The sequence below is a fragment of the Scyliorhinus canicula genome, chromosome 3, assembly GCF_902713615.1.
Source record: "Scyliorhinus canicula chromosome 3, sScyCan1.1, whole genome shotgun sequence".
NCBI classification, from domain to species: domain Eukaryota; kingdom Metazoa; phylum Chordata; class Chondrichthyes; order Carcharhiniformes; family Scyliorhinidae; genus Scyliorhinus; species Scyliorhinus canicula.
In genome coordinates, this window is record NC_052148.1 from 182339698 (window position 1) to 182916413 (window position 576716).

General features: G+C 47.2%; 3 protein-coding genes and 1 long non-coding RNA gene across 24 annotated transcripts in view; 1 reads left to right on the top strand and 3 right to left on the bottom strand.

Annotated features, from left to right (window-relative positions):
- Positions 1-22333: 22333 nt before the first annotated feature.
- On the bottom strand, positions 22334-120957 carry mettl14 (methyltransferase like 14). 2 transcript variants are annotated; one of them, XM_038791862.1, is made up of 12 exons: positions 120817-120957; positions 88921-89009; positions 83066-83080; positions 82389-82476; positions 72005-72082; positions 50013-50100; positions 49320-49410; positions 42269-42410; positions 33449-33541; positions 32480-32596; positions 26173-26383; positions 22334-24498 (listed from the first exon to the last, which is right to left on the bottom strand). In XM_038791862.1, exons 1-12 carry the CDS (start codon positions 120880-120882, stop codon positions 24191-24193), a joined length of 1386 nt encoding a protein of 461 aa, XP_038647790.1. In that variant the 5' UTR covers positions 120883-120957; the 3' UTR covers positions 22334-24190. The 2 variants fall into 2 exon arrangements, with proteins under 2 accessions (XP_038647790.1, XP_038647791.1); XM_038791863.1 differs by lacking the exon at positions 83066-83080.
- Positions 120958-215187: 94230 nt separating this feature from the next.
- On the top strand, positions 215188-458761 carry prss12 (serine protease 12). 2 transcript variants are annotated; one of them, XM_038791864.1, is made up of 13 exons: positions 215188-215559; positions 256729-256867; positions 298244-298422; positions 299021-299171; positions 363659-363837; positions 364730-364871; positions 380816-381018; positions 383402-383543; positions 395436-395641; positions 410744-410822; positions 412533-412655; positions 446204-446484; positions 457486-458761. In XM_038791864.1, the coding sequence occupies exons 1-13, from the start codon at positions 215211-215213 to the stop codon at positions 457791-457793; spliced, it is 2481 nt and encodes an 826-aa protein (XP_038647792.1). In that variant the 5' UTR covers positions 215188-215210; the 3' UTR covers positions 457794-458761. The 2 variants fall into 2 exon arrangements, with proteins under 2 accessions (XP_038647792.1, XP_038647793.1); XM_038791865.1 differs by lacking the exon at positions 256729-256867.
- Positions 298677-364902, bottom strand: LOC119963171. Of its 2 annotated transcripts, none has more exons than XR_005460045.1 (3): positions 364704-364902; positions 307512-307589; positions 298677-299214 (listed from the first exon to the last, which is right to left on the bottom strand). It is a non-coding gene; the product is annotated as an uncharacterized LOC119963171 (long non-coding RNA). The 2 variants fall into 2 exon arrangements; XR_005460044.1 differs by lacking the exon at positions 364704-364902 and adding an exon at positions 329108-329162.
- A 70723-nt stretch (positions 458762-529484) lies between the features above and the next one.
- Positions 529485-576716, bottom strand: part of ndst3 (N-deacetylase/N-sulfotransferase (heparan glucosaminyl) 3) — a 1441915-nt gene continuing 1394683 nt past the window's right edge. For all 18 annotated transcript variants that reach the window (XM_038791879.1, XM_038791880.1, XM_038791871.1 and 15 more), the window contains 6 exons: positions 563154-563277; positions 552480-552654; positions 552208-552378; positions 548439-548548; positions 535453-535555; positions 529485-533505 (listed from right to left, as the gene is read on the bottom strand). In XM_038791879.1, coding sequence (XP_038647807.1) covers positions 533383-533505; positions 535453-535555; positions 548439-548548; positions 552208-552378; positions 552480-552654; positions 563154-563277 — 806 coding nt within the window. In that variant the 3' untranslated portion in view covers positions 529485-533382. The remainder of the gene's footprint in view (positions 533506-535452; positions 535556-548438; positions 548549-552207; positions 552379-552479; positions 552655-563153; positions 563278-576716) is intronic.

The window sequence follows — 576716 nt, forward strand, 5'->3', positions numbered from 1 at the left end:
CCCATGTACATATGTTCATTCATTCTCCACTTGTACATAGTTATGCTTGCATATACAGCCACATTCCAAAATTTATTTTAAAAGGGGGAGATGTCATAATATCCACTCATGTATATCATGAGATGCAGACAGGCAATGATTGACACACAGGATAACCAATGGACACACACGACACAGAACAACCAATCACCAGACAGGACACCACCACTATAAAGCCCACAGGGCATTAAGGCTCTCCCTCTCTCACAGGACACGGCTAGGGAGATAGTCACAGTGCACAGGCCAATGAACATCATCACCATGTGGTAGAGAGCTAGTCTGGTCAAGCCAGTAGGAGGTTATCAGTTATGCTAATAGAGTGTCAACCCACAGCAGATTATGTACAGCAATTAACAGATTCAATAAAACAGTGTTGGACCATCTCCTGTGTCGGAAACCTGTTTTTCATTTTGCTGCATCCAGTTGCAGTTGATGTCAGGCCAGCACAGATAACACATCAGCCGCTTCTCCTGAAAGGTACGTTTCTAAAGCGGGAAACTTACCTTCCCGACAGACCCCTGGTTACTGCTCTCGCTGCTACCACTGAAAAACTGAAGACCGTCAATGCCCTCAATGCCAACGGTTCTATAGCTAAGGAAAACAACAGTGGGGAAAGTGGACATCCCTGCCTCGTCCCCAGGTGTAACCAGAAGTAGTCCGATCTCACCCGATTTGTACGCACGCTCCCCACCGGTGCCTGGTATAGCAACCGAACCCAATCCACAAATCTCAGCCCACACTCCAAACCGCCACGGGACCTCCAATAATTATTCCCATTCGGCCCAATCAAAGGCCTTCTCTGCATCCATGGCCACCACCACCTCAACCCCGCGCCCTTCTGGAGGCATCATAATAACATTGAGCAACCTCCTAATGTTGGTCGCCAAGTGCTGCCCCTTAACAAACCCCGTCTGGTCCTCCCCTATTACCCCTGGGACGCAGGCCTCGATCCTTATGGCCAGGATCTTCGTCAATAGTTTGGCAGGGTGATCGACCTGTACGACCCACAATTTTCCGGATCCTTATCCTGTTTTAAGATGAGGGAGATCGACGCGTGTGACAACATCGTGGGGTGCACTTCTAACTCTCTGCTTCATTTGAAGTCCCTTACCAGCAGCAGTCCCAGAACCTCTGAGCACTTGTTATAGAATTCCATCAGGTACCCATCCGGTCCCAGGGCCTTACCCGCTTGCATCGCCTCCATCCCCTCTACTACTTCTACAAGCCCAATTGGGGCCCCCAAGCCCTCCACCAGCTCCTCATTAACCTTCATTAACCTTTGTGAACTCCAGCCCTCCCAGAAACCTCCTTATGCCTTCTTCCCCGGCTGGGGGTTCCGACTTATACAATTTGCTGTAGAACTCGCTAAACACCCTATTCACGGGTTCAAGACCATGTTCCCTCCTGTGTCCTTCACTTTCCCAATTTCTCTCACCGCCTTCTGCTTCCTCAACTGCTGCGCTAACATCCTGTTCGCTTTCTCCCCATATTCATATACTGCCCCTCTCACTCTTCGCAACTGCCCAACCGCCTTACCCGTGGTTAACATCCCAAATTCCATTTGGTGGCATTCCTTTAACAGCCCTTCTTCCGGGATCTCTGCATATCTCCTGTCCACCTGCAGGAGTTCCTCCACTAGCCTTTCTGTCTCCAACTGCTCCACCTTTCCTCTGAGTGCCGAATCAAAATAAACTTCCCCTGACCACTGCTTTCAGTGCGTCCCATACCGTACCCTCCGGAATCTCCCGTGTCATTAAGCACAACATACCCTCGGTTGGCCTTCCTCACCCGCTCACACACCTCTTCCTCCGCTAACAGTCCCACATCCTGCCTCCATTGTGGGTGCTGGCCCCCCACCACTTCCTTACTTGTAAATCCACCTAGTGTGGGATCCAGCAGAGGGCAGCAGAGCAGAGCTACTGATCAGCTGTTCTGGGGAAATTTGCATACGTGCAGTGTGGTCAGCCTAAGTTGGTGGTTTGTGGAGAGGCTGTTGGCAAGTGACAGTCATGGGGTACGGGCCTCTGGCACGGAGTCTGTCCCGGTTGCTCAGAAGGGAAGGGGGGAAAGGAGTAGAACATTAGTAATTGGGGACTCAATAGTCAGGGGCACAGATAGGAGATTTTGTGGGAGCGAGAGAGGCTCACGTTTGGTATGTTGCCTCCCAGGTGCAAGGGTACGTGATGTCTCGGATCGTGTTTTCCGGGTCCTTAAGGGGGAGGGGGAGCAGCCCCAAGTCGTAGTCCACATTGGCACTAACGACATAGGTAGGAAAGGGGACAAGGATGTCAGGCAGGCCTTTAGGGAGCTAGGATGGAAGCTCAGAGCGAGAACAAACAGAGTTGTTATCTCTGGGTTGTTGCCCGTGCCACGTGATAGTGAGATGAGGAATAGGGAGAGAGAGCAATTAAACACGTGGCTACAGGGATGGTGCAGGCGGGAGGGATTCGGATTTCTGGATAACTGGGGCTCTTTCTGGGGAAGGTGGGACCTCTATAGACAGGATGGTCTACATCTGAACCTGAGGGGCACCAATATCCTGGGGGGGAGATTTGTTAGTGCTCTTTGGGGGGTTTAAACTAATTCAGCAGGGGCATGGGAACCTGGATTATAGTTTTGGGGTACGGGAGATTGAGAGTATAGAGGTCAGGAGCACAGATTTGACTTCGCAGGAGGGTGCCAGTGTTCAGGTAGGTGGTTTGAAGTGTGTCTACTTCAATGCCAGGAGTATACAAAATAAGGTAGGGGAACTGGCAGCATGGGTTGGTACCTGGGACTTCGATGTTGTGGCCATTTCAGAGACATGGATAGAGCAGGGACAGGAATGGTTGTTGCAGGTTCCGGGGTTTAGGTGTTTTAGTAAGCTCAGAGAAGGGGGCAAAAGAGGGGGAGGTGTGGCGCTGCTAGTCAAGGACAGTATTACGGTGGCGGAAAGGATGCTAGATGGGGACTCTTCTTCTGAGGTAGAATGGGCTGAGGTTAGAAACAGGAAAGGAGAGGTCACCCTGTTGGGAGTTTTCTATAAGCCACCTAATAGTTCTAGGGATGTAGAGGAAAGGATGGCGAAGATGATTCTGGAAAAGAGCGAAAGTAACAGGGTAGTTGTTATGGGAGACTTTAACTTTCCAAATATTGACTGGAAAAGATATAGTTCGAGTACATTAGATGGGTCATTCTTTGTACAATGTGTGCAGGAGGGTTTCCTGACACAATATGTTGACAGGCCAACAAGAGGCGAGGCCACATTGGATTTGGTTTTGGGTAATGAACCAGGCCAGGTGTTAGATCTGGAGGTAGGTGAGCACTTTGGAAACAGTGACCACAATTCGGTGACCTTTACGTTAGTGATGGAAAGGGATAAGTATACCCCGCAGGGCAAGAGTTATAGCTGGGGGAAGGGCAATTATGATGCCATTAGACATGACTTAGGATGTGTTGGTTGGAGAAGTAGGCTGCAAGGGTTGGGCACACTGGATATGTGGAGCTTGTTCAAGGAACAGCTATTGCATGTTCTTGATAAGTACGTACCAGTCAGGCAGGGAGGAAGGGGTCGAGCGAGGGAACCGTGGTTTACCAAAGAAGTGGAATCTCTTGTTAAGAGGAAGAAGGAGGCCTATGTGAAGATGAGGCGTGAAGTTTCAGTTGGGGCGCTTGATAGTTACAAGGAAGCGAGGAAGGATCTAAAGAGAGAGCTGAGATGAGCAAGGAGGGGACATGAGAAGTCTTTGGCAGGTAGGATCAAGGAAAACCCAAAAGCTTTCTATAGGTATGTCAGGAATAAAAGAATGACTAGGGTAAGAGTAGGGCCAGTCAAGGACAGTGGTGGGAAGTTGTGTGTGGAGGCTGAGGAGATAAGCGAGATACTAAATGAATACTTTTCGTCAGTATTCACTCAAGAAAAAGATAATATTGTGGAGGAGAATGCTGAGACCCAGGCTATTAGAATAGATGGCACTGAGGTGCGTAGGGAAGAAGTGTTGGCAATTCTGGACAAGGTGAAAATAGATAAGTCCCCGGGGCCTGATGGGATTTATCCTAGGATTCTCTGGGAAGCCAGGGAAGAGATTGCTGAGCCTTTGGCTTTGATTTTTAGGTCATCATTGGCTACAGGAATAGTGCCAGAGGACTGGAGGATAGCAAATGTGGTCCCTTTGTTCAAGAAGGGGAGTAGAGATAACCCCGGTAACTATAGTCCGGTGAGCCTAACGTCTGTGGTGGGTAAAGTCTTGGAGAGGATTATAAAAGATACGATTTATAATCATCTAGATAGGAATAATATGATTAGGGACAGTCAGCATGGTTTTGTGAAGGGTAGGTCATGCCTCACAAACCTTATCGAGTTCTTTGAGAAGGTGACTGAACAGGTAGACGAGGGTAGAGCAGTTGATGTGGTGTATATGGATTTCAGTAAAGCATTTGATAAGGTTCCCCACGGTCGGCTATTGCAGAAAATACGGAGGCTGGGGATTGAGGGTGATTTAGAGATGTGGATCAGAAATTGGCTAGTTGAAAGAAGACAGAGAGTGGTAGTTGATGGGAAATGTTCAGAATGGAGTTCAGTTATGAGTGGCGTACCACAAGGATCTGTTCTGGGGCCGTTGCTGTTTGTCATTTTTATAAATGACCTAGAGGAGGGCGCAGAAGGATGGGTGAGTAAATTTGCAGACGACACTAAAGTCGGTGGAGTTGTAGACCGTGCGGAAGGATGTTGCAGGTTACAGAGGGACATAGATAAGCTGCAGAGCTGGGCTAACAGGTGGCAAATGGAGTTTAATGTGGAAAAGTGTGAGGTGATTCACTTTGGAAAGAATAACAGAAATGCGGAATATTTGGCTAATGGTAAAATTCTTGGTAGTGTGGATGAGCAGAGGGATCTCGGTGTCCATGTACATAGATCCCTGAAAGTTGCCACCCAGGTTGATAGGGTTGTGAAGAAGGCCTATGGTGTGTTGGCCTTTATTGGTAGAGGGATTGAGTTCCGGAGCCATGAGGTCATGTTGCAGTTGTACAAAACTCTAGTACGGCCGCATTTGGAGTATTGCGTACAGTTCTGGTCGCCTCATTATAGGAAGGACGTGGAAGCTTTGGAACGGGTGCAGAGGAGATTTACCAGGATGTTGCCTGGTACGGAGGGAAAATCTTATGAGGAAAGGCTGATGGACTTGAGGTTGTTTTCGTTAGAGAGAAGAAGGTTAAGAGGTGACTTAATAGAGGCATACAAAATGATCAGAGGGTTAGATAGGGTGGACAGCGAGAGCCTTCTCCCGCAGATGGAGGTGGCTAGCACGAGGGGACATAGCCTTAAATTGAGGGGTAATAGATATAGGACAGAGGTCAGAGGTGGGTTTTTTACGCAAAGAGTGGTGAGGCCGTGGAATGCCCTACCTGCAACAGTAGCGAACATGCCAACATTGAGGGCATTAAAAAATTTATTGGATAAGCATATGGATGATAAGGGCATAGTGTAGGTTAGATGGCCTTTAGATTTTTTCCCTGTCGGTGCAACATCGAGGGCCGAAGGGCCTGTACTGCGCTGTATCGTTCTATGTTCTATGTTCTATGGTCCGACACCACTATTGCCAAACATCCACCATCCCTGCCAGCAACATCTTATCCACCACAAAAAAATCTGTTCAGGAGTACACCTTGTGAACATGGGTGTAAAACGAGTAAAATGAGTAAAACGAAAATTCTTTTGCCTCCCAAATCTCCACGGATCCACCCCCCACCCCCATGTTCTCAATGAACCCTCAAAGTTCCTTAGCTGTAGCTGACACCCTCCCAGACTTCATACTTGACCTGTCCAATCTCAGATCCAGGACCGTATTAAAGTCCCCCCCTTCCCAATAAACAGCCGATGAGAGTCTTCCCCAGCACACGCCTCATAAATTCCACATCATCCCAGTTCGAGGCATAGATGTTGACTGACACCACCGGCATCCCCTCCAATTTCCCACTTCCCATAACGTACATCCCCCCAGAGTCCGCGACTATATTTCCCACCTCGAACGCCACCTGTTTATTGACCCGTTTTAAAATCCAATCCTGAATAAAACACTTGCCCTACCCATCCCTTCATCAGCGTAATCTGGTCCCCCACCTAGTGCTGACGTCTAGCATTCTTCCTACCACCCCCCCCCCCCGCCCCCGCTGACCCCCTCCCCGCAGCTCGAACATTAGTGCAAAGAAACCAAAAACAACCCCTCCCCAAACCCAAACAAAGAGATCAACCCTCCCCCATCTCTTAACAGAGGACAAAAAGCAAACCTGAAGCCGAAAAAGAAATGGCCCCAAACATGAATTAACCGTAACATCATAACAACATCCTCACCAAAGTTCAAGGTCCACCTTCTCCTGCCAGTCCATTGTCTCTGAAAAATTCTACCGCCCCCTCTGCCGAGCCAAAGTACAATTCCCGGCCTTCGTCGGTCACCCACACACGTGCCGGGTACAGTAGCCCAAACTTCACCCCCTTCTTGTAGAGAGCAGGCTTGACCCTGTTGAAGCTCACTCTCCGCTTGGCCAACTCTGCATGAGGTCCTGGTATAGTCGGATTTCATTGCCCTCCCACGTGCAGCCCCTCATCTGCCGGGCCCACCTCATATTTCGTGACTTGTCCAGGAACCAGTGTAACCGCACCACCATCGCCCTCGGCGGCTCGTTCCCCTGGGGCTTCCACATTAGACCCCTGTGTGCATGATCGACCTTCAATAGCCGTGCAAACGCACCCTCTCGGAGCAGCTTCTCCAGCATCCTCCCCACATCTTCCCCATGCCAGCATCGGCTCCTTCATTCCCCTCCAGCAGGCCCACGATCCTTATATTCTGCCTGCGTGGCCAGTTCTCTCAGTCTTTAATCTTCTTTTGACGTGCATCAGCCCCATCTCCGTTGCCATCGAGGGAAACTGCTCCTCGTGTTCCCCCACCACCTCCTCCACCTTCTGAATCACCTGACCCTGGGCCACCAGCTTCATTTCCATGCGGTCGACCTCCACCCTGATCAAATCCACTACCCGGGCCAGGTCCTCCTTCGGTTGCTGGCTGAACTTCTCATTTAAGAAGCTCACCAGTTGGTCCGTCGACCACTGAGCTGGCAGAGCCGCTCCCTGCCCTTCTGCCATCTTCACATGCATTGCAGGTGCTGCACCAGCTCCAGCCGACTGATGCCCCCTTTTTCGACCGGTTCTGGCCCTCAGCTCCATACACAAGGGAGCAGCGCCGGCCCTAGGGTTGCTGGCGCCCCGGGCAAGCTGAACTTCGGCGCCCTTCGGGGGGGGGGCGTCGCGTCGGGTCGGGTCGGGTCGGGGGGGGGGGGGTCGGGTCGGGTCGGGGGGGGGGTCGGGTCGGGTCGGGTCGGGTTGGGGGGGTGGTCGGGTCGGGTCGGGTCGGGGGGGGTCGGGTCGGGTCGGGGGGGGGGTCGGGTCGGGTCGAGGGGGGTCAGGTCGGGGGGGGTCAGGGGGGGTCGGGTCGGGTCGGGGGAGGTCGGGTCGGGGTCGGGGGGGTTGGGTCGGGGTCGGGGGGGTCAGGTCGGGGTCGGGGGGGTCGGGGTCGGGGGCGGGGGGGGTCGTGTCGGGGGCGGGTCGGGTCGGGTCGGGGCGGGGGGGTCGGGTCGGGGGCGGGGGGGGGGGGTCGGGTCGGGGGGGGGGCCGGAGTGACCTGGTATATGATCGGGACTCACCGATCGGCGGGCCGGTCTCTCTGTCGGCAGGTCTCTGACGCCGGTCACCCACTCGTTGATGGCGCCCCCTAGCACATGGCGCCCCGGGCGACTGCCCGAGTTGCCGGTACCTTGAGCCGGCCCTGCAAGGGGGTCAATCTCTTCCCCTCACTCTCCTGCACCTTTATTCCACCTCACATCCACCGCTTAGCCGGGGAAAAGGTTCTAAAAAAACGCCATGAGCGGGAGCCACCAAATATGCGACCACTCACTCCATGGTCGCCACCAGAAGTCCCATCAATAAACAGTTAGTGTACAACCATACAAGACTCATAACCTCTTGTGAGACCTACTGAACATAAAACATGCAAAATCCATTTATCATTCCAAGTTGCCATGTGCCAGATTGAATGCGATGTGGGACACTGAGGATGAGCAATGTGTGCAGATTCCACCTCAGTAAATAAATTCTTATACCTGCTCCAGTACCTGGGAAATAACTGTGTCACTTGAACAAACTTTGAAATCAGGAAGTGGCACTGGCTAACTGTAGGATCAGTCAAATTTAATTTAGTTCATACATAAGTGAGAAACAAAAGATAAATTATTAAAATAAAACCTTACAAGCTTAAAACTACAAATAAAATTTATTAAATAGTGGCGTAGGGAGGAAGCAGAGGGTTAAAAATTACTTATTGTTTGTTTTCAGACGTGGAGATTATATTTCATAACCCGCCTGTACCCATTGTCATTGTGACAGGCAGCATTGAAACTTGATATTGTCGCCTCATTTACCTTAGTGCAGCATTAGTCCGAGGAGGGCCCAGGCCACTGGTTGCCTGAACACTCAGCACTGAGCAGCATGAGCTGTACTCGTATGGTGCACCCAGCACATTCCTCGGAAAGGAGAGCTGCACTCAGTTGAAGTGAGCTCCCTGTACGGACACTGGCTGCATATAGAGACTGCACAAATGGAGCACCAGATAAGAGAGAGGAGGCTCCTCGGTCCACAGATTTGGTGCTGGAAGCTTTAGTCATGGAGGTGAATCAGAGAAGTGGGATCATGTTTCCCTGGAGACCCAAAAGGCCATCAAGGCACAAACTTCAAAAAGAAATGGCAGCAAGTCGGCAGGCAGCTCAATGCAGTGGTCTGATCAAGAGGGCATAGCAGCAGTGTCACAAGAAGTTGAATGACTTCACCCGGGTGGTCAAGATCAGTGAATAGAGATTCAAAGGACTTCATATGATTCATGAGATTCTGGGTGCTTTGGTTGACCTGCCTAGTGCCTCTCGTCATTATCAAAACACTTTACAGCCTTCCGGACTCATCATTAAGTTCAGCAATTTCATACACCTGAGGATGCAGCTCTGTCCAGGGGCACAAGCCTGGGGGGGGGGGGGGGGGGGGGGGGCAGAATACCTTGCAAGGTCGTCCCAGAATGGCACATTGCCACATGTATGACTGTTAACCTAAAGTCAGCAGCTAGATTATCAACTGCTTAAACATTGTACCTGTTTGTGTGAAGCAACTACTGGACCTCTTCTATGATCCGGCAAGAGAAGAGGACCAAAAACACATAGGCAAGGGCCCAAAGTGGTGGGATCATCTAAATTGTTTGCCAGCTTGGTTTCCCATCCAACTGTGAGCTAAGCTTTCAACCCCATACCATCCGCGAATCCACTACCCATTTACCAACAACCTAAGCTCATCTTCTTCTAAAACCCTCATCGATGCCTTGTAACTGTCAAACTCCAGATCCCAATGCTCTCGTGCATAGTATTCCAACCTCCAGCTTCCATAAACATCAGCTCATTCCAAACTCTTCTGCCTATATCCTATCGCCAAATCTTGTTCAGCCATTGGCTCCATCCATACTACCTACCATCACCTCAGTCTCATGCTGGCAAATTCCTTCCCTAAAACCTCCAATGTCTACCACTTTTGCTTCATTGAAGAATTTAAGAACTATGATTTTGACCCTTTGGCTCAATCTCTCCTCTCAAGACACTTTGAAGGGATACTTTCTACCTTTTTGTAACTTTTAACTGTCCAACTTTCCCCTCTTGACTATGGCATAAACTTGCTTTTGTAGTCTTGTTTTGTCTAGTTGTAACGTCTCTGTGCTGATAGCACCATGAACATGTGGGGTTTATTTTTTAGGGCATAAAAGTTTGAAGCAGATTATATTTTCATCACTTTGCATCTTGATGACACTGGTCTGAATTATTTGGATTTGACTCATTGTCCCGTGTACCGAGGTACAGTGAAAAGTATTGTTCTACCTACAGTCTGGACAGATTTTTGCAGACATGAAAAACATGATACAATATATACACAATGTACATACATAGACATCGACGTCGAATGAAGCACACGGAGTGTAATGCTACAAAGTAGAGAAGATGTGGGAGAGTTCAGTTCAGTTTCATAAGAGGGTCATTCAGAAGTCTGGTAACAGCAGGGAAGAAGCTGTTTTTGAATCTGTTAGTGCATGATCTTAGACTTTTGTATCTCCTGCCCGATAGAAGAGATTGGAGAGAGATTAAACTGGGTGGGAGGGATCTTTGATTATGAGAGTAAACTTGCTCAGAATATAAAAACAGACAGTAAAAGGTTTTACAAATATATAAGACAAAAAAGAGTGGCTAAGGTAAATATTGGTCCTTTAGAGGATGAGAAGGGAGTTTTAATAATGGGAAATGAGGAAATGGCTGAGGAACTGAACAGGTTTTTTGGGTCGGTCTTCACAGTGGAAGACACAAATAACATGCCAGTGACTGATAGAAATGAGGCTATGACAGGTGAGGACCTTGAGACGATTGTTATCACTAAGGAGGGAGTGATGGGCAAGCTAATGGGGCTAAAGGTAGACAAGTCTCCTGGCCCTGATGGAATGCATCCCAGAGTGCTAAAAGAGATGGCTAGGGAAATTGCAGATGCACTAGTGATAATTTACCGAAATTCACTAGACTCTGGGGTGGTCCCGGTGGATTGGAAATTAGCAAACGTGACACCACTGTTTAAAAAAGGAGGTAGGCAGAAAGCAGGAAATTATAGGCCAGTGAGTTTAACTTCGGTAATAGGGAAGATGCTGGAATCTATCATCAAGGAAGAAATTGCGAGGCATCTGGATAGAAATTGTCCCATTGGGCAGACGCAGCATGGGTTCGTAAAAGGCAGGTCGTGCCTAACTAATTTAGTGGAATTTTTTGAGGACATTACCAGTGCAGTAGATAACGGGGAGCCGATGGATGTGGTATATCTGGATTTCCAAAAAGCCTTTGACAAGGTGCCACACAAAAGGTTGCTGCATAAGATAAAGATGCATGGCATTAAGGGTAAAGTAGTAGCATGGATAGAGGATTGGTTAATTAATAGAAAGCAAAGAGTTGGGATAAATGGGTGTTTCTCTGGTTGGCAATCAGTAGCTAGTGGTGTCCCTCAGGGATCCGTGTTGGGCCCACAATTGTTCACAATTTACATTGATGATTTGGAGTTGGGGACCAAGGGCAATGTGTCCAAGTTTGCAGATGACACTAAGATGAGTGGTAAAGCGAAAAGTGCAGAGGATACTGGAAGTCTGCAGAGGGATTTGGATAGGTTAAGTGAATGGGCTCGGGTCTGGCAGATGGAATACAATGTTGACAAATGTGAGGTTATCCATTTTGGTAGGAATAACAGCAAACGGGATTATTATTTAAACGATAAAATATTAAAGCATGCCGCTGTTCAGAGAGACTTGGGTGTGCTAGTGCATGAGTCACAGAAGGTTGGTTTACAAGTGCAACAGGTGATTAAGAAGGCAAATGGAATTTTGTCCTTCATTGCTAGAGGGATGGAGTTTAAGACTAGGGAGGTTATGTTGCAATTGTATAAGGCGTTAGTGCGGCCACACCTGGAGTATTGTGTTCAGTTTTGGTCTCCTTACTTGAGAAAGGGCGTACTGGCGCTGGAGGGTGTGCAGAGGAGATTCACTAGGTTAATCCCAGAGCTGAAGGGGTTGGATTATGAGGAGAGGTTGAGTAGACTGGGACTGTACTCGTTGGAATTTAGAAGGATGAGGGGGGATCTTATAGAAACATTTAAAATTATGAAGGGAATAGATAGGATAGATGCGGGCAGGTTGTTTCCACTGGCGGGTGACAGCAGAACTAGGGGGCATAGCCTCAAAATAAGGGGAAGTAGATTTAGAACTGAGTTTAGGAGGAACTTCTTCACCCAAAGGGTTGTGAATCTATGGAATTCCTTGCCCAGTGAAGCAGTTGAGGCTCCTTCATTACATGTTTTTAAGGTAAAGATAGATAGTTTTTTGAAGAATAAAGGGATTAAGGGTTATGGTGTTCGGGCCGGAAAGTGGAGCTGAGTCCACAAAAGATCAGCCATGATCTCATTGAATGGCGGAGCAGGCTCGAGGGGCCAGATGGCCTACTCCTGCTCCTAGTTCTTATGTTCTTATGTTCTTATGTTCACAACACCAGAGACCTGGGTTTGATTCCCGGCTTGGGTCATTGCCTGTGTGGAGTCTGCACGCTCTCCCCGAATTTCCATGCGTTTCCCTCCGGGTGCTCCAGTTTCCTCCCCCAAGTCCCGAAAGGCATGCTGTGAGGTAATTTGGACATTCTGAATTCTCCCTCTGTGTACCCGAACAGGCACCGGAACGTGGCCACTTGGGGATTTTCACAGTACCTTCATTGCCGTGTTAATATAAGCCTACTTGTGACACTGATAAAGATTATTATTATTGACAAAGGTTTGTTTGTTTCCTGCTCGAAACGAGAATTATAGTCCTGAGGCATGTTCTGTGAAGGAAAGGGGTTTAGTTATGAGACCAGGAAACCCAGAATGCATTTTGTAAATGTCCTGTTTTAAATGCAGGGCACCTTTAAATTCTCTGTTGTGTCACTGCCCTCAGGCAGCTTGGTTGAGAGACGCTGGAGGACAAGGAAGTTGTGTCGGTCTAATAACGGCTTTCAATTGAGATACGGGGTTGGGGGGTGGGTCAGATTATAGGCTTCTCGATCATTCGCGACAGAGCGTGGACTTCTATGGTGATCCTGCGGGAGGTCTGGGTGGTCTTGGACGTGGTGGGGAGCAACTTGATTGCCGGGGCAAGGTCTGAATGAGTTTGGTGGGTCTGGGGTAAACACTGCTGCTTCTCATGGCCTACAAGAGGTTTGTTAAAGGATTCAAGACTGCTCGTCTACTTTTATCTGGCAGGTTACCTGAGACTGGGGCAACCATGAGTTAAAAATATAAAGTGATATCTAAACGACCACTCACTTCCCCATTATGTTTTAAAAATCATAGGATTACACATTGCTTTAAAAATACAGCCTATGGGTGCAATTGTCTACCTCATCCTTTGTAAAACATTCTTAAACAATAATTGCAAAACGCATCAATTCACTTAACCCTTACTGGGAAACTAAATAATTCAATCTTTTTGCTCTGCTACATTTAAGTATTGTTGCTCGTTATGCTTTCCCTTAATTTGCTCTGTTTTAATTACCTTTGCTCAAGAGTCGCCAGGTATCTTTCTGATACCACCACAGGGTTCAAAGCCAAGTACTGATCAATGACTCAATACACCAGTTAGTAAGTTTGAAATCAATACACATTTATTTACACGCACAGTCAATTATTACTCATGCATAAACTCTACTCGCTAAACTACAACTACTACTAAAAGCCTATACTTAGCTTTGAGTGGCCCACCAGGTCAGAGGAACAATGGCCGTTGTCCGGTTCTGATACTGCTGGCTTCGAACTGGTGCGGAATAGAAGCTAGGAGCGTCTATCTCGTAGCGTGCGTTGACCTTAGACTTACTTGGTTGGTGCAGCTGCTAGGCAGGTCTCTCCTCGCTGAGAGCCAAGGCCAAGAGAGCGAACTGAACTTGGGGACGCTATCTTATAGTCCCCAGGGGTTTCGCACCCTTAATTGGACCATGTCCCAATCGTTCCTATCGATTTTCCCCAATACCGGAGTTGTTCCCTGATCATTGGGTGAGCCCTATGTGGTCGTTGGCCTGCCTTTGTTTTAGTTCCCACTGACGCCGGGGAGTCTGTCTTGGTCCCGATTGTTTCAATGTTTCTTTTTGTCCCTGGAGATAGCTCATTAATATGTTAATGGCTATTGGTTTCTGTCTGGGTTCTGCAAATCTTAATGCACCTGCTTGTGTTCTCTGGTGTTGTCTGTTTTTCCCTGCACTCCTTGCGAGTGTCCATTTTGAATCGGGATGTGGCCACCCCAGCTGGCTACAGTATTAGCCTTGAGAACTGGAGCTACAGGAGGTCATTTCAACGACACATATGCAAAGGATTCAGCAATTCCATCAGCATCTGGACTTGAATGGAACAGAAACAAGATGAGGTTTTCAATGAGACTCAAGGATGGCCCTGTCAAAATGATGGACTTTATTACCGACATTGATTTGAGACCATAATTAGCATGGATCTTTCAGTGTTGTGGTCGGAGTTCAAAACATGGGGTCCAGTGCAAGTTTTACAATCACGAAAAGTTAGGTTGGTTAGTACTTTGAGATGAACTTAAAAGGAATCAAACCACAATGCGCTTCAGTTCGATAGTTACTGTAAAAAACTGTTAACAGAACATCATCCAAACTTTTAAAATAACAAAATTAAAATAGGATCTCCACTATCTACAAGAAACGGTGTCATGTCCACTTTGCCTTGGGTATTAGAAACATACATACAAATTTACACATTAGGAGGAGTAGGCCACTCCGCCCTTCGAGCCTGCTCCGTCATTCAATGACATCATGGCTAATTGGATTGTAACGTCAACTCCACCCTCTCCTGTCCGCCCCAAATAACCTTTCACCCCACCTACCCCCGATAACCTTTCACACCACATACCCCCCGATAACCTTTCACCCTCCCCTTGCTTTAGATCCAAAGACTCTGCTTCCACCGCCTTTTGAGGAAGAGAATTCCTTCATCTCTGACCTAAATGGGTGACCCCTTATTTTATGACAGTAGCCCTTTGTTCGGGATTCTACCACAAGAGGAAGCAGCCTCTCCACATCCACCTCAGGATCTTATATTTCAATCATGTTGCCTCTTACTCTTGTAAACACCTGCAGATACAAGATTAGCCTGTCCAATATTTCCTCATAAGACAACCTATCCAATCCAGGTATCAACAAGCCTTCTCTAAACTGCTTCCAATGAACATCATTTCTTAAATAAGACCAATACTGTACACATTAAACCAGATGTGGTCTCACCAACGCCCTGTATATCTGAAACATAACCTCCCTACTTTTGTATTCAATTCCCATTGCAATAAATGATATGTCTATTCGCTTTCCTAACTGCTGTACCTGTGTATTAGCCTCTTGTGATTCATACACTAGGAGTCCAGAATCCTCTGCTTCTCAGAAATTTGCAATCTGTCACCATTTAGATAATATGCTTAATTGCTCCTGCCAGAACGGACAATTACACACTTACCCGCATTATACTTCATTTGCCAGTTTTTTGCCCATTAATCACTTAACCTATCTCTATCCCTTTGTAGACTACACGTGTTCTCTTCACATCTCACTATCCTACCTATTTTTGTGTTATCAGCAAATTTAGCACGCATACATAGAACATAGAATTTACAGTGCAGGAGTCCGCCATTCAGCCCATCGAGTCTGTACCGGCTCTTGGAAAGAGCACCCCACTTAAGCCCCACACCTCCATCCTATCCCTATAACCCACCTAACCTTTTTGGACACAGGGCAATTTAGCATGACCAATTCACCTAACCTGCACATCTTTGGACTGTGGGAGGAAACTAGAGCACCCGGAGGAAACCCACGCAGACATGGGGCGAACACGCAGACTCCGCACAGAGTGACCCAAGCCGGGAATCGAACCTGGGACCCTGGTGCTGTGAAGCAACCATGCTAACCATTGTGCTACCATGCCTTTGATCCCTTCATCCAAGTCATATCCTGCCAACCAGAAAATGACCCATTTATGCCGACCCTGTTTCCTGCTAGATAGCTAATCTTCTATCCATGCCAATATGTTACCCTCTACACATGAACTTCTCTTTTTTTGCAATAACCTTTGATGTGGGACCTTAGCAAATGCCTTCTGAAACTCTAAATACAGTACATCCACTGGTTCCCCTTTGTCCACAGGACAGTACAGTAGCACAGTGGTTAGAACGATCGAGCGGTACTTTGGCATTCTGAAGGTGTGGTTCCGGTGCTTGGACTGCTCTGGAGTGGCCCTCCAGTAGAGCGCTAGGAAAGGCCCCCACATCATCGTGGCCTGCTGCATCCTACATCCACACAGGCCTCGTCCAATGGGGAGGATGAGGAGGGTAGCCAGGATGGGCAAGGCATGGTGCCCAGGCAGGCACAGGGGGCCGCATGGGATGCTCTGACCACTTCCAAGCTCACCGACTAGGGGGCCTGGTCGAAAGCACGAACATCCCATTCCATGCCACCCCCACCCTGGCCAACCACCCCCTTCCCTGACCATCCATCCTACACTACCTCACTTGCAATTCTCCTCCGTGATTCAGATCTGCGGGTGCTGGTCCTGGGTTGGTAATAACAGTGGATCTGGCCCATGGGATTGAAGATGATGATGATCCGGTCTCCAATCAGCTCTGGTGCTCTGCATCATGTGATAACGTCTGAGTCTTGCCCATGGTAGCACTTCCAACTGTCCACCTGGGTGAGGCCTGCGTGTGAGCTGGCCATGCCATCACACGGTCCCACAGAACCCTTGAGGTGGCAGAGGTGGGGACAGGGTGAGGTTTGGGCGAGAGGGAGGGGGGGGGGGGGGGTACCGGGACAATGTGCCAGGTTCAAACTAGTTGCCCCGGCCTGTGACCACCTCCAACATCCGGTCATTTCCCTGCCCCCCCCCCCCCCCTCCAAACCAGCCCAGCCCATCCTCACACGCTTAAAAAAGAGCACCAAGGCAGATTGGAACTTTTGTGCACAGGTGTTCATTTTACTAAGAACATGTGAACATCACTATTATCCTGTGTGCTGCACCAGTGTCATTTTAGAACAAGAACAAAGAAAATTACAGCACAGGAACAGGCCCTTCAGCCCTCCCAGCCTGTGCCGATCCAGATCCTTTATCTAAACCTGTTGCCTATTTTCCAAGGTCTACTTCTCTCTGTTCCCCACCCGTTCATATATCTGTCCAGATGCATCTTAAATGATGCTTTCGCACCCACCTCTACCACCTCCGCTGGCAAAACATTCCAGGCACCCACCACCCTCTGAGTAAAAAACTTTCCCCGCACATCTCCCTTAAGCTTTCCCCCTCTCACCTTGAAATCGTGACCCCTTGTAATTGACACCCCCACTCTTGGAAAAAGCTTGTTGCTATCCACCCTGTCCATACCTCTTATAATTTTGTAGACCTCAATCAGGTCTCCCATCAGCCTCCGTCTTTCCAACGATAACAATCCTAATCTACTCAACCTTTCTTCATAGCTAGCACCCTCCATACCAGGTAACATCCTGGTGAACCTCCTCTGCACCCTCTCTAAAGCATCCACATCCTTCTGGTAATGTGGCGACCAGAACTGCACGCAGTATTCCAAATGTGGCCTAACCAAAGTTCGATACAACTGTAACATGACCTGCTGACTCTTGTACTCAATACCCCGTCCGATGAAGGCAAGCATACTGTATGCCTTCTTGACCACTCTATCAACCTGCGTTGCCACCTTCAGGGTACAATGGACCTGAACTCCCAGATCTCTCTGGACATCAATTTTCCCCAGGACTCTTCCATTGACCATATAGTCTGCTCTTGAGTTAAATCTTCCAAAATGCATCACCTCACATTTGCCTGGATTGAACTCCATCTGCAATTTCTCTGCCCAACTCTCCAATCTATCTATATTTTGCTGTATTCTCTGACAGTCCGCCTCGCTATCTGCAACTCCACCAATCTTAGTATCATCTGCAAACTTGCTCATCAGACCACTTATACCTTCGTCCAGATCATTTATGTATATCACAAACAACAGTGGTCCGAGCACGGATCCCTGTGGAACACCACTAGTCACCTTTCTCCATTTTGAGACACTCCCTTCCACCACTACTCTGTTTCCTGTTGCCCAGCCAGTTCTTTATCCATCTAGCTAACCCCATATGACTTCACTTTTTCCATCAATCTGCCATGGGAAACTTTATCAAATGCTTTACTGAAGTCCATGTATATGACATCTACAGCCCTTCCCTCATCAATTAACTTTGTCACTTCCTCAAAGAATTCTATTAGGTTTGTAAGACATGACCTTCCCTGCACAAAACCATGTTGCCTATTACTGATAAGTCTATTTTCTTCCAAATGTGAATAGATCCTATCCCTCAGTATCTTCTCCAACAGTTTGCCTACCACTGACGTCAAGCTCACAGGTCTATAATTCCCTGGATTATCCCTACTACCCTTCTTAAACAAAGGGACAACATTAGCAATTCTCCAGTCCTCCGGGACCTCACCCATGCTCAAGGATGCTGCAAAGACATCTGTTAAGGCCCCAGCTATTTCGTCCCTCGCTTCCCTCAGTAACCTGGGATAGATCCCATCCGGTCCTGGGGACTTGTCCACCTTAATGCTTTTTAGAATACCCACAACCTCCCCCTTCCTTATGCCGAAATGACCTAGAGTATTTAAACATCCATCCCTAGCCTCAACATCCATAATGTCCCTCTCCTTGGTGAACACCGATGCAAAGTACTCATTGGGAAGCTCACTCAGTTCCTCTGACTCCACGCATAAATTCCCTCTTTTGTCTTTGAGTGGGCCAATCCTTTCTCTAGTTACCCTCTTGCTCCTTATATACAAATAAAAGGCTTTGGGATTTTCCTTAACCCCGTTAGCCAAAGATATTTCATGACCCCTTTTAGCCCTCTTTATTGCGCGTTTGAGATTTGTCCTACTTTCCCGATATTCCTCCAAAGCTTCATCAGTTTTGAGTCGCCTCGATCTTACATATGCTTCCTTTTTCATCTTAGCTAGTCTTCCACCCGTCACCCATGGTTTGCTAATCTTGCCATTTCTATCTCTCATTTTTACAGGAACATGTCTGTCCTGCACTCTGATCAACCTTTCCTTAAAAGACTCCCACATTTCAAATGTAGATTTACCTTTAAACAGCTGCTCCCAGTCCACATTCCCGAGCTCCTGCCGAATTTTGTTATAGTTGGCCTTTCCCCAATTTTGCACTCTTCCTTTAGGACCACTCTCATCTTTGTCCATGAGTATTCTAAAACTTACAGAATTGTGATCGCTATTCCCAAAGTAATCGCCGACTGAAACGTCAACCACCTGGTCGGGATCATTCCCCAATACCAGGTCCAGTATGGCCCCTTCCCGAGTTGGTCTATTTACATACTGCTCTAAAAAACTCTCCTGGATGCTCCTTACAAATTCTGCTCCATCTACGCCTCCAACACTACATGAGTCCCATTCAATGTTGGGGAAGTTAAAATCTCACATCACAACCACCCTATTGCTCCTACATTGTTCTATAATCTGTCTACATATTTGTACCTCTACTTCACGCTCGCTTTTGGGAGGCCTATAGTAAAGTCCTAACAATGTTACTGCACTCTTCCTATTTCTTAGCTCTGTCCATATTGCCTCAGTGCTCGAATCCTCCATCGTGCCCTCCTTAATCACAGCTGTGTTATCATCTCTGACCAGTAATGCAACTCCTCCACCCCTTTTACCTCCCTCTCTATCCCTCCTGAAGCATCTATACCCTGGGATATTTAGTTGCCAGTCCTGCCCATCCTTCAACCAAGTCTCAGTAATGCCAACATCATATTCCCAGATATTAATCCAAGCCCTAAATTCATCTGCCTTACCTGCTACACTTCTCGCACTAAAACAAATGCACCTCAGACCACCTATCTCTTTGTGATTATCATTTCTTCCCTGTCTACTCTTCCCCTTAGTCACATTGAGTTTATTATCCAGTACCTTACTGGCTTTAGTTACTGCTTCTTTACTGACCTCTAACTTCCTAATCTGGTTCCCAACCCCCTGCCACATTAGTTTAAAACCTCCCCAACAGTGTTAGCAAAAACACCCCCTCGGACATTGGTTCCAGTCCTGCCCAGGTGTAGACCATCCGATTTTTTATGGTCCCACCGCCCCCAGAACTGGTTCCAATGTCCTAAAAATCTGAACCCCTCCCTCCTGCACCATCTCTCAAGCCACGTATTCATTCAGACTATTCTTAAATTTCTACTCTGACTGTTTCGTGGCACTGGTAGCAATCCTGAGATTACTACCTTTGAGGTCCTACTTTTTAAACTTATCTCCTAACTCCCTAAATTCTGATTGTAGGACCTCATCCCCTTTTTTACCTATATCGTTGGTGCCTATATGCACCACGACAACTGGCAGTTCACCCTCCCCCTTCAGTATGCCCTGCAGCCGATCTGAGACATCCCTTACCCGTGCACCCGGGAGGCAACATACCATTCGGGAGTCTCGTTTTCGACCACAGAAACGCCTGTCTACTCCCCTTACGATTGAATCCCCTATGACTATAGCCCTGCCAGTCTTTTTCCCGCCCTTCTGTGCAGCAGAGCCAGCCACGGTGCCATGAGCCTGGCTACTACTGCCTTCCCCTGGTGAGTCATCTCCCCCAACAGTATCCAAAACGGTATACCGGTTTTGGAGGGAGATGACCGCAGGGGACACCTGCACTGCCTTCCTGCTCTTTCTCTGCCTTTTGGTCACCCATTCCCTGTCTCCCTCATCAATTCTAATCTGCGGTGTGACCAACTCACTGAACGTGCTATCTACCTTTCTGGCTTATGGGGCCTAATGGTACATCTCGGTGGATCCCCCACCAGGCAATACATCAGGAGTGGAGGCGGCCTGTGATGCCGGCTCTGTGACCAGGGCCCCCTTCGGAACAACCGGGCCTGGATGTCGCTCGGGTGCCCCAAGTCGCGTGGTGCCAGGCTGCTATCTGCCTGCTGCCCACTGGATGCGCCAGGGACAGGGATGGGAGGGGGGGGGGGGGGGGAAGAGGTTCTAGGCACGGTGGTGTTCTAGCACCTCCCCTGCAGGAGTTACATGCACGGGGCCCATCCCCACCTCCTCCCTCAGGTTGCTTAATAGCCCCCAGGCTACTCTGTTGCATAGGGGTGCAACCGGAGCATACTCTTGTACTGGGGCTCCCCTGCCACTGCTAGAGGTCTGCTCTGGTCTCAACATGGGGTCTCCATGTTCGCGGCCATGGAGCACAGGGACTGAGCCACCTCCCTCTGGGACTGTGCAACATCACTCAGTTACTGTGTCACCTGGTGGAGGGTGGCGGGAGCCAGCTGTGACTGGAAGTCAGTGTCGTCCCCAGACTGGTGCTCCGGGGTATCTCGGGCTGACGGTTGGAGTCTCCCTTCGTTATCCCTCACCTTCTCATCACTGGAATCTGCTTGGTGGTTGGGGTACACTCCACCGCCAATTGATCCTGCAAGGCACAAGATGTGATGCATGGTTGGGATGGTGGTGAGAGGGTTGTGCCAATCATGCCATGGGAAATTGCAGCACAGCGGGATCTCACTTGTCTGCCCGATGCCAACATTCAACCAGGTGCAGTGCCCACCGCTCTGCTGCGGTGAGGGGCTGCAGGTTCGGCGAGGCCACCCAGACAAGGCAGCTGGTATGATGCAGGGTTGGGAACAAGCACACTGCTGACAGGTGAGGTTGGTTCGCCCTCCAGGTTCGGGTTAATGGGTGTGTGGGACAGGGGTTGATGCCAGTGGTAGTGTTGCCTACTCATCCTGGGGTTGTGCAGCTTCTTTCAGCACTGCTGGCCAGTTCTGGCGGTGGGGCCTTTGGAGCTCACGCCACCTGCGCCCAAGCCCAGTGTACGGCGGCGGGTAGCAGCCTCCTTCCCTCCCCGGGGAACAGGTGGCCTACCTCTCCTCCATGGGTCCAGCAGGGTCTCCAGTACGGCACCTGCAAACTGAGGTGCCGTTATCTGTGCTGCCATCTTGTTAGCTGGGATGACTTGTGTGTGGGAAGTGGAGTGGTAATATACTGCTGCAGCTTGTCAGCCTCTCGAGTGGCGATCCTGACCCCGGCGAATCGAACACCTTTTTTCATTGGAATCGATCTTCTTCCACGTGGCATTAATGGATCATGAATTGCACCGGGACCAGCACCAATTTAGTCCGAGAATTTCACCTATTCAGTCTCAGCATCAACACTTAGTTTCTGAAATGGCGAATCGTACCCATGGTTTTTATTATCTACTGGGGAACTATCCAGCTAACCAAGTTGGAACCCTCTTGAGGTGTCCAATGCTAACTCAGTCCTTACGTTGGGACTTCCCTGGGGTCCAATTGCACATAATATGGGGTATGTTTGGTATTCAACAATTCGGAGACTGGAAGATCTGGACAAGTGTGTTTGGATGAGTTTCCTATTTAGATAGCAGATTTTCCTAATTGCTAATGGAGCTTTATGAATAAAAGCAATTAGTCTGTGGACAAGATCTGAAAGATTGACTGGCTGGAATTTCTTTTTGAGTGGGAACCTCAGGTGTACTCAACCTCTATGAACATTGAGTATCTAGACCAAAGTTCGCAAAGTCTGAAGGCAAATACAAGTTGACTTAAATTTGAAAAAAATTAATTTATTCAGTTTTTAAAAACATGCACCAAGTATTTGTCACCTGTAACATCAGTAAAGAAAAGTTCAGTCAAGTATCTTAACATGTTAAAAAAATAATCTGCAAATTATCAGTGTTGTAAAACAATTTTATCTGGTTAGATTATATTGAACTACAGTTCATCACAATTCGCATATTTAAAGCATGCATTTAAAACTGTGACACGCCATAAATTCATTCTGTACTTAAAGAATTTAAATACAATGTTTCAAGTACCAAAAATTCACATGGTGTACTTTTAAAGCATCAATTCAAATGATAAAGTTAACAATTCCAAAATACACTGTTGGAAACCAAGAACGTCAAAATTCATTTTAATCGTGTTTATCTTAACAGGTCAGAGATTGCCTACATAGCTTGATTCGTCAACTTTACATACTGGTGGAATAAAAAGGGGAAACCCGTTTAGACTTTGTGATATCCCTCAACAAAAGTTGAAGACATCAAATAGATTTGACTATCGTAACAATCAGTTTTAACCTGGCATAGTTCTTGAAAATCTTCATTCTTGTTTGGTTAAAAAAATAAAAGATAAGACTTCTATATTAAAAATAAGAGCTCAACTGATACTAAAAGACAGTGACATAACAGATATGTACAAACCTCTGTGGCTGACGGTATGATTTACTTAGAAAGTAAAGTTAATTGAATTTGATAGCTTTTGCAGTCATTTGCTCTGTAATTTATATGGTCCCATGGCTTCTTGCTACTCACTTAGAGATTTCTCTTCCAGTAATTTGTTTCTTGTCATCCACTCTACAACGATCTGTTGTGTCCCAATTTGTCACTACTAGATGTATACCTCTCCGACAATTTCTTACTAGATGTTGCACATTGATCATTTTTGATGAAATATTACTGTGAAACTTAACAAGAAATGGTAATGGAAAATGCAAGGATCAGAATTTTAGAAAAAAACTACAGCATTGTAGCATTATCTAAAACAAGCTGAACATTCTGCTTTACTTACTTTAATAAATGTGCTGTGTAAGAAATGCAAAGCTTTATTAATTTATATATGTTTATAAACTGGAGCTTTAAAGAGGTAGCATTACAATGTATGGCAGACTAGCATTGTGCACTTACCTTTGAAATTTTACTGAGGGTTGAAATACAAGTGTGCACAGCTGCTATTGCCCGATCTTATTTTTTCCTACATATTGGAATGTTGTTAGACTCCAAGGGTTATAATAACCTTGCTGTATTTTAATAGCAGAGTGTACTGGGGACATAGTCTTGGCTCCAATGATTAGACTGAAGTTGACAGCATGTTACTCAACAATAGGTTATTCGACCCATTTTGAGTGGGTCTTGGGAGGAGCTGCTTTTTATTTAGCATCCATTTACAAAGAAATCTGCACTACATTTCTGTCACTAAAAAGATCAAACTGAAAACATGTACCAAGGGTATATACAAGGACAAAACACAAATAACTTCAAAACAACTAACTCAAATACTGTATTTAGCTTCTGAACTTTTTAAACCGTACAAGGTTGAATTGAGATATTACAGCTTTAAAAAACTTTGCAATGAGTTTTAAATTGGAGAACAATCTGAATTACAGTATCAGATTTAAAGGCGACTGCACTATACTTATGATCATTACAAAATGTTTTTCATGACGAGAATGCACAACTTGCCTGTGTACATTTTATTTTTATGGAAGTATATTCCATGGTTAAATAGTACATGTCAAAAAAGGTAGAAAAGTAGAGCACTGATTATTTCAGACAGTGATTCTGAAATCCTGCTCCTCATTGTCATTTCAACTGAAGATATTTTAGGCTTCCACAGCAAACTGTCATCACCGAGCAAATCCTCCTCTATGGGCACCTCCTCGACCTCTGAATCCTCCTCTTTCTCCTCTGAAATTTCCTCTGTTTCTTTCTCTTCCTCTCTCCCCACGTCCTGCTGAAGGCCCGCCTCTTCCTCCACCTCTAGAGGCTCCACCTCCTCTATCAGATTTAGATTTTGGAGGTGGTGATTTGGGACGAAGCCTCTCAATCTCTTCCGTGCAGCCAGTCAGATGCACATTAGTACCAGTAAAGTACGAACTGTAAACTTCAGCATTAAAATTACTGTTTGTAAGACTAGGACCCACGGTGAGCCATCCTAATGCGAGGAAAGAAGAACATTAAGAAAAATTGAAACAAATGCAAATTTATTTCAAAATGATGTAATTTTAAGTTATAAATATTCAAGGCAAATAAAAAAGGGAAAAAAAATCCAGTTATTGAACTGTTAAAGGTATGACCATAACGTTGAGATGACGGTTAACACCCTCAAATTCTCCTCTGTTTTAGATCTTCAAAGATGGATAACTTGTAACGACTATGAAAATGTTACACGGAATTCCAGGTTTTATATTTAATAAAAGCATGAAGTAATGTATAAAACTTGTGTTATGCTAGAGTGAGTGTCCAATGCAGTTCTGGGACCCCATTATACAAAAAGCCAGGCATGGAAAGATGCATAAAAATAACACAATTCACCTGAACAATATGATAAATGAAGTTAAAATTAAGAAAAATATTTGAAAAATGTATACATTTTACCTCACTTCTAGCTTGGCAGCTTACTTTAAAAGAATATATAGGTTTCTCAATTTAAAATGCGCTTAATCAATGGAAACTACACTGGAGTGCTGCTGCACTAGAACATAGAACAGTACAGCACAGAACAGGCCCGTTGTGCTGAGCAATGATCACCCTACTCAAACCCACGTATCCACCCTATACCCGTAACCCAACCTTACTTTTTTAGGACACTACGGGCAATTTAGCATGGCCAATCCACCTAACCCGCACATCTTTGGACTGTGGGAGGAAACCGGAGCACCCGGAGGAAACCCACGCACACACGGGGAGGACGTGCAGACTCCACACAGACAGTGACCCAGCCGGGAATCGAACCTGGGACCCTGGAACTGTGAAGCATTTATGCTAACCACCATGCTACCGTGCTGCCCCACTACTTTGTTATTGGTGTACTAATGCCACTTTTCATGGAGAAGCTGGAAGCTGACCTACAACAACGAGAGCAGCGTTACAAAAGAGCCCACAACTGTCCCAACTCGATGGCCAAACATTTACATAGATACACAATGTGACGGATTAATGGATATTTTACAGGTCTAGCAAACCAAGAGGTCATAAATTCTCATCCAACCATGCCAATTCAATACATCTAAAATCTGCTAAAACCTTGTTAAACCTGGTTCACTAACATGCAGCACAAAAGGAACTTGCCATGCCACCAAGTCTAGTGTACACATTTAAAATAACTTTAAAAACAACAAGAAGATAGGTTTACGGAGATCTTTTATTTTATCGCCAGCCGGAGGGCTTTGAGCACAATAGAATTCAAGGCTAACACTCCAGGGGAAGCGCTGCATTGTTGGAGGTGCCACCTTTTGGGGGCAGACATGAAACTGAGTTTCAGACTTTCTTTTCCTTTCCAATTTCCAACACCATCCACACTCCCTCAATTGCTAATAGGTCATGTCTACACACCTTGGCCGAATGCAAGACCAAAACTGCTGACCCAGCGGAGATAAACCACAGGGAACACACCAGGAACTTAATCTGGAACTTCTCAAGTTTGTTTGCCTCAGTGAGTTTATCATGACTCATTACAAGAGCCAAGAAAATATCTTTAGATGCTGCAGTTTTATTTTTCATCAATTATCTTAAAGATTATACAAAGGAACAGTATGCACATCATTTCAATTCAAAGCTTACAATGATTTAAAAATATTTTTCCTGTTAAATTTTAGAAGTCACCTACCTGGTCTTATTGTGCTATCCCTTCCAAAGACGTGCAACCTTCTTCGCCCCAGACAGAAATGTTCAATAATATGAAATATTTCCACTGGTTTTTCAAGGTTCCCAATCTCTGGCTCTTCTGTAATAATAAGGTCAATGTCTACATTTGCATGGATAAAATCACCATCTGTACTTCTACGAACTGTTCCTTTGATACCCATTAGGCAATGCTCCTGGAAAATTAAATTAATACATTAGAAATGACAAAGTTGCTTATGAAGCATATTAATGTTTTTACAGTAAACCAATGCTGTAAATTACTCGTGGCTGCAATTTATTTTGTTCTAAAAATGTTATTGCCTCTATCAAATTAAACATTTCATAATCGATGTGTTGCTCATACACTAAATGTTTTTCAGGATCAACCTTTATGGAATCATAGAAATCTAGAGCACAGGATGCAGTCCATCCTGATTACGTCAGTTGAAAGAAATTGACATTGCTTTTAGATTACAGCATTTCAAACACATATCGAAGATCTTTTTAAATGCAATGAGGGTTTCTCCCTCTCTCATCCTTTCAGGCAGCGAGTTCCAGACTCCCACTGCCCTATGGGTGAATATCTCTCTCAACTCTGCTCTAATCCAGTTACTTTAAATCTGTGTCCCCTGGTTAGTTACTTCTCTGCTAATTTTATGCAACTTAATTAATTCTTCCTTGAGCCTCCAATCTTGAAAGAAAACACCACCAACCTTTTCAATCTTTACTCAAAGTTTAAATTTTCCAGTCCTGGCAATAGCATTGTAAATCTCCAGTGCACTCTTTTCTAGAGAAATCACATTTTCCTGTATCTAGCGCAAACTATTATTTCATGCTGATATTTTATGCCTCAGCTAATAATATTTTGACTTTGTAACATGAACTTGACTTTGTAACTACACATCCTGCTTGGTGGGCATGCACTCCTGTGTACTTCTAAGTACCCTACCATTTCCTTGCCTTTTTTGCCAACCCCAAATGGATTACTTCACACTTCTGAATTGAATTTCATTATCACTTTTTTGTTCACCTAACCAGCCTATTGACATTGTCTATTGCTATTTTCATGTAGCCTATAGCTCTCCTCCTCACTATCAACAATTTTGCCAATTGGGCCATTGGCAAACCTCTCAATCATGTCCCCTACGTTTATGTCTATATCACCGATATATACCATGCAAAGCAGAGGACCTAGTGGGGAGCCCAGGAAACCCCACTGTAAACAGCTTTCCTGTCATAAAAACATCCATCAATCTTCCAAAACCTTTTGCCTCCTCCCATTGAGCATATTTTGGATCCAACTTCTCACTTTCCCTTGGATTCTATGTTAACGTTGTGAATGTTGGATCATCATTTCTCTTTCCTCTCCAAGTTCCCAAAATGTTTTACTTGAAAGCACAAATAAGCCCATCTCTCTGGAACCATTTCTCCTTTTGAAGGAATAGGAAAGTAATTTCACCCAGTCTCACTTCCAAGGGAACTGGGCTAAAAGTTCATGAGTCTTATGTACAGGGGCCCTCGTCTTGTCACCATATATATCAATGACTTGAATAAAGAAACAGATTATTATATAACCAAGTGTGCAAATGGCCAAGTAAAATCCATAGAATCCCTGCAGTGTAGAAGGCGGCCATTTGGCTCATCGCATCTGTATCGATTCTCCGAAAGAGCATCTATCCCGGCTCACCTCGCGTCTCCCCCCCCCCCCCCCCCCCCCCCCCCCCCAATTCGTGTAGTCCCGTGCATTGATCATGGTCAATCTACCTAACCCGCTCATCTTTGGGTTATGGGAGGAAGCCAGAGCACCCGGAGGGAACCCACACAGACACGGGTGGAATGCGTAAACTCGACACCGAATAGTGATAACCACTGTGCCATCCATGGTATGGTTAATTGTGTAAATAGGCACAGGGTGTTACAAAAGGAGTAAACTGTTACAAGAGGGGAGCGCAATATGATGTGATCAGGGTAGAAATTATATATTATATTTCAAATTTGTAAGTATTATTATTAAAGACCCTGCTTTAATATATTACCATAGTGTGTCTACTAAAACTGTAATTAAGGAGTCGTAAAAGGCGAAATAACGATTGATTTTAAACATTTACTTGTTTTCAGAGAGATGGTTAATGGGAATTGTTTTGATTGGTGGAAATTCCCTGGAGAGTAGATAATTTATGAGGGACCATACTTAATCCTAGCTAAGAGGATGATGGGACATCTCAGTGGGATACAGATGATGTAATTAATGGGAAGATCCAAGTCTTCCTGTAGTTTGCTGTTTTGCCAAATGCTGTTACATTGAGCAGACGGTTCGTACAAGACAGAAGTATACTTGATCTGTTCTTGAAAGGGTCTCTCTCCAAAGGCCTGCACAGAACAACAGGTACATCTGTTCTGTTAACTTAATTTATAAGTGGCATTTGAACTGTACAGGGTTGCTTGCTTGGAATATTTATAGGACATAAGTTCAAGATTTTCCTTTTATTTAAGAAATGTTTAACTGTTAAGCTATTTGGTTAATGTTAATGTGGTTAATTCCGTGTTTAACTTAAAGCTCGTTTTAAAATAAAAAAAAAAAACAATTGGTCAGGGTCACCACTCCTGGGGTGAATCACAGTTTTACAAATTGTTTGGGTTTTTCACCTGGTACCCTAACATAAATTGGGGTCTGGTCCAGTATCCTTAACAATGGGGAACTATGAGTCCAACCATACTAGATGAAAGAAAAAACAAATCAGAATATTTTCTTAAATGTGAAAATTAATTTTCTGAAATAAAATGCTAGCCTCAATAATGACCACCATGAAACTACTATATTGTTGTTAAAACCCACCTTTTTCACTAATGCCCATCAGGGGAGGAACTCAGTCATCCTTACTTGGCGTGATCTACATTCCAGGTCCACAGCTTATATGGTTGACTCTTAACTGCCCTCTGATGTGGCCTAGCCAATCACTGTTATATCAAACCACAGGAGGAAGTCTTACAATAGCATTGTAAATCTCCAGTGCACTCTTTTCTAGAGCAATCACATTTTCCTGTATCTAGCGCAAACTATTATTTCATGCAGTTGTAACATAACCTCTCTACGCTGATATTTTATGCCTCAGCTAATAATATTTTGACTTTGTAACCATGAACCATTGACTTTGTAACTACACATCCTGCTTGTCGGGCATGCACTCCTGTGTACTTCTAAGTTTTTTGTTCACCTAACCAGCCTATTGACATTGTCTATTGCTATTTTCATGTAGCCTATAGCTCTCCTCCTCACTATCAACATGATTGACCTGAGGAAGGAGCAGTGCTCCGAAAACTAGTGTTTGAAACAAGCCTGTTGGACTTTAACCTGGTGTCGTAAGACTTCTTACTGTGCTCACCCCAGTCCAACGCCGGCATCTCCACATCATATCAAACCACAGCAGAAAAAAATGCACTGTGGGTACACCAGTTCAAGGTGGCACCACACCACCAACTTCTCCAGGGCAATTGCAGTTGGACAATAAATGCTGGCCTTGCGTGCGATGTTCACATCCCACAAAACAACTAAAATGAGATTAGGAACCATTGAAACTGAAAGGATTTAGGTGTCTAGGTGCACAAATCTAGTTACGTGCTAGTACAAAGGTACAAAGAGTAATGACAAATGGAATTGTAAAAAAAAAATCTTTTCCAACATTACGGTGGTATGCTGTGAAATAGGGTTGTCTAGTCAAGTATGGGTGTGATTAATTTAATTAAAGACCGCAGACTGTAAGGTTCAGACCATCAAAAAGGAGTTAGGTGTGAAAGCAAGTAATTTAAAGTGGAGATAAGCAGAGATAAGATGGAGTACCGGTGGGTAACGTGAATAAAAGTTTACTTTTGGAAGATAAGGGAAGTGACTTGAAGTTAACTATTGTATTTCAGAAGGAACATGTGCAATTGGCATAGATCGTAAATGGATGAAGCAAAGTAGTAATTTTACTTTTATTCAAAATAAGATAACATAGACCTGTAAATTCTGAGAAAAGACATTTCTAAAGGAAATGTAGAATAGAATTAAAGGTGAAAGGGGAAAAAAATATTTAAAAGAGGGACACACTTTGGCTTCTCAGTATTGCACGAGAGAAAAAAAAAGCATGTGCAAGACTGCTTCTATGACAACAACGATTTACGGTATTACTGGAATTGGACTGTTACCTAATAGGGATGTTTAGGTTTTATTTTTTCCTTATTATTTAAAATTCTTAAAATAAATGTTTAAATTTAGTTTTTAGAATCATCACAGTGGCTTAGAATTTTCTCCTTCAGATACTTTTTGTTAAAATACAAATTGCAAATAGTTGTGATAGCTTGTTCAAGTTTCTCTTTGGGATTTAGGCAGCTTGGCACTTATCACCTGTCATATCATAACAAAATGCTGGCTGGAATACAAAAAGGTGTGGGCACCTATTGTTTACAGCACCGGGTGCTGGGGTGAGTTAACCTTGGTAGGATACGGTGCATGAATGAATTAACATTAACTGGGACAGGGCACATGGGTGTGTGGTGTGTGAACATTGCCAGATGGTGTGGTTCGCTGGGCCCGGGGTGGGGGTAAAAATGGGGGGTGGTTGAAAAATGCAGGAATGGGGATGGTGAATGTTAGATTTGTTGCCATGCTGCTTTTGACACCCCAGCTAATTTATTTCAGAAATACCTAATGCTCCGTAGCAAGGCTTTACACATGCACTGAAAAATATAGAGGTAAATATACATAAAAACTAACATAGGGAAAAACGCCCAAGTCTCTGGTTCTGGCTATCTGATTCCGCTACCCTAAGGAATTATGCAGCAATCCAGGCAGGGCAAATATGGCAATTGGAAGTTTAAACTTCCTGCCTAAATACCATGAATGTGCATGTTTCTGGAGTTCCTTCGGGTCCCAAGATGCTTCAGCGGGTTATAATAACACATGCACCGCTCCCCATAACAGGAGATTCAGGCCACTATGTTGTAAGAATTGATCATGAAAAGTTTTGTTTTCAAATAAATTAAAGTACTGAATATAAAATAACTTAATTATTGATAATCCAGAGAGAGAAAATAGCTTTTTTGCTGTAAAACTACACTTTTGGCAAATATAAAGCCTACTTTCACATGGACAACAGATTCCAAATCAAAATGAGTATAAATATGCTTTAAATTCTATGAGTGTAACAATAAAGAATGAGTTTATTATGCAAAATAAACTAACGTTAATATTCAACAAGTTTTAATACCAAGTATCAGAAGCAGAAGGAATGGCTTTGCAGATTTAAACATGGTGTTGGTTTTATGATGAAGAGATTGCTTCATCAGGCACCGTGGGTAAACACTCAGGATTGAAGTAGTATTGCTGCCATGTTACAGACGGTCCAATGATCATTTTGTTCTCATCCTGCTTCTTCAAATCATCATTTTGAAGATTGAGTTTATCGAATAGATTTCCTCGCAGCATCCAACATTAGCACTGAAACCAGCTGGCAGCTATTGTCCTGGGCCTTTTCCCATGCTCCCTACGACAGCTATTATAAAAAGTGACACTTTCTTCCCTCCCCATGGTGAATTACCTATTCTCCACTGGCACAATCCTCAAAAGCCTTTTATGAAGAGAATTGCGATTACAAGTCCACATCTCAAAAAAAAGTGACAACACTGTTTCTTTATTAGAAACTTTCACGATAGACTATTTTAAGAAAAAGCACATTTTATAATTAGAAAATATTAACTGAAATCTAGTTCTTGAAATGCAAACAGTACGTTTCATGTGGGATCAGATTTTTTTTGAAAAGATTTTGGTTATATTTGGATAGACTATAGTTAACTTATAAATCGGAATTGAAATGCATTTTTATTGAAGCACAGAGGTGATAAACTAGGAGCTATCAGTTACAGCAACAGGGAAGTGCAAAATAACGTATTGGAACTTTGTGAAAATTTTACTGGGGAGTCAATTTCAAGGCCTTTTCCACTCCTCCCACTCTGCATTTCAATTGGCACAATAGTCAAGTGAATAATTATTCATAAAGCTAAAAAAGAACTTCAGAAAGCAAATCAGAGAAGCAAACTATGCCTTCCATATTATCTCACACCAAAGACGATAGGAATTGGCAAGGAATTAATTATCCTTTCTGAGCTGCAATTTTCCACATAATTCAATTGGACAATTGAAGAAAAAAAACAGGTGTTTCTTTCTCTGCAACTGCATGAGTTCTGAGCTAGCTCGATGAAACAGTTTGGGCTCTCTACAAGATGCTGCTCTCGAGGTCAGAAAGGACACTTGCCTTTGTTCGCTGGAAGACTGCCTTTGGGTCCAGGGTTTTGGTTTTTCCAGGATTATCCTTATTTGTTTTGATCCAGCAAATATCCTCACAACGCCTGAACCCCCATTTGCGGAGGCACTAGAATAAATTAAAACAGAAACTTAGCATCATTAATTTAGGGCTGATGAATTGTGAGACACATACGCACCGAGTGCATCCTAATTGTTTTGCTCAGAAATTTGCCAGTTTAATGAAGAAAATGGACAACTTTCAAAATGAATTTAATTGCAATGTTAACAAAGGTATAATCATGTAATCATTTTAGTCACCACAATATCAAAATGTAATTACATTCAAAGCACAAACAGTGCTTTGAAACTCTTAGTGAAATTAATTAAAACCATATGGAAAAAACTGTTACAATGTACAAATATGTAACGGTATTAAAAGCAGTACAAAACAAGGTTCATAATTGCTAAACAGAAATCAGGGTTTACAAAAGGAAGGTGCCCTTAGGGGTAATAATCAAAATGTACAAGCTTCAAAGGAATGCTTGGGTAATTAACTGTTCTTGCCTGAAGGATAGAGTGCAGATTTTCATACCAGAAATCATGTCTTTTCAGGAGCTGTGGGTCTACTGGTATTGATAAAATGTTTACCATACAAAAGCTGCTTTAAATGTAGGCTGAATTAATGCAATAAAATGAACAAAGGATATTTTAATATATAAAATGCATTGCGAAAAAAAAAGAGTATCGTTTCCCAGATATCCCAGCAAAAAAAAAAGTTGATCAAATGCTAGACACAAAGAAAGAATAGCAGACTAAATTAATCAGCATGAATTATATACTCAGCTAAAGACTCAACATACTCCACCCATTGATGGCAAACAACTGGTCAACAGTAAACCAGGCAAATTGATCATACGAACAGACTATTTAATAAACGAAGGAGCTTTCTGGTGCATATTGCTGTTGCATGCCAACCTACCACTCTTCCAAGATCAAGACCATCCCCAGAGCCACACCACAGAAAGACAAACGATCTAGGGGCGGCAATTTCTTCAATTTCCAGCTTCATGATCTACAGACAAATTGCAAAGAAAATTTCAAAAGTTACTACTTGCAATTATTTTCTTGGCTATCATAATCCACAGCTAATTCCTCATCAGTCATAAATATATATTTGGTTATTTTTTTCTTGGTGTAGACGTCTTTGTCGATTGTTATTATTTTTAAAATTTAGAGTACCCAATTCATTTTTTCCAATTAAGGGGCAATTTAGCATGTCCAATCCACCTAGCTTGCAAATTTTTGGGTTGTGGGGGCAAAACCCATGCAAACACAGGGAGAATGTGCAAACTCCACACGGACAGTGACCCAGAGCCGGGATCGAACCTGGGACCTCGCGCCGTGAGGCCGCAGTGCTAACCCGATGCACCACCGTGATGCCCGGATTGTTATTTTTAAAGTATGATTTGCAATTAGATCGTTATGTTTTACTTCAGGCAAAATTTGTTGATAAAAAATAAGGGCAAAGGTACCTTTGCAAATGGTGCCCAAATTTAAGTCCAATGTCTACAGTTGTAGGACAAAGATGGATAGATTAATAAAGACATAACTTATTTATATCTATCATAAGAGTCTGGATAAGGCAGAAAGAGAGAAAAGCTAATAGTAGCTTAAATGGTTTTGTTAAATCTGGTTTTTAATCTAGTTACTTGGCATTATTTAGCTTTTTTTCTTGAAATCTATTCTCTTTTTATCTTTTAAAATATCCTGTATGCATTTGAATGAATGGATATATATGCCAAGAGGTTTGCACATGTGTAAGTGCTAGACCAAAAATGAACATATCTAAATGCTGGTACAACTCTTTTCCCCTCACTCTAATTGCCGGGCCTCATTATTTTTACATTTTTACAGGCATGCCATTCGCTCTTCAAAGTAATATACACAATGAGTGAGCAACAACAGACAGAGTCAATGGGAATCAAAGGTAAATCTCTCCACTGGTTGGAATCATATCTGGCATAAAGGAAGATCACATGGGTGACTTTAACTTTTGAAATATTGATTGGAACCTCTATAGGTTGAATAGTTCGGATGGGGCAGTTTTTGTACAGTGTGTGCAGGAGGGTTTCCTGACACAATATGTGGATAGGCCGACAAGAGGTGGGACCACATTGGATTTGGTACTGGGTAATGAACCGGGCCAAGTGTTAGATTTGTTTGTGGGAGAGCACTTTGGAGATAGTGACCACAATTCGGTGTCTTTCACTATTGCAATGGAGAGGGATAGGGCCATACGGCAGGGCAAGGTTTATAATTGGGGGTGGGGAATTATGATGCGATTAGGCAAGAATTAGGGAGCATAAGATGGGAACAGAAACTATCAGAGAAAGGCACAAATGAAAAGCAGAGCTTGTTCAAGGAACAAATACTGCGTGTCCTTGATAGGTATGTCCCTATCAGGCAGGGAGGAAATGGCCATGTGAGGGAACCATGGTTCACAAAAGAGGTTGAATGTCTTGTCAAGAGGAAAAAGGAAGAGTATGCAAGGATGAGAAAACAAGGTTCAGCTTGAGGGTTGCAAGGAATGAGCTAAAAAAAGGGCTTAGGAAAGCTCGGAGGGGGCATGAGAAGTCCTTGGCCGGTTGGATCAAGGAAAACCCCAAGGCTTTTTACCCATGTGTGAGAAATAAAAGAATGACCAGGGTGAGGTTAGGGCCAGTCAAGGAAAGTAGTGGGAACTTGTGCATGAAGTCAGAAGAGATAGGAGAGGCGTTGAATGAATACTTTTCTTCAGTGTTCACCAAGGAGAGGGGCTATGTTTTTGAGGATGAGAGTGTGATACAGACAGGTAGGCTGGAGGAGGTAGATGTTCTGAGGGATGATGTGTCAGCAATTTTGAAGTCCCCTGGGCCAGATGGGATATATCCTAGGATTCTTTGGGAGGCGAGGGATGAGATTACAAAGCCTTTGGCTTTAATCTTTGGGTCCTCACTGTCCACGGGGATAGCGACAGAGGACTGGAGGGTGGCGAATGTTGTTCCTCTGTTGAAGAAAGGGAATAGGAATGACCCTGGTAATTATAAGCCGGTTAGTCTTACTTCGGTGGTCAGTAAGTTAATGGAAAAGGTCCTGAGGGATAGGATTAATGATCATTTGGAAAGATGCAGCTTAATCCGGGAGAGTCAACACGGATTTGTGAACGGTAAGTCTTGCCTCATGAATTTGATTGAATTCTTTGAGGAGGAAATTAAGTCTGTAGATGAAGGTAGAGCAGTTGATGTCGGATACATGGATTTCAATAAGGTGTTTGATAAGGTTCCCCATGGCCAGGTCATGAAGAAAGTAAGGAGGTGTGGGATAGAGGGAAATTTGGAAAATTGGATAAGTAACTGGCTATCACATAGAAGACAGAGGGTGGCGGTGGATGGAAAATTTTCAGACTGGAGACCAGTTACCAGTGGTGTACCACAGGGATCAGCGCTGGGTCCTCTGCTATTTGGGATTTTTATCAATGACTTGGAGGAGGGGGCTGAAGGGTGGGTCAGTAAATTTGCTGATGACACCAAGATTGGTGGAGTAGTGGATGAGGTGGAGGGCTGTTGTAGGCTGCAAAGAGACATTGATAGGATGCAGAGCTGGGCGATAAATGGCAGATGGAGTTTAACCCTGATAAGTAAGAGGTGATTCATTTTGGTAGGACAAATTTGAATGCGGATTACAGGGTCAACGGCAGTGTTCTGAGGAATGTGGAGGAACAGAGAGATCTTGGGGTCCATGTCCACAGATCGATGAATGTTGCCACTCAAGTGGAAAGAGCCGTGAAGAAGGCGTATAGTGTGTTAGCGTTTATTAACAGGGGGCTTGAGTTTAAGAGCTATGGGGTTATGCTGCAACTGTACAGGACCCTGGTCAGATCACATTTGGAGTATTGTGTGCAATTCTGGTCACCTCACTATAGGAAGGATGTGGAAGCATTGGAAAAGGTGCAAAGGAGATTTACCAGGATGCTGCCTGGTTTGGAGGGTAGGTCTTATGAGGAAAGGAGCTAGAGCTTTTCTCTTTGGAGCGGAGGAGGATGAGAGGCGACTTAATAGAGGTTTATAAGATGATGAGGAGGATAGATAAAGTGGACGTTCAAAGACTATTTCCTCGGGTGGATGTAGCTGTTACAAGGGGGCATAACTATTAGGTATGGGGTGGGAGACATAGGAGGAATGTCCGAGGTAGGTTCTTTACTCAAGAGAGTGGTTCGGGTGTGGAATGGACTGCCTGCTGTGATAGTGGAGTCGGACACTTTAGGAACTTGCAAGCGGTTATTGGATAGGCACGTGGAGCACACCAGAATGATAGGGTGTGGGATAGCTTGATCTTGGTTTCGGACAAAGCTCGGCACAACATCGAAGGCCGAAGGGCCTGTTCTGTGCTGTACTGTTCTATGCTTGTGGTGGTTGGAAGTCAATCATCTCAGTTCTAGAAGGTCACTGCAGGAGTTTCTCAGGGCAAGGTCCTAGGCCCAACGATCGTCAGCTACTTCATCAGTGATCATCCTTCCCTCATAAGATCGGAACTGGTTACGCTCGCTGATCATTGCACAATGTTCACCACCATTCGTGACTCCTCAGATACTGAAGCAGTCATTGTCCAAATGCAGCAATATCCCATATCATGGACAATATCCAGGCTTGGGCTTACAGGATGGCAAGTAACATCCACGCCGTGCAAGTGGCAGGCAGTGATCATCACCAACAAGAGAGAATTCAACCATCACCCCTTGACATTAGCATCACTGAACCAACCACTATCACAGCCTGGGGATTATCACTGACCAGAAACTGAACGGGTCTTGCCAAATAAATACTACGGCTACAAGAGCAGGTCAGAGGCGAGGAATTTTGCGGCAAGTGACTCACCTCCTGACAATGCAAAACCTGTCCACCATCTCCAAGGTACAAGTCAGGAGTGTGATGGAATATTTTCCCCTTGCTTGGATAAATGCAGCTCCAACAAATCAAGAAGTTTGATACCATCCAGGACAAAGCAGTCCACTTGATTGGAATCCCTTCCACAAACATTCACTCCCTCCACAACCGATGAATAGTAGTAGCCATGTGTGCCATCTACAAGATGCACTCTAGGAACTCACTAAGGCTCCTGAGACAGCACCTTCCAAACACACAACCACTATGTTACCATCTAGAAGGACATAGAACACATGGAACACCACCACCTGCAAGTTCCCCTCCAAGTCACTAACCATCCTGACTTGGAAATACATCACTGTTCCTACATAAAAACCCTGGACTTCCCTCCCTAAAAGCACTGTGGGAGTTGTACCTACACCACATGGACTGAACGGTTCAAGAAGGCAGCTCAACACCAGCTTCTCAAGGACAACCAGAGATGAGTAATAAATGCTGGCCCAGACTGCAATGCCTACATTCCATGAATGAATAAAAAAGCGAATGCATTAATTTGGAGCTGCAAAGTCCATTTTCAAAGGTTAAGGTCTTTTGTAAGAAAGGTAGCAAGAATGCAGAACCCAAACATATCAGATTAAAAGTAAAATACAATAAAGATGGCAGCGTTGCAGGTGTGTGTTGCAACTGAGAGCTGGTGCACAATGTAATCCACAACAGCACAACTACAGTTAAGTGTCTGCAGCTTGAGGAACTTTGGCTCAGAATTTAAGAGTGGGACTCCCAGCATCGGTACTGCAATGCATCAGGGAGAAAGGTTAACTGGACATTTCATTCCAGGAGGCAGTCACATCCCTTAAGTCAATTATTTCAAATGTGGTCCATGTTCAGCTACAGGAAGGTGCAACAATGAGAGGCAGATGTGGGGATTTAAAAGGTAGCACTGGAAGAGTCTCAAACCTTGCACTACTCAAACAGGTTTGAGGTTCTTGTAGACTGCATGGACGAGAGCAGGGGCATCAGGGAGGATGAAGAAACATACAGATGGTACCAGGGGTCCATTCTCGTTGTGGGAGTGAAAAGAAATGTAGTTGTGGTCGGGTACAATATAGGTACAAGAATACTGTTCTTTGCAGCCAAGAGCATCTTGTAGGTTGCATTGGCCTGCCCAGTGTCAGGGTTAAGGATATCTCCTCAAGGCTGTAGAATAATGTGATATGGGAGGGGAAAGATCCAGTTGTTGTGGCCCATGTAGGTACGACTAAGAAAAGATTCTGCCGATGGAGTCTGAGCAACTGGGGTCTATATTAAAAAGCAGAATCATGAAATATATAATCGCTAGATTACTCCGAGCCACTAGCGTACTGGAATAGGGGAAATAAGCTCAGAGATTTGAATGTATGGTTCAAAGATTAGTGTGCGGGAAATGGGTTTCAATGTGTGGGGTGCTAGCACCAATACTCAGGAAAGTTCTGTTGAGGCGGGCTTCACTTGAATCATGCTGGTGCCAGTGTTTTGGTGAATCAAATAACTTGGGCTTTGCACTAAACAAATGGAGAAGAGGGTTCAAGTATGGGAAGTTTCTATTTGTACATTTTCTCTCTTCTGGTTATCATTGTCCATGTTGCTCTCCTGTACTGTTGCCTAGTCCTTACTCTTTTTTAGCTTAGAATAGAATCACAGAATTCGTACAAATTGAAAACTGCACTAAGAAACAGGGTCAGAGCAGGGGAAAACGGCAAAATTAAATTAAAGTCTCTTTATCTGAATGAACACGGCATTCAAAATAAAATATATGAGAAGGCACAAAATTGGCTGGTCGTTACAGGAACATAAGGATGAGTACCTGCAAGCAGAGTACAGGACGTTAGTAGATAAATTAAAATGCAGGACCTCAAATGCAGTAATCTCAGGATCACTCCCAGTTCCATGTGCTACAGAGAGCAGGAATCAGAGGATAGATCAGATGAATACGTGGCTAGAGAGATGGTGTAGCCGGGAGGTATTCAGATTCTTGAGGCACTGGGACCGGTTCTGGACTGGAAACTGGACAGGTCGCACCCAGGCAGAGCTGGGACCAAAGTCCTTGCGGGGGTGTGTGCTAGTTCTGTTGGGGAGTATTTAAACTAATGTGGCAGGGGATGGGATCCCAAGAGTAGGATCAGATAGGTCAAACTCAGAGCAGGAAAATGGAGGTAGAACTTAGCTAGTGATGTAGAAGATGTGATGATTGACTTGGAATTACAGGAGAAGCAAAGTTTTAAAAGTGTCCAGCAAGGGAAAATGGTGGGGTTAAATGGTTTATACTTCAATGCAAGGAGCATTACAAACAGGGGCGCTGAGTTAAGAGCACAGGTAGACACATGGCAGCAGGATGTCATTGCAATAACAGAAACCTCGCTAAAGGAAGGGCAAAATTGACAGCTCAATATCCCTGGATACAGAATTTTCAGGCAAGACAGAGAGGGAGATAAAGAAGGAGGGGGTGTAACACTAATGGTTAAGGAATCAATTCCAGTTGTGAAAAGGGATGATATACTAAACGGGTCAACAAACAAGGCTTTATGGGTTGAGCTTAGAAATAAAAAAGGGACTGTGATACTGCTGGGAGTATACTGCTGGACCCCAAATTGTGACAGGGAGATAGAAGAACAAATATGTAGGCAAATTTCTGCCTGTGAGAACAGGAGGACAATAATAGTAGGAGACTTGAACTATCCCAATATCAATTGGGAATTAAACAATATAAGGGGAATTGAGGGAGAAATATTCATGCAGTGTGTCCAGGAACATTTTTTCACCCAATTAGTGACAAACCCAACGAGAGGAGATGCAATTCTAGACCTAGTCTTGAGAACCGAAGAAATGACAGTTGGTCACCATATCGGGGATAGTGATCACAAGATTCCGTATTACCATGGAAAAGGACAGAAGTGAAGGAGTAAAAAATTTGAACTGGGGGGGGGGGGAAGGTAAATTTTGTAGAAATGGGAAGGGATTTGGCTAAGGTGGACTGACCAGCACTGATAAAGGATAAAACCAGTGGGAAGCACTAAAAGGAGAGATATTAAATGTACAAAGTAGACAAACCACCTCCAAACATAAGTGATACTGTCAAATCTAGATCCCCTGGTAGTCTAAAGAAACATCAAGCAGAAAAAGAAAGTGTGTGATAAGCACAAAGAACTAAGCACTGCAGATAGCCTAGACGAGTATAGAAAGTACAGGGACAAAGTCAAAAACAAAATAATGGAATCAAAGAGATGGCATGAAAAAAGACGCGCAAGTTAAAGAAAACCCAAAGTTGTTTTACCAATATATTAATGGTAAAAGATTAGTTAAGGAAAATGTGGGACCTGTCAGAGATGAAGAGAGGAACGCGTGTGTAGATGCAGAGGTTGTGGGAAGGGTTTTGTCTTCGCATTTATTACTTTTTTATTTCTTTTTAAAAAAAATTTTTAAAATAAATTCAGAGTACCCAATTCATTTTTTCCAATTAAGGGACAATTTAGCGTGGCCAATCCATCTAGCCTGCACATCTTTGGGTTGTGGGTGCAAAACCCACGCAAACACGGGGAGAATGTGCAAACTCCATACAGACAGTGACCCAGGGCCAGGATCAAACCTCAGAGCCGTGAGGGTGCAGTGCGACCACTGCGCCACCGTGCTGCCCTTGTCTCCGCATTTTTAAAGGAAATGGATGATGCAGATATAGTAGTTGCAGGAGGAACACCGAAATACTGATGGGATAATCAAAGAGGGAAATACTCAAAGGATTGAAATCCTTGAAAGTTGATAAGTCACCAGGGCCAGATAGATTGTTTCTGAGGCTACTGAAGGAGGTCAGGGAGGAGATAGCAGATGCTCGGAGGATGATTTTACAATCTTAGATACAGGGTGAGATCCAGAGGACTGGAGAAATGCAAACGTGGTACCATTGTTTAAAAAGGGATTGCAGTAAATGCCAAACAGTTATAGGCCAGTTAATCTTACTCGGTGGTGGGAAAATTAGTAGAATCAATCCTGAGAGATAAGATTTAGGATTAACTGTCACATAGAAAGGCATGGCCTAATCAGGGATAGTCAGCATGGATTTGTTAAAGGAAGATTTTGCCTCACAAATTTAATCGATTTCTTTGAGGAAGGTGACAAGGGTTGATGAAGGTAGTGCAGTGGATATGGTGTCCATGGATTTTAGTAAGGTGTTGATAAAGTCCCACATGGCAGATTGGTCAAAGAAGCGAAAGTCCATGGCATACAAGGCAACATGGCAAACTGGATAAAAAGTTGACTTAGTAACAGGAAACAAATGGTAACAGTCGATGGCTGCCCTTGCAATTGGAAAGTGGAAAGTTGTTTCAACTGGTGTTCCACAGGGCTCAGTGTTGGGATCCTTACTGTTTGTGTTATATATTAACGAACGTGGGGAGCCGATTGGGAAATTTGCAGACTATACAAAAATTGGCCAAGCGGTGGTGGCCAAGTATAGAAGATAGCTATAATGTCCAGAATAACAGATGGTTTGGTGGAGTGGGCGATAAAGTGACAGATGGAATTTAACACTGGGAAGTAGAAAAGTGTGGCTATGAGCAGCAATTGGATAGGGTGGGGTTATTTTCTTTGGACAAAGAAGGCCAAGGGGTGACTTAATTGAGGTGTACAAAATTATGAGGGAAGAGATAGGGTAGGCAGGATAAAATTGTTTCCCTTGGTGGAGAGTTCTAAAACCAGGGGACATAGATTGAAGTTAAGAGGCAGAAGTAACAACTGAGAACACATAACTTTGTTTGAAAAAAGGTGACTTTACAGACAAAAAATCTTTTGTAGAATGTTCACATCAAAATAAAATTAAGTATTGCCAGAAAATGTACACAACTCACATCATCCCAAGTCCAACACTTCTCAACGGCTGTTACCCCAGTCTCTCTGTAGTATTCTTCCAACGGAGGCTCCACCAAAATAACATCAAACTTGCAGTTCAAGTCTCTAATATCAAACGTCTCTAGATCAGCTGGTAAATACCTGTTTATAAACAAAAAGTTAATTCTAAGTAAGTTTTATGAACATCTGCTGCTGGTTCTGTATTCTCAGTCGTTAACTTAGAAAAAGTATATAGGCAGAAATTTGGCCTCGAGTACTGTAGTGCACAGGATGTTCAGTGCAAATGTGCTGCTACGAGCACATATTTGTAAAGTCTACTGGTCTCAAACTTTCAGTTGGGTTATGAATGAAAAGACAAATGTGTGTTAACAAAACCATATCTATTGCAATGAACAGTTAAATTGAGAACAAGAACATGGGACTGTATTTTGTGGTCAACAGAAAAGCAATGGAGTCAGTTTGAACATGGTGTGCAGTCAAGGGGGCTTCCAGGTGTTCAGCAGCAGTGGTGTCAGCAAGCAGGATGAAGCACCCAGTCATAATGAAGTATTCTCACAGACAGCAAACCAGAAATTAAAATACATTGGTTATTCTTCAATTCAAAATTTTAAATGCAGTAAACTAAATGATTAGAACACACATGGTATTACGATGGAGATCAAATAAAAATATTTTTCATCAAGTGGAATTTATCACAACGAAGAAATTTGAAATTCGGCAAATATAAAGTTACTCTTTCAGATCCCGTGATGATGTTTACCCAACAATCAACATAGCATACACCTACCTAAAAATCCAGTTGCATCTCATTACATAAGGTGCAGAGATTTTAAAGGATTTTTATAGCTAGACTAATAACACCATTAGTTCAATGATTTCTCACTGATTGTGTTCTTTTTTGGGGCCGGGGTGTGTGTGAAAAGATGGTAATGCACCTCTGGAGAAGACCAACATCTGGATTTTCAACTTAACTGTGCATGTGATGACTTCAGAGATTGCTGCCATTTTCAGAGGAATAATGGTGGTAATATGCTGACAAGTTCATTGTCATACATAGTGCAAATGAAAATCTATATATATATATATATATAAATAATATATATAAATATATCAGCCTTAGCTTAATCTTTGCACTCTCCTGTCAATCAGAAGTCAAGTCATTAAAGCCCCAATCTCTGATTTATAGGACAGAATCAATGCTGATCCTTTAGTACCAAGAAAGTGCTGCACTATCAAATTGTCATTTTTCAGGTGGCCTGGATTTGGATTTGTTTAATGTCACGTGTACCAAGGTACAGTGAAATGTATTGTTCTGCATACAGTTCAGACAGATCATTCCGTACATGAAAATAAATAGGGCAAATATAAAATACACAATGTAAATACAGAGACACAGGTATCGGGTGAGCATACAGGAATGTAGTACTACTCAGTAGAGAAAATGTGTGAAGAGATCAGATCAGTCCAGGCCACTTAGGAATCTGGTAACAGTGGGGAAGAATCTGTTTTTGAATTTGTTGGTGCATGCTCTCAGACTTTTGTATCTCCTGCCCGATGGAAGAGGTTGGTAGAGTGAATAAGCCGGGTGGGAGGGGTCTTTGATTATGCTGCCCGCTTTCCCAGCACGGGAGGTGTAGACAGAGTCAATGGATGGGAAGCGAGTTTGCATGATGGCCTGGGTTGTGTTCAGAACGCTCTGTAGTTTCTCACAGTCTTGGACCGAGCAGTTGTCATACCAGGCTCTGATGCAGCCAGATAGGATGCTTTCTGTGATGCATCTGTAAAAGTCTGTAGGAGCCAATGTGGATGTGGCGAATTTCCTTAATTTCTTGAGAAAGTATAAACGCTGTTGTGCTTTCTTGGTAGTAACGTCGACGTGGGTGGACCAGGACAGATGATTGATGATGTGCACACCTAGGAATTTGAAGCTGTCAACCATTTCCACCTCAGCCCCATTGCTGCAGACAGGGGTGTGTACGAAACTGTGCTTCCTGAAGTCAATGACCAGCTCTTTTTTGCTGATATTGAAGGACAGAGATTGTTGTCGTTACATCACTTCACTAGGTTCTCTATCTCCCTCCTGCATTCTGACTCATTGTTGCTCGAGATCCGACCCACCAAGGTCATGTCATCAGCAAACTTGCAGATGAAGTTGGAGCCAGATTTTGGCACGCAGCTGTGTGTATAGAGGGAGTATAGTAAGGGGACTAAGTACGTAGCCTTGTGAGGCCCGGTATTGAGGACTATCGTGGAGCAGGAGTTGTTGTTTGTCATTACTGATTATGGTCTATGGGTCAGAAAGTAAAGGATCCAGTTGCAGAGTGAGGAGCCAAGTCCTAGGTTTTGGAGCTTGGATACGAGCCTGGCTGGGATTATGTTGTTGATGGCGGAGCTGTAGTAAATGACTAAGAGCCTGACGTAGGAGTCCTTGTTGTCAAGATGCTCCAGGAATGAGTGTAGGGCCAGGGAGATGGCATTCTAGGAGTATGGAGTCGATGTGCCTCATGACAAACCTCTCGAAGCACTTCATTACGATCAATGTCAAGGCCACTGGATAATAGCCGTTGAGGCACGTTGCCTGGTTCTTCTTTGCCGCTGGTATGATGGTGGTCTTCTTGACGCAGGTGGGGACCTTGGAACGGAGTAGGAAGAGGTTGAAGATGTCCACGAACACATCTGCCAGCTAGTCCGCGCAGGATCTGAGCGTGACCAGGGACCCCATCAGGACCCGTCACCTTCCGTGAGTTCACTTTCAAGAAGGCCGATCTGACTTCGGAAGCTCTGATGGTGGGTAAGGGTGTGTTCGGGACTACTGGGCAATTGACAGCGGTTTGTGGGTTTCCTGCTAGAACCGAGCATAGAATGCATCGAGTTCATCGGGGAGGAGTGCGCTGCTCCCGGAGGTTCTGCTCGACTTCGCTTTGTAGCCTATTATGTTGTTTAAGCATCGCCACAACCGACGAGAGACTGTGATGTTCGTCTGTGACTCAAGCTTGGTCTGTTATTATCTTGGCACCTCTGATGACTGCAGAGGTCGTACCTGGATTTCGTGTATAGGTCAGGGTCACCTGACTTGAACGCCGTCAGGTCTGGCCTTCACAAGGGAGTCAATCTCCCGATTAAGCCATGGTTTCTGGTTGGGGAATGTACTTTGTTTGGCACGCAATCTTCTACACATTAGCTGATAAAGTCTGTGATGGTGGTGGCATATTCATTTAGATTGGTCGCCGAGTTCTTAAATATGGACCAGTCCACTGACTCTGAGCAGTCTCATAGGAGCTCTTTTGTTGTCTCGGACCAGCGCTGCACAACATTCTGAACCGGATTCTCCCGCTTAAGTTTCTCCTTGTGTGCCGGGAGAAGTTTCTGCTTGTATGCCTGTTAAACTGTTGTTTGCCTGCTCTGGTGATGTAAAAAAATCCCACCGTGCTATCCCAGAAAGAGCAAGGGTCCCAGGCAACATTCAGCTATCAACCAGAAACAGATTAACTGATCTTATTGTTGATCATGGGATCTTGCTGTACACAGCTAGATTGCCATGAATGTCTACAGAACAAGAGAGTGTGTATTTAAAAAACAATTGTTTGCAAAGCACTTTGTGACATCCTGGGAATATCAAAGGAGCTTTATAAATGCAAATTCTTTTTAATAACCCAAAACACAAACCGAGGTAACAAATATAGTGAAAAAACATTCATCTGAAGGAAGAAAGTACTTCACATGCAGGATCTGCCTAACCAAGATACTTCAACTTTTTTTTAATGCTCGAGTTGCAAAACGAAACCACAGGGATTTCCCATCATATAACCGTTAACGTAGGAGAGGTTACTGATCGAGGTGTTAAGATTCAAAATAGAGATATAAAAGCCAACATAAGTGTATTTTACCTGAATGCTCGTAGTATTCGGAATAAGGTAAATGAGTTGATGGCGCAAATCATTGTGAATGACTGTGATTTAGTGGCCATTACTGAAACATGGTTAAAGGATGGTCAAGACAGAGTTAAATATCCGAGGGTATCAAACTATTCGGAAGGAGAGTGGATGGTGAGGGAGGTGGTGTAGCTCTGTTATTTAAGGATGACATCCGGGCAATAGTAAGGGATGACATCGGTGCTATGGAGGATAAGGTTGAAACCATTTGGGTGGAAATCAGGAATAGTAAGGCGAAAAAGTCACTGATAGGAGTAGTCTATAGGCCACCAAATAGTAACATAATGGTGGGGCAGGCAATAAACAAAGAAATAACTGATCCATGTAGAAATGGTACAGCAGCTATCATGGGGAATATTAATCTACATGTCCATTGGTTTAACCAGGTCGGTCAAGGCAGCCTTGAGGAGGAGTTTATAGAATGTATCCGCGATAGTTTCCTAGAACAGTATGTAATGGAACCTACAAGAGAACAAGCGGTCCTAGATCTGGTCCTGTGTAATGAGACAGAATTGACTAATGATGTCATAGTTAGGGATCCGCGCAGAAGGAGTGATCACAATATGGTGGAATTTAAAATACAGATGGAGGGTGAGAAGGTAAAATCAAACAAAGGAGATTACAATGGGATGAGAGAAGAGCTAGCTAAGGTAGACTGGGAGCAAAGACTTTATCGTGAAACAGTTGAGGAACAGTGGAGAACCTTCCAAGCGATTTTTCACAGTGCTCAGCAAAGATTTATACCAAAAAAAGGAAGGATGGTAGAAAGAGGGAAAATCGACCGTGGATATCTAAGGAAATAAGGGAGAGTATCAAATTGAAGGAAAAAGCATACAAAGTGGCAAAGATTAGTGGGAGACTAGAGGACTGGGAAATCTTGAGGGGGCAACAGAAAGCTACTAAAAAAGCTACAAGGAAGAGTAAGATAGATTATGAGAGTAAACTTGCTCAGAATATAAGAACAGATAGTAAGAGTTTCTACAAATATATAAAACAAAAAAGAGTGGCTAAGGTAAATATTGGTCCTTTAGAGGATGAGAAGGGAGATTTAATAGTGGGAGATGAGGAAATGGCTGAGGAACTGAACAGATTTTTTCGATCGGTCTTCACAGTGGAAGACACAAATAACATGCCAGTGACTGATAGAAATGAGGCTATGACAGGTGAGGACCTTGAGATGATTGCTATCACTAAGGAGGTAGTGATGGGCAAGCTAATAGGGCTAAAGGTAGACAGGTCTCCTTGCCCAGATGGAATGCATCCCAGAGTGCTAAAAGAGATGGCCAGGGAAATTGCAAATGCACTAGTGATAATTTACCAAAATTCACTAGACTCTGGGGTGGTCCCGGCGGATTGGAAATTGGCAAACGTGACGCCACTGTTTAAAAAAGGAGGTAGGCAGAGAGCAGGAAATTATAGGCCAGTTAGCTTAACTTCGGTAGTAGGGAAGATGCTGGAATCTATCATCAAGGAAGAAATAGCGAGGCATCTGGATGGAAAATGTCCCATTGGGCAGTCGTAGCATGGGTTCATAAAGGGCAGGTCGTGCCTAACCAATTTAGTGGAATTTTTTGAGGATATTACCAGTGTGGATTTCCAGAAAGCCTTTGACAAGGTGCCACACAAAAGGTTGCTGCATAAGATAAAGATGCATGGCATTAAGGGTAAAGTAGTAGCATGGATAGAGGATTGGTTAATTAATAGAAAGCAAAGAGTGGGGATTAATGGGTGTTTCTCTGGTTGGCAATTAGTAGCTAGTGGTGTCCTTCGGGGATCAGTGTTGGGCCCACAATTGTTCACAATTTACATAGATGATTTGGAGTTGGGGACCAAGTGCAATGTGTACAAGTTTGCAGACGACATTAAAATGAGTGGTAAAGCAAAAAGTGCAGGATACCGGAAGCCTGCAGAGGGATTTGGATAGATTAAGTGAATGGGCTAGGGTCTTGCAGATGGAATACAATGTTGACAAATGTGAGGTTATCCATTTTGGTAGGAATAGCAGCAAAAGGGATTATTTAAATGATAAAATATTAAAACATGCTGCTGTTCAGAGACCTGGGTGTGCTAGTGCATGAGTCGCAAAAAGTTGGTTTAAAGGTGCAACAGGTGATTAAGAAGGCGAATGGAATTTTGACCTTCATTGCTAGAGGGATGGAGTTTAAGACTAGGGAGGTTATACTGCAATGTATAAGGTGTTAGTGAGGCCACACCTGGAGTATTGTGTTCAGTTTTGGTCTCCTTACCCGAGAAAGGACGTACTGGCGCTGGAGGGTGTGCAGAGGAGATTCACTAGGTTAATCCCAGAGCTGAAGGGGTTGGATTACGAGGAGAGGTTGAGTAGACTGGGATTGTACTCGTTGGAATTTAGAAGGATGAGGGGGGATCTTATAGAAACATATAAAATTATGAAGGGAATAGATAGGATAGATGCGGGCAGGTTGTTTCTACTGGCGGGTGAAAGCAGAACTAGGGGGCATAGCCTCAAAATAAGGGGAAGTAGATTGAGCACTGAGTTTAGGAGGAACTTCTTCACCCAAAGGGTTGTGAATCTATGGAATTCCTTGCCCAGTGAAGCAGTTGAGGCTCCTTCATTAAATGTTTTTAAGATAGAGATAGATAGTTTTTTGAAGAATAAAGGGATTAAGGGTTATGGTGTTCTGGCCGGAAAGTGGAGCTGAGTCCACAAAAGATCAGCCAAGATCTCATTGAATGGCGGAGCAGGCTCGAGGGGCCAGATGACCTACTCCTGCTCCTAGTTCTTGTGTTCTTATGTAAATCTAGAGGACACCAAAAGTGGGAGGGGATCAAGTAAAAAATAATTTGTATTTCAAAAACCTACGCCACAACAGCCCAGTAATGTCTTTTAAACGCATGGACTATTTAAATGCTTCTGTGCATCTGCACATGTAATTGAAGTGTGTGTCAGGACTTTGAGGTTGCTGAACAGCCCAATAGCTTAGTTCAATATTTCCCAATAAAAATGTTTGCATTTAAGTCTAAATTGGTCTATACGCTAAATTCATTGGTCTAAATACTTCATATTTAATAAATATCTTTTTCTGCACCTGCATTTTTGTTCTGCATCAATTTTACAAGAATACAAGAAAGCACTCACATGGGGGGAGTGTTAGTTTGGGAAATTAGGTCATCCTTCAGTCTGATCAGCTCACGGAGTTTAGGGTACTCTTCAAATCTGTCAGCCAGGCCTGTTTTTTAAAAAAAGAAATCAAACTTAAATTTTGAAAGTAGATTTAGATCAGGCTAAACTTTGTGCCAATCACAATTGTGGTTGTTAATGTCCTTAAAATCTAGAAAATACACATTTCAAATACAATTTAATATAAAATTGGCCATGCTAAATTGCCCGTAGTGTCCTAAAAAGTAAGGTTAGGGGGGGGGGGGGGGGGTTGTTGGGTTACGGGTATAGGGTGGATACGTGGGTTTGAGTAGGGTGATCATTGCTCGGCACAACATCGAGGGCCGAAGGGCCTGTTCTGTGCTGTACTGTTCTATGTTCTCTATGTTCTATAAAGTGAATTTCTTATAGTGAAAGGTCATCAGTTGAAATGTGCTTTTCCAGTAGAATCAGCAAAAACTAAATGCTGACGGGCTTCTTAGCATAGAACCCCTGCCGTGCAGGAGGAGGTCATTCGGTCCATCGAGTCTGCACCGACTCTGAAAGAGCACCCGACCTAAGCCCACTCTGCTATCCCCCTAACCCCACCGAACCAGCACATCTTTAGACACTAAGGGGCAATTTAGCATGGCCAATCCACGAGGAAACCGACGCATTATTGCTTTAACTTACCAACATCGCGAATAAAGTTTTGGGGCCGATGTCCTGTGTCCACAAAATGTTGGCAATAGTCATTATGTGGGTTGAGGCTTTGTGTACCCTGGCAGAGAAATTAGTGGATTAAGTAAATTACACAAAAGGATGAAGCAGGATAAAAATAAAACTGCATGGTTGCTTTTTTGGGCTAGTTGAACAAAAACCTTACAGTAAATGAACAAATTTAGTGTTACGTGTTTAAGAGATCAAGGCTAAATTTGTAAATACTACAAGCGTTTTGTAGAAGTATGAGAATATGAACAGGGTATTCAGGTCAAAACTCAATATTTTATTCTCAGGCCCATAATATTCCAGTTTACTTTTGGTTTTAAAATTCAGCAGAAAAATACTGTAGATTGCATTCTGTACTCATACATAGTAGGCTCATTAATAGTGGTCTGTCTAGTTCTATTTATTCAAAATACACAATCAGAGATAGTGTGGCTGCTAATTACTGATCTGAATGATGCGATTTTCAAGCAAATACATGCATCTTTAATATTTCTTCCAACTGCCTCTTAAAGAAAATACTAGCAATTATAAATTATTGTCATGAAATATCTTGTAAGAATTACTGGTGTAAAAACTACAGATCAATCATATGTAAAAATTATTCAAATCAAACACAGGTCTGCTAAATTGATAAACAAAATGTCCAACTAAACACCTTCAGTGCCATATTTTTTTAAAAATTTGTTCATGGGATGTGGGCATCACTGGTCAGGCCAGCATTTATTGCCCATCCCCAATTGCCCCTGAACTGGATGGATTGCTAGGCCATTTTAGAGTGCATTTAACAATCAACCACATTGTTGTGGATCTGGAGTCACATAGAACATAGAACAGTACAGCACAGAACAGACCCTTCGGCCCTCGATGTTGTGCCGAGCAATGATCACCCTACTCAAACCCACGTATCCACCCTATACCCGTAACCCAACAACCCCCCCCTTAACCTTATGTAAGGTATGCCAGACCAGATATGGATGGCAGATTTCCTTCCCATAGTACATAAATATACCTTAGCAGCTCAGCAAATGCTAATTAAAGATAGACAAATCTTCAATTAAATCATTGCAACATAGACTCCATGAATAAATCAGATTTTGAAACCCAGTCTTCCACCAACCTCACTCCCCCACCAAGTGCCCTCACTGCTCTCCCAATCATAGAACTGCAACACTTATCATTTGAATGGATAATTAGGGTCCATTGTTTATTAATGGCTGTGAAATTACAAGAACATTTGCTACTTAGCAAGCAACGTTGTTTGCATTTGAAGGAGAAAGAAAATTAAATAGCTTTGTATTCAGCAGAACTTTGCAGACATCCAGAAGAATGTTCCCTCTCAACAAGTTACTTTTGCAATTTTGCAGGCAGTCAACTTGCACACAGAAAGGTCTCACCAATAACAATAAGATGAAATAATGTGTTTATAGTGATGTTGGTTGAGCGATGCCACTGCGAAAAAAACCTACAGTTCATCAGCGACTGCTGTGGGATCTCTTACAACCATCAGCACACAAAGAATCTTGCCTTGGTTTAGAATCTCATTTAAAAGTTTCAGAAGTGTTTCACCCTGAAGTGCCAGCCTCAATAATTTTCTCAAATCCCTGGAGTGAGTTAAATAGATGATTTGCTGAATTAGAATTGAGAATGCTACCACTGGTCCAAGGCTGAAACTATTAAGCTGTAAAAACTATAACTGTTCAAAGGTTGGGGACTTCCGGTGCGCCATGTAGCGGAGCGGCCACACGTGGAGGAACCCCCACCAGGGATCATGATCTTTTTCCGTTTTTAACTGGGAAAGCGCCCAAATCTTTACAATTTGTTTAAGCCCATCCACAGCAAGGGGATGCATAATAGGTGTCAAACCAGACACCAAAAGAAGAAATAAACAACCCGGAAGTGCTGAAGGTTTTAGTTTAGACAGGCATCATGATAGGCGCAGGCCGAAGGGCGTGTTCCTGTGCTGTACTGTTCTTTGTTCAGAATTGGAGACCTCAAGTGCATAGAAGGAAAATAAAATGGTGGCGGAGGCGATCACAGTGCTAGGGCCCACCCCCCAACCTTAGATATTTTGGCGGTCGAGTTACAGATGTTGCGCTGAGCGATTTCAGGGATCACGAGAAGGCGAGTGAGGCGATGATTTGCTCGATTCGATGGGCCATGGCCATGGTAGTAAAGCAGTAGGAGCCGCAGATGATAGGGGCTACTCTGTCGAGGGAAAGCGACCCAGCTGCTTGCTTGGAAATGGGAATAGTGAAGATGGTGACCGATAAGGAAGGTCTGAGGGCTACGACAGACAACCTCGAAAATCGGTCAAGACAGACTTTGAGGGTGTATGGATCGCCGGGGGTTGGAGGACGCAAACATGACAAAATTCATGGTGTAGGTGCTCTGAAGATTTGTTTGGGGGGGGGGGGGGGGGGGGGGGGGGGGGGGAGTAAATAATGGTGGCCCATCCCGAACTGCATCCTGCCCATAGGTCACTGGAACAGAAGCCACATGCTGCGGAGCCACCTTGGGCATTTGTGGCATGGTTTCAGGAAAATAATTTTTTTTTAACATGGACAAAAGAACACAGCTGATGGGAAGGTAACAGATTTTGCATGATCTACCCCGCACGTCTTTGGGTGCCATTTGAGAATGAACTTCATTTTTAGACTCAAGAAGCTGTGGCATTCATCCAAAGGATGACATGGGGTTGAATTGTCGTTAATGGTTGAAGAGGTACAAGTGAGCAGTTTGTTGCTTTACATTAAGTTCATGGTTTTTGCTATTCTCATTTGGATTTACAAATCAGGGGTGAAATTCTCCGACCCCCAGCAGGGTCGGAGAATAGCCTGGGGCCGCCGAAAATCCCACCCCCGCTGTGGAAGAGATTCTCCGCCACCCGGGAATTGGCGGGGGCGGGAATTACGCCCCGCCGATCGGAGTGACGTCCGCGCCAATCGGCGAGGCCCCTGCAGCGATTCTCCGGCCCGCAATGTGCCGAAGTCCCGCCGCTGGGAGGCCTCTCCCGCCGCCGAGGTTTGAACCACCTCTGGTGGCGGCCGGATCGGCGGTGCGACCGGGCCCCCGTGGTCCTTGGGGGGGGGGGAGGGGGGGGGGGGAAATCGGACCCCGGGCGGTGCCCCCACGGTGGCCATGCCCGCGATCGGGACCCCCCGTTCGTCGGGCGGGCCATTGCCGTGGGGGCATTCTTTCTCCTCCGCTGCCGCCACGGCCTCCACCATGGCGGAAGTGGAAGAGAATCCCCCAGCGCGCTGCCGCTGACGTCACCACCGGCGCATGCACGAATCGGCGAAGGCCTTTCCGCCAGCCCCAGGCCTGAACGGCCGCTAGTGCCGGTTTTGGCGCCAGTCGGCGTGGTGCCAACCTCTCCGGAGCGGGCCTAGCCCCCAAAGGTGCGGAGAATTCCGCACCTTTCGGGAGGCCCGATGCCGGAGTGGTTGGCGCCACTCCCCTATGCCGGGACCCCCCCGTCCCGCCGGGTAGAGGAGAATGCCGCCCCAGATTTGGGCGAAAGGGGCTGGTTTGGTACTTTGGAATTTTAAGACTATTGAAGGCTCTGTGCTACTCCGTTAGCTACATTAATTCGTTAGTTAACGGAAATGAGGAGATGGGCTTTATCTGTGGCTTATAAGAGAGGGTCCATTTAGTTTAATGGTTATATTAATGGGATGGTTGAGGTGGGGCAAGGGAGAGGGAGATGTTTGGGGTTTTGTCTATAGTTTATCTGGTTGTTTGGGTGTGGTATTGGTGGGTGGCAGGAGCTGGGCGGGGGGTTAGGGGGGGCTTTAGTTCTCTGATGGCGACAAGGGACCTTTCTCTGCCGATTTGTGCTGGGGGCCATCTTGGGTGGGTCTGGCATCAATCCTTCCTGAAGGGTTGCTAAACTATTAATAATCTTTATTATTGTCACAAGTAGGCTTACATTAACACTGCAATGAATTCACTGTGAAAAATCCCCTAGTCGTCATACTCCGGCACCTGTTTGGGTACACCGAGGGAGAATTCAGAATGTCCAAATGACCTAACAGCACGTCTTTCAGCACTTTGTGGGAGGAAACCGGAGCATCCAGAGGAAACCCACTCAGACACAGGGAGAACGTGCAGACTCTGCACAGTGACCCAAGCCAGGAATTGAACCCGGGTCCCTGGCGCTGTGTGTGAAGCAACAGTGCTAACCACTGTGCTACTGTGTTGCCCACCTCATGGGATGGGAATTACTGACCCCAGTGGAGAAGCTGGTGGATGTCCCCCCATTCGGCTGGTCACATGGAATGTGAGGGGGTTGAGTGGCCCAGTTACGGGACCCAGGTTGTTTTCACACCGCAAGACTTTGAAGGCTGATGTGGTGCTGTTGCAGGATACCATTGACAAGTTAGAGACCAGAAAAAGTTAGGGATGGAGTTGGGTGGGGCAGTTGTTTCATTCAGGGTTCGGTGGCAGGGCTCGAGGGGCTGGGATCCTGATCAACAGTGTAGGCTTCTGAGCGAGGAGGATTTTGATCGACCCAAATGGGAGGTATGCAATGGCCAGTGGACTGTTAGCGGGTGCACCAGTGGTGCTGGTCAACGTATACGCCCCAAACTGGGACGAGACAACTTTTATTAATAGATTGCAGTCACTGATTCTGGATTTGGATTCACATCACCTGCTCATGAGTGGGGACTTAACTTGCACTTTGGACCCCCAACTGGATAAATTTTGAGACTAAGGTGTTAAGACCTTCTGGGATGGCAAATTGTTGACCTTCATGGGGCAAAAACAGGAGTAGAGTAGAAATCCCATTGAGCCTCCTCCGCAATTCAACATCATGGATGATCTTTGCATTCAACTTCTCTCCCTTCAATTCCCGAGACATCAAAAATCTGTCTATTTCAGGCTTAAATATATTCAACACTGGAACATCCACAGCCTTCCAGGGTAGAGGGAATTCACAACGCTTTGAGTGAAATGTGTGCTCATCTGTGTCAGTCTCTTCTCCTGAGACTGTGCCGACATGTTCTAGATTCCCCGGCGACAGAAACAGCTGTGTCAAACCTCTCAAATCCTTTCAGAAATTTGTATGTTTCAATGAAATTGCATCTTATTCTTCTAAACCCCAGAGAATATAGATCCGATTTCCTGAGCCTCTCAAAGGCATCTCTCTCATCCCAATGAGCAATCAAGTGAACCTTTGTTGCAATGCAGGGTTTCTCAAACTTTGAGCTGCAGAACCCCGAGTGGCTTACCAACAGAATCAGGGAAACCCAAGCATTCTCATAATTTTGGCGCCCCTTATTTTGCCGAGAACACAAAAATTAAATGTAAACAATGTTTTTCTAGCCATATCTATGCATATATTAATCTGGTGATAATTTAAAAGTTCTGATTAAAAATATACAAATCACTAGAGTTCTTGGTTTTTGGCTCCTTCCACCCAGATATTGGGTGGAATTTGTGGGTAAACTTATCTCAATAGAGTGATGGGCACCACAGGGTGTTGAAATCCCAAAGAAAGAATATTGGGAGAACGGGAGCGAGTGCTAGTCCACTGACAAAGTAGACGACGTTGCGGAGTATGGTTGGAGGAAAGATGGCGGGAACTAGCTCCTTGATGGGGCTGCGCCCATTACTGTGGGTACGCTGGTTGTGGAGTTTGAGCAGCAATTTGACAATCATTTTGAGTGGCAAGGGAAGGAGATGGACACTCTTATCAGTGGAAGAGTCACTGGCCCCGATAAAGTAGGCTCTTGGAAAGACGGGTACAGTGCGGGAGTTTCAGTACCCGAGGCAGATGGTTTGGGTGTGGATGGTTCGTGTGCAATTCCTTTGTTATGGATGCGGGAGGTGGGACTCTAGTGGGGGCCACCGCACTAGCAAGCTGGAGTTGGCTAGTGAACGGGAACAAAGTGTGGCGAGGGGTTGCAGTCAGCCAAACCTGGATCTGCAGGTTTCAGCCTACCTAGGTGTGAGTGGAGAGGGAAGGAGAGGAGCTGTTTGGAGAAGAAGTGGTTGGAGGGCTTATGGGATGGGACTGCTGAGGCTGGGAGCAGTTCTTGATCCCATTCATGGGATAAGACTGGGGACCACCTTGGGTGGTTTTAGGAATCAGGTGTTGGGGGTGGGGGGGTGGAAATTCGGATTATCGCTCGCAGTGGATATGGCTGACATTTCTAAAGAGAGAGCTGAGACGAGCAAGGAGGGGACATGAGAAGTCTTTGGCAGGTAGGATCAAGGAAAACCCAAAAGCTTTCTATAGGTATGTCAGGAATAAAAGAATGACTAGGGTAAGAGTAGGGCCAGTCAAGAACAGTGGTGGGAAGTTGTGTGTGGAGGCTGAGGAGATAAGCGAGATACTAAATGAATACTTTTTGTCAGTATTCACTCAAGAAAAAGATAGTATTGTGGAGGAGAATGCTGAGACCCAGGCTATTAGAATAGATGGCATTGAGGTGCGTAGGGAAGAAGTGTTGGCAATTCTGGACAAGGTGAAAATAGATAAGTCCCCGGGGCCGGATGGGATTTATCCTAGGATTCTCTGGGAAGCCAGGGAAGAGATTGCTGAGCCTTTGGCTTTGATTTTTAGTAAGAAGTCTTACAACACCAGGTTAAAGTCCAACAGGTTTGTTTCAAACACGAGCTTTCGGAGCACGGCTCCTTCTTCAGGTGAATGGGCTAGTTGAAGAAGGAGCCGTGCTCCGAAAGCTCGTGTTTGAAACAAACCTGTTGGACTTTAACCTGGTGTTGTAAGACTTCTTACTGTGCTCACCCCAGTCCAACGCCGGCATCTCCACATCATGGCTACCTTTGATTTTTAGGTCATCATTGGCTACAGGAATAGTGCCAGAGGACTGGAGGATAGCAAATGTGGTCCCTTTGTTCAAGAAGGGGAGTAGAGATAACCCCGGTAACTATAGGCCGGTGAGCCTAACATCTGTGGTGGGTAAAGTCTTGGAGAGGATTATAAAAGATACGATTTATAATCATCTAGATAGGAATAATATGATTAGGGACAGTCAGCATGGTTTTGTGAAGGGTAGGTCATGCCTCACAAACCTTATCGAGTTCTTTGAGAAGGTGACTGAACAGGTAGACGAGGGTAGAGCAGTTGATGTGGTGTATATGGATTTCAGTAAAGCGTTTGATAAGGTTCCCCACGGTCGGCTATTGCAGAAAATACGGAGGCTGGGGATTGAGGGTGATTTAGAGATGTGGATCAGAAATTGGCTAGTTGAAAGAAGACAGAGAGTGGTAGTTGATGGGAAATGTTCAGAATGGAGTTCAGTTACGAGTGGCGTACCACAAGGATCTGTTCTGGGGCCGTTACTGTTTGTCATTTTTATAAATGACCTAGAGGAGGGCGCAGAAGGATGGGTGAGTAAATTTGCAGACGACACTAAAGTCGGTGGAGTTGTAGACAGTGCGGAAGGATGTTGCAGGTTACAGAGGGACATAGATAAGCTGCAGAGCTGGGCTGAGAGGTGGCAAATGGAGTTTAATGTGGAGAAGTGTGAGGTGATTCACTTTGGAAAGAATAACAGAAATGCGGAATATTTGGCTAATGGTAAAATTCTTGGTAGTGTGGATGAGCAGAGGGATCTCGGTGTCCATGTACATAGATCCCTGAAAGTTGCCACCCAGGTTGATAGGGTTGTGAAGAAGGCCTATGGTGTGTTGGCCTTTATTGGTAGAGGGATTGAGTTCCGGAGCCATGAGGTCATGTTGCAGTTGTACAAAACTCTAGTACGGCCGCATTTGGAGTATTGCGTACAGTTCTGGTCGCCTCATTAAAGGAAGGACGTGGAAGCTTTGGAACGGGTGCAGAGGAGATTTACCAGGATGTTGCCTGGTATGGGGGGACAATCTTATGAGGAAAGGCTGATGGACTTGAGGTTGTTTTCGTTAGAGAGAAGAAGGTTAAGAGGTGACTTAATAGAGGCATACAAAATGATCAGAGGGTTAGATAGGGTGGACAGCGAGAGCCTTCTCCCGCGGATGGAGGTGGCTAGCACGAGGGGACATAGCCTTAAATTGAGGGGTAATAGATATAGGACAGAGGTCAGCGGTGGGTTTTTTACGCAAAGAGTGGTGAGGCCGTGGAATGCCCTACCTGCAACAGTAGTGAACACGCCAACATTGAGGGCATTTAAAAATTTATTGGATAAGCATATGGATGATAAGGGCATAGTGTAGGTTAGATGGCCTTTAGATTTTTTCCATGTCGGTGCAACATCGAGGGCCGAAGGGCCTGTACTGCGCTGTATCGTTCTATGTTCTATGTTCTATATTTGGGGAGGGGGGGGGGGAAGAGAGGACCGAGAGGTCCCCAGTTCAGTTGGTAGCGTGGAATGTGCAGGCATTGGAAGGGTGGATTAAGCGGGTGCACGTTTTCGCCCACCTGAAGGACTCGAGGCTCGAGGGCCAATGCTGTGATGCTGCAGGAGACACATTTGCGATGAAAGACCAGATCAGGCTTTGTTGGAAGGGCTAGGTTAGTCAGGTGTTTCACTCGGACTTTGATAGTAGTGCCCAGTGGAGAGGTAGGGATACTGATTGACAAGAGTGTGGTTTCAGATGGACAAGGCGGTGATAGTTGCATGTACTTTGGAGGCAAGATCAGTGGTGTTGGTTAGCGTGTCTGCCTCCAATTGAGATGGTGCAGAGTTCAGGGTTCAAGAAAAAGATGTCAGTGTCCATCCCCGATATCATAGATTCTGTGATACGGGGATGGCCGCTAAAATGTTCATCCCCGATGTGGACACGCATCAGTTGATTCTGGGGTGCAGAGGAGACTTAAATATGATCCTGAACACAAGAGTGGATTGGTCTAAGACAAGGTCTTTGGCCCCGTCAGCAGGTGCAAAGGTGTTGGCGGTGTTTATGAAGGAGATGTGGGAAGTAGACCCGTGGATGTTTTTTCGGTACACGTGCACACTCAGATCAATTTTTTCATCATGGGGAGGTCCTTGTTGGCAGGGGTAAGGAGGGCGGCGTGTTTGGCGATTGTCATTTCTGATCATGTCCCACACCTGGTGAATGTGGTATTGAGAGGATATCGGCACGTTGGCCAGTGTTTGGATGTGGGGTTGCGTGAAGGTGGCAAGGGTGATAGAAGAGTATGTAGAGTTCAATAAAAATGGGGAGGTCTCGTCATCGGTGCTGTGAGAGGCTTTGAAAGCAGTGGTGAAAGGTGAGATAATCTCGCATAAAGTGCAGGTTGAGAAGGAGGCAAGGGAGGAGCACCAGAGGCTGATAACTTAACTTTTGGAGGTTGATGGGAAGTATTCAAAAGATCCCACACCAGAGCTTTTGGCCAGCAGGAAGGTACTGCAGACACAGTTCAAAACAGTCCGCTAGTTGAGGCGGGCAAAAGGAGCAAGGTACGAATACGAGGAGAAAGCCAACCAGTTGGCTGGCCAGTTTAGGTGGCAGGCAGCCTCCCGGGAGATTGTTTGGATATGGGAGGCAAATGGGGGTTGGTGTCCACTCCGCAGAAGGCAAATAGGGTATTTGAGGAGTTCTAGCCAAAACTGTACAAGTCGGAGCTGCAGGGGGACGACACAGATATGGTGGAATTTTTGGAAGGATTGGAGTGCCCTATGGTGGAGGGAGAGGATAGGGAGGGGCTGAAGGAGTCACTGGGGATTGAGGAGGTTCAGATAACTATGGGAAAATGTGTCAGGCAAGGCACCAGATGGGTCCCCGGTGGAATATTTTTAGAAGTTTGCAAGCTGGCTGGTTCCGCTGTTGGTGGAGAAGTTTGAGGATGTGGTGGAAAAGGGAGCGCTCCAGGAGACAATGAGGCGGCTTCCATTTCGCTTCTAATGAAGAAAGATAAAGACCCGGTGGAGTGCAGGTCAGACTGGCCGATATCTTTACTAAATGTGGATGCTGAGATTCTTGCTAAGGTGCTGGTGTTCAGGTTAGAGCAGTGCTTTCCAAGGTGGTTGGGGAGGACCTGACAGGGTTTGTAAAGGGCAGACAGTTGTCTTTGAATGTGTGGCGTTTGCTGAACGTGGTGCTCTCCCTGTTGGAAGTGGGGAATAGGAGGTTGAGACGCTGGTGCAGAGAGGGCCCCCTGGAGTGGAGGTACCTATTCGTGGTGTTCGAACGGTTTGCAATAGGGCCCAAGTTTGTGTCGTGGGTTAAGGTGCGTTATAGGGAGCCCATGGCAAGTGTCTGTACAAACGATCGGAATTAGGGATGGGGCTGGTTTAGCACAGGGCTAAATCGCTGGCTTTGAAAGCAGACCAATGCAGGCCAGCAGCACGGTTCAATTCCCGTACCAGCCTCCCCGAACAGGTGCCTGAATATGGTGACTAGGGGCTTTTCACAGCAACTTCATTTGAAGCCCACTTGTGACAATAAGCGATTTTCATTTCGTTTCATTTCCAGTTATATAGGGGAACGAGGCAGGGGATGCCCACGTCCCCTCTCCAGTTTGGGGTGGCAAAATAGCATTTGGCCATTGCCTAGAGGCAGTCAGATACGTGGAGGGGGATAGTGAGAGCATAGGTTTCCCTATGTGCTGATGACCTTTTGTACATCTCGGGCCCGGTCCCCATGGTGGGGAATACAATGGGGCTGTTGACTCGATTTGGGGCTATCCCAGGATACAAACTGAACCTGAAGTGCTTTTTGGTTTCTCTGCCAAGGAAGGGGACGGATTTAGGGGCATTGCTGGTCAGTGTGGCAAACTCCAACTTAAGGTATCTGGGGGTACAGGTGGCTTGGGGTTCGGTCTGGCTCTGTAAATTGAACCTTACGAGCCTGGTGGGTAGGGTCAAGGCGGAATTACAGAGGTAGGATGGCCTCTCTCTGTCGTTGGCTGGCCGGGTTCAATCGATAAAGATGAATACTTTTACCAAGGTTTCGATTTTTATTCCAATGCCTGCCGGTGTTTTTACTGAACTTTTTTGTTCAGTAGGTGGAGCAGTTGATTACGTTAATTATCTGGGCGGGCAAGGTGGCCAGAATTCGGAAAACGGTGCTTCAGAGGGGTTGGCAGTCGGGTGTTTGGCTCTGCCGAATTTGATTTATTACTAATGGGCGGCAAATGCAGAGTAGGTGCTGGGCTGGCACAGGGGCCAAGAGGAAATTTGGGTTAAGATGAAGGCGGCCACATGTAAAGGATCAGGGTTAAAGGCGCTGGTGACACATCACTCGGGCAACTGGTGGTGGTAGTAACTTTGAAAATTTGGAAGCAATGCCAGCAGCATTTTAGGTTAGGGGTGGCGTTACTCACATTCACACCACACGCTCACGTCCCTCACTCACATTCACACCCCACGCTCACGTCCCACCCCACAAGTTATAGCCTGTCACTTGAAAATGTGCAATTTATCCCTTCTCTCTACCTCTTGTCTGTTAATTAATCCTTTATCTATGCTGATATATTAACCTTTTGCATGGCAGCTTAACAAATGTCTTTTGGAAATCCAAGTATAGCACATCAACTGATTTCCCTTCATCTACCATTTTTAAAAAATACATTTAGAGTAGCTAATTATTTTTCTTTTCCAATTAAGGGGCCAATTCACCTAACCAGCACATCTTTGGGTTGTGGAAGTGAAACACATGCAGACATGGGGATAATGTGCAAACTCCACATGGACAGTAACCCAGGGCCGGGATTCAAACCTGGGTCCTCAGCGCCGCAGTCCCAGTGCCAACCACTGTGCCACATGCCGCCCCCCCCCCCCCCCCCCCCCCAACAGGTACATCCTCAAAACTAATAAATGATTGCCCTTTTGTAAAAACATGTTAACTTTGTCAGATCAGGGCAGCACGGTGGCGCAGTGGGTTAGCCCTGCTGCCTCACGGCACTGAGGTCCCAGGTTCGATCCTGGCTCTGGGTCACTGTCCGTGTGGAGTTCGCACATTCTCCCCGTGTCTGCGTGGGTCTCACCCCCACAACCCAAAGATGTGTAGGTTAGGTGGATTGGCCACAGTAAATTGCCCCTTAATTGGAAAAAAATAATTGGGCACTCTAAATTTAAAAAAAAAACTTTGTCAGATCATACTATGATTTGCTAAGTGTTGCTAAGACCTCTTTAACAAGATTCCAGCACTTGCCTGACGACTGATGACAGATAAACTGCTCTGTGGGTCCCAGTTTCTCTCTGTTTTCTTGAATAGCATTGTTACATTTGCGAATCTAGAGAAATTTTTAAATCTTAAACACGGGGCGGAATTCTCCGACCCCCACAGGGTCGGGGAATCACCCGGGTCCTTCGTACATCCCGCCTCCGCTGTGGCCGGAATTCTCCGCCACCCAGGAATCGGCGGGGGCAGGAATCGCGCCACGCCGATCGGCTGGCCCCCTGCGGCGATTCTCTGGCCCATGATGGGCCAAAGCCCCGCCGCTGTCAGGTCTCTCCCGCTGACGTGGTTTAAACCACCCGTGTGCCGGAAGGAGCAGGCAGCGCGAGCGGGCCCCGGGGTCCGTTTCGGGGGGACCCGATTGGGACCCACCGATTCGCGAGCGGGCCTGTGCCATGGGGGCACTCTTTTTCTTCTGCCGCCGCCACGGCCTCCACCATGGCGGAGGCAGAAGAGACCCCCTCCACCACCCATGCGTCGGTGGTGACGTCAGCGGCCGCTGACGCTCCGGCGCATACGCGGACTCACGCCGACCGGCAAAGGCCTTTCGGCCAGCCCCGACGCCGGTCGGAATGGCGCCAAAGGCTGGAGCCACTCCGGCGCGGGCCTAGCCCCTAAAGGTGTGGAGAATTCCGCACCTTTAGGGAGGCCCAACGCTGGAGTGGTTGGCGCCACTCCGCTACGCCGGGACCCCCCGCCCCGCCGGGTAGGGGAAGAATACCGCCCACGGCCTCCATTATCTCTGCGGTTCTGTCTTTTGGAATCTGACAATGTAGGCCACGAGGTCCTGGGGTTTATTCAGATTTAAGCTCAAGTTTCTCCAGTTTTTGTTTCTGCTGATATTAATTACCTTAATTCCCTCACTCTCATCAGCTCTGAAGTTACCCTCTTTTCCTGATATGTGACTTATCTCTTCTACTGTGAAGGCAGACACAAAATATTTATTCGACATCTCTGCCTTTTCTTCATTGCCCGCGATGATGTATTCTGTCTCCAAGAGACCAACTTTGTTGCTATTCTCCTTTTTATGCTTGTAAACACCCTTCCAATCAGTTTTTATATTCCTGCTATGTTTGACTTCCACATTCCATACTTTCTCTTTTCAGTAACTTTTTTGATTACCTTTTGCTGTTTTTGAAAACACTCCTAATTCACAGACCTACTGTATTGTTTCCAACATTCTTTTAATCTAAAACTATCAGTAACCTCCTTAAGTTAACCATGAATGGGTCTTTCTTGCTGAAGTTTTGTTTTCTAATTAAATGTATTTTGCTTGAATTTTGCTCAATGATATAGTAAAACCGAATGAATATAGCTACAGCTGAAATACCTCCGGTTAACCGTGGAATTAACTACTATTAATTCTGATTTTTCACCTGCTGCAATCAGTAAAGACTCCTTGCTACTTTTCCAGTTACTATTCAGGCTAAGGGAATACCTGATGAAAATTAGCTTTGTGGTATTCCAATCATGAAAATCTTGACTACCAAACATAATTCATCATCCTTATGGAGAAAAAACACCCAAGCAGTGCTTCTAACAATTTCACACATCTCCCAGGTGACCCTGAAACAATGTGTATTTATCTTCATAAATAGAGCTTATAAAGGATTCCTTTTTTTTTGATAAATCTTTTTATTGACATTTCCCATATTTCTAAGCAGTTGTATATACACACATCACATTTTTCTCGCCCACGCTAATTTCCTTTATTATACAGGGAGGTTTGGTTTGTCCTTCGTTTAACTGACTCTATGTGCATTTCGTTGCTCTCTGTATCGGTCTATGGTTCCTCTCCCTTCCCCGATGCCCCCCCCCCCACTTCGGCTGTGCTTTTCTTTTATTTTCCAGACAGAGTGGAGAGGAAAAAAAGGGGGGAGTAGTCCCCCTCACCTCATCTCTTGTGGTTTCCCCACCGTCCTTCTGCCTGCCCCCCACCCCCCGGATTGCACAGTCTTTTGGTACCTTATCTATCTTAGTGTTTTTTCAAAAAATTCTTATTAGGTTACTCCTCGTTGCTGGCCTCGAACAGGTTTTGGAACAGCCCGACTTAATGCCCCCAAGTATCCAAGAGACCTTCCTCTGACCCTCGGTTGGCGTACTTAATCTTCCCCAGTGAAGAGATTCCGAAAGATCAGCGAGCCAGTCTGTAGCTGTGGGTGGTGCTGCCGATCGCCAGCAGAGCAGGATTCTCCAGCGTGCGATTAGGGAAGCGAAAGCGAGGGCGTTAGCCCCCTTCCCCATGTGTAACTCTGGCTGCTCCGATACCCCGAAGATTGCCACTATTGGGCATGACTTCACCCTCACCCCCACAACCCTGGACATTGCCTCGGAGAAGGCTGCCCAGAACCCAGCAAGCTTGGGGCAAGCCCAAAACATGTGGGTGAGGTTTGCCGGGCCCCTCTGGCACCGCTCACATTTGTCCTCCACCTCCGGGAAGAACCTGCTCATTCGTGTTCTGGTCAGGTGCGCTCTGTGCACCACTTTGAGTTGCATTAGGTTTAGCCTTGCGCAGGAGGAGATGGAGTTCACCCTGCCCAGTACTTCGTCCCAGAGTCCCCATCCTACCTCTGTCCCCAGTTCATCCTCCCATTTTTGTCTGGTCTTGTCCAGTGGTGTTCGGGCTCTGTCCAGTAGTTGTCCGTATATTTTACCACAAAGCCCCCCCCTTCTCGTTGCTTGTGCCTATCAGGTCTCCAGTAGTATGGTTTCTGGGCCCCGGGGTAGCCACCGTCTCTTTGCAGAAGAAGTGTTTTATTTGGAGGTGTCTCATTTCCTGTCCTTTTGCTAGCCTCCACTTCCTCGTCAGTTCTTTAAAGGATTCCTGAAGCTTCAAGTTTCCGATAAGCACAGCAGTCAAAAATCACACCGTTTCAAATAATTCTATTGAGTAGCCATGCGGGGAAAAAAAATGTTGAAAGCCTGAAAATATTGTTCATTTGACATGCCTACTAAGTGTGCTAAAGCTAGACTCTGACAACCAAATTGCCAATAAATAACAAAAAATTATTATTCAAAAGGAAATTCAAGTTTAACGATCACAAATTAGCTCTTCACCTATTGAGGCCCTGGAGGAAACATCATTCATAGTTTTAAAGATGAACATCTGGAACCTCACTGAAACAAAATCACTGGTGCGGACATGATAAACCTATAGCCCTTGGTGTAGCTAAGAAGCTGCCTTCCATCACAAACATCAGCAATTGAGTTGAAGTAATTGAAAATAGCCAATGACTTTCTCAATGCTTCGGGAGACATTTGAGTACCTCTGAGTAGGTACCGCTTGCATTTGCAGGTATTTAACCATCAGAATTAATGCTCCCTGTCAGATTGCTCCCTGTCACTTATCAACGCACACTGGGATCTGGCCAGTATTGCTTCTTTTAATTAATGTCAATGTTTGCATTGGTTGCATTGATAGGATAGCAGTCACGTCACAGTATCAGGTGGGGATCCAAGTGTTCAGTTTGCGTGCTGCGTAGCAAAAAATACAATCTCAAGGTCCAGTAGTATTATGCGATGTTGTATGCTAAGCTGATTCTCATGTTTTTACATAATATGCTACAACTTTTAAAGAAACGCCATAACTTCATAATTTCAACAAATCCACATTCCATGAATAGAACCTCCACAGGAAAAGAGAACCATCCATGACTGAAACTAAAGAGGTTAAGAATCGAATCAGATTAAAAGAGGCATATAGTATCCTTCTTCAATTCTCTGCCTAAAGACAGGTCCAACTCTCAGCATCATAACCTCTACCATGGGTAGGGCAAGAAGGCAGGTCCCAAATTCACCCCAGCTGTATTGGGGATTGATTGAACCCCACGCTGTTGGCATACGGTTTACATTCCAGATTTTATTAATTGAATTTGAATTCCGCCAGTTGCCATGGTGGGATTTGAATCCATGTACCCAGAGCATTAGCCTGGGCCTTTGGACTACTAATCCAATCACATTATAACTACGCAAAATCCTCCCCCGGTCACTACTAAAAGGTAGATGGAACACCATTTAGTTGCATGAAGATATTCTAGCATATTTTTAATTCACCCATGGGATGTGGGCATCGCTGGCTCGGCCAGCATTTATTGCCCATTCCCAATTGCCCTTGAGAAGATGGTGTTGAGTTGCTTTCTTAAACTGCCGCAGTCTCTGAGGTGTAGATACACTCATTGCACTGTTAGGGAGGGAGTTCCAGGGTTTTGACCTAGCGACAGTGAAGGAACAGCGATACATTTCCAAGTCAGGATGGCGAGTGACTTGGAGGTGAACTTCCAAGTGGATGGTGTTCCCATGTATCTCCTACCCATATCCTTCTAGATGGTAGCCGTCATGGGTTTGGAAACTGCTGTCGAAGGAGCCTTAGCGAGTTCCTGCTGTGCATCTTGTATATGGTACACACTGCTGTCACTATTTATTGGTGGTGGAGGGAATTAATGTTTGTGGAAGGGATGCCAATCAAGTGAGCTGCTTTGTTCTGGGTGGTGTCAAGTTTCTTGTGTGTCTCTGGAGCTGCACCCATCCAACATACACCACACTCCTGACTTGTGCCTTGCAGATGGTGAACTGGATTTTGGGAGTCAAGTGGTGAGTTACTTGCCTCAGGAATCTTAGCTTCTGACCTGCTCCTGCAGCCACAGTATTTTTATGGATAATCCAGTTCAGTTTCTGGTCAATGGTAACCTCCTAGAATGTTGATAGTCAGGGATTTAATGTCAAAGGACATGAATATCATAGTGGTCTGTTTATGAATGTGAGACATTATAAGACAGTTATGTTTAGAACTGTCGCCTTTAATTCAAGGTATAATGGAGCATTTTGAGAGGGAGATGTAACATCACACTAAATCTGTCCAGAGACAAAACCATGTGACCTCAACATTATGGAGACAGAAACTCAAATCAGAAACTATCGAAAGTAAAGTGCAAGTTTTAACATCTAAACACAAAGGAGGTGGCAGCTAGTTTTGTTGTGCACAGACTCACAGTCAATCAGATAACGATTTATGGAAGACAACCCAAATTATCTTCATTGTGTCAAGCAGAGGAAAAGGATGGCTTTTGTGTCAATCTGCAGACAGAGTGCTGGTGAAGAGGATTCTCTGTGTGAAGAGACTTGTTGACAGTTAAAGATTATGGAGTAGTTACTGGAAATCCATTTGATTATGCCATGATTGAGTGACTGGACTTCCTTTTTAAAAGGACAAATTCACCTCGGTGGGACTGCAAGAGGAGATCCAGTTGGGGAAGAACTTGAGATTTCATATACAAGGCTACAGCCGTAATTCTCCAGGCATTGACTAGCGGCAGGATTCTCTGGTCAAGCCTGCAGGTTTCGCAGCAGCTTGAGGTGGCTTCAATAGGGATTCTCATCGACAGTGGCGGGAGTAGAGAATCCCCTGCCAGCAAACGGCCTGCCACCTAACGTTGCTGCGAAACTCACGCCTGGGAGGCTGGAGAATCCCGCCATACATTTTGGCTGAAGAGTGCAGTGTAATGTATAGATGTGGCATGGGGTTTTTGGTCAGAACAAGTTAATGCAGAGTACCCTTTCTGTAATTTAATGCATTAATGACCTAAGGACGTTTAGTCAATGTAGAATTAAATTTGGTCAGTAAATCGAAAGATGTGTAGGTTAGGTAGATTGGCCATGATAAATTGCCCTTAGTTTCCAAAAATGGTTGGGTGGGATTCCTGGGATAGGGTGGAGCTGCGTGTTTAAGTGGGCTGCTCTTTCCAAGGGCCTGTGCAGACCATATAGGCCAAATGGCCATCTTCTGCACTGTAAATTCTATGATTCTAAAGTATTGTCACACAATTATTTGTGCTCACTAGAAAATAAATTTCGGTTGAGAAATTGTTCTCTACGGGATTCGTAATGGGTCAAATAGAACACAGAACATACAGTGCAAAAGGAGGCTATTCGGCCCATCGAGTCTGCACCGACCTACTTAAACCCTCACTTCCACCCTATCCCCATAACCCAATAATCCCTCCTAACCTTTTTGGTCACAAAGGGCACTTTATCACGGCCAACCCACCTAATCTGTCTTTGGACCGTGGGAGGAACTTCGATAATTATGGCAAATATTGCAACCGTTGCACTAAGTTTTGTTACTAAGTGTGCATTGTTTGCAATATAAAATGACATCTTGCCCTTAGTCTCCCAGTTATTTTTAAGAACTTAAGACCATAAGACCATAAGACATAGGAGCGGAAGTAAGGCCATTCTGCCCATCGAGTCCACTCCACCATTCAATCATGGTTGATTTCAACTCCATTTACCCGCTCTCTCCCCATAGCCCTTAATTCCTCGAGAAATCAAGAATTTATCAATTTCTGTCTTAAAGACACTCAACGTCCCGGCCTCCACCGCCCTCTGTGGCAATGAATTCCACAGACCTACCACTCTCTGGCTGAAGAAATTTCTCCTCATCTCTGTTCTAAAGTGACTCCCTTTTATTCTAAGGCTGTGCCCCCGCGTCCTAGTCTCCCCTGCTAATGGAAAAAACTTCCCTACGTCCATCCTATCCAAGCCATTCATTATCTTGTAAGTTTCTATTAGATCTCCCCTCAACCTCCTAAACTCCAATGAATATAATCCCACGATCCTCAGACGTTCATCGTATGTTAGGCCTACCATTCCTGGGATCATCCGTGTGAATCTCCGCTGGACCCGCTCCAGTGCCAGTATGTCCTTCCTGAGGTGTGGGGCCCAAAATTGCTCACAGTATTCTAAATGGGGCCTAACTAGTGCTTTATAAAGCCTCAGAAGTACATCCCTGCTTTTATATTCCAAGCCTCTTGAGATAAATGACAACATTACATTTGCTTTCTTAATTACGGACTCAACCTGCAAGTTTACCTTTAGAGAATCCTGGACTAGGACTCCCAAGTCCCTTTGCACTTTAGTATTATGAATTTTGTCACCGTTTAGAAAATAGTCCATGCCTCTATTCTTTTTTCCAAAGTGCAAGACCTCGCACTTGCCCAAGTTGAATTTCATCAGCCACTTCTTGGACCATTCTCCTAAACTGTCTAAATCTTTCTGCAGCCTCCCCACCTCCTCAATACTACCTGCCCCTCCACCTATCTTTGCATCATCGGCAAACTTGGCCAGAATGCCCCCAGTCCAGTCATCTAGATCGTTAATATATAAAGAGAACAGCCGTGGCTCCAACACTGAACCCTGCGGGACACCACTTGTCACCGGTTGCCATTCCGAAAAAGAACCTTTTATCCCAACTCTCTGCCTTCTGTCTGACAGCCAATCGTCAATCCATGTTAGTACCTTGCCTCGAATACCATGGGCCCTTATTTTACTCAGCAGTCTCCCGTGAGGCACCTTGTCAAAGGCCTTTTGGAAGTCAAGATAGATAACATCCATTGGCTCTCCTTGGTCTAACCTATTTGTTATTTCTTCAAAGAACTCTTAACAGGTTTGTCAGGCACGACCTCCCCTTACTAAATCCATGCTGACTTGTCCTAATCCGACCCTGCACTTCCAAGAATTTAGAAATCTCATCCTTAACGATGGATTCTAGAATTTTGCCAACAACCGAGGTTAGGCTAATTGGCCTATAATTTTCCACCTTTTTTCTTGTTCCCTTCTTGAACAGGGGGGTTACAACAGCGATTTTCCAATCCTTTGGGACTTTCCCTGATTCCAGTGACTTTTGAAAGATCATAACTAACGCCTCCACTATTTCTTCAGCTATCTCCTTTAGAACTCTAGGATGTAGCCCATCTGGGCCCGGAGATTTATCAATTTTCAGACCTTTTAGTTTCTCTAGCACTTTCTCCTTTGTGATGGCAACCATATTCAACTCTGCCCCCTGACTTTCCTGAATTGTTGGGATATTACTCCTGTCTTCTACTGTGAAGACTGACGCAAAGTACTTATTAAGTTCCTCAGCTATTTCCTAGTCTCCCATCACTAGATTACCAGCGTTATTTTGGAGCGGCCCAATGTCTACTTTTGCCTCCCGTTTGTTTTTAATGTATTTAAAGAAACTTTTACTATCATTCCTAATGTTACTGGCTAGACTACCTTCATATTTGATCCTCTCCTTCCTTATTTCTCTCTTTGTTATCCTCTGTTTATTTTTGTAGCCTTCCCAATCTTCTGACTTCCCACTACTCTTTGCCACATTATAGGCTCTCTCTTTTGCCTTGATGCATTCCCTGACTTCCTTTGTCAGCCATGGCTGCCTAATCCTCCCTCTGATAACCTTTATTTTCTTTGGGATGAACCTCTGCACTGTGTCCTCAATTACTCCCAGAAACTTGCTGAGTTTGTGCTTTAATTGTTCATTAAACTTGCCACATAATAGACAGCACAATCACCTTTTTGACAAAATGAGAATTGTAACGACAACCTCAATCAACCTCTGTGGCCAATAAATTCAACAATTAAAATGTGGTGTTTAATTCCTTCAAATAGTGAATTGTTCTTTGATATTTTGAAATAAGAAATTTAAAATTTTTATCTTATTTTTCCTTTCTTCTTTCCTTATTTTCTCCCCTCTCAATCCAATATTTCTTTCCTTCTCTTTTTCTTCTCTGCAATTCGTTTGACTCTAATTCACCCTTCTTGACAGACATTCCCTGTTTCTTTCTCAAACCTTGATAGATTGTCACTATCATAACATGACAGATTGCTAGATCCACCAAGCTTCCAGGTGGCATGTTGCTCCCACCTTGTTTTTATCGACTCATATTTCCAAGTTGTGAAAATTTCTATAATTAAGTTTTACCAGTATTGTCTGCTCAGAATTCTGTCAATGTAAAATATTTTTTGTATATTAAATGAATCATTTTTTACTCCAATTTAAAACTAATAAACAAATGACAGGCAAGTGCCTGAATAATGAAGTGGACAGAGACCCAGACCGCTTGAGACAATGGGAATTATTAGTTTTGACTCCAAATAATTCTCACCATTCTGACTGAATGAAAAATCATTCACTGAAACCTGCAGAGAAACCAGCTCACTAGATACAAATCCTACAACCCAGAAACTCTGCATTCCTGCAATTCTGATCTCCTGTGCACTCCCCCATATCCTTTTCCCTGCCAATGGTGCCTTCAACAGCTTAGGTCACAAACATCTTCATCTCTATTCTTAAAACCTACATCTGATAAAGCTTTTGGTCATTTGTCCTACTAATTTCTTTGACTTAATGCCAGTTATCTGAATTCAGTCCTGTGAAATGGCTTAAGGGTTTTACTGTTAAAGATGCCTCATTGCAAAGGTTGTTGCAATATATGGCAAGTCTACTTTTGACTAGGCCTCAGGTAAAATTTACACTCTTATTCTTCTTTTACTCCTTCAGTTATCACAAAATTGGTGGGGTGTACCGACGTGAATACAGACACCAGCATGACTCTTACTCTACTTCATTCTGCCTTGGGAATAAGTCATGTTACGTGGGTAATTAAATTGCTCAATTGTAGTAATCCTACTACATTTAAAATGGTAGGAGATGCCAATGCATCTGAACGGCTTTTGTGCTTTGTTTACTATTTTATACTGTATTTATGACGAGTAAACTTATGGTGACTAAATCATCCATGGCAGAAGCATCATTCCGAGGACTGCAAGTTTCAAGGAAGCCTACCATTACCATATTCGCAGAGCAACTGTAAGCAATACATATCCGCTTGCCCTGCATTACCTACAGCCTGTGATTATATGTTCTAAAAGATACAGAATAGCAATATTACTATAAGCATACCACTCTTAAAAATAGACAATGAGACAGTGCTCACTAAATTCACAAGTGCATGCAGCACTTAGACTGCTTTCAGCTTACTCTATTTTAGCAATATCCAATAGTTTTTTAAAAAACAGGTCTGAGATGTACTTACCTTTAAGAATGTGCTGGAATCCTTATAGATTTCCTCGTTATACTGCATTTCTGCTTCTTCTTCTTCCACCACTTCATCCTGTCAACAAAATAAATAACTTATATTTGTGAACATTAAAATAGATCCAACATTCTAGAGGCATCTGTAATAATAATCTTTACTTGTGTCACAAATAGGCTTACATTAGCACTGCAATGAAGTTACTGTGAAAACCTTTCACCTAGAGGAATGATTGGGTTCTCGCCTGTACATTCGGTAGTTGGTTAGAATATCTTATTTGTCTCATTTGATCCTGAAGCGGGACAAGGTCCCAGAGCTATGCGGGTCCTACAGGCCGATATCCCTACTAAATGTAGATGCCAAACTGCTGGCCAAAATCTTGTCCTCTAGGATTGAAGACTGTGTTCCGGATGTGATTGGGGAGGACCAGACGGGATTTGTTAAGGGTAGGCAATAAGAGGCCAACGTAAGACATTTGTTAAATGTGATTATGCTGCCCCCAGAAGGCAGGGATGTGGAGGTAGTGGTCGCAATGGACGCAGAGAAGGCTTTTGATCGGGTGGAATGGGAATATCTGTGGGAGGTACTGGGGCAGTTTGGATTTGGGCGGGGCTTTATTGACTGGGTCAGGCTGTTGCATCAGGCTCCTGTTGCGAGCGTACGGATGAACAAGTCAATATCGGACTATTTCAGGCTGCACTGGGCACGAGACAGGGATGCCCCTTCCCTTCTCCCTTTAGTCACAGAGCTGCTGGCAATTGTGCTGAGAGTCTCAAAGGGCTGGTCCGGGGGGGGGACTCTCGCTTTACGCAGGCGACCTGCTCCTGTATGTTTCAGACCCACTAGAGGGGATGGAAGAAATTATGGGGAACCTGGGGGAATTTGGCCGGTTTTCAGGGTATAAACTAAATATGGGGAAAAGTGAGATGTTTGCGGTCCAGGCAAGGGGGCAGGAGAGGCGATTGAGGGAGCTACCGTTTAGGGTGGTAGGGGGAAGCTTTCGATACCTAGGCATCCAGGTGGCACGGGAATGGGAAAGTCTACACAAGTTAAATTTGACCTGATTAGTAGACGAAATGAAGGACGATTTTTGAAGGTGGGACACGCTCCCATTGTCACGAGCTGGGAGGGTGCAGACAGTGAAAATGACGGTCCTCCCGAGATTCCGGTTTGTGTTTCAATGTCTCCCCATCTTTATTCCACTGTCCTTTTTTAAGCGGTTTAATAAGGTGATCACTGGCTTTGTATGGGCGGGTAAGACCCCGCAAGTAAAAAAAATGGATGCTTGAGTGGAGCCGGGGAAAGGGTGGATTGGCGTGCCGAACTTTAGTAATTATTACTGGGCAGTAATTATTACTTGGGGGGTCCGGTATGCGAGTGTGTGGAGGCGGCATCATGCAAGGGCATTGGTAACGGCGCCTCTGCCGTTCCTGCTGGCACGGTACTCCGTCAGCCCCATGGTGGTGGCGGCCCTGAAGGTGTGGGGGCAATGGAGGAGGCATGTGGGAGCGAAGGGAGCTTCGGTGTGGTCTCCAATCTGTAATAATCACCGGTTTGCCCCGGGAAGGCTGGATGGAGGGTTCCGGAGATGGCTGAGAGCAGGGATTGAGAGGATGGGGGATATGTTTATAGAGGGGGCCTTTCCAAGTATGTGGGCGCTGATGGAGAAGTTTGGATTGGCATGGGCAATTGAGTTTAGGTATCTGCAGATGCGGGACTTCCTACGCGGTCAGGTCTCACCCTTTCCGTTCCTACCACCAAGGGGGATACAGGACAGGGTAGTTTCTAGATTGTCGGGGAAGGGAGGGTTTCTGACATTTACAAGGAACTCATGTGGTCAGAGGACACGCAGACCGAGGAGTTGAAATGCAAGTGGGAAAAGGAGTTAGGAGGGGAGATAGAGGATGTCTCTGGGCTGACGCGTTGAGTAGAGTCAACGCGGCCACAACATGTGCCAGGCTCAGCCTGATACAATTTAAGAAAATTGCTAACTAGCTATTGATGTGGATAAAATTCCAAATTTTGGCCACAAGAATGAAGTGCCATTACAAAACAGCCACACATGCAGAGATATGTGTACTCAACATGTGTATTTGCTTAACAAACATCTACCACTAATCTGTAAAGTAAAACTCTCATTCATAAAAGTTGTATACACTCTACTTTTAATTTGGTCTATTAGCAACAAATGCAAGGAAGTGTTAAAGGACATGCCCAACAGTGCCTATTTATTTATTAATTAATCAAATGCAACTAGCTACAGATTCAAAATTAACAGAATGTGGAAGTATTAGATTGGACCAATTTAACATTCTTAAACTCAATGGGTGCGATTTCCTGTGCAACCCCGCTGCAAAGGCAGCCCGCCATTGGTCAGCGACAGGATCGTCTGGTCCCACCGTTGTCAACGGGGTTCCCTATTGAATGCACACCTTGCCGCCGGGAAACCTACGGCGAGGTCCCGCCGTCGACGACTGGTAAATTCTGGCACCTATAGTAAAATCTGAAATTCAGTTTTAACTTTTCTTCTCATTATTTTTCTCCAAGTAAATAGGTATATTTAATAGTTGGTTGACTCAACAATAAATTTCAATAGTTCATTCATAAGGAAAGCAGTGAGTTGATTTGTGTATTGTTAAGTGTAGATAATATAGGAACATTTGTTTTTGCCCCCCAATTACAAAAGGAATATAGTTTGTTCAATTGCCGTACAGTATGGATACCACAAATTTGTCATAGATAACTGCCCACTTAAAATCAAGATGTTCCTTGATCATGAGTCAAAGTAGGTCAGTGAGCAAAGAATGGTAGGTGAACAGGATTCGCTGTGACTTAAGACACAGATCGTAAACTTTTAAGTTTCCAGGAGGTTGGAACATGAGAGAGCAGCTTAGAGTGCATTGGGGGTTTCAGCAGCAGATGAGCTGAAACAAGGACAACGTTAAGCAATATTACTGAGGTAGAAATAGGCAGTCTTAGTGATGGCATAAAAGGTTAATAGCTCAGCTTGGTGTCAAATCTGAAACCAAGGTTGTGGACAAATTGACTTAATCTCAAGACTGTTGCCAGGGAGAAGGATGGAGTTGGTAGCTTGGGAATGAAGTTTGGAGTGGGGGACCAAAAAAAATTGCTTCAATCTTCCCAATATTTAATTGGAAGAAATTTCTGTTCATCCAGTACTGGATGTTGGATAAACAGTCTAATAATTTAGCAACAGTTAAGTAGCCATGAAGTGGTCAGCATATATGTGAAAACGAATGTAATTTCAGATGATGTAGCTGAAAGGCAGTGTGTAGATGAGAAATAGGACCAAGTATAGATCCTTGGGGGACACTAGGAGGTAATGGTTCCAGAGTAGGAAGAAAAATTATTGCAAGTTATTCTCTACAATTAAGTAAATATGTATGAGAACCAGCAAGTGACAGTGTGGAAGTGTATGCCGAGGATCATGCAGTCTACTGTGTCAAAGGCTGCAGACAGGTTGAGAAGGACAAGGAGGGAACGTTCAACTTTATCACAGTCACATAGGATGTAATTTGTGACTTAATAAGAGTTGTTTTGGTACTGTGCGGGGTGAAAATGGGATTAGAAGGCTTCACACATGGGAGATACAAGAAATATAGGAACAGATTTGAGAAATCACAACACATTCAAGGACTTTGGAGAGAAAAGGAGCATTGGAGATAGGACAGTTTTAATGAAGTAAACATATAAAGAAATCAAGATAGGTTAGATAGAATGTGATGTATCCTACAACAAACTGGAACAAAACTCATTGTAACCTATAGACAAGAAGTAGATAAGAACATGAAAGAAATAAAGGTAGGAGAATGGGACAAAGTGGCACTCACATAGATCTAGCACGGGCTGTGAAAATTTTCTGTGAAATCGGGCTCAAAGGTTTTGGAGAGTCATTCTGTTACCGGATTAAAAATAAAGACGTAGCAAACATTCCTTGTCTACCAAAAGCATTAAAGAAAGCAGAAAAAAAAAATATCTTGCTAGTGTCTTTTACAAGTCAAAATAAAGTTAGATATAGAAAGATACTGATCCAAATAATTCCTTCACATGGCATTACATGCTTCCAGATGATTTTTGTAATTTGTTCTAATTGAGACGAAACACTTCCTGCATTTTGTTCTTTGCACATATTTCTAAATATTATACAGAAATTTCAATAAGAATAATGGGAGACCTCTTCAATGCCTGGAGCAAACTAACAAAGCAATATGGTTGTGAGAGGCCATTCCTCTCATCCTCGGGATATCGCTGTAGTATCCTCAGGATACTGTTCCAGGCTATCTTCATCAATGATCTTCCCCCATTGCAAGAAGTGGGGATGTTCATTGATGGTTGTGTTTAGGCTCCACTTGCGACTCCTCTGATAGCAAAGCAGTCTGTGTCCACATGCACCAAGTCATGGACATTTAAGCTTGACCAATCTCCAACAAGAGAGGCTAATCCTAATGCTTGACATTCAACACCATTATCATCGCTGAACCACCCAAAATCAACATGAAGGCCAGGAGTTGCAGGGGAAAGAATCACCTTTAATTGGCTAGAAACTTTACTGCACCAATCAGACAAGGAAATTCTGTGGTTACAAGAGCAGGTCAGAGGCTGGGAATTCTGTGGCAAGTAACTCCCTTCCCACTTTACAAAGCCCATCCATCATCTGCAAGTAAATGTCATAATACAATGGAAGACTCTCCACTTGCTTGGAAGAATGCAGTTCCAATAGCACTAAAGCTTGACACAATCCAGAAAAAAACACTTGAACACCTTAAACTCTCTGTATCATCAGTGGACTGCGGCAACTTACTAATGCTGCTTTGACAGCAGCTTCCAAACCCAAAGCCTCTCTTGCCAAGAAGATCAAGGATAGCACGCACATGGGAACTGCATCAGATGCAAGTTTCCGTCTAAGTCATGCATCATCTCACTCAAATACATCACTGTTCCTTTATCATTGCTGGGTCAGAACCCTGAAGTCTCTATATCACCAACTATAGAACACATTACCACCATTTAAGGGCATGGCCAATAGATGTTGGATTTGTTAGTGAACACCCAAGAACCAGGAATTAATAAATACAAATTTAAGTTAGTTTTGACAATTTCAAAAAAGATTATTTGGAGAGAAATAGCAGGATTGAGAGTAGAACCATGGAGATAAAACAGCTAGAGAAAGGGCGAGACGGAGAGCAGAATGCTAGCTTGGAGCTTGAGGTGACATCAGGAATCAAACATGACACGTGGTATGTGGAAGCAGCTGATCGGGTGAGTACAGTCAGCTGAGTATTTACTACTTTATCACTTAGAATTTGTAAAATCCAGATTTTGTAGTCTATAGTTTCTACAATCCATATTCTGTAGTAATGAGGGCCAGGGAAAAAGGACCCTAGAATTGATGTTCTTTGATTTCAAGTGTCTGCCAAAAGGCTTAATTTTAACAGGTTAAGTCATGATAGGAGAGCTCAAAACCGTGGAGAGCTCTTCTTGCTCTATGTGGGAAGCCAGGAAGATTTTTAGTGCTCGGGGCCTGCACATAGAACATAGAACAGTACAGCACAGAACAGGCACTTTGGCCCTCGATGTTGTGCCGAGCAATGATCAGCCTACTCAAACCCACGTAGCCACCCTATACCCGTAACCCAACACCCCCCCCCCCCCCCCCCCCAACCTTACTTTTTAGGACACTACGGGCAATTTAGCATGGCCAATCCACCTAACCCGCACATCTTTGGACTGTGGGAGGAAACCGAAGCACCCGGAGGAAACCCACGCACACACGGGGAGGACGTGCAGACTCTGCACAGACAGTGACCCAGCCGGGAACTGAACCTGGGACCCTGGAGCTGTGAAGCATTTATGCTAACCACCATGCTACATGTGCAGGAAGCATCTCCAACTTCTGGAAGCCCGGGTTTTGGAGGTGGAGTGGCGGCTCGGGACACTGGAGCATCCGCAAGGAGGATAGTATCATGGACAGTACGCATATAGTGAGGTGGTCACACCGCGGACCAACAGCTCACAGGCAGGAAGGGATTGGGTGACCACTAGGCAAAGCAAGAGGACTAGGTAGGCAGTGCAAGAATCTCCTTGGACATTAGGTGACCACTAGGCAAAGCAAGAGGACTAGCTAGGCAGTGCAGGAATCTCCTTGGACATTCCCCTTCAAATCAGATACACCACTTTAGATACTGTTGAGGGAATGGCCTCTCAAGGGAAAGCCGCAACAGCCAAATTCATTGCACCATGGTTACCTCTGCTGCACAGGGAAGGGGTAGCAAGTGTTAGAATTCAATAGTTATAGGGATTTAATTGTAAAAGGAATGGATAGACATTTCTGTGGCTGCAAATGAGACTTCAGGATGGTCTCACTGGTGCTACGATCAAGGATGTTCCAGAGCGACCACAGGACGTTCTGGAGGGGGAGGGTGAACAACCAGTGGTCATGGTACACACTGGTACAAACAACATAGGTAAAAAGAAAAAAAGAGCTGGATTTTAAAGGTAGAATATAGGGAGTTAGTAAGCAAGTTGAGAAGAGGTCACAGGCGGTGTCCCCAGAGAGGACAAAAGATGTGAAAGGTCAAACAGCAGTGAAACTAACATCAGAGGATGAACTGTAGGTGTGGGGGGAGGGGAAGGGGGAAGCAAGGAGGCGAAAGGTGCAGGAAAGCTGGATTAGATTGGTGTGGGGGGGGGAATTAAATGTATATTAAGAAAGAAAGAAAGAAATGGTAAAAGACAGTTAAAATGAAATGAAAACAAATGGGTCGACGTGGGGCTGGTCATCTGAAGTTTTTGAATTCGATGTCCCGGCCGGAAGGCTGTAGCGTGCTTAACTTCGTTCTATCTCTCAACAACTTCTCCTTTAACTCATCTCACTTTCTCCAAATCAAAGGTGTAGCAATGGGTAGCCGCATGGGTCCTAGCTACGCTTGCCTTTTTATGGGGTATGTAAAACATTCCTTTTTCCAGCCTATCCGGGCCCCCTGCCACAAGTCCTTTCCCGACACATTGATAACTATTTTGGTGCCGCGTCATGCTCTCGCCCGGACCTGGAAAAATTCATCAACTTCGCTTCCAGTTTCCACCCCTCCATCACTTTCACCTGGTCCATCTCAGACACTTGCCTTCCTTTCCTTGATCTGTCTGTCTCCATTTCCGGCAATAGATTATCCACTAATATCCACTACAAGCCCCGACTCCTACAGCTATCTGGACTACAGCTCTTCGCACCCTACACCCTGTAAGGACTCCATCCCTTTCTCTCAACTCCTTTGCCTCCGTCACATTTGTTCCAACGATGCCACTTTCCAAAATGGTGCTTCGAAAATGTGTTCCTTCTTCCTTGACCCTGATTTCCCACCTACAGTTGTGGACAGGGCCCTCAACAGTGTGCAGTACATCTCCCGCGCCACTACCCTCGCCCCCTCCACTCCCTCCCAGAACAAGGATAGAGTCCCCCTCGTTCTCACATTTCATCCCACCAGCCTCCGTATGCAAATCATAATCCTCCGCCATTTTCGCCAACTCCAGCGTGATGCCACCACCAAACACATCTTCCCTTCACACCCTCTGTCAGCATTCCACAGACACCGTTCCCTCCGAGACAATCTAGTCCACTCCTCCACCATACCCAGTATCTCTCCCATCACCCATGGCACCTTCCCATGCAATCGCAGAAGGTGTAGCACCTGCCCCTTTACCTCTTCCAAGCTTAACATTCCAGGCCCAAAACACTCATTCCAGGTCAAGCAGTGTTTCACTTGCATCTCCTCCAATTTGATCTACTGCATTCGCTGCTCCCAATGTGGTCTCCTCTATATCAGAGAGACCAAACGCAGACTGGGTGATAGCTTTGCTGAGCATCTTCGGCCTGTGCGCATTCAGGATCCTGACCTTCCTGTTGCTTGCCATTTTAACAAAAGACCCTGCTCCCATGCCTGCTGCAATGTTCCAGTGAAGCACAACGCAAACTGGAGGAACAACATCTCATCTTCCGGTTAGGCACACTACAGCCTTCTGGCCTGAACATCAAATTCAACAACTTCAGATTATCAGCCCCACCTCGACCGATTTGTTTTCATTTCATTTTAACTGTCTTTTACCATTTCTTTCTTTCTTAATATACATTTAATTTCCCCCCCCCCCAATCTTATCCACCTTTCCTGCACCTTTCTCCTCCTTGCTTCCCCCTTCCCCTCCCCCCACACCTACAGTTCATCCTCTGATGTTAGTTTCCCTGCTGTTTGACCTTTCACATCTTTTGCCCTCTCTGGGGACTGCCATGAACACTCTTTCCCCTTGGTATGTGGCCATTAGCACCCGGTTTCCCTGGGTTTCTGTGGCTATGACTCATCTTTCATTCCTACTCCACAGTATAAATATTCCAACTTTCTCTGTCTGTTAACTTTGACAAAGAGTCATCGGACTCGAAACGTTAGCTCTTTTCTCTCCCTACAGATGCTGCCAGACTTGCTGAGATTTTCCAGCATTTTCCCTTTCGTTAGTAAGGAAAGGAAATGGTGTTGGGGAAATTTATGGGATTGAAGGCTGATCAATCCCCAGGGCCTGATGATCTACACCCAAGAGCACTTAACGAAGTGGTCCGAGAAATAGTGGATGCATCGGTGATCACCTTCCAAGATTCTAAAAACTCTGGAATACTTCTTGCAGATTGGAGCCTCACATGCAACCCCACTGTTTGAAAAAGGCAGATAAAGAGAAAAAAGGGAATTATAGTCAGCCGTACAACAGTAGTGGGTAAAATGTCAGAGTCATTACAAAAGATTCAATAACAGAGCGCTTAGAAAACCGTGGTAAGATCGGACAGAGTCGGCATGGATTTCCGAAAGGGAAATCATGCTTGCCAAATCTACTGGAATTCTTCAAGAATGTAACTAGTAGAGCTGATGAGGGGAACCTAATGGATGTGGTTTATTTGGACTTTCAGAAGGCTTCAACAAAGTTCCACATAAGAGATTATCATCTAAAATTAAAGCGCATGGGATTTGGGGTAGTGTATCGAGATGGATAGAAAGCTGGTTGGCAGATAGGAAACAAAAAGTCAGAATAAACAGATATTTTCCAAATGGCAGGCAGCGAGTAATGGCTTAACCACAGGGACAGTGCTAGGATCCAAGCTCCTCACAATATACATTAATGATTTAGATGAGGGAACAAAATGTAATATTTCTAAATTTGACGCAAAGCTGGGTGGAGTGTGAACTGTGAGGAGGATGCAGAGATCCTTCAGCGTGAGTGGGCAAATGAATGACAGATACAGTATAATTTGAATAAATGTATGGTTACCCACTTTAGTAGCAAAAACAGGAAGGCAGATTATTATGAGTGGCTATAGATCAAGAGGGGGGAATGGGCAATTTGAGTGTCCATTACACCAGTCATCGTTTAGCTCACTGGGCTAAATTGCTGGCTTTGAAAGCAGACCAAGCAGGCCAGCAGCACGGTTCAATTCCCGTACCAGCCTCCCCGGACAGGCGCCGGAATGTGGCGACTAGGGGCTTTTCACAGTAACTTCATTGAAGCCTACTCGTGACAACAAGCGATTTTCATTTCATTTCAGTCACTGAAAGTAACAGGCAGGTGCAGAAGGCAGTAAAGAAGGCAATTAGTATGTTGGTATGGAGGGAGTGCAGCGAAGGTTTACCAGACTGATTCCTTGGATGGTGAGACTGACGCATGAGGAGAGATTGAGCTGGTTATCATTATAGTCACTGAAGTTTCTAAGAATGAGTGGAGATCTCATAGAGACCTATGAAATTCTAACAGGGTAGATGAAGGAAGAATGTTCCCGATGGCAGAGAGAATCCAGAACTCGGGGTCACAGTTTAAGGATATGGGGTCAATTATTTAGGACTGAGATAAGGAGAAACTTCTCCCAGAGAGTGGTGAGCCTATGAAATTCGCTACCACAGAAAGCAATTTAACACAAAACATTGTATGTTTTCAAGGCATCAGATGTAGCTCTTGGGGCTAAAGGGATAAAAGGAAATGGGGGGAAAGCGGGAACAGGTTACAGAGTTGGACGATCAGCCATGCTCATAATAAATGGCGGAGAAGGCTTGAAGGGCTGAATAGCCTTCTCCTGCTCCTATTTTCATCTACTAGATTATTATCCGAGTTATGGCACAATTTAAATTTTGTGTGCATGCTCATAATCAGACCCACATTTTGTAATGAGCTTCATAGCCAAGCTATGAATTAACTTTTGCTGGAAATATCTTACAGCTTTTATTCTAGTGTTTTCCATCATAAGCAGTTGGCCAGATACAAGAAATTGGATAGCATTTGTGTCACTTTTAGTTTGGAGAATGAAAAAAAATAGAAGTCATTGCAGTGATGTAATTACTTTGTACTCTTCAAATTCTTCTTCACTAGCTTCCCCTTCTTCAGGAAATTTACGCTTGGTAGTCGGTGCAGACGTATCGTATGTTGCCCTAGAAGCATCAAACAAAATTTTTTTTGTTTAAAAAGGCATCAGTTAAAAGCAATCACAAATGTAAAAATATTTCACTTACATGCACATGCAAATTATACTACAGAAATAGTGTACAAGCAATCCAAATAGTTCTGCTATGGCTCTAAATATTGCATCAGAATCATCTTTCTTATCCCTCCCTTATGAAATAACTCACACAACTGGGCTGTGCTGTCAACTATGTATTGCACTCTGTAAGTTAACAAGGTTCGCAGAGTAAAATAATTTTGCTACAGTAAATTATGGAGCTTAAACTATTGGGGACAAATGGAGCTTTAATATGGCATCAAATGCTTTAATGCAAGATAAAATACAATTAAAGGGTTCTCAACAATGCTCCATTTTAATTAAAATTGATAAAATGCCCACCATTTTCAGAATGTTGTCACAATCCAAAAGTGCACTTGCAATTTGTTCAACCAAAAGCTCAATCTTAAATTGATCTTTTTTTTTTAAATGGATGACCCGCCATAGGACGAATTCCCCAATATTAAAGCTGCAGTCTCCATCAATCCATTGGAGAAATAAATTTTTCTGAAAGTACTCACCAAAATAGTCTGCTCCTTTAAAAAAAGGAAACAAAAATGTATCATGATCTAATATTGTTGACTAAATTGGACTTTTCTCACTAATGCAACTTTCAGCTAGAAGATCATCAACAAGTATCTGCACACAAAGTTGCCCCATCCATCCGTTGGTGCATATTCTTGATGCACATAGGAAAAAATAGGAAACAAAGCTTAATCCCAAATCTCTTCTAAAGTGATTAAGCATTTTTTGTTTTTACACATTGTCAAAAAGCTGATGGTGAAACTGTACTGAAGTATACCAAAGACTCTCAATTTGGTAACTTGCTACCCATATGTTTTATGTCAACTGCTTTGGTTCACAGGCAAATAGAAAACACTTGCTGTCAAATTTTAAGATATTTTAAATACTTTGGAAAAGCTTTATTCGTCCCTCCAAAAACACCTCAAATAAAATACATCAGCTAACAATCTTTTGGGTGGAGGTGTGGACCTTGGGTAGGGTGCTCTTTCCTAGAGCCGGTGCAGATTCGATGGGCCGAATGGCCTCCTTCTGCACAGTAAATTCTATGATCTATGAAAAAAAGAATCCTCTCCACACCGGACTGAAATTTTCTTTGTGCATATTGCAACTGCAGCATCTTTGTTTTAAACAAAATTACCAAATTCAAAAAATTAAGCAGCAATGATATTTTAATTAAAGTTCAAGGAAACAAAAATGAAAACATCTTTGTTTGCGCAAAGCAATAGGTATTTGCATTCAAAATTATTTTAGTGCTTAGCGACAACTTATAATATTTTTAGAAAATTAAAAGTTTTACACTGTTTGCATCAACTACTAAGGACAGGATAGACTGCAGCTTCAGGAAAGGTACTGCCACTCCACCAAGCCGATATTTTCATTCCATTTAACACAGTAGACAACCCATATTAGTGTGCCCGAAATGTTTGCAGCAAAAATTATGGAATTGTCTGCTTAAAGCCAATTGAAAGCTAGGCGAAGACTAGGTGAACTTATTTCACAAAGAACCTATGAAAACAGCGCAACACTTTTCCATCATTCCAAAGGGTGCAAGGGCAATATTATAATCCACCACGATGCACATTCTCTTTATAAGGCATTTTTATCCAATGTCAACCACAATGTAAAGCAGTGGAGCCGTGCTACACAGAACCAGGAACCTCTTTCCTCATTACTTAAGTACTGACTTTTACCTCAGTACAGTCATTTCCACTAGCAGCTCTCCAAATCTCAATCCAATAACACGTGAGTGCTTAGACAGTCTACACCATAAGATACTGCGTCATCATGTTATTCTGGCATTAAGTGCACCACAGCTACACCCAAAGCTTAATTAATTTCACCTCACTTAATACCCACACACAATCTTGCTGTTAGGAATCAGTACGTAATGACCAAAAGCAGAACCCGTGTCATGGTTATTTCCTTCTCCAGTTCACAAAGCAACCACAATGCTCCCCCTGGCTTGTTGGTAAGTACAAACCCAGACTCAGTAACTGTTGTTAATGCTTACAACCCTACTGAAAACAAGAAACATTCAAAACGAAACAAACTCAATGCATCAAAATAAACTTCACAAGAAAAATATGATGTGATAGACAAAATAAGTGGATTCAACAACCGTTCAGTTGGTTTCATCAACATCCAATATAAAACTACAATGTGCCAACTATTTATGATCTTATCCTCTGGATTATCCAAGTAATTTATATTCATTCAGGAGATTGGCACAAAAATCATTCTGCACCACAGGTATTTCTGCCTGAGTCTGGAAATTGTCTACAGATTAATCAACAACTTATGTTTTTAATCGCACCTTTGGCTTATGAAAACAAACCAATTCACCTCAGCCAGATTTCTATTAGAAAACTGAAAAACGTTCAGATATTTTAGTACAATGCAGTAAGATGTCTGCTGTTTAACTGAAAACAAAAAGGCAAGTAATGAGATCCCACACGATTTGCATTTTAATGTTGAGAAATAAATAGGAGCATAATAACAGCTACACTGACAATCCACAAAATATATTCACGATACTATACAAAGATACGTAACATCCCTGCAGCCTCAAACGACGTTGTACAAATCGGCACTAATATACTAAACAATCAGTATATTTAAACTGTACAAGTATTAGGCTCAGTACTATTATTACATAGCTACTGAAGGACAAAATATTATATTTCAGATAGTTATAGAATATGTTCTGTATCAAAACCTAACATTAGGTTAAACATCAAGTATGGCAAACTTAAATTAGGTTTTAACCTTTCCAGAAATGGAGAATTTAGTCAAAATTACTCAGAAGCACAACTCTAAAAAACGTTACTTTACCACCGACAGGAACTGCTGTAATGAACTGTTGTTGCTTCAGTGCAGCTTATCCCCCATCAGCTCTTTACATCAGACACAGTGCTTACCAGCTTCATGATAAATGCAATTTGATCTATACACTTTCTTCACTCTGTTCAATCTCTATGCATCTAAAAACAGATAGTTTGCAGTTATAAAAATACTCATCTATACTATTTCAAATGCGTATAAATTCTGAAACTTTGTGTGACTTCAAGAATAACACACTGACTGTAAGGTCAGTTTAGCATTTGGTCTAACCATGCGAAGAAAATAAGTAACACTGTTCAGTCCAACTCCATTTTATGCAGGATAAGAAAAACTTTGTCAATTCACCAAAATTTAACAAATTTTGTTAGTACTTCAAAATGTAAATTGATAACTCATTGTGAAAATCCTTTTATCTATGAACAACAAAAAAAAACTTAGCACCTGGGGGACTTGTGTAAAATCAGTTACCAAAATGTCTGGAGAAAAAGCTGTCGGTCGCAAGGACTCTAAGCAATATTATGTTGGGCCAGCCTCAACCCCATGTCTCATGAAGGAGACTCAACAGCTCAAAACTGCACACAATTTGGTGTCAGATTGTTAGAATTACTACGCAAGTGCAACCCTACTGTAAAATGGTACAAACCTGGTGCATTCACTAATGTGAGTGCACGTATTAAGTGCCTGCACATGTGCAGCAGTGTTTGGAATCATAATGATAAATAGAGCACTGTATTTTGTCCAAGTGTAGCTTGGTTGCACGCATTACAAATCAACGTGCCGATGGGATTTGCTTTGATAGCCATAATTGTGTATATTGCATTGACTCCAACTGTTACACTGATACCAACAAAATGTTATTAAACAACCAGATGATCACCAAAGTAGAACTTAATGGAATCAATTGCAGCCAAAACAGAATTCAATTCAGAAAATCTATGCCTTGATGTTTATTTTGATTTGCACCACCATAGCTTTAAATGAATCCAAAAAATAGTTACGCAGCATAGGGTTCAGAGGCCATGGGCTCGTCCAGAGTGGAAAATAAATGGGGTAAGTACATAAGATGCATTGTTGGGATAAAGCACGGGAAGCACCAATAGTCTAAAAATAAGGACAAATAAAATTTTAATATTTGAAAGGTAAAATACAAAAACTTCAGTTTTAGACACTTAAGTATGTTGTCAGCTGCAGGAAAACGGTGATGAAGTACAGAGGTGTAATCCCTCAATTTTGTACTTAAAATAGTGTTTGCAGTTATAGAAACAGTAAAACAAAGTTGGCCTGATACATATATCAGCCAGTTTATTACATGAAGAAACTTTGATCTCAGCTTTAAAATCCTACGCTTGCCACCGTAAAAACAAAATCCAGTTTCACAGCAATCCTCTAAAGATGTGACTTGGATTTTCTATCTCTGCAGACCAAGAAATATCAAAACAGAGTTTAGTTATAAAAATAGAAGCAAGCCATGAGAAACCACTGCACATCAGAAAGGGGCACTGCCATCAGAACAGTTTCTCGCATAGATATGGCTCTTGGAATTGGCTCTGTCACCCAAGTGCCATGAGGTGCTTTGAATTTCACTTTATTTTACAGGGTAGAATCTATAATTCCTATACAAAGGAGATAGTGGTTGCTGAGTATTAAAAATTCTTTTTTTTAAATAAATTTAGAGGACCCAATTATTTTTATAATTAAGGGGCAATTTAGCGTGGCCAATCCACCTAACCTGCACATCTTTGGATTGTGGGGGCGAAACACACGCAGACACGGGGCAAACGTGCAAACTCCACACAGTGACCCAGGGCCGGGATTCAAACCCGGGTCCTCAGCACCGGAGTATTAAAAATTCTAATAGTCTCAAGTTGTTCTACTTAGTTGACAGTGCATCTTTCAAATCAATAAATAAATTATGAATTTACCTTAAGTTTAGGCAGCTGTAAAATATTATTTGTTTAAACTTTATCTTTAGAAAAGTGCAATAAACAGTGCAGTTAATACCTCATCCTGTAGGCTTCATACTTACGTGGGTTATAGAATATATATAGCGTGAACGGAAATAATAATTGTAGTGTGTAACATGCATTTGTTATAATAAATTTTAAACACAAACAATGATATTATAAGTGTTACCTAAGCGAGTGATATACAAGCTTCAAATAAAACGTACTGTAGACTGCTTTTAATCCACAAATGTTGGTCCCAAACCAATAATGTTAGATTGGGATTTGCAGCCAACCAGAGTTATGAAGTCAACTGTTCCTCAGTGACAAAGACGCTGCAAACATGTACACTCGTCCATATTCAGTTTGGCTTCTTCTTATTAGGATTATTCTTAAAATGACAGAGTGAAGGTAGAAACATTTTTTTCTCCTTCAGTAACATAAGACTGAAAAAGTTCCCAAGAAGCCCAAGGGTCAGCAGGGTATGTATAAAATGTGGCTTTGCACTAGGTCAAAGTTATGCTGCACATGGTAAATTCTACCTGACTTGAGTTACAAAGCCAGCCTTGTGCTGCTATGCACACAAAACTACTTTGCCCTGACCTGAAACTGACAAGATCTATAGTCTTGATAATGCAAGACAAGAACTGTACATTTTGTGCATCATCTTGGACTCCTAATGCTAACATTACAAGGCTGACTCAATTATCCTGAATACAGTAGATACGAATAAGATATTGGAGGGCATGAATTGAACTGCAATTCTCCACTCATTTAGCTGATGATTGTTACTAGCTGGAGATTTTCTACAGAAGGGCAGCACGGTAGCATTGTGGATAGCACAATTGCTTCACAGCTCCAGGGTCCCAGGTTCGATTCCGGCTTGGGTCACTGTCTGTGCGGAGTCTGCACATCCTCCCCGTGTGTGCGTGGGTTTCCTCCGGGTGCTCCGGTTTCCTCCCACAGTCCAAAGATGTGCAGGTTAGGTGGATTGGCCATGCTAAATTGCCCTTAGTGTCCAAAATTGCCCTTAGTGTTGGGTGGGGTTACTGGGTTATGGGGATAGGGTGGAGGTGTTGACCTTGGGTAGGGTGCTCTTTCCAAGAGTCGGTGCAGACTCGATGGGCCAAATGGCCTCCTTCTGCACTGTAAATTCTATGAAGGGAGGGAATATAAAAGAATGAAAAAAGGAGTAGAGTGGTATCTATTTCTGTTGTTTGCCTCGTGCTTAAAACAGGAGCCTCAACTGAGAGAGACAAAGGGTAGAAAATAAAGGAATATGACGCATATACAAAAGACGAAAGTACCCAGATGTATCCCACTTACTGGGTAATATGGTATTTATGCAAGATGGTACTGTATAAAAAATTGAGGTTTTTGCAGGAATTTTCAAATACCACTTTCCAAAACTGGGTTTTTGCACAAAAAATGGGGAATGGTGAGTCTGCGGCTTTACAACCCCATTTACTGATATTTTACAAATTATTTCACACACTATTGCAATCTTCTGTACTACCAGAGATACAAAACAAGAAAAATGTTTAAAGAGCAGTTGCTTTCATGCTAACCTGCAGGTTTCCCTGGTTTCAGCAATCTCCCTCTGCTCTTCCTTGCTGTTCAGGACTGCTCCAATGTTGTCTGCACTTTCAGCTCCAAGCTAAGAAATAGAAAACTTTGTCAAATTTCACATTTATTTAGGTTGCATAAAGAAACTCAAGACAGCAATATATATTTTATTATATATATTTATTCCCACTCCGCGCAGTAAAATTGCATCAAGTGTTAATTTCTTTTTTGGCGCAATTGTGTAGTGATTTGGACTAATAATTTTTTTTCTATTCATTTACGGGATGTGGGCAACGCTGGCTCGGTCACCATTTATTGCCCATCCCTAATTGCCCTTGAGAAGGTGACGGTGAACTGCCTTCTGCAGGCCCTGACCCAGAGAGAGTTAAAATTCCAACACAGCAGCTGGGAAATGTAACACCCAATCGGGAACAAATAGTTCGGAGCAGTGTTTTTATATCTACATTTTACTCGTGTTCCATTTTGAAGTGTACAGGACAGGTTCGGACCAGTATTCTTATTTCTCCATTTTTACTGTTTTTTCACTCGTACGTTAAAATGCGTCTATGATTTCACAGGCACCTATTAAAAGCAACGTGTAACAACAATCCACACTGAGTTTAGTCCACAGCTTAAGGTATAAGAAACATTTTAAAGGAGGAAAGAGGTCGGGAGGCAGAGATAAGGGGGAAAAGTTCCAGAGTTTAGGGTGATAGAGTAATTAATATCAGGATGTGCACAAGGTCAGAATTAGAAGAGCACTGAAATGTCAGAAGGTATTGGATCCAGAGGAGTTTACAGAGATAAACCAAGACCAGAGACATTTGAAAACAAGGATGCAAATTAAAGAAAAAAAACATCATGCATTGCCTAACCAGTTAGTGAGAGCACGGATAATGGGTGAATGGGAGCGGGGCGCGGAGCGGGAGGCGGGGCATGAGGCATTGAACAGCATCGGGCTAAATCGCTGGCTTTTAAAGCAGACCACGACCGGCCAGCAGCACGGTTCAATTCCCGTACCTGCCTCCCCGAACAGGCGCCGGAATGTGGCGACTAGGGGCTTTTCACAGTAACTTCCTTTGAAGCCTACTTGTGACAATAAGCGATTTTCATTTCATTACGTTTACAGAAATATATGGGAAAAGCTGGCAAAAAAAAAGAGATTAAGAAAGGTACAACGCCGAGCTCAACAGCTGACGGACTGAGGCAAGGGCAGTGTCGATGGATAATTTTACAGAGGTAGAAATTGGCAGTTTAAAGATGTGTTGCCAGAAGCTCATCTCAGGGTCAAATATATCAAAGTGCAGAACAGCCAGGTTCAGCCTCAGCCAGTTGCTAGAGAGAGAGGAATAGAGTCAGTGGCTGGGGAGTGTGGAGTACAGATATTAGCTGGATTCTTCCAAATATTTAATTAGAGAAAATTTCTCACTCAGGACCAATATTGGACAAGCAGCCGACATTTTAGCACAGTGCTTAGCACTGTTGCTTCACAGCGGCGGGGTCCCAGGTTCGATTCCCAGCTTGGGTCACTGTCTGTGCAGAGTCTGCATGTTCTCCCCATATCTGTATGGTTTTCCTCCGGGCGCTCCGGTTTCCTCCCACAGGTCTTGAAAGACATACTGTTAGGTAATTTTGACACCGGAGTGTGGCGATTAGGAGCTTTTCACAGTAACTTCATTGCAGTGTTAATGTAAGCCTACTCGTGACAATAACAAATATTATATTATATAGAGACAGTGCAGGGATCACAAGACATGGTGGACAGGTAAAGCTGGGTGTCGTCAAGAATAACGTGGAAATTTATGCTGTGTTTTCAGATGATATCACGAGGGGCAGGGCAGCGTGTGGGCGATGAATAGGAGAGGACCAAGGAATACTCGAGCTTTTTCAGTGCAGTCGCAACAGTGGAATCTGTGCAAAGTACAAAAAGCAGGACAATTCCAATCTTGCCAATTACTGACCCTCAGTCAATATTCAATCAGAAAAGTGACAGAAGGTTTCATCACCCTTGCTGTCAGATGGCATTGCCTGCTCAACGATGTTTAGTTTGGATTTCACCAGAACCACTTGGCTCCAGGCCTTTTTACAGCCCTGGTCCAATACAACAAAATAAAAGTACAGCACAGGAACAGGCCTTTTGATCCTCCAAGCCTGTGCCGATCATGATGCCCTAACTAAAAAAGAAACTTCTGTCCTGACTCGATCTATATTCCTCTATTTCCTCCCTATTCACGTACCCATCCAGATGCCTCTTCAATGTTGCTAATGTGCCTGCTTCCACCACATCCTCTGGCAGCGCGTTCCAAGCACCCACCACTCTCTGTGTGATAAACTTTCCTCGCACATCTCCCTTAAACTTTCTCCCTGTCACCTTGAACCTGTGCCCCCTTGTAATTGACACTTCCACCTCAGCCTCTGTCTTTCAAAGACATGGACAGAATACAAGCTTGAGCTAATAAGTGGCAAGTAACATTGTGCTACACAAGTACCAGGAAATTACCTCTAATAATAATAATCTTTATTGTCACAAGTAGGCTTACATTAACACTGCAATAAAGTTACTGTGAAAATCCCCTAGTCGCCACATTCCGTCACTTGTTCGGGTTCATTGAGGGAGAATTCAGAATGTCCAAATTACCTAACAGAACACCTTTCGGGACTTGTGGGAGGTAACCGGAACACCCGGAGGTAACCCATGTAGACACGGGGAGAACGTGCAGACTCCACACAGACACCAAGCTGAGAATCGAACCTGGGACCCTGAAGTTGTAAAGCATCAGTGCTAATCAAGGGAGAATCTAGCCACATCCCCATGATGTTCAATGGTATTACCACCACTGAATTCCCCACTATCAATGGCAGGATTGTGCATGTATGTGTGTGTCTGTGGTCTAAAACCAGGAAACACAGTCTCAAAAATAAGATATGGGTTCTTTAGAACTGAGATAAGGGGGAATTTCTTCATTCGAGGGTGGTGAATCTTTGGCATTCTCTACCCCACAGAGCTGGGGAGGCTCGTTGAGTGTGTTCAAGACAGATCAATCTGGATATCAAAGATATCAGGGATATGGGATAGTGTGAAAAAATGGTATTGAGGTTGAAGATAGCCATGATTTACTTGAATGGCGGATTTACTTGAATCTGGATATCAAAGATATCAGGGATATGGGATAGTGTGAAAAAATGGTATTGAGGTCGAAGATAGCCATGATTTACTTGAATGGCGGAGCAGGAGTGAGGAGCTGAATGATGTGCTCCTATTTCCTGCGTTCCTAAAGTCACAATCGACCAGCAATTTAACTGTAGCCTCAGAAGTACTGAGTAATTCTGTAGCGAGTGACTCGCCTCCTGACTCGCCAAAACATGTCCATCACCCAGAGGGCACAGACAGACAGGCAGTTACGAGCACTGCAGCTGTATCTACAGGTAGACTGCAGTGGTTCAAGGCATTAGCTCATCACCACCTTCGCAAGGCAATCCTTAACAGCCAAAGTAAATGGAAGTCTGACCAAGCAACGCCCAAATCCAATGAATAAGTCAGAAAACAATTTATGAGACAAGCACTTATTTTAAAAATCTTTTAAACACAAATTACAATACTCCTCACCCTAAAAATACAAGATGTAAATTTACAAAATGCAATCTTTTTAAAAGTACAATGCCTTGATAAATTTGATTTCTCCAATAATTATAATAATTTGAATCAGATGCAGTACTTTAAATGTTGCTGCTTTCTGCACACCACAAGCAAATGTTTTTTTGAGCAATGTCAGCAACATTTTGTTTATAATCAATTACAGATGATGTATACAATGGTAGAGCAGTTAACTTAGCTAGTGGCTTAAATTCATTAGAACTGGAGATTCAAATCCTTCTCAAGACCATCTTATCTGTAACTTTTATTATAGAAGTTTAAATTGTGCATCTGTCCTTCACTACCAGACCATGTCGGGTTTCACTTCTAAAGACCATGTGAGTATCTATTTCGATTCTCTACCATTTTTCTCGTATACCGATCCTCCTCAGATGATTCCCTCAAAAGATCATTGTAATCTTTAATTATTTCCTGGTTTCTAAGTTTGTTTTCAAAGCCATTCCATCACTACTACAGTTTCCCACCATCCTTTTTCCTTTAAAAGCATTCCTATGTCTTTGCATAGTAATAGAACCAGAGAAATGATACAGCACAGAAGGCGGCCATTCAGTTCACCTTATCCATGTCTCAGATGCCCTTTCCAATCCCATCTTCCTGCACATGGCCCATAGCCCTGCAGCTTACAACATTTGCAGATCTGGGTACTTTTTAAACCAGTTTATGTTCTATGCTTTCACCAGCAACTCAGGCTCTTCGACCCAACTTGTCCATGACGCCTAACTTTTACCACTAAGCTAGTCACAGCTGCCTGCATTTGACCCATATTCCTCTATACCCATCTTACCCATATAGCTGTCTGAATGTTTTTTAAAAGACAAAATTGTACCCACCTCTACTACTGCCTCTGCCGGTTCATTCGAAGCACTCACCACCCTCTTGGGAAAAGATATTGACTATCCACCTTATCTATGCCCCTCATAAGATCACCCCTCATAAGATCACCCCTAAGCCTCCTTTGCTCCAGGGGGAAAAGTCCCAGTCTATCCAGCCTCTCCTTATAACTCAAACCATCAAGTCCCGGTAGCATCCCAGTAAATCTTTTCTGCAATCTTTCTAGTTTAATAATATCCTCTCTATAATAGGGTGATCAGAACTGTACACAGTATTCCAAATGTGGCCTTACTAATGTCTTGTACAATTTCAACAAGATGTCCTAACTCCTGTATTCAATGTTCTGACCAATGAAACTAAGCATGCCAAATGACTTCTTCACCACCCTGTCCACCTGTGATTCTACTTTCAAGGAGCCATGAACCTGTACTACTAGATCTCTTTGTTCTCCACCGCTCCCCAACACCCTACCATTAACTGAGTAGGTCCTGCCCGATTCAAACAATCAAAATGCATTACCTCACATTTATCTAAATTAATCTCCATCTACCATTCATAGGCCCACTGGCCCAACTGATCAAGATCCCGTTGCAATCCGAGATAACCTTCTTCACCGTCCACTATGCCACCAATCTTGGTGTCATCTGCAAACTTATTAACCATGCCTCCAAAATTCTTATCCAAATCATTAATATAAATAACAAATAACAGTGGACTGTAACACTGATCCTTGAGGAGCACCGCTGGTCACAAGCCATCAGTTTGAAAAATTACCCTCTACAACCACCCTTTGTCTTCTGTCGTCAAGCCAATTTTGCATTAATTGGCTACCTCACTCTGGATCCCGTGAGGTTTAAACTTATGCGGTACCATGTCAAAGGCCTTGCTGAAGTCCATGTAGACAATGTCGACTGCACCACCCTCATCTACCTTCTTGGTTACCCCTTGTGATTTTCCACTCACAAAGCCATGCTGACTGTCCCTAATCAATCCTTGCCTCTCTAAATGCCTGTAGATCCCGTCTCTCAGAATACCTCCAACAACTTACCCACCACAGATGTTAGGCTCACCATTCTGTAGTTCCCAGGCTTTTCCATGCGGCCCTTCTTAAACAAAGGCACAATATTTGCTACCCTCCAATCTTCAGCGACCTCACCTGTAGCTATCGACGATTCAAATATCTCTGCTGGGGGATCTGCAATTTCCTCCCTAGCCTCCCACAATGTCCTGGTATACATTTCATCATAGAACATAGAACAGTACAGCACAGAACAGGCCCTTCGGCCCTCGATGTTGTGCCGAGCAATGATCACCCTACTCAAACCCACGTATCCACCCTATACCCGTAACCCAACAACTCCCCCCCTTAACCTTACTATTAGGACACTACGGGCAATTTAGCATGGCCAATCCACCTAACCCGCACATCTTTGGACTGTGGGAGGAAACCGGAGCACCCGGAGGAAACCCACGCACACACGGGGAGGACGTGCAGACTCCACACAGACAGTGACCCAGCCGGGAATCGAACCTGGGACCCTGGAGCTGTGAAGCATTTATGCTAACCACCATGCTACCGTGCTGCCCCGTGTCAGGTCCCAGGGATTTATCTACCTTAATGCTTTTAGACTTCCAGCACTTCCTTCTCTATAATATGTGCACTCCTCAAGACGTCACCAGGGTCTGGTTTAGCACAGTGAGCTAAACAGCTGGCTTGTAAAGCAAAACAATGCCAGCAGCACGGGTTCAATTCCCGTACCGACCTCCCCGAACAGGGGCCGGAATGTGCCGACTAGGGGCTTTTCACAGTAACTTCATTGAAGCCTACTTGTGACGATAAGCGATTAATTTATTTCACTAAGTTCCCTAACATCCATGTCTTTCTCAACAGTAAATAACGATGAGAAATATTCATTTAGGGTCTCACCCATCTCTTGTGGATCTGCAAATAGATGATCTTGTAGATCCTTAAGATGCCCTACTCTCTCCCTAGTTACTCTTTTGCCCATTATGTATTTGTAGAAGCTCTTTGGATTCTCCTTTGCATTATCTGCCAAAGCAATCTCATGTCCCCTTTTTGCCCTCCTGATTTTTCTCTTAACTCTACTCTGACAACCTGCGTACTCTTCAAGTGATCCACTTGATCCCAGCTGCCTCTGCATGCTAAATGCCTCATTCTTCTTTTTGACCCCAATATCCCGAGTCATAATAGTAATAATAATAATCTTTACTGTCACAATTAGGCTTACATTAACACTGCAATGAAGTTACTGTGGAAAGCCCCTAGTCGCCACATTCCGGCACCTGTTTGGGTACAAAGAGGGAGAATTCAGAATGTCCAAATTACCTAACAGCACGTTTTTTTGAGACTTGTGGGAGGAACCCAGAGCAACCAGAGGAAACCCACGCAGACACAGGGAGAATGTGCAGACTTCGCACAGACTGTGACCCAAGCCTGGAGCTGTGAAGCAACAGTTCTACCCACTGAGCTACCGTGCCGCCCTTATGCAGGGTTCCGTACTTCTACTAGCCTTGCCCTTCATTCTAAAAGGAATGTGTTTACCCTGAACCCTGATTAACACACATTTGAAAACCTCCCACCTACCAGACGTCCCTTTGCCAGCCAACAAACTCCCCCAATGAACTTTTGAAAGTTCCTGCCTAATACCATTAAAATTGGCCTTGCCCCAATTTAGAATTTTTACTTTTGGGCCAGACCTATCATTCTCCATAGCTGTATTAAAACTAATGGAATTATAGTCACTGGTCCCAAAGTGATCCCTCACTAACACTTGAAAAATAAGGAAGGACCTTCCTTATTTTCCAAGAGGGGGTCAGGTTTTGCCCCTCTCTAGTCAGGCCATCCACAAACTGAATGAGAAATTCCTCCTGAAAACACTCAAACAAACGTCTCTTCATCGAAGCCCCTAATGCTATGGTTGTCCCAGTCAATATTGGGAAAGTTAAAGTCCCCAACTATTACCAACTTATTTTTCTTGCAGGTATCTGTAATCTCCTTACATATTTGCTCTTCAATTTCCCACTGACTATTTGGAGTCTTTAGTGCAATCCTATCAAAGTGATCGCTCCCTTCGTATTTTTCAGTTCTATCCATATAGACTCAGTGGGCGAACCCTCAAATACATCCCCTCTCAGTACTGCAGTGATATTCTCCCTAATCAAAAACACAACTCCCCCTCCTCTCTTGCCTCCTGTTCTATTTTTCCGATAGTATCCGTACCCTGGAACATTGAGCTGTCAGTCCTGCCCCTCCCTTAGCCATGTTACAGTAATAGCTATAATATCCCCGTCCCATGTACCCATTCATGCCCTGAGTTCATCTGCCTTGCTCGTCAGGCCTCTTGCATTGAAATAAATGCAGTATAATCTCGACTTCCCTTGCACTTTGCCCTGCTTTTTCAGGCCATCTGTCCAGTCATGTTTTGTACACTTTCCCTGCATTTTATTTCTCTTAGCCTTGCTGGACCCATTCACTGAGTTCTCCACAGTCTCTGTACTCTGTATTGTGGCTCTTTCTGATTTTTGACTTTGGTTTCTCTGCCTTTCACTGTCCCCACTTTACTTCCCTCCAACTTCCTTCATCGGTTCCCATAAGACATAGGAGCAGAATAGGCCGCTCGGCCCATCGAGTCTGCTCCGCCATTCAACCATGGCTGATATTTTTCTTATCCCCATTCTCCAGCTTTCTCCCATAACCCTTGATCCCCTTATTAATCAAGAACCTATCTATCTCTGTCTTAAAGACACTCAGTGATTTGGCTTCCACAGCCTTCTGTGGCAAAGAGTTCCACAGATTCACCACCTTCTGGCTGAAGAAATTCCTCCTCATCTCAGTTTTAATGGACCATCTCTTTAGTCAGAGATTGTGCCCTCTGGTTCTAGTTTTTCCTACTAGTGGAAACATCCGCTCCACGTCCACTTTATCCAGGCCTCGTAGTATCCTGTAAATTTCAATAAGATCCCTAAACCCCAGGCAGCACGGTGGTGAAGTGGTTAGCACTGTTGCCTCATGGTGCCGAGTTCCCAGGTTCACCCTGGCTCTGGGTCACTGTCCGTGTGTAGTTTGCACCCACAACCCAAAGATGTGCAGGGTAGGTTAATTGGCCACGCAAAATTGCCCCTTAATTGGAAAAAAATAATTGGGTTATCTAAATTTTTATTTAAAAAAAGAAAGATCCCTAAACCCTCCCCAACAGCACTAGCAAAAACTCCCCCCAAGACATTGGGTCCAGTCCTGCCCAAGTGCAGACCGTCCAGTTTGTACTGGTCCCACCAACCCCAGAGCCGGTTCCAATGTCTCTGGAATTTGAAATCTTCCCTCCTGCACCATCTCTCAAGCCAGGTATACATTTAATCTATCCTGACAATCCTACTCTGACTAGCACATGGCACTGGTAGCAATCCTGAGATCACTATCTTTGAGGTTCTACTTTTTAGTTTAACTCCTAACTCCCTAAATTCAGTTTATAGAACCGCATCACATTTTTTACCTATATCGTTAGTGCCTATATGCAACACGACAGCTGGCTGTTCACCCTCCCCCTCCAGAATGTCCTGCAGCCGCTCCGAGATGTCCTTGATCCTTGCACCAGGGAACAAATTCCAGACACCCACCACCCTCTGCGTAAAAAGGATTTTCCTCATGCCCCCTCTAATCCTTCTGCCATTTACCTTGAATCTATGACTCCTGGTTTTTGAATTCTGTCAAAGGAAACAGGTTCCTCCTGTCTACTCTATCCCTACCTCTCACAATTTTGTATAGCTCAAAACCCAATCTCTCCAATCTCTCTTCCTAGTGACAATTCTCCTGCCCTGGCATCATTCTAGTAAATCTTCTCTGCACTCCCTCCAGAGCAATTACATCCTTTCTGTAATGTGATGACCAGAACTGCACCCAATATTCTAGTTGTTGCCTCACCAGTGTCTGATACAATTCCATCATTATATCCCTACTTTTGTATTCCGTAACTCTGCTAATGAAGGAGAGCATTTTATATGCCTTCTTTACACCCTTACCTACCTGCACTGCTACCTTTACGGACCTGTGCACTTGCACGCTAAGATCTCTCACTTCATCTACGTCTTTCAATATATTCCCGTTTATTATGTTTTCCCTTTTACTCTTTGATCTCCCTAAATGCATTATGTTACACTTATTAGAGTTAAACTCCATCTGCCACTTTTCTGCCCACTCTACCAACCCATCTATATCATTTTTGATCTTACACTTATCCTCTGTTGTCTGCAAATTTCCCAATCATGCCCCCCATGTTGAAGTCCAAATTGTTAATATATAAAACAAACAGCAGGGGTTCCAACACCAAGCCCTGCGGAGCATCACTTGAAACAACTTTCCATCCCCATGGGCCAGAGGAAATGGGCGAGGTACTAAATGAATACTTTGCATCAGTATTCACCAAAGAGAAGGAATTGGTGGATGTTGTGTCTGGAGAAGGGTGTGTAGATAGCCTGGGCCATATTGAGATCCAAAAAGACGAGGTGTTGGGCGTCTTGAAAAATATTAAGGTAGATAAGTCCCCAGGGCCTGATGGGATCTACCCCAGAATACAAAAGGAGGCAAGAGAGGAAATTGCTGAGGCCTTGACAGAAATCTTTGGATCCTCACTGTCTTCAGGTGATATCCCGGAGGACTGGAGAATAGCCAATGTTGTTCCTGTGTTGAAGAAGGGTAGCAAGGATAATCCAGGGAACTACAGGCCAGTTAGCCTTATGTCAGTGGTAGGGAAATTACTGGAGAGGATTCTTCGAGACAGGATCTACTCCCATTTGGAAGCAAATGGACGTATTTGTGAGAGGCTGCATGGTTTTGTGAAGGGGAGGTTGTGTCTCATTAACTTGGTAGAGTTTTTCGAAGAGGTCACAAAGATGATTGATGCAGGTAGGGCTGTGGATGTTGTCTCTATGGACTTCAGTAAGGCCTTTGACAAGGTCCCTCATGGCAGACTGGTACAAAAGGTGAAGTCACACGGGACCAGCGGTGAGCTGGCAAGATGGATACAGAAATGGCTTGGTCATAGAAGGCAGAGAGTAGCAATCGAAGGGTGCTTTTCTGATTGGAGGGCTGTGACTAGTGGTGTTCCGCAGGGATCAGTGCTGGGACCTTTGTTCATAGTATATACAAATGATTTGGAGGAAAATGTAACTGGTCTGATTCATAAGTTTGCAGACGACACAAAGGTTGGTCGAATTGCGGATAGCAATGAGGACTGTCAGAGGATACAGCAGGATTTAGATTGTTTGGAGATTTGGGCGGAGAGACGGCAGATGGAGTTTAATCCGGACAAATGTGAGGTAATGCATTTTGGAAGGTCTAATGCAGGTAGGGAATCGCGAGTGAATAGTAGGACCCTCAAGAGTATTGACAGTCAGAGAGATCTAGGTGTACAGGTCCACAGGTCACTGAAAGGGCAACACAGGTGGAGAAGGTAGTCAAGAAGGCATACGGCATGCTTGCCTTCATTGGCCGGGGCATGGAGTATAAGAATTGGCAAGTCATGTTGCAGCTGTATAGAACCTTAGTTAGGCCACATTTGGAGTATAGTGTTCAATTCTGGTCACCACACTAGCAGAAGGATGTGGAGGCTTTAAAAGAGGGTGCAGAAGAGATTTGCCAGGATGTTGCCTCGTATGGAGGGCATTAGCTATGAGGAGCGGTTGAATAAACTCGGTTTGTTCTCACTGGAACGACGGAGGTTGAGGGGCGACCTGGTAGAGGTCTACAAAATTATGAGGGCCATAGACAGAGTGGATAGTCAGGCTTTTTCCCAGCTTTTTCCCAGGGTAGAGGGGTTCATTACTAGGGAGCATAGGTTTTAGGTGCGAGGGACAAGGCTTAGAGGAGATGAATGAGGCAAGTTTTTTTTACACGGAGGGTCGTGGGTACCTGGAACTCGCTGCTGGAGATGGTGATGGAAGCAGGGACGGTAGTGACGTTTAAGTGGCATCTTGACAAGTACATGAATCGGATGGGAATAGAGAGATACGAACCCAGGAAGTATAGAAGATTTTAGTTTAGGTTGGCAGCATTGTCGGCACAGGTTTGGAGGGCCGAAGGGCCTGTTCCTGTGCTGTACTTTTCTTTGTTCTTTGTTGAAGCCTGCTTGCCGCTTTGCCAACTCAGCTCCGAAGGCCTGATAAATTTGGATCTTATCCCCCTCCCAGTCGCAGGAATGCTTCTCCTTGGCCCAACGCAAATCTCACGAATTTGTGCAGCCCGCAGTGGCTCCCCAGCTCTAGTCTTCATTTTAAAAAAAAAATTTTTCGAGTACCCAATTCATTTTTTCCAATTAAGGGGCAATTTAGTGTGGCCAATCCACCTACTTGGAGAGTCGGGCAGAGAAATGGCAGATGGAGTTCTTGGAGAGTTGGGCAGAGAAATGGCAGATGGAGTTCAATCCAGGCAAATGCGAGGTGATGCATTTTTGAAGATCCAATTCAAGAGCGGACTACAGGAAGAGTCCTGGGGAAAATTGATGTACAGAGAGATCTGGGGGTTCAAGTCCATTGTACCCTGAAGGTGGCAAGAAGGCATACAGCATGCTTGCCTTCATCGGACAGGGTATTGAGTACTAGAGTCGGCAGGGCATGTTACAGTTGTAGGACTTTGGTAGGCCACATTTGGAATACTGCGTGCAGTTCTAGTCGCCACATTACCAGAAGGATGTGGATGCTTTAGAGAGAGTGCAGAGGTTCACCAGGATGTTCCCTGGTATGGAGGGTGCTAGCTATGAAGAAAGGTGGAGTAGATTAGGATTGTTTTCATTGGAAAGACGGAGGTTATGGGGGGACCTGATTGAGGTCGACAAAATTATGAGAGGTATGGACAGGGTGGAGAGCAACAAGCTTTTTCCAAGAGTGGGGGTGTCAATTACAAGGGGTCACGATTTCAAGGTGAGGGGGAAGGTTTAAGGGAGATGTGCGTGGAAAGTTTTTTTACGCAGAGGGTGTTGGGTGCCTGGAACGCTTTGCCAGCAAAGGTGGAATAGGCGGGCACAATAGCATGATTTAAGATGCATCTAGACAGATATATGAACGGGTGGGGAACAGAGGGAAGTAGATTCTTGGAAAATAGGCGACAGGTTTAGATAAAGGATCTGGATCGGCGCATGCTGGGAGGGCCGAAGGGCCTGTTCCTGTGTTATAATTTTCTTTGTTCTTTGTTCTATTACCCTTTGATTCCTGTTTCTAAGCTAACTTTGGATCCAAATTGCCACATTACCCTGTCTCCCATGGGTGTTCACGTTTTGACGAGTCTGCCATGTGGGACCTTGTTAAGAGTGTAATTGCTCTAGAGAGAGTGCAGAGATTTACTAGAATGTTACTAAAATCCACGTAGCCAATATCCATGGCACTACCCTCATCGTTCCTCCTTGTCACTTCCTCAAAGAATTAAATCTAATTTGTACGGCCCTTAAAACTATGCTGACTATCCCCGGCTAGTTCATGCCTTTTTATGTAATAGTTTACTCAATCTCTCAGGATTGACTCTAACAATTTTCCAACCACCGAACTAAGACTAACCGGCCTATAACTGTTTGGCATTTTTCATACCCGCCTTAAACAACTGAACCACATTTGCATTTCCCTAGTCCTCCGGCACCTCCACTGTGTCTGGTGAAGATTGGAAAATAATCCTAAGAGCATCAGCTATTTACTCCCTGACATCCTTCAACACTTTTGGAAACAATCCATCTCGGCCTGGCGACTTATCCACCTTCAAGGATTCAAACTTCTCTAAAATGTCCTCTCAGATTATGATTACTTTATCCAATATTTCACATTGCTCGTCATGGGAGTTAGATATCCGCATCGTCCCTTTCTTTTGTTAATAAGGCGACAATAACTTTGTTTAAAATGCTTCCCATATCCTCTGCATCTTTACACAAGTTCCCTTCTTCATCTCTGATAGGTCCCGCTTTTTCCTTAACTGTCCTTTTGGTCTTTATACACTCACAAAACATCTTTGTGCTTTCCTTAACCTTGCTTGCTAATATTTTTCCATGCCTTTGATTTCCTTATTTGTTTTTTTACTTGATCCTTGTACTTTGTTTATTCCTCTGAGCAGTGTTGAGTTTATTGTGACTATCAGAAGGTTTATTTTTCTGTTCAATCTTCCCATGTATTTTTCTCTACAACCATGTGGGTCTAGATTTGACAGTACCGTTCTTATTTTTGGAGGGGACATATCTTCTTTGTACCCCAAGGATCTCACTTATTTGTACTTCCCACTGGTTTACTACTGATTTATCCTTTAGCAGTCTTGTCCAGTCTCAGCCAAACCACTTCTCAGTTTTGAAAAAATTGCCTTCCCCCAGTTTAAAACTTTTACTTCTGATTTGTCTCTGTCCTTTTCCTTAATTTTCCAAAAGACTAAATCTAACTCAATTGTGGCAATGTTTAGCACCCCAAAATCAAAATAACTACCTTTAAGACTTGTTCCTTTTATACACAGTAAAATACTTCTGGGTGACTTCTCTATTTAGGTTCATTTTACCATGAACCCTCAACCTACCAAACAGTATGGATTTAAGTAACTGATTCTATTCCTCTGTACTGTAATTGTTTCTACGTAGCACACCAGAATGTACTGTTCCCAAACCTTCTTCATAAACAAATAAAGTCAATCTCTTCTCATCGTAGTTCAAAACTAACAGTTGAAATTTTAAGATTTACCATTTTCTAATTGTGCCCACGGTTTTATGTCAAGTTGCTTTTTAAGTTTGCAGGTGTCAGAAATTAATTCTGAGTTTTGATCTCCGGTATAACACCAGCTGTCAAGTATCTTCCAGTAAAATGCTGAATATGCATTTAAACAAAATGTGAAAATTTCTGCTTTTCTAAGTAGACAGATGTATGTGCGCAGCAGCATAACTTGGTGCTACCAGCTTACATAACACTAAAAATACTGTTGGCAGCAACTGTAAATATATCCAGTGAGCAACTGAGCTATACAATTTAGAAAGGTCCCAAGGCTCTTTCCAGTTTCTGCTGGGTTCACGGATTTTAACCAGGTTACACTAAAGTTGCAATAATTGGTCTCGGCAGCCCTGGGCTGCAGAGGATAAATTTAGAGAAGTCAAACATTGCAAATTGTACAGACACAAGCTTGCCGATGGGAACAGCTGCCAACGAAACTACTTTGATTCCTACATCCTAAAGCCATATTTATTTTACCAGAACAGTAAAACTTGCCGTGATTTCTACAATCCAATGCTTTACCGCCTTCTCGAAAACCAATAATATAAAAGATCTGAATCATCGGTTTGACAGGCTCAAAGTTTACAGCCACAAATACCGTCTTCATAGTTTAAGGCGGATACACGAACTTGACCTCAACTCAACAATTCAAATAATCCACTTTTTTTTTTAATAGTATCTGTTTAGAGCAGAGTACAGTAGTGCCCCTTTATAACGCGGGTGTTGGGGTCCAAGACAGCCACCCGCGTTGCATCCGAGCCGCGGATATCCACGATGGTGGTTTTAAATTTATTTTAAAATCTATGCATGTGCTTCCCATTGTGAGTCTACGAGGGGCAGGGGGAGAGGTCAGACCCCCGTAGACTCACAATGGGAAGCGCATGCATAGATTTTTAAATAAATTTAAAACCCCCATCATGGATCTAATTAAAACAAGCACTGCTGCATTTTTAACAACTTAAAAGTTGGATTGGAGGGAGAGAGCAGCCGGCAGTGTCAATTTCAGCGGCCGGCTCACTTTGATCCGGAGAGGGAAGCTGCTCTCTCACTGAAACAATCAGCCGGCCGCTGAAGTTGACACTGCCGGCTGCTCGCTCCCTCCAATCAGAAACATTAAAACTTAAAAGTTGGATTGGAGGGAGAAAGCAACCGGCAGTGTCAATTTCAGCGGCCGGCTGATTGTTTCAGTGAGAGAGCAGCTTCCCTCTCCGGATCAAAGTGAGCCGGCCGCTGAAATTGACACTGCCGGCTGCTCTCTCCCTCCAATCAGCCGGTAGTGTCAATTTCAGCTGCCGGCTCACTTTGATCCGGAGAGGGAAGCTGACAGTTGGGGTCCATAAGCCCCCCCCCCCCGGTATATCGCGAACCGCGGTATTGTGGAGCGCGGTATAACGGGGGACTACTGTAGTAATCTCAGGACTGCGACCGGTGCCACATGCTCGTGAGGCAAGGAACAGAGAGCAAGTGCAGCTGAACACGTGTCTACAGGGCTGGTGCAAGAGAGAAGGCTCCAGATATGTAGATCATTGGAAGGTGGGACCTGTACATGAAGGAAGGGTTGCACCTAAACTGGAGGGGCACCAATATCCTGGGCGGGAGGTTTGCTAAAGCTCTTCGGGAGAGTTTAAACTCATTTGGCAGGGGGATGGCAACCAGTGCTACGGATCAGAGGATAGGGTAGCTGTTGAACGGACAGAAAAAGTATGCAGCTCGTTTGTGAGGAAGGATAGACAGTTGATAGGGCAAAGCTGCACTCAGTGGAATGGGTTAAAGTGTGTCTGTTTCAATACAAGGAGTGTCAGGGATAAGGGAGATGAACTTAAGAGTATGGATCAGTACTTGGAACGATGGTGTTTGTGGCCATTACGGAGACATGGAATCCACGGGGACAGGAATAGTTGTTAGATGTTCCGGGGTTTAAATGCTCTAAGAAGAATAGGGAGGGAGGTAAAAGAGGAGGGGGAGTGGAACTGTTAATTAGGGAAAGCATCACAGCTGCAGAAAAGGAGGTAGTCGAGGAGGATTTGGCTACTGAGTCAGTATGGGTGGAAGTCAGAAACAAGAAAGGAGCAGTCACTTTATTGGGAGTTTTCTATAGACCTCCCAATAGCAGCAGAGAGATGAAGGGACAGTTTGGGCAGCAGATCTTGGAAAGGTGCAGAAGTAACAAAGTTATTGTCATGGGTGACTTCAACTTCCCTAATATTGACTGGAACCTCCTTAGTGCAAATGGTTTGGAGGAGCTGATTTTGTCAGTTGTGTCCAGGAAGGATACCTGACTCAATATGTAGATAGGCCGACTAGGGGGGAGACCATATTGGATTTGGTGCTTGCAACGAAACAGGCCAGGTGTCAGATGTCTCGGTGGGAGTGCATTTCGGTGACAGTGACCACAACTCCTTGACCTTTACCATAGTCATGGAGAGGGATAGGAACAGACGGTATGGAAAGATATTTAATTGGGGGAGGGTAAATTATACTGCTATTAGACAGGGGCTGAGGAGCATAATGTGGGAACAGTTGTTCTTGGGCAAATGCAGAACAGTAATGTGGGGGTTGCTTAAGGAGCACTTGCTGTGAGTGTTGAATAGTTTTGTCCGACTGAGACAAGGAAGGAATGGTAATGTGAAGGAGCCTTAGATGACAAGAGAAGTGGAACTTCTGATCAAGAGGAAGAAGGAAGCTTACGTAAGGTTGAGGAAGCAAGGATCTGGCACGGCTCTAGAGGGTTACAAGGTAGCCAGGGAGGAACTCAAAAATGGACTTCGGAGAGCTAGAAAGGGGCATGAAAAAGCCCTGGCGGGAAGAATTAGGGAAAACCCCAACGCGTTCTACACTTCTGTGAGAAATAAGAGGATGATCAGAGTGAGAGTAGGGCCGATCAGGGATAGTGGAAGGAACTTGTCCCTGGAGTCTGAGGTGGCAGGGGAGGCCCTAAATGAATATTTTGCTTCAGTATTCACTAGAGATAGTGAGTGGTAGTGGATGGGAAGCATTCCACCTGGAGGTCAGTGGTGTCCCGCAGGGATCTGTTCTGAGACCTCTGCTCTTTGTGGTTTTTATAAATGACTTGGATGAGATGAGCAAGTGGAAGGGTGGGTTAGTACGTTTGCCGATGACACAAAGATTGATGGAGTTGTAGATAGTGTCAAGGGCTGTTGCAGGTTACAACAGGACATTGACAGACTGCAGAGCTGGGCTGAGAAGTGACAAATGGAGTTCAACCTAGATAAGTGTCAAGTGATTCATTTTGGAAGGTTGAATTTGAATGCTGAAATCAGGGTTAAAGGCAGGATTCTTGGAATGTGGAGGAACAGAGGGATCTGGGGGTCCACGTACATGGAACGCTCAAAGTCGCCACTCAGGTTGATAAGGTTGTTAAGAAGGCGCAAGGTGTGTTGGCTTTCATTAACAAGGGGATAGAACGTAAGAGCCGCAAGGTTTTGCTGCAGCTTTATAAAACCCTGGTTAGACCACACATGAAATATTGTGTCCAGTTCTGGTCACTTCATTATAGGAAGGATGTGGATACTTTGGGAGACGGTGCAGAGGAGATTTACCAGGATGCTGCCTGGACTGGAGGGCATGTCTTATGAAGAAAAGTTGAGGGAGCTAGGGATTTTCTCACTGGAGAGAAGAAGGAAGAGATGGGACTTGATAGAGGTGTACAAGGTGATGAGAGGCATAGATAGAGTGGATAGCCAGAGACTTTTCCCCAGGGCGGAAATGGCCGTCACGAGGGGACATAATGTTAAGGTGATTGGAGGAAGGTATAGGGGAGCTGTCAGAGGTAGGTTTATTACAGAGTGGTGGATGCATAGAATGCACTGCCAGCAGAGATGGTGGAATCAGAGTCTTTAGGGACATTTGAGCAACTCTTGGATAGGCACGTGGACAGCAGTAAATTGAAGTGGTGTAGGTTAGGTTGATCTTAGATTAGGATAAATGGTCGGCACAACATCGTGGGCCGAAGGGCCTGTACTGTTCTATGCTCTATGTTTTTTTTTAATTATTTTTATTCAAGTTTTTTAATAATAACAAATTTTAACAAATTTTCTCCCCGCAAATTAAAACAAACAAGGTGTGTTCCCACACCAAAACAAGAACTCTTCCCCCAAAATAAATAACAAATAGCAATACAAGAAAGAAAATAACATAACAAACCCACCGCCACAATAACAAACCCACCGCCACAAAAGCAAACCCCCAAACCCACCATCCCCCATCCCCCCCCCCCCCCCTGCCTAGACCGACCACTCTCTACCCTTCGCCAGGAAATCGAGAAAGGGCTGCCACCGCCGAAAGAACCCCTGTACCGACCCCCTCAGGGCAAATTTCATCCTCTCCAACTTGATGAACCCAGCCATGTCGTTGACCCAGGTCTCCGAACTCGGGGGCCGCGTGTCCCTCCACTGTAACAGAATCCTGCGCCGGGCTACTGGAGACGCAAAGGCCAGAATGCCGGCCTCTCTCGCCTCCAGCACTCCCGGCTCCGAAGCTACCCCAAAGATCGCGAGCCCCCAGCCTGGCCTGACCCTAGACCCAACCACTTCCGACAAAATCCCCACCACCCCCTTCCAAAATCCCTCCAGAGCCGGACATGCCCAAAACATATGGGTGTGGTTTGCCAGGCCACCTGAACACCTCCCACACCTGTCTTCCCCTCCGAAAAACCGGCTCATCCTTGCCCCCGTCATGTGAGCCCTGTGCAGCACCTTCAGCTGAATTAGGCTGAGCCGTGCGCAAGAGGAGGAAGAATTCACCCTCTCCAGGGCGTCCGACCACATTCCATCCTCAATCTCTTCCCCTAGCTCTTCTTCCCATTTCGCTTTGAGCTCATCTACTGAGGCCTCCTCCTCCTCCTCCTGCATCAGTTGGTAGATAGCCGAGATCTTTCCCTCCCCGACCCACGTCCCCGAAAGCACCCTGTCCTGCACCTCCCTTGGCGGCAGCCGCGGAAACTCCTCCACCTGCCTCCTAACAAAGTCCCTGACCTGCATGTACCTAAAAGCAGTCCCGGGGGGAGGTTCCACTTCCCCACCAGCTCCTCCAAAGTCGCAAACTTCCCATCCAAGAAGAGGTCCCCAAACTGTCTGATGCCTGCCCTGTGCCAGCTCCCAAATCCCCCACCCGTTCTCCCTGGCGCAAAATGGTGATTGCCCCGTATCGGGGCCCAAACCGAGGCCTTCACTTCCCCCCTATGCCACCCCCACTGTCCCCAGATTTTGAGGGACGCAACCACCACCGGACCCGTGGAGTACTTTGCCGGGGGGAGTGGAAGTGGGGCCGTCACCAAAGCCTCAAGACTCGTACCCGTACAGGACGCTACCTCCAGTCTCTTCCATGCGTTACCCTCCCCTTCCGTCACCCACCTGCGAATCATCGCCACGTTCGCCACCCAATACTATCCACACAGGTTGGGCAGCGCCAGGCCCCCTACCTTCCTTCTTCGCTCCAAAAATACCACACAAACCCCAGAATCGACTTATTCACCCTTCTGAAAAAAGCCTTCGGGATAAATATGGGGAGGCACTGGAAAAGAAACAAAAACCTCGGGAGCACCGTCATTTTAACCGACTGGACCCTGCCCGCCACCTCCTGAACTCCTGCTCCATCTGCCCCACCAGCCGCGAAAAGTTAAGCCTATGCATAGCCCCCCAGGTCCTAGTCACGTGGACCCCAAGAGACCTAAAGCTCCCCTCAGCCCTCCTCAACTGGAGTGCCCTATCTCCCTCTCCTGACCCCCTGGATGCAGAGCAAACAGCTCACTTTTCCCCACATTGAGCTTATATCCCGAAAAGTCCCCAAACTCCTCAAGTATCCTCAGCACCTCTGGCATCCCCTCAGCCGGGTCCACGACATACAGCAGCAGACCATCTGCATACAGCGACAACCGGTGCTCCTCCTTCCCCCCTCCCGTACAATCCCCCTCCAACACTTCGAGTCCCTCAGCGCCATGGCCAGGGGCTCAATTGCTATCGCGAAGAGCAGGGGAGTCAAGGGGCACCCCTGCCTCGTCCCTCTGACCTCCTCCCATTCGTCACCACACTCGCCACCGGGGAGCTGTACAGCAACATCACCCAGCTAATGAACTCCTCACCCAACCCAAACCTCCGCAACACCTCCCACAGGTAACTCCACTCCACCCTATCAAAAGCTTTCTCCGCATCTATGGACGCCACTATTTCTGACTCACCAGCCACCGGCGCCATCATCATAACATTCAGGAGCCTCTGCACGTTGGCATTCAATTGTCTCCCCTTTACAAACCTCGTTTGGTCCTCATGGATCACCGTCGGGACCACATCCTCCACCCACCTGGACAGCACCTTTGCCTACAACTTGACATCTACGTTAAGGAGCGAGATCGGCCTACAAGACCCACACTGAAGGGGGTCCTTGTCCCGCTTCAGGAGCAAAGAGATAATTGCCCTGGACATCGTCGGGGGCAGAGCCCCCCCCGGCCTCATTCAGGGTCCTGACCAGCAGCGGGCCCAGCAAATCTGAAAATTTCTTGTAAAATTCTGCCGGGAACCCGTCAGGCCCCGGCGCTTTCCCTGTCTGCATGCTTCCCAACGCCTCCACCAACTCAATTGGGGCCCCCAAACCCTCCACCCGCTCGTCCCCTACTCTTGGGAACTCCAGCTTATCCAAAAAGCGGTCCATCCCGCCTGCTTCCCCGGGGGGGTACCGCCCGGTACAGCCCCTCATAAAAGGATCTGAACACCCCATTGATGTCCTTTCCACCCCGCACTAAGTTCCCACCCGCATCCGTGGCTCCCTTAATTTCGCTAGCTGCCTCCCGCTTCCGGAGCTGGTGAACCAACATCCAACTTGCCTTCTCCCCGTACTCATACACCGCCCCCTGTGCCCTCCTCCACTGCGCCTCCGCCTTACGGGCGGTTAAAAATGTCAAACTCCGCCTGGAGACTGCACCGCTCCCTCAGAAGCCCCTCCTCCGGGGTGTCTGCATATCTCCTATCCACCCTGACCATCTCCTCCAACAGCCTCTCCCGCTCAACCCTCTCCCCCCTCTTCCTGTGCACCCGAATAGATATCAGCTCCCCTCTAACTACTGCCTTTAGCGCTTCCTAAACCATCCCAACCTGCACCTCCCCGTTGTCATTGGTTTCCAGATACCCCTCTATACCCCTACGGATCCGCCCGCACACTTCCTCCTCTGCCAAAAGCCCCAAATCCAACCTCCACAGCGGGCGCTGATCCTTCCCCTCCCCCAGCTCCCAGTCCACCAAATGTGGAGCATGATCAGAAATGGCTATCGCCGAATACTCCGCCCCCACCACTCTCGGGATCAGCGCCCTGCTAAGCACGAAAAAGTCAATCCGGGAGTACGCCTTATGAACATGGGAGAAAAAGGAGAACTCCCTACCCCCGGCTTCAAAAACCTCCAAGGGTCCACCCCTCCCATCTGATCCATGAACCCCCTCAGCACAGAGGCCGCTGCCGGCCTCCTGCCCGTCCTAGACTTCGAGCGGTCCAGAACCGGATCCAGCACCGTGTTAAAGTCCCCACCCAGAATCAATCCCCGTCTCCAGGTCCGGGAACAGGCCCAGCATACGCCACATGAAGCCCGCATCATCCCAGTTGGGGGCATAAACATTAACCAAGACCACCCGCTCCCCCTGAAGTCTCCCACTCACCATCACATATCTACCCGCACTATCTGCCACCACTTTGGACGTGACAAACGACAGGCTCTTACCCACCAAAATTGCCACCCCACGGTTCTTTGCATCAAGCCCCGAGTGAAACACCTGTCCCACCCAACATTTTCTTAGCCTCACCTGATCCGTAACCCTGAGGTGCGTCTCCTGGAGCATAGCCACATCTGTTCCCAGCCCCCTCAAGTGAGCCAAGACCCAGGATCGCTTCACCGGACCATTCAGCCCCCTCACGTTCCATGTGACCAACCAAACCCGAGGGGCCGTCCCCTTCCCTCTACGCCGATCAGCCAAAGCCCTTCCTCAACCCACCAGTCGGGTTGGAAGCCCGCGCTTCCAACCCGAGCCCCGCCCCTCGACCCAACACGCGGGAAAAAGACGGACACATGACCCATCGGGACCCGAAACTACTCCCCAACCCACCAGTGGAAAAAACAAAAAAAAAGCACCACAATAAATAACCAAAAGCGCCAAAGAAACCCCGAAAGAACCCAAATAACCATAACTAAAATAGCAGCGAAAACAAACAGGAAACAACCATCAGCAAACACAGCCAATATAGACGCAAGGATACCTAAGAGGGCAAAGCCTCCAAACAAAGTACATTTCCCCCCAGTCCTCAGTCCGAATCCAAGGTCTCAGCCTGGACAAAAGCCCAGGCCTCCTCCGGAGAGTCAGAATAGAGCTTGCGGTCCTTGTACGTGACCCAGAGGCGAGCCGGCTGTAGAAGGCCAAACTTCACCCACTTCCTGTGGAGCACTCCCTTCGCACGATTGAAGCCAGCCCTTCTCCTCGCCACCTCCGTGCTCCATTCCTGAAAAATCCGAACGTCCGTGTTCTCCCACCTGCTGCTCCTCTCCTTCTTCCCCCACCTCACTCCCGGTCAACCAAGCGGTGGAAACGGACCAGCACCACCCTGGGCGGTTCGTTCGGCCTGGGCTTCCGCTGCAGCACTCAATGGTTGCCTTCCAGCTCCAGGGGACCACGAAACGACCCCGCACCCATCAGCGAATTTAACATTAGGACCGCATAGGCCGCCAAATCCGAACCTTGCAGCCCCTCAGAGAGGCCCAAAATCCATAGATTCTTCTGGCGGGAGCGGTTCTCCATCTCCTCCGTCCTCGCCTGCCATTTCTTGTGCAGTGCCTCGTGTGACTCCACTTTCACTGCCAGGCCCAAAAGCTCATCCTCATTCTCCGAAGCCTCGTGCCGCAGCTCCCGAATCTCCCCGGTCTGAGTCGCCACCAGCTTGTCCAGCGAGGCCTTAAACAGCTCCAAAATCTCGGCTTTGAGCTACTTGAATGAGCGCTGAAGCAGCTCCTGCTGCTCCTGCGCCCACTGCTGCTGCTTCCGCGCCTGCCGCCATCTTGCTTTTTCTGCCTCTTGCCTTTCTCTGTGGTAATGCCGACTTCTGGACCGCTCCACTGCGAGTCCAGTCCATCCACCGGCCGCTGGGCACTCTGGCTGTGTTTCCCCCCAGGGGAAAGTCAAAACAGCACCGTTGCGGGCTCTTAAAGAGCCCGAAATTCCAAAAAAAGCGGGAGCTGCCGAACGTGCGGCTTAGCTCCGCATTGCCGCAACCGAAAGACCCTATGCTCTATGTTTTAATTTACAGTGCAGGAGACCATTCGGCCCATTGAGTCTGGACCGGCCCTTGAAAAGAGCACCCCACTTAAGCCCACACCTTCACCCTATCCCCATAACCCAGTAACCCCACCTAACCTTTTTTTGACACTAAGGGGTAATTTAGCATGGCCAATCCACCTAACCTGCACATCTTTCAATTGTGGGAGGAAACCAGAGCACCCGGAGGAAACCACGTAGACACGGGGAGAATGTGCAGACCACGCACGCACGCACGCTGGAATTAAACCCGTCGATGCTGGAGCTGTGAGGCAGCAGGGCTAACCACTGTGCTGCCCAATTAATCAATTTGCACCTGGTATTTGTACCAAATCATAGAAATTCGCAAATGAGGGAAATACAACTTGCAGAACTAAGTGGATCCAACACAGGTATGGGACTGGGCGATTGCTTTAGAGAGCCAGCATGTAACCAATGGATTGAATAGCCTCCTTTTGGGCTGTAATAACTAATTGTGGAATCAGCATTCAATATTAATTAAATGCAAGATTCCTTAAACATGTATACGCTTTGCTAGGTTCTCTCACAGTTAAGCACCTCAAACAAGTGCTTAAATACATTTTTCCACAATACGATGAAAGATTGGCTGCTATTCCTAATACCCAGATGGTACTGCGCAGACTACTCCACTGATCATTCAAGGCAATTTCTCCTGTGAGTACACAAGTGTCATTCACCCATAAACAAGAGATTAAAGTTTAAATCTGCCCTGCAGAGTTTGTGCGAACTTAAACTGCTCCACCACTTCTGCCGTCCCAAAATAAAAGTCTTTGGATTTGTAGGTCACCCTCAACTTAGGTGGATATACTGTGCCGCACTGCACCTTGCTGAGGGCAGCCTGCCTCCTCGCCAGCTCCACCGCAAGAACCTGGTATATGCATATACCAGCTCCAGCCAACTGCACCACCTGCTTCTGCTTTGCCCAGCACAGGACCTTCTCCTTCACGCTGTACCTACAGAAACACACAGTTACTACTCTTAGCGACTCACTCACCTTTGGTATAGGCCTCCACGACCGATGAGCCCGATCCAGTTCGTATCGAGAGGGAATGTCCCCCTCCCCCAATAGCTCTGCCAACATTGTGGCAAAATAAATACTCCGTCGGCCTCGGGCCTTTCACCCCTTCGGACAGACCCATGATCCTTAGATTCTGCCATCTGGATCTGTTTTCCAGGTCTTCCATTTTGCTCGCAGGCCCTTGTTGGTCTCTGTCACATTCCGCAACTCCTTCCCCATCGTGGTGAGTTGATCACTGTGCTGCGATACTGCCTCTTCCACTTCCTTCAGTGTCTCACCTTGCTCCCGCACCTCCGTCGCTGACCTCGATACCGCCGCCCTCACCGGGGTAATCACCTCCTCCACCAGCACTTTGAATACCGCCCCCATCTCCTTCTTCATCACTTCCATGTGCTTTGTGAACTGTTTTTCAAGTTCCACGACCATCACTTTGGTCATTTCTTCTGCTGTGAGCGATGCGCCCTCCCCTGGTGTTCCAGCCTCCGCTTTCCTCACAGTTCCTGCGCTGACTTTTCCACTCAACGGCAGACTTTCATTAACCCTCTTTTTCACGGCCGTTCTTTTCCCCCAAGCTCCTCCCTGTGCCTTCTTACAGCTTTTTCAGCCTATGTTGACCCGGGACCATGTGTTAAAACCCCAAAAACGTTTTTCCCGAGCGGGAGCCCTCCAGTGTGCGACTGCCTCCTGCCCGCCGTCACCGGAAGTCCCTGCTTACTCAATTGTTAACATAAACTACAGCGGTTCACACCGGACATGCAAACTGAACCAACGCAGGTCGCTGCTTTATTTGAACCTCAACTACCATAGCCCACTTTTGCGGAGATAACATTGTTACCCTGCATGTTGAACTAGGAAACAAGAGCAATCAGATGGAGAAGTAAGCTCTGAGCATAATTTGTATAGCCTGGTTCAGGAAAGGCACAACTAGCCAATGTTGTTCCTTTGTTTAAGAAGGGTAGCAAGGATAATCCAGGGAACTACAGGCCGGTGAGCCTTACGTCAGTCGTAGGGAAATTACTGGAGAGAATTCTTCGAGACAGGATCTACTCCCATTTGGAAACAAATGGACGTATTTGTGAGAGGCTGCATGGTTTTGTGAAGGGGAGATTGTGTCTCATTAACTTGGTAGAGTTTTTCGAACAGGTCACAAAGATGATATGATGCAGGTAGGGCAGTGGATGTTGTCTATGTGGACTTCAGTAAGGACTTTGACAAGGTCCTTCATGGTAGACTGGTACAAAAAGGTGGTCACACGGAATCAGGGGTGAGCTGGCAAGGTGGATACAGAACTGGCTAGGTCATAGAAGGCTAATTGGAGGGCTGTGAATAGTGGTGCTCCGCAGGGATCAGTGCTGGGACCTTTGCTGTTTGTGGTATATATATATATATATATATATAAATGATTTGGAGGAAAATGTAACTGGTCTGATCAGTAAGTTTGCAGACAACACAAAGGTTGGTGGAATTGCGGATAGCGATGAGGACTGTCAGAGGATACAGCAGAATTTAGATCGTTTGGAGACTTGGGCGGAGAGATGGCAGCTGGCGTTTAATCCGGACAAATGTGAGTTAATGCATTTTGGAAGGTCTAATGCAGGTAGGGAATATACAGTGAATGGTAGAACCCTCAAGAGTATTGAAAGTCACAGAGATCTTGGTGTACAGGTCCACAGGTCACTGAAAGGGGCAAGGAGGCATATGGCATGCTTGCCTTCATTGGCCGGGGCATTGAGTATAAGAATTGGCAAATCATGTTGCAGCTGCATAGAACCTTAGTTAGGCCACACTTGGAGTATAGTGTTCAATTCTGGTCGCCACACTACCAGAAGGATGTAGATGATTTAGAGAGGGTGAAGAAGAGATTTACCAGGATGTTGCCTGGTATGGAGGGCATTAGCTATGAGGAGCGGTTGAATAAACTCGGTTTGTTCTCACTGGAACGATGGAGGTCGATGGGCGACCTGATAGAGGTCTACAAAATTATGAGGGGCATAGACAGAGTGGATAGTCAGAGGCTTTTCCCCGGGTAGAGGGGTCAATTACTAGGGGGCATAGGTTTAAGTTGCGAGGGGCAAGGTTTAGAGGAGATGTACGAGACAAATGTTTTTTACACAGAGGCTCGTGGGTGCCTGGAACTCGCTGCCGGAGGTGGTGGAAGCAGGGTCAATAGTGACATTTAAGGGGCATCGTGACAAATACATGAATAGGATGGGAATAGAGGGATACGGGCCCAGGAAGTGCATGAGATTTTAGTTTAGACAGACAACGGGCTTGGAGGGCCGAAGGGCCTGTTCCTGTGCTGTAGTTTTCTTTGTTCAAACACTGATCAGAACATAAAATCTTTGGCAGAAAACAGTGCAGAGCAAATAATCCATTAATATTAATTCAAGGGTGGTTTGGTAGTGCCGCCACAGATCGAGCTTGCTAAGTCCTAAAGGACATAGCTGCTAGACTGGGTCTGTGTCAGGTGGTGAGGAAACCAATAAGATAAGAACCTACTTGAACTCACCCTCGCAAATTGACCTGTTGCAGCTGTATCTGCCCACGACAGAATCAGCAGAAATGACGACTATATAGACCTAGTGGTGACAAAGTCAAATCGGCACATTGAGGTCAACTTCCATTGAGTTGGGTGACACCATCACCGTGGTAAATCGGATAGACTTCAAATAGATCTGCCAACTCAAAACTGGGCAACTATGAGGCGCTGTGGGCCATCAGCAGCAGCAGAATTGTATACAACCACAATCGGTAATTTTATGGTCAAGCAGATCCTCCACTCCCGTAACAGCCTCCCCGAACAGGCGCCGGAATGTGGCGACTAGGGGCTTTTCACAGTAACTTCATTTGAAGCCTACTCGTGACAATAAGCGATTTTCACTTTTCACTTTTTTTTCACTCTATAGTTACCACTGTAGCCATCTGGGATGGCCACTTACAAAGGATCACAGGAAATATGGCCACTTACAAAGGATTCCGGGAAATATGGCCACCTGCTAAGAATGATGGGAATTATGGCCAGGTTTGGGACACAGACAAGCTGCAGCTTGTATCTTTGCAAACGGCAGCCCAGAAGTATGCAGGAATTCATACCTGCAAATGGGCCATTCAAGGCGATTAAAATAACAATGGGACCATCAGGTCCATCGCATCATTTTCCAGACTAGGCGGCACCGAGGTCCTGCTCGGAGCCCTTCCAGGATTGGCCACTGATGCCCACCCCAAACGTGGTGTGGCAGCCCCTGATTGGATGTGACCAGAGGGTGGAGCCCTGAGGAATTGATTGACAGTGACCCAGAAACTGCCCACAAAAGGGGTGGGGAAAACTCAAGCCAGTTAAAAGACAATGCAGCCATGATTTGTGTCTCTTTTGGCTCTGGCACACCGGCACTCTTCGGCCCGGCCTATACCTGAAGCCAACTGCAGCACCATGACCAGAAGCAAGTTCAAGATCAACGACCGCTACCAAACGAATGAGCCCAGCAGAACCGAAGTTACTTCTCCAGACCCAGCCACTCCAGATCCAAACAAAGGCCTTGTTCCTCTGCCAAAGCCGGGTGCCTGAAGCTAAGTACAGGTTGTTGTAGTGTTAGGTATAATTTAGCTTGTAGTGTTTTTATGTTGCATGTGCGAGTTAATCTTGTGTGTAAATAAACTATTATTGAACTTGAACTAACTGACTGGTTGTTGGGTCTTTTTTTTTTTTCTTTTTTTTTTTAAATTTAGATTACCCAATTATTTTTTCCAATTAAGGGGCGATTTAGCGTGTCCAATCCACCTACTCTGCACATTTTTGGGTTGTGGGGGCGAAACCCACGCAGACACGGGGAGAATGTGCAAACTCCACACGGACAGTGACCCAGAGCCGGGATCGAACCTGGGACCTCGGCGCCGTGAGGCGGTTGTGCTAACCACTAGGCCACCGTGCAGCCCGGTTGTTGGGTCTTTGAGCGATATCAGGTTGAACCCTGTGGCGGTATCATCTGATATCTGGCGACGCTGAAAACAATATCCTCATTAATAACGGTCAGACTAATATCTGACTAAAGTAGATACCCCAGATGTGGCAACATTATTGGCGTCTCTGGTGCCGATTGGCAACATTATTGGTGACGCTGGTGGGATAGTATTCCACTCACTAAAAAGAGCAACACCACCAAGCCTGGTTAAATGAAGAATGTAGAAGGGCATACCAGGAGCAGTATCAGGCATACCTAAAAATGAGGTGTCAACCTGGTGAAGCTAAAACCCATGACTATTTGTGTGCCAAACAGCAGAAGCAACATTCAACTGACAGAGCTAAGCAATCCCACAATCAATGAAGCAGATCTAAGCTCTGTAGTCCTGCTGCATCCAGTCATGAATTGTGTGGATATTTAAACAGTCAACAGGAGGACGAGGCTCCACAAATATCTCCACTCTCAATGAATGGGGAACCCAGCACATCAGTGCAAAAGCCAAGGCCAAAGCATTTGCAGCCACCTTCAGCCAGATGTGCCAAGTGATTGATCCATATCAGCCTCCTCAAAGTCCCTGCATCATCGATGTTGGTCTTCAGCCAATACGATTCATTCCACTTGATATCAAGAAATAACTGAAGGTAGTGGATACACAAAGGCTACAGTGTCTGACAACATTCCCGCCAGTACTGAAGACTTGTGCTCCAGAACTAACCATTCCCCATCCAAGATGTTCCAGTACAGATAAAGCACTGGCATCTATCTGGCATCCACCCAGCAATGCAGAAAATTGTCCTGCCCACAAAAAGCAGGACAAATTCAACCCAGCCAATTACCACTATCAGTCGCCTCTCAAACATCAGCAAAGTGGTGTTGTCAGTGCTATCAAGTGGCACTTACTCAACAATTACCTGAATTTCAGTTGGGTTCTGCCAGTGCTATCCGGCTGCTGACCTCATTGCAGTCTTGGTCCAAACGTGACAAAAGAGCTGAACTCAAGCTGTACTTGACATCAAGGTAGCATTTGACCTACCTTGGCAATAAGTATGGCAACAAGAAGTCCTAGCAAAACTGGAGTCAATGGGAATCAGGGGGAAATCTCTCAACTGGTTGGAGTCATACCTGGGACAAAGGAAGATGCTTGTGGTTGTTGGAGGTCCATCATTTCAGGGCAGCACGGTAGCATTGTGGTTAGCACGGTTGCTGCACAGCTCCAGGGTCCCAGGTTCGATTCTTAGCTTGGGTCACTGTCTGTGCAGAGTTTGCACCTTCTTCCCTTGTGAGCGTGGGTTTCCTCCGGGTGCTCCGGTTTCCTCCCACAGTCCAAAGATGTGCAGGTTAGGTGGATTTGCCTTGCTCAATTACTCTTAGTGTCCAAAACAAATGTTGGGTGGAGTTATTGGGTTATGGGGATAGGGTGGATGTGTGGGCTTGGGTAGGGTGCCCTTTCCAAGGGCCGGTGCAGACTCGATGGGCCAAATGGCCTCCTTCTGCACTGTAAATTCTATGACTCTATGATGATTCTATGTCTCAGCGCATCACTACTGGAATTCCTCAGGGTCGTGTCCTTGGCCCAACCATCTTCAGCTTCTTCATCAATAACCATCCCTCCACCATAACGTCAGATGTGGGGACATTCACTGATGATTGGACAATGTTCAGCACCATTTGTGACTCCTAAGATACTGAAGAAGCTCATGTCCATCTGGACAACATTCAGGCTTTGGCTGATAAGTGGAAAGTAACATTCTCACCACCCATGTGCCTAGCAGTGACTATCTCTAATAAGAGAGAATTCAACCATCACCTCTAGGCATTCAATGAGAATGTCATTGCTGAATTCCCCATAATCAACATCCAGGGAGTTGGTGCTGACCAAAAACTGAACCGGACCAGCCACAAATACTATGGCTGCAAGAGCAGATCAGAGGCTGGGAATGCGGCAAGTAACTCACCTCCTGACACCAAAAGCCTATCCACCATCAACACGGCACAAATCAGGAGTGTGATGGAATATTCTCTACTTGCTTGAATTAATGTAGCTCCAATAACACTGAAGCTGGACACCATCCAAGCCAAAGCAGCCCGCATGATTGGCACCCTCATCATTCACAGCCACCACTATTGGCACATAGTAGCAGCAGTGTACACCATCTACATGAACCACAGTAGCAACACACCAAGAGTCCTGTGACAGCACCTTCCAAACCTGCAACATCTGACACCTAGAAAGACAAAGACAGCAGATGCATGGGAACATAACAAACTACAAGTTCACCTCAATCACACGACACTCTGACTGGGACCTATAATCGCCATTATTTCATTGTCGGTGGGTCTCCTCTGGGTGCTCCGGTTTCCTCCCACAATCGAAAGATATGCAGGTTAGTTGGATTGGCCATGCTAAATTGACCCTTAGCGTCCAAAACATGACTCACAGAGGCAGGGGAAAATTAGTCTGCCAAACAAATGCTGTTGTTGTTTGAAAGCAGCAACATTAAGAACATCAAACCTTTCCAATATCCCCAAGGGTCCAAACTCAGGTGACATAAACTGAAACATAACAAATAAGATAGATCCTTCATTGTTCTTCCTTCGTACCAATTTCTTTGGTTACTAAACGGTCAAGAAAAATTTTAACAATTAGTGTACCGTGTAAGATATTGTTTTAGACCTACTCAACAGTCAGATCTGTTTGTGGTCCATGCATTTCTTTGTGCTACCGAAACAGATTTTAGGCAATTGGTTGACAGCAATGACTTAACCTTGTTTTAATATTATACACAGAATTAAGATTATGCCCTCTGTTGACATGATGAGCAGAGGCTGGCTGTGCTTTCAAAACCACCTGTTCACAGTTGTGTAACAGCACAAATGATGGGCGGCACAGCTGCTAGCACTGCTGCCTCACAGAGCCAGGGACCCGAGTTCAATTCCAGCCTCTGTCCATGTGAAGTTTGCACATTCTCCCCATGCCTGTATGGGTTTTCTCTGCGTGATAGGGTTGGAGGAATAGAGCGGGGGATTGGGTTTAGGTAGGGTAGTCTTTCAAAGGGTTGGTGCAGTCACGATGGGCCGATGGGCACTGTAGGGATTCTGTGACAAGGGCAGTCTTGCAGCCTGATGGGGGGGAAGTTTAAAGTTGTTGCATTTCAACTAGAAACTAGTTCACAAACCATTCAAAATGCACGAATTCACTGCCCATTCGTGAGCATATCACTGCACATCAGGAGGGGCTGGTAAAACCAGAGGCACCACAGACACCACAGATCAAAGGCTACACACTGGGTTCGTTATTGCCCTCTAGCCGGAAACAACCAGTGACGGGGGAGAGAATGTGAAGGGCACGGCCGCCGCTTCCGCCCTCTCACCTGCTGGGCTAACAACTGCCGACGCAGTTTCTGCCGCTCTCTGATCTCCTGTAAACGGCTGTTCATCCTCGACCGTCCCTTCGCTCGCTTTCCACCGCAACCGGATCTCACCTTTCACACGCGCGCTCAGCTTCTGCGTCACTTCCGGCCAAGCGACCAACGCCACGGGAGGGGGCGGGCCGAGAACTGCCGGGGCGGGGCCAGTGTGGTGGGTTCATTCTGAGGGCGGGGCCGGTATGGTGGGTTCATTCTGGGGGCGGGGCCAGTGGTAGGTCATTCTGGGGGCGTGGCCAGTGGTAGGCATTCTGAGGACAGGGCCTGTGATGGGGTCAATTTAGCACAGGGCTAAATCACTGACTTTGAAAGCAGACCAAGGCAGGCCAGCAGCACTGTTCAATTCCTGTACCAGCCTCCACGAACAGGCGCCGGAATGTGGCAACTAGGGGCTTTTCACAGTAACTTAATTTGAAGCCTCTTTGTGACAATACGTGATTTTCATTTCATTTTCATTTCTGAAGGCGGGGCTGGGGTGGGGTCATTCTGAGGGTGGGGCCTGTGGTGGGATCTTTACGAGAGTGGGGCCACTGATGAGTCATTGTAAGGCCAGTGAAGAGTCATTGTAAGGGTAGGGCCAGTGGTGTGGTCATATTAAGGCTAGAGCCAGTGGTGGGGTCATTGTGAGGGTGAGGCCTGTGGTGTCATTGTAATGGTCATCGTAATATAGAGTATTGGCGACCATGGACCTCTATGTTAATCTTGTCCTTAAACGTGTGAATCATTTTCCTTGGCGGGACATTCATCCAGTTGGTGAGGCTCTTTAGAAAGACCGTTCTTTATCTACCTCAATCTCGTTTACCATCGATCTTTCCCATCTGCATCAGACTTTCTGAATCACATTACGTACCCATGAAATTCCAACAATCTCTTCCTGAGGTTTGTTATGATCCCAGTTGGTGTGACTACTTGGTCGGCACCGGCTTAGAGGGCCGAAGAACCTGTTCCTGTGCTGTAATTTTCTTTGTCATTGTACTGGACGGGAAGGTCCCTTATTTGAATCCTGCTCAAAAGACTATAATGTTTTACGTTTTTAAGATAACATGGAGGAACAGAGTCACATGAATGCCAATTAGCCTGTAACAACAAAATACTTTATTAAACATGAAAAGTTTGACGATGATTCATTGCTCCTTCACAACAACTCATCTTCAGAAATGTACCCAGATTTCAACAATAATTCTTCACTCTGAAACCAAATGGCAGATGTCACTTATCTTCCGTAGATTTCTCCTCAAATTCCCCCCATGATTGTCACGAGTATTTCCAAACACCACTCTCAAAAAGTAAGGCTTTAAAATCTTCTTTCATGAATGCTTACATCAGCTGTTTTTATCAAGCATTTGCTTCCAGGTTTTCCAACTAACCTTTCAAACAAAGTTTCCTCTCCACTGTTTAAACAAGGATCGATCTTCAGGTTGTCCAACTTTCCTTTCAGGATTCATTTGTTTTGAGAGTTTTTACACGAACTCTGAGATCCAGTCACCAATTGCTCCACAACTATTTAAATAAATATCTCACAAATTGTAGTAAGATATCACAAACCTTAGAACTACTGCTGGTTTGTCACCAGCCAAATCCTTCTCATCAGGACAGCACGGTGACACAGTGGTTAGCACTGCAGTCTCATGGCATTGAGGTCCCAGGTTCGATCCCAGCTCTGGGTCACTGTCTGTGAGGAGTTTGCACATTCTCCCTGTTGTAGCCATGTAAAATGGCCACCTGCAAAGGACCATGGGAATTGTGGTCAATTTGGGACACAGACAGGTACACAGCCTCTGTGTATTGTGCAAAGAAACCAGGCTTGGCTGAAACTTGCATCCATTGAGAATCAATTATCATTTTCCACAGGACAATAGCATTTGCATTAAGGACCATCAGCACCACACCCCCCCTTATTTGGAAAGGCCTACATGCCTGGAACAATGATAGCTAGGACCCGCCCAGCCATCGAGGTAACCGCCCCCTAATTGACTAAGATCGATGAGGGCAATCAAAACCCTATCGATCCATTGGACCTGGAGTAAGGGCCGTCCAAAAGGGCACGAAAGAGACGAAGGATAAATAGCCCTGTGTACTAGAGATCGGTCTCTTTTGGGACCGGCCTGTGCACGACCAACTGTAGGAGAACAACCAAGTTCAAGGACCCACGACCATCCTGAAGGACAAGCTCAGCTGACACGAACCCAACAACTTCCAACCGACCATGTGGACCCGGATAAAGGCCTTACCTCACACAGTGCCGGTCACTTGAAGATAAGTAAAGGTCATCTTAATTGTTAGGTTTAGTTTAGTATGGAGCCGCGTGTATTATTGCATAGAGATACAAGTTTTGTGTTATTAATAACCTGTGTTTTTGAGCTAACATACTGGTTGTGTGGTCATTTGGTCAATATAAGAAACAGCTTGTGGTTCACATAAAGGGTAAAAGGGCAACATTTATTGACGACTCTGGTGGGACCTCGATAAGAAGTGACTCTGTTACTCTGAGGGATCCCACAACTTTGAATTAAAGTGCGGAAAGAGAACAAACCACAAGAGTAAGTTTCATATCAACCAAATTTCGGAAGTGTACCGAATGAGTAACTAACAGGTAAGGTTAATTCATCAGATTTCCATGCAAATCTAGAGGGATTGTCAACCGGAATATAACCATAAGCCGTACCTGTTGTTTGATCGACCTCTTATACCCCCCTGTTCCAAATTATAAGTAGAGAAGAGATAGCAGCGCAGATGATAGAGTGAATGATGAATCCACATCAGCAACCCGAGTTCGCAGTAGTTGACAAATCAGAGCAGTGCCCCATATGGGAGGATGTATTGAGGAAGTATTTAAAGGGGAAAGGACTTTTGTGCAAATACCGAGTCAGATCCAGGAAAGATAGGACAAACTTGGTGGGAGGATTTATGTAAGATATATAAGAGTTCAGGTTAAGTTCAGGAAGCCATTAGTGTGTTGCTTGGCACAGTTGCGAGGCACCAAGGAGGTCATCAAGATGCTCCGCAGACAGTTAGTAGAGAAGGAGGAAGAGAATGAGGGAAACAGTAAAGAAAGTGAGAACATTATTGAGGAACTCCGGGAGCGGTTAGCCGCCAAAGACAAGGACATCGCCGATGTTAAACGCGCCCACCAGTCTTGCATAGTACACCTTAGCAGCTTCCAAACCCGGTACGACAAGGCCTATCAAGACACACAGCACGTAGTCTTAATAAGAGTGGAGACTGAACACCAGGTCACCCAATTAACAAAGAAATGCGCCGCTTTACAGGCAGCTTTAAGAGCGCCCCACCAGTCCACTAAAGAATAAAGGCAGAGCACCGTTGACCACGATAAATGCCAGCGGAAGATAGGTAAGCTCCAGTCGTTACTTTCAGTTCAGAATGGTTTTATGCGTGCCTTCGGGACAGACGAGACAGATGAGGAAAAGATGGCAGATTAGGAAGAGTTAACTGAAAGCGCGCAAATGTAGGTTAAAGGACCGGAAAGTCAAAAACAGCCACCACGCATCCCAAAAAGAAAGGTACCAGCAGCACCGGCTGCACAGGTCGCATCAACCCCCACAGCTGCCCCGACACCCATGAATCTGATAACCACAGAGAGAAGGATAAGGGATCAGGCAGATCCAGATATCACCTACATCACCCCACTTTCGGTAACCCAGTTAAGGCATGCTTGCAGTAAAATTACTCCATTTCAGCCGACCGCAGACCCACATAGCTTCTTTGAGGAGATGCGCCAGCAAAGGTCATGTATGGATTAGATAAGAGGGAGGAAGTAAAATTGATAGTAATGAGTCTCAGCCAGTCGGTACGATCAGCTTTGCCAGACCCCCAAAACGTAGGAGGAGGAACCCAAGAGAAAATGAAGGCCGCAATATTAGATGCTATTGGACACAACAAGGGGTTCCAGTAAAGGGTTTAAACAGATGCAGGCAAAAGAAAGGTGAACATCTGACCGCCTTTGTCGATCGCCTCTGGATACATTTCAAGGCAGTATACGGAAATTGAAACCGCGCTCACCTAGATGAGGAAGAAACCACTAAATGGTCCCGTACCTTAGTATCACATGCCATGGAAGCAGGTAAAAGGGCTTGCACAAATTATGACATGGCAAATACCATACATAATGAGATTTGGGTACTGAGACGCCTATCCAGGGCATGGGAACAGTCACTTCAGGATCAGATGGACCATAACGGATTAGAAGCCACAATGTACCCAGTCATAACTAGCCAGGAACCTGCATGGATAAATGAGGGCAGAAGAGAGGAACATTACCCCCGAGAACAGTACCCCAGAGCACAAGCCCCAGCCCACGCACCACAAGGTCCATGTTACACTTGTGGACAAGTAGGACATTGCGCGCTCGATTGCAGACAAAACCCCCCACACCACGAACGACCGCAACAGCCGACCCCCCCACCCAGAAATAATAAGCCAGACCACAATCGCCAGCCGCGGCAGCTAGAAGGCAATGCTCGCCCCATGCATAACGTAAACGCTCGATCAGATAACCTTCTTTATAACTCCATAGATGACGGTGTCCAGAATCTCCAACATTGGTTTGTGTCACGCGCTGGGATAACGTCAGAAGACCGTTAGTCACAGGCACAGTCCGGGGACAAGCAGTTGATTTTTTTTGGGACACAAGAGGATCCCAAACCACTCTAAACTCCGCAAACCTATTCCAAAAAACACCCTGGCCCACCACAGATACCATCAAACTCAGTGGATTCACAGGCCACATGCAAGAGGGATACATCACAGCCCCTATATCCGTCCAAATAGGAAACGTAGCTACTACCCACCCCGTGGTTCTAGTAGACTACCCCCACTGCAGAACACATCCTAGGCATAGACTTTATGAACTCCCATAACCTCTCCTTCGACCCTGTAAACAAGTGTGTCTGGTGAATGTCCAAGACAGCTAGAGCCCCCGCCACGCTCTCAGGAGATTACAAAAACAGGATTTGCTCAGGAGCAGACTATTGGTTTATCCCTTCGGCAATTAGCACAGACGACGCCATTAGATGGGTATTAGCCACACACAAAAGTGTGTTTGCCCAACACAAGCACGACTGCGGGCACATTCCAGGTACGATTATGATCTCAGGTCCCGACCCCAAACCACAAAAACAGTATGGATTTCCACAGCAGGCTGAGTGCGAGATTTTAAAGGTATTTAACAGTTTGTTACAACAAGGAGTCATTCGACCTGTAGCTCCCACTAATATTGCCCCGATTTGGCCTGTAAAGAAACCAGACGGTTCATGGCGCCTCACTATTGACTACCGCAAACTAAACAAAGTTACCCCTTTAACAGCCGTCACCATTGCCACGAGTCCAGTGACCATGCTTAAGCAGGGAGTGCAAACAAAGTATTTCACCGTGCTGGATATCAGCAATGGTTTTCGGTCCATTCCCCTAGATCAGGCTTGCCAGTCTAAATTCAAATTCACTTTTCAAGGACAAGAAGTTTGTGGACGTGTCTCCCCCAAGGTTTCCATAATTCCCCCTCCATTTTCCACAGACAGCTAGCTGCTGGTCTTTCCAAATTCCCCCGCCCCGAATGCCTAATTCAGTATGTAGACGACCATGCAAACCGATACCAGGGAAGAGCACGTGGCTCTATTGGCCGAATTACTAACCCTGCTCCAGTCCATCGGATGTAAGGTAAACCACAAAAAGGCACAGATATTGAGGGAAAAGGTACTTTATTTAGGCACCACTATTACCCACGGCAAACGTGAAATTGAACAGAAACAAATTGACTCCATTGTGAAATTGCCTCTGCCCCGTAATGTACATGCACTCCGCTCATTTCTAGGTTTAGTGGGATACTTCAGAAATTATATAGATAGTTTTTCCACCAAGGCCGCCCCGCTCTCAGAGCTTCTGAAAAAGGACACCGCATGGAATTGGCTTCCCCACTACATAGATGAGATGGACGATTTAAAATGCACCCGAGGCACAGCTCCCATTTTACAAGTCCCCGACCCAACTTGCCCTATGCCATAGACGTAGCAATCACCGACCAAACCCTCTCAGCAGTGCTCCACCACGACCGATTAGGACCGGTAGCCAATGTTTCTAGAGTTTTAGACCACGGAGAACAAAGATTTTCTGCCTGTGAACGACACTTGCTTGTAGTCTTCTGGGCAGTCCAGTACTTTGCCTATATTACAGACCTCAACCCAGTCACAATATTAACTGAGCACACCCCCACCCAACTGTTGTTCGACAGCAAACTAAAGGATAGTTCAGTTAGCCAGACCAGAGCAGCTCGCTGGACAAGGCAGGAATATTTCTGTGAAATGCACCAAGACCCACACATTCTTAGGAGACAATTTACAATACTTGTACTTATACTGGCAAGCCAGATCAAGACTTGTAAAATGGGAGCTGTGCCTTTCTGGGCTGCACGGTAGCATTGCGGTTAGCACAATTGCTTCACAGCTCCAGGGTTCCAGGTTCGATTACCGGCTTGGCTCACTGTCTGTGCGGAGTCTGCACATTCTCCCTGTGTCTGCGTGGGTTTCCTCCGGGTGCTCCGGTTTCCTCCCACAGTCCAAAGATGTGGATTGGCCATGTTATATTGCCCTTCGTGTACAAAATTGCCTTAGTGTTGGGTGGGGTTACTGGGTTATGGGGATAGGGTGAAGGTGTGGGCTTGGGTAGGATGCTCTTTCCAAGAGCCCTTGCAGACTCGATGGGCCAAATGGCCTCGTTATGCACTGTAAATTCTATGAAAAAAAATACGCAGGGACCCCACACGAATGCCAGATAATTTCAGCCACACACCCCACAGGACGCTTTGTTCGCAAATCGCTACAACCACGTATAAACAGCGAGACACAAAATTCCCAAGACACAGGGGACACAGTCAAGACCTATGTGAATGTCTCTTCCACTGTTGAGGATGGTGCAAGAATTACAGGATGCGGGATTTTCATGGAGGACTCACAGAGACGCCCACTAGAAGAGGTATTTTTAAAATTGCGCGGCCACTTGTGTTCGCAGGCAGCCAAACTGGCAGCCATAGCTTATGTAATTGATCACCCAGACTCCTTTCCAACACCTGCGGACATACACTCAGACAGCTTGTATGTTTGCAACAGTCTACCAGAATTCCTTCCCCTTTGGGAATCTCGAGGTTTTGTATCCGTCGACGGAAAATCCCTACCCCACCCTCTCCTGAAACATATTCTTAAAAAAGCCATCGGCCGGACATACGGCATCATTAAAGTAAAGAGCCATCCCCACCCGGGAATCGCAAGGCCAACGCATTAGCTAAAGCTGGATCACGGACTGGTCACTTCTGGCAACCCCCCGAGTGTGAACAGATACATTCAATCCAGGTCTTCCAAACCAATATTGAGGATTTATCACAGGCATAGAAAGCAGACAACTCCCTTAAACAGGTACTGAACGGCACCTACCCAGCCCCCTATGATAAATGGAAGGACACACTCACTATACAGGCTAAAACTGGCTGCCCTGAAATTCGGCTGGTTAAGCAAAGCCTCAACCTCCCGTGGTTGCTAGTAAAAATGGAGACTGGTCAAAGAAAGCATCCACCCATTCCTCGCATTGACCACACAAGCTGAGACTCTTGAATACATGAATTGAGACACTTGGATTCGTACCTCTCCAAATTTTTTTCATATGGTGACAATTATAAAGGGAAATTGGAACTAAGAGAGAGAGAGAGATTAACACACACAGATATTAACCAACGATACTGATATGATACTATGCCTGATTCCCTAGGATTACATGGAAACCAGACACCACAGGATGAACCCAGCATCCATGATCTTCGTATGGATAATTGCTGCACTTACTGAACTCCGAGCACAAGATACCCAAGACTTTCTACAGCCCGGTGGCCTGTGGTACCATCCCCACTTGACGGGGAATGTGAGAGTGACATCCTATGCGTGCGTAAAAACACAAGCGTCATATTATGGTGCAATAACCAACAAACAATTTACAGAAAACCCAATGGGTCCACATCAGAATGTTACATTAGCACAACCGGAACAAAAGATTGGTGGGAACTTACTAATGAAGGGTGACCCGAAATTGGATGTTTAAATAAAATTGCAGGGAACACAATAAGAATCGGACAAAATTGCCCCGGGACACCCACTAAAGGTAATTTGGCAATTAGAGTAGGACATAAGCCAGCCCTGAGCGACACCATCCCACTGAGTGACACTATCCCACAGACCAACTCCAGGCAGGATATCACACAACAACTGTTGGAGCTGGAGACCAAAACCCCCACCTGGTGGGAAGGCACTGCAAAAATGCACTCTCATACGTAGTAGAGACCCCCCCTCCTGATTGCAGTAATCTATAGTGCAGTCCTCATATTCAAACTCCGTAAATGGAAGGCAAAAGCCTCCCGCCCCCCTATATACAATGCTCGAGCTCCCCTCTTTGGAATCCAATCGAGCTCTACCAAGAATGTACAACTTACAAAAAACACTGTGATAACCGCTGCTAAGTGGACCCTTTGTGTCTCTGTACTGATGAAATGTGATAAGAAGGAAGAATGCGGTGTTGCTGTTTACGTTTTGTAGATTTTGTGTTGTAGATAAGTTCTTTATGTAAAAACAGCAGCATGAGTGTAGCATAGAAAGTTTAGTTAGCAACCAACCGTTTAGTATGAATTTAAGTTTAATTAATTTATATGAATTTAATTTGGATATAAAATAGCCAGTTGTAGTGAATTGTTTTAATGAATGTATGTAATATTCATGAATTAGGTAAAATTGTAAAATGAAGTCAGAGTAGAGTAGAATCTGAACTGACTTACCAGTGGCCAGCTTAATAAGGTAGGACCTGCCCAGCCATCGAGGTATCCACCCCCTAATTGGCTAAGATCGATGAGGGCAATCAAAACCTTATTGATCCATTGGACCTGGAGTAAGGACTGCCCAAAAGGGCGCGAAAGAGACGAAGGATAAAAAGCCCTGCACACCAGAGATCGTCTCTTTGCATCCATTGAAAATCAATTATCATTTTCCCCAAGCCAATAGCATTTGCATTAAGGACCATCAATGATAGCAGACTAACCGGCACCACACCCCCTTATTTGGAAATGCCTATGTGCCTGTGACAATGATAGCTAGGACTCGCCCAGCCATCGAGGTATCCGCCCCCAAATTGACTAAGATCGATGAGGGCAATCAAAACCCTATCAATCCATTGGACCTGGAGTAAGGGCCATCCAAAAGAGCGCGAAAGAGATGAAGGATAAATAGCCCTGTGCACTAGAGATCGGTCTCTTTTGGGACCGGCCTGTGCACAACCAACTGTAGCAGAACAACCAAGTTCAAGGACCCACGACCATCCTGAAGGACAAGCCCAGCTGAGATGAACCCAACAACTTCCAACCGATTACATGGACCCGGATAAAGGCCTTACCTCACACAGTGCCGGTCACTCGAAGTTAAGTAAAGGTCATCTTAGTTGTTAGGTGTAGTTTAGTATGGAGCCGCGTGTATTATTGCATAGAGATACAAGTTTTGTGTTATTAATAAACTGTGTTTTTGAGCTAACATACTGGTTGCGTGGTCATTTGGTCAATATAAGAAACAGCTTGTGGTTCACATAAAGGGTAAAAGGGCAACATTTATTGGCGATTCTGGTGGGACCTCGATAAGAAGTGACTCTGTTACTCCGAGGGATCCCATAACTATCGAACACAGTCGAAGTTAATGAAATCCACAATTGAATACCAAAAATGCTTTATAAAAAACAACTGACGAAATGAAATGAAAATCGCTTATTGTCACAAGTAGGCTTCAAATGAAGTTACTGTGAAAAGCCCCTAGTCGCCACATTCCGACGCCTGTTCGGGGAGGCTGGTACGGGAATTGAACCATGCCGCTGACTTGCCTTCGTCTGCTTCAAAAGCCAACAATTTAGCTCTATGCTAAACCAGCCCCTCAGCTGGCATTCGCATGATAAAGTTTTATAAGTTATGTTAGCCGCAAGAAAAGTCACATTGGTCCTTTGAAAGTGTTAACATGATGGTGAGGATTGAGTAATAGGATAGAGCCGAAATGTAAATAAAAATGTTTTGCAGGGATGGCATGGTGGCACAGTGGTTAGCACTGCTGTCTCACAGCTCCAGGGACCTATTCTAGCCCTGGGTGACTATCTGAGTGGAGTTTGCTCTTTTCCCCGTGTCTGCGTGGGTTTCCTCCGGGTGCTCAGGTTTCCTTCCACGGTCCAAAATATACAGGTTAGGTGGATTGCCCATGCTAAATTGCCCCTTAGTGTCCAACGATGTGCAGGTTAGGTGGGCTTACAGGGATAGGACGGGGCAGTGCGCCCAGGTAGGGTGCTCTTTCAGAGGGTCTATGCAGACCCGATATGCTGAATGGCCACCTTCTGCACTGTAGGAATTCTATGTTTCTACATGTCCTTTTCACTATCAAAGATGAGACGGCAATAGATAAAAAAATATTTTAGTTATTGACCCCTTGAATGTAAATGCATGAATGGCTTTAGCTTGGTTTGAGGCCCTGAAGATTGATCACATTGATTACCTGATTACATTTAACCTCAAATGCTGGGGAAAATCATAGGGGTCCTATGCCAGTCATTAATTTAGCTGACTGATAGTTCTATGAAATCTGGACTAATTTGAATTGACTGGAGAAAGGGTGTGATGCATGAATGCTTTTACTTTAAAAATAATATTTTTATTAAGGCATTTATATATTTACATCAAACCCAACCAAAACCACAAAGGGAACGAACCGGAAGTGTAGAAGATTTTAGTTTAGACGGGCAGCATGGTCGGCACAGGCTTGGAGGGCCAAAGGGCCTGTTCCTGTGCTGTACTTTTCTTTGTTCTTTGTTCTTTGAACAGGAAATCACGTAACAAATAAATGACCAACATCCCGTGTCCACCCACTCTGCCTCCTTTTTTAACCCCAAAAGTCTCCACCTCCCCCCCCCCCCCCCCCCACCCCTTTCCAGCCCCCCCCCCATCTCCCTGCTGACTTCTTAACTATCCTTGACGAAGTCGATAAATCGTTTCCATCTCTGGGCGAACCCCTCCACAGTCCCTCTCAAGGCGAACTTGATTTTTTCCAACCAAAAGAATTCTGTGAGATCGCTCACCTGGCTTCGGCGGTCCCGAATCTCTCCATTCCAACAGGATCCGTCTCCAGGTTACCAGGGAGGCAAAGGCCAAAACGTTGGTCTCTCTCGCCCCCTGGACTCCGGCTCTTCCGACATTTCAAAAAATTGCTACTTCTGGACTTGGGACCACTTTCATCCTCAGCACCTCAGCACCTCAGACAATGAACCCCCGCCAAAATCCCTCTAGCTTCGGACAGGTCCAAAGCATGTAGACCTGGTTTGCGAGCCCGGGCACTGCCCACATGCCCTGCTCATTCTGGCCACCGTCATATGCACCCTGTGGGACTACTTTAAATTCCATGCAGCTAAGCCGAGAACAGGAGGAGGATACATTTCCCTCCTCAGAGCCCCCTCCCATAACACAGCCTCTCACACCCTCCCCAGCTCTTCCCCCCATTTCCACTTAACTTCCACTTAAGCTCTCCCAGTCCATTAATTCCTTGTAAATCTCTGACATTTTGTCCTCACCAACCCCTATTTTCGACACCACCTTGTCCTGCAACCCCGGGGGTGCGAGGATGGGAGTGGGGGGGCAGTTCGGGATAGGATGGCACCTGTTTCCTCACATAGTCCCTTACTTGCAAGTACAGGAACCCATTCCCGCTGGGCAGCCCATGCCACTCCCTCCAAGCTCGAAAAGCTGCCCCCATGAAGAGGTCTCCAAACCGCTAAACCCCACCCCTGGCACCCCATGTCCAGCACCCCCCAAGAGCAAACCTGTGATTCTGCAAATAGGCACCCAACCGGGGCACCCTTCAGCCTCAGGTGCAGCCGCCACCATTGGACTTGTGGAGTGCCTGGCCGGCGAGAACGGCAGAGGTTCCGTTAAGAGTGCCCCGAAGCTAGTGTCATTACAAGAGGCTGCTTCCATCCGCCCCCACACCTACCCCTCCCCCACTACCCACTTCCTGACCGTGGCTATATTTGCTGCCCAGTGGTAGTTCATCAAATTTGGCAAGGCCAGCCCTCCTCTCTACACGTCCCCGCTCCAGCAGCACCTTCTTCACCCGGGGAGCTTTCCAGGCCCATACAAACCCTGAGATCAATGCATTAATCTTCCGAAAGAAGGCATTCGGAATAAAAATCGGAAAATTCTGGAACACAAATAAAATCCTCGGGTGTACAGTCATCTCACGGACTTCACCCGCCCCACCAACGACAGCAGGAGCACACCCCACCTGTTAAAATCCCCCGTCATTTGCTCAACCAACCGTGTCCGATTCAATTTACGTAGCTGCCCCCATCCCTGCACCTCCTGGATGCCCAGATACCTGAAACTCACTCCCACTACCTCAAACAGCAGCTTGCCCAACCTCCTCCACTGTCCCCTTGCCTGGATCGGAAAGACCGCACTCTTCCCCATGTTTAACTTATACCCAGTGAACCAACCAAATTGCACCAAAATGTCCACGATCCCCCTAATACTTTCCAATGAGTGTGATATGTAAAGCAACAGATTGTCCGCATATAGCGGGACCCTGTGCTCCAACCCAACCATCCCCCCATACTATCCCCTGCCAACCCCTTGATGCTCTAAGCGCCATTGCCAGTGGCTCTATCGCCAAGGCAAAGAGCAACGGGGAGAGTGGTTACACCTGCCTCGTCCCATGATGCAGCCTTAAACACCCCAAACTCACCTGGTTCATACTTGCACTCGCTGCCGGCACCCGATACAAAAACTGGACCCAATCCAGAAACCTCTGCCCAAACCCGACCCGCCCCAGTAAATCCCACTAATATTCACATTCTAACTGATCAAAGGCCTTCTCTGCGTTCATAGCGATCGCCACCTCCACATTCTGTCCTTCCAAGGGCATAATTATGACGTTCAACAAGTGCCTAACGTTAGCCGTCAGATGTCTCCACTTTACAAACCCTGTCTGGCCTTCCACTAACACCCTCGGCACACAGTCCTCAATCCATGAGGCCAAGATCTTTGCCAACCATGAATGCTTTTACACATGTACAAAGCCCCAATCATTGATGTAGAGATAGAAACATATGAACAAGATTAGGGCATTCAGCCCCATGAAATTGTTCTGCCGTTATGGCTGATCTGTATCTTAAATCTACTTGCCCAGTTTTGTTCCATATCTTTTCGGTAAAGCTCTGTAATTCATGTTTTTAATAGGCTTGAATTACATAATCAAACTGTTGAATATTGAATTTCTAGCTGCGCTAGAGACTAATGATTCAATGGTTCATGGTTCGAAATAAAATGCCAACCGGTACTAACATTTTTCACTTTAAAACCATAATTTTATTGATTTCATAGAATTTACAGTGCAGAAGGAGGCCATTCGGCCCATCGAGTCTGCACTGGCTCTTGGAAAGAGCACCCTACCCAAGCCCATACCTCCACCCTATCCCCATAACCCAGAAACCCCACCTAACACTAAGGGGCAATTTGGACCCCGAGGGCAATTTAGCATGGCCAATCCACCTAATCTGCACATTTTTGGACTGTGGGAGGAAACCGGAGCACCCGGAGGAAACCCACGCACACACGGGGAGAACGTGCAGAATCCACACAGACAGTGACCCAGCGGGGAATTGAACCTGGGACCCTGGCACTGTGAAGCATCTGTGCTATCCACAATGCTACCATGCTGCCCTTGATGCTTGGGGTCTTAAATGATTAATACTAAGAAAATAATGTAACAGAAGATTGAGAAATTCTGTGCTTCGCCAGCTCAAAATTATTTTCTTAACTGTATTTTATTCCAAACGCAAAGAACACCTGCACACACCATTAATATGCACAGTTTGTACAAATTTTCCCCTTTATTTCCCTCCATCCCCCTTGGTGACAAACAGTTCTTTAAATATGGATAAGAATGGATACCACCACATGCAGAACCTTCCTCAGAACTCCTTAGGGCAAACTTAATCTTCTCCAGGCTCAAAGATTCCTATACGTTTCCCATCCACGCCATTATCTCTGGCAGCACTGCCAACCGCCCGTTCAGCAGTGTCCTTTGCTGGGCAATCAAGGAGGCGAAGGCCACCACATTGGCCCCCCCTTCTCCTGCAGCTCTGGCATATTCGACACAGAGAATTTCGCCTCCAAGCGGCACAGTGTTACCCCAAACCCCAGTATCTCTAACAAATCATTAAACACCGCGCCCCTAAAAGCCCTCCAGTTTCTCACACTGCCAAATGGGTGTGGTTCACCAGCCCCCTCCCACGCTTTTCATAGCAATCTTCCACCCCCGGGAAGATTCCAATCATCTTGGCCTGTGCCTTGTGCACCCTGTGCACCACCTTAAATTGCATTAGACTCATCCTCCCACACGAGGAGATCGCGTTGGCCCAGCGCAGCACTTCGCTCCATATACCCCATCCCAGCTTGATCCTCTTCCCATTTATCCTTAATTCTGTCTACTAATGTTGTCTCTTTCTTTTCCAGCCGTCCATAAATATCCCAAACCTGCCCTCTCCCCACTCATCTGGAACCAGCAGTTTTTCCAGGAGCATATATTCTGGCAACAAAGGGAACATGGGTAGTTCTTTCTGTATAAAATCCCGCACCTTTGATTATCAGAACTCAATTGTGGCTTTAGTTAACTCAAATTTCTCTCAAAACTCCACCCATTCCGCAAACTGCTCTTCTAGAAACAGGTCCCTCAGTCATCTTACTCCTACCCTTTGCCACCTCCCATACATCCCGTCTGTCCTACCGGGCAGAAACTTGTGTTTCCCACACAAAAGTGCCAGCATCAAACCCCCCCCCCCCCCCCCATCCCTATTTAAAATGCTTCCTCAGCTGGTTCCAATCTTTATCGAAGAGGCCATCTCAGGGTTATTGGAGTACATCCCCAGGGAAAATGGGAGCGGGGCTGTTAACGTGGTTCTCAGACTAGGGTCTGAGACTTGGAGGAGGGTCCCTTGCAGGAGTCCTCCTCCCTCCGCACCCACTGCGACCCCCCATCCCTCTCTGCCCACCATTGCCTCACCTTCTCCACGGTGACTGCCCAGTAGTATTGCAGCAAATTTGGAAGTGCTTGCCCCCATACTTGCCTTTTCCTCTGCCACAGCGCCCTGCTAACCCAAGTTGCCTTACCAGCCCATACTCCGAGAAACAGGTTTGGGAAGAAAATTTGGGAGAGACTGAAAAATAAATAGGAACCTGGGCAACATGTTTATCTTTACAACCTGTACACGCCTTGCCAGTGGCTACAGCAAGGCATCCACCTCTTTACACCCCCCTTGAACCCCTCCACCACTCCTGTTAGGTTTCATCTGTGCACCGTTACCAAGGCATGGGCAACTGGGATCCCCAAATACCTAAACCCAAACACATGCAGTCTTGAATGGCAGGGCTCCCAGATTCATGTTCCTTTATAACTCATTCACCGGGAAGACCTCACGCTTTCCTACATTCAACTTGTAACCGGAGAAAGGACCAAATTTTCCCAGCAATGTCATAATTCTTCCCATGTTATTCAACAGATCCACTACGTATAAAAGTAAGTCGTCTGCATATAATGTCACTCTGTGCTCCCTCACAACCATAGAAAGTCTGGGCAAAAGAGCCAATAGAGCAGGGATGGTGCAGGAGGGAGGGTTTCAGATTCCTGGACAATTGGGGCTCATTCTGGGATAGGTGGGACCTCTACAAACGGGATGGTCTACACCTGGACCAGAGGGGTACTAATATCCTTGGGGGGAGGTTTGCTAATGCTCTTCGGGAGGGTTTAAACTAGTTAAGCAGGGGATTGGGAACCTGAATTGTAGCTCCAGTACACAAGAAGCTGAGAGTAGTGAGGTCATGAGTAAGGTTTCAAAGTTGCAGGAGTGTACCGGCAGGAAGGAAGGTGGTCTAAAGTGCGTCTACTTCAATGCCAGGAGCATCCGGAATAAGGTGGGTGAGCTTGGGTTAGTACCTGGGACTTCGATGTTGTGGCCATTTCGGAGACATGGATAGAGCAGGGCAAGGAATGGTTGTTGCAGGTGCCGGGGTTTAGATATTTCAGTAAGTTCAGGGAAGGTAGTAAGAGAGGGGGAGGGGTGGCATTGTTAGTCAAGGACAGTATTACGGTGGCTGAGAGGACATTTGATGAGGACTCGAATACTGAGGTAGTATGGGCTGAGTTAAGAAACAGGAAAGGAGAGGTCACACTGTTAGGGCTTTTCTATAGGCCTCCGAAAAGTTCCAGAGATGTAGAGGAAAGGATTGCAAAGATGATTCTGGATAGGAGCGAAAATAACAGGGTAGTTGTTATGGGGGACTTTAACTTTCCAAATATTGACTGGAAACACTATAGTTCGAATACTTTAGATGGATCCGTTTTTGTCCAATGTGTGCAGGAGGGTTTCCTGATGCAGTATGTAGATAGGCCAACAAGACGTGAGGCCTTATTGGATTTGGTACTGGGTAATGAACCAGGACAGGTGTTAGATTTGGAGGTAGGTGAGCATTTTGGTGATAGTGACCACAATTCGATTATGTTTACTTTAGCGATGGAAAGGGATAGGTATAAACCGCAGGGCAAGAGTTATTGCTGGGGGAAAGGCAATTATGATGGGATGAGGCAAGACTTAGGATGCATCGCCTGGAGAGGAAAACTGCAGGGAATGAACACAATGGAAATGTGGAGCATGTTCAAGGAACAGCTACTGCGTGTCCTTGATAAGTATGTACCTGTTAGGTAGGGAGGAAGTGGTCGAGTGATGGAACCATGGGTTACTAAAGCAGTTGAAACACTTGTCAAGAGGAAGAAGGAGGCTTATGTGAAGATGAAACGTGAAGGTTCAGTTGGGTCGCTTGAGAGTTACAAGTTAGCTAGGAAGGCTCTAAAGAGAGAGCTAAGAAGAGCCAAGCGAGGACATGAGAAATCTTTGGCAGGTAGGATCAAGGATAACCCTAAAGCTTTCTATAGGTATGTCAGGAATAAAAGAATGGCTAAGGTAAGAGTGGGGCCAGTCAAGGACAGTAGTGGGAAGTTGTGCGTAGAGTCCGAGGAGATAGGAGAGGTGCTAAATGAGTATTTTTCGTCAGCGTTCACACAGGAAAAAGACAAAGTTGTCAAGGAGAATACTGAGATACAGTCTACTGGACTAGAAGGGCTTGAGGTTCATAAGGAGGAGGTGTTAGCAATTCTGGAAAGTGTGAAAATAGATAAGTCCCCTGGGCCGAATGGAATTTATCCTAGGATTCTCTGGGAAGCTAGGGAGGAGATTGCTGAGCCTTTGGCTTTGATCTTTAAGTCATCTTTGTCTACAGGAATAGTGCCAGAGGACTGGAGGATAGCAAATGTTGTCCCCTTGTACAAGAAGGGGAGTAGAGATAACCCCGGTAACTAAAGACCAGTGAGCCTTACCTCTGTTGTGGGAAAAGTCTTGGAAAGGTTTATAAGAGATAGGATGTATAATCATCTGGAAAGGAATAATTTGATTAGAGATAGTCAACATAGTTTTGTGAAGGGTAGGTCGTGCCTCACAAACCTCATTGAGTTCTTCGAGAAGGTGACCAAACAGGTGGATGAGGATAAAGCAGTTGATGTGGTGTATATGGATTTCAGTAAAGTGTTTGATAAGGTTCCCCATGGTAGACTATTGCAGAAAATATAGACATGATGTGGAGATGCCGGCGTTGGACTGGGGTGAGCACAGTAAGAAGTCTTACAACACCAGGTTAAAGTCCAACAGGTTTGTTTCAAACACGAGCTTTCGGAGCACGGCTCCTTCTTCAGGTGAAGAAGGAGCCGTGCTCCGAAAGCTCGTGTTTGAAACAAACCTGTTGGACTTTAACCTGGTGTTGTAAGACTTCTTACTGAGAAAATATAGAGGCATGGGATTCAGGGTGATTTAGCAGTTTGGATCGGAAATTGGCTAGCTGATAGAAGACAAAGAGTGGTGGTTGATGGGAAATGCTCTGACTGGTGTCCAGTTACTAGTGGTGTGCCACAAGGATCTGTTTTGGGGCCGTTGCTGTTTGTCATTTTTATAAATGACCTGGAGGAGGGCGTAGAAGGATGGGTGAGTAAATTTGCAGATGACACTAAAGTCGGTGGTGTTGTGGACAGTGCAGAAGGATGTTACAAGTTACAGAGGGACATAGATAAGCTGCAGACCTGGGCTGACAGGTGGCAAATGGAGTTTAATGCAGAAAAGTGTGAGGTGATTCATTTTGGAAGGAATAACTGGAAGGCAGCGTACTGGGCTAATGGTAAGATTCTTGGTAGTGTGGACGAGCAGAGAAATCTCGGTGTCCATGTCCATAGATCCCTGAAAGTTGCCACCCAGGTTGAGAGGGTTGTTAAGAAGGCGTACGGTGTGTTAGCTTTTATTGGTAGAGGAATTGAGTTTCGGAGCCATGAGGTCATGTTGCAGTTCTACAAAACTCTGGTGCGGCCGCATTTGGAGTATTGTGTGCAGTTCTGGTCGCCATATTATAGGAAGGATGTGGAAGCATTGGAAAGGGTACAGAGGAGATTTACAAGAATGTTGCCTGGTATGGAGGGAAGACCATATGAGGAAAGGCTGAAGGACTTTAAGCTGTTTTCGTTAGAGAGAAGAAGATTAAGAGGGGAGTTAATTGAGGCATACAAGATGATCTGAGGATTAGATAGGGTGAACATCGAGAGCCTTTTTCCTCGGATGGTGATGTCCAGCACGAGGGGACATAGCTTTAAATTGAGGGGAGATAGATATAGGACAGATATCAGAGGTAGGTTCTTTACGCAGAGAGTAGTAAGGGCGTGGAATGCCCTGCCTGCAATAGTAGTGGACTCGCCAACACTAAACGCATTCAAATGGTCATTGGATAGGCATATGGATGATAAGGGAATAGTGTAGAGGGACTTTCGAAGGGTTTCACAGGACGGTGCAACATCGTGGGCCGAAGGGCCTGTACTGCGCTGTAATGTTCTATGTTCTATGTTCTATTGGGCCTCTGAGAAACGGCATGCACCGATGTCTCATTCCTCGATGTAGCTTAAAATGTCTTGACTCCGCCCCATTCATTCATACATTTGCCTTGGGGGATGCATAGAGCAATTCTATTCATGTCACAAATGTCGGCCCGAATCCAAACATCCTCAAGATCTCGAACAAATATCGCCACCAAACACGATTGCATGCCTTCTCCGCATCCATCGATACAATCACCTCCGGCACCCTCCTGCCGGTTGGGGGTCATGACCACATTCAATAGCTACCTAATGTTGCAAAACAACTGCCGCCACTTCACAAACCCTGCCTGATCTTCCGCTACTATGTCTGGCACACACCCCACCAAATGCCTGGCCACTAACTTGGCCAGAATCTTTACATCCATATTTAATAATGATGGGCTTGTATGATCCACATTCCAATGGGTTCTTGTATTTTGTTGGAATCAAAGAAATAGACGCCTGTGCCAAGTCCAGCAGCTCCCCCCTCTCCAATGCCTCATTAAACATACTCAGGAGATGCAGAGCCAATTCCTCTGGCTGCACTGACCCCTCCCCCTCTACTATCTCCTGCAACCTTAATGGCCCCTCCAACACATGCAAGCTCTCCTCCCCCACTCCTTGGCACACTAACCCATCCAAAAACCTGCCTTATCTGCCTCTTCTGCTGCAGGTTCAGAAATATACAACCCTCTGTACAAGTCTTCCAAGACCTCGTTGATTTTTTCTGGTTCTGTCGCCACAGCCTCACCCCTCCCACCGCCCTCACTTGCGCAACTTCCCATGCTGCAGCCTGTCTCCCAACTGATCTGGCAGCAGCTGACTAGCTTTCTTACCATACTCCTATTGGGCCCACCTAACCCTAAGAGCTGACCCACCTCCTTTCCCATCATCAAACGATCAAACTGTCCCTGCAAGACCTTCCTTTTAGCCAAAGGCTCCCGAGTCGGGGCCGTCGAGTATCTATTGTCCACCTCCACAAAACCATCCAGCAACCTCCCCCTCTCCTCCCTCTCAAACTTGTCTTTACGGGCCTTAAATGCAATCACCTCCCGCTGGACCACCGCCTTCAGCTGGAGAGACATCCCCATTTTAATTTATAGCCAATTGCACCTTACCACAAATTTTTTATCTGCCAATAGACCCAAATTGAATCTCCACCCTGGTCTCTGTGCCCGCCCCAACTCCAGCCTCACATCAACATAATGTGGTGCATGGTCCGAGATGACTATACCTGCATACTCCACCACCACCACCCCACCAACACCTCCTTCCCCACCACAAAGAAATCAATTCTCGAGTATACCCGGTGGATATGGGAGAGGAAGGAGTATTCCTTCTTGCCCGGGGCCTTAAGCCTACATGGATCATAGAAACGGAGAAACATAGAAAATAGGATCTGGAGGAGGCCATTCGGCCCTCCAAGCCTGCTCCACATTCATTATGATCCTGGCTGACCATCTAACTCAATAGTCTAATCCCACTTTCCCTCCCTATCCTTTGACCCCCTTTGCCCTAAGTGCCATATCTAACTGCTTCTTGAAAACATACACGGCTGGATTCCCTGTTTCAGAAACTATGGGCTGGATTCGCCGATTCTGCGGCTATGTCCGCAGGATCCATCAGGTCTTACGACCAAAAAGCTCTGCCCACGCACCGATCTGAGCCCGGTGGGGGGGCTAGCAGCCTCGCTGTGTAAAACCCCCCGGCTTTACCTGCGGATGCAGCTTCAGAATTGCCGGGTTCATGGCCGCACATGCACACAGCGGCGGCCTGAGGTAGCTGTGCCGTACAACATTGCGTGTGGACCCAGCCTGCCAAAACCTGCCCCCCGTAAACCCTCTCGCCACCCGCGGGCCACCCCCCCACTTCCCCACCCATCGGGGGCGGAACATCGGGGGAGGGCCACAGCTGACGGTGTGCGGCATACTCCACGAGTACGCTGTTTTTGAAGGTGCGGAGCATCGGAAAAACGGCGCACCCCGGATTTCAACATAAAAACGCAGGGCGCTATTGTCCGACCCCCCCCCCCCCCCCCCCCCCCCCCCCCCCCGCCAGGTCGGAGAATTGTCGGCGGGCCGCGCGAATCGTGCCACGCCGTCCTGATGCCGGGACACGATTCTTCGCAGAGTGGAGAATCAGCGCCACTGGGGCCGGCGTGATCTGCGCGGCGCCGGTCGGGGTAACCGATCTGCCGACTCTCCAGCCCGTTAACAAAAAGCAGAGTCCCGTTCTAACATCCTCTGAGCCGGCGGGACCTCGGCATTGAAGGGTTGGGGGGCGGCCTGTGAGGAGGGAGGGTCTGACCCCGGGGGGGGGGGGGGGGGGGGGAGAGGGGGTCTCCGTAGTGGGCTGGCCCACGATCGGCGCCCACCGATCGGCGGGCTGGTCTCTCTGTCGGGGGCCTCCTTTCCTCCGCGCCGGCTTCTGTAGCCCTGCACCATTTGCCGTTGGGTCCGGCACGAGGAAGAAGGCGCCGGGCCAACTGCGTATGCGCGGACCCGCTCAGCGCCGTGCTTCCCCACCGTGGCCCGGAGAATCAGATCTCGGAACATCCGCCGATGCCGAGTAAAGCACTCCTGTTTTTACACCGGTGTGGCACTTAGCCGCCCGATGGGAGAACCCCGCCCACATTCTCTGGCCGATCACCCTAAGTGTTGACACTGGGACTGAATCCGTGGTGTTCTACAACAGGAAAATTGGCGCCTTTCCCAGAGCAATTCATCAACCATTAATGGACTAGCATTGGCACCACGTGGAACACGACCAATTCCAGTCGGGATTAACTGTCGAGAAGCTGACAAGCTGCAGCCACATAAAAGCACCCCACTCCCTACACTCACCACCCCAGCCAACAAGATGGCAGCAAGAAGAGCAGCACCTTGTTTCACTGGTGCCAAAGTGGAGACACTGCTGGATGCAGTGGAGGAGAGGCGGGCCACCCTGTACGCCAGGGTGGGGAGGAGATTGCCACCTGCCGCTGTGCACCGAGTCTGGGTGCAGGTGGGAGAGGCCTGAGCACCGTGGGCAACACCCACTAGGACTGGCAGGCAGTGCCATTAGAAACTGCATGACTGCCTCAGGGTGGCCAGGGTGAGCAGGCAGCACTGTGCCAGGGTACTAACACCCGACCCACACACTCATATCCCCACCCCTGCCCCGGACCCCCAACCTGCACCACCTGTCTGCACCAATATCGGCTGCCATGGCCAAGATGGCCACCAGCTACCCAACCCTGTGCTGCATGCGTCTGACTGTGTAACACCGTGCGAATTATGTTTCCCGTCCCCCAGGAAAAGTTGGCCCACAACCGCCGCGAGGGGGAAAAGACCAGAGCAGGACCGCCGGACATGCGGTCCCTCACCGCACAACTGGACCTGAGCGGTGGACTCGGGGTGAGCAAGTGAAACCCCATTGAGATGCGGTTCACCATGGCATGTGTCGCCCCCCCCCCACACCCACCACCTCCCTTCCCACAACCCCACCCCATACAACCCCCTCCAACATCCAACACCCCGCATCCCGCTCCACCACTACCGCCTCACCCCCCTCTACTGCCACCAACCCTACACACCCTCTCCACTACCCGGCACTCAACCCGCAGTCTAATCATGCATCTTGTCTTGTGTCTTGCAGGATCTCCTGGCGGTGAGGCGGGCCCTTCTGGTGCCACCCCGCCCCCGACCCCAAACATAACTCCAGGTGGCGAGCAGCGAGGAAGAAGCGGAGGAGGAAGAGGACAGCAACTGGAGCCTTGACCCGCAGACCAAGACACCAGTCCGGGGAAGTCACTGACTTCCCATCAGTGCTGTCTCCAACAGCCTCCACCATCCCAGAGACACTCATCTTGGTTAGGCACTTTAGTAAAGAGGCTCCTGGGGCACTTTCTGGTGCACATTACATACGTCCTCCGGTACAGCAGATGGCGGTAGGAACCCCTGGGGAGGGGGGGGGGGGGGGGGGGGGGGGGGGGCGGTCGGAGGGTTCCCAACGCCAGGGACTAGCTGCCATCCTGCTGGGTTTCGAGCTTCTGGAAAGGACGGTCCCATCAATAGTGGAGCTGCAGTCTCAGAGTCAGGGACTACATGAAGGGGTGTTAGCAGCCATCCAGCGCCTGCAGGTGCTGTTGGAGGAGTCCATCCGCCTGCAGGAGAAGGAGGTAGTCCCGACCAATACTGCCACCAAGCCAACACCGCATGAGTAACGTCCGTTAGGTGGGGTGAAGGCTTCGGCCACAGGTCATGATGACCAAAGCCTGAGGCCCTCTTTGCGGACGGTGCTGAGGCCCAGGACAGCGCTGCCCCACCACAGGCAACCATGTACCAGGACCATCTGGACATTTCAGTGGCATTTCAAAGCGTGGCCCAGTCACAGCGGGCTATGGTTGAGGGCATCGGTGACATTGTCCGGACACTGGGCGACATAACGCAGAAACTGATGGAGGTGGCACAGTCAGTGGCTGATGTGGCACAGACCCAGAATGTGGTGGCACAATCACAGCATGATGTGATGCAGTCCCAGAGAGAAGTGGTCCGCCCCCTGTGCTCCATGGCCATGAGTGTCGAGACCCTAGTCGAGACAGCAGTGGGCCTCCAAGACTGCCAGCGGCAGGTGGCGGGGGAGCCTCAGGGGTTAGCTCGCCTTGCAACCCCGTCCCTCAGAGTAGCCTGGGGGTCATTGGGCACCCTGTGGGAAGAGGTGGTGATGGGGCCTGTGCCTGTGACTCCTGCAGTGGAGGTGCCAGAATACCACAGTGCCTTGGACTCCCTTCTTCCTGTCCGTAGCACATCTGATGGGCAGCAGGCAGACCAGGGTGGCATAACGCCACCTGTGAAACCTGAGCAGCAGGGTCCATTCAGGCCTGGTTGCCCAAACGTGGACCCAAGTGACATGGCGGGAATCACAGCAGGCCACCTCCATTCCTAGCACGGGTGCAGGGCACAGTGTTATGTGAGGGGCTAGGGCAAAAACCTGTATATATTTGTTCCCATTAAACACATGTGCACAACGTTACAACCTGCCTCAGTGTTCTGTCAGAAGGGTGTGAGGGATGGGCTGGTCTGGGCTGGCCACAGAGGGGGCGGCACCACACCACCGAGCAGCAGCTGGGTCCATCCTGGTCCGGAGCCATAGAAGATGGCCGCCAAAGGGGACCGAGGTCACAGGGTGGGAACCGCAGCAGGCCGCCTCCACTCCTGATGTACTGTCTGGGTATCCACCTAGGCAGAGCGTTAGGGCCTGTTAGGGCAGAAAGGTAGACACCAGTTAAGTTGGCATGGGTGCAGCACATAAGAAATCAAAATGGTTCCCAGTGAACCCAATTGGGGGAGGGACAGAGCTGGAGGGGATCCCGTTTAAAATAGCCCAAATTAGATTCCGATACCTGGGGATCTAAATAGCCAGAGACTGTCACAGATGGGCAGCACGGTAGCATTGTGGATAGCACAATCGCTTCACAGCTCCAGGGTCCCAGGTTCGATTCCGGCTTGGGTCACTGTCTGTGCGGAGTCTGCACATCCTCCCCGTGTGTGCGTGGGTTTCCTCCGGGTGCTCCGGTTTCCTCCCACAGTCCAAAGATGTGCAGGTTAGGTGGATTGGCCATGATAAATTGCCCTTAGTGTACAAAATTGCCCTTAGTGTTGGGTGGGGTTACTGAGTTATGGGGATAGGGTGGAGGTGTTGACCTTGGTAGGGGGTAGGGTGCTCTTTCCAAGAGCTGGTGCAGACTCGATGGGCCAAATGGCCTCCTTCTGCACTGTAAATTCTATGTAAAGATCCACAAGTGGAATCTGACAAGGCTAGTGGAGGAAGTCAAAAAGGACCTACAAAGGTGGGACGTGCTCCCACTCTCCCTGGCGGAGGGGTGCAGATGATCAAAATGAACATGCTGCTGAGGTTCCTCTTCCTGTTTAGATCCATACTGATCTGCATCCCCAAGACCTTTTTCCAAAACGTAGAAACGTAGCCAGCTTGGGCTGGATTCTCCTCTCCACGACGTCAAAATCGTATTTGGCGAGGGGGCGGAGAATCCCCAATGACACCAAAATCGGGGGCGGCGCCGCTTTCACGATGCTCCGCCCCTGAAAAGCAGCGTACTCCCGAGTATGCTATGCCATGTATCCACTGCCTCAGGCCATTGCCTGAGGCCCATCCCATGATGCTCCATCCCCGACCGACCGAGTTCCCGACGGCGTGGGACACGTGTGGTCTCACCCATCGTGAACTTAGCGTAGTGGCTGCGGACTCAGACTACTGCCACCACAGTCGGGGGAGGGCCAATCCACGGGCAGGGGGTGCTTCATTCGGGATTGGGGGCACTGAGGGCGGGAGGTCCAGGATGCGCGAGCGTATACTATATTTGCGGTCCAGGTCCGCGGGCTGAGTCCGCCATGAAGCACGGCACGGCCGCTGCAGGCGGCTGCCATGCGCATGCGCGGCCATGGACCTGGCTATGCTCCAGGCTATATCGGCAGCTAGAGTTGGAAGCTCTTCGCTGCCTCCCTGCTAGCCCCCAACAAAATGGCGAATCAGTGGCAGTTTTGCACCAGTTTTCCTGGCGTAAAACACCACCGTTTTCAGCCCAAATGGAGAATCCAGCCCCTTAATTATGGCATTTGTGTGGGGGTGGGGGTTAAGAATCCAAGAGTCCCCAAACCAACAATGCAAAGGGCAACAAATTAAGGGTTGCCTGGCACTACCAAACCTGCAGTAATACCACTGGGCAGCAACAGCGGAAAGCGTGAGAGGATGGATATACAAACCCAACTCAGAGCAGGTGAGGAAGGAGGAGGCCTCCTGCAAGGAGACGACCCTCCGGGCCCTAGCCACGACAGCACTACCACCCCCATCGGCAAAATACACATCTAGCCCAGTGGTAGTTGCCACGCTGAAAACATGGCGCCAATTAAGACAACACCTCGGGCTGACAAAGATGTCCCCCATGGACCCCACCTGCAGAAACCACAAGTCCCCACCGGCCAAGCTATACACAACTTTTTAAAAAATGGAGACAGGATGGGGAACACTGACAGTTAGGGACTTCTACATAGGAAACAGACGGAGGAAGGGAACTACCAACAGAACAGGAAATGAGACACCTGAATAAAACACTTCCTCTGCAAAGAGATAGCAGGATATCCCAGGGCCCCGCAGACCAAACTATTAGAAGACCTGATGAACATGGACAGTAAAGAAGGGGGACTCTGTGGGAAAATATATGGACAGCTACGGGATAGGGCCCAGACACCACTAGCCGAGACCAGACAGGAATGGGGGGATGGAACTGAAGACAGAAATGGGGTGGGGACTCTGGAGTGAAGCACTGAGGAGGGCTAACTCCACCTCCTCCTGCGCAAGGCTCAGCCTCATGCAGTTCAAAGTGGTGCACAGAGCACACCTGACCAAACACGAATGAGCAGGTTCTTCCTGGAGGTGGAGGACAAATGCAAACTGTGCCAGAGTGGCCTGGTCAACCACACCCACATGTTCTGGGCTTGTCCCAAACCTGCTGGGTTCTGGACAGCCTTCTCCGAGGTATTGTCTAAGGTTGTTCGGGTGAGGGTGAAGCCATGCCCAAATGTAATATTCGGGGTAATGGAGCAGCCAGAGCTACACATGGGGAAGAGGGCCGATGCCCTCACTTTCGCTTCCTTAATCGCACGCCGGAGAATCCTGCTCGGCTGGAGATCAGCAGCACCACCTACCTGCAAACTGGCTCGCAGACCGAGTTGTCATTATCCCCCATCCCGTGGATCCAAGCCACTGTTACTGCTGTGGTGAATCATGATAGCATAATTCACACTGTTATCACACATGTTGTACCATGCCTCTGTAAGCTCGGCACACGAGCAGTTGCGCGGCTCTGCCCCTAGGGGGAGGTGTACTGGGAATGTACTGCAGTTTGTACTGGGCTCCACCCTTGGCTCCGCCCATGACTCTTCCCCCCCCCACTGGTTGTATAAAGCTTGGCAGTCGGAGCCTGCCTGCCAGTTCATCTAGAGTTCATCTCGTCATCTCTGTTGTAAGACGATTAAATCCACTGTTCACTTCTAACCACGTGTCGCGTGAATTGATGGTCTCATCAACTGCCAACCCAGAGCCAACACCCTGTAGTGAGGGAGGTAAGAATCACGGAGGGATTACAAGGATGGTGGGGGGGTTGCACTGGGAAGGTGTTCATAACAGGGGGTTGGCCAGCTTGTGGAGGGTGGTGAGGGTGAGGGGGGGAGGGTGTTGTGAAGGTGGGAGAGGATGTCCATGTCACTGGCCAGGCCCCGCTAGTCAGTGACCCTGGCGGCAATCAGAGCATCCCATGCACGTCGGCCATGGTGCACATGTTATGCGGCCTCCCGTGACAGCCCGGGCTCCATGTTGCTCTGTCCGTCCTCTCCCTCCTCTGCATCCTCTTCGTCGGACAAGGTCTGGCATTCATCCTCCTCCTCCAGCATGCCGCCTTCCTGCTGCGCAATGGTGTGGACGACACAGCAGGCCACCACGATCTGGGAGACTCTCCTATACTGGAGGCCTCTCCAGAGTGGTCCAGGCACATAAACCGCATCTTCAGGATTCCGAAGCACCGCTTGATCACGCATCTGATCGCGTCATTGGCGATGTTGTAGCGGGTCTCCACATCTGACTGGGGCCTCCGAATAGGCGTCATCAGCCACGGCCGCAGTGGATAGCTCCTGTCGCCCAGAAGCCAAAATCTCAGCCGGGGCTGTACCTTAAAGAGGTCAGGAACTATCGAGTGCACCAGGATGAAGGCGTCGTGCACACTGACTGGATATTGACTGCAAACATGCGTCATGTACAGCTGATGGTCACACACCAGCTGAATGTTCATCGAGTGGAATCCGTTTTGGTTTGCGAAGGGTGGCCTGTCATGGGCCAGTGCTCATCGGGTACAATGCATCCCGTCGATCACCCCCTGAACTTGGGGCATCTCGGTGATAATGGCAAACCCCGCTGCCCGGGCTTCCTGATGGGCTCGGACCGCATTGAATTTGACATATTGTGCTGACTGGGCATATAGGACCTCCATGACAGCGCAGATGCTGTGCACCGAGGTCTGTGAGAACCCGGACAGGACCCTACTCGGTGCCGGGAAGGACCCCGACACGGCCGCAGGGAGTGGGTGCCCTCCCTCATATCCCCATGGTACCTGGTGTGCCATGATCTGGCAGAAATGTGGCACTGTCCCCCTGCTCAGCCAGAGTCTTCAACACCACACCCGGTCCGGCAGGTCCTTGAATGACAGGAGCTGCTGGTATACACGAGCCCTCATGCGGCGCCTCCATCCCACATCAACCTCTGCCTGTTGGGTGGTCAGCTCTCCACCCTCACCGGCTGGTTCCTGTTCCTCTGGGACAGGCTCTGCTGCTGCAGAACCCTCCTCCAGTAGCTCCTGCTCAAACAGCCTCAGTACATCCCTCAGGGCTGCGGCGACTAGGATGAAGGCTACCATTCCTAGTTGCATTCCAAAGTCCATTGTCTGCAGGGGGTGACAGTCAGACATGTTAGCATGATGAAACCCCTGTGCCCAACCAGGTCCACTGGGCTACACGGTGGCCCCAGCCGGTGGTCCCAGACCCTGTCCCGCATGTCCCCCTCCCCTCCTCCCCCATGTCCACACCTACCCCCGGCCATTCCCCCGGAACTCTACCCTTGACACCCCTGGCCTCATTGGTGCCTGGCACCATGGGGATTTGTGGCCCTGGCACCCGTCCATGCTGCCAAGCATACCGATGGCTGGCGCTACCCTTGCCAACAATCCTCTCCATTGCATCCATCCGGCACCCTCCAGCAGGGGCTGCTGTGAACGTTACCCTTGGGTGGGTCACATGCTGCCCTGCTTGTGGGAGGCGGCTGGTTGGGGGATGTGGGGGGAGTTGGTGGGATGGAGGGTGAGAGATGGAGTGGAGCGTGGGGTGCAGGTGTTTTTTTTAAAAATAATTTTTATTGAAATTTTTACAAAATATAAACATCTTGACTCTATTAACAAACAACCGCGGTAACACCCCAAGAACAATACCCCCCCAACTTCAAGAGCAACTTCAAACAAAAGGAAAAAGAAAAAAAAACAACAGATCACCCAAACAACAAAAGGGAAAGAGATAGCACCCGCCACATCCCACATACCCATGTACACAGTTCTCCCTCCCCCCAATCCAAACCTCCCACCCCCCCCGGTTGCTGCTGCTGTCGGCCTATTTCCCTACCGTTCCGCCAGGAAGTCTGAGAAAGGCTGCCACCGCCTGAAAAACCCTTGTACTGATCCTCTCAGGGCAAATTTCACCCTCTCCAATTTAATGAACCCCGCCATATCATTGATCCAGGCCTCCACGCTTGGGGGCCTCGCATCCGTCCATTGGAGCAAGATCCTCCGCCGGGCTACTAGGGACGCAAAGGCCAGAACACCGGCCTCTATCGCCTCCTGCACTCCCGGCTCCACTCGTGGGGTGCACGTGTGATGGGGTGGAGGCACCCATATAGCCGGTGTCACTATAGACAGCCGGGGCCACGATGGGCGGTCAGTGGGGTGTTCTGCAAGGTGGTTGTTCTGCAGGCTGTGGCAATGGTGGTCCAGGCCTGTGCGCCCTGATCCCATTGGGGGCCACCCCGACTCCAAGGCTCATCCCCTGTTCAACCAGCCACTCCCCCCCCCTCCCCAGCCAGCCCTGCCAACAGCAGGACCCGCAGCCCATGTTCGTGCCTCTGCATGTCCTACCTCATCTCTCTCCCTCATCAGCCACGGCACCTGAAGCCCGATTTTTAAAACCACAAGTGAACTTTGGCATCGGTAATTCTGCCGGTGGAGACGGAGCATCATGGAGGCCCCGGAGAATACCAGGACAGGCCCGCTAATGATATGTGATCGCCGTTTAATGCTTGTGCAGAATAGAATGCACCGACGCCGCAGTTGAGGCCCCGGAACATGGAATTCTGGCGTGCACCCGCCACCCGTCACGATTTTGGCGCCATAATTGATGCTTCGCCAAATTATGTTTTGCGATTCCGCCGTTGGCCGACGGAAAATCACGCCTACAATGTTTTGGCCTCAACTATTTCCTGTATCAATCCTACCATCTGGGATCAATCCCTCCCATCTGCTCCATAAACACACCAAACTTTGCCATCCCTGTCCTCGTCACCAACCCTCAACCGGTCCCCCTTTGGTTCCAGCACACGATTAAAATCACCCCCATTATTAAATTGTGAGAATCTAGATCTGGGATGTTCACTAGTGACTTTTTCATGAAGTCCCCATCATCACAATGGAGCGCATACACATTGACCAGAATCACCAGTGTCCCCACCAACGTCCTACTCACCATCACAAAACTACTCTCCGTGTCCCTCATCTGTCTCGTCATTGCAAATGTCACTTTCCTGCTGAATAATATCGCGAGCCCCCCTTGCCATAGAATCAAACTCTGAGTGGAAACTTTGCGCCACCCACACCTTCCTCAAACGCATCTGGTCTTTTACTCGGAAGTGTGTTTCCTGCAGGAAAATCACATCTGCCTTTTAATTCTTCTGGTGCGCAAATATCCTTGATCTTTTCACCGGCCCATTAAACCCTTGGACATTCCAGGCTAAAATCCTAACCGGAGACTTTCGATCTCCTCCTCTATTAAGATCTCCCATCATTTCCACTTCCCAAACCCACCCATTCTCCATTCCCCAACCGACATGAGCGCACACAAAATAGCCGCTCCCTCTACCTTCCCCCAGATCCAATTTAAAAAACAACTGCATCACCAACCCACGCTCCTCCCTGCCCCCTTCCATCCCTCTCTCTCCATTCCCCCTCCTGCTCCCCCCCACCCCCTTCTCTGGCTACTCACCTCAGCCCTCTCTCCGACTCTGCTTCCATTTATTAGCATATCATGCTAGCATGGAGACTCCTGGAGGTGCAATCAAAGGGCCTCACCTCCACCATCCATCCCGCCCACCCCCATTCCTTTTACTCCACCCATTCCCCTCGTTGGCCCATCACGCTCCCCAACGCTACCCAACACGCTGAGCTGTTGATCAGGAACGCTTATGTCGCAGGCATGAAGTCAAACTACATCCGGCAGCGATTGGGTACACTCGGCCTCCCAGAGACAGTGCAGCTCTAAAACTACTGGAGGAGGCCTACACCTCCGACCGCGCAGCACCCTCGTGGGCACCGCCATCATCCGCCTGGGTGCGGCGCAAGCCTGTGCTGCGCAGCAGCCCGCCAACGCCGGAGGCCCGAAGTGCTACTTTTGCGACCAGGGTAATCATCCCAGACAACACGGCGCAGCACGGTAGCATTGTGGATAGCATAATTGCTTCACAGCTCCAGGGTCCCAGGTTCGATTCCAGCTTGGGTCACTGTCTGTGCGGAGTCTGCACATCCTCCCCGTGTGTGCGTGGGTTTCCTCCGGGTGCTCCGGTTTCCTCCCACAGTCCAAAGATGTGCAGGTTAGGTGGATTGGCCATGATAAATTGCCCTTTGTATCCAAAATTGCTCTTAGTGTTGGGTGGGGTTATGGGGACTGAGTGGAGGTGTTGACATTGGGTAGGTTGCTCTTTCCAAGAGCTTGTGCAGACTTGATGGGCCAAATGGCCTCCTTCTGCACTGTAAATTCTATGATAATCTATGAAATACTGTCCTGCACGGAATGCGACTTGCAACAGGTGTGGGAGGAAGGGCCACTTTGCGAAAGACTGCCAGGCCCGATCTCTCCCTAAAGCTTCTATGCCAGCAGTGCTGCCTACTGCCTGTCGGGGCCGCCCCCAGCTGCTGCGCCACCCGCCATGTGAAACCCATGGGGGCCGCCATCTTTAATGCCATTTTGTACTTCACCTGCCACACGCGACCGATGGGGGCCGCCATCTTTGACGCCATCTCTGATGCCACCCACCACGCGCGACCCATGGGGGCCGCCTTCTTGGGACCACTCCGCAGCCTCCCGGGAGGCCTGCTCACCCGATCGCATGCTGGCCGCCGCTACCTCCGACCGGCCTACCCATCACTTTCCTAAGCTGGCCTCCATCACGCTCGACCAGTCCCGGCCTCATCACCTCACAAAATCGACGATGACCGTCCGGATCAATGGGCATGAGACGGCCTGCCTTTTCGACTCCAGGATCACAGACAGCTTCATTCACCCGGATACAGTAAGGCGGTTCTCCCTCCCAATCCTACCCGCGACCCAGAAAATGTCCCTGGCTTTCGGATCCCATGCAGTAGAAATGCGGGGGTACTGTGTTGCGACCCTTACTGTACAAGGCGTAGAGTACACTAACTTCAAACTCTACGTCCTTCCCCATCTCTGCGCCACCCTATTACTGGGGCTCGACTTCCAGTGCCACCTCCAAAGCCTTACTTTAAAGTTCGGCAGACCCCGCCCCCCCTTACCATCTGTAGCCTCGCGACCCTTAAGGTCGCCCACCCTTGCTCTTCGCTAACCTCACCCCGGACTGTAAGCCCGTCGCTACTCGGAGCAGGCGATACAGTACCCGGGATAGGTCCAGCGACTCCTGTGGGAGGGGATCATTGAGGCTAGTAACAGCCCCTGGAGAGCCCAAGTGGTGGTCGTCAAGACTGGGGAGAAGCACCGGATGGTCATCGACTACAGTCAGATCATCAACCGGTACATGCAGCTCAATGCTTACCCACTCCCTTGCATATCTGACATGGTCAATCAGATTGTGCTGTATCGAGTCTTCTCTATAGTTGACTTGCTAGTTTACCACCAGCTCCCTATCCGGCCGGAGGACCGCCAATACACTGCCTTTGAGGCAGATGGCCGCCTCTACAACTTCCTCAGGGTTCCCTTCGGCGTCACCAAAGGGATCTCGGTCTTCCAACGAGAAATGGACCGAATGGTTGACCAGTACGGGCTGCGGGCCACGTTCCCGTACGTAGATAATGTTACCATCTGCGGCCATGACCAGCAAGACCATGACGAAAACCTCCGGCACTTCCTCCACACCGCTAAACTCCTGAACCTCACTTACAATAAGGAAAAATGCGTTTTCCGCACAACCCGCCTAGCAATCCTTGGCTACGTGGTGGAAAACGGAGTCTTCGGGCCAGACCCTGACCGCATGCCCCCCCTCCTGGAACTCCCCCTCCCCACTGCCCCAAGGCCCTGAAGAGGTGCCTGGGGTTCTTCTCCTACTATGCCCAGTGGGTCCCCAATTATGCGGACAAGGCCTGTCCACTTATTAAATCCACCGTTTTTCCCCTGACCGCTGAGGCCTGCCTGGCCTTTAATATATTGCCAAAGCGGCGATGCACGCTGTGGACAGGTCCATTCCGTTCCAGATGGAGAGCGATGCGTCAGACTTTCCACTGGCCGCTACCCTCAACCAGGAAGGCCCATGGCTTTCTTCTCCCGTCCCCTCCATGCCTCTGAAATTCGACGCTTCTCCGTCAAAAAGGAAGCTCAAGCCATTGTAGAAGCTGTGCCACATTGGAGGCATTATCTGGACGGCAGGCTCTCCTCACTGACCAACGGTCGGTTGCCTTCATGTTCAATAACACACAGTGGGGCAAGATCAAGAGTGACAAGATTCTGAGGTGGAGGATCGAGCTCTCCACCAACAACTACGATATCTTGTATCGACCTGGGAAGCTCAATGAGCCCCCAGATGCCCTATCCCGCGATACATGTGCCAGCGCGCAAGTAGACCGGCTTCGGGCCCTCCACAATGACCTCTGTCACCTGGGGGTCACCCGTTTTTTCCACTTTGGGCTCGCAACCTGCCGTACTCCATTGAGGGGGTCAGGACCATGACCAGGGACTGCCAGGTCTGCGCAGAGTGCAAACCGCACTTCTACCGGTCAGACAGAGCGCACCCAGTAAAGGCCCCTCGCCCCTTTGAGCGCGTCAGCGTCGATTTCACAGGGCCCCTCCCCTCCAATGATCGTAATGTGTACTTCCTCAACATTGTTGACGAGTAATCAAGATTCCCCTTTGCCATCCCATGCCCTGACATGACCTCTGCCACCGTCATCAAGCCCTGCAGTTTTATCACCTTGTCCGGGTTCCCCACCTACATCCATAGCGATCGGGGTTCCTCCTTCATGAGCGATGAGTTGCGTCAGTTCCTGCTCAGCAAGGGCATGGCCTCCAGCAGGGCTACCAGCTACAACCCCCGGGGCAACGGACAGGTGGAGAGGGAGAACGTAACAGTCTGTAAGGCCGTCCTCCTGACCCTACGGCCTCGAAGTCTCACAGTCTCCCACTGGCAGGAGGTCCTCTCCGATTTGCTCCACTCTATCTGGTCGCTCCTGTGTACTGTCACCAACGAGATTCCTCATGAGCGTCTATTTGCGTTCTCTGGGAAGTCCACCTCCGGGGTCTCGCTCCCATCCTTGCTGACAGTCCCAGGGCCCGTCCTCCACCGGAAGCATGCGAGGAGCCATAAATCAGACCCACTCGGCGAAAAGGTCATGCTCCTCCATGGCGATCCACAATATGCCTACGTGGCACATCAGGAATGGGCGACAGGACACAGTCTCCATTCGGGATTTGGCACCTGCAGGTTGCCCAGCGACCATCACCACCACCCCTGACCCTACACCGTCTTCCCCCACCTCTACCCACCTACCTCAAGAACTGGCACCTGCAGGCCCACCAGCGACCATCACCACCACCCCCGTCCATACACCCCCCCCCCCCCCCCCCCCCACCTCCACCGACACAAAAACTGGGTGAAGAAGAGGATACACTCTCCTTGATTCAAAGGTCTCAACACCGGTGCCCACGCCACAGCCGGGACTGAGGCAATCACGGCGGAAGCTCAAGGCCCCCGACAGATTTGATCTTTAAGCCCACTGCACCCCCGCTGGACTGTTTTTTTTATATGCCTGGGCTTGTCCCTGCTGGCTCCACCTGTGGCTCCTCCCCTCGGGCTCATGTATAAAGGTGGCTGGTCTCTGCCTCTGATCCAGTTCGGGAACAGAGGCCAGGAGGCTTTCTGTTTAGTGTATTAAAGCCTCAGTTGCATTCACCACTCGTCGTGTGTTCATTGATGGCATATCAGTGTTTGTGAGGGGTTGGGAAGAAGAGGATGTGCGTGTGGGGAGGGCGAAAAAGATAGTGTGTGTGAGGGGTAGGGGGAAGAGAGAGTGTGTGAGGGGTTGGGGAAGAGAGATTGTGTGTGAGGGGTGGGGGAAGAGAGAGAGTGTGTGAGGGGTGGGGGAAGAGAGATTGTGAGTGAGGGGTGGGGAAGATAGAGTGTGTATGAGGTGTAGGGGAAGAGAGAATGTGTGTGAGGGGTGGGGGAAGAGAGAGTGTGTGTGAGGGGTGGGGGAAGATAGTGTGTGTGTGAGGGGTAGGGGAAGAGAGAGTGTGTGCGAGGGGTGGGGGAAGAGGGAGTGTGTATGAGGTGTAGGGGAAGAGAGAGTGTGTGTGAGGGGTGGGGGAAGAGAGAGTGTGTGCGAGGGGTGGGGGAAGAGGGAGTGTGTATGAGGGGTAGGGGAAGAGAGAATGTGTGTGAGGGGTGGGGGAAGAAAGAGTATGTGCTAGAAGAGAGCTTCGGCCTTCAGATCCCCAGGTGAGGTAGGACCTGAAAATGAAGCTGAGCACTGGGCCCCAATCTTGGGATAGATTGGCCCAAATCTCCAATCTATCTATCTATCTATCTCCTGTTATATCCTCGGACAATCCTCGGCACTATCAGCAACATTGCCAATCTTCGTGTCATCCACAAACTTACTAATCAGACCACCCACATTTTCCTCCATATCATTTATACATACTACAAACAACAGAGGTCCCAGCACTGATCCCTGCTGAACACTGGATAAAAACAAATTACTGTGGATGCTGGCATCTGAAATCAAAGAGAAAATGCTGGAAAATCTCAGCAGGTCTGGCAGCATCTGTAGGAAGAGAAAAGAGCTAACATTTCGAGTTCAGATGACCCCTTGGTCCCTGCGGAACACCACTAGCTTCAGATCTCCATTCTGAAAAATATCCTTCTACTGCTACTCTCTGTTTTCTATATCCAAACTACATACAGTTCTGTATCTATCTAGCCAGCTCACCCCGAATCCCATGTGATTTTTGTTTTTATAACAGTCTACCATGTGGGACCTTGTCAAACGTCTTATAAAGTCCATATAAACTACATCCGCAACCCTTCCCTCATTAATTTTTTTTGTCACCTCTTCAAAAAACCCAATCAAGTTGGTGAGACATGATCTTCCCCGTACAAAACCATGCTGCCTGTCACTAACTAGTCCATTTTCCTCCAAATGTCCATATACCATGTCGCTCGGTATCTTTTCAAAAGCATCCCCACCACTGATGTCAGGCTCACCGGCCAATAATTTGCTGGATTGTCCCTGCTTCCTTTCTTAGGCAAAGGAATAACATTGGTTATTCTCCAGTCCTCTGGAACCTCGCATGTCGTCAAAGAGGATGTGAAGATATCTGTTAAGACCCCAGCCATTTCCCCCATTGCCTCCCGCAGTAATCTGGGATAGATCCCATCTGGCCCTGTGGACTTGTCTACCTTAGTAGGGCAGCACGGTAGAATTGTGGATAGCACAATCGCTTCACAGCTCCAGGGTCCCAGGTTCGATTCCGGCTTGGGTCACTGTCTGTGCAGAGACTGCACATCCTCCCCCTGTGTGTGTGGGTTTCCTCCGGGTGCTCCGGTTTCCTCCCACAGTCCAAAGATGTGCAGGTTAGGTGGATTGGCCATGATAAATTGCCCCTAGTGTCCAAAATTGCCCTTAGTGTTGGGTGGGGTTACTAGGTTATGGGGATAGGTTGGAGGTGTTGACCTTGGGTAGGGTGCTCTTTCCAAGAGCCGGTGCAGACTCGATGGGCCGAATGGCCTCCTTCTGCACTGTAAATTCTATATCTATTAATGCAATTTAGGATACTCAACACTTCCTCCTTTGATATATTGACGTTCTCAAGAGAGTTCACACACCTATCTCTGACCTCAACATCCATTATGTTCTTCTCCCTGATGAATACCAAAGTATTCATTAAGGATTTCATCCACTTCCTGTGGGTCCACGCATAACTTCCCTTGAGTCCTTGAGTGGGCCTACCCTTTCTCTTGCTCCTAATATATGCACAAAAAGCCTTGGCATTTTCCTTGACTATGTTTGCTAAAGACATTTCATGGCCCTTTGCCCTCCTAATTCCACATTTAAGTACCTTCCTACTTTCACTGTACCCCTCAGAGCTTTGTCAGTTTTTAGATGCCTAGACCTATTGTATGCATCCTTTTTCCTTTTGATTAAGCTTACAACTTCCCTTGACATCCATGGTTTCCGAATCCTGCCATTTCTATCCTTCATTTTTACGGGGACATGCCTGTCCTGCACTTCAATCAATTGGCCTTTAAAAGCCTCCCACATATCAGACGTGGATTTACCCTCAAATAGCCACTCCCAATCCACATTCCCCAGTTCCTGTCTAATTTGGGTGTAATTAGCTCTCGCCCCATTCAGCACCCTCACCACAGCCACTCTTGTCTTCATCCATGACTACTCATAATCTTATGCTAAGCCCCCACTGTTTAGCAAATGCTTCCCCACTGAAACATAAATCACCTGGCCTGGTTCATTCCCCAATACCAAGTTTAGTATGGCCCCCTCCCTGGTTGGATTGTCAACATAATGTATCACAATGCCTTCCTGGACACATCTAACAAATTGCTCTCCATCTGAGCCCTTGGCTGTCAGGGATTCCCAGTCAATATGGGGGAAGTTAAAGTCACCCATCACAATTACCCTGCTTTTTTTCACACCTTTTCAGTATCGGACTATACAACTGCTCCTCTGTCTTCGGGCTGTTGGGATGTCTATAATATCTTTTAATCCACTCATTGAAACAAAATTATATTATTTGTAAATGACACAGCTGCTAGTGATTTATTTTCAACTATTTCATTATGTATGGAATAAACATGTGATCAAAGTTGCCTGTTGTAAAATGTTGTCTGTGCCATTTGGAACTTAAATATTTCACATTCTGTCAGATTCTAATTTGGCCTGTACTTGGCCCGAGATCCAATCCAAATCAGCTCTGATACATCAATGCCAAATAGACATGTGAGCTTCATTGTGAATCCAGCATTCTTGTCAAAATAGCAGCTTGTCTATTCCCAATGTCTCTGAGCTGGCTCATAGCCCTGAACAGTGGTTTCATTAGCTTGGCTGCTGAAGAATAAGATTTCTTTTAAACGTGCACACATAACATTTACATCAATGCTTCCGCAACATTTTCCCATTGTGACCCCATTCTAATGCCTCAGACTTTATGTGATCCCGGAATGAAAATTGAGGGGTGAGGGCCCTGGTGGGTCAGAGAGCTGTTGAGCAGAGCGAGAGGGGAATTAGTTGTTGAACGGGCGTGAGGGGGAAGCTTCAGTTGTTGTGCCAATTCTGTTTTAGCCTGGAGGTTAACCAGCAGTTACTACTGAACAAATCATTTCCTCAGTGCACTTAAAGAACTTGTTTTCTAATTTCATCTTTTTCTTTGAAAAATGTAAACTTTGCATCCTGTTTAAATACATGGGTGCAGATTGGTTTACAGACATTAAGAGCCTGATTTTATTCTGGATAATCACTGGTACACAATTAAGCAATATATGCATACACCCACTTTACCAAAATGCTTGGCTTTGTTCTTTCTCTATAAATTGAGAGATTTCAAGACAGACACATGGGGCTGGATTCTCCGCCATCAGGATGCGCCGTTTTGCGGCAGCACAAGGTTTCCCGACGACGTGGGGCTGCCCCACAATGGTGAACCCCATTGACCAGCCGGCGAAACGGAGCATCCCGCCAACGTACTGAACCAGAAATCTGGCGCAGAGGGACAGAGAATCCAGGTCATGTTCTATGGCAGCTTAGTTAAACTGTGACAATATTGCCTTTGCAATCGAGACAGAGGATTTCCTCAGCAATTGGGAATTTCCTACACATAATGATTTATAAAGTTGTTGGGGGTAAAATTGGACTCAGTAGTGCCTATTATTTGGGTGCTGTAACACCCATTAAGCTTCAAAAATGGCTTCAATGGCATGCATGGGCACATTCCTAATATCAAATGTGTTCAGTGTCATATTAGTAAAGGGATTAATGCGCATGCACCTCACATTTGTCGAGCGAGCAGATCATGACTCCAATCAGCGTGGAACGATAATTTACCACCAGAGCCGCCATTTTGGAGCACCACGCCTTTCTGTTAACCTCACACTGCCAAACATGAACTCAACAGCATGAAGGAGCACCAACCAGCACCATTTAAAAGGAACACTAACTTACAGGTTTGGCACTGGATTATTCTGACTGTTGCTGCAATTCTGTGCATTTTCCTTCTTGGTAAAATAAATTCAGTGGTCTACAGGGAATGTTTTGGCTGGCGCTGAAGTCTTTTTTGATGATGTAAAGATTTGTGCACAAATCAATTGCTTTGGGATATAGGTGGGGCTTCCTCTTGGCAATGAGCATCGCTGAGAGAATGAAGAGAGGCCACGTAAAGCAGAACAATCTGGCAGATATGAGGCGATTAGGGGATGAAGGATTTTCAGCAGGAGGCCATATTTGCAGAGGATCTTTGTAGAGTAGAACTGTCGGAGAACAGAATGCAGCAGTGCTGTGATGAAGTCAAAGCTATTTTTCACAATGCAATCCAGGGTTATGGCGGCAACAGTCTGAGCTTCAGTGGCAACAATCTGAAATTGCATGATGCTACTATGAGTTTCCAGTGCAGCACTCTGGGTGGATGCTACTTGTGTTGCAATTGAAGACATTTACCTTCAGTTGCTGCATCATGACTGGTGCCATAGTTGTGCTGGTGGGGGGACAATCATTCACCTCATATTGGAAAGGATGGGCGCTTCAGGCTCTGCATAGAACCCTGTGCCAAGTTGGTACTGGGCTCTTTCATGTGCCTTGGCATGGAATGCAGGTGATGGAACCATCAATTCACCAGACATGTGTTTCCGATATGAATCTAGGCTTTAATTGACTTACTACAGAGCCAGCCTGTTACCCGTTGATGAACTCTCAGTGAACTGCAGGCTAACTCTGGACAAGGGTATTTATACAGCAGCACTAGGGGGAGGAGTCATGGGCAGAGCCAAGGGTGGAGCCCTGTACAAGCTCCTGAGCATTCCCAGAGCTACTCCCCCTAGTGGTCGGATAACACTACTGCGCTTACAAAGACATAGTGTGAATTATCATATTACATTCACCACAGCAGGCTTTATGGCAGAGTTTTCACTTACACCAAGAATTTGGGCGTGGATGCATATCAGCTTTCTTCCATAGCCTTTTACATGAAAGTCATCATCTGAGTCTTCTACAGTAGAACTAGTTTGCGATCTAATTTTTCAGTGAACTGGCAACATGCCTGTCACTTGTCCCAGAGGAGACAGGATATTGTCCTTTTCCTAATTTTCACCAAGAACTTGGGATCCCTGCTAATGAATGTAGACCGCAAATGGCAGTGGGAGTGCTAACTGTTGCATAGGCCATTATAATGAGAAGACAGAAAAATGTAGGCTTGCAAATTTTGCACCCTTTAACTTTTAAAATAGTTGACGAGAGGAGCAGTCAAGGGGTCCAGTTGGGAGCTAGGGGGCAGAGGGGTGGTCAGTCATATTGTTAACTCAGAATATGCTATCCATATTCTCCCTCTCCTAATAATAGTATACTCATGCCTGGTGTCTTGCCAAATGCACATTATGCTTCCTATCTTATCCTCTAAATTAAATACAGTGTCAGATGTGAGTTGGTGGCTGGTGGGCTTCTTCCACCATGTTTTTCTGCCCTTGCACTGCTGCCTGGGTTTCAATTCCTGGGTATCTCAAAGGAAACAGGGACATGAGGTAGGGAAGTGGTGAGGGGAGAGGAGTGAGTAAAAAGAAGAGGCATATGCCATCAGCAGCTTCTCAGTCAGGAGAGACAATAAAAAGAGAGAGAACTGGCAAGCGGAAAAACAGGATTAAGGTTGGAGATGCTCTTTTCTTTAATGGCTGTGGCCTCAACAAAATTCATTACCATAATGGCCAGCATCCCTGGAATTATGTGGAATCACTTTGCCTGGGCATGGGGGTTAGAACATGTAGGCTGCACCCCCTCTAGTTAGTTTCAGTTGACTTTGCTTGTGTCCCACCTTATCCTGCAAGATGAGGTAAGTCTGTGAGTGAGTGCTAGGCAATATCTTGAATAGCAATATGTTGAATCATGGTTGAATAGCTGCCAGTGTGTGTGAGCTGTGAGATTTGGATTCTTACTTGCAGCATTTCTAAGAGTGTGAGACTGAGGGGAAACTTAGACAGAGGTTGTTGGTAGCTGAGTGATGAGGTTTTTGTGAATTGAGTAGTGGCTGAGGTTAGTGGTACAGGTGATGGAATATGACATTTGAAGATGCATTCATTTGACCATGATCACTCATTTGAGATCATTAAACTTCGCTGGTACTGCATCCAGTTCCTTGGGGTTGACACTGGCATTGACTTTTGAGGTTATCAGCTCCCATTGCTTTATCATCACATGCCTGTCACTTGTCCCAGAGGAGACAGGATATTGTCCTTTTCCTAATTTTTCACCAAGATCTTGGGATCCCTGCTAATGAATGTAGACCGCAAATGGCAGTGGGAGTGCTAACTGTTGCATAGGCCATTATAATGAGAAGACAGAAAAATGTAGGCTTGCAAATTTTGCACCCTTTAACTTTTAAAATAGTTGACGAGAGGAGCAGTCAAGGGGTCCAGTTGGGAGCTAGGGGGCAGAGGAGTGGTCAGTCATATTGTTAACTCAGAATTAGAACTGGCTTTAATATTTCTAAGTTTTCCTATGTAACCATTCGGGTAAGCAAGTTGGAACCATCCAAAGTTTCTAACTTTAACTCAGAGTTTCAGAGGGCTTCATATGTGGGTAATTGCCAATCAGAAGTGCAAGTATTGAAGAGAGAACCATCCCATCAAAGTGCTGATAGAGGATGGGAGGAAAAGATGTGTAGGGTTGTGATTTCAATCTAGAGGTGACAAAATGGCAGATGATTATCTGTTTAATTTGAAGATAGGTTGGAAGATGAGGACAGAGGGAGCACGTTCATAGTTCTGGAAGGACAGGAAAAGGTGACAGTGGAGGTGTAGAAAATAGGATGGAGGCCGTTAAGAGTCTTGTCAACCATGGTGGTGGGTAATCCTCAATCAGGGAAACTGAAGATATATCTGAAGCACTAGTTTCGAGGGTTGTATCATCAGAACAGATAGAATGGAATTGGAGAACCTAGGAGAATGTAGTCCTTGCTGGAAGGGAGGTGTGAAGAAATCTAGTTAAGGTAGCTATGGGAGTTGGCGGGCTTATAGTAGAAATGGTCATCAGCTTATCACCACAAATGGAGATAGAGAAGTTGAGTAATGGGAAATGAAGAGCAAAAGATGGACCCATGAAGGGGAAGAGTGGAAATTGGGAGCAATGTTGACAGAATTTTCCAGTTCATGGCAGGAGCAGGAAACAGCATCAACACAGTAAGCAAGGTACTGGAAAGACCAGTGAATAAATGGGCCTGAGTAAGATTAGAACAACAAATGTTCTACATATCCCATGGAAAAGCAGGCATGGCTAGATCCATATGGGTTTTCACAGCATATTTTGAGTAAGTGAGTTAAAGGATAAGTTGTTCAAGGTGAGAGCAAGTTCAGCCAAGCAGAGAAGTGGTAATGGATGTGGTCTCGTGGAGCCACTGCTAAAGGCAGAAGCGAAAAGCTTGTGGTCGGGGAAGGGAATGCATGTGTTGAGGGATTGGATGTCCATGGTTTGCAGGAGATGGTTAGAACTAAGGAAGTGAGAACTGTTAAAGAGGAAGAGAATATCTGAGTAGTTACGGCTGTAGGTGCAAACAATTTGGACAAGGAGAGAAAAAATAGAGTCAAAATAGAAATAAATCAATTCAATGGGGCTGAAACTCAGGGTCTGCCCAGGGAAAATCTGTTTCTAGACTTTGAGAAGAAGGTAGAAGTGGGCTGCATGGGCTATTAGAATTATGTTATTTGGAGATCATGGAGGGAAGATCTGCAAAGAAGAATGGGTAGAGTGATAGTCTGGGAAATAAGGCTTGACATTCAGTGGTGATGTGATGGACCAGACTGAGGACGTAGGGGGTGTAAAAGAATGGGAAATCAGCCTGGCAAACTAGAAATCAGTTCATAAAGCATCACTAGCACCACCCTTGTCAGGAGGTTTAATGAAAATATTTGGGCCCAATTTTAACTCTCTGGAAGTGGGTGGATTTTGAATGAGTTAAAATCTCCCAACACTAGAGTTGGACCTGAGAGTGCTGCAAGTTCAGAGAATGATAGGTTATACAGAGTGAATTGGAGCAGCCAATGTCATGCTGACAGTTTCCAAGTTCAGAGGCTAAGAGATCAGAGGGTGGGGTCCAGGTGGAACAAGAATTCTGAAGGTGGGAGATAGAGCCCGCTGTACGTGCAGGGAGAAGACTCCACAGCCTAAAACCTGAATTTGGAGTCGAAGGCGACAGAAGACCTTAGCTTCATGCCTATCACAAAATGTGTTAAAGTACGTAGGTAACGGTATGAAACTGAGGCCTTTGCTGGGACAGATTTTTGGTGGTCAAAAAGGTCAAAGTTGATAGTGAAAACACAGCACACATGAGATTGGGGTCAGAGAGAAGTAAAGAGGACAAAAGATACAGAGGAGTATTGGTGTCCAAGAGTTTTGTTCTTGTTGCTGTATAATCTATTGTTTGTAATCATTATACTGAAATGATACAAAAAATTGTCAGTTAATTTAGTTAAACTTTTGAATACTGATTCTTGTATCTAAATATGATTGATTTTGATTGTCCAAACATACATGAGGTAAATACTGTGAGAAACTCGCATTAAATAAGTTTCAAAAAATAAGGGTTGAATAAGGTAATAAGACTGTAAATATACATTTGTATTCAGCGACGACATCGGCAATATTTTTCAGTTCAACGTTAATATTAATTCTCCAATTCGCATACATGTGTACCTGAACAGACTCTGGAATGTGGCGATGTGGGGATTTTCATTGCAGTGTTAATGTAAGCCTACTTGTGACAATGATAAAGATTCTTATTACATGTGCACAAAACACAAGAGGCAAAATTTTACAATCCCCTCCAATGGGTTTGCATGGGGCCCCGTAAAATTCCTTAGATGGCCTTGCCACTGCCCTCCCACCCCTCTCAGCCTGTCTGGAAATTTTCTGGGGTTTGGAAAAGCCTCGGGCAAACTATTTCCAATTTTTCCAAATACCAATTAGAACATAGAACATAGAACACTACAGCGCAGTACGGGCCCTTCGGCCCTCGATGTTGCGCCGACCTGTGAAACCATCTGAAGCCTATCTGACCTACACTATTCCATTTTCATCCATATGTCTATCCAGTGACCACTTAAATGCCCTTAAAGTTGGCGAGTCTACTACTATTGCAGGCAGGGCGTTCCACACCCCTACTACTCTCTGAGTAAAGAAACTGCCTCTGACATCTGTCCTATATCTCTCACCCCTCAATTAAAGCTATGTCCCCTCGTGTTGGTCATCACCATCCGAGGAAAAAGACTCTCACTGTCCACCCTATCTAACCCTCTGACTATCTTATATGTCTCTATTAAGTCACCTCTCAGCCTTCTCCTCTCTAACGAAAACAACCTCAATTCCCTGAGCCTTTCCTCATAAGACCTTCCCTCCATACCAGGCAACATCCTAGTAAATCTCCTCTGAACCCTTTCCAAAGCTTCCACATCCTTCCTATAATGTAGTGACCAGAACTGCACGCAGTACTCCAGGTGTGGCCGCACCAGAGTTATGTACAGCTGCAGCATGACCTTGTGGTTCCGAAACTCAATCCCCCTGCTTATAAAGGCTAGCACACCATATGCCTTCTTAACAGCCCTATTAACCTGGGTGGCAACTTTCAGGGATTTATGTACCTGGATGCCGAGATCTCTCTGTTCATCTACACTACCAAGAATCTTGCCATTAGCCCAGTACTCTGCATTCCTGTTACTCCTTCCAAAGTGAACCACCTCACACTTTTCCGCATTAAACTCCATCTGCCACCTCTCAGCCCAGCTCTGCAGCCTATCTATGTCCCTCTGTATCCTATAACATCCTTCAGCACTATCCACAACTCCACCGACCTTCGTGTCATCTGCAAATTTACTAACCCATCCTTCTACACCCTCTTCCAGGTCATTTATAAAAATGACAAACAGCAGTGGCCCCAAACAGATCCTTGCGGTACACCACTAGTAACTGAACTCCAGGATGAACATTTGCCATCAACCACCACCCTCTGTCTTCTTTCAGCTAGCCAATTACTGATCCAAACCGCTAAATCACCTTCAATTCCATACTTCCTTATTTTCTGCAATAGCCTACCGTGGGAATCTTATCAAACGCCTTACTGAAATCCATATACACCACATCAACAGCTTTACCCTGATCCACCTGTTTGGTCACCTTCTCAAAAAACTCAATAAGGTTTGTGAGACATGACCTACCCTTCACAAAACCAAATTTGAAAATTTGACAATTCTGATCTAAGTTTTAATGGTGCAGAACTAGCAAGGTGTTGCAAGTGGTGGTGTGAGGTAGAGGAGATTTGGTTGTTTCATGTCTGAATCAGCAACATGGAACCCACTTAAGGGCAGCATAGTGGCACAGTGGTTAGCACTGCTGCCTCACAGCGCCGAGGACCTGGGTTCGATCCCGGTCCTGGGTCACTGTCCGTGCGGAGTTTGTACATTCCCCCCATGTCTGCGTGGTTCTTACCCCCACAACCCAAAGATGTGCAGGATAGGTGGAGTGTCCACGCTACATTGCCCCTGAATTGGGAGAAGAAAAAAAATTGGGTACTCTAAGTTTATTTTAAAAAAACACGGAACCCACCTGGGAAACTACCCATTCAGTTTGACTCATTAATTCAGCCAAAATATGATATCTAAAATAAAACTAATTTATTGAGAACGTGGAGAGAATAGCAGGAAAACAATGCAGCCTTTACATTGTGATATCAATTTTGCTTAGCAACTTGCATTTATAAATCAAATGAAAGCAGAAAATGTTGGAAATACTCAGCTGGTCAGGTACGATCAATGAAGAGCAAAACCGTTGCCATTTCAGGTGAGTGATCTATCGTCAGACTGGAATTTTTATAGCAGCTTTGAGTCCTGAATTAAATGGATTGTCTGGCAGAAGTAGATAAAAGTCGCTGGAAATCTATTTTAAATTAGTTTTGTTTAGATTAATTTTTGGACTCATACTATACCTTATTAAAACAGTATCCGTTGCCAATATAATATCTGCTACAAAATATAGTATAAGTTAGTTTTTATTAGCTTTTTCTGTGCATTAAAAGTGAGGAACCATAAAAATAATTCTGAACTTGAAAGACAATTCGGCTGCCCCAATCTTCTCTTTTTTACCGAATTTGACCCTGTCCATTGCTTCTGTTCTCTGCTTAGCTGAAACCCAGTCCCAGGTGTGCATCATTTTAATCCAGTTATACACTGAAAAGACAAAAGCCAATTTATGGGATTCTCTGTTCACCGACGCTGAAATTGGGAAATGTAATTTCAAACGCAAATGCGATTCTCCGTCACCTCGAAAACAGCGCCAATGAGTTTCACTCCGCAAGTACAGTAGGCACCGTTTACATATCATTAGTAGGCCCGACCCAATACTCTCCAGGGCCTCCACGATTCTCCGTCTCCAATGAGTTGAGTTTCCGATAGCGTGGTTCGCTTGTGCTTTTAAATATTGTGAAACTGCCGTGGCGGCTGCAGAGGGAGAAAGAGAGGGTATGGAAAGTATCCAACATGGCCATAGTGTGCTGACAGTTCTGCCGCTGCTTTGGCCATAGCTGGGGGGAGTAGTGAGGAGTGGTCAGGAGGTGGGCTGTGGGTCAGGGTGGACAGACACGGAGCACCATTCCTGCAGTCGGCAAGGCAGCCAAGCAGCTGCGAGCACCGCTAATAGCCCACTTTGATCCTGGTGCCACGGGTCATATAGGTGTCCCCCCTAGGGCACCCCCCCCCCTCCCTCGCCGGGTGCCCTCTGGCCCCAGACGACCCATCAGCTGTATGAGCCATCTTTCTGGCTGGGATAATTGTGTGTGAGGAGTGTAATGTGTGTGTGCAGCTGCAGCTTGTCAACCTCCCGAGTGATGATCCTGCACCATTTTTCAGTGGAATCGAGTGTGTTCCGTGCGACACCGGTGCTAGCCCCTCAACAGGAACAGAATCTGTCCAGGTGCGGCACCGGCTTTTCTCTCACAAAAGTCCACGGATTCTCCATTGGCATCAACACTTCGTATCAGAAACGGAGAACCTCGCCTATAGTGTTTGATCACTGTTACAAGACCCATACAGTTGCCACAAATTCCATCTCTTCCTCATTTCAGGTTTGACTAGACTGTTTAACCCCAAGATAAATTCCCAACTCCAGATCCTGTCCATCACATGGATTGCCTTCCATCGCTGAATTCGACCCACCTCCACCCCACCAACGGCTCAAGCCTCATTCAATACATTACCATCTTCATATACCTCCACATACTTCAGCTTATTCAAAAGTCCTTTGCAAGTAACTTAACCTGAACCAAATTGTGCTCACCCATCATATACTCGTTTCAATGCAGAATCCTAAGATGGTAGGGCTGGTGACAATTCCAGAGATAGGGAGGTGCAGAACTATGATGGGATTTCAGATTAAGGATATTTGCAGTGATGGAGGATGGTGAATTAATATTTACCCCCTATCTAACGACCTCTCGTGATCTAACCGGCTCCCCAGCAAGCAGTCACGCGGATGCCCTTTAGCACGCCTGTTTACAAAAGTGAAGCCAGAGCAATGCCTGCTGACTGGATCGGAGGAACTGAGTAGCCATCTTTGGAATCGAGTATGCAGCTCAAGGGCACTCAGGACCACCGTCGGTAGAGGGTCGTCCCTACCCGGGGGCCGATGGGCCCAGTGCCCGCCGGTCCAACAGGCCACCCCCCAGATTGTGTATACCATGACAAGGATAACTTCAGCTGCTGCCTATTTGTCCCACCGAACATCCCCAGGACAGAGCCCACTGTAACTACCGCTGACCGTGGCAGCGTCTAGCTGCACAGCTGGAGGCTATTACTCCTAGGAACTGGCATTGTTAGTTACACAAGCACTTCACATCTCTCAAGTGGATTCCTGTGGGTAGGCGTGGCATGTCGCAGGCGAGTGTTACTGCCTGGCATCCCAATGAGACTTTGCCTGAACGCCAGAAGTGTCAACACCACAGAGGGAGCAGCCAACAATCAAATACCCAAGAGCTGGGCCTCAGCACTGGGTATAGCCCCACTGCAAGAGGATAAGTGTGTGAATCGGGGAGGAAACCTGAGGCCTGTCCAAGTTATAGAACAGTACAGCACAGAACAGGCCCTTCGGCCCTCAATGTTGTGCCGAGCCATGATCACCCTACTCAAACCCACGTATCCACCCTATACCCATAACCCAACAACCCCCCCCCCCCCCCAACCTTACTTTTATTAGGACACTACGGGCAATTTAGCATGGCCAATCCACCTAACCCGCACATCTTTGGACTGTGGGAGGAAACCGGAGCACCCGGAGGAAACCCACGCACACAGGGGGAGGACGTGCAGACTCCACACAGACAGTGACCCAGTCGGGAATCGAACCTGGGACCCTGGAGCTGTGAAGCATTTATGCTAACCACCATGCTACCCTGCTGCCCCTGTTTCTGGAAGGGATGTTTCTGGAAGGGATCTGAGGTGGGGTCCCTGCTGTGGCCGAGAGTGTGTGCAGGGCACAGTCCCTCAACAGAACCGGCTTGCTGGATGACATCCTGAGAGAAGGTGAGAAACATAAGGGTGGGGTGGCTTGGGGGATTCGAGGATCCCGGGATGGAAGCCATTCCTTACAGATATGACATTATGGTTTTGTGGGCACGGCAGCAACTGCCTCGCGGTGTGGTGGCTGTTCAGGCAGCCAGACGTGGCAGCAATATCGACAGAGGCTCAAGGGGCAGGCCATGTGCAGGGGCCTGCCCCACACCCTGAGGACCCGCTGCCCATCAGGCCAGGGAAGGACCCAGAGGGGAAGACCAGCGATGGCTCAATGTGTACAGACATTGCTAGTTGTTTGAGATGTCAGAGAGCATGTGCCATGGGAGGTTCCACCCCAACCAGGGAACGGTGTGATACCCCTGCCATGTCCTTGTGGACTTGGCACCACGTGGAGGAGGAGGCTACCTGCTCCCGGCAGCTGCCAAGGTCACCGCAGCCTTGAACCTCTACGCATCGGGTTCATTCCAGTGCTCGAGCAGGCAAGTGTGTGGCATTTCATAACCTGCAGCCCAGAAGTGTATCCGTGAAATCACAGATGCCTTGTTGGCCTGGCAGCTGACTTTATAACTTTGACCTGGACCAAGCCCAACATGATGCCTGGGCAGCAGGATTTTCCGGGATGCCACAGGTCTCGGGGGTAAAAGATGACACATGTGTTGCCTTGCATGTACCGAGCAGTCCAGGAGTGTCTCCGCTCCCTGAATGTTCAACTTGTGTGCGACCGTCACCTCCTGGGGCAGTTTTGATCTTCTTATCTGAGGAAGGATGTTTTTGCTGCAGGGGGAGTGTAGCGAAGGTTTACCAGACTGATTCCTGGGTTGGCAGGGCTGACGTATGAGGAGAGATTGAATCAGGATTGCATTCGCTGGAATTCAGAAGAATGAAGGGGAAATCTCATAGAAACCTGTAAAGTTCTAACAGGACTGGACAGGGTAGATGCAGGAAGGATGTTCCTGATGGTGGGTGTGTCCAGAACCAGGGGGTCACAGTCTGAGGATACGGGGCAGACCGTTTAGGACAGAGATGAGGAGAATTGTTTTCACCCAGAGAGTGGTGAGCCTGTGGAATTCATTACCACAGGAAGTAGTTGAGGCCAAAATATTGTATGTTTTCAAGGAGCAGTTATATATAGCACTTGGGGTGAAGGGGATCAAAGGTTATGGTGAGAAAGCGGAATTAGGCTATTGAGTTGGATAATCAGCAATGATCATAATGAATGGCAGAGCAGACTCAAAGGGTGAACAGCCTCCTCCTGCTCCTATTTTCTATATTTAACACAAAGCCTTTATACCACACCAACCTTCAAACTGGTGGGGAAATGTAAAATCCAGCTGTAGGCACAAGGAGGAAGTAATCAGATGTCAAGAAAAAGTACTGCACAATTATTTTTGGTGCTTAACATTATTCTAAGGACCTATTGCAAAAATAGATAAATGCAATTAACGGGTCAATTTTAATTATTATTTGAATAATTTTACCCTACATTTGTTACGATGATCTGTTGATTCCTTAATGGGTAGGTCAGTTGTGCTGACTCCACACTCTCCAGGATGGCAAAGGTACCATCTTGATACTCAGAGTATCAAAGGTTAGTCTACTCCACACACGGTGAAAGCTAGATTCAAATCAGCATAACATTACCTATTCCACCACCAACAACCACCTTACCTTAGTAGCAATACCTTAATGGTACTTAATCGTCTCATGGATGAAGTATCTCGATTGCCAACTGTAGCACAGGACCCGTCTTTCTCCCTCACAATCCACCATTCTAACTTCATTGCCAAAAAAAACCCCACCTCACTGGAGGCTCAAATTATTCTCTTTGCTCAAAACAATGCAAACAAGAGTTTTCGCCGCTCAATACACAAGGTGGAACATTCCAAGCAAATCAGTGGGGCTTACACGCAAGCCAGGAAAGAATTAGAACACATCCCCACAGTCAAAACAAAGTGACTGCTTCATATGGTCAGGATATTGTGAGCAAAGCCAGGTAACCTTCTGGCTTATGCCCTAAAACACCAACAGACCAATGCATCGTATCATTACCACAGACCCGTAATCCTGGGCAATCAGCCAAGAATTTGTGGAATTTCATCAGGAACTGTGCATCTGAATCCACATTTTCAGCTGAGAATATTACAAAAAATATGTAATTCATCTGAATGAGCCGAACTGAGGGACATTCTACAAAGTATGGAGCTCATGGAAAGGTTTATCAAATAGATTGTGGTATTCTACACAGAAATATTGCACCTTCACAACCTCTGAACAGTCCAGTGTACTTCACTGTTAATGAAATACTTTGAAAGTGTTGCACTCTTGCACTGTAGCAAGCACAGCAGTCAATTTGTACACAACCCCAATGTCATGATGATCAATAGTCTGTTTTGTGATGCTAATTGAAGGATGAATATCAACCAGGACACCAGGGATAACTTCCCTGCTTAGAATAATGTGCACATAAGAGAGCAGTGTTTCATCCAAAAGTTGGCATCTCTGGCAGTTCATTCTCCCTCAGTGCTGGATTATTATCCTCAACTCTCTGAAGTGGGCCTTGAATCCATACGCTTCTGACTCAATGCTGAGAGTGCTGCTAACTGAGCCATGGCAGACACAATGTTGTCAGAATAACAGCAATCAAAAATAGCCAATTGTCTCCTTTACTCTTGTCTGTGATCCAGAAGATGGGGGATTCAAATCCCACTCCAGATTGTCAGCATGTACTCCGCACTGGAGTACTATGCAAATAAATGATGTTGACTTTCAGTAAACTAAGGCTGCATCTGCCTTTTGATGAAAACAAGTGAGTTCTCTCAGTGACATTGCCAAATTTCCTCTCTCAAGTAACAGCATCAAAAAGATGCGCGTCAAAATAATTCCTTATATGTAAACTACTTGGGACAACTATATTTGTGATACTGCTGAGTTTCTAATATCACCATTCTCCAACCACAGCAAGGCTACCCAGACTTCTGTCACCTCTTTCTAGGCTACAGAACAAGGGAATACATCAGTAGCAGACATTCTCTAATCAGAAATAACTTAAGGAAAATCAATCTCTTCAGTATTAACGAATTGGAAGTTCTAGACAAGCCATAAAGTGACAAAATAACACATCTCCCAGGCTCGATGGTATTTATCCCAGTATGTGAAGATACTAGGAAACAGAAGTGAAGTGCTGACTATCTTTATTCAGAAATCACTGAAGGCTGAGGAGGTATCAGTAAATTGGAAGGCTGAAGTAGTGCCCACATTTAAAAAGTGTGACGAAACAAATATAGGCAACTATAAACGGTACGAAAAGAACCAGAAAGTGCTGGAAATACCCAACAGGTCTGACAGCATCTGTGGCAAAGGAAACAGAATTAACGGGCATGATTCTCCGAGGCCGCGCCGGTTGGGAGAATCGCCGGCCGCGCCATTTTTCCACGCGATGCCGGACCGACGCTCTCCCTCCATTCTACCAACCGGCGAGAATGGCCCCGTTGAGTTCTGCGCCACGCCAGCCGGAAAATCGCCCGAGACACTCAAAACGGTGATTCTCCGGTACCCCAGCTATCCACCGGCCCGGATGGGTACACCCCGCCATTCACTCGTGCTAAATAAAATCGTCAGCCAGTCGTACTGGTGAGGGGAGAGGGGAGGGGATGAGGGGAGGGGGATGGGAGGGGTTGGAGGATGCCTTCGTGGAAGGCTTCAGACATGCAGGTGCTGAGCCTATCGGGAGGTGAGTTGTAAGTTTAAATTACTTACCTTTGCAGGAAACAGGAAGTTTGTCCCGTGGACTTCTGGGAAGGTTTACCCCTCCCTAGTCAATAAATTCTGGTGGAGAGGAAACCCGAGACACTACACGTGTAGTGTCTCCCACCCGCCCTCCTCCTCTAACTTAATAATAAGACCCATTGGGGTGAGCAGGTGAGTGCCTTATTACATTATTATTTTTCTTTTTCTTATTTGTTAACCAGAACTAGGTTGGAAAAGAGTATAGCAGAGGTATCCAAGTTTTTTTTTTTAACTGAAATTTATACAAAGTAATAAAGTAATTAACTAATCCGAGATGGCTGGGCAGGTGATGTGCTGTAGCTGTATGATGTGGGAGCTGGCTGTTCCCCTTGTGAATGGCAATGACCACATCTGCAGCAAGTGTTGGTTGCTGGAAGAACTCCAGCTCAGAGTTGATGATCTGGAATCTGAGCTTCAAACACTGCGGCACATCCGGGAGGGGGAGAGTTACCTGGACACTTTGTTTCAGGAGGCAGTCACACCTGGGAGATTAAGTAATTCGCATTCAGTAAGTGATCAGGGACTTCAGAGTGTGACTGTAAGTGAGGCAGGCAGGGGGAACCTGAGTTCAGGAGTGCAGGAGCCTCAGCCCTTGACCTTGTCCAACAGGTATGAGACTCTTGCTCCCTGTATGGATGAGGAAAAGGGCTCTGGACAGGATGAGCCAGCTGACCACGGTACCATGGTGCAGAAGGCCATTCAAGAGGGGGGAGTAAAAAGACAAGTAGTTGTTATAGGGGATTCTATAATTAGGGGGACAGATAGTATCCTATGCAAGCCGGATCGGGAGTCTTGCATGATGTGTTGCCTGCCCGGTGCCAGGGTGCGGGACATCTCTGACCAGCTTGAAAGGATATTGGAGCGGGAGGGGGAGGATCCAGTTGTTGTGGTCCACGTTGGGACTAACAACATAGGTAAAGCTAGGGTGGAGGACCTGTTCGGGGACTATCAAGCACTAGGAAGAAAATTGAAATACAGGTCCTCAAGGGTCATAATCTCCGGATTACTGCCCGAGCCACGTGCCAATTGGCATAGGGATAAGAAAATTAGGGAAGTAAACACGTGGCTAAGGGATTGGTGTGGGAAAGAGGGATTCCACTTCATGGGACATTGGCATCAGTTTTGGAACCGGGGGGATCTGTACCGTTGGGACGGTCTCCACCTGAACCGATCTGGAACCAGTGTTCTAGCGAAGAGGATAAATAGGGTGGTCAGTAGGACTTTAAACTTCTGAGTTGGGGGGAAGGGAAAGTGAAAGCGACATGGAACATGGAGTTAAATGGCAAGATACGCAGGAGGATAACATGTAGGCAGGTGGATTTAAGCTTGAGGCAGACTAGGAATGCAACAAAAAGGAAGGATAACTTTGGACATCTTAGGACTTCCAATATCTGTAATGATAAGAAAGTTAGCATTAAGGCACTTTACCTGAATGCTCGTAGCATTTGTAACAAAGTAGACGAACTAATGGCACAGATCATCGTGAATGATTATGATGTGGTAGGCATCACAGAGACATGGCTACAGGGGATTCAGGACTGGCAGTTAAACATCCAAGGATATACAACCTATCGAAAAGACAGGGAGGTGGGCCGAGGGGGTGGGGTTGCCTTGTTAGTTAAGAACAAAATTCAATCTATGGCACTAAACGACATAGGGTCGGATGATGTGGAGTCTGTGTGGGTAGAATTGAGGAACCACAAAGGCAAAAAAACCATAATGGGAGTTATGTACAGACCTCCTAACAGTGGTCAGGACCAGGGGCGCAACATGTACCGGGAAATAGAAAAGGCATGTCAGAAAGGCAAGGTCACGATGATCATGGGGGACTTCAATATGCAGGTGGATTGGGTAAATAACGTAGCCAGTGGATCCAAAGAAAAGGAATTCATGGAATGCTTACAAGATGGCTTTTTGGAACAGCTTGTCATGGAGCCCACAAGGGAGCAGGCTATTCTGGACCTAGTGCTATGTAATGAACCAGACTTTATAAAAGATCTTAAAGTAAGGGAACACTTAGGAAGCAGCGATCATAATATGGTTGCGTTCAGTCTGCAGTTTGAAAGAGAGAAGGCAAAATCGGATGTAATGGTGTTACAGTTAAATAAAAGGTAATTACGAGGGCATGAGAGAGGAACTGGCGAAAATCGACTGGAAGCAGACCCTAGTGGGGAAGACAGTAGAGCAAAAATGGCAGGAGTTTGTATGCATAATTGAGGACACTGTACAGAGGTTCATCCCCAAGAAAAGAAAGATTATCCGGGGAGGGATTAGACAGCCATGGCTGACAAAGGAGGTCAGGAAATGTATCAAAGAAAAAAAGAGATCCTATAAAGTGGCCAAAAGCACTGGGAAATCAGAAGATTGGGAAGGCTACAAAAACAAACAGAGGTTAACAAAGAGACAAATAAGGAAGGAGAGGATCAAATATGAAGGCAGGCTAGCCAGTAATATAAGAAATGATAGTAAAAGTTTCTTTCAATACATAAGAAACAAACGACAGGCCAAAGTAGACATTGGGCCAATTCAAACTGATTCTGGAAAGCTAGTGATGGGAGATGAGGAAATGGCTGGAGAACTTAATAAGTACTTTGCGTCTGTCTTCACAGTGGAAGACATGAGTAATATCCCAAAAATTATAAAGGGTCAGGGGGCTGAGTTGAGTATGGTTGCCATTACAAAAGAGATGGTGCTAAAAAAGCGAAAAGGTCTTAAAATTGACAAATCTCCTGGCCCCGATGGGCTACATCCTAGAGTTCTGAGGGAGGTGGCTGAAGAAATAGCGGAAGCGTTGGTTGAGATCTTTCAAAAATCACTGGAGTCAGGGAAAGTCCCGGACGATTGGAAGATCGCTGTTGTAACCCCCTTGTTCAAGAAAGGATCAAGACAAAAGATGGAAAATTATAGGCCAATTAGCCTAACCTCGGTTGTTGGTAAAATTCTAGAATCGATCGTTAAGGATGAGATTTCTAAATTCTTGGAAGAGCAGGGTCGGATTAGAACAAGTCAACATGGATTTAGTAAGGGGAGGTCGTGCCTGACGAACCTGTTAGAATTCTTTGAGGAGGTGACAAGTAGGTTAGACAAGGGAAACCCAGTGGATGTGGTCTATCTGGATTTCCAAAAGGCCTTTGATAAGGTGTCACACAGGAGGCTGCTGAGTAAGGTGAGGGCCCATGGTGTTCGAGGTGAGCTACTGGCATGGGTTGAGGATTGGCTGTCTGACAGAAGGCAGAGAGTTGGGATAAAAGGTTCTTTTTCTGAATGGCAGCCGGTGACCAGCGGTGTCCCACAGGGTTCAGTGTTGGGGCCGCAGCTGTTCACCATATATATTAATGATCTGGATGAAGGGACTGGGGGCATTCTAGCGAAGTTTGCCGATGATACAAAGTTAGGTGGTCAGGCAGGTAGTGCTGAGGAAGTGGGGAGGCTGCAGAAGGATCTAGGCAGTTTGGGAGAGTGGTGCAGGAAATGGCTGATGCAATTCAACGTGAGAAAATGTGAGGTCTTGCACTTTGGAAAAAAGAATCCAAGCATAGACTACTTTCTAAACGGTGAGAAAATTCATAATGCCAAAGTACAAAGGGATCTGGGAGTGCTAGTCGAGGATTCCCTAAAGGTAAACATGCAGGTTGAATCCGTGATTAAGAAAGCGAATGCAATGTTGTCATTTATCTCAAGAGGGTTGGAATATAAAAGCAGCGATGTGCTACTGAGCCTTTATAAGGCTCTGGTTAGGCCCCATTTGGAGTACTGTGTCCAGTTTTGGGCCCCACATCTCAGGAAGGACATACTGGCACTGGAGCGTGTCCAGCGGAGATTCACATGGATGATCCCTGGAATGGCGGGTCTAACATATGAGGAACGGCTGAGGATCCTGGGATTGTATTCATTGGAGTTTAGAAGGTTAAGGGGAGATCTAATAGAAACTTACAAGATAATACATGGCTTAGAAAGGGTGGACGCAAAGAAACTGTTTCCGTTAGGCGAGGAGATGAGGACCCGTGGGCACAGCCTTAGAATTAGAGGGGGTAAATTCAGAACAGAAATGCGGAGACATTTCTTCAGCCAGAGAGTGGTGGGCCTGTGGAATTCATTGCCGCGTGTGCAGTGGAGGCCGGGACGCTAAATGGCTTCAAGGCAGAGATAGATAAATTCTTGATGTCGCGAGGAATTAAGGGTTACGGGGAGAATGCTGGTAGGTGGAGTTGAAATGCCCATCAGCCATGATTGAATGGCGGAGTGGACTCGATGGGCCGAATGGCCTTACTTCCACTCCTATGTCTTATGGTCTTATGGTTTTATGCCCGGGGGAGGGGGGGGGAGGAGTAGGTCGCCCATCCGCGGATGCCACCCATCCGTGGATGCCACATATCAGCCGCCCTGCCATGGCAGAATGGTGATGAGGGTACGCCTGCAAGTTGTCGTCTCACTGATGGACAGAGGCGACTGGCACACCGGTGAGGAGGACGGTGTGAACGGACCGGTGGACGCATACAGTAACCAGGGGTTAGGCTGGCTGCATGTCTGCAGCGTGACCAGGCTACCGGGGCACACAGGTATCCCATGTCACCTGGCTGCCGAGGTGTCCAAGAACCTTCGTGTAACATGTTGTTTCTCTGCCCCCCACTGTTTTGTTATGCTCTTGGCGTAGCATAAGCTGCTTCCTTGATGTTCATTCTGACAAAGGAAGGTTCAGACGTGGAGATAACTTCAACACGTTTATTAAACTATTTACAATTCTCCTACTCGGATTCGCCTCTACTGTTAATCCTTCTATAGCTACTCAGGCTGACTAACCAGTCTGCTACAATCCACGTGGTGGGTGTGATGTTGAATCAACCCTGTGTCTGTACTCACTGAGTGTCTCCACTAGAAAGAGGAAGATCATGTGTGCTGTGTCCTTTTTATATGGGTTGATGTAATGCCTCCCTGTGGTAGTGTCACCTCTGTGTGTATCGTGAATGCCCATTGGTCGTGTCCTATCTTACTGACCTATTGGTTGAATGTCTGTGTGTCATGTCTCTGGTGCTCCCTCTAGTGTCTATCTAGACTATGTGTACTTACATTAACCCCCTGTGTATTTACAGTGATGCATATCACCACATCCCCTTTTTTCATGTTACATATTTTCTGCCCAGTGTGAAAGAAAATTGAACAAAACAGGTAGATAAGTGATGCTCTGTACAAGTTATGATAACAATGATCATTAAACAATAAGTCCAAATCATATTCATGAGTCCAAAATTAATTAATTATTATGGTAAGTGTCTTTCTTGTTTGGTTGGTTAGTTGGTGATGTTGATGGTGGCATTGCATTGTAAACGGCATCAGTGGCCCTGTGCATAAGGAACCAAGAAGTGGTCACATCACTTCGTTGTCTGATTTGGAGTCTTTTTTTCTTCCGATGCTTGTGGTAGCGATGTTGGATGGCATCTGTCCTGAAAGCCAGGTTGCCTGTTGGCAGCAAACGTTAACTGGGAAGCTGCATCGTCCTGCCATGGTATGTCATTGTACTGAGCTGAACAGTAACAGTTTCCCTCATGGGCAGAGTTGTACCATGTTGTACCAGTCGTAGTTCCATTGGTGTAGTCTTTGTCGTGCTTGCTGTCGATGATGTTGCCTTTGGTATGCGTCGTGTCGTTGTCTTTGATATGGTTTTCATAGGTTGTGATGTTGTGTTGGATGGTTCTGTTGTTGTGTTCTCTGCACTCAAGGACCACATTCTGTGGATAATACAAATCCTTCACACAGTTACTCGTGTCAGCGTGCTTTGTGGCATCTGCTGTCACCTTGAGCATGCCGTCACTGAGTTTGCGGTGTAGCCACCTAAGATGGACACTGGGCTAACAAAATGGAGAACTGCTAAGGCTGTAGGGAGAAAACAGTCTTAGCCAGGACAAGCAGTCTGCAAAGGCTAATTAGCATTCTGCACGTATCGAAACTAGTTTATGGCCAGGTGAAAGATCTCAACCAAAGGTGTAAATAGCAAAACGCTTTGCATAGTAATGAGGCAATCCAGATCTGGGCCCACACAATAGCAACATTTGAGTTTGAATGGATACTTTGAGTGGACGCCCAGACGAAACGGCACCAGAAGTATCCATCACAAAAGACCCTAGAGACCGCCCCACCCATCGAGAAGAGACCCTCAGATTGAGGGATTTGTAAGATATCGATTGGGAAATGACCCAATCGATACATGGCAGGTAGAGGCCCGCCCCGAAAAGGCACGGACATTGGGGGACCTATAAAGGTAGACCCCGCACATGGTTCTGTCTGTTTTGCTCCGGCCTCGCTGTCTGTTTTTGTGCTCCGGCTTGGACTGCTGTTTTGACTCCGGCCCAGATCTGCTGTTGCATCCTGACTCCGACTCCAGCCTCCAGATCCTGTCTTTCATCACCAGCCGTTGAGCACCAGCCATCGTTCAGTAAGTGCCAAAACGACGCTCGCTACGTGAACCCGGCATTGCTTATACATTATTCGACTATTAGCGAACAGAAGGTGCAGCCCAGGAAGGAACAAAGGCCTTGTCCCCTGACCTTGCTGGTTCCTACTTAGATAAGTATTTAGTCGTTTAATAGTAGTAATAAGTATTAGTCTTTAGCGTATGCATGCGTATTTATTATATTTGTATAATAAATATTAATCGTTTGAACTTACTAATCGGTGTATAGTTTTATTACTTTGAACCTGACCTTGAAATACTTGTGAGGTGTCTAAATACGGCACCTGGTGACTCCGAGCTCAAAATACATACACAGAGCTGTAGTAGTGTTAAGCACACGGCCTTTAAACGGAGGCGTGTTAATACACTCCAATAAACGCGTAATACACTCAAGTAAAACGTGCAACAGCGGCACTCCCTGTCTGGAGTTATGTCCAGCTTACTTGAATCAGCTTTGGCTTGTGGTTGCTCCCCATCTGGAGTCTGGTCTGTTTCACCTGAGTCAGTTTTAGTTTGTCGATGCTCCCCATCTGGAGTCTGGTCTGTTTCACTTGAGTCAGTTTTGGTTTATCGATGCTCCCCATCCGGAGTCTGGTCTGTGTCACCTGAGTCAGTTTTGGTTTATCGATGCTCCCCATCCGGAGTCTGGTCTGTGTCACCTGAGTCAGTTTTGGTTTATCGATGCTCCCCATCTGGAGTCATAGCAGGTTCACTGGAGTCAGCTGATATTTCTTGATGCTCCACGTCTGGAGTCAAAACATTCAGGAATGCATTTGCTTGTGGAGAGGCTCGAGCGAATGAGGTTTGAAGTATCGTGGTGTCACCGGAGTCACCAGTAGTCTCACTGTGATTGTCGAGTGCCTCTGTACACACTAGCTGAGGTCTGTCACATTGCACATCTTGTATGGGAAGTGGGATGCTGTCGTCACTTGTCTCACATACAATGGATAGAGCCTCAGTAGCTTCTTGTTGTTCACTTGAGCTGGGTAGACTGTCATAATCTTCTTCTTGTGGCTCAAACATTCTGGGTGGACTGTCATAGTCGCTTTGTTGTTCACTGGAGTGTGGTAGACTGTCATAGTCTTCTTGCTGTGCACTTGAGCATGGCAGACTGTCATAGTCTTTCTCTTGTTCACTTGAGCGTGGCAGACTTGCATCGTCTGCTGCTGGTTGTTCAGAGGAGGTTGTTGGACCCTCATGGTCTTGTTCATACAAGGACTGCGCTTTGGCGTCTTGCATAGCTTCTATCGTGGAGGCTGTCCATGAGCTTGCTGTGGAGGCTTGTGTCACTCGAGTCACTTCTTGTTCATGTAAGGACTGCGGTGCGGAGTCTTGCATTGCTTCTATCGTGGAGGCTTGTGACACTGGAGTCACTTTCTGTGTGGAGACGTGCAGTTGTCTCGCTGTGGAGTCTTCCATCACTTTCTGTGTGGAGGCTGGGTCCCTCCGTGGTGCGTGGACTACTCTCTGTGTGGAGTTGGGGACCCTTCGTGGTGCGCGGACCACTCTGTGTGGCAGCAGGCCGCTCTCTGTGGGCTTTTACCGCTCTCTGTCTCTTGGTGCCAGGCTGCAGCATAATCCTGCACTCACGAGTCGGGATATCATATATGCTGGGCTGAAGATCCTCAAATCCGAAGAACACATCCGCGTCTGTGTTGGATTCTTCACTGTAGAACACATCTCGTTGCTGTTCGGACTTGGTACTGGATTTGCCATCTCCAATGAAGAAGTCATCGTCTGAGTCGTAGTCTTCCAAGACCATATCATCACGTTTTGTGTCGGAGCTGGCATTGGGCTCGCGATGTCCAACGAAGAAATCAAGGTCGGAGTCGTAGTCTTCAAATACTGTATCATCCCTTTGGGCGGTGCTAACTGCTTGTTGCAGGGTTCTGTGGAGGTTACTTTCAGCTATTGGTCGAATTTCAGGCATTGTGCTGTCGTTCCAGGTGAAAGAATGGGGTTTTACGGCTTTTAAATTTTTTCCCCGTGTTTTGGGACATTTCCCCTTTAAGTGGGCGTGGTCTGGGGCCTCTGACGTCATGACTTATGTGACGCCGGTCGTAGGAAGCGATTGGGCATGCTCAGATTGCTGTTCCTTTACTTGGGGCCTTTTTCGCAACTGCGCATGTGCAGCACCTTTACCAAAATGGCTGCCAATCAAAACTGCAGATTTCTGCTGCAAGCCTACCTCGTGGTGAGTTTTGGCGCCTCTTTTACTGTTTTTTCTTGTATGTCCCTCGCAGAATTCTTGGAATTTGTCCAGGATTGACTGGAAGTCGCTCTTGTTTTGCCCCTTTGAATATTTGAAGGTCTGGAAGATTTCAGCTGTTTCTGGACCCGCAATGGTAAGTAGAAGCTTTATTTTCTCTGCATCTGCCGCACCATCTAGGTCAGACACTACCAGGTAGATCTCGAATCTCTGCCTGAACTAACACCAGTTTTCACTGAGATTGCCTTGGTACCTGAGCTGCTGTGGAACCGGAATCTTGAACATCATCTTGCCTGGCTGCTGTTGCTGGTTGTCACTGTTTGCTGAGTTGTAACTATATGGATTTAACAGTCACTCACTGGTACAATGTCTTGTTATGCTCTTGGCGTAGCATAAGCTGCTTCCTTGATGTTCACTCTGACAAAGGAAGTTTCAGACATGGAGATAACTTCAACACATTTATTAAACTATTTACAATTCTCCTACTCGGATTCACCTCTCCTGTTAATCCTCCTATAGCTACTCAGACTGACGAACCAGTCTGCTACATTCCACATGGTGGGTGTGATGTTGAATCAACCCTGTGTCTGTACTTACTGAGTGTCCCCACTGGAAAGAGGAAGATCATGTGTGATGTGTCCTTTTTATATGGGTTGGTGTAATGCCTCCCAGTGGTTGTGTCACCTCTGTGTGTGTCGGGAATGCCTATTGGTCGTGTCCTCTCTTACTGACCTATTGGTTGAATGTTTGTGTGTCATGTCTCTGGTGCTCCCTCTAGTGTCCATCTAGTCTACGTGTACTTACATTAGCCCCTTGTGTATTTACAGTGATGCATATCACTACACCCACCACCCTCCTGCAGGTCACCATGTATGCCAACCAGACAGCGATGTTCACCGCAGTGGTTGGAGCCGCTGCACTGCAGGTGGCCATCCGGTAGCATACACTGCGATGGCTCAGAATGGCAGCGGATGCAGCGGCTGCTGCTGCTGCTGAAGGGATGGCCACAGAGTTCCCCGTCGTCGCCGCACAGGCTGTAGAGTCTCAGTGCCGGATTGTCCAGGAGGATGCTGAGGGGAACATTGACCACCAGATCGTCGGGAATGCACAGGATGCGGGCACCGATATTGATGTGCGGGGGGGGGGGGGGGGGCAGTGCTGGTGGTGCCAGGGCGCCACAGGCGCCCAGCAAGGCCTAGGGTTTACCGTAACCAAATGTCTTTCGCGCCCAGCAAGGCCTAGGGTTTACCGTAACCAAATGTCTTTCGCGACTATGGTTCAGCAGGGAGGTGGTCGCACATATATGCCACCTCGTGGCGCACCTCGCACCACGTGGAACGGGAGGAGGACACGCTATACCGGTGTCCGTCAAGGTGACGGTGGCCCTGAAGTTTTATGCAACCGGTTCTTTCCAGGCGCCGAGCGGGGATCTATACGGGATCTCACAGGCATCGGTCCACAGGTGCATCCGGACCGTGAACGACGCCTTGTATGCCATTGCTGACTGGTGACTGGTACATTCAATTTCCTGAGGACCACGCACAGCAGGAAGCACGGGCATGTGGATTCTCCAATGTGGCTGGGATATCGATGGTCCAGGGTGTCATCGATGGAGTGCACGTCCCCATGCGCCGGCCTGCAGACAACAGGGAAGTGTTCCTGAACAGGAATGGCACATACTCGATTAACATCCAGGTGGTCTGCGATCCCCACATGAGGATGGCGTGCATCAGGGTGCATGGAGGGGCGCCGGACACAGACACGGCCCGGGTGCTGGTTATGTCCAGGAGGCTGCACGACGGCACAGTCGAGGACAGCGGGCATGCGACGCGTTGTTGGCTGCACGGTTCACACACCACGGGGGAGGGATTCACTGAACACTGCCACCTGCACCGCCAGTTGCGCACACGGGCACCACCCAGCACCCACCAACCCCCACACCACCCCACCTCCTCACCGTGTACACCACACCAATTTCACATCACCTTACCACTGCGGCACTACGGGATTGCACTACATTGATGATTGTGTAAGCGGGTGTGATCAGTGCCATGTTGAATGATGACAGCCCGATCTGCGATGAGCTGCGAGCTCAGATTCATTAGACAAAGTCTGACTCATGCCAATAGCTGAACCATCCACCTCGGTGGTCACTGCGCTCATCACGGATACTCCATCACATGCCCATGTGGGGTAGCTGGCGTCGGAGTTCCGAGGATGACGGTGTCCAGTTTTGGGGGGGGGGGTGGGAGGGAACGCACACCCTGCATCACCGCTGCACCGAACGCAAACCCCAGCGCCACTCGGTCACCCTCACGAGCCCCCTGGCACCGGACATAGCACAGAGTCTTCAAAATTCAGTGCAACAGTGACTTTAATTGTGACATTCACAGACAGATGCCCTGGCCCCTACAACTAAACTGTTCCCTGCACCCGTGCCAACTAACCATGTGTCTAGCTTCTTTGCCTTACGGGCCCTACCACTAGGCCTAGGTGTATCCCCAGATGGTACAGCAGGAGTGGAGGGGGACTGCTGAGAATCCCGCCCTGCGACGTGGCTCCCCGTCGGCACGCGTTTCCTGGGGCGGCCCAGCTTCGATGAGTCAGGCTGCTCGGCGGGCATGCTTGATGGTGTGGTGCCACACTGTCCTGCCCGCTGCCCACCAGATGAGCCAGGGACGGAACGGGGGGGGGGGGGGAGGCCGAGTGTTCAGGCACCCCCTTGCTGAAATTATCGGGACGGGCCCCAAAACCTCCTCCTCCCTCGGGGAGCCCGGTGGCCCCCAGGCCTCACTGTGGGATGGAAGTGAGATTGGAGACATGCGCTGTTGCACCACCGACACCTGGCGCTGCCAGTCTTGGAGGCCTGCAGTGGTATCGGCTAGGGTCCGAGCATTCGCAGAGATGGACCCCAGGGAGTGCGACATCCCTGCCAGGGACTGTGCAACCTCAACCTGTGAGTGCGCTACACCATCTAGCACGTGCGCCAGGCAACCGATGCTCTCAGCGATTGACCGCTGGGACCGTGCCATGGCCGGCTGAGACTCGGCCAGTACCCGGAGCGCGGCGGCAATGTCCTGTTGGATCTGGGAGATGGCTGCCTGTGAGAGGGCAGCCCTCTCCTGAGCAATGGATGCTGCGTGCACGTTAAGCCCGACGCTTGCAGAACCTGACCCATGGCCAAAACCGTTTCACCCATTGCCTCCACTGCGGATGCCACCCGTGCGGTGTCGGCCCGGGTGGCTGCGATGAGCGGCACCACTCCCTGTTCCTGGTCGCGGATGGATTCCTCCAACTGTGTCTGCAGGTGCTGGAAGATGGCCCTCATCCCGTTATTCAGTCCCTGGGTCTCCATATGCATCGGGTCTCCGGGTGGGTCAAGTACATCCAGGAACCCGGGAACCGTCTGGACGGCAGCTGGATGCTGGGCCTGGGCTGCCCTCCAACCATCCAGCCCCTCGGCCGCTCCAGACTCCACATGCTGTACCGGCTCAGCTGTGTGGTGTGCACCAGACCGTGACCCGGGGGGCGCATCACTTATTAGCCGAACCGAGGTGAGTGTATCTGTGATGGTGGATGGTGTGGGTGACAGCAGTGCTGCAAACTCGAAGCCATCATCCGTCCAGAAGTCTGGTGTGCCCTGGGCCACCTCTTGGCCCGACGCAGGGCACCCGTGGCCCATGTCATGTTCCCTTCCCGGTGTTTCCGTGGACTGTCTGGCCGTCCTCTGTGCATCACTGTCCACTGTCCCCGTCACTGTCGTGGCTCATGGCCCTATCTTCGGGCAATTGACGGCCATCACTGTCCCTCCTGTGTCCCTGAGTGTTGCCTCTGTCCGTCCTCTGTGCGTCCCCCTCCAGCGTCCCGGATTGAGAGGATGGCCTTTCTGTCCGACCTCCTTCAACCCTCTGGCGTGAGTCCCTGGGTGCGGCTGAGCTCCGGATGGATGGCTGGGTCTTGCCCGAGACGACCCTGGATATTTGGGCCCCGGCCCTGGGGAACACAATGATACGGGGTTCGTTAGACACACTGGGCCGGGTGTACGGTGGTGGTGGGGGCAGAGTGTGAGGGGGAGGGGGTGCAGTGGGCAGAGTGTGAGGGGGGGAGGGCATGCAGTGGGCAGAGTGTGAGGGGGGGAGGGGTTCGGGTGTGCAATGGGCAGTGTGTGAGGGGGGGTGACGGGCTGAGGGGGGGTGTTAGCCATGCAGGATTGTCTCAGGCGCTTCTGCGCCTCCGACCTGGCATGGCGCTACCACCCGGGTGGCGGATCCCCCAGCGAGGTCCAGTACCCTCTGCTCGTGAACAGTTAGGGGGTGCAGCACAGGCGAACCCCTTCCGGTTCTCATACGCTCACGATAGTTGTGAGCTGTTTTATCCTGTGGGGGGGGGGATTGGATAAAGCATCACAATTAGTCGGTTATCATCAGGGCGTGCAGATATAGGCTACATTAATACTGGGTGGGGGGACAATTGGAGACACGCCACGGCATCTCCCCACGTGGGACATGTACAACGTTGTGCTCCCTGAATCCCTCGTGCCTCGTTGCTTTTGCGCCACGCCCCTCGAGTTCCTCACGGCCCCACAGCTAGCCCATTTTCGGGCCCTGAATCGGTCGTGATCGGGGCCGTTTGGCGCCGCCGTAAAACTCAACGGCGTTCACGATGGCGCGGGGACTCTGCCGAGATATTGGCAAATACCACCCAACGTTCCGTTCAAATATGAATCTTCCTTAGAACCCCGTTTGCCTGACTGTATGGAGCATTCCCAGCACTTTTTTGTTTTTATTTCAGATTTGCAGTACTTTACTGTTATTGTAGTGTGTAAATCCATTGGGCAGGTTTTACTGCCTCCGCTGTGGCAAATAAGGTGAGCCAGCCAAAGGTCCATTGACTTCAGCAGGACTGGAGGATCCCACTGGCAGCCAGGGCTAGAAAAACCTGCACATTAGTTTTGCTTCCATTCTAAAGTACAAAGAGTTGAATTCATTCTCAGGATTAGATACAAACATCATCAGTGCAATAATAACCGAGGTAACATCAATCAACATGGACTTGGAGTGGATGATTTTGCCTGATCAAAATCCTCGACATTACTGAGGGAAAGGAAATTAGATTGCGGGAAGTTTTTAGCTAGACTCGTTGAATGCATCTGACAACGTAACATTTGAAAATCGATTCACTGAACTCAAAGCTGAGGGAATTTGGATTAACATTTGGGAAGAAGTAAGAAATTAGCTGAAAGATAATTAAAGAGTAATACTGGGATGGATGAGGGAAGTTAACAGTAAGGTGACTCAATGTTTATGTTGGAATAACTACTTCTTCCAATTCGTGTTGATGACTTTGAATGAGAAACATATTGAAAAATGGTCACATTTGCAGATAATGTATAACTAGAAAGAGCAGTAGAAGTGGGAGGTATAATTTATAAATTACAGGAAGAGTTGAGCAAAGTATATAATTAGGCAGAAAAGTGGCAAATAAAAGTCAAAGCACATGCGAGTGTGGTACTGCAAAGAAGTAGAAGAATAGGTAGAAGCTGACCGCATTAACGATGTTCAGATAGCTCAGGGTGAAGCTGAAAGAGACCCAGTGGTTTCAGTGTAAATGCAATGCTCAACCAATGTCCAACTACTGCAAACAACAAAGCTAACAGAATGTTGGAATACACAGCCAAAACAATAGAATACAAATCAGAGGAATGTGTTCAACTTGCGCAGTGGCTGTGGGGGAGGGAGTTGGGGTGGGGGGGGGGTTTGGGTTGTCAGTGGCTGTTGGGGGGAGGGTGTGGGCCATGAGGGAAAGGGTAAAGCTATTGGACTACATATTGAACAGTATAAACCATAGCCACCTACAACTATTGATGTGACCATCAATTCACAAGACACGTGGGGCAGCACGGTAGCATGTTGGTTAGCATAAATGCTTCACAGCTCCAGGGTCCCAGGTTCGATTCCCGGCTGGGTCACTGTCTGTGCGGAGTCTGCACGTCCTCCCCGTGTGTGCGTGGGTTTCCTCCGGGTGCTCCGGTTTCCTCCCACAGTCCAAAGATGTGCGGGTTAGGTGGATTGGCCATGCTAAATTGCCCGTAGTGTCCTAAAAAAAAAAGTAAAGGTTAAGGGTTGTTGGGTTGCGGGTATAGGGTGGGTTTGAGTAGGGTGATCATGGCTCGGCACAACATCGAAGGCTGAAGGGCCTGTTCTGTGCTGTACTGTTCTATGTTCTATGTACACGTGGTTGGAAGTGAACTGTGGTTTTAATAGTCTTAAAACAGAGCCTGCCTGCGACGTGATGAACTGGCAGGCAGGCTCACGACTGCAAAGCTTTATACTTCTGGTTAGTGGGAGGAGCCATGGGCGGAGCCATGGGTGGAGCCAAGGGTGGAGCCCAGTACAAACGCCTCATCTCCCCCTATGGGCAGAGCCGCACAACTGCTCGTATACCGAGCTAACATGAATACAACACATCATAAGCAACAGTGTGAATTACACGGAATGTGATTCACCACATTTATGAAGAGCCTCATGGTGGAGATTTTGCAAGCCAGGTGTGCTTCTCACGGGTCCTGACAAATTCATTGCTCATGCATGATTCCGGGAGACATAGACCTAGGCTCTGGGTTAGAAAACACTCTCGGTTTCTGGTCCCGCCATGGATCTTAATCCTGGATGGAAAAATCGAGACACAATGGAGCAGCAGAGGCAATACAGGGAAGAACTTCAAGATTATTTTCTAAAGTCAATGGTCTGAACTGATGCAAGATAAATTTCGAAATTTAGAACTTTGCTGATGGAGGGGGGTGGGGGGTGTGATGAGTTAAAAATAACATTTAATTATATATGATGTTCTCTCTTTATCTGAGACTATCTTTGCTCAATTCTTTGCATCAGCAAGTTTAATAAAATATTCTGAACACTTTCAGTAATGAAGTATAGATGGCGGGATGGACCGTCCTCACCACGCCCGACTTGGTGACGAGATGAGGCCATGGAATTTCGCAAAAGGTCTCTTGCAAGATTTGCAACATTTAAGACACCTTACGAGATTCAACCAAAATCACGAGACCGGGCGAGATCGAGATCAGCATATCTAAATTAGCCATTAGGCTCATTTAAATATGTCTGCGCCATATTCCCCTGGGGCCCTGTGTTGCTCTTTTTAATGGAATACTATCTCCAACGTCGCCAATAATGTTGCCATTTGGCACCGGAGTAATGTTGCCAATCAATAATGATGGTCTTTAGAGTCGCCAGGTATCAAATGATACCACCACAAGGCTTTACTGGCTGTCGATCAAAGGACCACACAACCAGTTAGTCAGTTCAAGTTCAAAGATGGTTGATTTACACACAAGGATTACTTCGACATGCAACACAAAACTACACCTAACAACTACAATGACCTAGACTTAACTTGAGGGCAATCGGCTCTATGCAGATGGACAAGGCCTTTGTCTGGATCTTGCGTGACTGGGTGGAAGAAGTGGCTTGTTTCTGCTGGGCTCATCTGTCTGGTAGCAATCATTGGTCTTGAACTTGTCTGTCTGGTTGTTATGCTGCACTTGGGTTGGCATAGGCTGGATCCAAGAGAGACCGAGCACATGGCTGTGTCTCTTCTTATCTGACTGGGATTTCGCATTCTTTGGGGCGGTCCTTAACTTGGACCCAATAATTTGACAGGCTTCGATCACTGCCTTCGATTTTACCAATAAAGGGGCAGGTGCCTTGATGGCTGGGCGTGTCCTTAGCGGTCATTGACCTTGACTGTTTGGGTTCTCCGAGTAAAGGGTGTGGCTTAGTCTGTATCTGTATCGGTTACCTGAACACAGTTCTTTTGTTCTTGGGAAATGGGCGGGGGTTTTGATCGTGTCTAGCTATCTGGGTTACAAATACACACACAAGCTCTGAGTCTGTCTGAGTCCTGGGTTGGCCATAATTCCCATGGTCCTTTGCAGGTGGCCATCTGATATGGCTACACCAGGAACTAATGACTTCCCCAGTGTAGCCTCGACTGGGCACCATTTAGTACTGGTCCACACAAACGTGGATCAAGCATAATAGCACCTGGAAAGGGGTATACAAGGCCATTGAAAATCCCTCGGTGCTCAGGGACTAGGCAGGGTGATACCCTGGCACACTCCTGGTGCCCAGGTACCTTGGCACTGCCAGCATCGCATCCTGGCATAGCCACAGCACCCTGATGATAATTGCCAGGGTGCCTGGATGGCACTGGATAAAAGCAAATTACTGCCGATGCTGGAATCTGAAACCAAAGAGAAAATGCTGGAAAATTCCAACAGGTCTAACAGCATCTGTAGGGAAAGAAAAGAGCCAAGGTTTCGAACCTAGATAATCTTTGAGAAAGGGTCGCTTTCTCAAAGTTGGCACTTTTCTCTCCCTACAGATGCTGCCAGACCTGCTGAGATTTTCCAGCATTTTCTCTTGGGTTGGATGTTCTGAATTCTCCCTCAGTGTATCCAAACAGACGCCGGAATGTGGTGACTAGGGGCATTCCACAGTAACTTCATTGCAGTGTTATTGTAAGCCTGCTTGTGACAATAAAAAAAATGATGATTATTATCATCATTATCATTATGGTGAGGTGAGTGAAGAACAGCAAGGCTGGTTTCAACCAACTTGTGGATTGTTATCAGTCGACAGATATGTAGGGGAAGAGATGTTTGCAAGGACAGGAAGCAAGAGGATGGCTGTTGATTGGAGAGTTCTAGTTATGATGCACATTTTTGCATTCAATGGAGTGTCTGCAGAAGGCTGATGACCTTTGTGAGACAGGCACATAATACTCTCCTTTGGAGTATGATAGGGCAAATGCTGCTTTGCAGATCAATAGCTGCTTGAGGTTATTAAAGGATCATTTTGGAAGGTCTAATGCAGGTAGGGAATATACAGTGAATGGTAGAACCCTCAAGAGTATTGACAGTCAGAGATATCTTGGTGTACACAGGTGGAGAAGGTAGTCAATAAGGCATGCTTGCCTTCATTGGCCGGGGCATTGAGTACAAAAATTGGCTAGTCATGTTGCAGCTGTATAGAACCCTAGTTAAGTTAGGCCTCACTTGGAGTATAGTGTTCAATTCTGGTCGCCACACTACCTGAAGGATGTGGAGGCTTCAGAGAGGGTGCAGAAGAGATTCACCAGGATGTTGCCTGGTATGGAGGGCATTAGCTATGAGGAGCGGTTGAATAAACTCGGTTTGTTCTCACTGGAACGAAGGAGGTTGAGGGGCGACCTGATAGAGGTCTACAAAATTATGAGGGGCATAGACAGAGTGGATAGTCAGAGATATTTTCCCAGGGTCAAGGGTTCAATTACTAGGGGGCATAGTTTTAAGGTACGAGGGGCAAGGTTTAGAGGAAAGGTACCAGGCAAGGATTTTTACACAGAGGGTAGTGGGTGCCTGGAACTCGCTGCCGGAGGAGGTGGTGGAAGCCGGGATGATAGTGACATTTAAGGGGCATCTTGACAAATACATGAATAGGATGGGAAAGGAGGGATACGGACCCCAGAAGTGTAGAAGATTGTAGTTCAGTCGGGCAGCATAGTCGGCGCAGGCTTGGAGGGCCAAAGGGCCTGTTCTTGTGCTATACTTTTCTTTGTTCTTTGTTTATTGTTAGAGCTGATTAATTGCTAGTTATTGTTGTTCGTACAAACAATTCCTCATTTTTAACAAGTGTGTGTTTCGAAATGTAATTTTCCAACAATTTCATTGGCTCATAAATTGAAAAGAAAAAAGTAAATAATAGATAACTATACAATTAAAATCATACATTTTATGAATATACAAAGGATGACAGGGCTAAATTGCTAAAGAAAACAAATCAAACTCTTTCCTGCTCTTTCTATGACACTCTAAATAATTAATAGGAAAAACAAAATTGCTGACACTCAAGTATGTTAATGTCAATGATAGTATATAGTGGAGGAATAATACAGCAGCTTGCCTTTTACCTACAGTAAGGTTATTTTACATCCAGATCAGCAGAGATACAAAGTCCTTGTAATTCCACCACCCCAACTGTTTCAGCTGTGTCCATTTATATTCTTTTGGGGGGTTGAACCAATAATCATCATCTGTCTTTAATAAGGCAATTAACTGAGAAACATAATTGCCAACGCATGCACCTGCTGATACATTGACAAAGTGCTCGAGAAACTAAATAAATTACAAAGTCTAATAATTTTTCTCAAAAGTGATGCATCCAGTGGCCTGATCATCTGTCCTGGGTGGAAGATGAATGTATTTCAAAGGATCTTTTGTGCCAAGAACTTGCAGATGCTTCAAAACTGCCTTGTTGATCAATGCAGATGTTGCAAGAGAGATTTAAAAACTTCTAACATTGATAATGCCAGCTGTACAACACTGCCTGAAGGACTGTGCTCCTTCAAGAAGCAAAAAGCTGAAAAGAGGTGGCTGCGAGAGAGGAAAAAGAAGAGAGGACATGATGTTTCAAGTGTTAATCCTGTGGTTTATCATCTGGCCCTCTGACATAGCTGCATTATCTATGATGAGGATTTCATTTTAAAAATGGACACTTCATTCATGCACAATGTCGCAACAAAGTCTGGACTTCCCAGACACTTACTGTTGTATATTGTGGAGAACTGACTCCAGAAAGCACGAAGGGTCAAATTCTAACGGAGCTTTATTTGTAAGGTGTGTTCACTGCAGGATGTTTCTTCACTCTGGCATGTCACCACCGGAAGTGACATCACACGTCGTGAGCACTAGCCACCTGTGATGTCACTTCCGGTGTTAACATGCATATATATATATATTAATACACAGTTCTTAAAAATGTAATTTATTACAAACATGTATCAAAACAGGTTACAGCACATAAACACCCTGGGAAACATACTTCCCAGCAATCAACAATACAGTCTGTACAACCTTTCCCCCTTTTTCACCCCCCCCCCCCCCCCCGCGACGAACAGCTCCTCAAAAACAGTCACAAACATCCCCCACCTTTTCTCAAACCCGTCTGCAGAGCCTCTTAACTCATACATGATCTTCTCCAGCCGCAAGAAGTCGTACAGGTCACCCATCCGGTGGAAATGCCGACCGCCACTCCAGCAAAATTAGACGCCATGCAATCAGAGTGGTGAAGGCCACGACATCGGCCTTCCTCCTCTCCATCAGCTCTGGCTTCTCTGAAACCTCAAATATCGCCACCAAATGGTCCGGGTCAACCTCCTTCCCCACTATCCTGGCTAAGACCGCGAACACTCCTGCCCAGAATCTTCCCAATTTTTCACACCCCCAAAACATGTGCGCATGATTCGCTGGCCCCTGCCCACACCGCTCACGCTCATCTGCTACCCCCTGGAAGAACCCACTCATTCTCATCCCAGTCATATGCACCCTGGGGACCACCTTAAATTGCACCAGGCTCATCCTTGTACAGGAGGAGAACCCATTTACCTTACGCAGTAGCTCAGTCCATACTCCCCAATTGATCTCCACTCCCAACTCCCCTTCCCATTTCTCGTAGATCTTCATAACCCGTTCATCTCCCTGCCCCCCAGCCACTTGTATATATCCCCAATTTTTCCCTCCCCTTCCACATCCGGAAGCAGCAGTTGCTCCAGCGGGGTATATCCCGGTAATCTAGAAAATCTACTCCAGTCCTTTCGCGCAAAGCCCCTAACCTGCAGGGGTGAACTCACTTCCCCTCAGCAGCTCTACCCTGCCTTCGCTCCTCCCATCTGGCGAACCCTTCTTCCAAATACCCTTCTTCCTCCCTCACCTTGACCAGCCTCACTTCCCTCCACCTCCTGTATACACCAACCATCCCCCATGGCTCAAATTCATGATTCTCGCACAGCTGTGTAAACACCAACATCCCTTCCATCCTAAACTGCCTCCGCAACTGATTCCAAATCTTCACCGTGGACTGCACCACTGGGCTCCCTGAACAGGGCCAGCTCAAGGCACCGGCAACTCGGGCAGTCGACCGGGGCGCCATGTGCTGGGGGGGCGCCAGAGACTCGGGTCCCGCGCATGCGCAGTTGGGCCGGTGCCAACCAGCGCATGCGCGGTGGCCGCCCTCCCCCAAGGCGCCCCCCCCCCCCCCGGTCCGCCCCGCTTGGTCCGCCCCCCCCCGCTCGGTCCGCTCCCCCGCCCCCCCCAGGGTCCGCCCCCCCCCGCCCCCCCTTCGGGTCCGCCCTCCCCCGCCCCCCCTCAGGTCCGCCCTCCCTCGGGTCCGCCCCCCTCGGGTCCGCCCCCCCCCGCCCCCCCCCCTCGGGTCCGCCCCCCCCTCGGGTCTGCCCCCCCGCTCCCCCCCTCGGCCCCGCCGCCCCCTCGGCCCCGCCCCCCGCCCCTCCCGCCCCTCGGCCCCGCCCCTCGCCCCCCCCCTCCCCAGGGCGCCGAAGTTCAGCTTGCCCGGGGCGCCAACAACACTAGGGCCGGCGCTGTCCCTGAATACCTACTCAGAGCCTTTGGCAATGCTGCCGTCACCATAGCCCTCAAACTGGATGATATTCCACCTCCATCCTAACCCACTCTACCCCTTCTCCTTCCCACCACCGCCGCACCTTATCCACATTCACCGCCCAGTAATAATGAAGCAGGCTCGGCAACATCAACTCCCGCTGCTGCCTCTGCTTCTGTAGAAGGGTTCTCCAGACCTTCGTCCCATTCCCCGCCCTTACAAAGTCCGAATAAATCGTGTCCAATTTCTGAAAACAGGCCTTTGGTATAAAGATCGGGAAAGCCTAAAAAATAAACAAGAACCTCAGCAGAATATTCATTTTCACCCCTTGGACCCTCCCTGCCAATGTCAACTGCAGTGTATCCCACCCCCTAAGGTCCCCCCGACCTCCTCCACCAACTTTGTTCAATTCCACTTATGGAGCCCAGACCATTCCTTCGCTACCTGAATGACCAAATATCTGAACCTATCCCTTGCTACCGTAAATGGCATCCCCCCTAAATTAGCCCGCTGTTTCTGCTCATTCACCGGGAAAACCTTGCTTTTCCCTACACAGTTTGTACCCTGAGAACCCTCTAAACCTCCCCAGCAGGCCCATAGTCCTCCCCATGCTCTCCAGTGGATCCGAAACATACAGCAACAGGTCACTGGCGTAGAGTAATACCCGTGCTCCCTCTGTCCCCTCATAATCCCCTGCCACTCCACCGACCCCCTAAGAGCCATCGGCAATGGCTATATGGCCAGCGCAAACAGCAACGGCGATAGCGGGCACCCCTGCCTTGTACCCCTGTGCAAGTCAAAGCTTCGCAAACTCATATTGTTCGTCCTCACACTCGCTCTTGGTGCCAAATATAGCAACTGCACCCATGCCACAAATCCTGGCCCATCCAATCAAATGCCTTCTCCGCGTCCATGAACATCACCACCTGTGGTACCACTGCCCCGACGGTTCATCACCACATTCAACAGCCGTCTATATTACTCGCGGACTGCCTGCCCTTCAAGAAGCCTGTTTGATCTTCTGCAACCACCTCAGGACACAATCCTCCATCCTCCCCACCAACAACTTAGCCAATACTTTCACGTCCGTGTTCAATGGTGATATACAAAGAACAAAGAACAAAGAAAATTACAGCACAGGAACAGGCCCTTCAGCCCTCCCAGCCTGCGCCGATCCTGATCCCTTATCTAAACCTGTCTCCTATTTTCCAAGGTCTACTTTCTTCTGTTGCCGCCTGTTCATATACCTGTCTAGATGCCTCTTAAATGATGCTATCGTGCCCGCCTCTACCACCTCCGCTGGTAAAGCGTTCCAGGAACCCACCACCCTCTGCGTAAAAAACCTTCCACGCACATCTCCCTTAAACTTTCCCCCTCTCACCTTGAAATCGTGACCCCTTGTAACTGACACCCCCACTCTTGGAAAAAGCTTGTTGCTATCCACCCTGTCCATACCTCTCATAATTTTGTATACCTCAATCAGGTCCCCCCTCAACCTCTGTCTTTCCAACAAAAACAATCCTAATCTACTCAACCTTTCTTCATAGCTAGCACCCTCCATACCAGGCAACATCCTGGTCAACCTCCTCTGCACCCTCTCCAAAGCATCCACATCCTTCTGGTAATGTGGCGACCAGACCTGCACGCAGTATTCCAAATGTGGCCTAACCAAAGTCCTATACAACTGTAACATGACCTGCCGACTCTTGTACTCAATACCCCGTCCGATGAAGGCAAGCATGCTGTATGCCTTCTTGACCACTCTATCAACCTGCGTTGCCACCTTCAGGGTACAATGGACCTGAACTCCCAGATCTCTGTGTACATCAATTGTCCCCAGGACCCTTCCATTGACCATATAGTCCGCTCTTGAATTTGATCTTCCAAAATGCATTACCTCGCATTTGCCTGGATTGAACTCCATCTGCCATTTCTCTGCCCAACTCTCCAATCTATCTATATTTTGTTGTATTCTCTGACAGCCCTCCTCACTATCTGCAACTCCACCAATCTTAGTATCATCTGCAAACTTGCTAATCAGACCACCTATACCTTCCTCCAGGTCATTTATGTAGATCACAAACAACAGTGGTCCGAGCACGGATCCCTGTGGAACACCACTAGTCACCCTTCTCCATTTTGAGACACTCCCTTCCACCACTACTCTCTGTCTCCTGTTGCCCAGCCAGTTCTTTATCCATCTAGCTAGTACACCCTGAACCCCATACGACTTCACTTTTGCCATCAACCTGCCATGGGAAACCTTATATAGGCCTATACAGCCCACATTCCACAGGGTCTTTCCCCTTTTTTGGGATTAGCGTGATTACTGCCTCCAACATCGTCTCTGGCAGCTCCCCCTTCTCCAGCACTTCTTTAAACGCTCCCAACAGATGTGGTGCCAGGTCCTTCGCAAATTCCTTATAAAATTCTGATGGGTACCCATCAATTTTAATTTTGTTTTTCCTCCCGGGTGGCTAGCAAGCACCGCTCAAAGTCCTCATTGCCAGTTTTAGTGCTGTTAATCATGGACAACTAACACTAAGAAACACAGAGAGTCAAAAAGGAATGGAACTTTATTTATAAGGTCTGTTCCCATCAGGCTGCTTCTTTACTCTGGCAGCTTCCTCGTGCTAGTGACCGGTGGCGTCACTACTGGTGATGACATGCATATATTCATACTACAGTGCTTACCGCAGCTACTAAGACTCAATATAACACTTACAACATCATCTTTCGAAATGGACGGTTTCCACCAATCAAAATAGAAAGCAACCTGCAAGAGATGACATCAGGATATACAAGAGAATTGCAAGTTAATTAGTATTTGGCAACTCTAAATATTTTAAGATATTCTCAGAATAGATGTGGAAAAAATTCTGCATTAAAAGTTAGTGGGCCAATATCATAATCAGCAATCGGGTGGGGAATCGACTCCGATGCCCAAATCGGGGCTGCCACCGGCTTGACGCCAGTCAGCCATGCTCCACCCGTCGGAAATGGCATCATCGCATCGCGGCTGAGCGGCATTGGCGCGTCAACTGCCGGCCCTCCTGCGATGCTCGGCCCCCAATGGGCTGAGTTCCCGACGGCGCAAGACATGTGTGGTCTCAGCCGTGCGGGAACTGGGACTGTGGCCAGCACCGCCACACTTGGCCGGGATCCGTGCCGCTGGCTGGGGGGGGGGGGGGCTTCCGCGAGTGCTGGGGCACTGGTGGGAGGTGGCCAAGGGGTGGCAGGGGGTGGGCTGTGGGGTCGTAGATGGCGGGTCGGGTCCGCACACGGCCGGGCCATATTGTAGGGCACGGCCGCTGCAGATCGTCAGGCGTGCGCCAGCATGGCCACGGACCCAACCATTGTCCGGCCGTTTCCGGCGCGGGAGCCGGGAGTTTCACTCGGCCCTGCTGCTAGCTCCTCACCGGTCTGGGAATCGGTGAGGGTTTCACACAGAAATTTTGGTTGGAAAAGACCACACATGCACCGTTGGCATCAACACTTAGTCGCTGAAATGAAGAATCCAGCCCAGTATGTTGATATGCTGTCACTGAATTTTTTTAAACCACAAATTGAGCTTGTGTTACTGTTTATTTATTTTCTTTGCGTAGATTCTATTTTAGCTTCTAGCTATATTTACCTTGTTTAATGTTGTTCTGTCTGAGATTGAGCAGCAATTCATAGCATAGCTGTGACAGAACAGTCTGATTCCCTATTTCACAAGGCAGATTGTGGGTGAAAAGGAGTCTGGATTACTGCATGGACCAAATTGAAAGTTACAGGCTTTCGGTTCTGTTCCAAGAAACCTGCTAATTTACGTAAAGATAATAGAAGTTTAGAGCAAGATTCATCCAATCCCGCATGTAGAATGAAATAAAATGGCTTTTGGTCATGTGGTTTCTGCATACATTGTGGTATGCATATATCCTACGTACTACACTACACAACTCTGTATGCCTCATACAGTCAAATCACAAATTACCCAAGATAGAGCCTGTTTGCTTGAAAATATTTAACACAGGCCTATGAGCAACAATCTATTAGAATCACTGTAAACTATCTCCCTTCCTTATATTTAATCATAAAGGGTGACAAAGACACATTCGAAATAAAGTGTGTATCATTTCCACAATACAACAAATTGAAATTTTCTTTTGATATGATACATGTCTACATGCAAGAAATGCGAGGAGATTTTTAAAAATTGAGATGGATTACAAACGCATTTAACCATGGAGCTGAGGTTATTTTTCAAAGTAAAATACATCAAGTAGGTTGTATTTTTAAACTGGAATGATCAAATGTCATCTCCAACCAACATGGTTTGACAGGGCTGACAACATATTGCCAAAAACTATTTATGTTCAGCACTTTCCTCTCACTGCTGTTTTGTGTCTGTTTCCAGTGCTTGATAAGTACTCAGCTTACTTGATAGTTCTGTAGTTGATGGCAGTTCCACTTTCAGCACCAATATTGTGATATAAATGAGATTCTAGCCATTTCTGCAAACACCAAGACACATCTAATGGAAAGCATAATGTCACCACATTATGAATGCTACAGCTTGTGGGAAAGATCATGGGTGGGATTCTCCATTTCAGAGATCGAGGGCTGAATTCTCCGATTTCGAGGCAATGTCCAGAACATGTGTCTAGTGTTATGACCAAAAAGTCGTCGCCGGGCCTGCACCAATGCTCTGCCCGGCTTTACCTGCAGATTTGGATGGAGAATTGCCAGGTCCATCGCAGACCCAACCTGCAGATAGTGTCCCCCTGTAACCACCACTCACCACCCACGGACCACCCCCCCACCAGTGTCCCGAGCCCCCACAGAAGTACCCCGGACAGCAGAATGGCTCCCCCCCCCACCCCTGAATGTGGTGGCGCTGGACACAGTCCGAGGTCCCCGAAAACGATGAGCACACGTGACTGGCGCCATCAGGAAGTTGGCCCATCGGGAAGGGCCTCAGGTGATGCAATTTTGGCATAAAAAGGGATTCTCCGTCCAATTGCCGAACGTGATTTCAGCATCGGCATTTGGAGAATCCCACCCCAAGTGCCGGGACAGAATCAGTGCCACCCATGCCATACACCGGGTTGGATGCAGGTGGCAGAGTTTGTGAGCACCGTGGACCTTTCGCCAGGACTGGACAGCACAACCTCATCAGGGTGGCCAGGGTGAGTAACCAACTCCCAGCCCTGATAACCCATAATCCCCACCCCCCCGCACCCAACCACCGGGTGACCGAAGCCCACCCACCGACAGTGTGGACGCTCCCCACCCTGCACCACATTTCAGCACCCATACTACCTGTAATGATCAGGTGTCCTGGCCACAAAGGCTATCAGCTGCCCACCAGCTGTGCTGCATGCGTCCGACTGCCTAACACTGTGCGCTATCTGTCTCTACCCCTTTGCCAGCACAGCATAACCAGAGAGAGAAAGAGAGAAGACCAGAGTGGACCGCTGGATTTGCGGCCCCTCACCGTCGCAGAGCAGTAGGCACTGGAACGAGTCGGTGTGCCCAGAGAGAGGGCAGTCACTGAGGCAGAGGTCGGCATCGGACAGCCAAGTGAGCCCCTATTGAGTTCCAGTGTGCCTCCGGCACGCATGGCATGACCCCCACACCACCCCCCCACCTTGCCCTCACCACTCCCACACCACCCCCTCGCCTCCCCCACCACCCCTCAACACCCGCACATCACCCCCAAACCATCCCATCTCCTCCTCACCTCCCACCACCAGCCCTTCACCACCGCACACCACCCCATCTCTCCGACACCTCCCACCACGCCAACCCACTCCAATCATGCATCATGTCTTGTGTCTTGCAGGATAACCTGCCGATGAGATGGGCCCTTCTGGTGTCCCCGCTCCAGACCACAGCCCCAAGTGGATTCCGGCGAAGAGCCAGCAACAGACAGAGACGTGAGGCACCAAACGCTAGCCCGAGACTTTCCGGAACACCTGTCCGGGGACAACACTCACTTCCCAACAACCTCCACTTTTCCAGAGGCACTCACATTGGTTGGGCATGCTAGTGAAGAGCATCCTGGGCTTGCAAGGCCAGTTAAGTCGTCATGGGTGCAGGACACAGGATAGCGTTAGGGGGTAGGGTACAAACTGTTACAGAAGTGTTCATGTGTTACATTCAAAATAAACACCTGTTCCAAACTGCCTTGGTGCTCTTTCTTTTTAATTCATTTACGAGATGTGGGCGTCGCTGGTTAGGCCGACATTTAGTGCCCATCCCTGGTTGCCCTTCAGAAGGTGGTGGTGAGGTGCCTTCGTGAACTGCTGCAGTCCTTCAGGTGCAGGTTCGCCCACTGTGCTGTTAGGGAGGGAGTTCCAGGATTTTGTCCCAGCGACAGCAAAGGAATGGTGAAATATTTCCAAGTCAGGGTGGCGAGTGACTTGGAGGGGAACCTCCAGGTGGTAGGGTTCCCAGGTATCTGCTGCTTTTGTCCTTCTAGATGGTTGTTATCGTGGGTTTGGAAGATGCTGCTGAAGGATCCTTGGTGAGTTACAACAATACATCTTGTAGATGGTACACATGGCTGCCACTGTTCGACGGTGGTGGATGGTTTGAATGTTTGTGAAAGGAGGAGCAATCAAACAGGCTGCCTTGTCCTTGATGGTGTCAAGCTTCTTGAGTGTTATTGGAGCTGCACTCATCCAGGCAAGTGGAGATTATTCCATCACACTCCTGACTTGTGCCTTGTAAATGGTGGACAGACTTGGGGAGTCAGGAGGTGAGTTACTCATGATAGGATTCCTAGTCTTTATCTTGCTCTGGTAGCCACAGTATCAATCTGGCTCATCAGCGTAGTGATTCTATGCTGAATGCTCGAAGTGGCTTTGAAGCCTTTCCTTTTATGCAACACTCACAGTATAAATGTGACCCCACCAATGTTTGACCAGGATATCCTCCATAGTCAAATGGTTTGCTGAAATTCAAAGTTAAGTCTCATACATGAATAATAGACAAGGCAGCTACTAAGTTCTGGAGGAGAGCAACAGGGACTCATGCAATCAACCAACTGTGAACACTTCCAGGAGAGAAGAAAACTCATACATGACAATTTTCATGTTCTTTTGAGTGCTTTTCAAATAGTTTAGATCATGTAAGTATAACAGATTGGATATTGCAAGCAATTTAGGGCACATTCCAGAACCACTGATCCTGTGCTATAAATATATCATTTTCGAGATACCAGCTTTATTGCAACAATATAAGCGCTCAAGCTTGTCCTGTCGTTTACAACCATTAGATCACAAAAATAATTATATGTGCACTAAGTAGCTCACAATCTGCAAAAGGGAAGCACAAAGCACAATAAATGTTGCTGGAAATAATTTCTTCTGGCTCTGTTGTCTTCTGGATGTTTTCATAACTCCACATTATTGATAGAAGTTGTTTGCAGTAGTGACCAAGTAATGTCATGGGCTACTTGTCAATGGCCGACAAAGTGAGAGCACATCAGTCATACAGAGCACGCAAATTGTAATTTTGGAAAGAAAGTCAATTCATGATGCAAGCATGTATATTTAATATTGGGATCTATAATTTTAACAGTATCCTTTCATATTCCCCCACAATTGGCAATTTCTGGTGAATTGCATTCTGATGGACTGCGTGGGTCAGTCAAAGTAGTTTATTTGCCTGTACTGTATTCCAAAGCACATGTTTATTGCACCTGTCTGTACATTGGCAACTAAAACATACGTTTAGTGTTATTTCTTGCTGGCATTATTCCTGATCCTCCTTTTAGTACTTTGTTTATATATGAAGGTAGCAAAATGTTGTTTGGGATGAACAACACTCTCTCCACCAAGACTTGCTAACTACATAGATTTTTTTTCAGGGTTGGGTGCAGTTCACAATGCATTCCTCCTGGCAAAATTACCTGGGTTGGGCACAGATTAGGTTTGTACTTCGAGTGGGTTGAACGCGTGTCTATACAATGATACACCTTGGCAATGTGTCTCTTATAACTAGTAGCAAAAGGTCACAGTTAGTGTTCACTGCCTGGAGCGTAACTGAAAATTCTTGTTTGTAACATAATAAAACTGTCATCTTAATAATTGACAATATAGAAAGCAGGGGCAGCAACTTGTTTTATTTAGTACTCCTTGCAGAAAGAAAGAATTTTCATGACCTCTGGGCCTCCCAAAGTGTTTCAGAGCTGGTGAAATGCTTCATTTTGAAGTGTTATTACTGTTGTAATGGGGAAAAGGCAACAGCCAATTTATGCACAGCAAAGACCCACAAATAGCAATGAGATGAATGACCAGATAATCTCTTTTAACTGAGGAACAAATATTGATCAGCATACCGGAGAGGGCTCCCCTCCTTTAGAAATGCTGTTGTAAAATTGTTCATGTCCCCTTGAGATGGTAGACCTTACCTTGGTTTTAATATCTCATCCATGAGATTGCACCTATGACAACAGGGCTAGTTAGCTCAGCTAGTTAAGCTTGTGGTGCAGAATAATTCCAACAAGACTGGTTAAATTCCTCTACTGGCTGAGCTAGTTCTTGTGGTGTACCTCCTGGCCTTGCCCATGGCAATACCTTGGTGGACTGTAGCAAAGGGCAAAAGTAGAGAAACACCCCACACTAGCCATCCAATGCAGCTATCAAGCCACCTAAACATCTAATAACAATAATAATCTTTATTAGTGTCACAAATAGGCTTACATTAACACTGCAATGAAGTTATTTTGAAAATCCCCGAGTCATCACACTCCAGCGCCTGTTCAGGTAGACTGAGAGAGAATTCAGAATGTCCAATTCACCTAACAGCATGTCTTTCGGGGCTTGTGGAAGAAAACTGGAGCACCCGGAGGAAACCCACGCAGACAGGGAGAGAACCTGCCGACTCTACACAGACAGTGACCCAAGCTGTGAATCGAACCCATGCCCCTGGTGGTGTGAAGCAGCAGTGCTAACCAATGTGCTACCGTACCACCCTATGATCAGTCTTGCCTCTGGGATCATGTGAAAGCAGGTGAGAGAGTGGGGACAGCAGCATGGACACTTCTTCCACTATAATCAAATTCTGTAAAGTAGGTTTAACTGTGAAATGTGTGATCTTCAGGATGTCATTGTGGCGCAGTGGTTAGCATTGCTGCCTATGGCGCTGAGGACCCAAATTCGATCCTGGCCCTGGGTCACTCTCTGTGTGGAGTTTGCACATTCTCCTCATATCTGCGTGGGTTTCACCCCCATAACCCAAAGATGTGCAGGTTAGGTGGATTAGCCATGCTAAATTGCCCCTTAATTACAGTGCAGAAGGAAGCAATTCGGCCCATCGAGTCTGCACCAGCTCTTGGAAAGAGCACCCTACCCAAGCCCACACCTCCACCCCATCCCCATAACCCAGTAATCCCACCCAACACTAAGGGCAATTTTGGACACTAAGGGCAATTTAGCATGGCCAATCCACCTAACCTGCACATCTTTGGACTGTGGGAGAAACCGGAGCACCTGGAGGAAACCCACGCACACACGGGGAGAATGTGCAGACTCCGCACAGACAGTGACCCAAGCCGGGAACCGAACCTGGGACCCTGGAGCTGTGAAGCAATTGTGCTATCCACAATGCTACTGTGCTGCCCTTTGGAATTGGAAAAAAATAATTGGGTACTCTAAATTATAAAAAAATGTGATCTCAACCAACCAACAAAAATTCTGCTACCAAATGTTTACCTCTGACAATGCAGTGCCCCCTCAATACTGCACGCAAGTGTCAGCCTGGACTTTGTGTTCAAATTTCTCCTGTGCAACTGGAACTCACCTCGTGACTCGAGAGAATGCTCAAGAGCCAAAGTTCAATGGGCAGGAGTGCTTTGCAATAGGAGAAATGGGGTCAGTAGGTGGACACTGAACTTGGGAAGAGGGTCATTGAGATGGCATCTGAAGACACTGCACTAGACGAAGATTAAACAAGAGACTTTTGAAAGTAGGGAGGAGTGTGGCGGGACAGAGGGGAGTGGTTTAAGAATTCTGAGGCAGGAAATAGCTAAATAAATGGCCACCAAGGGAAGAGAAGAAGGGAAAAGCTCAATATTAGTGTTGAACGAATGTACAGGCTGATATGGCAGGATGAGGTCATTTAGAATAGGGCAGTGCCTTGAACACAATTGAAACCAGAATTTTGGATTCCACACACACTGAATGGGCTGAGTTTGCTAATGACATCTGGTGATGGGATTATAGTGTTTGGTGTGATGAGGATTAGTTTCCCATCCTCTACCTTCCAACAGTGACAAGCTGATAATGGATGGTTTTACTAAACTGGAATATAACTATCGCAAAAATTTGTTCACTGAGGCATCACCACAAGGGGATAGATTTTTAAAAAAATACGAGTCTGTTATGAATTCAGCTCGAGATACCACATCACATGTCTGTTTTTATTAAATATTTGGCTTAGAAGGAATGTGAACAAAATTTGAATTGTATTTCTCTGGGGGGGGGGGGGGGTTGGTGGTGGAGGGCACGTGGTGGGTTGCTAAAGTCTGGCACTATAATTGTAAATCAGACTCGACTTCAGGCCTTTGCCTGAGGGAGCTCGTGGGAGCTGCCTTCAGACCAGAGAACGATGGAAATGAAACACCCATCAAACTGGCTGTTGTCTCCTCACATTCTTGTTACTGAAGCTCCGTGCCTGAAAGCTGACGAGCACAGAGCTAAAAAGAGGTGGTGTATGTGCATCTATTCCCCTCCGTGCCCATTGTTTTCAGTTGTAAGGGAGTATCATTGAGATAAAAATCTGGAACTCCGTGCTCCAAAATGCCGTTGAGACAAGGTCGAGTGAACATCTCAAAACTGTTGAGTAAGGGATTATTCATGGATTATAGCGAAACGTGACCAAATTGAGTTAAAATACAGAATAATTGTGATCTGATTGAATGACTGAACAGGCTTGAGGGGCTAAATGGCATATTTTCCCACATTTTCCTGGATTTCTACTTGGATTTCCCCAAACAAATATTTGTGGTTTACTCCCAGTGCAATGGAGCCACTACCGACAATAGTCAATCATGAGAACCCTTGAACTGCTGTACCCAGGTGTCTACGATAATCTTTCATAAGTCTTAGTTTTCATTGCGAATGAGGAGTGGAGGGGTATCAAAGACAGAATATCTACATTTGCTGACTCACAGATCAATTCTCTGCCTCGCCTTCAGACAAACCAAACCGGCTCCTGCATGTTTCCACTTAAACCTCAGTGACTTGTAGGAGGACAGCGAGGTGAAGAATTGCCATTTGGGAAGGACTCCTATAATAAGAGAGCAGGAAGAACCCCAAAGTTACTTTATTAGTTTATGCTGCTTAAAGGACTTTATTAGAATGAGGGGCTGAATTCTCCGTTTCTGAGACTAAGTGCTGGACTTCCACGACAGAGAAATCAGCGCCACACCTGTAATATTAATGGGCTAGCACCGGCGCCACGTGGAATGCAATCAATTCCAATGAGAAATTGTGCCGGATTCACCGGATCCGTGATTGACACTCAGAAGGCTGACAAGCTGCAGCCGCACATAAACGATTCTCCCCCCACACACACCATCCCAGCCAACAAGATGGCTGTAAGGAGAGCAGCACCAAGGTTCACGGACGTGGAACTAGAGACCCTACTGGACGCAGTGGAAGAGCAGTGGATGACCTTGTAACCAAGCCTGGGAAGGAGGCTGCCCAGCGCTGCCGTCCATCATGCTTGGGCATGTGACAGAGTTGGTGAGTGCCGTGGCCAGGTCGTCCGCATCGGCATGCAGTGCCAGGAGAAACTCCACGACATCCTCAGGATGGCCAGGGTTAGTAGGTAGCACTGTGCCTTCCCAGCACTAACCCCGCCCCCACACACACATAACCCGCAACCCCCCCCTTCCCAGGGGACGGCCGAATCCCCACCATGACCAACATGTCAGCACCCATACCAGCCTCCATGGCCGGATGCCCTGGCTACTGAGGCCACCAGCTACCCATCCCCTGGGCTGCATGCATCAGACTGTCTAACACTGTCATTGTAACCCCCCCTCCTCCCCACACCCCGGGAGAAGGTCGCACATAACTGCCGGGAGCGGGAGAAGACAGGCGGGGGACCGCCATAAGACATAGGAGCAGAATTATGCCACTCGGCCCATCGTGTCTGCTCTGCCATTCAATCATGGCTGATATTTTTCCCATTCCCATTCTCCTGCCTCCTCCACATAACCCCTGATCCCCTTATTAATCAAGAACCTATCTATCTCTGTCTTAAAGACACTCAGTGATTTGGCCTCCACAGCCTTCTGCGGCAAAGAGTTCCACAAATTCACCACCCGCTAGCTGAAGGAATTCCTTCACATCTCTGTTTTAAAGGATCATCCCTTTAGCCTGAGATTGTGTCCTCTGCTTCTAGTTTTTCCTACAAGTAGAAACACCAGACATGAGGTCCCTCACCATGACAGAGCAGAGTGAGACCACGAGCGAGGAAATGAGACCCTGCTGAGTTGCAGTTCCCCATGACACATGTGTCGATACCTCACATTCACCTACACCCCACATCACTCTCACCCCACATCACCCTCACCCCACACCACCCTGACAGTGATTTTCCTTCACAACTTTCTCCAACACCCTCCACCATCCAAGAGACACTCACCTCGGTTGGGCACCTTAGTGAAGAGGTTCCTGGGACACTAACTGGTGCGCACCACACAGTTGATCCGGTATAGCAGGTAGAAGTAGGAGCACCCAAGGGGGCGGACAGTTAAAGGGCAGGTCGACCCCATGAACTAGCTGCCGACCAGACGGGTCCCGGGCTTCTGGAACATCCATTCCCAGCTACAGTGGAGATGCAGTCACAGAGTCCGAGACCACAAGAGGGGATGTCAGCGAGCATCCAACACCTGCAGGTGCAGTTGGAGGAGTCCAACCGCATTCAGGAGCAGGAGGTGGTTCCGGCCATGCGTGCCACCCAGGCCAACATTGCACGGGTGCCGTCCGCGGTGCAGGTATTGGGGACGATGGTTTTGGCCATGGACCAGCATGTCCAAGGCCTGGGGCATTCTGTGCAGGTACTGACCAAGACCCAGAACAAGGCTATCCTCTCACAGGCAGCCATGTGCCAAAGCCACTTGGACATCCCAGTGGCGCTCCTCAGCATGGCCCAGTCACAGCAGGCCATGGCTGAGAACGTTGGCGGTATTGCCCAGGCTCTGGATGACATGGCCCAGGCACAGAGGGAAGAGACCCAGTCCCAGAGGGAGATGGCGCAGTCACTGGCTGATATGACACTGACCCAGAAGGTGGTGGCACAGTCGCAGCATGATGTGGTGCAGTCCCTGATGGAGATGGTTCACTTCCTATGCTCCATGGCCATCAGCAGGCAGACCCTGACCGAGACCAGTGCGGGCCTCCAGGCCTTCCCCCCCCCCCCCCCCCCCCCACCCCAGACAGTCCCCACCACCATCATTCCAGGGATTTGATGGATCCGTGCGATGGAATGGTCAGCTCACATGCGGGGATCACCCAGTTAGACGGTGCTACCATGGGTATGAGTCAGACGTTGTCATACGATGCGGAGCATCAGAGCTCTTCGTAGAGTGGGTTGTCATCACCCTCCATCCCATGGACCAGACCTGCTCTTACTGTCAACCCAGAGCCCCCACCCTGTAGTGCTGAAGGTATGTATCACAGAGTGGATGCAGGCAAGGAGGGTGGCCAGGGTGAACATAGAATATAGAACAGTACAGCACAGAACAGGCCCTTCGGCCCTCAATGTTGTGCTGAGCCATGATCACCCCACTCAAACCCACGTATCCACCCTATACCCGGAACCCAACAACCCCCCCCCCCCTTAACCTTACTTTTATTAGGACACTACGGGCAATTTAGCATGGCCAATCCACCTAACCCGCACATCTTTGGACTGTGGGAGGAAACCGGAGCACCCGGAGGAAACCCACGCACACAGGGGGAGGATGTGCAGACTCCACACAGACAGTGACCCAGCCGGGAATCGAACCTGGGACCCTGGAGCTGTGAAGCATTTATGCTAACCACCATGCTACCCTGCTGCCCCCTGCTGTGAGGGGTGAGGCGGTGTGAGGTTGGGATGTGGTGTCCGTGTCCCTGGCCAGTCCACCGCGCCCCACCCTCCTCTCCTAGCCAGTGAACCTGGAGGCGGTTAGAGTGTCCCATACGCATTGGCCCTGGCACACATGTCGTGTGTCCTCCTGAACTGCATCTTCAGGATGCCGAAGCACCGCTTGATCATGCCCCGCCCCTGGTTGCTGCATGGGCGTCATTGTAGTGGGTCTCCGCAATGGTCTGTGGCCTCCGAATAGGTGTCATCAGCCACGACTGCAGCGGGTAACCCCTGTCACCCAGAAGCCAACCCCTCAGCCGGAGGAGGAGAGGCTCTCGACCATGTCAGGGATCGCCGAGTGAGCCAGGATCATAGAACCATAGAATTTACGGTGCAGAAGGAGGCCATTAGGCCCATTGAGACTGCACTGGTCCTTGGAAAGAGCACCTGACTTAAGCCCACACCTCCACCCTATCCCCGTAACCCAGTAACTCCACCTACCCTTTTTTGGACACTAAGAGCAATTTTAGCATGGGCAATTCTCCTAACCTGCGTATCTTTGGACTGTGGGAGGAAACCAGAGCACCCGGAGGAAACCCACACAGACACGGGGAGAATGTGCCACAGTGACACAGTGACCAAGCTGGGAATTGAACCTGTGACCCTGGAGCTGTGAAGTCACAGTGCCAACTACTGTGCTACCGTGCTGCCCACGATGAAGGCATTGTGCACACTGGCTGGGTATTGGGAGCAGCTGATGATCACAGACCAGCTGGATGTTCACTGAGTGGTACCCCTTTCAGCTTGTGTACAGCGGCCTTTTATCTGCAGGTTCCCATAGGGCATCATGCATCCCGTCTATTGCCCCGTGGACCTGGGGCATCCCGGCAATGGGAGCGAACCCCGCTGTCCGGGTATCCTGGTGGGCTCCAGCCACATTGAAATGGACGTATTGATCCACCTGGGCATATAGGGCCTTCATAACGGTGCGGATGCACCTGTTCACTGAGGTCTAAGAGATCCCGGACAGGGCCCCACTCAGCGGCTGGAAGGACCCCATGGCGTAGAAGTTGAGGGCGACCGTCTCCTTGATGGACACCGAGAGTGAGTGCCCTCCCCCATACCCCAGTGGTGTGTCATCATCTGGCAGATGCGTCACACTGTCTCTCTGCGCAGCCAGAACCTTCAACGGAATGCCCGGTCCAGCAGGTCCTCGACAGTCAGGCGGTGCCAGTACATACGAGGCCTCATGCGGTGCCTCCTTGGCACCTACTCCTCGGCCTGTTGTACGGCCGGCTCTCCAGCCTGGGCAGCTGCCACCTGCCCCTCTGCGGCACGCTCTGCTGCTGCAGCTTCCACCTCTCTTCGAGCAGCTCCTGCTCATACGGCCGCAGGGCATCTCGCAGAGCTGTGTCGAACAGCAGGAAAACCATCATTGCTGGGCAAACTCCAAAATCGATTGACTTCAGGGGGTGTAAGGTCGACATGTTAACATGGTGCATATCCCCGTACCCAACCAGGTTCAACATGCTACATGGTGGCCCCGGTTGGCACCACGGACTCTGTCTCCGCACCTCCCTCCCCCCCAGCCCCTTATCCCTGCCCCATTGCTGGTGGGCAGCGTTGGGCCCCCCCACCCCAGCCAGTGTGCAGGCCGGCAGCCCGCAGTTGCTCCCTCTGTGTCCTACCTCCTATCTCTCTCAGCAGCTACCACGCCAGATTCACAATTTTTAAAAGCACACGTGGACCGCACCATCGGGAACTTGGCCCATTGGAGATGGAGAATCGTGGGTGGGCCCACTAATGATATGCAAACGGTGTTTAAACTACGCGTGGCGTGCATCACATTGATGCCATTTTCGAGGTGACGGCGAATCACGATTTGGCATCAAATCGGTCCTGCCTCATCTTTTGCGTTGGAAGCTATTCTCCGCCCAATCGCATTTCCCGATTTCCACGTTGTCGACAGAGAATCCTGCCCAGGGTTTGCACTTTCTCAGACTGTTGATTCTTGGGTAACCGGTCTCAGATCCTTATTTTGAATATTGAGGCAGCTCAGTCATCTGTCCCAGCAGGGTGAATGAGGCCAGTCGGTTTTGCTCAGTAATGTGAGTGCACTTGATTGAATTGCGAGGTGCTGAAGGGCAGAGGGAGGGGAGAGAACGCTTTGAACACTGCCAACAAAGAGGGCTTGAAAGGAACAGATCGAGGCTTTTGTCCATTTGTAAATTGCATTGTTTTATGAGACTTGTAAACAGCTCCTAAGATGATGCAGTTAAAAGTAGGCCTGGAGTGCGTGCTCTCTCCCTGTTGAATGATAACAGAATTTAACCGTGGCACTTACACTTTCTGCAGCGGATATTTGAATATATTCCACAGCAAGTTAATCGCGGCATCAGCAGTATTGAGCTCTACAGCTGTAAACAACAATTACAACGAATATTTCCCCAACTCTGAATTTGTTGTGACTTTCCCTGTTCATGTTAATATTTCCAATGCAGCTTCTTTTGCCGGTTTTTGGTTTGGTTTTTCGTCAAAAGTGAGGCTAGTTCTGATTGAAATCGCGCGCGTATCTTCAAGTTAAAATCAAACTCCCCCCAACAGTAAAAGCCTGGCTCCGGATACCATTAACACTCCATTTATGGTAGCCCCATTATATACATCCCAGTCACTCTGCAAAATAATCTCACAACTCGATAGGCTTGTGGAAATCTCACAAACTGTGTGAAAAAAGAACTTCTCTGACTCATCCACACTCACCTAGCCTCCCCTCCCCATGTCCTTGCCAGAGCTTGTCCCCTCTGGCGAGAGGACACCAATCATTGGCCCAGTGTTAAATGTTGACACGTCTGGTTTTCCCCTCTGCAGTCCTGTTATTTCTGCTCTCTCTCTCTCTCACACACACATATACAGCTCTCTCTCCCACACACACACACATTTATATAACGCTCTCTCTCTCACACACATGTACAGCTCTCTGCCACACACACACATACACACATTTATATAACGCTCTCTCTCATGCACACACATATATCGCTCTCTCTCCCACACACATACACACATTTATATAACGCTCTCTCACACACGCAGACACACATATACAAGGCTCTCTCTCACACACACATATACCGCTCTCTCTCCCACACACACATACACACATTTATATAACGCTCTCTCTCTCTCACACACACACATATACAAGGCTCTCTCTCACACACATATATACCGCTCTCTCTCCCACACACACATACACACATTTATATAACGCTCTCTCTCTCACACACGCACACATATACAAGGCTCTCTCTCTCACACACACATATACCGCTCTCTCTCCCACACACACATACACACATTTATATAACGCTCTCTCTCTCACACACACACACATATACAAGGCTCTCTCTCACACACATATACCGCTCTCTCTCCCACACACACATACACACATTTATATAACGCTCTCTCTCTCACACACACACACATATACAAGGCTCTCGCTCACACACACATATACCGCTCTCTCTCCCACACACACATACACACATTTATATAACGCTCTCTCTCTCTCACACACACACACATATACAAGGCTCTCGCTCACACACACATATACCGCTCTCTCTCCCACACACACATACACGCATTTATATAATGCTCTCTCTCACACACACATATACAAGGCTCTCTCTCACACACACATGTACCGCTCTCTCTGCCACACACACACATATATATAACGCTCTCTCTCTCTCACACACACACACATATACAAGGCTCTCTCTCACACACACATATACCGCTCTCTCTCCCACACACACATACACACAATTATGTAACGCTCTCTCTCACACACGCAGACACACATATATACTAGGCTCTCTCTCACACACGCATAAATATAATGCTGTCTCTATCTCTCACACAGACACACATATATAAGGCTCTCTATCACACACAGGTACATACATATAATGCTGTCTATCTCTCTCATACACATATATAACGCTCTCTCCCTCTCCCACACACACAAACACATTTATATATAATGCTCTCTCTCTCACACATATATATATGGTTCTCTCTCACACACATATATATAATGCTGTCTCTATCTCACACACACACACACACACACATATATATATGCATATAGTAGGAAATTCAACACTGACTCTTACCAACTTTTACAGATGCACCATAGAAAGTATGCTATCTGGCTGAATCACAGCCTGGTATGGCAGCTGCTCAGCCCAAGACCGCAAGCCCACGAACACAGCCCAGTCCATCACACAAACCAGCCTCCCATCCATTGACTCTATCTACACCTCCCGCTACCTGGGTAAAGTGGCAGTATAATCAAAGACCCCTCCAACCCGGCTTACTCACTCTTCCAACTTCTTCCATCGGGCAGGAGATACAAAGGTCTGAGAACACGCACGAACAGATTCAAAAACAGCTTTTTTCCCCGCTGTTACCAGACTCCTAAATGACTGACCTGATTAAAACTACACTCCTGTATGCTTCACCCGATGCCGATGTCTATGTATTTACATTGTGTACCTTGTGTTGCCCTATTATGTATTTTCTTTTTATTATCTTTTACTTTCTTTTCATGTACTAAATGATCTGTTTGAGCTGCTCACAGAAAAATACTTTTCACTTTACCTCGGAACACGTGACAATAAACAAATCCATCCATCTAATAACGTTCTCTCTTACACACACATATATATAAGGCTCGCTCTCTCACACACAGATACATATATATAATGCTGTCTCTATCTCTGTCACACACATACATATATATAAGGCTCTCTCTCACACACACACATAGATATCATGCTTTCTCTCACACACACATATATAATGCTCTCTTTCACACATACATATACATAAAACGTTCTCGCTCACACACATGCATATACATAACACTCTCTCTCTCTCTCTCTCACACACACACATATAATGCTCTCTCTCACACACACATATATAACGCTCTCTCACACAAGATATAAGGGGGATGTCAGAGGTAGGTTCTTTATCCAGAGAGTAGTGGGGGCATGGAATGCGCTGCCTGTGGAAGTAGTTGAGTCGGAAACATTAGGGACCTTCAAGCGGCTTTTGGATAGGTACATTGATTATGGTAGAATGCTGGGGTGTAGATTGATTTGTTCTTAATCTAGGACAAACGTTTGGCACAACACCGTGGGCCGAAGGGCCTGTTCTGTGCTGTATTTTCTATGTTCTTATAACGCTCTCTCTCTCTCTTACACACACATGTATAAAGCACGCTCTTTCTCACACACACATATATAATTTTTTTTTTTTTTTAATTTTTAAAAAAAATTTAGATTAGCCAATTATTTTTTCCAATTAAGGGGCAATTTAGCGTGGCCAATCCACCTACTCTGCACATTTTTGGGTTGTGGGGGCGAAACCCACGCAGACACGGGGAGAACGTGCAAACTCCCCGTGACAGTGACCCAGAGCCGGGATCGAACCTGGGACCTCAGCGCCATGAGGCGGTTGTGCTAACCACTAGGCCACCGTGCTGCCCGTTACACACATATATAATGCTCTCTCACACACATACATATACATAACACACACACATAGGCACATATATATATAATTCTCTCTCTCACACACACATGCATATATATAACGCTTTCTCTCACACACACACATATATGCAAGGCTTTCTCACGCACACACACATATATATTATGCTCTCTCTCACACGCACACATATATATATAATGCCTTCTCTCTCTCGCACACATATATAACACTCTCTCTCTGTCACATATAAATATAACATTGTCTGTCTCTCACACGCATGTATAATGCTTCCTCTGTCTCTCTCACACATATATACAAAACACTCTGTCATACACACATATAGAACATGCTTATATATAACACTTTCTCTCACACATATATATATAAAACTCTCTCTGTCAGGCACCTATATATAATGCTCTCTGTCACACACATACATATATATATATATATAACGCCCTCTCTAGCACACACACATATATATGAAACGATCTCTCCCACACACATATATAACTTTCACACATATATATACAAAACTCTCTCTCACACATATATATGCTCTCTCACACAAACGTGTATATAAAACGCGCTCTCACAAACGTATATATAGCACACTCTCACACGTATATATAAATAAGGCTCTCTCACACACACACATATATTACTCTCTATCACACAAACATATAGAACACGCTCTTGCGCGCACACGCACACATATGGTTCTCTCTGTCTCTCACACATATATGTATAACGCGCTCTCTCACACACATATATATATAACAGTGTGTAATCGCCAGTGGATGTGAGAAAGCCCGCCTTCCCCGATCCCCCCCCCCCCCCCCCCCGCCACACACTCCGGGGATGGATGCTGGTAGATGGCAATCGCCATGAGGACCACAAGCAGCTTTCTGGCGGTGGTTGCTGTGCTGGCCAGCACTGGAAGGTGGTGTGGCTCTGGCACGGCTCTCTCGTCCCGCCTGGCAGGCGGCTGTCTGCAGAGCACAGGCACCTTGGCTTTCCACTCCAAGCGGCCGCACGGGCTCACCGAGTCCGGCCACAGGTGCCTGGTCTGGAGCGGCATTCCCAATTTCGTCGAGAGGTTCCCGAACAAAGGTCTGGGAGATCACAACCACTGCCGCAATCCGGACGGACGCCTGAAACCCTGGTGCTTTCTCAGAAATCACCGTGGGAGGATCGACTGGGCTTATTGCAACTGCAAACAGGGTGCGTATGTACTGACACTGTGCAATCTCCACATTCACCAGACAATTAGACAAGATCCGTTAAAATTGCAGAGCGGGGTCTCTGAGGTAAAAATCACTGAAATGTATATTGGCACTACGATGCAAACTCTCTTTCAGATTAATGTATTCCCGATGCACGGATCTGGGAACATTAATATTATAATGTGTATTTTTTGTGTAATTTTGGGTTCCTGACCTAAGACTGAAAATAACCCATAACTGGTTCGGATCTCTCATATTCAGGTGGAAACTTAGGGCAGTCTTTGACAGGCAGGAACACAGTAGTGAAAGGTAATAGAACGGTCTGTTTAATAATGCCCACAAACTCCTTGCACACAGATTTGGGTCTTTCTCAGTTTGGTAACCCAGAGCCCGTTTGGTTCGTACAGGAGACAGTTGCGCCGCTAAAGAACCTGACTTTTAAAATGACTTGTCACATGGGCATGCTTTGGACACTACCTCTGGCCAGTCCTTTGAAGATTTCCTGCCTGTGATTGCAAAGTTAGTTGTCAGAAAAGTCCTCCTCAGCATTGAAACAGTTGAGCCATTTTATAACAACAGATTTCATTATTTTAAAAATGCGGATTGAACAAACTCATGTTTAATGTTAGTGGTTTTCCCAGAGAATGAAACGATTGCATTTAAAAGCTGCGACCATCTTGAATGCATTATGGTATTATATAATATGCAAAACATTTACAGAAGACACCCAGGCTCCCTTTATAGAACCAGATAGTGATATACTTTTTAAAGTAACATTAGGTTGTTCAAATGGAATGTGTTTTTGGCAGGACCTCATTTGTACCATTTGTAAATGTTATTTGGACACGTATATTACTTCTGACCAGATCTTCAGGCTCCATAACCAGGAGCTGATGGTGTGCCCTCATTTCTTCACATAATCTAACCCTGTGGACTATTTGATGTTTTGTATCTTCCCATAAATGCTTGAGCACAAAGTGTTAGCAAAGGCAGGATTAATTAGAAGTAACTGTCTAATGTTTGAAAACACTTTGAATAGACACCCTTCATTTTCTCAGACCCATTGTCTGCTCAATATGGCTGCTCATCATCTGTCTTTGTAACCCAAGCCACAGGCATATATAAAAGACAATCACCCACATTGCTCAGGAGCAAGAGACAGGGAGAGTCTCTGTGAGCTGTCCTGTCCTCATGAGCTTTGCAGAGAATAACGTTGAACATGGACCCCAGGAATAGGCCAACCAGAACTATTCCACTCCTGGGTTCATGCTCCACATAAACACCTCCCTTTCATCGAATCCTATTACCATAACCTTTGATTCCTTAATGCTGCATGTGTCTCTCGAGCTTCCACTTAAATGCATCAATGTTATTCAATTTAGCACACTCTGTGAGAGTGTATTTCACACTTTAACCACTCTCTAGACAGAATTAATTACACGGTAGCATTGTGGATAGCACAATGGCTTCACAGCTCCAGGGTCCCAGGTTCGATTCTGGCTTGGGTCACTGTCTGTACGGAGTCTGCACATCCTCCCCGTGTGTGCGTGGGTTTCCTCCAGGTGCTCCGGTTTTCTCCTACAGTCCAAAGATGTGCAGGTTAGGTGGATTTGCCATGATAAATTGCCCTTATTGTCCAAAATTGCCCTTAGTGTTGGGTGGGGTTACTGGGTTATGGGGATAGGGTGGAGGTGTTGACCTTGGGTAGGATTCTCTTTCCAAGAGCCGGTGCAGACTCGATGGGCTGAATGGCCTCCTTCTGCACTGTAAATTCTATGATAATCTATGATTATTGACCGGCGAGCCTGACTTCAGTGGTAGGGAAACTGCTGGAGAAGATACTGAGGGATAGGATCTATTGCCATTTGGAAGAAAATGGGCATATCAGTGATAGGCAACATGGTTTTGTGCAGGGACGGTCATGTCTTACCAACTTAATAGAATTCTTTGAGGAAGTGGGGGCAGCACGGTAGCATGGTGGTTAGCATAAATGCTTCACAGCTCCAGGGTCCCAGGTTCAGTTCCCGGCTGGGTCACTGTCTGTGCGGAGTCTGCACGTCCTCCCCGTGTGTGCGTGGGTTTCCTCCGGGTGCTCCGGTTTCCTCCCACAGTCCAAAGATGTGCGGGTTAGGTGGATTGGCCATGCTAAATTGCCCGTAGTGTCCTAATAAAAGTAAGGTTGGGGGGGGGGGGGGGGTTGTTGGGTTATGGGTATAGGGTGGATACGTGGGTTTGAGTAGGGTGATCATGGCTCGGCACAACATTGAGGGCCGAAGGGCCTGTTCTGTGCTGTACTGTTCTATGTTCTATGTTCTAAGTGACAAAGTTGATTGATGAGGGAAGGGCTGTAGATGTCATATACATGGACTTCAGTAAGGCATTTGATAAGGTTCCCCATGGTAGGAAATAGGAGACAGTTTTAGATAGAGGATCTGGATCGGCGGAGGCTTGGAGGGCTGAAGGGCCTGTTCTGTGCTGTAAATTTTCTTTGTACTTTCTTTGTTCTTTGTTCAAAACAAAGAGGTTGTCCAGTCTATTAGCCCAGATTTTGCAATCAGTGATGAAGGAACGGTGCTCACCATTCATTGTGATGACAACTCCCATGAACATTTCTCAGGTTTTTAGGCGGTAGCTTACTGTCATTGGATGTCTGATCCAACATGGTGTCATTTGAAATAAAGTCGCCTTAGTCCCAGATGACCATAGGGTGCCTCCCCTTTTGAGTGGAAGAGCTGACTGGTGGTGATTGAGGATCACCACACCTCAGGCAAGGGGTAAGGTTGAGAAGGCAAGTCCTTCATGAATAACCTCATCTGTTACGGGAATTGAACCAGTGCTGTTGGCCTTGTTCTGCATCACAAGCCAGCTGTTTAGCCCACTGAGCTAAACTGACAGGGGATCTGGGATATGTGTAACAGGGAAAGCAACAGCATGCCTCTCCAAGCTGTCACATTGACGGATTCCCACTACACATGCAGGTCTAGATTTGAAGTTCCTGACAGGTTGGGAATGGGGGATCTGATAGTGTTCGGGAAATCCGGATGCACAGAGCCTGTGCAATGCCATCTTATTTCTGGATTTGCCAACCAATCAGATCTTGTTTTAGTGACAGTTCCTGGATATGATGCTGAGGCTCAAGGACCCGAGGGAGAGAGTGTTTTCTTCTGATGGAAGGAAGCGGAACAAAGAAAGTATTGATGGCAGTTATCTATGAGGAGCGTGGTGTCACACACGCAAATTCAATGACCTGGGCCAAGTAGATAAAATGAGTACAGTGGAACTTTCAGTTACATCCTGATGTGTGCATTGCACCAAAACCCTCATTCTACCTTTGATCTTCTCAGACCAGCGTATCATGCAGATCACCCATCCCTTTCTGCCTTTGCACCTACCTCACATACTGGCCTGTCCATCTATCACTGGCACTCACTCTCATCTTATCATTGTCCTTCCTCTTCCTAATTTCCATCATTAACAAATACTCTCCATCTATTCAACACAATCCGTGCCTCTCACCTGAAGGCCTCTTTCGCTAACTGCAGGAGAAGAAATCTCAGAACAGGAGGGAGAGTCAGAAAACTGGCAATTGCCATCCAAACATTTCTCAGCTGCCAGCTTCAGAGGGGGAGGCACTGGACATCAAAAGAGTCTCTGTTTTAGGGCATTGGCTTTGGGGAGATGGGGACTTTCCAGCTACCTGGTTACAGCATTAAATATCAAACAGCTACAAAACTGATGTCACCAGCGAGTGAAACGTTATAATCTGCATAATGTTCACTTAAAATGTTATTGCCTTGAGAATTCTAATTTATGTTTATAAACCCCCACAAAGCTATAAACTCCCGCTGAAGGTGCTCCAGATACATAATGAACACAACTCTTCAGTGGAGACCACTCACTCATGAGGGTGCACCATCACAGGACTCATGCAAGCCACACAGCAACTCAGATACTCACATGTCGATGGGACCAGTAAGGCAGATAGTTGGGGTTTTTACCCAGTAACTCACAAGTGAACAAGAGCAAATGGAAGAGCAGGGACAACAGTGGAGGGTTCACATCACATTTTGAGCTCTTCTCAGCTCGATGCAGATGCTGTACCTGTCGATACACAGCATACCTCTGGAGCAGCAACAAAGAGAATGTGAGAAGTATCAGCTCCACTCTGTACAGTTGCAATAAAATTGGATGAGTCCAGCTCACGCATGAGTGGCATGATATCACAGACTTTTGTGATATTGGTTTTGAAAGTGCAGCCCTCTGCATAGAGCATCAAATACAGCAATAACATGAGCGCATGCAGACCATCAGCAATATCTTACACACTATAAATGCTGTCATAATAGGATGAATGATACCCTACTAGGCTGTTCAAGATCTCACTGTTCGGCATCAGAGTGCTTTCCAGCTCATGATTAGCATTAAAGTGGGGGTGGACCATGAGAGGAATGATGGTGAAAGGGGACAGGGAAGTGAGGATTAGGCTCAATATGCTTCCACTTTTCACCTTTTTCCCTCTTTCACTTTATTCCCCATGTGCTCCCTCATGTCCTCATAGACGAGTCTGTCCCTGTGCAGGCGCAGTTGGGGCAGATTTTCGTCGGTCCCTCATGGGCTCCAGAACACAGAGAATGTCGACTAAGAGCATCTCAAAAGTCAGAGCAAGGGTAGAAGCATCCTACTTAAGCCGCAAGATTTGTGCCATTGTGTGTTGTTTAGCTCAATTTGCTAGATGGCGGTACAGTGGTTAGCACTGTTGCCTAACAGCGCCAGGGACTCAGATTCATTTCTGACCTTGTGTGATTGTCCGTGTGAAGTGTGCACATTCCCCCCGTATCTGCGTGAGTTTCCTCCGGGTGCTCTTGTTTCCTCCCACAGTCCAAACGATGTGCAAGTTAGGTGGATTGGCCATGTTAAATTGCCCCTTAGTGTCCATAAAGGTTAGGAGGGGTTATGGGGGAATTTAGTTTAGGTAGGGTGGTCTTTCACAGGATCAGTATAGACTCGATGGGCCAAATGGACTGCTTCTGCACTGTTGGGATTCTTTGATAACATGGTGCAGAGTAACACCAACAGTGCGGGCCTAATTTCCGCACTGGCTGAGGTAGTTCTTGGAATCAGCCTCCTCACCCTTCCCCATAATGATACCCTGGCTTGAGCCATAATTAGCAATCCTTTGACAATGGGGATGCTACATGGAGAGATAGCGGGAAGAGCAATAAATAGGAAGAATAAAGATTTGTAGACTTATAGTTACTCGAGTATGAAAATGGCTTGCTCTACAATGTTAGATTGTGGAAATTCCTTTTTGTTTTTAAAATACATAAATATTATTTATTTCCACCACCTTCCCATGTTGCTGGCAGCCAGTTGGCTATACAAGGATTATTATTGAGCAAAGGTGCTTGGGATAGAACATAGAACAGTACAGCACAGAACAGGCCCTTCGGCCCTCAATGTTGTGCCGAGCCATGATCACCCTACTCAAACCCACATATCCACCCTATACCCGTAACCCAACAACCCCCCCCTTAACCTTACTTTTGTTAGGACACTACGGGCAATTTAGTATGGCCAATCCACCTAACCCGCACATCTTTGGACTGTGGGAGGAAACCGGAGTACCCGGAGGAAACCCACGCACACAGGGGGAGGACGTGCAGACTCCACACAGACAGTGACCCAGCCGGGAATCGAACCTGGGACCCTGGAGCTGTGAAGCATTTATGCTAACCACCATGCTAACCTGCCGCTTGGTTCTTTCCAGAACTGTTTTTTGCTGAGGGAATGGGACATTGAGGAAAATGGCTTAAGACATGTGGCTGTCAGATGGACGCACTTAAGTGAGCCTGACAATAATGAAAGTTCTTTGGGCATCCCAGGGTGCAATGTGTGTTGCTGCTGCTCCATCAGCAGCAACACATTGAGTCGTATCCTCTTCAGAATTGGTTGAAGAAGCTCTGTGCTCCGTGCTTTATCCCTCCTGGAGGTACCATACTTGTTACTGTGCAGTTATGTGCAGAGCGCTGACTTTTATGGAGACTCTGGTTGGTACATAATCAAGGGTGCCTCCAGGTCCATGCAGACAACTGAAGCGCACCTTCCGCAAGCTGATCCATCAGTTTGTCATATGGCTTTCACTGTAATCTGAACCTCATTGGTGTGATCAGCCATGTATTAACTCAGTAACTCTTGTTTGCATGCAGCCAGCTGATAGGCTTGCTTTGAGGTGGAAAGAGGTTGGTTAGGGTGGACTGCTGCAGGCTAAAAGCATCATAAACGTTGCCTTTCAAATCTTGTGTAGACCTGCATAAACATCTTTTTATGGTTACACACCAGTTCCCTACTGGTGGAGTGAAAATCTCCAGGTGAACTGGAGGTGCCTTAGTTGGCATATGCATGCCCTGCATCTGCAAGGAAGCAAACCTGAGCACCAACGTGGTGGCAAAGGCTTAATAATTGCCAACCCGAGAAACAAGCGATCAGTCACCAGTTAAATGAATTTGTGAGCTGCCGCATGGAGATCCTGCACATTTATTCAGCAGAGCATTGGAAGAATCGGAGGCAAAGGAGTTAAAGACTGTAGTGACTTTGACAGCCACCGGCAAAGCCTGTTCACAAGGTCACTGGAACAACAGATCTGATCCAGCACTATCTGATGTGAAACCCTGCACCCCATGATATTCATCTGTTTTGACATGTCCAGGAGGCTTATTTTCTGCCTCTAGAGCCTCTGTTGCGGGTGTGATTTCCTGTGGGCTGCTCCTCTCTACTGGAGAACTGCAGGTTTCTGAGTGGCAAGCTGCTGCTCCTGCTGCTGCTGGTGCTGCTGCTGGTGCTTCTACTCATCCTAGCGCTGCTCCTGCTCCTGCTGTTGCTCCTGCTGGTGCTGCTGCTGCTGGTTCTGTTGCTGCTCCTGCTGCTGGTCTTGCTACTGCTCCTGCTGGTGCTGCTGATGCTCCTGCTGGTCCTGCTGCTGTTCCTGCTGGTGCTTCTGATGCTCCTGCTGGTCCTGCTGCTGTTCCTGCTGGTGCTGCTGATGCTCCTGCTGGTCCTGCTGCTGTTCCTGCTGGTGCACATGCTGGTGCTGCTACTGCTCCTGCTGGTGCAGCTGATGCTACTGCTAGTGCACCTGCTAGTGCTGCTTCTGCTGCTGCTGGTGCTGCTGCTGTTGCTCCTGCTGGTGCTGCTGATCCTGCTGGCACTGTTGCTGGCCCTGCTGGCACTGTTGTTGGCACTGTTGCTGGCCCTGCTGGCACTGTTGCTGGCCCTGCTGCTGGTTCTGCTGGCACTGTTGCTGGTTCTGCTGGCACTGTTGCTGGCCCTGCTGGCACTGTTGCTGGCCCTGCTGGCACTGTTGCTGGTCCTGCTGGCACTGTTGCTGATCCGGCTGGCACTGTTGCTGGTCCTGCTGGCACTGTTTCTGGTTCTGCTGGCATTGCTGCTGGTCCTGCTGGCACTGTTGCTGGTCCTCCTGGCACTGCTGCTGGTTCTGCTGACACTGTTGCAGATCCTGCTGGCACTGCTGCTGGTTCTGCTGGCATTGTTGCTAGTCCTGCTGGCACTGTTGCTGGTCCTGCTGGCATTGTTGCTGGTCCTGCTGGCACTGTTGCTGATCCTGCTGGCACTGTTGCTGGTCCTGCTGGCACTGTTGCTGGTCCTGCTGGCACTGTTTCTGGTTCTGCTGGCACTGTTGCTGGCCCTGCTGGCACTGTTGCTGATCCTGCTGGCACTGTTGCTGGCCCTGCTGGCACTGTTGCTGATCCTGCTGGCACTGTTGCTGGTCCTGCTGGCACTGTTGCTGGTCCTGCTGGCACTGTTGCTAGTCCTGCTGGCACTGTTGCTGGTCCTGCTGGCATTGTTGCTGGTCCTGCTGGCACTGTTTCTGGTTCTGCTGGCACTGCTGCTGGTCCTGCTGGCACTGTTGCTGGTCCTCCTGGCACTGCTGCTGGTTCTGCTGGCACTGTTTCTGGTTCTGCTGGCACTGTTGCTGGTCCTCCTGGCACTGCTGCTGGTTCTGCTGGCACTGTTTCTGGTCCTGCTGGCACTGTTGCTGATCCTGCTGGCACTGTTGCTGGTCCTGCTGGCACTGTTGCTGGTCCTGCTGGCACTGCTGCTGGTTCTGCTGGCACTGTTGCTGGTCCTGCTGGCACTGTTGCTGATCCTGCTGGCACTGTTGCTGATCCTGCTGGCACTGTTGCTGGTCCTGCTGGCACTGTTGCTGGTTCTGCTGGCACTGTTTCTGGTCCTGCTGGCACTGTTGCAGATCCTGCTGGCACTGTTGCTGATCCTGCTGGCACTGTTGCTGGTCCTGCTGGCACTGTTGCTGGTTCTGCTGGCACTGTTTCTGGTCCTGCTGGCACTGTTGCAGATCCTGCTGGCACTGTTGCTGATCCTGCTGGCACTGTTGCAGATCCTGCTGGCACTGTTGCTGATCCTGCTGGCACTGTTGCTAGTCCTGCTGGCACTGTTGCTGGTCCTGCTGGTGCTGCTGATCCTGACGGTGCCACTGATGCTCCTATTGGCTCTCTTCCTCACACTACTGCTCCTATTGATGCTGCTACAGCTGTCGGTTATCTTTGACTTCATCTGGAGAAGTGAAACAGCATCAGTGGCAGTCATGCTGATCTTTCAGTTCAGGATATGGGGTTGCCCACTTTGTATTGAGACGAGGAGAAAGTTTTGCACTCAGAGGATTTAAAACTTTGAATTTCTCCACATAGAATTTGACTCAAGTTAGATTGATGTTTGGATTCAAAGTTTCAAAGTGAAGCAAGGGATATAGAGAATGAATGGAAAAGTGGAATTGAGGTCAAAGATCACCCATGATCTTATTAAATGGTGCAGCAGGCCACAGAGACCACATAGTCTCCTCTTCCAGTTATTTCTTATTAGAGTTCCAAAGTGAAGAAATAGACCGACAAATCTTCAAAAGTGTCCAAATGAATGCTCAGTCGAAGGACTGTGAACAACGCCTTTCACAGGAACAGGCAAGAAAGCACCTGTAAGGTTTCAGTACTTCCCTGCCGTATATTTACCTGCCACAATTGCAGATGTCACGAATCTGTGAGGGTATCCCAACTTGGAACAGCAGTTCGTGGGGTGCATAGTTTTAAGAACATAAGAACATAAGAACATAAGAACTAGGAGCAGGAGTAGGCCATCTGGCCCCTCGAGCCTGCTCCGCCATTCAATTAGATCATGGCTGATCTTTTGTGGACTCAGCTCCACTTTCCGGCCCGAACACCATAACCCTTAATCCATTTATTCTTCAAAAAACTATCTACCTTTACCTTAAAAACATGTAATGAAGGAGCCTCAACTGCTTCACTGGGCAAGGAATTCCATAGATTCACAACCCTTTGGGTGAAGAAGTTCCTCCTAAACTCAGTTCTAAATCTACTTCCCCTTATTTTGAGGCTATGCCCCCTAAGTTCTGCTGTCACCCGCCAGTGGAAACAACCTGCCCGCATCTATCCTATCTATTCCCTTCATAATTTTAAATGTTTCTATAAGATCCCCCCTCATCCTTCTAAATTCCAACGAGTACAGTCCCAGTCTACTCAACCTCTCCTCATAATCCAACCCCTTCAGCTCTGGGATTAACCTAGTGAATCTCCTCTGCACACCCTCCAGCGCCAGTACATCCTTTCTCAAGTAAGGAGACCAAAACTGAACACAATACTTCAGGTGTGGCCGCACTAACACTTTATACAATTGCAACATAACCTCCCTAGTCTTAAACTCCATCCCTCTAGCAATGAAGGACAAAATTCCATTTGCCTTCTTAATCACCTGTTGCACTTGTAAACCAACCTTCTGTGACTCATGCACTAGCACACCCAAGTCTCTCTGAACAGCGGCATGCTTTAATATTTTATCGTTTAAATAATAATCCCGTTTGCTGTTATTCCTACCAAAATGGATAACCTCACATTTGTCAACATTGTATTCCATCTGCCAGACCCGAGCCCATTCACTTAACCTATCCAAATCCCTCTGCAGACTTCCAGTATCCTCTGCACTTTTCGCTTTACCACTCATCTTAGTGTCATCTGCAAACTTGGACACATTGCCCTTGGTCCCCAACTCCAAATCATCAATGTAAATTGTGAACAATTGTGGGCCCAACACGGATCCCTGAGGGACACCACTAGCTACTGATTGCCAACCAGAGAAACACCCATTTATCCCAACTCTTTGCTTTCTATTAATTAACCAATCCTCTATCCATGCTACTACTTTACCCTTAATGCCATGCATCTTTATCTTATGCAGCAACCTTTTGTGTGGCACCTTGTCAAAGGCTTTCTGGAAATCCAGATATACCACATCCATCGGCTCCCCGTTATCTACTGCACTGGTAATGTCCTCAAAAAATTCCACTAAATTAGTTAGGCACGACCTGCCTATTACGAACCCATGCTGCGTCTGCCCAATGGGACAATTTCTATCCAGATGCCTCGCAATTTCTTCCTTGATGATAGATTCCAGCATCTTCCCTATTACCGAAGTTAAACTCACTGGCCTATAATTTCCTGCTTTCTGCCTACCTCCTTTTTTAAACAGTGGCGTCACGTTTGCTAATTTCCAATCCACCGGGACCACCCCAGAGTCTAGTGAATTTCGGTAAATTATCACTAGTGCATCTGCAATTTCCCTAGCCATCTCTTTTAGCACTCTGGGATGCATTCCATCAGGGCCAGGAGACTTGTCTACCTTTAGCCCCATTAGCTTGCCCATCACTCCCTCCTTAGTGATAACAATCCTCTCAAGGTCCTCACCTGTCACAGCCTCATTTCTATCAGTCGCTGGCATGTTATTTGTGTCTTCCATTGTGAAGACCGACCCAAAAAACCTGTTCAGTTCCTCAGCCATTTCCTCATTTCCCATTATTAAAACTCCCTTCTCATCCTCTAAAGGACCAATATTTACCTTAGCCACTCTTTTTTGTCTTATATATTTGTAAAAACTTTTACTGTCTGTTTTTATATTCTGAGCAAGTTTACTCTCATACTCTATCTTACTCTTCTTTATAGCTTTTTTAGTAGCTTTCTGTTTCCCCCTAAAGATTTCCCAGTCCTCTAATCTCCCAGCAATCTTTGCCACTTTATATGCTTTTTCCTTCAATTTGATACTCTCCCTTATTTCCTTAGATATCCACGGTCGATTTTCCCTCTTTCTTCCGTCCTTCCTTTTTGTTGGTATAAACCTTTGCTGAGCACTGTGAAAAATCGCTTGGAAGGTTCTCCACTGTTCCTCAACTGTTCCACCATAAAGTCTTAGCTCCCAGTCTACCTTAGCTAGTTCTTCTCTCATCCCCTTGTAATCTCCTTTGTTTAAACACAAAACACTAGTATTTGATTTTACTTTCTCACCCTCCATCTGTATTTTAAATTCCACCATATTGTGATCGCTCCTTCCGAGAGGATCCCTAACTATGAGATCATGAATCAATCCTGTCTCATTACACAGGACAAGATCTAGGACCGCTTGTTCCCTCGTAGGTTCCATTACATACTGTTCTAGGAAACTATCGCGGATACATTCTATAAACTCCTCCTCACGGTTGCCTTGACCGACCTGGTTAAACCAATCGACATGTAGATTAAAATCCCCCATGATAACTGCTGTACCATTTCTACATGCTTTTGTTTTTGGAATGGTGTCAGGAGTCAAGTGGAACCTCAGTGAGAATAAGCAGCCCAGTCATTGTGGAACAATTATTAAAGGCTATTTATTAAATTAAAGAAAAGACAAATACACATGAATAGGACTATACTATGCTCATGCAATTAAGTCTGCTAAACACACACAGTTTATATAGAATATTCCCCTTGCTCCAAAATATATCTCCGAACTCCGGACGCCTTATCCTTTCCCCAAAACAACATCCAAATGAAATAGTTTTATTCGTCAAAACCAGCGTATAGTTGCCACACATTACTAGGAGGATACTCATAACTGGGAAATGCCTTGCCCTAGACCAACAAAGAGGTTTAAAGTCCCTTTACGCAGGTTTTCTGCACTGCTTTGGCTGTAAGACTTAGAGACAATTAGATGTAAAACTTGGCCTCCAGACTGCTAGTGGAGACTGGCTTGTCTGTTTCTGAGGCTGCACGGTGTCAACTGGCCTCCCTGGCTTCTGAGGGTCCTGGTAATTATACCTTTGTTCCACTTTGATTCTGCCTTCTGTGAGTTTGGATGTCGGCCCCGATCAAATTATTTGTTTCCAGACATTAGCATGTGTATGAGAGGGAGGTAAAAGGGGCGGAGGAGTTGCACTACTGGTTAGGGAGAATATCACAGCTGTACTGCGGGAGGACACCTCAGAGGGCAGCGAGTCTATATGGGGAGAGATCAGGAATAAGAAGGGTGCAGTCACAATGTTGGGGCTTTGCTACAGGCCTCCCATCAGCCTGCGGGAGATAGAGGAGGAGATAGGTAGATAGATTTTGGAAAGGAGTAAAAGCAACAGGGTTGTTGTGATGGGAGACTTTAAGTTCCCCAATATTGACTGGGACTCACTAAGTGCTAGGGGCTTTGATGGGGCAGAGTTTGTAAGGAGCATCCAGGAGGGCTTCTTAAAACAGTATGTAGATAGTCCATCTAGGGAAGGGGCTGTACTGGACCTGGTATTGGGGAATGAGCCCAGCCAGGTGGTAGAAGTTTCAGTAAGGGAGCATTCCGGGAACAGTGACCACAATTCAGTAAGTTTTAAAGTGCTGGTGGACAAGGATAAGAGTGGTCCTCGGGTGAATGTGCTGAATTGGGGGAAGGATAATTATAACAATATCAGGCGGGAACTGAAGAACATAGATTGGGGGCGGATGTTTGAGGGTAATTCAACATCTGACATGTGGGTGGCTTTCAAAACGAGTTGAAAGGAATTCAGGACCGGCATGTTCCTGTGAGGAAGAAGGATAAATATGGCAAATTTCACAATCTTTCAATAACGAGGGATATTGTAGGCCTCGTCAAAAAGGAAAAGGAGGCATTTATCAGGGCTAGAAGGCTGGGAACAGATGAAGCCTGTGTGGAATATAAGGAAAGTAGGACGGAACTTAAGCAAGGAGTCAGGAGAGCTAAAAGGGGTCACGAAAAGTCATTGGTAAATTGGGTTAAGGAAAATCCCAAAGCGTTTTACACGTACATAAAAAGCAAGAGGGTAGCCAGGGGAAGGTTTGGCCCACTGAAGGATAGGCAAGGGAATCTATGTGTGAAGCCAGAGGAAATGGGCGAGGTACTAAATGAATACTTTGCATCAGTATTCACCAAAGAAAAGGAATTGGTGGATGTTGAGTCTGGCGAAGGGTGTGTAGATAGCCTGGGTCACATTGAGATCCAAAAAGACGAGGTCTTGAAAAAAGTTAAGGTAGATAAGTGTCCAGAGCCTAATGGGATCTACCCCAGAATACTGAAGGAGGCAAGAGGGCAAATTGCTGAGGCCTTGACAAAAACCTTTGGATCCTCACTGTCTTCAGGTGATGTCCTGGAGGACTGGAGAATAGCCAATGTTGTTCCTTTGTTTAAGAAGGGTAGCAAGGATAATCCAGGGAACTACAGGCCAGTGAGCCTTACGTCAGTGGTAGGGAAATTACTGGAGAGAATTCTTCAAAACAGGATCTACTCCCATTTGGAAGCAAGGGGTCATATTAGCGAGAGGCAGCACGGTTTTGTCAAGGGGAGGTTGTGGCACACTAACTTGATAGTTTTTTGAGGAGATCACGAAGATGATTGATGCAGGTAGGGCAGTGGATGTTGTCTATATGGACTTCAGTAAGGTCTTTGACAAGGTCCCTCATGGCAGACTGGTACAAAAGGTGAAGTCACACGGGATCAGAGGTGAGCTGGTAAGATGGATACAGAACTGACTAGGTCATAGAAGGCAGAAAGTAGCAATGGAAGGGTGCTTTTCTGATTGGAGGGCTGTGACTAGTGATGTTCCGCAGGGATCAGTGCTGGGACCATTGCTGTTTGTAGTATAAATGATTTGGAGGAAAATGTAACTGGTCTGATTAGTAAGTTTGCAGACGACACAAAGGTTGGTGGAATTGCGGATAGCGATGAGGACTGTCAGAGGATACAGCAGGATTTAGATCGTTTGGAGACTTGGGCGGCGAGATGGCAGTTGGAGTTTAATTTGGACAAATGTGAGGTGATGCATTTTGGAAGGTTGAAGACAGGGAATATACAGTTAATGGTAGAACCCTCAAGAGTATTGACAGTTAGAGAGATCTTGGTGTACATGTCCACAGGTCACTGAAACGGGCAACACAGGTGGAGAAGGTAGCCAAGAAGGCATACGGCATGCTTGCCTTCATTGGCTGGGGCATTGAGTATAAAAATTGGCAAGTCATGTTGCAGCTGTATAGAACCTTAGTTAGGCCACCCTTGGAGTATAGTGTTCAATTCTGGTCGCCACACTACCAGAAGGATGTGGAGGCATTAGAGAGGGTGCAGAAGAGATTTACCAGGATGTTGCCTGGTATGGAGGGCAATAGCAATGAGGAGAGGTTGAATAAACTTGGCTTGTTCTCACTGGAAGGAAGAAGGTTGAGGGGCAACCTGAAGAGGTCTACAAAATTATGAGGGGCATAGACAGAGTGGATAGTCAAAGACTTTTTCCCAGTGTCAAGGGGTCAATTGCTAGGGATCATAGGTTTAAGATGCGAGGGGCAAGGTTTAGAGGCGATGTGCAAGGCAAGTTTTTTACACAGAGGGTAGTGGGTGCCTGGAACTTGCTGCCGGAGGAGGTGGTGGAAGCAGGGATGATAGTGATGTTTAATGGGCATCTTGACAAATACATGAATAGGATGGGAATAGAGGGATACCGACACCGGAAGTGTAGAAGATTTTAGTTTCGACGGGCAGCATGGTCGGCGCAGGCTTGGAGGGCCAAAGGGCCTGTTCTTGTGCTGTACTTTTCTTTGTTCTTTATACTTCATTGATCTCCTAATCATCTAGGTAAGCTGTTTCTACTATTCACATCTGTTTTTATTATAATAATAATCTTTATTAGTGTCACAGGTAAGCCTTCAGTAACACTGCAATGAAGTTACTGTGAAAATCTCCTAGTCGCCACACTCTGGCGCCTGTTCGGGTACAGTGAGGGAGAATTCAGAATGTCCAATTCACCTAACAAGCATGTCTTTGGTGACTTGTGGGAGGAAACCGGAGCACCCGGAGGGAACCAACTATCTAAATGCCTTCTGATCTCGTTACTGTGAGAGACCCAACTCATCTGGTTTTTTTTTAATACTGGCTACTGCTGTCGCCAGGAAGACTTTTATCTGTGGCCGGGCAGGTTGCATCCTATTATGTCTTGTTAAATTCATGTTACTGCTGTTACTAAGCAAATCCATAACACTGGATGCCAAGAAAACACGAGGATCCTCAGTTAAATTGCAAAGCATGTTAATATAGCTGTAATTGAATGTAAATTTCATATATTGAAATTTCAAGAGTGTTGCTTGCACACAACCTGTGTTTAAATGCAGAGATTGGTGAGTGAGCCAACATCTTGACACACCCTCAATTTTCTCAACACCCCCACCCCCAAACCATTCCAAAATCCACACTTCCTGTAATTTAGATTTCAGCCCAATCTATCTGAATCACTAGTTATATGTCAAGAGCTGTAAACTAGATTAAATCAGTTATAGAAAGTGAAATAAGGAGAGGGAAAGGAAGATTGAATTAAGCGAGAAAATAAAAGAGGTGAAAGTAAAAAGAAACTTCAAAAAATCACCAAGAGGGGGCAAAGTGGCACAGTGGTTAGCACTGCTGTCTCAGAGCACAAGGGATATGGGTTCAATTCTAGCCTTGCGTGACTGTCTGTGTGGAGTTTGCACTTTCTCCCCGTATCTGTGTGAGTTTCCTCCGGGTGTTCCAGTTTCCTCCCACAGTCCAAAGATGTGCAGGTTAGGTGGATTGGCCATGCTAAATTGTCCCTCAGTGTGAAAAAAGGTTGGGTGGGGTTTCAGGGATAGGGCGGAGGAGTGGGCCTCGGTAATATGTTCTTTCAGAGAGAGTCAGTGCAGACTTGATAGGGCAAATGGCCTCCTTCTGCACTGTAGTGATTATATGATTAAGCAACAAATGAAGGATAAATTCAGAAGAATGAGCTCCACTTGCGGGATTCTCCAGTCACCAATGCTGAACTAGTGTTCGGCGATTGGCCGGGGAATCAACGTTCGCGCCGGAATTGGGGACGGCGCCGCTTTCGCGATGCACTGCCCAGTCCAATGGGGAGTACTCCAGACCGCCTCAGGACATTGCATGAGGCCCTCCCCCTCGATGCTCCGCCCCCGACCAGCCGAGTTCCCGACGGCATGGATCTTTCATGCTATTATTTGTCTGGAACTTGGCGTGGCAGCTGCGGACTGAGTCCAGCATCGCCACAGTTAAACTTTGGCAGGGGCTGGGGGCACTGTTAGGGGGTGGTCTGGGGCTCGCGAGCTGGCCAAAGGGTAGCATTATTTGGCAGGTCATGTCCATGCGCGGCCAGCGCCATGTTGCACGGCACGGCCACTGCAGGCCGACGCCACGCACAAATGTGGCCACGGACCTGGCAATTCTGCGGCCGTATCGGCAGCTGGAGCCGGGTGCTCTACGCTGCCTGCCTGCTGGCCCCCCACCAGACGGAAGATCGGTGGCCATTTTGCGCCGAATCTTTGGTCATAAAACGGCACCGATCCCACGCCGGCGTCAGGACACAGCGTGGAAATCGGAGAATTCAGCCCCACATATGTAAAGTTAAATAGTCAGAGCCAGAAGGATGTTGACAGTAATTAAGACTTATCACATGATTGAGGTAAGTACCACAAAATGTGACAAGCCTTGTACCGTAACATTGATTATACAAGCACCTAAGGTAATGTTAAAGATCCTAGCAAATAGATTGGAAATCAAGGCAAACCTTTATGTCAGCTGTGATTAATTCAGAAGGGCTGTGGTACGAGAAGTGACATGAGTGTTAAGTGAAAGAAGTATAGAGTACCAGCGAGAAATGTACACCGCTGTGTGGACTATGAAAAGGCTTTCCATCTGGTGTACTGGTAAAAGCTGTTGAAAGTGCTGGAGGCGATCAGACTGGACTGGAAAGATAACAGAACGAGTAGCTCTGTACATGAATTGGACTGCTACAATCAGAGAGATATTTGGTGAAGTTGAATCTGGTATAACTGGGCACGAGGTGAGGCAACGCTGTCTACTATCACCATTGTTCTTTACTATTTATGTGGAAACCATGACAAGATGTACTCGTTGTAATACAGAATGGTGTCAAAGTAGGAAACAAATTAGGGAAAGTAGTGAGATCTGCAGATGAGCAGTGGCTAGCACAGCAGAAGATCTACACCTACTAATATAATAATAATCTTTATTGGTGTCACAAGTAGGCTTACATTGGCACTGCAATGAAGTTACTGTGAAAAGCCCCTAGTCACCACATTTTGGCGCCTGTTCAAGTACACCGAGGGAGAATTAAAAATGTCCAATTCACCTAACAAGCACATCTTTCGGGACATGTGGGAGAGAACCAGAGCACCCGGAGGAAACCCACGCAGACACGGGGAGAATGTGCAGACTCCGCACAGACAGTGACCCAACCTGGGAATCGAACCCGGGTCCCTGGCGCTGTGAAGCAGCAGTGCTCCTCCACTTGCGGGGTCTGCACGTTCTCCCAATGTCTGCGTGGGTTTCCTCCCGGTGCTCCAATTTCCTCCCACACTTTCTGAAAGACGTGTTATGAGGTAATTTGGACATTCTGAATTCTCCCCCTGTGTACCCGAACTGGTGTCGGAATGTGGCGACTAGGGGCTTTCCACAGTAACTTCATTGCAGTGTTAATATAAGCCTACGTGTGACAATAAAGATTATTAATATTAGTACAGACCTTAGGGAAAGAATGACTAAAGACTGATTTGTCGTGCCTTGTTATATGTGGCTGAAACATGGACCTTGAAAGTTGTGAAATGTGGAGATGGAGAAGGTCAGAGTGGATCAGTTGGAGAGAACCCAGAACAGTGAATAAATTCTCAGGATGGTGGAGGAGGAAAGTGTGTTAATTACTCCCTTCAAGAAAAGGCAACAAGTTTGGATCGGCCATATTCTCAGACAATGAGAATTTGTTGAAGGAGGTGACTGAAGGAAGATTAGAGGAGAATAAGGAGGGCTAGGAGGGGCCATGAAAAGTCCTTGGCAAGTACGATTAAGGGGAATCGCAAAGCTTTTTATCAAATGTAAAAAGCAAGAGGTTGGCCAGGGAAAGTACTGGACCACTTAAGGACAGTGGGGAAATCTATGTGTTGAGCCAGAGGAAATGGGAAAGGTACTAAATGAGTACTTCACTAAATGAGTTGTGTTCACCAAAGAAAAGGAATTTATGGAAGATAACTCTTGGGTAAGGTGTGTGGACAGTCTGGGTCACGTTGACATCGAAAAGGAGGAGGTACTGGGTCTTTTAAAATATATAAAAGTTAATAGGTCTCCTGGGCCGGATGTGATTTACCCCAGAATACTGAGTGAAGCAAGGGAGGACATTGTTGGAGCCTTGACTGACAACTTTGTATCCTCAGGTGAGATCCCAGAGGACTGGAGAATAGCTAATGTGGTACCATTGTTTAAGAAAGGTAGCAGGGATAATCCTGGAAACTGTAGCCAGGTGATCCTCACATCGGTAGTAGATTGGCAGCATGGTAGCATTAGAACATAGAACATAGAACAGTACAGCACAGAACAGGCCCTTCGGCCCTCAATGTGTTGCCGAGCCATGATCACCCTACTCAAACCCACGTATCCACCCTATACCCGTAACCCAACAACCCCCCCTAACCTTACTTTTATTAGGACACTACGGGCAATTTAGCATGTCCAATCCACCTAACCCGCACATCTTTGGACTGTGGGAGGAAACCGGAGCACCCGGAGGAAACCCACGCACACAGGGGGAGGACGTGCAGACTCCACACAGACAGTGACCCAGCCGGGAATCGAACCTGGGACCCTGGAGCTGTGAAGCATTTATGCTAACCACCATGCTACGCTGCTGCCCCATTGTGGATAGCACAATTGCTTCACAGCTCCAGGGTCCCAGGTTCGATTCCCGGCTTGGGTCACTGTCTGTGCGGAGCCTGCACATCCTCCCCGTGTGTGCATGGGTTTCCTCCGGGTGCTCTGGTTTCCTCCCACAGTCCAAAGATGTGCAGGTTAGGTGGAATGGCCATGCTAAATTGCCCTTAGTGTCCAAAATTGCTCTTAGTGTTGGGTGGGGTTATGCGGATAGGATGGTGGTGTTGACCTCGGGTCGTGTGCTCTTTCCAAGAGCCGGTGCAGACTCGATGGGCCGAGTGGCCTTCTTCTGCACTGTAAATTCTCTTGAAAAATAAATTATTGGAGAGAATTTTCAAGGACAGGAGTTATACCCATTTGGAAACAAATGGACTCATTAGTGATAGATAGCATGATTTAGTAAGTGGAGGTCATGCCTCACTAACTTGATCGAGTCTTTTGAGGAAGTGGCAAGGATGATTGATGAGGGGAGGGCAGTGGATGTTCTTTACATGGACTTCAGTAAAGCATTTGACAAAGTGCCTCATGACAGACTGGTACAAAAGATGGAGTCACACGGGATCAGAGGTGAGGTGGTAAGATGGATACAGAGCTGGTTTGGTCACAGAAGGCAAAGGATAGCAGTAGAAGGGTGCTTTTCTGAATGGAAGTTTGTGACTAGTAGAGTTCCACAGAGATCTGTGCTGGGGCCTCTATTGTTTGTAGTATACATAAACGATATGGAGGAAAATGTAGCTGGCCTGATTAGTAAGTTTGCGGGTGAAGCCAAGGTTGGTGGAGTGGCAGATAGTGTTGAGGATTGTCAGAGGATACGGCAGGACATAGGTAGGTTGGAGATTTGGGCAGATATGTGGCAAATGGAGTTTAATCCAGACATGTGTGAAGTAATGCATTTTGGTAGGTCTAACATAGAGGGGAATTTAAAAAAAAAATGTTAAGTTCCCAATTCATTTTTTCCAATTAAGGGGCAATTTACTGTGGCCAATCCATCTACCCTGCACATCTTGGGTTGTGGGGTGAAACCCAAGCAAACACGGGGAGAATGTGCAAATTCTATATGGACAGTGACCCTGAGCCGGGATCAAACCTGGGACCTCAGCGCCGTGAGGCAGCAGCACTAACCACTGTGCCACCGTGCTGTCTCATAGAGTGGAAATGGCAAAACTCGTAGGAATCTAAAAAGTCAGACAGAACTGGGCATGCAGGTCCACAGATCTTTGAAAGTGGCAATATAAGTGGACAAGGTAGTTAAGAAAACATACGGAATATTTACCTTCAAGCGGGGCTTTGAGTATAAGAACTGGCAAGTCATAGAACATAGAACATACAGTGCAGAAGGAGGCCATTCTGCTCATCGAGTCTGCACTTAAGCCCTCACTTCCACCCTATCCCTGTAAACCAATAATCCCTCCTAACCTTTTTTGGTCACTAAGGGCGATTTAGCATGGCCAATCTACCTAACCTGCACGTCTTTGGACTCATGCTATAGTTGTATAGAACCTTGGTAAGGCCGCACTTGGATATTCCGCACAATTCTGGTTGCCACACTACCAGAAGGATGTGGAGGCTTTGGAGAGGGTGCAGAGGAGGTTTACCAGGATATTGCCTGGTCTGGAAGGTGTTAACTATGCAGAGAGGCTGAATAGACTTGGACTGTTTTCATTAGAACGACGGAGGTTGAGGGGTGACCTGATAGAGGTCTACAAGATTATGAGGGGCATGGATAGAATGAATGGGCAGGCACTCTTTCCCAGGGTGGAGGGGTCAGTCACCAGGGGTCATAGGTTTAAGTCAATGGTGCAAAGTTTAGAGGAGATGTGCAAGGCAGGTTTTTACACAGAGGGTGGTGTGTGCCTGGAAGGTGCTGCCAGGGGCGGTTGTGGAATCAGATACATTAACGGCTTTCAAAAGGCAAATACATGGATAAGATGGGTATAGAGGGATGTGGCTGAAGGAAGTGCTGAGGGTTTTAGCCAAGGGTGGTATTATGACTGGTACAGGCTTGGAGGGCCGTAGGGCCTGTTCCTGTGCTGTATTGTTCTTTGATCTTGACTAAGAGCGAGAAAGAGAATGATGCTGTCAGACGACATGAAATTGAAAATGGGAGGTCTCTATGAGCAACTGACGAGTGAAACTCAGGTCTGCGTGGCATGGAGAAATGAACCTTTAGAGAGGACATTATCTCGCATTGTTAAAATGTACTTACATCAGAATGCATCAGCCCTAATCTTCTCTCTCAATGTTTATTGGCAGCTAGTAGGTAGTATATGCAACTTTGTGTTATTATATTGACATAAACATTATTTTAAGAGTACCCAAGTCTTTTTTTTTCCAATAAGGGGCAATTTAGCATGGCCAATTCACCCACCCTGCATATCTTTTTAGGTTGTGGGGGTGAGACCCGCGCTGACATGGGTAGAATTTGCATGGACAGTGACCTGGGGCTGGCACCGAACCCGGGTCCTCGGCGCGTTTGGGAGCAGTGCTAACCACTGTGCCACCATGCAACCCTATGCAAATCCGGTTCTGTCCAATTTACTTTATAATAAAGGTGAGTACTTTCTTATTCTCAGTGCAAAATGCTGGCCACTTTTTTCCCTCAAATTCTGAAAAAGAAAATTTCACTTTTAGCAAATTGAAAAAGAGAAATCAAAGAAAGGTTCAAGTTTGACCTCATATGCCCAAATTGCATTAAATATACAATGCCCATTTTTGGGATGTGTTGGTGATGGTGTGGGCTTGGATGTACTGAAAACAGCTGCAACTACCATTCAAATGCAATGTTAAGACAGAAACAGAGCCAGCAAACATTTGATCTGGGTAACTTTTCTCCACCTTCTGCAGTCCAGAAGCATTCAGATTAATACTGACCTTGAATCTTTATGTGCCAGTAAAGTTCATCATACTGAAAACGATCTATTCTTGATAAATACTTTAAAAACAGCATGCCACTTAAGTTTAATATTCAGTACAGATTTCCAGGTTTACGAAAATCAGAACTCTCAACAATCTATCGGAACAAAAACTGCTAATATTTATATAGAGCGCGATTTAACGGACAATAAAAGAGAGTCCTGTTTTGATACGCAAATAGCGGGGTATTAGAGCCTGCAGCACTGAGCACGATCCCGTTATTAAACATGACTGTTTTTTTGCGGCTGCTCCGAGGAATGACCCGCTGAGGCCCCACCGACCTTCATTTCCTGCAATGACCAGCTCAGCTTAATATTAAATAATAATAATAACCTTTTATTGTCACAAGTATGAAGTTACTGTGAAAAGTCTCTAGTTGCCACATTCCGGTGCCTGTTCGGGTACACAGAGGGAGAATCCAGAATTCTCAGCCGGTGCGGGAATTGAACACACGCTGCTGGCCTTGTTCTGCATTAAAAAACAAAGTGAAGTGAAAATCAAAATTTGCTTCATCGCATTGAAATTCATTCATAATAAAGTAATTTTCCTACCAATTTATATTACAAAAATTAATGTTAAAGGCATTTGTAACACTTCTGTATAAATACATTTGTAGCTCTAAGGATCAGTCGAGACAACTCTTACTTTTTAAAAAGGAGACCTGCTTGATTCTAACCTAAATCAATGGGATAAAGGTTTTCCCTGTCTACAGGCTATAAGGGCAATTGGTGAACTGTATTTGAGCAGTCTCAGTTTAGCCCCAGTGGGCCCTTGCGTGCAGAACAATGTTGTCCATAATTCAGCAGAATTGGCATGGAATTGATAATTTCAGACAGGCTACAAAAACAGTTCCTGTGGAGAAACTGGATACCATACTAATGCATTAGGAAACACATGGATGCTGAAATATAAGTGGAAAAAGTGGCTCAGCCTTTATTGGAATTATTTGCATTGAGGAATGCCACCTCCCCCATCACCTTATTCAAAAATTGTAGTTTCTTTTTACTTCTTTGAAAAGTATGTTCAAATATTTGTATGTTATTCTCAAAACTGAAGTTGATTTATATTGGCCCAGATTTTGCTGGTGCAGGGGATCTGTTAGCATCTACTGTTAGCTATACTTGTCTTAGCACCCTTCTGCTTAAAATATTTTTGCCCAGCAAGTTGTTTAAAATATGAGTTAATAATGGCGAAGTGAGGCAAGTAGGACACTTGGGAGCTAAATGAAAAGAGCAAGCAACAGGATATCTTTTTAACAGATCAGATTCAAGGACTGAGAAATAAACTGAGAAGTACATGTAAATTAGAGTGGGCATATTCAAAGTCCGAAAGAAAAAAAAAATAAAGAGAGGGAAAGAAAAGCTGGATGACGAGAGGGAGAGAGAAACAAATTAGACAGGAAGGAAAAGTAAGAAAAATTAAATGTTAAAAATATTTCAGAGTTTACAAATCTCCAACAAAAATTAATACCTGAAGGAATGAAACTCAACATTTGTAAAAGTTAGTCTTCTGCTTCAGAGAGGTTGATTGGCAGGAATTAAACTAATCACATTGTTAAAAGATACTTGCATTTGTAATGGTAAGATTTCACTTTCTATTGTGAGTTTAGTTCACATCTACCTTGTAAATCCTGCAACTTCCTGATGTTCAATACATTTCATGGTAAGACAGACAGAGACATGCTATTTTCACAGCGCTAATAGCAGGGTGCAACTCAAATAGAAATTTTCAGACATTGACATTTAAGCGAGCCTCTTCTCCAAGCTGAAGACACTGTAACATTCATGCATCAATAATGCTGAGCCCATTTGGTCTATCTATTATTTTGAAATCAAAATCTGGCCCATTGTGCATTATTCATGAAGAAAATCTAGTTATTTATTTAATTTTCTGACTTTACTCGTGTCACCAGTATCGATTAAAGTATTTTCTCTACATAGTTGTGGTAAAAGCCAAGTACCAACAAGCCTCTTCTTCACATTGAGTAAATATAAAAAAGTATGTAAGTCCTATGGTGCAGTGAAATAAATAGGGTGCACCAAGCGTACCAACGAGAGTTACTGATTGTGAATCATACTATAGATAAGTTGCAATGTAGTGTCAGGAGAAAGCATTAAAATGTTAACCCTTGGGAGTTGACCTTTTATCAGCTTTAATTCCACACTAGCGCTGTTAAATCTGAAGTTTTAAGCTCCTCACCAGAATTTAAACATAGAGGCCAAGAACTTATGTGTCAGTTGCAACAAAGGCACAGACTGGACCAGTTTCCAGATGTTTGATTTTGCTCAGCTTTCCACTCAAACGTATTCATATATTGCAACAGTAAAACCTTCCATGAACCAGCACAATTGGATGCATTTTTTAAATGTAATGTAGAAAAGAAATGGGCATTACAAATATTAATTGATGTGCATAAAACAGTTTTATTAATACATTAGTAAGTACATCTGTCACCAAAAAAATAAACATTTTAAATCAGTGCTGAAAAATGACTTTTAAAAAAACAGAACCATTTTTTAGCTATATTGGTGTAGTCATTTTTTTTCATAATTAAAAAATCTTTTAAAAGTGTCCTGTGTATAAAAAAAGCAGTTTAACTTTAAGAATCTTTTCACAGATCTGAAAATGAGTGCAATTAGTATAAACTTGCCTTATTTCGATCTAGGGTGTAGTCAATTCTTTGGGTGGGGCAGTCTTCCAATGTGGTACTTTTTGAACAAGTGCAGAAGATTAATTTGCATTGGATGTGAGTTACACTTTTTTTGAAGCAACAAATGACGAGGAGTGAGATTTTCCCGTCCTGCCCGCCACTGGGATCATCTGGTCCCACAGAATGTCAATGGACCTCTGGTTGGGTTGCTGCAACCACAGCAGTGGGTCTTGCCAAAATCCCAACCTAGGATTTACATAGAACATAGAACGATACAGCGCAGTACAGGCCCTTCGGCCCTCGATGTTGCACCGATATGGAAAAAATCTAAAGGCCATCTAACCTACACTATGCCCTTATCATCTATATGCTTATCCAATAAATTTTTAAATGCCCTCAATGTTGGCGAGTTCACTACTGTTGCAGGTAGGGCATTCCACGGCCTCACCACTCTTTGCGTAAAAAACCCACCTCTGACCTCTGTCCTATATCTATTACCCCTCAATTTAAGGCTATGTCCCCTCGTGCTAGCCACCTCCATCCGCGGGAGAAGGCTCTCGCTGTCCACCCTATCTAACCCTCTGATCATTTTGTATGCCTCTATTAAGTCACCTCTTAACCTTCTTCTCTCTAACGAAAACAACCTCAAGTCCATCAGCCTTTCCTCATAAGATTTTCCCTCCATACCAGGCAACATCCTGGTAAATCTCCTCTGCACCCGTTCCAAAGCTTCCACGTCCTTCCTATAATGAGGCGACCAGACTGTACGCAATACTCCAAATGCGGCCGTACTAGAGTTTTGTACAACTGCAACATGACCTCATGGCTCCGGAACTCAATCCCTCTATGTACATAGACACCGAGATCCCTCTGCTCATCCACACTACCAAGAATTTTACCATTAGCCAAATATTCCGCATGCCTGTTATTCTTTCCAAAGTGAATCACCTCACACTTCTCCACATTAAACTCCATTTGCCACCTCTCAGCCCAGCTCTGCAGCTTATCTATGTCCCTCTGTAACCTGCAACATCCTTCCGCACTGTCTACAACTCCACCGACTTTAGTGTCGTCTGCAAATTTACTCACCCATCCTTCTGCGCCCTCCTCTAGGTCATTTATAAAAATGACAAACAGCAACGACCCCAGAACAGATCCTTGTGGTACGCCACTCGTAACTGAACTCCATTCTGAACATTTCCCATCAACTACCACTCTCTGTCTTCTTTCAACTAGCCAATTTCTGATCCACATCTCTAAATCACCCTCAATCCCCAGCCTCCGTATTTTCTGTAATAGCCGACCGTGGGGAACCTTATCAAACGCTTTACTGAAATCCATATACACCACATCAACTGCTCTACCCTCGTCTACCTGTTCAGTCACCTTCTCAAAGAACTCGATAAGGTTTGTGAGGCATGACCTAACCTTCACAAAACCATGCTGACTGTCCCTAATCATATTATTCCTATCTAGATGATTATAAATCGTATCTTTTATAATCCTCTCCAAGACTTTACCCACCACAGACGTTAGGCTCACCGGCCTATAGTTACCGGGGTTATCTCTACTCCCCTTCTTGAACAAAGGGACCACATTTGCTATCCTCCAGTCCTCTGGCACTATTCCTGTAGCCAATGATGACCTAAAAATCAAAGCCAAAGGCTCAGCAATCTCTTCCCTGGCTTCCCAGAGAATCCTAGGATAAATCCCATCCGGCCTCAGGGACTTATCTATTTTCACCTTGTCCAGAATTGCCAACACTTCTTCCCTACGCACCTCAATGCCATCTATTCTATTAGCCTGGGTCTCAGCATTCTCCTCCACAATATTATCTTTTTCTTGAGTGAATACTGACGAAAAGTATTCATTTAGTATCTCGCTTATCTCCTCAGCCTCCACACACAACTTCCCACCACTGTCCTTGACTGGCCCTACTCTTACCCTAGTCATTCTTTTATTCCTGACATACCTATAGAAAGCTTTTGGGTTTTCCTTGATCCTACCTGCCAAAGATCAATGTACTGCCTGATAGTGTGGTGGGTACAGATTCAATAGCAAGCCTCGAAAGGAAATTGGGTTAATAGATGAAAGGGAAAGACATGCATAGATATGGGGAAAGAGCTTGGGAGTTGGATGAACAGGATTGTTATTTGAAAAGAGCCAGCCTTGGCTCAATGGGCCGAATGACCTCCTTCTGTAGTTCACCATTGCCAATGTTAGCCTTAACTGAGTTGGTAGAATGCCAACCTTTGACTCAGAACGTTGCTGGTTCAAGTCTCAACCCAGGCCATGTGCACACAAATTTAGGCTGAAGCTCCGTTGCGGTACTGAGGGCATTCTGAGCTTCGAAAGAACTGTTAAACTTAAGCACAATCTGCCCTTTCAGATGAAATATCCTCTGACACTATTTTGAAGTAGAGCAGGGGAGCTGACTTCAGTGTCTTCATTGTTTATCCATCAATCTACATCACAGAAACAGATTCTGCTTATTATCGCTCTGCTGTAAAAGGAAACTTACTGTGTGCAAATTGGGTGCTGCATAACCTACATTACAAAAGTGACTACATTTCAAAAGTGCTTCATTGGCTCGAAAAACACTTTGGTATGTCAGGTAATCATGAATAGTGTGACAGCAATGTGAGTCTTTTTTTTGACTATTCCATGATTAAAATTCCTCAAATCTCTGCTGATTTGGTCGATTTTGGGTGAATTGTGCTGAAAATAGAAGCAAAGTTCAGTGGAAAGACAATGCCATGATCTAAACTGGAACTTCAGTACAATGCTGGACGAATAGTGCATTCTTGGAGGTGGTTACTTTTTGATGAGGTCTTAAATACACTACCAATCTATCATCTGTTAAAGATCCCATCACATGTTTTAAAGCAACAGCAGTTGTCGTGTTCTTTGTGTTGCTAATTTTAAGGATGGTTGGCGTAGTGTTCACACACACTACAAATAGCTGTTAACTTGAACAAAGCTATAAATGTATTAACACTGTTTAATTGGATCAAAACATATTCCTATACAATACACAGTTGATAATAAACATATAATCTGCACTTATCGGCAACTAATCTCTACACTACTACATTATCTATGATCTGCTCTCATTCACACTATCTTTCCTTCAGTCTGTCCTCTAGCTTTCGCCTCAATCTTTCACCCACTAGGCTTAGCATCGATGCTTGGTTGTATGGTTGTATATCTAGCTTCCTCTAGTGGTTGATTTTGGCATTACATTAACTCTTACAGTTCTTTATATTTATGATAACATCACATCCCCCTTTCTTTGGAAAAAAAGGTTATAAACTTTGTGACATTTTTTCTTTGAACATTACATTAGTGAGCATGAATCATTAACTTGTTTTTTTACATTCAGCTGCAAAAATAAATGTTGAGTCACATCGGTGATAACAGATGAACAGTTATTACAGTCATTACAAATTCAATCTGTTTAATGGTTTCCTCTTCTCAGTGGTTTCGTCAAAGTATGCAAGTTATCTTCCAAATTGTCTTGATGCTTAGTGATAATGAAGGATTCGGAAAGTCAATGTTTTTGGAAATGGCACCTTGAGCAATAATGTTCTGAGTTTGAGATGGGACATGGTTTTTTTATTTGCAGTAATGCTCTTCTATTTCTTCTAAACATTGAACCTTGTTCAGTCTGAACCAAATACGATTTGGGTGCAACTTGCCTTAAAACTTTAGCTATATGTTGCCATCCACCACCAGGATTTTGAATACGAACATAGTCTCCTTCTTTTAACTCTGATAATGGTTTTGCGTGCTTGCTGTAGTACTCTTTTTCTTTTTGTTTTTGTAACCTTGGGCGGTTATGCATTTATTGATCATCCATATTCTTAATCGTGATCTCAGGTAACGTGGTGCAAATTTTTCTTCCCATCAACATCTGAGCGGGCGACAAACCTTTTTAAAAAAAAATAATTTTTATTCAAAATTTTGCATAATATCAACAACAAAGGGACAGAAAAGTTTTTTTTTTACAAAGAACAGAAAGAACAGTCCCCCCCCCCCCCACCCCGCGCATACACAGCGGAAGAGATAAACTAACACCCATCATTCCCCCAAAACATCTGCCCGTCCCTTCAATAGACAGGACAGAAACCCCCCCCCCGCGTATACACAGAAGAGGAAATGAATTAATGCCCGACATTGGCACAGAACAATTATGCCCGTCCCTTTAGTACAAAACAACAAAACATCCCCCCCCCCCCTCCCCCCCGGGTTGCTGCTGCTGCTGGCCTGTTTCTATCGTTCTGCCAGGAAGTCCAGGAATGGCTGCCACCTCCTGAAAAACCCCTGCACTGATCCCCTTAGGGCAAATTTCACCTTCTCTAGCTTGAGAAACCCTGCCATGTCGTTGACCCGGGCCTCCACACTTGGGGGCCTCGCGTCCTTCCACTGAAGAAGAATCCTCCGCCGGGCTACCAGGGCGGGCGACAAACCTGATGGCAATGGGGTAGCTCTGTATGTCAACAGTGCCAAAGATAAATCTTTGTTGTCATTGAGTGCTTTGCTGAATAGTTTTTTTACTATTCCGACGCATTTCTCTGCTTTGCCATTAGATTGGGGGTGCAATGGACTTGATGTGATGTAATTAAAATGATAACATTCTGCAAATTGTGTCCACTCCCAGCTGGTGAAGCAAAGACCATTGTCAGAGACAACGTGTAATGGAATTCCATGGCAAGCAAAAACAGATTTTGCTGCTCGGACTATAGACATTGTCGTTGAACCATTTAACGTAATCACCTTGGGATAGTTGGAATAGTAGTCAATTATGACTAGATAGTCATAAAGTAGAATAGATCCATACCAACTTTGATCCATGGATTGGTGATGAGTTAATTTTCCACCATGCACTCTTTGCATTGTGCAGATTGATGCATCTGACACATTCTGTATCCCTGCACATGATTGTCCACATCCTGTTGATTCCAGGCCAGTGCACAAATTGTATTGCTCATCTATGATCTTTTTCAATACCTTGGTGACCCTCCTGTATCTGTTCCAAGATACCCTGTCAGAGGCATAAAGGAATAACTATCCTGTCTCCTTTGAGTAGGAATTTGTTAATTACTGTGAGGTCATCTTTGATACTGCAAAAAGTGGAGACACATCCATTGGGCCATCCTTCTTTGAGGAATTTGATTATCCTTTGGAGTGTCAAGTCCTTTTCTGTTTCTTCTCTTATGATTCGTAGCTTATTGTCAGACACTGGTAGCATCTCAGCAACAAATGAAGCTTGTACTTCCACAATGCATATTATATCTGAAACCATGGTATCGGTATCATTTGTAGCTCTTGATAAGGTATCAGCAAAGATTAAGTATTTTCCTTGCTCTTGAAGCTTGTCATTCAAAGTCTTGGTTGTGTGTATCCTTTCAATTAGGTTTAATTTCTTGTAAGCATCGATCCCAAGTAACGATGACTTATCATTTTCCACTATTTCAAAGTCGATTGGCATTTTGATGTTGCCGTTCTGAACAATGAGACAGCAGGAGCCTCTCGTGACTATGGCATTTCTATTATATTTGGTCAATCGACAGGTTGATTTCTGCATCTGCAGTGTACTGTATGCTTGTCTTAAATTATTTTGGTTATTAAATTTGCATGTGCTCCTGTATCTATGAAGATACAGGAGCACATGCAATGAAGGTATCCTTTAGTGTTAATAGGGAGGAATCACCATTATCAGTTAAGATATTTGTCTTTTTTCTTTACCCAGAACACTTCAGATTTTCCTGTAGTCATGGTAGGATTTTTAAAATTTGTTCGCTGGAGAAACTGTTGAGAAATTGCACTGTGTTGCAAAGTGATTGAATTTCCATCAATTGGAAGATTGCTTGCCTTTTGCCGGACAGTTTTGTTTACTGTGGGCATGCATGCATGCATGTCATCACGCTTGTGACGTCACTCAAAATGGCCACCAACTGTTGTATGCAGTTTTCTATGCTGCGACACAGCATTGATGGCATCAACCACATTTCCCGACTTCACGCTTTTTTTGCTTACCCTGAACTCCGCATTTTCAGAGGATACTTGTTCACTGGCTTTGCACATATTGATCGCTTCATTTAGCGGCAAAATCAGTCATCTTAGCATTTTGCTCGCAAATGTTCATCATTAGTCGCAAATAAAACTTGATTGCAAAGCATTGAATCGGCAACAGAGTAGAAGTTACACGACTGCGCTCTTAACTTTAAAGCAATAATGAAATAATCTAACGATTGCTCTTTCAGTTGCAGCCTTTTTCTGAACATTCAGCACTCATAGGTCTCGTTCACTTGCTTTTTGCAGTGAGCATCAATATTTGTAGCATTATGTTATACTTCATTTTATCCTCATCTTCAGAAAATCAAAGGAGTTATCAAGTTCTAATGCTTGCATTCTAGCCAAATTAAGAAAAGGCACAATATTTTTCTGATTGGAAGCATTTTCTAGCATGGAGGCAGATAGGAAAACTTCAAATTGCTGTTCAAAAAAGTTTACCGCTTGTTTTGAAGTAGTCAGGCTTCTTTAGACTCTCCATCTTATGATTCTTCTTCTGTGTAGATTCTATGATCGTTGTAATGGCGTTATTATTTTCTTCAATCTTCTTAAAGCTTACCTGTCTAATCTAACTGTTTATTATTTGTAGACACACCCCTGGTACCATGTGGTGTTACTTGTATTGCTAATTTGTATTACTTGTATTACTTGCCCGTTCCCTGGCCATGCCAATCTGGCATATTTATCACCCTGGTGGTGTCAACTGTACAACCTGGCAGTGTCACCCTGGCACTGCCAGGGTGCCTGAGTGGCATTGCCAGGGTGCTAGGCTGGTAGTGTCAAGGTGCTCAGAACCCTGTTCTGAACCACCAGGGGGAGGCCGAAATCAGAGTCCGTGCCAGACGCGATCTCTTTCCAATCTAACCAATCCATTCCATTGGCAGGTTCCGGATCCTGCCTAGATGTGGCAAGAAAGCAATTGACACCAATTAAGGCCAACCTCCGTATTGTTAACTGGATGGACCCCCTATCTAACGGCCTCCTGTGATCTAACTGCCTCCCCAGCGAGCGGTCACACGGGTGGTCTTTAGCACACCTATTTAAAATGTGGAGCTAGTGCAATGGCTGCTGAGGTTATCAGAGGAAATGAGTAGCCATCTTTCACATCAAGCTGCTGCCCCAGTGCTCGGGGTGGGCCGTTGGTTGGGGTGGTCTGGGTGTAGCAGGCTGGATCGGCCAGGGGGTTCGATGCCAATTCACCCGCATGCCCGGTGGAGGTTGTTGAGCTTTCGGACACTGGTTGGTGGTCCTTCTGGCTATACTAGCCGAGCTGACAACCGCTACCACTACCTCCCAGGTGGCACTGGCTGACCTATGGCTGACCCTCCAACCTCCTTGGGGCAATAGGGTGTCCCGTAGCAACTCCACCACGTCCAGCAGTTGGCACCTGTGAATCGTAGAGCGGGTCTGCTTGGTGGCATGGTTGCTTGCTGTCTGGGATTTGCTCGGAGGGAGCAGTTAAAGAGCAGCTCCCCCTCGTTAGTTGGGATCTGCCAGGCATGGTCCATGCAAATGAGCAGTTAAAGAGCAGCCCCCCCTCGTTAGTTGGGATCTGCCAGGCATGGTCCATGCAAATCAGCTGGCGGGACAGCCAATTCCGATGTGAAGCTTGTGGAGGATTATTACTGGCCCTAATTGAAATTAGATACCGGTCACAGTCTCACCAGGTCAGCCGTCAGGAAGCACCCGCAGATCGCACTCATTACCACACTTAGTGCTTCTCCCTTAGCGCTTGACATCATGAGGTCATTAATCAAGCAGCATCTGCATTCCTAAGTCTTGCAGTAATATTCAACTGCTAACAGTGAGCACTCATTGGAATAAATCACAAACTAATTTCGATATAAGTAAGTTTGACTTGATGGATATTGATCAGGATTATAAGGAGGTATCATACTGCTTGTCTAATAAGAGCTGAATTTTAACTTTTGGACGTGCTGACAGTGTGTGAGTCTGGCAGCTCATTGGGAACCCAGGGGCTGGATCACCGCACCCCAAAGCTGAAATTGCGTTCAGCGACGGGACGGAGAATCCGTTTTGGTGCACGAAATTGGGAGCGGCGCCAGTTCCTCAATTCTCTGCCCCTCGAAAATAGGTGTACTCGTGGAGTACCCATGCCGAGTATCCACTGCCTCAGGCCATTGCCTGAGTCCATCCCCGCGATTCTCCATCCCCCACCCGCCGAATTCCCGACGGAGTGGACCTTTCATGGTCCCATCGTCCATGATCCTCGCGTGGCGGCTGCGGGTCAGTCCGGGACCGCTTCATTCAGGACTGGGGGCTATGTGTGTGGCGGTCTGGGGCGCGCTAGCATCCGATGGGGACACTATTTTGCCAGTCCAGGTCACCATGGGGAACGGCTCGGCCATTGGAGGCCGGCGCAGGGCACTTGCGTGACCTCTGACCCGGAGGTGCAGGGGGCCGTATCGGCAGCTGAAGCTGCGAGCTCCACGACAGCTGCCTGCTAGCCCCCCAGCAAGACGGGGAATCTGTGGCCTTTTGACACCAGTTTCCCAGGCTTAAAAGACCACAGTTTTCCCAATGACATGGGTACTTAGTCCTAAAAACGGGGAATCCAGCCCCAGATGTTTCAGCAGCGCATTTGTCAGTGACTTTATCCAGTCACTGCATTTTGCACCGCAGGTGCTGGTTTTTCAACCACTTCGAGTGGGTATGTGTGACGATGAGCTATGTCAGTCTATTTCAGCTCCAACACTTAAAGTGAGGATCACAGAGTCAGTATGCAAGCCAGCATGATACTTCAATGAAGTAGACCCAGGCGTGATGCTGTGGATTGTAAGGGCCTGCTGAGAGATTCTGCCCCCTTCAGTGCAGTAGCCTCAGTAAACAAGCAGGTCTGGCTGGAAGTGACCTAAGAGGTCAGCACAAAGAGTGTGATGCCTCACTGCTGGATACTGTGCTACAAGAGGTTCAGTGACCTGATCAGATGAACAGTAAAGCTAAGTGGCATGGCATATTGAAATGCAAGGCTCCTTAGTCTGTCTTCTCCAGCTTTCTACTGTACCTCACTCTTCAGACCAGCACATCTTATCCATGCACCAACCCCTCACTCTCGAGGCGCCTCCTCACTTGATCAGCTGCCCGTGGCCCTTTCATTGCAACCAACAACCAACAGATCAGCTCGAATCAGATCATGTTCAGTCTTGGATGGTGGAGGACAATTAAACAACTAATAATAGGAGGGGGCACCATGAACATTACCTTCCTCAGAGATTGCGGAGCCCAACACATCAGTGCAAAGAAAAAGGCTGAAAAAGGTTCTGAGGTCCACAAGGTACAAACTGTGACCAAAAGACAACCGTGGACAGTTGCGGCGCACATTCAGCACCCATGGTATTGATATCAGAGTTGATATCAGACAATGGGTCAGCATTCACCTGCAAGGAGTTTGAGTCGTTCAAGGCCTTGAATGGAATTTGGCATTTAAGGACCGCCCGTATTACCCAGCCTCGAACGGTTTGGCCGAGTGGGCGGTCCAAACCTTCAAAAGGGCAATGAAGAAACTGACCCCAGGATTTTGGGAAACGTGACAGGCCCGTTTACAGCCCAGTTACCGGATGACCCCTCATGCTACCACAGGTGTGGCATCAGCAGATTGCTGATGGGACGTCAGCTCAGGACCCGCCTCAGCCTTGCCATCCTGGACGTAGGTGTTCGGCTCCGCCAGTGACAGGGCCACTCCGAGATGTACAACAGGTCAATGCTCACAGTTGCGCGACTCCAAACTGGGGGAGATTGTATACGTGCGCATTTTCAGCGCCAGCACCACATGGGTCCCGAGCATGGTGCTCCGGGCAACTGGTCCGGTTTCCTATTAGGTCCGGACACAGGGATGTGAAACCAGCAGCCACCTGGACCACATCCGCATGCGTCAGCCTCCAGAACAGAATCCGGATACGCCAGTCCAGGTGCGCCCATGGTCCCGGTCACCGCCTAGGTCGCCATCCTGATCACCGTCACCTCAGGAATCTGGGATGCCAACTGCCTCATCAGAAGGCTCTGACACCAAATCGGACATGGACATAGGCCCACCCGCCGTAGTCATCCAGCTACCTTCGGCACCAGCGCCGTTGGCAAATGCACCACTCCCGACTTGACGGTCTGCCTGGAAACATTGATCATCGGTGCGTTACACACCTCCCAGACCCATCCCGTCGACGCCAGATCGTCATTTGCTCCCAAAACAAACAAGAGGGTCTCAGCCAGACGACATGGATGTTTCTCCAGTCCTGGGGGGTGGGGGAGGGGTGGGAAGAGTGGGGGGAGGTGATACAGTCTCTTCGGGGCCAAGGACTGTGCCCATACGATACCCCCTTACACAGCTGAGTATGAACTCCCCCTGTGATTGGGGCAGGGGGCAGCACGGTAGCATGGTGGTTAGCATAAATGCTTCACAGCTCCAGGGTCCCAGGTTCGATTCCCGGCTGGGTCACTGTCTGTGCGGAGTCTGCACGTCCTCCCCGTGTGTGCGTGGGTTTCCTCCGGGTGCTCCGGTTTCCTCCCACAGTCCAAAGATGTGCGGGTTAGGTCGATTGGCCATGCTAAATTGCCCGTAGTGTCCTAAAAAGTAAGGTTAAGGGGGGGTTGTTTGGGTTACGGGTGTAGGGTGGATACGTGGGTTTGAGTAGGGTGATCATTGCTCGGCACAACATCGAGGGCCGAAGGGCCTGTTCTGTGCTGTACTGTTCTATGTTTCCTCTTAACAAGGGGAATTACTCAGGTGGCTCTTCGGGGAGAGGAGTTAGAGTTTTGTGTTTTGTATATACTCTACCGAGTGTTCCTGTCGTCTTTCCCATTGGGTTCTGCATTGCCCATCCCTAATTGCCCTTGAATCAAGCCATTTCGGAGGGCACTTAAGAGTACAACTGGGGTCACATGTAGGCCAGATCAGGTAAGGATGACAAATTTCAATAGAATAGAATAGAACAATAGAACATTACAGCGCAGTACGGGCCCTTCGGCCCTCGATGTTGCGCTGACCTGTGAAACCATCTGAAGCCTATCTGACCTACACTATTCCATTTTCATCCATATGTCTATCCAGTGACCACTTAAATGGCCTTAAAGTTGGCAAGTCTACTACTGTTGCAGGCAGGGCGTTCCACACCCCTACTACTCTCTGAGTAAAGAAACTGCCTCTGACATCTGTCCTATATCTACCACCCCTCAATTTAAAGCTATGTCCCCTCGTGTTGGTCATCACCATCCGAGGAAAGAGACTCTCACTGTCCACCCTATCTAACCCTCTGGCTATCTTATATGTCTCTATTAAGTCACCTCTCAGCCTTCTCTCTAACGAAAACAACCTCAAGTCCCTGAGACTTTCCTCGTAAGACCTTCCCTCTATACCAGGCAACATCCTAGTAAATCTCCTCTGAACCCTTTCCAAAGCTTCCACATCCTTCCTATAATGTGGTGACCAGAACTGCACGCAGTACTCCAGGAGCGGCCGCACCAGAGTTATGTACAGCTGCACCATGACCTTGTGGCTCCGAAACTCAATCCCCCTACTGATAAAGGCTAGCACACCATATGCCTTCTTAACAGTCCTATTAACCTGGGTGGCAACTTTCAGGGATTTATGTACCTGGATGCCGAGATCTCTCTGTTCATCTACACTACCAAGAATCTTGCCATTAGCCCAGTACTCTGCATTCCTGTTACTCCTTCCAAAGTGAACCACCTCACACTTTTCCGCATTTTACTCCATCTTCCACCTCGCAGCCCAGCTCTGCAGCTGATCTATGTCCCTCTGTATCCTATTACATCCTTCAGCACTATCCACAATTCCACCGACCTTCGTGTCATCTGCAAATTTACTAACCCATCCTTCTACACCCTCTTCCAGGTCATTTATAAAAATGACAAACAGCAGTGGCCCCAAAACAGATCCTTGCGGTACACCACTAGTAACTGAACTCCAGGATGAACATTTGCCATCAACCACCACCCTCTGTCTTCTTTCAGCTAGCCAATTACTGATCCAAATCGCTAAATCACCTTCAATCCCATACTTCCTTATTTTCTGCAATAGCCTACCGTGGGGAACCTTATCAAACGCCTTACTGAAATCCATATACACCACATCAACCGCTTTACCCTCATCCACCTGTTTGGTCACCTTCTCAAAAAACTCAATAAGGTTTGTGAGGCATGACCTACCCCTCACAAAACCGTGTTGACTATCGCTAATCACCTTGTTCTTTTCAAGATGATTATAAACCCTATCTCTTATAACCTTTTCCAACATTTTACCCACAACCGAAGTAAGGCTCACAGGTCTATAATTACCAGGGTTGTCTCTACTCCCCTTCTTGAACAAGGGGACAACATTTGCTATCCTCCAGTCTTCCGGCACTATTCCTGTCGACAAAGACGACATAAAGATCAAGGACAAAGGCTCTGCAATCTCCTCCCTGGCTTCCCAGAGAATCCTAGGATAAATCCCATCTGGCCCAGGGGACTTATCTATTTTTACATTTTCCAAAATTGCTAACAACTCCTCCTTGTGAACCTCAATTCCATCTAGCCTGGTCGACTGAACCTGAGTATTCTCCTCGATAACATTGTCTTTCTCCAGTGTAAACACTGACAACAAATATCCATTTAACGCTTCCCCTATCTCCTCTGATTCCACACACAACTTTCCACTACTATCCTTGATTGGCCCTAATCTTACTCTAGTCATTCTTTTGTTCCTGATATACCTATAGAAAGCCTTAGAGTTTTCCTGGATCCTATCTGCCAACGACTTTTTGTGTCCTCTCCTCGCTCTTCTTAACTCTCCCTTTAGGTCCTTCCTGGCTAACTTGTAACTCTCAAGTGCCCTAACTGAGCCTTCATGTCTCATCCTAACATAAGCCTTCTTCTTCCTCTTGACAAGTGCTTCAACTTCCTTAGTAAACCACGGTTCCCTTGCTCGACAACTTCCTCCCTGCCTGACAGGTACATACTTATCAAGGACACGCAGTAGCTGTTCCTTGAAAAAGCTCCACATTTCGATTGTACCCATCCCCTGCAGTTTCCTTCCCCATCCTATACATCCTAAATCTTGCCGAATAGCATCATAATTGCCTTTCCCCCAGCTATAATTCTTGCCTTGCGGTATATACCTATCCCTGCCTATTGCTAAAGTAAACATAACCGAATTGTGATCACTATCACCAATGTGCTCACCTACATCTAAATCTAACACCTGGCCGGGTTCATTACCCAGTACCAAATCCAATGTGGCCTCGCCCCTTGTTGGCCTGTCTACATACTGTGTCAGAAAACCCTCCTGCACACACTGCACAAAAACTGACCCATCTATAGTACTCGAACTATAGTATTTCCAGTCAATATTTGGAAAGTTAAAGTCCCCCATAACAACTACACTGTTACTCTCGCTCCTGTCGAGAATCATCTTTGCAATCCTTTCCTCTACATCTCTGGAACTATTCGGAGGTCTATAGACAACTCCCAACAGGGTGACCTCTCCTCTCCTGTTCCTAACCTCGGCCCATACTATCTCAGTAGACGAGTCCTCAAACGTCCTTTCTACCGCCGTATACTTTCCTTGATTAACAATGCCACACACCCCCCCCCCCCCCCCCCTCTTTTACCATCTTCTCTGTTCTTACAGAAACATCTAAATCCTGGAACCTGCAACAACCATTCCTGTCCCTGCTCTACCCATGTTTCCGAAATCGCCACAACATCGAGATCCCAGGTACCAACCCATGCTGCAAGCTCACCCACCTTATTCCGGATGCTCCTGGCGTTGAAGTAGACACACTTCAAACCAGCGTCTTGCCGGTGCCCTCTTTCAAACTTTTGACCCTATCCCTGACCTCACTACTCTCAACATCCTGTACACTGGGACTACAATTTAGGTTCCTCCACTAAACGACATTAGTGAACTAGATGGGTTTTTATTACAATCAATGATGGTTTCATGGTTACTGAGACTAGCTTACAACTCCAGAAAGTTATTAATTGAATTCAAATTGAACCAGCTGTCTTGGTGGGTGGAATTTGAACCCATGTCCTCAGAACATCTGGATTACTAGTCCAGTGATGTTATCACTAAGCCATCATTTCCCTCTGTTACTAGCCCATCAGCTCATTCTCATCCACCAGCAAAGTGTTCGAGGGTGTTGTTATCAGTCATATCAAGGGACACCACTCGCCAATAACCTGCTCGCAATGCTCAGTCTAACTTCTGCCAGGACCATCAGCATTAGACACCTTTGCAGCTTTGGTCCAAACATAGACAAAAGAGCTGAATTCCAGAGTTGATATGACAATGACTAATCTTGACTTTATGATAGCATGTGGCTCAGTATGTCACCGAGGAGTACTAGTAAAATTGAAGTTAATGGGAATCAAGGGGTAAACTCTCCACTAACTGGAGTAAGCATGGTAGCATAGTGGTTAGCACTGTGGCTTCACAGCGCCAGGGTCCCAGGTTCGATTCCCCGCTGGGTCACTGTCTGTGCGGAGTCTGCACGTTCTCGCCGTATTTGCGTGGGTTTCCTCCATGTGCTCCTGTTTCCTCCTAGAGTCCAAAGACGTGCAGGTTAGGTGGAATGGCTATGCTAAATTGCCCTTCGTGTCCAGAAAGGTTAGGAGGAGTTAGGGAGGTAGGGTGGAAGTGAGGGCTTAAGTGGATCGGTACAGACTCGATGGGCCAAGTGGCCACCTTCTGCACTGTATGTTCTATGTTTATGTTTGTTGAGGGACAACCACCTCAATCCCAGGACATCAATGCATCTCAGAGAGGGTCCTGATAATCTTGTCTTCAAATGGTTCATCAATGACCTTCTCTCCATCGTAAGGTTGGAAATATTGATGGTTCCACATTGTTTGGTTCCATTCACAATTCCTTCGATAATGAAGAAGTCCTTGCCTGCATGCAGCAAGACCTGGCCAACATTCAGGCTTGGACTGATAACTAGCAAGGAACATTTGCATCCTACAAGTGTTAGACAGTGACCTTCTCCATCAAGAGAGAGTCTAACCACCTCTTTTTGACAACCCCAAGTGTTTAAATCGGATTGAAATGGAGTTCAGGAGCAAAAAGATCTAGTGGTACAGGTACATTAGATCATTAAACACATCTTTGCAGTTTAATGAGTCCACAAAAGGCTGCAACCCAAGACTTGGGTTAATTTCCAGAGGGATAAAATTGAAAAACAGTAACGCTGAGTCTGCAATCGGGGCTTTTGACCTTCGACCACTGTGCCTGGGGGGTGGGGTTTGGGGTGAGCTGAGGCAAACAGGGGCTGGGGGTGTGGGAAGGCCCACTGTGAAGATTAAAGTGACAGAGACTTTACACGGCATGAAATGGTTTAATAGTGGACATTTTAATGTGACAGTGTCCAGTCAGTGTTCCTCACTCTTCTTGATCTTCTGTGGTCTGGTACTATTCCCAGGATCCACATCAGAGGTGGAGGCAGCCTGCTGCTTTCTGCGCCCTGTGGCCTTTGATGCCCTTGACGGACGTCCTCTGGAGGGTCTGGCATGGGAGGGCCTTGGCCGACTTACTGGTGTCACAGGCATTACCGTGCCACCTGTTTCTGCCCACTGTCCCTGAGATGCACCGGTATCAGGAGGGGGGATTTGAGAGAACTGGAGACTGCCTAATGGATCATTTAAATATGCAGATCTGGATCACATCCAGTGTGTGTCAGATTCAGATTGCCATGTCTCACGAGATTTTGTTAAATCTGGAGAGGTGTTTCAAGCGTCACAAATCTCTCGACAGGCCTTTCATGGGATTCAACGGCCTCGTCCCAACACCAAGTCAGGCACGATAAGTAGTGCCCAACATGATGGCTGTGAAGCATTTTGGAATGGCATAATTTGTTAAAAAGAGCATTATAAAAATAAATTCTTTCTTTATTTTCCAAGAAGATTTGTATATTCTGCTTCTTAATTTTAAGTTAAGCATTTGCTTTTGAACCTCATTCTGGGCCCTCCAAGGCATAAAGAATGATTGATATTTGACTACTGCTGTGTTTTTTGCCTTCCTAAGTATGGTGGGAGAGAAGTGGGTCTACCCTATCCTGCCAAAAGATACTCAGGCATCTCTACACTTCATGATGGTATTTACCAGTGATTGCAGAGCCATGCCACCACAATTGCACAATACAACTTTCTAGGACTTTCTTTTACCCCCGAAAGTTATGGTAATCAAATATTTAATGAGCTGCTTCAGAAATGTGTGCAAATACATTGTGATTAGGTGGTGCTTACTCATTTTTCACTGTAGAAATGCCAGTTTTGACAGTCACTCTTTAGGAATGATCTGCACTCTTGTAGATTAATCAGAATGGGTTAAAAACATGCTTTTCACCTTTTTGTTTTGACCAAGTCAATGCTTGTGCCTCCCATCATGGTTGATTTTTGATGTTATGATTCCAAACATTTATGAATATTTTATTTTAACAGGTTTAGTCAGATTGCAAGGAAGCGAAAATCAACGTGAAGGTAGAGTGGAGGTTTACGTGAATGGAGTATGGGGACTAATATGCAACAAGAACTGGGACAACCGGGATGCATCAGTTGTTTGCCGGCAGCTCGGATATGGGTAGGTTTTTCAAACTAGGAATCTTTGAATTTTATTTGAGGCCAGTCTCAGAGATCTGTAAAATTTCCTTGCTAGACCAACTAACAAAAGTTACTTGCAAGTTTATCATCTTCAGTTATCACTCGCTAACAAGCATGATTGTTCAGTATTATGGAATGAGCCACAGTTTCTTTGGAATTGAGACAGACAATTTAATGCGTTGTACATAATGGCAAATTCATGCTTGTATTGAGAACTTTTGGCCGGCACAATGGCACAGTGGTTAGCACTGCTGCATCACGGCGCCGAGGACCCGGGTTTGATCCTGGCCCAGGGGTCACTGTCCATGTGCAGTTTCCAGATTCCCTCCGTCTTTGTGTGGGTATCACCCCCACAAGCCAAAGATTTGCAGGATAGGTGGATTGGCGATGCTAAATTGCCTCTTAATTGGAAAAATTTAAAAAATATATCTTTAGAAGATTTTCCTTTTTATGCAACACGTTTATTGCTTTGTTGAAGTATTTCTGCTCATTCATCTCGTATCTTCTCCAACCCTCTGTTAAAGATGCTGGAACATGTGATGGCAATATTCAGTCCTCCAGCATTTCTGATTATCCTTCACGTGTGAGTCCAGGGTGTGAGTATTGACTGTCTGTTTAATCGTGGAAAGCACTGATGTTGTTCAGTGTGGTGCACTGGATAGTGCCCAGGCGTAGTCTAACAGAGTTTCTTTTCTCATGGAAACAGAAACCAATTGAAGTACCCTATAGCAGCACCAGCCGATATTTGTTAAGTCTCCACAGACCCAGGATCAATCCTTGGCTTGTTTTGGCGTGTGTGTCTCCGTAACATGCCCACTAAGCCATTGGGGGGGGGGGGAGCATCTGTTCTTTGTCAGCTGGATGAGCAGGAGCATGGGATTAGTCAAGCCAGAAAGCAGATAGGAACAGACTGTCCCTCCATTTCACTTTCTCTCCTGACCCTGGATGACCTTGTGTACTGGCTATTCAGGACAAGCCCAGGTATGAAAGTCAGATGAAGCTTTGTTTACCTATACCACGTAACAACAGCAGGATGATACATCTTGAAATGTATCACAGCAAATTGCTTGAAACATAGTTAGATAGATTTTTAATTGAAGGGTTATGGAGACTGGGCAGGACGGTGGAGTTAAGGCCAGGATGAGATCAAATGACGGCACAGACTCGATGGGCCAAATGGCCAAATTCTAGACTCATGAACTTATGAAACAATTTATTTCCCAACTCAAGAAGAGAGCCTGGAAATTCAGCTCTGTAGCCCCAGGAGGTTTTGGTGTTCTGGGTTCTATTTTGTGCTCAAAGTGACATCCATGCTGCATGTGGATAATTCTGGTGCAGACCGTGTTAGATACCATTTTGGTAAAAGCTAGACAAGATCCTTCCATGTCAGAAGCATGAGTTAGAACATTAATATGTTTAAATAAGAGACCAAAGAGACCTGTTTCTGCTTCTTCTTACAACTTTGTGTTTGTGTCTCAGAGCTTCTCGCAAACCGGCAGTAGGCAGCATGGAAGGAAGGAAAGGTTAGTGCTCACCTTAAGCACCACTGCTCCAAGTTCCAAGATCTGCGACCTCACTCCCACCTCCAATCTCCAGGCCCATCCACACAGCCCTGGTCCCGACCATCTTGTGCCCCAACCCCATTTCTGCATCCCCTTCCTAACAATTCTGTCGACTCCCCATGATGTTCTTTTCTCACTTGCTATCTCCAAATACTCCAAGATCCAGCCACCTCTAGATACCTAAGATCTTGCCCATCAATTTATCTGAACATTGATGAACTTGTTCAGGTCCCTACCAGTGTTTTTTTAATACATGATAATGAGGTCCAAGGCCCAAAGTCCTGGGCAATTCAGATTTCCCCATTTGAATGTGGGCCGTTAGTGCTCTGTGGGCAAGGTGCCCAGAAATAGATGCTACCACATTTCAAGGCCTAGGTTGTATTCTGATGATAGGTTGAATGCACTGTCAACACAAATTAGTAGTGGAACTTTTCAAAAACAGAACCCCCCACCTTTCTGACTCACCCCCAGCTGTTGAATTTAGCCCTATTTTGTCACTGTTCTTTAATAATATCACTTGTAGGCCCTGACTTTAGCGTGGGGAAAATTGTTTTAAAAGGTTTCATTTTTATGTCCACTCTGTATTTGCACACATTAGGCTAAATCACCGCACATCCGTCATACAGCCAGTCCAATTATCATTCCAGTGTTAGAATGAGAGTCAGATGGTTTCCAAAAGGAGCGGGTGATCTGCTTCTTCATATTGCATGCTGAAGGCAAAATATTATTGCGGTGTATACTTTGATGTACACAAGTGTCCAGTTTCAATTAAAGGGACAGCTTTTGTACATTCACAGAGTTTATTCGCAGTTCCACTTAATCCTCTTGCATAAATTGGATAGTGGGGCTCAGATTACAGGCCTGTATCTTTCAGTACAAACAGGATACTCCTCAAGAGAACAAAGTGTCAATGTTGGCAGCAGCCAAAGAGCTGAGCAAATTGTAAATCTGCCCACAGTATGAAGCCACTCCTGGGTGATGGATTTTTTAACAAATCATTGCCTGTCAGTAATGCATTTACTTTTATAACAGTAAGATATCTTAGGAAATCATTGTCTTTTCACATGTTTCAAACCTGATATTATATAACAAGAATGAGCTCTGGTATATTCAATACTGTTTGATTTTAATCTGTAATGAATCTCAGAGCACAATTTCTTGTACACTCAGTCGTTAGTCAATAAGATTACAAAATAAAACATGAATATATGTTGTCAGTCATCTGTTGCCATTTATTTGTGAATAGGTGCAGTAACAAGGAGTTATAATTCAGTAATTGTATAACATTACCGAGGCCAGAATTCTACTCAGAAACTGTTATGAAGGGCAAAATCATAATCAAAGGTTGGGTTAATCTGATCCTAATTTAAAATTGAATTTGTAATGCTAAATTCTCTTACCGCTGCTGGTTTGAACGATATTTCACATTGTTAATGTGGTAAACCATTGTATTGTATTGTACTGTTGTATTGCTACATACCTGGGCTTGTCCCTGCTGGTTCCGAACCACTGTAGTATATAGTATGTGTATTGTGGTAAACTGCCACTGTATTATATGTAATGTGGTAAACCACTGCCTGCTGGCTCCACCTCGGTATAAAGGTGACTGGTCTCCGCCGCTGCCCCAGTTCGGGATCCGAGGCCAGGAGGCTTCCTTTTTAGTTTATTAAAGCCTCAGTTACGTTCACTGCTCGTCTCGTGTTCATTGATGGCACATCAGTTAACAAGATAATTAAGCACCCTTGACCTCTTGACCGGACCTCCTAACCCCCTCACGTTTCACGTGACTATCCTCACTGGGGGTCTCTCACCCCCCCCCTTCTTATCCACCATCATCATACCACCGGGCCCTGCCCCATGAGCCTGACCCGCCCCTATCCATTATTAACATTGAACCCCTTCCCCCTCCCAAAACCCCCCCCCCCCTACATTTCCTCTCGAAAATACATCTCCCAGCATCAATCCCCCCCCTGCCAACCGCCATCGCTTGTCTTGTAGGCCCATCGAACCCTGCTAACAGGCTCCAATGTCCGCAGCTCTCCTCTCACCTCACCTCCGTTCACTACCCAACTTTAGTTAGCTAGCGTGGGTGACTCCCCCCGCCAAGATATATCGTCCTCTTCCACCCAGTCCCAGAGAAAGAAAAAACAAAAACAACAATCCAGACCACAGAATTCATTGAACTAAGATATAACCGTTGCAACATAGAATGCCAAACAACGCAACCAATAACTTGAACTCTGTAACAATGTGAAGAGAAGTAAATTACTATACACGTCAGTAAAAAGAAAGTTATAGCATTTATACATTTTCCAGCTCCCCAATCACAGTCCACAGTATCTCTTCCAGCTCCACTCCTCACGTCTGTCCCAAGCCTTCTGCCCTCACGAACGCCTCAGCCGCCTCTGCTGTCCCGAAATAAAAGTCTTTGGCATCATACGTTGTTAAGTAATGGGTTAAGAGACATTGCAATTAGTTGTCTCATTTATGTTAAGTGTTCAATTATTGTCTCATTTATGTTAAGCGTTCAATGATTGACACTGATATGTAAAGGGGCTTCAGGTGGACTCTGGAGCTTGTGATGATCTGTAGAGTTCTGTGCAGAGTGAGTTTGAACCATTAAAGGTGTGTTGGTGAAAAAGGAGCTGAACTCTTGCCTCTTCATACCACAGCTTCTAACACATCTAACAATGGCAGCAGAGAATGGTTGCTGTGTAAATGTGAAGGGTTGAAAGATACGATTTTTCCAGATCAAACCAAGGAGTGAAAAAAAAGGGAAACATGGCTGAACCCAGGACAAAGATGGCTGGAAGGCTGCAGAAACACAGGCTGGAATTTCCACCTGTGTTGGCCTTTAAATTACTTGACTGTGCTAGAGTGAGCAACATAGATAGGCTCCTGGTTTTGACAGGAGTTCAGTTTACGGATAACGATACCTTATTCGAACAGATGACAAAAGCTTAAAAAAAAATTTTGGGGAAACATTCGATTCCAATGGCTCTGATGACCCAAATAGGTCAGCCTGCTATAAGGCAGAATATGGAAGAGACACTACTAACAGGATGGCGAAATCGTATAGCTACGAACAGGCCTCAAGACTATAAAAGAAGACCGAGACAAGGCAATTATGAAGACAGAAACCAAGTTAGAACCTACAATAGGAGGATGAACCCCAGAAATGCATGGGGCATGATAAATCGATGTTTTCGATGTGACTCTCAATACCATTATGCTTTCAACTGTCCAACTCGTTATGATAGAGTATTTGAAGCGACACATGACACGGAAGAGTCAGAAGAGGAAAACGATAGTGACCAGAAAGAAGGAATTGTCCTATTAACAAGCTGTTTTACGCCGGTAATGAGGGTGTTGGTTGCAGAATCTTTTAACTGTGCTGTATTGGACAATGGCTGCTCATCTACTGTGTGTGGGATTGACTGGTTAAAATGTTATCTGGATTCATTGGATGCTGAAAATCGTAACAAGGTTAGGGAATTTAAAAGTTCCACAAATTTCAGGTTTGGGGATGATAATACTCTGAAGTCGCTGAAAAGAGTGGTGATCCCTTGCAATATTGCTGGAGTGAATCATTTTATTAGCACGGATGTTGTATCAAGTGAGATACCTTTGCTTCTGAGCAGACCGTCGATGAAGAAAGCACACATGAAGCTGGATATGGAACAGGATACGGCAACAGTTTTTGGAAAGACGGTGGATTTACAATTTACACAGTCGGGACATTATTGTATTCCATTATTGACAAATAATGTTTCAAGTAGAGTGGTTAAGGATGTATTAATGACAGTTGATAATGCGACTTTAGCTGGTAAAAAGCTTATTGTAGTAAAACTACATAGGCAATTTGCACATCCGTCTCCTCGGAGGCTGAAAAATTTATTAAAGGATGCAGGGGTAAGGGATGATGACTATTCTAAGCTGATAGAACAAGTTAGTGATCGCTGTGAAGTTTGCAGGAAGTACAGAAGGACACCAGCACAACCGATAGTAACCCTACCTTTGGCCAGGGATTTTAATGACATTGTGGCCATGGACCTTAAGATCTGGGATAAAGCAAATAATATATTTATTTTGCATTTTGTAGATTTAGCTACCAGATTTAGTCAATCAACTTTTGTACAAAGTAAAGAAAAGAGAGTAATTTTGGACAAAATTGTGGAAAAATGGATCGGGACAGGAATGGGTCCACCAGCAAAATTCTTTACGGACAATGGGGGAGAATTTGCTAATGATGGGTTTAGGGATATTTGTGAAAACATGAATATCAGAGTTATGAACACAGCTGCCGAAAGCCCGTTTAGTAATGGTGTCTGTGAAAGAAATCATGCTGTTATCAATGACATGCTTCGGAAAATTTTGGGAGATCGGCCAAACTGCACGCTAAATTCAGCTTTAGCATGCGCGGTACATGCAAATAATTCATTGCAGATGGTTGGGGGCTATAGTCCTTATCAATTAGTGTTTGGTAGAAATCCTAAAATTCCCTCCATTTTGGATGACCAGCCTCCAGCTTGGGAAGGGACTACAATTAGCTCAGATTTTGCTGAACATTTAAACGCGTAACATAGCAGTAGAAAAGCTTTTATGGAAGCAGAAGTCTCTGAAAGAATTCGCAGAGCTTTAAGACATAATGTACGGCCATCAGATGCCGTTTTTCAACAAGGAGAAATGGTATACTATAAGAGAGACAATTCTAATGAATGGAAAGGCCTAGGGAAGATCATAGGCATAGATGGCAAAACATTTATTTTGCAACATGGTAATCAAACTGTATGGGTACATTCATCAAGGATAATGGGTACCGATTACAAATTTTCAAATTTAGACAGAGCAGACAGACAAGACGAGGAACCAGAGTCATCTGGTACGCATGTGTTACAGAACTATGAGGACCAGTTAACTGATATAGACAGAGTTTCTGTAGAGGAACACGACACTTCTGATAAATTAGATCAGGCCATTTTTTCGAAAGGGCAACTGCCAAAGGTTGGTACAAAAGTGACATACTTGCCTGAAGGGTCTAGTCAATGGAAGGATGCAACTGTTATTAGTAGAGCAGGGAAGGCCACTGGAAAGTATAAACATTGGTTGAATGTACAGCATTTAGTGGAAGAAGTTAAGACAATGGATTGGGAAAACGAAGTTCAAAAATGGAGGGCACAGAAACGCAGTGCCAGTTCAGATAGTACATCGGATAGTGAACAGGTTTGCAGGGAAAGGTCGAGAACTATTGAAAGGACATCCCGCTACAGAAGAGAAAGATCAAGCAGTAGCAATACAGAACGAGATACCAGGTAGGAAAGGGGATGTAGTTTATCAAGATCTCTGAACAGGAGTAAGACTATGAATACTAATAGAAGTAGAAGCCCACATGCACGTGAGATTTTGGTGGCTTCAAATAAATTAGATGAAAAAGTTATCAAAGATGCTAAACAGCAAGAATTGCATAGTTGGAGTGAATTTGGGGTGTACATGGAAGTACCGGATAGGGGACAAAAAGCTCTATCCCACCGATGGATTTGTACAGAAAAGATTCTTCCAGATGGAACTTATAAGGCAAAGGCCAGGCTTGTGGCAAGGGGATTTGAAGAAAACTTAGACGATCAGGACTTAAGGGTAGATTCACCTACAGCAGGAAAGGTTATTTTAAAGATCTTAAAATAGTTGGGCCACTGTCTGTGCGGAGTCTGCACGTCCTCCCCGTGTGTGCGTGGGTTTCCTCCGGGTGCTCCGGTTTCCTCCCACAGTCCAAAGATGTGCGGGTTAGGTGGATTGGCCATGCTAAATTGCCCGTAGTGTCTTAAAAAAAAAGTAAGGTTAAGGGGGGGGTTGTTGGGTTACGGGTATAGGGTGGATACGTGGGGTTGAGTAGGGTGATCATTGCTCGGCACAACATCGAGGGCCGAAGGGCCTGTTCTGTGCTGTACTGTTCTATGTATCTATATATCTTCTTGGCTCTATTAGCCACAAAGGCATGGGAATGCAAATCTGTAGATATAAAAGCTGCCTTTTTGCAGGGGCATCAGCTCCAGAGAGACTTTTTTCTCCGTCCTCCTAAAGAAGCAGCTAACACAGAAGGGGTACTGTGGAAGTTGAACAAATGTGTATATGGATTAAATGATGAGTCTAGAGTGTGGTACTTTTCGGTGAGGTCAGTCTTGTTAAAGTTAGGTTGTTGCCAGTTGAAAGCAGATCCTGCAATGTTTTACTGGCACTATAAAGGAAATCTTGCTGGCATCTTCATGATGCATGTCGATGATTTTTTGTGGGGTGGGACTAGTGATTTTGAAGCTATTGTAATCTCTGGTTTGAGGAAAGAATTCAGGGTTGGAAGTCAGGCTTCCGGTGCATTTAAATATATTGGTTTGGAAATCGGACAGACTCAGTTAGGGGCAACTTTACGTCAGCAATCTTACTTGGAAAGCATCAATCCAATAGCAATTAGTCGTGGCCGGGTTTCACAAAAAGACGCAATGATTTCGAAGATAGAAAAAGAGCAACTGTGAAGTTTAATTGGGCAACTGAACTGGTTAGGAAGACAGACTAGACCGGACGTGAGTTTTGATGTTTTAGAGTTGAGTATAAAGATGAATGATCCAAAAGTGGAAGACATAATAAGAGCAAATAATGTGTTGGCCAAACTAAAAATGCAGGAGTGTGTTTTGAAGTTCCCTGTTTTAGGTGATCCTAGGCATTTGAAACTCATAGTTTATAGTGATGCGTCCTATGTAAATTTATGTGACGGAGTTTCAAGCGCAGGAGGTTTTATAATTTTTCTTTTGGGAACAATGGTAAATGTTTCCCTCTTGTGTGGGAAACAAAGAAAATAAGGAGAGTGGTCAAAAGCACTTTGGCTGCTGAGACATTAAGCTTAGTGGAAGCGGTGAATATGGCCTTTTATATAAGTCAGATACTAACAGAAATTTTGGGATTAGGGGATTTGGGTAATATACCTATTGACTGTCACATTGACAATAAATCCCTGTGGGAAAATATGCACTCTACAAAAAAGTGTCAATGGAAAGAGGTTATGGATAGACATCGCAAGTTTAAAGCAGATGTTGGACAGAGGGGAAATAACAAAAATTAAATGGGTTGACAGTAGCTATCAACTGTCAGATTGTTTCACGAAAAGAGGGGCTAGTTCACAGTAACTTTTATATATCGTGAATGAAGGGCGCCTGTTTCTGTGAATGTTTTATTTTCTAAAAACAAAAGGGGGGGAATCAGGTGTGTGTTTTAGTTTCTTGAAAATTTAGTTTCTTGAAATTTTGTTTTTACCTAATTTTTTTTTTCTCCAAGGAAGGGGAGACTGTTAAGTAATGGGTTAAGAGACATTGCAATTAGTTGTCTCATTTATGTTAAGTGTTCAATGATTGTCTCATTTATGTTAAGTGTTCAATGATTGCCACTGATATGCAAAGGGGCTTCAGGTGGACTCTGGAGCTTGTGATGATCTGTAGAGTTCTGTGCAGAGTGAGTTTGAACCATTAAAGGTGTGTTGGTGAAAAAGGAGCTCAACTCTTGCCTCTTCATACCACAGCTTCTAACACATCTAACATACGTCACCCTCAGCTTCGCCGGGTATACCATACCAAATCGCACCCCCTTTTTGTACAGTGCCATCTTCACTCGCCCGAACGCTGCTCGTCTTTATGCCAACTCCACCGTCATGTCCTGGTAGATCCGAACTCCAGCACCATCTCACTGCACCTTGCGCTTCTGCTTCGCCCAGCTTAACACCTTCTTCTTCATGCAGTACTTATCAAAGCAGATAACTACTGCTCTTGCCGGCTCATTCACTTTGGGCTTCGGCCTAAATGACCGCTGAGCTCGGTCCAGCTCGTACCGGGAGGGGGTTCTCACCCTCCCCCATCAGCTCCGCCAACTTCTTAGCAAAGTATTCTGTTGGCCTTGGATCCTTTGTCCCTTCGGGCAAGTGGAAGGGTGAGAAAAAAGGAAAAATGATAAGCCGTTAAAGGATACGAAAAGCAGCGCTGAGGAAGGGAGGAAACGCGGGCTCGCCATTGAATGAGAGGACAAGCAAAGGTGCTGACAAGATGGCGGATGCCAGACTGCATGGTGGGGCCGCACTACTTACGGTGGAGAAGACGACCGAGGTGATACGGTGGAGCTGGAAAAGCAATTTGCGAGGCACATGGAGGCTCTGAGGAAGGAGACGGCCACATTGAAGTCATTGGTGGAGGAGGTAATCGACCCTGTGAGAGTAGCTGTGGCAAAGACATCGGCCGAGGTGAGCGAGCAGGGTGAGAAAATGAAGGAAGTGGAGGAGACCGTGTCGCTGCACAGCGACCAGTTCACCTGATGGGGGACAAGTTGCGGAGGGTGGTGGAGGTCAACAGAGGACTTGGAGAACCACTCGAGGCCGATGTAGCAATGCTGCAGGAGACTCACTTGAGGGTGAAGGACCAGGCGAGATTTAAAAAGGGCTGGGTTAGTCTGGAATTGACGGAAGGGCTCGAGGGGTAGCGGTAATGGACAGCAAAAAAGTACGCTTCAGATGGAGAAGGTGGTGGCAGATCAGGGAGGTAGATATGTGATTGTGACAGGGACGCTGGAGGGGAGGTTAGTGGCGCTGTTACGTGTATACGGCCCCAATTGGGATGATGTGGGATTCGCAAAGAAGGTGTTTGGGGCCATCCCCAACTTGTACACACACAAAAGGATAGTGGGGGGGGACTGGAACTTGGTGCAGGAGTCAAGGTTGGACAGGTCACGGCCGCGCTTGCTGGTCCCATCGGGGGGGGGGGGGGGGGGGCGAAGACATTGGCTGGGCTAATGATGGAAATGGGAGGGGTGGACCCTTGGAGATTTCTGCACCTGAGGGAACAGGAGTACTCATTTTTCTCAGCAGTCCATAAGGTATACTCGCGAATCGACTATTTTGTGTTGGGAAGGCTTTACTCGCTGGGGTTAAGGGGTTGGAATACTCGGCAATTGCAGTGCCAGATCATGCTCCGCATTGGGTGGATATTGTACTGGAGAAGGGGGTAGTGCAGAGGCCGGGGTGGAAGCTGGATGTGGGACTTTTGGAGGACCAAGTGTTCTGTGACAAAATTGAAAAGTTAATTAAGGAATATGTAGGTTTCAACTGTACGGGTGAGGTGCCGAAGGCGGTCGTCTGGGAGGCTCTAAAGGCGGTGGTGAGGGGGGAGGTGATTTTGTTTAAGGCCAGGGTGGACAAAGAGGAGAGGTTGGAGCGGCAGAAGGTAATAGATGAGATGTTGGAGGTAGATAGGCGTTATGCAGAAGATGGGGACCCAGCAAAGCTGGAACAGAGGAAGGAACTACAGGCGAGCTTCGACCGGCTAATGACCAGGAAGGCGGTGCGCCAACTGAGACGGGCAAGGGTGCAGTTTACGAACATGGAGATGAGGCGGGGCACATGTTAGCAGGTCAGCTCTGGAGGGAAGCAGCGGCAAGGGAAATTGTGCAGGTGAGGGACAGGACAGGGGAGTTGGTGGTGGCTCCAGATCTGATTAACAAGGTTTTTGAGGAATTTTATGAGAGGTTGTACAGGTCAGAGCCACCTGGGGGAGATCGTGAGATGCAGGAATTTCTAGATTAGGGGAGGGGGACAGGGCTACATTAGAAGGAGCGATAGTGGAGCAGGAGATAAAGGATGCGATTGGAAGGATGCAGTCGGGGAAGGTGGCAGGGCCGGATGGGTTTCCGGTGGAATATTATAAAAAATTTGAAGGATAAGCTGGCACCCCTGATGGTGGGGATGTTTGAAGAGGTGATAGGGAAGGGGGTGTTGCACAAACTTTGGGGAAGGCATCGATTTCCCTGTTGCTAAAAAAAGATAAGGATCCGACGGAGTGTGTTAATGGTGGCTATGGGTGATTCCTGATATCTTTTTGTTATTTGTTTATGTGAACATGCGGGCGAATGTTTGGGGTTTGGTGGGAGGATGGGATTGTTGTTATTGATATGAGGATTGACATATTTGTTACTGATTATTGTTTATTGTTGGTGGGTGTAAATTTGGGAGAAAATGTGAAAAAGAATTAAAAATATTTAAAAGAAACAAGGTCATTAAAACAGACTGCACAAAACACAGTGCCTTAAATTTGCTGATTTCAGTAAAGCATGGAAATATGTACATATGGCCCCTGGAATATTCTAAATCATAATCTCGCCCCTGCTTATGATGATACCATCTGATGAATCCAATCCAGATACTTGAATAAGGTACCAGCTTACCCCAGTTCACACATTTATGTAAAAACTAGCTAGATGATAGTAGATCTGTATAAAAGTAAAGAACTGCGTATCAACACCACCAACAACTTCTATTTATACAGTGGCTTTAACATAGTAAAATGTCCAAAGTGCGACACTTCATAAAGTGATATTAGCTCAGATAAGACTAGTCAAAGAGGTAGGTTTTAAGGAGTGTCTTTAAAGAGGCAAGAGAGCTGGAGAGGCTGAGAGTTAGAGGGAGAAAATTCCAGAGTTTAGGGTCCAGGCAGCTGAAAGTATGGCGAGCATTGGTGGAGCGACTAAGTTTGGGGATGCTCGAGAGGCCAGAATTAATTGAGCACAGTTACTTCAAAGGGTTGTGGGGTTGGAGGAGTTTCCAGAGAAACGAAAGGTAAGGCCGCAGATGGATTCAAATGCAAGGATGAGAATTTGAAAATCTAGGAAATGGTTGACTGGGAACCAATGTAAGTCAGTGAACAGAGAGGTGATGGGTGAATGGGACTTGATCTCCATGAAGACATAGCAGCAGAGTTTTGGATGCCCTCAATTTTATGGTGGGTAGAATATGGGAAACCAGCAAGGAGTGTGTAGGAATAGTGTTACGGCCCCCAAAGGGGCTCACACCTGCATTGTAATAGATTCCTCTCCTACACCTTGTAATATCAATTCCCCAGGTGAATAGGGAGCAGAGCTTCCTCCCAACTCGAGGACCCCCACAGGATATATATCCCGGCCTAGGTTAGATCGGAGAAGAGGACCCTGAGTGGGAGTGGCAAGTGAGGGAGTATTGTATTGAGGAGTAATGGAATGAACCTAGTTGTATCCTGCCTGTCTAGTTAAGGTAGAATTTACAGTGCAGAAGGAGGCCATTTGGCCCATCGAGTCTGCCCCGGCTCTTGGAAAGAGCACCCTACCCAAACCTGCAACTCCACCCTACCCCCATAACCCAGTAACCCCACCTAACACTAAGGCCAATTTTGGACACTAAGGGCTATTTAGCATGGCCAATCCACCTAACTTGCACATCTTTGGACTCTGGGAGGAAACTGGAGCACCCAGAGAAAACACACGCACACACAGGGAGAATGTGCAGACTCCGCACAGACAGTGACCCGAGCCAGGAATCGAACCTGGGACCCTGGAGCTGTGAAGCAATTGCGCTAACCACTGTGCTACCGTGCTGCCCGTAAAATGTGGAGCCTTACGTTCGGTCATAACACTGGCGACGAGGATCAGGTGGAGGTGCACAGGACTCTGCACTTCCACCCTACTTCCGCGGAGCTTGGTGAGGTCTCGGCCACAGACAAACCAATGGCACTCATTGGTAAGCTTGAAACCTTTGACACTGATACTGATGATTGGGCCCAGTATGTGGAAAAGATGCAACTGTTTTTTCAAACCAATCGCGAACAGTGAGCTGCAGACCATGATTTTGCTGTCCGCCATCGGTCCTACTATACCTTGCTTACCCAGACAAGCCCGAAAAACTAGCATGGGGCGGCACGGCAGCACAGTGTAGCTCTGCTGCCTCATAGCATCAGGGTCCCGGATTCAATTACGGCCTCGGATCACTGTCTGTGTGGAGTTTGCACTTTTTCCATGTGTCTGCGTGGGTTTCCTCCCACAGTCCAAAGATGTGTGGGTTAGATGGTTTGGCCAGGCTAAATTGTCCTCAGTATCCAAAAGATTAGGTGGGATTATTGGGTTATGGGAAAAGGGTGGAGGTGTGGGGTTAAGTAGGGTGGTCTTTCCAAGCGGCAGTGCAGTCTCGATGGGCCGAATGGCCTCCTTCTGCACTGTAAATTCTCTGATTCTATAATAATACATTGGTCGATCTGGTCAGCCAACACCTGAATCTGCAGCCCCCTAAAATGGTCCGCTGGTACCGGTTTCATAAGGTTTCGCTGGTACCGGTTTCATAACTTTTCACTGTCCGGAACAGAGTCGAACCAGGAATATTTGGTGGGCCTACAGAGACTCGCCGCCCCCTGCGGGTTCATAGCATCCTTGGCTGCATCCCTATGAGACTGCTTCATTTGTGGATTGCGGAACTGGGAGACGCAGCGGAAGCGGCTGATGCAGTCACCCAGCCCTCCAGCGGGCCATAGACATGGCGCTTTCCCAGGAGAGGGCTGCAAAAGGGCTCCAGGAGCTGGGGTTGTTTGAAGAAGATCGAGTGATCTCGCCGACCGCGTCTGCCCGGGTTCAGCGATGGACGCTGCTGCTCGCTGCTTACGAATGTACCCTTGAACATCGTCCGGGCACAAGGATTCTGCATGCAGATGCGTTAAGCCATATGCCCCTCCGCACAAAGCCGCCGGCACCCGACGCGGCTGCGGAAGTGATAGCCGCCCTCCATTCCTTTGACACCATGCCGGTGACAGCAGCCTGCATTAAGGAATGGTCCCAGATGGACCTGAGATTGTCATGAGTCCAGCACATGGTCCAGTAGGGAGCCCAGGGAACGGCTGGATGAACTGAAGGCCTCCACCTCGAAGCTGCCAGAGATGAGTGTTCAGTACAGCGTCCTCTTGTGGGGATGTGGGTGGTTGTGCTCGAACAGGGTCGCCCATTTTTATTGGTCAACCTGCACAATGAATATCGGGGGTGGTCAAAACGAAAATGCTGGCCTGCAGTTATATTTGGTAGCCTGGATTAGACTGAGATCATGAAGGTGGCCCACATCTGCACTCCATGCCAGGAGCATCAAAAATCCCCGTCAGCAGCCATGATGCACCCTTGGGAGTGGCCTGGAAAGCAGTGGTCACGGGTCCACATAGACTTTGCCAGTCGTTCCAGGGGGCCACATTCCTCATACTCGTGGATGCTCACTCTAAGTGGCTGGAAGTACCATATTCCCACTGCAACCACACAAGCCACCGTGGACAGACTATAGGGGGCCTCTTCAGCATGCACAGGTTGCCCGAAGTCCTGGTACCTGACAACAGAACGGCATTCACCAGCAGGAGTTTACGATGTTCATGGCTCCAAAGGGCATCCGACATGTACGTACAACCCAATACCACCCAGCCTCAAATGGGTTGGCCGAATGGGCAATGAAAAATGTGCCCACATGATCCTGGGAGAAGGAGTTGTTGCATTTCTTTTTAGTTACCACACAATGCCACATGCCACGATTGGGACTGAGCCTGCAGAATTACATAGGCGTCGGCTCAGGACTCTCCTCAGTCTAGTCCTCCAGGACATTGTGGCGCAGGTTCATCAGCACCAGGACCACTCCAGAAGGGACTCAGGTCAGGACCCAAAGATATGAACCTTCAAAACAGGCAAGGCAGTCTACAATCAAAAGTTTGGGATGGGACCCAAGTGGATCCCAGGCGTGGTTGTCCGCACAACCAGACCAGTGTCCTGCACAGTCTAGGCCCAGGAAAATAAAGCACACCGCCAAGTGGACCACATTCATTGATGGGAAAACACCCAGAGACCCCACTACAGATCCGGATGCCAATCTCCATGCCGCTGACGGGGGTCCCTGAGGCCCCAGCGAGGTTGGACCCCCTCTCACTGTACCCGCTGGCTGTTGGAAGTCAGGAAGCCGAGATGACTGCTGCAGGCACAGGTCAACCCAGTGATGACGACAATGACGCTGGATCAGACATGGCACTGGGCCGACAGACAACCATGTACTGGTGCCGCAACTTCACTACTCTTTGCGAAGCGACATTCTCCAGTGCCCTACATGTCTACTGGGTCGGCTCTGCAGCCACTGGGCCCCTGACCACTGTCCCAGCGATCGAGGGAGCTGCCACCTGAACACATGGACATTTCTCCTGACTTGGGGAGAGGTGTTATGACCCCAAAACGGGCTTCCGCCTGCATTGTATAGATTCCCCTCCGACAAATATCTTGAGCGGGATTCTCCGATCCCCCGCCGGGTGGGAGGATCGCCGGGGAACGGCGTGAATCCCGCCCCGACGCTGGCTGACGGATTCTATGGCGCCGTTTTTCTGTCGGGGGCAGGAATCGCGTCGCACCATCGGGGGCCGTTGGTAGTGGCCCCCCCGGCAATTCTCTGCCCCGCGATGGGCTGAGTGGCCGCCCTTTTCCGGCCTGTCCCACCGGCGTAAATCAAACAGGGTCCTTACTAGCGGGACCTGGCTCTGCGGGCGGCCTGCGGAGTCCTTGGGGGGGGGGGGGGTTGCGGGTGGATCTGGCCCCGGTGGCTGGCCCGTGACGGGGCCCACCGATCCGCGGGCGGGCCTGTGCCATGGGGGCACTCTTTCCTTCCGCGCCAGATGCTGTAACGCTCCGCCATGGCCGGCGCGGAGAAGAACCCCCCCATGACATGCGCTGGGATGACGGCAGCACACGCTGGCGCTCTCGCCCATGCACCAACTCGTGCCTGCCGGCGGAGGCCCTTCGCGGCGGTTGGCGCGGCGCCAAGCCCTTCCAGGCGGCCCAACGCCGGAGTGGTTCACGCCACTCCTCGGTGCCCCAACAGATAGCGGAGAATCCTGGCCCTTAAATTTATTGACAACTCAAGAATATAAAAGAAACAGCAATATGCTAAAAACTGCACGAAAATCAATAATATGCTAAAAGCATTTACAAGACACAAAAACCCACCACCAGCTTTCAAGCCAGCACACGCCCACCACCCCACCCGCCCCCACCCTTGGCTCCAACGGCAGCCCCACATCAGCAGAAAGATGCCCAAACAAGCAGAAAAAGGACACACCGGTGCAGGGCATGGTCGCACCACATCAATGGAAAGGCACCCAAATGAGCAGCCCAGACCAGCGGAAAAGTACACACTGACACGGGGCATGATGGAAGAGAAAGAGAACTCCCTTTAAAAAAATAGACAAACTACAAAGTATTCGCAAAAGAAACCCAACAAACAATTAAGTACAATGCAAAGCCCCCAGCGTTCAAGACAGCACATGCTCCCCCCCATCCTCCCCAGCTCCAGCAATAGCCCCACATCGGTGGAGAGGTGCCCACAAGCAGCACAATCTACCGGAAAAGGACAGGCAGCGCACGGTTGAAGAGAGACAGAGAGACAGGACATACCTCCCCCTCACTAGCACTGGGGAATACCCCTCAACCCCCAATGCACAGAAGCAGGAGGGCTGCAACTGGCGAGCACTCAGCCGCTAGGCACAAATAAAACCAATACACAACAAAAATGCAAAAATAAACATACAATCCCCCAACAGTCAAACAAAGCCAACATCAGTACAAGCAGTGCACATAGTCAATTGAACTGCCACCCTGCTGCTCCAGCATCCGGTCTCCGGACATCATCCAGTCCAAAACTGCAAAAGAAAGTATGTTCTGCTCCACTTTCAGCCCGGCAGCAGGCCAACCAAAATCCGCCCTGTGCTCCACTCCTAGCTGATAAGCAGAAAGGTAGCCAATAACAAGTCCAAGTCCCAGGCATTGCAGCTGCAGGCAGGCAATCTCTCTCCTCTCCATCCCCCTTGCAAGCAACTGGCAGCAGCAACAGGCTCCTCTTCCCCTCCATCGAACTAGTCATAGCACCGTTCTCTCTTGCCATAGTTCAGACTTCAAAGTCGAAATAAAGGCAGCCAGCATACAGAATAATACACCAGGTCCGGAAGCAGGGTTACAGCCAGAAGCAGCAAGAGCTCAGAGAAACACCTCAGAGTATGAGGTGACTAGGGGGCGGAGCTTCCTCCAAATTGGAGGAATCCCACAGGATGTAAACCCCGGTCGGGGAGCAGCTCAGAGAAGACGACCCTGAGGGGGAGTGGAGAGTGAGAGAGTATAGTCCTGAGGAGTAGTAGAATAATCCTAGTTATATCCTGTCTGTCTGGCTGCATGTGGAGTCCTTTCCTTCAGCCACAACATATAGTCAAATCTAAAGGTAAAAATGTGGGAATGAATTCAGATGGGGCCTCACGGTAGCATGGTGGTTAGCATCAATGCTTCACAGCTCCAGGGTCCCAGGTTCGATTCCCGGCTGGGTCACTGTCTGTGTGGAGTCTGCACGTCCTCCCCGTGTGTGCGTGGGTTTCCTCCGGGTGCTCCGCTTTCCTCCCACAGTCCAAAAATGTGCGGGTTAGGTGGATTGGCCATGCTAAATTGCCCGTAGTGTAAGGTTAATGGGGGGATTGTTGGGTTACGGGTATACGGGTTACGTGTGTTTAAGTAGGGTGATCATTGCTCGGCACAACATCGAGGGCCGAAGGGCCTGTTCTGTGCTGTACTGTTCTATGTTCTATGAGCTGAGGCAGCGGCAAAATCAGGCGATGTTACGCGAATGGTAATATATGACTTAGTGATGGAACAAATAGGTCGCTAGAAGCTCATCTGGGGATCAAATACGATGACAAGGTTGTGAACAGTCTGGTTTAACCTCAGGTAGGTGGCATGGGAGAGGAGAGGAAAATAGTTGATAACTGCAGAACAAAGTTTGGGGCAGTGACTGAAAACAAATGGCTTCTGCCCTCCAAATATTTAATTGGGGGAAGTTTCTGCTCATTCATTGCTGGATGCTAAATTAGCAATGATAATGAGCAATGTCTGAAAAGTCAGCAACAATAACTCATATTCATATAGCACCTTTATAATACATATTTGTGTGATCAAAGTAATTAAATATTCCACTATGATGAAAGCCAAATGCAACAATGTCCTTCAGCTAACAACTACACCCACACCTTGTGGCAGATTATTAAAACCATTTGTAACAAAAATTAAAAATTAATCTTCTTCCAATTGTTGTAATTAACACTGTACAGTTCTTATTTCATTATTGATAGTAACTGAATCTCAGCATTTATGATATCATCTGAACTTTCATTTGCAAATATTTTGTAATTCATTGTTAGCATACAGTATTTTTTTCAAGTCCTCTCCTTCTTGAAGTGGTGTGCTTGCAATTATTCCATGATGTAGCCAATGAAACAATCTGTCTCCTGTCCAAAATATTGCAACAAGTTGCCAGTTAGCCAGAGCTAGGCTAGCAGAGAGACGGAGGGTAATGCAATGCTGTGAACACTTCCACTCAGATTTTTTCATGTATTAAATCACGTACATTTGGTTACCATTCTGCATTAAATATTCATCCACTTTTCCCAAACTTCTCAATGAAGAACAATGCCAAATGTGCATTTTATTTTCAGATTGGCCAGAACAACATAAAATAATCTTGTACAACTTCAGTGTGCCAGTGTTCAAATTTGCCTACTGTCAACATAAACGTGAGAGATGAACAATAGACGAGAGATGTCTGGGCTAGCACACATCAAAGCAGCAGTATTTCAGGCTGGAGAATAGATGTGCTTTGCCCAATTAGTGTGATAATTGATTACATCATCTCTGTCTTTCCGATAACGGTGATGAGGACCATGCGTAGAAAAAGATATGTCTTGCGATTTTATATTTGAATTATTAACGCAGTCAATGTGATGGCACTGAACTAATGTTTAATGTCACAGATCAAGAATGGACCCAGATAGGAGGCTTACTTCATTCAGATTCTGATCTGGAGTCTGTCATGTTGGGAGATGTAGAACAGAGTCTGTGGAGTTTCCTGGAAGAGCGAATGCCTAGTGGGTCATTAATTCATCCTGACGGCTAGTCACTGGGGATGCTGGTGGTGACCTAGGATCGAACCCTATGTCTGTCTTTTTAGTTACAAGCACAAACAGAACAAAGAGCGCACAAAAGTAAAGGGAAAGACTACTCAAACACCTGTACAAAAATATACTGGCTGGATCTTCCACTGTGTCTCTGTGACACTGCTGGGGGCCACACACAGGCTGGGATATTCTGGTCCTGCCACCATCAGACATTGTCCCAGTCAAGGACGGGAAAATTTGGGAGATGTTCTGCAGGATCCTCCGGTCCGCTGGCAGAGCACCCACACCCGCGGGTTTCCTGACAGCTGCGGAAAGAGAGAATTCCAATACTGGTGGGAATGCGCCGTGCAGGAAAACGCAGCTCGCGGACCGGAGAATCCCTCCCGCTGACTTTGAACAGGCCTCCAAATTTTCCTGACCCGTCCATCGAATCCTGTCCACACAGTGCCCAGCAGGAAAAAATAGTGAAAATGAGGAAATAAAATACTGGTCCGAACTACCCTGACATGTCTTAAAATGGAACACCAGTAAAAATTGGGGAATAAGTATACAGGTCCAAACTGGTTTTGTATACAATAAAATAGAACACCAGTAAAAACTCAGAATTAGAACACAGGTCGGAACTGGTCCAGTATACCATTAAATAGAACACCAGCAAAATGTATAAAATTGGAGATGTGAGGTAAAACCTTTCACCCAGAGGGTAGTGGGAATCGGGAACTCACTACCTGAAAATGTAGACGAGGTGGGAACCCTCACAACATTTAAGAAGTATTTATGTTATACCCAGACTGGAGGCGACACCGTCTGCAACATTAGAGCCCCTGAGGCCTCACCTGAATATAATCTGCCCATTTGAGGGGGTGGAGCTACACCCTTAAGCCAGGGGCCCCATGGGACATAAATACCCCGGCGCGAGTGTGGGCTGGGTGTGGGAGACCTTTTTGGAAGTAGGAGTTGTATTATAGTAGGTCAAATAAATGAAAATGAAATGAAATGAAAATCGCTTATTGTCACAAGTAGGCTTCAAATGAAGTTACCGTGAAAAGCCCCTAGTCGCCACATTCCGGCGCCTGTTCGGGGTGGCTGGTACGGGAATTGGACCGTGCTGCTGGCTTTCCTTGGTCTGCTCCCAAAGCCAGCGATTTAGCCCAGTGAGCTAAACCAGCCGCTTAATAAATATTGAGTTTTCTAACAGTCATCACTTCGGTCTGATCACTCGGCTGGAATCATACAATTGAGATGAGCACTTGAAATGTCATAGCAGAGGCTGCAGATCAAGAGCTGGAAAAAGGGATTAGAATAAATAGGTGCTTGATGGCGTGGACACGATGAGGCAAAGGGGCCTCTTTCCATCCTATCCTTTTTTGGTCACTAAGGGCAATTTATCATGGCCAATCCACCTAACCTGCACAACTTTGGACACGGGGAGAACGTGCAGACTCCGCACAGACAGTGACCCAGTGGGAAACCAACCTGGGACCCTGGCGCTGTGAAGTCACAGTGCTTTACACTTGTGCTACCGAGCTGCCAACAAAGAGAGTCAGAGAGAGTAAGAGAGTCATCCAAATGGACCAGCGATCTGCCGGTGCAAATTCTAAGCAATTCGCGGCCTAGCGGGTGTTCCATCCGCTGGGGCCCGAGTTAGCACTAAAGAGCCTGACATCCGGAGCTGTTTTTAAGCGCTCCTCTTACCACACGCACTGCAGCCACCAAGATGGCTCACAGAAGACCTGCCCCCCAAGGTCGGGAGTCCAAGGTGGACCCACAGCTCCATGTCAGTGAGGAGTGGAGGGAAACCCTCTTCCTCTGGGTGGGCCACAGACTCAAGTTGTCCTCCTGAGTAATGTCTGGGAGGTGGAGGCAGAGGCAGTCAGCACTGCCAGCCTCACCAGGAGGAGACAGCTGGTGATCCAGTGGGGGTGGGGGGGGGGGGGTCACTGGTGAGGCCTCTGCCCTGAGAGGGGCAGAGAACCAGGGAGGACTCCAAACGCCATGGTGCAAGTGTCCTCTGGTTTGGGTGAGCTCTGCTGATCCCCTGCTTCCTCTGCAATGGGGCTGCGCTTCTGAGCAGTGCCAATAGCTGGTGGGCTTCTGATTGAACTTGGCCAAGCCCATCCTCTTGATGATACACTGGGATATGAGGGTGTCCAGAGCAGTGGCCTGGATGGACTCCCTGATAACTTCTGAGCATTCAAAGGACCAGCGCCGGCCCTAGGGTTGCTGGCGCCCCGGGCAAGCTGAACTTCGGCGCCCTTGGGGGGGGCGGGGCCGAGGAGGGGCGGGGCCGAGGAGGGGCGGGGGGCGGACCCGAGGGGGGGCGGGGCGGGGGGGCGGACCCGAGGGGGGGGCGTGGGGGCGGACCCGAGGGGGGGGCGGACCCGAGGGGGGGCGGACCCGAAGGGGGGGCGGACCCGAGGGCAGGGCGGGGGGGGCGGACCCGAGGGCGGGGCGGGGGGGCGGACCCGAGGGGGGTGCGGACCCGAGGGGGGGGGCGGACCCGAGGAGGGGGCGGGGGGGGGACCGAGGGGGGGGGGGCGGGGGGGGGGGGGGGGGGGGGCGGGGGGGGCGGACCGAGGGGGGGGGGCGGGGCCGCCCTGGGGGAGGGCGGCCACCGCGCATGCGCTGGTTGGCTCCGGCCCAACTGCGCATGCGCGGGACCCGAGTCTGGCGCCCCCTAGCACATGGCGCCCCGGGCGACTGCCCGAGTTGCCGGTGCCTTGAGCCGGCCCTGCAAAGGACACAGGCAGCACTCAGCAGAATGAACAGCCAGGAGCCTGTAAATAGCACCAAAGGGGTGCGTTTAAAAGACAACTGCAGAAATGGTGGTCTGAGCTAGACCACTCAACCCCTGATTCCAGTGGAATCTAATCCAGACTCAAAAAAATTCTGTCCAAAATATTTTTTCCTTCTGGGCCTGCAACATAGCAGAAAATCCTAGGTGCTTTGCACAAAAAGTGAAGGACTGTGATGTGGCAGAAGTCAGGAGCGATTAGATGAACAGATTCAAGCGACTTGGCAGCAAGTCACTACCTGCTACTACCCCCGGCCCCTAGCAATCCCAACAGTTTCAACCATTTTTCAGTGTTTTTAAGCCTCCCGCTGCCCCTCCGCAGCAATGGTGCCCAGTCACCGCCTGCAAAAACTTGTAATTCACACTCGTGAGACTTTCGCCTAAGAGTGGTGGAGCATCGCCGAGGGGTGGAGCATGAAGCGTCCCTCCCAATAATCAGATTTAAATGCCTGTAAATGTTGGTTTTGCATGCCCTCATTGGTGTGGGGCGCAAATCTAATATCCTCCGCTGGGGATGGACCGGGGCATGGCGTCTGAATTGACGTTTGCCGCGAAGCTCGAATTTTGGCCGGACACCCGATTCTCCGCCCGATCGTGATTCGCATTTCCAGCATCGCGTTGCGGAGAATCCAGACTCAAAAACATTTCTGTCCAAAATATTTTTTCCTTCTGGGCCAGCAACATAGCCGAAAATCCTAGGTGCCTTGCACAAAAAGTGAAGGACTGTGACGTGGCAGAAGTCAGGAGCGATTAGATGAACAGCAGATTCATTTCCAGACACAGCCAACCAATTCAATGGGGAGCAATGGTTATGATCTGAAATTGTTGAATTTGATGTTGAAGCTGGAAGGCTGTAAACATTGATGGACAAAAAAATTCAGGCAATCAAGAACAAAGAGCTTGCACCATGCTTTTCCTGTCTTCAAAATGTCTCCAAGATGCTTACAGCCAGTGAAGTACTGATGTGACTGTTGTAATGTAATTGATACACAATTTTCCAATTAATCACCAGAGTACAAAGTCACACTGGTGCTCCAGGGCATTCCGCGGCTCCACCCAGCATTTGCAAACATTGAGGTAGGAGAAAAAATTCAGTCAAGGTTTCTGAACTTGATTATTACCCAGCAACTTTGGCTTTGTCACCGATAGGCTTGACTCTTCCAATGCATTCCTGGCTGATCTTCCACATTCCATCTCATGTAGACTTGAGGCCATCCAAATCTCTGCAGCACACGCCCTAACTGGCACCAATCCCCTTTCACCTATCGCCCCTGTACGTGGCTCCTAGATAAGCAGTGCCTCAATTTTAAAATTCCGATCCTTGGCTTCAAGTCCCTCCATGGTCTTGTCGTGCTCTATGTCTCCATTTCCCTCCATCCCCAAATTCTAATTCTGGCCTCTTAAACATCCCTGATTTCAGTTGCTCCATTTGTGGCCATGCCTTCAGTGACCTGGGATCGCAAGCTCTGGAATTCCTTCCCTACACCTCACCATCCCTCAATTTCACTTTTGTTCTTTAAGGTTTTTATAAGGCCACAAAGAATCCATACCGAGTTTGTAGAAAACTTACTTTTCTTTCTAGTTGATAAAAAAATTATAATCGTTGGTTCTCAGTTGAAGGAGGTGATTGCCTGGAGGTACATTCTAATCCTGCCTCAGTTTGTAACAGGACATTGCATGGCTCATTTAAGCAAGATGGCACTTCGAATGTCCATTAATTTCCAGTCATAGCCTTTGTTCCTCAATGCTCAGATGTAATAAAGCAGCAACTATCTCATTCTTCGCATGATTTAGTTACTTCCCTTTTGCATGATCAATCACAGATCCCTTGGATATTTATTCACCGCGGAGAGATTTTTCCCCCTCATTTGCTGCCAAATGCTATTAAAAACATAAATTGCAGTTTTCAAGTTGCAACTACAAACTGTTATAGAGATGAAACGATGAATAATAGCTAATAGCTGCCGCTGAAATTGTTTAACACCATCCCTTAACCCAAGTCTGTATGTTTTATGTCCTTGAACTGGCATTTTAGTTTAAGAAAGCCAACCTTGTTGAGAATTGAGAAGAGGATGGCAACAAGGTGGCTTTAAGTGTAGAAAGTGTGAGCAACACCACCACAACTGAATAATTCATTCAAGAAAAGCAGTTTCTTGAGACAGACACTAACCTTGAAAAGTAATCTGGCTTTATAAAATTCTCCAATTCTGGCAGGGCATGTGTTATCCTATACACTACAGCCTTGCAATGAAGTGTCCAGTCCGACAAACATTCAATTGAATAAATGTTACGCCGATCAGATTTCAGTCATTGGGAGGTGATCAGTAGAATTCCTTGGGCATACAATCCTTCAGATATTCTATAAATGCATATTTTAAGTTATAAAGCTTCTAAACACATCTTGTACATATGGTGAGGAATACATGCAATGATATATTATTTGCTGATACCACGTGCTTAGAGATTACGACTGGTTGGTCACCATCTCTGGCTGTCCCTTGTCTTCTTAGGGTCATGGGTTTCTACCAGAGACCTTTATGAGACTGAACAGGCCAATTTGTGACCCATTGGTTGGCAACATACAGTAAATAACTTGAAAGTTGATGGTTAGCATTTCTGTTCAAGGTTGCATTCCCACTGACTTCAGTTTTTTCTGATGTTTTGCCAATAGAAAATTCTTCCGACACTAGATCTTGAGATGGAAGTAGATACAGTGAAATGATAAAGACTGTGGGCAGACATCTCCCATCCTGAGACTATGTCCCATGGTAGGGGCGGGAACATAGTGCATTTCTCACTGCGGAGGCTGGCGGCAAAAAATACCAAGTCTCCTGGCCCCAACCTCATGAAGTGTGCAACCGGGGATTTTGCACCATATTCTGTGGCGGGGCAGGCCTGATGGCATGTATTCCGCCATTGTATCTAGGCCACACATTGGATGGATTTCCTTAGAAAGCAGACAGATATGTAGGAACATTCTGAGGCTTAAAATGGACTTCCTCCAGGACGGCAGCTCTCGAGAATGCACCAGTAGATTCTCCCCACATCCACGATTCTGGTGTTCCAGGATCCAGTGTTGCCAGCAGCCTCCATCCTGAACTCTGAAGGCAGGCTCAACCATTGTTAAAGTGAGCCCTGACATCTGCATGCCACTTTGTTCCAAATGTGCTTTGCACCGCTGTGTTTCCCGCTAGCATCATGGAGAATCAGGCATAGGGGGTTGGGCCTTAATTTGCATCCCATTAGTGGGAGGCAAATTAGTTTCTAATGGGTTTCCCAATCCACCAGCAGAAGATCCTGTGGGAAACTCGCAACCACGTAAAACCGATTTCTGGGCTTCCTGCCAAATTCCCCTCTCCCGCCACCCCACCATCGAACCTCCTTGGGAGAATTCTGCACAGTATTTTGTATAATAAACATGATGCATATCTTCATTTAAAGCTTACAATGTCTTCATCCACTGCTGGTAACCCTTCAAGAAACCTCTAACAATTAATCCAATGCAAAATCAGGAATACAAAGCAAAGAACAATTCACTTCAAAAAAATATTAATCAGAGATCATAGAATACTCAAGGATTAGACAAGGCGATAATGTCTTTCATTAGTTTGAAGTAAACATCTATCAAAAAACTGTCCACACTTTGTTCAGGAGAAATCTCAGTCTTGAACAAATCTGTGCAAAATAGCTCACACCATCTCATTTAGGCATGATGTGGAGATGCCGGCGTTGGACTGGGGTGAGCACAGTAAGAAGTCTTACAACACCAGGTTAAAGTCCAACAGGTTTGTTTCAAACACGAGCTTTCGGAGCGCAGCTCCTTCCTCACCTGAGGAAGGAGCTGCGCTCCGAAAGCTCGTGTTTGAAACAAACCTGTTGATCTCATTTAGGGTCATTTACCCAGAACGCATTTATAATAATACTGACCACAAGAATATCAAAGATATTGTAAATATGGAAAGCAATTCTTGATGAGGGAATATCAACAACGTTATACATCAGACATTATATAATCATATGTGAAAGTTCTGTATAAGTTTCTGCAAAGCACTGAAGATGGGAATAAGGCAAAATATACTATTAATCAAATATGTGCATACAATGTAGCGATTGTGACAACTAATATTTTATTTCTCAGTACGACATTCCACAGCCCAGTGTTTTAGTAGTGACACTACTAAATTTCTAAAGAGTAACATGATTTGTTTTAAAAGAGTCAATGGAGGAATGTCGTTGAAGCAGCTCAAACTGCTAGTTGTAAAAGCCTGTGAGACCTTTAGAGATTTCTTCCTGAAGTACTATTGTCCAATGAATGAAATGTTCAGATACTTTTGAATTTTTATGAAATTAATTACCAGCTAAATATTTATACAGCGCACATTGGCTGAAATAGGTAATCTGTGGACATGCAAAAATCTTCAATTAAAACAAAAGGTGGAAGCTTATTCTTCAGTGCATTTTTCAGGTGGTGCGGGGGAACTGTAAAATGCCATGGGTGCCTTTCCTGGTGCTTACCTGCCTGCCCCTGCCTGAGTCACAATGTTATGAGTGATGAGGGAGGTATTAGTCAATTCATGACCACTTAAGGGCCATTTTCACCTCCATTATTATTCCCCAGGTGGCGGGCTGAGGGCAGCAATGGGTGGAAAACCCGGCAGCTAACACTGATTGAGCATATGGTCGAAGGTGAGGGAATGGGGTGGGGGGATGCGCCTCCTTTACAAGCCCTCTCTCTACATCTGAGCCACCCCCCTCCATGCTTTTATCACCTCTGGACTTTCCCTCCCCTCTCCCAGTCCCACCCGACCCCAGATACCCCGCACACCTCCCCTCCCCTCTCCTCCCCGCTCACTAGCGCCTGCCAGCCTGGCTCTGGTCATACTCCCTTGCAACACTTGCCTTTCTACCTAATTCCAGTGGCAATCCTCATTGGGGTTGTTGTGGTCCCAGCAGGGGCCACCACCTCCGAATGCACTGCTGCCACCAGACAGCTCCCAGCCATTGATTAGCTGGCATCTCTCAGAACTGGGTTCTCCACTTCAGTTAGGGAGGGAAACCTCAGTGTACCCGAACAGGTGCCAAAATGTGGCGACTAGGGGATTTTTATTGTGATGTTAATGTATGCCTCCTTGTGACAAGAATAAAGATTATTATTATTAATTCAAGTCTCTCAAACATTAAATTGCTTTTGTTTGATGGGACAAGGCAGGAAAGGATGATACATCTACTTCCACCGACTCATTGCCATAACATTGTGCAAATAGTTTAAAACTATTATCTAGTCCCGATTTTGCTCTGAGAATAATGATGAGGCTACCAACACTCACTGTTACAATGGGGTATATTGGACTGTATATTCCAGAGTACACATATCCACAGTTCAACATGGAAATCTAGAAGTTGTGGTCACAATTATCACTCTAATCCATAGGCTGCAAAATGACAGTGCCTTACAATATATGTGGTATTGAATTCCATGTAAGGACATGAAGTGGTAGCACTTAACCAGTAATTATCCACCGAAAAAACAGAATAAAGTTAGGGCTAGTACATACATGTGTAAATGAATTATTAATAATGTGGTAAATAATCACTGCCAAATAGCCTATCTAGACTTGAGAATTTAAATTTACAAGTGTGGAGTCTCATTCTTTCAGAATCTATTCATGTTTGAGATTTAAAAAAACATTAAGTAATACTTTAAAAATCTTCTTACTTTTATAAAATTTCCATCCCTTATTCTGTCTCTGAGAGAACATGGGGTTAAGGGTAATATACTGGCATGGATTGAGAATTAGTTAATGGACAGAAAACAAAAAGTCATAAATGGGTCATTCTCAGGTTAATAGGCTGTGATTAGTGGGGTACCAACATGATCAATAGTTGTGTCCCATATATTCACAATCTATATCATTGATTTGGATGTGGACTGAATGTAATATTTGCAAATTTGCTGATGGACACAAAACTAGGTGGGAATTTGAGTTGGGGGAAGGATAAAAAGAGGTGTCATGGGGAAATTGGATAGGCTAAGGCCAAGAACATAGCAGATGGAATATAATGTGAAAAAATGTAAAGTTATCTACTTTGGTAGGAAAAACAGAAATTTTCTCATTTTTAAAATTGTAAAAGACTGTACGCAATCCACCCAAAAAAGTGTCATTCTGCAGGTTTGGTGGAGTGTTTTGCATCGGCTGCAATGGTGAGATTGTGGCCTGTATTTACCCTCACGTAGTTCCAAAATAGTCCCCACATGAATCTTGCCACGGCTGGCTCCCTCACCATCTGATTCGCCTGACTCACGCCTCAGCTGCGCAACACTAACAAGGGGCAGCTGCTTTTAAATGCTCCCTCACCACTTACTCCCAGTCAAGAAACAAGGATGGCAGCATGGAGTGCTCCTTGCTTTGGGGATGCTGACCTGGCTAGGCTTCCCTAAGCCCTGGATGAGAAGCGGGGCACCTGTTTCTCCAAGGGAGTAGGACAACAAGCAGCAGGGTCAGCAATGCCACCTGGGAGGCAATGGCAGCTGAGGTGAGTATGGGCAGCATGATCGGGAGTACCGTGTCCAATGTAAGAAGAATACAAACAACCTCCAACAAGTTGCAGGGTTAAGTTACCACCTCTCTGTTGGCATCAGCCCCATGTGCCAACACTCAATTTCTCAAACCACACTTGCTCCCTCCTCTAGTCCACTGGCTGACACCTTGCACCCTCTCAACATTCGATCTTCAAGCTTGTACACCACCATAAAGCAGAATACACTCTTGGGGGTGTACTGGAGGGGCCCACCAGGGCAGTCCAGGCATCAGAACTGCATATTGAGCAGCCTAACGCACCGCTCAGTGACAGAATGGGTGGCAGTTTGGGCCTCATTATAATGGGTTTCCGTCTAAGGCCTTCACACTGGCGTCATTAGTCATAAACTCAGTGGGTATCCCTCGTCCTCCATGAGCTAACCTGTCATCCTGGGGAGGTTCTCTAAGACACTGGGGATCTCCAAGTGCTCCATGACGTAGCTGTCGTGCACTCTCCCGGCATAGTGGGCACACTCGATCTGAACATTCGCGGAGTGGAACCCATTCCTTTTAATATAGGGTATTCCCTGATGCCCACAGCGTGATATGCATGCCATCTATCGCCCCCTGGACCTGGGGAATCCTGGCGGTGATGGCAAAACCTGCAGCCCGGCATCTTGGTGAGCCTGGTCCAGGTCGAAGATGATATACTCTGACACCCAGGCATACATAGAATCCATCACCTCCCGAATGCATCTGTGGGCTTGAGACTTCGAGATGTTACACACTCCCACTCAAGTTCTGGAATGACCCAGTGGCTTAGAGGTTTAGTGCTGCAGTGACCTTCACTGCCACTGGGAACGGATGTTCTCCTCCTCTTCCATGGAGTGCCATGTCCGTGAGGATGTGGCACAGGTGCCGCACTGTCTCCCTGCTGAGATGGAGTCTTCTGTGACATATGCTGCCCGTCAGATCATGGAAGGACCAACAACTCCTATACACCCTGCTATGTTGCAGGACCCCTGTACCGGCACCCTCCTCAGCATGATGGGCGGCCAGATTTTCAATGTGTGCAGCTGTCCCATGCATAAGTGGTGCTGTCTCCAACCTGTATGTCATTGCTGCCGTCATTGGCATCTGCCCACCTCAGCTGCTACAAGCACAGCGAGGGCGGCCCCCAAATGATCCACACCAGCAAACATCTTTGAATCAGGAAGGAATTGGATAAGGGAAGAGACGGAGGGCTTCTATCCCGGAACCTTCAAATCACACAGGCCTCCCTCACCCTTACCGTGACTGTCCCGCCTTATCTCAGAGTGCCATCCAGCGAGTCAGTTGTGCTGGCAAAACACGCTCTGCACACTTACCACCGGCCACATCAGGAGCCAGGAACATCAGGGAGGCTGTGCTCAGCTGCCCGTTACTCATCGAGGCACTTACCCTTTGACCATGAGAGGATTCTCAGTGCTGAAGTCCTGTTCTTTAATGTTTGACTGTTGGTAGTTGCCTCTATGGTGCCGATGCTCCTGGGGTACAGGCACACTGTTCAAGCATATATAGCAAGAGGATTTGAGTATAGGACTAAGGATGTTTTGTTGCATGTGTATAAAGCCTTGGTGAGACCATACGTAGAATTTTCCACAGAATTTTGGTCTCTGAAGAAGGATATACTTGCAGTGTAGATTCACCATACTGACTCCTGGAATGGTGACATTGCCCCATGAGAAGAGATTGAGGAGTCTGGGCCTGGACTCCCTAGCGTTTAGAATAATGAGAGACGATCTCACATAAACAATGGACTCAACAGGGTAGGTACAGAAAGTTCCTTTCCCTTAACTGGCGTGCCGAGAATCAGGGATACAGCCTCAGAATAAGGGGTAACCCACTTAGGACTAAGAAGAGGAGGAATTTCTTCACCGTAAAATCCAGGCCACATTGTTGTCAATATTAATGGATTGTGAACCAGGCCACTTCTGCCAATGCTGTCACGGATGCATCTTTGACAGGTAGTTTCATGAGGGGTCAAGTAATTTTGGATTGGATTGGATTGGATTGGATTTGTTTCTTGTCATGTGTACTGAGGTACAGTGACAAGTATTTTTCTGCGAGCAGCTCAACAGATCATTAAGTACCTGGGAAGAAAAGGGAATAAAATAAAATATATAATAGGGCAACACAAGGTATACAATGTAACTACATAATCACCGGCATTGGATGAAGCATACAGGGGTGTAGTGTTAATGAGGTCAGTCCATAAGAGGGTGTAGCCACGTAAAATGGCCACCTGCAAAGGACCATGGGAACTGTGGCCAATTTGGGACACAGTCAGGCACACAGCCTCTGTGTATTGTGCAAAGAAACCAGACTTGGCTGAAACTTGTATCCATTAAGAGTCGATCACCATTTCCCCCAGGACGATAGAGTTTGAATCAAGGAGTTACAACAGTAGCAGACTGACCGGCGCCACTCCCCCTAATTTGGAAAGGCCTACGTGCTTGGGACAATGATAGCTAGGACCCACCCAGCTATCGAGGTATTCGCCCCCTAATTGGCTGAGATCGATGAGGGTGATCGAGAACCCTATTGATCCATTGGACCTGGAGTAAGGACCGCCTAAAAGGGCGCGAAAGATACGAAGGATGAAAAGCCCTGCACACTAGAGATCTGCCTCTTTTGGGATGGGCCTGTGTGCGACAAACTGCAGCAGAACAACCAAGTTCAAGGACCCGCAACCATTCCTGAAGGACGCGCCCAGCTGAGATGAACCCAACAACTTCCAAACCGACCAGATGGACCCGGATTAAGGCCTTATCTCGCACAGTGCCAGTCACTCAAAGTTAAGTAAAGGTCATCTTCGTCGTCAGATGTAGTTTATTACGGAGCCGCATGTGTTATTGCATTGGGATATAAGTCTTGTGTTATTAATAAACTGTGTTTTTGAGCTAACATACTGGTTGTGTGGCCATTTGGTCGATATAAGAAACAGCTTGTGGTTTACCCCAAAGTAAAGAAGGCAACATGGGTCATTTAGGAGCCTAGTACCAGTGGGGAAGAAGCTGTTTTTTAATCTGTTTGTGCGTGTTCTCAGACTTCTGTATTGCCTGCCCGATGGAAGAAGTTGGAAGAGTGAGTAAGCCGGGTGGGAGGCGTCTTTGATTATGCTGCCCGTTTTCCCCAGGCAGCGGGAGGTGTAAATGGAGTCAGTGGATGGGAGGCAGGTTCGTGTGATGGTCTGGGCGGTGTTCACGACTCTCTGAAGCTTCTTGCGGTCCTGGGCCGAGCAGTTGCCATACCAGCTGTGATGTAGCCAGATAGGATACTTTCTATGATGCATCTGTAAAAGTTGGTAAGAGTTAATGTGGACATGCCGAATTTCCTTAGTTTCCTGAGGAAGTATAGGCGCTGTTGGTGGTAGCGTCTGATGTGTTATCTGTGCTGGTCTAACATCGACTGCAACTGGATGCAGTAAAACGAGAAACAGGCTTCCAACGCAGGAGATGGTCCAACACTGTTTTCTTGAATCTGTTGATTGCTGTACATAATCTGCTGTGGGTTGACACTCTGTTAACCTAACTGATAACCTCCTACTGGCTTGACCAGACTAGCTTTCTATCACGTGGTGATGATGTTCGTTGGCCTGTGCACTGCGACGATCTCCCTAGCCATGTCCTGTGAGAGAGGGAGAGCCTTAATGTCCTGTGGGCTTTATAGTGCTGGTGTCCTGTCTGGTGATTGGTTGTTCTGTGTCGTGTGTGTTCATTTGTTATCCTGTGTGTCAATCACTGCCTGTCTGCATCTCATGATATACCTGAGTGGATATTATGACAGTGTCGACGTGGATGGACCAGTACAGATTTTTGGAGATGTGCACCCCTAGGAACTGCTAACTATCTGCACCTCGGCCCCGTTGATGCTGACAGGGGTGTGTACTTTGCTTCCAGAAGTCAATGACCAGCTCTTTAGTTTTGCTGGCAGTGAGGGAGAGATTGTTGTCAGTACACCACTCCACTAGGTTCTCTATCTCCCTCCTGTATTCTGACTCGTTGTTATTTGAGATCCGGCCCACTATGGTCGGATCGTCAGCAAACTTATAGATGGAGTTGGAACCAAATTTTGCCACTCAGTCGTGTGTGTTCAGGGAGTAGAGTAGGGGGCTAAGTATGCAGCCTTGTGGGCCCCCGGTATTGAGGACTATTGTGGAGGAGGTGTTGTTGTTCATTCTTACTGATTGTGGTCTGTGAGTTAGAAAGTCAAGGATGCAGTTGCAGAGTGGAGAGCCAAGTCCTAGGTTTTGGAGCTTTGATATGAGCTTGGCTGGGATTATGGTGTTGAAGGCGGAACTGTAGTCAATCAATAGGAGTCTGATTTAGGAGTCCTTTTCTTGATATGCTCTCGGGATGAGTGTAGGGCCAGGGAAATGGCGTCTACTGTGGACCGGTTGAGGTGGTATGCGAATTGCAGTGGACCAAGGCATTCTGGAAGTATGGAGGTGATGCGCTTCATGATCAACCTCTCGAAGCACTTCATTACAACTGAAGTCAGGGCCACCGGACAGTAGTTATTGAGGCACGTTGCCTGGTTCTCCTTTGGCACAGATATGATGGTGGTCTTCTTGAAGCAGGTGGGGACCTCGGAGTGGAGTAGCGACAGGTTAAAGATGTCCATGAACACCTCTGCCAGCTGGTCCACGCAGGTCCTGAGTGCACGACCAGGGATCCCGTCCGGGCCCATTGCCTTCCCAGGGTTCACTTTCAGGAAGGCTGATCCGACTTTGGAAGCTGTGATAGTGGGTATGGGTGAGTTATGCTCAAACCGAGCATAGAATGCATTGAGTTCATCGGGGAGGGGTGCGTTGCTGCCAGAGATACTGCTCGGCTTCGCTTTGTAGCCCGTTCCATGTTGTTTAGTCCTTGCCACAACTGCCAAGAGTCTGTCTGTGACTCTAGCTTGGTCTGATATTCTCTCTATGCATCTCGGATGGCTTTGCGGAGGTCATACCTGGATTTCTTGTATAGGTCAGGATTGTCTGACTTGAACGCCTCAGATCTGTCCTTCAGTGGGGAGTCAATCTCGCGGTTATTGGGGAACGTATGTACTGCTTTCTTTGGCATGCAGTCATCCACACATTTGCTGATGAAGTCTGTGACGGTGGTGGCATACTCATGTAAGTTGGTCGCTGAGTTCTTAAATATGGACCAGTCCACTGTCTCTAATCAGTCACCTAAGAGCTCTTCTGTTTCCTCGGACCAGCACTGCATGGCCTTCTTAGCTGGATTCTCCCGCTTGAGTTTCTGCTTGTATGCTGGAAGAAGGAGCACTGTCTATGGTCTGATTTCCCAAAGTGAAGTCGGGGGATGGAATGGTAGGCGCCCTTAATTTTTGAGTAGCAGTGGTCAAGAGTGTTGTCGCCCCTGGTGGGACAGGAGATGTGCTGGTAGAATTTTGGCAGTACGCTCTTGAGGTTGGTCTTCTTGAAGTCTCCGGCCACGATGAACAAGGCCTCTTAGTGTTCTGTTTCGTAGTTGTTTATAACTGTGTACAGTTCATCCAGCGCCTTCCTCACTTCTGCCTGGGGTGGGCTGTAGACCGCTGTGATAATGGCTTTGTCCCTCTTTTTCCCATCCGCTGCAGGCCCTGGTTGTTTTACCAAGCTGCTCTTGGTGATGGACATTGAAGTCCCCAAACCAGTTCAAGTTCTGTACCCTAACTACCCTCAGTGACCTTCCCAAGTGGGGTTCAACATGGAGGTGCATTAATGCATCAGCTGAGGGAGGGTGGAAGCTGATAATCAACAGGTTTCATTGCCCATGATTGATCTGATTCCAGGACACCAGAATTATGTTGAAAACCCCTCAGGCCACTCTCTCCTGACTGTATACTACCTTTCTGCCACTTCTGGGTCTGTTGTGCCAGTGGTACAATACAGACCCAGGGATGGTGGTGACAGAGTCAGGAACATTGGTTGGAAGTTATGATTTGGTGAGTGTTACAATGACCAGCTTGACTAGTCTGTGGAACAGCTTCCAGTTTTAGCACGTGCCCAGATGTTAGTGAGGAGGACTTTACAAGCTCAACAGGACTGGGTGTGGCATTGTCTCTGGTAACATCGACGCTGAGTGCTTTGTCAGCTTTTTTTCTTATTTGACTTCTGTGTAGTGATTTGATACAACTGAGTCGCTTTGCCAGTAGTTTGATCGCTGAGTCGCTTGCTATGCTCTTTCCATAGATCTTTACAGCGGGTGAGGAGTCTTACATAGGTCAGAGGTTACTTTCACCAATTGAGCTATGTGAACCTTAAAACTTAACTAAGGTCCAATGTTTTATGCTTTGTCAAATATGTAGTATTAACATGTTTAAGGGTTGAAAGGGTTCATATATGATACTGGAGAAACCATGCCATCCATATGATGATGTAGGGAAGAGTCACATAACTAAGAATCGCTTCTGAAAATGTTCAAGGCCGAGACTGAGTAATACCGGTGTCTTGTATCTGTGAATAGTTATTGTAATAACTGGCACGCAACACACAGAGCAGGGTTGATTGTTTTCTCCATGTGACTCAAGTAGCATGAGCTCCCCCCACCCCTCCCCCGCTAGCTATGGGGCTGATGCCATGTTATAAAAGATCGGCCAGATAGGAACCAACCATCAGAGAGAAAGGACCCGGTGAGGTTCAACTGTAAATAGTCTGCATTATAAATAAATGTTTTCTTTGTGTTATTCTTCTGACTCCCCTCATCTTTATTAAAGTTATGTTCAAACAATAAGTCAGTTATTGTTCAGACATATTTGGGCGGGATTCTCCAATCCCGCGGTAGCGTGTCCACGCCGTCGTAAACGCGTGAATGGGCCACTCCCAGGATGAATTCTGGCCCCTATGGGGGCCAGCACGGCACTGGAGCGGTTCGCGCCGCTCCAGCTGCCGATCCCGGTGCGAACTGTACGCCACGGGATCCGCGCATGCTCAGTTGCGCTGGCACCGAGGACATGGGCAGTGGCACCGGCGCCAACGCACGCATACGCAGTGGCCTCCTTCAACGCGCCAGCCCCGGCACAACATGGCGCAGGACGACAGGGACCGACGCGTAGGAAAGGAGACCCTCAGCCACAGAGGCTGGCCCACCGATTGGTGGGCCCTGATCGCGGGCCAGGCCACATCGGAGGGTCCCCCCACCGGGGTCGGACCCCCCCCCCCCCCCCCCCCCCCCCGACAGGCTGCCACCCGCCCCTTCAACGCCGATGTCCCATCGGCTCAGAGCAGGTTAGAACGGTGCCGGTGGGATTCAGCTCTTTTCTTACGGCTGCTCGGCCCATTTGGGCCGGAGAGTCGGCGGCCCGGCCGCATACAGTGGCCCACGCCCGGCGCCATGCAAAACGCACTGGCGCCAATGGCGTCGATTCTCCGCCCAGCAGCCCGGTTGCGGAGATTCTCCGGCCCGTCCCCGGGCTGGGAGAATCCTGCCCATTTTATTTACTTTTTCATGGGTTGTATGCATCACTGGCTTGGCCAAAATTTGTTGCCCATTCATAATTACCCTTGAGAAGGGCGCAGTTCGCTGCTTTTTTGAAACTTTGAAGTGTATTTGATGTAGGCACAACACAAGTGCTGTTCGGAAGTGCTGTTCAGAACAGTGCTCTGGTTCTAACTCAGGATTGTGCGTGGCTTGGAGGGGAATTTGCAGCTGGTGATCTTCCCATTAAGGAAATGTACAATTATCAGCTATAGAACAATGCAAGTTAAATCCCCTCAAAGTAAAATGCTCCTTCTGCATATGGAAGTGAGGATTGAGATTGAGACGATTTAACCCAAGAAATTATCCAAGCTTCTGCTTTAAAACCAAACATTTGGTTGAAGAAGAGTCTAAAATCCTGGTTTTTCTCCTGCTCCTGCTTCTATTTAATTGAGGATATAAATCATTAATTTGCAGGTGTCAGCCTTTGAATTTTTGGTGCTTATTTGCATTTCATCACTGTTGAGTGTTCTGTGATGGGATTAATTAAGGATCCCTATGGATCTGATAGGGTAGAAGGATGTTTCATATTGTGAGATAGAAACAAAATGATCTCAGAACACAATCATTAATTCAATATTTCATTCCATTTCTCTTGTAATATTTCAGAAAGAATAGCTGAGATATAACAAGCTACATGTTTGTAATAAAAATTAATTCTGAAAATGACTATGCGATTCAGCTGTCACAATTTATTTTAACTTGTGGATATTATGAAGCATGCTTTCTTTCCCACTAATCCTGGAATAAATTTCCACATCCGTCCATTTCCATGTGTCATGCCCACTACATGCATTTCATATTTATGGGGAGGCAGTGGCGCAGTGGCGCAGTGGTATTGTCGCTGGACTAGTAATCAGAGATCCAGACTCATTCTCTGAGGACTTGGGTTCAAATCCCGCCATGGCAGATGGTGAAATTTGATTGTCGTATATACCCATCTGGTCCCCTAATCTGTCATCCTTGCCTGGTCTCCATGCAACTCCAGCATGTGGTTGACTCTTAAATGCCCTCAGGGATGGGCAATAAATGCTGGCCCAGTCCAGTTCAGGTAGCACGGTAGCATTGTGGATAGCACAATTGCTTCACAGCTCCAGGGTCCCAGGTTCGATTCCGACTTGGGACACTGTCTGTGCGGAGTCTGCATATCCTCCCTGTTTGTGCGTGGGTTTCCTCCGGGTGCTCCGGTTTCCACCCACAGTCCAAAGATGTGCGGGTTAGGTGGATTGGCCATGATAAATTGCCCTTAGTGTCCAAAATTGGGTTATGGTGGAGGTGTTGACCTTGGGTAGGGTGCTCTTTCCAAGAGCCAGTGCAGACTCGATGGGCCGAATGGCCTCCTTCTGCACTGTAAGTTCTATGATAACCCTGCGCTACCCATGAACGAATAGAAAACAATATTATCAACTTAAAGTCTTCATTTAAACATTGGACCCAATCAGGATGTTAATATGGCACTGCAGATCATGTGATGTTTGTCATTTGGATTACAAATAGTAAGTGTTCCAAGAGTGTTTCAAGAGAAGTGTTCCATCTAAGTGGAATCTTCTGGCTGTCAATCTCCAGCAGTTGGCAAAACGCCCAACAAACCAGAGTGGGCTGAAGCTGCTCCTAACTTTTCCTTTCCATTCAACTGGCTCTCGCCGCTGCCAGAGGATGGAAATGTACAGGGGCTTTCCATGGACCATAGGAAAAACCAGGACAAAAATTCCAATATTTCTTGGAATTGTTGGTGTGGGGGAGGGGGAGAACAGGAACCTCTATCAATAGTCCCTGGTGGTGATGCTGCATATGGGTAAACAATTAATTTAAATTGCATATGTCAAATGTTCTAACATTCTTCCTGATTGTCTAATGTATGTCAAGCCTACATTGCAATTTTAAAAAAAAATTCAGTAATCATTTCACCTCCTGCAGCATTTTGAAGCAACTTAGAATTTCAAACGGATGGGGAGGGTTTTTCACCCCCTTCTTTCATTGGCAGGGTTGGCAGAGTAGGCAGAAAATTGAGCGGAAGTCCCAAAATAGATGGAATTTAACACAGAGAAGGTCATGCATTCAGGGAGGTCAAACAGACGTAGGGAGCACACAAAAAATTGGAATTTACTAAGAACGGTAGATGACGTGAGAGACCTTGGTGTATAAGTACACTTAAAGGCAGCAGTTCAAGTAGATAATGTTGTAAAGAAAGCATATGTAATGCTCTCCTTCTCTGGCAGAGGTACAGAATATAAAAGTAAGGATATAATGTTCGAATTGTATAAAACCCTGGTGTGGCCACAACTGGAGTATTGTGTGCAGTTCTGGTTACCACGTAACAGGAAGGATGTAATTGCTCTGGAGAGAGTGCAGAGGAGGTTACAAGAATGTTACCAGGGTTAGAAAAGTGTAGCTATGAGGAGATATTGGATAGGTTGGGGTTATTTTTCTTGGATCAAAGAAGGCTGAGGGGTGACTTAATTGAGGGGTACAAAATTATGAGGGGATGTGATAGAGTGGACAAGATAAAATTGTTTGCCTTGGTGGAGAATTCGAGATAAGTGGCAGAAGGTGTCGAGGGGACATGAGGAAGAAACTTTTTACACAGAGGTAGTGGGAGTGAGGAATTCACTGCCTGAGTTTGTGGTGGAGGCAGAGACCCTAAACTCTTTTAAATGGTACCAGGATCAGGACTTTAAGTGCTCTAAGCTATAGGGCTATAGATCAGGTGCAGCAAGGTGGGATTAGAAAGGGCACCTGGGTTTCCACAGGCTGGCATGGACAAGATGGGCCTAATGGCCTCCTTCTGTAACTTTCCTATGGTTCTATGGATCTAACAGCTTTTACGCTGGCAGGTTTTCCCTGCTCGACTGTTCCCGTTTCTCGCCAATGATCTAACAAATTCGGGACCACCATTTACATCTGTTTGAATATGCTGATCAAGCATTTATGCCTCGTTGTCCCCTCACGTTGAACTGTCTGCCCATGTCAGTTTGAGGGCACACCAACGTGAATTGCGTCATATGTCTCACAACATGCACCTGCTGAACAGAATCCGCCGGGGGCAAATAGGTAAGCACAGCCCTAGGAGGGAGAGGGTCATGCCCCGACAGAACCTTGACATTGCCTGGCCACTGCCTCCTGAAATCTCCAATGACAATGTAGCCCTTTCTAGAAGGTGACTGAAAAATAGGCAGGACAATACAGAGAAGAGGTTGTTGGGGTGAATGATTTGAAAATTACTTAACAGAAGAGCAAGAACCTGTTAGATGGTGTTCAAAATCTAGCAGAATGAAATTCCTAATAATACAAAATCCACCATCCCTTTCTTTTTCTCACATGTTATCATTAAATGAGCCCAGGAGCAGCGTGCAATGTACTTTAGATCATTGGCCAGTCTGGCTAGCTGAGTTGTCCTGACCCAGTCTCTCCCAGCCTTCCCCCCCGCCTCACCACAGTTGCCTCACCACTTCCAATGGAGAAGCAAATGTTGAGACCTCTTTGTGGCTCCAATATTGCCATAAATAACATGGGTACCTGTTCCTTTACTTCGCCCTTATCACCCTATTTTGGATGGGGTCTTTGAAGGAACAGAAAAATAGGTGGATATTTTGTTTCAACATAGCTCATTGTCCAGAATTTGTACTCCTTCATTTTTCAAAGTGATGCTCACCCAGACATCCCAGCCTCCAGTTTGAAAATCAGAAAGAAATGTTCACAGGTAATATTATGAATATTCAAATATTTAAAGATTTTTGTTAATGTTATTATTTGTTTTTTCTAAGCGGTTTAACATATTGTAATGATTTCCCTAAAGCCAAATGTACATTAAGGAGGTTTTAGTCTGGTGGCAGCTATACTTGCTTCTTCATGGATAGTCAGAAATGTTTTCCCAGGATGGACGAGTCAATTACTGGGGTGCATCGATTTAAGGTGTGAGGGGCAACGTTTAGAGGAGATGTGCAGGGGAATGTTTTACACAGAGGGTAGTGGGTGCCTGGAACTCGCTGCCGGAGGAGGGGGTGGAAGCAGGTACAATACTGACGTTTAAGGGGCGTCTTGACAAATGCACGAATAGGATGGGAATAGAGGGATACAAACCCCAGAAGGGTAGAGGTTTTAGGTTAGACGGGCAGCATGGTCGGCGCAGGCTTGGAGGGCCGAAGGGCCTATTCCTGTGCTACACTTTTCTTTGTTCTTTATTTGTTCTTAGTTCATGTTTTGTAATCACATTGATTAATGGTCTGTTGTGTTTTGTCAGTTTACTAAACCATAATTAATCCAAATATAATGTTAATTCAGTGGATTGAGAAATCTAGTTAGTCTAATTAAGTCCAGGATCTCTGAGGCTGGATTCTCTGCTGTCAAGTTTCTCCCTTTTGCCGGCAGCCCAGGGATTTCCCGATGATGTGGGGCTGCCCACAATGGGAAACCCCATTGGCCCACTGGCGAGACGGAGAATCCCGGGGCTGCGCCGTCACGGCAGGATGGAGAATCCCACCCCTGGTCTTTGATACTAGCGTGAATACTGAGATCTGTCTGCTGGTGAGCTCTGTTGCTGACCTTGCTAATGTTTGGCAGGCCGGAGAGATGTTACTAAATTTAAGTATCCATGAAGGGTGCTTATGGCACTTCAGTTATCTGTTTGCCCCAGGGGTGTGAAATCCTGATTGAAATATACCAGATCATGGTGGTGGTTGGTGTGTGGGCGTGCATGGAGGGATACAATAGTACCATGGAAAGAATATACATATACAATTAGCCGTCTTTTTAAGGGGACAATATTTTCATAGCAATTTCTTCTTTCTTCTGAGAACATGGCCTTATCGCAGGTCTGGGGCCTCATGGTAGGTCCCATTTCTCCCTGTAAACAAGCTGGTACATCAGGCTGCCTCTTACACGGTCCTGTGTGACTCCAGCCCATACAAGCTCCTTGGAAACTCCTGGCATTTTGAGGCTGATCCTGCATGTTGGCCTTCTGGCATTTTCATGCTGAAAGAGTTAGGAATTTTGAAAACCGCTGTGGAAATATTACTCCAAAGTTGAGAGAGCAGAACAGGCCAAAATTCCTACATGAAGTTAAGGCACCCCAGTTCAGACAAGGTATGTGTCTATTTATTCGAATACTGCTGGTAGAAAGGTTGTTTGTAACTCTGTAATTTTCCCTTTTATCCAGTGAAAGTGGTAAAGCTGAGCAGATACCTATTTCTGGATTGGTATTGGCTCCTGTTCATTGGAGTAATGTCCAGTGCCGAGGTGATGAACACAGTTTATTTGAGTGCGTGAAAGAGACCAGACAGCGTGAGCACTGCCTCCATAAACGGGCAGCAGCAGTTACTTGCAATCCTCCCAAAGGTAATGAAATAAGTTGTCAGCTCTTCCAATGATCTGTCACAATAAATTCGAAGAAAAATACCCCATTATGCTGTAATGTTCCAATGATCAAAAGAACAACTAGACCTAAGTGGCTGTCTGATACTTTGTTCTGTCCATGTGCTGATCATAGTGAGTGATGACAGTGTTGGGAATTGGAAACAACTTTCTATGTCTTTGCAGTGATAACACCAAGAAATCCCCTTCTCAACAGTAAGAGACAAGTTATTTCAAGCTCTTTAGAATTTAGGTTTAATTGAACTTGCTTAACATTAAACATCAGCACTGGCTGCTTTGGGTGTTCAGTTACTGTTTGCTTTCAAATATAGAATGTATCATCACGCAAATTAAATGTCAAAATTCAGGAAAATCTTTAGATAAGTAAGCTTTCATCCAGCTTCATTATAGACTCAATAGTAGAAATGCTTAAGTTATTTACCACTTATAATCCATGCATAGTTAAAATAGCTCATTTTATCAATTTGTGTACATGTATACAAAACAAACATTGCTTTATTTGTCCATAAAATGATAATAACGCAAAAGTTATTTATCAGACCACTTCTCTGTTTTATTTTAGCATCTGTATTTGTCCCAATTCGACTGGTTGGAGGCAGTTCTGAATATGAAGGCCGTGTGGAAGTCTTTCGTTCTGGGCGATGGGGAACAGTGTGTGATGACCACTGGGATGAAGCTGACGCTGAAGTTGTCTGCAGGCAACTGGGCATAAGGTCAGGATTAATCTGGCGCTGCTATCCGATTGCAAGGCGGGTTCTGTTCAAAGACAATGAACTACTCTGCATCAAAATAATATTTACATTTGGCATTAGCTTGGAAGTTCCAGGACACACAGAGTGATCGGAAATGACAATTAAACATATGCTGACTCTCTGCTTCCTGTCTTCTTAGCAATCATCTATTCATGCTGACATGTTACTCTCAACACCATGAGCTCTGAATTTGTCTTTTAGCTTTTTAAGTTGTAGATTATCGAATACTTTTTGAAAATCCATGTAACCACATCTATTGGTTCCCCAGTATCCACCCTGCTTATCCACAAAATAAAATGTGTGCAATGACCATAAATACAATTGGAATGTGGTATGTTGCTGTCCCATTACCTTAAGAAGCCTCTTTCTGACTTGGGCACCCGTTTTCCCCCTTAAGATGTGGTGGCCTCTGGAACTCCCTCCTGCTGACCTCTTCCCTAATACCTCAAATGCCCCCTTCATATCCCCATCTCCCTAGGACTTCCATACCATCCCTGACCTGAGGCACCTTAAACTTACCCTACCTCCACAGACTAAAGCTCTGATATCTTCCTGAACTTCTTATGTCTACTGTAGCACTGCAGTTGCAGGATTCAAGGCGCTTACAGACAATTATATTGGCTGGCAGTTCTCTAAAGTGGGACTTCCTCCTGAGTTAGGGGCGGAAGTTGGAGTTTAGAAGAATGTGATGGGATGTAGGGATCACCGGCAAGGCCATCATTTATTGTTTCTAGACATCTGTCTGAGGCAGCAGGTGTAAAGGAAAGGTGAGTGAAAAAGCAATGATTTTTTTCACTGTTTCTGCCTGAACTTCTCTTTAGTTTCCAGGCAGGGGTGACTAATGGAGGGGGGGGGGGGGATCTTTGGTGTGGGAGAGGGGTTTCTGTTATTGGGTCTCTCTGTTATGGGAATTCTCTGATATGGGGGGTTCTGTGTTATAAGGGGTGTATGATATGGGGAGGTCTCTGATATGAGGTGGTTCTCTGTTATGCGGGTCTCTGATGGCTATCTAGTCCGGGGTTCTGATGGGGGATTGCTAGGGTGTGGGGTGGGCACGATTTGTATTGAAGGAGTCCTCCAATGGACTTTGGGGGCATGTACCTTAAGTACATATCCCCTTGGCCTACCGCGAGATCCATCACTTCATCATCCAAGTAATTAATATAGATTGTAAATAGTTGAGGCCCAGCACTGATCCCCATGACACTCCACTAATTATATTTTGCCGACCCTAAAATGACCCATTTCCCGACTCTGCTTCCTGTCTTCTGAGCAATCATCTATCCATGCTAATATGTTATTCTCAACACCATGAGCTCTTAATTTGTCTTTTAACCTTTAAGTGGTAGATTATCGAATACCTTTTGAAAATCCAGGTAACCACATCTACTGGTTTCCCATTATCCACCCTGCTTGTTACATCCTCAAAGGTTTAGAATTTAGAACAGTACAGCACAGAACCGGCCCTTCGGCCCTCGATGTTGTGCCGAGCAATGATCACCCCACTCAAACCCACGCAACCCGTATCCCAACATGTTGTAGTAAGTGAACCGAGTATGTGCAGCCAGCCTTGCCAGTTCTATCAGGCTCCGCTCCACCAGAGTTATGGCCCAAACCCTACCCATTAACCTTACACTACGGGCAATTTAGCATGGCCAATCCACCTAACCCGCACATCTTTGGACTGTGGGAGGAAACCGGAGCACCCGGAGGAAACCCACGCACACACGGGGAGGACGTGCAGACTCCACACAGACAGTGACCCAGCCGGGAATCGAACCTGGGACCCTGGAGCTGTGAAGCATTGATGCTAACCACCATGCTACCGTGAGGCCCCTAATTTGTGTACATGTATACATGCTACCGTGAGGCCCCTAATCTACAACTTAAAAAGTTAAATTAATCTTTCATAAATTAGTCAAACACAATTTTTCTTTCACAAGACCATGTTGGCTTTGCCTGGTTAACCTGCATTAATTGCCCACTTAAGGCCCGCAATTGGCAGCAGAGCAGGACAGGCCTTCTTGCCACAGACTTAATAGTGGTGGAGGCAGGAGGGTGGCAAATAAATGTTGGGTGGAATCTTACCATCAGGCTCAGACTATAAACTGTTGTGTAGTTCTCCAAGTGAATAGCCCAGTTTGCTCTCCAGATCATGAGTCACTCGGAGTAAAAAAAAATAATGAGTAGGTAGGGTTTGGGCCATAACTCTGGTGGAGCGGAGCCTGATAGAACTGGCAAGGCTGGCTGCACATACTCGGTTCACTTACTACAACATGCTCCACCATTATTAAAGGTCACCCCGATCAGCACTGAAGTGGATCCCCCCAAACCCCCCCCTCCCCCTCCAATCACCCCTTCATCGAGGTATGGGGGTTCCTTCCCCAACTCCCTGGCACAATCATCGAGGAGGGGAGGGGGTGGGGGTGGGCTCCTGCCCTCCCCCAACACAATGATCGGGAGTTCCTCCCCCCGGGCACAATCACCAGCACAAACATCAGGAGCTCCTCCCCCCACTCCTGGCACAACCATCAGAAGCTTCTCCCCCTACCTCCCACAGAATCATCTGGAGCTCCTCCCCCCTCCCCCAGCATAATCAGGAGCTTATTTTTTCTTGGGAGGTAAGCTTCACTGGCAAAGCCAGCATTTGTTGCCCATCCCTCATTGCCCTTGAACTGAATGGCTTGCTAAGCCATGTTAAAGGGCAGTTAAGAGTCATCCATCTGTACTGTGGACCTCGAGTCACATGTAGGCCAGACCATGTAAAACTGGCAGATTTCCTTACCTGAAGAACATGAATGAACCAGGGACTCACAATGTTTCTCAGATGCTGCAAGATCAGCTGCGTTTTTCCAGCATTTTTTTGTTTTTGCTACACCAAGTTGGTCCTTGGGATGAGGGGATTGTCCTATAATGAGAGGCTGAGTAAACTGGGCATTTGTTTAAAAGCATGAGAAGCAATCTCACTGAAACATCGGAGGGGCCTTGAAAGGGCGGATGCAGAGAGAGAGTTTCCATTGGTTGGGCAATCTAAAACAGGGGCACAGTTTCAGGATAAGGGACCGATCATTTCCGACTGAGATGAGGAGAAATTACTTCACTCAAAGGGTTATAAATATTTGGAATTCTCTCACTTGGAAGGCTGCAGATGCTACATCGTTGATCACATTTAAGGCTGGGATAGACAGATTTTTGGTCCCCCAGGCAATCAGGGGAACATGGAGAGTGGGCAGGAAAGTGGAACTGAAACTCAAGATAATCCATGATCGTCCTGAATGGTCTATTCCTGCTTCGATTTCCTGCGCACTTATGGGGTCCCCATCTATCACCCTCCACCTGATTAAATGCCCCCCCCCCCCCCCCCCCCCCCCCCCCGCTCCCACAAAACATGGCACAGGGTAGGGGCAGATTCTTAATAGTTAATTGGAGAAAGTTTCTGCCCATTGAGTTCAGGCCTCTGCATTGATCTATCGATGCTATTTATTTCATCTGCTGTGACTATTTCTGGCGCCATGCCAAGAAAACTCTATCGACAAAGTTCAAATAAGTGGTAGCCATGTTTATGTTTACATGCCATGGGTGTATTTTATCATAAAGCCTCCCCTTCATGACAGTGTATGTTTTCAGCTCCTGATATTGCTTTTCTTTTAGATGCTGGCCTAGTGGCTGGAGAACATGAGATGGCTGGCTGTTGTGTCAGTGTGAACCTTTTAGGATGAAATTGTTCCTCCGTTTAAGCATTTAGGTTCAGTGTACCTGTTAGCTTTATCCACATTGTGTTCTCGGGATTGTAAAGAACAAACAAAATAATTAACGCATAGAGGTTAGAAGACAGAACTATGTGAGGTTTTAAGCAAGAGGGTGGCAAAAGAAATGTGCATTATGTTCACTACTAATACACCGTTGATCATTTCAAGAAACACCAGTATTAAACATCTGGGCAAAATCTTGGCACAAACGTGACCTTAACTTCTGCCTGCGAACATTTTCACAGCAATTCCTTTTTCTGTTTTTCATTGATTTTGACATTTGTCTTAATAGGTTAAACAAATTAGTCTTTACTTCAGATGCATTTTCCATCACCGTTGCTTATTATTGTCAATGGGATTGAGCCATTTTGAAAGAAATTCAGTGTTTTTTATTATTGCAGAATTTATTCACCTTGATTTTCTGGTCAGTGAAAGTTTGTCTCAGAAATATCAGATTACTTTTCAAACATACTATTCCATACAATAGAAACAAACCAGGGCGCAATTTAATGGAAAAAAGGAGTTCAGTTTTGAGCATGAATAGCGGTGTGTTTCTCGAAGCCGACAGCGTCGAGAGTGATGCCGCTATCAAACAGGACTTTGCTTTCTTTCTTCGGGCCTCGGCGAGCAACATCCCACCAGGCCGCACTTACCTCATTTCCTGCATTTACAAGCTCAGCTTGTGCCGGAAGAGATCAGGGTGCCATTTTTAAATGCTACCCCGATCTCTCAACACTCCATTGTGGCCTCCGGACACCTCCCTCTCCCCCAATGCCCCAACTTACCAATTAGGGGCTCTATGGATTTAGAGAAGGCTTTTGATTGGGTTCAGGTATTTAATTGAGATATTGGGTAGGTTTGGGTTTGGCCCGAAGTCTGTGGCATTGGTGCGCTTGTTATATGTACCCCAAGTGAGTTGCGCCAGTGATTGAACCCTTGGTAATGGCCCTTAGCGGGTCTGTGGAGTGACAAGGGATTGTGAGGGAGAGCAGGGAGCACCGGGTGTCATTGTAAGCGGACTAACTGTTGTTGTTAATGTTGGACCCTTTGGAGAATATGGGCAAAGCGAGGTGTTACTTGTAATTGTGGTGGGACGGGGGGCATGGGGATGTTGCCATTTAAGCTGGCTAGTGAATGATTCAGGTACTCGGGGATTCAGATGATAAGGGAATGGGCTACGATGCACAGGTGGAATTTGACAACATTGGTGGACAGGATTAGGGGTATTATAAGAGCTGGGATACATTGCACCTGACACTGGCAGGGAGGGTGCAGGTTGTAAAAATGAAAATGCTGCCAAGGTTCCTGTTCGTTTTCCAGACCGTCCCGATTTTTCTCCTGAAGACCTTCCTCCGGAAATTGGAGAAGGTGATTTTGGAGTTTATATTGGCGGGGATGGTGCGGAGGGTAAAGAGGACCCTGCTACAGAGGTAGAGGCAGAAAGGGGGTGTTTGGCGCTCCTGAACCTGCTGCACTACTATTGGGCAGCGAATGTGGAGAAGGTGAGGTGATGGTAGGGGAGGGGGCAGAGTGGGTTAAGATGGAACAGGGCTCTTGTAGGGGATCCAGTCTGAGGGCTCTGGTGACAGCTTCATTGCCACTAGCTCCGGAGAAGTGCCCTGTGGGGCAGTTGATGGTTAAGGTGTGGAATCAGCTGTGGAGACACTAAGTTGGAGGGGATGTCGGTGTTGACACCACTGTGCGGGTGATGGAACCATCAATTCACCAGACTCGTGTTTCCGATATGAATCAAGGCTTTAATCGACTTACTACAGAGCCAGCCTGTTACCCGTTGATGAACTCTCAGTGAACTGCAGGCTGACTCTGGACAAGGGTATTTATACAGCAGCACTAGGGGGAGGAGTCGTGGGCGGAGCCAAGGGTGGAGCCCTGTACAAGCTCTTGAGCATTCCCAGAGCTACTCCCCCTAGTGGTCGGATAACACTACTGCGCTTACAAAGACATAGTGTGAATTATCATATTACATTCACCACAGCGGGAACCACATGTTTAAGTCAGGGGAGATGGATGAGAGGTATGGGAAGTGGAGGGAGGCGGGACTGGGGAGGGCAAGTGCGTATATCTGAAAGGGTAGTTTACAGGTCTGGATGAGTTGTGGGAGACGTTTAAGTTGCTGAAGGGGAGTGAATTTAGATACATGCTGATGAGGGACTTTGCGCAAAAGGAGTGGAGGACGTTTCCCAGGTTGCTGGAGTACACCTTATTGGAGCAACTGCTGCTTCTGGAATATCGGGAGAGGGTAGGATTCGGGACATATATGGGTGGTTGGGGGAATGGGGGTGGAAGTGGTGAGGATCAAAAGCAAATGGGAGGAGTTGGGTTGGGAAATAGGCTGGGGACTGTGATGCGAGGCGATGCGTGGGGCGAATTCAACCTCCTCTTGCTCGAGAATGAGCTTGATTCAGCACAAAGTGGTGCACAGGGTACATATGACCTGGTCACGGAGCAGTGAGGCCGATGTCGTGGCCTTCGCCTCTTTAATTGCCCGGTGAAGGATCTTGCTAAATTGAAGGTCGGATACTCTACCAGGGGTGGTGACCTGGCTGGGGGATCTGTATGACTTTCTTTGGTTGGAAAAGGTCAAATTTGAGTTGAGGGGGTTGCCGGAGGAATTCAAGACACAGTGGGGATGGTTTATGACAATGTTTGAGGAACTATTTGCCGTGGGGGATGGGGAGAGGGGAGGGTAGGGGGTAAAAGGGGAAAAATTGTACACATTGTGGACTGTGAGGTTGTGGACTGTGTTCATAGAATCTAGAGTATAGAAGGAGGCCATTTGGCCCATTGAGTCTGCACCCTTGGAAAGAGCACCCACTCAAGCCCATGTCTCCACCCTATCCCCGTAACTCCACTTAACCTTTTTTGACATTAAGGGCAATTTTAGCATGGCCAATCCACCTAACCTGCACATCTTTAGACATTGGGAGCAAACTGGAGCACCGAGAGGAAACCCATGCAGACCCGGGGAGAACGGGAAGACTCCGCATAGACAGTGTCCCAAGCCGGGAATCGAACCTGGGACTCTGGAGCTGTGCAGCAATTCTGCTAACCACTGTGCTACTGTGCTGCCCGTGTTGTTGTAAATGTTACCGTTTATTACACATGCTTGGAATAATACAATTTTTTTAAAAAACTTACTGATTGGGAGTCTTACAGTCCCCCTCACCCGACCTCATAAGGACAGGGCACCCCTGTGCCCAATACCCGGCATATGGAACCTGGCACCTTGGCACTGCCAACCTGCACATGCCAGTCTAGGCACCCTGACATTACCAGGGTGCTGCTGCCAGGGTGCCGAGATGGCAGTGCCAAGGAGATGGACTGGCAGTGCCAAGGTGCCCAGGTGGCATCAGGGGCACCCAGGTACCACCCTACCCATGCCCAAACACCCAGGGGCCTCCAATCGCCTGAGAAACCCACCAAGTGGTGTTATGCTTGGTCTATGTTTGTGGAAACCAGTGCTATACAGTGCCACAGCAGGGTATACCAGGCACAGGTATTCAATCCTGGGCCTTGGGAGACTGGCGCAGATATATTTAAGTGAAGTTAATTGCAAATCTGGATCCTGCCCAGGGTGGACGAGATTCAAATCGCAACATCTCGTGAGTCCTGTTAGATCTCGCGAGGCGTCCAGAGCGTCGCAAATCTTGCAAGAGGCGGCTCAAGAGATTCAAGGGCCTCCTCACGTCATCAAGTCGGGCGCCACAAGGCCGTTCAGTCACACCTCTGGTGTTTCCGCATGCATGCACACGAACATTTATTGGAAAACATGGCAATTAAATGGAAAACACCAACACTGGTGGGAACGCATGAGTTTATATCTTACAATAGAATTTTACATTGAATCTCTGAAGTGCAGAAGTAGGCCATTCAGTCCATCATGAAATGAAATGAAATGAAAATTGCTTATTGTCACGAGTAGGTTTCAATGAAGTTACTATGAAAAGCCTCTAGTCGCCACATTCCGGCGCCTGTTCGGGGAGGCTGTCTGCATCATGTCTGCATCGGTACTCCGAAAGAGTATTCTGTATAGGCCCACTCCCTTGTCCTATCCCCATAGCCCCACGTGTTGATCATGGCCAACCCACCTAATCTGCACATCTTTGGGCTGTGGGAGGAAACTGGAGCACCCGGAAAAAACCCACGCAGACACGGAGAGAACGTGCAAACTCCATACAGACAGTTGCCCAAGGCCAGAATCGAACCCGGTCCCTGGCTCTGTGAGGCAGCAGTGCTAACCATTGTGTTACGGTGCAGTCAATGATGAATTGGTTGATTCTTTTAGGCTTTGGACATGGATTCTGATGATGTTTCTGAGACAGATTCGGAAAAATCTGCACTGACATTCACAATTCCAGTTCACACAACCTCGACGTACATCCACCACTAACTGACTACCCAGTCACAGTTATGGCAAGCGGTCTTTCTTGCACATTAGCAGAACATGTTTAGAATGGGGTCCATATCAGCAGAAGAATTTTAAATATTCAACCCATTAGCTTTTCAAATACAATCGGCTTATTTTACTCACCAGAAATGAATAATGGTTTGGAGACTAGATGCCCTTTGTGTTGGAACAGAACATTTGTTCCTGCAGCACACAGCGCGCCTGGTAATTATTCAAAGTGCAGACATTTAGAAGATGATATATTATCACATCTGTGTTGCTTATGTACCAAAGTCTCATGTCTGAATTCTGTTATCCAAACTGTCACCATCCACCCCCCCCACCCCCACACACACACACACAATGGTACAGCCTTAACCCTCTGACTACTGAACACTCTTTCTCCTTCATAGCATGCTCATTTTCAGAAGGAGTTTTGAATCGACCGTCTGTGTACGAGTTTGAAGGTGGATGTGGATTTCTGAATCATTGATTTTCAAGAAACTGTGTGCATTACCGATTATCTGGTTTATTATTCATTCAATGGTATCTAATTTATTGTTCGGATTGTCCTCTATCAATTTGACATTGGTAACATTTATAGATGGGTGCAAAAGAGCATTTCGGGGGTGATGTTGGTTACTATACTGCCCTATTTTCCAGTGGGATTGGGGTGGCAGAGAGTCCAAGATCTCTAGGAAGGACTCATCACTGTTTCCTGCCTGGAATACAGCCTCTGCCATGTTTCCTGCCTGGAATACAGCCTCTGCCATGTTTCCCGCCTGGAATACAGCCTCTGCCATGTTTCCCACCTGGAATACAGCCACTGCCATGTTTCCCGCCTGGAATACAGCCTCTGCCATGTTTCCCGCCTGGAATACAGCCTCTGCCATGTTTCCCGCCTGGAGTACAGCCACTGCCATGTTTCCCGCCTGGAGTACAGTCTCTGCCATGTTTCCCGCCTGGAGTACAGCCTCTGCCATGTTTCCCGCCTGGAGTACAGCCACTGCCATGTTTCCCGCCTGGAATACAGCCTCTGCCATGTTTCCCAACTGGAGTACAGCCTCTGCCATGTTTCCCGCCTGGAATACAGCCCTCTGCCATGTTTCCCGCCTGGAATACAGCCACTGCAATGTTTCCCGCCTGGAATACAGCCACTGCCATGTTTCCCGCCTGGAATACAGCCACAGCCATGTTTCCCGCCTGGAATACAGCCTCTGCCATGTTTCCCGCCTGGAATACAGCCACTGCCATGTTTCCCACCTGGAATACAGCCACAGCCATGTTTCCCGCCTGGAATACAGCCTCTGCCATGTTTCCCGCCTGGAATACAGCCTCTGCCATGTTTCCCGCCTGGAATACAGCCACTGCAATGTTTCCCGCCTGGAATACAGCCACTGCCATGTTTCCCGCCTGGAATACAGCCACAGCCATGTTTCCCGCCTGGAATACAGCCTCTGCCATGTTTCCCGCCTGGAGTACAGCCACTGCCATGTTTCCCACCTGGAATACAGCCACAGCCATGTTTCCCGCCTGGAATACAGCCTCTGCCATGTTTCCCGCCTGGAATACAGCCACTGCCATGTTTCCCACCTGGAATACAGCCACAGCCACTGCCATGTTTCCCGCCTGGAGTACAGCCACTGCCATTTTTGAGTGTCCACCACAATAGATAGCCTGCACCAGACTGACGTGATAATTGGAATTCTATGGCATAGATAGAGCCCTGATAGTATTTTTAAACAAAAATGCATAGTTTCCAGATGCTGCCTGCAAGCTCTGAGCAATAGGTGGGCATCTCTGAAAGAGATTTCTGGAGGACACTCAGAAAAGGCAAAAAATGTTCCGTGAAGGATTTTTGTCTTGAGGGCACTTATTCTATACCTCTACAAAAATCCTCTTGACCTTGCTCTTCCTTGCCTCCTGACAAACCATTGGTCCCCACGTCCAATTAGCCTGACCTACCTCATTAATGATCTTCTCGCAGCTCGGCTCCTCGAAGGGACTGCCAGGTTTTTGGCACTCATTTATCACTGACAGCTCATTACTTTAATTTAAAATACACCTGACTGTGAAAATGGTCCAGGCCTCTGGTGAGCTAAAGTTTGTTGGGATCGCTGCCTGCTCAGTGTGTACAATGCATCAAAGTCATCTGCAGAGTATCCATTCATGTCATTCTCTCCTGAGCTAAAGAGGCAATCACGGGGCCCATACTTAAACTTATTTGTGAAGACTTTACCAACACTCTTGCAACATCTATTCTGGAAAGCTCTGGTTGGAATCATACCTGGCACAAAAGAAGATGGTTGTGGTGGTTGGAGGTCAATCATCTCAGCTCCAGGACATCGCTACAGGAGTTCCTCAAGGTAAATGTCCAAGGCCCAACCATCTTCTGCTGCTTTATCAATGACCTCCCTTCCATCATAAGATCAGAATAGGGATGTTTGCGATGACTGCACAATGTTCAGCAACATTCAAGCCTCCTCAGATAATGGAGCAGTCCATGTCCAAATGTAGAAAGACCTGGACAATATCCAGGCTTGGGCTTACAAGTGGCAAGTTACATTCATGCCACACAAGTGCCAAGCAATGGCCATCTCCTAAAGGAGAGGATCTAATCACTGCCCCTTGGCATTCAAAGGCATTACTATCGCTGAATACCCCACAATCAACATTCTGGGGGTCACCATTGATCAGAAACTGAACTGTGGCTCATTTCCTGAGTTATACGTCAGCAGTGTAATTGAATACTCACCACTTGCCTGAATGAGTGCAGCTCCAACAACACGCAAGAAGCTCAAACCACCCAGGACAAAGCAGCCTGCCTGATTGCTCCCCCTTCCACAGACATTCAAACCCTTCACCTCCAACAAACAGTGACAACCATGTGTATCATCTACAACATGCACTGCAGTAACTCACAAAGTTCCATAGGCCCCACTTTCCAAGCCCATGACCACCACCATCTAGAAGGACAAGAGCAGCAGATACCTGGGAGCCCTTCACCTGGAGGTTCTCCTCCATGTCACTCACCACCCGGACTTGGAAATATATTGCCGCTCCTTCACTGTCACTGGGGCAATATCTTGGAACTCCCTCCCTAACAGCACAGGGGTGTACCTGCACCTCAAGCACTGCAGCAGTTCAAGAAGGCAGCTCAGCACCACCTTCTGAAGGGCAACCAGGGATGGGCAATAAATGCTGGCCTAACCAGGACGCCCACATTCCATAAATTAATTTTTAAAAAAATTACACTCAAGGGGGCAGATGGGCAACATTATAAAAGAGGAGCTGGGTGGTCTGGTAATGAGCAGATGTGGCTTCAGAAGCTCATTGCAAAGTGAGAAAAGGTGACAAGGTCTGGATCAGCATCAGATAGGAACCTCGGAGAGGATTGGAGTTGGTGGCTTGGCAACAGATTTTGTGGCAGGGACCAAGGATAATGACTTTGACCTTCCCCACATTCAGTTGGAGGGAATTTCTGCTCATCCAGTTCTGGATGTTGCCTAAGTACCATAACTAAGAAGAGATAGCAGAGGAGCTGAGAGAGCTTTGCTGAGATGGAACTGGGTGTCATCAGCACATGTGACACCTGCCATTGTGTTTTCAAGATGCTGAGGGTCTGCATGCAGCTGTGAAATAGGAGGGGTAGATAGACCAACAGGCCACCACCTGCCGGCAGGGCATCATGTGGCCCGTCCAAGGGCAACGTACACAGCACTCCCTACAAGGGGATGCCGGACGGGGGCGATGGAGTGTTCTGCTGGCAAGGGCAGCACCAGCTGATAGTACCCCCTGACAGCAGGAACAGTTGGCAGGGCCAGATGCCCCCGGCGGCCGGGCACCGACGGGGCCAGGGTGCGGGGTTTGGGGAGCGGGGGAACATGTGGGGGCAGGATCCACAGTGCCATCCAGGGCCACCATGTAGCCTTGTGGACCTGGTTGGGTACAAGGGTGTGCACCACGCTAACATGCCTGCTCGCCATCTCCCTGCAGACAATGGACATTAGAATACAAACAGCAATGGTGGCCTTCCTCCTAGTCGCCGCAGCCCTGGGGATGCACTGTGGCTGTACAAGAGGGAGTTGCTCGAGGAGGAGGAAGCTGAGGAACTTGCCCCAGAGGAACAGGAGGCAGCCGGTGAAGATGGAGAGCCGGCCGCCCTATAGGCCGAGAAAGCTGCCAAGGAAGCACCGCATGAGGCCTCATGTGTACTGGCAAGGCCCGGCTGACGCGGCCGATGACGTCAGCCGCGCATGCGCAGGTTGGACAACGCCAACCCGCGCATGCGCAGTTGGCGTCTGTTCCCTCAGCCGCCCCGCAAGACGTGGTGGCTTGATCTTGCGGGGCGGCGGAGGGAAAAGAGTGCGTCCGTGGCCCCCTTGGCACGGCCGTGGTACTGCCATGCCAATCGGGCCCCCAGATGCCCCAAACGGGCATCTGCCGCCCGTTTCACGACTGCAGCAAGCAGGTGTTTTTGCTGCCATGTTGAAACGGGCGTGAAGGCTCGGCCGCTCGGCCCATCGACCTCGGAGAATCGCCGCTCGCCGTAAAAAACGCTATTCGTGGTGTGGGTCGGGCGTGGGGGGGGGGGGGGGGGGGAGAATAGCGGGAGGGCGTGAAAAATGTCAGGAGGCCCTCCCACTATTCTCCCACCCGGCGTGGCCCCATGTGTATTCAAGCTTCCACAAATCTCTCAGATACAGGGGCAGCAGGGTAGCATGGTGGTTAGCATAAATGCTTCACAGCTCCAGGGTCCCAGGTTCGATTCCCGGCTGGGTCACTGTCTGTGTGGAGTCTGCACGTCATCCCCCTGTGTGCGTGGGTTTCCTCCGGGTGCTCCGGTTTCCTCCCACAGTCCAAAGATGTGCGGGTTAGGTGGATTGGCCATGCTAAATTGCCCGTAGTGTCCTAGAAAAAGTAAGGTTAAGGGGGGATTGTTGGGTTACGGGTATAGGGTGGATACGTGAGTTTGAGTAGGGTGATCATGGCTCGGCACAACATTGAGGGCCGAAGGGCCTGTTCTGTGCTGTACTGTTCTATGTTCTATGTTCTATGTTCTACCCAGCTTTGAATAGCACACCTCTGCTTCACAGGCCAGATTACGGTGTCATCAACCTTTGGATCACCTCAGATCTCTGGCTTTTCACAAGCTTTACTGCTTGCAGATTTGTCTTTTATATTAGAGCCTTTCCCTGTTACTCATGCTCAACTGCATTGAACAATTACCTTCTCAGATTCTTGTTCTTCATTCCTTTGACTTCCCAATCTTCCTGGAACTCTTCTGTCCCATTTCCGGGTTTTGGAACAGTTTGTTCCTTAGCTTGGGACATGGTTTCTGTTCCTGTACATTGTCCTGCCTGTTCAATCACTGTCTGTGGAATGCTGCTTCCTTCTGGTATTACCGTGGGCGGGATTCTCTGACCCCGGGCTGGAGAATCGGCGGGGGATGGGTGATTCACGCGACTCCGCTCCAACACCGGTCCGCTGATTCTCCGGTGACCAGAGAATCTGCGCCTTTGGTGCCGGTGTGGTCGGGGGCCATACCACGCGCCCCCCCCCCCCCCGGCGATTCTCCGCGCTTGATGGGCCGAGTGGCCGCCGAGATAGGCAGAGTCCCGCCGCCGCCGTTCACATGTGGTCCTACCCGGCAGGGCCTCGGCGTTCATCCTGCGGGGGCGGCCTGGTGGGGAGGAGAGGGATCCGACCCTGGGGGGGGCCTCCACCTTGGCCGGGCCCACGATCAGGGTCTATCGGAGGGCAAGCCTCTCCTGGTGGGGGTCTACGTTCCTCTGTGCCGGGGCCCTGTAGCTCTCCACCATGTTTCGTCAGGGCCAGCGCGGAGAAGGAAACTAGCACGCATGTGTGAGTTTGCACCGGTCATAACGTGCAAGTGTGAATTCGCGTCGGCCGTAGCGCATATGCGCAGACCCGCCATGCCCAAATGACGCCGGTATCGGCAGCTGGAGCTGCGTGAGTTGCTCCAATACCGTGCTTGCCCCCTGTAGGGCGCAGGATCGCTTATCCTGGCGCCCGTTGATGCCGTAAAATGCAACGGCATTTACGACAGAGTCAACAATTAGCCTCAGGATCAGAGACTCCCGCCCCTTATTCCAATTGACTCAAACTGCTCTTGCCTTTCTGTGTGGGCCTTGGTTGCTAAGCAACAGCCTCATTCTTTTTAATACCCTGTATTTGTTAAGGGTCCTTAAAGCCTCTTTTATGATGAAGGCACCTAAACAGCCCAACAGACTTACAGGCACCTTTCAAAAATGAAACTAAAACAGAAGAAATATAAATTAAGCTTACAGCCATAGATTATGCCAAAAGCACATAAATACAAATATAAACCTATTTCCTAACACAATGAAGTGTTGCCCTGGTCACGTTCTATTCTTTTAAAAAAATAAACATTTTATTGAGGTATTTTTTGGTATTCTAACAACAACACAATAAACAATGTACATGAAATTATAAACTACCCTGTCCTGAATCCCCCTTAGCGGTAGGAGCGGGAAGGTTGACACCTGTTTACATAGGAAGTCCCTCACCTGCAGATAGCTGAATTTGTTTCCCCTCACCAACCCAAACTTCTCCTCCAGCGCCTCATTCTCAGAAAGCTCCCCTCGATCCCTGCTCTCCACCATATCCGGAACCCCCATCCATATATCCCGGAGCAAACCGGTGATTATTACAAATTTGGGACCAGACTGATGTTCCCTCTGCTCCCACATGTCTCCTCCATTGCCCCCAGACTCTCAGGCCGCCACCACCACGGGGCTGGTGGAGTACCGTGCCGGCGGGAAAGGCAGAGGTGCCGTTATCAACACCCCCAAACTGGTGCCCTTGCATGAAGCCCCCTCCATACACTCCCATGCCGACCCCTGCCCCACCACCCACTTCCTGATCATGGCTATATTCGCCACCCAGTAATAGTTACTAAAATTTGGCAGCACCAGCCCACCCTCTGCCCGACTCCGCTCAAGCATTACCTTCCTTACTCGCAGGGTCGTGCCCGTCCAGACGAAGCCCGGGATCTCTCTGTTGACCAGTTTAAAAAAGGACCGTGGAATAAAGATGGGGAGACATTGAAACATGAACAGGAATCTCGGGTGGACTGTCATCTTCACTGTCTGCATCCTCCCAGCTAATGACTACGGGAGCGCGTTCCATCTCCGAAAATCGTCCTTCATTTGGTCTACTAGCCGGGCCAGATTTAATTTATGCAGCTGATCCCATTCGCCGGCCACTTGAATACCTAGGTACCCAAAGCTTCCCCTTACTGATCTAAACGGCAGCTCCCCCAATCACCTCTCCTGTCCCCTTGCCTGGACCGCAAACATCTCACTTTTCTCCATATTTAGCTTATACCCCAAAAACCGGCCAAATTACCCGAGAATCCTCATGATTTCTTCCATCCCCCCTAATGGGTCTGATGCAGGTCGGCTGCATAGAGCGAGACTCTGTGCTCCAACACGCGCCCCCCTGCAGACCAGCCTCTTCCAGCCCCTTGAGGCTATCAGAGCAATTGCCAACGGCTCTATAGCTAGCACGAACAACAGTGGAGAGAGGGGGCATCCCTGTCTTGTCCCCCGGTGCAGTCTAAAATAGTCCGACGTTGTCCTATTCATCCGTACACTTGCCACAGGAGTCTGACACAGCAACCTGACCCAGTCAATAAAGCCCCGCCCAAATCTAAACCATCCCAGTACCTCCCACAGATAATCCATTCTACCCGATCAAAAGCCTTTTCTGCATCCATTGCGATCACTACCTCCACTCCCTACTTTCCGGGGGCATCACGATCACATTTAACAACCTTCTTACATTGGCCACCAAATGCCTACCCTTAAGAAACCCCGCCTGGTCTTCCCCAATAACGTTCGGAACACAATCCTCAATCCTGGAGGACAACATTTTGGCCAGCAGTTTGGCGTCCACATTCAACAGGGATATCGGCCTGCAGGTCCCACACAGCTCCGGGTTCTTGTCCCGCTTCAGAATCAGCGAAATCATGGCCTGTGACATCGTCGGGGCAGCACCCCTCTTTCCCTTGCCTCATTGAACATCCTCATCCTCATCAACACCAGCCCCAATAGCGCAGTGAACATTTTATTAAACTCCACTGGGTACCTGTCCGGCCCCGGGACTTTACTCGACTGCATGGCCTTCAGACCTTCCACTATCTCTTCCAACCTGATCGGGGCCCCCAGCCCTTCTACCAGCTCCCCGTAGCCTACTGTAGAAATCCCTAAACACATTATTCACCCCAGCATCCTCCTTTTATAAACTCCACATCGTATCAATTTGGCACATATACATTTACTAATACCACCTGCACCCCTCCAGTTTCCCACTGACCATAATGTACCGACCTCCCACATCTGAGACTATTCTACCCGCCTCAAGCACCACCCGCTTATTGGTCAGGATCGCGACCCCTCTAGTCTTTGAATCCAGTCCCGAGTGAAAGACCTGACCGACCCAGCCTTTTCTCAATCTAATCTGGTCAGCTACTCTGAGGTGCGACTCCTGCAACATTACCAAGTCCACCTTCAGTCCCCTAAGATGCGCGAACACACGTGCCCTCTTCACCGGTCCATTTAATCCTCGAACATTCCAGGTGATCAGCCTAGTTGGCGGGCTCATTGCCGCCCCCCTTCACTGATCAGCCATCCCCTTTTTTGGGCCCACCTCCAGCCCATGCTCCCGCCTCCACCGGCCCGCCCCCAGGCAGCCCCCCCCCTCCCCCCAGGCAGCCCCCCCCCCCAACACACACACACAGCAGGCTCTGTTCTTGACTGAAATGGTTCTACATAGCTGAGCAATTGAGAGAACCTTGAGGTAATGCTCCAACTTCCTCTTTGATTCTGTATCTGTGCGGTCATTGCAAACTATTGCATTTGTCCAGAAGTACGTTGGATTCTGAGCAGGGACCTGCAAAACCAATCGGCCAGGGACCACGTAACCTTGGAGAAGAAGAATATTTCTTGTCAAGTCCACTGTGGTTAATTTTCACACAATGGATCAGTATATCCCTCTGCTTCCCAATGCAAAGCATAGGACTTGGAGCAGCAGTAATGGAGTTCCATTGTAACGGAGACAGGACTGCGACAGTACTCATTCAATTTATTCAAGAAATCATACTGAAGTATTCCTTAATGATACCGTGCTGCAAGTTGCAAGTCAATGGTGTTAAAAGCGAACTGCAGCACAAAGAAATTTATTTCTATTTTTCTCAAATCACTCCAAAATCAATCACATTAAACACATCGCCTACTGTCAGCAGATCTAGAAATGTTATCGGGGAGTTAAATATTAATCTAAATAATACATTGCAATGATGTATTGAAGATGTCATCATTGGCAATAAGAATTTAATTCCGTTAGCATAATGGGGAACTCCTGGGCCCAAAGTAAAAATTACTATCTACAATTTAGGTAGAAAGAAAAGCTTCTGAAAACGATCCTTGTGACTGCATTTAAACCTTGTAAAGAATAACTAATTTCAAATGATATCTGAACACTTGCATCCTTTTTGAGTCAGTTTTCTGCTTTCCGTAGACCTTTCCTTCTCCCTCCCTTAAGGTTTTGACTTTTTATCGGAGTACAATTGATGCAGCTTATTCTGGTACCTTTGCTTATGTGGACATTTTACAAGTGTAAATCCAGATAATGTTCTTTAACCAGACCAAGTTCTTTAACTGCCAAAGGGTGGCAAGGGGATACCAATCATCTTGAAAAGAACAAGTTGATTAGCGATAGTCAACACGGTTTTGTGAAGGGTAGGTCATGCCTCACAAACCTTATTGAGTTTTTTGAGAAGGTGACCAAACAGGTGGATCAGGGTAAAGCTGTTGATGTGGTGTATATGGATTTCAGTAAGGCGTTTGATAAGGTTCCCCACGGTAGGCTATTGCAGAAAATAAGGAAGTATGGGATTGAAGGTGATTTAGCGGTTTGGATCAGTAATTGGCTACCTGAAAGAAGACAGAGGGTGGTGGTTGATGGCAAATGTTCATCCTGGAGTTCAGTTACTAGTGGTGTACCGTAAAGATCTGTTTTGGGGCCACTGCTGTTTGTCATTTTTATAAATGACCTGGAAGAGGGTGTAGAAGGATGGATTAGTAAATTTGCAGATGACACGTAGGTCGGTGGAGTTGTGGATAGTGCTGAAGGATGTTATAGGATACAGAGGGACATAGATAAGTTGCAGAGCTGGGCTGAGAGGTGGCAGAGGGAGTTTAATGCGGAAAAGTGTGAGGTGGTTCACTTTGGAAGGAGTAACAGGAATGTTAAGAAGGCATATGGTGTGCTAGCCTTTATCAGTAGGGGTATTGAGTTTCGGAGCCACGAGGTCATGCTGCAGCTGTACATAACTCTGGTGTGGCCGCTCCTGGAGTACTGCGTGCAGTTCTGGTCACCACATTATAGGAAGGATGTGGAAGCTTTGGAAAGGGTTCAGAGGAGATTTACTAGGATGTTTCCTGGTATGGAGGGAAGGTCTTACAAGGAAAGGCTTAGGGACTTGAGGTTGTTTTCGTTAGAGAGGAGAAGGCTGAGAGGTGACTTAATAGAGACATATAAGATAGTCAGAGGGTTAGATAGGGTGGACAGTGAGAGTCTCTTTCCTCAGATGGTGATGACCAACACGAGGGGACATAGCTTTAAATTGAGGGGTGGTAGATATAGGACAGATGTCAGAGGCAGTTTCTTTACTCAGAGAGTAGTAGGGGTGTGGAACGTCCTGCCTGCAACAGTAGTAGACTCGCCAACTTTAAGGGCATTTAAGTGGTCACTGGATAGACATATGGATGAAAATGGAATAGTGTAGGTCAGATAGGCTTCAGATGGTTTCACGGGTCGGCGCAACATCGAGGGCCGAAGGGCCCGTACTGCGCTGTAATGTTCTATGTTCTATGTTCTAATCCTATCCTTATTGGATGTCCACGTGTATGTATTTGCAGCAAAGATCACTGGTTCATGGTCCTAAGTAGAGGGGATGAGCGAAACATCACTGACCTGGGGATATTGAGGCAAACTCCAGTGTTCATGATGCAGGGATGAAAATCTTTTTCCAGATACATGTTTCTAAACCTGTGGTCTGGTTGCATACGGTGTGCAAAATTACAAACCCTTAAATACAGAATATTAAACACACGAACACAGAAAATGTGAACTCCAAAACCCAAAGGACAAAGAAGAAAGAAAAGTACAGCATAGCAACAGTCACTTCAGCCCCTCAAGCGTGCGCCGACCATGATGCCCATCTAACCTAAAACCTCCTTCACTTCCGGGGTCCATATTCCTCTATTCCCACCTTGGGCGGGATTCTCCGGTATCCGGCGGGCAAGCCGTACCGGCGCCAGTACCGGCGCCAAAGATTGGCATGAACCACTCCAGCGTCCGGCCGCCCGGAAGGTCCGGAATCCACTGCACCAAGGCTAACGCTGGAGTGATTGGTGTCGCGCCAACCGGCGGCGAAGGGCCTCCGCCAGCCGATGCGAGTTGGTGCATGCGCAGGAGCGCCAGCATGTTCCCAGAACCGCTGTTGTGATTCCTGCGCATGCGCAGGGGGTTTCTTCTCTGCACCGGCCATGGCGGAGCTTTACACAGGCTGGTGCAGAGGGAAAGAGTGCCCCCATAGCCCAGGCCCGCCCGCATATCGGTGGGCCCTGTTCGCGGGCCAGGCCATGTGCCACGCCCCGGGGCCAGACCCCCTGTTCCGGAGGGATCCGCAGGCCGCCCTCAGAGCCAGGCCCCGCCGGTACAAACCTTGTGTAATTCACGCCGGCGGGACTGGCTGACAAACGGGCGACCGCTCGGCCCATTGGGGACCGGAGAATCGCCGGGGGGGGGACGGACGGACACTGCCAACGACCCCCGACCGGCGTGGCGCGATCCCCGCCCTCGCCAATAAAACCAGCGCTGGAGTATTCGGCATCTGGCTGCGGAGTAGCGGGGTGGGATTCATGCCGCGCCGCCCCCCCCCCCCCCCCACCCCCCCCCTCCCCGGCTTCTCCGACCCGGCAGGAGGGTCGGAGAATCCCACCCCTTACTCTTGTATTTGTCAAGATGCCCGTTAAACATCACTATTGTACTTGCTTCCACCACCTTCTCCAGCAGCGAATTCCAGGCACCCGTTATGGCCCTCGCACCTTAAACCTATGTCCCTTAAACATTGCAGGATTGTCCACTCACAGTAAAGCAGTGTTCTCTTGTCTATGCAAAAATGCAAAATCTCAAGCACTAAAAAAAAAGTGAGATCTCATGCATATAAAATCAGACCTTTGTACACACACAGAAAAGCTCTTCTTCCCACCCTGCCATCCTATAATTCTTATCCTTTCAGCTTGAAGCTGGAAAGCTCCATCCTCAGCTCTTGAAACCTCTCAGGTTACTTGATTGATTGGTGTAATAAGTCTGCTCTCTGCTTTTGCTTGTCGCTAGGATGTCAACTGTCATGCTCGTCACGCTTGTCTGTCTGTCTTGAGCCACCCTCACACATACACAGCAATGACTGCAACCACTCTGTGACATCCGTCATCCAGCTATCCCTGAGTCAACTACTCTGTGAATTATAAAGAACAAGCGACTCCTTTCAATGTAATTGAAAACTCAATTAATGTATATTGAGCCACAGCAAATCTTACTCTTAAAAGACATTATGTTTGCTATAACTAATACCTCTTCACCATAACAGCGGCTGCACAAAAGTTAGAACAAGTTAGAACCTCAATGAGATGAACTAACGTTTCTCATCATCTCACCAGCCATTTGTTTGTTCCAGTTTTAAGCTGTTTTTCTATTTCTACTGAGCAAACTAAACATCTGTTAAAATATTAATGTGGCAACAGGCCCAAGGAGGGGCTGGAGCTAAATTGGATTTGCATGTTTCTATTAATTTGTAAAGTAGTGAAGAGCCAACAGAGAATTTGGAGACTAGATTTAAGGAGCTTGTGGGACAGATTTGGCTCAAAAGCCATGTGTTGGAGACTCCTACCTTCCTAGCACCCAAATGAGATCAGTTAGTTCAGCACAGACCAGAGACTGAAGGGTTAATGATGAGGTTGAGTTGCATAAACTTAGTTTTTATTCCCGTGGGTTTATGGAGTTCGAGGAGTGCTCTAATTGACATATTTAAAATTGTTTTAAAAAACGTTTCAGTAGGTAATCAATGTGAAACTATTTCTTCTGGAGAATCCAGAACAAAGGTGGAGGCCATCAAAGGGAGCAGCGGGGCGACTCTCGACTCCTGGCCAGGGCCCAGATAGGCAACCAACCAAAGTAAGAACAGAGGCCAATAAAGCCAGCACTCAGGCAGCCAGCCTGCCAGGAGCAGACACTGTCATTGAGACTCGAGGCCCACCCCCCCCAAGTGAGTGGTGAGGAGTCACGAGGTGAGAGGGCCACCTAAGCACTAGTGTTGTGCTTTTCGGGGAACAGTGTCAGTGGGGTGACTTGACCAGAGGGCCAGGGCTGAGAGTGAGAGGGGTTGGGCAGCAATCGGACCGATGAGGGTGAGAGCTGGCTGGCTGCTGCTGGCTGTCTGGCATGGCCTCTGCTTTTGCCCTCACCGGTCTGGTTGCTGCCTAGCCCTGGCCTCTGGCTCTGGCTAAGGCCAAATAGCCAGCAGCAACAGCCAGACAGCCAGCCACGAGCACACCTTTTTAAAAATAAATTTAGAGTACCCAATTATTTTTTTCCAATTAAGGGGCAACTTAGCGTGGCCAATCCACCTTAGGCTGCACATCTTTGGGTGTGGGGCTGAAACCCACGCAGACATGGGGAGAATGTGCAAACTCCACATGGATAGTGACCCAGGACCAGGATTTGAACCAGGGTCCTCAGCACTGTAGGCAGCAATGCTAACCATTGTGCCACATGCCGCCCAGCAAGGAGCACATTTGATCATCAAGGCATGAGGCCCAGCCACCCGATTGAGAGGTGACTAATTGGGAGATGCAAGGGCTGGCAGGTGCCAGCATCCTGGTTCTCATGCTGATAATCAGTATGCTTAGCTTTCAATTCATTGTATTATCTCATAAGTTAAAAAGCAGTTAAGCATGATTTGGGGATTTTGAGGCTTGTATTGTGTGAGCTGAGGATGGGCAGAGTCAGGAGGGCATTGAGGGCCGGGCTTTATGTCATTGATGGAAGGGCTTGGCGTCATTTAGGGCGGGCCACCATGTCACCAGCAGGTGGAGCGTGATGTCGGGGGCCTGCAAAGAGGGAGACCGTGGGGCCTCCAAAAATTGTAAGTCTGCCCCTGCACATTTATCCAACAACACTTCCAATGATACATACAATTTGTGCATTCTCTTAATGCCTTGTGAGTGCCTTTGTCGGTCCTGGTGCTCCTCATCAGTGCTACCCCAGTGTCTGCAACATGGCTACTGGAAGGCTCCTGACTTTCAATGGGGAAGACTGCAAATGACCTTGCAGAACTCCCTCGAGTTACACCACTTTCTGCAGACGCAGGATTGTTGTGCATTGTAATGTTAGCGCTTCCCCAGAAGGTTCTTATCCAATTTTAGTCATGTATGTTTGAACTGACCCAAAGGAGTGCATTTTCATGCTGTGTCCTTATTAATGAACTGGTGAAAATCTAGCCAGAAATGTAGAGCTTGAGATAGAACATAGAACAGTACAGCACAGAACAGGCCCTTCGGCCCTCAATGTTGTGCCGAGCCATGATCACCCTACTCAAACCCACGTATCCACCCTATACCCGTAACCCAACAACCCCCCCCTTAACCTTACTTTTTTTATTAGGACACTATGGGCAATTTAGCATGGCCAATCCACCTAACCCGCACATCTTTGGACTGTGGGAGGAAACCGGAGCACCCGGAGGAAACCCACGCACACAGGGGGAGGACATGCAGACTCCACACAGACAGTGACCCAGCCGGGAATCGAACCTGGGACCCTGGAGCTGTGAAGCATTTATGCTAACCACCATGCTACCCTGCTGCCCCTAGCTGCCCCTAGATGATAGCCACATTAGAAGGGAGTTAGGGGTGGCTGATATAATTATAGGGGAGTATAACCAAAACATTATGTTGAGTGCAAGATGAATTAATTTAATATGCCGTTAAGGGGGAAATGACCGCAAGGGGTCGATAAGGTTTCCAGCCTTTAGATGAAAGGTTGGAAATCCAATGGGAACTTTTGGCAAGGTTGAAGGGAGAGAGAGAAAAAAAGAAATACAGATGGAAAGAAAATGCAGTATGGAGGTGAGGCATCTTATACACTCATGGTAATTTGGCACAGTACCTAATCCTTTGTGGCTAGCGAACTGAGGTGGCTGAAATTTTTTTGTTTTGAGGACATTACCAGTGCGGTAGATAACGGGGAGCCGATGGATGTGGTATATCTGGATTTCCAGAAAGCCTTTGACAAGGTGCCACACAAAAAGGTTGCTGCATAAGATAAAGATGCATGGCATTAAGGGTAAAGTAGTAGCATGGATAGAGGATTGGTTAATTAATAGAAAGCAAAGAGTTGGGATAAATGGGTGTTTCTCTGGTTGGCAATCAGTAGCTAGTGGTGTCACTCAGGGATCCGTGTTGGGCCCACAATTGTTCACAATTTACATAGATGATTTGGAGTTGGGGACCAAGGGCAATGTGTCCAAGTTTGCGGATGACACTAAGATGAGTGGTAAAGCGAAAAGTGCAGAGGATACTGGAAGTCTGCAGAGGGATTTGGATAGGTTAAGTGAATGGGCTAGGGTCTGGCAGATGGAATACAATGTTGACAAATGTGAGGTTATCCATTTTGGTAGGAATAACAGCAAACGGGATTATTATTTAAACGATAAAATATTAAAGCATGCCGCTGTTCAGAGAGACTTGGGTGTGCTAGTGCATGAGGCACAGAAGGTTGGTTTACAGGTGCAACAGGTGATTAAGAAGGCAAATGGAATTTTGTCCTTCATTGCTAGAGGGATGGAGTTTAAGACTAGGGAGGTTATGTTGCAATTGTATAAGGTGTTAGTGCGGCCACACCTGGAGTATTGTGTTCAGTTTTGGTCTCCTTACTTGAGAAAGGACGTACTGGCGCTGGAGGGTGTGCAGAGGAGATTCACTAGATTAATCCCAGAGCTGAAGGGGTTGGATTATGAGGAGAGGTTGAGTAGACTGGGACTGTACTCGTTGGAATTTAGAAGGATGAGGGGGGATCTTATAGAAACATTTAAAATTATGAAGGGAATAGATAGGATAGATGCGGGCAGGTTGTTTCCACTGGCGGGTGAAAGCAGAACTAGGGGGCATAGCCTCAAAATAAGGGGAAGTAGATTTAGGACTGAGTTTAGGAGGAACTTCTTCACCCAAAGGGTTGTGAATCTATGGAATTCCTTGCCCAGTGAAGCAGTTGAGGCTCCTTCATTACACGTTTTTAAGTTAAAGATAGATAGTTTTTTGAAGAATAAAGGGATTAAGGGTTATGGTGTTCGGGCCGGAAAGTGGAGCTGAGTCCACAAAAGATCAGCCATGATCTAATTGAATGGCGGAGCAGGCTCGAGGGGCCAGATGGCCTACTCCTGCTCCTAGTTCTTATGTTCTTATGTTCTTATTAAATCAGTTTTGAGATGAGTTGCATTTTAAAGGTGCCCATCCCATCCCATCCCATCCTCTATGACCTTAGCACACCTGCAATAACTGGGAGGTTTAACTCTTTGAGGAAGTTAATTGATGAGGGAAGGGCTGTAGATGTCATATACATGGACTTTAGTAAGGCGTTTGATAAGGTTTCCCATGGCAGGTTGATGGAAAAAGTGAAGTCGTATGGGGTTCAGGGTGTACTAGTTAGATTGTTAAAGAACTGGCTGGGCAACAGGAGACAGAGAGTAGTGGTGGAAGGGAGTGTCTCAAAATGGAGAAGGGTGACTAGTGGTGCTCGGACCACTGTCATTTGTGATCTACATAAATGATCTGGAGGAAGGTATAGGTGGTCTGATTAGCAAGTTTGCAGATGATACTAAGATTGATGGAGTTGCAGATAGCGAGGAGGACTGTCAGAGAATACAACAAAATATAGATAGATTGGAGAGTTGGGCAGAGAAATGGCAGATGGAGTTCAATCCAGGCAAATGCAAGGTGATGCATTTTGGAAGATCAAATTCAAGAGCGGACTATATGGTCAATGGAAGGGTCCTGGGGAAAATTGATGTACAGAGAGATCAGGTCCATTGTACCCTGAAGGTGAAAACGCAGGTTGATAGAGTGGTCAAGAAGGCATACAGTATGCTTGCCTTCATCGGACGGGGTATTGAGTACAAGAGTCGGCAGGTCATGTTACAGTTGTATAGGACTTTGGTTAGGCCACATTTGGAATACTGCATGCAGTTCTGGTCGCCACATCACCATAAGGATGTGGATGCTTTGGAGAGGGTGCAGAGGAGTTTCACCAGGATGTTGCCTGGTACGGAGGGGGCTAGCTATGAAGAAAGGTTGAGTAGATTAGGATTGTTTTCATTGGAAAGACGGAGGTTGAGGGGGGACCTGATTGAGGTTTGCAAAATTATGAGAGGTATGGACAGGGTGGACAGCAGCAAGCTTTTTCCAAGAGTGGGGGCGTCAGTTACAAGGGGTCACGATTTCAAAGTGAGAGGGGGAAAGTTTAAGGGAGATGTGCGTGGAAAGTTTTTTACGCAGAGGGTGGTGGGTGCCTGGAACGCTTTACCAGCGGAGGTGGTAGAGGCGGGAACGGTAGCATCATTTAAGAGGCATCTAGACGGGTATATGAATGGGCAGGAACAGAGGGAAGTAGACCTTGGAAAATAGGAGACAGGTTTAGGTAAAGGATCTGGATCGGCGCAGACTGGGAGGGCCGAAGGGCCTGTTCCTGTGCTGTAATTTTCTTTGTTCTTTATAAGAGCTGAACTAACATTTGTAGTGGAAGGGCTCAGTTTGTGCTCCAAGTTGGTTGGATTTGGATTTGTTTATTGTCACGTGTACTGAGGTTTAGTGAAAAGTATTCTTCTGCAAGCAGCTCAAACAGATCATTCAGTATATGAAAAGAAAAGAAAATAAAGAAGAAAATACGTAAACGGGCAACACAAGGTCCACAATGCAAATCCATTGACACCGACATCAGTTGACGGTTACATTAAGTTAGAAGGCAAGAGTATTGGAGCCCATGCTTGAACAAAACTAAATGCAATTCACTTTGCATTAATAGTAGAAAAGTTATGCAAATGCTCTCTGCTGAAGACTGTAACTGGGCTTACCAGAGGAATTTGAGAATGCATTACTTCCATTTCCAGCACTGATGCAAATAATGGCAGTGGAAGATCCCATAACCTATAGCTTTACTTAATATAAAACAGTTAAAACATTAATTTAAAAGATAATTTTAAAAACCTTTAGGAGGGCGATTCTCCAATATGGAGCCCAAGTGTTCACGCCGTCATGAACGCCGTCGAGTTTCACGACTGCGTGAACCGGGCCCGGGTTCACGCCGCTCCAGCCTCCTTTCGCGGCATCAAATGGGCGCCGCTCCAAACCGCGCATGCACAGTTGGGCCGCGGCAACCTGGGCATGCGCAGGGGACTTCTTTAGCGCGCCGGCCCCGAATCAACATGGAGTCGGTGTTCAGGGGCCGGCCGCGACAGAAAGTAGGCCGGGGGGGGGGGGGGGGGGGGGGGAGTAGGCCGGCCCGCCGATCGGTGTGCCCCGATCACGGGCCAGACCATATTGGAGCACACCCCCGGTGAAGGAGCCCCCCCTCCACAGGTCGCCCCCCGACCGTTTGCGCAGAGTTCCCGCCGGCAGCAACTCTGTCATATCGGCGCAGTCACTTGGCCCATCCAGGCCGGAGAATCGGCAGCCCCGCCGATTCCAGCGGCACGCGGCCGGCGCCGCGCCAAACACACCAGCGCAAATGGCGCCAATTCTCCGCACCTCGGAGAATCGCACGCCAGTGTCGGGGCGTCGTGGCGCAGTTGTGGAGATTCTCTAGCCCGGCGCGGGGTTCGGAGAATCACCCCCTACATTTGTTTGCAAACTTGCATTTCACGGTCCTTTGACTGTGTAAATTTTAGGGCCAGGCTTCTCCAATACTATGGTCAAGTTCTGACGCTGGCGTGAAAAGCGGTGCGAACCACTCCGGGGTCAACGGGCCTCAAGTGGCAGGTATCCATCCCTTCCAAGGTGGCTAATACGACGCTGGAGTGCTGTCCGCAGCTCCGTCGTCTGAATGCCGGCAAACCACGGCCGGTGCGAGTTCACGCATGCGCTTGGGTTCCCATCTCCATGCTGACCCCTGAGCAATATGGTGGAGCCCAGCACAAAGAAACATAGCTCCCCACGGAACTAGCCAGCCGTCGATCAGTAGGTCCCGATCGCGGGCCAGGCCACTGTGAAGCCGCCCCCCCCAAAAAGGGTCAGACAGAACTCCGAGGTCCCGCCGGGACTCGACGGGCTCTCAGCCCATCGAGAACCGGAGAATTGCATGGCCCCCAACCGGCGCGGCGGCAATCCCGCGGCCACCCGAAAATGGGCGCCGGAGAATCGGCGAGCCGGCGTTGGGGCGGCGTGGCACAGGGTCAGAGAATCCCGGCCAAGAGATTTCTTCCATCTGCTGCCTAATATAATACTATGCACAGTTGTGGTTATAATAAATTTAAACAAATGTAAATAGCGGCAAATTATAAGGACGTATATGTAATGGAATCCACCCCCCAAGTAACGTTACAATGAAACGTCCTCGTCTTTCTGCTGGGGGTGTATTGTTGAAGTTTTAAAAGGCTATTGGAAAGAGAAGTCAGATGCAAAACTGATATCTGCTCATTTACCTCTTTGTTTTTTTTAAGTAAATTTAGAGTAGGCAATTATTTTTTCTGCAATTAAGGGGCAATTTAGCATGGCCAAACCATCTAATCTGCACATTTTTGGGTTGTGGGGGTGAAAACCACGCAGAGACATCTTTGGGTTGTGGGGGTGAAACCCACGCAGACACGGGAAGAATGTGCAAACTCCACACAGACAGTGTTCCAGGGCTGGGATTTGAACCCAAGTCCTCAGCACCGCAGTCCCAGTGCTCACCACTGCGCCACATGCTGCCCCTACCTCTTTGTTTTACCCCTGTTAAGGGTACAACATGTAACGAAAATGACAGTTCTCATTATTCATGCTCCATAATGCGGGTAGAACTATGCTCTAAGCTGTTTTTCCCGAAGAAGCATGTGTAAGAATTTAGGAATCATAACAATTCATAGAATTTACAGTGCAGAAGGAGGCCATTCGGCCCATCGAGTCGGCACCGGCTCCTGGAAAGAGCACCCTACCCAAGGTCAACACCTCCACCCTATCCCCATAACCCAGTAACCCCACCAACACAAGGGCAATTTTGGACACTAAGGGCAATTTATCATGGCCAATCCACCTAACCTGCACATCTTTGGACTGTGGGAGGAAACTGGAGCACCCGGAGGAAACCCACGCACACACGGGGAGGATGTGCAGACTCAGCACAGACAGTGACCCAAGCCGGAATCGAACCTGGGACCCTGGAGCTGTGAAGCAATTGTGTTATCCACAATGCAACCGTGCTGCCCACAGTAAAGCACAGAAGGAAATAATTTCATTTGACCATCTGTGATAAGAGCTGTACAATAGATTTTGTCCCATTTCCTTGCGCTGTAACCATATCCTTTACTATTTCACTTCCCAAGCATTTAGCGAACTTCCTCTTAAATGCGGTAAATGACTCTGATCAGTGAAAATAATCTTTCAATATTCATTCTCTCAAAACTTGTCATGTTTCTATTCAATCCCCTTTAACCTCCTCTGCTCCAGCCCTATATTTTCAAATCTCTCTACATAACTCTATCCTGTCATCGCTGTCATTTTGTAAAATAAATTTAGTGTACCCAATTCATTTTTTCCAATTAAGGGGCAATTCACCTACCTCACGGATCTTTGGGTTGTGGGGGCGAAACCCACATAAACACGGGAACAATGTGCAAACTCCACACGGACAGTGACCCAGAATCGAACCTAGGACCCCGGCGCCGTGAGACTGCAGTGCTACCACTGCACCACCGTGCTGCCCCATCACTGTGCCATTTTAATGAATCGATTGCAGAAGTTCAGGGTTCCCAAGGACTGGTGACCAAAGCCCTGTCGCAAGCAATACTTTAACAAAACTTCATTAACTAGCTGAGCAGCTGCTCCATGCTTGTACTCTGCCCGTGCTCCGGGGAGAAATTTCACACTTAAGTAACCATCTCATTATGTTAACATAATAGCTGGTTTATCTCAGTGGGCTAGGCAGCTGATTTGTGATGCAGAACAAGGCCAGCAGCGTGGGTTTAATTACCGTACCAGCTGATAATTCTGAATTCTCCCTCTGTGTACCCGAACAGGTGCCGGAATGCGGCAACTAGAGGCTTTCCACAGTAACTTCATTGCAGTGTTAATGTAAGCCTACTTGTGACAATAAAGCCAATTTACATGTGACCCCTTAATCCATATTGTAACTTTTTCATGCCTTTGATATTGTTTCTGTTGCAGGCGGTCTTAAATTGCACACAATACTTTACATATGGGCAGCATGGTAGCACAGTGGTTAACACAGTTGCTTCATAGCAACTTGCCTCCTGCTGTTGTTTTGGCCCACTCCACCAAAGTTTCAATTTTATACTCATGTTTAAACCGCTCCGGGACCTTGTTCACCCCTCTCTTTCTAACCGTGAAATCCCTCCCAAAAAAACTCTCTTCTTCACTCACTTGCATTACTTGTGCAAGGCCCAGCTCCCAATCCTGCTTCTGTCTCAGCTTCCGAGAGAGCACAGGAAGCGGCTGCATTTTTTAAGCATTCCAAAGACCTGCTCAATGACTTTACACGAGACAACATGGCTCTCATTATATGCATGCTGTCCACGTGTGCTTAAGTGCACACTCGAGTTTGGACCGAAATAGTGTTAGAAAAGAGTTAATGTTCCCCTGTGCTTTACTTAGAATTGGAGCTTTAATTGTTTAATAGACCACACTAATTGTTTGATAGACTGCACTTTTATATAAAAGGGATACAGGTGACACTGTGGAATTGGCGGAGAAGTGATTGTAGAACACAATAAAATTGAAGAAGTCAAACTTTGACAAAGTGTCATCTGGACTTGAAACGTTAGTTCTTTTATCTCATTACAGATACTGCCAGACCTGCTGAGATTTTCCAGCATTTTCTCTTTTGGTTGAAGAAGTCAAGACATGCTTTCTAGTTTTTATTACAGAGAGACCACCAGAGCTTAACAATGGGCTGTAGATAACCCTTGTCAGCCAGTCGTCACATTCCGGCTTGATGTCATGGCTCAAATGCTGGTGGTATAATGGATACAGTGGACTGATGTTGAATAAAGGCATCACGATGTGCAGGTTAGGTGGATGGCCATGCTAAATTAACCCTTTCAGTTCAAAAACGTTAGGTGGGGTTACAGGGATAGGGTGCGGGTGATGGCCTGGGTGGGGTACTCTTTCGGAGGATCGGTCAGGACTCAACGCGTCAAGTGGCCTCTTTCTGCACTGTTGGGATTCTATGATTCCATGATTGCTGATTCATCAATCAGCAATCTGCTGAGCATGATCACACACTAACTGCATACTCAGTGAGTGGAAACATTTGCAGTTGGAGAAGGTATCGGCATTTATAATAATCTTTATTGTCACAAGTAGGCTTACATTAACACTGCAATGAAGTTACCATGAAAAGCCCCTGGTTGCCGCATTCCGGCTCCTGGTTGGGTACATAGAGGGAGAATTCAGAATGTCCAAATTACCTAACAGCACATCTTTCCGGACTTGTGGGAGGAAACCCACACAGGCACAGGGAGAACGTGCAGCCTCCGCACATACAGTGACCCAACCTGGGAATCGAATCTGGGACCCTGGTACTGTAAAGCAACAGTGCTAACCACTGTGCTACTGTGCCGCCACACCTTTGAAGGAATCACATGTGCTGAGGATGAATGGGAATTGGTGAATGTAATGTACTTAGATTTCCAGCAGGCATTCAATAAGGTGCCACATCAAAGGATATTGTGGAAAATAAAAGTTCATGTTGTAGGGAGTAACATATTGGATTGAAGATTGGCTAGTTAACAAGAAACAGAGAGTAGACATAAATGGGTCTTTCTCTAGTTGCCACTATATGATGATTGGGGTGCCTCAGAGATCAGTGCTGGGCCTCAACTTTTTAGAATTTATGTAAATGACTTGGATGAAGGGTTGCTAAATTTGCTGATTACACAAAGATAGGGAGGGAAGTAAATTGTGAAGAGGAACAAGGAGGCCACAAAGGGACGTACATTACGTGAGTGGGCAAAAATCTGGGAAATAGATTATAATGTGGGCAAATGTGGTATTGGAATTGATTTTCCCACTGCTTCGCGACTTGCGGGAGAGCCCCAAATCCTCGCTGGGTGCAATATGTTACACGAGTGACCTGCCTCGCAGTGCCCAGCGTGATCTGGATCACACCCTCACTGAACGATATCCAAATAATGATATTTAATTGAGCCATTAAGCTCACTTAAATATACATTCACTGGATTCTCCCGGGGCCTGGGGTTCACCGGCTGTGCCTGGAAATCCTAGTCCATTTAGTAGAAAGGTTTGGATGTAAAGGAGGGTGGCGTTCCCGAAAGCAGGGAATCCTGAAAGGGGGAGGGGTGTAGAGATCAGGCAGCCTTTCAAAATGGCGCCCTAATCTGCCTCTAGTAACACAATCTACTCTGCTAACCATACAAGCTTGCTCTCGACCATGTGCTAGGGTGTCATGCTGGTGAGCTCAGCTCCTGAGTGCTGGAAAACTTCTCAAGTGTAGCCTCAAGGCCCAAAAAAAACAGATAACTGCTATTGAATAGTGGTGTCAATCTCTGCTCTGCAGTTGTCGAAATACACTCAGCCAAATGCGCCCAAAACCAGACTTGGAATTTTTTCCGGTGAATCACACCCATTGTCTGTTTTGGCAAGAAGGATAAAGAAGAAGCTTATTATCTCAATGGTGAGCGTTTGCAGAGCTCTGAGGTGAAGAGGGATCTGGGTATCTTAATGCATGAATTACAAAAGGCGAGTATGCAAGTACAGCAACTAATTAGGAAAGCTAATAGAATGTTAGAATTTATTGTGGGAGGAGTTGATTAAAAAGTAGGGATGCTGTGCTTGAGTTGTACAGGACATTGGTGAGAACATATCTGGAGTATTGTATACAGTATTGGTCTCCTTATTTAAGGAAAGACGGAAATGCATTTGAAGCAGTTCAGAGGAGGTTGACTAACTAATACCAGAAATGGGCGGTGTTGTGTTATGTTACCTCGAGTAACATAAGCTGCTACTTGATGTAGGCTCTACTAAAAGATGCTCCAGACTCGGAGATAAGTTTAACGTATTCATTGAACGATTAACAATGCTCTTAAATGAGTTCAACACTCTAGTAATCTGCTTTTAGTAACTCAGTCTACTCTGCTAACTATACAAGCTTGCTCTCGACCATGTGCTAGGCTGTGATGTTGCTGATAATCAACCCTGTCCTGCTTTCTTGGTTTCTGCTGGTGGAAGAGGCAGAGTCTGTGTGCCTTGCTCTTTTTATAGTGGTTGTCTAGTGCCCCCCTTGTGTAATGCCATCTCTGGGTGTCCTGAGTACTCATTGGTTGTGTCCTGTTCTGATGACCCATTGGTTGCGTGTCTGCATATCATGACAGGCGGGTTGTCTTAAGAGGAAAGGTTGGAGAGGTTAGGTTTGTATCCACTGGAGTTTAGAAGAGTAAGGGGCGACTTGTTTGAAACCTTTAAGATCCCTATGGGTTTTGACAGGGTACATGTGGGGAGGATGTTTCCTCTTCCAGGAGAACCTAGAACTAGGGGTCATTGTTTAAAAATAAGATATTGCTAATTTAATACAGATGATTTGGGGGTGACACGGTGACACAGTGGTTAACACTGCTGTCTCACAGCGCCAGGGACCTGGGTTCAATTCTGGTTTTGGGTGACTGTGTGGAGTTTGTACATTCTTCCCGTATCTGCATGGGTGCTCCAGTTTCTTCCAAAGTTGTGCAGGTCAGATGGATTAGACATGATCAATTAACCCGAGTGTCCAGGGATGTGTAGATTAGGTTAGGGGGTTTTTGGGATAGGGTAGAATGCTCTTTCAGGGGTTTGGTCCAGTCCTGATAGGCTAAATGGCCTCCTTCTGCATTGTAGGGATTCGATGAGGAGAAATATTTTCTCTCAGAGGGTTGTGAGTCTCCTAAACTTTCTTCCTCAAAAGGTAGTGGGAGAAGAGTCTTTGAATATTTTTAAGGCAGAGCTAGATAGATTCTTGATTAACAAGCGGGTGAAAGGTTAGTGGGCATAGACAAAAATGTGGGGTTGAGGTTACAATCAGATCAGCCATGATCTTATTGAAAGGCGGAGTAGGCCCGAGGACCGAGTGGACTACTCCTGATCCTAATTTGTCGGATCGTATGTAGAAACAAACTTCGACAAAACGTTTCATACTTTTCCTATTCTAATTTGAAAACAGTACTTACTTTTTACTTACCAACCGTGAACGTGGTTCAGGATTTAATGGTAATATGAATGGGAAGATGTTCAAATAATGAATTTCTGCTGTGCCAATGCATGATTTAGCATATTATGGCTATGATAAAAATAACATTGATTGTTGCACATATACTCATTCTTATTATTTTAATTTGAAGTTGTTCTTTTATTGATAAAGAATGAGTATAATTTGGAAGCATATGGCTTCCAAAGACAATGCAGAACTGCAGTAGCATTGAAGAGAAAAGAGACCCATAATTTATCTATGCATTTCTGGTATCATCCTTTGAAACCTTCGCTGTCTTCTCCAGTGCCTTTACTTTCTTTTCATAATATGGAAACCAGAACTGCAAGCAATATTGTAAGTGTGGTCAAACCAAGTTTTAATACAGATGTAGCATAATTTTCCTACCTTTCAATTTTATCCCCCTAGTCCAGTGCTTTGTTTGTATGCGAGATGGACTTATTGAGCTGTGGTGTAACATTTAGTGATTGGTACATTTGCCGAATCCATAGAATCCCTACAGTGCAGAAGGAGGCCATCCGGCCCTTCAAGTCTGCACCAACCTGCCGAAAGAGCACGCCAGCTATGCCCACTCCCCCCCCACCCCCCCCCACCCCCCAACTAACCCTATAGTGCCCCTAACCTACACATCTTTGGACACTAATGGACAATTTTGTAGCATGGTTATTGCACCTAACTTTCACAACTTTGAAAAGGATGCAAAGATACTGAAGAAGGCCCAGTGAAGATTTCAAAGGGTTATGCCAGAAATGCATGGATATATATTAGGAAAGCATTATGGGTCACTTTTCACTTGAAAAAAGAAGAATAATAGAAGTCTTTAAAATTCTGAAAGGTTTTGATTGAGTAGATACAGAGAAATGTTTCCTGTTATGGGATAGCGGATAACTAAAGGCCATCAATATAAAATACTCACCAAGAAATTCAACAGGGAATTCAGAGGAAACGTCCACATCCAAAGAGTATCGACAATGTGGAGCTCACTGCTGCAGGGAGCAGTTGATGGAAATTAATAGAGATACATTTAAGGGGAAGCTAGGCAAGCATTTGAGCTTGAAGAGAATAGGCGGTTATGATGATAGATTTAGATGAGAAAAGATGGGAAGATGCTGGAGTGGAGCATAAACAGTGGCAGGACTTTGGGCCAAATGGCCTGTTACTGTGACCTCTAACTCATGTAACAGCGTGCAAAAGAAATTAATAATTTTGATTCTGTCATATGGCATTTTATGTGAAATGAAAGCAATGTTACTTCAACATTTAACTCTTTATTTCTGTTAACAGTATTTAAACTCCAGTGAATGGTATCAATCATGAGCGTTCTCCCCATCTGCTGTCTAATGCTTACAGGCTATCATGTCTGTACTACTTAAGTGGCAATGCTTTTCTACATCATCTTTCCTTTTCTCCTGTTGCTTGTTCTGGGTGAGTGTGCTTTACACTCAATTTGGCTCTGTTTTATTGCTTAGCTCTAGAGTCGCCAGGTATCGTTAAGATACCGCCACAAGTTCAGACCAATAACTCGATACACCAGTTAGTAAGTTCAAACAAGACACGTTTATTATAATACAATTATCTACTACTTATGCATATAAAACTACAAGACTAGGCTAATCCTACCACTAACAGGCCAATACTTATCTGGAATAAGGGAACTGCCGGATCAGGGAACAATGGCCTCTTGCTTTGTCCTGGATCCACAGGCTTCCAGTTGGTGTAGACTAAAGGGGTCAGGAGTGTCTACTCTCGTAGCGTGCGTTGTATGACACTTACTTGATGGCGGCTGCTAACCAGGCCTCTCCTTCTCAAGGTCTTCTGCTGCAACGGTGTTCTGCTGGGAGGGCAGGCTGGTCAAGGAGAGGCTGGCTAAGAGAACGAATCAGTCCTGGGACCTGACTTTTATAAGTCCCAGGGGCTTTGCATCCTTCTGGGCGGACCTTCTATGAACCTGCAATCGATTGGGTCTCTTCCCAATCGATTGATTTGAATTTCCCCAATAACAGGCTGTTCCTCGATCCCCGGGCGGTTCCTCACACCTTATTGGTGCCCTTTGTCTTAGACTCCACTGGCGCCGGAATGTCTGGCCTTCCATAGAATGTTTAACTGTTGTGTCCATTGTGCCTGGGAATCACCGTAAATCGCTTCATTAATATGCGCAGCTTGTTAGTTACAATTCTGTCGGGTTTCTGTGGCAGCTAGAATACAGGGGATTCTGTAGACTGTTGGTTTCTTTGCCAATGTCCATTTTACCCTGCAATCTTTGTGTTCTTCCATTTTGTGTGAGAAAGTGGCCAACCTAGGTGGCTACACTCCCCCCCCTGTAGGAAAATGAAATAACCGCTGTAAACACGATTGAAACACGATCCGTAGTGTAGAAATCCTGTGCACCCTCATTCTGTGACATGTGCAGTGCAATTGCTACAATGCAATAAATCAAAACTTCTGTGGTACATTTTCTAAAGTCTGCAGCTCGGCCAAACTCTTTTTGAAATCAATCCCCGCTTACTTTGGAATACAGTCATGGTGTAACAACCTTTTTTTATTGAGCCATCACTCAATCTTCCGACGCATGCAGTCTGCAGGAAAATATGTTTGAACAACCTGAGACTCCATTTAATGTGCCTCAGCATCATCAAGGATAGAATAGATTTTAAGCTTCTAAGGTGTGGATTCATTATGGTAATCAACCTATAATTCGTACGTAAATAAAATGGAGGATTGTTTATCAAATTCTTAAATGGGCCACACATAATAGAGGTGGCAGAAGTTTTGCCCATTGGCTGGACAGACCAGAGCCCCCACCCCCACGCTGCTGCATGCCACAGAACATAGCCTCTTATCAGGAGTATATATTAAAGATACATTCCAAGAAAGATACATTCTACTGAGGAAGCAAGACTCTACCAGTAGGATGCATCATTTGTGGATTAATAAAGAAGTTCAGCGTGGTATCAAATTGAAAGGAACGGTGTACAATGCTACAAAGATTAGCGGTCGGCCAGAAGATTGGGAAAGTTTTAGAATCCAGCAAAGAATGACAATGGCAGGAAGAATAGAATATGAATTAAATGGAGAAAGACTGCAGGATCTGCAGGAATTTGGGTGGCCTTGTACATGAATTACAAAACGTTAGCATGCAGGTACAGCAAGTAATAGGGAAGGCAAATGAAATGTTGACATTTACTGCAAATGGGATGAAGTGCAAAAGTAGACATGGCTTGCTACAACTGTACAGGGTATTGGTGAGACCACACCCAGAGTACTGAGTACAATTTTGGTCACCTTACATGACATACTTGCATTGCAAAAAGTTCAAAGTAGGTTCACTAGGCTGACTCCTGGGATGAGGAATTTGTTGTCTATGCTTAATTGCCCTCAAACTGAATGGCTTGCTAGGCCAGTGTGAGGAGGTGCTTTTTAACCCTGGTAAGTGACTGGTAAGTAGTCTCTCTTTTTCTTTTCATTGTCTAATTTATTTATTGTTATTTTGAAATTGTAGTTGTTTAAGTTTACCAAGGGTTTAAGACATGGCAGGAGATCCCAGACCCGTGTCATGCTCCTCGTGTGCGATGTGGGAGCTCAGGGACACGTCCACTGTCCCTGGCTCCTTCACGTGCAAGAAGTGTGTTCAGTTGCAGCTCTTGTTAGACCGCTTGACGGCTCTGGAGCTGCGGATGGACTCACTTTGGAGCATCCGCGATGCTGAGGAGGTCGTGGATAGCACGTTTAGCGAGTTGGTCACACCGCAGGTGAAGGTTACTGAGGGAGATAGAAAATGGGTGACCAAAAGAAAGAGCAAGAGTAGGAAGGCAGTGCAGGTGTCCCCTGCGGTCATCTCCCTGCAAAACAGATATACCGCTTTGGATACTGTTGAGGGAGATGGCTCACCAGGGGAAGGCAGCAGCAGCCAGGTTCATGGCACCGTGGCTGGCTCTGCTGCACAGCAGGGCAGGAAGAAAAATGGCAGGGCTATAGTGATAGGGGACTCGATCGTAAGGGGAATAGACAGGCGGTTCTGTGGACGCAATCGAGACTCCAGGATGGTATGTTGCCTCCCTGGTGCAAGGGTCAAGGATGTCTCGGAGCGGCTGCAGGACATTCTGGGGGGGGGGAGGGTGAACAGCCAGCTGTCGTGGTGCACATAGGCACCAACGATATAGGTAAAAAACGGGATGAGGTCCTACAAGCGGAATTCAGGGAGTTAGGAGTTAAACTAAAAAGTAGGACCTCAAAGGTAGTAATCTCAGGATTGCTACCAGTGCCACGAGCTAGTCAGAGTAGGAATGTCAGGATAGATAGGATGAATGCGTGGCTCGAGAGATGGTGCAAGAGGGAGGGATTCAAATTCCTGGGGCATTGGGACCGGTTCTGGGGGAGGTGGGACCAGTACAAACCGGACGGTCTGCACTTGGGCAGGACTGGAACCGATGTCCTAGGAGGGGTGTTTGCTAGAGCTGTTGGGGAGGGTTTAAACTAATGTGGCAGGGGGATGGGAACCAATGCTGGAAGTTGGAAGGTAGTAAAACAGGGACAGAAACAAAAGGAAGTAAGGGGAAAAGTGCAAGGCAGAGAAGACATAGTCAGAAATCCATAAGGGCGACAGTACAAGGTACAGTGACTGAGGGGAGCACAGTGAATAGGCCCAGTAATAACAAAAGGAATAAAACTGGAGATGTTAAGATTCAAAACAGAGGTAAAAAAACCAACATAAGTGTACTTTACCTGAATGCTCGTAGTATTCGGAATAAAGTAAATGAGTTGGTGGCACAAATCATCGTAAATGACTATGATTTAGTGGCCATTACTGAAACATGGTTAAAGGATGGTCACGACTGGGAGTTAAATATCCGAGGGTATCAAACTATTCGGAAGGACAGAGTGGATGGTAAGGGAGGTGGTGTTGCTCTGTTATTTAAGGATGACATCCGGGCAATAGTAAGGGATGACATCGGTGCTATGGAGGATAAGGTTGAATCCATTTGGGTGGAAATCAGGAATAGTAAGGCGAAAAAGTCACTGATAGGAGTAGTCTATCGGCCACCAAATAGTAACGAGATGGTGGGGCAGGCAATAAACAAAGAAATAACTGATGCATGTAGAAATGGTACAGCAGTTATCATGGGGGATTTTAATCTACATGTCGATTGGTTTAACCAGGTCGGTCAAGGCAACCGTGAGGAGGTGTTTATAGAATGTATCCGCGATAGTTTCCTAGAACAGTATGTAATGGAACCTACGAGGGAACAAGCGGTCCTAGATCTTGTCCTGTGTAATGAGACAGGATTGATTCATGATCTCATAGTTAGGGATCCTCTCGGAAGGAGCGATCACAATATGGTGGAATTTAAAATACAGATGGAGGGTGAGAAAGTAAAATCAAATACTAGTGTTTTGTGTTTAAACAAAGGAGATTACAAGGGGATGAGAGAAGAACTAGCTAAGGTAGACTGGGAGCTAAGACTTTATGGTGGAACAGTTGAGGAACAGTGGAGAACCTTCCAAGCGATTTTTCACAGTGGTTTATACCAACAAAAAGGAAGGACGGAAGAAAGAGGGAAAATCGACCGTGGATATCTAAGGAAATAAGGGAGAGTATCAAATTGAAGGAAAAAGCATATAAAGTGACAAAGATTGCTGGGAGATTAGAGGACTGAGAAATCTTTAGGGGGCAACAGAAAGCTACTAAAAAAGCTATAAAGAAGAGTAAGATAGAGTATGAGAGTAAACTTGCTCAGAATATAAAAACAGACAGTAAAAGTTTTTACAAATATATAAGACAAAAAAGAGTGGCTAAGGTAAATATTGGTCCTTTAGAGGATGAGAAGGGAGTTTTAATAATGGGAAATGAGGAAATGGCTGAGGAACTGAACAGGTTTTTTGGGTCGGTCTTCACAGTGGAAGACACAAATAACATGCCAGCGACTGATAGAAATGAGGCTATGACAGGTGAGGACCTTGAGAGGATTGTTATCACTAAGGAGGGAGTGATGGGCAAGCTAATGGGGCGAAAGGTAGACAAGTCTCCTGGCCCTGATGGAATGCATCCCAGAGTGCTAAAAGAGATGGCTAGGGAAATTGCAGATGCACTAGTGATAATTTACCGAAATTCACTAGACTCTGGGGTGGTCCCGGTGGATTGGAAATTAGCAAACGTGACGCCACTGTTTAAAAAAGGAGGTAGGCAGAAAGCAGGAAATTATAGGCCAGTGAGTTTAACTTCGGTAATAGGGAAGATGCTGGAATCTATCATCAAGGAAGAAATTGCGAGGCATCTGGATAGAAATTGTCCCATTGGGCAGACGCAGCATGGGTTCGTTAAAGGCAGGTCATGCCTAACTAATTTAGTGGAATTTTTTGAGGACATTACCAGTGCAGTAGATAACGGGGAGCCGATGGATGTGGTATATCTGGATTTCCAGAAAGCCTTTGACAAGGTGCCACACAAAAGGTTGCTGCATAAGATAAAGATGCATGGCATTAAGGGTAAAGTAGTAGCATGGATAGAGGATTGGTTAATTAATAGAAAGCAAAGAGTTGGGATAAATGGGTGTTTCTCTGGTTGGCAATCAGTAGCTAGTGGTGTCCCTCAGGGATCCGTGTTGGGCCCACAATTGTTCACAATTTACATTGATGATTTGGAGTTGGGGACCAAGGGCAATGTGTCCAAGTTTGCAGATGACACTAAGATGAGTGGTAAAGCGAAAAGTGCAGAGGATACTGGAAGTCTGCAGAGGGATTTGGATAGGTTAAGTGAATGGGCTCAGGTCTGGCAGATGGAATACAATGTTGACAAATGTGAGGTTATCCATTTTGGTAGGAATAACAGCAAACGGGATTATTATTTAAACGATAAAATATTAAAGCATGCCGCTGTTCAGAGAGACTTGGGTGTGCTAGTGCATGAGTCACAGAAGGTTGGTTTACAAGTGCAACAGGTGATTAAGAAGGCAAATGGAATTTTGTCCTTCATTGCTAGAGGGATGGAGTTTAAGACTAGGGAGGTTATGTTGCAATTGTATAAGGTGTTAGTGCGGCCACACCTGGAGTATTGTGTTCAGTTTTGGTCTCCTTACTTGAGAAAGGACGTACTGGCACTGGAGGGTGTGCAGAGGAGATTCACTAGGTTAATCCCAGAGCTGAAGGGGTTGGATTATGAGGAGAGGTTGAGTAGACTGGGACTGTACTCGTTGGAATTTAGAAGGATGAGGGGGGATCTTATAGAAACATTTAAAATTATGAAGGGAATAGATAGGATAGATGCGGGCAGGTTGTTTCCACTGGCGGGTGACAGCAGAACTAGGGGGCATAGCCTCAAAATAAGGGGAAGTAGATTTAGGACTGAGTTTAGGAGGAACTTCTTCACCCAAAGGGTTGTGAATCTATGGAATTCCTTGCCCAGTGAAGCAGTTGAGGCTCCTTCATTACATGTTTTTAAGGTGAAGATAGATAGTTTTTTGAAGAATAAAGGGAATAAGGGTTATGGTGTTCGGGCCGGAAAGTGGAGCTGAGTCCACAAAAGATCAGCCATGATCTAATTGAATGGCGGAGCAGGCTCGAGGGGCCAGATGGCCTACTCCTGCTCCTAGTTCTTATGTTCTTATGTTCTTATTTCAAAGAGCAGTTAAGAGCCAACCATATCACTGTGGGTCTGGAGTCACATGCCGGCCAGACCAGGTACGAATGGCAGATTTCCTTCCCTAAAAGGCATTTGTGAGCCAGATGTGTTTGCATGACAATCAATGATAGTTCTATGGTCGGCATTAATTCACCTGATGAAGGAGCTGTACTCCAAAAGCTAGTGATTCGGAACACACCTGTTGGACTTTCACCTGGTATTGTTAGACTTCTTACTGTGCCATTAATGAGACCAGCTTTCAATTCTAAATTTTATTAATTGAATTTACGTTCCACCATCTGCCATCATGAGATTGGAATCTATGGCTCGAGAGCATTATCCTAGGCCTCTGGATTAATCGTCCAGTGACAGTGCCTCTACATCACCACCTCCACTGGCTTGGAAGAATGAGAAGTAATTGAATTGAAACTTGTAAGATTCTGAGGAGGTTTGACTGGATAGATGCTGAGAGGATATTTCTTCTCATGAGGGAATCTAGAATTAGGGGCACAATATAAAAATAAGGGATCTCCTATTTAAGACAGAGACAAGGAGGAATTTATTCTCACTTCCCCAGGGACCAGGAGGCTGGATCATTGAATACATTCAATGCTGAGATGGACAGATTTTTGATTGACAAGGGGGTCAAGGGTTATGGGGCAGGCAGGAAAGTGGAGTTGAGACCACAATCAGATTAGCCGTGATCTTATTGAATGATGAGGTTAACTGGCCAATTTCTGCACCTATTTCTTATTTTATTACGTTCTTATGTAGAGCAGGCAGATTATGTTCATTGTGTGTAATGGTGAGTTAATGCAAGCACTGCCATTTTCAATGCCATCTCCAGCCTTGTCTTAATTGAATATTTTAATGGTAAGAAGGACCCATTACCCCCACCACCATTGGCACTATTTAAAGGGATTGTGAACTACTTATAGTTTAGAACATAGAACATAGAACAGTGCAGCACAGTACAGGCCCTTCGGCCCACAATGTTGTACCGACTATTTATCCTAATTGAAGATCAACCTAATCTGCACCCCTTCAATGTACTGCTGTCCATGGATCTGTCTAGGTGTCACTTAAATGTCCCTAATGACTCTGACTCCACCACCTCTGTTGGCAGTGCATTCCACACACCCACCACTCTCTGTGTAAAGAACCTACCTCTGACATCTCCCCTATATCTTCCTCCTTAAAATTATGTCCCCCCTCATGACAGCCATTTCCGCCCTGGGGAAAAGTCTCCGGCTGTCCACTCTATCCATGCCTCTCATCACCTTGTACGCCTCTATCAAATCAACCCTCTTCCTTCTTCGCTCTAGTGACAAAAGCCCTAGCTCCCTCAACGTTTCTTCATAAGACATGCCCTCCATTCCAGGCAGCATCCTGGTAAATCATCTCTGCACCCTCTCCAAAGCATCCACATCCTTCCTATAATGAGGCGACCAGAACTGGACACAATATTCCAAGTGTGGTCTAACCAGTGTTTTATAAAGCTGCAGCAAAACCTCGCGGCTCTTAAACTCAATCCCCCTGTTAATGAAAGCCAACACACCATACGCCTTCTTAACAACCCTATCAACCTGGGTGGCATCTTTGAGGGATCTATGTATGTGGGCCCCAAGATCCCTCTGTTAGTTACTGGATTAGTTATTGTCTGCTGCTGCAATTGCATGTGTTTTTCAAGCTTTCCTATATTTTAAGTATAGAAATTGTTTTAAGTTTGAATAGTCTCCATAGGAATATGAGCATTCTGCCCGAGGGATGTAGGACATTCAGCCCATCGAGCTTGCTCCGCCATTCATTACATGCATGGCTGATCATCCATATCAATGCCCCTTTTACCAAACTATCCCCACATCTCTTTATGTTATTGTGAATCAGAAATCTGTCAATCTCTGCTTTAAAAATGCACTGTGCTTCCACAGTGCTCTGTGGTGGAGAATTCTAAAGATGCACAACCCTCTAAATAAAAACATTTCTCCTCAGTTCAGCCCCAAGTGGTTCCCCCTTAATTTGAAACCATGTTCCCTGGTTCTAGACTCCTCAGCCAGGGGAGACATCTTACGCGCATCTACCCTATCTATCCCATTAAGTGCCTTTTTTTTTATTCATTCATGGGACATGGGCATCGCAGGCTGTGCCAGCATTTATTGCCCATCCCTAATTGCTCTCGAAGGGCAGTTAAGAGTCAACCACATTGCTGTGGGTCTCGAGTCACATGTAAGCCAGACCATGTAAGGGCGGCAAATTTCCTTCCCTAAAGGAAATCACTGAACCAGATGGGTTTTTACGACAATCGACAATGGCTTCATGGTCATCATTAGACTTTTAATTTCAGATGTTTACTGAATTCAGATTTCCCCATCTGCAGTGGTGGGATTTGAACCTGGGTCCCCAGAGCATTTCTCTGGGTCTCTGGTTTACTAGCCCAGTGGCAATACCACTATGCCACCGCTTCCCCCAGGTGTTAATGAGATTACCTCTCAGTCTCCGAAACGCTAGAGAATACAGGTCACAGATCTGCTACAGTAGATACAGATGAGGCGCTCGATGAGCAGCGTACAGGAAATGCTTGATATGCATGCACACCTGGGGCTGATAAATATACACTGGGGCGGTGCATTCTGCGCACCAGGAAGCGGCCAGACCTTGGAGTTGGTCGCCCAAAGATGCTGAATAAAGGGTCATTGGGCCAATTAAGAGTGCTGGGTGGGTTCTGGGCTGCAGACTGAGATCATTCGCCAATCAGAGCAGTCGGGAGGGATATCCTGCATTGAATCCCATCAGCTGTGACCCAGATTGAGGTCGCAGCCTATAATTTAAAGCAGGGGTTTTCAAACTCAGGGTTGCAATCTGCGGGTCGGCCGCGAGCAAGTTTCGGGAAGGACGTGGCGTTCCCGATCACAGGAGGAATGCCCAATAGCTGCGACCAGCTTTTAAAAATGCCGGGAGCAATGGGATGATTGAGATTGCCGGCCATCCTGCACATGCGTGCCGGATCAAGCAGTGTGCAGAACCGGAGCCCAGCAGGGTGGACCGCCTCATGTTGACATCAGCACACTGCCCATGGCCAGTTTTTTTCAGTAAACGATGGAGTCCTCCCACTGGAAGCAGAGGCAGAGAACAGGTAACGTGCCCCATACGCTGACATTACATGTTCTGGGCGCAAGAATTTTGCAGTTGCCAGCAGGGCTGGTGTGAACTCCAGGGCCTCTGGTGAACAACCCATGAAGAAGAAGCTGAAAACAGGAACAAAGATTATTACTTGAGATTTGGGTTTATTAATTGTGCCACTGCAAATCAGGATTCAAAGCCCATGTGTGATACATGCAAGAAGGCACTGGCAAATGAAAGTTTCAATCCCTCAAAACCTCAAAGACATTTGAAGACTAAACACGGCGAGTTTGAGGACAAACCTCTTTATTCTTTTCAACGATGCAGTGAGATCTTAAATCATCAGCTGAAGTCATTATCAGAAATGTAACATTGAATAACAAAGCAAGTGAAATGGTGAGGACCAAGCTCACCTGTCACATTAAAGGTAAGTGAAAATGGTGGGTTGTGAAGGTCGGCTGGCTGGTGTCCCGAAGGTTGGCCAATTGGTAAAAATGGGTCCCAGGCAAAAATGTTTGAACAACACTGATTTAAAGGGCCACTCTAGCCTCTTTAGCAACGCAATGCAGAAATGGACCTCTCTGCATGAAGTCTCAGGTTTTTCAATCATGAAGTTAGGTCCAGATACATCCACTTCTTCACAAAGCACTTCCAGGAACCAAAGAACACTGAAGAGCTAAGATATAAATCAGCCTTCAGACAACACACCAGGCAGAATGCCTGATGCAAAAATGGGAGCTATGGCTGGCGCAAATCCCACCCCGAAAGTGCTTTATCCCATTCTACACATATTAGGCAGTTGATTGCATTTTTAATGAGCACAACAAGCCCGTTACCATCAGTTTGCATAGTGCGGGTGGGGTCCCAATTTCCAGACTCTCCCGATAAGTATGTTATCCCTGGCTGGTCTGATGGACACCGAGAATATGACCCAAAGTTTTCATGCCCAATCATCAGTTAGCTGTATGTATTTGTCTTCTGTTTTTGGAGCATATTAGTTAGAGATTCTTTGGGTATTGTCTGGCCTGCCAGACAGCCTCTTGTCACTGTCAGGGAACTTGGAGGAACCGGCTTGAATGTGGCACTGATTGGAGCTCATCCCCGCCCAACATGGAAATGGTTGTCAGCCCATTGACCTCGGGCGGGAATGTCCAGACACTGGGCGGGTGCTGCCGGAGAATCTAGCCCTAAAATTCTTTTCAGCACTGGGGAGAGGTGCCGAGGTGCAAGGACCACCAGATGTGCCAGGGACAAGAGGAGGGGAGTCTGAGGTGCTGAAGTGTCCGGCACCTCCCCTGAGGAAGTCACCAGCATGGGCCCCATCACCTCCTTCTCCCTCGGAGTGCCCGATGGCCCCCAGGCGACTCCATGGGACGGCAGTGGGAACGGGGCCATTCCCTGAGGCTCACCCACCACCTGGCACTGCCAGTCCTGGAGCCCCACTCTGGTCTCGACCAGGGTCTGCACGCTCGCGGACATGGACCACAGGAAGTGGACCATTGCTGTCTGGGACTGTGCCACATCATGCTGTGACTGTGCCATCTCCCTCGCCGTCTGTGCCCTGTCAGCCAGCGTTTGGGAAATTCTCCCACACTCCCAGCCATGGCCCACTGTGACTGGGCCCTGCTCAGGAGTGCCACTGCAAAGTCCAGGTGGCTCTGGCACATGCTGCCTGTGAGAGGGCAGCCCTGACCTGGGCCTTGGCCAGCGCGCGCACAGAATGCCCCAGGCCTTGGACATGCTGATTCAAAGCCAAAATCCTCATCCCCAAGGCCTCCACCACGGAGGCCACGGTGTGGTGTTGGCCTGGGTGGCATGCATGGCGGCACCACCTCCTGCTCCTGCACGCGGTTGGATTCCTCCACCTGTGCAAGCAGGTGCTCGATGCTGTCCGACATCCCCTTATGTAGTCCCTGGCTCTGTGACTGCATCTCCACAGTATTTAGAACTGTCCGTTCCAGAATCCCGAAACCTGTCTGAATGGCAGCTAGTCCCTGGGGTCGGCCTGCCCTCCAACCATTCCACCACTTGGGAGTTCCTACCTCCACCTGATGTACCGGAGAATCTGTGTGGTGCACACCAGATAGTGTCCCAGGAGCCTCTTCGCTAAAGTGCCCAACCAAGGTGAGTGTCTCTGGGACGGTGGACGGTGTTGGTGACAGCTGTGATGGGAAATCTGTGTCAACATCAGATTTGAGCTTTGGGGTGTACTGGATCTCAGGCACATGGGTCCCCTCCATGTCGGTGTCATCATTGCTGCTCGGCACACAGTGGGATTCTGGCTGTGGCTGGGGGCAAGGGACACCAGAAGGACCCACCCTATCACCAGCAGCTCCTGCAAGTCCTGAGGGTGGTGTGGTGTGGGGGGTGAGGGTGGTGTGGTGTGGAGATGAGGATGGTATGGGTGTGAGGGTGGTGTGGGGATGAGGGTGGTGTGGGGATGAGGGTGGTGTGGGTGTGAGGGTGTTGATGGGGGCACATGGTTGACACAAGTCCCACAGGGAACTGCAGCTAAGCGGGGTCTCACTTCCTCGCATGGGGCCGACCTCCATCCCGGCGACCTCCCTTTCCTCAGGCCCACCGACCACGTCCAGGGCTCACTGCTCTGCCGCAGTGAGGGCCCGCAGGAACGGCGGTTCCCCTCCAGTTTTTCTCCTGTTCCCTGGGGTTGTGAGCAGCCTTCTCCTGAGGGAGACGGTGTGGGGGAGGGGGGGGGGGGGGGGGGGGGAGAGGAGAGAGAGAGAGAGAGAGAGAGAGAGAGAGAGAGAGAGAGAGAGAAACCGAGAACGCACAGTGTTAGATAGCCACATGCATGCAGCTCAGGGGCGGGTAGCTAGTGGCTTCAGTAGCCAGGGCAGCTGGCCAATGCAGCCGGTATGGGTGCAGGGTGAGGTTCTACCACCCTTCTGATGGGGAGGGAGGGGTAATTGCTAGGGGGCCGGGGGTTGGTGCCAGGAGCATGATGCTGCCTAATCATCCTGGCTGCCCTGAGGAGGTCGTGCAGTTTTTTACAGCACTGCAGGCAGGTCCAGAAGGTGTTGCTGATGGCGCTTACCGCCTTTGCCACCAGTGCCCAGGCACGGATAACGGTGGTGGCTGGCAATCTCCTTCCCAGGCCAGGGTACAGGGTGAACCACTTCTCTTCCATGGAGTCCAGGAGGGTCTTGATCTTGCCGTCCATAAATCTCAGGGCCGCTCTCCTTGCTGCCATCTTGTTGGCTGGGATGATGTGTGTGGGGAGTAAAGTGTTTAAATGTGGCTGCAGCTTGTCAGCCACCTGAGTGTCAATCGCGAACCCAGCAAATCCCACAGCGTTTCTCATTGGAATCGATTGTGTTCCACATAGCGCCAGAGTTGGCCCCTGAACAGTCGCTGAATCGGTCCAGGTGCAACGCAAATTTTGCTGTCATGGAAATCCTGCCCCGATGTCAACACTTAGTCTCAGGAGCGGAGAATCCCACCAGTGGTGCCTGTGAGCGAGCCATAACGTGAAGCTGGATTCTCCACTCCCCAATGACGAAATCGCGTTCAGCGACACGGCAGAGAATCAATTTTGGCGCCAAAATCGGAAGTGGCGGCAATATTTAAATTCTCCCCCCCACGAAAAACGGTGTACAAGTATCCACCGCCTCACGCCATTGCCTGAGGCCCAAGGCCCGTTCCCGACTGGCCGAATTCCCGATGGCGTGGTTCTAACATGGTCCCACCTTCCGTGATCCTCACGTGGCAGCTGCGGACTCAGTCCAGGGCTGCCACAGTTGTGGGAGGGGTGATCAGCAGGCAGGGCAGGTTTCATTCGAGGCTGGGGGCAATGTGTGCGGGCGGTCCAAGGCGTGCGAGCAGCCGATGCAGGGCATTATTTTGGCAGTCCACGTCCATGAGCTGAGTCCGCCATGGAACATGTCGCGGCCGCTGCAGGCCGCCGTGTGCACATGCGCGGCCTCTGACCCGGACGTGCTGTGAGCCATAGCGGCAGCTGGAGCTGCGAGTTCTACGACAGCTGCCTGCTGAGCCCCCAGCACAATGGTGAAACTGAGGCCTTTTGACGCTAGTTTACCTGGCGTAAAAGACCACAGTTTTCACGACGGGTGGGTACTTAGTCCCAAAAACGGAGTCCGGGATTCCCCAGGGGGGGCAGTGATAATCGTGCCCCGACACCGGCTTACCCATTCTCCTGCGTCAACTTTTGGCACCCGCGGGATAGCTGCCATGCCGGTCGTGGGCCTTTGCCGGGATATGTGGGAAGGGGGATATGGGGAGGGAGATATGGGGGAAGGGTGATATGGGGGAAGGGGGATATGGGGGAAGGGGATATGGGGGAGGGAGATTATGGGGGAAGGGAGATATGGGGGAAGGGGGATATGGGGGAAGGGGATATGGGGGAAGGGGATATGGGGGAAGGGGATATGGGGGAAGGGGGATATGGGGGAAGGGGGATATGGGGGAAGCGGGTACAGGGCCTCCTTCCTCTGCTCCAATGTGTCCAAGAGTGCCTCGATGTCCCGCTCCTAGGACCTCGGCGCTGCACGGCGGGCGGCCATCTTGACGGGTCTCCGGAAGGCGGGGGTGGCGGCGTCTTTTGTGCTGTGACGGCCACGGCATCACTGACGGCGCGCGCGTCCATGACGGGTGACGCCGTTGTGAATGGCATCACGCCGCGGCTAGCCCATTCCGGGCCGGAGAATTTGCGCCGTTTCGTGGGGCCCGACGCCGGAGTGAATCGCGTCCCATATATCAGCTGCATGTTCGAAGAGTGGAAACATTTACTGTTGATGAATATTACCGACTGTTGCCAGGGAGCTCTCAGGACCACATTCCTGCAGTCAATAACCTCTTGCACTTGCGGGAAACCTAATGTTCTTGCTGCCTGGCTTTCAGGACCAGGCAGAATTGGACAAATTGGCGTGCTCTACTGAGCAGCACATCTGTAACATACATACAGAGAGACATAGAAGATAGGAGCAGGAGGAGGCCTTTTGGCCCTTCGAGCCTGCTCCGCCATTCATCACGATTATGGCTGATCATCCAACTCAATAGCCTAATCTTGCTTTCTCCCCATAGCCTTTGATCCCATTCTCCCCAAGTGCTATATCCAGCCGCCTCTTGAATATATTCAAAGTTTTAGCATCAACTACTTCCTGTGGTAATGAATTCCACAGGCTCGCTACTCTTTGTGTGAAGAAGTGTCTCCTTATCTCTGTCCGAAATGGTTTACCCTGAATGCTCAGGCTGTGACCCCTGGTTCTGGACACACCCATCATTGGTAACATCTTCCCTGCATCTACCCTGTCTAGTCCTGTTAGAATGTTATAAGTCTCTATGAGATCCCCCCTCATTCTTCTGAACTCCATCAAGAACAATCCCAACCTAGTCAATCTCTCCTCATATGACAGTCCCGCCATCCCTGGAATCAGTCTGGTAAACTTTCGCTGCACTCCCTCGAGAGCAAGAACATTCTTCCTCAGAGAAGGAGACCAAAACTGCACACAGTATTCCAAGTGTGGCCCTGTACAATTGCAGCAACACATCCCTGCTTCTACACTCGAAAACTCTTGCAATGAAGGCCAACATACCATTAGCGTTCTTTACCGGCTGCTGCACCTGCATGCTTACCTTCAGTGACTGGTGCACAAGGACACCCAGGTCCCGCTGCACACTCCCCTCTCCCAATTTACAACCATTCTGGTAGTAATCTGCCTTCCTATTTTTGCTTCCAAAATGAATAACCTTACACTTATCCAAATTATACTGCATCTACCATTGGTTTGCTCACTCGCCCAAACTGTCCAGACCTTGCTGCAGGATCCCTGCATCCTCGTCACAATTCACCCTCCAGCTAATTTGGTATCATCTGCAAACTTTGAGATGTTACATTTCGTTCCCTCATCCAAATCATTAATTTATATTGTGAATAGCTGGGGTCCCATCACCGATCCCGACCCATTAATCCCTAGTCTTTGCTAACCAGTTTTCTATCCACCTCAATACATTTCCCCCAATCCCATGCGCTTTAATTTTGCACAATAATCTCTTATGCGGGACTTTGTCAAACGCCTTCTGAAAGTCCAAATATACCACATCGACTGACTCCCCTTTGTCGACTGTACTGGTTACTTCTTCAAAGAATTCCAACAGATTTGTCAAGCATGATTTTCCCTTCATAAATCCTTACTGACTCTGATTGATCCTGCCACTGCTTTCTAAATGTTCCGCCATAAAGTCCTTGATAATGGATTCAAGCTTTTTCCCACTACCGATGTTAGGCTTACTGGGCTATAATTCCCGGCTTTCTCTCTACCTCCCTTTGTGAATATCGGAGTATTGTGAGCTACCCTCCAATCTGCAGGGACAGTTACAGAGTCTATAGAATCCCGGAAGATGACCACCAATGCATCCACTATTTCCAGAGCCACCTCCTTGAGCACTCTGGGATGCAGATTCTTAGGCCCTAGGGATTTATCCACCTTCAATCCCATCAGTTTTCCCAGCACCATTTCTCTACTAATGTTGATCTCCCTCAGTTCTTCCCTCTCCCTGAACCTTTTGTTCTCCAACATTTCTGGGATCTGATTTGTGTCCTCATTTGTGAAGACAGAACCAAAGTATGTATTTAATTGCTCAGCCATTTCTTTGTCCCTTATTATGCATTCCCGTGTTTCTGTCTGCAGTGGGCCTCCATTTCTCTTTACCAATCTCTTTCTCTTCACATATCTGTAGAAACTCTTAGTGTCAGTCTTTATGTCCCCTGCAAGCTTTCTTTCGTACTGTACTTTCCCCTTCTTAATCAATCCCTTCGTCCATCTTTGCTGAATTCTAAACTGCCCCAAATCTTCAGACCTATTATTTTTCTTGGCCAATCTGTATGCTTCTTCCTTGGATCGGATACTATTTCTAATTTCCTTTGTAAGCCATGGATTGGCCCTCTTACCCCCTTCTGTTTTTGTGCCAGACAGGAATGAACAGTTGCGGTAGTTCCCCCATGTGTTCCTTCTATGTTTGCCATTGTCTATCCACTATCATCCCTTTAAGTAACTCTCCCCAATCTATCAAGGCCAACTCACGCCTCATATCCTCATAGTTCCCTTTATTAAGATTCAGCACCCTAGTCTCCGAATCAACTACTTCACTCTCCAACTTGATAAAAAATTCTTTCATGTTATGATCGCTCATCCCCAAGGGGTCTTGTACAGCCAGATTGGCAATAATTCCCTTCTCATTACACAGTGCCCAGTCTAAGATGGCCTGCTCTCTAGTTAGTTCCTCCACATATTGGTCAAGAAAACCATCCCATATGCACTCCAGGAATTCCTCCTCTACGGCATTGTGGCTAATTTGATTTGCCCAATCTATGTGAAGATTAAAATCACCTATGATCACTGATATTCCCTTATTACACGCATCACTAATTTCTTGTTTAATGCCATTCCCATTGCAGTTTAGGGACCTATATATGACACCCACTAATGTGTTTTGTCCCTTGGTATTTCTCAACTCTACCCATACAGATTCCACATTGTCAGAGCTAATATCCTTTCTCACTATTGCATAATTTCCTCTTTGACCAGCAGTGCCACACCACCACCTTTTCTTTTATGCCTGTCCTTCCTAAATACTGAAACCCTGGGACATTCAGTTCCCATCCCTGTTCACCCTGCAGCCATGCCTCCGTAATCCCAATTATATTACACCCATTTATATCTATCTGCACGATTAGTTCATCCACTTTATTGCAAATGCTCTGTGCATTAAGGCACAGAGACTTTAAGATTGACTTTTTCACAATGTCTTGCTCCCAATATTTTTCTCTACTGCCCTGTTTGAATTCTGTCCTTGGTTTCTCCACCTATCACTTTTCTGATTCACTTGTCTACCTTTTGCTTTTGTCCTTGCTCCCTCTTTCTCTGACTCCTTGTGTAGGTTCCCATCCCCCTGGCATTTTAGTTTAAACCCTCCCCAGCCGCTCTAACAAATAGGACATCAGTTCCAGTCTTGCCCAGGTGTAACCCATCCAGTTTGTACAGGTCCCACCTCACCCAGAACCGGTCCCAATGCCCCAGGAATCTGAATCCCCCCTGACACCATCTCTTCAGCCACTCATTCACCCTATATATCCTGTCATTTCTACTCTGACTAGTACGTGGCACCGGTAATTATCCTGAGATCACTACCTTTGAGATCCGATTTCTTAAATTCCTTCCTCACTCCCTGTATTCTGCCTTTAGGACCTCATCCCTTTTTTTACCTCTGTCGTTTGTACCGATGCATACCACGACCACTGGATGGTCACCCTCCCCCTCCAGTATGTCCTGTACCCGCTCCGAGACATCCTTGACCCTAGCACTGGGGAGGCAACATACCATCCTGGAGTCTCGTTTGCAGCCACCGAAATGCCTGTCTATTCCCCTTACAATTGAATCCCCTATAACTATTGCACTGTCACACTTACTACTCCTCCCCTCTGCAGCAGAACCAACCATGGTGCCACGGGTTTAGCTGTTGCTGTTTTCCCCTGAGAGGCTATTCCCCTCAACAGTATCCAAAACGGTATATCTGTTCTGCAGGGGAATGGCCACAGGAGATTCCTGCACTACCTGCCTCGCTCTCTTGCTCTGTCTGGTGGTCACCCATTCCCTTCCTGCCTGCGGAGTCTGAGCCTGCGGTGTGACAACCTCTCTATATGTGCTAACCACGATACTCTCCGACCAGCGGATGCTCCACAGTGTCTTCAGCCGCCTCTCCAGCTCTGAAACTCGAGCTTCCAGGACCTGTAACTGGAGACACTTCCTGCACACATGCTGACCCTGGGGACTGGAACTGTTCCCAGCCCGCCACATGGAGGAAGAGGAGCAGACCACGCCTTGGAGCTGTCCTGCCATGAATTATTCATTTAAATTAAACATTTGAAATTAAACTTTAGAAAGATGTTTTTGTGTCAGATTAAATCCAATCCCCATATACTATCTAATTCTCTTTTTTTTTTAAACTGAGTATTTATCCCTCTTGATCTGACAACAAATAAAAAATAGTTATTAATTGAAATTTAAAAAGTTATTTAAATCAACTTAAAAATAGTAATTTAAATCAACCCAAAATAGTCATTTAAGTCAAATAAAATTTTTTTTAAATAGTAATTCAAATCAACTTAAAAATGGTAATCTAAGTCAAATCAAAACTAGTATTTAAATCAGTAACTCTAGATATTCAAATTTAGCCCAGTCTGCCTTTCAGCCAATCAGGTCACAGTTTCGTGTGACATCACTTTACTGTTTTTTTTTCAATTTTGAAACAAACAGCTGTCTTACCCGACAGCGCTCTTTATTCAAGTCTCGCCTCTCTCTCCGCGCTCTTTATTGAAGTCTCATCTCTCTCACCGCTCTCTTTATTGAAGTCTCGCCCTCTCCTCTCCACTCTCTTTATTGAAGTCACGCCTCTCTCTCCGCGCTCTTTATTGAAGTCTCATCTCTCTCTCCGCTCACTTTATTGAAGTCTCGCCCTCTCTCTCTCCACGCTCTTTATTGAAGTCTCGTCCTCTCTCCGCGCTCTTTATTGAAGTCTCGCCCTCTCTCCGCGCTCTTTATTGAAGTATCGCCCTCTCTCTCTCCACTCTCTTTATTGAAGTCTCGCCCTCTCTTCGTTCTTTATTGAAGTCTCACCCTCTCTCCACTCTCTTTATTGAAGTCTCACCCTCTCTCTCTCCGCTCTCTTTATTGAAGTCTCGCCCTCTCTCTCTCCACTCTCTTTATTGAAGTCTCGCCCTCTCGCCGCTCTCTTTATTGAAGTCTCACCCTCTCGCTCTCCACTCTCTTTATCGAAGTCTCGCCCTCTCGCCGCTCTCTTTATCGAAGTCTCGCCCTCTCTCCGCGCTCTTTATCGAAGTCTCGCCCTCTCTCTCTCCACTCTCTTTATCGAAGTCTCACCCTCTCTCCACAACTCTTTATTGAAGTCTCGCCCTCGCTCCCTCCACTCTCTTTATTGAAGTCTCGCCCTCTCGCCGCTCTCTTTATCGAAGTCTCGCCCTCGCTCTCTCCACTCTCTTTATTGAAGTCTCGCCCTCTCTCCGCGCTCTTTATTGAAGTCTCACCCTCTCGCTCTCCACTCTCTTTATCGAAGTCTCTCCCTCTCTCCGCTCACTTTACTGAAGTCTCGCCCTCTCTCCGCTCTCTTTACTGCAGTCTCACCCTCTGTCCGCGCTCTTTATCGAAGTCTCGCCCTCTCTCTCCACTCTCTTTATTGAAGTCTCACCCTCTCTCTGCTCTCTTTATTGAAGTCTCGCCCTCTCTCTCTCCACTCTCTTTATCGAAGTCTCGCCCTCTCTCTGCTCTCTTTATTGAAGTCTCGCCCTGTCTCTCTCCACTCTCTTTACTGAAGTCTCACCCTCTCTCCGCGCTCTTTATCGAAGTCTCGCCCTCTCTCTCTCCACTCTCTTTATCGAAGTCTCGCCCTCTCTCCACTCTCTTTATCGAAGTCTTGCCCTCTCTCCGCGCTCTTTATTGAAGTCTCGCCCTCACTCCCTCCACTCTCTTTATTGAAGTCTCGCCCTCTCTCCGCGCTCTTTATTGAAGTCTCGCCCTCTCTCTCGCCACTCTCTTTATTGAAGTCTCGCCCTCTCTCTCTCCACTCTCTTTATTGAAGTCTCGCCCTCTCTCTCTCCACTCTCTTTATTGAAGTCTCGCCCTCTCTCTCTCCACTCTCTTTATTGAAGTCTCGCTCTCTCCGCGCTCTTTATTGAAGTCTCGCCCTCTCTCCGCGCTCTTTACTGAAGTCTTGCCCTCTCCCTCTCCACTCTCTTTATTGAAGTCTCGCCCTCTCTCTCCACTCTCTTTATTGAAGTCTCGCCCTCTCTCCGCGCTCTTTACTGAAGTCTCGGCCTCTCTCCGCGCTCTTTATCGAAGTCTCGCCCTCTCTCCGCTCTCTTTATTGAAGTCGCGCCCTCTCTCCGCGCTCTTTATCGAAGTCTCGCCCTCTCTCCGCGCTCTTTATTGAAGTCTTGCCCTCTCTCCGCGCTCTTTATTAAAGTCTCGCCCTCTCTCCGCGCTCTTTATTAAAGTCTCGCCCTCTCTCCGCGCTCTTTATTGAAGTCTTGCCCTCTCTCCGCGCTCTTTATTGAAGTCTCGCCCTCTCTCCGCGCTCTTTATTGAAGTCTCGCCCTCTCTCCGCTCTCTTTATTGAAGTCTCGCCCTCTCTCCGCTCTCTTTATCGAAGTCTCGCCCTCTCTCCGCTCGCTTTATTGAAGTCGCGCCCTCTCTCTCTTCGCTCTCTTTATTGAAGTCTTGCCCTCTCTCTCTCTGCTCTCTTTATTGAAGTCTCGCCCTCTCCCTCTCCACTCTCTTTATTGAAATCTTGTCCTCTCTCTCTCTCCACTCTCTTTATTGAAATCTTGTCCTCTCTCTCTCTGCTCTCTTTATTGAAGTCTCGCCCTCTCCCTCTCCACTCTCTTTATTGAAGTCTCGCCCTCTCTCTCTCTCCACTCTCTTTATTGAAATCTTGTCCTCTCTCTCTCTGCTCTCTTTATTGAAGTCTCGCCCTCTCTCTCTCCACTCTCTTTACTGAAGTCTCGCCCTCTCTCTCTCCACTCTCTTTATTGAAGTCTTGCCCTCTCTCTCTGTCCGTGCTCTTTATTGAAGTCTCGCCCTCTCTCTCTCCACTCTCTTTATTGAAGTCTCGCCCTCTCTCTCTCCACTCTCTTTACTGAAGTCTCACCCTCTCTCTGCGCTCCCTGCCCCCTCCACCCCCACAAGTTGTCATTTCTGAAGCATTGGTCAGCCTGGTTGCTGCTGGTGAGTTCCCAGTAACCAGCAGGATATAATACAGAAATTATCTGTGCTGTCTATGTATCAGATGCCTGTTGGTGCTCCTTGTTCCCATGTTACTTATTAGAATTAGAACAGTACAGCACAGAACAGGCCCTTCGGCCCTCGATGTTGTGCCGAGCAATGATCACCCTACCTAAGCCCACGTATCCACCCTATACCAGTAACCCAACAACCCCCATTAACATTATTTTTTAGGACACTAAGGGCAATTTAGCCTGGCCAATCCACCTAACCCGCACATCTTTGGACTGTGGGAGGAAACCGGAGCACCCGGAGGAAACCCACGCACACACGGGGAGGACGTGCAGACTCCACACAGACAGTGCCCCAGCCGGGAATCGAACCTGGGACCCTGGAGCTGTGAAGCATTGATGCTAACCACCATGCTACCATGCTGCCCTATATTCCCCAAGACACAGTCTGAAGACTTGGGGAGCTTATTCACGTAATGATTGCTGAAGTAGACAATTTTGAACCATGAGTGCAGTGTTGAGAACTCAGCATTCCACTGTGACTAATTTGAATCTGCCCTCTTTTCTGTGGTGAGTTTTAGCAATCCTCAGCAATCCTCAGTAGCAGATGCTTCTGTCTCTGATAGGGTGGGGGTGGGGCGGGAGGTGCTGGTGGTGGGAACTGAGGGAATTCACAGAGCCCTTTTCTGCTGAACTGCATTCATTTTAATAATCAAGAGGATCATGAATAGTGCCTATGAACCAAGTGAGCAGTAGGAGGGAATGCAAGTGGTCGAGTGAGATGTAGAGCTGTCTTTTCAACCACTTGACCCAAAGGTTCAAGTCTGGTACTGGAGAAAAGAATATTAATAGTTCACAGTTTAATGAATTCCTAATGGGCCAAAAGGGGTACTTTTGACAAACGGCACTATAATTTAACAAAGCAAATGTTTGATGCTGCCAGATTTTTCTTTTAAAACACATGTGTATTGATCATTGAGGTAATGGTGGAATTCCATTTCCCTTGTGTCAGCTGAATTTTTTTAACAGAGCGGGCAATTATAGTGGATTGCATTCAGGAAAATACTGTTATCTTTTAACTTTTCCATCTGTTCAGAATGGAAGGTAATGATTCTCGGAAAAATATTTGCTTAAAGGAAAAAGTAGCTCGATGTCTGAACACTCCCCAAGGAGCACCCTTTCTTTACATTTAACTTTTAAAAAAATCAAGCTCCACAGGAAATTTCAGCCTTAAGACTCTGATGTGACAATTTAACAAATTCCCTCCAATAATCACATATGCCCTTTATCTGTACAGTCTCTGGGGTAAATTTTGACTTTGTGTGATATTGCAAAAAGGGTGATGATGATCAGCAGCTTGTTTTGTATCTCGTCCACATTTTATTTCCCTAGCTTCACTATCACCCAGTGATAGGCAACCTAGGCTAGTGGATGGGCCACATGAGTGGCCCTCCTTCATATCAGTGGACTGCAGGATTGAAATCAGGCATGTTCACTAACCATGACCCTATGAATTAGATTGAATACATGCCAGATATTTCATAACAAGTTATAGAAAATGCTTAAACATTCATATATTAACAGAACCGTCATCAACTTCAAATGGTAAATATAATATAAGGGGTGGCATGGTGACACAGTGGTTAGCACTGCTGCCTCCGCGCGCCAGGGACCCGTGTTCAATTCCTGCCATGGGTGACTGTGTGGAGTTTGCATTTTCTCCCCTTGGTCTGCGTGGGTTTTCTCCCAGTGCCCCGGTTCCCTCCCACTGACCAAAGATGTGCAGGTTAGGTGGATTGGCCATGAGGAATTTTCCCTTGATGTTCAGATTAGGTTATGTGGTTACGGGGATAGGGTGGGGCGAATGGGGAAGTGTAAATGGTTTCCTCATTCGAAAGGTTGGTGCAGACATGATGGACTGAATGGCCTCTTTCTGCACTTCGGCCCACCAAGCCTGTGCCGACCATGCTGCCCGTCTAACCTAAAACCTTCTACTTTTCCGGGGTTCGTATCAAACCTCTCCTCATGTCCAATGCCCTCTATACCAGGCAACACCCTGGTAAACCTCTTCTGTACACACTTCAAAGCCTCCTTTCTGAAAAAAACAAAGCAGAATTTGGCAATGCCCTACATGGACAATGGTCTACAAAGGGCACAATTTAACTAAGTGGAACAAAGTCCCATAGTGAGCACAGCATGTTTCCTGCACGACTCACATTTAATAAGGGGCCTCACATAGCCCCGTTCTGTGCACTGAAAAGCTCCACTTGCTGGAACTCCTCAGTGTAGTGAGAGATTAAAAATGGCGTCCCGATAGCCGAGCCTCTGAAGCAACCCCTGACACACTATGGAAGGGTTCCGCCAAGGGACCCGCCCCTCTAGCCTATCCCTCCTCTCCACATAGCACCTCAGCTCCATCGTACCTGTGCAAAAAATGCCAGCTTGGCAGTGCCAACCTGACACCCTGGCAGTGCCCCTGCCAACTGGCAGTGCCACATTGGCACCTTGGCAGTGGCAGGCTGGCACCCAGGTAGCATTACCAGGGTGCTAGTTTGGCAGTGCCAGGGTGCCTGAGGAGCACCAGCATTGCCAGGGTGCCACCCTTTCCCAAAGGTCAAGCACCTATGGGCCTCTGACCCCCTGGGAAACCCCCATGAGTTTCATTCCATCTGGTCCCTGCTCCTGGAGACCAGTACTGAACGGCGCTCTCGAGGTCTCTGAGATAGATCCCGCTCATTGGGATACTCAGGAATCTGCACATTAAAGTGATACGAGCTGTCTCGGTCTAATATGCAGATTTGTTAAAAAGTGATTGTGTTAGATCTTATGAAGCGTAGCAAACCAGGTAGATCCCAGGAGCGGGAACCTCCGGCTCCTATCGATGACACGGCACCGTGGTAAGATGCTTTTTGGCAGCATAGCCATTAAATCATGCCCAAAATGCCCCGTGGGCTGCACTCAGAACCCTGATGGGCTGCATGTGGTCCACCACTCTATTATCCTTTTTATACCATCACGCTCAAAATCTATGCGTTTAATTTCCTCAAAAAATTCAATTAAAACTAATTGAATGCAGCCTGCCCTTTACAAATTTATGCAGAATCTACCCAATTAGCCTATGCCTAACTTCATCCTGTAATATATTTCCAAAAGTTCACCTAGTGCCAAACTAAATCTGACAACTTGATAAATGTCTTAGCTTAGCACTTTTTCCCAACTCAAATATTTTGGAAAATTATAATTAGTGCTTCTCACTTTATTTCAGTATTCTGGGACCGACAGCATCTGTGGGTGGTGACATTTCAGGAGATTTAAGCAGTGGACAATTAACAGAAATCTGGCAGGAAAACCTTACGTGCTGCTAATATAGTCAATCTTGATTCCTCACAGTTCCCAACTAGAGGGGTATTAGTCATCTAAACCCAGTGATAGGGAGGTAAGTCTTGGGAACCCATCAGATTTTCCTCTTTCTCTCATCATAGTAAATTCCAGTTACTACCACAACAGTGAGTACAGTAGACCCTTGACTAGCAGCAGCGATCCCATTCAGAAGGATCCCAGAAGGGTCCCACTGGTACGATCCTATCCATTCATACCTTTTCGTTTCGAAGTCTGGTAGCTCATCATAAGCCATGGGGCGGCATGGTGGCACAGTGGTTAGCACTGCTGCCTCACAGCTCCAGGGTCTCGGGTTCAATTACAGCATCAGGTGACTGTCTGTGTGGAGTTTGCACATTCTCCTAATGTCGACATAGGTTTCCTCCAGTTGCTCCAGTTTCCTCCGACAGTTCAAAGATCGGCAGGTTAAGTGGATTGGTCATGCTAAATTTCCCCTTGGGGTGCAGTTGCGAGAATAGGGTGGGCGATTGTGCTTAAGTAGGGTGCTCTTTCAAAGGGCCCATGCAGACTCAATGGGCCGAATGGCCTCCTTCTGCACTGTAGGGATTCTATGTGAAACTTTTAAAATGACTTTAAAGAGGATACCTTTTCTCCAAACATGATAGTGTAAGCAGCATATTTTTCCTAATTGGCTTGTAATTATTTATTTAAATATGGGCAAACGGCCAATTTTGGTGTCCGTTGATTCTCCGTATTATGGAGCGAGCTCAGAGGTGGGTGGGAAGGTGATATGGTTGCGTGAGAAATACAGTGACCAAGCCACATAAAATGCAGCTCAGAATTCTTATTTCAGGTCAATGACTTTTCATCAGAATCCTAAATCTAGACCTGAATAACTTTGGGCGCGCTTTAACGGGGAAAAAAACAGAGTCTTGTTTTGGACACGTTCAGCAGAATATTTATCGGTGCCTGGAGTGCCGAGAATGGCCCCGCTATCACATGGGGCTCTGGAATTTTTTTCTGGCCTCGGCGAAGAAAGCCCCATGAAGGCCGCACTTCCCTTCATTTTCTGCTCTGATGAGCTCAGTTCGTCAGTACAGGAAGAGATCAGGGCACCATTTTAAAATGCCACCCCGATTTCCCTAATCTCTGGGCTCCCCATCGCGATCTCCGGATTCCCCAGTGCCCCAGCATACTTGTTAGGGGGTCCTCGAGCTCCCCTCACCTCACCTCATAAGGGCAGGACTCCCCTGGGTCCAATCCCTGGCAGTGCCAGCCTGGCACCCACACAGTGCCAGGGTAGCACTGGCAGTGGGAGTTCCAGCTTACCATACTGCCCAGAGCTCGACCACCTGGGGCTTCCAGTTGCCTGGCAGACACCTCCCCCCAGATGCCGTTACTCCTGCTCCACGTTTGTGTGAACAGTGCTAACGGCACCATGGAAAGGTCACCCAGGCGCTGATGTTCGATCCCGGGCCTTGAGAGAATCTGGCGCCGACATATTTAAGTGAGCCTAACTGTTCAGTTAAATATGTAAATCTGGATTCCGCCCAGCGAGGGATCTCATTAGATCTCGCGAGGCATCTCAAGCGTTGCAAATCCCTTGAGACGGTCTCATCCTGACCTGAGTCGAACGTGACGAGGATGATCACGCCCAATGTTTCTGTCTCCACAGATGCTGCCAAACCCATTCAAGTATTTGTTCTGGTTTATCATGCTGTCTGAATCTCACTGATATGTTACTGTCTAAGCAATTTAGAAGAATGAGAAGTGGTCTTGTTGAAACATGTATGATCCTGAGGACATTTGACAGGGTAGATATCGAGAAGAGGATGTTTCCACTTCTAGGGGAGTCTAGAACTAGGGAACACTGTTTAAGAATAAGAGATCTCCCTTTTAAGACTGAGATGAGGAGCTTTTTTCTCTCAGGGGTCTTTAATATATGGAATGCTCTTCCCCAAAGAGCAGAGGAGGCTGGGTCATTGATTTTTTTCACGGCAGAGTTTTTCATAGCTGGAGGAGTCAAGGGTTTTGGTGGGAAGGCAGGAATGTGGAGCTGAGACTACCATGAGATCAGCCATGATCTTATTGAATGGTGGAGCAGACTTGGAGGGCTGAGTGGTCTACTCCTGTTCCTCAGTCCTGAGTATCACTCCAACCAATTGTTACGCTGCACATAAATCTGATGTCGTCTGGTGAATGAATAAGAATTTATTTTTTAGGAAAGCCTCACTATTCCTTTCATTTGAACAGGTAGAGTTCTTCAAGGGGAAAAAAAATAATCTGTGAATATTTATAGCAGAATCAGTGGATGATTTAACTTCAGAGTTCTGAATAACGATTGAACATGAGTATAATCTCTTAACTATCCGTTCCTGATATCAATAAGGCCACATGATGGCAGCAAACAAATTTACAACATTTTTTATATCATCTATAGACCTTTCAGATCTAAGCCTGTCGATGTATTTTTCTGGAAGGGCCACGTTTACATGAAATGTTGTTTTCTGGAATGATATTCCAAGTTTTTAATGTAAGTTATTTTTTCTAGGAGTTGTTTTTTCTTTCTTTTTTTTATAAATTTAGAGTACCCAATTATTTTTTTCCAATTAAGGGGCAATTTAGCATGGCCAGTCTACCTACCTTGCACATCTTTGGGTTGTGGGGGTGAAACCCATGCAAACACGGAGAGAATGTGCAAACTTCACACAGACAGTGACCAGAGCCGGGATCGAACCTGGGACCTCGGCGCCGTGAGGCTGTAGGGCTAACCCACTGCGCCACCATGCTGCCCTTCTAGGAGTTTTTTGACTGACATTCCATGGAATGCTTGATTATTCTCCCAGATTTTCACAATAGCTCCAGAGAAGCCCCCATCAAGAAACTGTAATTAGTGTTACCACCACTGCTGATCTGGGGGACTGGCAAGCGGGTAGTGGTAGACGCTGGAGCAGTGGGTCTCTAAGCCTCTCATTGGCACATAATGCTTTCTGATTGAGAAGGGCAGCAGATACACTGGCAACTTAGTGACTGGCCTTCTTCAAGGAAGAAATAGCGAGGCATCAGAATAGAAATTGTCCCATTGGGCAGACGCAGCATGGGTTCATAAAGGGCAGGTCGTGCCTAACTAATTTAGTGGAATTTTTGAGGACATTACCAGTGCAGTAGATAACGGGGAGCCAATGGATGTGGTATATCTGGATTTCCAGAAAGCTTTTGACAAGGTGCCACACAAAAGGCTGCTGCATAAGATAAAGATGCATGGCATTAAGGGTAAAGTAGTAGCATGGATAGAGTATTGGTTAATTAATAGAAAGCAAAGAGTGGGGATTAATGGGTGCTTCTCTGGTTGGCAATCAGTAGCTAGTGGTGTCCCTCAGGGATCCGTGTTGCGCCCACAGTTGTTCACAATCTACATAGATGATTTAGAGTTGGGGACCAAGGGCAATGTGTCCAAGTTTGCAGATGACACTAAGTTGAGTGGTAAAGCGAAAAGTGCAGAGGATACTGGAAGTCTGCAGGGGGATTTGGATAGGTTAAGTGAATGGGCTAGGGTCTGGCAAATGGAATACAATGTTGACAAATGTGAGGTTATCCATTTTGGTAGGAATAACAGCAAACGGGATTATTATTTAAACAATAAAATATTAAAGCATGCTGCTGTGCAGAGAGACCTGGGTGTGCTAGTGCATGAGTCACAGAAAGTTGGTTTACAGGTGATTAAGAAGGCAAATGGAATTTTGTCTTTCGTTGCTAGAGGGATGGAGTTTAAGACTAGGGAGGTTATGCTGCAATTTTATAAGGTGTTAGTGAGGCCACACCTGGAGTATTGTGTTCAGTTTTGGTCTCCTTACTTGAGAAAGGACGTACTGGCACGGGAGGGTGTGCAGAGGAGATTCACGAGGTTAATCCCAGAGCTGAAGGGGTTGGATTACGAGGAGAGGTTGAGTAGACTGGGACTGTACTCGTTGGAATTTAGAAGGATGAGGGGGGATCTTATAGAAACATTTAAAATTATGAAGGGAATAGATAGGATAGATGCGGGCAGGTTGTTTCCACTGGCGGGTGAAAGCAGAACTAGGGGGCATAGCCTCAAAATAAGGGGAAGTAGATTTAGGACTGAGTTTAGGAAGAACTTCTTCACCCAAAGGGTTGTGAATCTATGGGATTCCTTGCCCAGTGAAACAGTTGAGGCTCCTTCATTAAATGTTTTTAAGGTAAAGATAGATAGTTTTTTGAAGAAAAAAGGGATTAAGGGTTCTGGTGTTCGGGCCGGAAAGTGGAGCTGAGTCCACAAAAGATCAGCCATGATCTCATTGAATGGCGGAGCAGGCTCGAGGGGCCAGATGGCCTACTCCTGCTCCTAGTTCTTATGTTCTTATGTCAATTCAGCTCTAAGTGAATACAAAGAGAAGCCCAAAGTAACTCACTGTTTATTTTTAATCCATTTCTACAATGAAAGGTAGCTGCTTATATTTTTCACAACTATGATTGCAGGCGCAACACAACACATTAGAACTCTAATGTAAGTCCTGTTATATTGTAATTAACACTTTTGAAATCTACCATTGACTGATAGACCCTCTGGTCTCAGTCTGATGGAGCTTTCTGGAGCAGCTCTTTGCTGTACCAAAATCTTCCTCACGGACACCAGTTATGCTAATTCTACACCCAAAACCATCATAATAATAATCTCTAGATTTGTATTAACAGTTGTACAATTAGATTGTTGAGCAGTAGAAATGGATATGCCACGGCAATGTTCTGTTTCCCTCGGGATAGCTGGTAGCAAGTAAGAATAATAATGAAAACATGGTACATTTTGAATATTAATTTGCCATTTTTTCCACCACACAGCAGTCCAGCCAAGGCACAGCTGCTGGCCTACTTTGGAGAAGGCTCCGGCCCAATATTACTGGATGATGTCCAATGCACAGGGAATGAGCTCTCTATAGACCAGTGTCCAAAGAGTTTGTGGGGAAAACACAACTGTGGGCATAAGGAAGACGCAGGTGTGTCCTGCAACCCTCTCAGGAGTAAGTAATTTTTAATATGAACAATGTAATTATAGTGACGGTTAAAGCAGTGAATGGGCACAGTACCGTCCTGCGATCTAAAAACGTAATTTCAGTTAGCAAACTGGTACAGATAAGGAACAAAATAAGTAACTATAGTGCGGTAGTAAGGTTTGGCACTCATGGTAATATGAAAAGTTATGTCCCAGCATCTATTTAATTTCTGTACCTAGGATTAGGAAAGAAAATTGAAAGATTTCAGTTGAACGATTTATGTTTTGCACACCCTGTTTCATTCCTGGATTTTGCAGTTTCAAAAGAAGAAAGCAATTGCTAAGGATTATTGAACATGTTTCTGAAAGCAGAGGCCCCCTAGCAGCATTCAGGAGGCATTAATATCCAGGTGCTTTCTGCCTTTCAGTATACAGTGCTGGATTATTTATAACAATTCACTTGTGCCTTTGTATGAAGTGCCTTGCCGTTGGTGGAAGTAGACGGATTTCAGTTTTGTAAATCAAATACATGCAGGACATCAATTGTCCAGGCACTAGGTAATAAAAGTTCTTGAATGTAATAGATAGCCCCCATGCACATGTAACATCTGTTTCCAATGGTCATTTGGAGACCTCTCAAACTGGGCTAATAAAATGCATAAACTGCAACAAATCCTCTTTCATGGAGGAGAACATTGCAGTTTTATAATTGGCAGCATTGAGTGAATTTATTTTGTAGAACTCAATATTCAGCTTGTTGTAATACAGATGTCCTAAACTAATGCTTACTGTTACAATTAAAAAGAAAATACTTTCAGCTTTCTATTACATTAAGTTATAGTTAAAAATGGCTTGATACTTTGATCTTTTTTATTGTGTATCACATATACTCACTCTGTTCCATTGTTTGTATTGTTCAGACGGTGCATTGCGCTTGGTTGGAGGGAAAGGCCGCCATGAAGGACGGCTTGAGGTGTATTACGGTGGCCAGTGGGGAACTGTCTGTGATGATGGTTGGACAGAGCGGAATGCTCAAGTTGTCTGTAGGCAACTGGGTTTCAGGTACTGGAGGAGCTTTCTACCTCAGTGTGTCTTATCAAATCGCAGAAACCTGAGAGCGAGGAATTAGAGACATAATTAAACACACATTGAGGCTGTGACATTATTTCTTTTTTTTTGAACTAATTCAGTGTGAAATCAGCATTTGCTTTACTGCATGGCGTAATGTGGAGGATCAATTATCAGAAATGTTATATTTGAAAGGACTGTGAAGTTTAAAACAAGAACTGCCATAGCTAAGGTTACTCAAAGATTTATAATTGATAGCCATTTTTACATCTGGTTTAAGTCTAATATTCTATGAAATGCAGTGCATAAGTCAAACCTCGTGGGCTTTTAGTCTTCCGGACTGCAACTTATGTGGGGATTCGAGTGATCTTGTGTTTGAGATATGAGATATAAATTGTAGGGGTAATTATAAATGTAACTAATATGTGATGTTAGCATAATTTTTTATTATGCTTAAATTGCTATTAAGGATTCCAAAATCATAAGACCATAAGACATAGGAGTGGAAGTAAGGCCATTCGGCCCATCGAGTCCACTCCGCCATTCAATCATGGCTGATGGGCATTTCAACTCCACCTACCAGCATTCTCCCCGTAGCCCTTAATTCCTCGCGACATCAAGAATTTATCTATCTCTGCCTTGAAGCCATTTAGCGTCCCGGCCTCCACTGCACTCCGTGGCAATGAATTCCACAGGCCCACCACTCTCTGGCTGAAGAAATGTCTCCGCATTTCTGTTCTGAATTTACCCCCTCTAATTCTAAGGCTGTGCCCACGGGTCCTCGTCTCCTCGCCTAACGGAAACAGTTTCTTTCATACAAAATCAAACTCAAATTTTCAAAATGCATTTGATAAAATGTTGTATAGACGGTTGCTACACAAGATTAAGGCTTGTGAATGGGGGGTAATATATGAGTCGTGGATTGAGATTTGATTAAGAGCAGAAAGCAGGAACAAAAGGGGCCATTGTTGGGTTGGCAGGTTGGTCAGTGGTGGGGCATTGCAGGCTCAATGCTTGAGCCTCAGCTATTTACAATCTCTATCTATAAGTTAGATGAGGGCACTGAGAATACTGAACTCAAGACTGCTGATCATACAAGTGAAGGTGGGCAATTAAGCTATAAAGTGAAAAGAGGAAGAGGTGATAGATGGCGTGTTTTGTGGAGAAATGTGAGGTTCTTCACTTTGATAGGAGGAATAGAAAAGCAGAATATTTCTGAAGATGTGAGACTAGTAAAATTTTATGACCCCCTGCTTATAAATCACAGAAGATTAACATGCAGGTACAGCAACTAATTTGGAAGTCAAATGGCCTTTATAGCAAGGAAAGGTTTGGCATAAAAGTAAGGAAGTCTTGCTGTAATTTTTCTTCGGATTTTTGTGAGATCACACTTCGAATACTCTGTCCAATAAGGAAGGATACACTTATCTTAGGAGGGAAAGGATATACTTGTCTTGGAGAGGGGGGAAGGATATACTTGTCTTGGAGAGAGGGGGAAGGATATACTTGTCTTAGAGAGAGGGGGAAGGATATACTTGTCTTAGAGAGGGGGAAGGATATACTTGTCTTTGAGCGGGGGGGGGGAAGTATATGCTTGTCTTGGAGAGGGGGGAAGGATATACTTGTCTTAGAGAGAGGGGGAAGGATATACTTGTCTTAGAGAGGGGGAAGGATATACTTGTCTTTGAGCGGGGGGGGGGAAGTATATGCTTGTCTTGGAGAGGGGGGAAGGATATACTTGTCTTGGAGAGGGGGGAAGGATATACTTGTCTTGGAGAGGGGGGAAGGATATACTTGTCTTGGAGAGGGGGGAAGGATATACTTGTCTTGGAGCGGGGGGAAGGATATACTTGTCTTGGAGAGGGGGGAAGGATATACTTGTCTTGGAGAGGGGGAAGGATATACTTGTCTTGGGGAGATGGGGAAGGATATACTTGTCTTGGGGAGAGGGGGAAGGATATACTTGTCTTGGGGAGAGGGGGGAAGGATATACTTGTCTTGGAGAGGGGGGGAAGGATATACTTGTCTTGGAGAGGGGGAAGAATATACTTGTCTTAGAGAGGGGGGAAGGATATACTTGTCTTAGAGAGGGGGGGAAGGATATGCTTGTCTTGGAGAGGGGGGAAGTATATGCTTATCTTAGAGAGGGGGGAAGGATATGCTTGTCTTGGAGAGGGGGGGGGAAGGATATACTTGTCTTGGAGAGGGGGGAAGGATATACTTGTCTTGGAGAGGGGGGAAGGATATGCTTATCTTAGAGAGAGGGGGAAGGATATACCTGTCTTGGAGGGGGGGGGGGGGAAGGATATGCTTATCTTAGAGAGAGGGGGAAGGATATACTTGTCTTGGAGAGGGGGGGAAGGTTATGCTTGTCTTAGAGAGGGGGGAAGGATATACTTGTCTTGGAGAGGGGGGGGGAAGGATATACTTGTCTTGGAGAGGGGGGAAGGATATGCTTGTCTTAGAGAGAGGGGGAAGGATATACTTGTCTTGGAGAGGGGGGAAGGATATACTTGTCTTGGAGAGGGGGGGAAGGATATACTTGTCTTGGAGAGGGGGGAAGGATATACTTGTCTTGGAGAGGTGGGAAGGATATACTTGTCTTGGAGAGGGGGGAAGGATATACTTGTCTTGGGGAGAGGGGGGAAGGATATACTTGTCTTGGAGAGGGGGGAAGGATATACTTGTCTTGGAGAGGGGGGAAGGTTATGCTTGTCTTGGAGAGGGGGGAAGGATATACTTGTCTTGGAGAGGGGGGGAAGGTTATGCTTGTCTTGGAGAGGGGGAAGGATATACTTGTCTTGGGGAGAGGGGGAAGGATATACTTGTCTTGGAGAGGGGGGGAAGGTTATGCTTGTCTTGGAGAGGGGGAAGGATATACTTGTCTTGGAGAGGGGGAAGGATATACTTGTCTTGGAGTGGGGGGGAAGGATATACTTGTCTTGGAGAGGGGGAAGGATATACTTGTCTTGGAGAGGGGGGGGAGGATATACTTGTCTTAGAGAGGGAGGAAGGATATACTTGTCTTAGAGAGGGGGGGAAGGATATACTTGTCTTGGAGAGGGGGGAAGTATATGCTTGTCTTAGAGAGGGGGGAAGGATATGCTTGTCTTGGAGAGGGGGAAGGATATACTTGTCTTGGAGAGGGGGGAAGGATATACTTGTCTTGGGGAGAGGGGGAAGGATATACTTGTCTTGGAGCGGGGGGAAGGATATACTTGTCTTGGAGAGGGGGGAAGGATATACTTGTCTTGGAGAGGGGGGGAAGGTTATGCTTGTCTTGGAGAGGGGGGGAAGGATATACTTGTCTTGGAGAGGGGGGGAAGGATATACTTGTCTTGGAGAGGGGGGGAAGGATATACTTGTCTTGGAGAGGGGGGGGAGGATATACTTGTCTTGGAGAGGGGGGGAAGGATATACTTGTCTTGGAGAGGGGGAAGGATATACTTGTCTTGGAGAGGGGGGGGGAGGATATACTTGTCTTAGAGAGGGGGGAAGGATATACCTGTCTTGGAGCGGGGGGAAGGATATACTTGTCTTGGAGGGGGGGGAAGGATATACTTGTCTTGGAGAGGGGGGGAAGGATATACTTGTCTTGGAGGGGGGGGAAGGATATACTTGTCTTGGAGAGGGGGGAAGGATATACTTGTCTTGGAGAGGGGGGAAGGATATACTTGTCTTAGAGAGGGGGGGAAGGATATACTTGTCTTGGAGAGGGGGGAAGGATATACTTGTCTTGGAGAGGGGGGGAAGGATATACTTGTCTTGGAGAGGGGGGAAGGATATACTTGTCTTAGAGAGGGGGGGAAGGATATACTTGTCTTGGAGAGGGGGGAAGGATATACTTGTCTTGGAGAGGGGGGAAGGATATACTTGTCTTGGAGAGGGGGGGAAGGATATACTTGTCTTGGAGAGGGGGGAAGGATATACTTGTCTTAGAGAGGGGGGGAAGGATATACTTGTCTTGGAGAGGGGGGAAGTATATGCTTGTCTTAGAGAGGGGGGAAGGATATACTTGTCTTGGAGAGGGGGGGAAGGATATACTTGTCTTGGAGAGGGGGGGAAGGTTATGCTTGTCTTGGAGAGGGGGGGAAGGATATACTTGTCTTGGAGAGGGGGGGAAGGATATACTTGTCTTGGAGAGGGGGAAGGATATACTTGTCTTGGAGAGGGGGGGGGGAGGATATACTTGTCTTAGAGAGGGGGGAAGGATATACTTGTCTTAGAGAGGGGGGGAAGGATATACTTGTCTTGGAGAGGGGGGAAGTATATGCTTGTCTTAGAGAGGGGGGAAGGATATACTTGTCTTGGAGAGGGGGGAAGGATATACTTGTCTTAGAGAGGGGGGGAAGGATATACTTGTCTTGGAGAGGGGGGAAGGATATACTTGTCTTAGAGAGGGGGGGAAGGATATGCTTGTCTTGGAGAGGGGGGAAGGATATACTTGTCTTGGAGAGGGGGGGAAGGATATGCTTGTCTCGGAGAGGGGGGAAGGATATGCTTCTCTTGGGGAGAGGGGGAAGGATATACTTGTCTTGGAGAGGGGGAAGGATATACTTGTCTTGGAGAGGGGGAAGGATATACCTGTCTTGGAGAGGGGGGGAAGGATATACTTGTCTTGGAGAGGGGGGGAAGGATATACTTGTCTTGGAGAGGGGGGAAGGATATACTTGTCTTGGAGAGGGGGGGAAGGATATACTTGTCTTGGAGAGGGGGGAAGGATATACTTGTCTTAGAGAGGGGGGGAAGGATATGCTTGTCTTGGAGAGGGGGGAAGGATATACTTGTCTTGGAGAGGGGGGGAAGGATATACTTGTCTTGGAGAGGGGGGAAGGATATACTTGTCTTAGAGAGGGGGGGAAGGATATACTTGTCTTGGAGAGGGGGGAAGTATATGCTTGTCTTAGAGAGGGGGGAAGGATATACTGGTCTTGGAGAGGGGGGGAAGGATATACTTGTCTTGGAGAGGGGGGGAAGGTTATGCTTGTCTTGGAGAGGGGGGGAAGGATATACTTGTCTTGGAGAGGGGGGGAAGGATATACTTGTCTTGGAGAGGGGGAAGGATATACTTGTCTTGGAGAGGGGGGGGGGGGGGGAGGATATACTTGTCTTAGAGAGGGGGGAAGGATATACTTGTCTTAGAGAGGGGGGGAAGGATATACTTGTCTTGGAGAGGGGGGAAGTATATGCTTGTCTTAGAGAGGGGGGAAGGATATGCTTGTCTTGGAGAGGGGGGAAGGATATACTTGTCTTGGAGAGGGGGGAAGTATATGCTTCTCTTGGGGAGAGGGGGAAGGATATACTTGTCTTGTGGAGAGGGGTAAGGATATACTTGTCTTGGGGAGGGGGGAAGGATATACTTGTCTTAGAGAGGGGGGGAAGGATATACTTGTCTTGGAGAGGGGGGAAGGATATACTTGTCTTGGAGAGGGGGGAAGGATATACTTGTCTTGGAGAGGGGGGAAGGATATACTTGTCTTGGAGAGGGGGGAAGGATATACTTGTCTTGGAGAGGGGGGAAGGATATACTTGTCTTGGAGAGGGGGGAAGGATATACCTGTCTTGGAGAGGGGGGGAAGGATATACTTGTCTTGGAGAGGGGGGGAAGGATATACTTGTCTTGGAGAGGGGGGGAAGGATATACTTGTCTTGGAGAGGGGGGAAGGATATACTTGTCTTGGAGAGGGGGGAAGGATATACTTGTCTTAGAGAGGGGGGGAAGGATATACTTGTCTTGGAGAGGGGGGAAGGATATACTTGTCTTGGAGAGGGGGGGAAGGATATACTTGTCTTGGAGAGGGGGGAAGGATATACTTGTCTTAGAGAGGGGGGGAAGGATATACTTGTCTTGGAGAGGGGGGAAGGATATACTTGTCTTGGAGAGGGGGGAAGGATATACTTGTCTTGGAGAGGGGGGGAAGGATATACTTGTCTTGGAGAGGGGGGAAGGATATACTTGTCTTAGAGAGGGGGGGAAGGATATACTTGTCTTGGAGAGGGGGGAAGTATATGCTTGTCTTAGAGAGGGGGGAAGGATATACTTGTCTTGGAGAGGGGGGGAAGGATATACTTGTCTTGGAGAGGGGGGGAAGGTTATGCTTGTCTTGGAGAGGGGGGGAAGGATATACTTGTCTTGGAGAGGGGGGGAAGGATATACTTGTCTTGGAGAGGGGGAAGGATATACTTGTCTTGGAGAGGGGGGGGGGAGGATATACTTGTCTTAGAGAGGGGGGAAGGATATACTTGTCTTAGAGAGGGGGGGAAGGATATACTTGTCTTGGAGAGGGGGGAAGTATATGCTTGTCTTAGAGAGGGGGGAAGGATATACTTGTCTTGGAGAGGGGGGGAAGGATATACTTGTCTTAGAGAGGGGGGGAAGGATATACTTGTCTTGGAGAGGGGGGAAGGATATACTTGTCTTAGAGAGGGGGGGAAGGATATGCTTGTCTTGGAGAGGGGGGAAGGATATACTTGTCTTGGAGAGGGGGGGAAGGATATACTTGTCTTGGAGAGGGGGGAAGGATATGCTTGTCTTGGAGAGGGGGGAAGGATATGCTTCTCTTGGGGAGAGGGGGAAGGATATACTTGTCTTGGAGAGGGGGGAAGGATATACTTGTCTTGGAGAGGGGGGAAGGATATACCTGTCTTGGAGAGGGGGGGAGGATATACTTGTCTTAGAGAGGGGGGGAAGGATATACTTGTCTTGGAGAGGGGGGAAGTATATGCTTGTCTTAGAGAGGGGGGAAGGATATACTTGTCTTGGAGAGGGGGGGAAGGATATACTTGTCTTGGAGAGGGGGGGAAGGTTATGCTTGTCTTGGAGAGGGGGGAAGGATATACTTGTCTTGGAGAGGGGGGGAAGGATATACTTGTCTTGGAGAGGGGGAAGGATATACTTGTCTTGGAGAGGCGGGGGGAGGATATACTTGTCTTAGAGAGGGGGGAAGGATATACTTGTCTTAGAGAGGGGGGGAAGGATATACTTGTCTTGGAGAGGGGGGAAGTATATGCTTGTCTTAGAGAGGGGGGAAGGATATGCTTGTCTTGGAGAGGGGGGAAGGATATACTTGTCTTGGAGAGGGGGGAAGTATATGCTTCTCTTGGGGAGAAGGGGAAGGATATACTTGTCTTGTGGAGAGGGGTAAGGATATACTTGTCTTGGGGAGGGGGGAAGGATATACTTGTCTTAGAGAGGGGGGAAGGATATACTTGTCTTAGAGAGGGGGGAAGGATATACTTGTCTTGGAGAAGGGGGAAGGATATGCTTGTCTTGGAGAGGGGGGAAGGATATACTTGTCTTGGAGAGGGGGGGGGGGAAGGATATACTTGTCTTAGAGAGGGGGGGAAGGATATACTTGTCTTGGAGAGGGGGGGAAGGATATACTTGTCTTGGAGAGGGGGGGAAGGATATACTTGTCTTGGAGAGGGGGGAAGGATATACTTGTCTTGGAGAGGGGGGAAGTATATGCTTGTCTTAGAGAGGGGGGAAGGATATGCTTGTCTTGGAGAGGAGGGGAAGGATATACTTGTCTTGGAGAGGGGGGGAAGGATATACTTGTCTTGGAGAGGGGGGAAGGATATGCTTCTCTTGGGGAGAGGGGGAAGGATATACTTGTCTTAGAGAGGGGGTAAGGATATACTTGTCTTGGGGAGAGGGGGAAGGATATACTTGTCTTGGAGAGGGGGGGAAGGATATGCTTGTCTTGGAGAGGGGGGAAGGATATACTTGTCTTGGAGAGGGGGGAAGGATATACTTGTCTTGGAGAGGGGGGAAGGATATACTTGTCTTGGAGAGGGGGGGAGGGATATACTTGTCTTGGAGAGGGGGAAGGATATACTTGTCTTGGAGAGGGGGGAAGGATATACTTGTCTTGGAGAGGGGGGGAAGGATATACTTGTCTTGGAGAGGGGGGAAGGATATACTTGTCTTGGAGAGGGGGAAGGATATACTTGTCTTAGAGAGGGGGGGAAGGATATACTTGTCTTGGAGAGGGGGGGAAGGTTATGCTTGTCTTGGAGAGGGGGGGAAGGATATACTTGTCTTGGAGAGGGGGGGAAGGATATACTTGTCTTGGAGAGGGGGAAGGATATACTTGTCTTGGAGAGGGGGGGGGGGGGAGGATATACTTGTCTTAGAGAGGGGGGAAGGATATACTTGTCTTAGAGAGGGGGGGAAGGATATACTTGTCTTGGAGAGGGGGGAAGTATATGCTTGTCTTAGAGAGGGGGGAAGGATATGCTTGTCTTGGAGAGGGGGGGAAGGATATACTTGTCTTGGAGAGGGGGGAAGTATATGCTTCTCTTGGGGAGAGGGGGAAGGATATACTTGTCTTGTGGAGAGGGGTAAGGATATACTTGTCTTGGGGAGGGGGGAAGGATATACTTGTCTTAGAGAGGGGGGGAAGGATATACTTGTCTTGGAGAGGGGGGAAGGATATACTTGTCTTGGAGAGGGGGGAAGGATATACTTGTCTTGGAGAGGGGGGGAAGGATATACTTGTCTTGGAGAGGGGGGGAAGGTATACTTGTCTTAGGAGAGGGGGGAAGGATATACTTGTCTTGGAGAGGGGGGAAGGATATACTTGTCTTGGAGAGGGGGGGAAGGATATACTTGTCTTGGAGAGGGGGGGAAGGATATACTTGTCTTGGAGAGGGGGGGAAGGATATACTTGTCTTGGAGAGGGGGGGAAGGATATACTTGTCTTGGAGAGGGGGGAAGGATATACTTGTCTTGGAGAGGGGGGGAAGGATATACTTGTCTTGGAGAGGGGGGAAGGATATACTTGTCTTGGAGAGGGGGAAGGATATACTTGTCTTGGAGAGGGGGGAAGGATATACTTGTCTTGGAGAGGGGGGGAAGGATATACTTGTCTTGGAGAGGGGGGAAGGATATACTTGTCTTGGAGAGGGGGGAAGGATATACTTGTTTGGAGAGGGGGGAAGGATAGCTCTCTTGGGGAGAGGGGAAGGATATACTTGTCTTGGGGAGGGGGAAGGATATACTGTCTTGGGGAGGGGGGAAGGATATACTTGTCTTAGAGAGGGGGGGAAGGATATACTTGTCTTGGAGCGGGGGGAAGGATATACTTGTCTTGGAGAGGGGGGAAGGATATACTTGTCTTAGAGAGGGGGAAGGATATACTTGTCTTAGAGTGGGGGGGAGGGCTATGCTGTTTGGGGAGGGGGGGTAGGGATATGCTTGTCTTAGAGAGAGGGGGGAAGGATATACTTGTCTTGGGGGCGGGTGCAGCGTAGGGTCTCACGAGCGATCCCCGTGACGAGACGGTTGCCCAATGAGAAATGTTTGCATATACTGTGCCTACAAACTCTGGACTTGAGAAGCATGAGAGCTGACCTCACTGAAATTTCAAAATTCTTAAAGTGCCTGAGAAGCTCTTTCCCGTGGCTTTACATTATAGACTGAGGGGTCACAGTCTCAGAATATAGGGTTACCCATTAAGAATTGAAACAAAGAGAATTTTATTTTTAACTCAGAGGGCTGTGAATATTCAGAATTCTCTACCACAGAGTACTGTGGATGCTCATTAAAGAACAAAGATAAATACAGCACAGGAACAGACCCTTCGGCTCTCCAAGTCTGCACCAATCATGATGCCTGTCTAAACTAAAAACTTCTGTACTTCTGGGGTGCGTATCCCTCTAGTCTCATTCTATTCAAATATTTGTCAAGATGCCTGTTAAACGTCATTATCGTACCTGCTTTCATCTCCTCCTCCGGCAGCAAGTTCCAGGCACCCACTACCCTCTGTGTAAAAAACGTGCCTTGTACATCTCCTTAATTAATCTCATTAATTTTTTTTTTGAAAAATATGTTTATTCTCCATTTTCACATTTTCTTCAGAATTTACACCCCACCAACAAACAGTAAACAGTAGCAAATAGAATGTCAATCCCCCTACCAACAACAAGGATCCCATCCTCCCACCATCCCCCAAGCAACGGCCCACCTGACAAAATAAGCATAAAATAAAACTGAATCTCCCAAGGAGGAAAAAAGAAAAAGGAATCAGGAATCGCCCCGGTCACCGTTGACATACGTAGTCCACCCCCCTGACCCACCTCCTAATATTCAATGCCATCTAATCCCCGAAAGAGTACCGTGAATGGCACCCATGAATTCTAGACACCCCCCTCCCAGACTCCTCCCCTCCACTTCCTCTTGTAAACTCCTCCCCCTAACCTCGGTTCCTTCCCCCAACTTTTCACTGAAACCTGTTCTGCCAGGCTTCGATGGCCGCCGCCCCTCCCCCCACCTCACTCCCGTTCACTGGCCGACTTAAAGCGGCCAGCGTGGAGGCCCCCGCCTCGGTCTCCTTCCTCCTTGCCCGGTCCCAGGAAAACCAAGAAATCCCCTTTAGCACACAACCCCCGCATACACACCCAAGCCCCAAAGAACCATCATTGCAAATGAAAGTCCCAACTCTTTCCTTGTCCAAATATACAGCTGCGACTCATTTAGTACATACACCAACACACAGTGAAAAATTAAAGTTGCATGATGCTACATCGGTACACGACCAGCTCTCAGTCCCATTTCTCAATTCTGCCTGAGTCCTGCCTTCACAAACTCGTTCGCCGCTTCCGCCGTCTCAAAATAAAAGTCCTTGGATTTTTAGGTCACCCTCAACTTAGCTGGACATACTATGCCACACTGCATAGTATGCCTTCTTCACCCGGCTGAAGGCAGCCCGCCTCCTCGCCAGCTCCACTTTAAAGTCCTGGTAGATGCGTACACCAGCTCCAGCCCACTGCACCACCCGCTTCTGCTTTGCCCAGCACAGGACCTTCTCCTTCACGCTGTACCTACGGAAACACACATTTACTACTCTTGGCGGCTCACTCACCTTTGGTATAGGCCTCCACGACCGATGAGCCCGATCCAGTTCGTATCGAGAGGGATCGTCTCCCTCCCCCAATAGCTCCGCCAACCCGCCAACATCGTGGCAAAATACTCCGTTGGCATCGGGCACTCCACCCCTTTGGGCAGACCCACGATCCTCAGATTCTGCCGCCTGGATCTGTTTTCCAAGTCTTCCATTTTGGCTCGCAGACCCTTGTTGGTCTCTGTCACCTTCTGCAACTCCTTCCCCATCGAGGTGAGTTGATCACTGTGCTGCCATAATAACTCTTCCACTTCCTTCAGTGTCTCACCTTGCTCCCGCACCTCTGCCGCTGCGCTTGATACCACCACCCTCACCGGGGCAATCGCCTCCTCCACCAGCACTTTCAGTACCGCCCCATCTACGTCTTCATCGCTTCCATGTGCCTTGTGAACTATTTTTCAAGTTCCACAACCATCACTTTGGTCATTTCTTCTGCTGTGAGCGATGCGGCCTGCCCTGGTGCTCCAGCCTCCGCTTTCCTTACAGTTCCTATGCTGACTTTTCCACTCACCGTCGGACTTTCATTAACCCCCTTTTTCACTGCCGTTTTTCTCCCAAGCTTGGATGTTTCTCCTCCCTGTGCTTTCTTACAGCTTTTTCAGCCTCCGTTGCCCCTGGGACCGGGCGTTAAAACCCCCAAATTTCTATTCCTGAGCGGGAGCCTTCCAGTGTGCGGCTGCCTCCCACCCGCCGTCACCAGACGCCAATTAATCTCATTAATTACACATAATTGTGAACAGTAAGGGAATCATGTGAAATAAGGACAGGACGGGAAAGTGGAGTTGGTGTAGAAGTTCAGCCATGATTTTATTCAATGATGGAGCAGCCTCACTAGGTTGTATGGCCTATTTCAGCGCCAAGTCCTTGTTTTCTTATGAAAGAACTTTCCTTTTTGGTAGATTTCACCATTCCCAAACACGTTTTCTGAATGTGCTGACATTACTGGGTACAGGTCCATAAATGCCAGGCTTCTTCCAGTGCAATGCCCAAGTAGCCGTTCATGACATATGACCCCAGACATTTGCCTGCCAACACCATCATAGTTGAGCTAGATCCTGGGCTGCCCACACCAGCAGAGAGATTTTTGATCAGATGGAGACTCCAGTGTCGCCAATGGGATTCTAATATAAGCTGGTAGCGGTATCAAGGTTCACACCCTGTGCCAGCGGGGCAACTGCTTACAGGAGGATCCAATAGACTGGACACCAGATTTTCCATGCCTAAATGATTTTCCGGTCCTCTGGGCTGGGATTCATGTAGGCGTAGATTAGTGCAAGTATTTTTCAGCCTGGCCCTGACATGGTGAACCTCGCTGTGGGCTAAAGATGTATGTCTTTAAGGTAAGTGTCCACAAAGTCCATCGGAGGGCATCCCTTCCTCTTGAAATGCAAATCCTGCCCCACCAGACACTCCTACCAGACCCCCAATCAGAGACCCCCACTAGAGAACCCAACCATAACAGAGATGAAACCACTACCAGCGACCCCGGTAACAGAGACCCCCCCCCCCCCCCCCCCCCCCCTCCAATAAGAGACTCCTGCCTGGAAGCTAAAGAGCAGTCCAGATAGAAATAGGAAAAAGAAACACTGCTTTAAAACTGACCTGTCCCCTACACCTGCTGCCTCAGGCAGAGAATGCAGCAGCTGTAAATTCCTACACAGCCAAACCATATCACCATATCCCTTGACCTGCAAGACTTTTATTCACATCAATGAGCAATTACTTTTACTAGGCTATGATTGACAGTTTCCAAAATGCCAGATGTCTGGATTGTGTAATTTCATTCCCCTGTATGCTTGAATGGATCTGAAGCACCCTTGTGAAACTAACCACAATGCTTATAAACATCTAGGTATGATTGACAGGTCTTGACCACATCCAAAACAGTTAAGTGCTTTCTGCTGAGAGAAAGGGGAAAATGAGAAAATTATGTGAATAAAAGCTTTGCAGATCAAAGGATCTGAAGGGGTTTTAACCCTGGTGATGTGGCTTTCGCTTTCTAGGAATTTACAGCTGCTGCTTTGTCTGTGTTAGGTAGCAGATACAGGGGAAAGGTGAGTTTGAAAGCAGTGACCGTTTCACTGTTTATGTCTGGACTGCTCTTTAGTTTGAAGGCAGGGTCTGTTATGGGGATTCTCTGTTATGGAGGGGACTCTGTTATAGGGTGTTCTGGTGAGGGTCTCTGTTATGGGGTCTCTGGTGGGGAGTCTGTGGGGGGCTGGGTCAACCTCATGTGTGCATACTGGGAGTTGGGTGGAGGAGTGACCCAGCAAATCCTGAGGGTGGGGGCGGAATTGCATTGTGGGGAGGAGGGGGCCAGCCTCCTGACGTTGCTATAGGATCGCCCACTTAAAATTGCAGCCCAATAGTGGGATTCATAAGAGAATCCCTTGCAATCCCTGCCTCATAATTTTGCATGGCAAGGGATAGTGAATCACCTCTGGATGCCATTCCCAGTACAAGTGCAAATCAGAGGTGATTCATCTCCAGTGGGAGAATATGGGGCGGGATTCTCCGCACCGTGACGCCGGATCCCGTGACGCGATCTGTGAATCTTGATCGGGTGGAGAATCATGCAACAAAATTGAGGATCGCGCGGGTGTCTGACCGACCGCTATACTCCGGACCCTCGCTGGCAGTGGGACTGAAGCTTGTACTTATGTGCCAGCGGGACAATATAAATGGATGCAAATGGGTCTTAATGACCAATGTGCATTCACTTAGCTGGCCCACTACAGGTAGCAGCGAACATGAACCTGACGGGGTGGACCTTGTCGTAGGCCAAGGGATAACTCCTTAAGTAACACACCACAAAGGGTGACCTTCCAACCTCTCCCTCACCAGACCATCCCTCTGTCCTCCCCCCAGAGATTCCCTGAATGGGAGACTCCTCCCCAGGGAACCCCTAATGAGGAACCGCCCCAGGGACCCTCTGATGAAAGAGATTCTCCAGAAACCCCCGAACGAAGGAGAACCCCACAGAGACCCCCTAACTGGAGGGACCCCCCCACAGGGACCTCCCTACTAAAGGATGCCCCACAAGGACACCCTAACTAGAGGGACCCCACACAGGGCCCCCTAATTAGAGGAACCCCATAGTGCCCCCCCCCCTAATTGGGAGCCCCCCTAACTAAAAGGACCCCCCCACAGGGACCCCCTAACTAGAGAGACATCCTTCAGGGCTCGTCTAACCAGAGGGACCCCCAACTGGGATCCCCTAACTAGAGGGACCGGCGTGAAAACGGTGGTCTTTTACGCCAGGAAAACTGGCATCAAAAGACTACTGATTCCCTGTTTTGCCAAGGACTAGCAGGGAGCCATTATAGAGCTCGCAGCTCCAGCTGCCGATACGGCCCCCAGCACTTCCGGTTCAGAGGCCGCACATGTGCATGCTGGCGGCCTGCAGCGGCTGAGGCGTGCTCCATGGCGGACTCAACCTGCGGACCTGCACCGCCAAAGTAGTGCGCCCCATCGGCTGCTTGTGCACCCCTGACCACCCACCCACAGTGGCCCCAACCCCGAATGAAGCCCCCCTGCCCGCCAATTGGCCGTCCCCGACTATGGCAGCCCCGGACTGAATCCACAGCTGCAATACCGATTTCACGAACGGTGTGAGCACATGTAACCCATGCCTTCGGGAACTCGGCCAGTCGGGGACGGAGCATCGCGGGGCGGGCCTCAGGCAGTGGATAATTGGCCTAGAGTACCCCGGTTTTCAGAGGGCGGAGAATTCAAAAATCGGCACCGCTCTCGATTTTGGCGCCAAAACGGAATCTCCGCCCTGTCGCTGAACGCGAGTTTGGTGTCGGGGAGCAGAAAATCCAGCTCATGATGTGAATAAGTGAAGTTATTCACTTGGTTGAAAAAACAGAAAGGCAAAGGTGTTTCTTAAATGGTGAGAGTTGGAAAGTGTTGATGTCCAAAGGGACCTGGGTGCCCTTGTTCATGACTCACTATAAGCTAATGTGAAGGTACAGCAAGAAATTAGGAAAACAAAATGTTAGCTTTCATCAAAAGGCGATTTAAGTACAGGAGCAAAGATGTCTTGTTGAAATTGTATCAGGTATTGGTGAGACTGCATCAGGAGTATTGTTTACAGTTTTGGTCTCGTTATCTCGGGATATACTTGCCATAGACAGGGTATAATGGAGGTTCACCAGACTAATCCCTGAGATGGTAGGATTGTTTTATGAGGAAGAATTAAGGAGACTGGGCTTCGATGAATGAGAGATGATCTCACTGAAACTTAGAAAATGTTTATAGGGTGTGACAGGGTAGATGTTGATAGGATTTTTCCCTGGTTTAGCAGGCTCGCCAGCCCAAATGGCCTATCCCTGCTCCTGTGATCCTGAGTTCCTCAGACAATCATGTTGGGCATGCTAAGTGACTACTTTGTATCTCTGTATTTGCAGTAGAGAAAGGAGTTAACATGCCAGGCACCCCAAGAAAATTAATGTTGGATTAGGGATAGGAATTCACCAAAATTAATATAAATGAATGGTAGTGAAGAAAAGACTGACAAATTTCCAGGGCCAGATGGTTTCATTGCAGGGATTTAAAGGAAGTAGACCAGAATATTGTAGACAGCCAAACCATGATCTTCCAAACTGCCATCAGGAACTGTTCACTTAGATTAGAAAATTGGCTTATTTCACTCCACTGTTTAAGAAATGTGGAAGTGGGAAACCATGAAAGAATAGATTGGTTAACCTAACATTGGGCATTTTCTAGAATCCATTATTAAGGCAGAAATAATTGAATACTTCAAAAACTTTTAGCTGATCAGAAATAAAAGCACGGATTTGTAAATGGTAGGTCATGCCAGATGAACTTGATTGAATTATTTTAGCGAGTTGACTAAAGTGGCGGACAGGGAAATATCTAAGTATATTATTTATCCGTATTTTTAGAAGGCGCTGTGAAATGAAGGTGAATCTCATGTAATTGAAGCAAATTATTGACCTCATTGGGAAATTGTCAGAGCAGTCGGCATTTGTTCATTCAACTGTTCTTTGCTCCCCCACTGTCCCACAGATATGCACAGAATCCTCTGGAAGGCTACTTTGAAGAGGGCACTGGGCCTATTTACTTGGATGACGTCCACTGCTCAGGTCAGGAATCTTTGCTCACTTTGTGCTCCAGAAGTGAATGGGGGAAGCATGACTGCAGCCACCAGGAGGATGTGACGGTCATTTGTACACTCAACGCTATGAATGACATCCAGGGAATTTCTTTTGGTGAGCATTGCTCAACAAAGTCTGAGCAAGAAGTTCAAGGAGAGGGATTTTGCTTTTGCTTTTTGCACAGTCAAGATCATCTTACTTTATAAAAATACCAATGAAGAAATTAATTTTCTCGTAATTTCTTGCAACCACATTCAATTGTTCCTTTTTACACAAAACTAAATGTTTATTTCTACGTAATTAATGGACTTGACGTTCATTTTCCCCACGGACAGTCTCCATTTTGAAATCATTACATTGATAGTAATGCTATCGAAATCATCATTCCACAACTTAATCATTCTGACACGTTTTAGGTGTTTTTCTTTTGCCTTTGTGGCTGTGGGCTCCCATTACATTGGTGACATCCATAATTGTGGTGAATACTGAAGCTAACTTTCTTACATTGGTGGCTGACACTTTTGGAGTGCTTTTATTTTCTCCGTGATCCTGCCAAATAGGAAGGGCAGGAGTATAATCCACATTGAGATCTACCAAAGCCTTACCTCATTGATAAATGTTTAATCCCCTACCCCCCACACTCAGCACTACCACTATCTACTCCTTCCCTATTTGTTGCATGCAAACGATGTTGGTGAGGATTCCTTGTGGATTTACCTTCCTCCTGCTTATGTTACGACTGCCTCTAGGGAATGTGGTGCCAGACGCCAGGAAAATAGCTGTAGCTGCTATGAGGTGCCACCATGGAGGGAGAGGTCTTCTCTCCCTTCATTCTGTTCTCGCTGAATTACATGTTGAAGATCACAGTCTCATTGAATCTTAATTTCTGATCTTGAAAGCATTTATGCCCCAGGTCGATCTTTTGAGTTACATTAGTCCCCACTATAGTATGGCATTTTTAAAATCAGGGGCCTCCTCTTGAGAGGGGGATTACTTGTGGGAGACTGCCTGCATGCTTGCACAGAATCCTAGTCCAGGAAAATAGGTTAGTGCAGGAAGAGGGCAAAAGCAGAGAAATGGTTGAAGTCTCTCAAGTTGTCATGAAACTCTCAGAAATGATTTCATCCCAGAAATTCTGGTTGGTTGTCTGGTTGTCAGATGGACATTTCCAGATACTTATAGAAGAGACATGTCTGAATGATGGAATACAGATTTCTTCCACTGTGAAGAGGTGCTGGACAGAGCCCAGGTCCCATCACAGAAAAGGAAGGAAGGTCACAGGCAGAGTTCATAGAAGAATATCATAGAATCCCTCCAGTGCAGAGGGAGACCATTCAGTTCATTGAGTCTGCACTGACATGCCAAAAGAGGACCCGACCAAGGCCTACTTGCCAGCCCTATCCCTGTAACCCCACCTAAACGGATCATATTTGGACTGTGGGAGGAAACCAGAGCACCCGGAGAAAACCCGCACAGGCATGGGGAGAACATGCAAACTCCAAACAGTCATCCAAGGCAGAAATTGAACCCGAGTCCCTGGTGCTGTGAGGCAGTAGTGCTAACCACAGTGCCACCGTGCTGCCATATCTTGTAGCAATTGTAGAGGACCTAAGGAATATCTTCTGCCTTCTTCTTAGCTTAGGCAAAGGTGGTGCACAGCCCCAAAAAAGGAAATAACTTTTAATTAATACAAATTTGAGCCGACTTAATTTCCCTCTGACATACAGATTTCCCGTGATGTGCTTGCTGCCAGCGTTGATCTGCATTTGAATTGAGGGATCATTCAATCATTCTTACATGCACTCTTGATGGCTGATGCTTTGCAGGAATTGGGAGGACAATTTCAGGAAAAGATGGGTCTCAAATTTACCCTGGCCGCATTCTATTGACAGGAGTGCAGCAAAGGATCAGCCATAATCGAATGGTGGAGCAGACCTGATCGGCCATATGGCCTAATTCTTCTCCTATATCTTATGGTCTTAAAGTGGGTCTCAAATACACTGATGGACGAAGATCCAGAGCCTGCCCAAATTATGAAGGCAGGCTTATACAGATGGATCATTCCTGTAAGGGGGGGAAGCTGTGTTGCCCTACCTTCATGGAGGCCTGGAAACCTGGAGCAATGGGCTGAGATGGACCAAACCAATGGAGGTGTGAAAAATTTTGATGATTAGTCCGAAGGAAGCACTGAGCCACTGAAGTCCAGCCCAGTTATTTCCCCCGAATAGATTCCTTTCACTGTAAGATCTCTGGGGCCTTACCTGAGGCCTGACAAGGCTTGCGTCTTCTTTCAGATGAGATGGCAAGCGTTCCGTTGAGGCCTGCGTTCAAAAGATTTGTTCTCTGCAGGGAAGGGCCAAAATTGGAGCAAAATGGGGTTCCATCTTTTCTAATCCCCATCTGGTAACTCCACTGGACATGTACCCCTGGTCCATTGTGATTTCAGACCTCTAGTGCTTTTAAAGAAAAAAATATCTGTGGTGTTGCCATTTACCAGGTCCCCCTATCAGATTGATGGATGGAGAAAATAAGAAAGAAGGACGTGTTGAAATTTTTATCAATGGCCAGTGGGGAACTATTTGTGATGATGGATGGACTGACAAGGATGCCGCTGTGGTCTGCCGTCAGCTGGGATACAAGTAAGTAAATGTTAGATCAGATGCAGGTGCTGTGTGTGTATCAGGGGAGCCTTTTAAAATAATTGAAAACGTTTATGCCCCCATCTAGTTGTTTAAATAATAGATTTTAATGTAATTTTTAGTCATTTAAATTAATGACTGCCAGAATTTTATTTTAGACAGATTTTTTCCTCCTGAGATTCCAGGTGAGATTTTAAGTGCTTTACCTAATGGAAAATAAGGCTAAGATAGTCAGAAAACTGGTGCAATTTTTGCCAGCTCATGAGTGTATCAATAAATATGGGTAAATGTTTAAATAGTAGCATAATATGCAATAAATCCTGAAGTAAAAGATATGCAAAACATAGCCAAAAATAAACAATAAAGGTTATGCTCTTGGATTTTCATAGAATCATAGAATGTACAGTGCAGAAGGAGGCCTTTCGGCCCATCGAATCTACAACGGCCACTGAACAAGTTCCCAACCTTATTTAAAAATAAATTTAGAGTACCCAATTATATTTTTTCCAATTAAGGGGCAATTTAGCGTGGCCAGTCCACCTAACCAGCACACCTTTGGGTTGTGGGGATGAAACCCATGCAGACACAGGAAGAATGTGCAAACTCCACATGGACAGTGACCCAGGGCAGGGATTCAAACCTGGGTCCTTAGTGCCGTAGTCCCAGTGCTAACCACTGCGCCACCATGCTGCTCCACGAGTTCCCTACCAAAGCCCACCCCTATTCCTGTCACCCAGCATCCCCACCTAACTTTTGGACACTACTGGGCAATTTAGAATGACCAATCCACCTAACTCGCACATTTTTGACTGCGAGGAAACTGGAGCACCCAGAGGGAACCCACGCAGATACGGGAGAACCCTGGTCTCTGTTCTGTGAATCAACAGTGCTACCCATTGTGCTACCGTGCTGCCCCTGGGACTCCATGGGAATCCTCCTTGATTGTTCACTATTTCTTCTGTGGAAGATTAGTGACTTTTCCAGGGTAATTGTATGTCTTACCATTTACGCAGTTTCTTTGGGCTGTCTAACTCATCAAAAAAAAACAAGGAAATTCTGCCCTATGATATTTGCAACAGGACATTACAGCGCAATGTACTAAATAATCATAATATTTTAGGAGGTATTATAATTTAGTGAAGGAAAGTGTATTATACTTCATTTAAGCATTCTGTTCCTGTGAGTTGCAATGTTAACGCAGTTGATCAATAATATTTCAAATTTGCACTTCCAATGCTTGCTGACCGGGAGTGCTTAGCTTGCTGTGTATTCAATCACACGGCCAGTGCGCCTAAATCAGTTTCTATAGAATCCTTACTGTGCAGAAGGAGGCCATTCGGCCCATCAAGCCTGCACCAACCCTCTGAAAGAGTAACCTACCTGGGCTCAATGCCCTACCCCATCCCCATAACCCCACCTAACCTGTACATATTTGGACTGTGGGAGGAAACCGGAGCACCCGGAGGAAACTCACGCAGACATGGAGAGAATGTGAAAACTCCACACAGATAGTCTCCCGAGGTCAGAATCGAGCCCGGGTCCCTGGTGCAGTGAGGCAGCAGTGCTAACCACTGTGCCTGCGTGTCGTGGAACAGGAAAGACTTCAAGTTGTGAACGTAATGTCAGGAGATTACCAAAATTATGTGGTAAAACTCAACTTTTTGTGGTAACACTGACAAGATTTGACTGCTTTGTTCTTTTTTTCACTTTTTTGGGCATTTGGCGACTCAGGAATTTGTTTCTGTTTATACAAAATGGCCGCGATTCTCCGCTCCCCACGCCGGGTGGGAGAATCGCGGGAGGGCCGGGTGAATCACGACTCGCCGCCCTGGCACCCCCTGCGATTCTCCCACCCCCCCAAAAATGGCGTGTCACGTTTATCGACATGCCGCTCGGAGAATCACCGCTAGCCGTTTTTCACGGTGAACGGCGATTCTCCGGCCCGGATGGATCGAGCGGCCTGACGAACCCGACCGGTTCACGCCGGCGGCAACCACACCTGGTCGCTGCCGTCGTGAACAGCGCGCGACAGGTAAGTGTGGGGCCTGTGGGGGGCGGAGAGGGGATCGAGCACCACGGACGTGCTCAGGAGGTGACAGACCCGCGATCGGTGGCCACCATTCGTCGGGCCGGCGTCTCTAAGAAACACACTCTTTTACTCTTTTCCCTCCGCCACCCCGCAAGATCAAGCCGCCATGTCTTGCGGAGGGGAAGACGGCAACCGCGCATGCGCGGGTTGGAGCCAGCCAACCCGCGCATGCGCGGCTGCCGTCACCTCGGCGCCACCGGCCGCGTCATTCTCGGTGTGCTGTTTTGATGCAAGCGTCAAGGCCCGGCGGCCAAGTTTCCCGCAACGCCGCTCCTAGCTCCCCGGGGGGAGAATAGGGGGCGAGGAGCGGCCTCTGACGCCGTCGTGAAACTCGGCCGAGTTCACAATGGCTTTCCCGATGCCGCGCGGCATCGGAGAATCGTGCCCACTATTCTTGCTACTGTTCTGATATTGGAGTGGGAGCTGGTAGCTTCCTCTGTTTTTATAACCTCTTTTTGCCTCTTCTTTGAGAGAGCTGGGCATTCAGAATGTGGGGTACAGTGTATTATAGAGGATGACACATTAGATTCTGATTAACAGGACACTCCAAGATGCATAGTTGGGGAAGTTACAGATTTGCCATCAGACTTGTCAATATAATGTAGCAAGTACTTGCAAGGTGAGGGTTGGAAGTTGTGTTAATTGGACAGAGACAGCTACACAGATGAATCTGGAATTTCTTTGGGGAGATTTTGCAATCTCCCACCCCTGTTCTTGACACAAACCCCTCCCACACTCTCATGACCCCCAGGCCTGCAACCGCCCTATCCTGCCATCTCTCACCTCTGCCTGGGTCCATGCCAATTTAGGGCAACACGGTAGCATAGTGGTTAGTGATGGAACCATCAATTCACCAGACACGTGTTTCCAATGTGAATCTAGGCTTTAATCGACTTACTTCAGCGCCAGCCTGTTACCTGTCGATGAACTCGTACTGAACTCAGGCTGACTCTGGACACGGGTATTTATACAGCTGCACTAGGGGGAGGAGTCATGGGCGGAGCCAAGGGTGGAGCCCAATACAAGTTCCTGAGATATATACATCTATATTACATTCACCACAGTTAGCACAATTGCTTCACAGCGGCAGGGTCCCAGGTTCAATTCCCGGCTTGGGTCACTGTCTGTGTGGAGTCTGCACATTCTCCCCGTGTGTGCGTGGGTTTCCTCCGGGTGCTCCGGTTTCCTCCCACAGTCCAAAGATGTGCAGGTTAGGTGGATTGGCCATGATAAATTGCCCTTAGTGTCCAAAATTGTCCTTGGTGTTGGGTGGGTTTACTGGGTTGTGGGGATGGGGTGGAGGTGTGGGCTTGGGTGGGTGCTCTTTCCAGGAGCTGGTGCAGACCCGTTGGGCTGAATGGCCTCCTTCTGCACTGTAAATTCTATAAATCCTTGGCCTCAGTGGATGCTGTACAACAACAGCTTCCCCATTTCCAGTGAAGAGGTTGATAGCTCTCGGCAGACAGGACTTCTGATCCCTGCCACTGCTATGACTGGCACTTAATACGACAGACTTTTCCAAAGAGGCTTTGCAGGCTCTCCCTGGCTCTCAAGCCGGTTGGTGATAACCCGACATCTCCATTGAATACCACCCAAGGAACCGTTTAAAATTTATTTAATGGGAGATTAGGGCAGCAGTGACAATGACGATGTGAATTGTGTATTGATCCAAAAGAAATGGAAGTGAAAGGTTTTTACCCGGGGTAGAGGGCGATGGAAGAGTAGATAGAGTAGGTTTGGAAGATTGCAGCAGGATATGGGTGGTAAAGGAGACAAGGAGCTTGGCAATGTCAGTCTTGCTGGTAAGACGTCAGAGGTGGGCAGGCCCGTGAGATGACAGGGTTGAGCAGAGTGGCCAATAGATGTGAGAGATTTTAAATGAGGAGTGAAGTTGAGTCAAGGCAGGTACCAAAGAAGAAGAAGGGGAGGCTGAAGTGCTACAAGCTATGCCATCGTCATGATGGTTTAGCTGGCACAAGTGATAAAAAGGAATTGCAATTTGGGTTTCAGATAATGGGGACATCTCATGTGAAGAAACTACAGGAGGCTAAATGCATTATGACTCATTTTCATACACATAATGGACAGCATATTATCAACGCCCACCTGAACCAGGAGGTCCAAGCAGAAATTGGACCTCAAAACTCATTGTAACAACTAAGTTTCACCTCTACAGCCAGCTCACACATGTGACCAGTCGCAATTTGGTCTGTTTGTCTCACTGGCAGCAGCCCTGGGATTTGGAGGTGGGGTGGGGAAAGGAAACTGGAAGGTGGGGGTTGATCATGGGAGATGAAGAAAAGAAAACCTAATGGTTCGGAAGCAGTAAACTCCTGAAAACCTGAGCAACACAGGCCTGTCAGCCAGTGGTTTCTTTGACAAGTATGATGTCCTTTATTAACATATTGAGGAGGCTTTACTGCCTTTTTATGCAGCAGCTAGCTCCACCTTTCAAAGGCTCAGAATAAGGTTATAGTCACTCAAATGCACTCACCAATCAGGCATTGTGCTGTAAAATTTGTCATCAGACCTCACAATGGTGAATTTCTCCCCGCAACTCCTTAATCCAAACTACAAATATTTGGACACTAAGTGGCAATTTAGCATGGCCAATAGTAGGCATAACCTACTATCCATGGAAAGCTGCGTATTGCGATGGCTTCTTTTTACAGGGAAGAATATAAGTTACTACTGCATTCAAAAATAGTTGGCATCACACCTGCTGAAACAGATGTTCCCTGAGTTGATGCGGAAGGTATCCAATTCCTGCGGTTCTTATGTTCACACCCATAATTACAGCTGTTCTACATCCGGATGAGCAATGTTGATCACTGTGCAACAAATTGCACAGCTCCATGGCAGACTTTCTTGTGAATCAATAGCAGCAAAGACAGATCTCTGACATGTCTGGGTATAGCTCCCAGAGTATAGCGATAGGAAGTCGTAGAGGTCAGGATAACTCAAGTCATTGATCCCTCATGAACTCCTCCCCATTATTTTAACCTCGCAGCTCACAGTAAAGACCCAAATTAATATGCATCATCCCCTCTTTGTAAGGTGCATGTCAAGGCCACTAGAATCCAATGACATGAGAAAAGCATATAAATGGAAGGCAACATAATAAAACCAACCGTTGCATGTTGGAAAATGCATCCACAGGTTCATGAAAAACCTGTAGAACCTCACCCAAAATCAGAAAATCTGACTGGTATCCCTCAGAACCTCATCATCAAATGTTTCTGAAACCTACAAATACCTGTCAGTTTATTGTCATTCACAAAAGGTGAGTGTTCACCGATTGTTTCATGGATTACTTTATCTCGCAATAGCACATAAAAGGGCAGCTATAACAGTGGTAAGTGTTTTCCTGCCCGGGGATTTCCCTTGTATTTGAAGATTGTTAAAACCATTTGGCATAAGTAGACAGCAGGAAATTCCATCAGATTTCTATAGAATTAAGTTATTGTTGGTCAATCACAGCTGCTTTTGAAATGTGCTGTAATTATTTCAACATTTACTAAATGCTATTTAGCATTACTCAGGGTGGCCACTTCACAAAAAGCCCAGTGTAGTATCTGACAAATATGCTCCGCTCCGGGTGGCCGCTGCTGTTGTGCATCTCGTAGGTCCCCTTTTCTACAGTGCACAGTTTGGTTTATTTTTCCACATGAAGGTTAAAGGTTAACGTACTTGAGAGCTGAACATCCAAAGTCAGCAATAAACACCGCCAGCCAGTTCTAACAATGCCAGAAGAAAATTAAAGTTTGTCCAAATCTATACAGATTTAAAGATGTGCCTTAACTCCTTTTTTCTCCCTTCTCGTTTGTCTTACCAAGTATGATATTTGAATTTCACATATCAGCCATTGCGAGTGAGAACACCGGTTTAATGCCATTTAGTACCACATTGAGGGGCTCGGACAAGATTACCCAAATTCATGGAATTTAAGGAACTGATGCCCAGCTTTTCCTTAGTTTTGCACTCAGTCCACCTGTAAATAATGATGCCACAGATTGCTGCAAAATGAAGACATTGTGAACTGACAATTCTATTCCTGTGGTCTGGCCAAATCTGACCATCAATGGGATGAAAGATATTCCTATTCATACATTCCATGGAGTTATTGCAGGGCAGGAGGGAGGTAGTTTCCTGATGCAGCAAATGCCCTTAATGGTGATTTTGAAGGATGGGAATGTGTGAAAATTGAATGGTGTAAAGACCACAGCAATGAGAAGTCTGTTCCTGCAAGAGAGCTTTCCGTGAAGGTCAGGTTCAAAGAAATATTATAACATGGTGTCAGCCTCGTTGCTGAAGAATAATAGAAGAGAAGCCTCAGGATTTCATACGATCTCACCCATATTATACTGTATTTAATTTTTAAACAATTCACTATTTTGGTTGTGGGTTTTGCTGGCAAGACCAGCATCTGTTGCCCATCCATAATTGCCCTTGAGAAGGTGGTGGTGAGCTGCCTTCTTGAACTGCTGCAGTCCATATGTAGTACACCCACAGTGCTGTTCGGAAGGGAGTTCCAGGATTTTAACCCAGTAGAACTCTACTTGGTAGAATATCAGTAAGTAGTGTGTACATAGAGCAGATTATTTTGAATTTCTATAGAGTTTACCAGACAGTGGAGTTTGCAGTCAATGCTCAGAATTTGAAGTTCATTTTGTCCTCAAATCAAAGACAAGGCGCTAACCTATTGACTATTGGGTGGTACAATTGGTTGACTTGGTTTCTATGATTGCAGCACCTAATCACTCAGTCAGCAGCCTAAACCTGGCCAACTTTACTGGGCCAATGTTGTCAAATTGCATAGCTGGTGGGAATCCTTTCCTGCCTGATGTGCATATCACAAAATTATTAGCATATTGCCCAATATGTTCTGACTATTTAAATTAGTAATGAATAATTATGGGAAATACGCCTTTGCTCCAGATATTATTTTTGGATGCAAACAAACAAATAGATCTAGGATGGAAAAATACCTGCTGGTCCTTCCACCCTGTTCTATAAGAAGTCTTACAACGCCAGGTAGTCCAACAGGTTTGCTTTGAATCACTAGCTTTCAGAGCACTGCTCCTTCCTCAGATGACTGAAGAGTTGGGTTCCAGAAACACATATATAGACAAAGTCAATGATGCAAGACGGAAGCTAGTGATTGAAAACAAACCTGTTGGACTGGTGTTTTAAGACGTCTTACTGTGCCCACCCCAGTTCAACGCCGGCATCTCCATATCAAGGCCCGTTCTATAAGATTGTGATACCTTGCTTACCACAATACATAAATTTCCCACATCAATCTGAGATGTGTCAACAATTGGATAAGGTCCAAATCCAGGGAATTGATTGATAAAACAAGGACAAGTTTACATTAGAAAATGTTATTTTCCTATTGGTATGCAAGATAAATTGAGTGCAGGCAGGATCAAAGAAACTTATGTACATATGAATTAGGAGTAGGGGTCGGCTACTTGGCCCCTTGATCCTGCTCCGCCAATCAATAAGATCATAGTTGAACTGACTGTAACCTCAGCTCCACATTCCTACCAACCCCCAATAATCTTCCATTCCCTTACTTATCAAGAATCTATCTACCTCTACCATAAAATTTTCAAAGACCATCTATTGAGGAAAGAGTTCCAAAGACTCACAATACTGAGGAAAAAAATGTATCCTCATCTCGGGCAACCCCTTATTTCAAAATAGTGACCCCTAGTTCCAGATCCTCCCATAAGGGGAAACATCCTCTCCGGGTCCACACTTTTAAGACCTCTCAGGCTCTTATATGTTTCAATCAAATCATTTCCTACTCTTCTAAACTCCAACAGATTAAAGACTAGCCTTTCTGAACTTTCCGCACACGACAACCCTCCCATTACTTATATTAGTCTAATAAACATTCTCTGAACTGCTTCCAACAAACTTACATCCTTCCTACCAAAACTGCATACAGCGGGCAAGATCTTTCGGTAGTTCACGTCAGTGGGATCTTCTGGTCTTGATGATGGCACACCCCACCGTGGATTTCCTGGCAACGTGGAGTGGGTTCAATGGGAAATTTCATTGACAGCAGTGGAACCAGAAGATCCCGCTGCGAGCCACTGGTGAGCTGCCCTCTGCCGCTGCAGAACACACCTCGGAGGGAGTGGAAAACCCGCCCTTCGATACCAAGATCCCTTTGCATCTCAGAACTCTGCAGTCTTTTACCATTTAGGTAATATGCCTCCTTTTAGTTTTCATGCCAAAACAGACAATTCCACATTTCCCACATGATACTCCACTTGCCAAATCTTGTGACTGTTCACTTAACCTATCCATGTCTCTTTGTAGCCTCCTTATGTCCTCTTCACAATGTACTTGCCTACTTATCTTCGTGTCATCAGCAAATTTAAAACCCATGGGCTGGATTCTCCGATTCTGAAGCGTGGGAGCGGTGGTTTACGCCAGAAAAAATGGCATAAAATGGCCACCCATTGTCTGTCTAGCTGGGGGCTAGCATGCCGGCAGCATAGAGCACCCGGCTCTAGCTCCCGATACGGCCCAGTGAATTGCCAGGTCCGTGGCCATGCATGTGCACGGCGGAGGCCTGCAGTATCCCTACCATGCTACATGGTGGAGGCCGCTCGTGGACCCGGCCTGCAAAATAGTGCCCCCCAACTTTGGCCGGCTCACGCGCCCCAGACAAGCCCCCATAGTGCCTCCACCCCCTGATAAAGTCCCCTCCCTGCCCAGGGATCAGTTCTCCCCCGACTGTGGCAGCACTGGACTGAGTCTGCAGCCACCATGCCGAGTTCCCGACGGATGAGACCGCACGCAGCCAATGACATCGGGAACTCGGCCGGTTGGGGGCGGAGCATCAGGGGGCGGGCTTCAGGCAATGTCCTGAGGCCGTCAATACATCGTGCGCCGTGCTCAGAGAATACGGCACTTTGGAGGGGTGAAGCATCGCGAAAGCGACGCCGCCCCCGATTCGGTCGGGATTCTCCAATCGCCAAGCGCGATTTCAGCGTCGGCGACCGGAGAATCCAGCCTCTTATCTTTGGTCCTTTTATTCAAGTAATTTACATAAATCATGAAAATTTCAGGCCTCAGCAATGATCCCTGTGGCACATCAGATGTTACATCTTGCCAACCAGAAAAAAGACTCACCTGTGACCACTCTCTGGGCACGATCCACCCAAAAGGCACAAAGTCCCCTAGTGTTTAGCCGCCTGTTTCCTGGCGCTCGCAGTGCCGAGAAACACATGGCTATTCAACGCGAGTCAGGTCGTATAAGGGGATGAACGGGGAACATGCGGCCGAGGCAGCACATAACCCCATTTTGTTCAGTGTAGCCATCTCCAAGGCCCCCGAAATGATCCTCAGCCTTACCCTTTATCCCATTATCCAGACTACATGTGACTCCTTCAAAGTACTCCATTAAATTGGTTAAATATGGACTTCCAGTGGCGGCTATGAAGGAGTAGGTCGCACATCTGGTGGCTCCCGCTCTGGTCGGACCTTTGGACCTTTTCCCCCGAATTTTTTACAGGACTTGATTTGGAAAATTGATGATAGAGGCCATTGTTGATCGGAGTCCCACATCGGTGCATGGCGAGGCGGACTGGAAGTGCTCGCAAAGGAAGAAACAGATGAGCAGAGAAGGCTTGGGCTGAAGCTGCAGTGGGGGAAAGCTGATGACTGGAGTCCTGGCTTGTCGACCCCGCGGTCAACGGAACAGCTGATGTAATTTATCCAGGAGGGCTTCGCCAAGCAGAAGCAGGAATGCTTGGACCCGATTAAAGAATCAATTGCGCGGCTGGAGCTCAGATTGGATGCCCAAGATCATGCGATCCAGAAAATAGAGAAGGCGCTGGCTGAGCAGGAGGAACATCAAACTGCGGTGGAGTTGGAGATTGGGCTGCTGAGAGACCAGCAGAAAAGGCTCCTGGAGAAGGTGGAGGACCGAGAGATCAGATTCCGCTGGCAGAGCCTGAGGATCGTTGGTCTCTTGAAGGGGTCCGAAGGAGCAGACACTGGGGCATACATAGCGGGCATGTTCGCGAATTTCCTGGGTGATGGGACGTTCTCCAGACCCTTGGGTGGACAGGACTCACAGAGCGCTCGTGAGGAAACCCTGAGTGGGGGACCCACCGAGGGTAATGGTGGTGAGATTCCTTGGAGAAGGAGCGTATTTTACAGCGGGCCAGGCAGACACAGAGTTGTAAGTCGGACAACAATATCCTGTGGATCTAGCAGGACCTGAGTGCAGAGGTTGCCAGGAGAAGAGCAGGGTTCAATCAGATAAAGTCGACCCTTTTAAGAAAAAGGTGAAGTTTGGACTTCTGTATCCGGCCCGTCTCTGGGTCACGTATGAGGAGCAACATTTTTATGACGAGTCGCCCGATGAAGCGATGGACTTCGCGAAAAGGAAACAACTGGTGGCGGACTGAGGACTTTGGACTTTGCTGTAACATTCACGTTAAAAATGTTTCTTGTTTTTCGTTTTTCAGACGTTATTTGTAATGCTTTCTGTATTGATTTGGGGCCAGTTGCAGAGCTGAGTGAGTTAAAGTTTACATTTGCACTGATGGGGCGATGGAGTTGTGTTTGTTAGATGCTGAATCTTCTGTTTGATCTTTTCTTAGTTTATCTTTTTTCGAGGGCAACTATTGTGGGACTGGTTTTTCGTTTGAGTAGGTGTGTATGAGCCGGGGGGGGGGGGGAGGGTGGGGGGGGTGGGGGGGGGTGGACAATAGGTGGGAGAATGCCTGGCACCATGGGCAGGGGTCACCAAGCTAGCTGGGGGTCACCTATGCAGGCAGGTTTCAACCTTCCCGCTCCTACCACCAAGGGGGATAGAGGACAGGGTAGTTTCTAGAGTGTGGGTGGGAGGAGTGTGGGAGGGTCTCTGACATTTACAAGGAGCTTATGGGGTCTGAGGAGGCGCAGACTGAGGAGCTGAAGCGCAAGTGAGAAGAAGAGTTGAGAGGAAAGATAGAGGATGTTCTCTGGGCAGACGCGTTGAGTAGAGTCAACGCGTTCACAACATGTGCCAGGCTCAGCCTGATACAATTCAAGGGCGTTCACCGGGCTCACATGACAATGGCCCAGAGGAGCAGGTTCTGCAGGTTCTTTGGGGTAGAAGATAGGTGTGCAAGGTGTGCAGGAGGGCCAGCAAACCATGTTCACATGTTTTGGACATGCCCAAAGCTTAGGGGATTTTGGCAGGGGTTTGCAGATGTCATGTCCACGACATTAGAAACAAGGGTGGCGCTGAGTCCAGAGGTGACGATTTTTGGGGTGTCAGAAGACCTGGGAGTCCAGGAGGAGAAAGAGGCAGACGTTCTGGCCTTTGCTTCTCTGGTAGCCCGGAGACGGATACTATTAGCTTGGATGGACTCAAAGCCCCCGAAGTTGGAGACCTGGCTATCGGACATGGCTAGCTTTCTCTGTTTGGAGAAAATCAAGTTCGCCTTGAGAGGGTCACTGTTAGGATTCACCCGGAGGCCACCTCCGGTTGCCACAACCGTTAATCGACTTCTTTGCGGGAAATTAATCGACAGCAGACGGGGTGGGGGGAGTAGTTTAGATTAGAGTAGGGGGGTCAATAAGGGTGGGACCTGTACGAGAGGTAAATGGCTTTTGCACTATGTTTGTGGTTTCATGTATATTGTTTATTTTGTTGTTGTTACTGTACCAAAAATACCTCAATAAAAGGTTTATTAAAAAAAAAAGAAAATGATGTTAAAAATGTGTAGACAATAAAAGCAGATGTAAGGTTTAATATCTTCTGAGTATCACATGTGTTTTAATTTAAGGGGCCCATCCAAGGGAAGGCCACTGGCTTATTTTGGAGATGGTGTGGGGCCGATACACATGGATAATGTGAAATGCACGGGGACTGAGCAAACATTGTCAGATTGCATCAAGCAAGACATTGGGACACACAACTGTCGACACAGTGAGGATGCAAGTGTGATCTGTGACTATCGTGGCAAAAAAGCAGCAAACCTTTGGAACATAGGTAAACATTTTTGACTTTTATTAACCAGATTAGTTGTTTAAATAGGAATTGTGGAGGAAGATTTCCTCTGAGCAATCATAAATAATAAATGCCTCGTTATAAATAGGTTGACACTTATAAACTGAGCACAGAGGTAATCTTCCCCTTGGTTATTACCTAATCCTGGCTACAACTGTGAATAAATAGGAGCAAAATTGTTTTTATTTTATAGGGGTAATTTAATAAGGCTTTGCTGTCAGCACCAAGCTGAACCCTAAGGGTATGAGTTGAGAAATTGGCCGAGCATAATTTACAAAGGGCCATATGATGTGCTGACTTAAACATTTTCATCACTGATGTGGTGTTTGTAATATCCCGCATGGGACCTATGGGGTGGGAATGCTTGTCTTCCCCGTGCTCCTTGCTGAGTGTGAGCTCCCACGCTAGGGGCAGGGTATCTCAATTAATCTATGCATATAAGGTCAGCCAGTAGGATCAAGGATAACCCTAAAGCTTTCTATAGATATGTCAGGAATAAAAGAACGACTAGGGTAAGAGTAGGGCCAGTCAAGGACAGTGGTGAGAAGTTGTGCGTGGAGTTCGAGGAGATAGGAGAGGTGCTAAATGAGTATTTTCCGTCAGTATTCACACAGGAAAAAGACAAAGTTGTCGAGGAGAATACTGAGATACAGGCTACTAGACTAGAAGGGCTTGAGGTTCATAAGGAGGAGGTGTTAGCGATTCTGGAAAGTGTGAAAATAGATAAGTCCCCTGGGCCGGATGGGATTTATTCTAGGATTTTCTGGGAAGCTAGGGAGGAGATTGCTGAGTCTTTGGCTTTGATCTTTCTGTCATCATTGTCTACAGGAATAGTGCCAGAGACTGGAGGATAGCAAATGTTGTCCCCTTGTTCAAGAAGGGGAGTAGAGATAACCCTGGTAACTATAGACCAGTGAGCCTTACTGCTGTTGTGGGAAAAGTGTTGGAAAGGTTTATAAGAGATAGGATGTATAATCATCTGGAAAGGAATAATTTGATTAGAGATAGTCAACATGGTTTTGTGAAGGGTAGGTCGTGCCTCACAAACCTTATTGAGTTCTTTGAGAAGGTGACCAAACAGGTGGGTGAGGGTAAAGCAGTTGATGTGGTGTATATGGATTTCAGTAAAGCGTTTGATAAGGTTCCCCACGGTAGGCTATTGCAGAAAATACAGCGGCATGGGATTCAGGGTGATTTAGCAGTTTGGATCAGAAATTGGCTAACTGGAAGAAGACAAAGGGTGGTGGTTGATGGGAAATGTTCAGACTGGTGTCCAGTTACTAGGATCTGTTTTGGGGCCGCTGCTGTTTGTCATTTTTATAAATGACCTGGAGGGGGGCGTAGAAGGATGGGTGAGTAAATTTGCAGATGACACTATAGTCGGTGGAGGTGTGGACAATGCAGAAGGATGTTACAAGTTACAGAAGGACATAGATAAGCTGCAGAGCTGGGCTGAGAGGTGGCAAATGGAGTTTAATGCAGAAAAGTGTGAGGTGATTCATTTTGGAAGGAATAACAGGAAGACAGAGTACTGGGCTAATGGTAAGATTCTTGGTAGTGTGGAGGAGCACAGAGATCTCGGTGTCCATGTCCATAGATCCCTGAAAGTTGCCACCCAGGTTGAGAGGGTTGTTAAGAAGGCGTACGGTGTGTTAGCTTTTATTGGTAGAGGAATTGAGTTACAGAGCCATGAGGTCATGTTGCATTTGTACAAATCTCTGGTGCGGCCGTATTTGGAGTATTGCATGCAGTTCTGGTCGCCGCATTATCGGACGGATGTGGAAGCATTGGAAAGGGTACAGAGGAGATTTACAAGGATGTTGCCTGGTATGGAGGGAAGATCTTACGAGGAAAGGCTGAAGGACTTGAGACTGTTTTCATTAGAGAGAAGAAGGTTAAGAGGTGACTTAATTGAGGCATACAAGATGATCAGAGGGGTGGACATCAGAAGGGTGGACATTGAGAGCCTTTTTCCTCGGATGGTGATGTCCAGCACGAGGGGACATAGCTTTAAATTGAGGGGAGATAGATAGAGGACAGATGTCAGAAGTAGGTTCTTTACTCAGAGAGTAGTAAGGGCGTGGAATGCCCTGCCTGCAACAGTAGTGGACTCGCCAACACTAAACGCATTCAAATGGTCATTGGATAGGCATATGGACGATAAGGGAATAGTGTAGATGGGCTTTAGAGGGGTTTCACAGGTCGGCGCAACATCGAGGACCGAAGGACCTGTACTGCGCTGTAATGTTCTATGTTCTATGTTCAGTCCGGAACCGTGGACAGAGAGGAACCTGGTGCGGATCTATTGGGTAGTGTATATGTCGTTTGTGTAAATAAAACTTTGTTTTTTCATCACTGAGTGTGGACTCCCCGTATCCTTATTAAACTGGCGACGAGGGTGGGATCCCGTTGACGTCATCCCTGCACATGCGCAGGGGGGGGTTCACCTTCGCAGCAGCCATTGCGGAGGCTTACATGGCCGGCGCAGAGGAATAGAGTGCCCCCACGGCACAGGCCCGCCCGCGGATCGATGGGCCCCGATCACGTGCCAGGCCACCGCTCTGCGCCCCCCCGCTGCCAGGTCCCGCTGGTAAGAGACCAAGTCCAATTTATGCCAGCAGGACCTGCATTGAACGGGCGGGACTTCGGCCCATCGCGGGCCGGAGAATCGCCGGGGGGGGGGAACCCGCTGACTGGCACGGCATGATTCCCGCCCCCGCCAAATCTCCGGCGCTGTAGAATTCGGCAGCCAGCGGGGGCGGGATTCACGCCACCCCCGGCCGTTTCGGGTCGGAGAATCCCGCCCAGGGAGTCCATACCGAGTAAAGTAAGAACAAAGTTTTATTTACACAAACTATATATACACTATCCAATAGATCCTTACCGAGTTCCTCTCTGTTATTGGTGCCTTACTGTCGACCTTATATACACAGGTTAATTGAGATAGTCCACTCCTAGTTCATATTCCACAAAGAGCATGGGATAGGCACACATTCTCACCCCGTAGGTCCTGTGCAGGATATTGCAGTGTTGATGGCAAATGGATACCTCATTATTGCTCTGAGAATGACTTAAATCGGTTCCTCACTGGATCTTGTGACTTTCTGCTCACATTGTGCATGAAGTGATTCAAAATGGAAACCCCAGTGTGTAAATTGTCGGCATGTAGCAGGAGCTTCTTAAAAGTGAGAATCACTTGTCCATTTTTGGCCATAAATGCTTATTCTATTGCTTTGCCTCCAATTTTATTGCAACATTTTGGCTTTAGTTTTGAAATTATGTTTTGCTTTACAAAAGTTTAACCTTCACCATATTTCTCATAACGGTCTCATTCCAGCCGCTAATTTACTTGTAATGTGGGCAGCATGGGTGCTACTTTGGAGTTGCAATGGCATTGTTAGATCAACAGCCACTGGAGGACCATCTTATTGACAGCTTATTACGCTGGAGGACCAGCAAACAAAAAGAACAAAGAACAAAGAAATGTGTAGCACAGGAACAGGCCCTTTGGCCCTCCAAGTCTGTGCCGACCATGCTGCCCGTCTAAACTAAAATCTTCTACACTTCCTGGGTCCGTATCCCTCTATTCCCATCCTATTCATGTATTTGTCAAGATGCCAGCACGGTAGCATTGTGGATAGCACAATTGCTTCACAGCTCCAGGGTCCCAGGTTCGATTCCGGCTTGGGTCACTGTCTGTGCGGAGTCTGCAGATCCTCCCCGTGTGTGCGTGGGTTTCCTCCGGGTGCTCCAGTTTCCTCCCACAGTCCAAAGATGTGCAGTTTAGGTGGATTGGCCACGATAAATTGCCCTTAGTGTCCAAAATTGCCCTTAGCGTTGGGTGGGGTTACTGGGTTATGGGGATAGGGTGGAGGTGTTGACCTTGGGTGGGGTGCTCTTTCCAAGAGCCGGTGCAGACTCGATGGGCCAAATGGCCTCCTTCTGCACTGTAAATTCTATGATCCTGCCCCTTAAATATCACGATCGTCCCTGCTTCCACCATCTCCTCCGGCATCGAGTTCCAGGCACCCACTACCCTCTGTGTAAAAAACTTGCCTCATACATCTCCTCTAAACCTTGCCCTTGCATCTTAAACCTATGCAAGTTGAGAGTAGATCAAAGAGCATCTTTCACAGCAGAAGTGGATGTTTATCTCGGGGCTGCATCCCTGGGGACAACTCGTAGAGCATTTTCCAGTGCTGCTTGGGACAAACCTCACCAAAAATCTCTGCATCTCTTTTCACACCACCACATGCTAGTAGTTATGGTTGTTGGCCTGGCCAGTCCTTTGTGAGCAAGCCAAACCAGACCTGGACTACTGTGCCTGTACTTCAAAAAGGAAGCTGCCAAACACTCTCATGGACTCTGAGCAGCTACAACTCATCAGGGTCTCCAAAGGCAGGGATTTGAAGAAGACACCTGTGCACTGAATAGGCTGTTGAAAGTGACTATTACCTCTTGCCTGAATTGCCAAACATTGTAAAAGTCCTTGGGCGCGATTCTCCGAGAGATACAGATCCTTAGAAAGTAGGTGACAGTTTTAGATAGAGGCTCTGGATCGGCGCAGGCTTGGAGGGCCGAAGGGCCTGTTCCTGTGCTGTAATTTTTCTTTGTTCTTTGAACCCACATCACAAAGTCACAGAATACTTTGGCTATAATCATGCCTGGGTAAAGGCTGACAAACAATTAAAACCCATTGTAAACTTTATGAAAGTGAAGTGATGTTTGCTCCTGTGGGCAGACACCTATCCTTTTAAGTGTTTACTTCCCTTTAAACGTAAATTGCTGGCCGGCATTTATTTTTTCTCTGGCATAAGGCAGAAGATGCGCTGAGAGCTTATGCTATTTATTTGGATGAGATGACCCTCTAAATGGTTGTCTCACTGCCCTGTGGGCTAGCCTGGCTGAAGCAGCTAGCCAACATTCTCCAGGCACAGACTCTGCCACTTACACAAAATTGGGCCTTGTGTACCTGCAGTGCTTGTGGATTTCATCATCAATCTGATTAGTATTAGGGATGAGGCATATTATAATGTCTAAATCAGGTTCCCACTGTGTGCAGTTACTTTAAATTTGATGCTGCCTGTCAGGAGACAGGGCAGCAAAATGCAGATGAAGCAGCTGAGGCAATGTTATTTCCATATCATTACTTGTGAGCAGGGAGAGGCGGAATGGTTTCCCTTGGACACCACTACCCAAACCTTGCAAAAGAAATCTTCTCCTGGGATCGGCCAACCCTCTCTAAAATTTCAAGATTTCTCCCCCAAACTCCTCCCGTCCCTGCCCATTCATGGTCTAAGCTCCCAATTGTGTCCCACAATCTTGTGTTATTCTCTGCCTTGCTCTAACCAGATGGCTTTGATGTGTAGTGTTGATCAGAGAACGAGTCTTGTAAACTATTTATTTAACACTACAATTGGGTTCGACACATATCCCTAAGAACTAGCAGTTGATTAACGACACACAAACTGTATTCATCTAACATCTAACTCAGTAACTCATTAACTACTCTCCGCACTCTCACTGGGTGGGATTCTCCCGTACCCGTCGGGGCGGGGGGTCCTGGCAGTGACGTGAACCACTCCTGCGTCGGCCCGCCCCAAAGGTGCGGAATCCTCCACAGCTTCAGGGGCTAGGCTGGCGGCGGAGTGGTTTACGCCCCGCTGGCTGGTGTGGAAGGCCTTTGGCGCCACGTCAGCCGGGGTCGAAGGGACTCCGCCAGCCGGTAAGAGTCCATGCATGCGCGGGAGCGTCAGTGGCTGCTGGCGTCATCCCTGCGCATGTGCGGTGGGGTATCAACTACACGTCGGGCATCGCGGAGGCTGACATGGCCGACGCATAGGAAAAGAGTGCCCCCCACGGCACAGGAGCACCTGTGGACCGGTGGGCTCCGATCGCGGGCCAGGCCACTGTGGGGGCACGTCCCGGGGCCGAATCGCCTCGTGCCCCCCCCCCCAGAACCCTGGAGCCCGCCCACGCCACCATGTCCCACCGGTAAGGGACCTAGCCTGATCCACGCCGGCGGGACCGGCAAAACACCAGCGGGACTTCGGCCCATCGCAGGCCAGAGAATTCGGGCAGCCCCGGGGCCCATTGAGTCGTGCCGGTCCCCGCCATTCTCCGAGGCGGGCGGCGCGACTCAAGCCTCGCCGACCTTTGGGGGGGTCAGAGAATTCGGAGGACGGCGGGGGCGGGATCCACGCCGTCCCCCGGCGATTCTCCGACCCGGCGGGGGGTCGGAGAATCCCGCCCACTATCTTCAGTACTCTTAGCTCAGCTCCTGCTCCAACCTTCTGCCCCCCAATGCTCTGCCCCTCTCGTGTGTACCTCAGACTAGCTCCCTCTAGTGGCTCTCTGTGTACATATATTAACCTTTAGTTTACTGGCATATATGATAATACCACAAATCTTTTACAGATTAGTGATGCAGACTCAGGCTGCCGAACCGGCAAGGGTGAAACAGAGTTTTAAAAAAAATTAAATATGGACCTGTCATTCAATAGGACCATCATGACTCCAGGGTATTTGTGTTCCCCCCCTCGCACCACTCTTTCCCCCCCCCAAACCCCACCACCACCACCCACTTTGCTACGGGGCTCCCGGTTAGCCTTTCTGTTAATATCAGATCCAAACAATTGGATTTTTAAAAAACAGTTCTTTTTTGCCATTTGAGAAAGTATGCAGAATTAAGGTTTCAATTATTCCTTATCAGCAGGAAAAAAGCATCAGTAAATTGGGCCTTAATCCTACTCTCTGTTCCAATCTCTCCTGTCGTCACCCCCCCCCCCCCCCCCCCCCCCCCCCCCCCCCCCCCTCCCCGGTCTAGGTTTGTTCTTGTCAAAAAGTAGCAGCCTTGGCTTTAGCTGGCATCCAAGCCTGTCTGCCTCACTCTGCCTCACTGAATAAGTTTAACAGCCTTGAACCATATGTAACATGAAGATTTGGCACAATAACAGGGTGCCCAGGATTGAAGAACACCTGCTAGGACTAGTGTTGATCTTCAGAAGTGCACCTCCTGTTAATCAATCAAGGGCTCTCACAACATGAATAAATCTGCAGCCCTGGCGTGTAGAGCTGAAAGGGTAATGCAGCAGCTTGGGGCAGTAGTCGCTTGTGAACCTATAAAGAGTAAACAGTTTAAATGTCGACATAGAAAGCAATTGGTTCAATGGCCTAGATTCAGGGAACTCACAACAGATGGTCGCCTGCAGCAAGGAATTCTCTATCCTTCTTTGAAAACCATGGGAAGAGAGCTTTATAATCACCAACTTATTGGCATGATAGTTTTACCATCATGCCGCAAATGAGGTTTTCCGACATTTATGGACCACACATCTCTGAATGTTACAAACGCAATGTCTGGATTCTCCATTTCTGAGGCTAAGTGCCGACGCCAACTGAGGATCCCTGGTGTTTCACAACGGGAAGATCGACTCAAAACCCTCACTGATTCCGCAACCGGTGAGGGACGAGCACCAGCGCCACGTGAAACACCGGCAGAACGTGCAGAAAACAGTTGGAGAATCGCCGGGTCCCGTGCTGCACATGCGCAGGGCTGACAAGCTGTAGCCGCATGTACGCCTACACCCCCCACAAATGCACCGATCGTGCTGGAAAAGATGGCCCCAGCCATGCTGGACCACATACCTACACATCCCGACCCTACAGTCCACCTCCAGGCCACCCTTCCATCACTCCCCCCAGCTCTGGCAGAGGTCCCCCGGCCAGTGGCACGGATCTCGGCCGAGTGTGGCTGTGCTGGAAGCTTTCCGCACGCCCTCTCTCTCTCTCAGCAGCCGGCATGCCAGGCGCCCGACTGCTGGGACCACACTTGGCCCGCGCCATCGGGAACTCGGCCCATCAGAGGCGGAGCATCACGGGTTTGCTGGCAAATGACATTTGAATGGGGTTGCGACTGTCTGCGGTGCACGTCCCGATGATGCGGTTAGGAGGGGAGGAGCATCACAATCCGGCATCAAACTGCCGCCTGCCCCGATTCCGGCATTGGGAGCCATTCTCAGCCGTTCCCGATTTCAGCATCGGCAACGGAGAATCCCGCCCAATATATTTAAAATCACATAATAGGTCTACAACTTTCTGTGCAAAAATGTAACATTTTTATGAATAATAGAGGAGGGTGGTGGTGGTGATGGTGGTCAAGGTACCCAAAATAGGATGGGTGCCAACCCCACCATCTTCCCGCCCACCTCTAGGGTCAGCCCCATCACACTGGGGTAGGGTGGGATAGTGAGGGGTTTGCATTTGTGAGGCCTTCAAGCCATCTTTAAATGTCATGGCAACCCATAGCAGGGGCAACCACTGCTGCAGCCTGTCCATCCCACCAAATTCTTCCAGGACAGAGCCCTGCTCTTGGTTCCATGCTGAAAGTCACTTTAACCCCCTTTGACTGTGAGCAGCCTCTAGCTTCAGAGCTAAAAAATTGGCAAATGAGGAATTGGCCTTGCTAGTTGTGAAAGCACTTCACACTCCTCAACTCACAAGTGGCTTCTCGAGGACACAACTGTCAAGACTCAGAGGATGAAATGTGCATTGCATTTCAATCAAATATTGATACCTGAACAATGTGCCTGAACTCCAGGAGCATCAGTGTCATAGAGGCAGCTGACAACAATCAAACACTAAAGAGCAGGGCTTCAGCACTGGGAATCTTTTCGCGATCAAACGGTAAGTGTGTGGATCAGGGCACCCAAACATGGACTTCCTATTGTTCCCAGTAGAGGTCTGGGATCTGGGGTCTGTGGTATTGGTCCTTCTGATGTGGCTGGCGGGGAGTGTGCAGAGCAAGTTTGCTGGATGGCATTCTGAGAGAGGCCAGGACATGTAAGGGTAGGGGAGGCTTTGGGAATTTGAGGGTCCTAGGATGGAAGACCTAACTGATTGTCAGTCTATCTCCTTCTCTAATTCCTTACAGATGCCAACATGGTTGGTGATGTCGGTCCCGCAGCAGCTGCCCTTGCATTGCTGGATTGCAGCCCAGGCGTCCAGATGCCGGACAAGGCAGCAGCGACGACGCAGGCTGGGGGCGGCACCCCATGTGTAGGGGACCGGCCCACACTCTGAAGACCCGACTGCCCATCAGGCTGAGGAGGAACCCAGAGGGGGAGATCAGTGACTGCCCAAGGTGTATAGGATTCATTGGTCCTTCGATGAAAACGACAGCACGTGCCGCAGGAAATTCCGTCTCAACAAAGAGACAATGCAGCCACACCTTGTGGAGGAGGAGGAGGACTGCCCTGAATCTTTATGCAACCAGCTCACTCCAGGGCTCGAATAGTGCCCTATGTGGCATTTCACAAGCTACAGCCCACATGTACATCCGGGAGGTCATGGATGCCCTGCATGGTTGGACATTCAATTACATCACCTTTGAGCTGGACCAGATCCACCCAAGATGCACCGGCTGCAGGATTCTCCGCTATTGCCAGGATGCCCCAGGCCCAGGGGGGAATCGTTGGCACACATGCCACCTTCCACGTATTGGGGCATTAGGGAGTGTCCTCTATTAAGAGGAAGGGATTCCACTCTTTGGATGTTCAGATTGTGTGGCGACCAACCCCTCTGTACCATGCACGTGTGTGCACGCTATCCAGGGTGCATGCATGACAGCAACATCTTGGGGCACTCAGTTCCCCTGCACCTTTGACGACCAGCCCACGATGATGGGTCTTGGGGGACCTAATGAGGTCCAGGCTGATGACTCCGGAGCGGAGGCCTGAGACTGAGGCGGTGACCTGATATAATGAAGCCCATATTGCGACTCTTGCTGCAATTGAGCGCTGCATTGGGTTGCTTAAAATGCGGTTCCGATGCTTGGACCACTTTTGTGGTGCCCTACATTACACTCCCCAGAGGGCTTCCCACTTTGTGATAGCCTGTTGTGCACTTCACAACCTGACACAGCAGTGGGGCAACATGCTGGAGGAGGAGGAGAAGGGACATGTGTCCTTATCTGAGAAGTAGGAGGGGCTGGAAGACCAGCCCGGGCGGCACCGCAGAAGGAGCTGGAGGATGGAGACCAGGCGGCAGCAAGGGCCCGACATGCGCCGAGGACCAGGGAGGCTGTAATCCTCACCAGATTCCCATAGGACAAGGCTCTGTCCGTTAGCTCACCGCTCTCTCCCTCCCCTGATCCCTCCTTCCCCCTCCAAAACCCCCTCTCCCATCCCCCCATTCTCTCCCTCCCCAATCCGTCCGCCCACTTCCCTCCTTCCTCCTCCAAAACCCATTCCCCCTCTGCCCATTTCTCTCCCCCCCCCCCCCCCAATCTCCTGCTCCCTCACCATCATATCGACTGCACAAGAAGCCTGGCCACTTCTGCATCCTCAAAGCGAGGGGCAGGTCTGCGCGCTGCCATGCTTGTGTGTTGACTAGGAGTGAGTGGTGAGGGAGCGTTTAAAAGCAGTTCCCTCTTGTTAACGGTGAGACGCTGAGGTGCGAGTCCAGCGAATCAAATGGTGAGACAGCCAGTATTGGGAGAAGCTCGTGAGAACTCATTTTCAGCCACTAAATGCGAGCCACGATCGCGCCAACCTGGCCGTCGATGCGCACCCACCAATTGCACTCAAAATGACACTTCGAAATTCTTCCGCTAAATGGCGTCCATAGTCTTACTGATATTTGGGGACTCAAATGATTAATACACCGGAAAACGAAGTAATAGCAGATTTAGAAATTACATGGCCAACACATTTTCGTAGAGCTCCGGCGCCTCAAAATTTGGCAGGGCACCCCTGAGTACCAGGCTCAGATATTCAATTAAAAATTGGAACTACAATGTTTGCTTTGCTGTTGGTGAAAGAAAAGCAATGAAAGAGCTTTATAATTGTGTGAAGTCTTTGGCAGGAGTCAACAATATATGTGGGGCAGGCTGGTGGGTGGAACCTATTGGCATAAATCCCTGGGCCAGCTACTTGGTAATTAACAGTCTTACAATAATCCTGTAATAATGAAAACAGTCCCAAAAGTCTTAAATCTCACCGCATGATTATAACTATCATTCCATTGATTTGATGCTATATGCTTTCTATGGTCCTAATGCCCTTTTTACATCAGGGTGTCAAAACTACAAATTTTGCTACAACCAAAGCATTGAACAAATTTATTGGGGTGTATTCTCCACATACCCCGGACGTTGTCAGTGGAACAGAGAATCCCGCCGGCGGAGAATTCACCCCATTATCCTCACTATTGTATTTTATGCATTTATTTATAGCCCAAAAGGGGTTGGTTAGTTCAGTTGGCTGAATGGCTGATTCATGATGCAGAGCAATGCCAACAGTGCGTTATCAACTCCCGTACCGGCTAAGGTTATTCATGAAGGTGTGGTGACTCTCAGGTGAAATTAGCACCAGCCAGCTCTCTCTCAAAGGAGAGAGAAGCCTATGAACTTCTGGGACTATGGCAATTTTCCCATATAGCCCAAAATACTGTTGGGCTTTATGTTTTATAGTTTTATTCTGCTTAATTTTGTGTTGTTCTCTGCCTTGCTCGAATCAGATGGCTTTGATGTGTAGTGTTGATCAGAGAACAACGAGTCTTGTAAGCTAACAAAACTATTTATTTAATACTACAATTGGTTTCAACACACATCCCTAAAAACTAACAGTTGATTAAACACACATAAACTATATTCATCTAACATCTAATTCATTAACTACTCTCATGCTCTCTCACTATCTTCAGTACTCCTAGCTCAGCTCGTGCTCCTACCACCTACTCCAACTTCTGATCCACAAGGCTCTGTGTCATCCCTTATATACTTCTAGGATTGTTCCCTCTAGTGGCTGTTGTACACATTTCATTAACACTTACATTACTTTCATTACATTACCTAGGGCAGACCGGTGGTGCAGTGGTTAGCATTGCTGCCTCACGGCGCCAAGGTCCCAGGTTCAATTCTGGCTCTGGGTCACTGTCCGTGTGGAGTTTGCACATTCTCCCTGTATTTGCGTGGGTTTCGTCCCCACAACCCTAAGGTGTGCAAGGTAGGTGGATTGGCCATACTAAAATTTCCCCTTAATTGGAAAAAAAATGAATTGGGTAGTCTAAATTTATAAAGAATTTTTTTTTAAATACTTTTAAACTTTGAATGTTATACTTTAATTTGGTTTGCCAACTGTCAGAAGTTGAAATTTTGTAACTTTCAAACCAACTGCATGCAAACAAAGCTGCAGGCACACTACTAATTTCTTTATTAGTATGGATCAGTATGGAGTCCATCCCAGAATACAAATGGGTTACACACCAAACCTGCAAGCCCAGAACTGGCCATTACAGAACTGCTTCTGCAGATAGGTGATGGCTTTCAGCATCAATACACAAATAGACAATGGATAACATTCACGTGTAATTTGAACAAAGTAACACAATTGCAATTTTGCAACAATCTATCCACTGCATTTAGTTTTTTAACAGTACATGAATAAAGTACAAAGATTTTAAAGCTACATAGCTGTCATGAAATCATAGCAATTTATGCACAGAGGACAATTTTGGCTGACTGAGTGTATACCAGTTACAGCTTCCTAATATTAAAGACAATTGGCAATGAACAGGGTTAAAGTAGACAGTTCTCTTTTTGCACTTTACCTATACCCTTTCATGTATTTTTCCTTTTAAGTGTTCATCTAATTACCGTCTAAATATTACAATTAACATACTTTCAATTGTTACTGGTGGTTACGTTTGTATAAAATGTGTTAGATTTGAATTGATTGTCCACCAGGTCGGGAATTTAGTTAAGCAGGTATGTTATTTACTCTCCTTGTGGGCCAAGAGGAAAATTTAGGTCTCCCTACCACTCCTTCCCCACCCTCTCGTTATTCCAGATTTCAACACTGTCCCGAAACCTTCTCCCTGTGACTTACCTGAGTACAGGAGACCATTCCTCTGGTCCCAACTAGCAGCTGCTGCCATATCCAGTTTTCCCCTCCCTCCCATCGATTTTGGGAGGAGTTAAAGCCATGGGGGTCTCACAGTGCTGAGGTACAATATGGAGAATCTGGTGCTTGCCTAGGCCTAGGTTCAATTCAAGCTCTTAACATCCACACTGTTGCTTCACTGAGTGCCACTCCTCAGTACAATGTTACCCCAGACCAGTCCAAGTCAGACGCTTATGGGTTTGCTTTGTGCTGAGGTAGAGGCTTTTAGCCGGAGCAGCAGTTAAATTAATAGACTCCGCGCTCTTGGCCAGCCAATGGAAAAAACAGCCAAGTTTATTGCTCCTCACCTCTATCCAATGCAACCGGGTGGGAATGTTTACAGGTGTCAAGTGAAAACAAGAGCAGACCTAGCTTAGCTGCTTGCATGGCTGAATAACTTGGGGACACGTACTGTTTGTGTTCACATATGAAGGAGGACCACTTGACTGACATACTAGAGAGTCTATGGACCAGTAAGTACTGCAGCAAGAGTCAGCACCTTTTGACCAAAATTTTCAATTATGTGCTCTGCAATATGTGTTGCAATATGTGCTCTGCTGCAGGCAGAAGAGATGTCTGCAGCATTGTACAATTGTGAGGAGAAATGGGGAGGAACATAGGAAGATAGGAATTAGGAGCAGAAGTCGGCAATTCAGCGTTTCGGGCCAGTGCCACCATTCAATCAGATCATGGCTAATCTCGTCCTTGTCTCGGATCCACCTCCCTGCCTGTTTCCCGTATCTGTTTAACCCATTTTATTATCAGAAATATATCTATCTCCTTGAAACCAATTCATTCATTCAGACTGCATTGCACTATGGGCCAGTGAGTTCCACAAATTCACCACTCTCCACGAGAAGTAGTTCCTCCTCATCTCAGTTAAATCTACGTTCTCTTAACCTATATCTGTGACCTCTCCTTCTAAATTGCCGCACAAGGGGGAACATTTGGTCTACGTTTATTTAACCAATCCCTCTTAGTGTTTTATATACCTCAATCAGATCCCCTCTCGTTCTTCTAAACTCCAGTGGGTGTAAGCACAAAACTGTTTAATCTCTCCCCATTCTTCACCTCTTTCATCCCCGGAATTAATCTGGTGAACGTCCTCTAAACTGCCTCCAATGCCACCACATCCTTCCTCAAATTCAGCTTTAGGCAGCACGGTAGCATTGTGGTTAGCACAATTGCTTCACAGCTCCAGGGTCCCAGGTTCGATTCCTGGCTTGGGTCACTGTCTGTACGGAATCTGCACGTTCTCCCCGTGTGTGCGTGGGTTTCCTCCGGGTGCTCCGGTTTCCTCTCACAGTCCAAAAATGTGCGGAATAGGTGGATTGGTCATGCTAAATTGTCCTTAGTGTCCAAAATTGGCCTTAGTGTTTGGTGGGGTTACTGGGTAATGGGGATAGGGTGGAGGTGTGGGCTTGGGTTGGGTACTCTTTCCAAGAGCCAGTGCAGACTCGATGGTCTGAATGGCCTCCTTCTGCACTGTAAATTCTATCTATTTAAATAAGGAAACAAAAACTGGACACAATACGCAAGATGTGGTCTCTCCAACACCCTATACAATTGGAACAATAATTGTCTACATTTTTCAAAAACAACTAAAAATCCATTTGCCTTATTTATTACATGCTGCACCTGCATACCACCTTTTTGTTTAAATTTAGAGTACCCAATTCATTTTTTCCAATTAAGGGGCAATTTAGCATGGCCAATCCACCTACTCTGCACATCTTTGGGTTTTGGGGGCGAAACCCACGCAAACACGTGAAGAATGTGCACACTCCACACAGACAATGACCCAGAGCAGGGATTGAACTTGGGACCTTGGCGCCGTGAGGTAGCAGTTGCTACCCACTGCACCATGTGCTGCCCCTGCATACCGACTTTCTGCGATTCATAAACAAAGACATCCAGATCCCTCTACCCAGATGCAGGGAGCAACTTGGGAAATGTTCAAAATTTGGATACAAACCCATAATATCTATGGTCGTTCTTAAATTAAGCTCTGCATTCTCAACAATGGTTGACAATTATATGGAAATGATTAATCATTTGGGGATTTTTAACATTGTTCAAGGCTTTAGTAAAGATGTATTCTAAAATGAATAACTTCAGGTTATATTGCTTTTAATTAATTTAGGGTCCATGTCCTCTCTCTGTGGTTTAAGATTACTGAACCAACGGCAGAAACGGATTATTGGTGGGAAAAATTCTTTAAGGTCAGTGAGTATATTACTGCAAAAAAGGCCTTTTCCTTTGGAAATCATTAACTGGGTCATTTAGTAACCTTGCTCTGAGAGTGCGTTAACTCAGGGTGTTATAATGTATGCGTAGATTGTTGCTCTGTGGTTGGTAAAGCATTCATGTTAAGTAGATATGCAAAGGTCTATCACAATACTTGAGGAATTAATATATAATGCAAAGATCCTTGCTAAAGCTTGTTGGTATAATTTCATCTGACATTGAAAAGGTTACCAGTGCCATATGACTATTGAGCTAAACAATTTTTTGATATTTGATGAGTAATTATATGGTCAGAAGAACGACCATTGTAAATGTTCAACTTGAATTCAATTCCCTAAAAAGACGCTCCTGATGTCATGGAAGCCGTCAATAATATTTTCATGACTGAAGCAAGGAGATCACAGTACCTCAGTACCCTGGAGACAATGGAAAAATCAGAGAGCGTTTTTGCTCCTGATGCCTATCCCATGATAACGTCTGGATAGTCAGCTATGATCAAATGTGCTCAAAAGAAGACATAGCTATGTTTCCCTCCATGAATGAATAACCATGCATCCAGCAGCACAGGACACTGCCTCACACGATTGTTTTGTTCCATGCTTTTGCAGACAGGACTGCCACTAATGGATCAACATAAATGGCTGTCACTGATTGCCAGAGGTAACGTTGGGCTGGGCTGGTTACACGCTGAGTGAAACGATGTAGGACAACAATGTTGCTTCAGCACTAAAATAAGCAAAATACTGTGGATTTGGGGATCTAAAACTGGAACAGAGTGTGCCGGAAACAGTTGTTTGTCTCCTAATAGATGCTGGCAGACCTGCTGAGATTTTCTGGTGTCCCCTGTATTTGTTGAAGCACCGTTGGTCTCTATGGAATTTCTGTCAATGTTGAGAACTGTCTTAAACCTCTTTGGTCAGGAAGGTAAAGTGGCATCTTTGAAAAAGTGCTTTGAATTTGCCTGTAAGGATCAAGCTCCACTCCAGAGACTTGAGCACATTATCTAAACTGACATTACCAATGGAGTGCTACATTGTGAGAGGTGCTAACTTTTGGATGATATATTAAACGGAGGCCTTTTCTGCTCTCTAAGGTGAATGCCAAAAGATCTCATAGACATATTCCAAAGGAAAGCGGGTGAGTTTCCCCCTGGCCAATATTTATGTCTCAATCAGCACCATTTAAAAAATAAGATTATCTGCTGTTTGTAGAACTTTCCTGTGTGAAAAGTGGCAGCCCTGTTTCTGGTATTACAGCAGAGACAATTCAGAAGTACCTTTAGTGACAGTAAAGTGCTTTAGGACATCTTGTGGTCATTGATGCTGCTATAGAAATGAAACTTATTTTTCTTTCGCGCTCAGAATCCATTTTGGATTAATTGGAGCACTGATCGCCTCAGCACATTGTGAAGTGCTTCTGCAATGTGAATAGATTGAGAGTTGAAAAATACCCTGTGTAATAAACACAGCTCGTCAGTTCAGTAGATGAGAAAAATATGGTAAACTTTTAGCCTGAGCCAATAAAACAGCAACAGGCAAGTGCTTACAACACATCTGCCAGGTCAAGATTTTCTGTTGGTTTATATGTAAAGATCCATCCGAAAGCTCTTTTATTGTATTTGTTAGGCCTCTGCTTATGTGTACTGAATAATGTCTTTTTAATGTTTGGCTTCCTGCCTTACACAGGGGCGGGTGGCCTTGGCAGGCAGCCATCCGGCTGAGAGTATCCCACGGAGAGGGGAGATTACTGTGCGGTGCCACTCTCATTGGCAGCTGTTGGGTCCTCACTGCAGCTCACTGCTTTAAAAGGTCAGTCTTTTAATTGGAATAATTTAATTAACATAATTAAAAGGCGATAATGATCCTTCTCCCTGGAGGACTATATCATAGTCTCGTAGAGTTTCACTGCAATTGGTTTCTAATGGCTCGATGCAGGTCCTATTTAGATAGTTAACTTTGCAGGTGTGAGGCTGCAAATCTGTCAGATACCTCAGCATTAATGGAGACTTTATTTAAAGGAACAGATAGAGCCTGAAGACTTTTAGTTTGTCTCAAAGCTTCTCAGAAATAATTTGCTTCCAATGATTTTTTAGCTGAAATAGGGCTTTTATAATCTAACTAGGCAGTAATGGATTGGTCTTCTCAATTAATGAGAACAATTGTAATGAATATGAAAATAAGGCTGCATTTACACTGCAACTGGTTGCTTCAATTGTGTCAATGCGATTCCTAAATGAAGGGATTGAGATCTCCACCAGTCGCTTTCACATTGCCTGGGATTTTCGTCATGGGCAACAGGGAAGATTTGACAAGCCAGCCAAGGTCGGGAATTTGGGTGGGAATTTCCGGTCCTGTGATGGGCGGAACCGGACAAAACCCAGCCTTAGCATTCCATGATTGGGAGAATTGGATTTTGTGACTTTATAGGCGGGATTCTCCCGAATAATCGCGATGGCCCGACGCCGGCGTAAAAAAACGGTGCGAACCACTCCGGCGTCGGGCCGACCGAAAGTAGAGGCATTCTCTGCACTTCCGGGGGCTAGTCCAGCGCCGGAGGGGTTGGCGCCGCGCCAGCCGGCAGTGAAGAGACTGTGCGAGTTAGCGCATGCGCAGAACTGCTGCCGTGTTTCCGCACAAGTGCAGACCGGCCGGCGTATTCTGCTGCATGCGCAGCGGTGTGTCTTCTCTGCGCTGGCCATGGCGGAGGTCTACAGGGGCTGGCGCGGAAGGAAGAAGTGCCCCCATGGCACAGGCCCACCCGCAGATCGGTGGGCCCCGATCGCGGGCCAGGCCACCGTGGGAGCCCTCCCCAGGGTCGGATCCCCCCCGCGCCCCCCCCCCCCCCAACCCCGAGGACCGCACCCGCCAACCTACCTGCCATGTCCCACCATGTGGGACCACGTCCAATCCACGCTGGCTGGACTGGCAAAAAACGGGCAGCCGCTTGGCCCAATGGGGCCCGGAGAATTGCTGGGCGGGCCGTTGCCAACGATCCCTGACCAGCATGGCGTGATCCCCAGCCCCGCCCGAAAATCATTGCCGGAGAATACAGCAGCTGGCATTGGAGCGGGATTCACTCCGCCCTCCAGGGATTCTCCGACCCAGCCGGGGGGGCGTTAAAAAAGTTTGTTTATGAGAATTCTTAAAGATTGTAGAAAAACCATACGGAACATTAGGGAAAGCCATTGTTTCTATGGGATTGAGGAGGCTCCCGACTATTTCTGGAGTGCAAACATGGAACTTCTGTGTGGCTGTGCTCTGTGCAAAGCCAACTGACAATTCACAACAAGGCCTGCTAACTGAACATTACACTCCAAAGACTGAAATTTGCATCTAAAATAATAAAAACTAAATGCAAGGTTGAGCAATATGTAGAGAACAATTTTGATCTTATTAATGTCTTGTTAATTGTAGAAAACAATGAACTGTGATCTAATATTGGGAGGAAAACAAGGCAATCTAAATGAGGAAAACAGCTAATTGCAGCTGCATTCATAGCTTTTAATGAGGCATGAGTCTGAGAATTCCCAGGAATGGACCGCAACAGTCAGCTAAGTGGTGTTAATAGGTAGACAGTTGCGTTCGGGAAAGGGGATACCCAATTATATTTTCTGAATCAATAGCTCCCTCCTTGATAATGTAAAACCTCCCCACCATTTCACACATATTTGCTCGGGTCCTGGGATTTTTTTTGAGAGCTGATGGAAAAATCTTACTCCTTGAGCCACCACAAAACTAATTAAATATAGATTTTGTGACGATGCATGGTCACAGACCTCTTTAGAAACAGGAAAGGTATTTATTAATAAGAAAAACTGTACAGAAGCCAACAGCCCCACGGCTGACCTAGAGCAGCCCAATAACTTCCCTGGTCCCTACATATCTTCTACCTGCCTACTGCCCAAGAGAGGGCTCCACCCTCCGGGGTGATTACTCAGTCTCAATTGGTCCCTAAAGACAGGGAATCCTTTTCTGCTGCATTGCCCTTAAAGGGACAATCACCACATCTCACCCCCTTTAAATCCATTATGCAATCTTCAATAACTAATTAACTCAATTTTAACAAAACATTATACACATGAGTTGGACAATTAGAAATAGATCTTTATGGGGTTTTTCTGTTTCTTGTAGAGTGGCATAATTCTGTTTCTGAGATGCTTCCACAGGATCAACATTAACAGGAACTGCAATAACGGGTTAATCTTCTGGTACGGGCACTCCAGTATTACTTGCACCCCTGGAGACATCAGTTATGTCTATAACGGGTCAATCAGGCTGGAGCATCTCTCTTCTCCTCAAGTGGCCCTCATTTTATCAACGATCCTTCCCTTCATGTCTCCTGGATACGACAGGGGTCTGGTCTCAGAGCCAATAATTCTGGGCATCCAGCTTGATCCATGACCAAAGTTTCATATTATGACACTATGTCATATTATGTATTTAATAAAGGTTTTTTATTGTTGCCGGGGTGATGGCTCATTGATGAGATCTAGAGGCTTGTGTGTTTAAATGTAAACACTTTTATTGGTAAGCGTTTACTATGTACAGTTCCTAATAAACTTTTGCATGGAGCTGTTTGCAGCTTTTCCATTCACGTGGCCATTTCATCAATTTTATTCTGGCACTGCAATCTCAATTTCTTTCTCTGCCTGAACTGCTGATTCGGTTGTCAATTTCAGTGTTTTTACCTCTTCAGTTATTTCCTCATTTCCAAGCTTCCCTTCTCCAAGCTTTTATTCTCCTGGTTCAATTCCTCACTGAGCTTGTTCTTATTTTCTAATTGTTTTTTCATGGAGTTCCACATTGTCTCATTTATTTCTCTTTCTTCTGTACCTCATTTTGTAAGTTTTCACAACTTTCTTTTCAATTTTGCTGCCAGTCATTTCACCTTGTTGCTTTAGTGGGCGTGATTTAACGGGAAAAACAGTCTTCCATTTTGGACACGTTTAGCGGGGTGTTTCTCGGCGCCTGCAATTCTGAGAACGTCCCCGCTACCAAACAAGACTGTGTTTATTTTACCTCGGCAAGGAATGCTCCACCAAGGGCACACTTACCTTCATTTCCTGCATGATGTACTATCAATTACGATGAGATGAGAGTAGAGTGTAATTGAGGCTTTATTACGAAGAGATGTGGAGCCTCCTGCAGCTGCTGCCGAAATGGCTGCAGCTCGGAGAGCACACACATTTATACTCTGCCTACTAGGCGGAGCCAGCAGGCAGGGATCTACCCCGTACCTGTAGTACAGGGGTCTTACCGTAATACCCTCGTATGCAGTATACACAATACAACAGTGGTGACTACCACATTCACCCCCTGTTAAAAAAAAAGAGTCCAGCGGGAGTGGTGGAAACTATTTACATACAGGTTACTTAAAATTTAAGAAAGAGGTTACAAATTTAGATGATCGGGCGCCTTATAGAATTTACAGTTCAGAAGGAGGCCATTCGGCCCATCAAGTCTGCACCGGCTCTTGGAAAGAGCATCCCTACCCAAGCCCTCACCTCCACCCTATCCCCATAATCCAGTAACCCCACCCAACACTAAGGGCAATTTAGGACACTAAGGGCAATTTATCATGGCCAATCCTCCTAACCTGCACATCTTTAGACTGTGGGAGGAAACCGGAGCACCCGGAGGAAACCCACGCACACACGGGGAGGATGTGCAGACTCCGCACAGACAGTGACCCAAGCTGGAATCGAACTTGGGACCCTGGAGCTGTGAAGCAAATGTGCTATCCACGTGCTGCCCCTTTAAAAAAAAAATAGGAATAGCATTTAATTTCACCTTATTCATGGCTTTACTGCCCATTGTATCATTAGACATAAAACAGATCATTTGCAGCTAAATTTAGCAGCAATACTAATTAAAATTGTTAAAAGATTTACAAATTCAAACTAGCATTGAAAATATTAACATCCAATTTGTATTAATGCTCTCCTAAAATATTTAATTTTCCAACAATGTGCAAAAACATTCATTGAAGTTGCGTTTATACTGCACTGCCTTACATACTTTTAACATATGGAAACTTAGTACAGAATTCAATAAGACTGTCACGAACACTGCTTACATGCACAGAAGTCAGGCATTATCTGTAACTGAACATTCTCTCATCACAAGATTAGGAACCACGGCTGTGCGATAGTATTTTATAGATTATTGACATGACTATCTATAGGCAATGGGGGAGGGAGGTGGTTGCACGCAGGGAAATTAATCCAGTCTAGCAAAATAAGATATCAGGATCGTTCACCCCTCTTTTTCATATCGACCAGGCTTGCAAATCAATGCTCCATTTGGCTTCACCTCGTTAGGGGATGGAGGGGACAGGACAGTAGTGGGTTAGGATTCACAATTCTGATTATTCAGCCCTAAATACTGGAAATACCATGTGGACACTTGCTGCATCTGACTGGTTCGTCAAAACTACCATCTAGCCTTTCAAATGAAGTCACACTTGCAGCAGGTACTAGAAATGATTGGTAGCGTCCAAGGGGAGAAAATCCACCAAATGAAGCAACCCCATAACTAAAGGGCCTGCCTGCCAATATATCTAGTAAATATTTTATTGTGTATAAAATTCATAGTGTAAATGCTATGGCAAGGCACATCACAGACAGCAGCAGTGATCGTGTTGGTGTCAGGTCGGAGGCGTCAGCAGTCAACCTGTCATAATAACCATCCTGGCTTGGATCACAGTTCTCAACCTTCCCAAATGCTTCAAGGCAATGTAGACTCCCATAGCTACATTTACACCAGATGCAATGCTTTAAAACCCACTGGCCATCTTTAAATTTGCCGCAACCCTTAAGGCGCTCATCCAGCTCGCAGTATCTCCCACTAAAATGAATTGGACAAGCACAGAAGCTGCCCAGAATGCACGTTCCACCATTCCTGCAGCAACTCCTGTCCAGGGTATTGCTCTCCGTCAAGCCAACGAAGCGAATGATGTTGACGGTCTCGGAGGAGTTTGCTTCTTGATGTTTGCCATTGAGCCTGTTAAATTCAGTTAAAGATTTGGGACTTTTCCCTAATGGTTTTTGAATAGTGGACTTTGCAATCTGTTGATCACATTTCCTATTGGCTCCACAATCATTCCCAAATCCCACAGCCTGGAAGAGGAAAAACACTAGAAGAGACCTAGTAACTGCTGAAAATGTAATTCTTCCCACGAAAGAACATATAATCACCTGGTTACTGGTCTGAAATGTGGAATCTGGCTAGAGGAGAATGAATCCTGGATCTAATCTCCTTGATCCATCGTTGCGAGCGCCGCAGTCCAGGTGGCGATGCGGGCGTCGGTTCGGTCGCCAGTGACTCTGGGAGCGTGCCGACCTCATCTTCATCCCCGGGTGGGAGCAAGGGGAGGACAGATTGTCCTGGAGCGGGGGCTGCGGTGGGATGTGCCGGGGGAGGGAGGGTGGCACTGGGGCAGAGGGGGTGTGTGTGGGGACCCAGCTGGTGCCAGGTCCCTGAGGGAGACTGTGCCTTGGCGGCCATCGGGGTGCGCTATGTAAGCGTACTGCGGGTTGGCGTGAAGTAGCTGTACCCTCTCAACCAATGGGTCCGCCTTGTGGAGCCCACATGCTTGCGGAGGAGGACGGGGTCCTGGAGCTGCCAGCCATATTGGGAGCGAGACCCCGGAGGTGGACTTCCTGGGGAAGGCAAAGGAACATTCGTGGGGAGTTTCGTTAGTCGGAGTGCACAGGAACGACCGAATGGAGTGAAGGACGTCGGGGAGGACCTCCTGCCAGCGGGAGGCTGGGAGATTTCTGGACCATAGGGCCAGCTGGACGGCCTTCCAGACCGTCCCATTCTCCCGCTCCACCTGCCCGTTGTAGCTGGTCATCCTGCTCAAGGCAATGCCCTTGTTGAGCAGGTACTGGCGCAGCTCATCGCTCATAAATGAGGATCCCCGGTCGCTTGTGGACGTAGGCGGGGAAATCAAACAGAGCGAAGATGGTGTTGAGGGTTTTGATGATGGTGGCAGACGTCATATCGGGGCATGGGATGGCGAAGGGAAATCTTGAATATTCGTCAACCACGTTGAGAAAGTACGTGTTGCGGTCGGTGGAGGGGAGGGGCCCTTTGAAGTCCACACTGAGGCGTTCAAAGGGGCAGGAGGCCTTCACCAGGCGTACACGGTCTGGCCGGTAGAAGTGCGGTTACACTCCGCGCAGACCAGGCAGTCTCTGTTGATAGCCCTGACTTCCGCGATGGAGTAGGGCAGATTGCGGGCCTTTATAAAGTGATAAAAGCGGGCGGCCCCTGGGCGACAGAGATTGTTGTGCAGGGTGCGGACTCGATCTACTTGTGCGCTGGCACATGTACCTCGGGATAGGGCATCGGGGGGCTCATTGGGCTTACCGGGGCGATACAAAATCTTGTAACTCTAGGTGGAGAGCTCGATCCTCCACCTCAAGATCTTATCATTTTTGATCTTACCCCGCTGTGTGTTGTTAAACATGAAGGCAACCGACCATTGGTCAGTGAGGAGAGTGAATCTCCTGCCGGCCAGGTAATGCCTCCAACATCGCACAGCTTCAACGATGGCTTGGGCCTCCATTTCGACAGAGGAGTGCCGAATTTTGGAGGCATGGAGGGTGCGGGAAAAGAATGCCACGGGCCTGCCTGCCTGGTCAAGGGTGGCGGCCAGAGCGACGTCTGATGCATCGCTCTCGACTTGGAAGGGGAGCGCCTCGTCGACCGCGTACATCGCGGCCTTGGCGATGCCGGCCTTGATAGGGTTGAAGGCCTGGTGAGCCTCGGCCATCAGGGGAAAAACTGTGGAGTGGATGAGGGGGCAGGCCTTGTCCGCATAGTTAGGGACCCACCGGGCGTAGTACAAGAAGAACCCCAGGCATCGTTTGAGGGCCTTGGAGCAGTGGGGAGGGGGATCTCCATGTGGGGGCCCATGCGATCGGGGTCAGACCCTAGAACTCCGTTCTGAACCACATAGCCGAGGATGGCTAATGCTGAACACGCACTTCTTGTTGTAGGTTAGGTTGAGGAGTTTGGCGGTGTGGAGGAATTTAGAAAGGTTAGCGTTGTGGTCCTGCTGGTCGTGGCCGCAGATGGTGACGTTGTCCAGGTACGGGAAAGTGGCACGCAGCCCGTACCGGTCAACCATTCAGTCCATCTCCCGTTGGAAGACCGAGACCCCATTAGTGACGTCCTAAGGAAGTGGTCAAGGCAGCCGTCTGCCTCAAATGTGGTGTGCTGGCAGTCCGCCTTGCGAATGAGGAGCTGGTGGTAGGCAGATTTCAGGTCCACTGTCGAGAAGACCTGGTACTGTGCAATCTGATTGACCATATCAGATGTGCGTGGGAGGGGGTACACAACGCGCTGAGTGTACCGATTTGATGGTCTGGCTGTAGTCAACGACCATCCTGTTTTTCTCCCCAGTTATCACCATTACCACTTGGGCTCTCCAGGGGCTGTTGCTGGCCTCGATAATACCTTCCCACAGCAGCCGCTGGACCTCAGACCGGATGAAGGTCCTGTCCTGGGCACTGTACCGTCTGCTCCTGGTGGCAATGGGTTTGCAATCCCGGGTGAGGTTCGCAAACAGGGAAGATGGGTCGACCTTAAGGGTTGTGAGGCCGCCAAATTTCAGGGTTAGGCTCTGGAGGTTGCACTCGAAGTCCAGGCCGAGTAGCAAGGCAGCATAGTGATTGGGGAGGACGTAGAGCCAGAAGCCGCTGAACTCTGCGCCCTGGATGGTGAGCAAGATGGCGGTGCCCACGGGCTGCACGTGTTGTGACGGGAGCACGAGGGCGGCGCCCACGGGCCGCACGAGTTCTGAGGCGAGGAAGATGGCGACGCCCGCGTGTCACACATGGGGGGCGCCGGGTCAATAGCGGCGACCGTGCGGGCCTGGCACACAGCAGCGAAATGTCCTTTCTTCCCGCAGGCCTTGCAGTGCACGTTCCGTGCCGGGCAGTTCTATCGGGGGTGTTTTGACTGTCCACAGAAGTAGCACTTGGGTCCTCCGGGGTTGGTTGGTTGGTTGCCGCGCAGCACAGGCCTGGGGAGGTCGCTGGTGGTGTCCACGCTGGGGTGTTCGTTAGCGGGGTCCACGATGCCCAGGAGGGGTGGGCCGCGCGGTCAGGGGCATACGCCTGTATATTGCGTGAGGTGACTGTCAGTGACAGCGCTAGTTTCTTGGTCAACGCAAGGTCGAGGGTGGCCCCTTCTAAGAGGCACTGGCGGATGTAGGCTGACGCTATGCCCGTAATGAACGCGTCTCTAAGTAGCAGGTCAGAATGTTCAGCGGCCGAAACGGCCTGGCAGTCGCAGTCTCTCACCAGGACGTGCAGGGCACGCCAGAAATCTTTCACCGGAGAGTTGATGCCGCGTGGACAGGAGGTGCCTAGCATAGATTTTGTTAGTCTGCTGGGTGTAGTTCTCCTTCAGTAGCACCATGGCCTCAGCGTATGTCGGTGCGTCCCGGAAAAGGAGAAAGATATCGGAGCTCAGCCACGTGTAAAGGATCTGGAGCTTCTGTGCCTTTGTCGCTGATCTAGTGTATGCTTCAAAGCAAGCTAGCCAATGTGTGAAGGCCAACTTGGCGTTGTCTGCTTGAGGGTGCAGCTCCAGGCGATCAGGCTTGATGCGGAGATCTATCATTGTAAAATCTCTGTGTAATAAATTGATGCACTATCAATTAGGACAAGACAAAAGTAGAGTGTAATCGAGGCTTTATTACACAGAGATGTGTAGCCTCCCGCAGCTACTGCCGAAATGGCTGCAGCTCGGTGAACACACACATTTATACTCCGCCTACTGGGCGGAGCCAGCAGGCAGGGATCTACCCCCGTACCTGTAGGACAGGGGCCTTACCGTAATACCCTTGTATGCAGCATACACAATACAACAGTGGTGACTACCACACTGCACATACGAGCTCAGCTCATCAGTGCAGGAAGATATCGGGGCACCATTTTTAAATGCCGCTCCGATCTCTGGACCACCCAATGCCGCTTCCAGACTATCTCACTGCTCCAAACTAACTGTTAGGACGTCCTTGAACCCCTCCTCACCCCACCTCATAATGGCAATTCACCCCAGGCCTGAACCCTGTCAGTGCCACCGGGCACACTGGCAATGGCAGGGTCCGGGTCTGCCCAGAGCCTGACCACCCTGGGCTATTCGAAGGCATGGGAAACGCCCTCTCCCCAGGTGCCGTTATGCCTGGTCTAGGTTTTTGTGGACCAGTACTAAGTGGCACCATGACATGGTCTCCCAGGCACAGGCGTTCAATTCTGGGCCTCGTGAGAATCCGCCTCAGATATATTTAAGTAATCCTAACTGCTCACTTAAATATGCAAATCTGGATCCCTTCAGTGAGGGCAAGGTCTAGATCGCAATTTCTCGGGAAATCTAATGTGATCTCGCAAGGCTTCCCAAGCGTTGCAAATCTCGGGAGAGGTGACTCGCAAGATTTAACAGCCTCATCACATCCCGAGGCGGGCACGATGAGGCCATTTGGTTTGGCCCAATATAAAATAAAGAGTACAATTCTAAAGGGGATACAGGAACAAAGAGATCTGGGTGTACATGTGCATAAATCATTGAAGGGGGCAGGATAGGTTTAAAGCACAATTAATAAAGCATACAGCTTTCTGACCTTTGTCAATATAGTGGCATCAAGTAAAAAAGCAAAGCAGTTATGTTAAAGCTGTACAAAACACTGGATCAGACTGAACAGGAGTACTGTGTCCAGTCCTAAATTCCAGTTTCTAATGTGAAGGCATTGGAAAGTGCACAAAAAAGATTAATGAGAACGGCCCCAGAGATGAAGAACTTCAGTTACATAGTCATTTTGGAGAAGTTGGTGCTGTTCTCCTTGGAGAAGAGAAGGTTGAGAGGAGATTTGACAGATGCATTCAAAATCATGAGGGGGTCTGAACAGAGTGGATAGAATGATAGAATTTACAGTGCAGAAGGAGGCCATTCGGTCCATCAAGTCAGCACCGGCCCTTGGAAAGACCACCCTATCCCCGTAACCCAGTAACTCCACTCAGTCTTTTAGGACACTAAGGGCAATTTAGCATGGCCAATCCACCTAACCTGCACATTTTTGGACTATGGGAGGAAATCCACGCAGACACGGGGAGAACGTGCAGACTCCGCACGGACAGCGACCCAGCAGGGAACCGAACCTGGGAGCCTGGAGCAGTGAAGCAACTGTGCTAACCACTGTGCTACTGTGCTGCCCAGGCACAGGCGTTGTCCTTATCCCCTATTCCCAGGATAGGGAGAAACATCTCCCATTGGTCGAAGAATCAATAATTAGAGGACGCTGATATAAGGTAATTGACAGAAGAACTGATGGAGACATGAGGACAAACATTTTCATTCAGTAAGTGGTTGGATCTGGAATACACTGCCTGAGAGTGTGGTGCCTGCAGGGTAATATACCTTTAATTCACAGTGAGGCAGAGAGAGCGAGTGAACAGTAGGCTTTATTAGTCATGAACTTGCCTAGCCAGAGTCAGTACTACAGATGAATGCCGCCCACAGGAGGCCGGTCAATATATGGCCCCGGTGTGGGCAGAGCCAGAGGCGGAGCCATACCGGGGTTACAGTACAGTACCTGGAAGCAGTTCATATCACCACTTCCAGGTCATAGGTCACAGGTTCCGGTATTATGCATGCATTATGGTGAATACATTCACCACACAGGGTCAACCAAGGCATTCAAGAGCGAATTTGATTGTTATCTGGAAAGGAAGAAAGTGCAGAGCTACCGGGAGAAGGCATGCTCGGTGAATTGCTCCTGTGAAGGGCATAGATATGATGAGATGAATGGTTATTTCACTGCTGTAACCATTCTTTAATCTTATGATTCCAGCAAGAAAAGCAAAAAAGTTGAAAGAAATGGAATGGAAATTGTAGGCCAGGTATTTGTGGCCCCACCATGGCACGTCTCCCCACACCTCGGCAGATCTGATGATCCATTTAAATTGTTGTTTACTATGGTGGGACCATAATATCCCAGATGGAGGGAGGCAGCAAAATCTGGGCCATAGTAACTCATGGAACTCTGATGTTCGAGCCAGAATGTGGATGACCTGAGTGATAACCTAGGAATTGAGAGTAAATATTAAGAGATTACCATTTTATGTTAATATATTTATAAGTGTTTAAATTGCAGTATACTTCCTCCAGCACTGGCAATTGAAAATAATTTATTTTTGAAATCCCCTCCATTAGGCAGCCTGGTGGCACAGTATGTGAGAGCATTAACACAGTTGGATACAGAGTGAGCTGCACACATTAGCCCTGCAATTTTTCACATATGTCCCTGAACTCAGTCAGCAAATAGAGAGACTAGAACTGAGAAAAGGAAAACGGGGCGCTTTTCCAGCTTTCTAATTCCCCAGTGCAAATCCGGTTATGGCAGAAGCTTTAATGAGAGGGCAATAACGTGATTTGCGATGGGGAGGTCTTACAACGAGATCCTGCCCGTCCCCCACTAGTGGTATGATCGGGTTCAAGTCTAGCCAGGGCCTGAACCTGATTACCATGCATTATAATAAATTTAAATATTAAAAATCTGCTTAATGGCAAATCTTCTGACAACGTCAGATGTTCCCACCACACCGGGCGGCGGGGAATCACTACTGTCTCCAAAAATGGAGACCAGATGTGAGGGGCACGCTGGGAGCTTGGAGGCCGGTGTAGTGCCTGGGTGGTCAGGGACATGGCAGGGCAGTGCCCCAGCACTGCCAAGGGGCAGGGCCTGAAGGAGGCAGGACATGAAGAGGACTGGGCCTGAAGGAGGCGGGGCCTGAAGTGGTGGACCCGGAAGGGGCGTGACTATATAGAGGCCCATTGGGACAGCCCAGAAGCCCTGATGCCAGCAATCCTTGAGGGAGGGGGTGAGTTGTTGCTGGTGATCACTGGTGGGGAGGTGGCCCCGTTTTCTGTAGGGGGGAGGAGGGAGGTCTTAAACTTCATTTTGTAATTTAAAAGGGCTTCCTGATCTCTGTGGAGCTGGACATGCCAGCATCTTTAGGCCCAGCTCCTCATCATGACGGCGCAAAACACACACCCTTCTAAAAAACCGGCTAGGTGTGCGAAGATCTCAATTTTCTCTGTGAAGAAACACGCCGGTTTTCAGACAGAACCTGACAATGCCATTTTTTTGGGGAAATCTATGCCGAAAATCATTTTTAGGAATGGTTTCCAAAGAGAAGAAAAAAAGGTCCACATCAATTGAGCACCATGCATCGGGTGCAACTCATCCTGTTATTAACTTTAGGGTAAAGACTGAGAATTTATACCATTGGTAAATGTTGGGGAAGGATTCTTTTGGTGAAGAAAACCAGAAAGTGGAGAGACAAGCAAAAATCCCCAGGAGGGAGGAGGAGAAAGTAATTCATTTTAAAGCCACCTTTACTAAGTGACAGTAATAAAATAGACAAAAAATTACAAATAAAATGTCATTTTTTGAGCTGGATTCCCAGAGTGAAGATTTGCCGGCACTGAAATTGAATTTGAGACCCGATGCACATCGCTCATGACTGTTTGCCCAGTAGTAACAGCAGCCACGATAGTGACAGTCTGAAAATCCCACAGAATTAGGTGATGGACATTGCTGAGATTGTTGGGAACCCAACGCAGGGCTCAATTCCAGTCCACAAACCCAGAAGTAACTGTGGAGAGACATTGTGATCTTCCTGGAGGCAGCCAATTAAAAAGCCTGATTCCAATTCAGTTAAGGATGATGGTGGATCAGGGAACCAGGCAAGCTTAATGGGAGGACCCACAGCAATGACCAGCCACCAACCCCACCAGCAATGGTGGGTGCTGTTAATGTAAGCAAGATAACCCATGGGCACCTCAAGATGGAGGTGTCCTCTGAAGAAGAATAGAAGTGAACAGAATACGTGTTGCTACACTTGACAGGCCATCATTATGGAGGGGGAGCTACAGGATCTCCTGACACTGCATCTGTGGCCCTGTGACACCTGTGGATCCTTGGGGAAGGGACAGAGAAGAATTAAAGGAGGTATCACTGGCGCCTAGGCCTGCCGTCGGGAAGCTGCATTTGGACAATTGTTGTTTCCAGCCTGGGGGCCTGTTTGCTGTCTGAATGATCCTGGCACCGTCACCAAGTGGTCACATAATCGGTCTTAATTAGCTACAGATCACTGCCAGATGGACAGCCAGTGTCAGTCAGATCCGGCCTCCAGCAAGATCTCGCGAAGTAGAGACTCAAACAGGAACCTACCCTGACCCATGATTCTCTGATCTTACTCTTGATCCCGCCTCCATCCCATTTCTGCTGGACCGGAAAAATTGAGAACAGCATCTTTCACTGGCAGGCATTGCCCTGTTTTCAAAGCAGCACAGTCCAACTTAAATGAATAATTCCCCATTGTTTTACCATATGTGCACCCTGCACACAATGATTGTTTTATTGCAGTTTGCAAATTGGAATCTGATCTCAGCTACTTCAACCTAAGCTCCACAATCCATAAAGCATATGTTACCTACGTTTGCACAGCATGACTTATTTTGCACATTACAGTAGTCTCCAAAATATCAAAATATTTAGACAGAAATGTTATGCCTTCTGCCAAACTAGAGAGAAGTAAGAGGACACCAGTCAGCAGTATTTTATATTGTATTGAAGAAAAAGAATGGAATATAGATGAATATTAAGAATACACAGAGACCCACAGCTGCTACTTACTTCTCCAGCGTTGCAGTGACCTACTCACATGATCTTTGCTGGCCTGACACCATTTTAAGATGTTACCATCAGTCAATGATACCCATGCACCAGATAGACCAAATTGGTACATGGTACTAAGGAGAAGAATTCGCAGAAACAGACCTTTTATATCATTATATCACAGAATCAGAGAAGAACTAGTACAGCGCAGAAGGAGGCCATTCGGCCCATCATGTCTGTGCCCTCAGAGCATCAAGAGGATGATCAGAGAATCATGTAGATCCCTCCTTTGTAAGATCTTGTGAGGCAGGGTCTGACTGACACTGGCGGCCCATCTGGAAGTGGTCTGTAGCTAATTAAGATTCCTGTGGTTGCAATTTAGCTGGAGCCAGACCCCACCCTCTCCCCATAGCCCTGAATGTTCTTCCTGTAATGATATGTAGACAGACATGTAACTAAGGGGTTAATCACAACACCCAGCTGTGGCGTAACCACTAGAGGGCATTAAACGACCCACTATATAACCAGGGCTCCCAGAAGCTCTCCCTCTCACTTCCAGCAGGAGTTACAGGAAGAACATCAGTATAGCAGAGAGATCTCAGTCCAGCCACCACATGTAGCTCAGATACAGTTTGTACAGTTAGTAATTCTTACTTTGTTGCTGGAGTTAGATCAGTAGAGTGTCAACAGGGAACTAATTGTCCTGAGAATGTATATCCATTGTGCCACTAAATTTACAGAAATGAAGGTCTAACGTTTCAGTTTAAAAGTGTGATTATTTCAAACTTTCTGTGGAAGAAAACTGCCATTTTTTTTTAAGTGTCAGGTTCAGACTGAAAACTGCCATGTCGCTCTCCAACTGCACAGACCAGTTTTCATTCCAGATCTTGAGTGTCCTTAAAGAAAAAGAATGAATGTGTGTGGTTTCTGCCTGGCGGGGGGGGCGACTTATATGAGCTGGCACCCGACTCCAGTGAGAGATCCTAATCAGAACTAAGGTTTTGCTCTCCACTCCACACCACCCCCCGTAATCCCAGAACTTTCATCGGGGGCTCCCCCCTGGTCATTCATCAGGCCAGCCACATCTGAGGCCCACCCCACGGGGCCACAGGCTGCCCCCGACCCTTGCATGCAGAGTTCTCGCTGGCTACGAGCAGGTGTGGACGGCGCCAGCGGGACTCGGTTTTTCTTTCACGGCCGCTTGGCCCATGCGAACCGGAGAATCAGTGGGCCGGCCGCGTAGAGCGGCTCGCAACCGGCACTGTGCCAACCACGCCGGCGCCAATGGCACCGATTCTCCGCTCTGTGGAGAATCGCGTGCCGGCGTCGGGGCGGAGTGGCCCGGTCGCGGGGATTCTCCGGCCCGGCCCAAGGCTGGAAGAATCGCTCAGAGTATTAAAAAAAAGAGTTCATGATCGGAAAAGTTACTTTAATATAGAGCCACTGGCCCCTACCTTCCTGGTTCCCAGCAGTGGATTACGTCAAATGCGCTGGGAAATCCCTCTCCCAAGTCCCAAATTGGATTTACTTGGGAAGTCCCGGAAGATATGGGGCGAGATTCTCTCAGTCTGGGGCCGGGCAGGGGAATCCCTGCAACTGCCGTGAATCACACCATGCCGACCCAACACGGGCGCCGGTCGGGGGCTGCTCTACGCGGTCGGCCGCCGATTCTCGGCCCGCTGAGCGGCCGCTGTAAAAATGCTGAGCCCCACCGGCACCGTCGTCATCTGCTCTCAGCCGGCCGGAACTCAGGTTAGGGTTAGGGCGGGTCTGCGCATTTGCGGATCCCGTGGCGTCCATTTGACGCCGGGATCAGCAGCTGGAGCGGCATGAACCGCTCCAGTGCCGTGCTGGCCCCCTGTAGGGGCCAGAATTGCTGATCCTGAGTCTCAGGATCACAGAACCCCGCCCGTGCTGTTTGATGAATTGGACATTCTGGATTCTCCCTCAGTGTTTGTAAGGAGAAATTGTTTCCATTGACAGGTGCATCAGTGACCAGAGGACATAGATTTAAGATAATTGGCAAAAGGCTCAGAGAGAAAATGAGGAGATTTTTATTTATACATATGAGTTATTATGGTCTGAAATGTATTGCCTGGAAGTAGATTCAATAGCAATTTTCAAATGGAATTGAATATACACTTCACAGAATCACAGAACCCCGACAGTGAAGAAGAAGCCTATCGAGTCTGCACCGACCCTCCCAAACAGCATCTTACCTGCCCTCATCCCCAGAACCCCACCTAACTTTGACACTAAGGGGCAATTTAGCATGGCCAATCCACCTCACCTGCATGTCTTCAGACAGGAGGAAACCGGAGCACCCAGAGGAAACCAACACAGACACGGGAAGAAAGTACAAACTCCATGCGGTCATCCAAGGTTGGAATTCAATCCTGGTCCCTGGTACTATGAGGCAGCAGTGCTAACCACTGTGCCACCGTGCCGCCTTCATAAGAAAAAATGTGCAGGGATTTAAGGAAAGAGCAAGGGAGGACTACCATTAGCTTTATCTGTTCAGCGTGTCATATAAAACATATTTACAAGATATTTTATTGATTATTTAATTAAACTTAAAGTATTAACTTTTACTACCATGGATGGTTTAAGTTATTTGCAATCAGTTATGTGTTTATAGTACTCGTCCAGCAATATAGGAACATTAACAGCAGGAGTGTGCCATTCAGCCACTCGAGTCTGCTCCATCATTCATTTAGCTTATAGTTGATCTGTACTTCGGCTCCATTTAGTTGCCTGAGCTCCATTAATATCCCTAGTTAAGGTATTGTAATTTTACATATTCCTAAACATCCAAGATTAACCAGAACATAGCAATAGTTAGACCAGGTTGATATTTGGGAGAAATGAAAACTGCCCTGTAAATAGTTGCTCCATCTCCCAAAATGAATGGTGGGATTCAGGCAGAATGATCAGTAAGGAATATTTTTCTGGTCTCCTTTGAGCAAAATGGACTAGTATTGAGGGACTAGTTTTGATAATTTTAGCTAAAATAAAAGTTACTTAATAAAATGAGTTTAAAAAGAAATGGCATAGCGAAGTACGGTGAGGAGTTATCTTAATTATCTCCATCATGTATGTAGACCGAGTGGTCACGTGATGACATGGCTACAAAAAGGGTCATGCGTTAGAAGCGGGGGAATTCTCCCTGAAGAGTACAAGCATGCTCAGCTCGTGAATAATGTTACAAGTTTGTTACAAGTCCTTGTCAGTGTTTGAGAACCCAGCACCTTTACAATGTGCTCACCTAGCTTCCTATTAAATGTATTTGTACACTTTGCCTCAACTATTCCTTATGATAGCTCATCCCTACCACTCTTTGGGTAAAGAGATTTCCCCTATATTCCCTGTTGGATCTTTTAATGACAGTCTTGTACTTATGGCCACTAGGTTTCAACTTGCTACATGTGGAAACATTCCCTCTCTGTCCACCCTGTCAAACCCAAGAGTCCCAACTGTTCAGTCTTTCTCCATAAACAAAAGGTCAAATCATTAATACTGTGAATCTATCACCCTCAAATATGTAACAACAAAATTTAATTTTGATGCCCCTATTTTACATGTAGTTGGGCTGAGGAGGCTGCATTTATATACTCACACCTACCTACCTGAATCCTAATCTCAAATCCCAGGTGATAGATAGGCTATCAACTCCATTACTCAAACTAACCTAAAGCCAGCAAAGGGAGCTGAAGGTGAGCCCCAAGCAGGTTTGCAGAACAAATCAGTTTCTATTTAAATTATTAAAAAAACGAAATGCAATTTATTTTAAATATTAATTTTGCAGAGAATGTGTAATAAACATTTAGCAAACTTTGGTACTCATCAAAGTGTGGATTTGCAGCCAGGTAAAGCTTCCTGGGACCACATACTGGTGTATCTTAACCTCAACGCCAATAACGGTAGCGTATATAATTATACAATTTGGTTGTTACCCCCATTTTCCATTTCTGATGGCCTTTATAAAAGTGATAGGAAAATTACAAGCACTATTATACTGTTTGTATAGGCACACTGGAATTGGTTTTAAATTACTCAACTCAGTGGGTAGAATTTTACTCTGGGGTGGTGACCTGCCATCTTGGTTTAAAAGTTGAGGGTGAGTCTGCTGGGAAGCTCAGCGCTGGTTTTAAATCTATTGAACGGTCAGTTGGCTCATGTCTGAATCAGGACTTACTGAGAAACTCAGGCAGCTAGATGCACAACTGATGCTGTTGCCACACCACATTCATCTTTCTCCTGCTCCTCATGTTGCTTTTTCTCCTCTTCCAGAAAAGGTCTTATGTTCAGCCCCTTGGCCGGGATTCTCCCCTAACCGGCAAGGCGGGGGGTCCCGGCGTATTGGAGTGGTGAGAACCACTCCGGCGTCGGGCCGCCCCAAAGGTGCGGAAGTCTCCTTTAGAGGCCAAGCCTTTACATTGAGAGGCTAGGTCCGTGCCGGAGTGGTTCCCGCTCCGCCGGCTGGCGTGAACGGCCTTTCGCGCCACGCCAGCCGGGGCCGAAAGGACTTCGCCAGCCGGCGTAAGTCCACGCATGCGCCGGAGTGTCAGCGGCTGCCGATGTCATCCCGGCGTATGCGCAGGGGAGGGGGTCACTTCCACCTCCGCCATGGTGAAGACAAAAGCGAAGTCGGAAGAAAAAGAGCGCCCCCATGGCACAGGCCCGCCCGCTGATCGGTGGCCCCTGATCGCGGGCCAGGCCACCACGGGGGCACCCCCTGGGGTCAGATTGCCCCGCGCCTCCCCCAGGACACCGGCGCCCGCCCGCGCCGCCAATCCCGCCGGTCAGGTAGGTGTTTTGATTCCCGCCGGCGGGAGAGGCCTGTCAGCAGCGGGACTTTGGCCCAACGCGGGCCGGAGAATCGCCGCGGGGGTCCTATCCTCCGGCGCGGTGCGTTTCCTGCCCCCACCAAATCTCTGGTGGCGGAGAATCCCACCCCTTCTTCTTGACAACCAGTCCTCACTGCTGTACTATGTTGTGACAACTGTCAACTGCCATTCAGGATACCTGGGTGCTGCTTACCAAAGGGTGTCCCCCATTGTAATATGCCTTCAAAGGATATCAGCATGACGTTAAATGTGTTGTGTGATCCAATCTTAGTTTCATTTCTGTTTTTGCAGAGCACACACACACACACACACAGCTCTGTTGTCTTCAAGCTTTACACTAATGTATAACTGTTCTCATGTGCCTAGTCTTAATAAATGAACCCACAATATGTTTACCCAATTCCTTAGGAGTAATTGGTGCCTTGTGTCCTGGAAAGTAAATAACCCCAATGTATTAATAACACAACAGCCCCCTAGATCTGTTGAGGCACCTAAAGAGAGTCATCAACATTCTGATGGTTCAATGCCAACTCTGGTGGTCAGGTGGCTGTTGCTTGTTATGCTTTCCCTTAATTTGCTCTGTTATAATTACCTTTGCTCAAGAGTCGCCAGGTATCTTTCTGATACCACCACAAGGTTCAAAGCCGAATACTGATCAATGACTCGATACACCAGTTAGTAAGTTTGAAATCAATGCACATTTATTTACACACACAGTCAATTATTACTCATGCATAAACTCTACTCGCTAAACTACAACTACTACTAAAAGCCTATACTTAGCTTTGAATGCCCACTCAGTCAGAGGAACAATGGCCGTTGTCCGGTTCTGATACTGTTGGCTTGGAACTGGTATAGAATAGCAGCTAGGAGCGTCTATGTCGTAGCGTGTGTTGATATTAGATTTACTTGGCTGGTGCTTGGCAGCCTCTCGTCGCTGAGAGCCAAATGCCAAGGTGAAGGTGACGAAGACGAGTAAGAGTAAGAGAGCGAACTGACCTTGGGGACTTTGTTTTATAGCCCCCAGGGTTTCGCGCCCTTCTGGGCGGACCCTGGACTTGGTCCCAATTAATTGGACCATGTTCCAATCGTTTGTATCGATTCTCTCCAATAATGGAGTCGTTCCCTGATCGCTGGGCGGGCCCTAGGTAACCGTTGGCCTGCCTTTGTTTTAGCCTCCACTGGCGCCGGGGAGTCAGTCCTGGTACCGATTGTTTCAATGTTTCCTTTTTGTCCCCGGAGATAGCTCATTACTATGCTAATGGCTTGTAGTTTCAGTTCTGTCTGGGTTCTGCAAGTTCCAATTCACAGGAAACCTTGCACCTGCTTGTTTTTCTAGTGCTGTCCATTTTTCCCTGCACTCTTTGTGAGTATCCATTTTGGAATCGGGATGTGGCCACCCCAGGTGGCTACATGGCTTTGACTGGATCTCTCCTGGACATCATTGTCTAGATTCTTAATGGGTATCAACAGCCACATGTTCACAGGGTAGCCCATATTTCTGATGAGCTATCCACTGGCTCTGCTTCAAGATGTTATCAAGGCTTTGCTAGCACAGAATAAAAGCATCATGCAATAGACATACATGATAATCTTTCTGTGGCTGTGCATTTGCTGAATGTGGATGGAGTGGAATGCTTTGAGGTTAATTAAGTCTCCTGTGTGATCCGGTGGCACCTTAATTGCCACATGTGTCCAGTCAAAGATGTCCTGGCCCTCCGACAAACCAGCCAGAGCCACAAAAGCAAACTCATTCTGGCCTCATTAGTTTAAAAGTGCACCTAAGCTCTGGTCCTGGAAAACCAGTCAGCCGTGAGAATTATTGGTGGGCAAATTGCAATATTCTGAAGAATCTGCCGCAGGTCCCTGGAAAGAAGCAGAGGTGAAGAAATAAGGATGGTGCTGACTGTAACAGTTAATGGTGAAACATGTTCATATGAGGGGCTGGTTTAGCACAGTGGGTTAAATCACTGGCTTGTAATGCAGAACACAGCCAGCAGCGTGGGGTCAATTCCCGTACCAGCCTCCCCGAACAGGCGCCGGAATGCAGCGACGAGGGACTTTTCACAGTAACTTCATTGAAGCCTACTTGTGACAATAAGTGATTATTATTATGTTCAGCTTGGCAGAAGGGTCACTTCCAGGAGACTGCAACCTGATCCAGTACTCTAAGCCCCCCGAAATGCTGCTGCATGGCTATGTCCATTTCTGCCTGTATACACTAGTGTTGGGTGCATTGCCCCCTGTGGATTGGCCCTCTGAGCTTTCTCTCTCCAGTAGTCTGGTAAGTTGACGAGACCGTCCCAGTTGCAGTTGATGCTGCTAATCATTTTGTTCCACATTTGAGGTCAATTAGCGTTAGCAGCACCTAGACCAAACTGATGTCTGACAGATGGCAATTGCGGACGAAATGGTTTGAGCTCCAAAATAGTACAAGTGGCTTTCACCCAAAATGGTGGAAATCACTTACAAAACAGGGAAAGCACATTCTTACAAGTCCCGTGACTAAAAGCCTAGGCAAGGAAACAGGAGTGAGGGCTTATTATTTAAAAGGATTTTATTTTATCGTCACTTGTGCAAGTCCTCTCAAATCCCACTGTCCTGCCATCTTAATTTCCCTGGCGAGTTCCACAATACTCGGGAGACCCACACAAGTAGTTAAGTTTAAAATCAACAGCCAATGGAACTGTATCAACATATGATAATTGCTAAATCTCTGTAGTGGTGTTCCTCACACCACACAGCCAATCGACCTGATTTTAATGGTGGAATTCAGTAGTTTTCTGTCGGCTTTCTGGCTCTCCATCAATTTCAGCTCTTTTACCAGCTGTCCAACTCCAAAGTCACTTTACCTTTTCAGACTGTAATTCCCCAGAATGTTTGCCAATTTTATATTCCACATGATATGAATATAGATTGGTGATTTAATGATTAAAGCTCTTACCTTGACTGGATAATAAGGCAGTTGCTAATTCTATTTTCAATTTTTCAGCCCTCTTATTTTATGTACAGACATTGCGGTCACAAATATATTAAATGTCCTGTCTTTAATAAAATTGGATAGAATTCCCATCTGTTAGATTGGCCTGATGATACATACATACAATTTACAGTGCAGAAGGAGGCCATTCGGCCCATCGAGTCTGCACCGGCTCCTGGAAAGAGCACCCTACCCAAGGTTAACACCTCCACCCTATACCCATAACCCAGTAACCCCACCCAACACTAAGGGTAATTTTGGACACTAAGGGCAATCTATCATGGCCAATCCACCCAACCCGCACATCCCCGGACCGCGGGAGGAAACCGGAGCACCCGGAGGAAACCCACGCACACACGGGGAGAACGCGCAGACTCCGCACAGTGAACAAAGCCGGGAATCGAACCTGGGAACCTGGAGCCGCTAAGCGATACGCACAAAGCAAGTTAATTTTTATAACATGGGAAAATGCAGACAATGTTTTCTCTATATAGAACATAGAACAGTACAGCACAGAACAGGCCCTTCGGCCCTCAATGTTGTGCCGAGCCATGATCACCCTACTCAAACCCACGTATCCACCCTATACCCGTAACCCAACAACCTCCCCCTTAACCCTACTTTTATTAGGACACTACGGGCAATTTAGCATGGCCAATCCACCTAACCCGCACATCTTTGGACTGTGGGAGGAAACCGGAGCACCCGGAGGAAACCCACGCACACAGGGGGAGGACGTGCAGACTCCACACAGACAGTGACCCAGCCGGGAATCGAATCTGGGACCCTGGAGCTGTGAAGCATTTATGCTAACCACCATGCTACCCTGCTGCCCAGCATGGTGGTTAGCATAAATAGGAATTCATATATTCAACTTGCAGCTATGAAACAGTCTATTCTTTTTAATATACTGACATTTTAAGGTGCATGTCATTTTTCCTTAGTAAAATACACTTGTTAGCCCTTTAAATCTTTTGGCGATAATTTCAAGTTGAAAATTGTTTTTTTTGACATGAAGGGAGATGATTGTTTGACTATTCTGTGACCATGGATGTACTCCAAGTTAATTTGTACCCTGACAGCCTCCTGCATTAGTCCAATAACTTCAACAGTATAAAATCTTTGAACTAGAATATTTAGAAAAAGATAATCCAGCAGAGGGCAGCAGAGCAGAGCTTCTGATTGGCTGTTCCGGGGAGATTTGCATACATGCAGTGCAGTCAGCATAAGTTGAAGGTGTACCTGCGCAAGTGACCCGAGGGAAGGCAAGCATCCAGCAGAGGGCAGCAGAGCAGAGCTTCTGATTGGCTGTTCAGGGGAGATTTGCATACGTGCAGTACGGTCAGCGTAAGTTGAAGGTGGCTTGTGAAGGGGCTGTTCTCGAGTGACAGCTTTACCCGAAACACTACTTAGTAGTGTCTCCCACTCCTCCTCCTCTAACCAAAAAAAAAGTTCTGTCCGTCGGATTGCTAAACTAACAAGTTTTTTTTTTTTAGTTTTCAGTAGTTGGGAAGTTAGTTCAGGGGGAATGGAGGCTAGGGCAGTTGAATGTTCCTCCTGCAGAAAGTGGGAGGAAAGGGTCACCTCGAGTGTCCCTGCTGACTACATCTGCGGGAAGTGCACCCAACTCCAGCTCCTCGAGAACCGCGTTATGGACCTAGAGCTGGAGCTGGAAGAACTTTGGATCATTCGGGAGGCAGAGGGGGTTATTGAGAGGAGTTATAGGGAGGTAGTCACACCTCAGGTAAAAGAAGAAGGTAGATGGGTTACCATCAGGGGAGGGAGAGGGAACTGGCAGGCAGTGCAGGGATCCCCTGTGGTCGTTCCCCTCTATAACAAGTATACCGTTTTGGATACTGTTGCGGGGGATGACTTACCAGGGGTAAGCAATGGGGCACAGGTCTCTGGCACAGAGTCTGTCCCTGTTGCTCAGAAGGGAGGGGAGAAGAGGAACAGAGCACTTGTCATTGGGGACTCCATAGTTAGAGGAACAGACAGGAGGTTCTGTGGGAACGAAAGAGACTCACGGTTGGTGTGTTGCCTCCCAGGTGCCAGGGTTCGTGATGTCTCTGATCGTGTTTTTGGGATCCTTAAGGGGGAGGGGGAGCAGCCCCAAGTCGTGGTCCACATAGGTACCAACGACATAGGTAGGAAGAGAGATGGGGATTTGAGACAGAAATTCAGGGAGCTAGGGTGGAAGCTGAGAGCTAGAACAAACAGAGTTGTTATCTCTGGGTTGTTACCCGTGCCACATGCTAGCGAAGTGAGAAATAAGGAGAGAGAAGAGTTGAACACGTGGCTACAGGGATGGTGCAGGAGGGAGGGTTTTGGTTTCCTGGATAATTGGGGCTCATTCTGGGGTAGGTGGGACCTCTACAAACAGGATGGTCTTCACCTGAACCAAAGGGGTACCAATATCCTGGGGGGGAGATTTGCTAGTGCTCTTCGGGGGGGTTTAAACTAATTCAGCAGGGGGATGGGAACCTAAATTGTAGTCCCAGTGTACAGGATGTTGAGAGTAGTGAGGTCAGGGATAGGGTTAAAAGTTTGAAAGAGGGCACCGGCAAGCAAGACGCTGGTTTGAAGTGTGTCTACTTCAACGCCAGGAGCATCCGGAATAAGGTGGGTGAGCTTGCAGCATGGGTTGGTACCTGGGATCTCAATTTTGTGGCGATTTCAGAGACATGGGTAGAGCAGGGACAGGAATGGTTGTTGCAGGTTCCAGGATTTAGATGTTTCTGTAAGAACAGAGAAGATGGTAAAAGAGGGGGGGATGTGGCATTGTTAATCAAGGAAAGTATTACGGCGGTAGAAAGGACGTTTGAGGAATCGTCTACTGAGGTAGTATGGGCCGAGGTTAGGAACAGGAGAGGAGAGGTCACCCTGTTGGGAGTTGTCTATAGACCTCCGAATAGTTCCAGAGATGTAGAGGAAAGGATTGCAAAGATGATTCTCGACAGGCGCGAGAGTAACAGGGTAGTTGTTATGGGGGACTTTAACTTTCCAAATATTGACTGGAAATACTATAGTTCGAGTACTATAGATGGGTCAGTTTTTGTGCAGTGTGTGCAGGAGGGTTTTCTGACACAGTAAGTAGACAGGCCAACAAGGGACGATGCCACATTGGATTTGGTACTGGGTAATGAACCCGGCCAGGTGTTAAATTTAAATGTAGGTGAGCACTTTGGTGATAGTGATCACAATTCGGTTATGTTTACTTTAGCAATAGGTAGGGATAGGTATATACCGCAAGGCAAGAATTATAGCTGGGGGAAAGGCAATTATGATGCTATTCAGCAAGATTTAGGATGTATAGGATGGGGAAGGAAACTGCAGGGGATGGGTACAATCGAAATGTGGAGGTTTTTCAAGGAACAGCTACTGTGTGTCCTTGATAAGAACCAAGAACAAGAACAAAGAAAATTACAGTACAGGAACAGGCCCTTCGGCCCTCCCAGCCTGCGCCGATCCAGATCCTTTATCTAAACCTGTCTCCTATTTTCCAAGGTCTATTTCCCTCTGTTCCCGCCCATTCATATACCTGTCTAGATGCTTCTTAAATGATGCTATCGTGCCCGCCTCTACCACCTCCGCTGGTAAAGCGTTCCAGGCACCCATCACCCTCTGCGTAAAAAACTTTCCACGCACATCTCCCTTAAACTTTCCCCCTCTCACCTTGAAATCGTGACCCCTTGTAACTGACACCCCCACTCTCGGGAAAAGCTTGTTGCTATCCACCCTGTCCACACCTCTCATAATTTTGTAGACCTCAATCAGGTCCCCCCTCAACCTCCGTCTTTCCAACGAAAACAATCCTAATCTACTCAACCTTTCTTCATAGCTAGCACCCTCCATACCAGGCAACATCCTGGTGAACCTCCTCTGCACCCTCTCCAAGGCATCCACATCCTTCTGGTAATGTGGCGACCAGAACTACACGCAGTATTCCAAATGTGGCCGAACCAAAGTCCTATACAACTGTAACATGACCTGCCAACTCTTGTACTCAATACCCCGTCCGATGAAGGCAAGCATGCTATATGCCTTCTTGAGCACTCTATCAACCTGCGTTGCCACCTTCAGGGTACAATGGACCGGAACTCCCAGATCTCTCTGCACATCAATTTTCCCCAAGACCCTTCCATTGACCATATAGTCCGCTCTTGAATTTGATCTTCCAAAATGCATCACCTCGCATTTGCCTGGATTGAACTACATCTGCTATTTCTCTGCCCAACTCTCCAATCTATCTATATTTTGTTGTATTCTCTGACAGTCCTCCTCGCTATCTGCAACTCCACCAATCTTAGTATCATCTGCAAACTTGCTAATCAGACCACCTATACCTTCCTCCAGGTCATTTATGTAGATCACAAACAACAGTGGTCCGAGCACGGATCCCTGTGGAACACCACTAGTCACCCTTCTCCATTTTGAGACACTCCCTTCCACCACTACTCTCTGTCTCCTGTTGCCCAGCCAGTTCTTTATCCATCTAGCTAGTACACCCTGAACCCCATACGACTTCACTTTTTCCATCAACCTGCCATGGGAAACCTTATCAAACGCCTTACTAAAGTCCATGTATATGACATCTACAGCCCTTCCCTCATCAATTAACTTTGTCACTTCCTCAAAAAATTCTATTAGGTTTGTAAGACATGACCTTCCCTGCACAAAACCATGCTGCCTATCACTGATAAGTCTATTTTCTTCCAGATGTGAATAGATCCTATCCCTCAGTATCTTCTCCAACAGTTTGCCTACCACTGACGTCAATCTCAGATGTCTATAATTCCCTGGATTATCCCTGCTACCCTTCTTAAATAAAGGGACAACATTAGCAATTCTCGAGTCCTCCGGGACCTCACCCGTGCTCAAGGATGCTGCAAAGATATCTGTTAAGGCCCCAGCTATTTCGACCCTCGCTTCCCTCAGTAACCTGGGATAGATCCCATCCGGTCCTGGGGACTTGTCCACCTTAATGTCTTTTAGAATACCCAAAACTTCCCCCTTCCGTAAAACAACTTGACCGAGAGTATTTAAACATCCATCCCTAGCCTCAACATCCGTCTTGTCCCTCTCCTTTGTGAATACCGATGCAAAGTACTCATTAAGAATCTCACCCATTACCTCTGAGTCCACGCATAAATTCCCTCTTTTGTCTTTAAGTGGGCCAATCCTTTCTCTAGTTACCCTCTTGCTCCTAACATACCAATAAAATGCTTTGGGATTTTCCTTAACCCTGTTAGTCAAAGATATTTCATGACCCCTTTTAGCCCTCTTTATTGCGCGTTTGAGATTCGTCCTACTTTCCCGATATTCCTCCAAAGCTTCATCAGTTTTGAGTTGCTTCGATCCTATGTATGCTTCCTTTTTCATCTTAGCTAGTCTCACAATTTCACCCGTCATCCATGGTTCCCTAATCTTGCCATTTCTATCTTTCATTTTCACAGGAACATGTCTGTCCTGCACTCTAATCAACCTTTCCTTAAAAGACTTCCACATTTCAAATGTGGATTTTCCCTTAAACAGCTGCTCCCAATCCACATTCCCTAGCTCCTGCCGAATTTTGTTATACTCTGCCTTTCCCCAATTTAGTACTCTTCCTTTCGGACCCCTCTTGTCCTTGTCCATGAGTTTTCTAAAACGTACGGAATTGTGATCGCTATTCCCAAAGTAATCATCGACTGAAACATCAACCACCTGGCCGGGATCATTCCCCAATTCCAGGTTCAGTATGGCCCCTTCCCGAGTTGGACTATTTACATACTGCTCTAAAAAACTCTCCTGGATGCTCCTTACAAACTCTGCTCCATCTACGCCTCCAACACTACACGAATCCCATTCAATGTTGGGGAAGTTAAAATCTCCCATCACAACCACCCTATTGCTCCTACATTTTTCTATAATCTGTCTGCATATTTGTACCTCTACTTCATGCTCTCTTTTGGGAGGCCTGTAGTAAAGTCCCAACAATGTTACTGCACCCTTCCTATTTCTCAGCTCCACCCATATTGCCTCAGTGCTCGAATCCTCCATCGTGCCCTCCTTAATCACAGCTGTGATATCATCTCTGACTAGTAATGCAACATAAGTATGTACCTGTCAGGCAGGGAGGAAGTTGTCGAGCAAGGGAACCGTGGTTTACTAAGGAAGTTGAAGCACTTGTCAAGAGGAAGAAGAAGGCTTATGTTAGGATGAGACATGAAGGCTCAGTTAGGGCACTTGAGAGTTACAAGTTAGCCAGGAAGGACCTAAAGGGAGAGTTAAGAAGAGCGAGTAGAGGATACGAAAAGTCATTGGCGGATAGGATCAAGGAAAATCCTAAGGCTTTCTATAGGTATATCAGGAACAAAAGAATGACTAGAGTAAGATTAGGGCCAATCAAGGATAGTAGTGGAAAGGTGTGTGTGGAATCAGAGGAGATAGGGGAAGTGTTAAATGGATATTTTTTGTCAGTGTTTACACTGGAGAAAGACAATGTTGTCGAGGAGAATACTCAGGTTCAGTCGACGAGGCTAGATGGAATTGAGGTTCACAAGGAGGAGGTGTTAGCAATTTTGGAAAGTGTAAAAATAGATAAGTCCCCTGGGTCAGATGGGATTTATCCTAGGATTCTCTGGGAAGCCAGGGAGGAGATTGCAGAGGCTTTGTCCTTGATCTTTATGTCGTCTTTGTCGACAGGAATAATGCCGGAAGACTGGAGGATAGCAAATGTTGTCCCCTTGTTCAAGAAGGGGAGTAGAGACAACCATGGTAATTATAGACATGTGAGCCTTACTTCGGTTGTGGGTAAAATGTTGGAAAAGGTTATAAGAGATAGGGTTTATAATCATCTTGAAAAGAACAAGTTAATTAGCGATACTCAACACGGTTTTGTGAAGGGTAGGTCATGCCTCACAAACCTTATTGAGTATTTTGAGAAGGTGACCAAACAGGTGGATGAGGGTAAAGCGGTTGATGTGGTGTATATGGATTTCAGTAAGGCATTTGATAAGGTTCCCCACGGTAGGCTATTGCAGAAAATAAGGAAGTATGGGATTGAAGGTGATTTAGGGGTTTGGATCAGTAATTGGCTAGCTGAAAGAAGACAGAGGGTGGTGGTTGATGGCAAATGTTCATCCTGGAGTTCAGTTACTAGTGGTGTACCGCAAGGATCTGTTTTGGGGCCACTGCTGTTTGTCATTTTTATAAATGACCTGGAAGAGGGTGTAGAAGGATGGGTTAATAAATTTGCAGATGGCACGAAGGTCGGTGGAGTTGTGGATAGTGCTGAAGGATGTCATAGGATACAGAGGGACATAGATAAGCTGCAGAGCTGGGCTGAGAGGTGGCAGATGGAGTTTAATGCGGAAAAGTGTGAGGTGGTTCACTTTGGAAGGAGTAACAGGAATGCAGAGTACTGGGCTAATGGCAAGATTCTTGGTAGTGTAGATGAACAGAGAGATCATAGATCATAGATTTTACAGTGCAGAAGGAGGCTATTCGGCCCATCGAGTCTGCACCGGCTCCTGGAAAGAGCACCCTACCCAAGGTTAACACCTCCACCCTACCCCCATAACCCAGTAACCCCACAACCCAGTAACCCCACCCAACACTAAGGGCAATTTTGGACACTAAGGGCAATTTATCATGGCCAATTCACCTAACCTGCACATCTTTGGACTGTGGGAGGAAACCGGAGCACCCGGAGGAAACCCACGCACACACGGGGAGGATGTGCAGACTCCGCACAGACAGTGACCCAAGCCGGAATCGAACCTGGGACCCTGGAGCTGTGAAGCGATTGTGCTATCCACAATGCTACCGTGCTGCCCTAGATCTCGGCATCCAGGTGCATAAATCCCTGAAAGTTGCCACCCAGGTTAATAGGGCTGTTAAGAAGGCATATGGTGTGCTAGCCTTTGTCAGTAGGGGGATTGAGTTTCGGAGCCACAAGGTCATGCTGCAGCTGTACATAACTCTGGTGCGGCCGCACATGGAGTACTGCGTGCAGTTCTGGTCACCACATTATAGGAAGGATGTGGAAGCTTTGGAAAGGGTTCAGAGGAGATTTACTAGGATGTTGCCTGGTATGGAGGGAAGGTCTTACGAGGAAAGGCTCAGGGACTTGAGGTTGTTTTCGTTAGAGAGGAGAAGGCTGAGAGGTGACTTAATAGAGACATATAAGATAGTCAGAGGGTTAGATAGGGTGGACAGAGAGAGTCTCTTTCATCGGATGGTGATGACCAACACGAGGGGACATAGCTTTAAATTGAGGGGTGGTAGATATAGGACAGATGTCAGAGGCAGTTTCTTTACTCAGAGAGTAGTAGGGGTGTGGAACGCCCTGCCTGCAACAGTAGTAGACTCGCCAACTTTAAGGCCATTTAAGTGGTCACTGGATAGACATATGGATGAAAATGGAATAGTGTAGGTCAGATAGGCTTCAGATGGTTTCACAGGTCGGCGCAACATCGAGGGCCGAAGGGCCCGTACTGCGCTGTAATGTTCTATGTTCTATAATACAATTTTCAAACTGTGATATTTCATGTTCTCTCCCCTCTACCCACTCTTGTTCAATGTCTGTATGTTTCAGGTGCAGTTGGTTCTAATGTCAAAGTGAATAGACATTGTGCAACCTTCACGTATACCTGTCTAATTTGAGGGTTGTAATTGCAATGCAATATTAGTAATGAAAGTGAAATGCATTTGGCTGATATTCCTTTCTGTATTTTTTTTGTCAATGTTAATCCGCTTATTTTGATTTTATGTGAGAATTCTAAGTCATACCCTGAATTATCCTATGATGCTCAAAACCTTGAAGTAGAAAAGAGCAAATTACTCTGCTCTCAAAGGTTTTCAGAATTAAGAATCATGACCATCATCCAACTAGAGAGGAAGATTTATTTAGTTCACTGTTGAGAACAAAATCATGGCCGAAATTCTCCCCTACCCGGAGGGGGCAGAGTGGTGCCAACCACTCCGGCGTCGGGCCTCCCCAAAGGTGCGGAATTCTCCGCACCTTTAGGGGCTAGTACCCCGCCGGGGTGGCTCCCGCTACGCCAACTAGCGCCAAAACCGGCGCCAACGGCCTTTGGCGCCCGCTGGCTGGCGTTGGGGCTGTCCCAAAGGCCTTGGCCGGTCGGCGTCAGTCCGCGCATGCGCCGGGGACCACCGGCTCATGCGTGGTAGGGGGGGTCTCTACAGCCTCTGCCATGGTGGAGGTCGTGGCGGCGGTGGAAGAAAAAGAGTGCCCCACGGCACTGGCGCGCCCGCCGATGGGTGGGACCTGATCGCGGGTCAGGCTTTCGTGGGGGCACCTCCCAGGGTCCAATCGCCCCGCACCCCCCCCCCCCCCCAGGACCCCGAGGGCCCGCTCGCGCCGCCAATCTCGCCGGCACAGATGTGGTTTAAACCACGTCGGCGGGATTGGCCTGTCAGCGGCGGGACTTCGGGGCTGATCGCAGGCCGGAGAATCGCCGTGGGGGGCATGCCGATCAGCCTGGGTGGCGGAGAATTCCGGCCACGGCGGGAGCGGGATTTACGCCGGCCCCGGGCGATTCCCCGACCCTGCGGGGGGGGGGGGTCGGAGAATTCTGCCCCAGATTCTTCATACAAATGTACAAAATTCTGACAGGGCTGGACAGACTGGATGTTGTCCCTGGCAGGGGAGTGTAGAACAAGGGGTCACAGTCTCAGGGTACAGGGTAAGCCATTAAGGCCGGAGCTGAGGAGAAATCTCTTCACTCAGAGGGTGGCGAATCTATGGATTTCTCGACCACATAAGGCTGTGGAAGCGAAATCACTGAATATATTGAAGAACTAAATAGATAGATTTCTAGGCACTAAGGGCATCAAGAGGTGGGGGAGAGAGCGGGAAATGTTATGTTTTTCTGTTGATGATTTCACAATAATAGTTAAAAATTCCTCCACAATCCCTGCATGCGTCATAAGTGCTAAAAACACTCAACAGGCCAGGCAGCAACTTTGGAGAGAGGAGAGTAGGTTTAAAATTCAGGTCTGGTGAAAGGTTATCAATCTAAAATATACAATTCCTACTCTTTCTCTGGAGATGCCACTTGACCTCTGGGTGTGTCCAGCACTTTATAACATGTGGGGCGGGATTCTCCCAACGGGAGTCTAAGTGCCGACGCCAGAGTAAAAACCGGAGTGTTTTACTCCGGCATTGGCGCCCGTTCCCAGACCCCTATTCTGGGGCCTCCGTGGCAGGGGCGTGGCATGACTTGCGGGGGCGGGGCCTTGGCGGGGCGTCGGAGACCCCTTGGGTCCCGCGCATGCGCAGTTGGGCCAGCTCAATCCTGCGTATGCGCAGTTGGGCTGTGCCTTCTTGCGCATGCGCGGGAAATGTCTTACGCGCTCCGGCCCCAACCCAACATGGGGTTGGTGTTCAGGGGCCGGCTGCGCCGTTAAGTAGTCCCGGGGGGGGGGGGAAAGCTGGCCCGCCAATTGGTGGGCCCCGATCGCGGGCTTCGGAGAATCACGCGCCGGTGTCGGGGCCTCGTGGCGTGATTGCTCCGGCCTGGAAAATCGGAACATCGTGGATTTTCAGATTTCCATTATTCTTCTACTATTTCATAAATAATTCGTGTTATGGGATATAAAGGATGGCAAAACACAGCTCTGAGCACACAATGGCTAGTACTTTCCAGTCCGCCCCCCTCAACCCCACACACACACAAAAAAATTGGCAAACCGGCAAAAAGGTCCATTGACCTTCAGCCAAACTGGAAAGCTGGCGGGTTTCTCCATTACACCGGCAGTCGGTACCTACACCCGGCGTGGGACTGCCCACAATGGGAAGCCCCATTGACAGGGTGGCGGGACGAAGAATCCCGCTGCCGGCTTTGATGCACCGCACCAGAAAACTAGTGCGGTGGCATGGAGAATCCCACCCAGAGTGTATCAAATCCTAATGATGTTACATTGGAATATCGGTCTGTTCCCCATTCGGAGGGAGTCAAATTGAAGGACTGCTTTGGCACTCCTTTCTTTCAGCTGGGTTAATTGCGTGCCAAAAGGAGACTTCAGTGCGAACAAGAAAATAAATATCATTACAAATGTAAGAAAAGGAAGATCGTTTAGCAAAACAAAACTCCTGAAAATGTGGGAAAATTGTCAAGTTTATGCTGGGAGCCTTTATGTGACTGTAAATAAAGTCCAAGCCTTGTTCAAGACTCCACTTTTTCCCATCAGAACTTGAACCTTTGTGAGGATGAGATAGACCTCCTTAATTCTTCTGTTGTCAATGGAAGTTCAAGTGAAGTTCAGTGCTCCATGTGCGGAATGATTGGATGTAAAGACTTTCTTGCCTATTCATTCAGCTGATGGATGGATTTCCTGGTTTCTTTCCAATCAGCTACATTCTAGAAGTGCCCTTATCCTATTAAAAAAATATGGGTCTATGATTTTACTGTCAAAATAAAGGAGCTGGTTGTAGCAATGTGTGAATCCAGAACTGCTACATGAACATCAATCTCCTGTGACCTAACAAAGCATCCAAAAGGAACGCATCTTAAGTGTGTGAGACCATCAAATCTTTCAGTTTATTAGAGTAATTAATTGTGATAAAAATGAGTTTCATAGCTGATTGACCTTTCCTTGTTGCATGTTTACTTTTACAATTCTTTCTGCTGTCACAATTCAGTAATGTTCTTCAATCTGATCCCCTTTGCAAAACACAACAAAATAATATTCTACTACCATTCAACAATATTATTCTTATAGCTTACTGAATATTAGCTCATTGTCATTTATTAAGCTGGAGAACATTCATGATAGACATTCTATTAAATGAAACTTTCTTTTTAACTTTACACTTTCTCTTTGACAGGTATGGCAACAGCACAAAAAATTATATAGTGCGTGTTGGCGATTACCACACATTAGTATCTGAGGAATACGAGGAAACCTTTGAAGTGAAGAGGATTATTATCCACAAGGGCTATAAGCCAGATGCTAATGATTATGACATTGCATTGGTAAAGCTAGAAGGACAGCAGGAACATTGCATTAAATTCAATGTCCATGTTCTACCAGTATGTCTACCACACAGGAGAGAGCATATCCAAAAAAGAGGTTCAAACTGCTACATCACTGGATGGGGTGACACAGGTAACAATTAGTATTTTTCACCATTATACTAATCTGCACCAATGGAGAAGAAATGTAAACACGATGCATTGAACTCAGGTAATTCAAGGTCTCAGTTAATTGTTACTGATCAAATAAGATCTTCAAAAACACAGCAGGTTTATTGGTCAACAAATGGTGGACGCGATTCAGTGGACTTGAGTTTAGGTCCACTGAACGGTGTATTTAGCAGAGTGTTTCTCAGCGCCTGCCATGCCAAGAAAGGCCCCGCTATTCAACGACACTTTGCTAGGTTTGCTAGGTTTTTTTGGCCTTGGAGAGATTCTCTCTGACAAGCCCGCACTTAGAGACATTTCCTGCTGGTGAACTTCAACTCGCAGTTCGGGGTACCATTTTGGAAGGCTGCCCTGATTTTTCCAACCGCCCCCCCCCCCCCCCCCCGCCCCACAGGTGCCTGGGTGGCACTGACAGGGTGCCAGGCTGGCAGTGCTAAGGTTCCAGGGTACCACCCTGCCCTGTCCCCAACCATCCGGGAGTCTCCAATGAACCTCCCAAAACTAGGCTGGGAACCTGGTACAGTGACTCATGACCCAGTGAAGAGGTTTGATGATGGCCTGCTGGGATGCAACGTTTCTACCCATCTCAAACACGGTCGGGGAATCGCCTGGGGCCGGCGAATTCTCCGACACCCGGGAATCGGCGGGAGCGGGAATCATGGCGCGCCGATTGGCGTGCCCCCCGCGGCGATTCTCCGGCCCGCGATGGGCCGAATTCCCGCTGCTGACAGGCCTCTCCCGCCGGCGGGAATTGGAGCACCTCTGTGCCGGCGGGATTGGCGGCGCGAGCGGGCCCCCAGGGTCCTGGGGGGGGGCGCGGGGCGATTGGACTCCTGGGGGTGCCCCCAAGGTGGCCAGGCCCGCGATCGGGGCCCACCGATCGGCCGGCGGGCCAGTGCCATGGGGGCACTCTTTTTCTTCCGCCGCCGCCACGGCCTCCACCATGGCGGAAGAAACCCCCCCTACCGCGCATGCGCCGGTGGTGACGTCAGCGGCCGCTGACACACCGGCGCATGCGCGAACCAGCGAAGGCCTTTCAGCCAGCCCTGACGCCGGGCGGCGGGCGACAAAGGCCGTTGGCGCCGGTTTTGGCGCCAGTCGGCATGGCGCCAACCACTCCAAGCGGGCCTAGCCCCTAAAGGTGCGGAGAATTCACCATGGGTAGGCCCGATGCCGGAGTGGTTGGCGCCACTCCGCTACGCCGGGACCCCCCCCCACCCCGCTGGGTAGGGGAGAATCCCAGCTATGGTCATCGACATAGAAAAGAGTAAGAGCTCCCAAAATTGGAGTTCCTACTTTCCAGGTCTATTTAGGGTTATGGTACGTTGTCAATGCTGATGTTCCTACCTGCAAGAAGTGTGCTGGCTGACATACCAGCGTAGGTGTGAACAACATCCATTATTTAAATGACAAGGCAACTCTACAGTACAGAGAGTTCTGGGTTCATGGTACATGCATCACAAAACATTAGTGTGCAGGTACAGCAAGCAGTTAGAAAGTCAAACGGAATTTTGGCATTTATTGCAAAGAGGAAGCGAGTATAAAAGTAGGGAAGTGTTGCTGCAGCTATTTACGGCCTTAGTGAGAATACCGTGTACAGTTCTGGTCACCTGATTTAAGAATGAATTGGATTAGAAGCAGTCGGGGGATGATTCATTCGACTAATTCTGGGATGAAAGGGTCAGTTGATGAGGAAAGGTTGAGCAGATTGGGCCTATACACATTAGAGTTCAGAAGATTGAGACGTGAGCTTAATCAAACAGATAAGATCCTGAGGGGTCCAGACAGGACGGATGCTGAGGTGGATGGGTGTGTGGGGGGGGGGGGGGGGGGGGGGTGAGGGTGAGGGATGGTGGCGAGAGTGGAGTGGTACCATTGGGAGAGTGGGGCTGTGGTATACACTTGTTTGCGACAAGTGAAAAAACCTTCACCACAACCAGTATGGCGCCTCTAACTCTTTGTTCCACGATGCAGGCCGATCACCAAACACATGCCCATCTCCCCAGACATGGATCCCACCCACACTGCCTCATCCAGCACTCTATGTGCACGCACACCCCCAGCTCACCGGATACCACACCCTGCATCCCATACACCCGAACATAACATTACCTGGACCGGACACAGATCCCCTCACTGTTGCACTCACCCATCCTCTGGCCGTGGACTTGTGCCCGTGCTGGGGGCCCTCCTCTGGGTGTTCGAATGTTGGTTGCTTCTTCTGTGGTGTGGCCTTCTGCAGTGTTCAAGCACAGTGTTCAAGCATTACGGTCTGATTGGGATTGCTGGGCAATAACTCCCATATGGTACATGGCCCGCTCACCCACAGGAATCCACTTGGAATGTGTGGAGTGCTCAATGATTGCCAATTCCCAATTAGCAATGGCTTTCAGCCGGATGGCCAGAGGCCTCCGCATTCAATGGGGGTTATTGGTGGGCAGATAGACAGGGACTGGGTTGCACCCGGAACATGTACACATGATCAAGGGATTGGCATAGGGGACCTGCACACGGGCACACCTTCAGCAGAGACACGCCCCCAGCTGCGATACCACCCCCTTCTCAGCTCCGACACCCCTCCCCCCCTCCCCCCCATCGCAGTCCACCCCAAATGAGGCTGGACCCCAGGTTTCTCTCCCTCCAACCCCCCCCCCCCCCCCCCCACCCCCCACCCCCACCCCCACCCCCACCTGAGCACAGGTGTGGCCAGTGCCCCTGGGCTCTTTGCCTGTGAGTGAAGAGTGAAGATAGATACTCAGCTCATCAGGTCCCCGCTGCAGCCCGTCCGCAGGTTTATGTTTTTAAAAAGGAGTATTAATCGGCACCAGCGTGACCACTTGCTGAGGAGGCCGATGAATCATGGGAGGCTGTTGGATATGGGGTGGCTCCAGTTAACTGTATGGAAATAGGGCTTAAGTGGTGATTGTTGTTTACTTGCCACGCTACGGCGGGATCCCAATTTCGTCTGTGGGAGCAGATCACTTGAATTGCCAAAGGCTTGGCGCCAGGCGCAGGTCTCATTTTTGGCCTCTTCCGCTATTCACCGGCCTCCTTGCACTCCGCTCTTGCACAATGAGGCAACTGAATCATGCACTATGTGTCCTAATGGGCAAGTTTAGAGAGGTGTTTTTGGGTGAAATCCACACTGGTATTAATCCACATTTGGGCCTTGGGCAGTTTCTTCCCGTTCCAGCCCACAAAGAAATGTTTTCAGCAATGGGGAGCTGAACTTACCAGTGAGGTAGGCTGTTCAGAGATCGGGCTGCCAATTTGAAAGGGTACCCCAAACTGGGGGTGTGGTCTACCGTCCACGTTGTGCTGGGCGAGAGCACAGGCAGGCCGGTAACATAGCAGGAGAGGCCAAACCCGGGAACCACAAAAGGAGATGGTAACACAATGGTTAGCACTGTTGCTTCACAGTGCCAGCGTTCCACGTTCAATTTCTGCTTGGGTCACTGTCTGTGCGGAGTCTGCACATTCTCCCCGTGTCTGTGTGGGTTTCTTCTGGGTGCTCCGATTTCCTCCCACAGTGCAAAGATGAGCAGGTTAGGTGGATTGGCCATGATAAATTGCCCTTAGTGTCCAAAAAGGTTAGGTGGGTTTACAAGATTACGGAAATAGGGTGGAGGTGTGGGCTTAATTAGGGTGCTCTTTCCAAGGGCTGGTGCAGACTTGGTGGGCAGAATGGCCTCCTTCTGCACTGTAAATTCCGTGATTCTATGATTCCCCCATCCTCCAAAGGACCAATATTTACCTGCCATGAAGCAGGTGGCTGTAAAATTACAATCAGCCTATGAGGCCTGGACACGCTGCCTGAAACTCCGAGGCAACAATACCACAGAGGCAGCAAGTAACATTCAAACACCCAGGGGCTAGGCAGCAGCACTGGGGACAGCCCGGCAACCAGAGGGTGGGTGTGTGCGGACCGAGGAGGAAACCAGAGCCCAATGGCTCATTTAAATAGCGAGATCCAGATCGTGGTGCCTCTGTCGCTACACCAAGACAGGCGCACTAAAGCCGGTAAATCAATCCCATAAACTCTCACCAAGAGCAGTGCTGAAATACCTTGGTTTTGAGTCTGCCTTATAGTAATCCAGTAACGTGGAAAAGCCCTTATACCTCAATCAACTCGATATCATAGCTTCTCAAATTATTATTTCACTTTAAATGGTCGCAGAGAATCAAAATTCCATACAAAATAGGGTTTGAATGTGCCACTTGAAAATGGGGATTGAAATATCTCGAGGTGCCCTGGTTCAATTTTGTCCCAATAACCATCTTCACTGTAACACCTCAGTTTTTCTTCCCGAGCTCCTTGACACACAGAGAAACATCAATGTTTCAAACAATTACCTCAAATCAAGGGTAGCATGGTGGTTAGCATAAATGCTTCACAGCTCCAGGGTCCCAGGTTCGATTCCCGGCTGGGTCACTGTCTGTGTGGAGTCTGCTCGTCCTCCCCCCGTGTGCGTGGGTTTCCTCCGGGTGCTCCGGTTTCCTCCCACAGTCCAAAGATGTGCGGGTTAGGTGGATTGGCCATGCTAAATTGCCCGTAGTGTGCTAATAAAAATAAGGTTAAGGGGGGGGTTGTTGGGTTACGGGTATAGGGTGGATACGTGGGTTTGAGTAGGGTGATCATGGCTCGGCACAACATTGAGGGCCGAAGGGCCTGTTCTGTGCTGTACTGTTCTATGTTCTATGTTCTATATTAAATGAATAGAACCAATACATCTGACTTTAAAATGTAAGCTGGGGTATTCTGATACACTCTGATCCAGGTATCCTCTAATCTCACTTGAACTGCATGTTACATAACGTCTTGACTCCCTGTCACCTTCAGCACGTGCCTGGTGTAAACAGCAATGAAGTTCACTCACGTCAGAACATGCCTTATAACCCTGGCAGTTGTAGTGGTCTGGAATTCATTATCCCAGAGGATGGCAGGAACATATTCAACAGTAAATTGGATAAGTACTTGGGGGTGGAGATGGGGGGAAGGCAGGCCCACCACAATTTAACCAGTCCCTTCAAAGAACCAGTACAGGTATAAAGGGCCACATGACCCCCTTCTAGTCTGTGCAATTATCTGCCTCTATGAGGCAATAATAAGCACAGACTAACCAGATAGTTTAATAATTACATTTATGCTGTGCTTCACAGCCACTGTAATGGTTAACCGCAGGCAATCAATAAGGTATAATTAGATGGATAAGGTTGGTGCATATTGTCTTGAAGCTCTTACCCTTTCTTAGTTGTGCAGAGTTGAGCGACTGAATGCTTAACAGTGATGGTGACTTGTAATTGTACTGTTCATCAAGCTATAGCTGGTTCAGCCACTAATTTCCTTAAGTTTCATTGCCTTCTGAGCTTGACAGGGCAATACAGTATCGAGATCTGTAAACCTGTCCACTCATGGAAACTGGTTTGATACCTTTTAAACAATAACAGCCAAAACTACATTCCAGGATCTGAATAGATACATTCAGTTCATACACAGGAGGAGCAGTACACATTGACATGGTAATTTAGGAAGTTATTACATCATTTTCCAAAATCAAAGAATTATCTGACATTCATGAGAAAAGATTTTTTTTTAATGATGTATATGTTCGCCGTAAACACATTGTCTCAAAATCTCACATCCCTTGTATAATGTGTTGTGTTATGCTGCTTCGTGTAGCATAAGTTGTTTCCTTGATGTATGCTTTGACAAAGGAAGCTCCAGACTATGAAATGAGTTCAACATGTTTATTGAACTATTAACACAGTTCTTAAATGAGTTTGACTCTCTGCTAATCTTGCTGTAGTAACTCAGTCTATTTTTACCAGCCTGCTCTAAACCACGTGCTGGGTGTGATGCTGCTGATCAACCCTGATGTACTCTCTAGATGTCTGTCTGTGGAAAGAGGCAGAGCCTGTGTGCCCTGTCCTTTTATATGGGTTCTGAAGTGCCCCCTTGTGGTAATGCCACCTCTGGGTGTCCTGATTACCCATTGGTTGTGTCCTGTTGTAATGACCCATTGGCTGTCTGTCTGCATGTCATGACATCTCTGGTGCTCCCTCTAGTGGTTACTTAGCTGTAGTGTATTTACATTAACCCCTTGTGTATGTACAGTGATGCATATCACCACATAATGGTGACGTCTACAAACTATATTTTCAAGCTTAACACTCCCTGTCTGTAGACCCATGAGTCAGGAGGTGCATATGAGGAATTTAATGGACAGAAATCAAGGGGGGCATAAATTGCATCGGTGCTTGACTTCCTGCTATCTGCTCCTAATGTGTGCAAAGATGCGCTGGAAAAATTCCACTTTGAACTTGCCGTCCATAAATGTAAGAACAGGGAAAGCAGGGGATTAGTTAGCAATTTAGTGCTTGGCCGTGGAATTGCTGGCCTTGACTGGAATCATGCCTTCAGCTGAATGTAGGGGAATTGGGTTGGGGGATCTACAGCCACATATTGATGGGGGTGGGGCATGGATTGTTTCTTTCTGAAATATATTTTTACATTTTTTTAATTCAATATGAGGCAGACGTCTATTATTCCTTCTAGGGCAACCCACATTTCAGTCATGAACACATTTCTGTGACTGACAGGTTTTTTTTAAACATTTAAATGCAACAGAAGGCCAAATTGACTGCATCAGGATGTGAGGCATTTTAATGCCAGTAATAAGCCTGTACTAACTGCAAAGAGAAAATCCTGCCAAATGTCCTTAAACATCAGCTGAAGCTAAAATATTGGAAACATACACTCTTAACTCACAAACTTGCAGCCGACAGACCTTCCTTTGAAGACTGAGATCTACTGAGGCTCCTATCTTGAGTTGTTATTTATGGCCAGATGTGCTGTTGTTTTCTCTCTCCCCCAACAGTTCTTTCTCTCAGTCTTACACATATTTCTCATTGTTACTTCTGTCCCTTGGCTCCTTCTGATAGGTGTTTATTTTTCTCCAGCTTCTTCCGTTACCATCTCAGTTGCCCTTCATTTCTACAGAAATTATTATGCAATGATCTTGCCCAGATTGACACTGGATGTCACTGATATTTTAAACCATCATCTCATTCCAGGTTTCAGGCACAGCACTGTTCTGATTTATTCTACACAACAAACTGGCTTAAATGGATAGACATAGTATTATATATGCAAACATATAGATATATAGCATATAAACACATAGATGTGGGTATACGTGTTGGGCCGGATTTTATGGTCAGTGTTATGCTGAGCACGTTGCACTGCCTGGGAATATTTCTGTGACCTGACCCTTATCCGATTTTTCACCAATATCTTCCTTTCCTGGGTGAAGCATCAAAGGGTCAATGTAGCCTCTTCAGGGAAAGATCATTTGGTGAAAGAAGAAATAGAAGAAGGGAGGATATGCCCCCTTTTTGTGACAGGAGCTGTCATATTCAAGTAAGTTTTTAAAGGTACAAGTCAATTAGTAAAATAATGAGTTAGTAAATGGATGAGTGGGTGAATGGGTAAGTTGGTGGGGTAGGTGATGTGGGATAGTGGGTAAGGTGTGTAGGTGGGTGGCTGGGTTTGGAGTGATGTGGTAGTTAAGGGGTAGTCAGGTCAAGTCGGGGATTAGTGGGTGGTCGGAGGAGGGAATAGTTGAGTGCTTGGAGGATAGGTGTGTGGTCGGATGGTTGGGGTGGTGGTCTGGTGGTTGGGGGGGAGGTAGTTGCATCAGCTCGGAAGGATGATTGGCGGGTAGGGGAAGATGGCTGTTTTGCTCAGTTGAGTTCTGCTGGCCGATCGCTGAGTTAGATCAGGTAATAGTTCCAAGGTAAGTATCCAGGTAAATCCCATATATTTAGCCTTGAGCTTACTTTGGAAGAGTGTCTTGGACCATTGAGATCAACCCATCAGACATTTAATCTTCTCAAGCAATTACAGTGCATGGATGTCCTTCAGTACTACCGTGGGATCCTGATGTGCATCACCCAATTTATGTCCCAACTCCAATAATCTGGAGACAAGAAGGTTTTGCCATTTTGTTACATAAAGATGGATAAATGCATACACATTCATATTTATAAACCAGGCAGCGAGGCCTCATGTCACTTTGTGATTTGCTTTTTGAATATACTAGAATTTCTTGTAATTTTGACAGTGAAGCACACATTGATACTTGTATTAATAAAGGTTTACATTACAGTGTAAAAACTCTAATTTAACTGAGGACATTCTGTGATCTTTCGAATCAGCTCTTGTTTATATAAACTTTATATAATATATGGAGAAAGTTGCCAAGTGAGTTGAGATGAGTCAAAAGTGGGTCTAATCGTTTGATTTGTTCCTAAATGTGTTGATGTTCTAAACATTTTTCACTGTATAAACCAAACCTTTAAACATTTTGAGAGTGACATTATATCACGTCACAAACTGGACACAGGGAATGATATCTATGCAGGAACAGGGGGGCCTGGACCACATTAGCTACTGAGCCAGATGGCTGTGACAGTCTCCTGTGTGTTCATAGGTAGCTCACGTGCAAAGTCGTTCTAAATTTCGAATGTTACATTTCAAGGAGCAATCCTCAGGTAGGTGCTCGGAGGAAGCGGAAGACAATCAGGAGAAATGGGAGCCAATCAGAAGAAGACTGATGCAAGATTGATACTAATCTTTAGGGCATGCAGGGAAGTGGTCCTTTTCAACCTCATATTCAGACAAGTTATTTTTTTGAAAATGTGCTTTTTTGGTGGGAGCCTTCAGGGATCTCCTGAGGGACCTTTGGTTAAATCCTGTGTAGTCTTAGTCTTAGTTATTCCTGGACATAGTCAGCCTGATGCCAGTTGGATTTAGGACATCTTTTTGGGAAGCGGTCCTGAAACAGTTTGTGTTGCCGATTTGTACTTGCAAAGGGACAATTGCCTGTTTTAAGCAAGAGGTCCTGGACATGTATACTATAACCTTTACCCAAAACTCAGATGGTGTACAGCATCTGCCAAATCAAACACTTTGATACCAATATCAAGCCTGGGCCCAGAGTTTATAAATCTATGCAAAAGTGTATTGTAACAAATTTATTGAAGATTAACATTTGTGTGTAAAGTCCCTTGTTTTGATTATTTTAAGTAGAAAAGGTACGAATGCAAAAAATCTCATTTAGCATAGAATTGAAGTGTATCATTCTCATTTACTCTTGTTTCTCGCTTCATGGTCCAAACCAAAGTTCTTAATGGTAAAGGCATTCATGTGGACAAGTACTTTCAGTATAAGATATGGGTGTGGTGCCCTATCCTGTTACACTATAGACTAATATGAAAGATGATTTAGATCTGGCTGGATATTGATTGGCTGAGAAAATTTTCTTTTGGTTAGTTTTACTGACTTAGACGAATAGTTTCCCGATTTTAGTAAAGTCGTAGCAAAAATTTAAGGCACAAAAGTACAATTTCCATAAGTATTCTACTAATTATCTGCCATATCTTCAGTAGGAAAGCGACAGGAATTCTGTGGCTTTTATGCCACTTCATCAGGATTTCCATTGATCTTCTCATAGGATTATAGTTGGAGAACACCCATGAAACGTTTATACCTTTTTTAAGGGTAAGGCTGAGTAAAGTAAACTCCATGGAGAAAATGCCCTTTACTCAATATCTAACTTGAGAACAGATCATTCCTCAGTGAAGACTATGTTTTGTGAGGATATCCATTCTGGGGAAAGTTTCTTCTACTTTCTCCTTTGGCGGCTCTATGAAGCAGCATTGTGAATTGTTTGTGAAGATATGAGGTGAGATTTGCTGGTCCCACAGTGGTGGGACGGGCGAGCCTCACAAAACTGTGTAGACATCGGCAGGATTGGAAGATCCCACCAAGGGCTAATGGTGAGTCACCTCCGCCGCTGGAAAATACACCGCAGGTGAGCCGGAAGATCCCACCTATTGTCTGTTCAGTATTCCTGGATTATCAATATGTCTTCATAGAATAATGGTGTAGGTACACCCACTGTACTATTAAGGAGGCTGTTCCAGAACTTTGACCCAGCGACAGTGGAAGAACGGTGATCTATTTCCAAGTCAGGGTGGTGAGTGATTTGGAGGGGAACTTCCAGGTGGTGGTGTTCCCATGTATCTGCCACTCTTGTTCTCCTAGATGATACTGGCCATGGGTTTGGAAGGTGCTTCCTAAGGAGCCTTGGCGAGTTCCTGCAGTCCATCTTGTAGACGGTAGGGCAGTCACTCTCTCCTCACCTTTGGAGTTCAGCTCTTTTGTCCATGTTTGAACATAGGTTGAAAACAGACGTATATCCTCTTTCTTCAGAGGCTCTATCAATTTTATTTGAATAATGGCAGGAGATCTGGAGAGATCTCTAGTAATTCAGGAACATTGAATTTATATCAAGGTACTTCTTAACTCCAACCTCAAAAGATGCAATCACACTCCATACTCAGGATGAATTTTCCACTTCATAAATTTGAGGTCTTATGTTTGGGGATGTGACCTCTATTCACTCAGCAGATCATGCTACAGTTTTCAGTTGAAAGTGCTGACGAGACTATTGGCTCTGAAATTTGTTTTGGGGGGGGGGGGGGGGGGGCGGGGGGTGGTTCTACTGGTCTCCCACCATAACTATGGTGGCAACAAACTAAATGAACTTCCATGGAAATGACATTGACATCTGAAAAGGGCTGTTTGCACCTCTTCTCTTTGAAATATACCAAACTTCCTCTGTAGCTACCAAGAGAAACCTTATCAAATTTTAGAAGCCCGTGTTCCCATAGCCCAGCTTTACAAATACCACCAACATAGCTACTGTAATCAGAGGTCATCCACCATTGGAAATATATACTTCCTTTTGCTTTCAAATCAATGTTTTAAACATTAAAGTTAGTAGCTTGAGTGTTTGCTGCCCACCTCAGGGCAAAGTCTGGAGTCTAAAATGTTGGGTGCAGGAATGGTACCTATGAAACTTAACTAATGAGCAATTATCATTTTCTATCTCCACTGTAGGGAGAGCCTATTCAAAGACGCTGCAGCAAGCTGCCATCCCGTTGCTTCCAAAAAGGCATTGCGAGGAGCGTTACAAGCAGAGGTTCACAGGGCGGATGCTCTGTGCAGGAAACTTACTGGACCACAAACGTGTGGACAGTTGTCAAGGAGATAGTGGTGGGCCACTGATGTGTGAAAGAGCAGGAGGACACTGGGTTGTATTTGGTGTGACCTCCTGGGGACATGGCTGTGGTGTAAAGGATACCCCAGGGGTCTACACAAAAGTCTCCACCTTTATGCCTTGGATTAAACGTGTGACTAAACTGTAGGCGGCTGTGATCCGAAGACATGCCAGGGGATTGGTGCTGGCTGCTGACTAAGCACATACTGGAGTCATCCAAATTCAATTTGCAACTACTTTATTGCGATGCCAAGAGCACTTCCAGAATCCAAGGATAAACGCAGAAAAAGATCAGGAATGTTGGGGTGCTTTTATAATTATAGATTACAGTGACAATTGAATTGTCAATGAAAGGGCTGAAAGGCATGTTGAGGTGATCTGTGCATCATGGACTTTTATTTAGTTTCAAGTATATGTACAATGTAAAATGTATAGAAATTTTTGATTTCCTTCTCATCTGGTGGTCTATATTTTCCTGAACTGGGAATGCACTGTCAGAAATAATGGTGCTTATTTATTTATACTTTGTTGCATTCTTTACCACTCAATAGTGCCCCACTGTGGAGAGAAACTGTATAATTGTAGACCATTTGAGGGACTTCACATTGCGCTCAGTATAATGTTTGCCCAGGTTAGCTTCAGAAGTATACAGGGCGACTGGATTCTGTGCAATAAAGAGAAAACTGCCTTGCCTCCATTCACCATTGCACTACGAGGATCAGAATAATGAATAAACACGGGACCTTTGACTTCTTACAAAGGCCCATTCTTTCAGGTTAACAAATGCATTGGTGAAGTTTATGACAGTGTCATTACTCCAATTAATGCTGACAGTATTTATATCTGAATTAACTGAGAAAATTGCACTACCTTGTAATATGGGATTTTATTTTTTGTTTCATTTTGACGAAAAGCACAAGTCCCAGGTCGGACAAATAGCTGGGAACCAACCAGAATGAACCAGAATATTCAGTCAAATAGTTACCTGCCCTGAGATTGTGTTGATTACTTGAAAAGTTGTATAAACTTAATACTGAATTGCTTGGCATGAAAAGTAAATATTGCTTAATGGTCGTATACAAGCTATAAATAAAGATGCTTTGTCCAACTTTAATAGTTCTAACTATTCTGTGAATTGGATAAAGAAAGAAGATGCCTACAGATATCGGACATAAATGTCTATTTGGTTAATCCCAATTTACACTAAAAGGATTCAAGAAAGCCAAGTCCTGCATAAGCTACCTGAAGGAATTGGGTAAGACAGCATAATAGTTATGGTACTGACCTTAGAATAAGCAGCTTATAGGTTCATATCACAACATGGCTGGTTGGGAAAATGAATTCAATAAAGTCCTGTTGGAAAAAATGGCAATGAGAGTTGCTGAATTGCATCTAAAGTCCAGTTGGTTTGCTAGTGAAGGTGTGGGTGGGAGCTTCACGAATATTTCTCTTGGGTCTACAGGACAGATTCACAGTACAAAAATGGCCCATTCAACTTCCTATGAGTCTCCTCCCAACATTACCCAACCCTGTCACCATAATCTTCCATCCATGTCTACCTTTCCCTCAAATGAATCTATACTGTTCACTTTAGCAACTTCTTTGTTGAATAAAATTTATCTTTTGATGGTGGTCAATAAATAGGCCACAACAACCACCTGGCAAGCCCAGAGTCTGCTCCACTTAGTGGGATCTAATTTCATGATTGGTCCATCATTTACAAAGGTATGGAAACACATTCAGAATTTGTTGGCAGCAGTAATTGAGTTGTATAACGGCAAGCAGATGCTGCTGAAGATCCACAATTCCATCTGGTGAAATCACTGCTCGATATTTGATCAGGAGGATGGAAACTACGATTGCTCGTATTTCATTTGAAGCTATGTTACTCACCCTGCTACTCATCAAAAGTGAGGGCACAAATATGTAATTGTTGCCAAACAACATTTTGGAAATTATTCTCTTGAAGGCAGCAGGTAGGTCGACTTGCACTGGGGTCCTGACAACTCCATACCGGAAAAATCATGGAATGGGATTCCAATCAAGCTCACTCTCTGTGGCACACTGTGTTTTCAGTCAGGTCCACTGTATTCAGCATGAATTGGCCAACCAGACTGACTCATGACCAAAACATGGAGCTAACCATAGAGAAGATATGATGCAGAAAGAAGTCAGTCAGCCCATTCTGTCTGCGTCAGCCAAAAAAAGAGGGGAAAAAAAGAAACTAGCCACTCATTTTAACCCCACTTTCCCGTTCCTGGTCCATAGCATTGCAGGTTGAAGAACTTCAGGTGAAGATTCAGGTACCTTTTAAATGAATTGAGCGTTTCAGCCTTAATCACCAATTCAGGCAGTAAATTCCAGATACCCTCTGGGTGAAAAACAGTTTCTTCATGTCCCCTCTGATCCTTCTACCAAGCACCTTGAATCTATGACCTCTCAGCAAGGGGAAACAGGATTTTCCTGTCTGTCTACGCCCCTCAAAAATTTGTATACTTCAATTAGGCCAGCCTCTCAACCTCCTGTATTCAATGGAAAATAACCTTAGCCTATCCAATCTTTCCACATAGCTGCAGAGTTCTTGCTCTTGTTCTCATTCTTCTCACTTGAAGTCACATAACCATCTCAAGCAATGACCTTCTGCTTTAATAGACAGAGTAGTCCTGGGTGGGCAAGCAGCAAGGGGTTGACTAGTACTCTGTGGAGGGAAACTGCCTGATTCTTGCTGGCTAATCTACAACAATTGCTCTACCATCCTTACTTCACTGAACCTGAAGAGGTGAAATGTGACCTTATGACGGAGTGGACAAAGTACATTTACTTGGTTATAACAAAGTGAGGAGTAGGGGGTCAAAGATTTCCTCTCTTTAATGGAATATATCTCAAAGGGCATCTTCATTCAGAGGGTGGTGAATATTTGGAATTCTCTGCCCCAGAGGCACAGTCATTGAATATGTTCAAGTCTGAGATAATAGATTTCTACATATTAAAAACATCAAGGGATAGTGCAGGAAAATGGTGGTGAAATAGAAGATCAACCATGATGCCATTGAATGATGGAGTGGGCTTGAGGGGCTGAATGGCCTACTTCTGCTCCAATTTCATATCTTTTCAACAGTGTATTTTGTTGGACTTCCGGTGGCGTATGCGAGTGGAGCGGCTGCATCAAGAAGAGCTCCGGCACTTTCGGGGATTTTTGTGGCTCCTTTGGGGTTTTCCCCGATTTATTGATCACCCCCCGACTATCGTCGGCCTTTGGGGCCGTCACGGGCAGCTAGCGAGACTGGTTTGAAAACCAGCGAGGAACCCCGTGTGGGTGTTGGGAGGCGGGGGCTGAGGTGCTGGGCCCAGCGCGCTCGAAGGTCAGCGGGGCTAAAAGGAGGCCGAGGCTGCAGGAGAGATGAAAGGTGAAGGACCAGGTGAGACATGAGGGTGAAGGACCAGGTGAGACTTAAAAAGGGCTGGGTTAGTCAGGTGTTTCACTCTGGATTTGACGGAAGGGCTCGAGGGGTAGCGGTACTGTTCAGCAAAAGGGTACGCTTCCAGATGGCGAAGATGGTTGCAGATCAGGGGGGTAGATATGTGATTGTGACAGGAGCGCTGGAGGGGAGGTTAGTGGCGCTATTAAGCGTATACAGTCCCAATTGGGACAATGTGGGATTCGCGAAGAAGGTGTTTGGGGCCATCTCTGACTTGGACACACACGAGCTGATTGTGGGGGAGGGGGGAACTGGAACTTGGTGCAGGAGCCAAGGTTGGACAGATCACGGCTGCGCTCGCTGGCCCCATCAGGGAGGGTGAAGGCGTTGGCTGGGCTAATGGTGGAAATCGGAGGGATAGACCCTTGGAGGTTTCTGCACCCAAGGGAATGGGAGTACTCGTTTTTCTCAGCAGTCCATAAGGTGTACTCACGGACGACATTTTTGTGGTGGGGAAGGCTTTGCTGGCTGGAGTTAAGGGGTCGGTATACTCGGCAATTGCAGTGTCAGATCTTGCTCTGTATTAGATGGATATGACACCGGAGAATGGGGTAGCGCAGAGGCCGGGGTGGAAATTAGATGTGGGACTTTTGGGGAACCAAGTGTTCTGTGAGAAAATTGAAAAGGTAAATAAAGAATATGTAGGTTTCAACTGTACGGGTGAGGTGTCGAAGGCAGTTGTCTGGGAAGCTCTAAAGACGGTGGTGAGGGGTGAGGTAATTTTGTTTAAGGCCAGGGTGGACAAAGAGGAGAGGTTGGAGCGGCAGAGGGTAATAGATGAGATGTTGGAGGTAGATAGGCGTTATGCAGAAGATGGGGACCCAGCGAAGCTGGAAAAGAGGAAGGAACTACTGGCGAGCTTCGACCGACTGTCTACCAGGAAGGTGGTGCGCCAACTGAGACGAGCAAGGGGTGCAGTTTATGAACATGGAGTTAAGGCAGGTCTGCTCCAGAGGGAAGCAGTGGCAAGGGAAATTCTTCGGGTGAGGGATAGGGCAGGGAAGTTGGTGGTGGCTCCGTATCTGATGAACAAGGTTTTTGAGGAGTTTTATGAGAGGCTATACAGGTCAGAGCCACCTGCGGGAGACCGGGAGATTCGGAATTTCTAGATGGGTTGGAGTACCCGAGGTTAGGGGAGGGGGACAGGGCTACATTAGAAGGAGCAAGAGTGGAGCAGGAGATAAAGGATGCGATTGGGACGATGCAGTCGGGGAAGGTGGCAGGACCGGATGGGTTTCCGGTGAAATATTATAAAAAATTCAAGGATAAGCTGGCACCCTTGATAGTGGGGATGTTCAAAGATGCGATAGGGAAGGGGGTTTTGCCACAAACCTTGGGGCAGGCATCGATTTCACTGTTGCTAAAAAAAGATAAGGATCCGACTGAGTGTGGGTCGTATAGGCCCATATCACTTCTGAATGTGGACGCAAAAGTATTGGCGAAGGTACTGGCGGGTAGGCTGGAGGAGTGCCTCCCAAAGGTGATAGGTGAAGATCAGACGGGGTTCATGAGATGGAGGCAGCTTTTTTCGAACATTAGGAGGGTGTTGAATGTCGTTATGGCACCGGTGGAGGGGAAGGAAACAGAGGTGGTTGTGGCATTGGACGCTGAGAAGGCTTTTGACCGGGTAGAGTGGGGGTACTTATTGGCATAGAACATAGAACATAGAACGATACAGCGCAGTACAGGCCCTTCGGCCCTCAATGTTGCACCGACATGGAAAAAAACTAAAGGCCATCTAACCTACACTATGCCCTTATCATCCATATGCTTATCCAATAAACTTTTAAATGCCCTCAATGTTGGCGAGTTCACTACTGTTGCAGGTAGGGCATTCCACGGCCTCACCACTCTTTGCGTAAAAAACCCACCTCTGACCTCTGTCCTATATCTATTACCCCTCAATTTAAGGCTATGTCCCCTCGTGATAGCCACCTCCATCCGCGGGAGAAGGCTCTCGCTGTCCACCCTATCTAACCCTCTGATCATTTTGTATGCCTCTATTAAGTCACCTCTTAACCTTCTTCTCTCTAACGAAAACAACCTCATGTCCATCAGCCTTTCCTCATAAGATTTTCCCTCCATACCAGGCAACATCCTGGTAAATCTCCTCTGCACCCGTTCCAAAGCTTCCACGTCCTTCCTATAATGAGGCGACCAGAACTGTACGCAATACTCCAAATGCGGCCGTACTAGAGTTTTGTACAACTGCAACATGACCTCATGGCTCCGGAACTCAATCCCTCTACCAATAAAGGCCATCAGACCATAGGCCTTCTTCACAACCCTATCAACCTGGGTGGCAACTTTCAGGGATCTATGTACATGGACACCGAGATCCCTCTGCTCATCCACACTACCAAGAATTTTACCATTAGCCAAATATTCCGCATTCCTGTTATTCTTTCCAAAGTGAATCACCTCACACTTCTCCACATTAAACTCCATTTGCCACCTCTCAGCCCAGCTCTGCAGCTTATCTATGTCCCTCTGTAACCTGCAACATCCTTCCGCACTGTCTACAACTCCACCGACTTTAGTGTCGTCTGCAAATTTACTTACCCATCCTTCTGCTCCCTCCTCTAGGTCATTAATAAAAATGACAAACAGCAACGGCCCCAGAACAGATCCTTGTGGTACGCCACTCGTAACTGAACTTCATTCTGAACATTTCCCATCAACCACCACCCTCTGTCTTCTTTCAACTAGCCAATTTCTGATCCACAACTAGCCAATTTCTGATCCACACTAGCCAATTTCTGATCCACACTAGCCAATTTCTGATCCACAGCCAATTTCTGATCCAAGTTCTGGAGCAGTTTGGGATTGGACCAAGATTTGTGAACTGGGTAAAGCTACTATATAAGGAGCCGAGGGCGAGTGTCCGCACAAACAACATCAGCTCGAGATACTTTTCTCTCCACCGTGGGATGAGACAGGGATGTCCTATGTCCTATAAGAAGTTTGGGAGCATGGAAAGGAATAGTGCGGGAGGGGGGGTTAGAGCATATAGGTGCCCTTATATGCCGACAACTTGCTGTTATATGTGTCGGAACCGAGTGCGTCGATAGGGGGATTATTGGAGCTACTGCAAGTATTTGGATCTCGGGATACAAGCTGAATCTAGACAAGAGTGAGTGTTTTGTGGTGTCTCGGCTGGGGGTGGGGGCAAGGGTGCCATTCCATAGGGCAGGACTCACTTTAGGTATCTGGGGGTGCAGGTTGCCCGGGAGTGGGGAAGGCTTCGCATGTACAACATCTCTAGTTTGGTGGGGAGAGTGAAAGCCGATCTGGCAAGGTGGGATGGTCTCCCTCTGTCACTGGTGGGTCGGGCACAGGAGGTTAAAATGAATATGTTGCCGTGATTTCTGTTTGTTTTTCAATGCCTGCCGATTTTCCTGCCAAAGGCTTTTTTCAGAGAGATTGAGGGAAGGATTACCTCATTCATACGGGGAGGGAAGGTGGCCAGAGTGAGAAAGGTGCTGCTACAGAGGAGAAGGCAGGCAGGGGGTTTGGGTCTTCCGAACCTGATGTACTACTACTGGGTGGCGAATGTGGAGAAGGTGCGGAGCTGGGTCAGAGGGGTTGATTCCCAGTGGGTCAGAACGGAGGAGAATTTGTGCAGAGGATCGGGACTGAAAGCACTAGCAACAGCACCGCTCCCGATAGCTCCGGGGAAATACTAAGGGAGTCCGGTAATAATAGCTTCATTGAGAACTTGGAGGCAGTTTCACCAACACTTCGGGTTGGGGGCAGGGTCAAGGTAAATGCCGATTCGGGGGAACCACAGAATTGAGCCAGGGAGGTGGGATTGAAATTTTCAGAAATGGTAGGAGAAGGGGATTAAGATGCTAAAAGATTTGTTTCTTAGGGGTCGGTTTGCAAGGCTGAAGGAGCTGGAAGCGAAGTATGGGCTGGAACAGGGGGATAGTGTTTAGATACATGCAGGTTTGAGATTTTGCCAGAAAGGAGATACAGAGCTTCCCGGAGGAACTGGCCTCCACATTGCTGGAGGAGGTGCTGGTGACAGGGGGACTGGAGAAGGGGACAGTGTCAGCGGTTTACGGAGCTATTTTGGAAGAGGATAAGGCACCACTGGAAGGAATCAAAGCAAAGTGGGAGGAATAGTTGGGAGAGGTTATAGAGAAGGGGTTCTGGTGTGAGGTGCTCCGGAGAGTAAATGCCTCCACCTCGTATGCAAGGTTGGGGCTGATACAGCTGAAGGTGGTATACAGAGGCACACCTCACGAGGGCGAGGATGAGCTGATTCTTTGAAGGAGTAGAAGATGTGTGTGAGCGTTGCGGGGAGGGCCCGCTAATCACGTTCATGTGTTTTGGTCCTGTTCAAAGCTAGAGGATTACTGGAAGGAGGTGTTTAGGGTAATTTCCAAGGTGGTGCACATGAAACTGGACCCGAGTGCCCAGGAGGCCATATTCGGGGTGTCGGACCAGCCAGGGTTGGAAACGGGGGCGGAGGCAGATATCGTAGCATTCGCCTCGTTGATCGCCCTAAGGCGGATCCTGTTGGGATGGAGAGCAGCCTCTCCACCGTGTGCCCTGGCATGGCGGGGGACCTGTTGGAATTCTTGACTCTTGAGAAGGTTAAGTTTGAACTGAGGGGAAGGACGGAGGGGTTCTACAAGTCATGGGCATTATTCATTATGCACTTTCAAGAACTGGATAACATCGAACATTAATTGGAGGGGGTGGGTGGAAGGGTTGGGGGGAGGGGGGCTGTGTGTGTTAATGGCGACTATGGGTGATTCCGGATTCCTTTTTGTCATTTGTTTATGTAAACATGCGGGCTGATGTTTGGGGTTTGGTGGGAGGATGGGATCGTTGCTATTGTTATGGGGATTGACATGTTTGTTGCTGATTATTGTTTATTGTTGGTGGGTGTAAATTTGGGAGAAAATGTGAAAAAGGAGGAGAATAAAAATATTTTATTTCAACTTTTTTGTTTTGAATAAGGATAGCCTTGCTAATTTTATTTTGTAAATACTGTGCTTATAAAGAACTAGTCAGACAGGTTTTCTTGAGTTTAACAGAGTAAGAGGTTAGTTTCAAGACACAAAGTAAATCTGATATGGGTTGAATTTTAAAAACACATCCTGACGTCTGAAACACGTGTGCGCACACACTTGAAAACCACACACACCAATACAGATTACAAGTTAGCGGGGCGGGGAGACAGAATTGGTCAAATTAGAGTTTGGTTAAAAAAAAAGTTCACAGTTTGTAGCTTGCTGTCTAGTCTGACTACAGTGGCGTAGCGGTGGTGTCACTGGATTAATAATCCATCGACCCAGGTTAATATTCTGGGGACCCGGGTTACGAATCCCACCAGGGCAGATGGTGAAATTTGAGTTTAATAAAAATCTGAAATTAAAAGTCTAAAGACGACCATGGCCGGGATTCTCCCATGCCCGGTGTGGCGGGGGGGTCCCGGTGGGATGGAGTGGCGTGAACCACTCTGGCGTCAGGCCGCCCCAAAGGTGCGGAAGTCTCCGCACCTTTAGGGGCCAAGCCCTAACATTGAGGGGCTAGGCCCGCGCCGGAGTGGTTGGCGCCCCGCCAGCCGGCGGGAACGGCCTGTGGCGCCACACCAGCCGGGGACGAAGGGACTTCGCTGGCCGGCAGAAGTCCACGCATGCGCCGGAGCGTCAGCGGCTGCTGACATCATCCCCGCACTTGCGCAACAGAGGGGGTCACGTCCGTCTCCGCCATGGTGAAGACTATGGCGAAGGCGGAAGGAAAAAATGCCCCCACGGCACAGGCCCACACGCCGATCGGTGGGCCCCGATCGCGGGCCAGGCCACCGTGGGGGCACCCCCCGGGGCCAGATCGTGACCCCCCCAGGACCCCGGAGCCCGCCCGCGTCACCTGGTCCCGCCGGTAAGGTAGGTGGTTTGATCCACGCCGGCGGGAAAGGCATGACAGCGGCAGGACTTTGGCCCATCGTGGGCCAGAGAATCGCCGGGGGGGGGGGGGGGGGCGCTGACCAGCACGGCGCGATTCCCGCCCCGCCGAATCTCTGGTGCCAGAGACTTCGGGACGCAGCGGGGGCGGGATTGACGCTGGCCCCCGGCGATCCTCCGACCCGGCGGGGGGTCGGAGAATCCCGCCCCATGAAACCATTGTCAATTGGCAGATCAGTGGGTTCTGCCTTAAGGGCTTTCATTGACACTGAATCTCTCTATGCCCAGACTGAGAAAGAATTCCTCGCCTTTGTCTTTACCTGCCACAAATGTAATATATGGGCACCCTGTCACCGGTGTCATCATCCAGCACAACCACACAACAATATAGTTAGGGATTACAAGGTTAGGATGGGGGAGTGGGCTGAGGTAGGGTGCTCGTTCAGAAGGTCGGTGTAGATTCAAAGGGCTGAATGGCCTCCTTCGGCACTGTAGGGGTTTTGCGATTCTATGATAGGATGCAATGATCTTGATGCTCCTGATTTACTCATTCAAATGAGTAGATTGTTCCTATGGAGACGCAGCTTTGGAGTTGATTTTTTTTCTTTTAAAAAATCTTTCGTTTCAATTATCCCTTGCTGAATGGGTTGGTTATTGCTGGCAACAACTCTTGAACCAAATATGCCAAATTACCCAGGAGAAAAAATGGTTCAGATCGGTATTCTTATTTCCCAGTTTTTACTGCTGTTCCATTTTAAGGCATAAGGCAGCAGTTTGGGCCAGTATTCAGATTTCCCTATCTTAACTGTTGTGTTGTTCTGGGTATAAAGTTCTGGCATTCTTCGAATAATAACCTTATACCAATGTTTGTGTTGTTTAGGCATATTCTTTATTAATTGCTGTACTGAGCCTCCTGCAGCAATTTTTCCTGTATCAGGTGTGGATCAGTGCTAATGTGAAGCTCAGCAGCTTTCATTGTTCGGGCTGGTGGAGGGCATTGGCAGTGAATCTCCTTTACAGGCCCCTGGGCCCAACAGAGGACCTTCCAAAGGTTCCATTTCCCTCCTCCAGCCTATCTATCCCAGCCTCACATCTCCTTTGCCTGGCCTGACAGAATGGCTTGAGTGATAGCCCCCCTCCCCTTACCTCAGTGTCCGGTTCAAGTCAACATCACTCCCAGAAGTGGGGCCAGTGAGCTGCCAGCTATTTGATTTAGTCAGTGGCTTTCAGAGATGGGACTTCACGACATCCACTGTGGGTGGGGTTTACGGAGGGGAGTGGAAAGCCTGACCCAAGCCGCTTAGCGGCCCACTGCCTATAAAAATAGTTGTGGGGTGAGCAGGGCCAGACCCACCCGTAATATTTACACTGGGGTGAGCCGGGATTCCAGCTGCGCGTAGAATTTCTGCATTAATTTAATTTGTCATTTTCTGTTTACTTATCATAGAATTTACAGTGCAGAAGGAGGCCATTCGGCCCATCGAGTCTGCACCAGCTCTTAGAAAGAGCACCCTACCCAAGGTCAACACCTCCACCCTCTGCCCATAACCCAGTAACCCCACCCAACACTAAGGGCAATTTTGGACACTAAGGGCAATTTATCATGGCCAATCCACCTAACCTGCACATCTTTGGACTGTGGGAGGAAACCGGAGCACCCGGTGGAAACCCACGCACACACGGGGAGGATGTGCAGACTCCGCACAAACAGTGACCAAAGCAGGAATCGAACCTGGGACCCTGGAACTGTGAAGCAATTGTGCTATCCACAATGCTACCGTGCTGCCCTACTTCTTAATTATCTTCTCACCTTAGGACATTGCTTCAGGGCCCTTTGGTTCTACAGATGCTTGACAATCTAAATGGCCTATTACCATGGATGAGGTTGGACAGTAAAGGAGGCAGTTTCAGGAGGCAGTGCCAGGGGAGCCTGTGGGTGGTGTAAGGGGGCAGTGCCAGGATACTGGCAGGACAAGCCCCTCTGACCACTGGAGCTGTAGCTACCTGTGCCTCCGGGCAGGTTCTTTTTGCCTGGCTCACATCCTTCAAAACCTGTTGTAAATCTCACCGCCGCGATGTCACGTCAGCGAGGGGGCAATTCCTAATGTGGGAGGAATTACGTAGTGGGGAAGCCCATTAATTATATTTAAATGTATGGAAATGAGATTCCCGCCTATCCTGGGATTTTGTCCTTGTGCCGCAGCCTGTGCAGGACAAAATCCCAGCCCGAGTGTGGAGTTTTAACCAATGAAGGTAAATCAGAAATCAGATTGAGACGGCCATTCTGCCTAATGGAAGGAGAATCCCAAGGGCACTGCTGATTTGGAAGCTCAATAATATATGGTCGGAGCAGCCAAAACCCATGGTGGCAAGGACATGTTTGGAAAATTAATTGATGCTGAAGCAATTCAAATATGGGGAGATTACAGTTGGGGCTGGTTTAGCACAGTGGGCTAAATAACTGGCTTGGAAAGCAGACCAAGGCCAGCAGCGCGGGTTCAATTCCCGTACCAGCCTCCCCAAACAGGCGTCGGACTGTGGCGACTAGGGGCTTTTCACAGTCACTTCATTTGAAGCCTACATGTGACAATAAGCGATTTTCATTTCATTTCAGTTCTCACCCAGTGTTCACAGGCTGGATTCTCTGTTTGGGAGACTAAGTCCCCACGCAGGCGTGCTTTACGCCAGGAAAACTGGGGCAATACAGCCACCCTGTTTTGCTGGGGGCTAGCAGGGAGGTAGCGTCCTGCAGTGGCCGTGCCGTGCTTCATGGCAGACTCAGCCTGCGGACCTGGACTGCAAAAATGAGACTATGAGAGTCCCACGTCGTCGGGAACTCGGCCTGTCGGGGACGGAGCATCGTGGGCAGGCCTGAGGGTGTGAATATGTGTCGCGGCCCACTCCTAGAGTACACCGCTTTTCAGGGGGCAGAGAATCCGAAAAAAAGGCACCGCCCCCAATTTTGGTGTCAAAACGGATTCTCCGCCGAGCGCATCCGCCGAGCGGGGCAGCACGGTAGCATGGTGGTTAGCATAAATGCTTCACAGCTCCAGGATCCCAGGTTCGATTCCCGGCTGGGTCACTGTCTGTGCGGAGTCTGCACGTCCTCCCCGTGTGTGCGTGGGTTTCCTCCGGGTGCTCCGGTTTCCTCCCACAGTCCAAAGATGTGCGGGTTAGGTGGATTGGCCATGCTAAATTGCCCGTAGTGTCCTAAAAAGTAAGGTTAAAGGGGGGGGGGTGTTGGGTTATGGGTATAGGTTGGATACGTGGGTTTGAGTAAGGTGATAATTGCTCGGCACAACATCGAGGGCCGAAGGGCCTGTTCTGTGCTGTACTGTTCTATGTTCTATGTTCTATGATTTCAGCGTTGGGGATCGGAGAATCCAGCCCCATATGTTTTTTCAACTGGGACTGCTAGACAAGCATCAGAGTTGGAAAACCATTCAATTTCCATCCCTCTAATCCGTAACTAAATATAACCCTTTCAATTCTACTTTCACACAGGGATGTGGACTTGGTCTAATCCTCAGCCACTTACTTTATAAACTTAATAATCTGTGGAGAAAACTCATCGAGATCTTGTGAATATTGTGAATGTTGTGAAGGTTTCCATTTAAGGTCAACCTTTTTCAAAAAAAAAGCTTCTTTATTGCTTTTCATATTCATGATAACATTAATCACCCCCAGATATATTATCTTCAAGTGATATAATGAAAATGATCCAAACCTTTTAACTCCCACCTGAAAAAAGAAAGTGTATTTTGCACAATCATAGAACATAGAACATAGAACACTACAGCGCAGTACGGGCCCTTCGGCCCTCGATGTTGCGCCGACCTGTGAAACCATCTGAAGCCTATCTGACCTACACTATTCCATTTTCATCCATATGTCTATCCAGTGACCACTTAAATACCCTTAAAGTTGGCGAGTCTACTACTATTGCAGGCAGGGCGTTCCACACCCCTACTACTCTCTGAGTAAAGAAACTGCCTCTGACATCTGTCCTATATCTCTCACCCCTCAATTTAAAGCTATGTCCCCTCGTGTTGGTCATCACCATCCGAGGAAAAGACTCTCACTGTCCACCCTATCTAACCCTCTGACTATCTTATATGTCTCTATTAAGTCACCTCTCAGCCTTCTCCTCTCTAACGAAAACAACCTCAATTCCCTGAGCCTTTCCTCGTAAGACCTTCCCTCCATACCAGGCAACATCCTAGTAAATCTCCTCTGAACCCTTTCCAAAGCTTCCACATCCTTCCTATAATGTGGTGACCAGAACTGCACGCAGTACTCCAGGTGTGGCCGCACCAGAGTTATGTACAGCTGCAGCATGACCTTGTGGTTCCGAAACTCAATCCCCCTGCTTATAAAGGCTAGCACACCATATGCCTTCTTAACAGCCCTATTAACCTGGGTGGCAACTTTCAGGGATTTATGTACCTGGATGCCGAGATCTCTCTGTTCATCTACACTACCAAGAATCTTGCCATTAGCCCAGTACTCTGCATTCCTGTTACTCCTTCCAAAGTGAACCACCTCACACTTTTCCGCATTAAACTCCATCTGCCACCTCTCAGCCCAGCTCTGCAGCTTATCTATGTCCCTCTGTATCCTATAACATCCTTCAGCACTATCCACAACTCCACCGACCTTCGTGTCATCTGCAAATTTACTAACCCATCCTTCTACACCCTCTTCCAGGTCATTTATAAAAATGACAAACAGCAGTGGCCCCAAAACAGATCCTTGCGGTACACCACTAGTAACTGAACTCCAGGATGAACATTTGCCATCAACCACCACCCTCTGTCTTCTTTCAGCTAGCCAATTACTGATCCAAACCGCTAAATCACCTTCAATTCCATACTTCCTTATTTTCTGCAATAGCCTACCGTGGGGAACCTTATCAAACGCCTTACTGAAATCCATATACACCACATCAACAGCTTTACCCTGATCCACCTGTTTGGTCACCTTCTAAAAAAACTCAATAAGGTTTGTGAGACATGACCTACCCTTCACAAAACCGTGTTGAGTATCGCTAATCAACTTGTTCTTTTCAAGATGATTATAAACCCTATCTCTTATAACCTTTTCCAACATTTTACCCACAACCGAAGTAAGGCTCACAGGTCTATAATTACCAGGGTTGTCTCTACTCCCCTTCTTGAACAAGGGGACAACATTTGCTATCCTCCAGTCTTCCGGCACTATTCCTGTCGACAAAGACGACATAAAGATCAAGGACAAAGGCTCAGCAATCTCCTCCCTGGCTTCCCAGAGAATCCTAGGATAAATCCCATCTGGCCCAGGGGACTTGTCTATTTTGACATTTTCTAAAATTGCTAACACCTCCTCCTTTTGAACCTCAATTCCATCTAGCCTGGTCGACTGAACCTGAGTGTTCTCCTCGACAACATTGTCTTTCTCCAGTGTAAACACTGACGAAAAATATCCATTTAATGCTTCCCCTATCTCCTCTGATTCCACACACAACTTTCCACTACTATCCTTGATTGGCCCTAATCTTACTCGAGTCATTCTTTTGTTCCTGATATACCTATAGAAAGCCTTAGGGTTTTCCTTGATCCTATCCGCCAATGACTTTTCGTGTCCTCTCCTCGCTCTTCTTAACTCTCCCTTTAGGTCCTTCCTGGCTAACTTGTAACTCTCAAGTGCCCTAACTGAGCCTTCATGTCTCATCCTAACATAAGCCTTCTTCTTCCTCTTGACAAGTGCTTCAACTTCCTTAGTAAACCACGGCTCCCTTGCTCGACAACTTCCTCCCTGCCTGACAGGTACATACTTATCAAGGACACGCAGTAGCTGTTCCTTGAAAAAGCTCCACATTTCGATTGTACCCATCCCCTGCAGTTTCCATCCCCATCCCATACCTCCTAAATCTTGCCGAATAGCATCATAATTGCCTTTCCCCCAGCTATAATTCTTGCCTTGCGGTATATACCTATCCCTGCCCATTGCTAAAGTAAACATAACCGAGTTGTGATCACTATCACCAAAGTGCTCACCTACATCTAAATCTAACACCTGGCCGGGTTCATTACCCAGTACCAAATCCAATGTGGCCTCGCCCCTTGTTGGCCTGTCTACATACTGTGTCAGAAAACCCTCCTGCACACACTGCACAAAAACTGACCCATCTATAGTACTCGAACTATAGTATTTCCAGTCAATATTTGGAAAGTTAAAGCCCCCATAACAACTACCCTGTTACTCTCGCTCCTGTCAAGAATCATCTTTGCAATCCTTTCCTCTACATCTCTGGGACTATTCGGAGGTCTATAGACAACTCCCAACAGGGTGACCTCTCCTCTACTGTTCCTAACCTCGGCCCATACTGCCTCAGTAGACGAGTCCTCAAGCGTCCTTTCTACCGCCGTAATACTTTCCTTGATTAACAATGCCACACCCCCCCCCTCTTTTACCATCTTCTCTGTTCTTACAGAAACATCTAAATCCTGGAACCTGCAACAACCCTTCCTGTCCCTGCTCTACCCATGTCTCCGAAATCACCACAACATCGAGATCCCAGGTACCAACCCATGCTGCAAGCTCACCCACCTTATTCCGGATGCTCCTGACGTTGAAGTAGACACACTTCAAACCAGCGTCCTGTTTGCCGGTGCCCTCTTTCGAACTTTTAACCCTATCCCTGACCTCACTACTCTCAACATCCTGTACACTGGGTCTACAATTTAGGTTCCCATCCCCCTGCTGAATTAGTTTAAACCCCCCCGATAAGCACTAGTAAATCTCCCTCCCAGGATATTGGTACCCCTCTGGGTCAGGTGAAGACCATCCTGTTTGTAGAGGTCCCACCTACCCCAGAATGAGCCCCAATTATCCAGGAAACCAAATCCCTCCCTCCTGCACCATCCCTGTAGCCACGTGTTCAACTCCTCTCTCTCCTTATTTCTTACTTCGCTAGCACGTGGCACGGGTAACAACCCAGAGATAACAACTCTGTTTGTTCTAGCTCTCAGCTTCCACCCTAGCTCCCTGAATTTCTGTCTCAAATCCCCATATCTCTTCCTACCTATGTCGTTGGTACCTATGTGGACCACGACTTGGGGCTGCTCCCCCTCCCCCTTAAGGATCCCAAAAACACGATCAGAGACATCACGAACCCTGGCACCTGGGAGGCAACACACCAACCGTGAATCTCTTTCGTTCCCACAGAACCTCCTGTCTGTTCCTCTAACTATGGAGTCCCCAATCATGATATGCCAACCTACTTTACAGCTAAAGAAATACTTTGGAATGTGTGAAGTTGATTGATGAAAGAAAGCTGGTGAAAATCAAGAGGGAACAGGAAGAGAACATTGTTCAGACACATGAATATGATGATAAGTATCGAAAACTGGATAAAGACATGAAGAAGAGCTGCGGGGGAGGGGGGGGGGTGGGGTAAGTGATAGTTGGAGGAAACAGTAAATCGGAATGACCACAATGTTCTGTATAGGATTGAGCAAGAACTGAGTGGTGCAAAAAGTGACACCATGGTGCCAACCAAGGGCATGAACAGTAGGACACTATGGAAGGATGAGGAGCAAGGGGTAAGGTGGGTGGAACACTTTCTGGAGATCCTCAACCAACCCAAACCCAGCTTTACATTTGAAGTTGATGATAGAAAGAAGTCTCACACAACCAGGTTAAAGTCCAACAAGTTTATTTGAAATCACAAGTTTTCAGAGTGCTGGTCCTTCATCAGGTGAAGTGAAGGCAGGTTCACAATCATAGCATATATATAGCAGAGACACAATTGCAAGATAATTATAGATTGGAATGTGGAGAATGGTTGGAATGTGAGTCTTTCCAGGTAAATACGTCTTTATCGGAACAGACAGTTTGAGTGGAGTGAGGGATAATCAGAGGTAATTGTGGTGTGAATTGTTTCAAGCCTGGACAGTTAGTAGGATTCTGCAAACCCAGGCAGTATGGCAGGGGTTGCCAATAATGTAACATGAACCCGAGATCCAGTTGAGGCCATCCTCATGCGTGCGGAACTTGGCTACCAGTTTCTGCTCGCCGATTCTGCATTGTCGTGTGTCTTGAAAGTGTTGTTGTGTGCCCTCACTTGATGAAGGAGCAGCACTCCGAAAGCTTGTGATTTCAAATAAACCTGTTGGACTTTAACCTGGTATTGGGAGACTTCTTACTGTGCCAACCCCAGTCCAGCGCCTGCATCTCCACACCGAGTTTGATGATAACATTGCACCTCAGCAGCTGAACATAGTTTAGGAGATCATGACTGGTGGACATGTCTTGTACCAAGCACACATTCCTTTGACCAGCAGGGTGATGCTGTCTGTGAAATCTAGGTCTGTCCACTGGTGGTGTTGTCACGTGATGCCAAAGTTTTCACAAACCAATGTCTCCCTCATGATGAAATCAATAAGAAAGGAAAGAGAATGGAGAGAGTATACATCCTTTCTGTACTCCTGGGATGATGTAGAAGAAGTTCAAGGTGATTGTGCTGACCTTGCTACAACAGCTAAGACTTGTAGTATAAAGCTCTGAAGATGTTAATGTACCGCTCCAGGATACCATACTGTCTTGCAACGTGCCAAAATGACTGCCAATGGATATCTGTTGAAAGCCTTCTTAGAATCAATGAAGTTGATAACAAGTGGCTTCTGATTTTCTAAGTTCTTCTCAATTATGTTTCGGAGTACAAAGGTCAAATCCTGATCTAAAAGACAGACAGACACTGTGGCTGCAGAAGGTGCAATTAAGATATCATTAAATTGAGATAATTATTTCAAACCATGCTCATGTTTATAAGGAGAGGCATTAAGAGATTTTGTTATGATTTCTGGGGAACAGCTAATTAGAGATATTTGTGTTTAAACTTACAAAATTAGGTCATGGGATTTCAATGCGATGAAGATATGGGGTGGGGCGGGAGATGATGTATGTGGTTGGGGGCAGTGGGGCAATCTGATTCCAGGAAAGGTGGATGATTAGATGTCTTGGTGGGAGATTAAAGGATTGGGTGTGGAGAGGTCAGTGAGGCTTTGTAGGCGAGATTAGAATAGGTGAGATGTCCAAACATGGATTATCATAGATTATCATAGAATTTACAGTGCAGAAGGAGGCCATTCGGCCCATCAAGTCTGCACCGGCTCTTGGAAAGAGCACCCTACCCAAGGTCAACACCGCCACCCTATCCCCATAAGCTAGTAACCCCACCCAACACTAAAGGCAATTTTGGATACTAAGGGCAATTTATCATGGCCAATCCACCTAACCTACACATCTTTGGACTGTGGGAGGAAACCGGAGCACCCGAAGGAAACCCATGCACATACGGGGAGGATGCGCAGACTGCGCACAGATAGTGACCCAAGCCAGAATCGAACCTGGGACCCTGGAGCTATGAAGCAATTGTGCTATCTACAATGCTATTTGACCAAGCAGGCATATTAGATCCAGAAGGAAGATAAAAAGGCATCTAACCTCCTGATCCAACAGTCCTGCACCTCAGTCTAGCTGAATGCTTGGGAATCACAACAAGAGTTTAATTTCACATGGTGAATATAACTGAGGCACACATCTTCATCATTTCAAGTGCCAACCCACATTAAAATTTGAAGTGGGTGGGTTGGGAGTTTGGTGGGGCTCAGCGTTTAGACTTCTAACATTTTAGCCTACCTGACCCAAACCCACTAATTTCTGAGGAGTTAAAGATTCCACCCCCACAACTCCCATATAGCCCAATAACTTAAGTTACATTAAATTCAACATATTGAGCACTATTTCTAATGCAAGGCCAGAAATCACTTACGGTTAGAGCAGAAATTTATCTTCGAAACCTAGGAACAGAGACAGTTCACAGGAATGAAGCAAAGCGATTTATATTCTGAGGACAATGCTGATAGTCTGTTTGGTGTGGCCATTAACCATTCAAGACTGATACACTTAATCTTTCTGGCACTGTGTTGTCAAAATGTTGGATAGTTACAGCAAATCAATGATGTTAAATACACACACTGGCTTTCACATTCACAGACTAATATATATCCCTTGAATATTTTCAATAGTTATTCATCAAAAACACTGGTGCATCCTTATAATTAATGGATGGTTATTATGCAAATTAGAAATAGGAGATGAGGCAGCATTATAGATAAATTCTGAAGATTAATACGAGAATCAAGCACTAGCAAAAGTCAGGTGTATTTATAACCATATGAACTAAATAGATTCTAAATTTTGATTATCCGTCAGTCAATATTTTCAAGTCAAGCTTGTTTGATTCTATGTGCAACAACGTTTTACGAAAGAGAGAAAAATATGATTAATTCCCTCACGCAACCATACAATGATGGAGGACAATCATTTCTATACTGTCACCATAGTGTTGCTGGGATGTGGGGTGTGCAGATAAGGTACCATTTACATACCACTAGGCTGCTGTTTTGTGGCCAATTCCAAGCAATAGCCAGAAGAAAGCAAGCTGAGCTGCTGGCAGGCTTTAGCCCAGGGAACTAGGAAGTGGAACTGGACAGGAGGAACCTTCAGTAAAAATTGTAGCAAAACCCCTCACTGATAAGTGACTTATTTTTACTAAGATGTGATTTGAAAGGATGGCTTAATGAAAAAGTAAGGCCCTGCTTCATTTTGCTGCTTGGAGTGATTTCATTTTATTTTATCACCGATAATATATTTTTAATATACAATTTGTCACTTAACATTTGAGATGGGCCCATTTGTCCATTGACAATGATATAACTCAGGATCCCTGATATGAAGACGTGGATGGAGCCATCTGCAGGTGTGGTGATGACGGGTCTGAGTGCCATCTTATGATTGGAAAACTTGGGAGAGCGGATTTCTCTCGTCATGCTGAATTGAATGACGAAACCTGATTATCATATTTGGATCTGTTTCCTTCCCTACCGTACCGTGGTGCCTTCAGTTCCCTTGAGTGTAAGCTCTGGAAATCCTTCCTCTCAATCTTTCTCCTAAAACAGTCCTTAAAACCAAGCACTTTGACAAAGCTTTTGTACCTGCCCTAATATCACCTTATGTGGCTCAGTATTAAATTTTGTTTGACAAAAGTGAAGTGCCTTGGCATGTTTTACCACATTAATGATGCTCTGCAAATGGATGTAACTTTAATATTACCGTGGTCCATACTGACTGCTGTGATCCCTTTTCTTTTAATTAACAGAAGAATGACATTTTCACTTTTACCAGTGTTGCCCTTCTTACCGCACAGTTTTATTGGACTAATAATTAGATAGTAGGAGGCCACAATCACACAAAGTATGTCTTAGCATTGCAGTGCTGATAAATACAGTCCACTCACAAATGTCATGTGCTCCCCTTGGGCTAGATCACATTAGTCGATGTAATTGCCCTGGCGATTTCATTTAAGTCCTTGTCACTTTTAAATTGTTTCACAGATGAAATAAATGTGCAATCAATCCAGATATTGCCCACAGACAAATGCTACTCTTAAAGTTTCAATTTGATGGGACAGAGCTAAAATGCTCCAATATATTAACCATTCACAACCTGGTCTTCACTCACTGTTAGTGAAATGGTAGCATAGTGATTATATTACTGGACTTAGTAACTCTGATGTCCAGACTAATGTTTCGGAGACATGATTTAAAGTCCCATCACGCAGCAGCGAAGGAATTGAATTCAATTGATTAAAAAAATGTAGAGTACCCAATATTTTTTTCCCAATTAAGGGACAATTTAGCATGTGGCTGCAGCTGCTCTCTCTGTCGCTCAGTTTGCTATTGTTTCCAGCGCTGGTGGTTGCTGAATTGCCAGGATGAAGGAGAAAGGAGAGAGGGACGATGGCATTTGCTGCTGTCTGGTTTATCTGAAGCTCACTGGATGTTGCAGAGCTGCAAGAGAGGGAAAGCAGTCTGCACAGGTGCAGGTTTGGCCTGGGCTGGCTTGGATAGAACTCCAGCCTAGGACTGGATTTACACACTGCCTGCCTGCCTGCCTCCCTGCATTTCCAGAGCCTACAGCAGAAGAAGAGCAGGAGGGGTCGGGACTGTTTGTTGCCTGTTGCATCTACAGGGCCCCTTGGAGTTAGGACTGTTTGCAGTTTGCTGACTTTCATCTACAGAGTTGTGGGGCTAAGGCCTCTCGACAAACAGGAGGTTGCTGCATCACTTGGAAGGGGACGAAGAGGAGAAGAAGGTTGGTGCAAATGGATTTTATTTTGTTTTCACCTGCTGATTACGTTGAGACGGGATAATATCCGTCGACTGTTTTGCTAGGCCCTTGCTGGGCTGAAAACCCTGCCCCCACCCACCACCCGCTGCTGGATCGAAGAACTTTTGGGGGACCAGCCCACAAGAGTTTCCTCAGTTGGCCTGTCCTTTTGTGCCTTAACCTCCGGCTCCTCCCGCCCCTTTCCTCCCTTGTACTTGGGCATACTGCAGTCCATCCCCCTGTGCCCATCTTCCTGTGCCGTCCACCCGCCTCCTCCCCTCAGTTATTCTCTCCCTCCCCTATTGTCCACCACTGACCGGGGTGGCAACGCCGCTGCCTAAGCCGGTGGTGGGGTCCTCTAAAGCGGGAGTGATGGACTCCACCCTCCCCACTGTTCCTGCGGTTAGGTCACCATTTCACTTCATGACTCAAAAACGTGGTGAAGTGCTACTCCCACCCCACCATGTGAATTGAGGCCTGCATCTGTGCTATGGCTGGAGTTGTTGGCCCTTCAGCCATAATTGCAGCCTTGAAAGTGTATGGCAAAGCTGTCTTCTTTTTGAGAGCCGAGTGGGCGGTTCACCTCGCCCTGGAAAAAGGGCTCACGGTAGGTGGCCACTGCCGAGAGAGTTAGTCTCTCTTATGTACCGCCATTTATTCCTACGGAGCTCCACCTCGCCCACCTCCATCAACTGGGGGAGGTAGGTCAGAGGTGATACCCCTCCCGCTCAGCCTCAAAGACCCCACCCTCAAGCATATTTTCTCCTTCCGGCGCCAGGTCTTTTTTTGCCTGGCCCGGGAGGAGGTCCTGGAAGGGGCCTTTGAGATCCCTTTTGGGAACAAAAGCTACCGCATCTTCTGGTCCACGGATTGTTTATGGTGCCACATCTGCAAGAAGGTGAGGCATATTAGAAAAAATTGCCCCACCTCTAACACTGCCACTGATGGTGCCACCGCCCCCTCTACTTCCACTGGTGCAGAGGTGAGGGGACAGCCATGTGGTCAGAAGGCTGAGAGGAAGACCAATAGGGCGATTGGCCAGCGGTCAGATTTTCTGACCCTCTGACACTGACTGACCCAGTGGCCTGGCTACTTACTCAGGTGCAGCCTCACCCCACCCTCACCCAGCAACACCCTCAACCCGGTGACGTTTTGCGATCGGATGCCGGGCCCGGAGACACTTCTGCGCAAGCTCCTGTGGGTGGCGGTAGTGAGGTGCGTGACCTCGAACCAGAGGGTGCTCTGTCCCAGCCACAAATTCTGGAGAGAAACATTGAGGGACAAGGTGTCTGACTGGAGGGGCCTCCAGAGATTGAGGTCTCCCCGGTGTGTGACCCCCTCCTCCGCAAACGGTGTCACTCCAGGTTCTTTTCCATAGATGTCTCGCCCAGTTCCCGAAAGAAAAGACGTGGGGAGATAGTGAGGAAATCCCAGCAGCTGCCGCTGTCCCCCGAGTAGAGTGCTTCTGGGTCGAATGGGACCTGAGGGGGCCCGTTCCACACAGTACAATTTAGCACAACCGGACTTGTTCAATTTCTCAGAGGAGGGGGTCAGTGATAACCCCTTGCTTCTTAGATTCTTGGTGGGTTATAGTTTGGAAGACCCTCTTGTCCCAACCGCTGTCTTTGGGCACCTCTGCCACCATCGCGGACCTGTTTCCGGAGTTATTTTCGGGGTCCTCCAGTGAGCAGGCGGCAGGGGTGGAGCGGGCATCTGAACTACCACCTCCTGCTGGCACAGGACCCTGGGAGGAGCCTGAGGTGTTCCCGCCTGTCAGTGATCCTTGGAGCGGAATCATGGCAGGCCCTGGGTTGGTTTGTGGGCCCGTGTCGGCCACCACACTCAGTGTGGTGGAGGATTCGGGCCCGGAGGGCGACTGTCCGAAGGCTGTCTGGCGCCCAGTGTCTGGAGCGGAGGGTGCACATGAGGTGCTCTGTAGCGGGGTGCGGGGCTCACTCGTGCCTGACGCTGCATCACCCCTCACCCCCTCTGGGAGACTCCCGGAATCTGGCAGATCTTAATTGAAGGTTCTTATGTTTTTCTGCCTCCGTAGATAGTTCAGGCAGTGCCCTATTGGGCATCCCCCTCCAACAACACCCCAACTCCCTCCCTCCCCACCACCTTCCTTTCCCCTCTCTCCCCACCACCCCCTTCTTTTCCTTTCTATTGGTACAGAAGCGAGGGTATCTGGTCTCTCCAGCGCTAAGTTCAGTGCTTGTACCATTTGTGTTTTTGTCGATACGTGTTGTGAACTGTTTTAATAATACCCCTCCCCGTACATTGGTACTGAGGGGAGGGTACCCTGTTTCTCCAACACAAAATTAGCGTTTGTACCGTTTGGCCTTGTATGTATTTTTTACTGTTTTAATAAAAAGATATGGCCAATCCACCTACTCTGCGCATCTTGAGTTGTGGAATGAGACCCAGGCAGACACGTGAAAAATGTGCTAACTCCACACGTACAGTGACCTGGGTCTGGGATCGAATCCGGGTCCTCGGTGCCGTGAGGCAGCAGTGCTAACCACAGCCGCACTTATTAATTCAATTAAATTAATCAGGATTGAAAATAATGATGCAGACCATGGAACTGCTCGATTGTCATAATTCAGTTCACTCATGTCATTTCAAGGAGCTAATCTGCCGTCCGTATATGGTCTGACCTACATATGACTCCAAACCCACATCTATCTGGTTGACACTTAATTACCCTCTGAGATGGTCAAGGAAGTATCAACAAGGAAGTATGGTCAAGGTTGTATCAAACAGTTATGACAAGTTATAATATGAATAAATCTGGGTGGAGTCAATCTAGGCATCAGATTCAAATATGACAAAGGTGCACCCAACTTATTTGACCCAGCAAAGTCCTCTTCACTATCCCAGAACCTGATAGCCCAGTTCCGCACACATGAGTATGGCTTCAACTGGGGCCTTGGATTCATGTTGCATTACATTCACTCCCCACCATCTGGCCTGGACTTGTGAAATCCTACCAACTGACAATTCCCATCTCTTTAACCTGTGATTATCCTTCTCTCCAATCACTCTGTCTGGACCTGTAAAGACTTGATTCCCTGCAAAGACTCCCATTCAAAGTATCGTCTTGCATCATTGGCTTTGTCTATATCTGGGTTTGTGGAACCCACCTCTTCATTCACCTGAGGAAGGAGCTGTGCTCCGAAAGCTAGTGATTTGAAACAAGCCTGTTGGACTGTGACCTGGTGTTGTTAGACTTCTTACTGTGCCCACCCCAGTCCAACACCAGCATCTCCACAATACTTTCACTATCAACTTGGGATTCTGCCGAAATGGGGAGAGATGTCTCATAGATTAGTTAAGCAATAACCAGACATAGTCACATTCATAATATCATTAATTTCCGCATCTAAGACCATCACCATCCCTGCGCATGTTCTGTTCCACCAGAGATATTGGTATAGTGGTATACAATCCGTATGAAGTTACCCTGGCAGTCCTTAAAATTTAGCAGCAGTATCAAGTGGATGATTCATCTCGGCTTCCTCCTCAGGACCCTACAATCAGGCATGCCACAATTGAGACTTTAGGTAGGATTTTCGGGCCTTCCCGCCAGCGGGATCTTCTGGTCCTGGTGAAGGCAACCCCCTTGTGTGTGTTCCCTGGGAGCACAGCTGGCGAGCAACGCCTGTGACCATTGACTTTGTCGGGTCCAGAAAGTCCTATTCGTGGCCATTGGCAAGCTGCCTCTGCTGTTAGTCACCCTTTCGCAGGGGTGGCTGGAATATCCCAGCCTTTTATGCCAACCACATGATACCAAGGAACAGCTGAACGTATTGGATACAGAAAAGGCTATGGGCTCCAGCAACATCCCGGCTGTAATGGTGGAAACTTGTTTTCCCAAACTAGCCACATCTCCAGCAAAGACTGTGATCTAGACTCCCCAGAGACAGGAAACATGTTCTCAGCATCTACTCCATGATGTTTGTCCAGAATTTTATGAAGGGAATTTTCCTGGAGAATTTGGAACCAAAACCATGTGAGAGGCAGCGGGCTGGATTCTCCGCAGCCCCGCGCCGAAATCGGGCCCATCGCCGGTCCAGCGATTCTCCGGGACCCAACAATTGGCATGATCATGGAGTACGGCGCGCGGCCGGCGGCCCATTGACAGGGGCCCGCCCAGCAATCCTCCGCACACGACCGGGCCGGGTTCCCGACAGCATGGAATTAACCTGGTATTGCCGGTCAGGATTCTGGAGTGGCGGCTGTAGACCCAGTCCGCGGCAGCCCTGGTGAGGGGGGGGGGGAGGGAATCAGGTACCGGGGAGGGGAGGGAATCAGGTACCGGGGAGGGGGGGGGGGGGAGGGAATCAGGTACCGGGGAGGGGAGGGGAGGGAATCAGGTACCGGGGAGGGGGGGGGGGGGAGGGAATCAGGTACCGGGGAGGGGAGGGGAGGGGGGGGGGCTTATAGGCGGCCGGGGAGTGCTTGTGCGTGGTTAGATACTCCAGGCGCGCGGCCAATCGGGGGGGGGGTGGGTCTCATTTCTGCAACTGGCTCTGCAGTCCGAGTCCGCCATGGAGCTCGCACAGCCGCTGGAGGCCGCCACTGTGCACATGCGCGGACTACAAACCGGAAGTGCGGGGACCCGTATCCGCTGTTAAAGCTGCGAGTTTTACTCCGGATTCCTGCTCGCCCCCTGCAGGACATTGAATTAGCTGTACTTTTTTTACAGGAATCTCTGGAGTAAAATTCCAGCGTTTTACGCAAGCGTGGGGACATAGTCCCATTCTGGGAAATCCAGCCCGTTGTCGTCTCGTGATTTTTCTGGAGGTGGCTTTAAGAAGATGATGGTTTCCTGCCCAGCAATCAAACCAATTAAGGAGCATCAGGCACCATTCACTGAAGTAGCACAGCCAAGGAGGCAACAGCTTAGTGCAGGCTGAGTCACAGATGAAGGATATTTGTATGTGTCCAGCATAAAATGGCAAGGCTGCAATCTTCGCATGTCACAGCCTTCCCATTGAGAGTGGACATGAATGTCGCTGATTGCCAGGGGCCCAATGAGGTCTCGGCTTCCCTCTGGTGCTGATGGCCCCCTAGCTTGGGCCTCAGCAGCACTCCCACTGGTTGTATAGGGGGAGCTCCGAGCTGATGTGTTTGGCGGGTTGGTTTGACGTTGACTGCAACTGGATGCAGGGAAGCTAGAAACAAACGTCTAACACCGGAGATGATCCAACACTGTTTTATTTAAACTATGAACGGCTGCACATGTTCAGCTGTGGGTTGACACTCTACTAATCCTACTGACGACCTCTTACTGGCTCGACCAGACTTACTATCTACCGCATGGCTATAATGTCCACTGACTTGTGCACTCTGACTGTCTCAGTGTCTGGGTCCCGAAAAGAGCAGGAGTCTTAATGCCCTGTGAGCTTTATAGTGGTGGTGTCTTGTCTGGTGATTGGTTGTTGTGTGTTCATTGATTATCCAATGTGTCAATCACTGCCTGTCTGCATCTTATTCTATACATGAGTGAAAATTATGACATCGCCCCCTTTTTTTTTCAAATAAGTTGTGAAACGTGAAGGTATATACATGACTGACTATGTACAAATAGTGAGTTAACGAACATATATACATGGGAAGGTGTCTACCGTGCAGATACAGAGCAAACTGAACGAAATTTACAAAAGTAAAGTCTATAGATTCAGTCTTTGACGCGGGCGCTGAATTCTGGTCGATCGCCGCAGAGGTGGAGCAGGAGATGCCGGCACTTGGACAGGCGGGATTGCTGGCATTGCGGCAGTGTCGTGGACAGGCAGGATCGATGGCAGATCGGTGTCCTTGTGGCAGGAAACGTCCGGAGGAGGCACGGTAGCGGGTGTAGCAATGCGGTTAGGCGGTAGGCAGGGAACTCTCTGCAGCGCCCTCCTATCGCGCCGAAGAATGGAGCCGTCAGCCAGTTGGACAATGAAAGACCTCGGGGCGGACTTCCTGATAACAACAGCTGGGGCTGACCGACCTCTCTCAGGCAACTGGACGTGAACAATATCTGCTGGAGTCAGCGCTGGCAGATCTGTGGCATGAGCATCGTACATGATCATCTGCTGGTCCCTGGACCGCTGCACTTTTTGCAGCACCGTGAGGTGGTCAAGGTCTGGAATGTGAATGGCTGGAACAGTCGTCCTCAAGTTGCGGTTCATGAGCATCTGCGCCGGAGACGAACCAGTCGATAGAGGGGCTGCCATGTAGGCCAGCAGCGCCAAGCTGAAATCGGATGCTGAGTCTGCAGCCTTGCACAACCGCTTGATGATATGGACCCCTTTCTCAGCTTTTCCATTTGATTGCGGGTAATGGGGACTAGACGTGATGTGTCTGAAGTTGTAGGATCGTGCAAAATCGGACCACTCCTGGCTGTAAAAACACGGACCGTTGTCACTCATTACTGTGAGTGGTATCCCGTGCCTGGCAAACGTCTCTTACAGGCTTTGATGACGGACCTAGACATGAGGTCCGACAATTTCACCACCTCTGGGTAGCTGGAGAAGTAGTCGACCAGGAGCACGTAATCATGCCCATTGCCGTGAAAGAGGTCAACCCCAACATTAGACCACGGAGAGGTCACAAGCTCGTACTGTTGCAGTGTTTCTTTGGGCTGAGCCGGTTGAAAATTCTGGCAGGTCGGGCAGTTGAGGACCGTGTTCGCAATGCCCTGGTTGATACCCGGCCTATAAACCACCTCCCGAGCTCTGCGTCAACATTTTCCAACCCCAAGGTGACCCTCATGGATCTGCCTGAGCACCATAGCTCGCATGCTTTGAGGAATGACGATCCTGTCCAGTTGAAGAAGGACTCCCTCAATGACCGTTAACTCGTCCTTTACGTTAAAGAACTGGGGACACTGTCCCTTTTGCCAGCCATGGGCGAGGTGTTGCATCACGTGCTGCAGTAGAGGATCCTTGGCAGTTTCTTCACATATTTGGACTACACGTTCATCAGTGGCTGGGAGGCTGCTGGCACACGACTGCACCTGTGCCTCTATGTGGCAGATGAAGTCGCCCTGTTCGCACGGCGTGGCAATGGACCAGGGTATGGCATCTGCGATGATCAGTTCCTTACCCAGTGTGTAAACAGGTTTGAAGTCATAACGGCGGAGACGAAGAAGAATGCTCTGTTGCCGAGGCGTCATGTCATTTAGATCCTTCTGGATTATGTGGACTAAAGACCTATGGTCTGTTTCCACCGTGAACTTCGGCAGGCCGTATATGTAGTCATGAAACTTGACTATTCCTGTCAGGAGAGCCAAGCACTCCTTCTCGATCTGGGCATACCGTTGCTCGGTCGGGGTCATGGCCCTGGAGGCATATGCCACTGGAGCCCAGGGCGAGGAGTCGTCTCGCTGGAGGAGCACCACCCCAATGCCGTCCTGGCTTGGGTCAGTAGATATCTTGGTGTCCCTGGTTGGGTAAAAGAACGCCAGTACTGGGGCTGTGGTGAGCTTCGCCTTTAGCTCGAGCCACTCCTTTTCATGTGCGGGCAGCCACTGGAACACTATTGACTTCTTTACGAGATGCTGGAGGGCCGTGGTGTGGGCTGCCAAATTAACCATCCTGAGGAAGCGGAGGACCGCCTTCTTGTCCTCCCGGGTCTTCATGGCGTTGATCGCCAACACCTTGTCGGCGTCGGGTTGCACCCCGTGTTGTGAAATGTGGTCACCCAGGAACTTGATAGCGGATTGACCAAACAAGCATTTGGCCCTGTTGAGCTGGAGGCCATTTTTGTGAATCCGCTGAAAGACCTGTTGGAGGCGGGCAATGTGATCCTCGGGCGTTGTGGACCAGAGATCACGTTGTCCACATATACTTGCACCCGCTCGATGCCCTCCATCATTTGCTCCATGATGCGATGAAATCCTTCGGAAGCTGATATGATACCGAGGGGCATGCGGTTGCGGCAATAGCGGCCAAACGGGGTGTTGAATATGCACAGCTTCCGACTGGACGCATCCAGCTGTATTTGCCAGAAACCACAGGAGGTGTCCAGCTTGGTGAAGAATCTGGCATGAGCCATCTCACTGGTCAACGCTTCACACTTTGGGATCGGGTAGTGCTCCCGTTGATATTGCGGTTCAGGTCTTTGGGATCAATGAAAATGCGGAGTTCACCAGAGGGTTTTTTGACGCATACCATGGAGCTGACCCAGTCTGTTGGTTCCGTGATCCTTGAGATGATACCCTGGTCTTGGAGGTCTTGCAGCTGCTTTTTTAGGTGATCCTTGAGAGGAGCTGGCACCCGGCGTGGTGCATGGATCACTGGGGTGGCGTTCGGCTTTAGCAGACTTTTGTAGCGATATGGGAGCGTGCCCATTCCATCAAACGTTTTGTGGTATTGCGTGAGGATGTCGTCTATCTCAGCTTGGAGATTCACATCGGTCGAGGTAGTCGCCGGTGTTGAGGACATGGTGTAAACTTGCTGGACGAGATTGAAGAGCTTGCAGGCGCGAGCACAGAGCAGGGATGGCCTGTCAGGCCGAATGATCTCGAATCGTAAGGTTGCCTTGAATTCCTTGTGAGATACCCCGAGCCGACACGATCCACTGGCAGCTATGGCATTGCCATTGTAGTCAAGGAGTTGGCAGGCTGGTGGAAGAATGCTTGGTCGGTCACGGATGCTGTCGAGATTTGACTGCGAAATGAGGTTCGCAGACGCGCCGGAGTCCAATTTAAATCGGATGCGAGCCTGGTTGACTGTGAGGATAGCACACAAACTCGTCGTCGGGATCCACACTGAGGATCGAAAGGTGGGTTGCCCGTGCAGTGGGGACCAACTCGCGTGTGGTTATGATGCCCACCCGATATGGAGATTCGAGGCAATCGGCACAGGATCCGTTGGGCTGTCGGGATCAGTATCCTGCATGTCTTGTCTTCGTCATCGGCAAACGTAAGCGAGTTGTAGATATGGATGGCGTGACGTCTTACTGGTTCGACCAGACTTACTAGCTACCACATGGCAATAATGTCCACTGACTTGTGCACTCTGACTGTCTCAGTGTCTGGGTCCCGAAAAGAGCGGGAGTCTTAATACCCTGTGAGCTTTATAGTGGTGGTGTCTTGTCTGGTGATTGGTTGTTCTGTGTTGTGTGTTCATTGGTCATCCTATGTGTCAATCACTGCCTGTCTGCATCTCATTATATACATGTACTGCGCTGTAATGTTCTATGTTCCATGAGTAGATATTATGACACTAACCTCCATTGCAGTAGGTTGTGCTGTCCTGATCTCCTGACTCCAAAACATGCTCACCTTTCCTGTTTAGACGGTGAATACAGAGAGCTTACTAATTGACTGCCTTTCTTAAGATTGTGCCAATGGGGCATACTACTGAGATTCAGGTTTCTGGCACTTGGAAATGGTCTAGATGCCTGAAGTTTGCACCCTACAAGTTTCAATAGACCATCCAACATTCTTCAAAATTCCAGGTGAGGTTCCCCAAAAGATGTTGATCTGAACGAGATCCCTCGAATTGTCACCGCCAGTTGTCGAATTGGCTGGGATACCTCCAAATTGTTAAAATTGGCGGGTGGGGAAGAATGACCTGGCTCCCTGTCTTTGTTCAACCCCCTCTGCTGGTAGCAACAAGATATAATCTAACAAGGGTACCTTTCCAGACTTCTTATTATGTTTTAAAAGAAGACAATGTAACCAGGCTTGTGTGGGGAGGGGGTCATTAGGATAGAATAGGTTTATTAGCTCCTCAACAGGCAAGGAGGAAAATGGTTAAAAAAAACATGCATCTGCATTCATACAGATTAGAAGTGAGAATTGAGTGCTTTTTTCTTTTGTTATAAATTTAGGTGTTATAAATGGGTAGAGTACCCATTTCTTTTTTTCAATTGAAGGGGCAATTTAATGTGGCCGATCCACTTTGAGTGGCTGCAGCTGTCGCTCAGTTTGCTATTGTTTCCAGTGTTGGTGGTTGCTGAGTTGCCTGGATGAAGGAGAAAGGAGAGAGGGGAAGAGGGGAGAGGGAGGATAACATTTGTTGTTGCCTTGTTTTATCTGAAGCTCACCGGATGTTGCAGGGAGCTGCAAGGGAGGGAAAGCAGTCTTCACAGGTGAAGGTTTGGCCTGGCCTGGGCTGGATTGGATAGAACTCCAGCCGAGGACTGGATTTACACACTGCCTGCCTGCCTTCCTGCATTTCCAATGTCTACAGCAGAAGGAGGAGGAGGAGGAGGAGGAGGGTCGGGACCGGGACTGTTTGCTGACTGTTGCATCTACAGGACCCTTGGAGCTGGGACTGTTTGCAGTTTGCTGACTGTTTCATCTACAGAGCTGTGGGGCTAAGGCCTCCCAGCAAACAGGAGGTTGCTGCATCACTTGGAAGGGGACGAAGAGGAGGAGAAGGTTGGTGCAACTGGACATTATTTGTTTTCATCTGCTGATTACGTTGAGACGGGATAATATCCGTCGACTGTTTTGCGGGGCCCTTGCTGGGCTGAAGACCCTGTCCCCCATCCACCCACCCACTCACTGCTGGATTGGAGACCTTTTGGGGACCAGCCCACAAGACTTTCCTTGGCACCGGCCTGTCCTTTTGTGCCTTACCATCCTGCTCTTTCCTCCCTTGTACTTGGGGAACTCCGTGGTCCGTCCTCCTGTTCCTTTCCCCCCCTCTTCACCCCTTCAGTTACTCTCTCCCTCCACTTTTTCTCCCCTATCGTCCACCACTGACCGGGATGGCAACAACACTACGCCGGTGGTGGGGCCCTCTACAGCCACCTACATGGGAGTGGTGGCCTCCACCCTCCCCACTGATCCTAGGGCTAGGTTACCGTTTTGCCTCATGACCCAAAAACTTGGTGAAGTGCAACACCCACCCTGCCGTGTCAATCAAGGCCTGTGCCTGTGCTATGGCCAAAGTTGTTGGCACTTCAGCCATAGTTCCATAGTCGAAGGTGTAAGACTAAGCTGCCTTCTTTCTGAGAGCCAAGCGGACAGTCCACCTCGCCCTGGAAAAAGAGCTCACGGTGGGCGGGAACTACCTGGCGATGAACTCACGAAAGGCCACTGTAGAGAGAGTTATTCTCTCGAATGTCCCGCCATTTATTCCCATGGAGCTCCTCCTCCTCCGCCTCCATCAACTGGGGGAGGTACGTTCAGGGATGATGCCGCTTCCGCTCAGCCTCAAAGACCCCACCCTCGAGAATACTTTCGCCTTCAGGCGCCAGGTCTTTGTTTACCTGGCCCGGGAGCAGGTCCTGGAAGTGGCTTTTTGAGATCCCTTTTGGAAACAAAAGCTACCGTATCTTCTGGTCCGCGGTGGTTTGTGGTGTCACGCCTGAAGGAAGGTGAGGCATATGAGAAAAAATTGCCCCACCTCTAACACTGCTACTGATGGTGCCACCGCCCCCTCTACTTCCACTGGCATGGAGGTGAGGGGACAGCCGCATGATCGGAAGGCTGAGAGGAAGACCAATAGGGCGATTCGCCAGTGGTCAGGTTTGGATCCTTTCTGACCCTGACTGACGCAGTGTCCCTGGCTACTGACTCGGGTGCAGCCGTTACGTCTCACCCCACCCTCACCCAGCAACACCCTCAGCCCGGCGACATTCCACCACCGGATTCCGGGCCCGGCGACACTTCTGCACAAGCCCCTGTGAGTGGCAGTAGTGAGATATACGACCTCGAACCAGAGGTTGCTCTTTCCCAGCCACAAATTCCGGAGAGAAGCATTGAGGGACAAGGAGTCAGCCTGGAGGGGCCTCCATGGATTGAGGTCTCCCCAGTGTGTGACCCTCTCCCCGCAAGCGGTGTCATTCTAGGTTCTTTTGCATAGATGTCACGCCCAGTCCCCGAAAAGAAAAGAGGCAGAGGGATAGTGAGGAAATCCCAGCAGCTGCCGCTGTCCCCCAGGCAAGGTGCTTCTGGGTCGGGTGGGACCCTAGGGGGCCCATTCCACCCAGTACAATTTAGCACCCCGGACTAGTTAAATTTCTTAGGGGAGGGGGTCAGTGATAACCCCTTGCTTCTTAGGTTCTTAGCGGGTTATGGTTTGGAAGACCCTCTGTCTCAACCGCTGTCTTCGGGCACCTCTGCCACCATTCCAGACCTGTTTCCGGAGTTATTTTCAGGGCCTTCCAGTGACCAGGCAGAAGGGGCGGAGCAGGCATCTGCACCACCGCCTCCCACTGGCCCGGTACCCCAGAAGGAGCCTGAGGAGATCCCGCCTATTGATGAACCCGGTGGCAGGATCAAGGCAAGCCCTGGGTCGGTTGGTGGGCCCGTGTCACCCACCACATTCAGTGTGGTGGAGGATTTGGGCCCGGAGGGTGACTGTCCGAAGGCTGTCAACCGCCCAGTGTCAGGAACAGAGGGTGCACATGAGGTGCTCTGTAGCAGGGTGGGGGGCTCACTCGTGCCTGACACTTTGTCACCCCTCACCCCCTCTTGGGGACTCCTAGAATCTGGCACATCATAATTGAAGGTTCTTTTGTTTTTCTGCCACCATATATAATTCAGGCAGTGCCCTATTGGGCCCCACCACCCTGGTTTCTCCTCTCTCCCCATCACACCCCCTTCCTTTCCCTTCTGTTGGTACAGAGGCAAGGGTATCTGGTGTCTCCAGTGATGGTACCATTGTTTTTTGTAGAAATGTGTTGTGAACTGTTTTAATAATCAGAGTATCACCCCCCCCCTGTACATTGGTAGTGCTTCTCGAACACAACATTGGTGTTTGTACCATTTGGCCTTGCATATATTTTTTTACAGTGTTAATAAAAATATATGACCAATTCACTTACCTGCACATCATTTTGGGTTGTGGGGTGAGACCCATGCAGTCACGGGAATAATGTGCAAACTCCACATAGATAGTGACCCGGGTCCGGGATCGAAGCTGGGTCATCGGCTCCAGGAGGTAACAGTACTAACCACTGCTCCACCGTGCTGCACCTGAGGAGTAAGTATATATAATTGAAAAGGTATAGGGTGCAGTCCTTGATTCAAGAGGAGTAGATGATAGTGTTGCGGTCTGACTTCAGCATGGGTGGCACGATAACAGTGGTTAGCAATGCTGCCCCACAGCGGCAGGGACCCAATTCCGGCCTTGGGTGACTGTATCTGGAGTTTGCATGTTCTCCCTGAGTCTGCGTGGGTTTCCTCCCACAGTCCAAAGATGTGCAGGTTAGATGGGGGTTACAAGTTTATGGGGATAGAATGGGGGAGTAGGCCTAAGTACGGTGCTCTTCAGAGAATTGGTACTGACTTGATAGGCTGAATGCACTGTAGGAATTCTATGGTTCTAGTTGGCTGATAGTTTTAAGGTTCCATTACAGTTACTTCAGGTGAATAGTTGGTTCTTCAATTCCAGTGTTGTGAGGTTTTGCAGAGAAATCTCAGTCCCTTTCTCAGCTGCGATTGTTTTGCTGGTTGGGGAAGACTCCCACAGTCACCGAGAGAGAGATTGGAGATATACCTCCAAAAATGGGTTATTTACAGGGGCACTGCATGTGTGCTTGCTGGTTTCTTTCTGGATAAAAACCTTGAACTTTTTATGCTCACAGGGCACACTCAGGCAGACTCTGACTTTACTGGCTTGAAGCTCATTCTTTGTACATTCCAAGTGGATGGCAATCCACAATTCCATCTAGGCATTACTCATAGGATTTCTTGAGATACATGGCCATTATGTCCCGTTGTCTTTATTGGAGATGTAATCAGCTTCTGGATGCTTTGAGAAGTACCTGGTCTGGAAACGAGGGGTTCCATTGTCCCTTCATTCCACGAGCCCTAATTTTGTTTTTTTCAAAAAGTGTGGTTTTTAATGGAAGGCTTTTTGAAAATTCAATTACTTTTTTAATATAAATTTAGATTAGCCAATTATTTTTTTTTCCAATTAAGGGGCAATTTAGTGTGACCAATCCACCTAACCACATCTTTGGGTTGTGAGGGTGAAACCCCCGCAGACAAGGGAGGATGTGCAAACTTTGGGGCAGCAGGGTAGCATGGTGGTTAGCATAAATGCTTCACAGCTCCAGGGTCCCAGGTTCGATTCCCGGCTGGGTCACTGTCTGTGTGGAGTCTGCATGTCCTCCCCCTGTGTGCGTGGGTTTCCTCCGGGTGCTCCGGTTTCCTCCCACAGTCCAAAGATGTGCGGGTTAGGTGGATTGGCCATGCTAAATTGCCCGTAGTGTCCTAATAAAAGTAAGGTTAAGGGGGGGGGTTGTTGGGCTACGGGTATAGGGTGGATACGTGGGTTTGAGTAGGGTGATCATGGCTCGGCACAACATTGAGGGCCGAAGGGCCTGTTCTGTGCTGTACTGTTCTATGTTCTATGTCCACATGGATGGTGACCGAAGGTCGGGATTTGAACCTGGGTCCTCAACATCGCAGTTCCAGTGCTAACCACTGCACACGCCACCCCTGAAAATTCAATTACACAACATGTACTTGTTCACCCTTTATTTATCCTTTTAGTTGTATCCAATAAAACTCGGAAGGATTTGCCCAACGTAATTCCCCTTTCATTAATCCATGTTGATTCTGCTTAATTATGCTATGATTTTCTAAGTGCCCTCTTCATGCCCCGAATAATAGATTCCAATATTTTGCCTATTACTGCTGTTAGGGTAACAACTGACCTATTCCCTCATGGGATGCCAATAAAATGGGTCTGACAAATTTAGGAATCAGTGCATCTGCGAAGTTTGGGAAGAACTGTTCCACTGCCAAATTTGTCAATGATGTACCCATTTTAAATCCTTTGAGCAGACACCAATTGTTCCCTTGAGTATATTTTAATTGAGACTTGATATGTGAAATGAAGGCTTTGGAAAACAAAAGTTGGTCCTTCAAAGTGTTCTATGTGATCATGAAAAAAATGAAATGAAAATCGCTTATTGTCACGAGTAGGCTTCAATGAAGTTACTGTGAAAAGCCCCTAGTCGCCACATTCCGGCACCTGTCTGGTACGGGAATCGAACCGTGCTATTGGCCTGCTTTGTCTGCTTTAAAAGCCAGCGATTTAGCCAAGTGACTAAACCAGCCCCATAGTTTAATATCAGTACACAACCCCCATCCCCACCAACCCGTTAGGTGTACAATATTCTCAGAGAAGCAATGGAAAACAAATAAACAACCATGGAGCAATTCAGGAAAACAATTCTTTGAGAAAACACTGACCCCCAAAAGCAATCACACCAGTTGCAGGAGACCACAGTGACTAGTAGGTCACTTCCATAGTCCATCAACCTATATGGAACTATGTTGGCCACACTTAGGATTTCACCCCTTTTGGATTCTTGCAGGTAATCCTCACTCGTTGCATATCCCAACAACTTGCTCCAGCTGTGACAGCTCTCTGGTGCACAAGTTGCCTTCTGAGTCAAATGTTTGTTTTAGCCATGTGCTGTTTTTAAAAGGCTTCTTAAGAGTTTAAAAGGGAGGGTTTTTAAAAGTGCAGCATTTGCAGTGGCCAGATAACTTTGGTTTACCACTGGTATCAAACATGTATCTGTCCGGCCATCAATCGCTGGCACAAAACCTATATTTTAGATACATCAGATACACCCCATTGAGAGGAAAGGTTAAAAGAGGTGTTGCTTCAACTCGAGGATTTAGCTGCAGACAAGATAGATCTCCAATTGAGTACCATGTACTTACAGTTCTGGATTTTTAATTGCTCGTGTTCCTAACTCCTACTTTTAAAAAAAATGTGTACAGGAGAACGTTTTAGCTCTATGTAAAGGGTTGAACAAGGGTTAATGTTGGATTGAAATCTGCGACAGGTTGTTGATGTGTTGTTGGGGGAGCATTTTGGCGATAGCAACCTCAACATAGTACAATATAAATTTGTTATGGATAAAGAAATAGGCAAGTTTCAAAAAAAGGTTTTGGATTGGGGTGAGTGGATTTTAGTAAAATAAGGCGGGATCTGTCCAAGGTAGATTGGAATGAGTTACTTGTGGGGTAAGCTACAGAGGAGCATTGGGGGTGGGGGGGTGTGCATTCAAAAAGGAAATGGGGAGGGTACAGGCCCAACATGTTCCCTCTAGGCTGATAGGAAGGGGTAACAAGCCCAGTGAAACATGGATGACCAGAGACATTCAGGATAGGATGACAAGGAAAAGAGAGGCTTTTAGCAAGTACAAGGGGAGCAAATCAGTGGAGGCATTAGTGGAGTACAGAAAGTGTGGGATGGAGTATAAGAAAGCATTAGGAAAGAAAAGAGGGGAAATGAGAAATCTCTGGCTGGTAAAAGTAGGAAAAATCCCAAGAAATTCAGAAGTAAATCTTTGGGAACAGGATAACCATTGGGAAGAGGATAACCAGGGAAAGGGCCAGGGGCAGAGTTTGTAAGGAGCATCCAGGAGGGCTTCTTGATAATAGATAGTCCAACTATTGAAGAGGCCTTACTGGACCCGATGTTGAGCAATGAGCTTGGCCAGACGGTCGAAGTTTCAGTAGGGGAGCATTGCTGGAACAGTGACCAAATTCAGTAAGATTTAAGGTACTGACGGATAAAGATGAGTATAGTCCTCGAGTGAAGGTGCTGAATTGGGGGAAGGCTAGTTATAACAATACTCGGCAGGAACTGAAGAATCTAGATTGGGAGCGGATGTTTGAGATTAAATCAACATCTGGCATGTGGGAGGCTTTCAAATATCAGTTGATAGGAATTCAGGACTGGCATGTTCCTGTCGGGAAGAATGATAAGTATGGCAAGTTTTGGGAACCTTGGATGACGAGGGACATTGTGAGCTGAGTCAAAAAGAGAAAGGAAGCATGTGTAAGGGTTAGGAGGCTGAGACCAGACAAAGTCTGTGAGGAATGTAAGGAAAGTAGGAAGGAACTTCAGCAAGGAGTCAGAAGGACTAAAAGGGGTCAGGAAAAGTCATTGGCAAACAGGATTAAGAAAATCTCAAGGCTTTTAATATATATATAAAGAACAAGAGGGTAGCCAGGGAAAGGGTTGGCCCACTCAAAGACAGGGGAGGGATATACTTGGAGCCAGCAGAAATGGACGAGGTACTGAATGAGTACTTTGCATCTGTATTCACCAAAACGAAGGCCCTGGTGGATGATAATGGGGAAGGGTATGCAGATAATCTGGGTCACGTTAAAATCAAAAAGGAGGAGGTGTTGGGCATCTTGAAAAACATTAAGGCAGGTAAGTCCCCATGGCTGATGGGATCCAACCCAGAATACTCCTCCATGGCGTCCATCAGGGTCTCCAGCTCTCTGCCTGCAAACTTGGGTGCTGCTCTCCATGCTGCCACCTTTGTTGGCTGGAATGCGTGTGTGGGGAGTGGAGTGCTGATGTGCGGTTTTGTGGTGGCACTGCCTAGGGCACCTCAGTCCCAGGTTCGATCCCGACCCCGGGTCACTGTCCTGGTGGAGTTTGCACATTCTTCCCATATTTGTGTGGGTCTCACCCTCACAACCCAAAGATGTGCAGGGTAGGTGGATTGGCCACGCTAAATTGTCACTTAATTGGGAAAAAAAAAGAATTGGTACTCTAATAACTTTTTAAAAAATAATATGTGGCTGCAGCTTGTCAGCCTCTCAAGTATCAATCACAAACCCTGTGAATCGGACACCATTTTGCATTGGAATCACTCAGGTTCCACTTGGTGCTGGTGCTAGCCCATTAACGGTTGATGAATAGATCCGGGACCGGGGTCAGTTTTGTTGTTGTCAAAGTCCAGCTATTCAGTCCCGGTGTCAGCACTTGGTTTCTGAAACAGAGAATCCCGCCCAGGATTTGAAAGTCTGTAACGTGGATACTGAGCTCACAACTACAATGCATTTGAAAATTCACCAGAAGCTGGTGATAATCTGTAAAGTGTGTGAAATGTGACACAATCCTGCTGCCTTTTGCATGGTGGCAAGCTTCATGGCATCCGAGTGACCCACCATCGAATGCAATAGTGAAATTGAGGAAGGACCTGCCAACTTCACAATGTCTTTTCCAGCACTTCTTGTGGGTCAGGTTAGCAGGAATGCTGTTCCATTCCCTCAAGAACAAATTTAGTATCCCCCCCAGCTACTCTCTCCCCTTCTCAATTTGTAACCTCTCTGTTGCCCTCATTCCAGCCCCCAAGCTACGCTCTTTGCCCCCTTTCTGTCCTGATTGCGAGCTGATGGTCCTGGTTGGTGGTCTCTTGCTGCTGTTCCTTCCTTCCAGCTGTCTGCCTCACTGTCAAATTGACCAGCTGTTTGGCAGGAAGCAGATCTGAAAATGATACCGAGGACCTACCATTAAGTTTGCTCCTTGAGAAGAATAAACTGTTTTTAAAAATGTTTTAAACAAACTTACTGCCAGGAGCACCATTCCCATGATACATGATGGTTCACTACAGTTTTCTGCTGTTTAACTAGTAATACATAACCATAATTCTTGAAAAAAGCCTATAAATGTTAATAGCCTTTTTGTTAAAAAGTGGCAATTGTGATGCATAACCTTACTTGTATGAAATGACAAAGATATATAGTTCTGTACTTAGCAATGGCTACAACTTCCTTTAATAAAGTCGACAAACTGCTTTCTAAATGATTTTACGAATTTATTGCAGTTTCACAAATAAAATAAAGCAATAGCTTCATTTGACTCTTTGGATCACAGCTTCTGATCAGTTAGTAAGGGCGGGAAGAGCCACAAGAAGGTGAATTTTCTCTGTGAAGCTTCATCGCTTCTCCTTTCTAAAAATAACTTTCATAAATTACGCCATTTACCCAGTTCAGATGTTGCAAAGAGTGTGATTCAACACAGAGAATTGGAATTCTGCACTCTTGCACTTTTCAGCCCCCTCCTCAGTTGACAACATGACAACTGTCATCATCTGTTAGCTGTCATCTTCACATCAGCAGCAATATGACAAATGATCCATCTGGCAATGGAACGTTGGCCCATAGCTGTCAAAAGGATGTGTATTTTTTTTACAGCATAACGAAAAAGTAGTATGCTTTTATAAGTTAGTAACAGGCAGATACCACAGTATGTCGCTCTAAATCAACAAATAAGCCTTTACACTTTACATCTCTATCTATAGGATTAGATCCTCTGTTAACATACCATCTTACTCAGTGGAAATGTATTTATTTATAAAAAAAGAAGTAGTGACTATTGCCTGACATTCTTTTATGATAGAATGATAATTGTGGAGCCAGATTGCCTCTGTCATAATATATACCAGTATATAATGGTGCAGACACACACACTGATTGACACACAGCAAGACCAATCAACACCCACAACACCGCAGCCAATCACCAGTTAGAGCACACTTACTATAAAGGCAGAGGGCACTAGTTTTCCCGCTCATTCGGGATGCAGCCTCTAAGAAGGACAGAGCTCACAGTTTGTAGCACAGATCTTTACCATGTGCTGATAGTCTAGACTGGTTAGGATAGGCATAGGTCTTCAGTTTAATCTAACGTAGTGTCGACCCACATGTTCAACCGTTTCAAGCTTAATAAAATAGTGTTGTACTATTTCAAGTGTTGGTAGCCTGTATGTGTTACTGCTGAGGTAAACGCAGTCTCCACAGACCCAACACATCAAGGTGTTTGCATATTTGTTGCAGATAATGTCCAGAGGAACATTTTTGGACCCGTTTTCTGACCTTTAAGGAGTGCATGCTGTTTTTATGTGCTGATCTGCTTTTAGTAACCTTCAAGACATGATGGCGCGGAGTCACAGGGATCCGGGTTTGATTCTGCTCTTGGGTGACTGTGTGGTGTTTGCATGTTCTCCCCGTGTTTGGGTGGGTTTCCTCCGGGTGCTCCGGTTTCTTCTCTCAGTCCAAAGATGTGCAGGTGAGGTGGATTGGCCATGATAAATTTCCCCTTAGCGTCTTGATCAAGACATTAAGAGCCATAGAGTGAGGGAGTGGGCCTAGGTAGGGCGCTCTTTTGGAGGGGTGGTGCAGACCTAATGGGCCGAATGGCCTCCTTCTGTACTGTTGAGATTCTATGGATTCTAAGATGTTTTACTGTAGTCATAGATGGTATGGAGGGGCTGTCTGTGGTGGTGGCGGATAAATGGATTCAGGCAAGATTGGAGGAGAAAGTAGCAGCAGTGAGGAGATGGGGCCGAAGGAGAGCATTATGCAGGAGGTCATACCAACAGCACATCTGCAAGGGGCATTTCTGCTACTTAAGCTAGACCCTGGAACAATGTCCCAGGCACCCTCACTTCACAAAGGAGTCGGAGTCTATCACTGAGCTTAATCTTTACTGTCACAAGTAGGCTTATGTTGTACCGCAATGAAGATACTGTGAAAATCTCCTAGTCGCCACATTCCGGTGCCTGTTTGGGTTCACTGAGGGAGAATTCAGAATGTCCAAATTACCTAACAGCACATCTTTCGGGACTTGTGGGAGGAAACCGGAGCACCCGGAGGAAATCCACGCAGACACGGGAAGAAAGTACGGACTCTGCACAGGTGTTAATCCAAGCCGAGAATTGAACCTGGACACTGGGGCTGTTAAGTCACAGTGCTAACCACTGTGCTACCGTGCTGCCCACTGAGTTGATGGCAGTGAATTTAGAAGAGATAGGTCAAGGGGAATGGTAATATAGATTGAAATCACAAAGGATGAGATGTGGAGTCTGAGTGCAAAGACTGCAGGGTAAACGGACAGAGAGAGTCTTCGGAAAAACACAGTTGATGCCAAATCAGGCAACAACCACAACAGCATTGGCATTGCATCTCCATAGTGGTATAATGTTTCAAGGTCCTTCACAGGAGCCCAATCAAGCAAAATATGCGTCCGGATTCTCCATTCCTGAAACAAGGGGATGGATTCTCTGTCCCCACGTCAGCGTGAAAATGGTGGTTTATGCCAGGAAAACCAGTGCAAAACGACCACCGATTCCCTGCTCCGGGGGGAGGGGCTAGCAGCCAGGTAGTGCCCAGCTCTAGCTGCCATTAGGGCCTGGAGCATTGCCTGGTCAATGGCCGTGCATGTGCATGGTGGCGGCCTGCAGCGGCTGCACATGCTTCATGGCGGACACTGCCCGCAGAAATAGTGGCCCCTTCAACTGGCTCGCGCACCCAGGAGTGCCCCCCCCCCCCACAGTTACCCCCAGCCCCGAAACCCCCTTGCCTGCGGATTGGCCCTCCCCCTACTGTGGCGGCACTGGACTTGTTACGTAGCCACCATGCAAGGTTCCCGAACGGTGGGCACACGTGTCCCGCCGTCAGGAACTCGGCCGGTCAGGGACGGAGCATCGCGGGGCGGGTCTCGGCCAATGCTCGGAGGCCGTAGATACGGCATGTGGCGTTCTCAAAGTACACCGCTTTTCATGGGATGGAGCATCGCGAAAGCGGCGCCGCCCCCGATTCTCCGTCATCGGGGATTCTCTGCCTTGTCGCCGAACTCTATTTCGCCATCAGGGATCAGAAGATCCCGCCCAAGGGGCGGCTTTCTCCATTTCGCCGGCCGGTCAATGGGGTTTCCCATTGTGGGGCAGCCCCACTTCATCAGGAAAACCCCAGGCTGCCGGCAAAACAGAGAATCCCGACGGTGGAGAATTCAGCCCGAAGTGTGGTGCCGGGACAGGATTCATGGAGTTCTATGGCAAACTGGAGCCGAACCTATACCGATTCAGCAACTGCTGAGGAGCTAGCACCGGTGCCATGTGGAACATGATCGATTCCAATGGAAAATGGTGTTGGATTCACCAGGGTCTTGATTGATACGCATCGGGATTGACACTCCAGAGGATGACTAGCTGTAGCCGCATATTAGCACTCCACTCCCCACACACACACTCATCCTAGCCAACAAGATGGCACTGATTGTGTTGGAACAGGCCCATCCCATTGATGGGTCAACTGGGCCAGCGGTCACCTAGGGAGGTGGGTTGGTGGACACCCATACGACCCGTGACACTATGTTCACATTGGGCAGTCAGTGGTGTGCACAGCCACATGGGTGCATTGCAGGCTGCAGCAATGGTGTTCCATATCCATCCACCCCGACCACACAGCCTACCTCCTGGCCACCTCCCACTACTCTGCCTGGCACTGGAAGGAGCCCCCCCAGCCAGCAGCACAACTGTCAGTAAACTATGGCGACGTTGGACATTCTCCCCCCCGTCCTCACTCCCCCTCTCAGCAGCCACGGCGCCTGTTTCCCGATTTTTAAAAGCACAAATGAATCTCGCCGCCGGGAATCTTCCCCCCGCCCCCCCAGTGGAGGAGGAGAATCGCAGAGGCTCTGGTAAATATCGTGTCAGGCCTGCTAATGATATGCAAATGGTGTTTACTGTACATGCGGAGTGGAATGTATTGATGTGAGGCACCGGAGAACTGCGATTTGGCGTGAACCTGGTACCCACTATGATTTTGGCGTCAAAACCGATTTCTCTGCCCAATCGCCTGCCTGATTTCAACGGCTGACGGAGAATCCCGCCCAAGATGCCTAGCCATGTAAGACGATAGATGGCAAGTACCTGCATGGTTGGTCAAAGAGAAATGCCTTGAAGGAGGAAAGTGAGACAAAGGAAGAAAGCTGGTGGGAGGGAATTCCACAGTGGAGAGCCTGGTGCACAATGCGGCACCATTAGTGGAGGTGTCCAAGGCATCGTGCAGTTGGTGACGGCCATGGCTGAGGGTCTCAGTATGATGTCCGCCTGGCTGTGGTATGTGACTCATTATCCGGCCAACCTTGATGAGGTTTTGCGGGTCATATCCCGCTCTCAGATGGGCATGGCCGAGGCGCAGCGCAACTTGTCCCAGGCGCTGCAGAGCGTCGCCCGGTCACTGGGATTTCAGTACCAGCCTCCCAAACAGGCGCCGGAATGTGGCGACGAGGGGCTTTTCACAGTAACTTCATTTGAAGCCTACTTGTGACAATAAGCGATTTTCATTTTCATTTTATGTCCCAGTCACTGAGGAGCATTGCCGAGGGTATTGACACAATGGTGCGGACCGTGGGGAACCGCCAGGGCTGGCAGAGCCGGATGATGCAGGGGCAGCCGGGGCTTGAACCAGCTGCCTGCCCATCCCAAGGTGAACCACAGGGCACGATAGACACCGACCAGGAGGAGTGGTGGTAACCCATACCCGTCCCATGGAATGGCAACGGTGGCCACCAGCTCTCCCAAGTTCCACCCCTCTGATGACGCCGTGCCTCACAGCACACGGGACAGGGCGGCACGTCTGTGTATATGCCGCTGAGAGGTGCACCCGGCCCTTCAGACTCGGTGCCCCTCGTGGACGCCTGTCAGGGGCTTCGAAGGCCATGGACAAGGTAAGCAGCTGGCTGCCTCCACATCAGATGTGCATCCTGGGGACACACCTGGACATAGTGGTAGAGGTAGGAGGGCCAAAGCACATTGAGGATCACTGAGGGCACCAGGCACGGGGGAAAGGGTGGGGGGAGGCCGTGGACACGTCCCCGGAGCTGTGTCCCATCCCCTGGGTGTTCGGATGTTGCCTCCCGCAATGTTCAAGCACAGTGTCCATGTATCAAGTTGTAATTGGAATCCAGGCAATGACTCCCACAAGCTACATGGCCCGCCCATCCACTGGGATCCACTTGGGTTGTGTGAATTGCTCGCTTAACTGCGATTGCCAATTCCCTATTAGCGATAGGCTTCAACCGTACGGCCAGAAGCTTTGGCGGGGTTTATGGGTGGTCAGTGAGGCAGACGGAGCTTCGGCAGGGTTTATGGATGGTCAGTGAGGCAGACGGAGCTTCGGCGGGGTTTATGGGTGGTCAGTGAGGCAGACGGAGCTTTGGCGGGGTTTATGGGTGGTCAGTGAGGCAGACGGAGCTTTGGCGGGGTTTATGGGTGGTCAGTGAGGCAGACGGAGCTTCGGCGGGGTTTATGGGTGGTAAGTGTGGCAGACGGAGCTTCGGCGGGGTTTATGGGTGGTCAGTGAGGCAGACGGAGCAGACGGAGCTTCGGCGGGGTTTATGGGTGGTCAGTGAGGCAGACGGAGCTTCGGCGGGGTTTATGGGTGGTCAGTGAGGCAGACGGAGCTTCGGCGGGGTTTATGGGTGGTCAGTGAGGCAGACAGAGCTTCGGCGGGGTTTATGGGTGGTCAGTGAGGCAGACAGAGCTTCGGCGGGGTTTATGGGTGGTCAGTGAGGCAGACAGAGCTTCGGCGGGGTTTATGGATGGTCAGTGAGGCAGACAGAGCTTCGGCGGGGTTTATGGGTGGTCAGTGAGGCAGACGGAGCTTCGGCGGGGTTTATGGGTGGTCAGTGAGGCAGACGGAGCTTCGGCGGGGTTTATGGGTGGTCAGTGAGGCAGACGGAGCTTCGGCGGGGTTTATGGGTGGTCAGTGAGGCAGACAGAGCTTCGGCGGGGTTTATGGGTGGTCAGTGCGGCAGACGGAGCTTCGGCGGGGTTTATGGGTGGTCAGTGAGGCAGACGGAGCTTCGGCGTTGTTTATGGGTGGTCAGTGAGGCAGACGGAGCTTCGGCGGGATTTATGGGTGGTCAGTGAGGCAGACGGAGCTTCGGCGGGGTTTATGGGTGGTCAGTGAGGCAGACGGAGCTTCGGCGGGGTTTATGGGTGGTCAGTGAGGCAGACGGAGCTTCGGCGGGGTTTATGGGTGGTCAGTGAGGCAGACGGAGCTTCGGCGGGGTTTATGGGTGGTCAGTGCGGCAGACGGAGCTTCGGCGGGGTTTATGGGTGGTCAGTGAGGCAGACGGAGCTTCGGCGGGGTTTATGGGTGGTCAGTGAGGCAGACGGAGCTTCGGCTTTGTTTATGGGTGGTCAGTGAGGCAGACGGAGCTTCGGCTTTGTTTATGGGTGGTCAGTGAGGCAGACGGAGCTTCGGCGGGGTTTATGGGTGGTCAGTGCGGCAGACGGAGCTTCGGCGGGGTTTATGGGTGGTAAGTGTGGCAGACGGAGCTTCGGCGGGGTTTATGGGTGGTCAGTGAGGCAGACGGAGCAGACGGAGCTTCGGCGGGGTTTATGGGTGGTCAGTGAGGCAGACGGAGCTTCGGCGGGGTTTATGGGTGGTCAGTGAGGCAGACGGAGCTTCGGCGGGGTTTATGGGTGGTCAGTGCGGCAGACGGAGCTTTGGCGGGGTTTATGGGTGGTCAGTGCGGCAGACGGAGCTTCGGCGGGGTTTATGGGTGGTCAGTGAGGCAGACGGAGCTTCGGCGGGGTTTATGGGTGGTCAGTGAGGCAGACGGAGCTTCGGCGGGGTTTATGGGTGGTCAGTGAGGCAGACGGAGCTTCGGCGGGGTTTATGGGTGGTCAGTGAGGCAGACGGAGCTTCGGCAGGGTTTATGGGTGGTCAGTGAGGCAGACGGACAGGAACAAGTGTTGACCCCGGAGCAGGTATACACGATCCATCCATGGGCTGGCATAGTAGCGCAGAGCGCATTTGCCCTCTGTTAACCCTTTGCACCCCTCCCCACCCTCCCATGGCGGCCCATCACTATGGAGAGTCCCCCACCCCAGTCGAGGGTCCGCAAACATCTGCCGAGCACTGGGGTGGCAAGAGCAACATCCCCGGACTTTTTGCCTGTGAACAAAAATGTCTATGCACCTCTTTGGCTCCCCACAGAAGCCCTTCCACCAGGTTCACGTTTTTCAAAAGGAGTACTAATCGGCGCCAGCGTGAGTACTTGCTGGGGAGGCCGTTGAATGACGGGAGGATGGGGTGGCTCCCATTATTTGTATGGAAATAGGGCTCAAGTGGTGATAATTGGTTTCTCGCCACACCATGCAAGATCCCAATTTCACCTAGGGGAGCGGGCTGGTTGCATCGCAAACTGTTTGGCCCGTGTCGCGGTTCTCATTTTCGGTTTCTCCTGCTATTCACTGGCCTGGTTTCACTCAAACGAGAGCGTAACGAGAATGGAGAATCATGCCCATAGAATCCCTACAGTGCAAAAGGCACTTTGCTCATTCATCTCATTGAGTCTGTACCAACCCTCCAAAGGAGCACATTACCTAGGCCCACCCAACCACCATATCCCCATACCCCAAGTAACCTTTTGGACACTGAGGGGCACTTTTAGATTAGGCTGTTTCTGGAAGTTGTCAATCACAGCCTAGTAAAATCGATTTCACATTGAAGTAAATTAAAACATTGCAGATCAAAGATCTGAGGGGGTTTAAACCCAGCTGATGTGGTTTTCTGACTCTAGGAATTGGTAGGTGCTGCTTCCTCTGCTTGAACCAAGTTGGTGTATTGCCCTGGTGCGTGTTACAATACTGATTTTTTTCATTGCCTCTGCCTGGACTGCTCTCTAGCTTCCAGACAGGGTCTCTATTCTCGGGGGTCTGTGGTGGGGGATCTCTGTGGGGATCCTCCTTATTTAGGGAATTTCAGGGGATATCCTTATTTAGGGAGTCTCTGTAGTGGAGGGGGGTGGGTGGGACTGGGTCACCCCCCCTGTACTCGGGTGGGAGGGAGAAGATCTAGAAAATCCAGAGATGGGGGGGTTGGTTGTGCTCTGGGGTGGGGGGTGGGGAGGGCTCCACTTACCACACACTCACTGCAGCCAGCAAGATGACTCGGAGAAGACCTGCTCCCGGAGTCGAGAGGCCGAGGTGACCCATAGCTCCATGCCAGTGAGGACTGAAGGGACACCCTCTTCCTCAGCCGCAGGCTAAAGATGCCCTCCTGAACACTACCTGGGAGGTGGTGGCAGAGGCAGTCAGTGCTGCCAGTCTCACCAGGAGGAGCTTTGCGCACGTGAAGTTGGAGACAGCCTGAGTGAGGCAACCAGAGTGGGGACGGAAAGTTGTTCATTTGGAGCAGTGTGGTAATTAAAGAGAGAGAGATCCAGAGGGTATTCTGGGAAGGTAAGTGATAGAAAGACCTATCTCTGGTATCCGCAACGATAAGTGCAGGTAAGAGCCTAATACATTTTCGTAAATAATTTAATTGGTGATAGAAATGTCGGTCAGTAGGGTTAAGAACTGCACATGTGGGATGTGGGAGGTATGTGACACTTCCAGCGTTCTGGTTGAAGCCATCTTCAGGAAGTGCACCCAATTGCAGACCATATCGATAGGTTGGAGCAGCAGTTGTGTTGTTCCTCGTGTCTTAATAAAGCTCGTAGTCTCAAGTGTGGAGAAGATGCTTTATTGTGAGTTCGTTCAGTTTCCAGAGCTCGACTTAGAACTACCTTCCAGTGCTAACTACCAGCTTTGCTTGCTGTCTGTCCTGCTTACCAGCCCGCCTGCTGTGAAGAGTGTGTGTCCTCACTTCCTGTCCTGATCTATTTATATGGCTCTCCCGTGCTCCCTCTAGTGGTCGCTCAGTTGTGTTGCATCTGGTTAACTTGTGATCACCACATCCCCCTTTTTCTCTTAACATATTTTCTGAACATCGATAAAGAAAATTGTACATCCTGTCCCAGTGTATTTATAGCTCTCCCGCTCGTGTTTGCTCTGTTGTTTTTGTATCTGGTCAATCTACGATCACCACATCCCCCTCTTTCTCATTACATAGTTTCTGTACATCATTAAGGAAAATTATACAAAACAGTAACTTATGATATGCGTATCTATACAAGTGATGATGCTATTGCCTTAGTTAACAAAGCCAATGTATTTATATGTCCAAACTTAATAAACACATTTATGAGTCCAAACTTGATGAATTTGTTCAGAGCTTTTTTTTTTTCTTTTCTTTTTGTTGTTGATGACGTGGTGATATTGATATTGCAAGTCCGCTGTGAATGTTGTTGGTGTTCCTTGTTATCTTAAGTACCCAATGCGTCATCCCGAGGTGTTTGCATGGTCACATCACTGATGTTGACTGGCATGGACTTTTTTTTGTGCTTGTGGTGTTGATTTATTGTCTCATCCGCCTTGGATGCTGGTGTGCTTGCTTGTTCTGGAGCAGACGTGAGTTTGTGCGATTCGTTGTCATCCCATGACATGTTTGTAGTCTTGTTATCGTTTTGCACTGTGCTGTGGCATCGTCCATCATGTGCCAAGTAGTGCCATTGTGTACAAGTCGTTGTTTCATTGCTGTTGTTTCTGTCGTTCCTGTTTTTTGTTGTTTCCGTTGCCGTACTTGTCGCTGTTTTTGTCGTTTCCGTCTTTGTTGTTGTCGCTATCTTTGCTCCTGACTTTGTTGTGTTTGTTGCCATTCTTGTTGTTTCTGCCTCTGTCGTTGTCGCTATCTTTGTGCCTGACGTTGTTGTTTGTCTTGTTGCGCTTCATGTTGCTTTTATTCTTGCTGTTGTCGTTCTCGTTTCTGCTGTGCTTCTTGCTATTGTTGTTTGTCTTGTCGCGCTTCATGTTGCTTTTATTCTTGCTGTTGTCGTTCTCGTTTCTGCTGTGCTTCTTGCTATTGTTGTTTGTCTTGTCGCGCTTCATGTTGCTTTTCTTCTTGCTGTTGTCGTTCTCGTTTCTGCTGTGCTTCTTGCTATTGTTGTTGGTCTTGTCGCGCTTCATGTTGTTTTTGTTCTTGCTGTGTTTCTTTTGACTTTTGTTTTTCTTGTTATACTCTGAGTGTCCCGAGTGGATAATTTGAGTCATTGAGCATTCCGTCTCGCGAGTGGTGCGAATGATCTGATGTTGCATCGGTGCAGGTGACATCAATCAGTTGTGGAGAATTGGATTCCGCATCTTTGCTTTCTTGGTGCTCGTCTTCCGGAGTCAAAGTCTTCTTGATTACATTTGACGCGGTGTCTGTGGACTCTCGGCGCTCCTCTTCTGGAGTCCAAATCTGCATGATTTCAGTTGACGTGGTTTCTCTAGACTCTTGGTGCTCCGCTTCTGGAGTTAAAATCTTCATGATTTCTGTTGATGTTATCTCACTGGACTCCAGGTGCTCCTCTTCTGGAGCCAAAATCTGCATGGTTTCTTTTTGTTTGATGTCTCTGGACTCCAGGTGCTCCTCTTCTGGAGTCAGAATCTGCATGGTTTCTTTTGGCATTGTCTCTGTGGACTCCAGGTGCTCCTCTTCTGGAGTCAAAATCTGCATGTTTTCTTTTGGCATCGTCTCTCTGGACTGTTGGGTGGCCCGACTCTGTGCTTCTGTACAGACAAGCTGAGAACTGTCAGTCTCACTGTGATCCTGTACGTCGAGTGCGAGCACCTTGTCACTGTTTTCGCTCTGTGCTTCGGTACAGACAAGCTGAGAACTGTCAGTCTCACTGTGATCCTGTACGTCGAGTGCGAGCACCTTGTCACTGTTTTCGCTCTGTGCTTCGGTACAGACAAGCTGAGAACTGTCAGTCTCACTGTGATCCTGTACGTTGAGTGTGATCACCTTGTCACTGTATTCGCATGCAGTGGGCAGAGGTGCATTGTCTTCTTCTTGTTCCTGTGAGCGTGTTGGACTTTCATAGTCCGCTCTTTCTTCTTGTTCCTGTGAGCGTGTTGGACTTTCATAGTCTGCTCTTTCTTCTTGTTCCTGTGAGCGTGTTGGACTTTCATAGTCCGCTCTTTCTTCTTGTTCCTGTGAGCTTGGTAGACTTTCATAGTCTGCTTGCGGTTGCTCAGGTACAGCGGGTTTACCTTCATGGTCTTGTTCATGCTTGGTGTCCGCCCGGGAGTGTTTGCTTGCATCCCTGTTGGCGTCTTTCATCACTCGCACTGTGGAGCCTGTCATCGCTCGCTCCGTGGAGTCTTCCTGTGCTCTCTGTGTGGCGTCGTCTTCGTCTTGGGTATTGCTGTCATCCAATGTATCGATGAGCTGCCATGGCACCATGGTGTTGGATTCATCCACCATGAGTAGAGTCGTGTTGAGCTTTGCAACGGTGTCGCTGATGCTGTGATCAGCATGTCCAAATAACTCCTCCATGTCTGAGTAGTATTCTTTGAAACCCATTTCATCTTCGTTGGCTTCTTCTACCACGAGTTGATTCGTGTTGAACTTTGCGACCGTGTCGCTGATGCTGTGATAAGCATATCCGACTGACTCAGCTGTGTCTGAGTAGTATTCTCCGAAAACCAAATCATCCTGGTTGGATTCTTCTACCACGAGTTGATTCGTGTTGAACTTTGCGACCGTGTCGCTGATGCTGTGATAAGCATATCCGACTGACTCAGCCATGTCTGAGTAGTATTCTTTGAAAACCAAATCATCTTGGTTGGATTCATCTACCACGAGTTGGTTCGTGTTGTGCTTTGCGACCGTGTCGCTGATGCTATGATAAGCATATCCGACTGACTCAGCTATGTCTGAGTAGTATTCTTCGAAAACCAAAGCATTTTGGTTGGATTCATCTACCACGAGTTGGTTCGTGTTGTACTTTGCGACCGTGTCGCTGATGCTGTGATAAGCATATCCGACTGACCCAGTCAGGTCTGAGAGGTAATCGTCGAAAAACAAATCATCTTTTGTTGTTTCGGAATTCTTTTTGTTCGCTTCACTGTGTGTGGTGAAGGCAGCTTTTTCCAAGGTTTTGTGCAAGTTGTTTTTCACTGTTGGTTTAAGTTCAGGCGTTTTTCTGTGTTCTGAGGCAAGAAAATTTGGTTTTACCACTTTAAGTGTCTTGTTTTCAATTTTCGGGCATTTCCCTTTTAAGTGGGCGTGGTCAGGATTCTCAGACGTCATGACGTCACGCGTAGGAACGACTTGCACATGCGCAAATCGGCTTTCTTTCCTTGTGCGGTTCGGTGTCCATTGCGCATGCGCGGCTTGCGCATGCGCATGACGGTCCGCGACGAAGACTTTTTTTGACTGCGCATGCGCGGCTTGCGCATGCGCATAACGATCGGCGCCGCGATCTTTTGTAAACTGCGCATGCGCGACTTCCGGTTCCGGTGCATGCGCGACTTCCGGTTCCGGCGCATGCGCAGACGCGATTTGTAGTTCTTTGCTTACCAGAGACTGCAAAATGTGCTCCGACGCCATTTTATCGCGGATTTCAGCGTTTTTTCTTTCTAAAAGTTGTAAGTTACCTTTTCTTTCCGATCTGGACTGGATTTCAGCGTTTTGGCTTTGTGAAAAATTCATGTTATTTCTTCTTTTTGATCTGTACTGTGCATTCGCGATTTCCTGATCTTTTTGTGATTTTTTAAGTCTTGCATCACTCAGTCTCTGTGCAGGTTGGACTGTGAGCATGCCTTGCTGTTCAAATTTCTCACAGTACTCTTCAAATTTGTTTAGTAACGTTTGTAAGCTGTTCCTGTCTTCACCTTTTGAGTGTTTAAATCCATTATACACTTTCCTATTGACAGGCCCTTCGATGAGAATTGCTATTTTAATTTTGTCTGAGGCTTCTGCAACATCATTAGCTATGAGATAAAAATCGAACATTTGTTTAAACCTTTTCCAGACATTTCTTACATTACCAGTCGTGTCCAGCTGAGGTGGGTATCCATGCCACATCCTCGAATTAGCGATGTCTTCCCCAGTCAAATGTCCAGTAGGAGATTTCCATGCCATTTTGTGCTTTCTGTATCTGCAGCTGAGTTGTGCTGTCGTAAGCGTCCTGAAATCACTGCTGGTACCATGTGTTGTTCCTCGTGTCTTAATAAAGCTCGTAGTCTCAAGTGTGGAGAAGATGCTTTATTGTGAGTTCGTTCAGTTTCCAGAGCTCGACCTAGAACTACCTTCCAGTGCTAACTACCAGCTTTGCTTGCTGTCTGTCCTGCTTACCAGCCCGCCTGCTGTGAAGAGTGTGTGTCCTCACTTCCTGTCCTGATCTATTTATATGGCTCTCCCGTGCTCCCTCTAGTGGTCGCTCAGTTGTGTTGCATCTGGTTAACTTGTGATCACCACAGCAGTTAGATGCACTTATTAGCATGAAGGTGGCAGAAAGCATTATAGACAGGGGTTTTAGACAGGAAGAGTGATGAGGTCCTAAAAAAGGAGTTCAGGGAGTTATGGAGTAAGCTAAAAAGCAGGACCTCTAGGGTTGTAATCTCAAGATTACTCCCTGTGCCACGTGCCAGGGAGGATAGTATTGCTAAATATGTGGTTAAATTGGTGGTGTAGGTGCAGGAGGGAGGGTTTCAGATTTCTGGACCATCTTCCGGGGCAAGTGTGGCCTGTACAAGAAGGACGGGGTTGCATCTAAACTCGAGGGGCACCAATATCCTGCCTGAGATGTTTGCAAGAGTCACTTGGGAGGATTTAAACTAGTATGGCAGGGAACCAGAGCATTAACTTAGAAGGTGTAACAATTGAAGGGGAAATAAAGAACAAAAATAAAAGAACAACAACATCACCATGTCTGCTGAAATGCAGTGGTCTGAAGTGTATTTGTTTCAATACCAGAAGTATAACAGCTAAGGCAGACAAACTTAGAGCACTGTGATTTTGTGGCTATCACAGCAATGTGGTTAAAGGAAGGGCAGGATTGGCAGCTGAACGTTGGAGCGCATAGATGCTTCAGGAGAGATAGAGGGGGATGGAAAAGGGTGGGGGAGTAGCATTAGTTGTTTAGGAAAATATTATAGCCGTACTGCAGGAAGACACCTCAGAGGGCTCATACATCAGAGGGCTCATACAATGAGGCAATCTGGGTAGAGCTTAGGAACAGGAAGGGGTAATCACAATGTTGGGCATTTATTACAGGCCCCCCAGCTGCCAGAGAGAGGTAGAGGAGCAAGTAGGTGGAGAGATTTTGGATAGGTGTAAAAGTAACAGGGCTGTGTGTCCCCTATATTGTCTGGGACTCACTTAGTGCTAGGAGTTTGGATGGGGCAGTGTTTGTAAGGTGTATCCAGGAAGGCTTCTGAATGCAATATGTAGATAGTCCAACTAGGGAAGGGGCAGAGCTGGACCTGGTATTGCGGAACGAGCCTGGACAAGTGGTTGAGGTTTCAGTAGGGGAACCTTTTGGGAGTAGTGACCAAGTTTTAGGGTATTTTTGGATAGGGATGAGGATAACCCTCGGGCTAAGGTGTTAAACTGGGTTAGGCAAATTATGATGACATTCAATAGGAATTGAAGAATTTGGATTGGATGCGGCTGTTGAAGGGTAAATCAACATCGGACATGTGGGAGTCTTTCAAGCGACAATTGATTAGGATTCTGGAACGTCACGTTCCTGAGAGAATGATGGATAATTATGGGAACTTTAGGGAGCCTTGGATAACGAGCCTTGTGATCCTTGTCAAAAAGAAAAAGGAGGCTTTTGTATGTTCTAGAAGGGTGGGGACAGTCACCTCTTGAGGAGTATAAAGAAAGTAGGAAGGTACTTAAGTGAGAAATTAGGAGGGCTATGAGGCATCATGGAAAGTCCTTGGCATGTAGGATAAGGTGAATCCCAAAACTTTTTATTCTTATGTAAAAAGCCAGGGAAAGGATTGGACCACGTAAGGAAAGTTGGGGGGAGGGGGGAGAGGAGAATCAGTGGAGGGAATCTGTGTTGAGCCAGAGGAAATGGGCGAGGTACTAAATGAGTACTTTGCAACAGTGTTCATTAAAGTAAAGTACTTTGTGGAAGATGACTCTTGGGTAGGGTGTGTGAATAGTCTGGGTCATGTTGACATCAAAAAGGAGGAGGTAGCGGAGGTTTTAAAAGACATTAAGGTAGATAGGTTGCCTGGGCCAGGTGGGATTTACCCCAGAATACTGAGTGAAGCAAGGGATGAAATTACTGGGGCCTTGACTGACATATTTGTATCCTCATTGGCTACAGATGAGATTCCAGAGGACTGTTTAAGAAGGGATAATTCAGGAAACTATAGGCCAGTGAGCCTCATGTTGGTTGTAGGTAAATTCTTGGAGAGAATTCTTGGGACAGGATTTATACCCATTTGAAAACAATTGGACTCATTAGCGATAGATAGCATGGTTTTGTGAAGGGGGGATTGTGCCTCACTAACTTGATTGAGTTTTTTGAGGAGGTGACAAAAATGATTGAGGGATGTTGTTTACATGGACTTCAGTAAAGCCTTTGACAGCACTCAGCAGTATGAGCAGCCAGGAGCCTGTAAGTAGAACCAAAGCTTAAAAGACATACTGAGCCAGGCCACCCTGACCCCAAGGGCATCAAGTCGTTACTGCCTCCAGTCCGTGCAGCCATTCCACAGCAAGCCCGACATTTCCCAACAGTTTTGCAGTGATTTTTTTAGTCTCCCGCTTCTCCTCCGAGGACGAGGCGCCCAGACTTCCACCTGAGAGGAGAGGAGCATTTCAGAAGGGGGAAGCATACTTCGCCCAACTCGCTAATTGTATTTAAATAAATGCAAAAGCATGCTGCTGCCAGGGCAGGGCGCAAGCCTCATTATTACCACCAGCGAGGGACCGGAGAATGGCTCCCAAATCGGTGCCGGGTACAATCCACGATTTTGGCCAGACGGCCATTTGCAATGCTGCAAGGCAGATAATTTTTTTCCACTGTCTCTGTCAGAACTGCTCTCTAGCATCCAGGCACAGATCTCTGTTATGGAGGCTTCCAGCTGGGGTCTCTGTAATGGAGGGCTTCCAGGCGTGGGGCTCTCTTTTAGGGGGATCTCAGGTGGGCAGGATTTGCATTTTGGGGAGGGGGGGGGGGGGGGCAGGGTGGGGGGTGGGGAAGGTGGCTCTCCGATGGTAACTCCCTAAATGAGGTACACCCTTGCCAACCGCAAGGTCCACCGTGCCAGGACCACACTGGGAAATACGTGCACCAATCTCACTCATTTGAGTCCCAGCTCAGAGGACGGGGGAATCACTCAGGCCTGGAGAATCCAGTGCCCAGCTCGTTAATATGATGCAAATGGATCATTTTGACCCATTTGCAAACTCCTCCTGGCACAGAGCGTAAACTTCGATGCTGCTGCAAACAGGGGACCGGAGCATCGGAATGTTACCAATCCCGTTTTCTGGCCGCTGCTGGATTCTCGGTCACACAGGGAACTCCGCAACCTGTGGCGGAGAATCCATCCCCATGTGTGGTCTCACCAAAGCCATGTACAATTGCAGTGATTCTCCTCATTCTTATGCTCCAATCTCCTTGTTATAAAACTCAGCTCTTGCCATTTGCCTTCTGACGTTTGCTGTACCTGCATGCTAACCATCAATGCTCCTTGTAGTGTACACCCAGGTCCCAGTGAATATAAACATTTACAAGTTTCTCTCCATTTTTGGGCTGGATTCTCCGATTCTGCGGCTATGTCCGCAGGATCTGTCTGGTCTTACAAACCCCCGCATCGATCCTCCGTCCGGGTTAGCAGCCGCGCAGCGTGAAGCCCGGCTTTGTGCCGGGTTTGTGGCCGCACATGCGCACTGCGGCGGCCTGTGGCGGACATGCTGTACAAAATGGCGCCGGCCGAGGGCGGACCCGGTCTGTCAAAAACTGCCCCCCCCCGTAACCAGCCTCGCTACCCTCCACCAGTCCCCCCAGCCCCTGCCGAAGCCACCATGCCAACGGAACGGCTCCCCCCCGACTCTGGAGGTGCTGGACTCAGTCCAAAGCTGCCACGCGAGGTCCCTGAACGGTGTGAGCACGCGCGAGCGTCGGCGTCTCGGCCCATCAGGGGAGGGCCTCGGGTGATATCCTGAGGCCATCCATACGGCATGCGGGACGTTTTTGAGGGAGCGAAGCATCGTAAAAACAGCGCCGCCCCCAATTCCAGCGTAAATGGGGATTCTCCGGCTGATCGCCGAACACGATTTTGGCTTCAGCGACGGAGAATCCTGCCCAAATTGCTTTTCCACTTTAGTCACCAAAGTGAATACCATCACACTTTCCTAAATGATGCCCCACCTCCAACATTGTTGCCCAATCACTTAACCTGTCTGTCTCTTTGCAGTCTCTTTCTCTCCTTCTCTCAGTTTAAGGGCAGCACGGTAGCATGGTGGTTAGCATAAATGCTTCACAGCTCCAGGGTCCCAGGTCCCAGGTTCGATTCCCGGCTGGGTCACTGTCTGTGTGGAGTCTGCACGTCCTCCCCGTGTGTGCGTGGGTTTCCTCCGGGTGCTCCGGTTTCCTCCCACAGTCCAAAGATGTGCGGGTTAGGTGGATTGGCCATGCTAAATTGCCCATAGTGTCCTAATAGTAAGGTTAAGGGGGGGGTTGTTGGGTTACGGGTATAGGGTGGATACGTGGGTTTGAGTAGGGTGATCATTGCTCGGCACAACATCGAGGGCCGAAGGGCCTGTTCTGTGCTGTACTGTTCTATGTTCTATGTTCTATATTCCCACCTAGCTTTTCCTCATTATCAAATTTAGATGCATTATTCTCAGTCTCAGTTTGACTAAGTCATTAATATTGATTGTAACGAGCTGAGTACCCAGCATTGATTCTCACAATACTGCACGAGTCACAACTGCCAACTTGAAGACTCTTTAATGCAGCGCGTGGTTAGAATTGGGAATGTCCTGTCAGTATGTGGTGGAGGCAGGTTCAAATGAACCGTGGACGGGATTTTCCGTCCTGCTAGCTGGCCAGGGGGGTTTCCCATTGTGGACAGTCCCATGCTATCGGGAAATCCCTGGGCTGGCGCAACGGAGAATCCCGCCAGTGGAGAATCCAGCCAATCTGAACCTGAGGGGCACCAATATCCTGGGGGGGGGGGAGATTTGTTAGTACTCTTTGGGGGGGTTTAAACTAATTCAGCAGGGGCATGGGAATCTGGATTGTAGTTTTGGGGTGCGAGAGATTGAGAGTAGAGAGGTCAGGAGCACAGATTTGACTTCGCAGGAGGGCGGCAGTGTTCAGGTCTGTGGTTTGAATTGTGTCTATTTCAATGCCAGGAGTATACGAAATAAGGTAGGGGAACTGGCAGCATGGGTTGGTACCTGGGACTTCGATGTTGTGGCCGTTTCAGAGACATGGATAGAGCAGGGACAGGAATGGTTGTTGCAGGTTCCAGGGTTTAGGTGCTTTAGTAAGGTCAGAGAAGGGGGCAAAAGAGGGAGAGGTGTGGCGCTGCTAGTCAAGGACAGTATTACGGTGGCAGAAAGGATGCAAGATGGGGACTCTTCTTCCGAGGTAGTATGGGCTGAGGTTAGAAACAGGAAAGGAGAGGTCACACTGCTGGGAGTTTTCTATAGGCCACCTAATAGTTCTAGGGATGTAGAGGAAAGGATGGCGAAGATGATTCTGGAAAAGAGCGAAAGTAACAGGGTAGTTGTTATGGGAGACTTTAACTTTCCTAATATTGACTGGAAAAGATATAGTTCGAGTACATTGGATGGGTCGTTCTTTGTACAATGTGTGCAGGAGGGTTTTCTGACACAATATGTTGACAGGCCAACAAGAGGTGAGGCCACTTTGGATTTGGTTTTGGGTAATGAACCAGGCCAGGTGTTAGATCTGGAGGTAGGTGAACACTTTAGAGACAGTGACCACAATCCGGTGACCTTTACGTTAGTGATGGAAAGGGATAAGTATACCCCGCAGGGCAAGAGTTATAGCTGGGGGAAGGGCAATTATGATGCCATTAGACATGACTTAGAATGTGTTGGTTGGAGAAGTAGGCTGCAAGGGTTGGGCACACTGGAAATGTGGAGCTTGTTCAAGGAACAGCTATTGCATGTTCTTGATAAGTACGTACCAGTCAGGCAGGGAGGAAGGGGTCGAGCGAGGGAACCGTGGTTTACCAAAGAAGTGGAATCTCTTGTTAAGAGGAAGAAGGAGGCCTATGTGAAGATGAGGCGTGAAGTTTCAGTTGGGGCGCTTGATAGTTACAAGGAAGCGAGGAAGGATCTAAAGAGAGAGCTGAGATGAGCAAGGAGGGGACATGATAAGTCTTTGGCAGGTAGGATCAAGGAAAACCCAAAAGCTTTCTATAGGTATGTCAGGAATAAAAGAATGACTAGGGTAAGAGTAGGGCCAGTCAAGGACAGTGGTGGGAAGTTGTGTGTGGAGGCTGAGGAGATAAGCGAGATACTAAATGAATACTTTTCGTCAGTATTCACTCAAGAAAAAGATAATATTGTGGAGGAGAATGCTGAGACCCAGGCTATTAGAATAGATGGCATTGAGGTGCGTAGGGAAGAAGTGTTGGCAATTCTGGACAAGGTGAAAATAGATAAGTCCCCGGGGCCGGATGGGATTTATCCTAGGATTCTCTGGGAAGCCAGGGAAGAGATTGCAGAGCCTTTGGCTTTGATTTTTGGGTCATCATTGGCTACAGGAATAGTGCCAGAGGACTGGAGGATAGCAAATGTGGTCCCTTTGTTCAAGAAGGGGAGTAGAGATAACCCCAGTAACTATAGGCCGGTGAGCCTAACGTCTGTGGTGGGTAAAGTCTTGGAGAGGATTATAAAAGATACAATTTATAATCATCTAGATAGGAATAATATGATTAGGGATAGTCAGCATGGTTTTGTGAAGGGTAGGTCATGCGTCACAAACCTTATCGAGTTCTTTGAGAAGGTGACTGAACAGGTAGACGAGGGTAGAGCAGTTGATGTGGTGTATATGGATTTCAGTAAAGCGTTTGATAAGGTTCCCCACGGTCGGCTATTGCAGAAAATACGGAGGCTGAGGATTGAGGGTGATTTAGAGATGTGGATCAGAAATTGGCTAGTTGAAAGAAGACAGAGAGTGGTAGTTGATGGGAAATGTTCAGAATGGAGTTCAGTTACAAGTGGCGTACCACAAGGATCTGTTCTGGGGCCGTTGCTGTTTGTCATTTTTATAAATGACCTAGAGGAGGGCGCAGAAGGATGGGTGAGTAAATTTGCAGACGACACTAAAGTCGGTGGAGTTGTAGACAGTGCGGACGGATGTTGCAGGTTACAGAGGGACATAGATAAGCTGCAGAGCTGGGCTGAGAGGTGGCAAATGGAGTTTAATGTGGAGAAGTGTGAGGTGATTCACTTTGGAAAGAATAACAGGAATGCGGAATATTTGGCTAATGGTAAAATTCTTGGTAGTGTGGATAAGCAGAGGGATCTCGGTGTCCATGTACATAGATCCCTGAAAGTTGCCACCCAGGTTGATAGGGTTGTGAAGAAGGCCTATGGTGTGTTGGCCTTTATTGGTAGAGGGATTGAGTTCCGGAGCCATGAGGTCATGTTGCAGTTGTACAAAACTCTAGTACGCCGCATTTGGAGTATTGCGTACAGTTCTGGTCGCCTCATTATAGGAAGGACGTGGAAGCTTTGGAACGGGTGCAGAGGAGATTTACTAGGATGTTGCCTGGTATGGAGGGAAAATCTTATGAGGAAAGGCTGATGGACTTGAGGTTGTTTTCGTTAGAGAGAAGAAGTTTAAGAGGTGACTTAATAGAGGCATACAAAATGATCAGAGGGTTAGATAGGGTGGACAGCGAGAGCCTTCTCCCGCGGATGGAGGTGGCTAGCACGAGGGGACATAGCCTTAAATTGAGGGGTAATAGATATAGGACAGAGGTCAGAGGTGGGCTTTTTACGCAAAGAGTGGTGAGGCCGTGGAATGCCCTACCTGCAACAGTAGTGAACTCGCCAACATTGAGGGCATTAAAAAATTTATTGGATAAGCATATGGATGATAAGGGCATAGTGTAGGTTAGATGGCCTTTAGTTTTTTGGTTTTTTTCCATGTCGGTGCAACATCGAGGGCCGAAGGGCCTGTACTGCGCTGTATCGTTCTATGTTCTATGTTCTATATCTTTTAATCATTTCCCTAATTTATTTTCACATTTTTCCTTCACCTGTCTTCCACTATTCGGCGGTCTGTAAACAATCTCTTCTAGTGTGATTGATCCTTCATTATTGTTTTTCCTCTCTCTACCCGGATTCTGTTTGTGTTTTACTTAGAGAAGATTATACATTTTTCTTTACTGCCAGTATGTCTAATTTCCCTCTCCAGCCTTGCTAAATATGTAAACATATTTTAACATTGATTTTTCTGTTGTCATGTCTCATGTCTTCTCTGGGAAGCCAGGGAGGAGATTGCAGAGCCTTTGTCCTTGATCTTTATGTCGTCTTTGTCGACAGGAATAGTGCCGGAAGACTGGAGGATAGCAAATGTTGTCCCCTTGTTCAAGAAAGGGAGTAGAGACAACCCTGGTAATTATAGACCTGTGAGCCTTACTTCGGTTGTGGGTAAAATGTTGGAAAAGGTTATAAGAGATAGGGTTTATAATCATCTTGAAAAGAACAAGTTGATTAGCGATAGTCAACACGGTTTTGTGAAGGGTAGGTCATGCCTCACAAACCTTATTGAGTTTTTTGAGAAGGTGACCAAACAGGTGGATCAGGGTAAAGCTGTTGATGTGGTGTATATGGATTTCAGTAAGGCGTTTGATAAGGTTCCCCACGGTAGGCTATTGCAGAAAATAAGGAAGTATGGAATTGAAGGTGATTTAGCGGTTTGGATCAGTAATTGGCTAGCTGAAAGAAGACAGAGGGCGGTGGTTGATGGCAAATGTTCATCCTGGAGTTCAGTTACTAGTGGTGTACCCCAAGGATCTGTTTTGGGGCCACTGCTGTTTGTCATTTTTATAAATGACCTGGAAGAGGGTGTAGAAGGGTGGGTTAGTAAATTTGCAGATGACACGAAGGTCGGTGGAGTTGTGGATAGTGCTGAAGGATGTTATAGGATACAGAGGGACATAGATAAGCTGCAGAGCTGGGCTGAGAGGTGGCAGATGGAGTTTAATGCGGAAAAGTGTGAGGTGGTTCACTTTGGAAGGAGTAACAGGAATGCAGAGTACTGGGCTAATGGCAAGATTCTTGGTAGTGTAGATGAACAGAGAGATCTCGGCATCCAGGTACATAAATCCCTGAAAGTTGCCACCCAGGTTAATAGGGCTGTTAAGAAGGCATATGGGGCGAAAATTCTCCGCCCCCCACGACGGGTGGGAGAATAGCGGGAGGGCCTTCCCGACATTTTTCCCGCCCTCCGCTATTCTCCCACCCCCCCGCCGAAGTCCCGACCCGAATCGCTGCCGCCGTTTTTTTACGGCCGGCAGCGATTCACAGCTGTTAGATGGGCCGAAGTCCCAGCCCTTTCCGCCGTTTTCACGAACGGCAAACACACCTGGTCTTGCCGTTCGTAAAATCGGCGTCACCAACTCGCTTTTTATAACCATGGCACCGATTGGCACGGCAGTACCACGGCCGTGCCAAGGGTACCATGGGCCTGCGATCGGTGGGCACCGATCGCGGGCAGCGGGCCCGATGCCCGCGCACTACTTGTCCTTCCGCCGCCCCGCAGTATCCATTCGCGGGGCGGCTGAGGGGCAACCCGGCCCGCGCGGGTTTCGCGCAAAAACGCGATGACGTCACCCGCGCATGCGCGGGTTGGAGTCTTCCAAACTGCGCATGCGCGGCTGACGTCATATGACGCGTCAGCCGGCGCTAACTCCGGTAAGCGGGCTTAACGATTTTCGTTAAGCCCGTCTTGCCGGAGCCTACGGCGTCGGGCTGCTAGCCCCGACCGGGGACCAGAATCGGTCCCCCGTCGGGAAGGGGCGCGCTGCCGTAAAACCCGCCCGGGTTTTACGGCAGCTTTACGATTTCTCCCATTTTGGGAGAATCTCGCCCATGGTGTGCTAGCCTTTATAAGCAGGGGGATTGAGTTTCGGAACCACAAGGTCATTCTGCAGCTGTACATAACTCTGGTGCGGCCGCACCTGGAGTACTGCGTGCAGTTCTGGTCACCACATTAGAGGAAGGATGTGGAAGCTTTGGAAAGGGTTCAGAGGAGATTTACTAGGATGTTGCCTGGTATGGAGGGAAGGTCTTACGAGGAAAGGCTCAGGGAATTGAGGTTGTTTTCGTTAGAGAGGAGAAGGCTGAGAGGTGACTTAATAGAGACATATAAGATAGTCAGAGGGTTAGATAGGGTGGACAGTGAGAGTCTTTTTCCTCGGATGGTGATGACCAACACGAGGGGACATAGCTTTAAATTGAGGGGTGATAGATATAGGACAGATGTCAGAGGCAGTTTCTTTACTCAGAGAGTAGTAGGGGTGTGGAACGCCCTGCCTGCAACAGTAGTAGACTCGCCAACTTTAAGGGCATTTAAGTGGTCACTGGATAGACATATGGATGAAAATGGAATAGTGTAGGTCAGATAGGTTTCAGATGGTTTCACAGGTCGGCGCAACATCGAGGGCCGAAGGGCCCGTACTGCGCTGTAGTGTTCTATGTTCTATATTCTAACCCTGTTCTGTCTGCTTCCTCACAGCATACCGCTGCTTCCAGTTCCCATATTATTGCTTTACAGACAGTTTAACTCATTTGTAATAGCAGCCTCTCTACTTTATTTTTAGCGCCTTTTTTGAACATTCCTTTTTTATAACTTGATTTATTCTGACCATTGCTGTCCTCTCTTAGTGTGTCCCATCCTCCCTTTGCCTGTTTTGTTAACAGCACAGGGCCTCACAGAAGAACCGAATGTTATTTGTTACTAAATTGACTACACACTTTGGAACCTTGACTGATTTTTATCTCCTGATCCATGGGTTGTTGAGATTGATTCAACCTTCTTGCTCTGTATTGTTCAGCTACTTGCAGAATTAACCCACCAAAGGAGAGGTCTACTGTGTAGTTCAACACCAGCCAATCAAATAATACAATGGGCGTGATTTAAATTGTTAAAGAGTCTTGTTTCAACTTCGCTATCAAACGGGACACTTGTTTTTTTTCTGGTCTTGATGAGAATGCCCCACCGAGGCCAAACTTGCCTCACTTACTGCACTCAAGCTCAGCTCGTCAGTGCAGGAAGAGATCGGGGCGCCATTTTTAAATGCCACATCAATTTCTCAACACCAAGGTGCTCGGCTGATAGTGCCAAGGTGCCAGTGGAAATGCCATGGTTCCATCTTGTCCGACTAGCCAGGGGTCTCTGATGGCCTGGGGAACCACCCAGGTGCCGTTACACCTGGCCCACGTTTGTGTGGACCAGTGTGAAATGGCGTTCGTTCCCGGGCCTTGGGTGAGTCTCGGCTGGCGAGCGCGTGATTCAGAACGCGACGTCTCGCGAAATCTCATTTGATCTTGAGGGGTGTCCCAAGCATCGCAAATCCCGTGAAACCCTTTCGCGATATTTAACGGCCAGGTCGTGTCACCTAGCTGGGCGTGAGACGAGGCCATTTGATCGCATCCAATGTAAATTCAATGAGAAAATTAGCTATAATTTGAACAGCATTCAATGCAATATTTTTCAGATTTAAAGGAAAAAATAAGAAGCAATGAATCAAATGAAACAGTTGATTTATTTATTTTACACAGGCTGTTTGTCATCAAACTAGATACAGGTTATTAAACTGTTGTACACAAACCAATAGAGTACCAGAATTGACTTCCAGATAGTCTAATGTACATACACACCTATTTGCACTACACCGATGGTCTCAATAATACATTTTGTTTTGATCCCAACTCCTCCAGCACACAGACATGACTGCAAATATACATTTTTATATACAGCACATTTGTGTATATCAGACCTTAAGCCAGAATATCTAACCACCTTGAAAAGGTATTGATGTTCAAAACTAGAAGGTTTAACCAAACAGAAAGTCACGGCAAAGTGCAGAATTTAGTATGTAGGAGAAAAAAACCCAAATGTAATTAATTAACATGTCTGATATAAAATTCAACAATTATTCTCACGTTTTAATTTTAGTAAATGACAGCAACAGAATAAATACATAATGAGTTGTAAAAAACTGTTTATAATGCTAAATCATTTGGAACTTTATTTGTGTTTACCTCGGATTTAAAAAAAATGCTGGGTTGAAAAGGGATCGAGATAATGCTCAAACTAAATATGAAAAAGTACACAATTGTCACAAAAAATAAATTATCACAACGCCTCTAAGCTGCTTTCGAGATCAATAAAAAACAACTTCCACTTGGATGTCCTGTAGCAAATCATGTGTGGAATACAATGGAATGCACAAAGTGATTGACAGATTCAACATGGATTTTTACTCAATCTGTATGTACTAATATCAGAGTTAGAATGGAAACCTATGAATTGTAGTGGAGATTTACGTTCTCACCAAAGAGTGTTAGTTCTCCTTTTAATAATGTCATATCCCCTTGTATGTTTGATTCTGCTGTTCGTTGCTTGCTAACCTCCTCATAGTTTCATTCATCTGTTATGTCGGTGCCAATAATGGTGCTGCTAAATTGTTGGCAATGATATAACTAACTGAACCAGTACAGTATGGCACTGATCTGCTACTAGCAGAAAGACACCCAAAAGGTCATCCTGCACTTCTTTCATTCCTACAGCAATTTTCAAATTGCAACATATCATAGGAGCCAAATTTGCTACATTTAAAAAATATAAGTCAGCTCCTGGTAAAATCAATTATAGAAAATATTTTGCAAACATTGATACTTTAACAAAATATTGGACATTAGGATAATACTTAGCAGCGAATTCTTAGCAGTGTCAATATTCATATCTTGTGCAGCATGAACATATGTATTATGTCTTATGGGATTATGTCAGGACACAGGGTGGCACGGTAGCGCAGTGGTTAGCACAATTGCTTCCCAGCTCCAGGGTCCCAGGTTCGATTCCCAACTTGGGTCACCATCTGTGCGGATTCTGCACATTCTCCCTGTGTCTGTGTGGGTTTCCTCCGGGTGCTCCGGTTTCCTCCCACAGTCCAAATATGTGCAGATTAGGTGGATTGGCCATGATAAATTGCCCTTAGTATTTGATATATCTGATGCATAGATCTGGTTTGTATTCCTTTGATATTGAGGGCTGATCTCATCAAAGTGTTTGTGAACAGTAAGAGTATTTCTTCTGGTGGAAAAATCCAGAACAAGAGGGCCTAATTTAAAAATTAAATTTCAGGCAATTTAGGAGTGAAAGCAGGAACCATCTACAGAATTCTCCGTCGGCGGGGTCTTCCGTTTCGTCGGCAGCGCCCACGGATTTACCAGTGGGTTGGGAGTGGTCACAATGGGAAACCCTATTGGCCGACTGCCGGGATGGAGGATCCTACTGCTGGCGGGGGTGCACTGTGCCAGGTTCTAACAGGATGGAGAATCCCGCCCAAGATTTCCGTGCAAAAAGCAGTGGAAATCTGGATTATTTTCCACGAAAGGCATTGGACAGTGGGTAAACTGAATTTTTAAGACGAAGGTTGACGGATTTTTGCTCAGTAAAAGTATCATGGGCTATGGAGCAAGGGTGGGTTAATGGAGTTGAGATGCGGATTAGTCCTGATCGGACTGAATAGTGGACATACTCAAAGCGCTGAATGATTTATTTATTCCTGTTTCTCGGTATTCCAGCGCATACTACCTTTTTGATCTGCAGGAAAAGGTGCAAGTGATAATATTCTCATGCTTGCTCCTCACCAACATATATTCCACACATTTAAATTAATTAATTGCCATGTCATGTTGAAATCTCCCATCACATGGTTGGCAGGCAAGGCTCTCATTTAACCTTTTTTTTTCAAACAATATTCAATGAGATGATTGCTGTATGTTTTGTTTGGTTGAACACAAATTTCAATAGATATTTTACTTTCATGTCAAAGGTGGTATTGAATAATTGTGATATGAAGGAATAAAGCAAAATGATAACGGAACAGTTTATAATCATGGTAAAGTTACAGCACAGAAGGAGGCCATTAGGCCCACCTTATCCATGCCAGCTTGAGGACACCCAGATGCCCTTTCTAATCCCAACCTCCTGCACCCGGTCCATAGCCCTGTAGCTTACAGCACTTAAGGTGCAGATCCAGGTACCTTTTAAAATAGTTTAGGGTCTCTGCCTACACCACCAACTCGGGCAGCAAATTCCAGACTACCACCACCTACCCTCTGTGTAAAAACGTTTTTTCCTCATGTTCCCTCTACACCTGCTGCCACTTATCTTAAATTGATGTCCCCTGATTCTTGGGCTCAAGCATGGCATATTCGGAACCTGAATGGACTGCTTCTTCCCTACCGGAATCGAAAGAAGTTGCTCAGATCCTCGCTAAAGAAACAATACAACAGATGACACCGAGTTCGGGTGATGTGGGCAGCCACCTTCTGAAGAAGATTGCAGAAAGATAGTTACCGCAACAAAGAGCTACTTTTATACTATAACATTATTAGCAATTCATTTTCAGGACAAAGCAGTTGCTTCGGTTTTCAGACAAGTACTTAGCACATTTGGATGCCATGTATACATGATATTAATACACATGTTAACTGGTTTAAAATAAATGGATTATTATTGAGCCAAATTGCAGAAAAAGGAATGTATTTCATTTGCTAATATAACATTACTTTCTCGGCTGAAGAAAGTGTGGTCGCAAGAAGGATCTTGAAATAAGAATCAAAAATCAAGCATACTATTATGGTAGTTTTGATAATTCACCTTTATAATTGTTGTCTATCTTCTCATGAGGATAAAAATACCTGACAAAATATATTTTAAAATTTACACACATCACGTACACACATATATGCTGGAAAGTGTAAAAACGAAATCCAAAGGCCACTGGGAATAATAATGCACATGACTTGCACTATATCCACTTTTAAAAATTGCTATGACGCCACAATTTATTTATTGATCATGGTTGATAACCCTGTAAGTGGGGTCAATATGAATCTTTCTACGACCCCTCACTCCATGTAGGGAGCTAGGCCCCAAGTAGTATGAGTCAGTGATAGGGTGTAACAATTCTATAACCTGCACTTTCTATGAGCATGGGTCCTCACTGGCAATGTGGAACATTAAAATTAACTGGGCAGCATGGTGGTTAGCACAGTTACTTCACAGCTCCAGGGTCTCATGCCCAATGCCCAGCTTGGGTCGCTGTCTGTGCGGATTCTACACATTCTCCCCATGTCTGCGTGGGTTTCCTCCAGGTGCTCCAGTTTCCTCCCACAGTCCAAAGATGTGCAGGTTAGGTGGATTGGCCATGATAAATTGCCTTTAGTGTCCACAAAAGTGGTCGCTGGGTTACGGGGTGGGGTGGGGTGTGGGTGCTCTTTCCAAAGGCTGATGCAGACTCGATGGGCCGAATGGCTTCCTTCTGCACTGTAAATTCGATGATTCTATGAAAATGTGCTTCAGGTAAGAAAGATAGATATATTTTACAATAAAAGGGCTATACAAATGCTGCCTATTGTTGCTGACATTAAATCTGTGGAATCTTCACTCAGTAATCATTCATGTAGGCTTTGGGAAGAATTTTACAGCCCTTTTGTGGAGATGGCAGGACTGGAAAATACGGCAAACCGTTCAAAAGTCCATCGACCTGGCCGTGTCTGGAAGGCCCCGCCCATAGGAAGGGCCATACAGTTCAGTCCTTTATGTATTTAGCATGATTATATCTTTGCTACATTTTCACCGTTTTTAAAATGTGCTTTCTAAACAGTGACAGACTCCCTCGGGATCATGCATACTATTTTGAGTGAGCAAAACTACCAATTGCCATTTTCCAAATTTTGAGAAAAATTCTCCAGCTTTTATTTGATTCAATGTGAATGAAACAATAAATTAAGTTCAAACAATTAAGATTAATGCTGGAAAAATAATGGCTGAATGAATGTTGGAAGGCTCAGTTTATGGGCAGCAAAATAAAGATGACATAACCTGACTCCTGAGAGAGTAATGTCAGTCTGTCGGCAGCCCACTATGTGATGTTAGGGTTTCGTTTAATGGAGCTGTTTCTACGGGCGGAATCTTGCTGAGGCGTTGGGGATACATCTCATGTGCTAGGTGGAGAGCTGAGCTACACCCCAATCAGGCAATGCTGAGCTCAGTGAAGGACCTTTACTTGAATCAAGATCCCAGGGCCAGAAGTCTCATCTCGCGAGAGCTGGCAGCCGATTAGAGGGCGGTAGCTAGTCAATCAGGAGGCTGTGATTGCTTCCGGAAGGACAAGCACCAGAGATCTGGGATCGCAGAACCAGGCCACTGGTACGTAATGTAGAGGTCACGAGGAGAGGAGGAGAGGTGGGGGAGAAATAATGGGGGGGGGGGGGGGGGGGGGGGTGGCTCTCAGTAGCATTGAGTGCCTTTGATCAAGAGAATATCTCAGAGATGAGAAGCTGGCCGCAGTTTCATTTGTTGTGTAGGCTGTATGGTAATAGGCCTGAAGCTGGGTTGGTACCAGTGGTGGGCGGTGAGGCCTGCAAGTGCTCATTAATCGGCCACTTAAGGGCCTCAGTTGGCCATGGGCAGGAAGGTTCACCATGGACATTCCAGCTCGGAATTTAATTGTGGCAGAGGTAGGAAGGCGGCAGGATCTGGCCCACCCTGCCTAAATAAATGCCCTTCCTGCCTCTAATCCCGCCATCAGAGAGAACACAGGATTCTGGCTTTGTTCTAATATTTTGGGGACTCTCAACTATTCTGATATGTACACTGGCAAGTCAAACTTCCCACTGCAAATGCATAATTGATAATTAACCCAAAATAGGATAATGGCCCCCAAATATCCGGGTTCCCAAGCGTCGCATTTACAGGGCACTCCTAGGATGTGCTGGGAATCCCTCTCGGAAGTTTCCACGTCAGGGTTTACCTGCCTCTGGACAATTGTGCTGGACTGTGAATCATCCGACAGAAGCGATTTAAATTCCTAACGTTGGATGGTTCTGCCAGTTTTCCCCTATAGCTACTCTGAAAGAGTCAAATGGAAAAAAAACTTCTAACTCCAGAGTAACTATTTAAACACCCAGACCCAGCCTTGCACTGGACACCTCCACACACACAACCCCCAGGGGACCCACCACCCAACATACACCCTTCCCCACCAGCACCCCCCCCCCCCCCCACCCCCCGACCAGGCTGAACCCCCCTCCACACCCCCACCCTACCCGACACGCCTTCCTGGTGCAACCCAGTCCAACTTTCCTCTCCCGAACTAGCCCCACTTCGCAGACCAATGCCAACCCACCCCATTCCCTAAGCTTTAAAACTTACCTGCTCCCTGTAAACTGTCACTTTAAATCTCCCCAACTGTCGTGAGTGGAGTGATCTCTCCGCGCCCCAGTTACTCCATGACAAACAAAATGCTGCCAGGGTCCAACTTTGCTGCTCCTGTCTCACCCAGCTTCTGAGGGAGGTTGGACAAGACAGGGACTTAGAAATCCCACTGCAGGTAAGTCCATTGAGTGGCAATTCTCTGGAGATTGCCACTTTGTAGAAGTTATGGGCCAATGTGGTTTTTCCACTAACAAGTGGTGGAAGATACCATCTTGATTAGTACTCTGTTGGAGGAATCGTCTAAGGGCTGTTCAAAGATCACACTTTAAAAAAATCCTTGGAATGTGAGGAAGGTCAGCATTTATTGCCAATATCCAATGGCCCTTGAAGAGGTGGTGGTGAGTCACCGGCTAGAACAGCCTGCAGTCCATGTGGTGCTTTTTGTTTGTCAGTGTTTGATACAACATTTTAGGGGACAGTTCAAAGTCAACTGCATTGTGGACCTGGGGTCACATCTACACCAAACCAGGTAAGGACGACAGATTACCTTCTCTGAAGAACATGAGCGAAGAAAAGATGTGCTTTTACAACCATCAAATAACTCCACCATTATTAATGAGAATACAGATTTATTAATTTAATTTAAATTCTATCAGCTGTCATGGTGCCGAGACTTGAACTCATAGGCGGGATTCTCCCGTTCCCAGCGGGACGGAGTGGCGTGAACCACTCCGGCGTTGGCCCGACCCAAAGGTGAGGAATCCTCCTTCAGGGGATAGGCCGGCACCGGAGTGGTTTGCGCCCCGCCGGCCGGCGTGGGAGGCCTTTGTCACCAGGCCAGCTAGGGTCGAAGGTACTCTACCGGCCGGCGCGGGTCCGCACATGCGCGGGAGCGTCAGCGGTTGCTGACGTCATCCCCGCGCATGAGCGGAGGGGGGGGGTTCACCTACGCATCGGCCATTGCGGAGGCTGACACGGCAGGCGCGTAGGAAAGTGTGCCCCCATGGCACAGGCCCGCCCGCGGATCAGAGGGCCCTGATTGCGGGCCAGGCCACCGTGGGGGAACCCCCCCCCCTCAGGATCCCGGAGCCCGCCCGCACCGCCAGGTCCCGCCGGTCGAAGGAACCTAGTCTAATTTACGCCGGCGGGACTGGCAAAGAACGAGCGGTACTTCGGCCCATTGGGGGTTGGAGAATCGCCGTGGGGAGCCGCTGCGAGTGGCCGCCGACCGGCGCAGTGCGATTCCCGCCTCCGCCGAATCTCCGGTGCCGGAGAATTTGACGGCCGGCGGGGGCTGGATACATGCCATCCCATGCCGATTCTTCGACCCGGCGGGGGGGGTTATAGAATTTACAGTGCAGAAGGAAGCCATTCGGCCCATCGAGTCTGCACTGGCACTTACAAAGAGCAACTGACTCAAACCCACATATCTACCCTATCCCCGCAACCCCCACTTAACCTTTTTGGACACTTACGGGCAATTTAGCATGGCCAATCTACCTAACCCGCACATCTTTGGACTGTGGGAGGAAACCGGAGCACCCGGAGGAAATCCGCGCACAAACATGGAGAATGTGCAGACTCCGCACAGACAGTGACCCAGTTGGGAATCGAACCTGGGACAGTGGAGCTGTGAAGCAATTGCCCTAACCACTATGCTACCGTGCACTATGAATCCCGCCCCATATTTCTCCAGATTATTCATGCTGCCCGCTGGATTACTAGCCAAGAAACATTATAGGATCATAGAATCCCTACAGTGCAGAAGGAGGCCATTCAGCCCATCAAGTCTGCACCAGCTCTTGTTCTGTTAGAGCACCCTACCTATGCACAATCCTCCGCTCCTATCCTCGCAACCCCACCTAACTGCTGGGCAATATTAGTAAGGCCAATTCACATAACCTGCACATCTTTGATCTTTGGGAGGAAACTGGAGCCCCCAGAGGAATGCACGCAGACATGGGAAGAAAGTGCAAACTCCACACAGTAGCCCGAGGTTGGAATCAAACCCGGGTCACTGGTGCTGTGAGGCAGCAGTGCTTACCACTGTGCCACCGTGCCTGATTGTCGAGCTAGCCTGCTTTTTAAAGATTGTTTTCAATGTAAATCCATTTGTTTATATTGGGGAATATAAATTATATTGGTACAGGAGATGTTGGAAAGTGTAATAAAAGCGATCTGGAATATTTGCTGCTCTGACTGTCTGCCTTTTAAAGATTCTTTATGAAATCTTATCCGTGTGAAATATGGCAACATCTGTGCCCTGTCTTTCAACAGCCATAAATGATACATCACAAAATTCTACCCCCAGGCTAAATAACTATCTTTAATAGCAACAGAACAAAATTCTGGGTAAGAAAAATCACATTTGTAGCAGTTACTGAAGTAAAACGTGTTGGGACAGTGTAAACAAAATATTATAGCGTTTCTAAATTCAATGAGATAAATATTACTGATCAAACCATTTTCAACATTGTAGCTCTAACTCTGTCACTGTCCAAACATATTTATGTGAATTGAAAAGGATATAATTTCATTTGCATCCTGTGCTATTCAAAGATGATTTAAGAGACTGAGCCAGATTAATTTAGTTGTTATCGTCCTGAGGGCAGCAAACTGTATTAATATTTAAGACTTGACATCTCTTATACATCAGGCATGTACATATCTGAAGCAAAATAAAACCATACGTTAAACCAATGACAGCCAGTGCCTATAGTTCAAAATATACAGCTATTTGGAGTGCTGTAGATTGTTCCTGCGCCAATGACCACTGTTTTATTGACAGACCAGGAACAGAATAACTACAAAAAGGTAATGGAATGGCACAGTTGTTGTTTTGCAGTTACTCTAGGCCTACAGGTTCTATGGTAGATAAGAGGTAATTTCATCTTTGAGTCTTCAAGTTCAAATAACTTTTGGATGTGTTTCCTCTGCTGGGTTCACATACCTGGGAATTTATGGGAGATATGCTATTGTGTGACTGCTGCTGAATTACTTGCTGCTTGCAGCAAAAAGCTGGTACAGGTATATGGATTACCTGGAGTGCAATAGGGATCTGGAGGTGTTCACATCTGTCAAGGGCTCTGCACTTTGAAACACCGATCACAGATCTATGCAAGACTCTATGCTATTGCTTTCAAGTGCTTTGAGGCAAAATGGGGAAAGGTTGGAGATCAAGAATGAAAGACAACATCGCAGCATTTATCTGCAATTGCAGTTTTGGAACCTCCTTTAAACAAAGATTCTTCATGGGGCATTTAAGAAAAATAGGAGCATTTAAAAAAAAAACTTTCTCCTTTTTTGCTTCAGAACCTGGCTGCAGCAGAACTGAAAGGCAGCAGTTACTAGTCCACCTCAACTAGGGCAGCATGGTAGCGTAGTGGTTAGCGCTATGGCTTCACAGCGCCAGGGTCCCAGGTTCAATTCCTGCTTGGGTCATTGTCTGTGTGGAGTCTGAACGTTCTTTCTGTGGGTTTCCTCCGAGTGCTCCAGTTTCCTCCCACAGTCCAAAGATGTGCAGGTTAGGTGGATTGGCCATGCTAAATTGCCCTTAGGTTAGATGGGTAGCAGGTGTGGGCTTAAGTAGGGTGCTCTTTCCAACTCAATGGGCTGAATGGCCTCCTTCTGCACTGTAAATTCTATGTAACTTACTACTTGCTGTTTAGATGGTTTAATTTTCCAGATGGATTCCTTTTAGATTCCAAGTCCACTTTCTGTCTCTGCCTAACTGAACACCCCCAGTTACTGTTCCAGTCCACCAACCATGGTTGGTACAAACTGAAAGGTGTCCATTTCCAGCAACTTTGTAAGTAATCCATAGTTGCTGTCAGTTAAAGCTGAATTGTGCTTTTGAATGTTTTTTGTTCTGGCAGTCCCTTGTGGGCTTTCCACTTTAACAGATTTGAAAATTGATGTGCTCACTGTAGGATCCGCATTGAAGTTAATGTTGCTCCACAGTTTTTGTGTTCCCAATGAAAAATACATTTTCCATCTAATCTGCTGCTGCAGTGCCTTGGCGAGCAGCTGTACTGTCCAGCATCTTATCTCCAGTTTGGCAGGTTGCCTCTTGTTTGCTCTGACAGCTTGGGGGCTACATGATAACAAGATGGGCCCCATGCTGACTATTCAGGACAGCTGCAGAGCACACCTTCCACCCATTTGTCACGTGCAGACAAAGAGAAACCCCAATAGCTTTCACTTCACAATATCAGGTCTTAGTTAAGTAACTGCTCATCAAAGCTACCAATCTCAGCACACGAGAGGCTAAACAGATATGTCTTTTCATTTTTCACAGTGTCTGAGTGAATCATGAGTGCCCACAAGTCCATATCTACAATGCTGTAGTGTAGCTTGCACAAACCTTTTTCTTTGCTGCAACACACACTGACATCCTGACCTTCTGGAAAGAGACATCATTGAGTCAAAAGAATGGACCACTAGCTATTTGTACAAACCCTCAGTTGTATGCACGTCTGGGAGAGAGGGATATACTGATCATCCAACACAATTACACTTGGTTCAGAGAAAGTGCACTCACTGATATTCCTGTCCTAACAGAGCAGGAGAACGTTTTTCCAGTAGTTGCTAGAGGATTGCAAGATTGTTCTTATTTTGTGCCTTTTGTATGCTTTATTATTGATGACCATATCACCAAATACTATTCCGAAATGAGACACAAAGAATCATTAATGATGGTCAGCTAATCAACCTCACTTCCCTCTCAGACGTGTTCACCTGTGAGTTAGCAGGTTCACTTCTGAGGAACTGTTGCATCAGCACTAAACCTAAATTAAGGTTAGGGTTAGGATCCTGGGGATAGGATAAGGGAATAATAAGGGGATAATAGGGTAAGGATACTGATTTCACAGGCAAATTATGTGGCGGGTAGTTGGTCATCAGTTTAAACTGTAATTTCTTAATATCCAAACCAAAATGATTGGAAACTCCACTGATTTTAAATACAAGTTTATAATGGCAAGATTATGATATTGGATTAATTTAAATGCATGGCAGTAAAAGTAACATAGTGCAATTTTTTTTCCCACCGCAGGTACCAGACAGTTAACCAGCACTGCACTGGTTTCATTTACAAAAAAACACTCACATTTTTCTGTCCTTACAGTAAGTCATTTAATCCTCAGAAAAGGGAGGGGAGGGTTGGTGGGTGGGTGGGGAAAAAGGGAGGGGCGAGTTGGTGGGGGGGTGCAAACGGAACCCTGACTTAACGTCACCAGTTAACATATAACTCAACCACAGACCGTTGACCCACATTTCCTTGACTGCTGTCAACTTCACAATACCACATGCCAGCATATGGAAAGATCAACAAATACTTTCTGTTTGTAGAGGTATAGTAGAAAGTTGCTTTTTTATTTGACAGTCACTCCTAACTTAGGAGATGGACTTGGTCAGGGTGCTGTGTGTTGGGACTGATCAGAGAGCAATTGTTATTTGCTTCCAGCTTTCCAACAACAACTATCTCATCACTTTTTGCAGTTCTTCCCTCAGCCAAGATGGCAATGGCAGGCCCAGTCGATAGAACAGCTTGGACAGTTCAACATTGTGGTCCTTGTAGTATCGTGAGAGGAATGTTCTGGACTACAAAGGGGAAAAAAGGACAAACAGAAATATATAATTAAATCAAAATTAGCAGTCCATGTTTCAGCTTATACCAAAAAACAGGAGTGCCTGATTTATCCACATTATAAAGCATTAACATTTTTTTCCAGAAAAAGGTAATTAGGGCACCACATTACATACACATTCATTTTCTGCAACATTGATGCACCACATGGAGATTTTGCTTTATTCTTTTGAGGTGCAAATGTGGTCCAGGAATTGGTGAGACTGACTTCTGTGCAAGAAGATCAGGCAAAATTGGTCTATCAGTGGCCCAGGAGTTCGCAGTTGGGAAGAAACTGTGGTGGGGACACTAACACCAGGCTCGGCAATAGGGTAGTAGTGGTTGGGGTAATAGGAGATCAGGAAGTGCAGTGTCAATGCGGATTCAGGATAAGTGCTCACTCTGGTTCCATGTTCAGGTGGAAAAGGCTGCTTTTTATACTTTTTTTTGGTGACAGTCTCCAGAGGTCTTTTTGAGGATCACCAGTTTTAAAATGCTCACCGCTCACAAGGCCAGTGGCATTGGCTTCCATTCCCTCCTCCCTGCACTGACGGAGATCCAAGATAACACTTGTCGGAAGACAGGCATCTTAATGAAATGCCCAGGCTTTCTGGTAGGGTCAGGATGAAAAGGTGATCCAAAGAGAAACTGGAGTCCTCCAATGAATGACCTCAAAGAAAGTTCCTATGTTTCAGGATGAATAAGACTGGTTTCCTTATTCCAAGATTGTCATGGTGAAAATAATACCATTATTATGATTATATCAGGTACAGCTTTATTTACTGTAATATGAGGCATGGTAGTAGTCGTGGTTATGTTACTGGACTAAGTCTTTCAAAGGCGTGGCTCATGTATCCAAAAAATGATAGCAGTTTGGGAATTTGAATTAATAATAATCTTTATTATTGTCACAAGTAGCACTGAGCACTGCAATGAAGTTACTGTGAAAAGCCCCTAGTCACCACTTTCTGCCGCCTGTTCAAGTGCACGGAGGGAGAATTCAAAATGCCCAAATCACCTTTCAGGACTTGTGGGAAGAAACCGGAGCTCCCGAAGGAAACCCACACAGACATGGGGAGAACGTGCAGGCTCCGCTCAAGACAGTGACCCAAGCAGGAATCGAACCTGAGACCCTGGCACTGTGAAGCCAAAGTGCTAACCACTGTGCTACTGTGCTGCCCATATACATTGTGATAAAACTCAGTGGAATTCAGTGTAATAAAACATCTGGAAATATAGCGTAAAGTGAGGCTGTTGGGATTGTTGTGAAAATCCAACTGCTCACTAATGTCCTTCAGGGGAGGAAACGGGCTATCCTTATTCAGTCTTTCCTGTATGTAATTCCAGTCTTATATTATTAACTTTTAAGGGAAACTAGACATGGCCAATAATCGACAGCCTCGCAGGAGAATGACAGTAAGAAAAAGTAACTAGAACAAACACCAAGCAAAAGCAAAATACTGCAGGTGCTGGAAAACATAAATGCTGGAAATACTGACCAGGTCAACGTACAAGGTGGGGGAGGAGGTTAATATTGGGTCACAACCATATCCCAGAAATACCAGAATGGGAACCTAACCTCCCCATTAATGTTGGGACATTACTTTTTATCCTGGCACTACCTGTTTGATTGGGGGCTATTCAATAACATTAGTTTGAGAATTTTATAATCCTAGAGCTTTGCCAGTGTCGTTATTTATTCTACCCAAGTCTGAATCCTTGTAACAGATAAAATGGCAGATCTACTGTCTATGATTTTCAGATGTGCATTTGAGGCTTGCAAGGTACCTCACAGTGTGAAATGATTGAGAAAATCTTCCCATGCAGTTTCTGTGTTCACAGAGGTCTGTGATGTAAATTAAGAAAGCATTGGATTACATTTGTATTAGGATTAGGCTGCTGCTTTTATTAAACAGTAATACCTCTAAATCCATCGCTGGATACCTTCTGCCTTTGCTTTTCCCCAGACACTTTGTCTTCCCTCCTTCAAGCAACTGGCACCAGAAGCCCTTCTGAGGATCAAACCTGAAATGTATAAGACACCCTCTCAGCCATTTGTGTCTAACATTAGCTACATTTATAGAATCCCTCTGGGGATTATTCTTACACTAAAAGCTAATGGAAAAGAAAAAGCAAATAAATCTTCTTAAGCACAACAGGCAATTGCATCAAATCCCCATTTAGAATATGTTATCACTCCTTATTTCATGCTCATATTTCATATTTAGCTTAACAATAATAGGAAGAAAATATCCGACGAAATCAGTTTAGTAAATTGCTTATCCATAAAGTTTATTTAGCTGTTTAAAAGGAAGTGGAGTTCAGTCTAATGGATTTAATCTCCAGACCTTTTATAACTACTGCTGCATCAAAATCTAAGTCCTAAAGATATGCAGTTCTTATTCAGGATAAGCTAATGTCAGCATTGCAATGACAGAAAAATTATGAATCTTGAAGATCTGAAGTAATGGCAGTAAACATCAACGTTGTTAGAGCTGTTGTATGAATTAATCCCCCCAAGGACCTTTCATTCTTATAGCAATGGTTGTGATGAACCTCTACTAAATTATGAATTTGAGTTTTTCAACACATTTTCTCCCCTTCAAATTTGTCCTTTAAATTTTCTAAATTCCTTTCCAAATGTTGACACAGTTATTTCAGTACCTGGATTAGAATGTATTTTATAATACTTGCGCAACAAAATAATAGTGTAATTATTGCATTCCATCAGAAGTTTTGAAGGTTTTTTAATTGTGCGACACTTAGGTTTGTTGCATGAAGTATCCAGGACCATATACATACCGGAAAATTCCTTGGTTCTCCCACTGACACTATCAAATTTCCTGATGGCAATCTTTTTTGAAATGCTGGGCGCGATCGAACGGTCATGTTGTGCCTGAAAGACAACCGGGATCTATCCGCTTCGCAACGCCTTGCGATATCGTGTTAGACGTTGCGATGTGGGTGGGGTCACTTTTTGGCAAATTTGCACATTAGAGCAATATGATTTATCCCCTTCACCTTGGAGATCTCGGGTGAGTGCCATTCAGCACTGGTCTCCACCAAAGAGGACCTACGGAACGGCACTTGTGGGGGTCTCCCAGGGGATCGGAGGTCCCCAGTTGCACACTCTGTGGGCAGGGTGGTACCCCGGCACAGCTGGTGCCACCTGGGCACTCTGGCAGTGTTACCTGGGTGCCAGCCTGGCACTACCAAGGTGCCCAGCTGGCAAGGGACTTATCCAGATGGCAGCGATCGGGCTGTGGGTGCCCTGCATGGGTGTTGGGGGACCCGGTGACCCTCCCATAACCATAACTTGGGGCTGGGTGGGGTCGCTGTGGCTCGGGTTCCAGAGATCAGGATGCTTTAAAAATGGCATCCTGATCTCTCGCTACACTTTCGAGCAGCACTCTTCAGTGCACAAAATGGAGCAGTCTTGGCTGCGCCTTCCCCGCTGAGGCACCCCATCTAAACCGAGTGACATTTGATAGCACTGTGTTTCTCGGCGCTGCGAGTACAGGAAAACACGTGGCTAAACGTGCGCGCTATGGGACTTTACTCCCATTTAGTTAAATCGGGGCCAATATTTCTCAGTACAGCTCCTGTGATGCAAAGAGCAGCATCTGCCAATAAGGTAGAGTGCATTGATTTTACCATGATTGATTACACTCACCAGGCAGGGTCATTTAATTATTGAATGTTATCTGCCAGCTCTAGCAATGCTGAATGCTGGTCTCAATAGTACCACGCATTGCTAATGAGGTTATGGGAGAACATGTAATCCACACACTCAAGATGTCATCATTGTGCTGTTTGAATGCGCCAGTCTGGCAGGGGCAGCAAATTCTAACAACTGATGTCACATTTTGTGGAAAATTCTCGGAATATCCAGTGCTAGCAGGGAGTTGGTGAAATGGCTCACTGACCAATTTGAAGATTGCCCAAAATAGGGAGAATATCCTTGAGGAGATTGTGCCGATAAACTGTCAATGATCCGATAAAGTAATTCTCCTTTGAACAAACATTTATGATCTGCTTGAATGTACCACTGATCCCCACGGGGCAACAGCCAGAGAGATTTGAAGATCTGAAGGGCAGGAAAGTGGATGTGAGGAAAGTTGGATCAGCCATGATCCTATTAAATGGCAGGGCAGGCTCAAGGGGCCAAGTGGCCTACTCCTGTTCCTACTTCTTGCAATGATTAACCTTTCACCACCCCAGAGAGACTTGTGTCAGTTGGGCACTTTCTGAGTGCACACCACTCAGCTGTTCCGGTACATCAGGTGAAGGTAGAACCCCTGAGGGAGCAGACAATTGCAGGACAGTCCAGCCCCAAGTTCTGGAAATGGGGAATCAATAATGGAGATGCAAACACAGAGCCAAGGACTACATGAGGGGCTGTCAGCAACCATCCAGCGTCTGAAGGTGCAGTTGGAGGAGTCCAACTGCCTGCAAGGGGAGGAGACGGTGCTGAGCATGCGTGCCACACAGGCCAACACCGCACTGATGGCATCCATGGTGGAAGCTTTGGGGCAAAGGTATCAGCCATGGGTCAGGATATCCAAGGTCTGGGACACTCAGTATGGGCAGTGGCCGAGGCACAGGACAGGGCTGCCCTGGCACAGGCTGCCATGTGCTAGGGCCACCTGGACATTGCAGCGGCGCTCCAGAGCTTGGTCCAGTCACAATGGGTTACATCTAAGGGTGTCAATGACATTGCCCGGACGCTGACTGACCTGAGCTAGTCCTGGAGGGAGGTGACACAGTTACTGAGTATGCGGCACAGTCCTAGAGGCAGATGGTCCTGAGCATGGAGACACTGGCCAAGATGAGAGCAGGGCCTGCAGGATTGGCGGCATCATTAGTTCGATCCGGCCACGCCCCGGTCCCACAAAGTAGCCTAGGGGCCATCAGGCAACTCGAGGGGGGGGGGAGGAGGAGATGATGAGGCCTGTGCCGGTGACCACAGCACCTCAGACTACCCACCACCCCCTCCCCTGCCTGTCTCTGGCGCATCGAATAGGCAGCAGGCAGAACAGGGTGGCAACACACCACTTGGGACACTAGAGCATCTGCCGGGCCCATCCAGGCGTAGTCTTTCCAGAGGACGGCTGTCAACGGGGACCCATATCACAGGGCGTGAATCACAGCAGGCCGCCTCCACCGCTGATGTACCACCTGGGGATCCACCTAGACGTAGCATTAGGGCCTCTAAGGCCAGGAATGTAGGCACCAGTTAAGTTGGCACTCGTGCAGCCCATAGGATAGCTTGAGGGGCTAGGGCACAAACCTTTATCGTGATGTTCACATGTTATTTTCAAATAAACACTTGTGCACAAACGTTCCAACCTACCAGGGTTCTCTGTTAGAAGGGCGTGAGGGATGGGCTGGGCTGGCTGCAGAGGGGCACTGGGGAGGGGGTGGGGGGAGATGGTTGGATGGTAGAAGTGGTCATGGGCACCAAGGTTGTGCCATGCACATCATTCCGACACCCCACCCCTCCCACATGGCCCCAACCCTCAGCCTCTTAGTACCCACATCTACCACTCCAAGAGTTTGGTGGGATTGTACGAATGGAATGTGTAGGATGGGTGGTTATGGGAGGGGGTGGTTGCTCGGTGGGGTGGGATGTTTGTGTCTTTGGCCAGGCCCTCTAGTCAGTAAACCTGGAGGCGATTAGAGCGTGGCCGTGGCACAAATGTTGTGCAGCCTCCTGCCCAGATCCCATGTCCTGCCTATTATGGCCATCCTCCATATCCTCATTGTCAGACAAGGCCTGGCATTCATCCCCCTCCTCTAACACATCACCCCTCTGCTGCGCGATATTGTGGAGGATGCAGCAGGTCACCACTGTGTGAAACTCTCCTAGTGCTATACTGGAGGACCCCTCCAGAGCAGTCCAGGTTGCTGAACCGCACCTTCAGGATCCCAAAGCACTGCTCGAGAATAGCCCTGGCTGCAGCATGGGCATTGTTGTAGTGGGTCTCCACATCGGTCTGTGGCCTCTGGATAGGTGTCCTCAGCCACGACCACAACGAATAACTACTGCCGCCCAAGAGCCAACCCCGCATACATGGATACGCTTCGAAGATGACAGGAACCGTCGACTGTGCCAGAATGAAAGCATTGTGCACACTGCCCAGTATTGAGCACAAACGTGCATGATATGCAGCTCTTGGTCACACACCAGCTGCATGCTCATTGAGTGAAACCACTTTTGGTTTGCGAAGACCAGCAGGTCATGGGCCAGTGCTCGTAAGGTGACATGCATCCTGTTGATCACCCTTTGGACCCGTGGCATCTCGGCAATAGCATCAAACACTGCTGCCTGGGCAACCTGGTGGGCTCAGTCCACATTGATGTTGATATATTGTGCAGTCCCACCATATCAGGCCTCCGTGACAGCACGGATGCACCTATGCACGCGGTCTGTGAGATCCCAGACAGATCCCCCTCGGAGCTGGGAAGAACCCCGTTGTGGAAAGGTTTCTGGTGACCGTCACCTTGCAGGCCCCTGGGAGTGGATGTCCTCCCCCATACCTCCGCAGTTCCAGGTGCACCATGATCCGGCAGATATGGCGCACTGCCCCCTACTCAACCAGAGTCTTCGATGGCATGCCCGGTCCGACAGATCCTCGAATGACAGGCGCTGTCCGTACACACGAGGCCTGATGTGGTGCCTTCTTCCCATCTCTTCCTTGGCCTGTTGAGCAGCCAGCTCTTCATCCTCACCGGATGGCTCCTGTTCCTGTTGGGCCAAGTTTCGCTGTTGCAGGGTCCTCTCCGAGCAGCTCCTGCTCGCACAACCTAGTGCGTCCCCAGCGCTGTGGCACCCATGATGAAGACCACCATTGCTGGTTGAATTCTGAAGTCCATTGTGCGCAGGGGCTAAAAGGCAGACATGTTAGCATGGTGCGTACCTCCGTTCCCAACCAGGTCCACTGGGCTACATGGTTGACCCAACCTGCACACCAGCCCCTGCCCCAGCATGTCCACGTCCCACCACCCCACCTCCCCCATCCCGCATCTTCACGCCCAGCTCTGGCCATTCCCTTTGGCACTCTTCCCTCTGCCCCATACCCCTGGCCCCAGCACTCGTCCTTGCTGGTAGGCACCTGTTCCTGCTGGCAGGTGTATCGGTGGCTGGCCTATCCATACCAGCAGTATGTTCCAAATCCCTCATCTGATGCCCTCCTGTAGGGACTACTGTGGGTGCCCCTCTTAGGTGAGCTGCATGATGCCTGCTTGTGGGTGGCGCATGGTATTGGAGGGGGTCGGGGGACCCATATGACCGGTGTCACTTTGCGCAACCACAGGCCACGTAAGACGGGTCACCCTGCCCTCATGTCCCATCCTCTGATTACCCACTGCTACTCCCTCCTGACCCTTGCAGACGCCCCCCTTTAAACTTAATGAGAATGTGAAAAGTGCGGCACACATGAATCACGTGCATACTTCATGATTGGTGTTGAAACATCTAAAGATGGTGATGAAGAGACCTTGGGTCTGAGACTACTGATTTCTCAACATGTCCAGTCAATTTGGACAGCAATTGGACTCTAAGAGAATCAAGAGGATTGGGAAATGGGCAGGAAAGTGGATTTGAGATCTTACTAAACAATGGAGCAGGCTTGATTGGACAGATGGCCGACCCTTATTCTGCTCCCACTATTTCTAATTCTCATAGCAAACAAAAACTCCACTGAAATATTGAACTACATAGAACATTCAGAGGAAGATGAGATAAAATTGTGCGGTGCTTGGATTGCAATGCAGCTTGAGTATGATGTCCAATTCTGCTCACCATGAGGGAGACACAGAAGGACTAATATCAGTGCAGAGATGATACCATAAAGCTAATCGCCTATCTACGTTCTAAGAAAGGAAGAGAGGTGTGGTCCTGAAAATTTGGTTGTGCAACATCTGTTTTGTGGATGTAAAGTCTTGGGGCCTACGGCCTATATCCTAGCAACACATAAAACTGAAATTCATATACCACATTCTTTGGTTCAATGGAAGCATCTGGTGGTGGAGAATCTTCAGAATTCTCTCTCCTAGAGGGCTGTGGAAACTCAATCATTCAGCATGTTCAAGACAGAAATGCATAGATTTCTGGACAATGGCATCAAGGGACATGGGGATAGTTGAGAGAAATGGCATTAGAGATAGATGATCAGTCATGATCTGTTTGAATGGTGCAACAGATTTAATGGACCGAATGGCCTACTCCTATTTCTTATGTTCCTTTCCTCCTAATGGAAAATGCCACTCATGCTGTTACTGCATTGTAGCAGCATGAAATGGTTGTTCGCAACACATATTGACCATAATCAAACAGCTTGTTCTTGTAAAACCGAGAACATGTTGTTTGGTGTGTTTTGTTATGCTCTTGACGTAGCATAAGCTGCTTCCTTGATGTGCACTCTGACAAATGAAGGTTCAGACTTGGAGAGGTGTTGTAACTATATGGATTTACATGGTCACTCCTGGTACCATGTTTTGTTATGCTCTTGACGTAGCATAAGCTGCTTCCTTGATATGCACTCTGACAAAGGAAGGTTCTGACTTGGAGATAGCTTTAACACGTTTATTTAAACTGTTAATAATTCTCCTACTTGGATTCGACTCTCCTGTTAATCCTGCTATAGCTATTCAGACTGACAAACCAGTCTGCTACAATCCAGGTGGTGGGTATGATGTGTTTCAAATCAACCCTGTGTACACACTGAATGTCTCCACTGGAAAGAGGAAGATCATGTGTGCTGTGTCCTTTTATATGGTTTGGTATATTGCCCTTCTGTGGTAGTGTCACCTCTGTGTGTATCGTGAATGCCCATTGGTCATGTCCTATCTTACTGACCTATTGGTTGAATGTCTGTGTGTCATGTCTCTGGTGCTCCCTCTAGTGTCTAGCTAGTCTACGTGTACTTACATTAACCCCTTGTGTATTTACAGTGATGCATATCACCACATGGTGTTCAACATTAAATGTGATTTCACAATTGGACAGCGCTTACCGAACAATTCCGAGTGTGCTAACAATCTGTCCTGGTCCACCCAGGTCAACGCTATGACCGAGAAAGCACAACAGCGCCTATACTTTCTCAGGAAACTAAGGAAAGTCGACATGTCAACATTGACTCGTACCAACTTTTACAGATGCACTATAGAAAGCATCCTATCTGGTTGCATCCCAGCCTGGTATGGCAACTGCTCAGCCCAAGACCGTAAGAAACTACAGAGTCGCGAACACTGCCCAATCCATCAGACGAACCTGCTTCCCATCCATTGACTCCATCTACAGCTCCCGCTGCCTGGGGAAAGCAGGCAGCATAATCAAAGACCCCCCCCCCCGCTTACTCACTCTTCCAACTTCTTCCATCAGTCAGGAGATGCAAATGTTTGAGAACACGCACTAACTTATTCCCCGCTGTTACCACACTCCTAAGCCACTGTCTTTTAGACTGATCGGATCTCTTCACATATCTTCTGTACTGAGTAGTACTAAACTCCTGTATACTTCACCCGATGCCGGTGTCTATTTACATTGTGTATTTTATGTTTGCCCTATGTATTTTCTTTTCATGTACAGAATGATCTGTCTGAGCTGTCCGCAGAAGACTATTTTCCACTGTACCTCGGTACACATGGCAATAAACAAATCCAATTACACTAACAACCAATTTAAGATTATCAGTCGGGCCCACTCTTATACTGGCTAGAAGCTACATATAGTCACACAGTGATCTGTCCTCTCTTTAAAAAAAAGCTGTCCAGGCATTCTTCCTTTTACTATTAAATACAAACATGGGAGATGATGGTTCTGTGGTGCATTCCCTATGACAACCATTTAAAATCAGAGTCAATTTGACTTGCTTGAAGTTAAACAAAAGCTTGGGGATAACTGTTTCCTTGTGCAATCTCTATGGCAAAACCTCACCCAATCAGAATCTAATCAGTACCATTTGCTCATGCATGATAAGTAGTTGTTCCCTTTGAAGTTTGATATTATTGAATCTGTCCCACTGTGTGCAAGATGAAAAGCTTTTGTCTTGTTCTGCTCTAGGCGTAGCATAAGCGGCTTCCTTGTGGTGCACTTGACAAAGGAAGGTTCAGACGTGGAGATAACTTCAACACGTTTATTAAGCTATTTACACTTCTACTCGGATTCGCCTTTACTGTTAATCCTGCTATAGCTACTCAGGCTGACTAACCAGTCTACTACAATCCACGCGGTGGGTGTGATGTTGAATCAACCCTGTGTCTGTACTCACTGAGTGTCTCCACTGGAAAGAGGAAGATCATGTGCGTTGTGTCCTTTACATATGGGTTGGTGTAATGCCCTCCTGTGGTGGCGTCACCTCAGTGTGTATCGTGAATGCCCATTGGTTGTGTCCTATCTAACTGCTCTATTGGTTGAGTGTCTGTGTGTCATATCTCTGGTGCTCCCTCTAGTTTCTAGCTAGTCTACATGTATTTACATTAACCCCTTGTGTATTTACAGTGATGCATATCACCACAGCTTTAGCAGCATGTTTCTTTTTTCAGCTAAAATATCATAAATTTTTTGCACATTGTTACTCCTTCAGAAGCACAGTTATTGTTAAAAAGCCATGAAATGTATCACTCAATGTTGGGGCAGAGTTGGATGGTAATTAAGGTAACATGGAGGAATGAACAGTCTGCTAATGCTGTGGTAACCTAGGGAAAGAACTGTTTTTGTGGTGAGTTATCTGCAGATCTTCATGGAGCCAGTGGCGTAGGTCAGCAACAATCTTTCTAGTGAAATCAAACTGGTGATGATAGGGGTCCTCTAATATAGGTGGCCTGGTAGCACAGTGGTTAGCACTGCTGCCTCACAGCACCAGGGACCCAGGTTTGATTTTTATCTTGGGTGACTGTCTGTGAGGAGTTTACACATTCTCCCTGTGACTGCGTGGGTTTCCTCCAGGTGTTCCAGCTTCCTTCCACAGTCCAAACATATACAGGTTAGGTGGATTGGCCATGCTAAATTGCCCCTTAAGTGTCCAAAAGGTTGGATGGAGTTACGGGGAGAGGGTGTTCTTTCGGAGAGTTGGTGCCGACCTAATAGCCCGAATGTTCTCCATCTGCACTGAAAAGATTCTATGATTCTATTCTATGATAGTGAACCAGGATACATACATAGGGTATATAGTCAAACAGGCCATTTGATCCAACGGTCCATACGTGTGTTAATGATCCACTTGAGCCTCTGCCCATCTTCCCTCATGTGAATCCCCTATCATCAGCCTCTATTCCCTTTTCTCTCACATAGAAGACTAGCTTTCTCTTAAATGTTTCTCAACTATTTGTTTCACCTACTCCCTATGGTCACAAGTTCTACATAATTCCCACACCCTGGGTAAAGAATTCCCTGTTGGATTGTTAACTATCATATATTGATGGCCTCTAGTTACGCTCTTCCCCATTCTCAGGGGAAACATTCTCTCTGTATCCACTCTATCAAAACCTTTCCTAATTTTAAAGATTTATTAGGAATGTTGGAGTTTTCAATTACAGTTCCTGCAGTACTAATGGGTTTTTGTACTTCATAAACAAGTCCTCATGAACAACAGATTGTGAGCAAAGTTAGTGGTTACAGAATAAAAGGAACAGTAGCAACATGGATATGAAATTGGCTGAGTGACTGGAAACATAGGATAGCGGTGAATTTTTTTTCGGAATGTCGGAAGGTGTACCCCTGGGTTGGTTTTAGGACCCCTGCTCTTACTGACAGGTCAGGTATCTTTTAACTGTTAATCTGAATTGGAACACATGCAAAAACTGCAATTATTTTGTACCTCATTGGCCTTTAGTGCGGGAAGTCTCTGTAACCCGAGCCAACACAAACCCAGCCAGCCGCACCCAGCCTTTAGCAAGGGAAGTCTAGTTGTTTGTCTGCACTGTTTATCTTGCAAAAGCTCTCTGACAAGCAGAATCACAGATGGTGCGATATGTGGGAATGTATTACAGGTATCCTGCATTTATTGAATAGTCAGTCTTTTTCTGGATAGTCAGAGACTGTTTCGGGGTAGTCAGAGACTTTTTCCCAGGGTAGAGGGGTCAATTACTCGGGGGCATAGATTTAAGGTGCAAGGGGCAAGGTTTAGAGAAGAGGTACAAGGCAAGTTTTTTACACAGAGGGTAGTGGGTGCCTGGAACTCGCTGCCAGAGGAGGTGGTGGAAGCAGGGACGATAGTGACGTTTAAGGGTCATCTTTATAAATACATGAATAGGATGGGAATAGAGGGATACGGACCCAGGAAGTGTACAAGATTTTAGTTTAGACGGGCAGCATGGTCAGCGCAGGCTTGGAGGGCCGAAGGGCCTGTTCCTCTGCTTTGTTCTTATTACTCAGAGATATATCTTGGTGGGATTTTCCATTCTGCTGGTAGCACACCCACCCCTGTAGGTTTCCTGGCAGCGTGAGGTGGTCACAATGGGGAATCCCATTATCAGGTGGCCAGAATGGAGATTCCTGCGGACGGTGAGGACACGCTGCTGAGGAATACATGGCCAGCCGACTGGAGAATCCTGCAGCTTAACTTTCCTAGATTCTAGCCAGCCTCAGCTTTAGCCATTTTATTTTATATTTTATGTAGGTCGAGGCCTATATGCCGTATCTGAAAACCAAAATTATCTGAAATCTGAAATGTAATCGGCCCCAAGAGTTTCAGAGAAAGGATACTCGAACTATGTGTATATTGACATAGGCTTTGGTGCACAGGGCATAATTGAAAAATTTGTGGATGACATGAAACATGGAAATATTGTGAAGTATTAGAAAAATAGGGTAGATCTTCAAAAGGACATAGACAGGTTTGTGGAATAGAGGGACAAGTGCAGATGAAATTTAATGCAGAGAAGCAGAGGTGGACTTACATTTTGGGGACCCTGCATTCTCCTTTGCGGGATCCCAGGTGACGCTCTGTCCCGTCCCCTGGAGATGTGGCAGCTTGCCCCCAATGACGTTGAGCCCCACATGACTGCTGCTCTGCTCACCTCTCGGCTTTCGCTCGGGAGACTATGCCTCCAGCCTTGATCCTCAACAACTGCGTTTGCTCCTGCTTCTGGCTATCTGGCCTGGAGATCTAGGGTTGCCCTGCTGCTTCCTTGACGGTACTTGGCCAGTGTCACCTCCTCGCATCACTGTAGGAATTGAAGGCTCACAACCCGATGTTAGATCAGTGACCAAAGTTTTGTCTCGGGCTGCCTGTCAGACCAACTTCAAGAAAGCTGGCTGCTGCTTAGCACCTTTACTCAATGAAAGCTCAAAAACGTCACATCAATTCAGGAGATCAGTGTCTGAACTGCTCTAAGTCTCCACCACCTCTCAATGTCTGGCAAACTGTTCTCCAGCTCCAAAGGGGTATCCACCAATCAGAGCCCAATGTTCTGTATTTCCTGCTGATAGGCTCAGGAAATTTGAATGAACAAATTTAGAACTACCAAGGGCAGCACGATGGCGCAGTGGTGCCTCACGGCGCCGAGATCCCAGGTTCGATCTCGGCTCTGGGTCACTGTCCGTGTGGAGTTTGCACATTCTCCCTGTGTTTGCGTGGGTTTCGCCCCCACAACCCAAAAATGTGCAGAGTAGGTGGATTGGACACGCTAAATTGTCCTTTAATTGAAAAAAATGAATTGGGCACTCTAAATTTATAAACAAAAATAAAAAATTAGAGCTACCAAGGGTCTGATTGGTGTTCCCACCACAATAGTCACCTCTCCGAATGGAGTGAATTGCTCGGGCCCTGCGTTGCAGCACCGTGTGTTTCATTGAAAGTTCGCCTCTGCGGATATGATTCCGTTTTAGTAGGAAGAACGTGGAGATACAATAGAAATATTTCAAGTGCAGGAGCAGAGGAATCTGGAGGTATATGCGTATAAATTATAGAAGGTGGTGTCAGGAGAGTTTGAGAGCAGGTTTAATAAAGTTTATGGGATCCTGGTCTGTGTAAATAGGGGAACAGAGTAGAAAAGTAGGTAGTTATGATAAACCTGGATAAAACACTGGTTTGGCCTTACCTCGGGTACTGCGTCCAGTTCTGGGCAGAACACTTTCAGAAAGATGTGAAGACATATACAGAAAAGATTTATGAGACTGTTTATGGGATGAGGAATTTCAGTTAGCTGCCACTATTGACATTGGTGGAAGGATTGGTGGATGCAGATACAATCATGATATTCAAAAAGGAATTGGATCATTATCTGAAAAGGAAATAGGGGGATATGGGGAAAAGGCAGGGGAGTGGTACAAGGCGAATTGCTCTTTCAGAAAACCAGCACAAATACAGCAGGCTGAATGGCCTCCTTCTGCACTGTAAATATTTTATGATTCTCAATCGGGAAGACAGGAAGTTCCATTCTCTGCAATTGGTTTGCTGTAACTTTAATTTCAAAGATAAGTAACTACGCCAGAATAATTTAATTTGAAAAAACTGGTCTCATGCAGTGACGGAAACCTCTGCAGCGAGACAACAGGTAGCTCAAGGTCGATGCTCGCTTAAAATAACCCACACCAACATTAGTCTAAACCTTTGGTGTTAAAACTTAGCTTCAAGAATCCAATTTCAGCCAGCCAGGCCAGTGGATTAGTCACCCAATTATTTTTTATACGTGGGGCACTACTTCTAAATGGGAACGGGTAAGCTTGTCCTTGGAGCGTTATTTTTTATTCCTCCGAACATGGAACCCCATATAAAGTTGATATACTACATATTTTTGCTGCCATTTTACTTTGCTGCACAGAATGAGAACTAGGTGATTAGACCAGCACCCCTGATGTTAAAACACACGTCATCATCACCTCTAGCGGAGTCCCATGTAAAATCAGAATGACAGCACAAGAATAACATCTTATCCCTTCACTAAAGTCGTATAAACTTACGTGAGGGCCTGAGAATAATTGTAGTACTGGGAAACTCCAAGGAATTTCTGCACACCATCCATTACTGCAGCAGGGTCAGTCCTCAGCTTCTGCCCATCTATAATGTGTAACTAAAACCAGTTTCAGTCAGATAATTTTACAGGACAATCAATCATTAAAAACACAAACTCAAGCTCAAAGTAAGAATATAAATAAAATATGACTGTCAACATGTGCCTGGTTGTCATTTGGCAGCATACTGATTTATAATTGTGGTGAGGGGAAGTGAAACATTGTGGCTACAAGACATGAGTTGATTTGCTATCTTAGGTAAGACTTCCTTTGGCAGGTAGCAGTGAATTTACTGCCACCGGTTCAGCAAAAAAAAAATCAGCTGCTATCGGCTCCATGACAACTTCCCAGATGGCCTGGAATAGCGAACTTAAATTTGTTAATTCCTGACGAACAGGCATGATTTGATGTTGCAGCTGTGTGTGGGCTGGCAAAAAATAGTCCTGGCTGTTCAAAAGTTATAATTAAAACTAGTGTAACTTTTTAATTGCTTCATAATAATTGGTAAAAGGAGTCAAAAGCTATTAAAGAGGCAATTGCATTATTTTGTTGCCAGGTATAATATTATATTGCACTTTTCCCATTGATATAAAACAGGTTTTGCTTCCCAATGCAAAAATTGAAACCCGATTGCAGCCAAAGTTTTCAAATTTTACCATCAAAACTTAATCTGAACCTTCTCTTAAACTTCGAGACATTTTTCTGACATGAGAAAAGTGATTCTCTGGTCTGCCGGCTGTGCTTTACGGCACGGTGCGTCCCCACCGGCAGCGGGATTCTCCGTTCCTGCAGCCGACCAATGGGGTTTCCCATTATGGACACCTTCTGCCGCCGGGAAACCCGGGGGTGTGGGTGTGCTGCTGGCGGACGGGAGGATCCTGCCAACAGAGAATTCCACTACACAGGTTTGTGAGCAGAGCTCCACTTGGGCACGCATGGTTATAGGGTCAGATTTTCTTGAGTGGAAACTGGTGCGATTAGGTAAGTACAAATTTGCGTGGGCTTCTTCTGCAGCAGCTATCAAAATCATAAATGTCTAAATTAGTCCCTGTTTTGTAACCTGTGCGATTCATTCCAAATTCCCCACTTACAGAGGCATAGGGCACAATTTAACAAAACAAAATTCAGAGTCCGGTTTCGGGCACGTTGAGCGGGGGGGGGGGGGGGGGGGGGGGGGGGGGTTCACTATTCAATTGCACTTTGCCACTATTATTGTCCTCGGTTGAGGCAGCACTTTCTTAATTTCCTGTACTGGCAAACTCAGCTCACCAGTGCAGGAAACTACTCCCGCAGCAGGGCACCATTCATAAAGGCAGCCCTGATCGTTCGACTTCCCTCCATGAACCCAACATGGCGTCCAGACCCTTTCACTTCACCCAACCTTCCTCTCTGGGGTCTTCGAGCCCCTCCTCACCCCAATGCTTACCGGTAAAGCACCCCCGGGTCCCACACCTGGCACACACATGTGCCCCTTGGCACTGCCAGCCTGGCACCATGACAGTGCCCCTTCCAGCCTGGAAGTACCACTTGGGCACCCTGGCACTGCCAGAGTTCCCATGAAAAGGTACCCAGGTGCCAGAGGGACTGCCAGGGTGCCACCCTGCCTTGCCTCCAACCACCTGGGAGTCTCTAACGGCCTTTGGAGATATCCTCAGTTGCCATTACGCCTGGTCCATGTTTATGGAAACCTGTGCTAAACAGTGCCCTGCCGAGGTCTCCTGGCTTGATCATCTCAAATCTCGCAAGAGGCCTCTTGTGAGATTCAACGGCTTCATTGCGACACCAAGTCGGGCGTGACGAGGCTGTTAAATCGCGCCCATAATATCAACATCAATTCTGCCCCTCCTTCTTAGTACAGACAAAGGAATGGATCAAGTGGTGGAGCATTGTGAATGCTGATTGCTCCTTTATTAATAGGCTTAACTTCTTTCTCAATCTGCAATGGTAACTTTCCCAGTAGTACTTATTACTGAAACAGAATTCTTAGGAGGTAGCTCTCAGACTAGAATGAATGCCAGTGACTCAATGGTTAGTGCAGGGGAAGGAAGGTACAGTAAACAATGGGGCAGGAGCAAATTGTACAGTTGGAGAGACACCATAGGTTCTCCTCGCTGCAGAGGAATGTTCTTCAAATGTTTATTTTAAGGACTTTTTAAGGAGCTTTCTCCTTAGGCAACAGAGGCCTAAGTTCTGTTCTGTTCACCACAAGCCATTTTGATAGATGGGGCCACAAACAACTTGTAGGCCCCTTAACTACACATGTAAGCGGCCTAACAACTGAAAAATTACTTGACCCAGTATATTAGTGCCTTGGGGCCCAGAACATTGGCGGTCGAAATTGGCCCTTGCACAGCATTTTACATCTGTAATAAATGAATAAAGAGGTCCAATTTCACATATATTAGCCAAAGTACATAACCAGAGCAAATTGCTTGCGAGGATAGATACTGCCTGGCAGGGCAGCAGAAATAAAGGCCTCGATATTAACCCCCAAATTTGGAGCGATGAGGGTTAGAAAGCTACAAAGAGTTAACACAGGAAGTATGTTCTCAACACTTTACAAGGTCACACTCGTCCACTTCCTTTTGCTATAGCAGACATTAGAGCATCCAAGTATCTCACACTTGAGAGGCGGAACAGCCAATCATAGAATCATAGAATTTACAGTGCAGAAGGAGGGTATTCGGCCCATGGAGTCTGCACCGGCCCCTACAAGGAGCACCCTACTCAAGCCCACGTATCTACCCTATCCCCGTAACCCCCACTTAACCATTTTGGAAACTAAGGGAAATTTAGCATGGCCTATCCACCTAACCCGCACATCTTTGAACTGTGGGAGGAAACCGGAGCACCCGGAGGAAACCCACGCACACACAGGGAGAACGTGCAGACTCCACACAGACAGTGACTGGGCTGGGAATCGAACCTGGGACCCTGGGGCTGTGAAGCAACTGTGTTAACCACTATCCTACCATGCTGCTAATATAGCAGTGCACTCCTCCCAGCCTTCTAGGAAGCTTTTGACCTCCTCCAGGTTGCCAACCTTCCCCAGCCGTCCAAATTGCTAGGGTGTGTGTCCAAGGCTCCTCAGATGTGACCTCCTGCCACTGAAGTTTTTTCCCACCTGCAGGTCAGGCTGCTGGGCAGGAACTGCCTAGTTTGGCTGACTCTGCATCCCAGGTAATACTAATTTTCTCTGTTTTCTGGATCTTCTTGTACCTTCCCCTATTTCCCATAAATTCTGGAGCTATAGACTCCACACTATAGTAAATAAGTCCTAGTTCTTAGTCTGAGTCTAGAAGATGTATTACACTGAGGTGATATAGAAAATCTATTGCACATTCCTTATACAGGTGAAGGCAGTGATATTGCAGGTGGTCAAGTGTTTGACTCTCAAGCAGAAAATCAAAGGGTTGAGTTCTAAGGCTGCTGGTCACTAAACATTCCTATCAGTTCTCAGATGGGCCTACTAGCTATAGTGTGAACAAAGAGGCTGAGAACACAATAGGGATTGGGAAAAATGATCATTCAGTCTGCTTTTAATCATAATTTATATGGGCAGTGACATGTGGTTTAACTTGCCATTCCTTTCAGACTGCTAGGAGAATGTGGGATAGCTCAAGGGAATTGAAAAATGCAAAGTGAATAAAAGGTGAGAGATATATATATAAAACATATCACATTAAACCAGATGCTTCTTGCCTATTGACATGCTCACCTGCCGAGTTGGGTAATATGTGAGCCACCTTTCGATATGAGCTGCATACCAGCCAGGCACCAGACACCGATGATGAAGGGCCCGAAGCTCAGGAACAGCCTGCCGACCTGCTGTGATCACCTCATAAAAGCTATACCGAAGAGCAACAGGATCTTCGTGAGCTCGCTGGTGCTGTAGACAGCAGAAAAGACGGAAAATTCAAATCTGACCTTGCAGAAGTTAAAGAGAGGGTGTTAAACATTAGCCTCAGGAAGCAGAATGGTCACGGTTACCTGGTACCAGGAGTAGGCCCGATCTGAAGGATTGATGAGAATGGTGATTATTTTCACCTTTGGCAAGAGGGCAGCAGCTCGTTTTGGAGCATCCTCGGAGTGAAAGTAGTTTGCACTTTTCTCAAATAAAAAGTCTGTGGTCACATTGGAAGGGATAGGAAAAAAATTCATGTACCTACAAAATTAGAAGAGTAAATTTTAATTATTTTGAACACACAATCTAGAAAATGCCACAGAGCAAACTTGAGCTGCAATGATTTGTGCTGAAATCGCAAACACAATAAGGCGGGGAGGGGGGGGGATTCAACCAAAATGTGTCATATTGGGCAGGTGTGGTGGAGTGTTTCCCGCTGGCTTTTTGGGTGAGATCCACATCGGTAGTCACCCACATTTAGAGCGTGATTTAACAAAAAAGAGTCCATTCTCAGCCGAAATTGAGGGGTTATTCCTGACGTTCCCTAGTGCCAGCAACAAAGCTGCTATCAAACAACACCCTTTTTCTTGCTCTCATGGCAGGGTACACCCAGTCGAAGTTGGACTTCGCCGCATAGCCTGCACTGAGGTGCTCCTGGCGTTCCGATCTCTCGACCCCCCGACATGAGTCCCAACTCCCTCTGAAGACCCAGCTCACCCAGAAGGGTGAGAATTCCAGCCCAGATTTCAAATGATTGAGAATTTATTGTAAATGTTTGATGACTGACAGTGGGGAGGGGGCTCACAGGATCCAAAGAATGTGATCCAAAGAGGAGTAACGTGAGGATGACATCCTAATTAGAAAATATAAAATAATAACTTGTTTGATCAGTGACCGTATGAATATCAGATTCCTGTGCACCCACGAAGGAGATTCCTGGGCCGATCCGTAGGGTGGGGGAAATGGCAGCTCGGCACCTTGGCACTGTCAGGCTGGCACAGGAAACTCTGTCCCATTCATATCTTATTACATCAAAGGAGGTGGAGTCAATGGAAGGAATGCCGCACACCACAAACATCCTCAGTTTTGGAACTAATTCCTGATTTATCACTGGAAGTTATTGTTCTGAACTTCAGGCACATGGTGATTTATGTGGCCAGAACTCCTGGAAATAGGCAGGGTCCTCATTTATAAATGTTAGCCAGGTTACAAATGACCTTATTAGGTCCCTGACATCATTTTCAGTTCTACCCATATCGCTATTGTTGGTTTCTTATCCCACACAGACACCTTGGGCTGGGGTGCAGTTATTTCCTGTGGTATTAAAAAGGATCCTTAGTTGCAGTCAGGGCAAGCTGGCAACAGAGCTGAAGTTCATTATTCCTGCAGCAGCTAGTGAGTTTCGAGCCTTAAAGGCTGCTATAGCTGATAGAAATATTTCACTGATGGTAAACATGCTGCTCTGTCTGACTCCCATGCTCTTCATTCGAAAGCACAATGTAAGTTGACTGCCCTGTTGGCTTGCCTACTGTTCCATTTGGTGAGTTTCCATAAGACATAGGATCAGAATTAGGCCTTTCGGCCCATTGGGTCTGCTCCACCATTCAATCATGGCTGATATGTTTCTCATCCCCAGTCACCTGCCTTCTGCCCATAATCCCTGATCCCCTTATCAATCAAGATAAGAAGTATGATCAGCACCGGTATCAAGCCAATGTAAGTTAGGCCCAACCATGATCAGGCCTCCTGCTGACCTCATTGAACATTAGGGTCCTGCCGACGTCATTGGTGTCATGAGTGGAAGCCTCTCAAGTCAGTGCAACTGAAAATCGGGAAAGGTGTAAAACAGGCTGACAATTCACTATTGTCTGTTTCACAACTATCTAAAGTCAGTGCTACCCCTCAGTAAAGTTTCAATTTAGATGGGCAGGGTTGAATACACCCACCTCAGAAGATGCAGAAACTGGCTGAATTTTCACGGGCTGTTCATGATAGCTGCGGCAGAAGATCCACAAAAACAGCAGAGAAATGGGGTTGGCATCATTCCCCTGAGTTTTCTGTTGATCTTCCACCAAAACTATGATAAAATAATCAGGAGACCCATAGTTGAATATTATTGGTGACCTTCTTTGAAGAATGCCTGCTTAAAATTAAGTTATACAACTAGACCATCACCAAGTACTTTACTGAAACACCCAGAAGAGCACAAGGAAGAATATGCTTAAAAAGTACAGTCAACCCACCAGAGAATTTATAAAACCTATTTTAATCTACTGCGGAAACATTCTACAAAGATTTTTGACGACCCCAACAGTAACAAATGAAATGATAGGCTATCTTTTCATTCCACGGTTATGTAATCCCACTTTAGCCACAGCTACCATTGCATTTCATGTACTATTTGATCATCTCTGCCTGCTCTTATTCCTACAGCCATCAATTCCAATCTAACCACTTATTTTTTCCATTTCTGTTCTGATGGAGGATTAGTTGACATGGGGCCAACTCATTTTGCTGTAAGTCCATTCCACTACTCTGAAAGAATTTATTTTACTCACAATACCAAGTCTTATTTGAGGCTTATTCATGTTGTATGAATCCTCTAGCTCTGAGGTCACAGTCAAAGTTAAATAGCTAGTATAAATCTTCACTATTTATGCTTCTCATCATTTTTGCTACAATTCCTTACTGTTTATTTTCCTTGAGAATAAGTGTAATTAGTGGCCGGCATTCTCTGGTCACCGAGATTCACTTTTCCCGTCGGCAATGCACCCACACCACACCAAGGGGGTTCCCGGCGTCGTCGGGTGGTTTCAATGGGAAATCCCATTGTCAAGCGGCAGGAAGATAGAATCCCGCTGCTAGCCGCCGAGAAACACATGTCTGGGGAACCAAAGAATCCCGCCCAGTATCTCCAAAACATTTTTGACTCCGGAGTCTTCCATCACCTTTGTTGTTTTTCTCCGACACGTCTCAAATGTAGCAGCATTGTTTTGAAGGTTCGGGGGCTGTATTTTAAATTGGGGATTGGGAACTTGAAGCTGAGATAATTTATAAGCCCCAACCGCGTGTCACAAATAGGGTCATTCATGCAACGCTATTTTGAAATGTAAATGTCCTCACCAGGCCCAAGGCAAGCTCGGTGTCCAAGGCGAGCATCTCCAGAAGGCAGGAGCTGCCTGCAGTGTGAGCAGCAAAATGGCAAAAACGGCAGCCGTGATGGGGATTGCCACTGGTTTGTTGAAGAGAAGAGGCAACACCTCAAAGAGCCAGCAGTATAGTGGCTCAAGAAAGTGGGCACATGGCAAAATGGAAGGTAATGTGCACAATCTGGCATATGATTTCCCAGGTCCCAATACTGTACATTGTATAAAATCAACTTTCACTTCTCCCTGCTTTGAGCTATGTAGTAACATGCACCAGGCATTCGGGTTTATCAAGTTCACATTTCAAAACTGCATTCTCGCCCTCTCAAACCCATTAACACCATCCTCAAGCAACTTAATGGGCCATTATTTGGAGGTGAGAGGGTATCCATTCGAACCCCTCCTCTGTAAATCGTAGCCCATCTGTGAGGCATCAGAATGCAAAGATACCCTCGAGCAATGTTTTCCTCAAATTGAGCCCGCACCCGTTCGCAATCCCACCAACCACTAAAAATCTACCCCAGGTGTTTGAAAGTGTGCACAATATTCCAAATATAAGAATCATGTTGGGATGCCTTCAATACATTTTAAGGATATTAAGTTGATTTTGTTTCTGAAAGTTCTTTGGCAAACAACAGTACCCTCAAATTACACATTATGGAATCATATTTCATCTCCCCATTTTTATTTTGCTTCTATTACAGATCAAGTTCCTAATCCGCCAATTCCACTCTAAGAAAACGTGATTGCACAGCCCATTCATTTTAACAAATGGAAAGTTGTGGGTCACACATCTAACATTGCCTGCGGCGGACTCTCTGGAATCATCTTGACCATTCCAAGATCAACGTCAGGAAATGAGTTTGTTTTCCTGAGCATTGAACATCGTCATCATTTTACACACAACGGTAACTATACAACGGTAACTATAGGCATTGTAGGCAGTACAGCTGACATGTAGCTTAAGACATATGGGGACGTAGTGACGTAGTGGTATTGCGCTGGACTTGTGATCCAGAGACCCAGGGTAATGCTTTGGGGACCATGGGATTGAATCCCACCAGGGCGGATGGTGGCATTTGAATTCAATAAAAATCTGGAATTTTAAAAGTCTAATGACGACCATAAAACCATTGTCGACTGTTGTAAAACCCATCTCTTGTTCACTAGTGTCCTTGAGGGAAGGACACCTTACCTGTTCTGGCCTACATGTGACTCTAGATCTAGCAATGTGGTTGACTCTTAAATGCCCTCAGGGATGGGCAACAAATGTTGGCCCAGACAGCGCTGCCTACATCCCATGAATCAATGAAGAAGAACAAAATTAACTGAAAAATATCCAAGTGTGATTTGGAGCACGTTTGGCAGGGTGTTTCTCAATGGCCAACTTGGTGAGATCGCCACCCGAATTTAACAGCACTTGGTGCCGGAACTGAGCCCCCACGAACATCTGGCCATTTCGGGCTGTCTCACCATCTGATCTGCCATCTGATCTGCCAGGCCTGTGCCTCAGCAGCTCGCCGCTAAGAAGAGGGACCTGTTTTTAAATGTTCCCTCACCACTCACTCCCAGACAACACACAAGTATGGCAGCGCGCAGATATGCACTGCGCTTTGGAGTTGCCAATCTGAACAGGCTTCTCGATGTGTTGATGCCAGATAGGACATCCCTCTTCCCCCGTGGGGGTCGGAGGATCAGCAGCAGGGTCACCAATACTGCCTGGGAGGTGGTGTCAGTGCGGGCAGCATGATCATGATGACTGCCGTCCAATGTCGGAAGAAAACCAATGACCTCCACCGAGCTGCAAGGGTAAGTTGCTGCCTCTCTCCTGGCACCGGTTCTGCCTGCCACCCCTCAAATTCCCAATACCCTCACAGTCCAAAGATGTGCGGGTTAGGTGGATTGGCCATGCTAAATTGCCCGTAGTGTAAGGTTAATGGGGGGATTGTTGGGTTACGGGTATACGGGTTACGTGGGTTTAAGTAGGGTGATCATGGCTCGGCACAACATCGAGGGCCGAAGGGCCTGTTCTGTGCTGTACTGTTCTATGTTCTATGTTCTAAATCACTGGCTAACATCTCGCACCCTCCCCACATCTGATCTTTGTGCTTATTCCTCAGAAACCACTGGCACCCATTAGCACAATCTCATGATCAGGTGCAGTGCCCACAAATGCCACCTGCTATAGAGTCCCCTGACCCAGCTCACAGTGCCCTCTCTTTGTCCCCGCAGGAGAAATAGCCCACAATAAGCAGGAAAGGGCCAAGTGTAGCAGAGATTCGAGTCTTCATCCCCAATGAGGAACAGGCCCCGGAAATCGAGAAAAGACCATTCACTGACAGCGAGGTTGGCCTATGCCGCAGAGGTGAGCACCCACTGCCCCTTCAACCAGATGACCTGTCTCAGTGTATTGTTCATGTCTGACAAAATGATCCTTCCCTCTCGCTGACAACAGGATATCCATCTGATGGGGCCGGGCTATCCGGATGTTCCCTCCCCCGTTAACCAAGAAATGGAAAGGGCGGCGTGCGGCACAGTGGTTAACACTGGGACTACGGTGCTGAGGACCCGGGTTCGAATCCCGGCCCTGGGTCACTGTCCGTGTTTGCACATTCTCCCCGTGTCTGCGTGGGTTTCACTCCCACAACTCAAAAATGTGCAGGTTAGGTGGATTGGCCATGCTAAATTGCCCTTAATTGGGAAAACAATAATTTGGTACTCTAAATTTATATTAAAAAAACAAGTGAGCAGGAGAGCTCCAAGGAGTCCATAATCGAGGCATGACAGCTATCACCTGCACTTTCCACCAGCACAGAGACACACACCTTGGTGGATGACATGAGTGGACAGGCTTCTGGGGCACAATCTGATGAGCACCACACAGTTGCTTATGCACATCAGCTGGGGGCAGGAACATCCAAGGGAGTCAGAAGTCCAATAAACATCTACTCCTGACAATTGAAGAATTGTATGCAACGTTGACAGGAGGTTAATCTTGCACAAAGCTGGATCTGAGTCACACGTACCAGAACTTGAATTAGATGACGCTTCCCAGCGTTTGTCACGATAAACACACACAAGTACGTGCCTTTTGGCGTGTCTTCGGCATGTGCAAAATTCGAAAGGACAATAGAGAGTCTGCTACTGGGGCTAACACGGTTGTACCATATCTTGATGATGTCCTCATAACTGGATCGACAGAGGCTGAGCATTTATCAAACCTACAGGGTGCTGGCGTTTTCCTCAAAAAGAGAAGTGCACCTTTCAACCCAGAGGTGACCAACCTGGACTCAATTCAATTTTGGGATGGGAAACTTTAATGGATGCTATTTTTAACCAGACTTAGCCATGGTGTTTGCCCCTTTGCGTATTCTGCTAAAGAAACTCCATTGTTGATCTTGGAAGGGTTCCCAGGAGGAAGCCTTCAACAGTATAACGCAATTTCCGCATTCCTCAAACCTGTTAGTACACTTGGACCCATCTAAAGAACTGATTTTGACCTGCGACCCCTCTCCATTTGGTGCTGGCGCAGTGTTGTCCCTTGAAATGGGTGATGGTTCTGAAAGGACGATTGAGAATTTGTCAAGGACCTTCTCAGTGGTTGGAAAAGGCTATTCACAAATCAAGAAGGATTATCAATAGCCTTTGGCATAAGAAAATTCCACCAGGACTTACATGGTAGACATTTTATCATTGCTTCTGACCGCAAAGCGGACTTGGGTCTCTTCGAAGAGGACCAGGCCATCCCGCCATTCACCTCGGCAAGAATTCAACGATGGGTGTTAATTCTGTCCACCTAAGAATATACTTTCAAGCACCAACGTGGACACACATGGTGAATGCGGTCCATCTGAGTCACATACACTTGCAAGAAAGCACCACCTGTACTCCAGTACCACATGAAATCATCATGGCATTAAATCTTTTACATCTGCACCGAAGCATGAAAAATACCTGACCTGCCTACCAAATCCATTTGCCAGCACTTGGCCCATCGTCTTGAATGTTATGACTTGCTAAGTGCTCTTTAAAGTATGTGAGGCAACCCGCCTCTCCCAGTATCAGTCAATACTGGCCAGAATCAAATTGAATGAACTGGAGAGCTATTCTCCTGAAAGTCCCTTGGCAACAGTAGCTCAAATGATAATTTTGGGAACGAAAGAACTTCCTTTCTCTGAGCCTCATGCTCCATTGCCCACAGAACTGGTTGGAGCGTGTGTGCATTCCAACCAGCTTAGGTCGAAAAAGGCAATTGAGGTCCTCGGACTCAAATTTGCAAATTTAAAGGAGTCTAATGTGTGAGGCAGAGAGCATCAGACAGTCACTGTTAGGCATTCAAAATGTGTCTGGCTTCTTTATCAGTGTTGACGAACCAGTAATGCAACCAAGCTCATTGTGAAACATTTCCTGCTCCGTTAAGTGAAAATTAAACCATAGTGTGCGGTAATATTAGAGAGAGCTTATAAATATTTGAAAGAGTGGGCATTTGAGAGCGATTCACTTGTGAGATCATCTTGATAGGACTGCCAAGTCTTGGCTTAGTTGGCAGCACTCTTGTCTGACACTAAGTGTGGTACTGATGGAGTACTACATTGGCAGAGGTGCTATATTTTGGATGAAACAGTAGACAGTAAAAGAAGACCCATCTGCCCTCTCAGATAGCTGTGTTGTAAAACATCCCATGACATTAAAGAAGTGTAGGGGAGTTCTGGCCAATATTTATCCCTCAGCCAATATCACAAAAAGAGGGAGATGTATTGGTCATTAGCCACATTGCTGTTCGTGGAACTTCCAATGTACAATTTGGCTATTATGTTCCCTACATTATAGCAATATCTACAATTGAAAAATAACACTAAGAAATCTTACAACACCAGGTTAAAGTCCAACAGGTTTGTTTCAAATCTCTAGCTTTCGGACTACAGCTCCTTCCTCAGGTTCCATTCACCTGAGGAAGGAGCTATGCTCCGAAAGCTAGTGATTTGAAACAAACCTGTTGGACTTTAACCTGGTGTTGTAAGACTTCTTACTGTGCCCACTCCAGTCCAACGCCGGCATCTCCACATGAAAAATAACATGAAAGTGATTGTAAAATGCTTTGGCATATTCTAAGAGTGCAATAAGCACTTTATAGATGCACATTCTTTCTTTATCTTTCTTCCTATTTCTGTATTTCTCAATGCTTCACGTGTGATAATGTCACTTTTAAATTGGCTGCTAAATTTCACAAAACCTCACAAGTTGATTGGCTTGCCTTCCTGCATTACATTCAAAACTGAAACCAAAAGAGAAAATGCTGGAAAATCTCAGCAGGTCTGGCAGCATAGAACATAGAACATTACAGCGCAGTACGGGCCCTTCGGCCCTCGATGTTGCGCCGACCTGTGAAACCATCTGAAGCCTATCTGACCTACACTATTCCATTTTCATCCATATGTCTATCCAGTGACCACTTAAATGCCCTTAAAGTTGGCGAGTCTACTACTGTTGCAGGCAGTACACGGGGAGAATGTGCAAACTCCACACGGACAGCGACCCAGAGCCGAGATCGAACCTGGGACCTCGGCGCCGTGAGGCAACAGGGCTAACCCACTGCGCCACCGTGTTGCCCTATCAAACACAGTTTAAGATGTTTTGTTAAAGAATACTCATGCAAAAAACTGTAAAATAAACATCCTTTTTGTGTAAGTGCAATGTTAAGTCAAAAATGCGTTTGATAGTTCTGATGAAAGGGTAATAACACTCGGGTGATGCTTAAAAATGCAAGCACAGTGGTTTCTGGGATTCACAGATGGGCCTTTTTAGACTCTTTTGAGTTTATCAGATGAACAAATTATCAAATTAACAGCCTCATAAAATACAAATAAGCAATATATTAAACAAACGAACGCCAAGGGTGGTATTCGAAGCCACACATTCAGGGCACAATGGATTAACAGTCCATTATCTTCCCGGCCACCTCATCCCCTGTGAAATGTATTTCAGAAGAGGCATGCTGGCTAGTATGGGGATGGAACCCACAATCTTGGAGTTAGAACATAGAACATAGAACATTACAGCGCAGTACGGGCCCTTCGGCCCTCGATGTTGCGCCGACCCGTGAAACCATCTGAAGCCTATCTGACCTACACTATTCCATTTTCATCCATACGTCTATCCAGTGACCACTTAAATGCCCTTAAATTTGGCGAGTCTACTACTGTTGCAGGCAGGGCGTTCCACACCCCTACTACTCTGTGAGTAAAGAAACTGCCTCTGACATCTGTCCTCTATCTACCACCCCTCAATTTAAAGCTATGTCCCCTCGTGTTGGTCATCACCATCCGAGGAAAAAGACTCTCACTGTCCACCCTATCTAACCCTCTGACTATCTTATATGTCTCTATTAAGTCACCTCTCAGCCTTCTCCTCTCTAACAAAAACAACCTCAAGTCCCTGAGCCTTTCCTCGTAAGACCTTCCCTCCATACCAGGCAACATCCTAGTAAATCTCCTCTGAACCCTTTCCAAAGCTTCCACATCCTTCCTATAATGTGGTGACCAGAACTGCACGCAGTACTCCAGCTGCGGCCGCACCAGAGTTTTGTACAGCTGCAGCATGACCTCGTGGCTCCGAAACTCAATCCCCCTACTGATAAATGCTAGCACACCATATGCCTTCTTAACAGCCCTATTAACCTGGGTGGCAACTTTCAGGAATTTATGTACCTGGATGCCGAGGTCTCTCTGTTCATCTACACTACCAAGAATCTTGCCATTAGCCCAGTACTCTGCATTCCTGTTACTCCTTCCAAAGTGAACCACCTCACACTTTTCCGCATTAAACTCCAACTGCCACCTCTCAGCCCAGCTCTGCAGCTTACCTATGTCCCTCTGTATCCTATAACATCCTTCAGCACTATCCACAACTCCACCGACCTTCGTGTCATCTGCAAATTTATTAACCCATCCTTCTACACCCTCTTCCAGGTCATTTATAAAAATGACAAACTGTAGTGGCCCCAAAACAGATCCTTGCGGTTAACCACTAGTAACTGAACTCCAGGATGAACATTTGCCATCAACCACCACCCTCTGTCTTCTTTCAGCTAGCATATGTAGGAAGAGAAAAGAGCGAACGTTTCGAGTCCAAATGTCCCTTTGTCAAAGCGCTCATCTGGACTCGAAACTTTAGCTCTTTTCTCTCCCTACAGATGCTGCCAATCTCTGATGAGGTTTTCCAGCATTTTCTCTTTGGTTTCGGATTCCAGCAACTGCAGTAATTTGCTTTTATTACATTCAAAACTGAGCTGGGGTAATCACATGCAGGAACTGTTGACTTACTGGTCCATGTCACATTAGCAAGCATGCCAATATATTTATTTTGCTGTCTAGCTATTTGGTTATATTATAGAACTGCATAATCTTAAGGTTGCAAGTTAATGTACCTTTGCAAATTAATTTGAAAATCTTTGGGAGGCACAGAAATGTTCTATCATCGCTGAAACTCAATGTAGAATTCAGACTTTCAAATCAAATAATTAATTTCTCTACATATTATGAACGCAGGACTCCTAATTTTAATAAAGATCTTCTTGTTTACAAAATGTGCGCTTTATTTGATCGCTTATCTTACCAATCAATTCCCTTGTGATAGGCATTCCCACTGAAGAACTGCACTTCTTCAAAGGTCTTTGGATTGGGGAAATTACTGGTGATGGCTGGATGCATAATTAGGAACAAGTACAATGCCGTGGTGCCTGAGAACAGAAAATATTAGAAAACGTATTGATGTGTTTGTGATGAAATTGCTGCCCTTCTTTCCATGCCAATTTGGCAGCGGAGCTTCTTTCTGCAAGCATTAATTGTTTTGAAAGAACTGCAAAAACGCTCTTCTGTGAAATACTAGATTACTTGATTAGGACACAATAATTATGTAATGTTAGCATAATTCAATTATCACCATTCTTACTGTATGCATGGTAGAAAGGCATAAAAAAATTGCAGTGACTAATTAAAATACAAAATTATTTACCATTCCAGGCTGCCATGACATTGCTAATACAGGCGACACATATAAGTGAATGGCTATTAATGGATATTTCCACTTGTATAGAAATTGAAAATTTAAAACAATCTGCACCATTATATTTATCACTACTAACTAAATAATCTCAGCCGTGCACCGCTGCTGTCTACACTTCTTCGGCCCTTTAAAAATTGTGCTCAGTCAGTTGTATACCAAATGCAATACTTTACATTTTTGACAACCTTTTATTGTAATTAAATGCCACATAAAACAATTACTAATGATTTGCAGTGTGCTTCTGAGAAATGAATAAAAATATTGTTTGAAAAGAAATTACTCCCTAAATAGAAACTGGCATGCATTTGTTGGTAATGGTCCAACATTGTCAATGCTGGAGAAATGTTTTCAGTTAAATGCTTTATGTGATTAATGAGAAATAAGCACAAAGTCTTAATGGAAAATGAGTTATTCATTGCCACAGGTCCCATCTCAAAGGCCAGACTGTCTTCCCAAATGTGAGGGGTGATGCTAACATAACCTACTTAGTGGGAAATTGACAAGATCAGATCAACAGCCTATTTTACACAAAAATGATTCTACTTTCCTTTTCAGTAAATAATCGACTGTCCTGGGTGATTGGAAAAAGCGGCATTTAATAGCTGCATGCAGAAAATGCTGGCAGAATCTGCTGAACATTGAGTTTCTGTGGACATCAAACCTCTTAAAAGGAGGAATGATCTCATTATGACAGCCTATAATGCTAATAGTGCAACAGTGATATGCAGGAGATTAATTCTGGTCTATCTAGCTCACTCATCCAGTATTCCCTAAGTGTATTTCTAATAACCCCAAATCCAATTTGTTCTCAAGAACCTCATGAAATCGATGAAGGTTTCTTGTTCCACTGCTTGGTTGGCAACTTGCTCTGGAATGTTCCAGGTCAAAGCCATGGCTGTACACCATCAGCCTACACAGGTTTGCTAGAATTGAAGTGTTGCATGTTTTACTTGAGTGTAATTCGCGTTTATTGGAGTGTATTAACACGCCTCCGTTTAAAGGCCGTGTGCTTAACACTGCTAGGCTCTATGTGTGTATTTTCAGCTCGGGAGTCGCCAGGTGTCGTATAACACCTCACAAATATTCCAAGGTCAGGTTCAAAGTAATAAAACGATACACCGATTAGTAAGTTCCAAACGATTAGTATTTATTATTACAAATATAATAAATACGCATGCACACGCTAAGGGACTAAGCTACAACTAAACTAAGCGATCAGAATACTTAACTAAACAGGAACAGGCAAGGTCAGGGAGCAAGGCCTTCGTTCCGATCTTGGTCTGCAACCTTCAGAGAGTGGGCTGGTCGCTGGGGGTCTAGTGGGGCTGGTTCGCGTAGCGAGCGTCGTATTGTCACTTACGGTTCGGCGGCTGGTGCTCAACGGCTGGAGTCAGGATACAAGTCGAAGTTCTGGGTCGAAGTCAAAGCCGGAGCACGAAAACAACAGACAGGACCATGTGTGGGGGTCTATCTTTATAGGGCCCCAACGTCCGTGCCTCTTTTGGGGCGGGCTTTTACCTTCAGGTATCGATTGGATCAGATCCTAATCGATATCTTTTGAATTCCCCCAATGTGAGGGTCTTTCCTCGATGGAGGGGGCGGTCTCTATGGTGGATACTTCTGGTGCCGCTCTGTCTGGACATCCACTTAAAGTATCTATTCAAAACCCAAATGTTGCCATTGTGTGTGCCCCGATCTGGATTGCCTCATTAATATGCAAAGCGTTTTGCTATTAACACCTTTGGTTTGAGATCTTCCACCTGGCCAGAAACTAGTTTTGCTGCTTGCAAAATGCTAATCAGTCTTTGCAGACTGCTTGCCTTGGCTAAACTGCTTTTCCCTGCAGTCTTAGCAGTTCTCCATCTTGTTAGCCCAGTGTCCATCTTAGGTGGCTACAGAAGTCACACAGGACAGGAGCAGCATGAATTCACAGAATCACAGAATCTTTACAACACAGGAGGCCATTTGGCCCATCATGTCTGCACCGGCTCTCCAAACGAGCATAATGACTTTGTGCCATTCCCTTGCCTTTTCCCAAGCAGGAACTGACAATTCAAGGAACTGATGCTGCCCCATTGCTCCCAAATGCTTCATGATGCCTTCAAAATGTCTGATGGATCCTCTGCCCCTCCCAACCTCTACCAGTCAAGAGTTTCCATATTTGTCCTCAATTACAGAGACATAACAAAGGGGTTATGACATTCTGATGCTGGGATTATGAGGGACTGGTGGTTAGAGAAAACCATGTTGGTTTTAACAGGTGTGTCTTTTGTCATGGACAGATTTCTGACCCAGAGGTCAGCCTGATAAACAGGCTTGGCTTCAAGGAAGGTGGCACACACTCCAGAGTGGGGTCACAGAACCAGGTCAAACCTTGATTCTTGAGTATGGGGTCTGACCATAATGGGGGCCCCAAATCTGATCTTGTGGAGGATGGGGAGATGTCTGATTCCTTGGTGGGTGGGTCCAATCCTGAGGGAGTTCGGAGGGGTGGGAGGGGTATTTCTGTGTCCAAGACTTACGCTGATGAAGAGGCTGGTGGGGAAGGAGGTAGTCATGTGGGGCAGGCATCCCTGTCTCCCCTTGCCCACAAGTTGCACAGTGAAGGCATTGGCAGGTTTAGCACAGGGCTAAATAGCTGGATTTTAAAGCAGACTAAGGCAGGCCAGCAGTGGGTTCAATTCCAGTACCAGCCTCCTGAACAGGCGCTGGAATGTGGCGACCACGGGCTTTTCACAGTAATTTCATTTGAAGCCTATTTGTGACAATAAGCGATTTTTATTTTTCTTTTTCATTTCAGTTCCCTTCTCCCTGGAACTGTGCCGCTTCACTCCATCTGCTGTACTGTCAAAGAGCTGGCAAACCCAATTAGTCAGTATTAAACCTTTATAGTCGGAAGATCCGAGTCTTTCAACCTTATTAACATATTTTAAAATGCAAAGCCACCTCCTGGGAGCAGATTAGCTGCTCATCCCTTGTCCTCCCTTAGTAAGATACAGAATCCAGCAAGTTAGATCGAGCTTCCCCATGCGCTCCATCTTTTTGTCCATTTAATCCATCACTCACTCACAATCCCACCCCATCACTATGTTAACATTACCTCCACTATTACCACATCCCGTCTGAGTTCTTGCCTTAACATCCCCCTGCTCTTTAACAGTGGGGTTCTATCTTTGGTCTGAAGGAAATATTGGACTATGTATTTTCTCAAAGCAAAATACTTTAAAAGAACCATGGGCGGGATTCACCGCAATCGGCGAATTGGCCTGATGCCAAGAACAGCGCGAACCACTCCGGCGTTGGGCCAACCGGAAGTTGCAGAATTCTCCGCACTTCCGGGTGCTAGGCCAGCACCGGAGGGGTTGGCGCCACACCAGCTGGCGGCGAAGGGACTGCGCGAGTTAGTGCATGTGCAGAACCGCCGCCGTGGTTTAGCGCATGCGCAGACCCGCCGGAGTGTCTTCTCCGCGCCGAACATGGCGGAGGCCTACAGGGGCCGGCGGGGAAGGAAGGAGAATCCCCATGGCATAGGGCCACCCACAGATTGGTGGGCCCAAATCGCGGGCCAGGCCACCGTGGGGGGCCCCCAGGGCCGGATACCGCCGCACCCCCCTGGAGGACCACACCAGCCGGCCTACCAGCCAGGTCTCGCCGTGTGGGACCATGTCCAATCCACTCCGCTGGGACTGGCCAGAAACCTATGGCCGATCGGCCCATCGGGCTCCAGAGAATTGCCAGGGGGGCCGCTGCCAACGGCCCCTGACCAGCGTGGTGTGATCCCCACCCCACCTGAAAACCAGCGCAGGAGATTGCAGCCAGCATTGGAATGGCGTGGCAGGATTCGTGCAAGCCCCCGGGGATTCTCCGACCCGGCGGGGGGTCGGAGAATACCGCCCAATGTGTTTCCTGAAGCTACATACCCCATACCAAGACTGAATTGGATTTTGGTGTGAAAATTCATAGGCTCTGAAGAAATTCCCACCTGTTCTTCAGGGTTGACTGACCTCTGTCTCTGAATTCCCAAGAAGCTCAAAGGCAGATTTGTAAACTTGACTTTATAATTCTAATGAAACTCATAATTGCTCCAACTCAAGCTATCTTTGGATAACGTTGATGGGGCAAATTTCCAAGGGGTTGTCTATACTCATTTATCACAACTTTGATGTGACAGCTACAGAAATTTATCCCCAAAGTGGTGCAAACAAGGCCTTTGCCTATTTTCGAGAGTTTCTGAATTTCATTGCAGTTATGCCAGATAATTGAGTGAACCTCTGTGGAAATTCATTCACATATCTAAGGCACTTTATTTCTTGAAACATCTTAGGAGCAGAAGCTGGCACATTGCAGACTAGTTTGACTCACTGTCACAATCTCTGTGAGGGAAGTGGAAACCAAAATAACCAAATTTACCAAATGATTACCAAGGAAGAAACTAGCAAAAAGATTTAACTTCTTGCAATCTTTACTTCAACAAGAATCTGAATTAAAGTAAATTAACATGAATAAACAGGCAAATTAAATCTCAAATAAAAAGGTAATTTTAATTTTAAAGAGTTAATAGGACAGATATATCTTTAGCAACCGCAAGCATTCCCCACACAAATGAGGTGCTATGTAGCTGCACAGTTCTACAGTATAGCATTCTTCATTCATAAAGGGTAGGTCAGGAGTCCTGCAACAACAGCTTTTACCTTTGCGTTTAATGGGTATGATAACCCACTGCAAGGCAACTTCTATGAACCCTTTCTCACTCGGGTCACGACTGTCCTGATGATGTCAGTTTCCAGAGTTCCTTTTCAACTGACCAGCCAAGAACACTTGGTCCATGCTTTGGACACTTCGGAGAAAACAGCCAGCTCTTTAGCATCCCTGAGCTATTTGCACAACTTTCCAGGTTTTAGACCTTTTTAGTCAGCTCACACAGTACTTTGTGAGACAGCCCCTCTCTCTTTTTCTGCCAAACAGAAAAACTAATCTCTTCCGAAGAATAATTTCCTTCTTCTCCTCACAAGATTGATTTTATTTCTGACTTCCGGTTGCGGCCATGCTTAGCTAGGTCGCACATTCGGCAGCTCCCGCCAAAAACAGACTTTTGGGCCCTTTTGAGGAGCCTCAGGGGCATTTTTACGACGGTTCCCAGTGTGGGAAGGTGATAGTAAGGTTCCCCCAGCACTGTCTGGAGTGGACCAGGAGTGGTTTTGGAGCAGCAAAGAGAGCGGGGGAGGAAAAGCAAGATGGCGGCGGGTGGAGATCAAGCAGCGTGGGCGCAGTGGTCACGGGAGCAGCAGGAGTTCCTCAAAAACTGCTTTGTGGAGCTGAGAGCACAAATGCTGGCGCCAATGAAGGCAACGATGGAAAAGCTGGTAGAGACCCAGAAGGCCCAAGGGGTGGCGATTCGAGAGGTGCGGCAGAAGATCTCAGAGAACGAGGTGAGATTTTGGGCCTGGCGGTGAAAGTGGAGGCAAGAAGTGGCAGGAGAAGTTTGAGGACCTGGAAAACAGGTTGAGGGGGAAGAATCTTCGGATTCTGGGTCTCCCTGAAGGAGTGGAGGGGTCTGACGCTGGGACAGACCCATTGTAATCATTGTAATTACAATGCTCAACACGCTGATGGGCGCGGGAGCTTTCCCCGAGGCCCCTGGAGCTGGATGGGGCTCCGAGTCCTGGCAAGGAGGCCCAAAGCCAACGAGCCGCCAAGGGCTGTAGTGGTGAGGTTCCAATGTTTTATGGACAGGGAGTGCATCCTGAGATGGGCGAAGAAAGAACGGAGCAGCAGGTGGGAGAATACGGAGATCCGTATCTACTAGGATTGGAGTCTGGAGGTGGCCAAGAAGAGGGCTGGTTTTAATCGGGCCAAGGCGGAATCTCCATGGGAAGAACAAAGAACAAAGAAAATTACAGCACAGGAACAGGCCCTTCGGCCCTCCCAGCCTGCGCCGATCCTGATCCTTTATCTAAACCTGTCTCCTATTTTCCAAGGTCTATTTCCCTCTGTTCCCGCCCATTCATATACCTGTCTAGATGCTTCTTAAATGATGCTATCGTGCCCGCCTCTACCACCTCCGCTGGTAAAGCGTTCCAGGCACCCACCACCCTCTGCGTAAAAAACTTTCCATGCACATCTCCCTTAAACTTTCCCCCTCTCACCTTGAAATCGTGACCCCTTGTAACTGACACCCCCACTCTTGGGAAAAGCCTGTTGCTGTCCACCCTGTCCATACCTCTCATAATTTTGTAGACCTCAATCAGGTCTCCCCTCAACCTCCGTCTTTCAAACGAAAACAATCCTAATCTACTCAACCTTTCTTCACAGCTAGCACCCTCCATACCAGGCAACATCCTGGTGAACCTCCTCTGCACCCTCTCCAAGGCATCCACATCCTTCTGGTAATGTGGCGACCAGAACTGCACGCAGTATTCCAAATGTGGCCGAACCAAAGTCCTATACAACTGTAACATGACCTGCCAACTCTTGTACTCAATACCCCGTCCGATGAAGGCAAGCATGCTGTATGCCTTCTTGACCACTCTATCAACCTGCGTTGCCACCTTCAGGGTACAATGGACCTGAACTCCCAGATCTCTCTGCACATCAATTTTCCCCAAGACCCTTCCATTGACCATATAGTCCGCTCTTGAATTTGATCTTCCAAAATGCATCACCTCGCATTTGCCTGGATTGAACTCCATCTGCCATTTCTCTGCCCAACTCTCCAATCTATCTATATTTTGTTGTATTCTCTGACAGTCCTCCTCACTATCTGCAACTCCACCAATCTTAGTATCATGTGCAATCTTGCTAATTAGACCACCTATACCTTCCTCCAGGTCATTTATGTAGATCACAAACAACAGTGGTCCGAGCACGGATCCCTGTGGAACACTACTGGTCACCTTTCTCCATTTTGAGACACTCCCTTCCACCACTACTGTCTGTCTCCTGTTGCCCAGCCAGTTCTTCATCCATCTAGCTAGTACACCCTGAACCCCATACGACTTCACTTTTTCCATCAACCTGCCATGGGAAACCTTATCAAACGCCTTACTAAAGACCATGTATACGACATCTACAGCCCTTCCCTCATCAATTAACTTTGTCACTTCCACAAAGAATTCTATTAGGTTTGTAAGACATGACCTTCCCTGCACAAAACCATGCTGCCTATCACTGATAAGTCTATTTTCTTCCAGATGTGAATAGATCCTATCCCTCAGTATCTTCTCCAACAGTTTGCCTACCACTGACGTCAAGCTCACAGGTCTATAATTCCCTGGATTATCCCTGCTACCCTTCTTAAACAAAGGGACAACATTAGCAATTCTCCAGTCCTCCGGGACCTCACCCGTGCTCAAGGATGCTGCAAAGATATCTGTTAAGGCCCCAGCTATTTCGACCCTCGCTTCCCTCAGTAACCTGGGATAGATACCATCCGGTCCTGGGGACTTGTCCACCTTAATGTCTTTTAGAATACCCAAAGCTTCCCCCTTCCGTATGACAACTTGACAACTTGAATGTATTTAAACATTCATCCCTAGCCTCAACATCCGCCTTGCCCCTCTCCTTTGTGAATACCGATGCAAAGTACTCATTAAGAATCTCACCCATTTCCTCTGAGTCCACGCATAAATTCCCTCTTTTGTCTTTCAGTGGGCCAATCCTTTCTCTAGTTACCCTCTTGCTCCTTACATACGAATACATGGCTTTGGGATTTTCCTTAACCCTGTTAGCCAAAGATATTTCATGACCCCTTTTAGCTCTCTTTATTGCGTGTTTGAGATTCGTCCTACATTCCCGATATTCCTCCAAAGCTTCATCAGTTTTGAGTTGCCTCGATCCTATGTATGCTGAAGTTTGGAATGCTGCAGCCAGCACGATTGTAGGTTACGTTTCAGGATCGTCACCACTATTTTGAGACGCCAGATGAGGCGTGGACCTTTACTCAGACTGAAAAGTTGGACTCGAACTGAGGGTTTGTTGTGGGGGGGTGTTTACTCTATTGTGGGGGTGTTCTTCTGGTTTCAGGTTGGGAAGAGGGGACATGGGAAGGGGTGAGTGGATATGATGTGGGGGCTGTGTGAGAGTGTGGGTGCGGGTAGGGGCAGATCCCCGCTGATGAAGTGGGGGTTGGAGGCCCGGGTCGGGGAGCTGGGATGAGGTCGCAGAAAAAGGAGCTGCGCCATGGGGGGTGGGGCCGGCCCGGATGGAAAGTGTGGGCTTTTTCCCATGCTAAGGGTGGGGCGGGGCCTGGGGGAAGGGCGGTGCTGGAGGAGAGCGCATATTGATCGGCAGGGGGATTCCCACACTGGGGAGTCGTTGGAATGGCGGGAGAGGCCGGGGTCAGCAGGAGTCAGCTGACTTACGGGAGTGTAATGGGGGACCAGAATGGCTGGATGGTGGTCTGGCTGGGTGGGGGGGGAGGACTGGGTTGCTGCTGTATTGGCCAAAGGGGAGCTGGAGGTAGAAGAAGGAGTCGGGGCGGGGGTCTGCCGCCTGGGGGACTGGAGGGCGTGGGAGGCGCGGGAACATGCGGGGGTCTGCCGCCTGGGGGACTGGAGGGCGTGGGAGGCGCGGGAACATGGCTGGCCTAAAAAAGGCGCGGGAACATGGCTGGCTAGTCGGCGGGGGGGGGGGGGAGGTGTCGTTTGAGGCGATGAATATTGTGTCGGATAATGGAGGTCGATACATGATGGTGAGTGGTAGGCTGCAGGGGATGCGGGTGGTATTGGTGAACGTTTATGCCCCGAATTGGGATGATGCTGGATTTATGAAACGTATATTGAGTCGGATCCCAGATCTGGAGGCAGGGAGCTTGATAATGGGGGGGGGGGGACTTCAACACGGTGCTGGACCCAGCACTGGACCGTTCCAGGTCCAGGGCGGGTAAGAGGCCGGCTGCGGCCTAGGTGCTCAGGGGGTTTATGGACCAGATGGGGGGAGTGGGTCCGTGGAGGCTTGCCAGGCCGGTGTCCAGAGAATTTTCTTTTTTCTCCCACGTCCATAAAGCCTATTCCCGGAGAGATTTCTTTAAAATGAGTAGGGCACTATTCCGAAAGTGGAGGAGATGGAATATTCAGCTATAGCCATCTCGGACCACGCCCCGCATTGGGTGGAGCTGGAGTTGGGGGAGGAGAGGGACCAGCGGCCGTTATGGTGCCTCGATGTGGGACTGTTGGCGGATGAGGAGGTGTGCGGGCGGATCCGGGGGTGTATTCAAAGTTACATCAAGGCCAACGATAATGGGGAGGTGCAGCTGGAGGTAGTCTGGGAAGCTTTGAAGGCGGTGGTTAGTAGAGAGCTAATTTCCATTAGGGCCCATAGGGAGAGGAGGGAGAGGGAGGGACTGGTGGGGGAGATATTAAGGGTGGACAGGAGCTATGCAGAGGCCCCGGGGGAGGGGCTGCTTCGGGAGCGACGAAACCTCCAAATGGAATTTGATCTATTTCTTTTTCTTTTTTTTTTAAATTTAGATTACCCAATTATTTTTTTCAAATTAAGGGGCAATTGAGTGTGGCCAATCCACCTACTCTGCACATTTTTAGGTTGTGGGGGCGAAACCCACGCAGACACGGGGAGAATGTGCAAACTCCACATGGACAGTGACCCAGAGTCGGGATTTGAACATGGGACCTCAGCGCCGTGAGGCAGCTGTGCTAACCACTAGGCCACCGTGCTGCCCGGAATTTGATCTATTGACCACAGGAGAAGCAGAGGCGCAGTGGAGGAAAATGTAGGGGGCGGTATATGAGTATGGGGAGAAGGCGAGCCGGATGCTGGCACATCAGCTTCGTAAGATGGAGGCAGCGAGGGAGATTGGTGGAATGAGAGATAGAGGGGGAATACGGTGTGGAGATCGGTGGGAATAGACGAGGTATTTAGGGACTTCTATGGGGATCTGAGCCCCGGGGGAGGCGGGGGGGGGGGGGGGGGGGATGCGGCGATTCTTGGATCAACTGAGGTTCCCGAGGGTGGAGGAGGAGCAGGTGGCTGGTTTGGGGGCGCCGATTGGGCTGGAGGAGCTGGTTAAGGGATTGGGGAGCATGCAGGCGGGGAAGGCTCCGGGACCGGACGGGTTCCCGGTTGAATTTTACAGAAAGTATGTGGATCTGCTGGGCCCGTTGCTGGTGAGAACTTTTAATGAGGCGAGGGAGGAGGGGACCCTGCCCCCAAAAATGTCCCGGGCACTGATCACGCTGATTTTGAAGGGGGACAAGGATCCATTGCAATGTAGATCGTATAGGCCGATTTCGCTCCTCAATGTTGACGCGAAGGTTCTGGCTACGAGGATTGAGGACTGTGTCCCGGGGGTGATGCATGAGGACCAGACGGGGTTTGTGAAGGGCAGGCAGTTAAACACAAACGTGCGGAGACTCTTAAATGTGATCATGATGCCCTTGGTGGAGGGGGAAGCGGAGGTAGTGGCGGCCATGGACGCAGAGTAGGCCTTCGATCGGGTGGAGTGGGAGTATCTCTGGGAAGTGCTTAGGAGGTTTGGGGTTCGGGGAAGGGTTCATAAGGTGGGTCAGGCTGTTATATAGGGCCCAGTGGCGAGTGTGGCTACGAACCGGCGGAGGTCGGAGTACTTTAGGTTTGTGGCGCTAACAATTACAGTCAAAGACGAGAGACAAGTTCAATCGAAGCTTTATTGCTGTGTGATGCTATTCCTCCGGCTGCAACTGAAGACTAGAGTCTGAGTGACTCACACGCATATTTATACACAAGCTCCCTGTGGGCGGAGCTAGCCGGCAGGGGCTTACCGGAGGAACCTGTATTACAGGTACAGCCAAACATTACCCCTACTGCAAGTACACAAATCTACAGTGGTTATCACCACAAGGTTGTACCACGGGACGAGGCAGGGGTGTCCCTTATCCCCCTTGTTGTTTGCAGTGGCAATTGAGCCGCTGGCCATGGCACTGAGGGAGTCTAGGAACTGGAGGGGATTGGTCCGGGGGGGGGGGGGGGGGGGGGGAGAGGAACACCGGGTGTCGTTATATGTTGATGACCCGCTGTTATATGTTGCAGACCCAGTGGAGGGGATGGTGGAGGTTATGAGGATCCTTGGGGACTTTTCGTGTTATAAGCTCAACATGGGGAAGAGTGAGCTCTTTGTGGTGCATGTGGGGGACCAGGGAGGGGGATAGACGAGCTACCGCTGAAGAGGGCGGAGAGGAGCTTTCGATACCTGGGGCCCTGCATAAGCTCAATTTGGCACGGTTGGTGGAACAGATGGAGGAGGATTTCAAGAGATGGGATATGCTGCCACTCTTCCTGGCGGGTAGGGTGCAGTCGGTCAAGATGATGGTCCTCCCGAGGTTCCTGTTTGTGTTCCAGTGCCTGCCTATCCTAATCCCCAAGGCTTTTTAAAAAAATGGAAAGCAGGAGCATTATGGGATTCATATGGGCGAATAAGAGGGTGAAGAGAGTGTTTTTGGAGTGTAGGAAGGACAGAGGGGGTCTGGCGCTGCCGAATCTATGTGGCTATTATTGGGCAGCTAATGTGGCGATGATCCGTAAATGGGTAATGGAGGGAGAGGGGGCGGCGTGGAAGAGGCTAGAGGTGGCGTCTTGTTTGGGTACGAGTCTGGGGGCGCTGGTGACGGCACCGTTGCCGCTCCCGCTGACAAGATACACCACGAGTCCGGTGGTGGCGGTGACTCTGAAGATCTGGGGGCAGTGGAGGCGACATAGGGGCGAGGTGGGGGCCTCGGTCTGGTCCCCGATATGAGAGAACTACAGGTTTGTTCCGGGTAGGATGGATGGGGGTTTCTGAGCTTGCATCGGGCAGGGACTTTCATCGATGGGACTTTTGCGAGCCTAGGGGCGCTAGAGGAGAAATTTTGGTTACCTCCGGGAATTCTTTTAGGTACATGCAAGTGAGGGCATTTGTGAAACGGTAGGTGAGGGAATTTCCGCTGCTCCCAGCACGAAGGATTCAGGACAGGGTGATTTTGGGCGTATGGGTTGGAGAAGGCAAGGTATCGGCGATCTATCAGGAACTGCAGGAAGTGGAAGAGGCCTCGGCGGAGGAGTTAAAGGGCAAGTGGGAGGAGGAGCTCGGGGAGGAGCTGGATGAGGATCTGTGGGCTGATGCCCTGAGTAGGGTTAATTCCTCCTCCTCCTGCGCCAGGCTCAGCCTAATACAGTTCAAAGTTGTTCATAGGGCGCATATGACGGGGGCGAGGATGAGTAGGTTTTTTGGGGTGGAGGACAGGTGTGCGAGGTGCTCGGGGAGCCCAGCAAATCACGCAAATATGTTCTGGACGTGCCCCGTGCTGGAGGGGCTTTGCGAGGACTATGACCAAAGTGGTGAACACCCAGGTCAATCCCAGCTGGGGGCTAGCATTATTCGGGGTATCGGACGAGCCGGGAGTGCAGGAGCCGAAAGAGGCTGGTGTTCTGGCCTTTGCGTCCCTGGTAGCCCGGCGGAGGATCCTACTAATGTGGATGAGAGAGATGTGGTGATATGATCTGCATACTCGTCTGCCATTGGGCCAGAACGTCGGCTTACCATTGGCCCTGGTCGGTCATGTGCCTCTCGACCGATTGGCCGAGAGGCTGAGTTAACCACGCCTCTATTAACGAGGTATAAATGCTCAGACGCCTGACGATCGTCCTTTTCCACTGTAGACGATCGCAGAGCTGTGTTCTAGTCAATTAAAGCCAGACTTTGGTAAATCACTCGCCTCGCGTGCAATCGATGGTACATCAATTTAATTGACTACGACTTTGAAGATGGAGTTCCGCATCAAGCCCGAATGCCTCCGCATCAGCCCGCAAACTCCGAACTCTGCAGAACTTTTCCATCTCTGGCTGACTTGCCTCGAAGGGTTCCTAGCATCTACAACCACCCCCCCCACTGGGGCACAGAAACTGCACGTCCTCCACTCCAGCGTGGGTATTGACGCTGACGCAATAATCAAAGAGGAAACGGATTATGATGACGCTATACAAAAGCTAAAAGGACAATTCATCAAACCGATCAACAGGGTATTCGCTCGACATCTGCTGGCTACCAGAAAGCAGGTCCCCGGTGAGTCTCTAGACCAATACGCCCGGGCCCTCTATGCCCTGGGGAGAGGTTGCGCCTGTGTAGCGGTGTCCGCTACAGAGCAC

What these genes read in the sequence shown, in the direction of transcription:
- mettl14 (XM_038791862.1), bottom strand. Translation starts at nt 120,882, where the DNA reads ATGAACAGCCGTTTACAGGAGATCAGAGAGCGGCAGAAACTGCGTCGG. An exon ending in AAGAATTTGAAGAGTACAAA is followed by an intron (nt 72,083 to 82,388) that starts GTAATTACATCA and finishes TTTTGTTGACAG; the next exon opens with GATGAAGTGGTGGAAGAAGA. An exon ending in AGTGTTGGACTTGGGATGAT is followed by an intron (nt 33,542 to 42,268) that starts GTGAGTTGTGTA and finishes ATTTGTCTGTAG; the next exon opens with ATCATGAAGCTGGAAATTGA.
- prss12 (XM_038791864.1), top strand. Translation starts at nt 215,211, where the DNA reads ATGGCAATCGCCATGAGGACCACAAGCAGCTTTCTGGCGGTGGTTGCT. An exon ending in TTATTGCAACTGCAAACAGG is followed by an intron (nt 215,560 to 256,728) that starts GTGCGTATGTAC and finishes TTATTTTAACAG; the next exon opens with GTTTAGTCAGATTGCAAGGA. An exon ending in CATCCAGGGAATTTCTTTTG is followed by an intron (nt 381,019 to 383,401) that starts GTGAGCATTGCT and finishes GCCATTTACCAG; the next exon opens with GTCCCCCTATCAGATTGATG.